At 37.1% G+C, this 576716-nt stretch overlaps 1 protein-coding gene across 6 annotated transcripts; it reads left to right on the top strand.

The window, feature by feature from the left end:
• The first annotated feature begins 150060 nt into the window (after nt 1–150060).
• NYAP2 (neuronal tyrosine-phosphorylated phosphoinositide-3-kinase adaptor 2) lies at nt 150061–407840 on the top strand. 6 transcript variants are annotated; one of them, XM_082689981.1, is made up of 8 exons: nt 150061–150595; nt 150899–151384; nt 159515–159752; nt 258624–258925; nt 302607–303710; nt 337557–337763; nt 361433–361536; nt 402473–404470. In XM_082689981.1, the coding sequence occupies exons 3-8, from the start codon at nt 159532–159534 to the stop codon at nt 402698–402700; spliced, it is 2166 nt and encodes a 721-aa protein (XP_082546107.1). In that variant the 5' UTR covers nt 150061–150595; nt 150899–151384; nt 159515–159531; the 3' UTR covers nt 402701–404470. The 6 variants fall into 6 exon arrangements, with proteins under 6 accessions (XP_082546107.1, XP_082546108.1, XP_082546109.1 ...); XM_082689982.1 differs by lacking the exon at nt 150061–150595 and adding an exon at nt 150719–150801; XM_082689983.1 differs by lacking the exons at nt 150061–150595; nt 402473–404470 and adding an exon at nt 363443–367630 and having other exon boundaries at nt 150750–151384.
• The last annotated feature ends 168876 nt before the right edge of the window (nt 407841–576716 follow it).

The following is a 576716-nucleotide window of genomic DNA, read 5'->3' as shown; positions in this document are numbered from 1 at the left end:
TAGGCCACCTGACTATTCATCATCATTTGAGACTATAGAGAAAATTCTTGCCTTCTTGTAATCAGCAGAACATTTTTATGTATTCCTATTACTGCAGCTGTGCTTGTAGGTCATTTTCAGCAGCTCAGGCTACTAATAACTATCAGTAATTACGGTGCTATTGTCTGTAGAAGATGCAACAGTTTCCAACACTTGTAAATGTGATTTTATACTCTTGTACAGAATGAAACACATTTTGGTTCTGGAGGAGGGCTCATTCTGAGATTCAGTCAAAAATAGGGCTGTATACTAGCTTCTTTGACAGCTCTGTAACTTAGGCGTGTACTCTCCTCTCCCTAGGATGCATGCATTTCCTCTTTTCCCCCTTTTACCACCCATGGTTCTATTTGTATGGTATGTGCCTATTTACCTGTGGCCCAGTAATTCTACATTGTGGAATACATTTCCAAGCAATCATCCCAAATGCGAAAAATATATTTGAACAAAAATGTTCCACCCTAAATAATTTAAAATAGACAAATTTTTGGAAATCAACAAATTATGGGGGGATTTTATATAAAATATACTACCACATGTCATATGAAATGTAGAAAACAAAACCAAGAAAAAAAAAAAACAGTTTACTGTACCATTAGAAAGACTTCACATGTAGTGTGTAAACCTGGTATCCACATACCTGTACCCCGGGGGATAAAAATATATGTTTATAAAAAATAAAAAATTAAAAGAGAAAAGACATTGAAACAACAACAACAACAACAACAACAACAAAAAATATATATATATATATAATATGTTTACAAAAAATAAAAAATTAAAAAAAAAGAAAGGCTTCACATGATTTTCATTTTCCAGGTTGCTTTTTGGCATTTTGTATGATATATAGGAATTGCTCCTTGATTTAAAAAACTGAAAAATATGACAAACTATAAAAAGTGATAAACTATAAAACTAACAAAATGAAAACTTTCTTATGGCCTCGTTTTATTTTAAAATATTTTTAATTTATTTTATTTTTTAATTTTTTTTATTTTTTTAATTTCTTAATTTTTTATTTTTTATAAACATATATTTTTATCCCCAGGGGTACAGGTCTGTGAATCACCAGGTTTACACACTTCACAGCACTCATATTTTATATACAACATGAATTTTGCTATTCAAAAAATGAAATCTGTTTACATTGAAAACATAGGGTGAACTACATCAAACTGTTAAAGATTATGTTTTCTTACTCCTCTTACATTTCTATATTTTCCAATTTTGTACTAAGCTTTGCTTACCTCTATGATTTGCAAAGTGCACAAAATGTACTCTCAAAATACTCAGCTCAAGGTCTACCTTCCTCATGAAGTCTTTCTCTGAAAGCTATTACATGGTTCTTTCCACTCTGGTTCTGTATCACTTAAGCATTGATCTTTACATCATTAGTCATAATGTATTTTGATGATTTGTAATCATAATTGTATGCTGTAAGACTCAATCTGTCATTAAGTCTTAAATCTTTAGCATCTAGTATATCATCTGGTGTAGCAGACATTTCAGTATAAAATAGGAGAATGAATGTATGATTGAATGAATGTTGAATAAAATATAAACAAAAATTCTAGTTGCCCAGCCCTTATATTCTCCAATGATTAACCTCATGTAAAAGTCTTATACAAATATCTTTTCTTTATCTTATTCCTTATTTACTCACAGGGTTAGGGTTAAGGAATAACAATGAAAAATAAAGAATTTATAGCTCAAAAGGTATACCTACCCTGGCTCCTGAAGTTAGTGCTTAACCAAAAGTTATTATATTTAAAATATGTTGAAATATTTTTAAAGTAAATAAATATTGCAAATTTTTTAATTTCTACATGAACACCACTAAATTATCTTGGAAGATATAATTTTTAATGCCTTAGATAAAAGTGACTAACTTCAGGAAAGTAGTATTTTCAGATATTTTTCTGCAGAAAAAAATTAAAAATTAGGCAAGTTTTTGATACTTAGTCAATTATTCTAAAATAGTTCAAATTTATCTTTAAGAAGACTAAATTTGACTTCCTAATTTGAGGAAAACAATCTTTTTCTAGGTATATATAACTCATTTTAAACGTCTATTATAGTCATCATTTTTAATTAAAAATTATTTCTGTGACTATAATTTATAGGATGACTCCTCTTCATTGACTTGTTTCTTTCTTTTTATTTTTAAAGATCTACTTATTTATTTGAGAGAGATGGGGACAGGATTGAGAGAGAAAGAAAGGGAGAGAGAATCTCCAGCAGACTTTCTGCTGAGTGTGGAGCCCTATATGGGGATTGATCTCATGACCCAGAGATCATGACCTGAGCTGAAATAAAGAGTCTGTCACTTAACTGACTAAACCACCCAGGCACCCCTCATTGTCTTGTTTCTGTTTTTACTGCCATTTTCACATTTGAAAACATGCTGCCAGCTTAAACTTGGTAAGTAGTCCTTAATCTAATTGAGGTATCTACTTTTCCTACTTCCTCTTGCTTTTTTAAGAATTACAGGGGAATGGAGTCAAAGCCCATGAATTAAGTAAAACATAGGGTGAACTACATCAAACCTACATGACCTGTGGGCTTCCAGATCTTTCTTACTTTCCCCTTAACTCAGACAAATTAAACCTGAAACTACCCCTTGGTGATGGCAACCACCCTCACAAAGTCTCCCACTGGCCCAGACCATCTAGAGTGTTTGAGCTAAACTTGACTCATATCTAGCAGATGGATCATGGAGTGACCTCTAGAATGACCTACAATAACTTTTACCTCATTATAATACTAACATCTCCACCCAGGGAGGAGCCTCAACCTAATTTACATAACATACAATGTATGCATAGGTATATACATTATTTCTGTGCCTTCCTTAAGGCATATGTATGATCTTCTGCCTGCCTCTACATATGATAAATGTTCATCCTAACCTCAATAAAAGAAATATATTCACCCTTTTCTGGGAATCATGGCTTCGGAAGCCCCTCCACTTTTATTTGCTGCAAATAAAAGTTTCCTTGTGCGACAACAACAAAAACATACAAAACAACAACATAAAAACCCAAAAAACCAAAAACAAAACAAAAACATCATGGATGTTGGATATTGGACAACAGAGAGGCTATAACAAATCATTCTACTCTCTGTGCAGAATCCAGTAAGGTTTAAGTACCTCCTTTCAGCGCAAGTGTATACATCAGTTATAGGGAGCCTTTTTTAGAAGAGGCCATCAGAGATGGAAAATGAAGAAAAATCTGGACTGTCACAGTTCAAAGTCTTGAAAATATTTGAAAAAGTAACTGAGACTCTCCCAGGGCCACTATCTAAGTTGGGTTCTGGCATCTGAAATATCATTTATTCCAGGGTACAGGATTGTGGAGAGAGGTTATTCAAGATTTTTAGTAAAAATAGTTTATATTTCTTAGTTAGCTAACAACAGGAACTAATTACTTAAAAAAAAAGGAAAAAAAAAGCCTAATTATCAGTTCACTGGTATCTTTTAATAACTGTTGACACCAAGAGTCATGCTATTGGGGTCAATTAATAACAGTATTTAAAGTGGAATATAACTAATTGTGTGAATTTTTAGACTGCTTTTAAAAACACTAAAATACCATCATAACACTCAGGAGGATTACAGAAAAGGAGAAATCAGTGTGAAATATGCCTCCAAAAATATTTGACTTCATTTGAAAAACGGATGGTATTTATACAGAGGTAAAGTACCCCCTAACACCAGTTGTTATCCATAAACACACAGATGTTTTCTAAAAATGATAACTTGACTTCTTATAACTCTTCTTCACAGTTTTAAACCGAGTAATGCAATTACGACTATAAACTCTAGATTTATTTGAACATGTAATGACAGAGAATAAATCAGCGTAATTGCAAATACTACTGCAGGCCAGTGAGAAGATCTGAGACCTAAAGTCATCTGATGTTAGCCCGAGACTGGTTACTAAGAATATTAAGACATGTTCTTGTTGTCATAATATTTATTACTTTTCTCCTTCTCTAGAAGATTGATGAAATTTACTGTGACTGTGGGAATATGATTAACCTATATGAAGAGATCATGATCACATAAGAAACTTGATATCATAATATCAAAGTCTTCATAAAAAACACCATATTTAAATCAATTTTGAGATGGAAATATTAAATCCCTTCATCTTTTATAATTGTTAATTTGAAAATGACATTTCTTATAAGACAAAGTTATTTGGACACTTATAATGAAAATATGCCAAAGATATATCCTGCCTTTCTGAATAATTTAAAATGAATGAATATGTAATCTCAAGGCAAATATGATGTTTTGTTTGGCAAAGGGAGAATAAAATTCATTTTTAAGACAAACAGAACTTACAGTTTTTTTTTTTAATCTTAGCATATTGTGTCGATGTTTTTGTGGGGGAACTTCTTTAATGAATAGGAATAAATACTTCACACTTAATGCAGTAGAGTTTTTTCCTCTGTGCTCTTCTAGACTTTGGTGTTCCTTATTATACCATTGTTTTTAAGGAATATAGCATGATGATTTGATTTACATATATTATGAAATGATTACCATAATAGGTTCAGCTAACATCCTCTCATATAGATAGAACAAAGAGTGAAAAAAGAGAAAGAAAAAAGGAAAAAAATATCTCCTTGGAATGAGAACTCTAAGGATTAACTCCTGTAACAATCTTCATGTATGTTTTACATCAGTGATAGTTATAGTCATCATGTTGTACAGTGCATCTCTAGAGCTTATCTTATAACTGGAAGTTTGTACATTTTGATTACTTTTCTCTGACCTCCCTTCTTCCACCTTTCGCTTTTGGTAACCAAAATATCAAATCTCATTTTCTAGTGGTTTTATTTTATTATTATTACTTTTATATTGCACATATAAGTGAGGTCATACAGTATTTGTCTTTCTCTGACTTATTTCACATGGCATAATGCCTTCAAGGTCCACACATATTTTGTAAATGGTAGGATTGCCTTGTTTTATTTTTTGGCTGAATAATATTTCATTGTACATATACCAAAGTTCTTTATTCATTTACCTCTTGATGGACCCTTATGTTGTTTTCATGCATTGGTTATCATAAATAATACTTCAATGAACATAGGTGTGTGGGTATCTTTCCTAGTTAGTGTTTTCATTTCCTTTAGATATATTACCAGATGTGGAATTCCTGGACCATGTGATAGTTCTATTTTTAATTTTTGAGAATCCTCCATATTGTTTTCTATAGTGGCTGTACCATTTTATATTGCCACCAACAGTATATACAAGGGTTTCCTTTTCTCTACATTCATGCCAGCATTTGTTATCTCTTGTCTCTTTGGTGATGTCCATTCTAAAAGGCATGAGATAACGTCTCATTGTGGTTTTAATTTGTATTTCTGTGATGACTAGTGATGTTGAGTATATTTTCATGTGCTTCTTAGCCTTTCATGTATCTTTTTTGGAGAAATGTCTATTCAGGTCCCTTGACTATTTTTTATTTTATTTTATTTTATATATCTATTTTTGTTATTGAGTTGTATGAGTTCTTTATATATTTTGAATATTAGTCCCTTATCAAATATATGGTTTGCAAATATTTTTCCCCATTCTGTTGTCTTTTGCTTTTTTAATCATTTCTTTTTCTGTGTAGAATCTATAGTTTGATGTAGTCCATTGTTTATTTTTTATTTTGTTTGGCTTTACATGTTATAGCTAAAAATTCATTGTCAGAGGACTTTATTTCTGTTTCATTTTAGAAAGTTTCTTCTAGGAACTTCATGGTTTCAAGTTTTACATTTAAACTTTTAATCCATTTCTGGTTGATTTTTGTGAGTGGTGTAAGATATGGGCTCAGTTTAATATTTTTAGATGTAAATATTCAATTATCCCATGAGCATTTATTGAAGAGATTATGCTTTCTCCATTGAGTATTCTTGGCTCCCTTGTTAATTTTTAGTTGACTGTATATGCTTGCATTTATTTCTGGGCTCTTGATCTTGTTCTATTGATCTATTTGTCTGCTTATATGCTAGCACCTTACTGTTTTGATGACTAGAACTTTATAGAATAGCTTGAAATCAGAAACTGTGATGCCTTCTGCTTTGTTCTCCTTTCCCAGGAATTCTCTGGCCATTTGAGGTCCTTTGTGGTTCCACATAGATCTTAGGATTCTTTTCTCTACTTCTGTAGAAAAATGGCTGGCGTCTTGATAGGTATTGCATTGAAAATATAGATGGCTTTTAGTAGTGCTGACATTTTAATGATATTAAATCTTCCAATACATAAACACACGATAGCTTTCCATCTATTTGTGTCTTCAATTTCTTTCATCAGTGTCTCATAGTTTCCATAGTAGAGATCTTTCACTTCCTTAGGTAAATTTATTCCTAAATATTTTATTGTTTTTGATATTATTATAGATGAGATCTGTTTCTCTATTTCTCCCAGAAAATTCATTGTGAGTGTATAGAAACACTTGATTTTGTATGTTAATTTTGTATCCTGCAACTTTACTGGATTGACAGATTAGATCTAATAGCTTTTTGGTTGAGTTTTTAAGATTTTCTAAACATAAAATCATGTCAACTGCATGCCAACAATTTTACTTCTTCCTTTCCAATTCTGATATCTTCTATTTATTTTTCTTCTCTGATTTCTCTAGCTAAGACTTCAAGTACTATTTTGAAAAGGAGTGTTGAAAGTGAGCACCCTTGTCTTGTTTCTGATCTGAGAGGAAGTATTTTCAACTTTTCACCATTAAGTATGATGTTAGTTAAAGGCTTATCATATATGGCCTTTATTATGTTGAGATATATTCCTTTTATGACTAATTTGTTGAGATTTTATCATGAATGGATGTTGAATTTTGTCAGATGCTTTTTCTGTATCTCCTGAGATGATCATCTGATGTCTTATCCTCCAGATTGTTGATGGTTTCTTATGCACCGTGAGTCTAATTTTGAAACTATTAAATTCTTCGGTTTATTTACCATACTCTTCAGCTCGAGAATTTGTTTGCTTTTTTTTTTTTTCTTAAGATTTTTTTATTTTATTTATTTGACAGAGAGACATCACAAGTATGCAGAGAGGCAGGCAGAGAGAGAGAGAGAGGAGGAAGCAGACTCCCTGCTGAGCAGAGAGCCCGATGCGGGACTCGATCCCAGGACCCTGAGATCATGACCCGAGCCGAAGGCAGCGGCTTAACCCACTGAGCCACCCAGGCGCCCCAAGAATTTGTTTGCTTTTTGATGGTTGTTATTTCCCTGTCAAACTTCTCATTTTGTTCATGAATTATTTTCCCAATTTTTTAGTTGTTTTTCTATATTTTCTTGTAGTTCACTAAACTTCCTGAAAAGGATTATTCTAAAATCTTTGTTTAAATGCTTATAGAGCTCCATTTTTTAAGCTCAATTATGGGAGCTTTGTTAATTCTCTTTCATGGTGTCATGTTTATCTGACATTTTGTGATCCTTGATTTTTTACATTGGTATCTGTACATTTGAGTATTTGGGCTCCGTTTCCAGACTTTAAGGGCTTGCTTTGGTAGAAACAATTTTTCATCAGTCAGCTCAGTTTGGGTTTCTGGGTATGTCTACCTGTAATGTCCTTGGGCAAAGTTGGGACTGCTAATATGGTCTGTTTTGAGCAAGGTTACTGTTTGAGCTCTGAGCATGAGAAAAGGGGGTTTGCCACAGTCTGAGAAGAGTTGGCCAGAACTGATGGATTGGTTTCCTACCCAAATAAATATACATTTTATATTTATATATGTAAGGCTGTAGAATGGGCTCTGTAGTTGTCTGGATTCTCTAGTTGGGAGAATGGTTGGGACTAAATGGTCAGGACTAGGTACTATACTCAATAGTAAATGGGTTTATGTTAGCTTCCTTGTCCTAGAAGGCAGCAGGACAGGATCCAAACTCTGAACAGCTTATTATTTGAGGACCTGAATCAGATCAGAGTATTGTATACTGAATTCTCTGGTGAGGTGAGGTCACCAGTTTTGCTTTGCACATGGGGAAATCTACAGGCTGTGCTATCTGTTTGAATAGGACTGTTGAATGGGCTATGTGGTAGGTTAGGTTCCCTACCTTGTCATAGTTAGATCCCTTGGTTTAATAGGCTGAAATCTATATTAAGTGATAAACAGGGCTATAAATTAGATTCCCAGCCCATGTGCATCAGAAGAAGTGGTTCTAAAGCCAGTAAAGCTCTTTGTTATCTTAAGGCAACCTGAACTGCACCCCAAGTTCCCTGATTGAATAGGAGTAGTGGCTTTGCTCTAAAAGCTATCATCTGTACTTTCCCATTTGGGTGTTGCTGGGCTGAATAGTTTCTAGGAATTTTCTCCAGCCTTCTGGTCAGATGGGGATGGAAGACACTCTCTACATCAGATAGCTACTATATCTCAGCTTCCTTGCTTGACAGGAGAGGGAGTTGCTACTCTAGGCTACTCGTAATTTCCCAAACAGGATTTCTGGTTGGAAGGGTCAGGAGTTATCCTCAGCCTTAGCTATTAATTAATCCCCCTGCCTGTGCATAGCACAGAAATATTCCACATCTGGTACTGACTTTGCCCTGCCTGCCTCTTAGCTGGAATGCCCCTGGGCCATATAACTTCTAGGAGTTGTCACCAGCCCTTCTGATCAAATGCGGTCAGAAATGACTCTCCACAGTGAGAATTGTGATTCAGCTTCTTGCTTGGGCGGGAACTCCTTTAGGGTTCTAAGGCTGAAAAAACTCCTTTGAGAACCCCAAACTAGCACATCTGCACTCCACCATGTTCCCTGTTCAGACTGAACACACAGCTTGATTCCGCAGATTAGCAAATTGCTAGTTGAGTTTACTACTTGGTCACAACAGGTACAAACTCAGTCTACCTAGATCTAAATTGTTGCAAATCCCTCCCCCCTTTTCCATCACAGTCAGATTCTCAGCGATTGAGTCCTGTAGATTTGCTTTGGTGAGAGATCAGATCAGAGGACGGAGTCCTGTAAAGAGATCCACAATTCTACGGTTAGTGCTGATGGTCTCCCCTGGGCTCTCTTCTCCCTCTGGAGGAACCAGAGGCCTGGGGAGACCTCTCCTTGTGGTGCTGGTCTGGTCTGTGGGAGGAGACATGTGGTGGCTGTGTAGTCATTTCTCTTACTCTTTTAATGCAATCTATCTTGATCTCTGTAGTACAAGGGTGCTTCAGCTTTGCCACCATGTTCTGTGATTCTCTCAGGGGTGTCTTGTTCTTGAAGAGTTGTTAGTTCTTCTATGAAAGAGAGCAAAGTTAGAAACAACCTATGTCACCATCTTGGTGACATCAGAATCTGTGTGGTTTTATGTAAATGACAATTTCATCTTTTTAATGATCATCAGTCATTAATTGAAAAGTGTATTTTTATTTTTTTTAAGTTTGGGTCAGGCTTTGGAAGTCATTGTTTCAGCTTTGGCTTTGCAGTTTGACCTATATGTATCTAATTGATGTAATATTTTATGAAAAATAAGAAAACCTAGAAATGTACCATCTATCTGAATGTTTTCATTGCATATCTTAGGAAATGAGGCAAATAGCAATAAATGGTGAGAATTTCAAGTTGGTATAATTTTATTTGTCCTTCTCTTAGATACTATTTATCACCTTTACTCAAGTGTTTTTGTTGTTGTTCACTCAGTAAACAGATGCTTGACTATTTTTGATCATAGCTATAAGGGACCACTGAATGAACTGTAGAAACTGAAAAGGTGCCTTATAATTTGAAACAACTTAACAGTCTTAGAAACAAAGAGACAAAAATCAGATTGTGAATGTCCATTAAATGTTAGCTCTGATGCCCAGAATTTTATATACATTATCAATTATCAGCCCAAGTTTTTCTAGAAGAGATCTAAATTGGAATGGAACTGAGATTTAGATACATCTACATTTACTCTGTGGAGAAAAGTAATCCTTTGCTCCAGACTCTTTTATTTGTATTTTTAATTTAAGTGGATGATAATTTTGCTGGAATTAAAATAAATAAAAACACCAAATGTGTGTCTTTAATCAGAGTTCAGTCATGTGCAAATGTGTCTGCTAAGTACAGTGGTTATAGTAGAAATGGTGGTAGGCACATACAGAAAACTATATTAAAATACAGAATGGCAGGTTTTCATATTGAAAGTTTGCTTTAAGTTCATAAAGAACAAGTTCAGGGTAAACCAGGTTCAGCAATAGTTCTCCCGGTTGGAAGGAAATTGTGGTTGTGATCATAGGGATGCTGATGATATCTCAGTCTCTCCCATTACTATATTCATGATGACATGAATATATATGGAAAAATTATAACAGTGATAGGAGCAAATAATTCAACATTAAGACCCCCATATATCATGTTCACAGAGGATGAGGTCCATTCAACTTCTTACTTTTCAGAAGATTTCAAAGCTATGAGGCACCATGAAGATAGCAGTCAAACTCTGGAGTAGCAGAGAACATGGGAAAACAGAGGCAGAAAACAGAGCATGCTGGTCATATGAACTAAATAGTGGATCTGGGGATTGCACAGGACATATTCATCCATGAGTTGAGTAAGGCAAATTTGGAGAATTTCATGGAGCTGTGGAGAAGACCATGAGGTCCTGAAAATCAGTGGTCTAGGAGGTACCAATGGATTGGGATTTAATGAAATTTGCTTTTAGCGCATCATCTTGGATCATGTACCTAAAAATTTATGAGACAGAAGAAAATTCAGACTACATATCTGCATGTGTTTTTTTCTCTTTATTTTGTCCCCAAATGGCAAATTACAAAATTAGAGTTTATTACTCTTTTTAAGTAATAAAAATGAGGAAAGAGAAAGTGAGTTGAAGCAGGGAGTAGGATATAAAAAGATAAAGTACATTATAAAATATAAATATACAAAATAAAGAGTTGGAATTTAAATCCACAATGCCTAACTTCAATGTCTAAGCTATAATATCAATGAAGATTGCAGATATAGTTTGTTTAAAGTTATTTACATATTATAGGATGGGGTGGAGAATATGAAGAAAAATCTGTGCCAATTCTTAAGTTCCACTGCTGTGAAGGTGCAAAGGTTTTTGCTTTTTGATTCTGAATTTAAAACTATTTCTTTATGCAAAAGTCATGTTGAATTATATGATCAATATTTATTTTACACAAAATTTTTATAAAATAACTTCTGGTTTGAACATGTACCTATGAGTTTTTTTTTTATGTGACTTAAACATGGTACTTCATAATTCAACTTGATATGTTATTGAAATGCTGAGACATTAAACCATTTTGATATATGCATGCAATATCTTAATGCATTATTCTCATGCTGATTTAATCAAAATAGGTACAAAACAAATACGTAAAAGAACTCTGGCCAATTTATGATTTATGTTATAAATAGCAGATCTATTAATAATGACAAAAATATTTTCAGACTAAAACATAAAAATTAGGCCATTTAATATAGAGAAAAGTGATATAAAACAGAATAAAAATATTTTTGTAATCTGCCAGTTTTTACAATTATAGTAGAAAAACAGTTTCTAGATTATTATTATAATTCAGAGATTTGTTTTTTGGTTTAAAAATGATCTATATAGATAGATATATTAATTAGATATAGATTATATATATTAATATTATTTATTAATTATAAGATAGTTATTTGTTTTAAAATTAACATTTATTGTATTATTTGTTTCAGGGGTACAGGTCTATGATTCATCAGTCTTACACAATTCACAGCACTCACCATAGCACATACCCTCCCCAATGTCCATTACCCAGCCTCCCTATCTCTCTCACCCCCTTCCAACCCAGCAATCCTCAGTTTGTTTCCTGAGATTAAGAGTCTCCTGTGGTTTGTCTCCCTCTCTGGTTTCATCTTGTTTCATATTTTCCTCTCTTCCCCCATAATCCTCTGCCTTTTTTCTCAAATTCCATTTATTGATAATTGTCTTTCTCTTATTAACTTATTTGGCTTAGCATAATACCCTCTAGTTCCATCCACATCATTGCAAATGGCCAGATTACATTTTTGATGGTTGTATAATATTCCATTGTGTATATCTACCACATCTTCTTTATGCATTCATCTATCCAAGGACATCTGGGCTCTTTGATTTTTTGGCTGTTGTGGACATTGCTACTATAAACATTGGGGTGCATGTGCCCCTTCAGATCACTATGTTTGTATCCTTTGGATAAATACCTAGTAATGTAATTGCTTAGCTGTAAGGTACCTTTATTTTTAACTTTTTGAAGAACCTCCATACTGTTTTCCAGAGTGGCTGCACCAGTTTGCATTGTTACCAACAGGGTAATAGGGTTCCCCTTTCTCCACCTCCTTACCAACATCTGTGTCCCCCGACATGTTAATTTTAGCCTTCTGACTGGTGTGAGATGGTATCTCATTTTGATTTTGATTTGATGCCGAGTGATGTTGAGCATTTTTTCATGTATCTGTTGGCCACTTGTATGTCTTTTTTGGAGAAATGTCTGTTCATGTCTTCTGCTCATTTCTTGACTGGATTTTTTTTGTTTTTTGGGTGTTGAGTTTGATAAATTCTTTTTTTTCTATTTTAAGATTTTATTTATTCTTTTGACAGAGGAAGGGAGAGAGAGCACAAGCAGGGGAAGTGGCAGGCAGAGGGAGATGGAGAAGCAGGCCCTCCATGGAGCAGGGAGCCTGATGTGGGGTTTATTCTAGGACACTTAGATCATGACCTGAGCCAAAGACAGATGCTCAACTGACTGAAATACTCAGGTGCCCCAAGTTTGATAATTTTTTTTATAGATTTTGGATACTAGCCCTTTCTCTGGTAAGACACTTGCAAATATCTTCTTCCATTGCATAGGTTGCCTTTCAGTTTTGTTGACTGTTTCCTTTGCTGTGCAAAGGCTTTTTATCTCGATGAAGTCCTAATAATTCACTTTTGCTTTTATTTTTCTTGCCTTTGGAAGCATGTCTAGCAAGAAGTTGATGTGGCCAAGATCAAAGAGGTAGCTGCCTGTGTTCTCCTCTAGGATTTTGATGGATTTCTTCTCACGTTTAAGTCTTTCATCCATTTTGAGTTGTTTTTTTGTTGTTTGTTTGTTTGTTTGTTTGTTTTTTGGTATCTGTATGGTATAAGGTGGTTCAGTATCATTATTTTGCATGTGCTGTCCAATTTTCCCAACACTATTTGTTGAAGAGATTGTCTTTTTTCCACTGGATATTCTTTCTTGGTTGTCAAAGATTAGTTGACCATAGAGTTGAGAGTCCATTTCTGGGTTCTCTACTCTGTTCCATTGATCTATGTGTTTGTTTTTGTGCCAGTACTTTACTGTCTTGATGACAGCAGCTTTATAATAGAGCTTGAAGTCTGTAATTGTGATGCCACCAGCTTGATTTTCTTTTTCAACATTCTTTTGGTGATTTAGGGTCTTTTCTGGTTCCGTACAAGTTTTAAGATTGTTTATTCCAGCTCTATGAAAAATACTGATGATATTTTGATAAGGATTGCGTTGAATGTGTAGATCATTTTGGGTAGCATAGACATTTTAACAATATGTGTTCTAATCCATGAGCATGGAATATTTTTCCATTTCTTGGTGTCTTCCTCAATATCTTTCATAAGTGTTTTATAGTTTTCAGAGTAGAGATTCTTTATGTCTTTGCTTAGATTTGTTCTGTTTTGTTTCTGGCTTGATTTTTTTTTTGGTTTGTTTTTATTTTCTTCTAGTTTTTTTTTTTTTTTTTTTTTTTTTTTTCCTGTTGTTGGTATTGTCTTTTCCTCTCTTTCTTCTTTTCTTTTCTGGAAATAATGATAAAATGGAGAAATTCATCACAAAAATAGAACAGTAGGAAATACTGACAGGGATTTAATAAATATGGATATAAACGAGCACTTGGTGTTATATACAGGTAATGAATCATTGAACATTATATCAAAAACTAATGGTACACTACGCACTGGCTAATTGAATTTAAATATAAAATATGGATATAAATAAGATGTCTGAACTAGAATATAAAATGATTATGAAGATACTAGCTGGGCTTGAAAAAAGCATAGAAGACACCAGAGAATCCCTTACTGTAGAAAAAAAATAAAAAAGAACTAAAATCTATTCAGGCAAAATTAAAAATGTTTTCACTGAGATGCTATGAAAAATGGAGGCTCTAACAGCAAGGATAAATGAAGCAGAAGGGAGAGTCAGTGATATAGAAAACAGAATGATGGAAAATAAGGAAGCTGAAAAGGAGAGAGAAAAACAACTACTGGATCATAAAGAGATACTTCAAGAAATCAGTAATTCCATAAAGGAAAATAATATCCTAATACTAAGGGACCCAGAAGATAAACAGAGACAGAGACATAGAGAGAAGCAGAAGGTTTATTTGAACAAATTATAGTTGAGAACTTACCTGATTTGGAGAAGAAAGCAGGCATTCAAGGTACAGAGAAACTTCTCAAAAAAAAAAAAAAAAAAGGTCAACAACTTCACATATAAGTCAAGGCAATTGAAGAAGTCACACTCTGAAGAGAATGAGAATCATATTTGGGAAGATAATTTAATTGGTGGAGTCGTTGCTTGCAAATTTGGATCTTCTATCCCCAGATGAAAATCTCAGAAGGAATGAACACAAGTAGCAGTCCTAAAACTTCCAAATGTAATCAAGATGTCTTTAAGTGATAAAAGCAAAAGCAATCACTAAAAATAAGATAAGTAATTGAAATAATATTTGAAAAAGGCAAAATTAAAATAGTCAAGGACAGCAAGAAGAAAGTATTATACATGAGGTAAACGTTCGCTGTGTTCAAGACTCCCAGAAAGAAAAAAAATCTAAAACAACAATGAGTCAGAATTGTGAGTACAATAGAATTGAAAGGTGCTACTGAATATATAACTATATGTAAATGGTGATAATGCAGGTATGAGGTCACAAATTCTGTGCAAACCAATTAAGGGAATTTATGGTATTCATCAGAGGGAACAAATGGCCAAAGATTACTTTTTGAAGTATTTGAAGGGTTAGATTGAACTGTTCTTTCCCTCTGTATCACAATGAAAAGCAAGCAAAAATAGCTCTAAATTATAGGTTAGATTACTCATTCTGGAAATTTTTAAAGTGTAATCAGTGTGGCATGCCATAAAGAGAGGTAGAATAGTCCAGTGGGAGGTAGATAGAGGGCTTTAAGAGCACAGGGTGGTGAGTCAGATATGGATTGACACCTATTCTTTACCGTTTAGTCACTGCTGGTATTGAACAACTTCTGTAAAGATCCAATGACATTGCAGAGCACACTCAACACAGTGAGTGACATGTAGTTAGGACACAAGAAACCATGGCCTTGGTGGTCTGTCAGATCTTGGACTTGGGAGTGAAACTGATTTAAGTCCTCAGCTAATGGCTCTGATATCTATTGCCATGTTAGTGCCAATGAATGTGGCAGGGATGCTAAGGCAGGACCACTCCTGGGAAATGGGAGAGAGTTGGTTCCCTCTGACTTTGGTAACTTTGGCTCAAGGACTCTTCAACAGCCTTGATGAATTTTCCTTAAAAATGCATTGCAGTTTCAAGTGTTTCCACCCTCCACTTTCTCTTTCACTTGGGATCCAAAATGCATTGTAATCTGATGGCTTTCCCAACATCTCCTCATTTCGTTCCCATTTTGTTTCATAGGTGTATTCCCTAAAATTTTCTTGCACATTGCATTCGGTCTTGACCTCTACTCTTCAGAGGCCCTTGACTAACACAGAAGTTACTTGTTACTCTCATTATTATTAATATGCTATTTTAGCTGGCAGTAATTCTTGAAATAGGGGATATATTTCATGGGAATTCTGTAGAGATCTTTAGTGATAGAGAGATGTATTTTAAAGACTGTGAGTGTATTCAATTACCATGTCCTTGAGTGAGGTGCTTCCAAGGACAGGTAGACATGCTCCAAAAAGTGATGAGAGGGAAAGAAAGAGTACAATTTATAAGATACCCTCCCTTCTCTTTTCTTGGTTATGTTCCTTCACCCTTTTAGATTAAGCTTGAGCAATTTTTAATTATTCTGGTACTTTTTACTTTCTTCTCATTTTAGTCCTTTTCAGCTTTAGTGAGTAAGCAAAAAAAAAAAAAAAAAAAAGTTGATCTGCTTCTAAAAGGAGAGAGAGAGAGTACAGGAAAGAAAAAACAAAAAAAACAAAACAAACAAACAAAAAACCCCAAAAAACCCAGATCCATACAAAATCACCAAAATGGAAAGAACTGAGAATTTGCTGGGTAGATATTCTTTTAAGATTCTTTCCAGCTTCGTAATTCTAATTCAGCTTTAACGGTTACATTGGGAATTAAAGAATTGTAGAGGTGGAGAGCGTCACAATGAGACTTATAGTCTAAACCTATACATTTCTGACTTCAAAAGCTGAAATCATTTATAACAAATGATTTTCTATATTTTTCTTAATTTTTTATGAATATTCACCACTTACATGAAGATCTGTTTCATTATTGCATCATTTTGATGATAAAGAACTTATTCTTAAAATCTAATGACAAGTTCCATTATTAGGACCTCTTAAAATACCCACAGATGGAAAGAACAACTTCATTCAATTCTTGAAGATTGTAATCAGGTCACCCTTTCGTATTTTTTATTTCAGTTAAATAGCCAATTTTATTCATTAATTTGTGTATTCATTTAACAAGTAATTTTAGTGCCTTATTATACTAGATTTTTTTTGGTCAATTTCATTACTTTTGTTTGTATTCCTTGGACTCTCTCCAGTAGTTCTAGAATCTTTTAAAAGCCAATGAGCAATATTAGACACACTATTGTAAAAAGGATCTGACTTGCCAAAAGAATTAGATGTTGTCTTTCATTTTTATGTTTTATTACCACCTAAAACATTATATCATCTCCATTTCTCATATCTTCTCCACCAACATCAATTCTCCCTCAAACCACTAGGAAAGAATGTGCTAAAATTTCACCTGTGGTCAGACATTATTTCTAGATATTCTTTTCCATAGTATGTATATTCAGTCATCTGTTTTAGCTATTTATAACTTATCAATCCTATTTTCTGATTTTTAGTACGGGCATCTGGCTAACTTATTTATAATACATTTTTTTAAATTAGTTTTTTATTTCCTTCAGATCAGCTTGATATGAAATGAAGGTAAACAATCAAAGCTCTAGCACTTTTTAGCTGTGTGCCTAGGAAGAAATTATTTAACCCCTATATTTATTAATCTGAAAAATGGGGACACTCATACTTAGATGATAGGTAGAATAAGCAGGAGGAAATGACATATTAATGCATTGCTGATATAATCAGTGTTTAAAATGTTAGTGTCTTCCTTCTAGATGTGGACAATTATTTACTTTCTATACACTAAGTCACAATAAAAAAAGCTTAAAAGAGAATGTAGCTGAGGAAAAAAAAATAGCTCAGAGAGGGAATATAGCCTTAGCTTTTTAATAGAAGGCATTTTTTTTTTTTGGATAACTTAAAAGAGAAGGATCAAATATCAAATTCTTTTCATATTTGCTTTAATTTAGAGCAGGGCCACAGATAAAATATATTTTTTGCCTTATAGACATCTGAGAAAAAATTCCAATATAGTAGGAACATGCATTTAATTTCCTCCAAAGAAAAAGAGATATGCTTTTCACTGGACCAAGGGAGAAGACACTGAAGGGGAAATATTCAGAGACAAACGAGAACTATCAACAAGTATGGGAAGTGTTATCACATAAAAGAAGGACTCACTTCTTCTCGTGGGCTAAACACTATGGTTAATATGAGGACAAATGAAAGAGAACCAAGAGAAAAGAGCTTTCCAATGTGTAAAGCTATTCAGAACTGGAATGGACCACCCCAGGATGGGTTAGTTCCTAATGTTAGAGGCTGTAAAATCACTTTGCATGTAGAGAATTCAAGCATTAAAGGGTGACCTCATTAGAGCTGTATTTTTCAAGCTGATCTATAAGGCAGAACAGGAAACTCTGTGAATAACCTTCTGGGGACCATTAGTCTAAGGGTCCAGGGAGGAATGGTTGGAGAGAGAAGCTCCATTGCAACTACTGAGCTCTTAAAAAGATGGAATAGAGAGGAATGAGTGAAAGGTTGTACATATTCACCTTGCACATTCCTGTGCCACCAGGTGGCAAACAGATATCTAAAGGCACCCATTCTTTCAGGTGTTGCTGATCTGTGGAAGACACTGGGGTAAGAATAAGGAGGAGCATAAAGTGATCATGGCACTTCATCTTTTCAAGCATAAAGACAAATTCAAATAGCCATGATGACAAACCAATAAAGAGAGTATTGAATAGAATAATTGCCACTTTTGAAAGTGCTGTCGTGCTAAGGAGATAGGTGAGGTGCTGAGTACCAAGGAAATAGGAGATGGACTCTGATAGTCAAAACTGGGAATGGGAGTGGAGTAGTCAGTGAAAACTTCTCCAAGGAGCTGATGTTCATTAACACTGGAGTTCTATAAAATAGGTAAATGAAAAGAAAAGAAAGAAAAGAAAAGAAAAAAGAAACGAAAAGGAGTCATAGAGACAGATGATAAGATTGATGGGAAGGAAACGAGCTCTGCAAATGCAGAAAAGAGCATCTGTTAGGGATAAAATACCTTAACATTTTCTTGAAAATAAAAGAAAACAAGTGTGACTGCAAGATTTTCTCTTGGACGAGGCTGGAGTGGTAGTCAGAATCTTTTAGGAAATTTTATTTAAATAGAAATGGAAAGTGATTGAAGAAGTTTAAAAGAAGCAACCAGAAAGATTTATGTTTTAATAAGATTGGATTTTAAATTCTTGACTTTTAATTTGAAAAAAAAAGTCAAAAAATGCAAGGATGGTACAATACATTTCTTTATATGCTTGTCCTAACTTTGTGATTGACCATATTTGTTTCCTTTTGCTCTTTACATAAGTAACTATTATTGTTATTACTACTAGAATCATCTGAATGTCATAAACTGCTTAACATTTTACCACTGGTAGTTCAGTATCTCCAAAGTAAAACACTACATCTTAGATAATGAAATGAAATTACCGAATTCAGTGAATGTAACATTCATGCACTACTATCACAACACACACAGCATATTTTGATCTCTCCAACTGTCTCTCTAATGTTTTTTATAGAAGTTAATTGTAGTTTCAGACTCAGAATACCTTCTGGGGCCAATACTGCATTTAGTTGTCATATATCCTTTGTCTCTCTTGGCCTGAAACAGATCTCTCAGTCTCTGTCCTCATGACATGGATGTTTTAAAAAGTATGGGCAGTTGAGATGCAAACTCAGGGTCCTTCAATTTGGGATCGTCTGATACTTTGGCATGGTTAGATTCAGGTAATGTGTTTTTGGCAGGAATCCCACAGAAGTTATATCCCTTCACAGGAATAATACAGAAATTATAACCTTCTCACTGCAGCACCAAGCACATGTATGATGTCACTTGGTCTTATTAATTAGTGAGGCTAACTTTGACTATTTGGTTAGGGTGATATATGCTAGATTTCTCCACTGAAAAGTTATTTTTCTCTTTCATGGGAGATGTTTTAAGAACCCATAAATAGGGGCGCCTGGGTGGCTCATTGGATAAGCCTCTGCCTTCAGCTCGGGTCATGATCTCAGGGCCCTGGGATGGAGCCCTCATCAGGTTCTCTGCTCAGCAGGGAGCCTGCTTCCTCCTCTCTCTCTCTGCCTGCCTCTCCACCTACTTGTGATCTCTCTCTGTCAAATGAATAATATCTCTTTAAAAACCCCATAAATATCTTGTTTTCTAATAAACTTGTACTCAGTAAAATTTAGCATTAATACCAATTATCTAAATCAATTATTATGATGGTTGTTTTTTATAGTTCTTTCATACCTTTTACATTAGTATCGATTCTTTTTATTTCATACTTTAAAAAAATGTATGTCTTTACTCATTTATTCTCAGCATGAACTCATGGATTCTGGTTTCTATCAGTGGTTTATAATTTGGGCTGTTATTCATTTTGAAACTCAAATTATCCCATGTTTGGTCAGTGAGAGCTCTTTCAGGCTGGCTCATTTGCCTTTCAGCATGTCCCCATCAGTATTTGAACACTTCCTTAATTCTGAGCACAAATGTCTTCAGGTTCACCTTGTTTTCCCTGACCAAACCTGATTCCTTTAGTGGAGAGTGGTGTTTTGAAATCGGCATCTGGATGAAGAAGCTCAACTTTGGAGCTCTGTGAGGACTGAGAACATTGTAAGAGAGCAGGTAATTGACTCGAGACTACTGAATCTGGGTCAAAGTTCACAATGGTTTGGTCCAAAGTGGTAGACATAGAGAAAGAAATATAGGAGGACATATATTTTATGTGTAAGTAAATATGTAGTTATATATGGAAATTGCTTATATGTGAATATTGGGATAATTGGATATTGAGGTACAGAAAAAAGGGGATTTATGATAATCCCAGGCTACTGGAACCCACAGTTTGTGAAGCATGTATACTGCTCACCTTTGATATTCTTTCCAGGCTCACATGCTGAATCTATACTCTGGCAGCTGAGTGTTGTATGCTGCCTTTTTGTTGACTGTGGGGATGTGACCATACTTGCATCTGCATCTGTGGGGTCATGCTCACACGTTGCCATGGCAACTTCCCAGAGTACAGCTGCTTGATATCTTTGGTGGCTTTCATGAATAGAAGGTTCTGGAATCAACTGCCTGAAAGTACTTGGAGGTCATTCGGCTGGTGCCAAATAGTATTGGGAACCTTATTCTAGTCTTTAGAAATAGGGAATTAACAAAGGGAATATTCTCAGGGCTTCTTACATAGTATAATGGTGACAAAAGTTTGAACTTTGATGAAAGAAAATGCCAGTTTGTGAATAACTATGACCTGGTCTTTCTATTCTAAATATATATTTCAAAATGGGAATACATGGATTAGGGAAAGCAGCAAGGAGAAATTTACATGATTTACATTTTTGATGTATGTGATAATAAGCTTGTCTCCTTTCATTTAATAGCAAAGAAATCAGATTTGATTGGCTGTTATTAAGAAAAACTCAAAACTTGAAACATTTGGTTTGTCTTTTATCTCCTTTAGGCTGCAGATATATAAATAATAATTTTTGAAATCTGTAATAAAAAATACTGTAATACTCCAAAAATCTCTTGTTGATGTTTTACATATACATATACACAGATACACTGTGTCTTATTTTGGTTTTTATAAAGTAACAGATTCCATGGTGCGTAAGTTCACAGAGAATATTTTTGAGGGGAGAGATCATTTGATGTATTTGGAGAAGTAAAATAGGATTCACATAAATTGCAGCTTTTTACACTAACTGATCTTTCCTTGAACCCAGGTTTCTTTATTTTGGGGACACTGAGTCTTTGTATTTGTTTTTTGTTTTTGTTTTTCTTTATGGTTGTCTAGTTTGTTGGTTTTATAGCTCGGAGCAGTTTTCTGCCTCATCTTCAATCTCTGCAAAGCCCCAAAGTATCAGATGCAAGTTCTAACCTCTCACTAAGATGTCTTTTCTCTGGATTACTGACCTTTCATAAAGCATGAGGATTTGAGTTTCTGAAATAGTTCTCCAGTGAATGTGCTCAGGGGCAGACAGCTTATTCCTCTATAGTCTATTAAATGCTTTATATATGGTTGGTTGAATGTTTAAGAGGGTAAGTTGTGGTGTGTTAGACCTTGTGGGTTTGACCCTGAGTTCTTTCTTTTACTTAGTAACTCTGCTACTTTTGACAAATCACTAAAGAGTTTTGTTTTCTCAACTATGAACTGAGGATAAAGACAGTCTTTGACTCATCAAATTGTTTGGGGACTTCAAGGAAATAATGTACAAAAAGACTTGGTATAGGGTCTGATTTTTAGCAGAAACTGAGTAAATGGTGGTATTATTTTGATTATTTTTATATTAAAGTATATTTTTCTATTAAAATAATTTATATGTTTATATTAAAATAATTTATATAATACTTTATATAAAAATCATTTATGTAATATTTTATATTAAAATAATTTCAATTTTAAGAATAATTATAGTTTTGTAATTCCTTCTTAGGTGCAAGGTCTATATGAAGTCCTTTGCTGACTTCTTTCTTTTAATATTCATAGGCACTCTATGAGTGCCAATAATAATTCCATTTTAGATATGAGGACACTAGTACTTACAAAAAGTTAAGGAAGTAATCCAAGGCAGTACTGGTTGAGCTGAGATTCAAATCAGCTCTGTCTGATTCTAAATGAGGGTTGGCATTATCATTTAGAAGGCCATGCAACCTCTGTCCAAACTGATGATTGCTGTATCACAAAAAAATATTGTCCTAGCTAATATTCATGGAACACTCTCTATGTTAAATATTACCAATAACTAGTATTCACGGAATGTTTGCAATCTGTTGAGCTAGTATTTACCTGGATTATCTCCTTTAATTCCCTTAATAGATTTATGAATTAGGGATGTTTTACTCTTACTTCACAGATGAGGAGATGAGGGAGCTCAGTGCACTGTTTAGTGTCCCAGAGACAGGTCTACCTCAAGCTCCAGAGCATCTCCTCACCACAATATGAGCAAATGCACTTCTTTTGTTTGAAGCCATGGAGCTTGCTGTAATTTTTTACAGCAGCCCTACAAATCCAACACAGCCCACACATCTTCCATCTTTTCCTATTACCTGGGAGGGACTGAAAGAAGAAAGGATGAGGGCAAGTTATGTATGCATATTCTGAATTCTAATTTTAGGGTAATTGGCTGACAACCTTGAGTTTTGTTATGCTGAAAGAAACCTACAGTTAAGGAATACAAAGCATTATTCTATTAGCTTTGCCTTGAGATGTACTAAACTAAATCACTTCTCAGCTACTGGAGAAAGGACAGTCTAATCATATATAATTGGTGGTGATGTTGGGGGGAGGGTGCTCTGCTTAAAATGGGAAATGCTAGAGAGACTGAAGACAGGGAAGGTATTGCAATTCCAGGCCAGAGATAATGAATCCCTAAGGTATGTATAAAAGAAAGGAAGAGAGGAAGAAAGGAAGAGAGGAAGGAAGGAAGGAAAGAAAGAAGGAAAGAAGGAAAGAAAAGGGAGCATAGTGAACCTAAAAGGTATAAATGATGATGTCTGATTAATTTTAAGCAGAACTGAGGGAAAATGAACCAACAAAACTAAAACAACTCAGTAATTTCTGGTTTTCCAAAAGTTTCAAATTTCTTGTATGTGGCAGTGTTATTTCACCATGGCTGCCCTAACTAATGACCAAAAACTGGATGACTTGAAACAACAAAAATGTATTCTTTCATAGTCTGGAGGACCCAAGTCAGAGATGAAGGTTCAGCAGGGAAATGCTCCCTCGGAGGTCCCGGGGGAGGATCCTTCCTTGCCTCTTCCAGCTTCTGGTGGCTCCAGCATTCCTTAATTTGTGGCTACATGACTGTAACTGCTTCTGTCTTCAGAGGACCTTCTTTTTTCTTAGTCCTTCTATGTCCCTCCTTTGCTTGTAATAAAAGCAGCCAACAAATTTTGCCCCAAACCACTGACACTAAAGTCTTTTGGAGCCACATTTTGTTTTTTTGCTCTCTTTCACAAAACTGTTTCTTAGAAGTTGTCTTATGTTTCTTATTAAATCTTGTTTCCTTACCAACTACTCCACTGAAACTGCTTGTGTCAAGGGCTCACTGATGTCTATCTATCTCACATGGAAGACTCATCTCTGACGTGTGTGTGTGTGTGTGTGTGTGTGTGTGTGTTATGTTAGTCACCATACAATCTCTGACTTATTACTCATCTCTTGGTCTCTGCAACACTCACTTTTAGCTTGCTTGAAACTCTTCATTTTCTGATTATCTCCTAATCTCTCACGCATGCTGTAATTGTTGGAGCTCTTAATGGCATGGTTGTAGTTCTTTTCAACCACATTCTCTCCAGTGATTTCATCCATCCCTTTGGATTTAGCTGCCATGTATATGTTCATGAAAGTCAAATTAATATTTTTTGCCAAAACCTTCAATCTGAGTCCAGACTTTTGCATCCATGACACTCTCTAAGGGTAGGTAAATTTAATACCTGAACTACAACTCTTACCAGTCGTCCTCATAAAAATATCCTCATTTAGTACTAAGAATCTTAGTAAATGACATCACACTCTACCCAGTTTTTCATACCAAGATTTAAATTCAACAAAAGGGTAGCCATACAAACTAAGTAGATTCCCAGAAAGTGAAACAAAACAAAGCAAAACAAGAACAACAAACAAACAAACAAACAAAAAACAAAACAAAAACCTACGATAATCGCTTGAGAAAAAGAAGAGTTAATACAACCAAGGAATCAATGCAGAAGATCTAAGATCTTACTAATAAAAGGAGAACATAAAAGGGGAGAGGAGGAAACTAGCAAAGAAGTGATACAAGAAAAGTGTTCCAAAACTGAAGAGTGCCAAACCATGTAAGTGCATTTCAGACTTCTGCTTGGACCTGGTATAATGTCTGCTCACTTTCCACTGGCCAAAATCATCCCAGACTGGTGGAGTGCAGGAACACAGTTTTCTTGCAGTGAAGTATGGTGACGGTGAGGAAAGAATGAATAGCTGTGGACTAATTATACAACGTGCCACAGAAAGCATAGCCTGGGAAACAGATCCTGAAAACAAAAATGTGATAAAAGTATTTAATAGAAGAGAGAGGCAAGTCAATTTCCAAGATGAGAGTGAAGAGGGTGAAAAACCTACACTAAATCTTGAGACCCCAAAGTGAGGATGGAACTGGAGGAGGAAGGACTCTGAGCAGTTAAGTATACAGGGAAGGAAAAGGAGCTGATTGTTATTCTGATACATTTGATTATGGAAAATTGACCTGGAAGCCCTTCCAATAATATTTTTTAAACAAAAACTCCCTTGAAAGCTATTAATGTCTTCCCATTTTTTAGAATGAAATTAAAAAATCCAATAGGTCTTTGTGTGTTCCAGCTACTACATGCATCCTAGATTCATTTCATACCATGGGCCACTCATTCACTGACCCTCAGCCATCCAGGTGCTCTCTGGGTCGTCAGCCATGCCAAGATCACTCTTGTCTAAAGGCCACTCCGAGTGGACTGCTCTTAGCCCAGTTTTTCAATGTCTGGCTAGGTCTCATCCTTTACATCTCTTAGTTCAAGTTTATTCTTGAATAGTTTTTCCTAAAAATGTTATTCATATAACCCCTCATCCAATGTATCCTGCCACAATTCCCATCATCACCTTTAATTCCCTTTAAATAACTGTCATAATTTTAATAATCTTAATTATTACTTTTCTTATATATTTGAGGTCTTCTTCAACACTGTAATTTTTATGAGGACAATGCCCTTCTTTTTTTTTTAATTTTTTATTTTTTATAAACATATATTTTTATCCCCAGGGGTACAGGTCTGTGAATCACCAGGTTTATACACTTCACAGCACTCACCAAAGCACATACCCTCCCCAATGTCCATAATCCCACCCCCTTCTCCCAAACCCCCTCCCCCCAGCAACCCTCAGTTTGTTTTGTGAGATTAAGAGTCACTTATGGTTTGTCTCCCTCCCAATCCCATCTTGTTTCATTGATTCTTCTCCTACCCACTTAAGCCCCCATGTTGCATCACCACTTCCTCATATCAGGAAGATCATATGATAGTTGTCTTTCTCTGCTTGACTTATTTCACTAAGCATGATGCGCTCTAGTTCCATCCATGTTGTCGCAAATGGCAAGATTTCATTTCTTTTGATGGCTGCATAGTATTCCATTGTGTATATATACCACATCTTCTTGATCCATTCATCTGTTGATGGACATCTAGGTTCTTTCCATAGTTTAATGCCCTTCTTTTTTGTTCTCTGTCCTATTCTCTGTGTTTGGGACAGCCACTGGCATAAAGAAAACCTTCAGGTAAATACGGACTGAAGGAATGAATAAACAAATGAATAAAGTGGGACACCTGGGTGGCTCAGTCCCTTGTCTACCTTTGGCTCAGGTCATGATCTCAAGGTCCGGGGACCGAACCCTACCTTGGGCTCTCTGCTCAGTGGGGATTCTGTTTTTCCCTTTGCCCTTCCCTTCTTTCATGCTCTCTCTCTCTCAAATAAATAACTAAAATCTTTTTTAAAAAATAAATGAATGAAGTCATGAGGAATAAAGAAGAAAACAGTATACTGTTGCGTGGGACCATACAAAGGCAGCAGTAATCCAGGCAACAATGGGGAGGGTTTGCTCTAAGGAAAACAAGTGAAAATTGGAATTTTAAGAATAGGGAGTTTATTAATTGCATTAGGGAGAAGAAGGTGCAGGTAGGGGAGGGCTTATGCCAAGGTTATGAACCTTGAAACAACATGGCCCATTTAATGGACTGTAGGGTGATAGCACCCATTCTGTCGATGTCACGGCAGATAAGGATACATTAAAAGACATCATAGAGATTCCAAGAGAACTCTGAATAAGGCACTTACATGTTGGCCATAATCAGGGTCAATACTTAGGTGTGTATTGTTCATAATGAGGGAAGAATCTTTGCAATATGTGACTTACTTTTAAGATGATCAACAGTTAATCCTCGGTGTTGTAGCAATATTTGACAACAATTTTCTGTCTTTCAGGGCTATATCAAGTATACCATTCTGACTTAGGGATTTCTTTCACTCCTGGAGTTTTCTAATGCTTTCCAAATAATCATGTTTGTAGAATCCAAGGTTTGCAATGTATTTGCAGAATTTCTTGGTAAAGAGTCAATGCTAGATTAGTTTTTTTTTTTTTTTTTAAGTGCTCACCACAAGTGCCTTCCTTAGGACCCATCACCCATTTAGCCCATCCCCCATCCACCTCCCCTCCAGCATCCCTTAGTTTTTGTTTTGTAGTTAAGAATCTCTTAGTTTAGGGCACCTGAGTAGCTCAGTGGGTTAAAGCCTCTGCCTTCTGCTCACGTCGTGGTCCCAGGGTCCTGGGATCAAGCCCTACATCGGGCTCTCTGCTCAGCGGGGAGCCTGCTTCCCCCTCTCTCTCTGCCTGCCTCTCTGCCTACTTGTGATCTCTCTCTGTGTGTCAAAAAAATAAATAATATCTTTTTTTTTTTTAAAAAGAGTCTCTTAGTTTAAGGAAAAATTGGGGGAACTATAAAACAATGGTATCTCAACAATTACTAGCTCAACAATTACTAGCTTTACCATTACAACTGTGCTTCAAAACACATTTAGGGTAATTGGAGACTTTTTTTTTTTCTTTTAAAAGGTTAAATTCCTATTATGCTAGTGAATGTAACCTTTTAGTTTCTTACCCAGTGATCATAACTGGATCCCTAATAATTGAATTTGTGTCTCAGTCTGAGAGCATGAACAAGTCTGGTAATCTCCTAGAACCACCTTTTCCTCATCTATAAACTGAGAGTAATAAGATAATACTTATTCCACACAGCTTAACTATGAGCCAAGTGAGTTACTGTGAGTAGACTTGCATCCTGCATCCTAAATTTCTAATCAAACTGTGCTATATTATTATAAATTTGGAGAGCATCGCCAAATAAAAATGTGCTAAACTGCCTGCCCAGATTATGTACTGCCAGCTCCAATAAAAGATTTCATGTGAAAAATTTATACTGCTCCATCTTTTTGGGTTGAGAGAATTGAACCTATGTACCCAAAATTAATCTATTAAAGTAAGTGTTGAAAAAGCATTATAAAAGAAAAATTGTTCAAGTAAGTGATCATTCGTTAGCTTTCAACATAGCTACTCCAGCCACAGATCATATATTTTGTAAAAGAATGGTATCCTAATTGTTAAAGGAGGATGGGAGGATATAATAGCCATATATGCACAACATACACAAAAGAATAATGTTTTGGCAAGAAATAACATCAAGTGTCATGGAATTGTTCTAGTATTGGATAGATTACCAGGCTACTTTTATGAATTTTCTTGTCATTTTCTTTGCATGGAAAGTGACCACATACTTACTGCCTCTCTATGCTAGGTCTGTTATGTATTTGAATCCTACTGCTCCAAATTGACTATAGGTTTATGGAAGAGGAATATGGTTTATTGGACTCCACAGAGTCTGAAATAGTGCCTTGAAGTGTAAGATGGATTGAGAAAGTTGATCCTGATATTTGGTCGAACAGTTAAAATGTATTTATTGAATTTAGGTTCACTTTGTCTCTTGAGATCCAATGTGTTCAGTAGAGAAGGTACCTTAGATATGAACTCATCTTGCCTTGGCATGCACTTCAGAGGTGAACTAAAGATGCTATCAACCTCCTTTTTCATTTTGGTTTATTACAGGTATTCTTGGAATATCCGTCATTGCTGAGATATGAATCTTGCAGGCATGAAATAATAGAACTTTCTTCATCTTTGCATTACCTAAGGGGAAATGACTTGTAATGAAGAGCATATATTTATTTTCAAAATTAATTTCATAAGAAAACTTTTATTTTGGAAATTCATATTATTTCATTCAACAATATATCTGATAATGTGGAAAATACCCTTTCGCATATTATGTTAGAAAAATAAACTTAAGCAAATGGGAGAGTAGATGATTTGAAAAAACTTGTTTATAAAAACTGCTTCACAAAAAACCCCCAAAGCCCTAGTTCATGTCTCAGGATAATCTTTTAAAATAACTTTGCTTATTTTCAGAGTCAAGGAAAAAAAGTAAATTACTGTTAATTTCAGTTTATTTTATTAAAAATTTCCATTTTTAAAATATTTTATTTATTTATTTGAAAAAGAGAGCACAAGAGCAGGAGAGGCAGAGGGAGGTGGGAGGGGTCGAGAGAGAGGGAGAAGCAGGCTCCCCTGCTAAGCAGGAACCCAATATGGGGCTGGATCCCAGCACCCTGGGATCAGGGCCTGAGCTGAAGGCAGACACTTAACTGACTGAGCCACCCAGGCTCAGGAACCTCCCAAATTTCCATTTTTGAGAGTAAAAAAGCTCATGTTAATTTTATAAAAAGTGGAAAATACATTAAGCACTAAATGCAAAAACATTAAGAAGAAATAGGCTATAACTTGTACTCGGTCCTCACCGACCCATCTGGAGATTACTAATATTAACAACTCAGGACTTAAGATTTTTGCTATTAATGTGTGTGCAAGTAAAACAATTTATAATATTAATTTATGTTTATATTTGATTCTATGACCTGCTCACTTTATATGATAACATCATAACACTTAAACCCTAACATAATGCTTACTTTATGCTGGACACTTTTCTAAACACTTTCCTTATTTATTTAATCACTGTGACAATCCCGAGAATTTGGCAATATTATTATTATTATTTCCATTTCACAGGTGAGCAAACTGAAGAAAAGATGGAATCATACAGCTAAAACTTGGTTCCCTCTTTTGTAAGATGCAGCTAGCTCTAGATGATTGAGAAGTTTTGAGATTCAAGGAAAGGTTTTGGCAGAGTATTTGACAACTATGAAGGGTCTAATATATGACATTATATTGTTATTGTTGTTAATTATTATTATTATCATTGTGATAGTAGTGGTGGTTAGTCATAATTTTATCTCTAGTGTTTTATGCAATTCCTAGATACAATAGTTGTTAGAAAATATCTATCACATGAAGGACTTATAATGCTTTAGTATCAACCTACTAAAAATATGACTAAATGATTACTAGTTGATTATTAAGTCAGTATAGTTGAATTTCACTTCTGGCTTTTTTTCAAGTAAAAACTTTCCTGTTATTTCTTTTTCTTTCTTTCTTTCTTTTCTTTTCTTTTTTTTCATAGATACCCTCTTACCACCTCTAATCCTATTAAGCTGTGGACAATGGATAAAGATGCCTCATGAGCCCTTGTGTTGTTGCCTTTTCTTCTTTTTTGTCTTCGTCTCTCCAATCATATTCTGGTAATAGACAGGAGCTTATCTGAAGCAATCTATTTGGTGTTCTTGAAACATAGCAGGTCACTTGAAAGCGGGTCACTGTTTTTTATATCAGATAATGAATGATTTCTTTACAAATAAAAGTGATGACAAATAAGATAGTCAGTTAAGGTGCACGACAGTTAATATGCCTAAATCTGTGAAAGGGCAGATGGCAACAATCCTCATTAATAAGTGTAGTTATTAAGAGTCTTGGAAATGTGTTTGCATTTGCTTGCCGATTTAATCATGCATAATAGGAAGTATCCATAGCAAAATAGGCAGAATAGAGCCATCAAAGGGTATCATTCAAACAGACTAAATTTGATCACCACTTAGAAAATATGCTGCTAAGCTTATTGCCTATATAAATGCCAATTTTAGCCAATAGGACTCTTCATAATGGAGTATTAGTGGTTGAATGGAATCTTAAAATGGAAACGCTGAATATCAGAAGGAAAGAACATGAATGATGATGATAATGCCTTAGAATAAATATAACAGAAGCATCACATTGTAACCAAGAAGTATGTTTCTTCCAATTTGGTAGTTATTCCTGCTGCTTATTAGATTGATCAGTTGTGTGAGTGCACAGAGAAATAAGACTTCCCATAAATGCCATGATTTTTTGCATGATGTAAAAATCCTCAGTTTTAGGTCAGATATTCCTGCTGAGTGTACTTGAATAAAATGATTTGTTCCCTAATTGTAAGTGAAGTTAGCAGTAACCACATAACACTCTTCAATCACAAAATGATATCTTTTTAATTTTACTGTGTTCCTTAATCATAGCTGTTTTGGCTACTTCTACCACTATTAGTAACTGAAACTTTAATCTAATCCTCTATATAGCCATTTTGTGAATAAAAGCTGATTCAATTTGAATAAGACAAGCAAATTGACATGAATACCAGAAATCATTTTGAAAACATAAACCCAGTTAATTACCCTGTTTTGCAAATGGGTTATTATAGTTTGATGACTTTGCTTTGGAAAGCATATAAGGGATTTAAAAATAAATGGAAATAGGAAAACTATAATCCATAGAGGAAAAGGAATCATTTTAATTAAAGGAAAATGGAGTAAAATGTAAAGTGAGAAAACTTATGTTTTTGATATATTAAATACTTCCAAATAGGTTAAAAAAAAACTCATATTTACTGAGGACCGATGAAATGTTAGCAAATGTATTATATATACATATATTATTTTGTTAATATGTTACATATACAATGCCTTATCTCATATTTAGAAAGCATAATTTTTCTATTATTTATTTGATGAAAAATATTTAATGATGCTTGTCTTACCTTCAAAAATATGAAAGCAAGTAAATCATTGAAAAATATGTTACTAATTCAATCAACTTATTAAGTGCCTGCACTGTGCCAGTTGCCCACCCAGGTACCCAGGAGCACTAGTGAATAATTTAGTTATAACAAATGCGTACACAATTGTGCATAATATTTCAGATGTAAAATGATGATTCAAAAATTTTGTGGTGCTATATGTCTTAGTAGATAGCTGAGAAAGACAAGGAAAATACAAAATAATTCAGATTTTCCAGGCCAAGGGGTTGGTCCCCAGAATTGCTCTACTTTTCAGTTACCAACAGCATTTAATGAGCATTGTAAGAGTTTATTTTTTCTTTCATTGAAAGAACATGCCAGTGATAATGAGATGGTTATTATTTTAATTCAACAGGAAAAGGAAATGGCAGTACAACAATGATAATTAGGTAAAATGAGTCTAGAGTTATTATCTTAAGAAACCATAACCAATGCAATGCTCTGTTTTATTTTCTGAGTCTTCACTATATGACAAATGACAAGGGGACACAAAATGATCCAGTGTATTTTAGACCACCTGTAGCTCAGATATCAAGATACTCAGAGTATCCATTACAAGAAGGCCAAAACTGAAGACCAAGTCCATTTTCATGATGAAGTGAGAAAGGGTAACAAGAGATACTGGCAAGAATGCCTTAAGAATCCAGATCTCCCTCAAATTAAAACCACATTGAAATACCACCTTAAACTGGTTAGAATGGCCACAATTAACAAGATAGGAAACAATGCGTGTTGGAGAGGATGTGGAGAAAGGGGAACCCTCTTACACTGCTGGTGGGCATGCAAGTTGGTACAGCCAGTTTGGAGAACAGTGTGGAGATTCCTTAAGAAATTAAAAATAGATCTTCCCCATGAACCTGCAATTGCACTACTGGGTACTTACCCCAAAGATACAGACGTAGTAAAAAGAAGAGCCATCTGTACCCCAATGTTCATAGCAGTAATGGCCACAGTCGCCAAACTGTGGAAAGAACCAAGATGCCCTTCAATGAATGAATGGATAAGGAAGATGTGATCCATATACACGATGGAGTATTATGCCTCCATCAGAAAGGATGAATACCCCACTTTTGTATCAACATGGACGGGACTGGAGCAGATTATGCTGAGTGAAATAAGTCAAACAGAGAAAATCAATTATCATATGGTTTCACTTATTTGTGGAGCGTAACAAATAACATGGAGGGCATGGGGAGATGGAGACAAGGGAGTTGAGGGAATTGGAGGGGGAGATGAACCGTGAGAGACTATGAACTTTGAAAAATAATCTGAGGGTTTTGAAGCAGTAGGGAGTGGGGGATTGGGGGAGCCTGGTGGTGGGTATTAAGGAGGGCACATATTGCATGGAGCACTGGGTGTGGTGCATAAGCAATGAATTCTGTTACACTGAAAAGAAATTAAAAAAAAAAAAAAAGAACCCAGATCTCCCACCTATGCAATTATCTTTTTGTGAATGTCTACTTACGATATTTGGGATTGTCTGCTTATGCCTACAGGGCCCTGTATATCTATTCACTATTGTATTCCTTACCATGTAGTACAGAGTGAAAACTCTATAAATATCTGTGGAGTTAGTGTAAGATATGGAGCATAGGTTCAAATTAAAAACTGAGAATAGAGGGAAAAACAAATATTTTCTTTTCAGTAAAAATGGTGAAATAATAATAGAGAATACTAGAATTTACCCACCACCTAACATGTATATATTCTTCATTTCTATTTTTTCCATAACATTATTACTATCTAACATATTTATTTACATTTATTTTGCATATACTCCATAGATAAATATAAAATGCAGGATTCTCAAACCCTTAAAGAATGGTCAATAAACCTAGATACATCTTAGACCTTGATATAAAATGAGAAAATACCAAAATCTTCCAAAGAAGAAAAGAGAAAGATCAGATTATCATTAGATCTCTAATGTGCAATAGCGAATACTAAAAAACAATAAAACAATGTCTTCAGTTTCTGAAGGAATATACAATTTCGTCTATACTCAGCCTAATTAACATTCAAACACAAGGGCAAATATAAAGTCTTTTTCTTTTCTTTTTCGTATACTAGCAGTCCATACTCTGCATGAAGTGAAGAACAAGCAAAATGCAAAATATGTGGATAAGTCCAAATGAATTTTGACTTTGTAAATAATAATAATAACGTCTCCTAGGTTTCAAATATAGAGAGTTTGAATAAATGACAACTGAGGCATATGAGGAAGAATTGCTAAAAGAGACACTTAAAATGTTCTACGGCCACCTGGGTGACTCATTTGCTTAAGTATCTGACTCTTGAGTTCAGCTCAGGTCATGATCTCAGGGTTGTGAGATGGAGCCCCTTGTTGGCCTCCGTGCTCAGCAGGGAGTCTGCCCGAGGATTCTTTCTTACTCTCTCCCTTGATCCCTCCCCCACTCATGCACACACACTCTCTCTCTCTCTCTCTCTCTCAAATAAATAAACAAATCTTTAAATAAAAATAATAAAATATTCTAGTACTCTTGAATTGTCTGGGAGAAGATAAAAGTACCAAATAACTACTAGTGTGAAAAAAAAAACAGAATAAAGAAAAGTTTTAAAAATGTTAAAAAAGAAAGGAATGGTGGATAGTTTGGCAGATAATAGGGTCTCAAAACTATCTATTGAATAAAAGGCGGTGAGAGAGGAGGGAGTCTCTCTTCTGAATGAGCCACAATGAGGGGATGAGGTACTCAAGAGAGTGAAGCTTCTGCTTCATTAGTAGGGAGTAGGCAGGCGACAACAAAACCAGCAGGAAACTGGATGAGATCTATCTAAAAAAGATAGCATCAACTCATTGCTAAATAAAAATGAAATGAAGTAAAAAGCACATCAATGGAAGGGTTTGCTGGGAGGCCCTCTACTGAAGGGCAGGATAATTGGGGTCCAACATAACTGGGCTTTCTGAGTCTTGCCCGTCCTGAGGTAGTTTGGCAACTTCTTTGTAGAAGTTGTGGCCATAGAAAAGAATGGTATGAGAGCAGGGCTCACTTAGACTCAATGGTTATGGGGAGCTCTGGACACTGTACTGGAAAGTGTGACAGAGAAACTGTATTCAGCAACTCTTAAATACCAAGTGCAATCAGGTCTTGCTACCTCTTTCTCTCTTTCCCAGACTTAACCAATACCCTCAGCTTGGTTCGTTTATTGTTCATGCATGTTTTATAACATTTACAAAATTTACATGAATGGTGGTGTTCTGTTTATATTCTCTTGAACTTACTTTTTCCATTTTTAAAAAAAATTATGTATGTTTATCCATTAGAACTTCACTGTTTTAACCATTTTGTAGTATGCTCTTGTAGGTTTATAATATATTAATTAAGAAATGTTGAAGGAATTCATCGAGGGGACATAACCATTGGCTGACCTGCATGGTGTACCTGGGTGATTGGAGTCTCCTTCCTTCCTCCCTTGTCCTTGGGATGTACTTTCTGTCAACTATTGTCACAGTGAAAGTCATTTCCAAGGTTATAACCATGACAGTGTAAGATGTTATTGAGGCCATTTGGATGGCCTCAATACAGTTAAGGCCCCTATATAATTTCTAAGATTCTGGCAGGTGGGTGAGGGGACCTACTTGTCATATGGTGCCCAAGACAAGCTTTGTCATTGATAATGCTTATTGACTGCCACTTACCAATTTGGAGAGGGATGCCTCTTTCTTCAGTCTTTCCCTATCCTCAGTGTAAAGGAGCCAGTATCAGATTTCATTTGGGAAACTCCCAAGGTTGGGAGCCAATGAGAAGTTGCTGGAGTCATGTGGTAGGTAGAATCCTAAAATGATCCGCAAGATCCCTGATCGCTCTTTGTGTTCTGCATAATCTCCAAGACTATGAATATTATGGATTATGTCCATGATTAAATTAGTTTAAATGGCACAGTTTGATCTTTAAAAAGGGAAATTATCTGGTGGGATTGGGGGATGAATTTATCAAATGAGCCCTTTAAATCTGGGTCTAGAGGTCAGAAATAGAGGAAGTCAGAGACTTGAAAGCACAAGAAGGTGCAATGTGCCATTGCTGGTTCAAAGAGAAGGGGACCCATGGTCATAAGTACAACAGCCTCTAGGAGCTAAGAGCAGCTCCTAGCTGACAGCAAGAAGGGCGGACCTCATGTCTCAGAAGCACAAAGAACAGAGGTCCTCTAAGAACAGGAATGAGCTTGGAAATAGATTTTTATTTTGCCTATATTGTCTAGATGAAGATTCAACCTAGCCCTTACCTTGATTTCAGTCTTGAGATACCTGAGCAGAGAACCTAGTCACACTGCACTGGACTTCCAATCTATAGAAACTGTGAGATAATACAGTTCCGCTCTTTTCAGCCACTGGGTTTCTGGTAATTTGTTATCTAGTAATAGAAGATGAGTACAAGCAGTAATGGAAAAATGTTAAAATTGGATAAACTAGCAAAGGAACAGATTTTGTTTTCTATACTTTTCTATGTGCTAGAGGTTTTTTTTTTATGATTTTATGGAAGTGGAGGTTTTAACATTGAGGTGAAATGTTGAGAACCCAAGAGGTCTACAGGATTTTGGTGAAGAGAGTGTGTATTATGAAAAGTGACAATAGACCCTCTCCTCAAGCCTGACTTGTTTCATCTCCATCTTATATTAGCATCTTATCTTCCCAGAATTGTTTTATTCAATAATTCCCTCAAGTTAAGGTCAGATTTCAATTTAGATTTTCTTCTGTGGCACTTAATACTGTGTATATTTTATGTGGCAAAAAAAAAAAAAAAAAAAAAAAACCACCACCAACAACAAACAAATCTCTCTTTGGAAAAAGCTAGAATGAGGCAATAGATAATTATACTTAAAATTATACTCACATATTTTTTTTTTAATTTTTTATTTTTTATATACATATATTTTTATCCCCAGGGGTACAGGTCTGTGAATCACCAGGTTTACACACTTCACAGCACTCACCAAATCACATCCCCTCCCCAATGTCCATAATCCAACCCCCCTCTCCCCAACCCCCTCCCCCCAGCAACCCTCAGTTTGTTTTGTGAGATTAAGAGTCACTTATGGTTTGTCTCCCTCCCAATCCCATCTTGTTTCATTTATTCTTCTTCTACCCACTTAAGCCTCCATGTATACTCACATATTAATATGCAGCAAGGGTTCCATTTGGGAAAAAAGCAGGAAGTGGGAGTACCAACGGTGAGACTCTAGGAGAAGAAAGAACTAGAAGGAATAGCAACATTAACAGTAATGACAAAGATTGACTTAGGATGGAATAGGGCAACTGGGAAATAATTAGTCATTTAAAGATAATTTTAGAAGTCTACCAGTTAGGAATCCTGAAAGAATAAACATCCGGTGATAAATAAATAAATAAATTGATTGATTGATTGATTTATAAAAGTTAATGATGCGAAAATGGTCGTAAACAAATTGTGGGGACGATTGCAGAAGAAGCAGGTCAACAAGAAACTATAATTCTTGAATTCACCCTAACTTTAATTTTAAAAGGCAGAACTATTTTTTCCCCTTTTCCTTATATGAGCTATAAACTCAATTAAAGTTAATGGGAGCTATGGAGCAGCATTTCTAAATCATAGCCTCTTAGAGGCTAATTATTTTGAATTGAATTGTTAAGCAGCAACCTTTTCCTGGCTTGGTAATAAGCAAGATAACACCCTGCTCACATAATATTAGATTTTAGAAAACATTTATGAAGTATTTTTCTATAACAGATTCCAATCCCCTCCACTCTGTCTAAACTGAAGAAACATGTGAATTACTCTCTATGCCTGAAAAACGTTTCCATTCTGACAGGATTGGTGACTTAACTTTCTTAAAGTTATAAAATATCTGTTCTGGGAAATTTTGCCTTTAAAGGGTAATTGCCATCTATAAAGTCAGGAGGTTGGAGTGGATGATCTCATAAAAGTATGTCGTCCCTTAATTCTAATCATTTACCCCTAGGGTTTTTGAAAGCTTTACAAAGTAAAGTAGAAAGTCCAGGATAACATTGAAATGGGACCTAAATGGAAAGCATGAGAGTATTTGTGTCTCCAGAACCCAGGCCAGGCTCTTGCCAGAGCCTTTCATAAATACTTGCTGACTTCAGTGGCACCTGTAATTTGCCAGGCACTTGGCTGTCTCCTGGGATACAGTGGACACATTCTGACATAATACTAAACTGATACCCATATATGGGTTCTTAAGGTACCTATTTATGGAATCTTGTTCAAGCGTCAAAGGAAAGGTACATGTAGGTTATCTTTGCTGGTGGCATTTTAGTCCATGGACATAATTAACAAAAGAGGGGGCAGGGACCTTTGCCTCAATAATCAAGGACTCACTCTTGGTCCCAATTTTTCTTAGACTGGGATATGTAGAAAGCTTCTTAGAGGAAAGCCCAGCAGATTTAAAGATAAATCTGAGCTCCCAAGATCTACCTTTGCGTCCTTGGTTACTTATTTATATTTCCTTAGGGAAATATAATTAGATTGAATTGATTTATCACCATCCAAGAGTAAGTATTGAGCATGTTTGGGCCTAAGAACTTAGCCTAGAGACTTAGGAACTGCATGTCTTGCCTTTGGGGTGGGGGGGTCACCCTTTCTGTTAAGATACAAAAATACCCACCTAGTCCCTGCATATTCTAAGAATCATGTGTTCAGTCACCAACACACTTCTGTTCTGACCGGATGGCAACCACATAACACCACCCCCAGCAAATGCTGCTGCTGGAAGGAGATATTGCAGAAGTACCCTAAGTTGCCCATGGTGTTCTCAACGTGTGGGTTCTGCAATGCTTGATGTGGACAGCATATCTAAACCCACCAATAACTGAACAACAACAAAACATAATTTTAAGCTGAAAACAACTGGATCAATTGTTATTGTGAAATGAGGAAGAAATAAATAAGGGAAAAGGTGAGGAAATATTTCTCAAAGAAGCAACAGTAAATTCAATTTTGTGTGGAGACAACACAGGTAATATAAATGTGTAAATCTGGACAGGTGTAAAACAAATGTGAGAAATCCAGCCTGTTTGAACAGAAGAGTGGGTGTTCTAGTGAAAGACATTTAAATTAAAAATTTGAAATGAAACCAGACATTGTGGGACATCTTCTGTTGGTTTCATCACACTGGCTGTCATTATGAACCACCATACCGAATGTCCAGAGAAAGGCTGGAATAAAAAGCTAAAATGCAGCGGGAGTGTACGACATTATTTCTGCAAGTGATTAAAAGGCCAGAGGAGATGCCTGCAACTTCCTTCCTCGCTGTCATTCCCTATTTTTTTTTTTTTTTTACCTTGACCACGTTTCTAAGAAGTTTCACCCACACTTGAACCTCTGTTCACTTGTGGGCTGTCTTGTATATTTAGGATTGTTAAAGCTTTTGTTAAATTTCACCACTGGACACAAAATATGCAGTAAAGAATCATGAGAGGTTGAACTCTATAATAGCAATCATACTCCCTTAATGGAAGGCTCAGTCTTGCTCAACCAACATCACTCTACTTTACACTCAATCCCAAGAAGCATCGGATAGTAATTTCAGCTTGCATTTTAAGTGAAATATTATCATGGCTCCTAGTGAACTGCCGTTTCCATGACTTTTAACTTCTTCAGGCAAGAATATTCAATTAAAGGACAGTTGAGATATTAAAGTGGGTCATAATTGAATGTAAGAGGCACTCCCCCCTGCTGTTCTTTGGTGTAAGGCTCTGTTTCAGGCTACAGAGGTAGAAGATATACCACATCACGTAAATAAGGATCTTGGGTTTCTTAAAAGAGTATTCACAAATGATAGCAGAGCTGTGTTTTACTTTTCTTTTTCCCAAAAATTTTATTATGAGAAATTTCAAATATATAGACAGCAAAATTTAGAGTGAACACAGTGAACACTTGGTAGAGCAAACTTCAAGACTCTACATTCTACAATCCTTGTTTCATCTCCTCTCTATCCATCTGTCTAACCATCCACCAATCTCTCTTTGATGCATTTTATAAATTACAGATAGTCTGCTCTTCCTTAAATATTTCAGTGTGCATGTGTCAATGACAGCTTCATATTACTTTGAGTTTTTAATTTTGATGTAAAATTTAGAGGCCATGAAATGCACAAATCTTGAGTGTACGTTTGCTGAGTTTTGATAAATGCATTCATCTGTGTGATTCATAGAGTGTCATCACCTCCAGGAGCTTCCTCATACCTCTTTCCTGGCAATCTCTGCCCGATGCCAGTCAAAAACTACTGTTCTGATTACTTTTTACCATAGATTAGCTTCAGGCCATCATATGACTGGAACTGTTTGGTCTGTATGCTTTTTCGTTGAGGCTTCCTTCACTCAGCATGAAGGTTTTAATCCTATTGTTGTAGGTATCAGTAGTTTGTTTCTCTTTCTTATTACATGATTATCCCACATTTTATCCCATCTTCCATTGGTGATACCTGGGTTGTTTCAAGTTTTAGAAATGCTGGTTGCAAGTTGTAAGGCAGGTTGTGGAAAGGGTATGATTTCATGTCTTTCCTGCAATGTATGAGAGATCTGGTGGCTTCAAATTCTTGGCAGAGTTTGGTATTGTGGGTGAATTTGAATTTTAGCCATTTATATAAATGTGTAGTATTATTTCATTTTTTTTTTTATGTTCATGAAGACTAATGATATGGAGTATTTTTTTCTTGTGCTTACTTTTGGTTTGTGTATCTTCTTTGGTGATGTGTTGGTTTGAATCTCTGGTCCATTTTAGATTTGGTGTGTGTCTTCTTATTACTAAGTTCTAGGAGCTCTATATTTGTTTTGGACAGCATTTCTTTATCAGATACATGTGTTTGTAGCTGGGTTGTTTCAATGGGCCATAAGTACAACCACTCTTGAGCTTTAGGACTCTTACTTGGATGAGCAAAACCTTTGTCATTAGCCTACTGTCTTACTTCTTTTCAAGTGAGTTTCTTTGTCTTTGGAAGTATGTATACAAAGCTCTTTAGATGTATAATATGCCATACTTGAAAAATGTCATTAGGTATAATATACAGTACTTGAGAAATACCTGTCCTTTCTAGGCTTTTAGATTTTGTTTTCCCTGAACCATTTATTTGAAAAGTTGGGTAGAAAAATGAAACCAGAAGTGAAATAACTTGGTAAATATCAATCAGTCTCTTAATTTTAAAATGTAAAGTGGTGCCTGGGAGCCTTCAGCTCAGGTCATGATGCCAGGCTCCTGAGATTGAGCCCTGCATCTGGCTCCTTGCTTGGTGGGGAGCCTGCTTCTTCCTCTCCCTCTGCCTGCTGCTCCCCCTGCTTGAGTGTTCTATCTCTCTCTGTCAAATAAATAATTAAAATCTAAAAAAATTCACTTTACAATGTAACGTTTATTAGTCCTTTCAAATAGGTTATTTCATTTGATACTCATTGGATAGCCCTTGAAGTGAAGCTATTAGTTCCACTTTGCAGATGCATAGACTTAGTGAGGATAAGGCCCTCACTCAGGATCATCCAATTCGTAAAAGGAAGAGTCAGATTCAGTTCTTCTGACCCTGCCAGCACCACTGCCTGGGACCATAGTTGAGATGCATCCTGGTGATCAGTGTTGGAAATAGGGCTGTAGGGTCAGCATCTTACTATCTTTCTGATAATGAAGACACAAAAGATGAGCCCCATTAGTGAGGTGTTAATCCTGAATCGCCAGGTTCTGATGAATGCATCCACCTTGTGTCTTACTTCTATAAACTGTGAAACAACTTGTCAAATTAATGGCAACTCAACTTGCAAAATAATATAGTGACTAGTACTCTGGTCAAGTTCCCCCTTTAGTTCAAGTATTTTGAAGATTTCTACATGTTGGGAAAAAAGCAGTTTCGGTTAATTCCTCAAAAGTTTATTTTTAGCAAAAGCTTTGCAGATGATATGCAGAAGACATTTGCTAAGATAAAATTACTCTCATGGCATGAATCAGCTTATTGCTCTTCATATCCCTTAAAATAATGGGTTCTTTATATTTGTTGGATTTATTTTAACACATTAAGGCATTTTCAAAAGTGAATGTCAATTTGAAAAATTACTCTCTCCATGTGTTCAGTAATGGAAGGGAAATGCACAAGTGCACCATCAGCAAATATCCAAGGGTTTCTCTTATTAAGCCTTCCCATCGCATCAGAGCAGGTGAAAGGATTAGAGGACTTAATTCCTGCTTCTAATTCCGTTTCCATCAGAGCTTTAAATATTTACTACCGCTTAGGAATCTTACATTTTGGTAATCTTCAATGAATTGGTTATATGTTTTGAATTATCACAAAAGTGCCCTATAGAAAGATCTTATCTTTGGCATCTCTCCCTTCCGTCCAAGCCCAGGCCCCCTGGAAGTAGGTTAGGGAAACTAGATCAAACGTAAGTCTCAATGATTGAAACTGGGCTCCTTCTGGGAGCAGCTGAAATCCTGTTGCAAAGCTCACAATATGACTGGGTAGAAAATTGTTTGTTTAATTTTTTTTTAAGTAAATTGTTTTTCTTGACCATGTTTCTTTGACAAATGTCATGCACATAGTAGGTATTCAGGAAACCTCTACAAATCGAATTGAAATCTATTCTTGTATGGGGACACATGATTTCTTTTTCCTCCTTTTGTCCCCTTGCTCAACCACTCTAAGTATTCAGAATGTTGGGATTGAGTTTGGGACAAAAGTTCTGAACTGGCATCATTAGATAAGATTTAAGGAATCTGTGAACTCGGGTGAAAAACATCATCCCTTTCACAAACACTTCTCCACACACAGTAAAATGAACAGTGTTTCTAAACATTTGCCACTAATAGAAATCACACATTTTTCAAATTATATAAAATTTTTGTGGATATTTTGAAATGTCATTCATGTTGATTAATATTTGAAAAAATTATTGGGTTCACTAGAAGATATTTTTATTGATATTTTTATTTCCTAATAACGCATATCTGTTATAACACATATTTTATGTTCCTTTTATTACTTTAATAATATTTTAACATATTCAGTTTCCTTGGTAAAGCCATCTATCTTGCGTTAAGGATTTGAACCGGGCTGGAACCAGGGCCCTGTGCTGGATAAGCTAGAGTGACTGTTTCCTTGAGAGTGACATGCCAGGGGTGTAGAGTTTCAGAAGGCACTCAGGTTTGTGCGAGTGCAGATTTAGCATGCTGATCTGAGGGTGAGGGTCTTCAGTTCTGCAACCTCAGCACCTCCTTTGTCTCATCTTAGTCGAGACCTGTATTTGAAAATCCTATGCTGTGAGGCATGCCCTTCTTAGTGGTCCTCATCCTTAAGTGAAATGATCCTTCGGTAAATTCTAACATACCCAGGGAAACTTGGTTGGTGCTTGGGAAGACTGAAGGAATATGGGAGTCCAGAGAAGTGTGGCCTTTTCTCACATTCAGCCAGCTTTTGTGGACTTGGGAGCCAGGCTTTGGGGCCAGGAGTTCTGAGGGGTAGCCAAGTGCAAAGTAGAAGGAGGCCACTGGGACACTAAGATCCGCAGGATAGTAGCGGAACACCTGACTGTTGTGCATATGACAATACACCTTGAAAAGAATCTTTCAGAGGGGAGCAAGATAGCCCCAACCCTTTCTGAATATCCACTGGAAGTGACTCTGCCTGTTCTAATCTCCACAGCCTGTGATAATGGCTCTGGGAGATTATCCAGGTGAGTTTACTGGTGATGTTGTGCAGGTGGATTTCTCCCTTATGAACAATGAGAGCCCTTAATGCAGGCAATTTTTTCTGGCTGGCAGCAGAAGAGAAAGTCAGAAAAACTTAAAACATGAGGGGCTTTGATGTGCTACTAGGCTGGCTTGAAGATCAGGGTTGGCAAGGAGTGTGAGTTTTCTCCAGCTAAGAGCGACCTTGATTGGCAGCCTGCAAGGAAATGTGAAATTTAGTTCTACTAAAAGAAGAACCAGATTCTACCAACAACCTGAATGGGCTGGGGAGCAGATTTCTCTTCGGAACTTCCAGAGAAACTTTCAGCTTCTGTTGATCCTTGATTTTAGCCTGTGATATGCTGAGCAGAGAACCCGGTCTCACTGTGTCAGACTTCTGACCTACAGAACCTTGAGGTTGCTGTTTTAAGTTGCTAAATTTGTAGTAATTTGTTATATAGCAATAGAAAACCAACAGGAGCTGACCCCTGAAAAATGGGGAGGGATGGAATACATTTGGTTACACAGTGGTGCAATTAAATAAACTCTTTGCCAGACCAAAACATTGGTCACAGACTACCACAAATCCTGTGTTTCCATCTCTGTTTTCAAACTTTTCTTCACGTAATTCCTACCAAGTATCTTTGAGTTAAGTAGCATGCAAGTAAAAAGAGCTAACTCTAAGGACTTTCCTTTCCAACTAAAAGTGGACCTAATATGATCTTAACAGAAAGTATATATATTCAGTTTAATCAGGACTCCATCTTGATAGTAGAAGCAAACCAATAAAAATTGCTCCAAACAGAATCATCACATTATATATTTGGAACTAATATAACATTATATGTCAATTAAGCCTCAATTTTAAAAAATGCTACAAACAATGAGGGGAAACTATTGGATGATGCCGTTGAAAAAAATGTGACAGCCCCAACCCAGTTAAGTCTCTGGGTCCATTCATCTGCAATTCTTTTTGGTGTGGTTCTCCTTTTTTGTTGTGTCCTTCACCATAACTGCAAAATGGGTTCAAGGAACAAAAATAGTTAATGACTTCCTCATTCCCATCCCTGTGAGGAGAACATTGCCTCATCAAATTAGCTAACAGGTGAATTCTGTTAGAAAGGGAAAAGATGGAAAGCATTTATAGATTATGCAACCAACAAACACCTAACATATTAGTGTATACTCAATGTTTATAGACAGAATACTCTACACTTCTTATGTTGTATTTTTCCCTGGTATTTTGAACACTAAATTTAAGAAAATGAATTTTAAATATTGGTGACTATAAAATCCTTTAATAGGAAAAGACATGTAAGTAGGAAAGCAACAGAGAAAATGAAAGAGAAAAGGATCACATTATTTTAAAATTGTACAATGGAACCACGAGAGACTATGGACTCTGAAAAACAATCTGAGGGTTTTGAAGGGGGAGTGGGAGATTGGGGGAACCAGGTGGTGGGTATTAGAGAGGGCACGGATTGCATGGAGCACTGGGTGTGGTGCAAAAAACAATGAATACTGTTACGCTGAAAAGAAATAAAAAATTAAAAAAAATAAATAAAATTGTACAATGGAAAGTTCTATAAAAATAAAAAAGAAATGGCAGTTAAGAAAACTAGTTGCCATGAAAATAGCAAAGAATTAATATTCTTCAAAATGAAAAGGTTTTTATGCAAACTCAGAAACAACAAACCACCTGGTAGCAGACACTTTTGAGGCTTTGCCCCACTCTGCTTGGCTGACACTGTTGTAATGAAGCCAGGACCTGCTTCTACTCACCTAGGCATTGCACCCCGGACAGGCTGGAAGTGCCAGGGAGTTAAACCCCCAGCCCCCAACAATCCCCAACCACAGACTGATAGGAGTTGTGCAAATATCCCAGCTCCCTCATCCATAGGAAGGATCATTTGCCGTGGCAGCCTACCCTTTATCAGCTCCCTTCACTTGTCTGTCTCACTTTCTTTCCTTCAGACCAGCGTTTCCCAGGATTACCAACAAAACCCACTATTTCCACAAAAATATCACTTTCAGGAAGAGTTCAGATGAGAACCAAAGGGAAGACATACTTCCGTAATAATTTTAAAAAGTCAATAAACAAATCACAAAACCCACCCCTCCCCTCCATGTGCTCCAAAGCTTGTTTTGGATCTACCGTGCTATAACATTGTTTTGTACACCCCTCTAGCTAAGGAGATTTGGGGGGAAAATATATATATATATATATATATATATATATATATATATATATGCATTTACTTTCAAAAATGCTCTGCCATTCAATTCAGTATTACTACTATTCATTCTCTATTGATCTATTCAAAAATAGTATCTAGTAATTAGAAAATACCTTGGTTAATTACATCCTTTGTACTAAGTATGAATTGAGACAGGAGGGGCATCCAATTATAGGCTCTCAGAGTGTTCATTTTGTTACAGGAAATCTCAAGAGTGAAGGAGGTTGGTCAGAGGAAAGAATGGACAGAGGCTCCCTGCATGCTCTTACCCTTCTCCTTCAGTCAGGCCTCTTAGCTCTGATGCTGCCCTGGTCTCCAAGTCCTGGCTCCAAACCTCACCATTGCTGAAGTCTTGGCACCTCCTCCGCTTGGTCTGTTTCTGTGTCTTGACTCTTCCTGAGCTGATATTGAATTTCTGGCACTGACCTACCTATTCTTCCACAAATGTCTCATGTGGACCTCATCCAGTTTTCAATGTCACTCCTTTCACACTTCAATGGTCACCCATTCAATTTTGTGACTCATTATCACCCAGACTATTGCTCCATTTTTAAGAATGCACTACCATAGTCCATGTTTAAGTATCATGTATCATTCCAATATTTTACAATCAGTGCTGTAAATGATACTGGAGTCGGTTAAGGGTTTATGACTACAGATTGTGAGGATTTTATGCATGCATTTTCCAGAAGGTAAGAAGCAGATATTTTTAAAGCGCTGGATATTGGCTTCATATTTCTGCAGAAATTCATTCAAAACCAAGAAAATCACCAATAAATGGTAGGGGTTCTTACTGACTGTATCAGGGCAGACTTCCCCTCATTCTCCATTGACTACTATTCCACTCTTGTGAAGATTCAATGAACTTCAGCATGCAAAATTGTTCTGCAAAGTTTGGATCAGTTTATCAGTAGATGTATTGTTATATTTTATAGTACAGAGTTCAGTGCGGTGATTCTATTTCCTAGAGAGAGGCTGAACAACTTTTCATAGTGCTGGCCGAAGAGTAGAGCCTCCACTTATTTTTATTCAAGTAACCGTAAATGCATTTGATTCCCTTCTTGCTGTCTTGCATGAAATAGGCTAATGTCATTTAGTAAACCTTTTTGGTTCTGCTGATATATTAAAATATACAAATAACCACTGTTTTTCATTTCTAAAAGCGGAGAATCATTAGAAATCACCAGCGATATGTATAGTTAATTGAATAGCTGTGCTAAAACAGTATTGTGAATAAACAACTCAATGGTACATGGTGAAAATGAATTCATTAAATGCAAACTTTAATTATAAGGCATGATAAATCACATACAGAGGTTATCTCCACTGTAAAGTAAATAACTGTCTCACTCAGAGCTGATTTGCTAAAATATTATCTAGAAAACCAATAAATATTCATTATTCATATTAACCACAAAATTCTGTCAGTAGGAGGTTACTTCTTTCAAGGTCACCTGCATTGAAAAGCACAAAGAAGAGGCAGCCGAGACACACTTATTCAGGTCCCCATTGAGCCACAAAGTTTATTGGTTTTTATTTTGTTTTGTTTTGTTTTTACCTCTAACAAATTCTTGACTCTGCTCTGTTCAATTTAGAAAGTGTAATTGTGGATTCGTGATCTCCTTTTGCTTACACATTTATACATATTGTAAAGCATGAAGTGCAAATGGCTCAATGGAAATACCTAGAAAGCATGAAATCTATGTAAACATAAGACATTCATACCTTTTTATTTCTAGTAGTTTAAAAAAATTACTTCTTCTGACAAATAACATTAAATATCTCTCAAAGCATTTTTAATCTATGTATGAAGGCCACTTAAACCATATGGTCTTATCATAGGTATAGTGGAAGATCTAAATGCACATATATGGAGCATTATATACTGAAGCATGAAGTCAAATGCAGTCGTTAGACATATTGAGGGTTTTTTTTTTTTTTACATTTTTTCTCAAGATGCTTACCTCTTTTTAAAATTTTTTAAAAAAGATTTTATTTATTTATTTGACAGACAGAGATCTCAAATAGGCAGAGAGACAGGCAGAGAGAGAGGAAGGGAAGCAGGCTCCCTGCTGAGCAGATAGCCTGATGCGAAGCTCGATCCCAGGACCCTGGGATCATGACCTGAGCCAGAGGCAGAGGCTTTAATCCACGGAGCCACCCAGGTGCTCCCACATTGAGGTTTTTGATCATGTTGGTTTAAGTCGGAATGACACACTTTTGGAATGGAAATTTGGTCCCACAAAATATATCACTAATTCAAAGAGATCATTTAAATATATTTGTACCAGGAATATAAATATACTTACTGTACAGTTTATGTACTATTATATGCAACAGATTTTTTTTTACATATAATGAAAAGTAAACATTTTTAATACCTAGCCATAAATTAAAAAAAAAAACAAAACCTTTATTTTCACAAAGGACTTATTTCCTCTTTTACCTTCATGGAATTAACACCCTTTCAGATGGATATAGAAATTTCTGTTCACCAAGATGTGAGTCGAAGCTTGGAGCCCAGCTGCCTGGCATTTCCTTGACTGGAACTTCAGCAGCAGCTCTGATGATCAACTGAGATTATATTTATAAATCTTGTTTGGTGACATATCTGAAGCTCCCTGTAGATTCTAGAACAACTTGGCACGTGACCATTTGACCAAGCATTTGACCAAGAATCCCAGGGGTATGTATGTGGCGGTCACAAGCGTGTCCATCATTTCAAAACTTAGGATTCAGCAAAATGTCATTTCCCTACATAAGAAAACTAGAAAGGTTTTGAAGTATCTTTAGGAGTTCTTAGAATTAATGTTCTGAAAATGCAGAAAGCATTGTATTTTTATTTGTTCATATCATTTGTTGTATATTTAAAAACTCAAACAGAAAGCTGTATTTATGAGAAACAAAAAGTTTTTGAGTAAAAGACAAACTGGTGATTTTCATGATTAGAATCAATTTTTGCAGAAAAGTGAAACCAACATCTAGTATTTAAGAATACTCGTATTTAAGAAAAGTTAATTCTTAGACTCTGGACTATATGTGTGTGAAGTCCTTTAGTTTTATCTTTCTTCCATTACCATTGAGGACAGGGATTACAAATAGTGCACCTGTCATGTGATATTTAGACATGGAACAACAATTTTAACATTCTTTAAAATGGAGAAATAATTTGGGTGATAATGAGTCACAAAATTGAATGGGCAACCACTGAAATGTGAAAGGAGTGATACTGAGAATCGGATGAGGTCCAAGTTAAATGTAAAGGAAAGAGTAAGTAGGCTAATGCCAGAAATTCAATATCAGCTCAGGGAGAGTCAAGACACAGAAACAGGCCAAGAGAAGGAGGTGCCAAGACGTTAGCAATGGTGAGGTTTGAAGCCAGGACTTGGAGGACAGGGTAGCATCAGAGCTAAGAGGCCTGGCTGAAGGAGAAGGGTAAGAGCATGCAGGGAGCCTCTGTCTATTCTTTCCTCCGACCAACCTCCTTCACTCTTGAGATTTCCTGTAACAAAATGAACACTCTGAGAGCCTGTCATTGGATGTCCCTCCTTTCTTATTTTAATATAGCAGAAATTATGCTATAAAGCAAGTTACACTTTATTTTTTTAAGATTTTGGTTATTTATTTGAGAGAGAGAGACAGAGAGAGAGAAAGAGAGAGAGAGAGCATGCATAGGGCAGAGGGAGAGGGACAAGGAGACTCCCAGCTGAGCAGGGAGTTTGATGCCAGGTTTGATCCCAGCACCCAGAGATGACCTGAGCCAAAGGCAGATGCTTAGACTGAGCCACCCAGGCACACCTAAGTTACACTTTAATTAATTTAATTTAATTCGTGAATAAATTAGTAAAGAAGTGATCAGAGTGGACCCAGTGATGAAAAGGACATAAACATTTTAAAACTGTATATTTTGCCAAATCTTCCCTGGTTTTATCAGGTTTTTTTTTTTCTCATCAGCATGTAATGCTGCAGATTATTTTTTTTTAATTTTTAATTTTTTTATTAACATATAATGTATTATTAGCCCCAGGGGTACAGTTCTGTGAATTGCCAGATTTACACACTTCACAGCACTCACAATAGCACATACCTTCTGCAATGTCCATAACCCTCTTCCTACCCCCCTACCCCTGGCAACCCTCAGTTTGTTTTGTGAGATTAAGAGTCTCTTATGGTTGGGTACCTGGGTGGCTCAGTGAGTTAAGCCTCTGCCTTTGGCTCAGGTCAAGATCTCAGGGTCCTGGGATCGAGCCTCGCATCAGGCTCTCTGCTCAGCGGGAAGCCTGCTTTCCCCTCTCTCTCTCTCTGTCTGCCCCTCTGCCTACTTGTGATCCCTCTCTCTCTGTCAAATAAAAAAATTTTTTTTTAAAAAGTCTCTTATGATTTGTTTCCCTCCTGATCCCACCTTGTTTCATTTATTCTTTTCCTACCCTCCAAACCTCCCACATTGCCTCTCAACTTCCTCATATTAGGAAGATCATATGATAATTGTTTTTCTCTGATTGACTTATTTCGCTAAGCACGATACCCTCTAGTTCCATCCACGTTGTTGCAAATGGCAAGATTTCATTTCTTTTGATGGCTGCATAGTATTCCTCTGTGTGTGTGTGTGTGTGTGTGTGTGTGTGTGTGTGTGTGTACCACTTCTCCTTTATGCATTCATCTCTTGGTGGACATCTAGGTTCTTTCCATAGTTTGGCTATTGTGGACATTGCTGCTATAAACATTTGGGTGCACGTGCCTCTTCCGTCACTACATTTATACCTTTAGGGTTAATACCCAGTAGTGTGGTTGCTGGGTCATAGGGTAGCTATACTTTCAACTTTTTGAGGAACCTCCATGTTGTTTTTCAGAGCGGTTACACCAGCTTGCATTCCCACCAACAGTGTAGGAGGGTTCCCTTTTCTCCGCATCCTCACCAGCATCTGTCATTTCCTGAGCTGTAATTTTAGTCATTCTGACTGGTATGAGGTGGTTCTCATTGTTGTTTTGATTTGTGTTTCCCTGATGCCAAGTGATGTGGAGCACTTTTTCATGTGTCTGTTGGTCATCTGGATGTCATCTTTGCAGAAATGTCTGTTCATGTCCCTCTGCCCATTTCTTGATTGAATTATTTGTTCTTTGGGTGTTGAGTTTGCTAAGTTCTTTATAGATTTTGGACACTAGTCCTTTATCTGATATGTCGTTTGCTAATATCTTCTCCCATTCTGTCAGTTGTCTTTTGGTTTTGTTAACTGTTTCCTTTGCTGTGTAAAAGCTTTTGATCTTGATGAAGGCCCAATAGTTCATTTTTGCCCTTGCTTCCCTTGCCTTTGGTGATATTCCTAGGAAGAAATTGCTGCTGAGGTTGAAGAGGTTGCGGCCTGTGTTCTCCTTAAGGATTTTGATGGATTCCTTTCTCACATTGAGGTCCTTCATCCATTTTGAATCTATTTTCATGTGTGGTGTAAGGAAATGGTCCCATCTCATTTTTCTGCACATAGCTGTCCAATTCTCCCAACACCATTTGTTGAACAGACTGTCTTTTTTCCATTGGACATTCTTTCCTGCTTTGTCAAAGATTAGTTGACCATAGAGTTGAGGGTCTATTTCTGGGCTCTCTATTCTGTTCCACTGATCTATGTGTGTGTTTTTGTGCCAGTACCATACTGTCTTGATGATAACAGCTTTATAATAGAGCTTGAATTCTGGAATTGTGATGCCAACAACTTTGACTTTCTTTTTCAATATTTCTCTGGCTATTTGAGGTCTTCTCTGGTTCCATATAAATTTTAGGATTATTTGTTCCATTTCTTTGAAAAAAATGGATAGGATTTTGGTAGGGATTGCATTAAACATGTAGATTGCTTTAGGTAGATAGACACTTTCACAATATTTGTTCTTCCAATCATGAGCATGGAAAATTTTTCCATTACTTTGTGTCTTCCTCAATTTCTTTCATGAGTACTTTATAGTTTTCTGAATGTAGATTCTTTGCCTCTTTGGTTAGATTTATTCCTAGGTATCATTTGGTTTGGGGTGCAGATGTAAATGGGATGGACTCCTTAATTTCTCTTTCTTTTGTCCTGTTGTTGGTGTAAAGAAATGCAACTGATTTCTGTGCATCAATTTTATACCCTGACACTTCACTGAATCCTATACAAGTTCTAGCAGATTTGGAGTGGAATCTTTTGGGTTTTCTACATATAGTATCATATCATCTGCAAAGAGTGATAGTTTGACTTCTTCTTTGCGGATTTGGATGACTTTAATTTCTTTTTGTTGTCTGATCGCTGAGGCTAGGACTTCTAGTACTATGCAGATTATTTCTTAACAACAATCTGAAAACCAGAAAAAATTAGTTCTTTTTATAATGATCATTTCTTTGATAACTGTGAGGCAAAATTTTTCATGTTGATAGCTTTTCTTTCTTTATGACGTACATTTTCATACTCTTTGTAGGGAGGGAATGTGTGTCTTAACTTGGCTCCCCGGAAGCTCCCATGAGATAGACTATGAAAATGAGTCATTGATCTGTTGGTGATCCCGGAAAACACTGGTAAGAGAGTGGAGAAGTGAGATGGGGAGAGAAGAAAGTCTCTAATGTGTGCATTTTGGGGTAGGTTACTAGCGTAGGTACATGAAGCTTAATCTCATTATGAAACTGAAGCATTCAGAGTTCACCCCTCCACAAAACTTGAGAGCTGGAATGATTACAAGCTCCTATTACACGCTGGCTAATAGATACTGCAGGAACTGAATTTTATTCTCTGGAATTTCCATCCATCACCAGGTGGAAGAGAGAAAATCCTTGATGCAGGTGCTGACCTTTAGAAAATGTTCATATGATATTCGAATCATGTTGGTTGAGAGGATGGGATAAGGCACCAGCAGTATCTATAACAAAACAATTTATTATTTTCCTCATCAATGATTCATCTGGAATTCATATGGCGGAAGTAAGGTTATCTCTTTTTTTATTTTTTTAAGATTTTATTTATTTGCCAGAGATAGAGAGAGGGAGTACACACAAGCAGGCAGAGAGGCAGGCAGAGGCAGCCAGAGAAGCAGGCTCCCTGCCGAGCAAGGAGCCTGATGCAGGACTTGATCCCAGGACCTTGGGATCATGACCTGAGCCAAAGGCAGCGGCTTAACCAACTGAGCCACCCAGGTGTCCTGTAAGGTTATCTCTTGCTCATTACAAAAGACTCGGACAACTAAGCCAAAACATTTTATAATAATATATTAATTTCACATTTTTGAGATAGGTTTTAGCTTTGGCATTTTAAAATCTGTATGTATATGGTAGAAAAAGTTCTCTCTCATCATGACTTTTTCCCCAATTGCTAACTTCTATTAGTGCCTAAAGATCTAGGTAAAATTCAGAATGATTTTGTTAAGTATCATTGAGATTTTGCTTGACATCGTTCACTCCAATATTAGCCTTGCACACTAATTTAGGAGACACTCCAAGTTTTTCAATTTATGTTTTTCATCTCCATAGAAGCATATCTTTTTTTAAGATATCAGTAAATCTTTCTCCTTGGACTTTTCCATGTCACATTCTCATACTTTCCATATGAAAGTTTCATATCATACTCAATTTCATAATGAATGGAATCTTTGGGGTCTTTAAGTAAGAGATATTAATGTCTTTGGAGGTGCTTTGGGAAAAGATGGGGTCAGAGGTAGAATGATGTTTGTCTTAGATATTGGTCGGTGCTTGACACCCACTGTAATCACAAAGACCCTTAAATGGTTTACAGTGAGGCAGAAGAATTAGAACCAGGGAGAGCCAGCTCTATGAGAAAGCCTTCTGAAGAGAAGTGAAGACAGACATCAAAGGAACTGTTTCACTGGATAACTGTGAGGCAAGGGCCCACTGCCAGATACATTTTGGCTGTTAGTGACAGAATGTTAATGAGAGAGAGTGGTGAGGAGGGAGGGTCTGTGACATCCTATGTCTGGTTGGCACTTGGTAGTGGGAACTCCTGTGAGTTAGCACCTAGAATGGCTCCTGCTTTGAGGGACAGAGTTTGTCAGGTGCAAGACAGTGTGTTAATACAAACACACAAAAGGCAATGTGAAACAGTACCTTCAAGTTGCTTTAAGAGAAGGGGAATGCACTTGGGAATAGGGGTTATGAGAAGTCCTGAGGTAGCAAGGGCAAATGGATGAAATTAAGGGTAACTAATAAATGGGAAAGAGTTTTTTCTATACTCTTGCACATGTAATCATTTTTTTTTCCTGGGAGTTAGATAAACCATATTCATTGTGTCATTAAATTAATGCACATTCCAAAACAGATTAAGAACCTCTGGTCTGAGGGCAGCTCTCTAATTAGACATAATAAAATAATGGTCTTGTGTGTTGTCTTTGGAGGAGGCATTTATAGTTTTTTTCCTGAGCCAAGAGAAACTGTCTCCCTTTGTTTTCTCTGCTCAGTTATTCTGCTGTCCTATCCACAGAAAAGAAAAGAAAGAATATTCACAGGCAAGGTAATAGTATCACAATAAAGTAATAAGTAAATCTAATTAATAAAAATTAATAAAACCTGATTAAAATAAATCTTTCCATGAGGAGGACATTCAGTTACATTCAATTTGATTCAATCAACATTTATTGGACACTTTGTAGGTACCAAACACTCTGCTGGGAGTGGTCTGTGAGTTTTTAACCCTCTTTGAAAAAAGAAATGTCTTTTTTCCTTTCATCATTGATCATCACAAGTAACGAAAAACTTAGATTTCTCTGTACAATATCCCTTAGCAATTCCTTAGCAACCTTTAAAGGAACAAGTTTTCAACAGTGGAGTCCAGAGAAACACATTTTAAGAAAAGGCATCTTCCTTTTGCCACTAAACCTTTCATTTTAAATATTTTATAAGTGAAATAAAGTAACATCCCCAATAAAGGTTTAAAGTATTCATTCTCAAGTGCTCCTTCTCATCCTAATATCTAACACAATATTGTGAATATGCCTGTTAAATTGAATCTTTATTAGGTATATCAAATCTAGGAAAAACTAGCAGAAACATTACTCTTCTTCTCTTATGGGGTAGACAGGATAATGATTCCCTTGCCCCAAAGATGTTCATGTCATAATTCCTGGAAAAGTGTGAGTGCCTTATTTTACAAGGCAAGGGGGGATTACGGTTGCAGAAAGGATTAAGATTGCTAGCCAATTGAGTTTGACCTGGAGAGAGTACCCTCGGTTATTTAGGTGAGCCCACTGTAATCACAAAGGCCCTTAAATGTCGTACAGTGAGGCAGAAGAATTAGAACGAGGGAGAGGCAGCTCCATGAGAAAGCCTCAACAGCATATTGTTGGCTTTCAACAGGAGCCAAGGAAGGTAGGCAGCTTCTAGAAAGTGGAAAGGCAGAAGAGATTCTCCCCTAAAACCTCTAGAAGGGAACATAGTCCTCTGACACCTTGGCTTTAGCCCAGTGAAATGTGTTTTGGATTTCTGGCCTCCAGAACAGTAAGATAATAAATTTGTGTTGTTTCAAGCCAGGTTTGTGGTAGTTTGTTAACAACATCAGGAGGAAACTCTTTGCACAAATAATGCCTGTGGGTGGTTCATACTATCATTTTCCATCCTTTTCCTCATAGATGGTATTTACATAATCCCTGTTTGTCCCATCTAATTAATGGATGACATAGGAGCCTGAATAAACTTCCCTTTGCCTGGGAAATGTTAACAATCATGTTCATGAACTGCCTACTACCATAGCCTTGAACTCCATTTATGTGGCATTTTTTTTTAAACCTCTACTTATAGCTATTTAAAAATAAACAAATGAAATCAACTAACAAAAGAAGAACAACCTGGCTTTTCATTACCTCCTGTGTTACAAATATTGTTAATATTTTACACTCTGACGGTGGCCTCCTACCCTACTAAATTGTGAATGCTCATGTTCCCTTCCTTTAATCCAGGGACATCCTGGTAAACTGGCACCCAGTTTGGAGTGTTTGCCAATTTCTGAGGCATAAATACTCCCAGCAAAGACTATTTCAAACTACCAACATAAGGTCATTGAAACGGAGTAGAAAGGAGAGGTGTACAATCAATTCTTGCTGGCTCCTGGGTTCTAGCCTGCCACTGTGCTAATCCCTCCATTTTCTCTCCCTGAATAAGTCTATCTGTTGACTTTCTCTTCTGTCTTCTATTTGAACTTCTTGTGTGGTGGCATAAAATTTACTCTCTTAGAAGCTCTATCAGCAGCATTATACTTACTTCTAGCCAACAATTCTTCAAGTCTGGAATCAATGCAGCCATCTACTCTTTGACTTAAATCAGAATTTCTGAGCGCTCTGTGAGTAAGGACTCAACTGTTTAAATTGGCATCTCTAGAAATGGATAGATTCTCTTTGCTATGGATCCTCAATACTGCTGATGAACAGTCTGGCTTCAACTCTGTTGACTCTTCACTTAAAGGCATGCGGAAACTTCAGATGACCTTAAGCGCACTCTCTTATCCCATCACCATCTCAAACTTTGAAAACCTTGGCATTGGTATTGGCAAGAAAATGGAGGCCTTTGGGGAAATGAATCAATCTAATGTTCTGACCTTCCCCAAATTTCTTCTTCACTCACCTCCATTTTAATTCTTAATCTCCAGTTGCATGAGGTATTTTTCACCTTGTTTGAAGCCAACTTCATCATTTTTACTCATGTACCCAGCACTCTCATCTCTCTGGGAACTTCCTTCATCAGTGGAACTCTGTCTATGGTCATAGCTATTCCTTTAGATTGACTCTCTTTTCTTAGTGCTAAACACTTTCTGGTCACTTCCAATTCTAACACACAAACAGAAAACAAAAGACAAAACCTCTTGTAAGTTTGACACCTTTTTTTTTTTTTTTTTTTTTTTGCTGTTGTTGTATCTTTCTCTCCTGTAGGGTTCTAGAGTCATCTACACATGGCAGGATATTTTCTAGTTCATTTGGCTTTTTTCCATTTTTTCATTTTTCATTCATTTCTTAGGTTATTTTACCCCTCCTTCCCCCACACTCACCCACTTTGATTATTCTCACTAAAAGCATCAATGGTGTCTGAAAGTCAACATTTATAATACTTATATCATCTGTATCTATAAATACTTAGATAGAATAGAATCTTTCATTTCTTCCTCAAAATGTTCAACTTTGGTGATTTCCATGAAGTGTTACTTATCTTCTTTCCTTCTTCTGGGGTTCTTTTCCTCCATCCCTTTATCCATTTTTCAAATGTGGTCATATTAGCAAATACCTCTCTCTTCATTGTAACATTCTTCTGGGCAATATTGTCCACTTACATGGTTTCAATTACCTATTTTTCAATGAGAGTGATACCCAAATACATATCTCCACCTCCATCTTTTTCACTTTTTATATGACTACTATGTGATACTCCCCACTATAAAAGATCAAAGCTGAATTCATCATCTTTCTCCCTAAACCCCTTTGCCTTCTTATATTACCTGTCACACTTGATGGAACCAATATCTACTCAGGTAAGAAGTTTGGAAGTTGCCCTTAAGTCCTTTCTTTCTCTATGTCAATCCCTATGCCATGAAACCCTAAATATTTCCAAAATCTATGCATTTCCCCCCTTTTCCAGACATTAACCATTTTCACTAGAATTACTGCCAAACTTCCTCATTAACCTCTCTGCTTCTTTCCAGGTTCTACCCCCACACTTCTAAGATGTTTTAGTTAAAATACAAATTTGTGATGTCATATCCATGTTAAAAATTCTTAGGGAGTCTGCAGGGCCCGGTTGGTGAAGCATGAGCTTTGATCAGATCAAAAGACTCAAAAACAGTGTGCTAATAACCCTGAACTTCATACAAGCCCCACTCACACCCTACATGTTTTACCTCTGCATATATGCAAACTATCCCCTCTACTGGAGTCCTTTACCCTTTATTTATCTGGTTAACTCCTTTATAGCACCATTCAAACAGAAACTTCTCCAGAAAGCCTGATTGGATACTCCATTTCCTGGGCTTCCTCTGTACAGTAAACATGTCCCTAATATGCCACTCATTCTGCTGTTTCAAAATTCTTTACTTGTCTACCTGCTTGAGAGAATTAAACTCTTCCACAGCAAGAGGATGTAATGTTAATGATGAAGCATGTCTAACACAGAACTTGGCACACGTTTGCTCTCAGTAAATGTGGTTGTACTTGACATCAGACCACTGAAATGTGATAAAGGTCACTAAATTCTCTCTCCAGCACCAGTACAGAATGCTTGATGAATGTTGTAGTTTATAAATATGATGAGTAAAATCATTATTCCTGTGACTTCTAATACATTAAAAAAAAAAAAAAAGGATGGGAGGAAGGAGGCAAAGAGCAGTAATGAGCTTTCTAATTGATTTTCTTTTTAAACTAGAAATTCTAGTGGAGCAAGGATCAAGAACAAGGTGTATGTGATAGAGAAGATGAGAGAAGAATGCTTAGAGCTCATGCTAACACCATTTTGCCCAAGGCTGGTCTCACACCTGAGTCCATGGGTACCAAATTCTCTAAGCAATGACTTGTGGCTATTGATGGGAGGAGTCCTGGATCAAGATCAGAAGCTGTTTCTCCCATCATCCAGGAGAGGGTGCGATAGAGCATAGGAGTTGGTTGGCAAATACACAGGAATTTAGGAGACACAGCTTCCCTTCTCAATCACCTTCTGTCTCTCCAAGCTTTGCTGTTGCTGGGGGGATTTCTACTATCATTTGCACTGTTTGCTCTCTTTGCAACAATATCCATGCAGTCCATGGCAAGTTTGCTGCCGTCAAAACAGGGAAAAGAAAAAAAAAAAGAAAAGAAGAAGGGATTTTCAATGATAAGGATGAATGGATGCACAAGAGTTTCTTTTAAATCCATTCTGCTTAATCTTGACCGGGCAATGGAAATATGCAGATATTCCAAGCTCTCTTTCATCTCCAATGTCTCCACCCCTCCCTGCCCCACCATCAGTTCTGCCATTGCTAGCGCATGAGTCAGCCAGCCTCTTAAATCACTGCATGCTTTCAGTGTCATTTCCAGTCTATAGCACTGCAAACAACTCCATTGTCAAAGGAGACAGATCCGGACATAATATCACTTGTGAATGATTTATTCCGTAAAGTATATAAAAATGCATTTTGAGCTCCTAAGCTTATTACTCCTATAGTAAACAATGGCTTAAAGAGAACTCTCTTAATTGGTTCACAGTTGGGAAGTGTCAGGAGAAGTCATATTACATTTAACATCTTTTGCATTATCAGTTAACTAATAGGGTCAATGGAGGAAGAAGCCACTTTAAATGATTGAAAATGATTTCTCAGGGAAGATATGATGTTGAGGACAGAAACAAAAAATCCAGATGAAACTATTCTCTCTCCATTTCTCTGGTTTCTCCTAGGGGCTTTTTTGTTTTGTTCTGCTTTGTTAGCTGACATTAGGCTGTGTGGCCAAAATGAAGCTGGATGCAGTTCTTTTAAAATATTTCCCTACAAAAAATGAGGAATGAACAAAGACCCTCTGCCACTATTTTACTTTGGTCTAGTTGGCATTTGGGATAAAACTATTCTTCCCAGAGAGACGCATTCATTAAACACCAAGGTCATTCTGTAGTTATCATGCAAATCAACTGCATACATTTCTAAACAGCTCTTGGAAGGGACAGAATTGCCTCCATCCAAGAAAGACCACTTGGAAATCCAAGTGAGAAATGGAAAAATGTCTCATACTGCATGAGGTCATCACGAAAATTTGTTTTATCAGGGTGTGTTACTTAATATCACTAACAAACATGGGGATGAAAGACGTACAGAGAAGCAAGGGCTTGAAATAACACATGTAAAGAAATGAGATGCCACACAGGAGGTATTTATAAATAGCAGTTGATATTATTGGGAAGAACTGTACAAGATGTAATAATGAAAGAAGATGCTCTCCTTGTCCTCAAAAGACAATGTTTTGGAGAAAGTCTATATGCAGACATGCACCCAGATGATAAAATGAGTCAATCCAATAGTCAGGGATAGCAGGGCTGGGAAAGAGCTGAATGCAAATTGCATTTGAGCTATCTGGCTTCTAAACTTAAGTGAGTACTTATGCTACCACTGTAGGTATGGTTCTGATCTCATGGTACCAAGTCTATAGCTTCCACCCAGATATTGAGGTGTGAGCATAAAACAGATAGATAAATCCATCTTGAATTCTAATCTGGGTCATGGCTGATACTTGAGAGTAGTAGCCAGAGGGAATTTCAGCACTGTTTTAAGAAATCGATGTTGAATTTTGGTTTTAATCTCCATTAAGAGGAATAATTTTTACTTCAAATAAAATGGATATTGAGTTTGTTGCACTTCAAATTTTATGAATATTCCCCTTTAGTTTCTGGTTAATCTCAAATATTTCCTGTACTAGTGTTTTTAAGGTTGATTCCCTTAAATACCTTTGAATTATCTAATAGCATTTCACACATTTCTGTTTTTTTGTTTTTCTGCATGTATTTTTTTTATGATAATATCTTCTACCCTATTTCTATCTGTAAGGTATTTTGTTCCTTATTTTTTATTTTTATACAGAAATCCATCTGTTCTGCACTTAACTATATTTGCATTTCATTGATTGTATACCATCAGGAGTGAGAATATTTATCTCAAGCTTTGAAAAACTAGAGTTTCTACTAATATGGTCACATAGGTACAAACTATAAATCCAACATAAAAAGAAATAAGAATGAGAAGAAAAATAAGAACTTCTGAAATTCTCAACTGTGTATAAATACACCTTTTTCTAGATTCAATTGAGTCTCTGATCATTTTTAAAAGTGAGGTTTAGGGCGCCTGGGTGGCTCAGTGGGTTAAGCTGCTGCCTTCGGCTCATGTCATGATCTCAGGGTCCTGGGATCAAGTCCCACATTGGGCTCTCTGTTCAGCGGGGAGCCTGCTTCCTCCTCTCTCTCTCTGCCTGCCTCTCTGCCTAGTTGTGATCTCTCTCTGTCAAATATATAAATAAAATCTTAAAATAAATAAATAAATAAATAAATAAAAGTGAGGTTTACTTTCAATTAGTGAATATTCAGTACCGCAGCATGTTTTGTTAAGTAAATTAAAACCATTCCCTGAGATACATAGTCTGGATTTCCTTCTACTTTTATTACTGGAAGAAAAAGACAGCAAGAAAGATAGCAAATAATACAGCTTTAAATCCTATGTAATATATAACCCCTCTGTCTTATTTCAGCTAAATTAGCATGCTTCAAGTTTTCTAAACAACACAATAAAAATAAAAGGATGGCGATTTCAGAGAAATGGAACTTAATGATGCAGGAGTCAACCAGCTGTTGGCTATAGTTTCTTTCCAGCAAGAAGTACTGATTTGACAGTGGTTGGTTACCCAAGGAGTCTATCTTAGCATCCACAAAATACAGAAGCTGATGATAGTGAAATCTGATCTCCCAGGGCCCATTTCTCTCTGTAAGCAAGGAGAGTAATGTGGCCACTAAAGTCTTGGGCTGTAGAGTCTGACAGAGCTGAGTTCAAATCCCTGTTCCTACTGGGTAATAACCTGAAAGCAAAGTTTTTTTTGTCTTCTTAACCAGAGTGTTTTGGTGTCTAAGCATGGTGCTCTTTCCACTGAACTTAACACACCTATATGAAGATTTTTCCTCATATAGTACTCAAGGCAGAATTTTAAAAAATAACTTTAGTAATTAGCTATGTTATTTGACCTACAGGAATTTTTCCTCTATCCTACCTTCCAGTCCATTGGTAACGGCCAGCCCAGTATCAATAACACATGCCCATGTGCTAGACATGATCTAAGTTTTTTATATGATATGCCAACCCATTCATTACTTACAACAGCTAGAAGAGAGAGATTACATCATATTATTTTGTACGTTTTAGAAATTGCTAAGTATATTTCTAATTTTTCTCAGAAGACATAGAAGTTGAATACTTGATTTTTGAGACTGGATAGCAAATAAAAAATTAATTCTACAGAAATATGCTTATTTGGAAAATATGAATCAATAACAAATGAACAATTATAACATTAAGTTCCCTTATTATAGTGGGGATAAAAGAGGAAAATAAAGATGGTATAAAACTGGCAGGTATCTCTCATAACTTGGCTTACTCAGCTGGTATCTGCTATACCCCATAAATGTTTTAGATAAAATACAATACTAATAATAAACCTATATCATGTTTAATATCATCTTATATCTAATATCCTCTTATATATAATATCATCCTATATCTCATAACTTTCATCTGTTATATATCTCAAGCTATCTTCATATATGTTTATGCATTTGTATCTTTATCTTGCATCCATATCTGAATCTGAATGTATAATTTGTATAGAAAATTATCCTGTGTACCAGGTGATTTTATTCCCTTATTCCCAGGTGGAAGAAAATATCTTATCAGGCAGAGCCAAGGGCATTTGCAGTAAGCAGTCTCCAAGCCTATAGATGGGAGACTCCTAGGACATGGGTAGCCTCCATCACAGTGACCATACTCAGCAATCAAGTGAGGAAAAGTTGTGCTTGTCAGTCTAAAAGATTATATTGATTTTATTCAATTACTTGAGTACTGTACTAGTTTATCTAGTTGTGCTCATAAATGGCTAAAGGCAGCAATGAGAAAAAGAAAAAGTCATAATTACATTGTACCTTCTAATGGCAAATACAGAATTCTTTTAACAGTGTTTTCACACCCACTGTAAGAAGAGAAACACATGTATAATTCCAAAAGGAGTATCTAAATGCAGTTCTGTTCGATTTCAGGAATATTATAGGCATGTACATGAATAGGAGTTCTGTTTTTTTGAAGGGTTTCCTCAACAAAAAGCCGTGGCAGACTAGCAGAGTCTGTGTGGGATCTTTACTCATCAGTACAGGACTGACGGTACCATTTGACCTGCAAGCATTCCTACTTTCTGCCTTTTTGTGTGTCTTCAGAGTCCAAGAGCCCCATTTCTGACAGTCTGGAAGCAGGGGTAATATAAAACCAACAGACTCAACCTCCTGGGTCAATGGTGGTGCAGTGACTAATTGTGCTGACATCTAGGACACAGCTTCTGGGCCAGACATCACAAAGAAGTGAAGACACAGGAAGAGCCAACCACAATCCTCAAGGGCCTCAGACCCTTAAAACTGGGTACCAAAAAATTCAGAAGTTTGACTTGTAGTAATCATAATTCACCACTGAAAAAAACCAACATTCACTTTTCATTTTTCTACCTAAGAAGTTCGAAACTGTGGACTTACCATGCCTATGTTCATATAGGCAGAATTATCCTCTCATGATCCTTTAAAAAATACATTTTTAACCTTTATCAGCAAAGATTTTTTAACACTTAATGCAGAAAATCATTTTTTAATATTATTCCTGTGGTCTGTCTTAACATTCTTTTTAAACATTGGGAGAAAATGATGAGTCTTTGATATTGACGGCTTTTGGTGAACTATTTGTCAGGGGGCAGGGATAGTTAGTGAAAGCATCATTTGCATTGGTCCGCATGTACACAGGGAATAAAATAATCCACTGTCCCTTCCGACAGATCAGGACTCTCACACTTTCTCAAATTCTTGGCTCCCACCAACTCCCACCTCTCCTTCTGTTATATTCCTATTTGGACTTACTAAATTTTTGTAGTTTTATGGCTTTAGAACCCCCATACATTTGCCCCTGGAGATCCCTGTGCCCAAATGTGATCTTCTCATCTATCTCCATTTGGAAAGCCTTATCTCTCTCACCTCCTCTGACAAATCTGAAATCTTCCATTGTTCACCATTATTTCCTTTCCTGGACTGCCTAAAGTCTCTTATTACCCCTCTTTAGTCGGTGCTGCTAAGTAATGTGTCATGTCAGCCTGACTGCCTCTGCCACTAAACTATGATCTCCTTGAGAGATGGGGCCATAGCATTATCTCTTAATACTTCCCAGCAACAAGCATCACAGCTGGCACACAGGTAAATCCTTAGTAGGAAATAAAATGTTTGTAGATGACATAAGGAACCATAAAGATGTGCAAAAAGCGTTACCAGGCTCACTCACATCAGACTACACCAGACCTTAGAGGAATAGGGTCACGTGCTTATTAAATTTTTAATATGTGGCTGACATTGCATTAGGTGTTTCACATATGAAACAAAATAATGCTCTGAAATATTAATCATTGTACTTTACGTTTTATCGTTTCTTGGTACTTGATTCTTCCCCTAGTTGAGTCAGTGGCATCCATTTTGCCGTGAGGAGACTTAGCATTATTACAAAGGGAAAAATCAGGAAGAAACGAAATTTGGTTGTGAAAATGTCCAAAACAGGCTCTTAGGTGACATGATGGGAATAACATGCTGAAAAACAGGGTTTCCCATTTGAAATAAATTGATTTTTTTAAGCAAAGAAAAATGTTTTTGGATACAAGTCCCGAAGGATCAAGGCAGAGTTTACGTCACAATAGATTAGAAAGAGAATATAAGAGGGGCCCAGGCTAGCTCACTGTCAGAAAAACAAGATGGGAATTAGCTGGGCTGGGACAGGAGAAGGTGGGGAGAGCTGGAAGGGGCGTGACATTGGTGGAGATTAATGAGCTAGAAACTGAGGAGACCCGCAGAGGGTTCGGATCACCATTGACACCCCATCACTGCTCCCCTATCAGGGCCACTTGCTGCATCTCAGCCATTGGAACATCCCAGGAGGGTTCAGGAGAACGCTTCCCTTTGCCTATCTTCACTTGTGCTTTCCTTGGGATCCCATTAAGATCTCCCATGAATAGCTTTCTAAATATCTCCTATGGATCCTTCAACAGAAGTGATTCCCCACTGTGACCTGGGCTTTTCCAAACTTTCCACTCCAACTTTTTAGCAAGAGCATGGCTGTTTTTAAATCTTGGCTGCAGTTCTAAAATGGAGGGTAGAGTGAAATCTAGAAAGGCAGTGGTGGTAGGGTGAAAGAAACCCTGGGCATATGTGCTTGGATAAAACTAGACAGTGGTAAAACCCACATTCTTTACATATGAAGAACTTTTTTTTAGCATAACTTTATGATGTATGAAATACCATCTGGTTTTTATGGATAAGTAAACTGAGATACACAATGTTTGAATAATGTGTCTAAGATCACACCACAAAGTATCAGAATAAGACAATAAACATAAGCAGACATGGCTTTATTGTGCTGTATTTTTATTATTATTTTATGCTAAAATGTGTGTATTTATGTGTGTATGTATGTATATATATATAAATGAATGCATGTGTGATGCTAATGGTTCATGTTGCCTGTGGGCGTTGCCAGGTAGGTTCACAGGCCTATGTTTTCTATGTTGAATACTTATACAAAAATAAAGTGAGTTCATAATCATTCTTCATTTCTGCTTCAGTTCGTCCCTCTCTCTTCATCCCTTCCATTTTCTGCTTCTCTTCCATTTTCTGGGGTCACAGTTCACTGACAAGCCAAGGAGAAGAGTGTATTTAGAGCAACACTAATGATTCTGGATACTAACTGGGAATCTGATCTTCTGGGCTCTTTTCCCAGCTCTCCCACCATGTGATTTTAAACTTGATTGAACTCCTGTTTATCCAACTGTAAAATACAGGTAATACATTCCTACCTCATGAGGACTGAGAAAGAATGCTGTTATGTGCAGTGCTTTATGATCCATAGACAAAAGGTATAATCAGTGACAGCTTCATTACATTGAAAGTGTTTCCAAACTCACCTTGTCCTCTTCTTTCTATGGTATCTATACTATCTTAGAGGTGAAGTTTAAAATCACTTCTTCTTTAGATGCTTAGAATTTTCAAGAAGTTTATAATTCTTATATAAAATTTTTTTCTTCAATGCAAAGAAAACATAAATTTTAATGCAATGTCATAGTCTGACCTGGAGAATTGAAATACTGAAGTCTTAAAAATTACCTTTGAGTGTCCACAAGTTCTCTTATAAATTAGTCATACCCATAGAAGACACAAATACTATACCTTAATCCCAACCAAATCGATGATCCTTAAGAAACCCTGAACTGTATCACTTAATGTCTGGAAATCAAAATTACACAACAATCAAGTAAATGTGTCTATTGCTTTTAGTTGTACTTGAGCTATCTTCTTAATTTGAATAATAAAGTAGAAAAAAATGAATCAAGGAAAAAAAAAAGGCACAGAAGCCAAATAGAGTACTTCTCTAAAAGGAAAATGAATGGGTGATGGCTTTGCCAATGTGCTGACTTCTGTCATTCTCATGTTCAATGACAAGCACCATATGAATGATTCCACTCCACTGATTCTGGAGAGTACCGAATGAACAGATTGTCAGGGCACAGTCTGACTAGCGTGCCATTGCAGCTCACCATAGTATCGGCAATGAGTACAAAGTAGTAGAATGTGCTTGTTTATTCCTGCAAATGCACTGGCTTGCCAGGAATTTCACTGTAGCAATTTTATAGCCAGTAAATTTGAACATTAATGAATATGATTGCTTTTCATTATCTTGGTCGAAGAAAGTTGCAGTATGTTTGTATGTTTGAAACTTGATTTGGGGCAGAGATGGGAGAAAAAAATTATAGGAGACTTTTTCATTCATTAGAAAAGCAGAGAATAAATTTGACTACTAAGCCATTCTTTAAACATTCTTCAAACTTGCCCACCAAGTTAACTCACCACCATCACATCAGGCTCAAAACTCTTGGTGACAGAGGCTTGAAGCCTGGCAGTGATCATTAGGTCATTCATTCATCACACATAAATATCGGTGTTGTACAATGTGGATCCTATGCATACAGCACTAGTTAGTTTCATCCCACCTTTCCCACACCTCTACCCTATCATGCAGTTTATTATTATCATAGCCTCTTTTCTTCAGATTCTATTCGTTCTCCTATTCTCTGTTTTCTTGCTCTATATTTCTCTTTTCTTTCTCTATATTTCCCTATATTCTTTCTCCTATTCTCTATTCCTATTCTCCTCTATTCTTTCTATTCTTTCCCTTCCTAAACCACTTTATGCATGCTGCGAGGCTAACTTTCATGAAAATCACCCATTCATAACAGTCAAGAGTTTCCAACTTTCTACCAAATGAAGACCAATATCCTCAGAGCAGAACCGACATCCCCCCTCAATCTAATATCTAGTTTCCAGCTCTATCTTTTTTTTTTTTTAAAGATTTTATTTATTTATTTGACAGAGAGAGATGACAAGCAGGCAGAGAGGCAGGCAGAGAGAGAGGAGGAAGCAGGCTCCCTGCTGAGCAGAGAGCCTGATTTGGGGCTCGATTCCAGGACCCTGGGATCATGACCTGAGCCGAAGACAGTGGCTTAACCCACTGAGCCACCCAGGCGTCCCCAGCTCTATCTTTAGTTGACGTACATTACACTTCCATAGAGCTAACTCCTTCAGATAGGTCTGTACTTTTTAGTGGCCTTCTTCCACCATTCTCTTTTATGTATACTTGGAAAGCTAACTTCTCCACTTCTTGTGTCTAGATCCTGCATGTGTCCTTAAAAACCCAAGCCTTATGGCATTTCCATTTAACAGTGGCTTAATCACTATCTCCTATGTTCCAGGTTCTGTTTCAAGTTCTCACTGTTTCAAGTGAACTGTTTCAAGTTCACTATATTCTCCAACATAGTGCTGTAATTACTTTTCTAGTTTGAAATATTATTACTTCTTTAAAGTCCCATGCCAGACGCTCTGCACTTTTCCCAGCTTGGGATGCGGTCATGGATAGAGGAGCTATATTGTCCTGAATGGGCATTTCCTTGAGAGTCTGTCAGAGTTTTTAATCTCCAAAAAAATCTAAGGAGCATCTAGTACATAGTAAGTGCTTCATAAAGACTTTTGGATTAAAAAAAGGTGAAGAAAGACAGCATGGTCTATGAGACATGGCAAAGCCTAGAGCAAATATCTGAAACTATGAGTTGTAAAACTATTAATTCAGCTGGTTTTCTGTGTTTTATTAGTTGATGTCAATGTACATGTCAGAAGTGTCGCATTTTTTTAACAGTATGTTGTTCATAGAACAAGTTTGTTCAGTTTTCCTAAAGCTAAAGTTAATTTGTCATAGTTATGTATGAATACCTATATCTTAATGTATATACAAAATGTAAACCAAGCTAGTATTTCAGAAAACTTTCTATAAAGATTTGTACTTAAGCAAGTAAGAGTGATAAAGAGTTTCTCATTCATTTTTAAAAATTTTTTATGTAAAAAAAATGAAAATGCACACTGGAAGAAATGTATTTATTCCCAATAAAATAGATAGTAGCTGTTACCATTATAATGTTATATCTGGGATATAATAAGACTCAATATCTTTACTGAAAACTGAAGATTTTCTTTAGCTGTTGTAGAGCTTTGATACTCAAAGCAGTCCTTGGGCATGAAGTTCGGCCTCAGTTGACATCTAAGATTTCTTGTTAGAAATGCACATGCATGGTGTTACCCTTGACACATGGGGTCCAATTGTATTCTAGACAATTCTCTAGGTGATTCTGATATTCTAAAATTTGAACAGCAGGTCCTAGAAAATTAAGATTCAGAAGCCCACAGCATGAGTAAAATTCAACATGTCAGTTAAAGGAGGTGATTTAATGTGTTATAAATCAGGGATTATCAGAGATTTGAGAAGAGAGCCAAGTGCTATTTTACATAAATGGGATTTCAGTTACAATGCCTACATTGCTTATGGCATTGTCTCACAAAGCCACCTGATGTCATTCTGCAGGGGAAAAATAAGGTTGGAATCTTTATGGGGTAGGAATTTCAAAAAAACAATCTTTTATTACTCAACTGATTTTTAAGATTTTTTAAAACTTGTATTTCTCCTTAAAACCCATTTGTTCACCTTACACATATATCAATGAACCAAGCCAATTTAAAAGCATGGCATCATAAACTACCTCAAAACTTGCATAGAGAAGATTAAAAATAACTTGAGCTCTGAGCTATCTTGTTTCCCTAACCCTCAGAATAATCCAGCTATTGTGACATCATTTTTCCCTTGTCTGCTGGCACATATTAATTTTACATTGTAAGTCCAGTCCTCTATTGAAGACATTTGGGGAAAATCTTATTCCTCATATTATTATTAATTAGATTTTTCATAATTTGGAGATTTATTCTATATTCTGATGTATAAAAGTTCTTTATGCAGAAACTTCTTTACATGTGAGAGCTGACACTATTGGATTTGGGACTTGTTAAAATAGGTGATACTGAAAACCCACTTAGTGCCCTCCTGAACATTTTTTTTTTCCCCTAGGTTCACATTGGTGCACTGCTCAAAGATATGAATCACTATAGAAAAGGATTTACTATTACAGATTCAATACTAAATTGCAGCACAAAATAGAGAAGGGCAACATCGAAATGGACACACAAAATAAGATCAAATGGAAAAACAGGAAACCAATGCAATAAAAATAGTTACTAGTATTCACTGATCTACCTTATTTTGTAAACTAAGTATTTGTATTCTAACATATATGTCTCTGAATGGAATGATGCCAGGATTTCATTTCTCTTTCCCTTTCTCCCCGCCCCCTCCTCTTCCTCCAACTTTCCCTACCTGCAACTCTCCCTTCTTCCTTCCTTCCTTCCTTCCTTCCTTCCTTCCTTCCTCCCTTCCTCCTCCTTTTTTTTGGTGAAATTATGTAGACAAATCACTTAGAAAAGAATTTAGGGTGTGATGGAAACAATCTGAACAGAAATAAAAAGAAACATTCATAAGTTGGTCAATGTTCCTTTCCTGTCTAGATACTCTTTTTTTTTTTTTTTCCTGTAGATGGGAAAGATCCACATATTAATACCCTTCAGCCCAAAGAAAACTAAAGTTTTTCTTACAGGAAAGCCATGTAATTACTCTTAGAAAAGGCAATTAATCTATTTTCATTCCTGCCAGTATTTGTTTGGGTTCAGTTTTTGTCTAGACATCGACTTCTAATTTTTTTCTTGGTCAGTTTTGGTTTTTATTGTATTTACTTCTTAATCTCAATTGGCTGTGAATCCATATTAAAATGGTATCAGCTGTGAAACAGAAAGCCTGAGAAGTTAGTGGCTTAGTGTATTGCAACCAGAATGCCCAGAGATTCGGGCAATAAGCATATTTTTCACAATTCTCAGGAAACCAACAAAACCTCCACTAAAGTACACTATATTCCTTTGTATAATAGGCTAGTAATGGTAAAGTAGGTTGCACAATATCCTATTCAGCTACGGAAATTTTTATACTCTTCAGATCATTGAGTATAATGGCAAGAGTGGTTTTGAGTTCTTTGGATGATCAAGTAGTAATCTAAGAAAGGGAATGGATGCTTTAATCACTTGGATTTCTATAGCAAGTTATGACAAGTCCAGTCTCATCTTTGCTCTACAAAGACCATATAATCAGTCTTAATGACACATAAGTGACTTTGCTTTTAGTTTTGTACAACTTTTTACAACCGTGTCTTACAAAGTTTTTTTGTCGGGAGTGATAGAAAATCTCAATAGAATTTATCTTCCTAGAGGAAGGCAAAGGTTTATCTTTAAACATTCACATTGAGCTCAAATCAGTGCTCTTTGAATTCCATCTTTTAATTATCATGTTTACAAAATGTAAACCAAGCTATCATGTGAAAATGTTTATAGTCTTCATGTTAAGGAAGGTGCTTCCTTGTCCCCTTTACTAAAACTGACCAAAAGTTGTTTGTTGGTGACCAACAAAATAACTTTCAAATGAAAGCTTTCTTTTCAGCACAAAAACTGAGAAAGATAATACATGAATCCAAAAATAGCTCACTACTTGTGACTATTAGAGAAGTTGCTGGTTTGTTTGTGTGTTTGTTTTAGAAAAGTTTTTAAAGATCTCTGGAGGATAACAGTATAGGAGAGTAAGATAATACAATATTTTCAATGGAATAATATTGTTAATGATGTTGCATTGCTTTATTGAATATACGTAGACATAGTGTTACCAAAATCAAGTAATTAGAAAGGAATGTTAATGTGAGATTAAGGTAGCACTCTCTAAACCCTTTCAAATTTTGAGCTTCTTATATGGAAGGGCATAATTCAATATACACATTAAATATCCATAAAGAAAGTAGACATAGTATTAAAAAATTAGGCCAGAAGAGAGATCAGTGTTCAAATTCTGGTTTTGCCACTGAGTGCAATGTAACATTTACTGTATCTGGTTTAAAATGTGCACAAATTCTTGACAGTCTCCCCATTGGGAAGTGGAATTTATGTGTTTGTGTCTTCTCTCTGGACTGGCCTTTTGATTTCCCTTTATCCAAAAGACTGCAGTGCACTTGAGGAGCAGTAAGATGGAAAAGCAAATCCCATCTTGACACAAGTGTACAAAAATGCTTAAACCCGAGGATGGAGGAAGAACACTGTTGCCCAGGCTCCACAGAAAATGCAAAGTATAGGAGCCCACAGCTGGAGTAATTTGAAGTTTCCCGGGCACTGATAAGAGAAGTCAACAAAAACAGCAAACAATGCAATTACTGAGTAAATGGAGTCCCCTCCCAGACTAACTGTGTGATAGAAGCAGAGGTATGTTCATTTCTGGATATAAAAACAATTTCCTTCAGGCTGTGTGGATCATCTCCCTGTGACCCACCCTTTACCTCCATAATGGGTAATGATTTGAATAAATACATCCAAAGAGGAGATATGGTTGGCAAGTAGGCACATGGAGAAGTGTGCAACATTAGGTCTAACAAAACCGCATTTGGTCCTACCACATGTCCAGGATAAGGACTAAAACTAAAAACAAAACAAGCACTGGTGAGATTGTAGACAAGTAGGACCCTCAGACACCGCTGCTCAGAATGAAAAATAATAAAGCCACTTCGGAAAATGATTGGAAGGTTTCTTCTAATGTTAAAAATACACTTAACATCTAACCTAAAAATCCTAATTCTATCTTTTAATCGAAGAGAAATGAAAACCCATGTCTATACTAATACCTGAAAGTGATTCATCAATTTTATTTATAACAGCCCCAAATGTCCATCAGTTGTAGAATGGACTAAAAATAGAAATCTACCCACTGACAAAGAGAAATAGACTGCTGCAGGATGAACTGATATGAATAAATTTCAAAAACTTGACGCTAGGTGAAAGAAACCAGATATAAAAGGCTCATGCTATATGACTCCATTTATATGGCATTTTAGAAAAATGAAAACCATAGGGACAGAAATAAAGTGACAGGCTGCCCCCACTGGCACTGGGGAGTAAGAATTAAATATCAAGGGGCATGAGGATATTCTATTTTGATTGTGGTGGTAGTGATTACATGGTTGTACATATTTGCCAAAGTATATGTTACCTGGAAAGGGTAAATTTTACTCTTCATAGATTTTATCATAGTAAGCCTAAATTTAAAAAAAGAAAATCATAAAAGATGGTTTAGAGTCTTTGGAGGATGGTAATGAAGCATGACGCTATAAATCTTATTGTTCAAGATTATTTATTAAGATTTTCTGGGTGCATTATTTACAGCTTTGTCCCTTGGGATTTGTGGTTTCAATTTTTCTACAATTACTAAACTACTGAATTTGATTATAGCACATTACTGTTATGTTTTCTTGACTATTTTCTCCTGCTACAGAACCTAATTAATGTCACTGTATTCCATTTAAGAAGCTGTGTTGACCAGAAATGTTGTCACTTTTCTACTTCCCTGGAGGAAATCAACTCAAGTAAGTGCTTTTCTCCCTAAGCCCAAAGTTCTTTGGCGCACCTCCTATTTTATAGGCATTGATGAAGTCCTGGGTTAGGGTTGAAGGGAACAGTGTGTAGAATCCTTTGATATGTTGAATAACCACTTTGTAATGTAGACAGGTGCCTCCTGTTTTATCTATTGGTATTTTGTGCATATTGTTATTTCCTGAAAGCAGTGTACATCTGAATATACTTATGAGTCATCAAGGTATCCAGCAATTAAGCTGGAAGGACACTTGAGGCCATATGGTCACTGGTTTTTTAAACAGAGCCAACGCTCCTCTTTTCATCATGGACAACTCAAGACAAATAGCTGTAGGGCATTTTCTTTTCCCAAAATTTACCTAAGCCTGTCTCTCTCTGACATCCTAATCAATACTTTTCTCCTTATCAGATAATTTAAACGTGGTCCTAGGGTTTGTGACCTCTCATTTGAGTCTCTGTCTTTGATTCAGCAACACATTCAAGGAAACTTCAGGGCAGAACTCACACTTGTCCCTTGATTCATGTGTCTTTTGAGTCTAGTGGCTTCCAAGACTCGAGTAGAGATTCTCCCTTTCTTCCTCTGCCCAAACCTCAGACTCATGGAGGTACTTTCTTGGATCCTCTTCCATTTCCAAAATATCCTGAAACAGAGGTTCTCAAAGTGTAGTCTGTGGGTGCCTGGTAGTGGAAGAGACTGCTGGGGCTCCCAAGGGATCAAACTTATTTTCACGACTTTAAGGTGTTAACTTGTCTTTTCTACTTTGTTAATATTTATGCTGATGGTGCAAAAGCAATGTTGCCTTTGTGCAAATTAAAACAATGATACCAAACTGTAGTAATAACTGAATTCTTCTCCATCACACACTAGCAACAACAACAACAACAACAACAGCAGTAGCAGCAACAAAACCTGGCAAATTTCATTATTTCATTTGAGAATATCCTTGATAAAGCAGCATAAGGTATTGCTTTAATTAAATCTTGACATTGAATACATACTATTTTAATTTGCTTATCTCTGTGATGAGAGGGAAAGTGCAGCACTTTTGTTATATACTGAAATTTGATGATGTCTTGAGGGAAGGGATTAAAGTCATTGTTCTGTTGTGAGCTGAACTAGCCCCACCTTCCCCCACTCCCAATTTTATTTGAAAAAGCTAATAGCCAAACTGTGGTTAGCAGATTTGGGTATGTAGCAGACATTTTCTCAAAAATGAATGAAGTGAGCCTGTCAATTCACAGCAAATAACTAACAGTACTTATTATCAGAGATAAAACTCAAGCTTTCTTTTTTTTTTTTTAAGATTTCATTTATTCATTTAACAGAGAATTACACAACAAGAGAGGGAACACAAGCAGGAAGAGTGCAAGAGGGAGGAGAAACAGGCTTCCCACCGAGCAGAGTAGGGAGCCCAATGTGGGGCTCGATCTCAGGACTCTAAGATCATGGCCTGAGCCGAAGGCAGATGCTTAACAACTGAGCCACCCAGGGGCCCCAAAAGCTAAGCTTTCTAGCAATAATTAGAATATGGAAAAGATGTATCTGTCATCATGAATTTGACCATTTCTCAATATTTAAATACTTTTGAAATCAGATTCATGGTTAATATTGACAACTATGATATTTTTGATACTGTATATTAAAATATATCAACATTTGGAAGATCCTCATAAGTCAATGATCCAATATTTTCCAGTTAACCTATGCATGTGGTTATAAAATAATATATGGGTAAGACTCATTCAAAGTGCAAAATGGATCAAATGATTTTCAGTGTTTCAATGTCACAGATCATTGATAGGATTTTAGATTCTACATGGTAAAAAAATTAAGAAAATTGGCCAATTTGAGTGTAGTACCAAAGATGAATATCCATAGTTATGCAAAAAGTTACTGAAATATTTATCCTTTTCTCAACTACACACTTAATGCAGAACAGATATGAGACTGCAGCTGTCTCTATTAAGCGAGACATTATAGAGATTGCAGAAATGTACATGAATGTCACTTTTTTCAGTATATTTTTTGTTTTAGAGATATATGTATTTTCCTAAAAGTATATTACCTTTGTCAGCATGGGCAGATATTTATTATTGCTTTAAGTGAATTAACACATAAATATTTTATAATTTCTCAATTTTAACTTCTAATAAAGCAATTATTAATAGTTATAATCCAGATAAACAAAAGGTCTTTGGAGTTTTCCATAATTTTATGAGTGCGAAAGTTCTTAAGACCAACATATTTAAGAACTGGTGCCCAAGAGGATCATAGACTAAAAGACTTCATGCCTGGTTACTTGGGCTCCGTAGATTCACTGAAATTAAGCTATAAGTTACATGGAATTATATAACCAAAACTTGGAATCCATCAGCTAGCTGAGGGAAGTACTGGCCAAGCATCAGAGGCATGGATATTTGCAGTGCTCAAGTCTCACCTGTGCCCATTCCTCTTATCTCCAGAGAGTTTCTACCAGATTGCTCAGATTTTTAATGGAGTACAATTTACACAGCTTATCTTAGGGCTCCTGAGTCAGGCTGAAGCTATTTACAGCAGAATTTCATCTCCTTTATTAGGTAAGACTGAGCAGTAAATGTTTCTTCTATTCAACTGGGGAGCCACTCAGTTTTTACCTTGTATATCATGTTTATTAGCCCTATCAAAATGAGAGAATCCATACCATGATTGTCTCATTCTGTTAAATAATCTATTATGGGGGTTCAATTAGCAGCTGAATATATCTGTACATTATTTGAAATAATGTTGTATCCACTTCCCAAAGCCAGGAAAACTATACAATAAATCATCCAAAGTGACAGAAGGCACAAATGGGAGACTACCTAGAATTTCATGTAAAATGAGAAGAGAATCGTTGGGTTCATTCAAAACTTCTGTCAAGGGTTGAGTTAAGAGAGGAACCCAGCCAGGTACTTTTTTTCCCCACAGCTGCATATCTTAAACCAAATTCCTTAGAAGACAAAACACGAGGCCAAGGCTTGTATGCTGAGACTTCTAAATTGAGAAGAACAGTCCCAGGGAATCAAAAGCAAAGGGAAGGGAAGTGAGGCAGGAAAGATAGAAAAGTAATTATGATGTAGTACTTTAGCCCTCTGGTCACTGCTAGGTATGACGCACAACTGATGACTTGATCTCATAGGACCATCTATAGAGAAGCCAATGGAATACCTTCGTCTCAGACTGGTATGTCCATGGAGAGGACATAAGATTGTGTCTTCTAGATTCTTCATCTCATTGGTCAGTGGTTCATCCTACAGTCTGTTAAATCCCACTGAGCAGGCCTCACAGGTCTCCTGCCTCAACTGGACAAGGGAAGACTCAGCAACAGACTCAGGCATGTCCAGGGCACAGGTGGAAGGAAAAATGTTCTCCAGTGGTACCAGGCTAACCCGCTCTCTATACAGATTGAGGAGAAGTAAATGGTTAAGAGCCATGATGACAGCTATGGCTAAGATCTGATGTATTACATAAGATGTGTCTGACTGGCATGCACAACTGGTAAAATTCCATAAAGCGTGATTATATCTGTACAGTGTTTTGTGTAGCATAGCTCTTTGTAGCATCCCTCCGCCTCTATTTATACTTAAGTTACAGAACACTGGAAAAATCAGGTTTGCCAAAGAAAGGGGCTGCATCTCCATAAAGAAAGACCCCAGCTAACAGATATTAGGCATTTCAGGTGTAATAACAATCCATATTGGATTCTATAAATAATCAGATATTTCTAGAGATATATTGGTTCTCAAATTCTCTCATATTTTCGTTCTTATTTCACTTCAACAAGGACATCATGGTAACCTCCAGTCCATCCTAAATAAGATTCTTATTTTCAGTTGAACATGAAGAAATGATCTTTTACTAAATGAACTTAGTGTATGAAATGCATCATTCAATATGCAGCTTCCAACCATGCTGGCCTGGCATTCCCTTGAAACAGATCACAGAATGATAACTAATCTGCTCTTCCCATCTGGCCTTTGCATCACTAACAGCATCTCCTGCTTTCCAAGTTCTTCACACTGAATGTAGATCTTTCCAGGGAAAACTAAAAAAAAAGAACAAAAAAACAAAAAAAACCCAACAAAAACAAACAAACAAACAAAAACAAAAACAAATGATCAAATATGGTCTGATATGGTAGGATACCTATAAGTAATAGAATAACAGAAGGATAAAATATGTCAACACTTTCTAGCTTAGTGCTTATAAAGTAAAAGGAATTGGATATACTTTTTTGAACTAACATTATAGGGAAAATCATGCCATATTTCACAGAGTTAATTATCCTTGCTTGCCTACTTGATTTTGGTCTATCCATACCTAGAACATTGTATTTAAGATATGTTAAATGAATGATAACAGTAAAAAGGAAAAAAAGTGTCAAAAAGATACACCAAATTAGTAGAGAGCAGAAGCATTGGGTTTTTTAAATGGGAAGAAGGAAGCATATATTTATGTCTGACCTAGTAAAGAGACTTATGACTGGGATGCAATGAATTCAAAATATGATTTTTTTCTCAAATTTTCTGCCTAAATAAACATGTTAAATACTTAATGGTTCTGCCTTACTCAAAGTTTTTAAGAAAGCATTTGGGACAATTTTCTACCACCCTAGCCTGTTGAGGGCTCGGCATCTTACTTCTTCCTATTTCTAAACCACTGTAATTAGAAGAGACTCTTAAAATAATTTTATCTTTACCAAGCTAAGCCCAGGAGCCAGAATTCTCTATTTCCACCAGTGCTTCCTCTAGCAACCCCTCTGCATTTCACAGAATAATAATTGTCTATGAGAAGTAAATAAGCATCATGGGAGCTTTGTGGAGAGTGAAAGAATTTAATGTGTAAAGATGAGTTAATGGCTCAATATCAAAATTATGTTTGACATTTCAGATTCCTATTTTATGCTACATATATTACATTATTTGGTTGTTTATAATAATAATAAATAATTATTTAGATAATAAAGTTCTGGATTTAAATTTTTGTCTTTTATCATAAGTGATATAACCGTTTGGATGTTATGGATACACAGAATAGATACGATGCTGAAATTGTACCTACTTCATGGGTAAAAATGAGATAGATCAGCAAAGCCAAAGCCACCTTTGTCTCTATTTTTATGTCAACTGATGGTTTCAATGATGTTCAAAGGCTGCATTTACAAGTGGCTAAAAATAAGATCCTTGAATTAATCAGCCAAACCAACTGGAACCAAGGCTAAGGGTGTAGGACAGAATGTGCGTTATGGAGTAAATTAGGTTTGCGGAAGGACTCAGAAATTAGTGTAAAGTGGACCCTAGGTCTGGCACTAGAGAATCAGTCCTGTGTGTAGATAGAAAAAGATGGATTCATAGTGAATTGGGAGCCCAGATATTTGGTAAGACTCAGAGGTTAAGTAGATTTGTAACAACGTTCAGGTAATATTACAATGTAAATATGACACTGACGATGCAGAATTTACTAGAAGCTCAGAAAAATTCCAAGTAATTATAAAATATTTTGTTATTATTATTATTATTTATTTTTTAACAGACAGAGACACAGCAAGACATGGTACACAAGCAGGGGGAGCAGGAGAGTGAGAAGCAGGCTTCCTGCCCAACAGGGAGCCCGATGCAGGGCTTGATTCCAGGACCCTGGGATCGTGACCTGAGACAAAGGCAGACGCTTAATGACTGAGCCACCCAGGTGCCCCCAAAGTAATTCTAAAGCATAGTCCCATGTATTATTGTCCAGCCCTCACAAAGAAATTTTATTATAGTTAGAGGAGGTCATTGAGAAGTCATGACTGCTGGCTGACCCACAGGTCAGCTGGACTCCAGCAACTGGAAGCTCCTCACCCACTCCCCTGCCCTTGCAGTATACATTCTGTCCACTGTTTCCATAGTAGGAGCCATTTTCAAGGACAAAGCCTTGAGGTAATAAAACATTGAGACCGTCTGGTTGGTATATGTGACTGAACCCCAGTGTGACCTCTACATAAACTTCTAAGATTCTGAAGATGGGCACAGAGATCTTTTTGTGTTGTAGCCACTCAAGACAAGTCTCGTGTGCAAGTTCCTTTTCTTATTCAACCTGTCACCACCACCTCCACTCTGCAGTAGCCTGACTCTTTCTTTGGTTTCTCCTTGTTCTCAGTGTGTCAGGGCCAGTGTCAGATTTCACCCATGGATATCCTAAGTTTGCAAAACAATTAATAAGTCATCATTTCACTGTAGAGTGTTTTGCTTCAAATTTATTTATTTATTTGTTTGTTTATTTGTTTATTTATTTAAAGATTTTATTTATTTATTTGACAGAGAGAGTGAGAGAGCATGGAAAGCAGCAGAGGGACAGGGAGAAGCAGACTCCCCACTGAACAGGGAGCCCAGTGCGGGACTCGATCCTGACCCTGGGATCATAACCTGAGCTGAAGGCAGAGGCTTAACTGACTGAACCAGCCAAGTGCCCACCTCAAATATATTTATAAAATACACTCCATAATTTTTAAATGAATGGGTACAATGAAAACAATAAGAAATTTCCCCTTATGAATTAAGACTGTTGTGCTCAGCTGACTAAGGTCTCCCAAATATATCCATGTCCTAATCCCTACAACCTGTGGATGTTGACTTATACAGCAAAAGGGACTTGGCAGATGTGATAAAATTAAAGACCTTGAGATGGGGGATTATTCCACATCATCTAGGTGATGAGATCCTAAGTGGGATCACAAGTGTTCTTGTAAGAGAGAGACTTGACTGTAGAGGAGGGGGTAGGAGATGATATGGTGGAAGCAAGAGTTTGGAGTGATGCTAGGCAGGGGTGCAGGCAGCCTCTAGAAGACAGAAAAGATGAGGATTCTCCCCAGAAACCTCTAGAAGGAAACAAGGCTGCTCACACCTTGACTTTAACCCAGTGAAACTGGTTTTGGACTTCTGATTTTCAGAAATGGAAGAGAATAAAATTTTGTTATTATTATTATTATTATTAAATATTATATTTATTTATTTGACAGAGAGAGATCACAAGTAGGCAGAGAGGCAGGCAGAGAGAGAGGAGAAAGCAGGCTCCCCACTGAGCTGGGAGCCAGATGCAGGACTCAATCCCAGGACCCTGAGATCATGACCTGAGCCAAAGGCAGAGGCTTAACACACTGAGCCATCCAGGCGCCCCTAAAGTTTTGTTATTTTAAGCCCCCAAGTGTGTAGTAAGTTGTTACAACAATGATAAGAAAATAATACCAACTGGTAAAATAATATATTTATAAATATGCAAATATATCACCTTTCTAAATCCAGTTAGTGGCACCTTCTTTTAAAATTTAGGGGAAAACAAGGGGTGCCTGGGTGGCTCAGTCAGTGAAGTGTTTGCCTTCGGCTCAGGTCATGATCTCAGTGTCCTGGGATTGAGTCCTGCATCGGGCTCCCAGCTCAGTGGAGAACATGCTTCTCCCTCTCCCTCTGCCTTTCTCTCCCTGCCCCAATCATGCTCTCTCTCTCAAATGAATAAATAAAATCTTAAAAAAGAAATTTAGGGAAAACCAAAATCCTTACATGTATAAAGAAATTTCACTGGGAAAGAATAAACCATATACAAAGGTTCTTGATTTGTTTTGGGTTTCTAAGAACCCCTGCCCTTATTGCTTGTACATATTCTCCTTTTCTCTTCTCTTGACCAAAAAGAGAGGGATGATTTCTTTCTGTAAGATGATATAATTAAGAAAACTCAAAGATAGAATTTCTGTAATAAGATACATTTAAGGAAAGTTGAAATGCTTTGTGGACCAGGTCATAGGTTGAAGAAGTCACTGGGTGCCTCAGTTGGCTAAGCATCTGCCTTCAGCCCATGCCATGATCATGATCTTGGGGTCCTGGGATGGCTCCCTACTCAAAGGGAGCTTATCCCTCTCCCCCTGACCCCCACTTGTGCTCTCTCTCTCTCTCTCAAGTAAATAAATAAAATCTTTTTTTTAAAAAAAAGCAATCAAAAACAGAGGAAAAGTATTTTTAGAAATTTTGACATGTTAAAAGAGCATGTCAAAATTAATTTTGTGCAAGACCAGAGTTAGAGAGAGTTCCAGAACAAGAGGCTGAAAAGTAGGAAAAGTTGTGCAAATAGCACAGGACTCCCAATAGTGGAGGTGCAAATTTTTGCACATGGTTTCTAGCACTGAACATATTTTCTTAGGAGAAGTCATTAAAACTTTCTTGGGGTAGTGGAAAAAAAAATGAGAAAGAAGCTATTTCTTGGAAGTTTGGCAGTGGAGGGAGCCAAGAATATAGACTAACAGGCAAAAGTAAGGGGACACAGGCTGCTCAGGATCAAGGTATGGTCAGAGGAAAGAACTGGCTCTCCACAAAGATGATAAGCTTGTGGCCAGCCCCAGGGAAGGTGCAGGATAGAAGTTGAGTTTTGAAAAGAGATGGTAATGCTTTCTTTGCTCTAAGAAGGAATGGGTTAGAAATCATCTTCGTTATCTAACTGTTGCCTTGTTGCGGAGTCCATTCTGTGCACTTATTTTGCTGCCATTTACCTTTAAATGGTTTCTAAATATCCAAAGTAAATGTTTACAAGGCAAATAAGCACTCTTGCTTTTATTAAACTAATTTCCCCAATTCAAATTCCAGCTCATGCTTAATAGTTAATGACTTGCTGGAAGCATATACTTCATGTTTTATTTCTCAATTGTCTCACACAGTATAGTGATTTACTTTGTTAGAATGGTAAGCAGATTATATGGTAGCTCTGTCACAAAGGGTTTCTAATGAATAGGTGAATTATTAGGTATGGAGACCATCTGTTCCATTCTGTTTTGTTCATTTCTATTCCTTTCACTTCACTCCATTTTTCAATAATGCAACATTTTCCCCCCTTTGGAACCCTTTCTGCAAATGTTTTAGATGGGACTAAGGCTGACTTTTATGAAGCTGTGACTTCAGGTCCATTTCCACACTGTGGTGTTCCCTGGGAGTATAAGAAGTTTTAAGGCAGAAATGTTTCTTGGTGGGATACAGCTCAGTTTAAAAGCTTAGCGACTTGTGCAAAAACATGAATGAAAGTGCTAGGGGGGCGCGTGGGTGGCTCAGTCGGTTAAGCATCTGACCTGAAGTCAGAACAAGCCCTGCAGGGGCCTCTCCCTCTGCCCCTCCCCCTGATCATGCTCTCTCTCTCTTTCTCAAATAAATAAATAAATAATAAATTTTTAAAAAAGAAAATGTTTGATGCACATGAATTTGAAATGGGAGGATGTATGACCTAGAAAAATAAAGTGTTCTAAAAAACATTATGAAGGAGCTGCGATTTGTACTAGGGATGGGCCTTGAAGAAAAGGTAAGACTTAGGAAAAATGGTGAAAAGGAAGAAGCATCTTCTTCCAAAGTTTGGGGGAGGGCAAAACTCTTCCTCTTGACTCAGGAGGTCCTGCTTGCTTATAACGGTCTATGTTCTCCCCTCCACCTCCCCCGGGCCAGGTAATTAAGACACTCAAGTGTTCTCCTGGCCTGTTGCCACCACCTACAGGACCACTGCATATCTGTGCCCTCCATCTGGGATGCTCCCCTGCTCCCCTGCTCTCTGCCTATCTGACTCTTAGCCAAATAGCACTTCTAGAGGGGATTCCTGGGATCTGCAGGGCCAGGTCGAATCCCTCATTAAAGCATCTCCACTCCAACCCCAATCCTCATTAAACTGCTAGCTTCTCCTGCCTGGCACTACTCAATTAGCAATTTTACATTTTCTGTGTGTGTATCCATTGACTGATCCTCTTCCATTAGCTCGCTCGTGAGACTATAGAAGACACAAATTATGTATCTTTCAGGCCTTTACAACAGTTATAGAACCTAGCAAAGGGCATGTAGTGGGTACCAGAAAATAGCATTAATAAATGATCTAATGGATTAAAGGACTGTATGGGAAAGAGAAAGGAAGGAAGTAGAGCAAATTGAACTCTGTGGTAATACTTGAGGTATATGGTAGTTAAAGGGGAGGTCAGGGTATGACACACAGAGGCTGGTTTAAAGCACCTTCTAAAACTTGTGATAGATATTGAACTGGAAAATAAACTATTTTCATGATATATATTTAAATTCGTAAAAGCTGTGCACATTAATTAAGCTGTTTTGATTCCATACAATTTGACTCCGTATTCTAATAACAATTTTAAGGCCAGTAATCTTTTTGAATATTTTTAAGAATAGCTTCAATTAAAAGCCTTTATAGAAAGAAGAATGCAATATTATAAGAGTGAAAGGATTGCTTCCAGATACTTATGTGACATCATTATAATGAAAGGGGAAAATTTGATGCATATTAACCTCAAAAAATCAGAAAAAGGAGACTTATGTGGGCCTTGATTATGAAAGAATGATGGGAGTCATTCTGCCTTGCACTTAACTACTGTAGTGAACTTATCTGGCTGAGTTGTGAGAAAAAGGGCTCTTATCTCATGCAATTTAATCAGGTCTTAGGATGGTTATCAAATATAATATTTCAAGGATCTCTGGAGTGACAAAAAATCAGTGCTGACAAGCACTTCCCTACAGGTCCATGGTGTGAACTGGTAATAAATGGAAGGAGAGGTTACTATAATGATTAAAACTTAAGTCCCAAGTTTTATTGGTGAACAATTTGTTGAGAAATAGGTCACTAGATCATTGTCACAACCCCAGCTTCTTTTTTACTTCAAAGAAAATGTCAAATTAATTTTAAAGCATGGGAATCAATCTGTCTAATATGGCTTTAGATTTCTCATCATAGAACCTAGGATTAGGCATTCCAAACTACATGAACCTTAGTGGCCCAATTGTCTATAGAATGCTTGAAGACCAGCATTAGATGGTGAAAAATACAGACCAGAGTCTGACAATTACACCTGCCATCTTGTAATTTACTCATTATTTTTAGAAAAGCAATTAGATAAAGAATATATGATTATCCATGTAGGGAGAAAAATATGTCCTGGAAAAAGTGTAATAATATTATCTCACTATCCAATCTATGCTAAGCAGAATTGATGATTACATAGGTTTAAGGCCATGCATGTTTCATATATAAAACTAGTTAAAACAGGGGCACCTGGGTGGCTCAGTTGGTTAAGCCTCTGCCTTTGGCCCAGTCATGATCTCTGGGCTCTGGGATCATGCCCTGACTCAGTCTCTCTGCTCAGTGGGGCACTGCTTCTCCCTCTGCCTCTGCCCTCCCCACTCGGCTGGTGCACTCTTTTCTGTCTTTCAAATAAATATTTAAAATCTTTATAAATTTTTTAAAAAATAGCTAAAACAAAATTTAAAAAAGCACATATTTTTGCTCTATGATAGAGAACAGATTTACCAATGTTGCCAGGCATGGCTGGTAGAGGAAGGGCCTCTGTCTTCATTTATAAAGTGGCTACTTCACAGTTCTCTACATAAGGCTGCGCATTTGGTCCACATTCAAATTAATCATAAGACATTAGGAGTGATAGAATTGCTCCAGAATCTAAAAAATTGCTTCAAAATACCATTTCATTGCTGGCCATCATAATATCATTATTTTATAAACAAAAATGATGTTCCACAAGTCCAAAGGTATTTACAAACTTCTACTAGTAAAAGAACTTCATATTTGCTAAAGAAATGTCACCGCTTCTAAAACTTGTGGGTACCCCATCATATTCTCTGGCTAATGTTACCTTTTGCCATGATACAGGCCATATATAGTCCATCCAGCTTCACTTCATTTTTACTTGGCCAGACTATTTCCAAATCATTAGGAAGGCAGTCCTTGTATCAATATTCTAGTTTTAAAAACACTGAACACTAGCGGCTCCTGGGTTGCTCCATCGGTTGAGTGAGTCCCGGGATCGAGCCCCATGTGGGGCTCCCTGCTCAGTGGGGAGTCTCCTTCTCCCTCTCCCTCTGCTCTCCACCCACTGCTTGTGCTTTCTCTCTCTTTTGCTCACTTTTTCTCTCAAATAAATAGATAAAATCTTTTTAAAATTTAAAAAAAAAACACTGAAAACTAATAAAATAAGTATTAACATGAAGTTAATTCTCTAGTCAACAAATGAAAAATGTACATTTCTACACAATCTGATTATGGTATGAGATGATGGTTAGTTAAAATCTAGCCATGGCTAGTGGACAGAATCCTAATCTACTCTTGAATCAGATTTGGTTTTCCTACATTAATGTAAAACTGTATTTGAAAATGATGATGTTTTGTATACAGTTGTGAAATTGTATCTATATGTAAATATGCATGTGTGTGTATATGCTCACATAGTAACCAAACTTAGATATATCATAATTACCCTTAAAAGTATTTTCTCTGTAAATCTCTTTTATTCTCAGTTGGAAGATGGAAGTCTTGGACCCATGCCCAAATCTTCCCATTTATCATTTAAAGTATGCTTCATTATTGCTATTAGGTTTACTTTGGTCTAGCTTAATTATTATAATAGTTAGAATTATCATACTGCAGTGGTTGCTTTAAATACACTGTATCATGTAATCCCTCTGAGAACTTGCCAAGTTCTTACAGCTAGCAAATGGAGGAGAAGGGGTTGGAACTCAGGTCCTTCTCATTCCATAGCCCATTTGTTAATCTTTATTTTGCTTCCATGCTGAGATAGATGATAGCAGTGCTTCTCTAATTTCAATGGGATTATGAATCACTGAGAACTTTGTTAAAATGAAGATTCCAGTCCAGGAAGTCTGGGATGGGGCTGAGAGTCTGCATTTCTTTTCTTTTTTTTAAAGTTTTTTTTTTTTCTTTCTTAATTTCTTTTAAAGATTTCTTTTAAAGATTATATTTGTTTATTTTACAGAGAGAGACATAGCGAGAATATATTTTACATAGAGAGACACAAACAGGGAGAGTGGGAGAGAAAAAAACAGGCTTTCTACTGAGCAAGGAGCACAATGAGAGGTTCCATGTGGGGCTGGGTTTCAATACCGCAGGATGATGACCTGAGCCAAAAGCAGACACTTAATGGCTGAGCCACCCAGGTACCCCTAAAAGTCTGCATTTTTAACTAGCTGCCAGGTGCTGCTGATGCTGCTTGAACATACCTTGAGTAGCAAGATGATGTTTCACACTGAACCTATAGACTGCCTCCATTTTCTTTGCTTGTCTTCCACCTCCAGGATATACAGAGTGATTTTTTTCCATAATATATCATCAAGCAACATCTAGGTAAGTAGCGCCTTCTAGAGAAATGAGAATTAGCCTTTGCTACCATTTCTCAAAGGTCTGTGAACCAGTTTCTTACTGAATCATTGAAAATGATTAGGTTAGACTAAATCATTACCACTACCACTACCACCACCATCAAGATCATCATCATTTAAAGCTTTTTGAGTGCTTATTTTAAGCCCTGGACCAGGCTGAGTGTTTTACATGAATTCTATCATTTAATTCTTAAGATAATTTTATGAAGTAAATTGAGGCATTACCAGATTAAATCAAATTCTATAAATGCTTTATGATTCCCAATGACACTATTAACTTAAAGAATTAAATATGACTGAAATAACTAAGCAGAATTTATACTTATAAGAACAAGATGATATCAGATAAGTTACAGAAGACGTGTCAAATTGTGGTCTTAAATCTTATTTGCTTATTTACTTTGGACAATTGTGTAAATTCTACACTTTTGTGTCCTCAATGGTAGAGACAGAAAAGCAGTATGTACTTTAGAGTATATTTGTGAGAATTAGATGGGACAGTTCATGCCAAGAATCCAGTGTTTGCCTCAGAGATTCAATAGTCATGGTAGTCCTCACAACATTAGTGAGAGAATTAAAATACTATGTTTGTCTCCTTATTTTACTGCATATGAAGAAACAATGACCTCCATGGAATCTCTGTCAACTTATTCCCTCAAAATCTGATATAACATATTAAGGTCTTGACTCTTAGGCTTCCCTCTAGAATTATAGTGCTATACTTGAGAAGTTCCTACTTTGAGGTAAAAAATTATAAAAAAAATGTTTCCTTAATACTTTCACAATTTACAATTGCTATTTTCATCCAAGCATCCAAGTTACAAGCTTAAATTTTTTGAAAGATCAGGTCAATTTCAATTGAATTCTGATAATAGAAATATAGCCATTACTAAGACTGAAGTGAATTAACTGTAGAGCTATCTTTTCAGAAACAAATTATGGTACTTACTTGGATGAACAGATCATTGACTTTGGGTATTAAAGTGACCTATTTGTTTAAATATATTAAAACCTAACTACTAAAATAACCATGCACAGCATTAATAGATAGTTAGAGCATGATTTCTTGATAATTGAAAACACCAAACTTCCAAACTGGTTTCTGATGAAGTTCAATGAAAATATTCCATGGGTGCCTGGGTGGTTCAGTCAGTTAAGTGGCTAACTCTTAATTTCAGCTTAGGTCATGATCTCAGGGTCATAGAATCAGCTCTGTGCTCCCTGGGGAGTCTGCTTGAGGATTCTCTCTCTCCTTTTCCCTCTGCTTCTCCCCTACTCTATCTCTCTCATACCAATAAAAAAATAAATCTTCTAAAAATATTCCAAAGTTGTTATGGCAGGAAATGACCATTTCATCCATTCCTGCTCCCAATCCTCCTCCCACACTTACTGAGCACCCAGGTAAAGCCAGATCCCTAACAAAGGTGAGGAATAGAAAGATGAATAAGATGTTGTGCAAAATCTTCAAGAACTCACTTTTTTGGTCTGGAAAGTAAGTATGTTAGTGGAGAAATTAGAATAGAATTGTATCTATCATAGGAGAGGATATATTGCAATGCCAACACATAGGTCAGCTGTGGGCACTGGTATCCCCATCACCTTAATCAGCATAAAACATAAGGTAGAGACAGTATACTCATTATGTTTATAAAGCTACAAGGTAATTTTCCTTGCCTGTCCCCACTGTCTTTTCCTCTCAAGTGGATTGCTTCCCTGAGCCTGCTGTACAAAAGGCTAGGATCATCCCAGCAGGTATTGTGATACTAGAGAAGGCTAGTTCATTTCCTCTGGAGAACAGCTAAACTTAAAGTGAGATTTAACAGTCGAGTGAGGAATTTTTCAGGCAAAGAATTGGGTGTATGGCATCCCACCAAGGATAAATGACACAGATTTTAAGCTAAGCAACATCATTAAGCATGGCATGTGCCTGGGCAATTTCCTTCTCCTTGTTGCTTTGCCTACAAAACAGAAACAGTAATTCTTACATCTTTGCAATGTTGTGCAGATTAGATGCTTGAAAAACTGATTGTGTTTTATAAGTGCTAATCCTGATATTCTTTCCTGTGCTGGGAGAATGTCATAGGCACATGCATATGGTCCAGAAGAAAAACAGTGTATTAAGGGAATGGTAGGAAGTTCTGTGTTGGTGGAAAACAATGTAGGTGTGGTAGGGGAGAGGAGGAGACACAAGAGAGTTTGGTTGGAATGGCATCCTTACCTTAAACTGGAAGCAAGTCATGCAAAACTTTTAATGTCATGGTAAGGAGTTTGTATCTATCCCATCGGCACAAAGAAACCATGGAGATTTTGATTGTTTAATATTTTTAAAAGCAAAACAATTCGTTAGGTAGATTTAAAGACTTAGAAAATTATCCTGGCAGCAGTGTGCAGAATAAATAGAAATGAGAGGATGAGACCACAGAGCCCAACCTAAATGAAAATTTAGTGAGGAAAGAATTAGAATCAGTTAATAAGGCAATGGAAGGGAAGTGGGAGGAAATGAGAGATCTGGAAATCTTGTCTGGTGGGTAAATTGATAGGGCTGTGATCAGTTGAAGATGGGAGAGGCAGAGAAGTAAGACAAATAGGCATTTGGGAAAGATAGTAGGGGACTGGTTTGTTGGTAATTTTAGAAGTTACCCATTTTTGTTATTGAAATTACTATCCTACTGAGACTATTTTATCCTGGAGTATTTTTCATGACACTCAGAAGAACAATCAGAGCTCTTCTTGGCTTTTCGCTGGCCTGCAGTTCTCATAGGGATAGAATAGAATGAGGAGGAAAGAGGAAAAAGACTGCATGGCTGAGGATTTGAGCATGTCTCATTTCCTATTGCCAGTCTCTTGACCTCTGCTTACTAATTTCCTGGCCCACTTCAGTGGAGGTTGGGAGAGGCTGAGCTTCAATGGTGCAGGGGCACTAGCTATGGCAGCTGCTGACTAGTAATTTTCTGCTTACTGCAGAGATGAAACAGTTGTTTTTTAAGGCATTTGTCAGAGATAGTGAAGATCTGTTGCCCTGCAAAGGGGAAAATTGTGCATATGGTTCTTCACATACTTACATTTTGTCTTGACATTTTGAAAAAGATGGTTGCCAAATGGATTGTAACTGAATGAGTTGCGTGTTAGTTTAAAAACCGGATCTTACATTAACTTAGAGTTCAGGATAATTTACAGCTACATTTTTAACCTGTTTAATTCTGAGAACACCAAGGTGATTTACTCTACTTGGAATCTTCATTAATTGGTTTAGATAGTGAAATTTGCATGTGACTATAATTTTTTTTCCAGACAGAGATATTCAATGCTACTTTTAGTCTGCAGTAATTTTAAATATGTTTCCTGATTCTCAAGTATAAGAACTCAAAAAGGAAACTCTGACAAATGTCTAACTATCTAGCTAGTTAGCTATCTAAAGAATTAACCAAAGAATAGGAATTTGATAAGTTTTTAGATTTTTTGAAATTATGAGAAATACTATACTATTTATATGTACAACTGTAAAAAAAATAAGTGTAAGGAAACCTGAAAAAAAAGAGCAGTTTTTTAAAACAAAAAAAAAGTAAGTATATAAAATGTACACAGAATAAAATGAAGAAAAGAAAACACCAAAATATTAATAGCATTTAATTGTAATTCAATTTAAATGATAGAATTCTGGATGACAGTCTTCCCCTGTTTTCCTCTAATTTTGTTTTCCTAATAATTCTTATTACTTCTGGAATATAAACAAAATGGAAATATATAGAGACCAAATTAACCAACCAAAAGACAAATAAGAACAATTTTCAGTGATTGCATAACCTTAGATGCCATTTATTAACAATCATGAATATGATGAGAAAGAAGAGAGGGGAAGGAAGATGTGAATGAGGGGTGGATATATAATATTTACTCACATTTACTATATGCCAACATTGTATTTATGCTTTCATGATTTACCTCACTTTACAACACTATGTATAAGAATTTTTGTCATTCTTAGTTTAGACAAAGCTATAACTTTATCGTGGTGATGGTGAAGGAGACAATTTGTTGTTATATTTTATAGCTATAAGATAATTTTATCAAGTATTTATAGGCTAGCCTATGCAGACTGAATAAAGCACGATTCTTTTTTTTTGTTTTGTTTTGTTTTAGATTTTATTTATTTATTTGTAATAGAGAGAGAAGCGAGAGTGAGCACAGGCAGACAGAGTGGCAGGCAGAGGCAGAGGGAGAAGCAGCTCCCTGACAAGCAAGGAGCCCGATGTAGGACTCCATCCCAGGATGCTGGGATCATGACCTGAGCCAAAGGCAGCCAGCCGCTTAACCAACTGAGCCACCCAGGCGTCCCAAGCACAATTCTTATCCTAGAAATCTTTTTTCTTTTCTTTTCTCTTTTTTCCTTTCCTTTTTTTTTTTTTTTGAGGAAATAGGAAAAAATTAAAAAAAAAAAAACCCTGCTATTTTCTTTTCATTTTGCTTTTTAATGCATCATTCCATCCTTCCTTTTTTAAATAGATCTTTTTACATTCCATACTTAATTAAGTAAGTCATGGTAATACTGAGTGATTGTATACTGATTCCTGCTTTTCCTACAATATTATGTAGTCCTGAGTCATTATAAATGATCCTTTGTGCCTTAAGGCTAATAAAGAGCCAGCCATGGCTAATGTGTACTGAGAGACCATGTTGTATGTCACTTACCCACTCATTCACTCATCCGTGATAGAGACTCACTTTTATTTCGTATCCCTTGGAACACTTAACCTAGTGGTGTGGTCACCCTATAGTGGACATTTGCCTCTTTTTTAGAAGACCAGCATTGGTTATCCCTCTTTAGGTAGGAACAATATGAGTTTTGGTAAAAATTACCTGCTTCCAATTTCTGGTGATATGTTTTAGATAGGATTCCACCCCAGACTCCAGAAAGGGAAATGAAAGGGCTAATCGTGAGCCTTAAATACCCCTCTCTTTCACAATAGGTTCAGAGGGTGTTTAAGACTACAGGGTCCAAATTAGCCAACTAGAATGACTGCTAGAGCTGAAACACGACCTGTCTAAAGAGACTTATTCTGCTGTTTAACTTGTGCTTGGGATAATGTTAGCCTGGAATTGAAAAGGGTCCCAAATAATAGGATCTAGAATGAAGCCAGCACAACAGAAAACAGAGCCAAGAGATGAAGAGAAACCAAGCCCTGGCGACATCATTAAGCCACCCATTGACTTAGCCTTATCTCAAGAATATTTCAGTTACATGACTCAGGAAGTTTGCTCTTTTCCTCAGTTTAGTTTCTTTTGGGTTTCTATCACTTGCAACAGAAAATAAAGTGACATCCAACTCACAAGCTCACTCTTCCTCTATCTTACTCCTCTAGGATTCAAAATAGAGTTAAGATGATTTGAAGAAATTGGATAGACCATAATATCATAAAATACCCTGCAAATTGGAAGCTTGTGATAATGTTCCAATTCAACTTCCAGGCAGAGAAGGCCAGAGAGTCTGGTTTAATTAGTCTGAGGGAGGGCTTGGGCATTGAGTTGTAACTAAGCTCCCCAGGTGACTTTAATGGGTTGAGAACAACTGCTTTAAAAAGATGGATGTAGAGTAAGAAAAAGCTGCAGATGAGGTGTTCACAGTGATTATTCATATACCCAAAACACCTCTTCAGGAATCCAAGACTTCATAAATCTGCAAAAAATCCTTTCCTAATGATTAACAGCATGGCCACCATGTTCCTTTTAAATGAATGGTAACTGTGTATCTAAGAGGCAGGATTAGTGAGAGGGAGAGCAACAATCCAAAGGTCAAATTTAATACTCAACGGGACAAATTGGCCTGCCCTGGCCTTTCAAAAGAGCATTTAACCAAATAGGCTGGAGAGGTACCCTCCATATTAATAAAGCAATATTTAAAAAGTTGGTCGAAATCCTTGGTCTGTAACTTCTACTTGAACAGTGCTTTCAAGTCAGAGTGCTAAGCAATGAACTTCTCTAAGTTAGGAAACTTTAAACATTGATCTTGGTAACTGCTGGAGAAGAGCTAAGAGGTGGACCTATTAGGAAGCCATAATAGTTAGAAGGAGCTGACTTTTTATATAATTGTCAAAGCAAGCCTCTCTTGTCAGCTGGGTGTTGAATGAAGCTAACATTTGCGAAAAAATCATTTTAATTGGTCTTTGAATTCTTAGAGACTGCAGGAATGACAGCTCACCTGTAATTATCTTGATAATTTTGTCCTTTTAAGACGCTGGCCAGAAGCAACCTAACACCTAATTTTCTGTACTCTATTTCCTCCATAGGGTCTTCTGTACTCTGTTTCCTCCATAGGGTCTCCATCTGTTGTTTATTTGTATTACACTTATAGTATGAGTTAGAGCAAAGTGTAGGTATGAAGTCAGGATTTCTAAATTTGTGTCCTCTGTTAATAACTTAAGACTCATAATGATAACCATATAAAAAAAAATCATTGCATGATAAATGCATTGTGTGTATTTATAAGGGGCTAAGTTTATCCGGTGATTGATTTAAGGAGTTAAAAATTGCTATTGTTTATGGAAACTTTTAAAAAATTTAAATAATATGACACGATTTACTTAACACAGTCTTTCAAAGTCTTCTCATATATAGAACAGACCAGCATGGGCTTTCCTAGAAACTCCACTTTCCTGGTCTAACCAGACACCTCCAGGGCCCTCCTCCTCCTCCTTCTTCTTCTTCTTCTCCTCCTCCTCCTCCTCCTTCTTCTTCTCCTCCTTCTCCTCCTCCTCCTCCTCCTTCTTCTTCTTCCTTTTCTTCTTCTTCTCCTCCTCCTCCTCCTTCTTCTCCTCCTTCTCTTCTTCTTCTTTTTTAAGATTTTTATTTATTTGAGACAAAGAGAGAGAGAGGCAGAGCACAAGCAAGGAGAACAGCAGACAGAGGGAGAAGCAGAGTGCCTGCTGAACAATGAGTCTGATGCGGGACTGGATCCCAGAATCCTGGGACCATGACCTGAGCCAAAGGCAGATGCTTAACTGACTGAGCCATCTAGGCGTTCTATCCAGGGCCCTTCTATGCATACATTTACAGTCCTATACCTCACTGAAAACACCTTCCTACTGTATCAAGTCCAAATGCCTTGCAATTAGCTTCTAAAACATCTTGCCATTTTAGTTACCTGACAATATTCCTTATTCTCCTTCAGACTACTCATATAAATAGCCCAATATGTTTCTTCTAATCTCCTTTTTTCATGTTATTATTTTTACTTGTAATAATACTCCATAACCAAGTCTTTGTATGTAAAATCTATTCATTCTTGAAAGTTGCTATAAGTCCTATCTCCTTAATGGAACCTCCCAGGATTTACTTATATCTTTTGGCTTTTAATCCCCTGCTACTTGTATTTAATGATTATATTCTGCCTATAATATCCACTGTAGTTTCATATGTATTCCTTTTAGACATGAAAACTCTTTGCTTCTTGAGTAGGGATTTTGTTTCATGTCTTTGTGCCCCATAAGGCCCCATGCAATGCCCAAACTTGAGAAGGCCTTGATAATTACTTGAGTAATAAATGTAATCATATCAACAAGGAAGAAAACTCTGAAATTTTTCAAATCCATTGAATATAGTACTAAATATATTGATCATGTTAGGGCTATCTATATTTTTTATTATTCCATAGTTTCTTATATAAAACATTCATATGGTCCAAATGATTTGCCATTTTCAAATAAAATATTTTTTACATATATAAAAAAGTGCTCTCCACAGTCAGTAATGATTAATGAACATTCTGGATACAAACCTTGGTCTGTTGTAAAATATCTTGAAGTTTATATTAATAATACAGTGTCAATTCATTAATTATAAACGCAGAGCCATTTGTTGGTGAAAGGAAACAGGATGTTAAGGGTAAATGAAGAATTCATTGTGAAATAGTATCTTTGACAGGAACTTCTATTTGTCTAATGCTCTATGTAACTTTAATAGTACTCAGCAGTTGGTGGTCTATAGTGGTTCTAGGCAATGAGTGGATTGCCATTCCTTTGTTTGCTTTGTAACTGAAGGATGTTTGCAATACATACATACACACCATAACAAAACACCTTCCCCAAGGATACCATATGGCAGGGGTCCTGCACCTGAAACCCAAACAAAGCCAATAACAACAGATTCAGTGTTTGTCTTTGGCTGAGAATTTGAGCTAACATCAATTATACTTTTGAGCCTACACTGAATTCAGTGTCAGCTTGTCAGTTGGCACTTTAGAAGAATGAATTAAGCTAAGCCTGTGTTTCCTTATCACTGAGTGAACGAGCCAAACTGTTTTGTGCCTGCTTTTCACATTTTATTTGGAGGAACTAGGGGCACTTTTTTTGAAGTTCTTCTAGAACAGGTAAACAAAAATGCATATTGTTTCCTGGGTATATGATTCGGATAGCTCAAAGCATTTTGCCAAGAGATCAGTGCTACATAATGAAGATCAGCTAGGGGGGAAAAAAAAAAAAAAAAAGAAAGAAAGAAAGAAAAAAAAAGGCTATAAAAACTTCAGTTAACCATTTAGAATTACAAATATTTTTGTGGCTGTTTTGTTTTATTTTTGTTTTGTTTTAAATTAGGTCCAAAAGTATTTTAGGAAACAGTTGGATAAGCTATTTTGCCAAATTTAGGATAACCACAGGCTTACAGACATTTTTTTTTTAATGAAATTAAATTTTAGAATATTATGATAAATTGGTTAAATTGGTTCTCAACTAAATATCCACTTCAGCTTTATAAGATGACTTTCAGATACATTTCTAATTGTTAACTAACTCTTTACAAATTTACAAAGTCAGCAACATATATTTTTAAATTAATGACAACAAAATCAGCAGTAATATTGGGTATTTTTATAAATATTGAGGAGGTAAAACTTCATTCAAATACTCATTTATTGACCACCATAATTGTAATCATTTCTAATATTTAATCTCTTCCTCTAGCTAAGTCATGTTTGAAATTCCTATTGTGAAAGAAAATTATTCTTTGGAAAGTTTTGAAATTGTGAACCAATAAATTTCTTGTAAGCATATATAGTTTCTTTCCATTTTTGTCACTATTAGTGATAAAACAGTTTTTAAAATTCATGAACAATTTTTTTTTCCAAAATGTTATATTTGTCACTACATGTGACAGAATTGTTGGCCAACTATTGATTTTGCTGATGATGAAGAAATAAACATTGGTGGTATTGGTCCCCATTTCAACTCAAAGCATTCCTAATGTTTGTATTACTTAGTCATAATCTTCTAAAAAGAAGAGTGTAAAATAATATCCTTGTTTAAGAAGTAAACTTTGAGGTGCTGAATAGGTTGTGTGAGTTCTCACAAAGTCTCATGAAAGATCAAGGGATAAAATAAATGTACAGATACATGAACATAGAAGATATATCATCTCAAAAGTAAATGTCTTATCTTAATTATACGGGAACAATATACATGTTGAATAGTTTCAGATTTATCTAAAATAACTAGCATTGTTATGCATACTATAACTTATCTGAAATCCTGATCATAGACCAAAACAAAACAAAACAAAATTATTGGGTACCAATGATGAGCCATGGTTGGTTCCATCACTTAACCCTGGACTTCCCAGGGACAATAAATTAATATAGTTCATCAAATGTTTTGAAATTTAGCTTCCTTTCTGTGCTTTTCCATAGTCATTTTTTTCAATCACAACTGTGAATCAGAAATACAACTTCTTTCTTAATCTCTATAATTCTACCTCCCATCCCTACTCAATTTCATGTGGTTAGATAAACCAAGAAAATGGAGGTTAACACATTTTTAAATTAGTATGTTGGAAGGAATCTGTATTGTTTTGGAAGAACTGATGGTTAACATCTCTAGCCAAATCTGCAATTAGTGATATCACATTGGTGGCTGGAAATCACCCACAATGAGAGCAATTACATCATGGAAATCTGCAAATGCTACAGATCTGAGCACCCCCACTTTTGATATCTGACTTTTAAGCATTAGTAAGAAAATATTAGTGACTTTGAAGTTATGGAGAAACTCTTCCTACAAGCAACAGATCTACTTTTCTACTGTGCTTCTTTACTCTGTCTGCCAAAGGTACCTCCAGTGGTTTTGGCAGAAATCCTGAGTGAAAGATAACGTAAAGACAACAATCAGGAAATGCCAAATCACAAAAATTATTACTAGGTCTCTTTTAGCAAGTGGTGTGACAAATGGAGAGAGATATAAAAATTTATTTCTGTTAACCCAGGAATCGAGGCGGTGAAGGTTCATGTTAACTTTATGATCAAGATTTTAGCATAATGTGGCAGATCAAACAAGGACTCCCAATCACCTATGTATTTAGCTGTTACCTATGGAGCCACTTTGTGTATATATATATAAAAAGATTAACATAAACCTACAATAGCTAATTGGTACCCACCAGGCATTAATGAAAACCTTAAGATAGACTTCATCATTGTGCGTGCCAAAAACAGGTTTGTGAGGGCAGGAAGCAAAATGAACATGGAGATACGCATCCTTGGTTTGAATGGCTAATGTATAGATCGATTTCATTAAACAGAATCCTATAATTTCCTTAAAAATCTCTGTCTTACCCTAATCTTGCAGAATTAGATGGAAAGACATACTTATTTTTATAATCAATGATATAATGCAAAGTATGTTTTAGTAACCTTAGTCTTTGATTGTCTCCAGCATGTCTGGCTTATACATATTAGGAATATCTTTTTTTTTTTAAGATTTTATTTATTTATTTGACAGAGAGAAATCACAAGCAAGCAGAGAGGCAGGCAGAGAGAGGAGGAAGCAGGCTCCCCGCGGAGCAGGGAGCCTGATGCGGGGCTTGATCCCAGGACCCTGGGATCATGACCTGAGCCGAAGGCAGAGGCTTTAACCCACTGAGCCACCCAGGTGCCCCCATACTAGGAATATCTAAAAACTTACAATAGAGTTGCTTGGGTGGTTTAGTCAGGTAAGCATCTGCCTTCAGCTCAGGTCATGGTCTCAGGGTCCTGAGATCGATCCCTGTGTCAGGCTAACCACTCATAGGGGAATCTGCTTGTCCCTCTCCATTTGACTCCAACCCCACACCACACTCAATTTCTCTCTCTCTTAAGTAAGTAAGTAAATAAATAAATAAATTCTTTAAAGTGAAAACTTAAAATAAAGCCCAACTTCTATATTATTGGTTATTACAAAACTTCCACAGATGAAGATACTGATAATCAAGAGAACAACTATTATATTAATACATCAGTTTACCTCTATGCTGAAGCACACAAAAGTGCATCTTGCAGAATGAGCAATTGGATGTCATTACACATTCATGTACAACAGCTGATTTCAAAGATACAGTATATGATTGGAGACATTACAGGGAAGAGTCATGTAACCTGGTGGCCCTGATACTTTCCTGGGATATTTGTGAGCCCTGACTCTGCTTAAAGCAGTTCGCTAATGCTGGCCACAGTTTAAGGAGAACACATTGCATGCTGGTATGTTATAGTCCACTAACCAGCAATAACTATAAAATTTAAAATAATTTACATTATCATTAGAAACTGAAAACAGGTTTAACTTTTATGTTATTTACACCCTTGTTCTGATTTGTAAGAAATGGAAATCATGTGCTTAAATTTATATATTGTAATAACAGTTTACATGTTAAAATTATTCATATTTTTCTATACCATCTTAATACAGACCAAGTTTTGTTTTGGACTCTGTGACGAACTTTGCAGTAGAAAAAAAATCACAGGAATAAATAGATGTAGCATTTTTCATATGCAAGAGATAGAGGACTACAGAAATTTACTTAACGAAACTACTCAAGCCACCAAATGGATCTTAGTGGACTCAGAATTATCACTGGATCCCAGATTGGTTAAATTTTTCAAACTGGTTAAAATCTTGCCAAGTAAAAACAGGAATTACAGTGATCTCTTTTGAGAATCAGCCTTATTTTAAAATATTGTATAATTATACTTGAAGCTTAAGGATATTAAAAGTAGACATTGAAAGACAAGAGGAACAAAAATCTAAAGAATTTCTCCCATAGGAATAAATGCATCAATATCTAAGAATATACTTAGGAAGATCTCCATTTAAGCATCGTTTGAAGTGACTAAAGCTGGAAATAATCTAAATACTTATCGATAAGGAATAGTTGACAGGATTTTCAACACATCCATTTGGTGAAATAGCATTCAGCTATCAAAAAGAATGAGTTAGACCTAAGCTATTCTTCTGGAAAAATAGCAATTACATGTCATTAAGACAAGCAAGTTGCTTATAAAGATATATTGGATGATTTTATTTATATAAAGTGAATGACAAGAAAAACATACATGAAGCTTATCCATTCCCTCCATAAAATAAGCAAATGGCACATGGATTGCTCCCAGAAAGTTGATTCCTATATAATCTTAGCCATATCATCCTGTTCCTACCTTAAAACATTCACTTGCTAAGGGTCAGTTGTGTTTGTTACTAAACTCCTTTGCACCATGTGTTATTCCTAGTGCAATTTTGACATTTAATAAAATGTTACATAAAGTGCTTATAATTATGTCATAAAAGGGGCACCTGGATGGCTCAGTCAGTTAAGAATCTTCCTTCAGCTCAGGTCATGATCCTGGTGTCCAGGGATCCAGCCCCACCTGGGGAAGCAGTGAGCAATCTGCTTCTCCCTCTTCCTTTGCCCATGCCCCCTCCTTGTGGTGTCTCTCTCTCTTTTTCTTTTGCTCTAAAAAAATATCTTTAATAAGAAAAATTATTTTAAATTTTTAAAAATAAATAAAAAAATAAATGTCATAAAAAAGAGTTGTTGCTTCGTGAAGACAAACTTAAAAATTTTGAAAAAGCTCCATCAATAAAAGCCTTTGATTGGGAGGGAGACAAACCATAAGTGACTCTTAATCTCACAAAACAAACTGAGGGTTGCTGGGGGGAGGGGGTTTGGGAGAAGGGGGTGGGATTATGGACATTGGGGAGGGTATGTGCTTTGGTGAGTGCTGTGAAGTGTGTAAACCTGGTGATTCACAGACCTGTACCCCTGGGGATAAAAATATATGTTTATAAAAAATAAAAAATTAAAAAAAAAATAAAAGCCTTTGAAAATGAGAATTCAGGTGTGGGCAAGAACACCGTGAAAAGAGTAGAGAAGAAAATTATAAAAATATAGAAAAATCACATATTAAATTGCTCAGCAAGTATCTTCAAAAGCTTGATTCACTGTAGAGAAAATCAAACTGGAAGTCTGGGTGTGATTTATGCAAGAGAATTTAAAATCAGCTGACTCCACATACTGAAAAGTATCTATAAGGTATAAAGTGTATAAATGTGTTTAAATGTATATGTATAATGTATTTAAATGTATATAATTAAGAAAATATTCAAGTTATGCATCAATCAGTTTTTGCTCTCCACTCACTAACCATTTACCAGTTCTGAGTAATGAGATAGAAGATCTTTGATCAGGGCGCCTGTGTGGCTCAGTGGGTTAAAGCCTCTGCCTTTCGGCTCAGGTCATGATCTCAGGGTCCTGGGATCCAGCCCTGAGTCAGGATCTCTGCTCAGCGGGTCAGAGACTCAGAGAGTCCGCTTCCTTCTCTCTCTGCCTGCCTTTCTGCCTACTTGTGATTTCTTTCTGTCGAATAAATAAATAAAATTTAAAAAAAAAAACTTTGTTATGTATGTTTGTATGTATTAACTATTCAAGAAGATGTGAGGGGATATATGTCAATCTGTTACTATTGGGTGCCATGAGTGGAAGGCTAAAGAATGATAAAGAAAAGAACAGAAAGGAGACCAAAAAAAAAAAAAAAAAAAAAAAAAGGAATATTATGGCAAAATAGCAATATGGATGGAGTTATACACAGAATAGCATTCTATCTAGAGTTTTGTTACTTACATATAAAAATAGAAATTGCATGTAGACAATTTCATGGGGCACCATGAATAAAGACATTGATTTATTACTGACAGAACAGTGGGTAATTTTTTTTCTGGCTTTTAGTTATTCTCATGCAGTGTTCTGACTCAAGTAAAAGAAGTTAAATTTTCTTTAAAATGAAAGTGGAAATAATAAAATGTACACGTCTGTATGTTTATTTCACTAGAGATTTTGGAGATTATATTTTTATATGATACAAATTTTACTTTAAGGAGCAGTACACCACCATTTTTAAGACATATAACTGGGCAGTAGTGGGGGAGGGAACCTATTTTAAAATTTCTTGAGAAGGGGTACCTGGATGGCTCAGTTGATGTCTGCTTCCAGCTCAGGTCATGATCTTGGGGTCCTGGGATAAGTCTCCCAAGTTGGGCAATCAGCTCAGTGGAGAGTCTGCTTGTCTCTCTCCTTCTGCCCCTACCCCCATTCATGCTCTTTCTCTCAACTAAAATCTTCAAAATAAATAAATAAATATGTAAATTTAAAAAATTTCTTCAGGAAAGAAATTAACTAGTAAGGAATTAAAAATACTACCTATATAAAAAAACACCACCTATATGTATTTCTATTTTCCTGCTTCAGAGCTAATGATATCAATGGACCAAGAAAGGTGAAAATGTCAGTTGCTCAATGAGAACTGGTTGCTGAAATTAGTAAATGAGTTGGTGATATATATGTATTCACTTTTCCTTTAAAACTTCCTTTAAAACTAAAATGAAGAAATGAATAATTTAGTCTCCAATAACCTAGATCTAGAGAGTAGATATTAGGATGGGAAGCCTTCCCTTTGACACTTGTTTACAAAATTAATTTCATGGTGGAGTCCTGAGAGATTTTCCAATACAATTTTGATCAAAAAAAAAAGAATTTTTGATGTTGATTTATTAAAATGGATAAGGAGTTGTTCATACAGAAAAATTGTTGAATCTAATATTTCATACTGAAAAATAACTTGCATATGGTTCTTAATTGTTCCTTTGTGAGATGTTAAAAGCAGTCCTTCCATTTCTTTGCTCCTAAACTCTTTGATTCTTAGAAAACAAACAACAAAATAGAACAACCTTCTTCTCATCCTTTCATTAAAAGTGAATTATTCAGTGTGGAATTCAACATTTTAATAACTTTTTTTATGTAATTACAAACACAGAAAAAGTCATAGCAATCAGATAAGAGCTCACAAGATGTTCCTTACCTAAGTTTGTGAGTGTTTGACACTTGACATCAGTTACTTTACAGTGTGTCTTTAGCCCTCTATCTCTCTCACCTTCCTCATCTATTCTATATCTATATTTCAGAATTATTGGGGAGAAAACTGCAGATACCAAATCACCAGTGAGGGTGTCTGATGAACAAGCCCCTGCTCCTGCATAACCACAGTACCATTATCAAAAACAGAAAATTAAACATTGCTTCTATACTGTCATCTAATCTGTAATCTATGTTCAGATTTTGCCATTAGTCTCCTTAATTTTTCTTTTTTTTTAAATTGAGGTATAATTGATATGTCATATTCTCTTAGTTTCAAGGCTACAACACAATGATGCAATATGTGTATATATTGTGAAATATGTGCATATATTGTGCAATATGTGTATATATTGTGAAGTGATCACAATAATTCTACTGAACATCTGTGAGGTTCAGTAAGTTGTTGTGTTTTGTTATTGTCATTTGGAGATTAACACTCTCACATAATGTGCTTTCCCACAAATTTTCCCCTGGGTTCAAAATCCAGTCCAGTATTCTATGTTGCACTCAGTTGTCAAATTTCCTTTGTTCCTTTAAATCTAGAATGATTCTCAGACTTTCTTTATCTTTTATTGCCTTAATATTTTTGAAGAGAACAGGCTCCCTATTTTGTAGGCTGTACCTCAATTTAAGTTACTCTGATGTTTCTTCATGATTAGATTCAAGCAATGCATGTTCTCCCCTGCAGTACCTCAGGGATGATTCTCAGTGTATCATATCCACAGGCCCTTGATGTCTGTCCATTTCATTACCAGTGATGCTAGTGTTGGTTACTTGCCCAGGTAATCATCTGGTACTGGCCCCGGAAGGAAAAGAAAGAGAAAAAGATACCCGCTTACTGATATTGATGGATTTTTTTTTTTTTTAGATGAGTTCTCTCAGTTGAAAACATGGGCCAATGAGCTAACAGCCACCATCAGATTTTCTCACTTCATTGACCAAGAGGATGGAGGAAGAAAGAACCTAAGAATATGTACAAGAAACCTCTCCTTCCCATAAAAACTGTCCTTTTCATAGGAAGAGTTTAGTTCCTCCCACCAGACTGTGATACCAAGTTTTACCTCAGGAGCACGGTCGTTTTCTTGATTAACAACACTGCTGGTCCTTGATCTTACTCCCATAAAATCCCAAACTCCAGTCTCATAGGTTACAAATCTTTATTCCCTTTGTTCCCTTTTCTCCAGCCTCTGTTCCACTTCTAGAATCTGGCAAACTGACTGGAAGGAAATTCCTTGACTTTTAATTTTGATAGAACCCACTTTCTAGGAATCCCTTTTCCATTCTTTTTTAAAGGAATTTTTTTAAGATTATATTTATTTATTTGACAGAGATCACAAGTAGGCAGAGGCAGGCAGAGAGAGAGGAGGAAGCAGGTTCCCTGCTGATCATGACCTGAGCCGAAGGCAGAGGCCTTAACCCAGTGAGCCACCTAGGCGCCCCCTTTTCGGTTCTTAACCCCCTCTCCTAACCCTGCATTTGCTGTATACCTTATCTTTAAAATGTGGGTCTTGTCCTGTCCTTGGAAGACATTTTTCCCTAAACCTTCTCCACCCCCACCCACTAAACCCCACTAACCTTGGCTCACTCTTTCTTTTCTTTTAGGAATTATCAGCTTATTCCATCAGAGCAGTTCCATATTACTGTGAGTGACTTGTGGAAATCAATGTTATCATCATTAAACCACCATTACCACTATCATTAAAGTACAAAGACCTTAATCCCTATGCCCAAGGACCTCAACTAGCACTCAAAAAAAAAAAAAAAATACTGACAAAACAAAGCCTTACACAATTAATTGATAAATTAGGCTATGTAAACTCCATGTTCTGTAGTAATTCAGAGAGGAATGGAAGTTCGTAGAAATTTTAATCAGCCAGAGGAGATTATATGAAGAAATTGGGGTTTTTAAATTGACCCCCAAGTAAAATATTTGATTTGCAGATATATAGAGGTGTCAGACAAAGGATCGCAAACAGTGTGAGCAAGCAAGTCTTTTTTACCCAGGACTAATATGAATAAACAATGATTAAGGGAGATCAAGTGGGAATTACACCTGCTGCTAATTCAAAGAGGCCCACTCTAAAATTGGGGAGAAGGGAGAAGTCAGCCAGAGACTTAGAATGATTCAGGAAAAGGAGTATTAAGGTGTTGTACTTTGCTGTGTAAATGCAAAGGATTATGTGAATATACAACAACTTAAGGGAAAAAAATCAATCAGTCTTAGTGACTGGATAGATACAGGAAATGAAGGAAAACCATGATTCAAAACGACCCTGGCATGTTGAGCTGAGGAAGCTGAGAACATGGTAATAGCCTCTGACAAAAGACAGCAGTTTGGGTGGAGAGGTTTTTGGGGATCAACATCTGCAGAGGGTTCAGTTGTGGACATGGTGCTTTTAAAGAATCTAAATAAAAGTACCATTTTTAAGCATTTTGAATTTTTTTATTTTTTTAAAAGACTTTTTAAATGTATTCCTTTGACACACAGGGATCCCAAGTAGGCAGAGAGGCAGGCAAAGAGAGAGGGGGAAGCAAGCTCCCTGCTGGGCAGAGAGCCCGATGCGGGGCTCCTTCCCAAGACTCTGGGATTATGACCTGAGCTGAAGGCAGAGGCTTTAACCCACTGAGCAACCCAGGCACCCCAAGCATTTTGAATTCTTGACACTTGAGCGGAAGAACCACATTTGAGATGGGGATTTGTAGTCTCCATAAAGGTGTTAGATGAAGAGATGAGAAGGATGGACTAGAAAAGGAATGAGGAGATTTGATGATTCAGGCAGTTACCAGTAATAAACCACTACATGATCAATTACCAGGAAATAAATGAGGGGTGAAGTTTTAACAATTTTTAGCAATCCTTGCTGACTATTGTTAGTTATACTGTATCATTCTTCCAAGTTGTTAAGAGAGTACATCTTAAGAGTAAGAGTTCTTATCACAAGGAAAATATTTTTTGTAACTGTGTGTGGTGCTAGATGTTAAGTAGACATTGTGGTGTGTGCCATGCAATATATACAAATAGTGAATCAGTATGTTATACATCTGAAATTGATAAAAGTTATATGCAAATTATAGCTTAATTAGACAAACACACACACACAATCCCTCCTGGTTTCAGATAAAGATTAATCCTAAGGGTTAGTCCCAAGTATGAAGGTCTAGTTTGGGAATCCTTTGGATCACTCAATTTTCTGTACTGAGCCCTTAAGGTATAATCTGGATTAATTTTAGAACCTCAAATTGTGGTAGCCAAGTAGCTGTATGTCCTTTGCATCTTTTTGTTTTTTCTCTCCTCTGATCCTTTATTTCTTTCTCTAGAATTATTATATAATTTGAAGTTATTTGGCCTGTTTTTACTTTGTTATGATTTTACATTTACCTCTTTTACAACCTATTATATATTTTTTTGTCTTGTGGGAAAGGATGAAAGCAAGCAAATCATAAAACACATACATTTTCAATGACTTACTTAGGAATAATGTAATACATTTTAAAGTAGCTTTTATGTAGTTATAATGGACTAAAAGAAAAAGGCCCTGTGGAACAGTAGTTCTTTGAAAACAACTCAGTCACTCTCTCCAAGCCTAACACTCCTCTAGTATCATAACCTGTTTGACAACTATTTTGAGGCAAGATGAAGGATAAAGGAACACTGTCAATAGCCCTCCTGCACAGACTAGAGCTAAAGCATAACAAAGAAGCACTCCTCCCAGATAGAGAATGAAGGCAACAACTACATGTTTTGTCTACATTTTGGGTAATTGAATGCAGCTGTTGTATTTTTAAATGTTGTATCTCAATAAAGCATGCACGTTATGTAATATTTGATTCAGACTCTTAAAAGCTTAGCTTTCAAAGCCTTTTTTTTTCTTTTTTTTTTTCTTTTATGTTGGCTGGGGGAAATAATTTAACTGAGTTTTGTAAAATCAAGTCCAGTGCTCAATGATCAATCAAGAGAGGAGTGAGAATGCTGGTCGTGGCTATTATGTGACATAAAGTCCACAGGTGTGGACAGGGAATTATTTTTTATCAGCCTCACCCAGATATAACACACACATAATACAAGTCACCCATTTAAAAGGCACTTTCTTGGGTATATCCATAGAGTTGTATCACTGCAGTCAGTTTTAGAACATTTTGGTCACCTCAAAAATAAATCTTATCCATGTTCCTTAGTCATTATCCCCCCCTTAACCCACATCTACCTTGTCCCATGTGGGAATGCCATACAATAAATAATGAATGTTTCTTCTCTAAAACTCTCCAAGTTTCTTATTAAAGTTAACTACTAAAAGAAGAAAAAGCCCTAAACATGTTTTTAACTTTAATGCACTGGCTCTTATCAAAAGAATAGTATACTATTTCTCTTGTGTATACAGTGATTTTTTTTTTTTTTTAAATTCCAAAAGGCGTTGTTTTCATCGTTCTCCCCCTAGAATTATTCACTGCTCTATGCAGGAGTATTGAACCAGCAGCTGAATTATAAAGTGATGTCATGGGCAATCCCATCAGCACCTTAGTGCCAGCTCAGAGGTACAAGAGTAAAGTTCACTGGAAAATTTCTGGCAGGAACAGATCTCCTTTATGTAGTCACAGATTCATCTTGGAATTGATTACTGTCTCTTACTCTGAGAGCCCCTGATGGTCAGGGCTTCTGTAGGAACTTCAGTACCTTTGTGATATTCTGAAGCTGCCAGAGCAGTGCTCTCCATGCATACTGGGGCTCAATAAAGGTTACCGCCTGAGTGACAGTCTTTCCCTGGATGCCCAGACAGAAAGATTTGCAACGTGTTTGAGTTTGTAGCTGTCACAGTGATCAAAAGATAGAGAAGGACAGTTTTTTTTTTTCTTTGAGGTCAGCTTTCAGCTGCTATAAATTAGTCATGGATCACAATAGGAAAGATAAACAGACTTCTATGTATTGAGAAAGTGGGGAAGGTCCAAGGATTCTATATATTCCTCATGACTGGTATCTTCTTGGTTATGTTTTATCCAACAGATTAAATCAATGGGAAGTGCCAATGTAACAGACAACACTGTCATCCGTTAGTATAGATAAATCTGGGACTAGACTTGTAGTCATAATTAATAGAAGCATTTAGCTAAAACTTGTTTTGTGGCCAACACTGGGAAATTAAATATCCTTTATAGTGTATAATCATTTTGTTCTCTATATTATTTTGAGTAACTATAATTAAACCATTGTTAAGTATCAGAAATACCCAAGGAAAGGGGAACTGATAATATGGTTGGGAGATGGCCTAAGACAGATGAATAATGAAGCTTGGCAGATAAGAAGTAATCATGTCTCTTTCACTTTTTTATTACTGTTTTTGCATGGACAGAAAATTCACCTCTCATACCATATTCTCTGGGAATTACAATGGTAATTGAAATTCTGATTGATAAAGGAGACTTGTGAACGTGGTTTCTTAGATTTCTATGAACGAAATGAAACATCATGCATTTCATTTCTAAAATGGTTTGGTTGCCAAAATACTGTAAAAATTTCTGTGTGGAGAAGTTAATACAAATTACACCTGGAAAATGTAATAAAAAAAGATTTCAGATTTTTTTTAGCTCCTTTCTTTCAGAAATAAGGCTTTCCTATAATTTCTTAATTATAGAGTTTTAATAAAAAATGCCACATCACTCCTTATTTTACAATCATGTTAATAGCAATACCAATTTTAAAAACAATTTAGAGCATTTGCTGAAGAATCTGATGCCATCTTGCAAGGTCTCCTTTCATTTCCTTACATATATTACTCTTAATTTTATTAGCTCTGATATTCTTGAACTAGCCTCCCAACTCCCATCATTGTAACCTTTATTGCACATCAAAGCTGGAAATTTATAAATCATAATTCTAAGGTTTTCTGGAGGGCAGAATCATGCAAGCTCCTCACTTAAGTCTGTCCCATCCAATGGCCCTAACATACATGGAATATTTCCATATTACTTCCAATAGCATTCCAAGGTTTCACACTGATAAGACTAGGTGGTAAAACTGATTAGCTTTGTGAAATGAATACACGAATGCAAGCGTGTCAACATTAAAAAAAAAAAATAGTATCTAGGTCAAACCTAAGGAAACTACAAATAATGAGATTTTTTTTTTTTTTTTTTTTCTCCCCAAATTTACCTAGGACCCAAACTATGGAATTCCACTGCACTTTTATTTTTCTAATTTTCTTAACAGTTATGACATTTGTAATGATCTGTCTAATGCCACCCTTGTCTGAGAGAACATGACAGGATATAAATCCCACAAAGGCAGAAAACACATTGGTCTTATCTATCTGGCCTTCAGAGGTATCTGCCACCTAACATAGGGCCAGGCACACAGACTATGGGCTCAAGGAACATAGGAGTGGGATTGCCTTTCTATCTTGCTGTGACAGGCTTAATGTACAAAGAGGCAGGGTGATGTCTTACTAGAAAGTAAACCTCTATGAGGCAGGGAGATTTAATGCACTGGGTGTGTTTAGTGCCTAAATCTTTGTGAATGCTCAATAAAAATTGACAACAGCAGGTTGTAAGCCTTAGGGGAATGGTGAACAGCTGTCAGTAAAATGGATAATGGTCATATATTTAATCAATTTACATTACAAGTGGTTTAACTGAAGATCCATTCATTCATTGAACAAATGTACCTCTAAAATTTAATATATTGATGGCATTGAGCTCAGCCCATTAGTGGAAAGCCTTGTTAACTTTTTTACTTTCTTCTCAGGAGTAAAGAAACAAAACATGTTCTCACATATTAAGTTAAAAAAAAAGTTTTGAAGTTTTTAAAATACTTTCTTGAGGTCACTGTAATTCTTTTTATCTCATCTGTATTCAGATGTTTGCTAATATATAAAAAAGGGAACTGTTTCTCAGGTTTTAACTTTAATTAACTGCAAAATTGTGTGTCATCATAGTAATTATCATGTTAATTAGATTTACTGGGGTAGGAAAGTATATTGAAATGAGTTAGAAATGCTTTTTTAATAACAAAGCTTAGAATTCTAACAAAGACTGTTAGTGATTTCCAAAATCACTAGAAAACTGGGCAAATATATTAGATAAATACAAATATATAACTAGGCATATGTTAATTAGCAAGGCTTTAAAAAAGTCTTGTTAAGTATAACATAACTAGAAAATTAAAGAAAAGTAGATACTATCCTGAGCATTTAAGCCACTCCTGTTTTTACCATATAATATCTCATTTTGGAGAAAAATGAACTTTATGTAATGACAATAAACTTCTCAGGGGGGGGCGCCTGGGTGGCTCAGTGGGGTAAGGTCTCTGCCTTCAGCTCAGGTCATGATCTCAGGGTCCTGGGATTGAGCCCCACATCAGGCTCTCTGCTCAGCGGGGAGCCTGCTTCTCTCTCCCTCTCTCTCTCTGCCTGCCTCTCTGCCTACTTGTGATCTCTCTCTCTCTCTGTCAAATAAATAAATAAAATCTTAAAAAAAATTAAAAAATAAATAATAAATAAACTTCTCAGGGATGGAGGAGAAATCAATAGCAGAATTCAGATACCCATCGGTATTTTGTGGTATTTCTGCTTGCATGCTTGCTCTCTACAACTGAAGAAGGTAAGTACTGTTGGAATGGCTTGAAAGGCATAAATACCGAAACTGGATTGAAATTTCCTCAGGCATCAGTCCAGTGATCAATACTGACATAAACTGACCATGTTAATCCCCAACTTGAAATTCTAGGCTGTTTCCAACTCTACCCAACTGCCTAGAGAGTAAACTTCAAACCCTTCACAAGATATTCCTGATGCAATCTTTTTTTTTTTTTAATTTAATTTAATTTTAGTTTTTCCTTTAATTTTTTAAAAAATTTTTATTAACATATAATGTATTATTAGCCCCAGAGGTACAGGTCTGTGAATCACCAGGTTTACACACTTCACAGCATTCACCATAGCACACACCTTCCCCAATGTCCATAACCCAACCACCCCCTCCCTACCCACCTCCCTCCTGATCCTATCTTGATTGTTAGTTTTCTCTTCTGCTATTCCCACTTGTCCTCATTTACTCTGATCACACAAACCAATTCCCCAGCCTTAGAGAATGCCTCATTCCAAATATCCTTGCACACATACATGGGTCCCTTTCACTAGTTTCTTCCCATGCTCCATTTCTCAAATTCTTACTGAAAAACTCAATTAAAATATCTTCTTCTCTGAGTTTCTTCCATACCACCCAGTTCACTCTCTCTGGTTTAAAGCAGATTGGACTTCCGTGTCTCTAATACAGTGTGGACTCCCTAAAATCAGGGTTAATGTCATAGAAGTTTTGCAGATACTCCAGTGCCAAGCACAGAGCCCATTAGTTCTTCAGTCCCTACTAGATACGATAATTATTAACTTTTGACCATCTAGTGGTTCCAAGGGGGAAAGAGCTCAGAGAGTGTTCCTGAACTGATATAGAGTCGCATTCCTAATGCTGACCTCAAGGAATTAAAAAAAATAGTTTGCTCACCCCATTGCTTCTGATATTCTGACTAAATTCTTTGATCTTCCACCTGAAATATAATAGTGAGAATGTCCTATCTCATGTTTTCCCAATACTGCTACCTTCTACTCCCAGTTGGACCTTTTACGGCAGAGACCGACACATCTGCTCTCTTACATGGGCAGTTGTTTCAAAAAGAAGACTGACTTTGCTGTCATTATGGTAACACAGGGTTTTTGTTTAACATCATAAGTGTCTGAAAGAAATATGTTAATTAAACTCTGTAATGATGCTAAATTGGATAGTTTTGAATTCACACGTGAAGGTGAAAAGATAAAATCATATGATCTAAAGAGGTTGGAAATATGGCCAGAAAAGAAAACAAACAAACAAACATGGAAATATAAAAACTAATATCAGGGGGCAAAATAAGCAGAAACTCAGTTGTTCTGTGTTGGTAAAAATGGAGTATAAGTTTGTAACTCTCTGAGGTACTATGTAAATATCAAGGCATTAATTTTCAACAAAGTAACAATGTTTTCTATTAATGCAGGATTTTTTATAGCCAGATCTCAGAACATATAATGTATCCTGAGACATCATTGTCTGAGGTCAGTAAATAGAAATGGTATTAACTCTGTTTTATGGACTGGGAAAACTTTTAAAGAACTATACAATTTGTTCAAGGTCACTGGTCGAGCTACCGACTCCTACTCTTAACAGATAATTACTAAGATTGAGTTTAAATATATCCACTAATTGCAATTGCACATTTGCCTGCCTGGTTTACTTCTTCCATTTACCTGGCATTCTATTTAGATACTAGGGATATCTTTGTCTAAGATCTAATTAAAATTTAGCATCACTACAGCTTAATCTACTCTTTCTAACTTGTTGCTGGACATTCCTAAACTGGCAATCCATTTCATGGAGTCATGGAGACAAAGGAATTAAAGGGAAGTCTAGGTTTGAGATACTGGCATTAGAGACTATATCATGTCCTTATTCATAAAAAGTGCTAGTAGTTCCTGGTGAGGGAAGAGCACCCTGTCATTACATACTATTTAAGGTCATTGGACTATTCAGAAATGCTTAAATGCAAAGGGATATGGTTAGAAAGAAATGTGGGTCTGAGATACCTCACATACACACACATCTGCCTTGTATAAAACTGGCCTCTGGGAACAGCATATGGGAAACACATCTAAGCCAACCGACACCATGGTATCGGTTCATGGATACCAATGAACAAGCCAAGCCAAAGAGGAGTAGGAAAGAGTTTGGCCATGAGCATAGCTAAAATGGGAAAGTAGGAAGGCTCTAGATTTTTCCTCAAGAGGAAGGGAGATGTAATGAATCAGAGTCTTTGGAGTAGAGAAACAGCTGAGAATTGAATAAAACAGGTGAAGCTGAGCCATTCAGGAAGCTCAGTCCACAGACCTTTAGGATGTGTCCGAGGGAGAGGTATGATGGAAAGAAGAGAGCACGTTCTTCTTGTGAAATCTTCCAGAGTTTGTATAATTTCCAAAAGAGAAATACCCTATGTGTTAGACAGAAAGGGATTAAATTTAGTCATGCACAACTATTTTCTATTTCCAGAATTTTCTAGAGACCATGAGGGTGCTACCTTCATCTTTTCTGATCTCACAAGTTAGAGCACACTATCATCCTCCCACTATCTCTATTAGACATTTCATAGTACTTTATTTTTCCCATAATGCCTCTCACAACCTATACTGGGATTGTTCACTCATTCCTTTGTTTTTTGCCTTCCTCAATTAAAACAGAATGTAATTCCTACTAAACTAGAGTGCTCAGCCATGTGTTCATTACTGTATTTCCAGTGACTAGCATGGAAATACATACATATATATATATCTCTGTGACAGCTGGGTCCTTCTACCCTTATCCTCTCACCCTAGCCTACTTTGCCTTTTTTCCTTTACACCACCAAAGAGGGAGATGTTAAGGCATAAATGATGGCCGACCTACTCTGACATATTTGGAGCAGGAGAAATCTCTCCACTATTGATTATATTATTTCTTGCTTTTTCCCCAGGAGTGTTTTTGGCTTGTTTTGTTTCTATGAGGTGAGACCCAGAATTTCAAAGTAACTATCTTAAAATATGGGCTGTGAGCATTTATGTCACGTCTTGGTTTTGAAACAATCCATGATATGAGGTTAAAATAAGAGAAGTTAACCATTCATTCACTCATTCATTCAACACATGATCTTCTCTAAGAGCCAGGCACTGTTCTAGACATCGAAGATGTAATGAGCTCATGTTGCAAAAATAAAACAGAATTTCAGGTTAAAAAGAGAACCACTAAATTATGGGAAGCTTCTCTAAAAAGGTGACATGTGAAGTGAGGGGGTCAAGATCTTGTGGTCAAGGCATTCTGAATGGTTGCTTCCACAAAAGTCTGAAGTAGAATCAAGTGCAAAGCATAGGAAGAAGAGGTGTGGTTGGAACACATATTCATGGGGAAGCAGGAGGAGATGCTCAATATTGAGATTGCTTAGATACTCATAACTTGAGAGCTTAGCTAGTGAAAGTCTAGTGAGTTCCAATTTGTCCTATTACTGATACAAAGTAGTTGATCTTATGCCTATCCAACCTATTATGCAGAATATTCAGCCTAATAGAGACACACATGGTTTCACAATGAATTACTTAAAGAGACTACTTTGTTCCAGTACTTTATGCTTTTAATATTACCGGTGTTTTTTCAGAGGCTTTTTTTTTTTTCAATTAAGTCTTTCCCTTTACTTCCTGTTAGTAGTGTGATGATATATTTATAGTAGCTATTTGCAGGAGTACTATTAACAAGTATTACAATGTGGGTTCACAGGAAATAAAAACTTTATTAATAAAATAAGAGATTTTACAAATTCAACAAACCAAACTCCCTTTTTATATATTTTGCCAACTATTATAACAACCCCCTTGAGCATATTAATTCTTTGTATCTCTCTAGGGACTCACACACATATACCTCTGTCTGTGGAGTAAAGATTCACAAGCAATGGTATGCCATTAGAAGGAAAGAATGTCTTTGTGACATAAGGGTACTAATTTCTCTGTGCCTAAGTTACCTTTTTCCAGATAAAGCATAAGCAAGAGCTCATCCTTCCCACTGGAAGCTGTGTTAAAGAAGCCAGTGCTTTTGAGGCTGGGACCCCACTGTGCCCAGAATACAAGGTTCCATTATTTCCTTGCATGTGTTTACAGTTTTATTCATAGTCATGCGAGGCTAATAGCAAGACCATGAAGCTCAGGTAATTCACCTATTCAAGGAAGGTGGGTGTGGTGGGTAGAAAATGAACATTAAATCACACCTACACCCCCAGCAATACCATGCCAGTTTCACAGCTGAGGACACAGGTGCTGAGTGGGGACTTGTCCAGGGTCACTCAGCTAGTCATTGTTGGAGTCAAGATTGCAATCAGCCAGAATATTTTGTTATGTATTCTATATCTTCGGAATATACTCCTTCTGCTAAGTTTGTTGCCATTTTTATCCTAGAATAGGAAGTGCTTGCGAATGATATTATTTAACAATTGAACATTTAAAAATTCTTTAAATACTCTTCCCGGACAAAGAATTCAGGACCTTGACATCCTGAGGGCCAGTTTGAAGAAACATGAATATTACCTTTCCTTATGGGACTTCTGGTCCCCATTCTTTATCCTATTCTTCTCCTTTCCTCCATCCAGCTCTGAAAAAAACCTGATGTTAGTAATTTGTTTATATTTATGTCACTCCACTGTTGTCACAACAGCATTTGTGTTTCAGTCTTGTCTTTAAGGACGAATAAGAGGCTTTGAATCTTTCAATGGATTTCTATACTGCTTTGCTAAGTTTGTGGGCTTCTTTCACTTTTAATATTACGCCATACTGGTAAGGATAATAAAAACCTCTTTGAATTGAATTTAATTAAAAAAAAAAACTTCACAAATGTTATTTCATCATCAAAAATTTATGTGATATTATAATCACTGGCTTTACTTATCAGATCAAAGCACTGGGGGAAGATCATGTATTTAAATAAAAAGAAACAAACAAACCCCAAACCTCAAATTAAGAGGCTTTACATTCAGGATGTATTCTTGGATCATCATTCATTCAGCATTAATTGTTCAGACATGCACTGAACAGCCACCATCTCCAGAGCTCTAGGGATTTATCCTAAGACACGCTGCTTGCACCAGTGGAGCTTGCCATCCAGAGGGAGATGCTGTCATGTAAACATAATTATTATGTGATGTGTTAAGGACAGCATTATAAGTATAATAACAAAATATGGACACCCATTGTTTTTTACATGTAGGCTTCCCAGACATTGCATTTTGTCTGGGAAATTGTCAGGAGAGAGTTATCAGAGATTTTAGTACCTGGATATCTTAAGAAGCCAGAATCAACCACTTCTTCAATTTCCAAGTAGATTATCGTACAGATTTTATCAATATTTGGGTAGAACCAAAAAAATTTTTTTAAATAAAGACTGTTTTCCTTCACTAAGTGTGGGTTTTTCCTTCATCAGAGATGGGAACATTGAAAGGGAAAAGACGTTGAAATTATTATCCAGGCAATACCAAGGACTAAAATTGGCCTTAGTTGAGGAATGAGCCCTGATGGGAGGATTTATATTCCTAGATTTTTATTTTTCCTTTAGTGGGCAGTCAATAATTCAGGGTTCACCATTTTTTTTAAAGCATATACATAACCATTCTAGTCATTGGTACTTCGCTAAGATAACTCAGAACATCTGCTGTTTGATTTTTTGGGGGATTCAAAAATTTGCTTCGGTAATTGCTGCTCTAATAAAATGCTTTATAATAAGAATTTCAGGGTTGAACTTAATATTTTGATTTTATCTCTCCTCAATGAAAGATAGCTGAAATGTACTGATTTTATACACTTCAATGGTCACTGAATTCATATACCCTAGGAATATCAAGACCATTTAATTCATAAGGTTTCACAGACTTCTCTTTAAATTTGAAAAGAAACTTCAAAAACATCACATCCAGACTCTTCATTTTTCAGATCAGAGAACTGAACCCCAAAGAATCAGAATGAATTGCCACAGACATTGGTGAAAAATCCAGAAATACAACTTTGTTGTATTCCAGTCCAATATTCCTTTCTCTATGAATACTACCTCATTTGTAGCTTTTCATGGGTAATTTTGGATTACTTACTTATGTTTTGAATTTCTGGATTCGTTGTCAGCATCCAAAATAATGTGTGAAATAAAAAGCTAACCAAATCTTCCACAATAAAGCAACTGAATTTATTTTGAAATGCCATTCAGTAAAGCCAAGTCTCAAAGGGTTTTCAAGACTACCGCATTCCAAGTTATTTTTAGACAAGAAGAGAATAGAATCCTGGAAACATGGACCTTCTTATTAAACAATTTGATACCAGTCTCCCCAGAAACCAATTTAGGTTGTGAAGTTGATTCTCCAAGGACATATTAAGAGTGCCAGTTTTGTCTTTCCTCGTGACCTTTAGAATTAACCTTCCCTTCTATCACCCCCCAAAAATACCAGATTGGAACTCTGTCTTCTATCTGGACATTTTTGAAGAGAAAATAAATATGAAAACATGAGAGTTTTAGACACTATAGACACAAATCTCGAGGGAAGAAATGTTATGCTACTTTTATTTTCTTAAAATTTAAACATAAAATTTTGTAAGAATTTACTTAAACGATCATTGAAATAGGTATGTTAGATACATCTTTATTTGAAAATCATTATTCTACTTTCTTAAGAACACCTAAAACTAGTATTACAGTGTATGTTAACTAGAATTTAAATAAAAATGTAAAAATAAGTAAAAATAAATAAAAATTTAAAAAAGAATTCCTTTTTCTTATTTTATGTGTTCTGTTACTAAACATGTAATAACACGTGCTTATATTAGGGAATCATTCATAAGCCCAGAAAGGGCTTCCATTAATCATTTGGTATACTTTACATCTGGTATTTATTTCAGTGCATCTATCCATGTATCCGTTTGTTTCTCCCTCTCTCTTAATAAAATTTGTACCACCTTCCTTATATAATTTTCATGTTGTTTTACTCCAACATTTGCCTTTTTTTTTTAATGTCCTTAAATATCATTCAAATATTTGAGTTTAATTTTGGAATAGTGATCTCCTTGAAGGTATCATAATTAAATCAGCCAATTCTTTTTTTTTTTTCTTTTTGATAGATGATTTTTTTTTGGTGGGCAATTTTAATGTAACAAAAATTAGCATCTGTTAAGCACTTACTATGAGAGAAATGTGATACTAAGTTTTATATATATATATAGTTTTATATATATAAATATATATTTATATAAATTATATGTATAATTTATATAGTTTTACATATAATTTTAATATTTATAAATACATACATATAAACTATACATATAATTTTATATAGTTTTATATATATGTATGTGTGTGTATATATATAATTTTATTAACTCGCCAAAACACTTTATGATATAAGTACAAGTCCTAAAGTGCAGAGAAAGTTTAAGGGGATTTTAGGAGATAAATATCTTGCCCATGGTCACACTATTAGTAAATGGAGGAATCTGAGTTTGATCTAAAGTGAGAAGTCCATATTCTTTTTTTTAAAGATTTTATTTATTTATTTGACAGAGATCACAAGTAGGCAGAGAGGCAGGCATAGAGAGAGGGGGAAGCAGGCTCCCCGCTCAGCAGAAAGCCCGATGTGGGGCTCCATCTCAGAACCCTGAGATCATGACCTGAGCCGAAGGCAGAGGCTTAACACACTGAGCCACCCAGGTGCCCCAAAAGTCCATATTCTTAATCATGCTATAATGCTATAACATGGAGATTTCTTTTTCAATACTATCAAGTCGTTTACCTACTTTTTAACTGATGCAATAATCTTGCTTATTCGCTTAGTAAGAATACTACAGATTTCATACTGCTTTTCTCTTTGATTAGCCATAACATCTTTTTTTTTTTTTTTTACTAAATCCAGAGCACGTTGACTAGATTTTTAATTTGTCAATATTTTGATGATTACAGTTAGTACAGTTTAATATCAGTGAAGCCAGATTGTCCCCCTGCTTTTTTTTTTTTTCCCCAACACCTTGGGCTGTTTTCACCCACTTAGATGCATTAGATGTTTATTTTGTTACGTCTCAAATCATGTTCAGCTAGGAACTGCATCAGCCCTAGCAGTTAACTGGAGAAGAGTGAGTATACTCACCTTCACTCAGCCACCGGATACTGAGGGATTCCTACCATGTGCCATGCACTGCTCCCTGAGTCTTCTCTCCAACAGTGAGCAGTACAGATAAAAATCCCAGCAATCCCAGTCAAGTTGGGAGATACTGAAAACAAACCAGTAAGCAGCTAAAATGTCTGGTTTGTCGGGAGGTAATGAGTCTTATTGGCAAGAGCTAGTGGTAGGGTACAACCTCTGAAACATTGTCCACTGTTTCAGATCCTTTTGACTCTTATGAAATCTATTTATTTTTATACTGAAATCTATTTATTTTTATATCAAAACCTTGAAATTCTATTCTTAGATGCTTTTATTACTATTAAAAATAAGATCTTTGTTATATAATGACAGTTAATCCAAAAATATATTCATTCATTTAAATGTACTTTGTTTCTGGCTGTGTTACTACTTGCTCTTATTGAACTGTGATTCCATTTATTCCCCAAGAGTTCAAATTATTCTGTCATCTGGAAATAATACTTTTATTTCTCTTCTCTGGTAAGTATATTTATTTGTACATTTCTTGTCTTCAATTACTGTCTAAATTCTAGAATCTAAAAAAAGAAATCTAAAAAAAGTTGGCAAATGATTGCCTAGGGCCAAATCCAGTCTTTGACTTGTTTTCATAAAATGTTTTATTGGAATATAGTCACACCCACTTGTTTAAAAATTATGTGTCTGTTTAGTACTATATTGGCAGAGTTGAATAGTTGTAATATAGACCACATGCCTGCATAGACTTTGCTTACTCCTTTTCTGGACTATTATCTAGAACTAACTTCAAATAGGCATTAGAGGGGCTCCTGGGTGGCTCAGTTAAGTGGCTGACTCTTGACTTTGGCTCAGATCATGATCTCGGGAACCTGGGATCGAGCCCCGAGTCAGGCTCCATGTTCAGTGTGGATTCTGTATATCCCTCATCATTCCCCCTCTGCCCCTCCACTCTTGGCCTTCCCACCTCTCTCAAATAAAGATATAAAAAAAATACAAATACGCATCAGAATCACCTACAGGGTTTCTTAACACACAAAGTGCTGCCTCCACACACCCTCTCAATTATTTGCATTTCTAAGATGTTCCCAGGAGATGCTGATACCACTGGCTCTTGGAACACATCTTCAGAACCATCGGTCTAAAAGTTCTAAGAGAAAATTAAGTAGTAGTGACTGTGGGTATTCGTATCTGGTATCTGACTTTATTAACATCTCTTGTTAAAGCTTAAGAGAATGTTCATTGTTGGTCAAAGAGATGTTTTAATTGTGGGAAGAAGTACTGTATTCTACTTCTATTTTACTCAGTGTTTTTTCTGTTTGTTTTGATTGGTATTGGAAAATCAAGAATGGGCATTTCATTTTTATCAAGAATTTTAGGGCATTTATCAAACAATTTTAGATTATATTTCTATATTAATGTTTTCAAATCATAAACAACCACTGAATTTGTGGAATAAAACCTATTTATGTAGAGTGTATCATCCTTCATATACATACACATACACTGTAGGGGGGGTGTGTTTATGTGTGTGTGTGGGCATGTGTTGTCTTAGATGACCTTAATGTTTGCCTCAGCTTGATTAATTCAAACAGTATTTTTTTTCCTGACTGTGCATCCCTGACCACCCTGTTTTTACACACTAACATTAGAAAAGTTGCAATTATAAATTTTTCTCTACTGTTTTTCTTGCCAGAGTTGCAACCCAAGAATGTCTTTCTCAAGGGCCCATGAACCATCTCTTTGAAATACAGTCATCAAGCAAGATAATGCTCCAGTCTCCCAAACTCTGGGGGAGAGCAGGAACCTAACTTTGGTAAGTGCTAATTACCAACACAGATGACCCGATCACACTGACCTACAATTGCCTCTGCCCCACATGTCTTCTGGCACCATTTCACTAGGTCATTCCAGCTCTTAAACTCTCCCACCATTTGTTTCAATGGAGTCCTCTCTCTCTCTGCTGTTGCAATAGTCTTGAATAAAGTCTTCCCTGCCTACTTAATTCTGTCCATAGTTTTTTGGCAATATGCACATATGTAAGTTTTAACATGTGTTTTTCACTTTGGTATTTATGCATCAAGCTACATTGGCAAGAATACCCTAATGCCATTTTTATGGTATAGTTCTCAAGTTAAAATATTAGGTCTTTGGGGTGCCTGGGTGGCTCAGTGGGTTAAGGCCTCTGCCTTTGACTCAGGTCATGATCTCAGGGTCCTGGGATCAAGCCCCCATATCGGGCTCTCTGCTCAGGGGGAGCCTGCTTCCCTTACTCTCTCTCTCTGCCTGCCTCTCTGCCTACTTGTGATCTCTGTCAAATAAATAAAATCTTAAAAATATATATATTATTGGGTTTTTGATATCCTCATCATAGGAAGTGGGAAATTTTGAATTTTTTAATTGTATTCTTTTATTTTAAGACTTATTTTATTTGTCAGAGAGAGAGATAGCTCAATCAAGAGGAGTGGCAGGCAGAGGGAGAAGTGGGCTCCCCACTGAGCAAGGAGCCTAATGCTGGACTCAATCCCAGGGTCCCAGGATCATGATCTGAACCAAAGGCAGATGCTTAACTGACTGAGCCATCCAGACATCCCTTCTTATTGCATTCTGATCTGGGTTATATGATACAGAAACAAGTTTCTTTTAAAAGCTTAGGAAATTTCACCTGAAAATACATGTGCTTCCCAACTTTAATGGAGAACAATCCTTTATAAAATTAAAAAATGAATCTAAGGGTATAGATCTCTTTAATTTTTTCCTAGCATTTGGCATAGACATCAATTTTGATAATTTAAAATTTCCCCAGATGTGCATTATTTTATTAGAATAGTAACCATTATTTACTTAGAGGACTTAAAAATGGTTTCTTCCTATTTTAACCCAAATTGTATATGTATGTATTTCTTATCTTTGCAATTTTTTTGGACATGCCACAGGGTTATCTAATTGATTACACTGTGTGTTTATTAGCTTCCTCCTCTTTTGCAAAGAACCAGCATTTATTTTTCCTAATACATTATTTTTTATACCTACTTTATTTCTTCATTTTCCTCTATTTTTTATTTATTTTCACGGATCATCTTTAAGTTGACAATGTTTGAGTACATTTTAAAAAGGATCGGATTTATTTGGCTTTTACTGGGATGTAGCCATAACTCACAGAGATTTACAAGATGTTCTTTTAATCACTTTACACCAAGAATGCTATTTTCATTTTGTAAATCTGTACAATCCAATAGAAATTTGAAACAGGCTTTTTTCTTCAGATGTTACTATTATTTATAGAATGACTACTATAACCTTGTATGCTTAACGGAAACTATATACTTTGCTTTTTCAACATGTAGCCTATATTTTGCACCATTTTGAAGTAATTTTACACGGAGCAATTCATATTTAAACACTTTGCAGGCTAGAATGCATTAATTTCACAAGAGTTGCCTGAATTTTGAAACTTCATAATATTGCACCTCAAGCTACAATAGATGCTGTTAGAAGCCAGAATGGAGAAGTAGGAGTAATTTGCCTGTTTCAGCTAATGTTTCAAAGAGTATATTTGCTAATAAACAATGCCCCAAACTGGGAGAAATATGGCCTCCCCTTATTTCCTCTCCATTTTTTTTTCTCCCCACTTCAGTGTGACAATTACTACAGTTATCTTCATTATTAGTCTTTAACTTTTACTTCTTTAGGCTACCAGGGAAATTAAGGGCAATAAGAAAACAAATGTCTTCTTTAATGAGAGTGAGCCAATTTGCAGGGAACTTTCATTATGAAGTCTATTTTCTGAGTCCCATTTGAAGCTAATAGGCATGTTCTAGCGCTCAAGGAAGAGCAAGCTTAATTTGTGGCACAAGTACTTCTCCTCTTGGGTTCAACTGCATTTATCTCTTACTCTTAGGGGAACAAAAACAGGACTGAAATCCTGTGAAGAAGAACAATAGGTAACTACCACCTCCTTCCCATTTGCTTAAATCATTTTGTTATGTTTGGGAAAATGTGTGCTTCCTATATTACTCTGTTTCATGACGTTCCCAAGTGAGGCTCTTTTTACTGTGAAGTCATTTGAATTGGAAGGAATTCCTTGTTACCAGCTTGCCTTTCACTCAGGAGGAAGGGGGGGGGAGGATGTCCCTTATCCCTAAACTGTGGTTAATCAATAACCCTGTGACAGAACTTAACTGATGGCAAATGTACCATTCCCGAGGGATATTTGATGTAGCACCTCAGAGGTAGATCAAGTTTATATTTTCGAGCTAGTCAAATGTGATTTTGTCTCCATGCCCCACTGACACGAAGGATCCTTGGCATGAGCCTTTCTCCTGGCATTGTAGAAGTTGATATAATACCAGCAACTCTTGAAAGATCACAACTGCCTGCTAATTAAATCAAACACAATGTATATTACAATTCACATTCCAAAAGTATCAGGTCATACAGTATTCCTTATTTTCTGTGGATTGGAGCATAATTACTAAAATTCCGAAACAAAAAAATTCATGAGTAGACCCCAACTTACATAAACTAAAGCAGCCTTTATGAAAACATTAAACAGAGTCATGTGTTATCCTGCTAGCTCTTTCAGGCCTATAAGCATCTAAATTAGATTACTCACTTTTGCATTGCAACATAGCATCCGTACCTCTACATACTTGATATTTTAGCAAAAACTGGCTGGTTTATTTATATAAATGTACATAAAAAATCACATCTTTAGTACTTCTTTAAGTTGAAACTACCATAATTTGGCACATATAGTTGTCAATGGTACAGCTGAAGATAAGGAGACCACAAAAATATTATGGACTGTTAGCTAGGTCCTGGTGCTCACTAAAGGTTCTGAGTGAAGCTAGTTCTCCTTCATTAAAAGTGAATGTTAGAAATATATACCAGGTCCAAATTCAGGTTCTTCTGGCTACTTAATGAGAAGGACATGTAGAGAATACTTTTTTAGGCCCACGGAGATTCACCTAGCACTACCAATAGTAGAGAAGCACTGATTAGGTGCAATCCTTTGAGTGTTGTCAGAAAGAAGAGGGCAAAAGCTGTTGATTGGCACATCCCACTGCTGGAGAGAAAGAAAAAAAAAAAATGAGTGAACAAGGACGCCTGGGTGGCTCAGTTGGTTAAGCAGCTGCCTTCAGCTCAGATCATGATCCCAGCGTCCTGGGATCAAGTCTCACGTCGGGCTCCTTGCTCAGGAGGGAGCCTGCTTCTTCCTCTGCCTCTGCCTACCTCTCTGTCTGCCTGTGCTCACTCTCTCTGACAAATAAATAAATAAAATCTTAAAAAAAAAAAAATGAGTGAACAAACCTGGACCTAAGTCACATGGTTAATAGGTAAGCAATAGCAGATTAGCACTGGGATAAGGTTGATTGTAATAAACTATAATGCCTCTTAGGAGGGTTAAAAGAACATGTCGATAAGTACAGCACTTGCTTTCTCCTATATGAAATAGCCACTTGCAGTTTTGAAGATAATAATGAAGTAAGCAGTGGCATCATAATTTCTACCACAGAGAAAATAAACATGTATAATGAATCAGTTTGTTCGTATTATATCAGGAAGATCATGACATTGAAAAGTGGCCAACGAGGAGATACTTGTTTTAGTCTTCCCAAATTTGCAGGGAACTTCTTTATCAATGTCTGTTTTCCCTCATCAAATAAGGACATCTCAGTTTCCTTTGGGCTATTACTGCTCGACACTCAGTCCACATGGAACAGGCAGGGCTAACCCTAGTCCTGGATCCAGGACTAAATGTGGACAATCAGAACATTACACAGGCAGTCCCCATCACATAGTCTACACTGGAATTGTGTATACTGGCACAAAAACTGGCTCACCTGGACTTCTGCTGGTCCAATCAGGAAAACAGGATCTCTTTCCATGAGGGTCAGGGATAGCCAGCCCCAGTCATCCTACAACTGCTAGATCACCACATAGAGGGAACTTTCCAGGAGCAAGGTGAACATGGGGAGGTGGTGGTGGCTCAGTTGGTTAAGCATCTGCCTTCGACTCAGGTCGTTATCTCAGGATCCTGGGACCCAGTCCTGCACTGGGTTCCTTTTTTGGTGGAGTGTCTGCCTCTCCCCTTGCCTCTCCCCTGATTGTGCTTCCTCTCTCTCTTTCTCTCTCTCTCTCTCAAATAGCTATAGAAGCCAAAATATCTTTCCTTTGCTCGTGCTGCTTTGAGTCGGGATTTTGTCACTTGCAAGCAAAATACTCCTGAGTTATTGGGAAATATTGACAAAAGTTTGAGAGGATTGTGATATACTTAGGAGCACTTCTTCTATCTCCTCCTAGACTTCAGTCATTCACTGGCTTGAGCCATGTTGTCACTCTTTCTCTTTCTCATGCATTTATTATTCCTCCCTCTCTCTCTTTAAAAATTAACCCATTAATTTACCTTTTATAGAAACCAGGTATCACACATTGTGTTTATGTTTTGAGCCCCGAAAACATAAGACATGAGTTTGCCCTCCTGCAGTTCAAAATTTAGTGAAAAAACAGAAATATAAACATGTAATTAGGAAAAAGAGAGGTAAACAAAATACTCTGAGAGCGTGCAAGAAAGCGTGCCCATGCCCAGAAGAGTCAGGCAGGTTTTGTAGAGGTGAATGTGATGGAGAGGAGAGAAGAGGAGTCTCCCTCGTGAAGAAAGATTTTCAGGGTGTGGTAGAGGCAGCGGATAACAGATGCAAAGATCAGAAAGAGACGAGGTCCTGAGAGTGGCGTGGTGAGGGATAGGGTAGTGCAGGTGTGCAGAAGCATAGGGTGTACAATGGGCCTAGAGAAGGAGTTGGACAGCTCTGGCATCTCTCCAAAAGAGCTGTGCTAGGGGTGCCTGGGTGGCTCAATCTGTTAAGAGTCTAACTCTTGGTTTCAGCTCAGGTCATGATCTCAGGATGCTGAGACTGAGCCCTGAGTTGGGCTCCATGGTCAGCAGGAAGTCTGCTTCTCCCTCTCCTTCTGCCCCACTCCTGGCTTGTGCTCTTTCTCTTGCCCCCCCCCCTCAAATAAATAGAAAGAGAAAGAGAGAGAGAGAGATGTACCGATTTCCACCTTTTTTTACTTTAGATCACTTCATTTTTTTTCCCAAGTGAAATTTTTGTCTATGTTGTTGGTCATATGGTTCTACTATTCTTTTCCTTTCAAGGTCTACTTCCTGTGTAAACTGATGATCATTCTCTCATTCTGCACTGTTCTCTCCCCCAGATGAATTCCTTCCTGGGTCCTCATCCATGAACACATGCAGGTTTAGGCAGGCACCCAGGTAGGTATCATCAGTGCAGTACCTGCTGTGATCATGACAACCAGTGAGTCAGCTTCTGTTCCAGATGCCCTCCGACTGGCAGTGAAATAAGCACAGTTAAGAATGGACTTTCTTCATCCAGGCTTGGCGGTGGTATCATGCAAAAAAGAGAGCCTTTGTAAACCTGGAAACTGGACAGGAGCAGAAGAGTTTCACCTGTTGGCTGATGTGAACTCAAAAATGTTCTTCTTGTCAGAGGGGCACCTGGGTCGCTCAGTCAGTTAAGTGGCTGACTTTTGATTTTCGGCTCAGGTCATGATCTCAGGATCCTGGAATCAAGTCCCTCACCAGGCTCCCTGCTAGGTGGGGAGTCTGTTTGAGGATTCGCTTTCTGCCCCTCTCTTCGCTTGCCCTCACTCACCCTTTCTCTCTTAAAAAATAAATAAATAAATAAATAAGGGAAACCTCCTAGCCATATGTCTATTGAGTACTTAAAATGTGGCTAGAGTGATAAAGGGATTAATTTCCATTTTCCATTAATGAATTTAATTTTAATGAATTCTATATAAATGTAAATAGCCCCACCTGGTTATGACTACCATATTGTTAGAATTTAATGATGTTATTAGGAATGAATGAAAATAGATATGCCTCAAATAGCCCTCCTTCCAACTGACGTTGTTTAAATATGTATGTTTAGGCAGATGTGACCACCTGAAACCATTTTAGGAGTATGTGTTAGTTAGGATTCTCCAGAGAAACAGAACCAATAAGATGCAGATGAAAGTATTTGTCATAAAGAATAGCCTCACACAATGACAGAGGCTGAGAAGTCCCAAGATCTACAGTCAGCAAGCTAGAGACTCAGAACTGCGGGTGTGTAGTTCCAGCCCGAGTCCAAAGGCTCAGGAAAGCTGATGGTGTGAATTCTAGTCTAAAGACCAGCTGACTGGAGACCCAGGAAGAGCTGATGTTTCCATGGGAGTCTGAAGGCTGGGAAAGAACTATGTTCTAGTTGAACAGTCAGGCAGAAAGAATTACTCAGTGTTTACGTTCTTTTCGTCTTCAAGTGAGTGCGTGAGGCCCACCCACGTTAGAAAGGGCAATTTGCTTTACTCATTTCATTGATTCGAATGTTAATCTCATCCAGGAACACCCTCTCATATATGTCCTCAGAATAATGTTTAGCCAAACTAAATAATAATGTTCACAACCTGCAGCTCAGTCAAGTGAACACAAAATTATCCACCACAGAATATTTCTAATTTAACCTGACAGAAACAGCTTACTCTGGGAAACTGAGGCAATAGGCAAGGCAACAAGTTAAAATGTATTTCCACTTCCTGATTCTATACATGGAAAGGAGGGTAGAGAGATTACACACAGATCAGATTATGCTTTCTCATCATTCAGGTTTTCTCGTCTTTTCGTTTCTTACTTTATTAACCCTTCACCCAACCACCCCTTATTTTGTTGACCTGGAAAAAATGGCTAAGACCTTATACATTTGTACCACTTAGAAACAAAATATTTTCCCAGAGATTTATTATTTACAATTATGTACTTTCCTGAAAGATTTATTTCATCCACTTTCCCATTTCAGCATGGCGTCAATTAAACATTACCTCTAATATTCCATACAGTCCTGCCTCTGCATGGGAAATGGTAGTTAAAATATATATATATATATGTGTGTGTGTGTGTGTGTGTGTGATTGAGGGTGACAGCAATTTACATTTAGTATCTCAAAACCATTAAGTGTGTGGGGGTAGAGTTTCTTTTTTTTTTTTTTTTTGAGAGTTTCATTATTAATTCATGGCAAACTATCTTAAAATTCCACTTTGTGCATCTCTACCAAAATCAACATCCACATGTAATATAGTTGCTTCTTATAAAACTATCTTGCCCATTCCCAAAGCCCAGCCACGCAGGCCCTCTTCAGGACCAGCCCACTCCTTTTTCTCCCTCTGCCTTTGACATGGTTTATGCAAGAGAGTCTGTGACCACCAGTAGTGGCCAATCAGATGTCTCTGCACTAATTTGCTTGTTTATCTATATATATATAGATAGATAGATATAGATATCTATAGAGATATATAGAGATATAGATATCTATATCTATATATAACCAGGGACTGGTCAACAGATTGTGAGGAGTGCCTCCTGGGAAAAGTTTTCTTGCTTTTTAAAATCACAGGTAGATGCATCATCCTGCCTTTTTCGCTAGGATTGTCATATTTTTATGCTTCTAGAACTTGTTGGAGGAAGTCTTCAAGAGCATCTGAGTGCCATTTAACTTAAAAGCCGGATCCAGGAAATGGGAGGCTCACCGTCCCCTTCCCTGCCCTTGTAACGTACATTCTGTTCACCATTCCCACAATGGGAACCATTCTCACATACATAGCCTTGAGGGAATCAAGTGTTGTTGAGACCATCTGGAAAGTATATGTGCCTGAACCCAGTTAAGGTCTCTGTATATGTATAAACTTTGAAGATTTGGGTGGGCACTTATGGAATTCTACTTGCCCTGCAGCTGCTCAAGACAAGCCTTGTCTGAATGTTCCCTTGCTAATTAAAACTGCTACCTCCTAACCTGGAGCAGCCTCATTCTTCCATCTCCTCTTCTCCTCACTGTGTGGGGCCAGATTGCTAAGCAACACTCCCATAGCCGTTTCACTACGAGCCTGAGATTGGAGCCAACACACAGAAGAGGGCAATGCAAGATGAATCACAGAGCAGGGTTAGGGTCCTGGTGCATGCGTGAAGTCTACCTCATCATGAGTCTTTTTTTTTTTTTTTTTTTTTGGAGAGAGAGAGAGAGCATGCACATGTAAGTAGGGAGAAGGGCAGAGGGAGAGATTCTTTAAGCAAACTCTCTGCTGGATGCAGGGCTGAATCTCTGGACACTGAGATCATGACCTTAGCTGAAAACCAAGTGGGAGTTTTAACTGATGGAACCACACAGGCACCCCAACCCTATCGTTTCTTGTTATGTGATTGTCAGGGTCTGAGAAGCATCTGAAAACTTACCCCTCTTGCAAGTCAACAAGTTGTTCTGCCAGTTCCATGGATGTTGGCAGAAGACATGAGACTCTTGGGTAAAGAACAGAGGATGATTTGTGGCAGCAAGGGTATCAGCATGGACTCTGGTTCTCTGAGTCCCCAAATCCCACAGGATGATGTGAAGAGGGCTGGAAGATACCTGTTCTTGCAGTAGGTTGTGTTATAGGAGAAAAACTCTGAACTTAAGGAACCTGAGTCTTTATCATGGACAGTAAGCATGCCTGTTCTTTGCTCTTGAAGGAGACATTACTTTCATTATGCTATACACTAAACAGGCTTGTTGTTGACTTTGGAGGAAGACAATGTCTATCTTCCAAGGCTTTTCAACATGCAAACATCCTTGAAGAGGCAGACTGAAAGAAAGAGAAGCAGTGCCTCTGCTCATAAAATGTGCAGAAACAGAAAAGATCTAATAAGAATTGTCTTTCAACAAAGAATAATAAGCCCCCCTTATCGTTTAGCCCAATTTGGGTTGGTATTTTCTGTTACAGAAGAGCTACCCAAATCATCCTTACTATTGTATAGAGGAAAGTTACACAGATCAATATCATGGGGTTAGCTATACTTAGAGTACCTATTCCAAATACACCAAGTGTGATATGTGAATGACATCTATGTAGCTTACTCTCAAACAGTGAAGCCAGAAATTTTTGGGTCCTGTGGAGAATGTCAGACTATATCTAACTCACTGATCTTACACTGACTGCTAGCTGATATTCAGCATTTCTCTTCTCAAATCAAACCCTAGGTTAATATGTGATAAGAGAATAAAGAAAGAGGGAAAGAGAGTTGATGTCGATGTGTGATCTTCAGAGTCTGAGGGATGGATATCAAAATGAAGAGATCAGAGGAATACAAGGTAGACTCTGTGTTTCTAATTTAATTGGTAAAGGTGAGTTTTTGTCTCCCAAAGTGTCTATAATCAATAGTGTTTATATCCATAAAGTTGTCCTTTCAAACTGTTTTTTCTTAGTGTTTGACTTCTTATATATCCATAGGAAATTAACCAAAGCTTCAAACAACCTAATTCCTTTGAAAGTTATGTTGTTAAATAAGTTGTTAAGGGATTGTTGTTACGAAATCAATTTCATATGATTATCCTGGGAAAAAATTTTATGAGAATGAAATTTATGAGAACAACAGCTACATTATTCAAAATAGTTTTTTTTTTTTATTGAGGAAAAAAAAAGATCTTGTGGGTTTTGTTACTAAAATTGGATTATTTACTTTTATTGAATAAAAACTGTTACATATAATGAACATGTTAATTTTTAATGATGCTTATACCTAAGTTTAAGGAAAAGAATGTGAACATTTGAATGACAAAGAGCTGGATATATTTGTCTTATGTCATTTATCTTTATAAGGAGAAGAGCTTATGGCTGGATAAAAAAAAAAAATGGAATGGGGAAAATAAAAGTAATACCTAGTTTATTTTCCTTAACTTGATTCAAACTTTGCCAGATATTTCTATGTTAAAATCAAGTGGGGGGACAAAACTTTGAGCTGATTATATCAATTCACTCAACCAAGTTTTGTTTTTCTTTTTTTTTTTTTAAGCAAATGATGCTCTTTAGTTCTCTGCAGTGAAAAAAACAATGAAGTCCCAGTTCTCACAAAACTTATCTTCTGAAGATAAACATCCAACAACTCAAATCCAAAGTGCCATGAGGGTTGCTGGGGGGAGGGGGTTTGGGAGAAGGGGATGGGATTATGGACATTGGGGAGGGTATGTGCTTTGGTGAGTGCTGTGAAGTGTGTAAACCTGGTGATTCACAGACCTGTACCCCTGGGGATAAAAATATATGTTTATAAAAAAAAGAAAGGACCAATACCCAACTTTTGTAGCAACATGGACGGGACTGGAAGAGATTATTATGCTGAGTGAAATAAGTCAAGCAGAGAGAGTCAATTATCATATGGTTTCACTTATTTGTGGAGCATAACAAATAGCATGGAGGACATGGGGAGTTAGAGAGGAGAAGGGAGTTGGGGGAAATTGGAAGGGGAGGTGAACCATGAGAGACTATGGACTCTGAAAAACAATCTGAGGGTTTTGAAGGGGTGGGGGGTGGGAGGTTGGGGTACTAGGTGGTGGGTATTATAAAGGGCACGAATTGCATGGAGCTCTGGGTGTGGTGAAAAATAATGAATACTGTTATGCTGAAAATAAAAAATAAATTAAAAAAAAAAAGTGCCATTCAAGTTTGTTTTTTTGATGCAGTCACTTAAAATAAAAATCACCTTCATGAATTGGTAAATGAAACATCATGGCGATCACTTGAGATATGAGATATTGATATATTTCCTTTCCTCTACTTCTTGGACAACCTGACATGCAAAAAGAAAACCTGAAAACATCAACACTCACTTCTCTAAAATTCTTTAAATCATCTTTAAAACCTGAAAACATCAACACTCACTTCTCTAAAATTCTTTAAATCTTCTTTTCTCTCCCCCAAATTTATACTATCTACCTGACTCCCCAGATTTCACACCAAGTTGCAAAAGAAGAGACTTGATTTTTTGAGTTTTGCCTGGGCAGGGAAGAAATTACTCTTCCCTACAGTAACCAGACTGGCTAAACTTCCTGTCTTTGATGACAGAGAACAACCAGAACTCTGGGTCAATCTGGAAGATCTGCTAGAGGGTTGAGGTTGAGAATCTCTTATGGGCTCTACCTTGGTATTAGGGAAGGCAAAGACAGGTTATGTGAGTGGCATGCTTAGGGAGGAGAGAGTTTCACCATGGGCTTGCATGTAGACCATAGATGTGACTGGGGAATATTTTATGTTTCGTTATCCTCCCAAAGAAGTTGATGACAGAGACCCCTCTCAGAGGCTATGAATTAGATTAAGGGGAAGCGGCCAGGTCTCTGCAGTCTCAGCCACCTACTGTGGAGAAGGCTATTTGGACACCCAAGACCCTTTAATCTGTCAAAATACAGAAGTAGCAAGCATCAGAGATAATTTGAGAGAGCTACAACAGGACAAGAGTAGCTAGACCAGCCAACATCATGAGGACTCTAATAGTAGATGTGGGCAAAGAAGAGCTATGCAGAACCAAACGTGGACCCTCTTGACCCCGAGATAATGACACAAGCAGAAAATCAGTCCCTCCTTTACTTGCTAGAAAAGGGTCCCATGAAAGTTATGTTTCATTACGAGCTGAACCAGAGGAACAGGGAGAGATCTTTGCCAGTTGGGAGAAGTGCCCAGGTGCTAGAGATACAGAAACATCATTCGACCACCCACATTATTCAGTTGCATAGAGCTTGCCAGAGTGGTCTAGAATAAACTGTCATTAAACATACTTGGAGGAGAGGTATGGACTATATTAATTCTGGCTAATAAACCCCACCCAGGTGCAGCAACAACCACCTATGACTCTATGGGTCACCTGGAAAGGGTCTGCATGTCGGCTGGACTTGTTCCAGTTGGTTCTCCCACACGTGAGAAGAGGCAGTAGTTATCTGGGGTCTGTTTTATTCATGTCCTTCTTAAGAGTGTACAAAGACAAGCCAAATTGCATGTTTTTATTTAATTTTCTGCTCTCATCACATCTGTTCACTGTCCAAAGGTCAAATAGGTCCCAAAGCACAAACGGAAAGTCCCTGGGACAGGGAAGTACTGCACCTCAGTGGAAGAGTGGGCACTGAACACTGAACATTTCTTGACAGGTGCAGACCATTCAGAACCCAATCCTCCCATATTTAATGATTAAATGCCATCTTAAACACAATTATATTTATTTATGCTTATACCTGCTTCACATGTCTTGTATCTACTCTTATCCATTTTTACGAATTTACTATGGTATGCCTCCCTCAATAGTCTGGTGGCTCTCTGCTTTCAACTTCTTGGGGAAAATTTTGTTGTACACTGCAGATTCATCAGAATGCAGTTTTATCTTAATTAGGAGGCATGTAGCAGTCAATGGGTGCTAGGGAAAAAGGCTAATGAAACACTGATAGACTGTTAACTATAGTCCTGCTTATGAGTGGTATAAAGTGCTTTTTAAAATTTTAAAATTTTCTTTTTTAATTTTAAAGGTACATTTGTACTCCAAATCTTTGACATGGTTATGATAGCTTTAGAATTGTGCTAATAGACAAATGATTATAGAAGGGACTTAAAAGTCTACTATTTTTTTTTACTGCTCTTCCCAAAGTGGTAAGCAAAGCCTTAAAATGTATGTTCTTCATTTGGTGAAGAATACCCATTCTCGTTTTTATTTTAAGATATCTCGATGTACTTATAATAAGAATTTTAATGATAAAAAATAGATTAGAGCTGCTTGCTAACTGTACTTCCACCACTCAGAATAGGTCAGAGATCTTTCACACATTATTTTAGGAGAGCATTTCAGTAAAGCTTACTGAAAGTATTACTGTTATGCTGAGCTCCCAATCATCCCTACCATTGCTGAATCAGGCCCTGGGCTTTGTCAGAAAACCATGTGCTTCCTTCTCTCCAAGTGTGCTGGCCGCTGAGGTAGGGAATCTTGGATGTTTGATCCATTCATCTGTTGATGGACATCTAGGTTCTTTCCATAATGTTTGAAATGTAGCTTTGCAAAGTTTCCTAGGAGTCTGAAAGCTGAAATCTCTTGGTTTCAGGTCATGAACCAAAGCGCAAACATTTTTGGAAATAGTTGTATTGTGAAATGTTTGTTTTTAAAAAAATAGAAGTGGTTAATGCCATGGACTTAGGCTTTTTGTTTCTGGTTTCCCATGCTGCTTCTCCCCATTTACATAATGGTGTGGTGCTGGACAACCGAACTCGTTGCCTGCACAATTGGGATGGCTCAAAGCTACTCTTCAGAGTTGTTTGAGATTTGAGAAGATGCACATAAAATATTTCACACAAGTCTTGGCACATTATAAATGCTCGATGTATTATAATCATTATTGGTAGAGGGCCACTTCCCCCATTAATCTGGTAATAAATCTCTCCCCAAACTCTGATTCATTAGCATTGCAATTGTAAGATTGGACACGTGAGGATTTTGACAGGCCAGGCTTGTGAAAATGCATCATTAAGCATTTTTATGGTATGTTTGAATTGTAACAGAGCCAATTCTACCCTCGAGTACAGACAACCTTGCTTTCCCCTTGAAGGTGATTTTGGTATGCATATTTATTTTCAACTCCACTCTGTCTACAGGGCTCTGCTAGAATGTGTAATAGAAATCACGTAGGCTCCTGTTTGGTATCTTGAATCAGAGCTGCGCGGGCTGCAAAGTCATTGTTATAACTAAACTTTCTTTTTCATTGTTATTTAAATTCAATTAGCCAACATATAGTACATCATTAATTTCAGATGTAGATTTCAGTTATTCATCGTTGCTGATAATACCCAGTGCTCATCATACCTAAACTCTCTGTTCGCTAATTGCATCCCTGTTTTGTAAGGCATAGACATAGGCCTCTGGATTAAAAACATAGTCCTTATCTACCCATGACTTCTGTCCAACTTTCCAGAAGAGAAAAATAGGAAGCAGAATTAGCATGTGTATATTCTTCTAAAGAAAATTAAATTGATCTGAACTAGTTTAAGAAAGCGTTATCACTAGAGATGAGTGAGAATTTAAAGCTCCAATTACCCAATAGCAATGGCTCTTAGAGAACAGTGTATCCAAGAATAGAAACACTCCATTAACTGAAAACTTTTTCATTTATTTTTTTGTTGTTCTGCAGAAGTTCTCAAAACTTTTAAAATCTTTGTGTGCATTTGTGCCCGTGACCCATTTGTTAAGAAGTTTGTTTTGTTTTTTTGTTTTGTTTTGTTTTTTGTGTTTGTTTTGTTTTTGTTTCTTTGTTTTCTTGTCTCCTGTGTCTATTTCAACCATCCCTCACCCACCACCTCTCATCTTTACTGGGTCAATGTCACTCTTCGGGAAACACTGAGTTCCTGGGTATAGTCCAGAAAATGCTCATAATCTAACTTCTCCTTCTCTCTTCAACCACATATCAAGATATGACTCACTCTTCTTGCTTCGCTAATGTCCTGAGCTGCACTTTCCCCAAGCAGGCTAGCATCTCTCCTGTTTTGCTTCTTTGTATTTACTGCCAGTTATGTCGGGAGATGACATTTTAGGAACCATCAACATGATGACACCATGAAACCTCTTTAGCAGCGAAGTTCTCTCTTGAAGCTTTAGATCCTCTATGAAGTTTGTCTGATCATCTTATATGATCTTGTGGCCTCAGCTACCCCTAAGGTAATTTTGTGACAGCACCTTTCCAAACTTTAATTTTGTGACATAAACTTCTTTGTGCCTGTCAACTTTCTGAGGTTTGGCTCACTCTGGATTTCTAGTCTCAAGCTCAGCAGTGAGCACAGTATCAGTGGCCATTAAACATTCCATGTTTGGTTGAATAAATTAAGAAATGGAATTAACAAAATAATGTAAGCTATAAATGTTTTCTTCTAGTTTTCTCCCCAGGGAGCTGAGATAGCCAGCAGGGCCTGGGGAATGCCTGATTCAAATCCTTATCTTCCCTGCTCTAGCAAAAACTTTAAACAAGCTATAAAACCTAAAAGTCTCTTTTCTTCATCTTTAAAACCTGATTAATTAAAGTCCCTATCCTCACAGAACTATAGTACAGACGACATGGGGAAACACTTGAAAATAGCTGAGTGTTCTTGGTTCTCTGAAGGGTGCCCTGAGGTACCCTGAGTGTTGTTGCAAACTCCAAAGGGGGATTTTTTTTAGTTTTTAAGAGAGAATGGACATCACAAAAACTGTTTGCCTTCTGGTTTCCACATCAGGTTGCATTTCATTACTTTTGATGGTTTCATATCTTTGCAAAGAGGGGTCTGATGGTGGCTGTGAAAAAAAGCAGCTCTCATGCAGAAATCCATGTGGAACCAAAAAGGAGGGTGGAGATTCTGAAACCAGTTTTAAGTGTTGAGAAATTACATGCTGCCCAACAGCTGCATGTGACATGTTAGTAAATAGTTGTGCATCTTTTAGAATGAAGTACAAATGCTATCTTTTGTTTAATATATGTATCAATTTTCCAAATCACTGGTAAGTTGTTACAATGTAAATAGTTATTTAGATGTTCAGACTTAACCATTTAATAAATGGAACTCTTAGGGTTTTTTGGTTTGGGTTTCGGTTTTGGCCTGTAGGTACCATGAAAAAGTTACCAAAAGATTCCACGAGTGAGAAAGTGTGAGGACTTTAGCTTTGCGTAGTGACCGTTTTGACAACTCAGTGACTACTAGCTTTCTTGAAGGGGCAATATATTGAGATATTAATTTTTGTTTCATACGTCCTGTATTTTTTCCTCTTATATCATTCCGTTTCCAAGAATGTATCCTGCACCTGGCGTTTTATTACTCTGGGGAAACTGCATAGCAGAGGGAAAAGCTTTTATGCAGAGGACTTCCTTGCATGGCTTTGAAGGTCCAAGCTTATTATGCCAGCTTTCTCAGAGAGAAGAGACAGATATGCCCTTTGAGGGACAAGGTGTAGGGAGGATTGCCACAATCATAGAACAAAGATGGAAATCTACTGGCCCCTTGAATAGCAGGACCTATCCTTCCCTCCCGCAGTGCTCCAGAGAGGTCAGTATGAGAGTGGATAATCTTTCTGAACCTATTAAAAGTCAACTAGTGTTTCTCGGGTTAAGTGAAACTCAAGGAATAATAATAGCTCAGAAGAATAGAATATTAGCAATTGAACTATCCCTGTTCTCTGTATACTTGCATACACCCATTTATTTTAGAGAGAGATCTCTACAAATCTTTCGCAAATAACAAATACCATGTATTAAGCTCATCTCTCACTCCAAGCACTTGGAAAAGACATGCACTGCCTCACATGATGCTAACAAAACTGTGAGTTAAGGTGCCATTACTAGGCTCATTTTGAAAACAAAGAACCTGAAGCTCGGAGAAGGTATGGAACTTGCCCTATGTCACACAGCTGATTTATGGCAGAAAGCAGATGCAAATTCCAAAACTCACGCTCATGTTGAATACTGGTGGGGAACCTTCTCATTCCAAATGGCAGAAACCCAATTCAAACTAATTTAAATTAGTTTGCTTCCACACTCAAAAAAATCTATCTAAAGTTTGGAGATAGTGTGTCTGTTCCAGCTGGACCCAGTTGTTCAAATGAGGCAGTTGGCAATCTATCTTGTATCTTTTGGCTCTGTATCCTTCTGTGCTCCTTCTGTCTGAGGAACTTATGTCCACAGGAGGCAAGGTGGTCACCGACCACCTCTGGTGGACCCCCAGCAGACTAAGCCCAGGAGAGAGAGAGTCGCTCTTTCCCAAACATTGCAAAAGGAGACCCAGAATTAATCTCATTCTCCTGTCCTTGTCACATGCCTACTGCTGAGCCAATCTCAGGGAAAAGAAATGTGCCAGTTGGCTAGTTCTGGGTCACCTGTTTATTTTAGCATCAGTTTGGATTTAGTCCCATCTGAACTACCTGGATTAGAGTGAGGGCAAGGTAGCTTTTCAAAAGAAGATAGGGCCGTATAAATCATTAAAAAAACAGAAGGGGTTCTGGCAGGCAAAGCATAACATCTACCCAATGAGAAGTATGTACATTTTTGTTTTTTAGCAAGAGAAGAACCTTGAGCTAGTCAGCCCATTCTAGAGGTTAGTTAAGTCCATTTACATTTCTAGAATCATCTGGGGTTGGCACCAGCTGCTGCTGTGGGTTTCCCACTGTTGCTGCCACTTTCTGAAGTGCATGCCTGTTTTTGTTTTTGTTTTTGTTTTTACATCCTTTCACAATGAAAAAAAGGACTAGGCATTTATCAAACAAAACACCCTTAACTGGTATAGGAGTGAGGCTCTGTGCAGGGAAGCAAAAACCATATCCCCATCTTGAATTCCATTCAATTCCCCCAAGAAGAAAATGTCCTGAGGCAACAGGTGGGTGTTTACCTGCTTGTGGTCTAGGTGCCGCCTCAGCTGGGCAGCTTCTGAAGCACTTGTAATAACTCCTCTGCGTGGTAACGAACTCCACTAGGATTCAGTTGCCATGCAACTGCGTGGTATTTCTCCATAATACTGCCTTTCCTATGATTACAGAGTGAGGAGCTTTTATAGTCATAATAATACCTTACACTCGTGCCAGCCCTTTTACATAAGAGGATCCCGATAGGGTGAATAGAGGGGCTCTTTATGTAAGTCCTTTCACCAAGCACTAAAAATACCCTTGCTTCCAATTTAGCTATGTGGCAGCCATCCTCTTCCAGTTAAAATACACAATAGCTATTTTGGCAGGAGGTGATACGGAGGATTACACATCAGATTTAAAATGTGAACGATATTTAGGTGGACATAATAGAAACATCTCTGCAGAAAGTATCTTGGGCGACACGTCAGGGATGTTCCTAGACTGAGCTATTTTGGGGGTCTCTCTGATTTGGGTAGCTGGGAAACCTTTGATCCTTTTTCTATGGAACAAGAGGAGCAATTGAAAAGTGCATGGGGTCAGACTCCACGGAGTGACTCAGCTTCTCCCAGGTCTGAAATAACTCCTTAGAACAGAACAGTCAGTGTGCCTTCACTGGAGGGCCATTTACCGTTTTTTTTTTTTTTTTTTTTTTTTTGGAGAAAATTACTCTACGTCTCTAAGGTCCTACTTTTCATCGAGTGAGTAGTTACTCACCTGGCAGGATCCAGCACATTATTTTTAATCCCCTCATCAGAAGCTTTCAGAAATTTAGGTGTTATCAAGGAAACAATATTGTCCCTGGAAACAAACAGGTATTGAGTTCCCAGAAAAACATACCCATTAACCTTTTAAATGAGACTACTGTAACACACCAGAGGAAACCAAACCAAACTAGCTCCGTCTTAACTTTAGATGGCTCACAGTGTGATGAAAAATAATTTGACAGCAAGACCTTCATTTGCAGTAAGAAATAATTTTTTTTTAAGAATGCCTTCAAAAATTAACTGCCTTTTTTTGGGAGAACACCCACTTTTGGTCCATCTCTGTTTCTACCCCCAGTTACATTGACTGCACAATACGTGTATTATTTTACTGCATCTTCTCTGCCATGATGGTTCAGTGTGAGTTGTCCTCCAGTATTTATACCATTCTTTTTCCTTTAATAGATTCCTTAAAATTTATATGGACACATGGCTTCCTTGGTTAAGACATGTTTTTCCTGTCTTTCTCACAGCTAAGTTTGGGGGTGAATATAAATCCTGACTTGTAGGATATGAGTACAAGTGATTTGAGCATCTTTCTGGTCATGCCCTTAGAGGGAAGAGGTGAGTCCTCTTCTCTACCCCACTCCTGCCCTTCTTTCGTGGAATTTCAAATATGGATCATTACTCTTGGTGTTAAGAACTGGGGACTGAGTCTTGGGAGGTGTTGGCAGCCAATTTCCTCTACTATGTAGGAAAGTCCAGTTGATAGTTGAAAAACTCAAGCCACTACACAGGGGAAAGAAAGAGGGAAATAAAGAGAAAAGGAGAAATAGAGAGAGAGAGAGAGAGAGAGAGACTCTTCTTTAGACATTGGATCCTGTCTCTCTCTCTCTCTAATGCTCAGCCATTCTTAGTCCTCTCATTATTGGTCATTCAGATCCTCAGTGGGGATGGAATACACCATACTATTTTTCCAATAGCTGTCTTCTTCTTCTTTTTTTTTTTTCCATGTTAATTTAACTGGGGTTTCCGTTTCAAGAAAAAAACAATGATTCATAAAGCAAGACAGACTCTCCTGCATTGTTCTCTAAATTTACCTAAAAAGAAAGACATCAATGCGTTTAAGAGATACACATTTTTCGTATATGCAAAATCTCCTAATCAGTTAAGTACTTGTTTAGGCTGTATAAATTATTTACTGTGTACAATGACCAATTACAGTTTTTAGGTCCTGCGTATAAAAAGAATAACTGTAGCTTATAATCAGTGTAAGACAACATTCCTACAGTGCAATGTTTCCATTAAAAAATATAACTAATTTTATTTTATTTTCTAAAGATTTTTTTTAAAAAATTATTCATTCAAGAGAGAGAGTGAGCAGGAGGGAGGGTCAAATGGAGAGGGAGAAAGCAGACTCCTCGCTGAGCAGGGAGGTCTGGGCTCAACCCCAGGACCCTGAGATCATGACCTGAGCCAAAGACTGATACTTAACCGGCTAAGCTACCCAGGTACCCCAACATAAAACTAATTTTAAATATACAACTAATTTAAATGGCTGGGAAACAGACAAGCTCAAGATATTCTAAGTAGTTAAAAAAAATTTTTTTGATGATTTTAGATGACTCTACATGTATTTCTTTAAAAATAAAATAAATGCTAAGGATCATTTAATATTTCACAAAGGACTCAAATTAAAACAGACCATGAGTATTCACTGCCTCAGGTTTTGGTTTTGCTTTACTATAGCACCCCTTTAGTTGTGTATTTTCTCTTACCATAAATAGATAATTTAATTTAATCATTATAGATAATGCTCTGAATATTTTAAATGGGATAAGAGTCTCCATTCAAAATAAACATGCTACTAAAAACCACTGGTAATTACCCCGGACTTTTACTACCTTTTAATGGTGTATCCAGACTCAACAATTTCTCCTACTCTAATTCTATTTAATTAAATAAAATTTAGAAAATCTACTAAAATCTAATTTATGTCAAATCCTTTACCTTGTAATTATTAAAATTTTATGATAACATTCAAACAGGTAGAATTTAAAATTATGGCAGTACATTGACTTTAAGAAATATATATGAGATTTCCTATATATTTCATATTTATAAATCATATATTTCATATATATGAGATTTTGTAAATATATGATATACACATAAATATTTACACATTGTACTTAAGAATTTACTAAAATTAGATCTTTTCAATATACATTTTTATATTCTTCTGACTTTTGTTTTTCTTCTATTGCTTTTAACAAGGTCAAAAAGTTGAAAAAAATCATGATGCTATGTCAATAAGCAGAAATTCAAGGGAACAAAAATGCTACAAAATTTATTTTCCCTCATATCCATTACATATACTTTTCAGTGAGCTGTTCACTACATGATTTCCCAGGTGCATTCACCTGAGAAATACACCTGAGCATAAAATATTATTTCCTAGATGAAGAATTACAAGTCTGGTCACATTTACTCCAGACCGTCCATCTAGGTCTTCTCTCTGAGGAAGAGAGCACTGAACTGGGAGACAAAATATTAGTTTATTTTTATTAGCTATGTTATTAACTAATTTTTGGAGCTGTATTGAAGTATGATTGACAAAAATTGCATACATTTAGATTGTGAATTTTTAATGTACACAATGTAACAGTTTAATATATATATACACACAAAACGAAATAATTACCACACGAAGTTAATTAACACATCCATTACTTCACATATTTTTTGTTGTGGTGAGAATATTTATGATCTATTTTCAGAAAATTTCAAACACACAATACTCTATTGTTAATTATAGTCACCTTGCTGTGCATTAGATACTTAGAACTTACTCATCTTATAACGAAGTTTATATCCTTTGACCAAAGTCTCCCTTTTCCTCCTCCATTCAGTCTCTGGCAACCACTATTATATTATACTCTGCTTCTGTGATGTTGACTTTTTAAAACTCTACATGTACGTGGGTTTATATATATATATATATATATATATATATATATATACACACACACATATACGTATATGTATATATATAACATTGTCTTTATCTATTCATTCATTGACAGACAACTTAGGTGGTTTCCATATTTTTCTTGGTTATTCTGAATAATGCTGCAGTGAACATGGAAGCGAAGATTTATCTTTAAGATCCTTATTTCATTTCCTTTAGATGTATACCCAGAAGTGGGATTGTTGAGTCATATGGTAGATCTATTTTTAATTTATGAGGAAACTTGATATTTTCCATAATGATTGTACCAGAACATTAGATTGTACCACAGATTTATCATTGTTGGGCCTTGCACAAATCATACATTTTTCTGGCTATATGTTCTTAATTTATTAAATAAAGGTTTTGGAGAAAATGAATTTTATCTAACTATTTTATACTATATGGTTTAATTTAATATGGTTTTCTTATAATAACATCCTATAATTTTGATATGGTTGCATTTTGTTTTATAGACAAGATAGTTATAAATCTTATTTTATTATCAAGGAATAAAAACAGTTTATTGAAATGACTCATCTAAACATAAGCATGTAAGTGAAAATTTAATAGAGATCTCTGGATTATACCAGACTCTAATTTAAACTCTAAAATAAATGGACCATGCTGTTATTCCCTTCTGATTTTTACATTCTTTCCCCTCCCTATCTCAAAACTTCTTCATTAGCTGCTCAAGTAGAATTCATTCACAAACATTTTAAATTAATTGTTTACTTAATTAATTGTTTACTTATTAATTGTAAATGTTTGTATACTTAAAACCATTCTTGATACCCATGGGAAATATAATAGTAACAGTGATAAAGAAGGTGGAGGAGGAGAAGGAGGAGGAGGAGTAGAAGAAGGAGTAGGAGGAGGAGAAAAGGAAGAAGGAGAAGAAAGAAGAAGAAGGAGGAGGAGGAGGAGGCGGACAGGAGGAGGAGGACAGGAGGAGGGGGAAAGGCAAGTTAGAACTTGTTCATCGTGCTCTTTCTATATAGTCATTTTTCAATGAGTAGCATTTATTGGGTGCCTGTTGAATATAGTCCCTGGGTTAGGGAGCATTTGGGTATCTAAGTCATCGAAAGTTTTTCATTTCTAAAATTAGCTATCTACATTTTCTTAACTCTGGTGATTTTGTGTGGCTGGTCTGGTTCTCTGTAGTTCTTTCGAGTATTTTTGTTAATATCTTTTCTTTTTTTCCCCAAAGATTTTATTTATTTATTTGACAGAGAGGGATCACAAGTAGGCAGAGAGGCAGGCAGAGAGAGAGGAAGGGAAGCAGGCCCCTGCTGAGCAGAGAGCCCGATGCCGGACTCGATCCCAGGACCCTGAGATCATGACCCGAGCTGAAGGCAGTGGCTTAACCCACTGAGCCACCCAGGCGCCCATTTTTGTTAGTCTCTTAAGCCTTAGATCAAATGTGATGTAAACTTGGTAAGTAATTGGTTTACTTTAATTCTTCACTTTTTCTTTTTTTTTCTAAACCTAGTGTATTTCATTTCCCAAGGCATGGTTTTCTGTAGATTCTTTTGTTACCTGAAATTCTATTCCACATTCATTTCCCCTTGACCCAAGAATGAAGAGAAAACTAAAATGTAAAGAAATTCATAAAAATATGAAGATTTAATAACAACAAATTGATGAACTGAAATGCTCTGTGTTTCATTTCTATCATTTAGTCAGTATTGTCACCTGCTTATTTTCAAAAGCATTGGCCAAAATAATTAGAGGATTATGAGCACAAGTATTCCTTTTGTTGTCGGAGGCCTATTTATGATGAGAAAAAAATATTAAACTAGGTGATAACCCCCAAATTAGAACGCACTTGTATGTGAACACAAATTCCTCAGAGTGGGTATTTGGGAATCTTCAGATAAAGGCAAAATTTAAGTGGAAAAACAAAGAATAGAATTGCAGAAATAATTGTGGTTCACTTGGGAAAATCATTTGGAAAAGGGACTTCTCTCAATGCTCACAGGTGACTCATGGAGACAGAATTGGAGCCACCAGTCCATGGGTGCCCTTTACGACCCTCTTTATGAAGCTTGAAACACTGTCATTCAGAGCAGAGCTTCATACAGTGGTTAGAAATAAGCCTGAGACTAGAGGAGCCCAAGGCCATACACTGAGGTGTCCCCAAATGTGAACAACTACCTGCTACTTAACAAAATGTTTATTTATTAAGAACCATCTGTTTTCCAAGAAACTTTCCAAAAACTTGGGATGTGAGATGAAAAAGAAAATAATTCCCTCTTCTAGAATTTTTTTTACAACAGTAGAGACAAATAATAAATAAATGAGTTAATAAGTTAATATATTATTAAGATAATAACATATAATAAAAACACATGCAAGGAAATAAAATAGGGCAATCAGAGTTACTGTTTTGCATTTTGCAAATGGGAAGTCATTTCATCATCACAACTCTTTTTGACGTGGGTTCTGTTACCATTTTTTTCAATGAGGAAGTTGAACTACCTGGAAGTTAAATATTCTTTGTGATATCTAATGAACTAAGACTAAAGCTGAACTGCAAACTCAAGAGAGCTCCAAAGCCAACCAGGGGGCATCTTAATAACTGAGAGAGGTTATTCTGGAAGGAGGTTAGAGGGGTTACCAACAAAGGCCACGCAGGTATCTGGGAAAGGGCTTTTTAAGTTGAGTGAAGCATGCATGCAAATTGGAGCTAAGAGCAGGTTCTCTCTTCAGTGAAGTTTTCAGGAGTCAGGGAGAGTGCAGTAGGCTCTTGGTTGAGGGTGCAGAAAAAGATGGGGTGGGGAAGGATGAAGGGGATTCCTGAGATCACCAGGGCCTGCTGATATTTCTCAGATCCCTGTGGATATTTCATTGTCTTACTTCACCACTCTACCAACTTTGTTTTACTCCTGGATTGCATTTGAAATATGTGACTTTATTCTTCCTAACTTCCAAGGTAATGAGCTAAAATAAAATTAAAAAAAAATTTTTTTTTAAATATGAATGAAAATAAAGTGCAATAAACCAGAAAGAGAACTGCCTAGTCCTGAACAGCCGAAGAAGCAGCTACCTTTTCTTGGCTACTCTGTTTAACATTCTGCCTTCAATTTCCTGATCTGTTTAATGAAGGGATTACACTGGTTTGTGAACAAGGTTCTATTTCAGTATTTAAATTTGACCTCAGAAAAATGACCAGCCACCCAGAGAGTGAACTACAGCACAATTAAGTCAAAACTTTATCCCCAGCACCTTAAATTTAATTCATAGTTCGTCTAGAGTTAGAAGATCAAATGTTGAAGAATGAGAACATTGAATTTATCATTCTCATGGATTACTATGTTTTGAAGGGATGTAGGTACATTGTGCCTTACTTTAGTGATCAATTTCCCTGTTTTCCTTTATCTGCCTTAAAATTCCCTCAAAGAACTTTATTTGGATTAACTAAATGAGGTGAAGAAATAGGCTTGGAGGAGAATATATTGTAGGCTACAGCTTTCATTTGTTTCTTCCACTGTTCTCGCTAATTACTGATGGGTATTTTCAAATACTTATTAACTCTGTGTGAGCTTAAATAAGACTACAATGTCTCCATTCAGGAAATACTGTAGCATTTTAAGTGGCAGAAGCTGAAAAAAGAGGGCAAGGCTGTCTCAGTGTCAACTAAAGCAGTCACAGATAACCAACTGGCCCCCCAATCCTGAAGGACACAATCTTCTTAACCCTGTTTTAAATATTTTCATTAGACAGGTTGTTTCCACCTGCAATTCCTTCTTGCTTTATAATATAACCCTTCCCTAAATCCTATTGGCCAATACACTACTCATACCTACTTTTGAATTTTTATCTCCTGGTTGCAGATATTGCCCACTTGGTAATGCATTGGCCACATTTCCATTTCACAAATCCTCCTGACCCAGGCTTCTCATTTTAAAAATAAATGGAAACCCACAGATTCCAAAGGCTTCTCTTTCAGGGGGAATTTTGTGAAGATAGAATTTTACATTTTCCTCAAAATTACCATATAAAATTATTATATAAATAGCATATGCTTATTCGAGAAAACTAAGCAACACATATATCTACTTTCTAAAGAGTAAAAAAAAAAAATCATTATCTAGATATGAACACAATAATGCTATTTTTTCTGTACTAGAAATTTCCCTCTGAATATAATAATTGTGTAACCTTAGATAAATCCTTTCAACTCTGCCTCAATATTCTAATTTAAAATGAGGAATATTTTCTTGTTCTTAAGATTGATGTGGTGATTGAATGGTTGAATTAATTTAAGTTGAGCACATAATAAACATCATGTATGTGTTTACTGTTACTGTTGTTATTATATTATGTTTATGTATGAGTATTATTATATGTGTTCATGTATCATGGTATATTATGTTATTTTCTATGCAGTATAACTATTTAATAAGTTTTAGTTCAGAATGTCCTATACCTGAACCACTTCTTTATTTGCTGGGACCCAGAGATGAGGCACATTGAAGGTACTTTCTCATAAGGCTTGTATCTTAGTAAGAAAAAACTGGCAAAATAAAAACAGTAGCAAAAATATATCCAATATATGCATTTATGTACACATGTATGCATAAAAAAGATAATATCAAATGGAGACAAGTATTTGCAGAGAAAGTGGTCTGATTGACGGGATGATGAGTGACTGGTTGGTTTTCTTTTATAGATTGGGGATCAGGAAAAAAAAAAAGGAATTCTGGGGCATTCCAATGTTCAGAACCTAGCAGAGGAGGACCAGCAAAGGAGACAAGGGAGAATTCCCCCAAATAAGAGGGAAAATAGAAGAATATAGTGTCATGGAAGAAAATAATTCTGCAAGTGGGATGTTGAAGAGAATGGCCACTGGATTTGAAAACATGAGTGAACTGGTTTCAGGCGTAGTATTGGTTATCTTTCCAAGCACTGTATACTATATTGTGATTACAACTAAGGGTAGCTAGAATTTGTTGGTGCACACTAAATCTTAGACACAGGTTTTTATTTTACACAGACTTTTGCATGGACTACTTGAATCTTCACAATAAATCTGTGACTTACACTAATATTATTGTCACTTCAGAACAATACACTGAGGTAGAGAAAAGTTACATAACTTGCCCACTGCCATGCAGTTAAGATGTAGGGTAAGCAATATACCAACCTGACAATTCCTGCCCAGAAACAGTGCCATTGCCCTCCTTACAGTACTCATTCACATCAATGAGTATAGATCTAGATCATAATTGTAATACTTGCCTAATAATTTATTTTTCAATTTCCTATTGTTGAATATGCAGGGAATTTTCAAATTTCTGTTATTACTAACTGTAAGTGGCCTCAAACATACAGTTTTGTATGCTTATCATGTCCCTAAAGTAGAATTATTACTTCAAAGACTGTGTGCTCATGAAAAAAAAATTAAAACACTATCAGATTTCCCTTCATTTAGTTGCATACATCTATAGAACTATCGATTTCTCCGCATACTTGCCAGCATGATAAAATTTTTTAAAAATGAACTATTTGTGAATTTATTTACATTTTATTACTACTGGGGTTGAACTTTTGAAAAAAAAATATTTATCTTTTCAAATTCTTATTTTATGAATATCTCACTCCTATCTTTTGTCCTTGTTTAGTACTATGGTGTTTCGTTCTTGCTCATTTATAAGAATTTTTCTTTTTGTTAATAACACAGGACTATATGAATGCTTAGCTCTCATATATGTTGCAAATAATTTCGCACTTTTATGTTTAAGTAACTTTATCATCTTTTCCCATTTAAATATTTTGCGCTTTATGTATTCAATTTTCTTGTGTTTCACTTAGTTGAATGGTTTCAGCTTTTGTTGTTATCTTCTTTAGATGGCCATCTCTACCCCAAATCATATTAAAGTTTCTTTCAGTAGATTTCTTTTTATGCACGAGTATTTCAAAGAAAGGTTTGGAGCCGCATTGTCCAATAAGACAGTACTATCTATATGTAAATTTTAAATTAGAATTAATTAAAATAAATTAAAATGTAAAATTTACTTCCTTATTTTCACTGACCACAATTCAAGTGCTCAACAGCACTCAACAGTGTGTTAAGTGACTATCATTTTCAACAGTGAAGATATTGACCATCCATCACCACTTGAATGGTCATTGGATAGTGTTTCTTGAATGTTACTACAAACACCACTCGCTGAGGCATGTGCTAAAATGCAGTTCCTTACTCAGATGGTCTGAGGGGACACTGAGCTTCCCATACTAAACAAGACCCCAGATGATGCTGATGCTGAAGCTTCTTGGACCACACTTTGAGTAGCAAACCTCTAGATTTATTTTTATGCAAGGAATTGTAAAAGCTATGTGTATTTGTGTATATTTCAGTTCGCTTGTATTACTTATTGATATGCAATAGCATATGTGTATTGTGTATGTGTATTTGTGTATATTTCAGTTCGCTTGTATTACTTATTGATATGCAATAGCATATCTGTCACGTGTTAAATACCCATATAGGTTCTTCCTGGACTGAATTCCTCTATTGATTGACAGTCAACTGTCCTATGCTACTGGAAAATCACTTCAGCTTTGCAACATGCTTTAGTATTTAGTCAAGACAATATCTATCAATAGCTTTTCAAGTTCTACCAAAAGTCCGATTTTATGTAAATCAAAAATATGTTCACCTTGAAGCCAACTTAGTAAGAAGGAACCATTTCCAAAATTGATTCTTTCTATTCCAGAAGAAGGCTTTTTAAAAAAATTTTCTCCTATCTTATTTTATGTCTCTGTTATGGACTGAATGTTTGTCTCCCCCAACATACAATGTTTGTATATTGAAATTCTACCCCCAATGTGATGATAATTGGAGGTGGGGTCTTTGGGAAGTACTTAGATTTTGATGTAGTCAGGAATGTCTTAATCACCATGATGAGAGTAGGATCTTTTAAGAAGAGGTAAAGAGACCAGAGCTTCCTCTCTCGATCCTGTAAGGACTCAGCAAGAAGGCTGAAAACCAAGAGAGGAACTTCACTAGAAACTGAATCCACCAGCACCTTGATTTTGGACTTTCCAGGCTCTGAAACTGTGAAAAATAACTGTCTGTTTTTTAAGCCACCTAGTTCATGGTATTTTGTTATGGTAGTGTGAGCTCCAAGACAGTGTCTCTGGAAAAAAAAAAATTGTATTATTTTCTCTAAACATGATCTCAAATTTTGTGTATTCAGTTGATCTTCCTGTGGCATTCTGATCATTTCTAGTCAGTATAAAACTGATTGTTTTGGATTTTTCGGGTGGAAAATATGAGGTCCTTTTGGAAAGTTTTTTCCCCCTTCAAATGTTTGAGTTTGAAGGAGCATTTTTAATCTTGATTTAGAATTTCATTTTTTAAAATATATGAGTCTTTTTGAGAGCCTGGGTGGCTCAGTGAGTTAAGCCTCTGCCTTTGGCACAGGTCATGATCTCAGGGTCCTGGGATCGAGCTCCACATCAGGTTATCTGCTCAGCACGGAGCCTGCTTTCCCCCCCATCTCTGCCTGTCTCTCCGCCTACTTGTGATCTCTCTCTCTCTCTCTCTATCAAATAAATAAATAAGTAAATAAAATCTTTAAAAAAATATATGAGGCTTTTTGAATTTTCTACTTGGCCAGGCCATGTCACTAACTGAGATCTGGAGTCATGCATTCTTTCAACAAATCCCTGCCACTGGCAGGGTGCAAACTATATGCTGGGGCCCTGGGAATAGACAGAAAAGATCCTACTTTTTCAGGAGTCTTCACACTTGGAGGATGAAATAGGTGTGCTAGGAAGAGAATGAAAAAGCTCTCAAGAATTTATCCTTTAAAAAAAAAAAAAGAATTTATCCTTTACTGGTGGCAGAGTTACTGATGGGGTAGTTCATAATACAGAGAATACATACCAAGGCTTGACAGTGGTAACTCAGGACAGACAACCAGGGTAAAGTATCCCTGATTATAAACTCGAGTAGACATCATCCATTCAAAAAAGGGAGATTTGTTGAAGTGCTAGTATCTTGTTTGCTAGAACACACGATTGTTTTGTAACAATATTTTTATTACTTTTGAGTATAGAGACAAATATAATTTTATTATAAATGTAAACTTTTCTGAAACATTCATGAGGAAATATCTGCTGGACAAAAGAAAAGAGGGATCAATTCTTATGTTTGGGTCGATTCGTATGTTTTCTGTCTTGAAATATTCCATTTATTGCCAGTTTGCTCTCTTGGCAGTAAAAATTTAGCTTTCGTGTATATTATCAGACTATAAACCTCCCCCTCCCCCCAGTTTCTCTGTATTCTGGATCCTGGAGCACTGTATCATTATCCATTGCTTGACAGTCCTTGAGTCATGCACAACTGTCAACATCTACATTGTTGTATAGGCAAAAATCATGAGGAACATATGGTTCCCATTCTACCAAGACTTTGATTTCATGCTGTTACCAGAATGCTTAGAAATCCTGATTGGATGGGAAGATTAGCTTTTTCCCTAGTGGAATAATTTCATTATAACAGAGGCGTCATCTCCCTAAGCTAAAAGTGGAAAGAATAATAGAAATATTACAGATCATGAAAAAAAAAAAAAACTAGAAAGGCTTTATTATAAATTATGACATGACTTCAGAGAGTACATCTTGATATATTTGAATAAACCCCTTAAGTTTAGGTAACTAGATTACTTTGTTTCAATTCTCATTTTCTCCTTTGCATCACTTTTATACAGAAAGCACTCCTCGCCATCTGGCTGATTTATAGGCTAAGAAGAACTTTCAAGGCTTCAGCGCCCCTTGTCTATCTGAGTTCATGGAAGGGACCTACTTAACCCCAAGAACATCAACTCTGTTAGTATAGCACAACAGAAAGCCCAACTTTATCTTGACTTCAGAACTTTGAAAGAGATAAGTCATGAGGTATTTCAATGACTGGTTTCTATGACATCAGAAACACCTGTGTATTTTATAAAGATGTTCAAGAAATAAACCAAACATATAGTTATAATCTGAGCTTTGCTGGTATCTATATTCCTTTATTCTTAATATAAAAAAAATTCAACTTTAATTTTGCACTTTGAACTTTTTCTCTGAATATTAATGAAATTATTAGAGATGAATTCTACATTTGGTTCTAAGTTTATTTGAAAGTAGGGGACTTTTTCTGTTTCATTCAGTGAGACCTAAAGAACTAGTTCTGGGGACCTTCTAGACACTAATCCCCAAAGGTGCCATAAGCTTCTAGACACTAATATATTTGCAGAGAAGACATTGTCTAATCAGTGTATACTGTGGTTTGGAATAAGAAGGGCATGGGGTTGAAAAGATAAGGTTGATACAATGGGATGGCTCCCAAACTCTATTCTGTGAAAAGAAGAGAAAAAAGTAAGGAATAAAAAAAGAAAGAAACATAATAATCATAAATTTTCCTGAAGCTGAAAATATGAAATGTAAAGAACTACATGTTATGCTTTCCCTCTTCTCCTTTTTACTCTAGATTTTGGTTGGGGGGGAGGATAATGGTGTTTTTGTCTTTGTGCGTGTTTTGTTTTTGTTTTGTTTTGTTTTATCTCAATCGTTAACAACCTCACTTTGTTTGAAATTATCCTAATGCATATGAAGGTGACTGAGAACCACTGTGTTTTCAAGGGTGATGAGAGCACAGCAGCCCAGTGACCTTTCATCCTTATCCCAATGAGCCGATGAGTGAGTCCTGAAGCAAGTTAGTATGCTTCTCTGGATATTAATTTTCTCCTATGTAGAAATGGACTTTATAGTAGTGTTTATTCACCTTCTCTATAGCTAAAACATGTAGTTCCCCCAAACCTGATAGAGTTATCAGTCATGATTAAATTATTTCCACGTTCTAAAGTATCTGTCACAGAATATCTTTAGGAGAAATTTTTCCTGGTTTTGGTCACATACTGAAAGATAACTCCTATGAGAACACTTGACCACCAAAAATAACCTCTTGATGACAGTGTGGTGACTGTTACTAGTTTCTAAGTGGTACTTGAAGCACCTTTTCCCCCCACACTCTTTGAGAAAGTGGGGGCAGAATTGTAAAGAGAGGGAAAGAGAGAGATGTGGCCTCTTCTCTTTCCTAATTAAATTCCCCTTCCTTCTTTCTTCTATCTAATCTTCCACAGTGTATGAAACAGATGTTCCGTTCTATCCAAAAAGTAGAAATAAGTGATATATGTGATTTGTTTTAGGAATGCACATTTGGATATATGAAAACTGAAACTCTTATAGCAATGCACAATGTTAATTTTATTTCTCCCCGGATATTCCAAATTAAAAAAAAATTGTAAGACTGTAGTACAGTTTCAGATAGCATTAAGAATCAGGAAGATAAACTTAAGTTTATTATTTTTAGGGTCTGTTGGTGCATGAAAAATTACATTCAGATATCATATTGTTCTAAGAAATTAGTTATGAATTTAGACTCTGGGGACAATCCTTGAGAAAAATCAGTTTGTAAGTGAAAGTAATTAACAAAAAGAGTTACTGGGGAAAAAATGTAGTGAAAAAAATCTACTGGTCACTATTGGATAAAATAATAAAGTCATTCCCCCACCAAAAGCTTGTTTCCTCCCTTATTTGAGTCCCATTTAAGCAGAAACTCCTTTGTATTGTTACAATTGCCATAATACCAACTTACACAATAAAACATCCATATTATACTTCACTATACTTCTTACTCTGAGGAAAAATAGGTCAGATAAAAACTTAGAGCTTATGCGTGTATGTATAGAAACACATATTTTTGCATACATATATACATATATTCATATAAGTTATATTATATAACATGGCATATACACATATATTCAGCAGGCTTTTAAGAATGGAATGAGGAGAGTCCTCAGTAAATGTAGGAAATAGGATGACTTTAAATAATTTCAACAGTGTGTCTATAGGAGTCAGTGAGACACACACCAGAGTTAATCCACATCTTATTGTTATTTAAAAAAAAAAATAGCTCCCTCTCCGCCTGCAATCTTTATTCAACATACGTGTGTGCCGTGCATGTTCTTTCTAAGTGGGTTAGTTTTGTTCTCATGCCATGGGAGCAGGTGGCATGAAGCTGTTTTGATGAGGTTAAAAGGCTCCTCCCCTCTTTCCCCAAGCAGCAGCCCGAAGTACGTCAGCAGTAATTGTGTGCCTGGCTCAGCTATGCAGGGAGGGTGGAGGCAAAATTGATATCAAATAAGGGTATCAAACTGAGATCCCGATGTTCCATTTAAGTTGTTGCTCATTTTCATTAGCCATGCCAGGGGTGAAAAGCTTATCACTGAAACACCCTCTGTAGTAGGAACATTTATTTTGGATGGATTTCTATTTTTCTTCTCCATAAAGATTGAATTTGTGTTGTAGTGGATATCAATGAAGGGGTTTCTTTATCCTTTTTTTGTTTTATTATTTACTAATCAGGCTTCAGTTCAGACAGATAAAAGAGAGAGATTCTGTTGCCTTAGATGTGAGGACTTTAATGAGGATGGGAGGCCCCAGGGAGGCGAAATCCGAAGTAGAACGATGCTGCTTTCGGGTTTCTTGTCATTTCTTCAGTTCCTTCTTCTCCTCCCGTTTCCAATGGGCCTAGTGAGCAGGAACTATCCAAGGTGCTAGAATGCTGGCAGCTTTGCCGTTCAATGCAGACGGATTGCAGAAACAGAGAAGAAAGATTACTGCTTATTTCAGAAGGTAGGTTCTTTGTTTCAGAATCCCTGATTAATCAGCAGCAGCATCAACAGACTAAGGCAGCTGGAGAGGAGAGAGAGAAGCAGGAAGGGAGGGAGTCAGGGGCAGGGAGGGAGGGAGGGAGGGGAAAGAGAGAGAATGAGAGAGAGAGCTGGTTGTCACGGGGGAGGGACGATGCCACAAGCTAGGCTGCTCCAAACCTTCTGTATGTAAGTGGCAATGAGAAAGAGCATCTTTTTGGCTGAAAGGAGACATTTAGAGAGGATGCTTCTGATTTTTTGTTTTCATTTATTTTTGTCTTCACAGAATATAATCAAATGAGGCACCTTAGCCAGCCTGGGTGATTGCTTCGAGTCTTGTAATCATCTGTGTAGCAAAGTGGGTAAAATCATTCAATTTCTTTCCTGCTGGACCTGGAAGGAGAGGGGCTGTGTATTCATCCCCACCCATTAGCTATGCCCTCTTTTCTCTGAATGTCGATTTAAGGAAGCAAGCACCTGTCTTCTGCCACCGTATCTTCCTAGCAAACTTTAAAGGCCATTTTATCTGATAGGAAGAACATCAAGAATGCTCTGATCTCTAGTGATGAAGAATCTGGGAATGGACACTTTTCCCATCCAGATACAATGCACTTTAATTGAAGAAAAACTGAGCTGAACTACAAGTCTGTTTCTTATGGTGCTGGATTACTCCTACAGAACTGCCCTGAGATCAACCGCGAGAGAGGGCTCTGACAGACACAAGTCACCTTCTGATTATTGCACTTAGCTCTCCCTGGAGACTTAAATTTTGGTATGTATCTCATTTTTCAGATTCTCTAAGCATGCTAATTGAATCCAGCACTAAATAGACCAAGCAATCTAGCTATGAAATGGAATGAATTTTATCTGGGGATACTTAATGCTGAAGTTTGCATGTCTTATTAGGTGGAACAGAAATAAAGCCACAGCGAAGGCATCCAAGGCTATAATAAGCCTCAGGCTATTTTGTACCCTCTTACTCACTTAGTTACATTATCACAGAAATGGTTAAACTAAATTTTCATTGGTAAAATAAGCCATGTTAAATTATTAAAGGCATTGAAAATATTTTCCAGGTTGTTAATTGGTATTCACGTTGTGCATGCTAGCTATTTATCTGCTATTCCATACCATAAATATTTTACAACAGTCTCTCAGCACATTTGTGTCAGTCTAATTTTGCATTTTAAACAAACAAACAAACAAACAAAAAACCCAACTATCAGACATACACCAAAGCTTCTTCCTAACTGAGTAGACATAAACCTCTTTGAGAAACATGTATTTTAATATCACTCGATATCAGGAAGGTTTCCTTAGTCTCATCACAACAAATATTTTCTGTAGAACTTTAAGAAGACTTGTTTCACTTGGGACACACACTTATTTTGTTGGGTGTCTCCATTTTAATTTTTCCGAGAACCAGAAATATTTTAAATACAAGAAATTTGTCTTCCCTAGCTGGAAGAACTATTACATGAAATAATGTTTTCCTTCTTATTAGTAAATTCTAAAGTTGTTTTGGTACCATAGGACTATATCTTTTTTTTTAAACATAGCCCCCAAAAAGGGAATCCAGTGTAAGAAGTTACACAGTGTAGTCTTAGTCATTTTAACATGCAAAAATTTATAACCAAGTAGTATGAAAGAATTACTTTAGAGCAAAAGTGAAAATTAACTCCTGTCTTAATTCTTCACATGTTAAATAATGTTCCAAGTTCTTTTCTATATTGTCAATTGGTAAACAGATTAACATGAGAATACATGATCCAGAAATACCAAAATTATTTTACTTCTCTGTGGAAATTGCAACATATGTTTGCCAACTCAGCAAAGAAGGGGACTCTGAAGGACATTGACAGTTTAGGAAATCAGTGAAAACTGACCTGAAAGAAAATACCATAACTTCACAAGGAACTATTGAGAAGCCCAAGGACTTGAGGCATTTGCAAAGTTTAGAAAGAGAAGTACAAAAATCCTAAAGAAAAGAAGGCTGCCTATTGTTACAAAAAAAAAAAAAAAAAAAGTCATAACCTCTCAATTCAATTAGATGGTTTCCATTGCAGCTCCAGTCAGCAATTTATCATACTGACTATATCTACTTTGCAAATACTGCCTTGTAAGCGTCTGGAAACATTTGGCCAAAGGCTCAGAAAAGTACCTCAGCCATTGACATTTTGTATGAGTCCTTAATATTACTGGAAATGTGCTATCTCTTTAGAACACAGACAAATAGCACCATGACAACCTGGGAGTTGGGGGCCAGTGTCCGATTTATAATGCTACTCCATTAACATAATCTATGCCTATTTTACCCATTTTGGGAAGGGAGAGAGTCGAGAAAAACTCAACAAAGTAATCTGCTTTCTGAGAAAAAAGCAATCAGTGTCTTTGTAGTCACTTGAACAAGCTCTCGTGGTTTTAACTCTAACATTTCCCATTTTGGGCAGAACAGCTGCATTTTGATGAAAGTGAGAATAAGAAAATGAGTGTGACCATTTGTGGGGTTGAGCGTAGGATTTTAAGCATAATCAAAGTGAAATGATTATTTATTTTTGACACATTATCAGAAGAAACAATTGTGATGGGGTTTGCACAGGTTACGAATTATAACCAGGCAATCTTGTGTTGATTTGATCCTATGTGAAGTCAGCAAATTTTAGAAATTAATTTGCATACATATTTTACATATGCATATGAAGCCTGATTATTTAAATACTTATATTTTGTCACAATGTGTTTTCAAATTGGTCTGAGTACATGCAGAAAATGAAAGAGATCTTTTTCCTCCTCTTGAACAACAACAGCAAAATAGTTCAAATTTCCTTGGGAAACTTACCTGAATAAGTTGATCCTGCTGGACAAAATAGAATTCTCTAACTTGGGGAAGATGCAATATCTGGAGTAGGAGGGAAAATCAAATTTTAATAGTTCCGATTCTAATAACTTCCTCACAGCGTTGAGACAGGTGTGGTGTGAAAAACCTCAGAAATAACTAAAGAAAGGAGCCTGGAACAGTTTTCCTTGTGCAAATGAAATGAAATACATAAATGTGAAATGAAGGTAAAATGCCTAATCTATCTACCAGAAAATTTATTCCCTTATATGTATTTTTTCAGTCAAAAAAAAAAAACCCACAATTATAATAATAACAAAAGATAAACATTACATTATTCTAGCTATAATATTATCTTATAGGGTTAACTGTTACCTAAAATGTAAGCTTCTTAACTTCAAGAACTGGAGAACAGTTCTATCCCAAACAGCTGCTTTTTCTTCCTCTATCAGTCAGTAGATATGGCCAATATATGGATTAAAGGAGTTTTCACAACTTTAAATCTTAGAAAACCAAAGTTTTAGATGGAAAACAGTTCTATCTCAGGAATTCTGAATAAACAGTTTAAGAAGAGAAAGAACAGGCCCACACAAGGGCCAGTGGGCTAATTCATTCAGATGATACTAACAGAGTAGAACCCCACTTTTGGTAAATGGTGGCCAATGATCCATCAGAAAGCTCTGCCTGGTAAGTAAGTGAACACACCCACTTGAGCCAGTCCTTGTAGAACCAGAGTGACCGATGTCTCAGCACATGAAGTTACACTAAAAAAGGAATTTGTTCGGGGATTTTAAGAAAAGAGAAATACTTTAGCATGTATAATAAGATGGCATGCTTAATTTTTATCTGACCCTTCAACAACAGCCTGTAATTAATTAAATGCCTTCTATACCATGGGAACCCAATCTTAACACCAGTCAGTATAGTGTCACATTAAATATCTTCTGGTAAACTGAGGCTACAAAAAATTGATTCCTTAATTTACAAGGTCAATCTACATAAATACATGTTCTTAAAGTTTTTGCAAACACATAATTCTCAAAAATGTGCTCTATTTTTTTTTTTTCACTTTAATGTTGAAAGTCATGTAGTGTCTCAGCTTCTTGGGTTCCTTGGATGCAAGTAATGGTGACAGAAAGAAAAAAAAGAAGTGGGTTTTTATGTTTCTATGGATTCCATTTGGATACCTTTGTATGTGTAATATATAGTTTTATTTCAGTGGAAACATTGTAAAGAAGTGTAATGCTATTTTCAGCTCTAGGCTCAGCATGGATAAGGTACAGTGATGGTTTTACACAAAAGAAAATAAAGACATGGTTAATTCAATACAAAGTGAAATGCTTGTATTTTAAATATGGACCACAATCTCACCAGTTTAAATTGGTGCATCTTAGCTGAATAGAGTGAAATTTTAGGAAACATCACAATATTATATAAAATAGTCTTTGTGAAGGGTGTGGTCTACAGGGAATAAGTTACAAGAGTGAAAGAATAAAATAAAGATGAACAATTAACTATCCAGTTGTGTTTAAACCAACATCTGTAGCTTTTATTAGAATGGCAATGATTTTAAATACAGTAATCCAAAAATCAAACAAAAGGAGGGTTTTATGAATGCACAATACAGCAGTAGAAGAAAGACATAAAGTGAAGATGTGAAGCTGTCTTATTTGTATGGGGATTCTGATTTCAGGTCATTCTAAGTGCTTTCCCAGGACAGTCCTAACACAGATTTTCAATATTAGCCACAACTTCCAAGAGAAAGAACACACATACAAATCTTACACTCTTTGAGTCCATCTCATACATTCTTATTAAAACCTATCTACCTTGTAAATGAAGACCAAATATGTCAGTTTTCAACTAATGCTCTAGGGGGGGCTAAAATGTCTAAATTGTTAGGAGCAAAAATGGCTGTAGACATATACTAATTCAAATAAAGGGGATAACTAGAAAAATGCAAAACCAAAAGCTCCCTTCAACCTTGGTCACTTTGTTGTCACAAATGTACCATGCAGTCATTTGAGGTCTAATAAGAATCTCTTACTTATCACAGTAGGGCTACATATGCTACCTAAAGGAGAAGGGTTCTTTTGCTTTTTAACTGTGGTCTCCCTAAGATGCCAACATTAGGAATTAGGTGCTTAAGACAAGCCTTTACAAAATACTTGCATACAGGATTGTCATTCAGGGGCCAGAAATGAATTTGATTTAATACCCAGCAGTCAAAATGAAGCCAAGTTTTTAGTGGTATAGAGCATACCTTATTCAATATCTATCTTAGCCATAACTATAAATTTCTGAAAGACAAACAGATTTATGATCATACCTGACTGTGGGTTCTCACTACACAGATATTGTAGCAGGTGTAATAAGACAGACACTTCACATCAAGTTCCCTTTTCTTTAGTGAGGCCTAACCTTCCTTTAGTGAGGAGTGAAAGAATCAATCCCTTCATTCAGAGTTCAGGTGACTGAGAAACATCCTTTGGCTTGGAAGGGTGGAGACAGAGTGCTCGAGCTTCATGTTTCTTCTGTGCCAATTCCCTTATTTCCTAGGTGTAGAAAATGGGACAAAATGGATAAGCCATCTGTTTGCACGCATTTTGGTAGAGGCAAGTCTATGAATACCTTCCATGACTCCATTTGCACATCTGTGACTAAGAACATTGAACTGCACTGAACATTCTATTCACTTATGTTCCAAAGTGGAAAAAAAAAAAAAATGTGTATCAAGGAATCAAGGAGTGATTACTAAACATCATCTTGGTCATGGTTAAGAATTGTAAAAACTATCTAATAGCAATGTTAGGTGCTAATGATTATGCTCACATTTCTTGAATGTGAATTTTCTGACTAAAATTCCAACAGTGTAAGTATCATTCCAACCACCATTGCAGAAACATGGAAACTAAAGCTTTAGAGGATTTCATTAAATTACACAAAGTCAGAGACCTAGGGTTCCTTTCATTGGGATTTTCAGGACATACTGCTCAGTTATGTTATGCTCTTCAGGACTACCTAACTGTCCTCTGCCCTGCCCCCCATTACAAACTACCTTTTGGACAAGAGAGCAGAAAAGTGTGATGCTTAAATAGGGGTAGGGTTCAAGCCCATTGTTTATATTTATTTTTGAAGGCTAGATATAATTGTCATATGATTGTCAAAAAATGTTCTTTGTTCATCCTCAAAAATGGTGACCATAAATCATGATGAACCAATGAAAGCTACGACTGCCATCTGAATCAGTGCCCTTGTCACACTGCATTGTGATTTTTTATTTATCATGCTTACGCACTGCAATGTGATTGTCTAGAAGGACACAGTTTTGCCATATCAATGCCTGGTTCATAATAGCTGCTCAAGAAATATTTGAATAGGGGTGCCTGGATGGCTCAGTCAATTAAGGGTCTGCCTTTGGCTCATGGCATGATCCCAGAGTCCTAGGGTCCAGCACCCCACACTGAGCAAGGAGCCCAGAGGAGAGTCTTCATCTCCCTCTGCCTGCCATTCCCCCTGTACGTGCTCTTTCTCTCTCTCTCAAATAAATAAATAAAATAAAATTTTATTTTATTTTACTTGAATAAGTGAACAATTGTAAAGTCAAATCATGACAAACATGATTATCATATTCATCGGGTTTCATCATCTGTAAGTTTTACTAGGTTTTATGGTTGATTTTTGTTCCTTAAATTTTTACCTCAACTTTAAAAAAAAATATCTTATGGTACAACTTTCCATAGTATAAATATTTTATGATATTATTGTTTAAAACTGTCTTGGAATAAACACAACTTAAACTCTAGCTGATTGGAAAAGACCACTTAGAGAAATAATTAATTTTCGAAAGGACCCAATTAACCTTGTTAATATTTGGAATACATAAGCTGTATAAAGAATGTCTGGTGTCATTTGTATGGGAGGAACGTTTAAGGGAAGAAACACAAATTTGGGGGTAGTACCTGTAATAATGAGATATATTCAGTTTTGCTCAAGGGCAAAGTGGGAATGTTCCTCTTCCACCCTGAGGCATTATCTCTGGAATCCTTGTAAGACTGACTTGGCTCACTTAACTATGGTAGAATTAATTGCTATAAAGTTATACAGATCTTTTTTTTTTTTTTTTTTTTAAATCCAGGTACCCCTAGTGCTGAAGTCTTTGGTAGAAATAAATTCTCAATAATGGTAACGCTTCAGCCTTCTGAGAGTCATGCTCCTTTATTATTTTTTTTCCAGAAAACTGTAGTTGTTTGTCGCAGTAATTTCTTATTTCTATATATGTCCACCACTTGAGCATCTACACTCATGGACTGATATTATAATACAATTCAATTATGCTAGATAATTGGAATTATAAGATCATTTCATTTGCCATCCCATTATGGCTTAAAACTAAACCAAACATAATAAAACCTAACATAACAAAAAGGAAATCATGAGTCAACAAACAACTTCTATCTTCTAGTTTCAACAATTTCTTACAGATTGGATAATAAATCTTTAAATTCAGAGTGGGACTCAAATAACATATGAATTGACTGACAGCTGAAATGCTAATAAACTCTGATAAGAATTAAAGTTTCTATAGCTACCATCCAGGTATGGAACATGATTATACTTGTGAAAAAATCAAAATGAAAATGAATTATAATGGCAAAAATGAAAGTCTAGGACATTTACTTTAGATAGTTTGGCTGATATTTTAAAAATGTCTTTCTGAGCCTTTTAAAGAAAATAAAAGATATAAATGTAATTTATAATTTTAAATGGCCAACATTTTTTCTTTTTGCTTTTGATTTTACAATCTGACACAATTATACAAGTTTTTTATACAACAGTGAAGATGCAATTGAGGACAGTAAGCCTTATCAAGCTAAAAGGGTAAAGTACTTATCTTGTATGCAATTAATTAATTGAACTTCAGTTCTATTTTTGATTGATTAAGACACCATTTCTTTATCCCCTGGTTTCATTGATTTCTATGATTCATTGGATTCTTCTACTTCAGGGCACCCTGATTTTCATTGCCTGATGGTTTTCCATCACCCATCTATCTATGCACATACACACATTTGACATTACCACTGCTGCCAATCTTCTACCTGTACTTTTATTATGATAATGTTAACTAACATTATTATGTGCTTATTGTTATTAAACTCTACACTGATTTTTTTATAGCATCACCTCTCTAAATCATTACATCAGCAGGAGGTAGAAGTTATTATTTCCATCATTTTGTAGGGGAGCATCATATATGTGTTGGTTGGAATTCTTATGCTTTGTTGTATTTTGATATGATTTTGGTTTTTCAGTAATTTGTCCTATGGTTTGGGTTTTTAAACCTTCATGCAGCAGTGATAATTGTAGTTGTCACTGCTTGAATTACCAGACTGGTGAGGATTAATGTGATCTTGGTGACCTATGATATTTGAGTCATTAAGTAAGAAGTCATGATGGAGCACCATTTTGGGAAATACTGTTGGATCACAAAGGGATTATTTCCAAAACATATTATATTAGAAATGTGTATTTCCTTGATTGCTGCTTATGTTTTGCACAAATGGATTAGGTTTGTAGATCTTAATTTAAAATTATAAGGAAAACACACACAATAAGAAAGTTTGTTTCAAATAATTCTATCGTTCTATTTGAAATTGAGCACAGAAGTCTTTATAGCAATTAGAAATAAATGAAGCTTGGATCTGATATATCTTATTGATATAAGAACACATTTCTGAGAAACAAAATCATGACGCTAAATACATAAACTAAGCATTGATGTTGGCACACTGTATTTGTATGCTCATATTACCTTTGAGAGATTTGGCCTTTGATGTGCTAATTTTATTGGTTTGAGGGGAGTATTTACTACTCCACCAACATTCATTTAATATTTACTTCAAATACACTTGTTGGTTTGTAATTTCTAATGAGACATTTTCTCTAAATGGATTCTACCATAATTATTGGAGCTTTGGACTGACAAGATATTAGGATGAATATATAGTGCCTTGATTTTTATCTTCACCTTTGATAAAGGTAAAATGTGTTCTCATCTTACAGGAAGTGTTCCTTTTTACATGATACCCTCCAAGATGATGAGTTCTAATCCTGAGGAAGACCCTTTGGACACATTTCTCCAATATATTGAGGATATGGGGATGAAGGCCTATGATGGCTTGGTTATTCAGAATGCATCAGACATTGCTCGAGAGAATGACCGCTTGAGAAATGAAACCAACCTGGCCTACTTGAAGGAGAAGAATGAAAAACGCCGAAGACAAGAAGAAGCAATAAAACGGTAAATATAAACAAAATATTCTGAATCTTGCATACACAAGGAAATCGGTCAGTTCTGCAAAGCCTATGATATTGTCACCTGGTCAGGAAGTGTATTTACCACAATTAGGCTGGGTGAGACCATGAAATTGGAACCTGAACTATAACAGAAACACAATTCACCCGACTCACAGGACTCTTGCCTTAGTTAGCAAAAGTTATTTACTGGTGTGTTGTGCATATGGAAGTGCATCTGGGACTGGGAAAGAATTCAGTTTTCTTTAATATAAGCTCATACCAAACAACCTCTTGATAAAAGCCCAAGGGAACACATAAACATTTTCAGAGTCGATGTTCAACGAAAGACTCCACCTTAGTTAATGGTCTTTGTTTATAGTTCTTACTTTATAATAGTGCATCTTCTTAGATTATAAAAAGACTCATCGATAATTAGAATCAAATGAGTCTCTGAAGGCAGGGGGAACCCTCAGTGTGCTCTCTATGCAGTTTTATGACTATTACATATCTTTTCTGGTACCAAGTGCCCCAGGTTTGTTGAAATGCAATGACTTTTATACTGCAAAACCTACAGCTACAAGCAAATAAGTGCCAGATTACAGCTTCCAAATTGAGGCTAAATTTCCTGGGGCACTGAAGCCCAAAGAAGGATATACATCTTTTGATTTTCCAAAGAACGTCATAGTGTTTCTGGCATATGTGTTTGTGTGTGTGTGTGTGTGTGTGTGTGTGTGTGTGCGCACACGCACAATAGGGGGACTGGTAGAGGCATATTGTGTTATACAAAGTCTTATTTCTTCAGTAATGTCTATTTACTAAGTGTGATGATTCAAAATTTGGAAAATTAATCCATATTAATTAGCTGGATACTAAATAATATTAGTTAAGCTATTTGGATATTTGGTGGATTTTTCATCTAATCAGACATTAATACTTTGCTTACTCCTGTGAACAAACAATATGATATTAGGGAAAACAAATTATTATTTTAATGAACTATTTATTCTTATAATAAAACTAGAGAAGGATGCACTACTTTAATCATTTAATGACAAATAACTTTATATGAGAGGTTTGAGAGAGAGAAAGAATTGGAAACCCAAAAAGGAATTGTTATAGACAATTATTTTGAAAGAGTGTTAACTTTTTATTTTGGACTATTAAAATGGAAATCTATGCATCACCAAGTATAAAGAGGTTTGTGAAGTTACATATTTGATAAACATTGTCATGACTGCATACATTTAAGCCAATACATTGTTGGCAACTATGTTATTTTTTTATTTCTATCCAATTTTATTTGGTATCGATGATTCCCCTCTAGAATATACTAAATACCCTTTCTTCAGGAAAATTTTTCCCCTTGGGAAGTAATTCAGATGGACTTCTGTGTGTGTGCAAGCATTTTGCTTTTATGAGACTGGGTTTTCTAAAATTCTTAACAAAAATGATAACCCACATTGTCTTCTAAAACTCAATCATTCATTCTTTCCTTTAAACTTAAAAATAGAATTATCTGCAGAAGTTTCATTAGACTTTTCAAAGTACTTAAGTGTGCTTATCACTGTGCTATTAACTTCTGTCTTTCATCAACAACCTTTAGAAGGGTTCTATCTAAAGATATTAAGACAGTGGACTGATCTTCAAATTGAATTCTGACTCCTCCCTGAAATAAGGATTAGACAAAGAGATTTAATCCTGGTCATAAGAAATGACACTGATCCCGGTCAGATAGATAGGACTCCTCACATCTGAGGTCAAGATGATTCAAGGCCAGAGGCAAACAATGAATGTAATAGGCACCATGACTCCTGATATCCAAACTACAGTGTAAGTTTCATGAGCAGAATGATCCCATTTTTCTATACAGTTCTTCCAGCAGGATCTAAAGCAGGTCTATTTTTCAATAAACATTTGCTCTTCAGTGTATTAATTGATTGGAGAAATACATCTTAAAATTTTGCTAAGTGCCAGGCAGTGTTCAAGACCTTGAGGAGACAGCAATGAATAGAACAAAGTTCCTGATATAAGGAAGCTACATTCTAAGAGAAGCGACAACACTAAACATAATTATATATAAATAAATATAAAAGGTGGTAAAACAAACTTGGTAAAGGAGATAAAAACAGAGCCCAGGGAAGGCTCCTTAAATGATGTTTGAGACATTGGAAAAGTGCTGCCAAAAATGTGAGGTATATGGCTATTGGCAGGAAGAGAATTCTAGGCAGAGGGAATAGCAAGTTTGATGTGTTCCAAGCAGAGGACAGGGTGTCACACAGTGACCAAGGCAAGGAGTGGGGGGATGTAAGTCTAGACTGGTAGAAGGCCACCAGATAATGGAAAGCTTTATAAGCTTTTGTGTTTTATTCTGAAGTAGAAAACAAAATTCGCTGAAGATTTTTGAGCAGAGGTGTGACCTGTTTTAACTGAGCATTTTTATTGGGGTTACTCTTGCTTCTGTGTTGAATAGATGTTTGGGGTATGGCTAAGTGTAGGAAGTCCAGAGAGACAGCCTTTGAAGTAATTCAGGTGAGAAATGATGGTGACTTTGACTTGGGTGGTAATAGAAAAGGTGGCATAAAATGATCAAATTATCAGCACCGTCAAAATTTTCTAATTGATGAGATAGAAGAGTTAAGTAAGAGAAAAATAAAAACAAACAAAAAGATGGCTTTCAACTTTGTTTTGCTGTTATTTTATGTGCATGTGTGCATATGTGTTTTGCTTTGTCTTTTGCCTGAAACATGAGAAGAATGATGTTTTCATTTAATGAAATGGCAAAGACAAGATGAGAAGTTTGAGCTAACTGTTGAAGGAATAAAAGCTCAGCTTTGGTATCCCAGTTTTGTGAGCCTTTTTGGGTGTTCAAGTGGAGAATCTGGATCCAGGATTTATGGTAAGATCGAAGCTAGAGGTATAAATATGAGGGTCATCATAGTCTATAGATTTCAAGGCATGAGTCTAGTTGAGTACACTTAGAATCTAAAATTAGGGAGGGTTGGAAGAAGCACCCCTGACCCTTCCCTGGGGCACCTGACTGCTTACATGATAGGAACAGTAGAAGAATCCAGGAAGAACAGCCATGAGAGAGGGGGGAAACCATGAAGGAAGGTGATAACTCAGAGTGAAGTCAGAAAGGTGGTTAAAGAAGATAGACTTTTATGAATGGATCAGCTAAGTTCAAATCTGAGAGTTGATGCCTCTTCCCACATTGGTGTTATTGATAAGAACAGTTTTGGTGAAGGGCTAGGGACAAAACCCAATGAGATTATATTCATGAGAGAGTGGGAAGAAAGGAAGTGAAGCAAAATATAGAGAACTATTTTGAGGGCTTTAAAGCCTAAAGAAATTCAAAAATATGGAGAGTGGTTGCAGTGGAAAGTGGGGTCTTTGGTACTTTGTTTTTCTATATATTTCCTTTAAGAAGAGAGAAAACTAGCTGATTTAAATGGCTGATATGAATGGTTACAATAGAACGGGAGATGCTAATGGCTTAGGAACTGTGATTATGGACTTGAGTAGGCAGGAAGGGTTAGGATGTAAGGCATCTTAGAAAAAAACAGACTATTCAGCCATCATAGGAGAAAAGATGGCCCAAGGTAAGGATGGCTGAATGAGACTGAATGAATGACTAACCATCAGGACAAGGTCCTGAACCTGGTTCATCTTATTCCGAACACTGCTGTGTTACTGCTTCTCTAGCTGTTCATGTGATAGGATTTGAAGATGTGTTATGTGTCCCTCTATCGGTAACTCTACGCACTCTTTCACAGGCCCACGCCTCCACATGTTTTTCTGGAATCCTAATTTAAAGTGTAAATATCTTTGGAAAGACAAAATGCTAGCAAAACCTCCTAAATTGTTAAGACTTCTAAATGTCTTTCTTCCCCAAAAGCATGGCCCATGTACAACATGAGGATATATGGATCTCTGGATATTGTTGGGGGTTGGGGTTTGAGAGACAAATATCAGCAGAGCCAAAAATTCAATGATCAGACAGGAAGAGGGGCCCAAAGATCTCACATGACTCTGTGCCAGGGCTGACTGTGGTTCTCTTAAGTTATCCCCTCTCAGTGTCCATTGTAATATCTAATCAACCTTATTTTGTTCATATGGTGACCAGTATTTTGGGATTCTGACAATTGAAAGCACAGTAATCTTTTACTTTTTTTGTAGTACATTTTTGGAATTACTTCAATTTTCTTAATAGAAAATATGCTTTTAATATTTTTTAAAACCTCCTAGCAAGATTCTGGTCATGCAAGCATTTTGGGGTTTCAGGGTTGGCAGCAAAAGCAGAATACTCACATCTAAATTTAACACATATTTTAATATTTTTAACATGTAATTTATGTCCAGTTGTAAACAAAATTCTATATGACATTAGTTAACATAGCTTAATCAATTAAAATTCTTTAACATGTCTGCTGAATGACTTCTTAAATATATGCTATGATTTAATATATGGGATATAAATGCTGAAAATCTAAAGATGGGGCATGTTTGACCTTGAAAAGGCATTGATGATAATTCTCTGTGAAATATGCCAGTTGCAATTTCAGAAATGTGCAGACTGCCAAGGATTGCTTAAAAAATGGAAATAGGATTTCATATGATTGACCTTCTGGATCACATATGTGCCGAAATGCCTTTTGTGCTGAAGCTGGGAGGCTTAAAACACTGAGCTCTCAGAAAAAGAATATCCTCATCACTTTCTCAGTGTTGTAAGTCACTTAAGCTTTCTGAGTCCAATTCCTTATTTTTAAACTAACTTGAGCCCCCTGTCACTCTTAACTTTCTGGTATCTTTACTTCCGTTTCTCAAATGGGATTTTATTAAAAGGCTTGTGGGGAAAATTCTAAATAAATAAAAACAGTGATCCTGTTAGTGCATTTTTTTTTTTTTAGCAGCCCCAAATAACATTTGATGAGAAAGAATGGGAAAGAAAGACTGAAAGGAGAAAAGTTAATGGAGAATGAAAAAAATATTTCAGTAGCTCATCGTTTCTGCTATTTTAAATCCTAATGGCTTTGTGCAGGCACTGTTAAATGAGATTTACTTTTTATTAAAAAGCCTGTAAGAAAACAAACACTCAAACCCTACAGCTTCCAACAAGTGAGCTCACTTGAGGGGGGTTACAGAAACCTAGTGTGTCATGTGCAGGGGTGAAAAGAGATGTTTAAGAAACAGGGATGATGGGGATGTTGAACCGCTGATGCAGCAGAGGACCAGACATTAAGGGAGGCAACTTACCAAAGAGAACAGAATCTGGCCACAGACATGTTGGAAAGGCAGTGCCTGAGTGTGCCTGTGAACATAAGGCCAGTTTCGGAAGTTCACTATGTATAGGTAAAGACTTATTTAGGATTCACTGAGGAGGAGAAGCGATCAAAAGAGCATCTGGTATACCAAGACCACATTGAGGTTTGAGGTTTCCTTTCAAGTGAATTTTTCTCTCTGGATTCTGGAGCTTGTCCCAACACTGTCTACTTTTACTATTAGCCACAGAATTTTGAAAACAATATAGACAACATCCTTTTAATAAAAAGCAACAAGAAAATGTGTTCCCAGTACGTGTTTCTCTAAGTGTGTTTTCTGTTATTCGACTGGGTTGGATTTCTTTTTTTTTTTTTTCCTCTAATGAAACAAATGTTACATTAGTGAAATTCTCCCAAACATTGCAAGTCTGGAAGACAGCTCTCCACTAGAGCAAAGTGATTCTGTCACAAAGGACTACTTAGGCTGATTAGGAACATCTCTGTTCCCTGTGGATGCCCTCAAGGGACCTATACGAGGTTATATTTCCTCTTTAAAAGTGACAGTAAGAAATGGAATTAGATTACTTAGAGCTCCTTTAAAAAAAAAATCCATGCAATTGCATATTAGTATGTATACATGGAAGCTATTTATATTTGAAGGTTTCAGTATTTCTGTTAGTCAAAGAGAAACAAAGGGCCTTTAAACCATGGAGGAAAAACAAATAAAAATAAAAATAAAGAAAGTATTTATTCTTCTTTTTCTAAAACATTGTTATCTAAAAGCAAATGATTCTAATACCAGGGTTTTGAATTGCTTAATATTTTAAATGATTAATCAAGACATAATTACACAGAGAACTCTTACTATAAGTGAAATGTTAACATTACATAAATCCTCTCTAGGTAGTTATGGCTTCTGAAATCATACTCATGATTTGTGGCAAGACTATATGGAAGTAGAGAACATTTGCTGAAGTGCATTTTTGTGAGTGATCTATCCATTCAGTGCCATATGAATACCTACTTTGGTCATGAATAGATAATCTCATTGGGTTTATTTAAATTGGAGGCATGTAGAAAAATGAAATACCCTCTTTGTATATCAAAACAGAGGTTGAAACACCATTGCTCAGGTGAGTTAAGGAGAGTTAAATGAACCAGGGTTCAGAAACCGAACTATGTCAACTCTTAAAAAGACTAAATGTAAAATATTCTACATCTAGCCTTAAAATATTTAGAAAGACTCTATAGCTAGTGTAGAAATACTCTACAGTTAGCGAAAGCTCCTATGCTTAGAGCCCAGGAAACAAACTCAAAAAGTCCTCAGCCATAATCCTATCTAGAATGAAATTCAAATCTGCAGCATGACAGGGTCTTGCTGGACTGTGTCAGCTGATCTGATCTGATGTGAATTTCTGACCTAATTTTGCTGTAGGACTCAGTGCTCAGGCAGAGAAAACAAGGTTAATGTGTTGATAAGGGGGTGAGATTAAACAGCAGACAGTATCTTAATAACCCTCTCTAATTTCAGCTTCCTCTTGTGCTTGTGATTAATTCCAATCACTTTTGTATTAATCATTTCAAGAAACCTCAAGCTGCTTTGGCTTGTTTTTATGTTAAAATCATGCATCCAGATTTTCTCTCTCTCTCTCTTTTTTTTCAAAGATAAACAAGATATCCAGATAATGGAGTAATTTTGGTTAAACACCAAATGTATGGGGAGGTTTTTATTCATTGAACCATACAACCAGAAGACAGAATTCAATAACTCGCCTTCTCCATCCCTCACTGGTTGCTCTTTATTGAGCCAGAAGTCAAATCTACAAGGCTGATCCTAAAGAAATTGATTTATTGAAAGTGTTCCATGTTTTGTTTTGTTTTTCAGTGCTGGTGGGGAAAGTTAATATTAATGAGCTTATATCTAGGGACAACACTTATGCCCATTAATATTAACTCTCTCCCCTTAGCCTAAGGACATTGGTCCATTCTGGCCCTTGTGCCTGTTCACTGTGTCAATCAACGTGCTATCTGTTCTTCTAGCCTGCCATCTTCAGGAAGGGTCACCACAGTCCTAATATGATTAACACAAATATTAGTAGCATTCATCTATTTACAATTTATACTGCCTCCATATTTGTAATGAAGACGATTTTAAGTTTTTCATTCAGTCACCTGCTGAGACAGATTAGAAGCCACAGAAAGAGGGGCCTTTTATGGCGCATTTAAGATAAGCCTCCTTCTCCTCCTCACCTATCTTCTTGGGAGCTATTTATGCTTGTGGTTGTTTCCGTCTGAATTAGATTCCGGACCTGGCGCTGACTGTAGATTTTAAGAATCTTAGTATGTATTCTGTATCTGAAATAAATAGACAGATGTTGGCAAAAGGAGGGCTTTCAGAACATAACCCCACATGGGCCAGTTGGCATGAGGATTAAGCTTTCCTAATGCTGAGGAAATTGCAGCAAAGAGTAGACCTTCCAAACATCCAAACCTACGGCCACCCGAATGATCGAAAAGATACCGTTTGGAAAATTTCAGGTAATCTTTTTTTTTAGAAGTAATGCTAAATATTTAGAGATGGTTATAGATTAATTAGGCAATAGCTTTCAGCCCAGGGCTGTTTTTTTATACTCTTCTGGCCCTCAGAGGATAGTCTCAATCTTTAACTAAACATGGCCTTTGTGAAATGTTCAAAAACCCAGATAAGGGAAAGAAATTATTACAGAGCAAGGCTATGAGTCAGAGGATTTTTTAGCTACTAAAAATGCATTATGGCTAAGAGAACATGTCTAATGTAGCAAATGAAACTGCTAGAGACTGAGTATGCTAATAAAATAGCTCCAAGGCTCTGTCCAACTCTGACTTAGCCTGAAGAAAACATCTTCATTATGAATTTATAGGTCACCTTGAAATTAATTTTAATCATGATTTGATAGAAGGAAAATCAAGTCCCCCTCCCAAAATGGATTTTCACTTCAAATACATGTCTCTAGTTAAAAGCTGTTCTCAATAACGCTTATATTTAGAAATACATGAGAAATATCCATGTCCGTCCTAGAATATGACTATAACTAGCCAGCCAGGAAGCAGGGGGGGGGGGAAGCAGACTACTTTTTTTTTTTTTAAGACACCACTTTCAATAGGATATACAAGGAAGATGCTTTAAATATAAAGACCAGCATTTAAAATTCATTATTTTAATTAGTAAATTGCATTTTAGTCTTTGATTTGAGGCTAAGTATACCTCTCAGCATAACGTGATGGTTGAATAAGAAATGAGGTTGTTCAGCAATGAAGAGCATTACCAAGGAGACGTCTTAATTTCCTATCAGGGTGACGTGTATGTGTGTTGCTTAGCTATTTTGTTTCCACGGGAATTTTTTTGAAAAGCATTTATTGAACATCTATTTCACGGCATGCATTGTTCTAGATGCTTGGGATAAAGCGGCAAAGTCATAAAAATATTTGCCTTTGTGGGATTTACAATCTTGTGGGGGTAGAATGAGGGAGATAGACAATAAGCTAGTGAAGTATAGAGTAACTTAAAATGTGATATGTCTATGAAGAAAAGTAAATCAGGGCATTGGAGACCAGGGGTCTGGGGAGAAGGCAATTTTACACAGATTGGCCAGGGAAAGGCTCACAGAGCAAGTCACATTTGAGGGAAAAAGCTGTGTTCTAGGATGAGGAAACACCCAGAGAAGATGTCTTGGGTGGGAGCCTTTCTGGCACATTGGAGGAACTGACCGGAGGTGAGTGTGATTGGAACGGGGCAAGTGAGGTCAGAAAGAATGAGGTTGGATCTCGACAGAATATGGATGTCACTGTCAGGACTCTGGTTTTTACTCAAATGAAGTGAGATGAGAAATCATAGCGTTTCGGGAGGAAAAATGCCCTATCTGACTTCTGTAATTAAAAGGAGGGTCATGCTAGAGGCAGAAGCTGGAGCATCAGTTGGGAGGCTATGAAAACAAAACATTTATGAGGAGGGAGATGTTGGTGTGGACCAGATGGACCAGGGAGATGTGGTGTAATTGGACATACATTGTGAAGGCAGAGTGGATGGAATGTGGTGACAGGTTCCATGTGGGGTTGAGAACCAGGTGGAAGCATGGCATTCCCATGAACTAGGGTGGAAGGAGAGCAGATGAAGGGTTTTGGTGAGAAGGATTTGGGATGTCCTGAGTTTGGTATGTCCATTAGGCTTCCAATGATTTGTTGCTTTTGTATGAATTAATGTTTCCTTTTTGATCATAATTTTATAGAAGTTTGAAATACTTTTGTAAGACTCTAAAAGTTATACAGACACAAGCATTTAAGTTTGAGGACAGATTTTTTTTTTTTTTTTTTTTTTTTAGTGTTTATTCAGAGGAGAGCAAGTACCACAGATTAACCACAGTGAATGAACAATTGCCTTGAGGTCTCTCTATTGTGCAGTTAGTGGAGTTAGTGATCTTGATTCTGAGAGCGACATGATCCACTCTCAGACACTTTGCAGTTTAGTGCAGAGTTAACAAGCTCTAGTCCTATCATTTAAGAATCAAAACAAAAAGCATGTAGGTGTAGGCCTGACTAATACTTGGTAATTTGGAAGAGAAAAAAAATGCCCCGAGGATGGGTTGATTCAATTATTAACATTGGTAATATCCACTTACTACCTTATTACAATGACAGAGACATAGATAATTAGTTTGTTAACTGATGCACACTAGGCACTTTTTCTGTTCTTGGGTATGACAACAAACCAGCAGATGGTTATCTCATTGTAAAAAGACAAATTAGAGTAACACTGTGTTTGGGGGTGGGGTACAGGGGAGCATAATTGAGTAGTGGAAAAATCCTGGGACATAGACAAAAGTGGGAGGGGTAACTATCTTTCCCAGCTTCAGTGAGACCCGTAAGAAAGTTCCTTAATTCTCTTCTTTTCTTTCTTTTTTTCTTTATTTTTTTAAAGTTTTTTTATTTGAGAGAAAGAGAGTGAGAGAGAGCATGAGAAGGGAGAAGGTCAGAGGGAGAAACAGACTCCCTGTGGCACTGAGAGCCCAATGTGGGACTCGATCCCTAGACTCCAGAATCAGGACCTGAGCTGAAGGCAGTCGCTTAAACCAACTGAACCACCCAGGTGCCCAAAAAAGTCCCTTAACTCTTAAGGTTAAGTTTATTCATTTGGTAATTAAAAATAACAACATTCATCTTTTTGTATTGATCAGAGGAGTAAAGATACAATACACATGAAGCAGCTAGTGGAGTAGCCAACACATTTTTGCTGCTTAGAACTGATAATTGATATTGTAAGGGCCTATTTAGCCAGAGCAGCCCCACCCCGGTTGAACTGCCATTTTGTTGTAAAACTTAAATTGACTCTGCCCCCTACCCCCAGGGGAACTTAATAAAAACAAGTCCCGGAAACCAGTCCCAGGTAACAAAGTCCAAATACAAGGGTGGGTGGAGGTATTCAATCAGTGGGGGTACACAAGGTCTCCTAGCTACCAAGGAGTATGGGCCCCGCCCTTTGGGATCCTTTTGGCACCAATCCTAACCAAGGTGTGATAGGCTAAATCAAATGTCTACTAGGGTAAATTGTAATTCAATTGGAAACCTAGAGTTTCCTGTGTGTGTTACATTTTCATTGGCTGCCTCTGTGTGGCCAGGCCCAACCACTTGGCCTTTGCTCTATAAAAGTTAGTCTGGAAAGCAGGGAGGGGTCGTCCTCTGTTAGGGGCAGCCCCGACTGGTCTGTCTGACGGTCGGTCTGATTCTTGATGCTTGGCGTGAAATAAAGCTTTGCTTGACCTTCGCTTTGTATCAGTCTCACTCCTTTAATCACAGACCCATTATTGGGGTCCCCATTTTTGGGAGGAACTAACAATATTGTTGTTAGAATTAGTATTATTATTACTATTACTGCTTTTACCCTCATCATTATCACCTTCATCTTTATTACATAATATGCTTATATTAATAGTGACATGACATCATGTCCAAAAAGGTTCTGCCTCCCTTTAGGGTAGAAAGCAACACAGGGAAAGAAACAAGTTAGCTTTGTTGTTAGCTTTGAGAAAGTTGTTAGCTTTGAGCATTTGCAAATGACAAGTGTACTCAGGCGCCCAAATGTGAATTTCCTACTTTATCAATCTGTTTCATCTTCTTGATGTGCACACATTTTTGTTCTTTCTCCTAAAGTTGTTAAAGTTATATGAGGGCTGATAGAATTTTGACATTCAAATAGATTCAAAAGTTTGCAATAACTGGTGATTTTAGTTTTAATTATTAAACCGGCTTCTAAGAGCAGAGAAACTGTCCCTTGAGCATAGCAGGTTTTGAAACATTTGTAAATCAAATTGCTTTGAACTCACTCGGTGTGCTGACAATGGATTTCCCAAGGGAATAGTAAATAAACTGGTATAGCATGTTAGTTTTTTAAAGTAATTGACTAATGAATTTCCAGATATTTTCAGGGAACTACCCTCAAAGTTTTTTCTCTTGGCAAAGGAGCTTCTACATTTTTACTCTTTTCATGGAAATGCACTCTTTCTGCAAAACTGCCATAACTTTTAGTTTAAAGGTAAACGGAAAAAGAAATCATGAATCATGAAGATAAAATGATAACTACTTAATGTCTACAAGAGCTACATTCTAAAATATTTTTTGTTCTTTTTGTTATTGTTCTAAGATGCTTTGATTTCTTCTCTAGAGAACAATCTTACTTTCAACATTGCATTTACATGCTAAACGGTTTCAGCTTCTTATTGGTTTGAGGATTCTGGGGAAGGTTAGCCCAACAATAGTGCTTAACTGCCCTATGCATAGAGAAAGAGCTCTTCTTTTCATGCTAGTTGACGTGGTAATTGTAACTCTGATCTCTCCAGCTCTTTTTGAAGAGAACCAGGATTGATTGAGAGACGTGAGACTTCAAAAATTTTCTTACTGGGATTCTTGACCCCCTAGGATGCTTGTTGTTACATTGTCACATATAATTTTTTAAAATGCCTGTTCTGATGCACAACTGAAATAGTATTTGTTTTGGGGAGAAATGACAAACAGAACTAAAAATGACTTGTCAAACAAGTTATTTTGTAGATCATTTTTAAGGAAATGTTGCTTTTCCAGCAGCTGGTATTTTATTTTATTTTGGGAAGAGATGTCATTTTGTGATTAACAAAAAAATGAACAGTAATGGAGGTTGTTGGTTTTTTTTTTTTTTTTTTTTTTTTTTTTAGTGATGGGGAGATATCTTTATAGTGATCAGAGTACCTACGGAGTCTTCCCTCAGGAGATAGGGGACGGCTTCCTTTTTTATCATTCTTCCATACTTGGTATGAAATTATATAGAAGGCAAAGGTATGAAATTGTGGAGAAGGCAAACTCTAAAGTGTTTTAGAAAAAATTCATTGCAATTAGTGTAATTTATTCTCCTCTGCCTACTAGACTCTGGATAATGAAACAAAGGGTTAAGAGATGAGTAGATTGTGACTTTTCTCTGGATTTTTATTGAGCTTTGTTTGAATCCCAAAACCTCAGCAGCGCCCAACCCTCAGCTTACAGAGATCAATACAAATATCACGTCTTATTTAGGAAGAAATTCCATGCACTTTAAACCTCAGTTAATGCAGACACATTCATTTCTAGAAACCAGTTCTTTGAAATACCAAGTTTTATTCTCAGATTCTTTTTTCCCCATATAATTTTCCTTGTTTCATAATACTTTTCAATTCTAATCTGGTTTGTATATGTGTATATGTGTGTACTCTGTTCGGTTTGCGCACCATTATTTAAAAAGCCTAGGTATTTCAAATAAAAGTAGAGAGGAGAAACAGTTTCAAAACATGGTACATGGTTCAACAGATTAAATGGGATAAAGAGAGATGGGGGAGGAGCAGAAAATGACTGCCCAGTAAAAGCCTTTTTAGCAAATCATGGTGAATCTCATTAATAAAGAATACGTCCACTAAAGCTGTACAATCAATCTGCCATGTGCATTAGTGATGTCTAGTCCAATTCAGGTAGATAAATTGTTCTCTAAGTGTTGGTCGGCTGCCACTCAAATCACAATACCAATAATACATTCCATACTGAATTTCTCCTGACTCATGACGAATATTTTCCACAGGGTTAGACTAGACTAAACAGGTGAAGGAGAAGAATGATGTCTGTCTGAATGAACACCACCATCCACAGGGAAAAAGGACAGACAACTAGAGAGATATCAGCAATAGACAACTACACTGCCAACCCATCTACCAAAAACCAGCAGGGAGCAAGCCATCTAAACCCCATTGCCAAAAGTGTCAGCTAAAAATACTACCAGGAAGGGATAGTCAATACAGAGTTTGCAAAGTCAGATGAGGACATTAGTGTAGCACAGACATATCCGTCATGGGAAAACAGGCACAAGACAAAGAGGATAAAAAGGAAGGGAAAACGGAGTAACTAAATACCTCCATGAATATTTTAATTCCAGCATCTTAGTATGGGTTCCACCCATGAACAATTCTATTTAATGATAGCTACCATGACTAATATCCTTCGCCATGGCTCACTATCAGAAGCCTTCATCATTATCAACAGATACTTTTTTTTTTATTGCATTTCTTTTTTTTTTAAATTAAATTTATTTATTTTCAGCATAACAGTATTCATTATTTTTGCACCACACCCAGTGCTCCATGCAATCTGTGCCCTCTATAATACCCACCACCTGGTACCCCAACCTCCCACCCCCCCACCACTTCATTCCCCTCAGATTGTTTTTCAGAGTCCATACTTTTTAAAGGCACGATATAGTATGTCTTCGTGAGGTTCTTTGGTTTGAGCCGACATTACATAATTATTCTGAAGAAGTCCATTGGCTTCTTATGCAGCCTGAAAATAAAAGCACCTGCTTTTGAATCCATAGTGTAAGGGAAAACATTCTACCCACTTCTTACAAGATTAAAAGTCTCTGAGGACATACCATGCATGGAAGGGAGCATTTTGAAACAAAGTGGAAATCCTAAGCCTGAGCTGTTGTCTGATTTACAGTAAGGTGGAGAAATGAAAGACTATGATGGTATTGGGTTTTAGAGAGGAAGGTCGCTTGTGGATTTATCATTAATTCTGTGACCCTATCTGCCCAGGCCTTTCTGTTTCAATGTGACTTAGAATTCTAAAAGGAAGTCAGCTTCCACAGTCCCCCATGTAAGTTGCCTTCAACAAAGAACCTCTATCCTTAATTTAACACAATTGGCAATCTTGATTTGGAACAGACTGTGGTTTAGTTAACATGAAAACAGACTAACCTCTGTCACCCCAGAGTTGAATGAGAAACTCAGTTCAGGTTTGATGACATATGTGAGCTCTTGGAAGATAAGCTAGGGGGAAAACCGAAATGGCCTCAGTGAACATGTAGAGGACTGGTAAAATCCCTCATATCCTGGCCAGATTTTCTCCTAGACAAATGTATGCATGTTTATTTTTTAATGATGTTCTTTAATAATTATGCATGTTATATGACCTCAGTCACACAGATGAACCCCTATTTTAATGAACAGGCTCAAAATGGTCAACCTGATGCAATAAAAACTATTTCCATGTGCCAACTAGCATAATTTGTTAGTTCCTTTTGAAAGCATGCTTGGGGGGCTGGGGTGTGGAGGGAGAAAGAGAACTTTAAGCAAGCTTCATGTCCAGCTCAGGCCAGAGATAGGGCTTGATCTCACAACCCTGAGATGATGACCTGAGCTGAAACCAAGAGTGAGATGCTAAACAACTGAGCCACTCAGGCACCCCTGTTATTTCCTGAAAAGCATGCAATGTATTCTGCAATGTATTCATACAAGAAATAGTATGTAGAAGATACACCTGCTAACTTCCAGCACCTTGAACAGTCAAATGTATTTAAGATCAGACCTGATAGATCTCAAAATCAACATTTCTTTTTCATTTTTGTTTGCATTCATATCTGAACTTTGGAGAAAAAGAGTTTCCTTCACCCTTTTCAAATTCATTAGGAGTGACTGAAGAAATGAACTAAGGAAATGTTACTTTGTATTAAACAATGAAAGGGAGACAATGAACTAATTAAAGTTTTCATTAAGTTATTTTTTCTCAAGTATAAGTACTTCAGATTAATCAAACATCCCATTTGTATACTTTTCCTAAACGTTTTCAGCCTCAATTTGTATTATTCAAACCCTAATTATAATTCCTGGGCAAAGCAAATAACCACATAAATAACACAACTCAAATTCATGTAAGACTGTAGGAAGAGTCCTCTGTTGTACATGGCTTATATATTAGCATATGAAGATTTTAAATTTTTGAATAATTACCTTTGAGAACAAGAGTTATGCTCGCCTGATATTTTATTAGAAACATAGAATAAATATAAAATGAGGCAAAAAAAAAGGAGGAAATCATAATTTGAGGGAATTCTAAAGCCCTCAGGTTTGACTTTTATAGTTTAGACAGGTAAATATAAATAATTGCATTGACTACCATTGCACTAATGATATTTATACTGCATATATTTATATGTGGCCAGGTCAGGACTTGGTCTTTCTAAAACCAAAGCATTAGGTAGAAATAAATTAGATATAAAGTAAGGACAAAAATGAAAGGGAGAGTAGAGGTCAACAAAATTTTAGCCAAGTCACTGAAATGCCAGACTTTTTTTCCTTCTTCTTCAGTCTCTCAATTTATAAGTAAGTTTGCAAAATGCTTAAGAGTCATTTAAATAATCCTTGCAGTTTTTAATAAAGTAAACCAAAAACAATTGGAAGCTATTTCCATCATACGACAAGTTGCATGTCTCACTGGCACTTAATTGGTATGGTAACATTGCTTTTCTAGAAACCAAATTTTGGCAACGTCAACAATAGTTTTCATGGAGAAAACTTTCATGAAAGGGAGAGAGAAACACACAAGGTGCTTGGCAAGTTCATGTTAATGGAGTGACCATATTCCTCCCACTATGGAGACAATGAAGCAGAACCCTACGCAGTCTTAGGAGGAGGCAGCAGGTGCATTCATACTAATGCACATCTCCCCAGTGGTTTATTTCAAGCTAGTCAGTTTGGCATATCGGAATTTTTTTTTTTTATTTTAGTTGTTTCTTTATCTGTGAATATGGTGCTTGTGAAGGTATGTGCTTCATCTACTGATGTTTTGATGGATTATGCACTGAGCATTTCTCATCAGGAATTTATCCAGCAAGTAAGGGCACTTTGCTTATTAAATTGAGGTCTCATGTTAGAGGCCATTAAGCAAATTATTTAGTGCCTTCTGCTTTGGAAGGCAAGGGCACAAGTACAGTATTTTATAACTGGTTAATTTCATGCTGCAATTAAATTCTTGACACACAGTTGGAATGGCAAACTTAAAGTGAAGGGGAAATTAAAAAGGGTTTCCATCATCAAGTTTCTGTTTGAAACGGATGTTTAAAAAGATTTCTTTCTAATACATTTAAGAATTTGCATCTTTTGTGTTGTGGTAGGATGGAAACTACCTGTTAGGTAGAGAATAATCTAAGCAGAACTAAATTTTGGGTTTAAGTTTTTTTTTTTTTTTGGATTGTATACAACCAATAGGAGTTGTATTATAACCTATTTTACCTTAATGAAGGCAATTTTGGATGATAAAACTGGACTAAATCAATATGCATGTTATATAAATGTCTAATTTTCAATTTGATGACTAGATTAAGAGAAAGTGGAATTATTTGTGTGTGTGTGAGAGAGAGAGAGGGAGAGAATATTGAAATGCAAACTCAAGTTTATATTCATTATAGTGGGAAGCATATAGATAAAGAAAAAAAGAGGTAATTTGTCACAAATAAATTCTTGATAATTGAAGTCAAAAGAAAATTGTAATGTGTTAGTTCCATATTATACCTACCTGCTGGCTTTTTTTTTTTTCTTTTCCTTTTTTTTTTTTTAAACTTATTTAGTATTTTCATTTGAATCCATTGTAAGGTTAGCAGTTAACAGTGTAATCTACAATGTCAGACTTTCTTCCAGGCCATATTTTGTCCCTAACTTCTTCTGGCTGTGTGATCATGGACGAATTATTCAAACTCTCTGGGCTACAGTTCTCTCCAGGATAAAGGGGGAGTGATAATAATAGTACCTATAGCTTAGGATGTTATGAAAGAAATCAATGACATCAGGCACTCACAGTAAGCACTAACTGAGTGTTAACTTTTATTCACTAAAATATACACAACACAAGGCAAGGGCTTTGCTTTGCTTAGTACTACATTCTTAGCCCCTATAACAATAGATGCTCAATAAGTATATTTGAATGATTGATTGAATGAACATTTGATATTATGAGACCTTACTCACGAATTAATAGGAAGTTAATAATATCCTGTCATTTCAGGGGATGCTAATTTAACCCTTATCCTGTGAAAATACTTCCTTTGATATAACCATAAATCTCAAAATTATAAAATTTTTTTTTGGCTTCCATGTTGGCTCACTCTTTATAAAGTAAATGAAGAGAGAACACATTAGTATAGTCATACTAGTATCAGTCAATTTTGCTTTTCTTTGAATGATTTATTACATCCATTCTCAATAAAAAGTTGGTAAGCACTGTCCTTTTAAGGGGATACCTAAGTGAAATAGAGATGTGAACTGAATGTGGGAATAAGCTGGCAACAAACCCCTATTTTACATTTTTCCTTAGATTTTGATTAATATGTAACATCATCTAGCAGGAAAGTGGGTATCCTGGAGTCATATAGCAATGTTGCTGAATTTAGAATGAGAAACAAGACTAGTTTCCTGTAAAACTGGCCTAAATTATTTCATTTAGTTTAGATTTTAGATAGAAAACAGTTGGGCCATAAAATGTGGAATCTTAGGATTAAATAGTTAAAAAATCTGTTAAAAAAAAAATCTTGAAACAGAAAGGTTGTCTCTCATCCCTAAGATTCTCTCCACAAAACTCCAAAAAATATTAAAAATATTAAAGAATATCCAGACTGTCTGCATTTTTAGTGTTGCCCAGATAATCACCATTCAGTAATTAACACCTAGGAAACTGCTAACAAATGGATCATTTTTTATACAATACTAATGGGCTACAAATAATGGCACTCCATCAAACTGTGTAATTTTTGTCAAATCTATTTATGCTCAAAGCATCTTAGTGTCCTCATCCATGAAAGTCACAATCACAATGCCCACCTTGCCAGATGGTAGTGAGGGTTCAATGGAATGTCAGTATTTCTAGAGGGGCCACTATTCTTCAACTATAGAGGATGTGTGTTTCCCCTCAAGTCCTGCCTCAGCTCAGGCATGTGTATTTCACACCATTTATGACTTTGTGCTTTCGGTGGGTCTCTATGATTATTTCAAGACTAAGTTCAAGAGTCATCTCTCTGAAAACTTCTCTTGTCTTCACATACATTAGTTGTTTCCTCTTATTTTCTCTAAAGTCCTCTATAATTCTGTTCTAAGCTTTAATGCATCTTCTATAATGATATCTATACGTAAAATTAAAAGTGAGTCAAAAATGGCCATATGTGGGGCACCTGGGTGGCTAAGTCTGTTAAGTGGCTGCCTTTGGCTGGGGTTATGATCCCGGGGTCCTGGGATTGAGTCTCATGTTGGGCTTCCTGCTCAGAGGGGAGTCTGCTTCTCCTCTCTCTGCCCTTCACTCCTCACCACCCTAACTTGTGTGCTCTTTCCCTCTCACAAATAAGTAAAATTAAAAAAAAAAAAAAAAAACTCTGACACAGAATGGCATTCAAACCAAAAAAAGGGTAAAAACTTGGAATATTTGTAAAGTGATCTATACTTTTGCTGGACTGTCTCAAATAGCCAAAGGGTTGTTTCATCCTGGAAACCAGTGACTCTTCTTCTTACCTATAAACAACTAATAGACCCCATACCATGCAATCCAGTTTCTCCTCTCTCTACTCTCTTCTCTGACTTTAAACTCTTAATTGCATAGATCATCTAACTGTCAGGATTTGGGGGATCCGGCAGGGAAGCAAGAGAGGTTGATTTCTTCTCCTTCAGTCATTGGACAGTACCTGAATCCTGCATAAGAGAGCAGGTCCCTGGGCTGGGGTATAGCATTCTTCTTCCTTGTGAAGTGAAAAAAAGAACAATGTACACAATCATTTATAATTTAAAATCTTCATTTTTCTCCCATCCAGAGTTGCCTGTTCCTTTCTCTTTAGTGTTAGATAGATTCCTTCTCCATATAGGTGTCAAGATGGAGCTTGGAATAATAAATAGGAGTTCTGAAGATAATTTGGGAGCTCTGTTTCTTTTTAAGAACCTCCTCCCTTTGTCTGTACTTCCCCAATCAGATACCCTTTGGTCTACATTTGTAGGTCATGGTTTGTGGACCATAAACACATGGTGGCAACCACTCAACTTTGGTATTGTAGCATGAAAGCAACTTAACAGTATTTAAACTATGAACATTAAAGTGTTCTAATAAAACTTTATTTTTTAAAAAAAAAGTTTAGTTATTTATTTGAGAGAGAGAGAACATGAGTGGAGAGGAAAGTCAGAGGGAGAGAATCTGAAGCAGACTCCCAATGAGTGTGGGGCCTGACCTGGGGCTTGATCTCACAACCCATGTGATCCTGTGTTGTGATCTAAGCTAAGCTAAGCTGAGCTAAAACCAAGAGTTGGATGCTCAACCAACTGAGCCACCCAGGCACCCCAATAAAACTTTATTTATAAAAACAGGAGGAAGGACAGATTTAGCCCATGGGCCATAGCTTTCCAAGTCTTGTTATTCTGTTTACTGGTTTTGTTGATCTGATTGTCACCTTCCAAGTCAATTCTTCCAAAGGGAACTTCACTGGTATTCTGTCCTCCCCAAACATGAGATTTGAAAGCATCAAGAAATGGAAATTAGAATTGTACTCTCTGTGGAATTCTCTAGCTGGATTATTGATCCAGATGCAAACTAAAACTTCAGTAGAACACTGAGAGCATTTTTGAAGTTCTAGAATAGCTAGTTTTCAAGAATGTGCTTAACATAAGCAATAAAGATGTATCTAATTTTAAAGAAATGGTAATAGCTGCTGACATTGGTTTTGTGTTTATTTCATACCAGGTCCTGTCTTTTTTTACATGCTATGTCCAGCTATCCAGATTATATTCCTATGAGTTAGATCCTATCATTTACTCCATTTTATAGATGAAGAGGCTGAATATCAAACACCGGGGAATTTCCCAAGATCACATGGTGAGTGGCAGAATTGGGGTAGAGCTCAGGTATACTTGATTTCGAAGAATAGTTCTGGAAAAGAAGAGAATAAGGAGGGTCGGAAATTATGCATTATCCTGGGAAGGGGATTAGAGATGAGAAATTGTCTTCCTATCAGTTGATTCTACTTGAGCCAATCTGGCAGGTCACCTGGGTGATGTCAGCTGGATTCCAAATCCATCATCCGACTAAGCTTGCCTTTTACATAGTGATACTGTGGAGAGTCAAGAGTACCTCTGAGCACTCAAGAGGGACCCTGGAGTCTCCAAAGCCATTATCTCGTTCTCATGGCAGCTGTTACATAAAATTTATAACAATGTTTTCAGATTTTTCACAAGTTTCAACACACCTGGAATTTCTTGCAGTGTCTGTGACATTTTGAAGAACAACAAAAAGAATCCTTTTCTTTTGAAATGAACGTAATCAAGGAGCTACAGATTCCTCTATAATATAAGCCTCAACATAGGAAAAGAGGAAACAATGATCTATGGTTAATATATGTTTTTGAATTGTATGCTGATAATCCATTGACCATTTCATGATAAACTCTTCACATTTGAGAACAAATAATAAATGAGGCAGCACATTTGCTTACAGAATTTAGTGTAAGTGCTGAATGTTTAACCAAAGGCTCTTAAATCTTCCTCATCCAGTGATTTTCTTATAGAATTAATTTGAATTCTGGTGTATCTATGCTAGAGCAGCATATCAGAAAGAAAGGAAAAAAAAAACCATGGCAACCCCAGCATCACATGGTGCACATGCTAGTCTGAAGGCAGAGAGCTTTACAGGCTCTTGGGCAGACACACACACCAGCCTCTCAGCCATGTGACTTTGCCTACAGTCAGCAGCCTTTGCCAAGAAAATGTGTCAGCATAAACTGATAAACTCCGGGTTATTCTGACTCCTGCAATTCTCTTGCCTTCTTTAGATCTGCTCACTCATCTTCTCTCTTTTTCTTCTTCCCTCCCTCCCTCCTCTTCTCTTCCTTCCTTTTGATTATCTTCAGTGCAGAATGCAATCGTTAAATATTTATTTACCATCTTAGTTTTTTCCAAATAATTCTTTGCATTGAAATCTCTGTGATTGGACAAAAAATATTTGCTGTGTGCAGGACCTTACTAATGTTCCCATCAGTGTCTTAGAAATTGAATAACATACAACCTTTCCAAAGACGGAGAAAAAAAAAACCCAGAAATGTCCATAGCAGAAATGATTGAAATTGGCACAAACTAGTGAAATTCTCTTCTTCAATTGAATGAAGGAATATTATTTGCTTCACCGTTATTAGCATCAAAGTTATTTATTAAGTAAAAAGTGATTTGTTCATTTGATTAAAACCAAAACCAAGACTAAAACAAGGTTAAGTAGAAAAAAACGAAGTAAACAAAACAAAATTTTAGACCATGTGATGGATTTCACTTCTATGTCTTGAAAACCATGATGGAAATATGGGCTTAACCTTTTTCAAAAATTATTTGAAATCCCAGGAGACCACTTTAACCCACTTGGATTAAACACATCATAGTTACACGCTCTCCATATGCTACTGCCAGAGAAGAATCAAACCACCAGCAAACTTTTATACTTTTATACTTTTTTATACTATTTTTTTATACTTTTATACATTTATACAGCTAACTGTATACTCTTGACATCCTTTCAGAGTTTCAGTTTATATAGTGACTTAATTAACAAAATTCTATGTTTTAATTTCTTGCTGAGACGCTGCCTCTCTAGTTTAGCTTCAAGAACCTGAAGACAGCAGATTTTACAAACAGACAACTCCCAAGATCCTCTGTACGGTAGTTAATGAATCTCGTGATTTGTGGTAAAGCTTTTGAACTGCAAAGGAGTCCATTTTCAGTTTCCAATGCCAGTCAATCAGACTCCAATGCTATTTCCTAAGTAATCACGTTTATGAGCAAATGTTTTTAGTTAACAGCCATTGAATAATTGTCTGCCTCTAAGCTCTCTCTCTCTTTCTCTCTCTCTCTTAAAAATGAGCTTGTTTGCTTGTGACCATTTTGGAAATGATCCAGAACAAAATATCATTAGCATGTTCCAGGAACTCATTTGCAAATGCATTTATGCATTAAAAGCAGGGCCATGTTGCATCTCTGAAAACAGAAAGGGGTTGAGGAATTGAATATAGGAAGGGTTGACCAAAAGTTTCCACCAATGAGAAAAATCTCATGTTCATTAAAATTAACAAACAAAAAAAAGAATCTAATGTAAGACAGTCATAAAAGATATTTCCAGCTAAAATACATACTGCAAAGATGCATGCAGGGCCATGTAAAATTTATGATGATAATAGTTTTTAAAGGTCTTGTCTGCAGAGGCTGATCATTGATCTTGTACACACATATTTGTACTGTGCTATGCATATATATTCAAGTTTGGTTAATAAGAAAGATAATATAACATCATCTTGATACCTATGTTAAGGTATCTTTTTATGTTGGGCTGCCTGGGTGGCTCAGTGGGTTATAGCCTCTGCTTTTGGCTCAGGTCATGATCCCAGGGTCCTGGGATTGAGCCTCCACATCAGGTTCTCTGCTTGGTGGGGAGCCTGCTTCCCCCTCTCTCTCTGTCTGCCTCTCTGCCTACTTGTAATTTCTCTTTCTCTCTGTGTGTCAAATAAATAAATAAAATCTTTTAAAAAAAGATATCTCTCTATATCTATATCTGTATCTTTATCTATATCTGTCTCTTCTCTACCAGACCATTTTTTTTTTTTTTTTTAGAGAGAGAGAGAGAGCGAGTGAGCACAGGTAGGCAGAGGGAGAGAGAGAGAGAAGCAGGCTCTCCACTGAGCAGGGAGCCTGATGTGGGGTTCGATCCCAGGATCCTGGGATCATGACCTGAGCCAAAGGCAGTCGCTTAACTGACTGAGCCATCCAGGTGCCCCTCTACCAGACCATCTTCTTGAGAGCTGAGCCACCTCTGATTCAGTCCTGTTTCTTCCAAAACCCTACTTCACCAGTTCATCTTTTTTTTTTTTTTTCATTTTTTTAATTTTAAATTTTTAATTTTTTATAAACATATATTTTTATCCCCAGAATACAGGTCTGTGAATCTCCAGGTTTACACACTTCACAGCACTCACCAAAGCACATACCCTCCCCAATGTCCATAATCCCAAAACCCTTCTCCCAACCCCCCTCCCCCCACAACCCTCAGTTTGTTTTGTGAGATTAAGAGTCACTTATGGTTTGTCTCCCTCCCAATCCCATCTTGTTTCATGATCTCCCTGATATGAGGAAGTGGTGATGCAACATGGGGGCTTAAGTGGGTAGGAGAAGAATAAATGAACCAGTTCATCTTTTTAAACAAAGAATGAAATAGCCTTGATTTAAGTAAGGTAGAAGACTATTTCCCTCCCATATTATGTTTTTGAGAATCCAAGCATAAATAGTCTGGGGCTCATATGACATCTCCACCATGTTTTATTTCTAGACTTCTTCATGTTTTTGTGGTTTGTTCATCTTTCTTCTCCTTGCAAATTCCTTCTTGTGATCTAAGACCCGTATCTACTCCATCTTGCCCTGCCATTTTGCATTTTAACCACCAGAAAGGGAAAAGGGTAGTCAGATTCCTTTACTTAAAGCATGACCCCAAATTGCACACTGCACTCATTACCCATGACCTAATCCCATAATGACACCTACATGCTACAAGGCATGCAAGGAAGTGTAGTTTTTAGCTGAACAAGAAAACACACACTGAGGGAGCATACTGGAGTTTCAACCACAGCCATATTCTGAGGTAAGCATTTTGTACAGAGTGCATAGAACATGTAAGTTACTTAAGGCTTAATGAATATTTGAAATTTTAAAAAGCTTATTGGCCCCAAAATATCAAAAAAAAAAAGGCAAACCCACTACAAAATATAATTTAATGAATATCTGGTAACATATTTATGATCTCTAATTAGACCAAATTCATCAAGTGTTTAATTCAGTATTCATAAAAGGCCATTTATTTTAAAATAATATTTACATTAGATTGCCTTCTTCTGCCAAAACTTTAGAATATACACACTTGTTGAAAAATTATAGTCAATCGTAAATTAAATAAGAAATGTATGGCCAAATATTTTCAAAGAGGAATTTTTTAAATATTCAAAAATTTTATAGCAAACATTATATGAAATGTAGTATGTGTATACATTTTAGTTTGTTCCAGAAAAGCTGATTAGGAAGGTCCCAAAGGAAGTGACTTCATGGTCTTCAAGTCATTTTTCAAATGGTCCTCAATAAATGATTTTTTTAAAATGTTACAGTCCAACTGTATAAGTCATAAAATGTCGGCTGTTTCATTAAACTGCATTTTATGGGATATAGAACTGGCTGCAAATAAAATGAGTGAGAATAATATGTCTCTCTGTAATTATCAAACCATGGTCTAATATAATATTTTAATAAAAGAATAACTATCATCCAACCACCTGTGAGTTTCTCCTGTTCCGTGGAAAGGGAGGGTCTTTGTGAATACTGAAGAGAAGCCCTCTTTGTGCTACCTTCAGAAAAAAGGAGGAGAATGTGGTCAGGTCTTCTGTGATATGAAGGATGCTACAAAAAGGCAGATAAGTATCCTGTCAGGATGCTGTAAGGGATGGCATGGGCAACAGCTTGAGTAGCCTTAGGGACTGCTGTCACTTTACCCTCTGCAACTTTACCCTCTGGACCTTTGTAGGAGGCTTGAAATCTGCTTAGGAATTTCTATCTACCGACAGCCACCAGAGCACCAATCCTTCCACACATAAATTAGGGGAGTAAACCTATTTCTTTCTTGGAATTCTAGCAGAACTTTGAGTATTTGGGAGCAAGAAGGGGCTGTTCATTGAGTTAGCAAGTGTGCTATTGTGTAATTACAAGGAGAGATTTAGGGGAAAATATAATGCTTTAGATTCCCATGATGGGAGAAGCAAGTCCTTTATTTGGAAAATGTTCATGCATTCAACCGATACTGATTGATTGATCACTTTGCACCTGCGTTACTAAGCATTGAAATGTACAACATGAACTTGGAGGTGCTCTATTAAACCAGCTGCTACTTCCTGATGATGAATTTTCTTTGTAAACTTTCTCCTCTGAAAACTGCATATCATGTCATTTCATAATTGAGAAATATATGGATAGTTCCATTGTTAAAGATGGGTACAGCTATATATTATAATTTCACATATTTGTTATGTTTTCTAAACCAAAACGCTACTCTGAGTGTGTGTGTGTGTGTGTGTGTGTGTGTGTGTGTGTGTGTGTGTGTGTGTACTGATACTGGTATGACTAAGCAACTTAAGACCCTTCCAATATGATCATACTTCCCTATCTATGCCAGACATCAAGGTTGAATGATCCTTCTTTGGGCGGAACACTATTGTTCTCCAGAGCCTTTGTACTACTGGCTGACAATGCTTTCTGAGGGAAGCCTGAAAAGTATTGTAGAATACGAAAAGGGTCTGTTATCTCATGATATTGCCATAGCTGCATCCTGACCCACGGTTTGTGACTTCTTTAGTAGCCTTTTATGTGCAAGATATTTCTTGTTTCTCTCTCTCTTTTTAATTTTTTTGTGACTTTTTCCTCTGAATATATAGTCCTGAGAATGGTTATGTGCCCTCAGATCTCCAGTAATCAAGTAAACATTGAAAGTAAATGAAACAGACACATTATAGAGTGAAGGTATTGTTTTATTTCATTCCAAATATATGACAGTAAAGGATTAGGGAAGAAAGGGAAAGTGATTTATGTAAGGAGATAAGAAAACAGAAGTCTACTGAAATTCAATGGTACTGGTATTATAAATACAAATAAGGGTGAATTAAGGTAGAGACAAGATGAGAGTTGAATGATGTGCTATGCATCAGTTCAAGCACCAACCCTAACAGTCAAATTGGAAGTTAAGCAAGCTTAATTTTTTAATTTGATTTGACTGGTCAAATACTCAAATCTCAAATCTCCTTATGCCCATAGCTACAATCTGCCTATTGATTTAGTTTTATGTCAGCAGAATAAATTGTATATCATTCCCAATTATTAAAATGCTTAGAAGTTTCTACACATTGGTATTCCTTTACTAATTAATTTCCCTGTGAAGTATCCACTTCAGTTAGTCAAAGGGATGAATTTATATTATGGTAGTTATCCTTCTTGGCTTTATTTCTTAGTCATTGTTATGCACATGCATACAAACACAAGCATATACACACATTCTTTTAGTTATTAACCGTAGTGTGATTATAGGGCTATATACCATAGTGGTAAAGAATTTGGATGCTGGAAATAGAACTGGGTTTAATTTTTGGCTCTACCATTCATTCCCTTTGAGTGTCAGTTTACTCATTTGTAAAAGGGAGGTACTGATACCATTTCTCTCATGGGATAGTCGTGACAGTTCAGTGAAGCGATGCAGGTGATGTGCCAGGTATTACATACTAATAAATGTAAGATGTCATTATTTATTGATCACCTACTAGGTGCCAGGCAATGTGATTTGCAGTTGTGCTATGCACGTCTCACCGAACTCCCGGTCTTTACCTCCTATACCCTGCATTTAGTCAATTTAACATGTGACGACGAAGTTAATTGTTCAGATTGTTTCTTTCCTGATATTTTCTGTGCTTTCCTTTGGCTCTAAAATTAAGACCAAACAATCATTTGTCCAACATTCAAAATATATTCGTTTCCTCGGCAGCTGTAACAAACTACCATAGACAGAGTGGCTTAAAAAACAGAAATGTAGGGGCGCCTGGGTGGCTCAGTGGGTTAAGCCGCTGCCTTCGGCTCAGGTCATGATCTCAGGGTCCTGGGATCGAGTCCCGCATCGGGCTCTCTGCTCAGCAGGGAGCCTGCTTCCTCCTCTCTATCTCTGCCTGCCTCTCTGCCTACCTGTAATCTCTCTCTGTCAAATAAATAAATAAAATCTTTAAAAAAAAAAAAAAAAATGTTAATTTTAAAAACAGAAATGTAATGCTCCAGTTCTGGAGACTAAAGTTCAAGGTCAAGATATTGCTGTGGATTTTTCCTTCTGAGGCTGTGATGGGGCAATCTGGCCCAGGCCTCTCCCTTGCTTCTGCTGGGTTTACTGACCATCTTTGGACTCATTTGCATAGAAGCATCACTCCAATCTATGTCTTTATCTTCACCTGGTGTTCTCCCTGCATGTGTGCCTATGTCCAGTGCCCCCCCCTTTTTAAAGATCTTATTTATTTGAGAGAGAGAAAGAGAGAGAGAACATAAGCAGGGGGAGGGGCAAAGGGAGAGGGAGAAGCAGACTCCCCACTGAGCAGGAAGCCTGAGGTGGGACTCCATCACAGGATCCTAAGATCATAACCTGAGCTGAAGGCCGGTACTTAACTGACTGAACCACCCAGGTGCTCCTCGTTTTCTCCTTTGGAAAAGGAACCCCACTCATACTGGATTAGGAGGCCATCTGACTCCAATATTCACCCATCTTAACTAATTACATCTGCTAAGACCCTATAACATTTGAATTTGGAGGGAGGACAAAAATGATTTAATGTATAACATAAAATATGCCATAATCTAGCCTAAACCTGACTCTCTAACCTAACTCTAATTGTCTCCCTACAAACTGAGAAAGAAAGAAAGAAAAAAAGGAAGGAAGGAAGGAAGGGAAAGAAGGAAGGAAAGAAAAAAGGAAAATAAAGGAAGGAAGGAAAGGAAAGAAAAAGGAAAGGATAAGAAGGAAAGAAGAAGAAGAAAAAAAGAACAGCAAAAATATGTTTACTGGCCTCGACACATAATATACCTTCTGTATGTCTGCCTTGATAGGCATGGCCGAGTGCCCTTTCCCATACTCTTAGTTCTCAGGTCAAATTCTGCCAGCTTTGTGTGCATTCTTTGCCTTTTCTGCACTACCTCTGCCTTTCCTGCCATCTTCTTCCTGCTTAACAGACTCTTCTTCTTTGAGCTTCTGCCTTATTAGACCCTCCTTCCGTCTGCTGGGGTCTGGTGCTGGACCTTAGGGAGCAGATACCCACAGGGGCAACAGATGGCTTGAGTAACCACCGAAGCTACCCTAATGAATTATCAAAATGGCTCTACAGAGGAAGAGATGAGCTGAGCTATGAAATGGAAAATAGAATTCGGCTAGCTCTGTTGCACCCAAGGAATATAAATTAGAATAATCTTATTATTTGGTGTCTCGCTTTTAAAGCCAAGCATCTGTGACTTCTGAAAAGGTGCTATGCTGTGCTGGAACATGAGTTTTCATGTGTCCTCCCCCGAAGCTACTTGGAACGATTTAATGACAATCACAAAGTTTTTTATGTTTACGGAGGTCAGTATGGGACAAGTGCCAAAATATTTCCTGCCCCTTTGTGTTCTAATCATCTAAAGATAAGGGCATGTATAAAACACCATTATCGCTGTATTTTGGAGTAGGTTTGTGTCAGCGTAAGCTAAAAGGCAGACAGGTTGTGCCTCTCTACTAGTAAAGATCATCACATCTGGCTCTAACGCCTGGTGTTACTAGGTTCTCTGCTCTCAGAACACACTACTAGTAGATCACAACTGTTATAGTTTTCCCCTTCGTCTTGCTAAATAGAACAAAGTTAATGCTATTTGGATAATGCTGTTGGGGCTTCTCTCAGGAAAGAAGGGCACTTCTCCACTATGTTAAATAAACTCAAGTCAACATGTCTGCAAGTCTAAATGAGGTCTTCCTTACTGGACACAGATGCTGGGTTGTATACTTCATACACATCAGCAGATTTAATCAACCTTTCAGAAGAGGCTTAGCAAGGTTAAGAAAGGGGCCCAATGCCACTGAGCTAATAGAAATTCTACCACATCTAGACCTGTCTTTCTCCAAAGCCTGCTTTTAATAATTGCAGTGCCCTAGCTGTCTCTCTACAACTAATTTAAGGATGAAGATTTCAATTCAAACTGCCACAGATGAAATGGTGGTGATTCTTTTTCTTTCTTTCTCTTAACTACTGTGGAACATACATAGAGTTGAAATAAGCAGCTTAGCCCATAACTGTTTCCTTGCTATTATTTGTGCACCTCGTTAGATCTTGAGTATGCTTCTAATCGTAAATCTCACACCAACTCTTAGGGCATGCTTCCTACATCCTTTGCTAGGCCAACTCCAGTACCGAGTACCTGGTAGTTGTGTCCACTCTCTATTGGTTGGTTCTGAACATTCAGCTTTATTAAGGGTAAGTGAATTTAATTGGGTCTAGATTAGTTTCATCTGAAAACCACCACATTAAATAATGTGTTGGCTAAACATGAGTACATAGGCAGTGTTGTTACAATGGTTTTAAGAGCCCGCTACAGAACAAAAGAGTCTGGCTTTATCAAAGGCAGACACATGCTCTCATTCTTCACTGTGCACCACCTCTGTTATGGCACTACAGTGACAGTCTTGTCTACCAAGCTCTGCTATGGGAATTCAAGACCCTATTTAACAAATATTGCAAAGTCATTGACAAATGCCTGATGCTTTTATATGGGCCTTTTCATTGATTTAATTTCTAGAGATAAATATATCAAGATGTTTCAGTAGATAATAATTCACATATCTTTCTCTATCTCCAAATTTAAAAAAATGAAGAATTTAAGGTGTTGGGTATCTTTAAAATCATATCATTATAAGGCCAAGGGTAAAAAAGGAAGACAATCTAAATGATTTGTCCATTCATTTGCTCATTCACTCAACACCTATTTATGTAACACTGACCATTTTATTATTTTGGCACTGAGAGTTCTAATAGAGGATGCACTTGTGTTGGAAGTACATAGCCTTCACACCCAAGCCAGAATTTAAGCATCAGGTAAGCTTCCTAGGGGAAGGAATAAGTGAGTGAAGACCTATATAATGAATAGAAGTTAACCAGGGTAAGACAAGGAAAAAGCTATTTTAGGACAAAAAGAGAAACAAGTTAAGAACTCCCAAGCATAATGGGCTTAAGAAACTCGAAATAGTTCAGTGTGACTGAAAGTAAATGTACTGGGCGGCATATGCTGGAGAAGCAGAGGCAGGTGATATGTGGGTGGGTCTGAGTGAATCCATGTGTTGGAGGGAGGGGGAAGAGAGGGTAAAACCCTGAGATTAGGTTGGAGATCACGGACATGTAATGTCAACGAATTTCCCCATGGGTAATCGGTTTTCTAATAGTGCCCAGGATCTGGAACCAGGTTAAGGAGGAGACAAATCTATATGAGTTGGGTTTTTGCAAGTTGGATTTGAAGGATATACTTGGGACAAGGAAGTTGAAGATGCAGGAAAAGAGTATAATTAAAGAGCTAGATTGTGGAATCTGAGCCAAATAGGGAAGAACATTAAATCAGGAATGGTCTCATAATTAGAGAGAAAGTAGAAAGGCTAAAATTTGGACTTTCTCCAAGGTTAAAGCAAAAAGGAGTAGAACATGACTAAGAGAAAGAATAATAGAGAGAACTGAAATGATGGAAAGTGTGATCACAGAATAGGTGTCTGGATTTATTATTTTGGTGGTGGAGATTTCTGGTGGTTCATTACAAATTGCCAGCTGCAGCCATGGAGGTGGATTCTGAAGTTAAATAGAAATTAAAATTTGCTGGAAATGAGGACACCAAGGAAATGAGAAACAAGGAAGAGTCAGTTTTGGTTGGACATTGAAGAATCAGAATGATGGCAAGACACAAAGTAGATGAGGACACAGTGACCTATGGGCCATGGCAATTAATGTGGAAGAGTGAGGAAGACACAGTAACCCACAGACCATATCAATTAATGTGGAAGAGTGAGTAAAAAGGAGGAAAACATGAGCAATTAATACAAAACTCAAGGAACCAGTGACTTCTTACAAGAAGATTACAGGCTAAATGTCCGGAAACAGCACTGTGCCCACAGAGGGCTATTGGTTCCATCAGGATTCATACTGGTTCCATTGACTAGTTTCCATACTGGTTCTATCTACTGGTTCCATGTGGCCCATCAGGTGGAATGCATGAAGAGGTCCCATTTGACACTAATAGTTGATAAGATATTGAGAAAATGACACTCTTAGCTGATAACTTCAGGCAATGCTACAAAATACAGTTTGGACCACATGATGTAAGTTTAAGTATGTGGACTCATGGACATGAAGATTTTGGATCAAATCTCAGAATAAAGAAACAAAACAAAAATACTCATCCAGCTTCCTCCAAGAAGAGCTATTGTTCTTTTCAGCTAAGAAACAATAAGAAACACTCAGAAAAGACTTCTTAATGCATAGAGAATTTTATCAATGTGGAGCATGGGTTACAGAGTATAGGGTAGAATGACTCCCAATCTGTAAGAATGTTGAGTAGCTAGGACAAGATCAAGTAGAGAGTGGTGAGGGAGGCCAAGATGCATGATGTAAGACACAGGCTTAATAAGAGACAAAAAGTTTGGAAAATAGGAGGGAAAAGATTATGACTGAGGAAAATGTCAGATCTGGGGCAGTGTCTGAGGGTAACAGCTATAAGGCATACTAGGTAGATTTTATCTGACCTCAATTTTCCAAAAGATTTACCTCTCCTAATGGAGAGGGACAAACTTGCCTAGAATTCTAAGAACGCTCAACTTGGGTGAATTGTATTTCTGATAGATAAGAGATTCCTTATGTGTAAAATAATGGGAAATTCCCATTTTCCATTGTTTTATACATCAGTCTATGGGAATTTGGTTAACTGGAGTCCATCATTAAGGAACAATTCCTACTCCTTGTGCACAAACAGATCAAGTGCTGAGTCTGGAAGGCTGGGAGTGTGCCGCAGGGACACACGGCACCCAAGTATGTAGGGAGTAACAAAGGAAGGGTTTGAATTGCAGCTACATTACCAGTACTTGAGTGTCACTTGAAGCCTAAGCTTCAAGCCAAAAAGCTGGATTTGCTTACTGGAGAGAGCTGGATATAGAGGATTCTTGCATTGTGACTGTGGGGGATTTATCAGACACTACCATGCCTCCTCATGAGCATGTGTCTGAGCGATCGGCAGGATTTCTGGGATGATACCTGTCTAGGTTGCTATGTGTTCGCCTGGAATTTTCAGCTTTGAAATACCTACAGATGTAATCTATATGAACGTAGAGATGTACCCGGCTTTTGCAGTAATGTTTAGGTTAAAAATATAAGTGGTTGATGCTTATGACTTTATATACTGTAAGATGCCTTTCCCCATGGCCTGTTTCCTGTCTCTGTTCAAATTGGCATGAGAGTGGGTTATTCCTGACAGGGAGGCAGTTAAAAGAGAAACAATAATTTGTTTGAGTAGGTTTAAGTCAGTGTCATTCTGGAAAGGGTAATATTATGTCACACAGACGCTTAGCATCATACAGAGGGACGAGGTTTACATTCAAAAGGCAATCCTTGTAGAAGGTATTTAATTCTTCCTTAAGACCAGGACTGCACCTCCAGCAGCTGCCACAGGTAAATAATGCCATATCCTAATAATTGATGTAATTGCTTTTTCTCAGACATGGTAATTTAAAAGTACCTATAGCTTTTATAGTATATATTAATTTTAATAGATAAACAATTTAAATATTCCATTTACTGATAAAATACTAAATTCTGATGAAAATACCTCAATTAGTGAAAGTTATAAAAAGCAAGTACATGATGTTCATGTAAAGATTATGTGACATGTGGATGGCACAGGACGGGGGCTAGGATCAGAAAATAAAGCTAAGGTTAAAAATGGAGTAGGGAATGAATAGGGAGCTAGGAGGACTAGCCAGAGCTGATCAGAAATCCAGGCAGAGTATGTCAAAAGTCATCTCAGGCCAAGAGATTGAAAAAGGGAGCCCTTCATAACCTAGGTCAAACAAGATGATTGTTTGATATAGGTAAGAATCCAAAAGACACAAATATTAAGAAGCATCAGAATAAATTTTAGAAAAATTTAGAAATTAGATTATAGAAATTAGAAATAGATGACTATTTAGAAAAATAGTCAGGAACCAGGAAGTAATGGGCATCAAAGGGCAGGATTGGAACAAAGAAACTTAAATGACAGTAAGTCACCTTAAACCAGGACTGCGATTTCAATGGGAAAGCTGAGTAGTTTGGCACACCTATAGGAAGTCCATGAATCAAGGAACAAATTATGAAGACTGGCTAAGGCAAAAAATTAACATGAAGGAACTCAGAACCCAAGAAGGAAAGGAACGAGCTTACACAGTGAGGCAAGTAAGCACCAGGCAGAAGAATATAGGCTAGTGACTGCGTTACAGAGACACATAGTGATAATATGGTTTATACTGACCCAAGGGCAGTGGAAACCTAGGATGTCCAGTGTCATATCTTCTCCATAAAAGAATTTACATAGGTCTAGTCTCTCAAAGAGGTTCACCTGAATGATGCACCAAGAAAACATGGCATTTCCCAAAGTGTGTTCTGTAGGGCACTAGCCTTTTGGAGATGCTCCTTGCTTATAAAGTTTTCTGATTTTATAGTTGGGGATTGTGGTAGATACTCTCCCATTTTTTTTTGTATACATAATGCACAGTGTCATATTAGGCATTCTGACAAAATGTACAGGAAACCAATCTTCTATTTTTATTCTGCATTCCTAGTATGCCCCATACTTAACTGATGGAGCCCATGGTGGCCAATAAGCATCCCAACATTGCCGCTTCTAGAAAGTCTTCAGAGACAGAAGAGCTAGGTCTCAAATCATACGTCTGTCACTGAACCTAGGCAAATCACTAATTTTGGGGGTTTAGTTTCTATACCCCTTATGAAACAGGGGTAATTCCCAATCTGACAGAGTTTAGTAGGCTTAAATGAAAAAACAAATTGGAGTCTCTGCCAAGCATACTTAAATATTAGTTCTTCCCCTTCCTGTCTTTCCTAATGCATTCTCAGACAGCATTTTAAGACCCCAGACACACAGCTCTGGGAGTAGAGATAAGTGCCAAGTAAAGGTCACTCTGATATTCATGCAAATAGATTTCTTTAAACATCACTTCATTCTTGAGCAGAACCAATCCCTGAATGTGGTATAAAATGATGGTTCTGATACATATACGATTCCATGGCAAAAAAAAAAAAAGAGAGAGAGAGATGGAAATATAGCATATTCACATTAAAAATAGAACCACATCACTTGGGTGTCTCAGTCAGTTCAGCAGCTGACTCTTGATTTCAGCTCAGGTCATGATCAGAGGTTAGGGGATTGAGCCCTGTTTTCACACTCAGGAGGGTGTCTGCTTGAGATTCTCTCCTTCTCCCTCTCACTCTGCCAGTCCCCTTTTACTCTATCAAATAAATAAATAAATCTTAAGAAAAAAAAATAGAACTACACCTGTAAGAAATTGCCTGTAAAATAAGAAAAAAGCCCAATAATCACTAAACCAACTATTTTTTTCTTAGAATTATATGCAAATATTATGCACAGAATTTTGAGTTTTCTTTTAAGGAATAGATACATAGTAATTGTCCCACACAGCTTTGATCCCTTTCACTTTGGACTAATTATGTATCTTTAGGATAAAGTATCTTTAGGAGATACAGGCTCAGACTGAAAAACAATACTCACAGACCATCAATTCTAGTGAGTTAACAAATTTTTACAAACATTATTGGCCTTGTGTGAGCTATCAGCTCTCAAGAAGTTTTACACATTCCTTTGTATGATCTTGTGCCAAGCCAAGATGGCAGCTACTGGTTGGGTTCGGATTATCTTAATGGGTAGTTCCATACTGAATGAGTGAAGCATTTAGTAGTAATCATGTGCTCATGTCACAATTTTTTCAAATAAACTCGGAATTATTTCAAAAGGCTGAAACTATATATATTCAAATGACAGCCAGCTACTCAGGAGGAATTACTGTGCAAGTTACTGATAGCCAGAGAGCTTTGTTTCCTCTCTTTATAATGGTACAGACACTTCCTATAGAAATTCAACATGTGTGATCTAATATATTCTCTACCAACACAACCAGAACCAATATGAATTAAATTATGTGCACTGGTAACTATGTCTTCCTTGAGTTCAGTATTTCTTTCTCCTAGCACACATGCCATCTGTGTCCCATGCCATCTGTGGTATTTTAAAGTGATGTGAACATACGTGAATATAAAATTGTGATACAGAGGGAAATGGTTCTAAAAAGTGAAATCTTACCAAAAAGATTTATATAGAAACCTACACACACCTGAGTTATTTGATTTATTGGTTCTATACACACACACACACACACGGGAACACGGGATATGGCAATGTACGATGTAGGAATCAAAATTAAGAGAGTAGTAAATGTTCAAGTAATTTACTTGGAGTAAACTTCTTGAGGGATGTGATTTGTTGTTTTGGTAATAAAGAATCTATAGAATTTATTTTGTGATGAGGAAGGGAAAGTGGATGTTCGAGTTGGCTCCAATCATCATTGGGCAGGTGTTACTGGAACAATATCACCTTCCCATCATTTTATTGCCAACTTACTATGCCATACTGAAACAACAAGGAGTTTTAGAAACACTGAAAATTTTCCATTCTACTTTGGAAATGTTAATAATATACATAATAACATATTAGAAGATGATACTGCTTATGTTATTCATCTGCTTTTTTCATAAATTGCCGAAAGAAATACTGAAAATCTGGTACCTTTTCCTCCTCTCTCCCCTTACCAGCAGGAAACACGTGGAATGAAAAAGTTAGTCCATGTTTTTTGTTATTGACCTGTTAAGTACATGGCACTTTAATTATGTTTATTTACTCTAATTTATAAAAACTGTTGTATTTTGCAAAAGAAATGCTGTACAGGTATATCGCTGACATTTTCTGTTGTAAACATTATGAACATGTTTGGGTTACTCATAACATCTTCAAATGTTTCAACTACTCTAACTAGAAAATGTTGACTTACTTTCTGTACACCGTTTTGCCAAAATACTACCTTCCTTGGATTGCTAAAGGGCATCAAAATTTTGTTCTTTTAATATTTGAAAAAATAATAAAAACTGTATCAATTGAGCATAAAATCACTCTCAGGATGCCTGGGTGGCTCAGTCATTTAAGTGTCCCACTCTTGATCTCAGCGCAGGTCTTAATCTCAGGGTCGTGGGATCTAGCCCTGAGTCAGGCTTTCTGCTGGGCATGGAACCTGTCTTAGATTCTCTCTCCTCCTCCCTCTGCGCCTCCTTCCATCTCTCCCTCTTTAAAAAAAAAAAAAAAAGAAAGAAAAAAGAAAAAAAATCACTCTCATTCCCTGATATTTCTGGTGCTTAATTTGAGTTTGAATTTCTGTGAAGCGAATAAGCAGATCTTAGAAACATAGAATAACAAAGTTTTCAGGGCACCATCTGGAAAAGACAGTGTTTCCCTTACTTCACCACATTCTGACGTTGGATGTACATATATTTATAAACTTTAATCTACTGAGTCATGTGTATATTGGGATTTGCTCTAATTGAGTTCTCATGTGAATGGCCAAAAGATGATTTATATGACCTGTGATAACTTTTGAGATGGTACTTTAAATATATATATACAAGACTTAAAATCTGAGCAATTTAGTACTACACTACAACAAAAATGAAGTAGACTAAAAATGTTATATTACAAAGAAGATATTAAGGATGGGGTGTTTTAATTAAAGGAGTCTATGAAATATGAATGCAAGTCAAAAAAAAATTTCCCTAGTTTTTTTTTTATAAAATATTTTGTTTACTTTTTTATTAGTGATAACATTCAGTCTTATCTTGGGCTAATCACATTTCTTGTTCATTCATTCATTCATTCAATTACACTCTGCTGAATCTGGGAAACAGAAATAAATGATTGTCTCTAATGTGAATAACTAATTACACTGTGTAGGCAGAGATGTGAAAAAAAATTACATCACCAATTAAGTTAAGAGAAAATATGAAGTTACACAGTACAGATGAAGTAAGTCACAACTAAAAAGGGGCCAGAAATGAGAAGACCCAAAACTGTGGTACCTACAAGTGAGAACAATATGTAATGGTTAACCATTCACTGTGAGATCCAATTATGTAATATTGATTTATTAAAAACAGTATATACTGCAAGGCAATTGAAATTTCCATGCTAAGTGGTAAAGCAGTTCATACACAGCAGCCTGATGATTAACAAGGCCACCAGGATTGCTACTACAGCTGTTATATTTGGCCGGTAAAGAGACAATGATTCTGACAGTTTATCACTTACACACAGAAGGCAAAGTCGAGGTCGGTGTGGTGTTTTCTCTCCAGGTCCCTGGTCCAACAGGATGACTCTGAACTGAAGAGGCCATATGAGGGTCAGCGTGAGCAGGGTCTCTTGCATTGAGAAGCCAACACTGCACTGTAGCCAACCAGTTTTGCCGACTTACATGGAACTCTGTATTTCCAGCCTGAGGTGAGGAGTGAGGCAGCCACTCGCTAGCCTGCTTACCTCCACTGGCTGCAACAGAAATAGCAGGGAGATGTGCCAAGGCTCCAGGAAGACTGTGCTCGAGCCTAGTGCATGTAGCCTAGATCTAGGGAGGCATGCAATGCCTCCTGTTACAACTGTTCCTTTCACCTGAGTTTGGACCCCATTGTTCCTTCATTTCCATAACAGATCATTTAACCTCCCTCAGGTTTGACTAAAAACATGTTTGTTTGTCACTGTAATTTCTATTTATAAAACTGTATATTAAAACTATTAATCTTGGGGCACCTGGGTGGCTAAGTCGGTTAAGTGTCCGACTCTTGATTTTGGCTCAGGTCATGATCATAGGGTCAGGAGATCTAGGCCAAGTTGGGCTCTGCTTCTCTCTCTCTTTCCTTCTTCTGCCCGCCCCCCCCCCCCGCTTGTGCTTTGTCTCCCTAAAATCAATCAATCAATCAATCTTTAAAAAACAAAATAAAACCTGTTAGTCTTAAAATATCCTAACATATTTGATACCAGTATCAAATAAAGGCCAAACTCTATTACACAGACCTTGAGAGTGTGATATTAAAACAATATACATTGTCTATGAATAAAATAAATTTGAGTCACAACCCCAATAACTGGGGTAAGATGCTAGCCCTTAAGAGATACTATAAATAAGAAAATATAAGTAAGAATACATTGAGTACATTCTAAACTTGAATCTACAAAAATTCTTTAATATAGAATGGATGAAAGAATCAGACAAAATGATTAGATAAAAGAGGTTGAAAGATCAAATACAATAAATCTATGAAACTCAGAGCACTAAACTGGAAGGAACTTGGAAATGGCCAGGGAATGGTAAAATCGATGTCTTCTACATTCCACTGCATCATTTATGCTTAATTCAATATTAGCCATTTGAACTTGTAGCTCTCTGACCAAGAGATTAGAAAAGAGTCTGAATACACTCAGGGCAGTTCCAAACAGCTGTTCAAACAAATGTAATTTCTATGAATGTTCCTGTTGTTCTTGGGTCTGATCTGTAGTTTAGCAAGAACTCAGGTGGGGATTCCATTTGAAGTGGAATTCAGGAAGACTAAACTTGTGATGGAAAAGCAAATGAACCTGGGAAGCTGTCCAAGTTTGTTGCCACCTGAGATCAGCCTTTTCAGCTTTGCTGGCAAAATACAGACATGGGGCTATGTCTGGTTAGTGACCGATCCAGCTCTGTGGAAGCAGAGTAAAAAAAAAAGCATTTTGGTAGAAAAGCAAAAAAGAGAGAGACAGCAGGCCACGTGGAGGAGTTGGAATCTTTTCAGGCAATTAACACTCCACCTCCTGCTTTTGAGGACACAAGCTGCAATCCAGCAACAGTCATCAATAATCGTTGAAGATCAGGAGACAGTGACATGGCTCTGATGGTGGAGCATGAAGGAAAGCAGAGGAATTGTGGGAACAGAGGGAAATAAATTTACAAGTGAATATATAGAAGCCAAAATATTCAGGGGACAAGGTGGTGGAGAGGATGCTAGGTTACTTAAGTGAATGCCTCTCTTTAAATGAAATCCTTGAATTAATGTGCCCATTCTTTACTTACCAGCTTATTTTCTTTAAAGATTTATTTACTTATTTTAGAGAGTGGGGAGGGGCAGAAGGAAAAGGAGAAGGAGAGAGAGTGACTCTCAAGTGGACTTTACACTGACCTGGGGTTCAATCTCATACTCTGAGATCACGACCTAAGACGCAACCAAGAGTTGGATGTTGAACTGATGGAGCCACCCAGGTGCCTTATTTCCTTACCAGTTTAAAAAAGAAGTATAAGAATGAATTAGCCCTTAAAGAAAACCTCTTTGACTAAAGTTATGAGTCATGAATGCTTCTGAATTATTGATTCCTGGAACTCAGTTAATTTATGTGCTTATGATTCTTGTCGATGCACCTCGATGCAGCCAGTTCTAAATCCCAGTGTGCCAGTTGTCCTCCCCTCTGAGAGAGAACTCACACTTTAAGTTACATCTTCCAAGCTTTGAAATTATCATCACTATTTAGAAACACTGAATGGGGCAAGTCCTCATCTTTGCTGTGCTCCAGAATCAAAATCAGCCAGCAATTTCAGCCAGCAGGAATTCAATGAGCAATTTCTAAGGTTAGGTTGTTAACTTTAAAGTTAGTTTGCAAACTGTGAGCTTGGTTTCCAGTCATTGTCCTTGTGGTTGGTATACGTTGAGATCTGCACCAACTCTGGTGAGTCAAAAGGACACATATGTGTTTATAATAGGTCACTTACGTACAGACTGACTGCTGAATTCATTGGGGACCGTAGAAATGTCTGTGATAGCATCTCATTATGTCTTGTAGTATTCAACATAACACACTAAATATTCTTAAAGATTTAAGAATAGGGGCGCCTGAGTAGCTCTGTGGGTTAAGCCTCTGCCTTCAGCTCAGGTCATGGTCTCAGCATCCTGGGATCGAGACCCACGTCTCTGCTGAGCAGAGAACCTGCTTCCCCACCGCCCCTCCGCCTGCCTCTCTGCCTATTTGTGATCTCTCTCTCTCTCTCTCAAATAAATAAAATCTTAAAAAAAAAAAAAAAAAGAATGAAGAAAGATAAGAGCCAGTGAAACAAATACATATTTGTTGAGCACTAACTATGTGATAGCTACTTTGCTGGCCACAAAATAATGAAATAGAAGAATAGAATGAACTCAGGTATATGTGTAAGGGTTTACATTATAATGGTAGATGTCCACACACTGGCAGTCATGTATCCTTGAATCTAATATTCCTTGAATATATTAGAAAAGTGATAGTACTGACCTCACAATGTTGTTGTGAGGATCAGATGGAACAATATTCTACCTAGTGTAAACGCTAGCATGTTCTGCAAATATGAAGAACTCTTGCAATGCTGTAGAGGTGAGCTGTAGTCCACTAAGAAGAAAGATTTATCTAATTTTTGAGGACATGAGAATTGATTCTTGATAGAGCAAAAACTTTGCAGTAATTACAATATTACCAGATCATTAGATGTATATAATGCAAAAGCAAAATAAAAGTTAGAATAGTTCCTTATAAAATGCATTTGCATTTTAACATGCCCAATACATATTCCCTACACCAAGCACATATTTGTTAGGTACGAATGTTGTAGGATTTTTCTGGAAGAATCAAGAGAAAAATAATACATGGTCTTGGCTTTTACCTTAAGGACATACATTTTATATGGGAGAAAAATGATAGAGATATGAGAAGAATCAAAAAAATTCAATAGTGTTAAGGAGATAACCAGCAACTCTACCTTGATGAGTTTTATAAGTGTAAAGTAGGGAGCAGTCCTGTAGACTGGAGCAGGCAAGGAAGGGCTTCATGCTCAAAATGGGACTGAGTCAAAAACACTCAGCTAGAAAGAATAGATTCAGTGGAGTATTTCCAAAGTTGGTATATGGGAAGAGGGACACTCATGAGACATTTGGTTTTGAAGAGATGGGCCTGGATTTTTGCAGTGATGGCAAACCCAAGTCAAAGTCTCTTAGTGGGATTTTCTAAGTTCAGTGAAATAAAATCCACATCGATCCAACTGGCTTCAATTCAGATATGGTGCCTGAAGAGGCTAGAGAAGGTAGTGGTTAAAGTGGGCCACCTTCTCAGATCCAAACCCTGGCTCTGCGTCTCGACAACTGTGTGTTCTTTGGCACCCCTAGAAAATGTACCTCAGTTTCCTTGACTGTAAAATGAGAATATGATTGTTGCAACAACAAAATGATGTATTTTACACGTGTGTAGTGCTCAGAACAATGCCTGCCGCATTGTAAATGCTTCACCAGTGTTAATCTTGTATTAGAACTCTGTCTATAGATTTCTGTTACCTCTCAGGAACCATGGGGTGTCTAAAACCTTCCAGTTAAAGAGGAGTAGAAAGAGCATGCCTTATTCCAGGTCCTTTAAGGATTGTTACCCTTAAACTATCACAATGGCCAGAAGACGCCTGAACGCTTTGTATGAGAATATCCTTGGAATAGGTGAGAAAGTACCATGTAAAGGAGGGGAGGGGAAGTCCAAAAAAGCAAAATAGGGAGGATGACTAACTATGAGGTAGCAAAAGCAATAGATTGCTTTTCCAAATGCTAAAGGAAATAATGAAATTAATTAGGTAAATTAAAAAGGAAGGTTGGAAACAGGTGATGGAAGGGTATGACTTTTTAGCATTGGAGAGAATGGGGGAGCAAAATGAGGAAACATGAGAGACAGAAAATCTAACCACAACTGCCAGTCACCAGAAAGATAGTCATTGGGATCCATTTGGAACTCTTCTCACCATCTGTTTCTTTCCATGGTGACTAAGAAAAGCCTTTATTTTATTTCAAATGCCCTAGATCTTACAATATTAACAGTTTCCTTCTTTTAATAATTACGTATATAGGAACATAAAATGTACCTGTTTTTATAGAGAGGCTTCACTGCACTTAAATGACGCTGAGGGTTTTTGTGTGTGTGTGTGTGTTTTAATACTATGAAGATTTAGATCTGGCAAAACTCCATCAGTGTCTGTAAGAGTAATTTAAAGACTGGAAATTATTGCTTTGCCTTTTTTTAAATTATAATACAGGGTGAATGCATTTACCAGACTGAACAGATGATGTAGACTTTAAGGAAACCATTACCAAGACTGTAATTTAAAGTAACAGGTGGAACACTTTATAGCTGATAGGAACTGCTGGCTAATTCTAGTTCAAATTGATTACAAAACCTCACACAACCCACATTTCTCATTTTACTCAGCTGCAAATTTCTGTGGCATTTAATAAATGTAACATAAAATAATGTAATTTTTTGCTTTGGTTTCAAATTCTGTTTCATGATACATTATATATGGAAAGTTTATTCATTTGTATATTCACTCAACAAACATTTTGTGAATTCCTTCCAGACCACGTGTTTTTGAGTTGTTTTTCATGAACCCGTTTAATCCTCTCCATCACTGTGCAGTAGGTAGGCCAACCCCCCACTTTCTCAGATATCTATTATCTGTATCTATAGATACACATATACACACCTATGTTGACAAATCATGTTTAGAAATATTGAATGATTTACTCATGTCAAATAACTTGGAAGCAGTAAAATATAAAGTGTCATTCTTAAAAGTTAGAGTAAGAATAATCCTGTGCTTTTTTTTAGCACAACTTAGCAAGAAGGATTGTTCTGGTTGAGGGACAAGGAGGGTTCAAGTCTGGGCCACTCCATTCTAAGTATCAATATCTGAGGGACTCAGATTCAAATTCTGTCCCTGCCACTCATGACTTGCACAATTTAGATGAAGTCCTTTCACTTCTCTGGGCTTCCATTTAAAATTGGGGAAACAGTGACACGCATCTAAGGGATTTGTGAGTAAGCAAACTGAGGTTGTAAGTTGCATCCGCCTTGTGCCAGACTCTTAGAAAGGGCACAATAAATGTTAGCCATTGATATTAATCACCAAAGGAAACTGAAATCCCTTCTGCAGTGCTCATTTCAAAGTCTCATTCTGCCTAAAACAAAACACCTTCACCAGAAGATAATTCACTGGGTCCCAAGGCGGTCTATCTCATCCTTGGACAGCTTTCTTGGGTCGTTGGAAAATTATTTCTTTTCTTTTCTTTTTTTTTTTTTTTAAGATTTTTATTTATTTATTTGACAGAAAGACATGGTGGGAGAGAAAACACAGCAGGTCACGTGGGACGGGGAGAACACCCCCCGCACACCCCACACCCCCACACCCTCCCTCCCCTGGTGAGCAGGAAGCCTGAAGATGCAGGGCTCAATCCCAGGACCCTGGGATCATGACCGAGCCAAAGGCAGCCACTTAACGACTGAGCCACCCCAGCGTCCCTAGGAAATTATTTCTTAAGATGAATGAAATCCTTCTTCCTGTAACTTCTTCACATTGGTCTCTGTTTTACCCCGAGGGCTTTACCATACATTTCTCATCCCTCTTTCATTTGACAGCTTCTCAGATATGTAAGGACAACATCAGAGTTTCCTACTGAATTTGATTTGTTCTCCACAAAGCAGCCAAAGAGTGCCTGGGGTGTTAAGTTGATTAATCTTTTGTTATTGTTTATTTTGATTTGTTTCCTTTCCAAATCAGATTTAAAGGACAAGAAAAGCCATCAATACGCACACATGCACACACACCACAAACACTCAGTTTTAGCTTCAGCTTCAGTGTTCTGCTAAAATCTACTGTAGTCTTGGTTTTATCCTTAGCCTTTGCAAGATGAAGTAAGCAGATACCTGTTTCAATGTAATTCCCAGAATTTTAAAATTCATGTGTAATCAACCTGAGACTTTGTAGGATACTTTCAGTGATAAAACAAGGCCTACCATTCAACTCTTTGGTATACCTAACTCTGAACAGTCACCTTTAGATATAGGTGAGCATTCTAGATGTAACTTAGATTATTAGTGCTCTCTGTCTCTAGAGATTGAAAATTGTATCAATGATGTGAAGTAGAAATGTTTATTTTTTATTGTACAAATAAAACTATGATTATAAAAGCTGTTAATTTTATGCACAAAATATTAATGAAGGCCTTTTAAACAGTTAAGTAAATAGGGAAACATACTGGCAACTAATGTAAATGTTTACATTAAATAAGAGACTCTGCTATAGCAGTGCTATTCATACTTCAATCTGCTTGCAGATCAGCCAGGGATCTTGTAAACATTTAGATTCTGATTCACTTGGGTAGGCCCTAACATTCTGTTACTTCTAGAAAGTTTCCACATGAAGCCTGTCTTGAAGAATACTAAATCCTACTTGTGATAATTACTGCTTATAACAATAAATACAAATGTGTTATAGAAAAACCAAGTGAGATATCATAATTCCAAGAGAAGTATTTTAACATTAGAGCCAATAAAATAACTTTTAATTACTGTTTTAGAATTTTAGGTATGTAATTTCTTTCAGGTCACAGAAGACACTTTCCAGGAAAAGTGCCAATCTGTTAATTTTTTTAAACAAAGAAATGGATGCTTTTGTGTTATAATGTAAAACTTTAAAATTTTTGCCAGTGGACTTTTAGAAATAAATCTCAATAATTTTTTTTCATAAAATTACAGATTTTTTTTCCTAATGCCCAGGAGTTAAATTTCAGCGGTGATGTTGGCTCAAACTTCTGCATGGCAGGCAGAATAATGGCTCCCCAAAGAAGTCCATGTCTTAATCACAGGGATCTGTAAATATGTTATATTATATAGCAAAATGGAATTGAGGTTACAGGTAGAATTAGGGTTGCTAACAGCTGATTGTAAAATAAAGAGATCGTCCTGGATTATCTGGATAAGCACAATGCAATCACAGGGTCCTTTAATGGAGAAGAGGGAGGCAGAAGAGTGAGAGGGATGGGGTCTAGGCAAAACTCCAACTGTCCGTTGATGGCTTTGGAGATAGAGGAAAGGGCCTTATATGAAGTAATATGGACAGGTGGAGAAGTTGGAAAGAGTGAAAAAGCAGGTTCTTCCCTCAAGCTTCTAAAGACTTGCAGATACCTCAATTTTGATGAGCAAGACCTATTTCACAGTTCTGAATCCCAGAAGGAAAGAAAATAAATTTGGGTTGTTTTAGCCATTAAGTTGGTGGGCATTGGTTATAGGAGCCATAGGTTACTGATACACTTGTCTTTGCTGCAGAAGTATTTTAATACTTGGCCATGCAGTGCACATCCAAATCATGAACCTCTGACATATGTCCATATCTGTATTCATATCCTCAGCTATATATTATCTGTGCAAGACATCATTTAATATTAAAAAACCTGAGAAATGATGAATGACATACCCCTTTCAATATATATGGCAAGGAAGTTTTCCTCATAATTGATTATGTGGTTTTATCAGCTATGGGCCAGGTTGGAATTGGCTTTCTCTGAAACTGAGGTATAAATGTCCTTGATTTTACACACAAGTGCTACTATCATATATAAAGTGAGAATAACATGGTGTCTCCTCCTAAAGCCTTTATTACTTTTATATTTTCAAGTGGATAGGTTCTGAAGAAAATGAACATAGGAGTTAAGGGGGAAATCGAGAAAACACTGATAGTTTATAGGGTCTCCTCAGAAACCTCTTTCTCCTCTAGGATCAAACTTTCACACTCCTCCAGTTTTAGGATTACGTGGTGGAAATGTTTGAGAAGCTTGTTGCTTTTGAAGGAGTTCAGAGCATATCTTCCCAAATATGCCATTTTGGTATATTGGTTATTTTGAACCAAAGGTGCTTAAGAAAGTACAGTAGGCACAACCAGGGTGCTCTGACTTTTCCTGAAAGCCAGAGATAGAATTCTGATGTTCAAGGCACCCTTCTGTATTGGGAGGAATGAAGACACTTCTCTTCAAGCATAAGATGTTGGGGCTGTGAGAATTTTATATGAACAGACCTTGTTCATGTATTATATTTTCTTTTACCTTCCCCACAGAGTTAGGCACAGTTCCACAATTGCCTTACTTTGTTCAATCTAATATAAAAACAAGTAGGTGTTGTCATTTCTTTAGGTCATTATTTCCTCAGGGAGGCTCCCAAGTCATGTAAAACTTAAAATAAATTTGGGTGCTTTTCTCTCACTAATCTGTCAGTTTAATTTTCATGCTCTGTTATGGCTCCTAAGAGGGTTGAGGAAAACTTTTTTTCCTATTCTACACTTAGGTGAGAGGCTCAGCATTCGTTAAACTAATTCAAGTTTATCAAGTTCTTAAAATGTCTGTGTTCATAAAGTGATGCATAAATGTATCATTAGAAAATAATGCTCAAGAATCTTGTGGTGGGTCTGCTCCCTTTATCAGGAACCACGTAAGTAGCCCTCAGATTTTCAGAAACACTAGTCAATAAGAGAATGAACATATTTATTTACCAGGAGGGTTGGCCTCCTAGAATCCAAGCATACAGAAACAACCACTTTAATTACTTTGTTGGTGGAGTTTTCAGATGAAAGACATTTACCACACATTACATTTTCATGAGTGTCTACCGCTTAATTAGCAATGGGCTTACCCAGCTCCCTTAAATAAACAAGCCGACCAACAAAAAATAGCTTGAGACCAACCAGACATGGCTCAGTGAATTGAGTCACTCCCGCCCAGACTTGCTTTATGAGATCACATCTCCTGATGAACCATTTGTCACTGAGAGTTTCTCATATTGGCTCCAGTTCATAGCCCACGATCTGATACTCGTTGGAATTTCATCCTGGCATCTTCTACTCAGAGACTGAGAACATAATTTTGGCTTGATTTTCTGTCTCTGCCCCTGCCTGCCATTCTCTCCATCCTTATTGATTCTGTACGTATTTATCAAGACCCTGGTGTGTGCATGGCACGGGTCCAACACTGTTCCAGAGTGAATGCTTATACATTCTTTGCTTTTCCTGTACCAATCACTGTCATGTGCCTCGTGTTGGTCTCTACTCAGCTCTCAAATTAATGTAGAACAGTATTTTACTATATAGATTTAATGTCAATTGTTAACATTCTTTTAAAGAGGATCTTAGGTTTGTTGCTAAAGATATGCTAATGTTTATTAGTAGAGTAGAGAAGAGCCCACCAGTCTTTCGATAACCACTCCTTTATTGATAAAAGAAAAATAAATCACTTTGAATTAATCCCACTTTCATTCTTATGGTGGTTATTTTTGAAAAATCAAATAGAGAAACAAACTCAAACACTGTACTACAGAAACTGCTGAAGCATCTACTATTAGGAAAATAAGAAAAACTGAATGTTATTAAACCTAAACCAAGGAACAGAACAACAGCATAAACCCTGAGTCCAAAGAATAACGGATTTTTGTCAACTTCCACCAAGCTGAATATATTTAGCTAATAATAATTATGATTGAACAGATGACTCAATTAAGCCATATGCCATTTATTAGTCTCAAGAGTGTATTTGTGAATACACAGAGATAAATGGGATTCATTTATTATGTTAACCAAGACCAAAGGTCATGTGGCAGACAGGTAGGAAAAAGGATAGTGCCTAATGAAACATTTGCTTTTCTCTATCAAACATCATGAGAGGAAAACAACAGTCTTAATGCCCAAATGAGTCTACAAGGACATCAGTATCCACATATGATGTTTTCTAGAACAAGTGTTTGATCAGGCAGAAATAATGTGGAATCATTTCTAAGGTGTTCTTCTGGCAAGTAATTCTTTGAGCTTTAGTTCTCCCTCCTTTTTCTTTAGTTACCCAATTAAATGTTACAACTGAGCTAATTTCCGCTGGTGCTTAAGAAAAAAAAATAATATGCAGAGCACAAAGGAGATTCACTTAAGGGATCATTAAAGAAAATGTACATAGTTAAGGCATTCTTTGTAGCTTTGTTAAAGATTTCAAAATATAACTCGGAATCTATAGGTAAGATCTGGTTGCAAGTTTTTTGATCAAATGAATGCCGGTATAGCCTTAGTCTTTTCATTTAGAAAGGAAGAGCATTTTAAATTTTTTCTTCTAATAGAATATAACAAAGGCTTAGATTTATCTGAATGCCAGACAAAGTAATGCTGCTTTGTACTGAGGAAACATGTCACTGAACTTTGATTCACACTAAAGAAGAAATTTCCGCAGGAGCCTCTGCTTCTTTTCTCTATTTTTCACACACCTCTGTCAAAGCTCTGGTAAGAAGGTGCTCAGTTAAATGTTTTGACTCAGTATGTCCCACCTTTAGCAACTGCAAATTTCAACTTACAAATTCTATGTCTACTGGAAATATAAATATTTCTTTCTTACCAATTAGTCAAGAAGTTACAATCACATTCTAAACTAATTCTTGAGAATGTCTCTGCAGAACCCTATAGAGAACATGAAACGTTACCTTTTTTCTTAGATACAAATAACACACTTCACTTTAATACCATTATTCCTGTTTTCATTGGCCATCTCTGCTTCCAGTTTTGTAACCTCATATTTAGTCTCTTTCTAGTTTCTTTGTAGCCTTTTAGAAACTGAAAGATCCATCTTCACTCATATTTTCAAGGAGGAGAACCAGAGAAGAGTGACATTTGTTACTAATTGCTGTAGTGTATCATTCCTCTTAAAAGGAAAGATTCATCTAATATAGCTGAACGATTTAACTTGTTGATAGAAATGATTTTAAATTATGTGTATTTTTTAATATTTCTTTTTTATTTACATTTTACACTGTGCTATTGTTAATTGTATATGTTTCCTTCCTCACCAGAATTTGGGTACAATATAGTGTTGAGTTTAAGATGTGGGTTAAGGTAGAGTTAGAATGTCCTGTTCATCATGTATCCCATGATGACTAATGTAGCACCCATCCCCCATACCAGATGCTCACATAGTACTATTTTTTAGGCACACTGAATATCAGTTGAGCTAAAGTAAGTGCCTCCTTCTACAAGTGGATGAACTGTGTCTGCAGACTCACACAAACTGCAATTTAACTATTTTAAAACACTGAAATTTAAATTGAATAACTAAGCATATATACACGTGAAAGTGAAAAACACATGCCTTAATTAAGTTTGGATCAGAGTAAATTCATGTTGGTACTTTGGTGCCCTGGAAACTCAATCTGAGGAGTGTGGTTGCATTTAAAGAGTGTTAGCAATTGAGGTGGATGAAAAGATTCAAGAAGGCATTGTCCTCCTCATTCTTCCTTAGGTGAGGAAGAATGAATGCTGATCAATCAATTAATTAATCAATCAATTAACAATATGTTTTGTATAGGCATTATTTAGCACTCATTATATTAGCTTTTAAGAGATTCCAAGAGGATTGCCAACCTCCCTTACAGATAATCTATAATTAATAAGGTAGCAATGTCTTATTAATTAAATATTAGCTATGTTTTAGATGACAGTTTCTGCTAATATCATTAGTGGTGGATAATTTTCATTGATGATTTACTTTGACAACATCATGATAAAAAAACAAAAACAAAAACAAAAACAAAAAACTCCTTAGAATCTACCGACCTTAAAAAATCTTTCTGACTTCATTCCATTAAAAGATTTAGTAAGTTATATAGTGAACCCACATTTGGTTAAATATTTGTGGTTCCATGATGGGAGGTGGGTGATAATTCTCTGATCTTGATAGTTCTCTTCACGAGGAGGGAGATTTCTGAGTCTAACATTTCTAGGCTCTCTCTGAGCATAAGAGAGGTGGGGCTACACTCTGATACATCCATTGGGAAGGAATAGTCTGGGCTCATTTCAGCCCTTCCTCTTTTTTTTTTTCTAGTAGAGAAGGTGGGCTTTGCTAGATCTTCACTGTGGAATTTTAAATTGGCATTTGAAAGACCAAGGGTGAGCATGTTGCTCATGAATTCATTGTACGTAGCGATAAGTGACCAAAACCCTTCCCAGTGATTTAAGGAGAAATGAGCTACCTTATCCACAGAGTGGATCCAGTTTCTCTTCAAAGAAAACATGAGTAATCATTTGCACACGGGCATGGTGGGAGCTGTTTGTATACTCTACCAAAGTCATGTCTCCCCATGTAAATACTTCTTAAAGCTGATGATGAATTCTTCTAAATAAATGCCAACTACACCTGATCCATGTGTTCTATGTGAGGAAGTGTCTCACTAGGTAATCTTAGATTCTGGCCCAGAGAAGTCTGCCTCACTCTTTCAGGGACTTGAGAACATGTCAAGGTTTCTTCCCATACACAGTAGCACTGAAATTCTCACCCAGGCTGTTGTGCACAATCCTCCATCTATCTTTTCTTGTTGTCCTTGTAAAGTGGTGTTTGAACACTTAGTTGAAAATTTACACAAGCTTTATAAAAAAAGAATTAACTACAGGATATGCTAGGGATGGATCAGTAGACAGAAAAAAAAAAATCTATTCCTGTAATAAACTTTGGGCACTAGAGGCTGAGTGAATTTGAAAGAGAAATTAATCTCTTTCTGTGCTTGTGGAGATACAGGGCTTGCAACTTCCACTTTTCATTTTCCTCATGGTGTCCTAGAAGCCTCTGTCCTGATTTTTGCTTTATATTTTCTACCATGTTTTTATTCTGAGAGGCAGAATAGGACAGGAAGGGGATCTATTTAAGACACTTGTAAAATTCCATTACTCTACGTGGTTTGGACATGGGAGAAGGTTCATTGACAAAAACAACCAAAGCATCATGCTTTCTGTTGATAGCTAACAGTGAGTAGATCTGCTAATGAAAATTGACAAGGTTCTGAATTATTGATGCTAATAGCCGTTATTACAGACTTAAAAGAAAATTCAAGCTAGTGTCACTGTTAACTTAGGAAAGACAATAATTTATGTACCTTTGTTGTATGATTTATTTGAGTCAAAACATGTATCTTCTGGCACAGATTGCAGTATAATTAAATGTGGGTGTCTCAACATCAACACTAATTAGTTAGAAATGTAAATTTCCAAAACGCTTGATCCTAATTAGAAAGTGATTTCCCCCCTGAAGTCTACATGTGCGTCCTATAAAAATATAATATCTGATTAAATATACTCAAACATATAAATGTATATTGTGTGTATATATGCTGCACATTTGCATAGGTTTAGTTAACGAATATGGAGGTTTAATTAATTAGATTTGTTCTTCTACACATATTTCTCCAGAGATTTCTAAATGAATGTACATGGCAGTGATTGCTACCAAACTTGAATTTAGAAAGTCTGAAGTCATAAAAACTACTACAATTTGGATTTAAAGAATGAAACAAAGGATACTTTTCCCTCCTTTCCCTCTGTGCCCTCTCCGTTGCCCTCATCATCATTTCAGCAAGACCCAACTTCACCTTTTTTTGGTGTGTCTTGATAAGTTATGCCTCTTTTCCTGACCAAATGCATCCACCCAGACTAGAAGACTCCAGTTTCCAATTCTTCCATCCCGATGAATGGCTTTCTAACTTTGATGATATTATATTTGGGTCAGAGGAGAAACATGTCTGCTATTCATCTTCTTGATCTTATTAGATCATATATTTCCAGGCCAGCTCCAAAGAAATGTGATTCTCCCTAAACTACACTGAAATCCCTGGCTTTGTAAATGTGGACGACGAAACAGAATGTAAGATATTAGAAGCAATTTTAGTAATTCTGAGTTCTAGTCAGATCAGAAGATTAGAATAGGCTCTAAATACTAAAGTGACCCATTTCATGTTCCAGTGGCATATGTATGTACATGCCAAGAGCTATTTATTTGTTTATTTAAGATTTTTTTTTTTTTAAGTAATCTCTACACCCAATGTAGGACTTGAACTTACGACCCTGAGATCAAGAGTCACATATTCCACCAACTGAGCCAGCCAGGCACCCCCAAGAACACTCTAAAATGTTGATTCAGATTGTTTATCCATTCAGTTTTAGTGATTCATATTTTTTTTAAGTGGTCCCGATCCACTGATAGTATAGATTAATGACTTTTATAGCAGGAGATTCAAACTCAAATAACCTCCTGGGACCAGATGTATAATCTACATAATGAAAGAGTTCAAGTAAATGAGTAGATAAGAGACTGGGGATCTAGAAATTTGCCTCTCAGTCTTACTTGTGTGTGAGAGAGATCATTCAGCACTCTAAATCCAGATAAACATTGTTAAGGGCAAACTTAAGCCTATACCTCACCAACTTTGGACGTGATTTTGGCTACTGGTGCCGGGCTCTGGGATAAAGACAGGCCCAGTTCCATCTCTGGCATTTGGAATGATTTGCAGCAAATTATTGAATGGCAAACAAATTTACAGAAATAATCTTGTCAAACCGAATAGGTCATCAGTCAATCAATCATCCTTTTTAAAAATGTATTTTTAACTTCGATAGATCTTTGACTAGCATGTTATTTGCAAATAATTTGGCCCATTATTCAGTGTTCTTCTTACACTTAAAAAAGTGTTGTCTGTCTTAATTTGTAATAGTGAACACATCAATGTGGGGAACCTGCCCCCAGTGTACTCTAGAGTCACTGACAAGTGATTAAACCAAAGCTTAATTATGGCATTTGGACAAATTGTTTTCAGTCAAATCACTGGTAGTCATTACTTCCTATATCACCTTGTCCTTTCCTTTGCTCCCACCCAGAAAACCCCTCTTCTGGTCTTTTCCAGGAGACTCAGAAAACATTCAGGTGTTAGAGTGGCAGGCAGATGCAGGGTAAGCACAACAGTTTATGTGGCTGTGGATTATAAGCAGTGTGCATTTCAAGAAGCTTGGAGGACCCTGCTAATGGGGAGGGACCGCCAGAAAGGCCATCCTGGTGACTCTTCAGATTATATAGAAGCTTGAGTCCTCAGAGAAGTTGTCCTAATAGAAGAAAAACCTGTCAATGACCTTCCATGCTAGATCAGATAGGAGGGACTGGGGGTTGAGGAGGGAGGAACCTGGCTTCTCAGAATGCATGGAACCCTGCACAGGGGGACTTCAAGGGGAAACTTGTCCTATCAGCTGTTGGGAGTGCATCAGCAGCAAGGAAACCCTCATTCAGCAACTGCCAGAGGCAAGGGTGTAAAACCCACATTCAGGACAATTCTGACAGCCCTTTGAGCTCTGGAGGAGCCAATGGGAGGCCAGGCTGTTTCAGGACCACATCTCAGCTGGACCACCCCTTCTCTCCATTTTAGCTCTTCCCCCTCCACTTCTCTTCCCCTAGTGTTGGCCTGAAGGGTACTGCCTGGGAAATCCTGTGCTTCATCCTGCAACATTTCAAAATCGGCTTCATGACCTAATCCTCCATCATCATGATGTAGGAAAGATGTTAAGGTTTGAAGCCGACAGCTAAGAAAGAATTCTTGAGATGACTTTGGTGCAAAAAGGTGGTTTTATTAAAGCACAGGGACAAGAATTGTGGGCAGAAAGAGCTGCACCAGGGCCATTATATACTTACAAATTGGGATGGGGTTAGGGATAGGGTAAGTCTCAAGAGAATTTTGGAAAAGGTTTTCTAGGACCTTGAGGGGGCTAGCTATTATTGGGAAAGGTCATTTATTACTGTCTAATAAAACTGGAGTCATAAGACCCTTCAGGTGTATGTAGGTGGGTCCTATGCTTGGGGAATAATTGCCAACATGTATCTTGGTGGGGAGAGATAAAGGAAGTTTCTAAAGGAAACTTTTATGTTTTTATATGTTGAAGTAGACTTACAGAATCCTGGGGGTTGAGCTAATATTGTCTTCTGGCCTTAGCAAAGCACCAACATTGAGGCATTTGAATCCCTAGAAGAATGTCACTCTGCCTGTTTCAAGAATTTGTCGCTGGACTGTGGGTGATAAGGACATTTAATAATTTTTCTTCTGCCTTTGTTCCTACATCAATGACACTGGGGAAGAATAGAGAGGCAGACCTGTAGAGGAGATGCAGAAAAGTTGGTAGATATCAGAAGTTTCAGAAGACATCAGAAGAACACAAAACAAACAAACAAAAAAGACCTTGAGAAGCCAGGGAAATGGCATAGATATGGATGCGTTCTGCTTCTAACCTAATAAGGAGGGACACTGTTTGCACTCAACTGGGGAGCACTCACACCCTGAAGGGGCAGCACCAAATTCATCTCCAGCCTATTTCTGCATCAGGACTGTTGATCCCATTGATGCCAGGTCTTTTGGAATCAGAAAAAGCCAAAATCTTATTAATGTAGTATTTTCTAGATCTTATAAATGTACCGGCTATGAGAGAGCCATCAATTTTAGTCTTCCTTTGTTGTGTTTCTCCAACTCATTGGTTTTTGGGGGATGGTAAGAGCATGACAGTGAGGCACAGATGTGCCCTCTTCTTGCAAAGGGGGAGAGACAATCACTGATTGAGTGTGTACAAGGAGCAGTAGAGTCTGATTTGCCCGTAATGCATACTTATTTTTCTCTTTGCTGCTAGCTTTTTGAAATGCTCTAGCTCATTTTGGGATAGTATTTGTGCAGCAAACTCGGCATGAGATGAGCTATTTAGAGAATTTTAATCCGATTACTGGCAAAAGTTATGTGTATTTCCATCTCACCCTTGGATGGGGTACGGACTTGGGAATCCAATATGCAGAAGGCAATGAAATATACCATTTTAAGTACATAAAAGAGCTGTTTTAAGGGAAATGGTGAATTCACTTAGTTTTCCCCATAAAATTAAGAGCAAAGAGATGAGAACTGGGGATTGGATTTTCTTCAATAGTGGGAGAAAAGGAGTCTCCTTTGCCTGAACTATCTAAAAGTAGGTTTCTACATATGCATGAACCTGGCTCTGGTGAAGATAGGCCCATTTGCATGCTCTGTCCTCCTCTGGGCACCTAGCTATTACCTCTGGGTCAGACTCCTGAATAAATTTATACTGCTGGGGTTTTCCTATGCCAACACCCATGCTAAAACGACTTGCCCTGACCTTGAGGGCTTTGTTGAAAAGCACACCTGACATCTTGGATGGACTACTTCTTCAATCACACTCTCTGCTTACTCTTATTTTTCACACTCAATACCTTCTGCCCGTTGTGGGGGCTCTTATGAAATGCACAGCTCTCCAACCATTCAGAAATCCTTAAGCACGAAAATAACTGCACTCTTAAGAAGCAATCAGCAGGCTTATTAAGGTTCACCTACAATGGAAGGCACCATGTAGTTTGTTAATTTACATTGCAAATATGGGCCTGGTGGTGTTTACCAGCCACTTTAAACAAGAGCTTTGAGAACATGGGGAGGAGCCTGCCCCTCTTTATGCGTTATCACACACCACTGAACCGACCAAAAATAACACATGCACAATGTTTTCTGAATATACCATTTCTTCACAACATTTTTCTTTCAAACATTTGAAAAAGCGTCACGCCCTCTTGACAAACCAAGTTTTCCATTTCATCATCTGTGACTTAGGGAATTTTGTGCCCTCTCTTATAATTTGCTTATTTTCTGTGAGTGTCCTGGTTGCCTGTAAGATTGTGCAGACATCTTTCCCGGTAAAGAAAATGAGCATTTGGACCTACTTTGGGGATAAAGGGACTACTTAAGTACAAACATTAATACAAAGAGGGAAAATGATTTTCATTCTCGATTTCAAGTATTCTTTGTCATATTTAAGACCCCAGGTGTGAGCCTTGCTCTGCTCCCCGTTGTGAAACTGATTAGGAGTTATGAAAAGTTAATAGGCAAGGCTGCAGGAGTTGTTCTTATGATTTTCCACCTTAAAATACTGTTTTTCAGTAAACTGGGTAGGTATCTAAACAGACAAGTATCCCTTTTCTGATAAAACACACAAATTTTTCTGATAAAACACACAAACACCAAAACACACACATTTTCTGATAAAACACACAAAACACACTCTCTCTCTGGAGAGAAAGACATAATACCAAAAAATCAAAACTCCGAGTCTGGAAAGATATGCCCAGTTGACATCTAAAAGATTCTAATCAGCTAGCTATCTGGAGCCTTTTATAATACTGGGAGAGGTTGTATTTGGTCTAAATAAAACCTCAATCACCAATCTATTTGTCTATGTTTTCACCTTAGCTGTTTCTTTTTCTGCCTGAAACAGACTTCAGCTTTTTCCTTAAAGCCTCTGAATAGACTACTGATGTCTTACTGCCTTTCAACCAGATTTCTCTAGAACGATCAATTAGCAAAGCCTTTATCAGATTATCAGCCACGGGGGAATCCCAGACTGAACTCTTGTGCCTCTGAGATACAAAACAGATAAAATAATGTCCTTCAGATTTTAGAAAAACAGTTAATTTAAAGAAAGCAAGTAACACAGTACCATTGCATTAAAAAAACAAACAACAAAAACAAAAACTTAATTATATGGTATAAATTCATTCACTTGTTGAATATAAGCATTCATTCAACAAATACTCACTGAGTTCTTACTCTGTACCAGTTTCTATTCCAGGTTACTGGGATAGAGATGAGCCAAGCCCTCACAGTTAATGCCTACAGTGAATCATTCAGTCTGTTAAAATTTAGAGAAGTATGAGATAAAGAAATGAGAAAAATCTTGTGGAGTTGGGGCATGTGTCAAGCAATGAGAGATGAATATTTTGTTACAGGTTGAATTGTGTCCCTCCAAAAGATATGTTGAAGTCCTAGTCCCCCGATACCTATGAATGTGACCTTTGAAAATAAGGTCTTTGCAGATATAATCAAGTTAAGATGAGGTCATACCAAATTAGGGTGAATCCAATATGAATCCAATATGACTCGTGTCCCTGTCAGAAGAGAAGAAATACAGAAATAAGATCATTTAAACCACAGGTTCAACTCAAGTGGACAAAATGTTGGCATTCAGATGAAGGTTGCAATGAAATGATAAATGAAGAAACTCAGACCGGGACAACAGAAAATCCCTGAGAAAAAGGAAGTAGGATAAAAGGACTTAGGAACTTAACAAGAATACATAAACTCATCATCTCTTAAATAAACCAGTCATTCTAGCAACATCCACCAGCCTAATGACAAAAAGGAGAAGCCATGAGGACATGACAGAGATGAGAAGGACAAGGCAGAAAGCCGTCTTCTAATTATGACAATGCATGATTTCACATGACTTGGGAATGTAACAGTCTGTATATTTGAATTCTAACTTTGATATTGATAATTCCTTTATCAATTAAGCAAGTGGTACTTCAAAACTCTGATTTTAGTAGCCTTAAGTAAAGGGAAAATAGTGTTAATTAACAGCTAATAGGCTATTTTTGAAGATTTCACAATGAAATATATTGCAGTTTGTTAGGTCTGTAATCAAAGGAGTGAGACTTAAACAAAGGGAAAGTCAAGCAAAGCTTTATTTCGCACCAAGCATGGAGAACCAAACTGACCGTTTGGGGCCGCCTCTTACAGAGAGGGTGACCACCCCCAGCCTCACAGACTAACTTTTATAGAGCAAAGGCCATGTGGTTGAGCATGGGCACACACAGGTGGCCAATTGAATTACAATTCACCCCATAGTAGCTATTTGAACTAGTCTATCTCCTTGGACAGAACTGGCGCCCAAAAGTCACCGAAAAGGCGGGGCCCACACTCCTTGGTAGCTAGGGAGACAATACGCATACTCCATTGATGGATGTCTCCACCTGACCAGACTCATCCCTGCATTCGGGCTCTGTTATCTCCACCTGACCTGACCCGCCCTAGTATTTGGGCTCTGTTATCAGGGACTGGTCGACCATATTTTACTGGTTTCCTGGACTTGCTTTTAAGTAAGTTCCCTTGGGCTGGGGTGGAGGGGGGCACAGGGTCACTTTAAGTTTTACTGCATAAACAACAAAATGGCTGTTCAACCAAGGTGGAGCGGCTCTGGCTGAATAGGCCCTTACACAACTGCATTTGTTAGGCACTATATAAATTGTAAGAGATTCCATTGTTTTTCTGACTTAGAACCCACATGCAGGTTTAAAACTTGATGTATTTTCCTTATTTCTGATCCAATTTTTTGTGCCTAAGATAATAGATCTGGTAACATTCTTCTTTGAAAATATTACTATACATAAGCTTTGCCCTTTCTTATTTTCTCCATATCTGCTTACTACATGCAAACACATCACTTTGACCTATTCATTAGAATTTGAAACTCCAAATTTCAGGACAACAGTGCAGTCTTGCAATCTGGCATACATGGTGCAGGCTCTTGAATTTCTGTGAATTTTGCTATTTGTGCCATGCTTGAGGAAAAGTATGCTCAGCATTTCTGGCGGGTAAAAAGCAATTCTAAGAAAAACATCTCATGGGGGAATACCTGCTGAGAAATTCTCCTTTCCCACAAAATATAGAGCATTGTGTTTTCTGACTTATGTGTATTCTAAAATATTAATAGCCAACTCCTTACTAGGACTGCAGTAAAGACAAAAGCAAAAACCTAGCACATATGATAGCATTGGACTGTAAAGACTATAAAAATTTTATGTAAGGCTTTACATATATATTTATATATGTATGTAGATATGTTTACATATAATCTCCCATGGATCTTACATAAAACATGCTTTATTTTCAGATGACAATGTCAAATCTTGTTAACATGCATCCATACCTTGGCCCACAGTATATGTTAGAACAATATTGAGGATCAGCCTTCAATTCAGTGTGGAGGGATTTAAACAAATCTCCATTCACTGATCATGGAAATTAACCAGAATCCAACCACTCTGCAGAAAATGTCTGCCAGAAACCAGGTCTGCATTATTGAACATGCTATAAACTTGGTTGTCCCCCAAAAAAGCAACTGTCAGTTTAAAAATCAGACCTGAAGCTATTTATGCCCTGGTGTGTATGTATCCATGTGTGTAAACGAATGTGTAGGTAGCAGAGCAATTTGGATGAATTTTAATTTTTGGCTGCTTAGAAAACCTGCCTTTGTGACCTTGATCCTTGGATATTGCTGGATGATACATTAAGAAGAATATATCTAAGACTTGTTAAAAGCAATATTATCTCTCAAAGAGTTTTTTCTTTTTTTTTTTCTCATCTGCTGTCAAAAAGAAAATATTGAGGCATCATTGTATTTAAACATATTTTTTAATAATTTAGCTTACTTTCCTTTGGAGTGGGTCTCTAAACTAGTCATGGAATAACACATTCATAGAAATTTCCTGCAAACCTTCCCATTGAACACTTACATGACTACAGTTGATTTTGGTGAACACTTGCAGCCAGTTTCTACAAGGTTCCAGGTTTTAGGTGAAGGCATATTCTATAGGCATTATCTTATTTAATCTCAAATCAGCCTCTGTGAATCAGGCTGCTTTATCTGATACAGGAGAAAAGAAGCTGACCAGGGTATAATTTGCTCACAGAGGAGCACAGCAAATATCAAGGCTGGAGTTGAACCTGGCTCTTCTCGCCTTCAAAGCCAGACTCAAATGTCTCTCCATGACAGTGGAAAGACTCCATGGAACACATTAAAATCCCACATTGGCCATACCAAATGCAACCTGACATCTCTTACAAATGTTGCTAATTTCAATTTATAGAATGTAGCCCAGAGTTTGCTAAATTCAATTTACAGAATATAACCAAGAGGTCAAAAATAAAGACAAATATCATTTCACAATTGTTTATTATATTCCCTGCTGAGTATGGATACCACAGTTAATCTTCCTACCATCCTTTGAGGAGAACGTCATCCTTGTTTTATGGCTGGAGTAGCTAAGGGTTAAGGAGGTGAAATGATTTGCCTAAAGTCATATGTCCAGTAAGAGGGAGAGCCAGGATTTGGAACTTGAGAACCTGACTGCTAAGAATCTTACCGTCTCCCAAGAAGAGGAAAACTGTTCAAAATCAGCCAACTTTGATAGCACACTTATGAGAATCATTCAGGTCTACTTGGTTGTTGAGACCCTCACTAAACTGCTCTTTGCTTTCATTTAGAGATGGGTATCATATCTTTGACAATGGATTTTTAACTGGGAGCAAATAAGTAGATGATTAGAGGAGTGGAGGGTTGGGAGCAGAGCATCTTCAGTGGTGGGCCCTCTGACTCCTGAAGACAGTAACTGGCTGATTGTGAGGGAGGCGCTTGAGTGCCCCTGCAGTAGGAGAGTATTTGGAATAGAGGCAAGAGGTCTTCAGAATTACGTTGTCCCTAAACACATTAGTCTATTTTCAAACATGGTACAAGATTGAAGCTCTTAAATTTGACTAGTAGAAAAGAAGGGGACAAATTATCAACATATGCTCAGTGGGTGCTGTTTAAAAATCCCAGGAAGTTTGTCATTTTTTGAAACATTTATGTCTAAATAGTAATTATTTTTTCTTTTAAATTTTGTCTTATAAAAATGTTTTAGTATAAGTTCTTAAGAAAGAAATCAGATGGCATATCTCTCTCTTTGAGAACATTAGATAAATATGGTATTACTCCTTTGTTTTTCGAAACACCACCCATTTCAGAGAATTGTTACTTTCTGAATGTATATCCAGGTGTGAGGGTCAATACAATGTAAAAATTTTTTCCTCTCAAAGGATTTATAATCTTTGTCAGATATTCCAGTTCTTGGTAAATTAGTATTTGGTGTCTAGAAGAAATCTTTTTTCCCCCTATTTTTTTTCTGAATATTAGATTTGTACATACTTATGGTAGAAATTTTTGAATGTATAGAAAACTATAGCAAAAGCATAAGAAAAAGAAGTTATAAGTGAACTACACATATTCACTATTCGCATTTTGAAATATCTCAGTGCGAAGAATATAAACTTACCCAAACTAACAGTTGTTTTATTAGCCAAGTTCTAGACTGTTGCTAAACTAAACCAAACTGACCATTTGCCGTGCAGTGCACTAATGAAGTTCATCCTACCGCCCAAATGATACCCTCTTCTCTGTTTCTCCCCTGGTGGCACTTAAATTGCTCTTGGTCATGTTAGTCAATGGTAATGTTGATGTTAAAAAATCTATGAAACTAAAGAAAATAACTGCAACTAACTTTCATTTGATTTATACATTAACAGTATAAATTGGAGTAGGGAAAAAATATTCTCCCTGCACCTGGAAGGCAAAAATGATATTTAGGCACTTTTGGGGGTTTGTTTATGTTACTTAGAAAAATCTAGATTGAGAAATCATTATTTAGATATTGAGGTGTGAGGGGTACCATTTGACTGAGAAAATTATGTACCTGAATCATAAAACTGTTTAGACTTCATTCAGCTATTTTGCCATTGAGTACCCAGAGCTAGAGAGTAAGTCAATATTTCATTTATAATTAAAATCTCTTGGTCTGGTTTTTTTGGAATTTTTTTTCACAGTACTGAACAGATTTCCCAAGGAGAAACAGAAAAAGACATTTGTCCCAGTCTCTAATAAGGCTACATGTTTAGAATGTTCTCTGGCATTAACGGTCTTGGAGAACATGACACTTTATGAAACATAAACTCTGCATTTTACAGCGAAGGCAAAAGAAGCCTGAAGAGGTTAGGTGATTTTCTAATAAATATGCAGAACATGTTTTGGAATAATTCAAAATTTTGTGTTAAAGAACCTCAATATAGGTTCAGAGAAAATTTTGAGTAGAGTCTAAATGAACTGATAAAAACCTATAGGATTGGATATTCTAGTTTCAATAGATGGCTGAAAATGTTTTTATGTAAAAAAAAAAAAGTATGCTAGGTTTCCATTCATTGTAGGAACATTTTATTTCTTTTGTCTTTGCCCAGCGATGCACTGCTAAATGTTTAACAAGCTCCTTAGAAAAAGAAAATATGTTCAAATGTTTATTTTATGACAAACTTTAAGTGTATTGACATTATTATCAATTTCTCCATCACTTTCCTAAATCCAGAAAATCAAAACACTAAAACAGCCCTGATTTGTAGTAGTTGAGGATTTCCGTGGTGTAGATACTATCATCACTACTGATTTCAAGCTACCAACCAGTGGTCACACACTGCTCAGTTGAAAAGAGATAGACATATCCTTCTGTAGTATTAGACTATACAGATATAATAAACCCAGAGGCTTCAAGATGTAAATAATAGTAAAAGGAGTAAAATAATTGGGAAGTGATGAGTTTTGAATATGTTACTTTTGTTCTTAATAGGATGTATTTGTGAGTTATATATTTAATGTTCAAAAATGCCTGTGTTTAACAACTGTTTCAGAAACTTTCTAAAGTTTTTACAATTGAGTTTTGCTAGCCTTTGTGAACCAAACTAGTTTTAGCTGTCACTGCCTATGTTTTTGGAGAGAGGGGGTTGGGGGGTAGGGGAAGGACAAAAACAAAATACAAAAAAACAAAACAAAACAAAAAAACAAAAACCAACCACCAAAAACCTATACCATTCATATGTGTCACATACTATATATGTCATATTTAGCATTTGTGAGGTGTCAATATTATATGTGTGTTTTTAGAAGTAAACCACCAAATCAGTGCTTCTCAAATTTTAATGTGCATGTAAATTACTGGGGGATCTTGTTCAAATGCAGATTCTGATTTAGTAGGTCTAAGATCCTGTATTTCTAATGTTACTCTCAGGTGCTGCTGGTCCATAGACCATACTTTGAATAGCAAAGTCCCCGACTAATTTCTTAGAGCCTTACTATAAAAGAGTCAGTATACATCTAAGTATCTACAGAGAGATATAGATATAGATATAGATATAGATATAGATATAGATATAGATATAGATGATACATAATGTGTGTGTGTGTAATATAATGCAGGCTCCTCCATCTGCTCAAAACAGGAGAGTATGTAATTCTGTAGAGAAGACAGGAAGAAAATATAAGAATTAGAGGAATTGGAGATGGCCCTAGTGGAGGAGGTGAACTGCCTCTGAGGATAAGTAGGATACAAAAACTCAGGAAAGAATTAGAAAATCAAATTTAAAGGCTTGAAGTCAAGTATTATCAATCCCAGTATTTAAAAAAAAAAAAAAAAGTTTAAAGAATCTGAAATCGGTTCAAGCCCTATGAGATTTTAGGACATAGGGAGAATACATATACCTTGAATTTCAACCAGGGGCATTTAAAATTAATCCTGTAAGCATTTATAGGAACATAAGCCATTATTAATATTAATTATTATTAATTATTATTAATTATTAATATTATTAATATTAATATATAGCCATTATTAATATATATATATATATCATGCTCTAGGAAGTTTAATCTGGTGCTATCCAAACTGGAGACAAATCAAATCAAGTCGGGTCCAGAGTGGTGGTTTGTCATAAGCCAAGAGTAAAGGATAAATGCTTATGCCAGGGAGTGGGAGAGTCCAGAGAGAAACTGGTCTTGGGTATGAATAACAAGAATTCTGACAGGCTACACCACAGTGATGGAGAGCACAATGGTGCAGTTGATTAACAGTTCTGGGAGAAGAAGCCAGTCTCTTTTCTTTTTTTTTTTTTTTAAGTTGAGAATAAGGTGGAAGACATTAACTATGCTTATTTATTAATCTATTTTTCTCAAAGGTAAAGTGATTCAAAGGCATACCTCACAATAGGATTAGTAACACAAAAATCAGGAAATTCATAAACTCCTAAACTCTTGAGAAATCTTCTGTATGCTGGCTTTTTGTCTTTGACCACAAGACACAGGGCTTAGAAGCAAACACAGCGATGAGCTGCAGCTTCAGCGTGGAGCTGGGGATATTTACTATTAATCATTTCATTATTTATATTGTTTTTATTCTTAACAATCAGACCGTAAGTCTTTCCCAAGAGTAATCTGGGGATGAAAACAGATGGTGATAAACTTTCACGAAAAGCAGTCATCCTGAGCGCAAGGTTCAGGAAGGTGTGGCCAGACTAATCCAGGAAAAGGCAACACGAGAACTTACTGGAAGGTGGACAAGAAATGTATAGTTTAAATGCTTATATAAAAAGCATTCTGAGCATTCTGCAAATAGTGGGAGACGTGGAAGATGACGCTTCATGGACAGTTCCCAAGAAAAGTGTTTGAATTGTGAAGGGAAAGAGTAAAGAACTTCAGCCTGAAGAATTTAAGGTATCATCGGGGAATCTGACCATTGTAAAGAAATTAGAGATCTGGCCTTAGGGTGTTAGGATGATTTAAAATTATGATAGCAACTCTGATTGAATATTGAGGGAGTCTGTGTTCATAGGTGATTCAGCAAACAGACAAAGAAGGGACCCAAAGGAGAAAACATAAGAAATGGTGGAACAATTCATGGGAAGTATGCTGATTGTTGAGTAAGGGTTTGGAGGCAGAGCTTCTCTTTACCCTCTGGCCAGAAAAAGAAATTCAGTTAAATAAATCCACTGTCATCAAATCCATTCCTTTAAATTCAGTCTAATTTGCATGGGAATTTCTAATTCTTGCAAAATCAGGTCAGTTATTCTTAATTTAAAATACAAGTTGTCCTAAATTAATACGCTATCTCAGTGCATTAGAAACACGAATGTGCTCTACTTATTAAGGTGAATCTCAGAGAGAATACTTAATAAAAAAATTCCAGACAATTTGAATGACCTTAAATGACCCATCGGGATAGTTAAAAGGCCCTATTCCATATGCATATCAAAAGTCCTTCAATAAAACAGCATCACATGCCAGAGGTTTAACTTTCCATGGCTTGTGGCAGTCCAGCCAAAACAATAACCTCTAATAGCTTTTTTGGATTTGTGACAATGCATTATTAAAACATTGAGAATTCCAAAGAACCATTACTTTCATTTCCTTTTTTAATCCACCATCAATGACCAAAGGTTATTTGACTTTATAGTTACTTTGTATATCTTATAGTATGATCAGCATTTCCTTAAGGGCAAACTTCAGAAGATTCAGAGGTTAAATTTAGCCAGGTTGTTAGGATATGAAAAGCATCTCAATTTTCTAGGATATGTAAATTGAATTTCATGAAATTTTCCCCAAAGCCATTTCCTTCCCCCAGTCCTGTTTTCTACAAAGTATCTTTCTTAATGCAGAAACATTATTCTTTCTCCATGTTCCTCTCCTCAATTTCCAACCAATCCCCGAAGGTAAACTCTTATTAAGAAATTCTAGTTCTTTACCTGTCTACCGATAATGTTGAACTTCACTAGTCATACAACCTTGATAAAAGTTAAAGCAATCAAAATTTTGCTTATTTTCTAAGGAAATCTATATGGCTCTAAAGATGTAAATTCCTAACTTAGACAACCATTTCTGATAGTCTGAGACATTTTTAAATTTTAGAAAATGATTTTCTGAAAGACATATCCTTTTTAAGACTATTTTTCTTCAACAGACGTTATTGAATATCTACTATGTAATAACAATGAAATAGTTTGTCATAAAAACCATATGTAAATACAATATGTAAATGTGGTAAAAACCATATGTAAATACCCTATGTAAAACCAATGACAGTGGTTTTTGGGAAGAGTGGGTACAAAAAGTTCTAGAAATTAAATAAATGTAACATCTTTTTTCTAAGGCACAATAAACTCACACTAGGAAAAATAGAAAAGTATATGAAAATTCTAATATAAAACAAATTGTACTGTTAAAATTGGAGGCATAATGAGAACATGGAGTGAGAAAGATGGAGGTCAACCAGGTGAGTCTGAAGAATGTTTTTTTTTCTTCTTCTTTTTCCTTTTTCTTTTTCTCCGCCCCCCCCCCCCCAGGAATGTTTCTTAAGTGAAAAAGGTCATTTGAGATAGCCCTTGGAGAAATGTATACTTCCACTAGGATGGGTACATTTCATTCAAGATGGACTTGCAGGGGAGAGAGTGTGGAGCAATATTGAGGAAGAAGAATGCAGGGTTTATAAAAGGAGAAGTGGTTTGCATGATTGATATAGGATATATTGTGAGGATGTGCATGACAAAGTTGCCTGAGGGAGTATCAAAGAGGATCTTGAATGCAAAACTGAAAAAAAATGGCAGGATAGGTCCCCTGAAGATATTTAAGCAGGAGAATTACATTTAGAGGGTTGTGTTTGAGATGACTTAAAACTTGTTCAGTGTAACTAGAATAACAAAAAGACAATTTGTTTTTTGTCTTATATAATTTTTTAAAAATTTATTTATTTGACAGACAGAGATCACAAGTAGGCAGAGAGGCAGGCAGAGAGAGGGGGAAGCAGGCTCCCTGTTGAGCAGAGTGCCCGATGCAGGGCTCGATCCCAGGACTCTGAGCCTAAAGCGGAGGCTTAAACCCACTGAGCCATCGAGGTGCCCCTTGTCTTATATAATTAATTGATTTTTTGAATTAGAAAAAAGTTTTTAAAATGTTACTATAATTTATCTCAATACCATGATCTAGGTAATAAGTTTCAGCTTTAGCTATTTTAAATTTATAGTAAACAGCCCTGACCCTCCTGCTTGTTTATAAATTCTTTGACATAAGGCCCGCTACAGTTCAACAAGAGACCCTCGTGTCTTCCTTAATTGGACATCTCTTTGAAATTTCAGAATGACTCTTAATTCAGGTACCCTGAAATCCAAGGGAGACATAACAGAAAAATTGGATGACTACTGATCTCTGGTTTTTCTTTCTTTAACAACGCCTTTTCTCCTGAAAAATAGGTCAATTAAAAGTCTTGCCTTATAAAATCAATCTCTCAAGAAGCAATCAGATTAGCTGTGTACTTTGCTTTTATCAACCATCAAAACTCTTCATTAAATTGGTAAATTTTGATTATTAATTTTTTTCTCTAATTAGTTATTGTCAGTTCATCCAGTACCAGTTTTGGAATGCTAAAGCTGGTGATATCCTAATAAAGAACTGAAAGGATTAAAAACAAGAACAGACAGATTTGTGGGGCCAGTTATAACTTTTAAATTTTTCATCCTCACCTGACTGGTTTAAATTAATAGTGTTGACTTATGAGCCACCTCACTCCCTTAAGCAATGATAGGAAGGAGTATTTCTCAACATTTTAAAAATCACTAAATATTGCATGTATTGGAAACCAAATATATAAAATAGACAAGGTTTGTGATCTTCTGGTTCAGATTGACCCTTTGGGAGTCAAGGTATGTTAGACATTTATTTATTATTTCTTCAATAAGTATTTTTCATTCTTACTTTTGTCAAACATCATGCTAAATGCTGGAGACAAGAATGAGGCAAACACAGAAGGCGTCGCAGTTTGTGATTTAGTTGGGTGGTGAGACATCAACATGACAACAAATGTACATGCATGCATGTGTACACACACACACACAGATACAGTGGTAACAGTAGTAATCGATAAAAAGCCTGACACATAGAATTATGAGAGAGTGTAATGAGTGTAAAATTGAATAGAGCAGTTGTATACAAAAATCTCTTACCCTTATAAGGGAAGCATGATGCTAATTCCAATTCCATTGTATTCTATTCCTTTAGAATGAAATTCTGGTAGTGACCTACTAAGTCAAGTTCAAAACTCTAGCATCACCACCTGCAATTTGACAGAAAAAGAGTCATTAAGGTTTTCTTTCTCAATGACAAAGCATCTTTCTATCTGCTTCTGCATATAAAAGTTTTGTTGGGCTGCCTATGAAGTCATTAATTGTGTGTATATGATGGCTGGTCTGAAAAGGAAGGGGGCTGAAACAGAGATCCACACCCGTACTGTGCACACTTGCTTTTCTATGCTCCCTTCTGCAGTGGCTCCTCCAGTCTTGGCCTTTGTTGCTGTCATTCTGTATCATACCAACTATGAGACCACTTAGTATCTTTTTTCCTGCTTCACTGTGTCAGCCATAGTTAAAAGGGTCTAAAAAGAAGATGTAGCTTGCAATGATAGATAAAAGAGTTGTTTCAATAGATACATGCAGGGAAGTTTTCCTAATGGATCCAGAAAGCACCCATACACCCTTTCCTCATCCCCTTTTACTCAGATGCCAAAGAAAACAGAACCTTCCAGAATGTTGTTTTGTGTACTACACAGCCACTGTGCCTGCTCTCCTGGTTGCTACTCCTCCCCACTTTCTGGGATAGGCAGTTCTGTAGCACTGAAGGTCCCTCCTCCAGGTCTCTGAGCTGGAATCCCTCAGGTGGCTCCTGTCCCCAGCCTGCTCCACCAGAGCAAATGGCTTAGGTAAACAAATATGAAGGCTTGCTACAAATAGGGAGGACAATAGGATTGAAATGGGAAAGAGAGATGGATGTAAACCTGAACAGAAGAAGTATGAAGGCTGTGGACTCATTTTTTCAGGGATCGTCTGGACTGTTCAGGACGTCTTCAGATAGCTGGTAAATATTTCATCTTCGTCTGGAGGAGAGACTGGCTTATGTTTTCCTAACACTGGGTTGCTATAGTGTACCTGTGTGAATGTTCTGCATTGGTAATTTATATGCAGATGAGTATTGTGAAAATCTGTCATTTATTTTTAATTGTTTAAAAATGAAGTTAATCCACCATTATTCAAAATTTATGCCTGATCTGAGCAGAAACTTAAAAAGAAAAAGTGTGGCTTTTATACTTACTTCCAGAACTGTTTGCAGAACTCATAAACACTGGTCAAAATACCTTCCTTTTGTAATTATTTATAATTTTGACAAGAGCCACTCACAGAAAGGGTATGAATTATATGCAGACACACACACACACACTTGCCATTTTAAATAATAATATAAGGGTAATAGAATACCTAAGGAGAAAATTCTCTCTAAATAAATATTTATTTAACTTAGTGCTCAAACTTTTAATTTTAAGTTTTATATGGAGAATTGAAGTAATTTTATTTATGCTTGAGTCACTAAAATTCTTATGTGGAAATAATTTGATAACATAATTGCTAAATGAGGAAAAGTGTTATAGCCATTTGTCTATTTCAGGCATGGGAAAACAACTATCTTGTATTGTAAATTATTTTAAATGCTCACAAGTAGCAAATTCTTTCTTTCACTTAAAGTAACAGATGAATTGCAAATACATGGGGGGGGTTGTTCGGGTTTAAATTTTTAAATAAATATATTTTTATTTTCATTTTTATTTACTTTTTTTTAGCCAATCTTATAAGATTATTATTTCGTTTAACATATAATGTATTATTTATACCAGGGGTACAGGTCTGTGAATCACCAGTCTTACACAATTCACAGCACTCACCATAGCACATACCCTCCCCAGTGTCCATCACCCAGCCACCCCATCCCTCCTACCCCTCTCCCTTCCAGCAACCCTCGGTTTGTTTCCTGATATTAAGAGTCTCTTATGGTTTGTCTCCCTCTCTGGTTTCATCTTATTGAATGTTATCTTATTTTCCCCAGTGGAATTTTTTTTTCTTTATTTTTTTATTTTTTATTTTTAATAAACATATAATGTATTTTTATCCCTGGGGTACAGGTCTGTGAATCGCCAGGTTTACACACTTCACAACACTCACCATAGCACATACCCTCCCCAACATCCACAACCCCAACCCCCTCTCCCATCCCCCCCCCCCGGCAACCTTCAGTTTGTTTTGTGAGATTAAGAGTCACTTATGGTTTGTCTCCCTCCCAATCCCATCTTGTTTCATTTATTCTTCTCCTACCCACTTAACCCCCCATGTTGCATCTCCACTTCCTCATATCAGGGAGACCATATGACAGTTGTCTTTCTCCGATTGACTTATTTCACTAAGCATGATACCCTCTAGTTCCATCCACGTCATCGCAAATGGCAAGATTTCATTTCTTTTGATGGCTGCATAGTATTCCATCGTGTGTGTGTGTGTGTGTGTGTGTGTGTGTGTATACACACACACCCCATCTTCTTTATCCATTCATCTGTTGATGGACATTTAGGTTCTTTCCATAGTTTGGCTATTGTAGACATTGCTGCTATAAACATTTGGGTGCACGTGCCCCTTTGTATCACTACGTTTGTATCTTTAGGGTAAATACCTAGTAGTGCAATTCCTGGGTCATAGGGTAGTTCTGTTTTCAACTTTTTGAGGAACCTCCATGCTGTTTTCCAGAGCTTGCATTCCCATTGAATGTTATTTTTAAAAACACATCTACCAAGAAGTGCTTTGGGGTTGTGATTTGCAAGGAAAATATCAGAGGCTTGGGATCTCCAACTTAAGAAGCAGTGATGTTTCCTCCACCATCGTCATAAATGATCACTAAGTATTTAGAGAAATCAGCTTTTCAGCAAGGTGCTTTATGGCTGTGCATAGGGGCGGCACGGGGTGCCCACATATTCTGAGAAACTCAGAGTGTGTAAGAAGCAAACAACAATTATATGTATTTGTTCACATTGGTCTTTTTTCTTAGCTCTGTAAATGGGACAGATCCCGGAGATCTATGGAAAGGATGGGGCTCTGGTGTGCAATTTCCCAGGCTTTCAGTCTCCACCGAGCAACAGTACAGAACAAGGAGCAGCACCCTTGGCCAAGGGCTCTGCTACTTGCTTCTGGGACTTCAGGCTAGTTGCTGAATAACAAGAATTCTTACATCCACTTGCATCTAGTGTCAAGATACCATTTATCATTTTACAAAGTCTTGTTTAATAATCCCCATGACACCGTGAAGTGGATAAGGCAAGTATTTTCTCTCCGTTACAGACAAGGGGCTGGGGATCAGAAACTAAATGATTTACGGTAGACTTCAGCTCAGCCAGCTCCTTGGAAAAGGGGCCCTCAGGCCTAGAAGTTGGATGTACAGGTGTGATTCTCGTTACTGTTTTCTCCTCGACCTTATGTTCCCGCTTCATGTTGACAAGCTTAATGTCGAATTTCCTCAGAGTTGCCACTAAGGTTAATCTCTCCTTTGAAATGCTATTTGTGAATCTTAACCGTTTGAACAGGAACTTTGGAATCAAACTTGGGTCAGCCTAGTCCAGTGGTTCTCAATGTGGGGTCCCCAACCAGCTGCTTTAGCATCACCTGGGAGCTGGCTAGAAATGAAAATTCTTGGGGCTCGTGCTAGATCTATCAAACCAGAAATCCTAAGGGTAGGGCCCATTCATTTGGGTTTTAAAAGTCCTCCAGGTGATTTCGAGGCCTTCTCAAGTTTGGGTTTATCGGTTTGGCCTATTCAGACTCAAGCTGACATACTCAGGACAATGAGGTGCTGACCATAACCATTTTAGTGACATCTCTAAGTTGGGTTTGTACCCACTTTGATCAGCAACCTTTCCCAAAAAGCTGTTAGGTCAAAGTGGGCAAAGTGTGCAAAGGCACAGTGGACGTTTGGACTGCGTATCTCTTTGCTGCTGTAGCTGTCCTGGGTCTTGTGGAACATTTAGCAGCATCCCCGACCTTTACTTGTTAGATGCCAGGAGCCATCCCTGCTGGAATGGTGACGGTCAAAAATATCTGAAGACATTGATCAATGTCTCTCGGGGAGCAAAACTGTCCCCACTTTGGTTGGCAACCAGTGCCCAGGGCATTTGTTCTTCCTCCTCCATCTCACGGTGCCTCCCTTTGAGCAAAGTACGCGGTACCCTGACTGGAAAAGCCACCGTCTTCTGAGCCTTCCTTTTGGCTATGATTTCAGGAAAAGTATATAAAGAGGAGACCCAGATTATTGAAAAATTTTGTGGCTGTGCATGAAAAATCAGTCAGGAGTGAGAGTTAGACAGTAAAGCTAAAAAAACATTGACAGCTCTTAGGCTCCTGGCAACAGTCGACTTTGAAAGAATAGCCAAGGATGGGAGCTTTGGTAGTAGATGAGCTGAAAAGAAAACTGCCAGCTATTAGCGTTTCTGTAGGACGTAAATGTTCCAAGCTTTGATGCTACAGAGAATTCTCTGAAGGCCTGTGCAAACAGCACTGTGTGTAAGCCCGAACAGCAAGCACACACAGACATTGAGCCCTGCCTACTGCTGAGCTGGGCTTATAGTATTAGGTAGACATGATCTCTGCTTCCAAATGTCACTGATTTCCTCCTTGAAGACATTTGCTTCTTATAAATAACCTTTGAAATAACCTCTGAATTTATTTCTAGGCACTGCTCATTTATATTCATTATCCTCAGTCAAAGAGATTGCAGTTACATTAAAATACAGACGAAAAAAACCCCATCAGAGCCCACTTTAAGTGAGCTGGCTGGTGACAATGCCCCCCTTCAGTCTCTGCTCTGCTATTTAGTTGTCCCCCTTCCCCTCTTTCCCTTCACCGTTCAATCTCTCTGGGTTCTCCCTTTTGAGAAAACTATATCATATCATCATGACCTCCCACCCCATGCACATGTGAGCTCCAGCTTCTTCTCAGAGATCCCCACATGTACGCATTTTTGGTGGGAAGGACCTTATCAGTGATGGGAATGTTAGCCAGCAGAATGAGAGAAAAACCACTCTGGGGTCAGGGAAAACATGACCAGCACTTCTGGAACCATGGATAGACAAATTCCTCTAGTGTCATTTGGTAACTAAGGCCAGCCTCTCACTTCTGTCTCTTATGGTTTCTAGGGTCTCCGATAGTCTCTGGGTGCTGAGTGGGTTTTGCCTGGCTCAACTTCCCTCTCTCTCTGGGAGGAAGAATCTTAGCATACTCTCTGCTTTATATCAAAAGTCGGTAAACTGTGGCTTGGCCCTGACTACAAATGTGTATTTGGGGCAGACATGATAGCAGGGGACCATGCACAGAAGTACTGGCCTTGAGGCCACTGAGGGCCCTCACAGATTCCCGTCACCTCTGCTGGATCCAAGAGTCTTTTCTTTGCTTTCTTGTAGGTAACTTTCAAACTGACCAAACACAAATGTTTAATTAGCTTGGATAGACCAGTTTCATCCCACTTTATAAGGTGACCTATAGTATTTCTGGTGATAGTGTTGACTCGTAGGCATTTATAGATTTTTCTAGAAGTCACTTCCTCTTAGTTTCCCTCACTCTTCCAAACACTACCCCACCCCACCATAGCCACACTCACAGGAACAATTCTGTAAGCAGTATTTGCAAAAATCTTTGACCATCTTTCTATATAGTGGCACATCAGGTTGTAGCATTGACAGAAACATAGCTGACATTCACAGGATGCTTGGTATAAGAGCAAACGAAAGTCCCATTGGGACTGGAAAAGAAATTTGGTCTCCACATCTGCAAAGCTATCTTTGTTCTTTCGAGATATTTCTTCTGACCCCTATCGATTGTCCATCAGGGGGTTTAAGTCAAAATTTGTGTATTTACTTTCCATAATCCTGCTGTTACTCAAAACAAAGGAATGGCAGAAAAAAAAATCTGAATTGTTCTCCCACAGAGCTGTAAGAACAAACATGTCTAGCCATCTACACTTAATGAAATCATAAGTGCCATGGAAAAGAATGATAATCCTTGGCCTTTAAAAATATAATAAACAGATTTTGTTTATTTCATTAGAGAAAAAATAATTGGACTGCTCATTTTGTAAGCCCGTCATGTCAACTTAATGGAATTTTCATTTCATCTTTCTGGTATGACTGATTTCCAAAATTTTTTGGATAGGTGGACTGCTGCTTTGTTCCTCTTATAAGGGATACTTTTTTGGGGGCTGACTTTTGCTGGTTTCCCCAACAGTCTATAGAACTCATGAATTGTCATGAATTGAATTCCCCCATGATGGTTGCTGTGTGTGAGTTTATTAGTAGTATTGAAACAAGGACTTCCCTTAAGAAGCAACTCAAAACCACACAGTAAATAGGGAAATACACTGCCCAGATAAGGAAATGAATGCTTTGCAGCAGAGCTTTGCTAAGAATCCAGGGGGAAGAGCAGCTCTAACTCCAACTCCAAGACTATTGATGACTAGTGACACCAACTCTCAACTGAAATAAAAAGTTTCACTCACTCAGCTGCACACTTACACCAAAGTCCACATTGCACTTACGTTTTTACAGTTGTTTTCCTCATAGATTAGAGTTTCCTCTTTTTCTTTCAAACAGGAGTTGTCTCATTCACCAGTAACCAGTAATGAATCATAAAATAAGACAATAGATTCCTATTTTCTTTTCTTATTAAAAGTATGATAAATAATGTATTGCCCATTTTAAAGATGAAATGGGGACCGGTGTTGACCATGTTCTCAAATCCCCAGATTTTGTTGAGGTCAAAAAAGCAGGATGGGGTCATGCAGCCGGTATCTGGGTATGTAGATCAGCAGTTTCCTCACCTCCAAATCATGGGGTTTGAACTCACATGATGCAAAGCTTTTCAACCCTGGCTACCCATTGTAAGACCCTGGAGCACTTTTTAAACACCAGTGCCCAGTACCAAATAATAGATCTCTCTGGGGATGAATCCTGACACAACCATTATTTAAAGCTCTCCAGGTGAATCCAATGTGAAGCCAGGTTTGAAAATTGCCAACTCAGGTCCATTTCCCCAAAGGATGCCCATAGCTCTATGAGATCCTCAGCAACACAGTTTGGGAAACTAAACGGTGAAAGCTTCTTGGATGGTCACAGCACACATTTGCATGTTGTTCATCCTGGTGACCTGCAGGTAAGAAACCTGTTGAACTATCTTTAACTTGACTATTGATAATGACATAAGTTTTCTTAGAACTCTTTTAATTGACATAGTGCTCAATAGAGGGGCTTCTATTTGTCCGTGCACTTTAAGAAAACAGAGAAGTAAATTCTCTTGGGACATAGGATAGCTTCTAGCTCTGAGTTTCATTTCCATTCTCTTCTGTTCCTTTCTAAACCATTCAACATGTGATGTTGTCCCAAAGGTATCCCTTTGATGACTTACAACACAAAGATTCTTGTTTGACTCCCTTAACAGCAGCACAGAAAACCTAAAATCAGTATCTTTTGAAGAAAAATGTTCAAAACATCTCCATGGATAGCGCTTTGGAGCATTGATCTTGGATGCTTGTTGCTAAATGAGGGGAGAGATAAGTTTCAAGGAAGCCTGGGGATTTACCTTGTAGATGTAAATACATCTCCTTGACTTTCTTTGTAAATTAAATTTTGTAAGTAGTACCTACTGTTCTCTAGTGAAGTCTGCTGGGTGAAAGAAATGTCAAGTAGACAAAGGAAGGCTTGTTGCTTGGATTTGATAAACCCAAACCAGGATTACCTATCCAGAGACTTAAAGGGGAGTTTATGCAGGGTTTACTCTGTCAGGCCAGTATGGGAACTGATAGGACATAGGTAACCAATTATGTAAATTAAAATCCTGTTATTCCTTTGTCTTCTCTTAAATTTGTATTTGCCAACCTTTGTCCTAAAGTTCACTGTCAGCTAAAATAACCTTGAATACATCTAAATACTTGCCTAATGAGTCACATGATGTGTTACTGTTAAGAGGTGTTGAGTCTCAAATTTGCCTACCTGGAACAACACTCTTTTGACTGCTTTTATTTGTTTGGTCCATTATTTAACCACTACTTTTTGAAAGTATTCATGTTCTAAGTAATGCCCAAGATGCTGGGATCAGAGTGAAGATCAAGATGGACAAGTCTGAGAGTCTTTGAATGTGATCCAGTACATCCAACATCCTTTCTAATGATGCCCAAAGAGTTCTTAACACAGAACTTTAAAGGCCAGAGAAAGAAGTTTTAAATAAAATTGCTACACTACAGAAGGATACTGAAAATAATTTATTGCCTATAGCATAATTATATAAGCAACAGTAACATATTCTATAACATTCAATGAAAAGATCAGATTTCAATCAACTTGCTCTCCAAAGAGCTAGAGAAGTCCTTAGCTAGGCTATGGTCATAGGAAATGTCCCATTGTCAATTATACCCATATCTGCTTCCTTAGGTATCCCGGTCCTACCCTCCTTTACTATGAACACATCTTATTTTGTGTTGAACACCATCACTACACCTGTCCGTATTAAAACATTTTCTTTTTTTTGGTTATGGATTTTAACTCAGAGTTCCTTAAGTGTCTGAGTTTGTAATTTCTTGAAATTCAGACTTAATTATAGAATCAGCACTAAATGTATTTCTATAGTTTTTATTACAATTATTTGTCTTTGGTAGGAACTTAGTAAATTTCTCTGTTGTCCAGTGCATATACTGCAAAGTTGTCTGCTACAGATGGCTTCTCTCCAGTGGTTTGACTGGGATTCTTTATCATGAAGTTAGTGATGCTTCAAGTCATGAGAGATGCTGATGGCTTCAACTTCTGGCAGGAGACAGTTCCAGTCACGTATGGTCTCAGAAATTCTTCTCTTTTCTATGAAATTCATAGATTCTATGTCACTTCCTCTACAGCAACAAAAGATTTTGCAGGCTACAAAAGTTCATGATTTAACCATTTACTCTATTTTTATTATACATTGTAGGCATATTCTCAAGTAGTAAAAATTGGGAGGGCGCCTGGGTGGCTCAGTGGGTTAAGCCACTGCCTTTGGCTCAGGTCATGATCTCAGGGTCCTGGGATCAAGTCCCACATCAGGCTCTCTGCTCAGCAGGGAGCCTGCTTCCCTCTCTCTCTCTCTCTCTGCCTGCCTCTCTGCCTGCTTGTGATCTCTGTCAAATAAATAAATAAAATCTTAAAAAAAAATTGGGAAAGCTTGGGATGCCTGGGTGGCTCAGTTGTTTAGGCGTTTGTCTTCAACTCAGGTCATGATCCGAGGATCCTGGGATTGAGCCTTGCCTTGGGCTCCCCACTCAGATTGGGGGTGTGCTCCTCCCTCATTCAGTTCATGCTTTTTCTCAATCTCTCTCAAATAAATAAATAAAATCTTTAAAAAAATTGGGAAAGCTCTAACTTGTCTGGCTGTGGAAAAGGACATAATGGACAGAAATAGTGGAGAAGGTAGTGGTATGGACTAAAAAGATTTGGGTTGACTCTAGGGCCTGTGTGGAGCAGGTAAATGGCAGTGTATGTCCCAGAGTAGTTAAGCCAGGAGAAGGTGCATGTGCCCATCACGTGTTGGCTGGTTCATGGTGCAAAAGCCTGGTGGGTGATAGGAAGAGTAATGTCCCTATGATGCCCACAGGTTACAGTGACTATTCCTCTGCATATGATTTTGAGAAATACCTATGTCAAGGTCATCAGAGGCAATGCTGTTTTAACCAGGCCATCTTGTCCAGCATATCTATATTCTAAGATTCTGTACTTGGAATTATTTTTTTTTCTTAAAAAAAAAAAAAAATCCCCATGTTCCATGAGTTTTAAAACTATGCATAACGTCTGGGGATAGGCAGGCCTGATTCAAAACCAACTTAGTTTCAATCTGTGAGACCTTGGACAAGTAACTTAGACTCCCTACAAGTCATCTTTCCATCTTCAAAACAGGGACAATAATAGTCCCTCATTCATAGGGCTGTTTGTAAATAATTCATGTATAGGATAGTGCCTTAAACATAGATAGTTATAATTTTATTATTACTATCACTATTATTATAAGTAACTTAATCCATTCACTATGCCAACTCATTAAGTGAAGTATCTGGGATCTTTAATCCTCAGTTCAAATATAAGCCATGCAGCATGATACAAAGATGCAGACTGTCATAGAAGTGGAACATTCTGGAACTGAGTCTACTGGTCAATTTACCATTCAGGTTGTGTTCTTTTATTCATAAAGTAGGTATAAATAATCACACTATACAAGGGCATTGTGATGAAGATATCACTTGAAAAATACAGGTATTTTGTATAAGATTCTGATAATTTAGATGTTTACTTCCACAATGTATCCTGTCAACTTCCTTGGTGTGGTGTGAAGTAGGGACTTCCACCATAAGCATATTTTTATAGGAACTTTTCTGTTTTGTTTTGTTTTGTTTTGAAGCGTGTTTAAAATCCATTCATCAAATATGTATTGGTAAAGAGTGAGGGCACCAGTGCTGGTGTCAGGAAAAATCACAGGCTGGTGCAGGGCCATGAACTAGGAGCTGCAGAGTGATGACTGCTTATGGTCGTGTTTATCTAACATGTACAGTGTGGGTGACAGAAAAATAATGGGAGATTTATACAAAGATGTGGATTTTCATACTTTCTCAAAACAACAGGTAAGGTTGTTTTCCTGAGAGCAGATTCACTCCAGCGTAAGTCCTCGAGATCTCACTTTGGCTTTAGTGCAGGACACTTCCAACGGGTCTATCCCTCTCTTGTTCCCGTACCCCAACCCCAAGTGTCATTTTGTTGTTGTTGTTGTTGTTAAAGATTTTATTTATTTATTTGTTAGAGTGAGAGAAAAAGCACAGGCAGGCAGAGTGGCAGGCAGAGGCAGAGGGAGAAGCAGGCTCCCCACGGAGCAAGGAGTCTGATGTGGGACTTGATCCCAGGACTCTGGGATCATGACCTGAGGTGAAGGCAGCTGATTAATGGACTGAGCCACCCAGGTGTCCCCCCAACTCCTTTTATTAACTCAGAACTTAGTTCACACCATATCGTGTAACTCTTCTGTTCACAATGGTGTAGCGTTTAAATAACTGCCTTTATCGGGAAAAAAGAAACACCTTCATTTGTGGCATTTGCTGGTTCCCCCCATGTAAATATTTCCATTGTGGCTGACCTCAAGCTATCCCTGTAAAGTCACTTTGGAGTTGGAAAGATATGCATATAGGAGGCTCTGCCAAGCCAGTGTCATTGGGTCCAGCATGAACTAGAAAGCTCCCAATGACTTCCCAAGCCACTCAAAGCAAGCTCATAGTATGGCCATAAATCAAGCTCACATTTCCAGTTGCCTCTCTAATCTTACTTCCAATGCTTCTCTTTAGTTTAATTCCTTCTTATTGTTATTTAATTTGTAAAATGGAGGTGTATTTGCAGCAACACATCACATAAAATGTATGATAACATTCAGTACTCTTCAGAAGAAAAAACAGTTTATAAATTCAAGTTGGTGGGAACACAGGCAGTTCCCCTAATGTGAGGGAATGTGACCCATAGGTCATCGACTTTCATTGAGCTGGACATATTACTCATTGACTGTGTCTCCCCACAAAACTGGATGTGAACCAAAGTTTCTGTCACCTGATTTACTGTGAATAGTCTCTAGCTCTGCAGGGAAATGGGAAGTACTAGTTTGCTTGACTTTGAGAGTGACTTGAAAAGGCAAGAATGAATCAGTTGCCATAATGCATTCGGTCACATCAAATCCTGCCCATCGTGTGAATTCAGTCACTAATGCTTTACTCAGAGGTGACCAGTTCTGCTGGATTTCTCTTCTCGTCCCAATTAGCCATTCCTTTCTGCTTCAGAGCCTGCTTCCGTCTTATGAAGGAAGAGATCAGATATCAAGATATAAAATTCCATTCCTTCCAGAAAACTGGGTCCTACAGAGAGTAAAAGAGGTTTGCCAGAAATGATTTGCAAATAGGCATTCCACATGTATTTGTCAAGGTATGAATTTGTTGTTTTGTTTTATTCTGAAATTGGTGGTATTGTCTAAGGGAAGAATATTATTTTCTATTCCTCTTCATTATGCTTTGAGGAGGTTGAGGTGGAGTGGGAAGAAGGGTGGAATAGTTTGATTTCTGTTTGTAGAGCTTGTGTACACAATGCAATTGCATTTTTACCTCCATCCTTAGGGGACAGTCCTCTTTGCCTGGATTTTACAAAGATGTTCAATGTAACACAAAAGAAAACTATGGAACTTATTTACATCTGTATTTCTTATACTATTATTAGTAAAAACTAATAATACCAACCAAAAACAATGCAATAACTTCATCTAAATTCATTAAGGTTGGTCAAAAAAATTCAAAGCACTGTATTGATTATCATGCAGAACTCAAGTGATAGTGTTCATGTAAGCTCTTCATTGTATAATGTTTACATGTGCTTATTTTGATCATCTTTAAGGAAATATTTATAGATCAATTATTCTCTTAAAACAGTCTCCTAAATGTTCAGGACTGCATGAGGGCTTATTAAACATAAAACACAACACTGATTCCCTCACCACTCTAGGAACTTTTACTTTGTTTGTGAACAAAAAATTAAAATTATGAAATGAGTTAGAGAAATGAAATCTATTCTGTTTGTACTTCTGTGGGTTTAAGAAGTAGAAAAGTTTAGAGAAATCAGCTCTCAGAAACAGTGGGGTTTGAAACTTACTGGAGAATGAATTGGTGCTAGCTTTTAAAAGATAGGTAGGACTGGAAGAAATGAGAAGAGTACATTCTGCCAGAAGAATGAATTACTCACTCAGTCCCATCTGGATGATGTCTTCCCTATTTCTCTCTTCCACATCACTGTTTTCTTCATGGTACCACCTTGATCACATGGCTCCAAGTTTGGGAAAGAGAAATACCATGTTCTCTGTTGAATGACTAGGACCTAGCACTCTGTCTTGACCAAATAGGTCTTCAGTAATTATGAGTTTAACTATTTAATTGGATATTCATTAATTAATCAGGTGTCTGTATTTTTGGTGGAGATCATCAGCAGAGAATGGATATTGGCAAGTGTAGAAGTAGAAAATAAGATGGAATATGTGGGGTGTTGACACATTATAAAATGTTTTAAAATTAAATGCTGTTGTGGCCATTTGAGCAAGGGAATGTCCCCTTAAATGGATCTTAGGGAAACTGACCTGGTGAAGCTAAGGCAAAAAGATGGAGGAGAAGCCACACACCAAACCTTGTTGTTGCTTGGGGTCCCCTTTGCACATGTGGATGACAACATCACCTGCTATGACCTTGAACTGACTGACCATGACTCTCATCTGACATGCCTGCGTTCATCATTTTAACACTGCAGTACAAGGACAAAGGTATTGAGGGTATGTGCCAGGGAGTTGTACTAACGATTTGTCCTGGAATATAAGCTGTGTTCAGAAAGACAATATTTACAGCTATTGAGGAGGAACACAGAAAAGATAAGATTGCAAAACCAGTAGATAGGACGTTCCCAAAAAGCGACAAAAGGGGGCTTGAGCTTAACCAAACAGAGGTAGTGAGTCAGAAAGACAGATGCTGATGGTCAATAATGCAGATGTTGAAGCTGAGGTTGTGGGTGAAGGTATTGGGAATCAAAAGACCCAGGTCGGACCATAGGAGCAGTGGCTGAGATAGGAAGAAATAAAATACCTTGGAGGAGAAGTTTTGGAGAAATTGAGTGGCCAGGGAATGTGTGTATATTTAACACTGTATCATATGGATTCTCAATTTAGTCTAAAACTTATAATATTGCATCCTCCATTTTTGTTTAACTAAATGAGTTATAGTGAAATCTCTTTTGGTGATTTCAATATGGATTCAAATCTGATTATTTTCCAAGACAAACTCTTTAAGAAAAAACTGAAACAGGTGCCCAGAAATGATAGTTTTAAAGAGGGTAAGGTGGTGGTAGGGAACTTTACCAAGAAATCTTTAAGTTAATTACACTTCTTAAATTGTAGCAGTCTTCAGTAAATAAGAAACTCCCTTTTCAATAAGGCAGCCATGAAGTCACATTTCCTTGGTCCTCTTGGATGTGCATAAGAAGAGTTTATTTTAACAAGGTAGAGCTTGAATTTAAATGTGCTCTCCAATAAACTGTAAGCCCTGAGGGGTGTGTGTCTTTCACCAGGGTAAGGCAGCATCTCATTGTGCTTTCACATTCGACAAATAACAGATGATAAATATTATAATGAGGCCAACTAAGATACTGCATCCATTGTAATGAGGAAATTGTTTCTTTTTATTTTAAGATGCACTGTGGGCATTGAAACTGTTGCTAATATACTGTGATAATAGCTTCTAATTTGTTATGAATAAAGATGTGTAGGAGAGGATGAGGCTTGATCAAAGACAAATTTTTAACACCGGACCCTGAAGCCCCTAAGGACCGCACCATAAAGCAAATAATACAAGTGCTTGCATTGACACAGAACATTAGATTCAATTATTTCGTCTGAAGGAAACCAATCAGGGAAAGTGAGTCGTTCCCGGAAAGTCACTCCAAGAAAATAGGGAGCCAAGCTTCTGGCCTCTGCTTAGGCCGTCAGCAGCATCTATATTTCACTCTATCACATTATTCCATTTGGGTGCATTAAGTGGTTGTTCAGCCTGTTGGGTATAAACACAGCACATCGGCCACTCCATTTAGAGGGACTAATGCATCCATGAATGAGGATTTGGTTCTTAAGTAGTATCTTTAGCGATTCCCATTTACATGTCACTTGGATTATATGAATGAGGGATGGAAGGTTGGGTTTTAGAACTGCAGGCATTTTTTTTTTTTAAATAGACTTTGAAAATGCCAAGGAGTTCCGTTCTGGGCTTTATCGGTTTGCAAAGGTGGTATGTTTAGTAGAAAGATTTCTGAAATGATTTTTGTTGTTATACAGGAAAATATAACCTGACCTTGTTTTACATTCTCATTTGAATCCCACAAACCTCCTGAGGGACCTTGGGTTAAGGTATCACTATCCCATTTCAAAGGTGAATGCCTGTATTTATAAAGGAATTCCCTAGTGGCCATAGGATGCTGTAGGAACAGAGCTAGAAACAGAATCTCCTGGATAGTGGGGAAAAGCGTGTGTATGCACTGTGTTGTGTATCTCTGTATGTCTGTGTGTGATCTCCAGTGTCTTTTTCTGCAGATGCATAGATTATAAATTTTATAGGTACTTCCTGGGAAAAAGAGGGTTGAGGGTTTGACTCTTCAGTTGTGGATCTTGAGCTCCGTTCTCTTTAGAAGTTGAGAGTCTCTGGACAACATAATGTCCTTGTTCTCTCTGTTTCACTTTATCTCTTCATTTCCTTCTAAACCAAACTTCTATTAAAAAAAAACAACATATTTTTTAGTCTGCCAGATTTATTTTAGTGAAGCAAAATTTCTAGAGAGTTGTAACCCTTTAATATACCTGGGACTAATTTAAAATAGTTCACTACATATTTCTTTTAATTAACATCTTAGTTAAATTTAAATCCCTAGACATTTACACATTACTTTTTATGTTCATAGAGGCATCCCAGATGTTTTAGGAGAAAAAGGAATGCACAAAGTTTGACCCCCATCCTCAGAAATTCCAGAATCTCGTATTTGTGTATAACAGCTGTAATGTAAGACAGAAAGTAACAAATAATACAAAACAAATTCAAGCTAAGAAGTGAGAGTATATTGATGAAAGCTTCAGGAAGATGTAACATTCAATGTTAAACCAGGTGGACTTGATTTTTTTTTTTTTTTTCCCAAATGGCCATGTAGTTTGAAGAGGAAGGGCTCCCAGGAGAGAGAACTATGTGAGTGGGTAATATGACAAAACTGGAAAGGAGGCCGTGTCAGATCATGCAAAGCCTGAATTACCTTACAGAGGAACTGGATTCTATTTTGGGTACACCTAAAGGCTCTAAAGAAGGGAATTAAGGCATTCCTATTGCTTTTCTGGAAATTTTTTTTTTTTTTTAGGTTAATGATTAGTATAAAGGTAAGTTGAGGTAGAGAATCCAATTAAAAATATCACTTAGTAGTCAAGACTGAAAGTTAATATAAGCCTTCTAGATGGGTTGGAAAACAGGAAATCCAGGGAGAAGAGGAAAGATTTGTTGACCATTTGAACTTACGCATATAAAAAGATACTTGGCATCAAATTATTTGGAAGGCTTTGTTCTCTATGATTGATAGACTAATGATACTATTGAAGATTAAGTTTCAATAGAGGAACAGAAATGATGCTGAGTTTAACATTGACCTGGAGTATCAAAGGAATTGCCATTTGAAAATATCCAACATTTTAGAGAGAGAGCAAAGATAGTTCTCAGAGTGCAGGGGACAGTGGAATATTAGATTTAGAAATCATAGGGGTGCCTCGGTGGCTCCCTTGGTTAAGCATCTGCCTTTGGTTCAGGTCGTGATCCCAGAGTCCTGGGCTTGAACCCCACATTGAACTCACTGCTCGGCGGGCCGCCTGCTTCTCCCTCCCCCACCCTCATGCTCTCTCTGTCCCTCTCACTTTTTCTCTCTCAAATAAATAAATAAAATATTTTTTAAAAAGAAATAATATAAATAGGATAGAACATTCAAGACTTTAAAAATGATATTTTTTTTATCAGAGAAAGGAGAAATGTGCCAACAGAAGCTTGGACTATACTGAAACATAAGGGGCAAGAAGTCAGTGAGGATACGAAGCAGGAGCAAGGAAAAAAGATGAAAAATAGGGAAGGATGATTTCAGGGAAGCCAAAGAAAATGGGACATTCCAAAAAGAAGCTGTGGTCAAGAATAGTGAAAACAGTTCTAAGATCAAGGAGAGAGGCTCAGTCAGTTAAGCATTTGCTTTGGGCTCAGGTCATGATCTTGGGGTACATCTGGCTCCCTGCCCAGTAGGGAGTCTGCTTGTCCCTCTCTTTCTGCCTCTCCCCTCACTTGTGATCCCCCCCCCTCAAATAAATAATAAAATCTCTTTTTTAAAGATTTTATTATTTATTTATTTGCCAGGCAGAAAGGGGGAGAGAGAGAGAGAGTATGTGGGAGTGAGCGCACCAGCAGGGTGAGCGGCAGGCAGAGGGAGAAGCAGGCTCCTTGCTGAACAGGGAGCCTGATGAGGGACTTGATCCCAGGACCCTGGGATCATGACCTGAGCTCAAGATAGTTGCTTAATGACTGAGGCACCCAGGTATCCCTAAATAAAATCTTTTATAAAACAAGATCAAGAAGAATCTGGATAGAGAAAAAAAAAATCTTCTCAACTATGCAATTAGAATTTTATATTGAAAATTCTAGTGAGAGATTGAGTCAAGAAACCGAGAAAGCTACATACAGCTAAAGATGTGGAAAACTTCAAAGATGGAAAGGGGAACGGCAAAGGAGCCTCCTGTTGGAGGGCAAAACTTTTCTCCATGAAACAGACCTGGCAGTGTTCTGCTGAGGACCTACGTGGGAATTTACAAAAACCAGGATGTCTTGAATCTTTGAAAGAGTCACTATGGAGGTGTGTACCATTTGTAAGTAGAGTATCATCTTCATTTTTAACAAGGGTAACTTTCAGTTGCATTCAGATAATTTAAGAATGTTATTTAGAAAGACATTAGATGATTCTTGGCCGGATATGAAAGATGCAAGAACACTGTATTTTATTCATTGATAGATCCTTTCCACAATTATTCTGTAAATGCATATCTAGAATTTCTTGATCTTTCAAGAATTCATTTTCCCCTTTCACTCCATAACTCTACTTAAACTGCAAAATTTTTCTGCAAGTAGCATTTCACTGTGCTCAAATACTTTGCATCTAGATGTATTTTCTACAAAGTTTTTGAGATCTCTTTTTGCCCCCAAAATTTATAGGATCATTCCATTATAATATTAAGATGCCATATCAAGAGAAGAGCAAGTTACAAAAGTTTGGGAGGGATGGATACCATACATTTGAGATAGAGCTGACATTAAATCTTTTTCATTAGTCTTCCTTTGCTTGGCAAATCTTGTCATCTCTCCTCCAGAGTTAAATGAATAGGTGGCTATGTACTTGGATGTTTTATAGACTCAGGGAAACTCATCTTTCTGTCTGTGAAATTCATGCCTGAAGTAGCTTTGGATTCTATTAAATCCTTTCTGCCAGTATGGTATTTTCCTAGTTTTGTGCACATTATCAGAACCTTTCAGAAATGATGTCAGTGTCACAGATGATGCTTTTGGTGATAACTCAGTGTCATACATGATGATCTGGGCTGGGAGAGTAACTAGGTATCCAACTACTGACATGTACCTTCTCAGAAGAAAACATATTGAAATGGTACAGAAGAGCATGGCATCTGCTGCTTTCTTTAGTGGTCTGGTTCTTTCCTCAATGGAGAATATTTCTTTACATACAATTACCACTAGGAAAATGTGTTCTTCCAGGCTCCTTTTCCAAAGTGCTTTAAGAATGCAATGGCTTAAATAGTTTTCTGTAAGTAAATTAACATTCTGCATTTTTTTTGACCTTATACAATTATACTTCAAGGAAAATTTGATTTTTCTATTGGTCAATGACTATCTCTAAAATAACTTCCTCTGAACCAACTATCTTTGAGTCTTGGGTAATTTTGGGGGGAGGTGGGAGGAATGAAACCAACATTTTTTGAGACTTCCCAAGCCTCTCCTATGCACCAGGCTCTATACTTGCTCATTTGTTTATAGGATGTTAATTTTGAAGAACTAATATAATTGAGACTGATTAAGCAGAAAGTAAAAAAAAAAAAAAAAAATAGAGAAATCTTAAAAAGAGAAATACGTAAGCACCTATAAAACTCTTTTTAAAATTTAAGGTTGCAAATACACATTATTTACCAAATTATGCAATAGAGTCTTTTACTTGTGTGCATTTTCCTAATTAGACTTCCATAAAACTTTCATGCTTAAAATGTACCCATTAGTTTCACTTTTTAAATGCAGTTACAATTTCTTCAAAGTGGAGCCAAAATTTAAAAACATATGGAAAAACAAACACAGTTCAGAGTCCTTTTAGATTTAACAGATTTGCCTTAATCTCAGCATATCCAGCTATCCATCTAGACCTTTTTTTTTTTTTTTTTTTTTTGGAAATCTCCTTTTATTGAGCATCTTCAAAGCAATCAACATAGTTTTTCAACAGAGTTCTCAGAGAAAGTCTCACTAATTGTTCACATTCACATTCCTTTGGTTTACATAATATTTACTTATATAATTATGACAAAAACACCGTTGATAAAAGCAGGTTTGAGAGCAAACATAACTGATTCTCATAAGTACACAATTACCATTCAGTGTCCAGAACGTAAGTGTGTGGACATGCTGGAGAGTAAGCCTATTGGCTATGAATATTTAGAATAGTATGTCTGTTTATCAAGATATTTTACAAGGTTAAAAAAGAATTAGACATAACCCAGGGATTTGTTAAATTAAAATTAGTTTAGAGGCTTTTACTGTGTTATCTCAGGCAACCAAATTATCTACAAACAATATAACAGGAGGCTATTAGTAACCTCCATTTTGTCCTAACAGTGAAAATAATTATTGAATAATCATAGCTGAGTCTCATAGTGTCCTTTCAGCTTTTTTTTTCTCTCCAGTGATAGTTTGAGAATGCCTAGCTTAAAAAAAAAAAAATTAAAGAAGAGAACGTTTCTGAAAATACTGAGCAATTTTTCATGGGTCATATCTTCCCCTCCCTTCCATTATCCCTATCTGCTTTCTGCTTGCTGCAAATAATTTAGGTTCTATCCTTCAAGGGGCTCACAGACCAATAGAGGAGGTCAAGTTACAGAAGACAAATCCTGAGTGACATAAAGGAGGTGCTGTGATATGGAGAAGCACAGAACCCTGGGACAGCCCACAAGGGAGGCAAAAACAAACAAACAAAACAAAACACTGGCTGACGATGGGAACCTCCCTCAAAGAAACCACATCTGAATTAGGTCTTAAAACATGATTTGACCAAAGGAAGAAGTTCAGAGGGACAGCCGTGTGACTGCTAATTGAGGTCATGATTTAACTTGTCTGTCTCCTCAAGACTCATTGCCACACTTGGCACGTGGTTGATCTTGAACTTGACTTTAGACTTAACAATCCAGAACCAAGTGAAGATGAGAACACATTTTATTAGAATAATCTTAAAATCAAAGGGGGGAAAAGGTTACAGATGAGACTTGGTATGAGATCCAAATCTTGAAAGACCTTGAGTGTTACATGAAAGTTTGTACTTATAATCTGGAGAAATGGAAGAGCTATCAAAAAGTTTTAATTTAGGGAGTGACATGAGCAAATCTGCATTTACAAGGATAATCTGGCAGCACTGTGGAAAAAGATCAGCTAAGAAGCAATTGCATTAATTTAGCCAAGAAATGATGAGCATCTAAACCAAAGCAGGCCAGTGGAGATGGAGAGGAGGGGATTAAGCTGATCCCTGAATTCAAATTATTAACTTTTATAATAAGGACAGGAATTAATAGCGTTTGAGGATCCACAGATTTTTCCTTTTTTCCTTCATCATAAATTAAGAAAATGGCCATTCAAGGAAAGGAGGAAATAGTACAGAATATCATTGAAACACACTATCATCCATCCTAATGTTTAAGAAACCTAGGAGTTACTCTCAAACTTTTCCAATCACCTATTTCTCCCTTGATTTTTTTTAATAAATATTTACTGGGTGACCTCTTTGGGCTAGACATTGTTCTAGCCTTGGGAAGTAGAAAACAAAGAGTTTTGATCAAGTGCTGCCCAAAGACCTGTTTAATTTTCAGTTTTTCTAGATCCTCAGTCAGCACATACATTATCTTCTCCCTGCTTTTCTCCCTTTTCTGATTAAGTTTGACTCACGCTCTGGGTCAGGAGCAAAGCCACTTCCTCCTATGGGACTTCCCAGCCCCTCAGTTGTGGTTAGGGCCTCACGACCTGTTCTTCCACTCCCAGCTCTGCACTTCCTCTCAAAGCACATTTGACCACATGGTGCTGACCTCATGCTGCTTCTGTAGCCTGTACTTCCCTGAGGACCCTGACCGCTCTGCTTTGGTCAGTGCCAAAGAGTAGGGGTCCGAATACTTTTTGAATAAATAGCGAGTAGATGAATTGAATGCCTCAACACAGAATTGTTACTTCCTCTGTCAAAATTATCCCAAAACCAACTATTATACTTTAAACTGGCACTGAGTTAGCCCCTTCTGCTCAGGAGGTTCAAGGCTATTAAATGTTAACATTTTGTATTTCCAGCTTCCATGCCAAGGTTGAAAAAATGAGCCACATATGGTTAGCTAAACTCATTTGTATAAACTTGGCATGTTCTCAAAGCACATTCAAAGCTTATGTCAGTTTTGAAGACACAAATAAAATATATTTTCTAGAACCTCCCCGTCTTTGGTTGAATTTTTGGAAAAGATCTCCCACGATGTGAAGTTCTGTAAACTATGTTCTAAGTTGAAGCTGAATATCATGATTTGATTTGAATTTTCCATATACCCTCTTCTTCTTCAAGCCATGACACTTTAAGGAGTAAAGAAGTCTTATTTATGTACAGGCATAAGAAATATTTTAATTTTAAATTCCAAAGTGCCATAGATAATAACATATGTTAATCTTAAAAGCAGTTGTCATGTCTTAAGTAAAAATAAGTCTCTGAAAGATGTTCCATAGAATGTTCTATGCCTACTTTTTAATAAGCATTATAACTTTGATAAAGGTTAAAAAAATCTCTCTACTCTTGCTCTAACTTCATTTTTATTATTTTTATTTTTAAATTTTATTCATTTATTATTATGTCCTATGCCTTATCGTTATGACTAAGCATCAGATTAATAGACAACAATATCAACCTCAAACTTTTGGCAATGAGTACTTTGTGATAAAAATGTTGTATTTGTTTTTCAAGCATATATCCCTAGCCATGATTACCCTAAATCCTAACTTCCATAAGAATCTTAAATTATCATGAAGTTTTATGAAAAGTAGCCATAAATTCATTCAATAGATTTGCTGAAATCTCTATTATGCCCAACCAATAATTATGGCAGAAAAAATTAATTATTTTTGTTCTTTTTCCTTCTCTTATGAGCAAATTTCTTTTTTTTTTTTTCTTCCTAATCTGCATTTGGAGGTATGTATTCTGACAATTACTGTCAAATCCCACTTAGAGAAATAAGCAAATTGCATTGATGTAGTAAGAGTATGTTTCCCTTTATGGTGCAGTGGAGTGGAAACTCATCATTAAGATGTCTATTTTGTATCTGTGTACAGAAAGATAAAAATTGATACAGAGTTGCCTGGCAAATCAGGAAGGTAGGGAAGGCAAATTAATATTTGTCCAGCTTCTGCTTGTACTGGCCACATTGCTAGGTGACTTTGAAATTTTTATCTTATTTTAATTTCTTATAACAACCTTGTAGAGTAGTTCTATCATTTCAAAGATAAAGGTAATTGAGGCTCAGAAAGCATGTGATTCCTACTTCAAAGGACAGAGTTAGTCACTGGTTGATTATGTATCTTATATTCTTTCTGAAGTATCAAATTAGGGGTAGAGTTGAAAAAGTTTAGCAAGGAGAAATAACATATTTGATGCTTAAGAATATCAACTTTAAGTATAACATCTGAAGCAATGAAAATTTCACACCATCTCTTTGGGACATTTTTTTTTTCCCCCTGTTTTATTGTGTTTTGTTTTGCTTTGTTTTTCTATAATAATTCACCACAGCAGTTAACAAAAAAGTGTGTAAAGATTCCGTTTTTAACACTTGACCTTGAGATCTAAGAAGAATCAATAAATAGCCAGACACAAGAAATGAATGTCTGAAAAAAAAAATCTCAGAGTTAAGATATTAGGAGCACAAATGTAAAAAATAGATATCACTGAGGATAAGAAGGGCTGAGAATAAATATTGAGCCCAAGGCAAGAAAGCCATAGATTATGGCTTTGAATGAGCAAGCGAGACTCAAAGAAGACATTAAGGGTGTTGGTGAATGAACAATTTGAAAGAATATATGAAAAAAATTTTACTGGAACCAAGTTTCCACATCAAAGTGTACTGCATGATTAAAAAATATATATATATATATAATATATACATATATTTTATATATATATTTGTGTGTGTGTATATATATATATTTATATATATATATATATATTGCAAACATATAAGGTAGTTAATTACCCCCAGTTACAGTGTGAAATAGGAAGAATATTTTTAAGAATATTTTCAAGCAAGAAAGAAGTAGGATACATTCATCTCTTTCTTTGCAATGACGTCACTGCATTTTCTAACTTAAGTTAGCCAATAGCATTTATGTAGTAACTGCTTCATTCTACTGGTTCACTATGGACTTTTTCCCAAGCAAAGATCAAAAGATCCTACTATTATTGGCTTCAACACAGTGGAAGTTAGTGGTTCATCTAACTGAAGGGTCCTAGGATTGATGTAGCTGCAGAGATAACCAGATCCAGGTCTTCCACAATGCCACAGACTTGGTGCAACCAATCTTCCTTCATGGTGCTAAGAGGGATGAGGCAGGTCTGGGATTACACACAGTGCCCAGGGTTTCCTCTGGTTGGACAGACTTGAGGCATTTGTTAGTCCCTACAGTAGTCTTGGTGCCATAGGGAATCTATCTACTGTTTGATTGGTTGGGTCTGAGTGAAAAGGACCATCTCCACACAGGAATTTCCACTCCCAGGAGGAGGAAGAAATCTCTGAGAAGTACAGATGACAAAACTCCACCAAGTTCCCTAACTAAGCCATATCTCTGGCTATCTTCACAGTGGGCTTATTTACTTTATTCGTTTTTCCTTCACAAAATAAATGTGTTTGAGCTCTTACAATGTGCTAGTGACTGTAGCAGGGAGCAAGAAGGCAGGATACCTGCCCTCATGAAGCTTGAGGTGAGTACATGTGAACAGCTCCTTGTAATCCTAAAGGTGCAGCGGCACCAGGATGAGTTTCATCTGCCAAAACACATAATGAATGATGCCTCTCAAAATCTGATATTTGGCTGAGGTGTTTTACTGTCAAAATAGAAAAAAAGATGTAATACACTAACCTCTTGGCTTATTTTATGCCCAACGTTTCTTGTATGTAGATTATTTTAGCTGAAAATCATACCTAGAAGAGACCAGTGTTGAAGGAGAAAAGGATGGAGTTTTGGAGCAAGAGACCCTCTGGTGGGGTAGACAGGATGGTGTCTTCATCATCTGGTCTTGTGTATCTGAAGAGAAGGCAAGAGGGAGGCAGGATCAAGCACAAACTTTTTAAGTCATAATTTTAATGAGTCAAGTCTGAATACTAATTTCCTTGTACTCATTCATCATAAAGTGTCTGACATGAAAGATTTAAATAATTAGTGGATGGTTGTAGTCAACTTGCCTACTGGCAAATTTTATTATTTCCTTTAGAGCCATAGCCTTCATCCCTCTTTCAGATTCCCACCCCTCCCCATTTACTTCATGGTTGAATGTCCCCTTTTTCTGATACCCGATAAATATAATTTTTTGAAGAATCAACATCAAAAAATCCAGGTGATTGAGAAGTTTGTGAAGGTAGAAATATGCTAGATTGTGCATCAGTGTTGGAGATGAAGTTTTGAGATCAGGTCCTCAGATTTGTTTCAGAAAAAGTAAAATCCAAGCAACAAACTTCTGGGTGACCCTTCAGTTTGTATTCCAAATTCCTAGACTATATAAATGGTGCTCGCTTGAGCTCTCTTTCTCTCTCTCATCTATCTATATTTATCTATCTGTCTATCTATCTATCATCATCTCTCTATCAATCTCTATCTCCATCTATCTATCTATCTTTCTATCTGGAATCCTTATGGAATGGGATTCTGGTTTTTTTTCCAGTGGTTCTCAAGAAAGTCTCTGTTATGAAATATTGGCATGTTGGCTTCAAAATCACACACAGAAGCAATGCCTCTGTCACTTTGAGAGTTGACATCTCACCTTGCTAGCTTGCCCTTCTCAGGGGTTGTGTTTTTCATCTCTGGAAGGTGACAGTCCTCAGAAGGAGATACAAAACATTAATGTTGACGGATTTTCAAGAAGACAGTGAGACAAGTAACACTCTTTGTTGAATAACAGTGTCATAGCAGTTTTGAAGTTCTCGTTTTATGCCTTTGTCTGTCCTGATCAACAGGTGCTTTAAAAAACTGAAGCAAGTATTGAAGGAAGTCAAGAGAGCATGAGGACTGCATTTGTCTAGTTTATCTTGATACCTTGAGTTGAACGCAGGATTTTGTTTTGACTTTGTGGTCAGTTTCTTGAGGTTATATAACTCCTTATACCATCCTTTAAAAACACAGTATTACCAGGTAAATGAAAATCCCGTAAACAAAATTCAGCAATCCCTGAAGCCAGTACTACTATGTAACAGATAGAGAAATGGTCTCAAGGATCAAAAACTACTGCTATTTAGTTTCTGAATGATGGAACAGGGGATGGAGTTCATAATTCAATGATTCCAGAGCACAGATGTCGGACCTGCGCCTGAGCCGGTAATTTGTTTGGGAGAGAAGTTCACAAACATTTTATCAATTACTTCTGGGAAATAACCTTCTTTGATTTAAGCAATGCTTTTCGTTGTTTGTTTTATATTGGAAAAACTAATCTACACCCAGATCTTGCAACACCGTCTTCATCGTGTGAGGAAAAAGCATACTTGTTTAAATTCAGGATTATGAAACTTATTTTTATTTTTATAACATGAGATGTGTCAGGCTTCATCTATCTTGAGTGTTAGAGTCTTATTGCAAAAAAAATTCTGCTTTCTTCAGCCCACGTAACTTTCACTTCCAGCCAAGTATTCCTGCAGCGGAGTTGGTCCTACCTCCCCAACCACCATTTAAATGCTCAGTCTGAAACAAGAGGGTGCCCTATTTTCCCAGGCATTTTTTTAAAATTTCTGGGGTCGCACATTTGTTTTTAGGCTTTCTCTTCCCTCTTCTTTGGTTTCTCAGTTTCATTGATTGTGTGATTATTTCCACATGAGTCAGTTCATGCCCTCTAGAAAGCAGACAGCAAGCTGAGTGGGGTTAGAAGTGTGAGAGATTTAGGGGCACCTGGGTGGGTATGGTGGTTAAGTGTCCAACTCTTGATTTTGGCTCGGGTCATGATCTCAGAGTCCTGAGATCCAGCCCCGTGTTGGGCTCCACACTGGGTATGGAGCCTACTTAATATTCTTTCTCTCCCTAACCCTGACACTTCCCCTCCTCGTGTGTGTGCACACATGTTCTCTCTCTCTCCAAAAACACAAACACAAAGAATTAGGATATGTTTATTGAGAAGGATGCGTGGAATTATGGGGAGGGGACAAGAATAGGTAAGACAGGCCTCAGGTCACAATGTGGCATGGCATCTGCTAAAGGAGAAGTAGTGGGATAGGAAGAGCCTCCTATCATGGTGAAGCTGTGGGAAATTCTCTGCTAGCCAAAAGCAGCACTCAGACCCAAGACTGCCCAGAAAGGACTCCCACATTGGGCAGAAATCACCTGGTTCCATTCCACATCATGCTCAGCTATTGGGGAGGAAATTTCTAGGGACAGAGTGACCTTGACTAATATATTGCCACAGATTTGAAGACCTTGTAGTTGGTGGCTATCAGCTACTGTCCTTACAGAAGTTTTTCTTGAGGAAGATGTGAGCCACAGGGCTTCATGGCTATCACAACTCACCCCTTTTCCTCAGCAGACACTCTTCTCTTACAGGTTTGGGGGACAGCTGTTTCATGCTCCCTCAGGACTCTTCCTGAGTGAACCTTATAAAGGAAAAGTTAGAATAATAAACTAAAGCCTTCATCACTGTATCATATAGAGGCTGTAACTGATACTCATTACCCACTACCCCGCCCCCCCCAACCATTTGTTTCAAATTCACCTCACTGTCACCATCAGCTAACACCTCTGTTGGTCTCAGTGGCTTACTTGGTGGTGAGACTAATCTCTCCCATGAAAAGTTGGAACCCCTGGTAACCAAATCCTTTTTGGGCCATGGTTGCTGCATGGGACTGTATTTCAAAATCATAATTGGACAAGGGAGTTTCAAAAAGGGTTCCACACATTTTTCTTTCTACGCCATCATGTGGCAGCAGCCCTGCCTCCTTCAGCTGATTGGATCAAAGAGCTGTCCACAATGGAGACTTGTGTTCTGGCTTGCTGGCCACTACAAAGGGAGTTCAAATTACCCAGGAGACAGATATGGCTTTTTGCTCAATGGAACACTTCCTATGTCTTCTAGAAGGAGTGTGCCCTGCTTTAGAGAATAGGATCTCTAAGTTAGAGCCCAGAATACAGGGACAGAAAATACAAATTCCCCATAATCACTACTGGATTATTGGTAGTGGGTGAACTTCATTTCTCGTGGCATATTCTTTCTTAATGGGAGATCTCTGTTGCATACATCACAGCTGTTGTACCAGTATTTGTAGAGGATTTGCATCCTCACACACTCTCATGTAACTTGCAATGCTTTCCTGTTGGGAGGAGAATCTATCCCTACCCCACTGACATCAAGTTTGGCCATAAGACTGGTTTTAGCCAATGGAGTGTGAATGATAAATTATCTGTCATATCTGAACAGGAGCTTTAAGAAACACTCTGTGATTTTAGTGAGTCCTTCTCCCTCTACCATAAGGACATATCTCAGGAGAGGCTTGATCCTAGAATGAAGAAGATCTATACATGAGAGTCACAGCTAATACATAGTCAACCGAATTAATGAGTGCAAGAAATAAATCTTTGTTGTTGTAAAGCACTAAGGATCAGTGATTGTTTATTACTGCAGGATAACTAACAAGATCTGAATAATAAATTGTATCTTTTTCTATCTGTGATATTTTACTGGTAGCCAGCAAGTCTCCTTTGTCCCACGATCTAATATTTGTGTTTACTTGGTTGTTTTTTCTTTTTCTTTCTTTTTTTTTTTTTTTTTACTTGGCTGTTTCTAAATAACAGATGTCTGCTCATTAATGGCTCTAACTATTGTTCTTAATGTTTCTGCGAGGTCTCTGGATTGGCTACGTCAGAAATGTCTGGAGATAGTTTTTAAAAACAGGACTTATTGATTACACCTACAGAGGTTCTGACTCAACAGATGTGATTCAGTAGTTGTCTTTAGTGGGGGTCCTGGAATCTGCATATTTTTAAAACTCCACATGTTCCTACAATAAATTCAGAAATTAGTTGTCTGCTATGTTCCACAATCTTTGGTTTGCTTTAGACTAATCATCTTCACTGGTCTTGAACTTAGATGTACCACAAACCTTTTATTGCGTACCCTTAACCTTGCCTTGAACAGTGGTCTTTGTATCTTACTTATTTTAGTCCCATTCCTTTACCCTGCATTTACAATAAGGTCAAATTAAACTGCAACTCAGACCTACTATTGTTTGAAGTATACATTAAATTTCCCTTTGGAAGAAATGTGTTTGTATCTCTGTGTGTGTGTGTGTGTGTGTGTGTGTGTGTGTGTGTACACACATGCATGGACATATATGGACAAAAGCATTCTGAGTTAGAGATGAAATTGTTTAATGCTGAAAAAATGTAATTTTGAAATGAAGCAGCAGAGCTAATTATCTGGCTGAAAAAAGGCACAGGCTCTATTTAGGTCAAAAGTAACAGAAAAATTGCTGATACAATTATTCCTAGTAACTGTCTCATAAATGCCTATGTGCATTAACACACGCATAAATCCTCTCACGTGGCTATGGTCCTCTGAATGAGATGACTGTCTAAATAAATCCTTAAAGCACTTTTTGTTCTGTGATATGACAACAGAAATAAAGGAAACAATGAGGATGCAAAATGATTGAAGGTAAAGTTAAATGAAATCAAGTATCTATGAGAAAAATAAAGGTTATAATTATCACAAATCAAAGAGAAAACTTTCCATTCCACCACACCCATCCCCGTCCTCCACCACTCCTATTCTGTCTTAAATTCTTAATGGTTTTTCATAAACCATTCCATTTGAGGAAGTTCCATTTGGTTTTTGAGGGATGTTCTTGAAGATAGCACAGAAAATAAAATATGTTCTTGAAGATAGCACAGAAAATAAAATATGTGGAAACAGTGTCCAGGCTTAGGATGCTTACTATAATGATGTGAAAAGCTCCACCCAGGCAACCCTTTGATTTCATTCATGCTTCTCTGGATATCCATTGCTCAGGTTAGTGTGCCCCGCTTCCTGTCATCTTTATTTCATCTCGCAAAGATGGCATATCCAGTGTCTGAATATCCACTCAAAATATTCATTAAAAAAAGAAATAAATATAAACAATGTTTTTGACTGATTGGCAAGTTGTCATCCAAATTTAATGCCAGGATCGGTTTCAGGTTCTTGTTGAATCCTTTCTGGCTCTGTCTACTCTGGTCATATAATTTGCTAAGTCCTCGAGTGAAGAGGGAAAGAAAAAAAAAAAAAAAGCCACACACACACACACACACACACACACACACTAACTCATTTTACATTATTGTTCCTGCTGGAATGTAAAATTTGTGACACTCATTATAATGCTATGAACGATACAATACAGAGAATTACAAAACCTTCGCTTGAATTTCATCATGTTACAAGGGCAGAGTCAGCCAAAATTAAGGTTAAAAAAAAAAAAGTTTAAATAACCTTAAGTCTGGAAAAGTAGATTCAACAGCTTTCCAAAATTTATATATTAAGGGCGATTTTTTTTTTTTTAAATGAGAATAGATCTTAAATCATCTCCTCCTCCCCCTCTTCCTTCTTCTTCTTCTTTTTTATCAACATATAATGTATTATTAGCCCCAGGGGTACAGGTCTGTGAATCACCAGGTTTACACACTTCACAGCACTCACCATAGTACATACCCTCCCCAATGTCCATAACCCCACCACCCTCTCCCTGACACCCTTCCCCTGACAACCCTCAGTTTGTTTTGTGAGATTAAGAGTCTTTTATGCTTTGCCTCCCTCCCAATCCCATCTTGTTTCATTTATTCGTTTCCAACCCACCAAACCTCCACATTGCCTCTCAACTTCCTCATATCAGGGAAAGTATATGATAGTTGTCTTTCTCTGATTGACTTATTTCGCTAAGCATAATATCTTCTAGTTCCAATCAGAATGACTTTTTTATAATTTATTTCTGTATAAGAAAATCAGTGGAATAATTTACAACAATGTTTCTTTTTGTTTACTCTATTGATGGATGAACATAAATGGGGAAATTGGGAAAACTCTAGAAAAAAACCTCTTTTAAAAAAAAAATTCTCCTTGGGGCGCCTGGGTGGCTCTCTGCCTTCGGCTCAGGTCATGGTCTCAGGGTCCTGGGATCAAGCCCCACATCTGGCTCTCTGCTCAGCAGGGAGCCTGCTTCCTCCTCTCTCCCTGCCTGCCTCTCTGCCTACATGTAATCTCTGTCTATCAAATAAATAAAATCTTTAAAAAAAAAAATTCTCCTTGACATTCATGTCCTTTTTCTTCCTAAAAAAGTCGCCATTACTTAATAACATAGAGAAAAGCCCAAGAGTTATTTCTTTTATAACTTGCTGAGCTTCAAACTGAGAGAGATTTCTTATATTTCAAAACTTTTGTCCAGACTTTCGCACCTAAAACTTAAGAAACTTATATTGATAAACTTTGCATATTCTATTTATGAGGTATTTAGATCTATCCCAGGCTCAGTTGATATTTTAACTACACCTCTTTATTTACTATTATGCTACTTAATTCTGAGATAACTGAAGGTTTACTATTATGCTGCTTAATTCTAGTATAACTGAAGGTTTCTGGAGAACTAGCAGAGGTTGGCAATTCCTTCCTTCCTTGCCACATCCTCCCTTCCTGCCCCCTTCCTCCTGTCTCTCTCTCTTCCCTGTCTTTGGTAACAGTAAGCCTTCTGCTGTTTTTATTGTTGTTGTTGTTGTTTTGTTTTTTGTTTTTTTATTTGTTTTGTTTTGTTTTATTTTGTTTTGTCTGCTTTGTTTTCTCGCTGTGTTAACCAGGTGACATTAGGGTTGACTTAATGAGGTGGAGAATAGTGTCAGGTGCTGCCCACTTGACCTCAGTCATGTGTCAAAAGACAGTCTGTGAGTCATTGTCATGGATCTCTTGTTTGCTTTATAAGCACCCCCCCAACAAGATTTCCCTTAGAGAAAAGCAACTGAAGATCCAATATGCTACTGCAGTATTTTCTTTTCCTTTAGAACACTATTTTGAGAGTATCTGGATGCCAGGGTACTAGGACGTCTGGAAATGAGTGTGAGGACTTCTCGATATAATCAGGTTATATCTGCTTTACTGTCACACTTAATGCAAAAGCACAGAACGTTCTTGCGCCAAGGCACATGTTGCTTCCCCAGGCTAGAGTTAGCACGTGAGCTCTGCCCTAGGAGAGAGAGGCTCGTGTGCCTCCCTGTGACCTGGCGGGTGCCGGCTGACTTCACCTTCACGGACTTGGCTCTGCTTTGTTTTACAGCATAGGTGGCGAAGTGGGGCGGGGCCACGAAGGAAGTTACGCGGGCAAACATTTCCGCATGGGATTCATGACGATGCCTGCTCCTCAGGACAGACTTCCCCATCCCTGCTCCAGCGGCTTTTCCGTGAGGTCCCAGTCCCTGCACTCGGTCGGGGGCACAGACGAGGACAGCAGCTGTGGCTCCCGCAGGCAGCCGCCGCCCAAGCCCAAGCGGGACCCCAGCACGAAGCTGAGCACGTCGTCGGAGACGGTCAACAGCACGGCGCCCGGCAAGAGCGGGAAGGCCCCCGAGCGCCCCGAAGGTAACACGCGTGTCGCTCCCCGGGAGAGCGGCCTCACACGTGTGGGGTCCGCATGCTCCTGCCCTCCTCCCGAGTCTCCCAATCCTGCCTCTGTCTCCCCGGAGCCCCAGGCAGGGGTGGTGCAGACGAGGAGGCCTTTTATGAAGATGTCAACAAAGGGCACCCAGAAAGATGTATTTATATTATCAGAAAGGGAAGGCAGTGTGTGTGTTTTCTTACCCCCTTAGACCTGCAGATCATTGGGAAATTGTTTGGAAAAAAAAAAAAAAATCTAAAATTGATATTTTCTTGCTTCGATTAGGATCACTTGTATGCTTCTAGAAGCATGATGTGATTCTTAGGGGAACATGGTCAAGCAGAAGAATATACAGAAGGCAAATTGTAATCATTCTTAGAAATCACGATTTCATACACTGTGGTGGAGTTCCTTCTGGTGAATATGAACACACACACTGTCTATATATTTCAATGCCTACTTCACTCCCGATCTGTAAATTCTACCCATACCTCTGTTTTTCCTCAGCTATGAAATGTGCAAAACCATCTCCTCCTCCTTGCTGGCCTGTGAGTATGAATTAGGTCAGGTTAATCATAGATGTCACTAGCTCTTTAGTCTTCCTGGAATAAGGAAGTTTCAGCTTTCCTGAGTTTGTCTGGAGAGTTCCTTGGAGAGAGGTCAGTCTCAAGTGTGCTTGCATACAAGTTCATTCAGATTTTGTGGATTAGTTGTAGAAAGCACTTTGGGGTTCCCTGTGCTGCGGGGGGGTCATCTTGAGAAAATGGCTCCTCCGCCAGGTCCATTAGTTGTTCTCTCACACTGTCTGTCCCTGACATTCTCCACAGCAGGCTTCCCCAAGTCCCCAGCATACCTCGTATCACAGTGGTTTGCAGCTGGGAGTGGAAGCCAAGGTGGTCCTTTCCTCAACTGGGAAAGTATCTTTGCCATGTGGGTTCCTGAGTCCTTCACAAAGGTTTCCTCGTCTTCTGGTCTAATCTTTCAGCAGAAGCTTAAGCCTAGTCCATGAGATGGGGTGCCCATGAGGCATGTCACATCTCTTCCATCAACCTTATTTCTTCTATCCCGTGTATCTGTGCCCTGGTGCCTATTGAGCTAAAAACAAAAGCTTCAGTGCACACTGAGGAATACAAACACATGCTCAGAGGTGGCGCTCATCCATGCATTCTACATGGACAGTCTCCACTGAGGCTGTTTTCCTACTATGCATACACGTAAAAACATGACTCTGTGCATATGCATGCAAGTACATGTGTGAATGACGTGTATGTGTGTGCCTATTTCCCAAGCTGAAATCATGATGCATACAGTTTTGTGTTTTATTTTTGTTTACTCTTGTGACTATTTTCCATGGCATTCAATTTAAGAAACACCATTTTTAAGAAGGTAACTATACATCACAGCACTTTATTTAATCATTTTCTCCTTGATGAATACTTAGGTTGGTCCAGTTTTGCTCTAATGAATGAAACTGACATGAACGTGTGTGTGTGCATGTCTGTGTCTTTGCTGGTGCAACTCTTTTTATTGTTCCTCTACTGCCTTAAGAGTAGATTGGAAGACCCCTTTCTCTCCTGATTCAAAGTCACCAGCATGTCCTTCAACTGGTAACACATCGATGCTTGTAGAAATAAGTTAGGTGTTTCCTTTACTTCTTAATACACTAAAGGGCCCTAGAGATCTGCTTTTGTAAATTTGAAATGTTGTTCTTGGGTTTCCCCTGATGTTGTTACATGGTGTCTTTCATTTCTCCGTATTTTCTCTGATCTTATTTCCAGAAGTACTCCCTCTCCTACCTTTCTTGCCAAAAACTACACAGCCAGTGATATTAGATTGTTTACAAAAGAAGTTTACTGATTTAGAACACCAGTCTCTAACTTATATGGGCCTCAATGTAATCTAGAAATATTGAAGAATCAAGGGGAAATACAAGGACCTCCCAAAGGGGGAGGGAAAGATGAAACAGAGAAGGAAAGTATCCTCGAAGGAATGTGTTATCAAGCACTGTAGTACAGCTGCAAACTTCTGGAAGCAGGATAACATACCTCCAGAATAGCCTCTCTCGCATGAGGGGGGCCTAGGGTCTTCCAAGTGAATACATGCAGAATACAGGATGGTTGTTCCACAATAGGAACATTTGAGTGGTGATTTAGTTGTCTTAAAAGCAGAGCTGCTTACCATTCATTTGAGATGCCTTAGCTACCTAATTCCTGAGGAAGAGCAGCTCTTAATTCTTTCAGATCCCTTCACCATCTGAAGATCTAGGGTTTCAAATAACTACTTATCAAACAGAAGACAGTAGCTCTATTATCTTTATTTCTTTGAGGACAGGAGAGGAGAGAGTGACTGAATTAGAGCTGCACAAAGACTTAAGTGAGGTGTGGAAAACTACTTGATTGGCATGAGGCTTATTAAACACGAGGTCGAAGCTCAGCATCTCTTCTCAGAAGAAGTTCTAAGTATGGATTGAGATGTCTTCAGCTGTCTACTGAGTCTGGTCTACTGAGAATGGTCAGTAGACCAGATGGGCTACTAGGATCCAGTGCAGAAAAGGTCAATTTCTACAGCGATTCTTGATGTACATTTCAGCTCTTCAGAACACTTAATAAAAAGGCAATAACAGGGGTGCCTAGGTGGCTAAGTCGGTTAAGTGGGTGCCTTTGGCTCAGGTCATGATCCCAGGGTCCTGGGATTAAGCCTCACGACAGGCTCTCTGCTCAGTAGGGAGCCTGCTCCTCTCCCTCTTTCTGCTGCTACCCCTGCTTATGTTCTCTGTCCAAAAAAATAAATAAAATCTTAATTTTAAAAAAGGCAATTGCAAAATTGGATACATTCACCTCTCTTCTACCAAGTTAAGGCTTCAATAACGAGAGAGAATCAGGGCTCGGTTGAGAGATGGGGAAAAAATCTCGAATCCAAATGCATGTATATGTGTACACTCAAAGCCAAAAGCATATAAATATGTAGATTGTTCTTTTATGAATCCTCAGTTCTTTATAACTGGGAGTTAACTGAAGTTCATTACAGAGCATATGTTTTCTTTACAATTTTCCTAGCTATCAAAATTATAACAAAGATGAAAAGTGACTTCTATGAATCTTAGTCCATCTTGTCTTTTTACATTAAATGTCAGCAAAATCAAAATATTGATTCAGTGGTATTAGAATGATTTCCATGGTAACTGGCTTCTATTTAAGTAGGGGATTATGACTTCCCTGTGGTTAAAAGTAAAAAAGAACCGGACTTGTAGCAAAATAGCTTTTCAGAGTAGGAAAAAAAATAGCTCAACGATGAACACACCAAAAAGTACATACCAAGAATGTACAATTTAGTTTTTAAAAATTGTATTTCTATCACACTAGTGATACATATTTATGACTCTATTTCAGGGTCTTCTACAATAGTAACACCTTTAAAAATTATACAGTAGAGAAGATATACTGGCAACAAGTATGTGATAAGTATTTTAATTGCTTTTTTTTTTTTTTTTTTTGCCTCAGTGTGGTACCTACTTAGTTTGAGGAGAGAATAAACTAAATAAAGGGAATTAACTAGAAAGGATGAGAAGTCCTACCAGATAATGTCTCATGTATGACCCAGAGGAAGCAGGAGATGTGCAAACCCGTGTTCTTTACCCCTCACAGTTCAGGTAGATAGCTATCCTGTTCGTGGCACGGTGTGGTGCCGGCAGTAGAACCTATAGGCACTTGACTTTGGACAAGTGACCCAATGAGGCTGTTTTGTTACCTTTAAATGAGTATGAAAAACTGAAAATTGATGGTTCCCTGCCTTCCTCACAGCCTTATGACAACACAGTGGGACAATGCCCATGGTGATGCATGGTAGAAAGAAATTGCTATGCAACTATAAATTAATACTATTTTAAAGGTGGGTGTACTTACTGCCTATTAATAGGCTTGAATACATAAAATTTGAGTTTGGTGCAACACATATGTTAAAAACAAATAGGAGAGGGAAAAAAGCTTCTCTTTGACATACACACACTCTACAAGTCAGGCTTAAAATTTTTTATACAACAGAGTGAATACACAGGGAAGTATTCTCCAGGTGTAATAATCTTTTCATGGTATTATGACATTAGTATAATATTTAGTAAAATGAGGAAAATACAATTCTCTAAACATCAAGAACTTTTATACTTTAGAGTCCTTTAAAAAAACAACAGGAAATATTATTTGTAAATTGAGGTATGACTGACATATAACATAGTAGTTTCACATGTATGACAAAAGGATTCAATATTCGTATATATTGCAAAATGTCCAGCACAAGTCTAGTTAACATCTGTCACCACATATAGTTACAATTTTTTTTCTTGTTTTGAGACCCTTTAAGATCTATTCCTTTAGCAACTTTCAAGTATACAATACAATATTTTTAGCTAAAGTCACAATCATGTACATTGTATCCTAGGACTTGTTTATTTTATAACTGTAAGTTTGTGTCTTTTGACTCCTTTTACCCATAACCCCTATCCCCCAAAACAATATGTGCTTACCTTCCATTTCTTATGAATCTTTTTTTGGGGTCATTATATATATAATATATGTAAAATATATTATATATATATAATTTTTTAAAAAAATTATAAAATTATAAAATTTAAAAATTTTTTAAAAATATATGTAATATATTACATATATTATATATATAATGACCCCCAAAAAAGATTTTTTAAAAAAATTGTATATATATAATATATGTAATTTTTTTTTTTTAAATTTGAGAGAGAGCGCATGATGGTGAGGGAGGGGGAGGCACAGAGGGAAAGGGAGAAAGCAGACCCCTCCCTGAGCAGGGAATGTGACACAGGGCTCTATCCCAGGACTCTGAGAACAGGACCTGAACCAAAGGCAGACGCTTAACCAACTGAACCCCCAGACATGCCTTTTTGGATCATTTTTAGTGCTTCATTTATGACATTATTTCATGATTATCTCTTTACAAGACAACGAGAAAATATTTTTGAATTGAGATAGTTTTCCTGCTTTCTGACTTTCCTTTCTAGAGATGTGTAGTGGAGTCCTATTTGTGAATCAGAAATTGGGGCACCTGAAAAAGTATTTGGAATCATGACTGTCCTTAAAAACTTGAAATGCACAGTTAAGCTAGAACCAATGGCGAAATTCATCATAAGGTCACTATCTTAAAAACAAAACCAACAAAAACCAAATTCCCATTCTAGGTTACCACAAGAAGAAAGTATCACCCTCTAACAATGTTGTTTTCCATGCCTTCATTTATTCAGCCAATACTATGAGCACTACATTTTACATTGGGATCCAGTGGCGAATAGAACATGGGGGCCTTTCCTTCATGTCGCTTACAGCCAGTTTGTTTCCAACTTGCAACTCAGCCTTCCTCAATCCCATCACAGAGAAAGCACTGACTAAAAGAAATCCTTTCTAGACACCAGAAAATCTGGCATGACAGCTATGGGGAATTCTTCCATGTAATTAGTTGTTTATCTCTCGAAGTAGCAGTTTAACACATTTTAATAAAGTGTTTGTTCTTACAAAGAATATTTGCTGTTATTTCATTGTTCAGTGCTGACAACTGAAAGGGTGCCCAAATCTGATTTCCTACTGATAAACCTTCAAAAGTAACCTGAGGGCATTTGAGGAGGAGAAGGTTGAGTGTGCTTATTATGTTGGGGAACTTTCAGGTTTCAGAATTCTGGTTTAGGAACCTAAATCAGCATCAGTCAGCCAGCCATACACCCTTTTTGCATTCTCAGTTACTAGCCCAGATCTCAGATGTTCAAAATTTAAGACTATTCCTTTTACAACTCAGCCATATTAGAGAAATATGAGTGTGAGAAGCAAATATACATGGGTTTTGTATCAGTGCTTACAGCATTTAGCACCGTTTCAGCCTCCCTCTCCTCACGTATAAAATGGGAATAACAATCCTGATTGCGTGTGGTGGGTAGAATGCTGTCCAAGAGGTATCTGAGAGTCCCTCCTTCCTGGTATACTCAGCCCTTGTATACCATTGTTGGCTTGAAGATGGAGGCAGCCATGTGGCAAGGAATACAGGTGGCCTCCAAGAATTGAAAGTACTCTCCAGCTAAAAGCCAGCAAGTAAACAGGGACCTTGGTTCTATAACTGCAAGGAACTGAATTCTGTCAGTGACAAAATGATCTTGGAGGTTGATTTTTCCCCAGAATCTCCAGACAAGGACACTATCTGGCTACCATGGTCGTTTCAGCCTGTGGGACCCTGAGACATGGAACACTGGACCCTGGCTGTGCCCAGACTTCTGATCTGTGGAACTATGAGCTAACACAAGGGTATTGATCCTTAAGCTGCTGTGGTTGTGATAACTTGTTATGTGGCGAAGGAACGGTAATCCATCTTACCGAGTTGCTAGGCAGAAACGTGAGGTGGGGCAAACTGCAGAGAGCTGCCCTTTCTCTCTCAGCACTGGGCTGTTTTCTCTGAAGAGAGTGACCAGACTATACCTCTAAAATAAATGAGATGAAAAAAGCTTGGAAAACACTGACATCTTAGGGTGCTAGAGTATCTTAGATTTTTGTGGATTTGTTTAAATCTTTTCCTGAGAGGGTCCTTTCTTCTCACCAACTGCTTTTGTTCTTTCAAAGTGCTTAGCAGTGGCTTTTCAGGTGGCATTTTGAATGACTCATTTCGATGGCTGCAGCTTTTCTGCTTAAGACCTTTCCCACATAACAAGGGGCACTTGTACCTCACAGACCATGCCCACCATGTGCTCCAAGCCCCATGTAGCACCACACTAATAAAACACAAAGAAAGGCAGAGAATGAGCTCTGGAAATCTTCATAGTTTCCACACTGGATAGCGTCCTGGTGTGTATTCTCCTTTGCTTTCTGGGATGCAATGTGGGAGATGATCATCAGAGTCCCACATTCCTGGATTCCTCTTTCCGGGTTGACAGAATCAGATGCTGCTAGGCTTCCTAGTGGAAAAGCCATCTGTCAAACCAGGCACTGCTCAAATGGAGACAGGGCTGTACATCCACAGCGTGTGTGATCTTTCTCCAAATGTGCCCTGAGGCCCGTGAATGAAACAGTTTGCAAATCAATCATCACACAACACATCTCTCTCTGAGTCCTTGCCCTACTTGTTGATTTGGTCCAACGAACTACCTTGCCTCTAATGGTCTCACCCAGCATCCTTCTATGAAGAGTCTGGATTTGGCCCCAATTGTCCCACTGTCTTAGATTTGTAAAAGGATTTTTGTTCACGTTGTTAGCACAGACTGTGTTTTACCAATAGCCCAAAGTTCCTGAGTGTGGTGATAGGGTATTCATTTGGAGGGTGTTTGCTTCCTGGGCAACAAATTGACATAAACTTCATGGCTGAAAATAATATATCTTTATTATCTTACAGTTTCTGTGAGTCTAGAGTCTTCTCAGGGTCTTCCAAGGCTGCAATACAGGGCCAGCTGTGTTTGGGGTCTCATCTGAGCCTCAGGGTCCTTTCCATGGTCATGTGGCTGTTGACAGAATGGATTTTCCTGAGGTTGTGGAATACATGAATACCATGTTTGTTCAAGGACAGTAAGAGAGAGACTCTCTCACTTTTATTTTTTTTCCCTTCAAGAGAGGCCTGGATCTTCTTTATAATTGCTCATCCAGGGGTACCTGCACCTTTGGCTCAGGTCATGATCCTTCCATTTTGGGATGAGCCCCTCATTGGGCTCCCTGATCAGCGGGAGTCTACTCGCTCCTCCCTTCTGCTCCTGCTCTCTCCCTCTTTCTCTCTCTGTCATATATATAACTAACATTCTTTTAAAAATAAGTAAATAATCTTCCTTTTGATGAAATAATGAGTCAATTGATAAGAAAACTTAATTACAATTGAAAATATCTTTGCCTTTTCCACCTACTACAACTTAATCACAAGAGTGAAAAACCATCATGTTCACAATCCTGAATGCACTTGAGGAGAGAGAATTGTACAGGACATAAGTCAATGAGTGCAGAGCTCTTGGGACCTAGAATTCTCCTTCCCAGAATGATACAAAGGAGAATATGTAGCTTTTTTAGAAGCCATCCAACTATCTGGTTGAATACTTCAAAAGTCAATTTGTAGAAAGTTAATTAGAAATATTAGAAGCAAACTATAGTTCACTAGAATAATATAAATATCATTAAATGATCTAAATAATTGGTAAATAAATAGAGTATGATATAACTCCCCTCTTCATTTCTTTCTCTCTTTTCCCATATAATGGAAGCCACCCCAATCCAAAATGTCTGGATTGTTTTACTGAGTTGAAGGTAGAAAAATTTCACTTGTTTTGAGTTTAGCCTTACCATGTAAGACATGAAAAATGTCCCATAACCCCCATGCTAAAGGACTTCAAGCACATAAAAATCTAAGACACCAAAATAGTGCAAACATTAAAAATTGTGGTGTATATAAATGTCAGTCTATTTGATCTTTGCTGTTGATTTTCCTGGTTGGTGAATTGTCTTGTTGACTCCCTGAGATAGCTTGACCCATCACAGTCTCTGTCCCCTACCACACCATATGGATGTGGAGTAGACAGTACACAGTATCCTTGATATGGCTCTGGTGCTCCCCATAATTTTCACCTGTGGATTTCTCCAGAACCCCAGGACTGTAGGGATTAGTGGGGGTAATTTATGTTGTGTATCTATCTGTCTTCTGCCTGCCTACCGAGTAGCATTTTGATGACAAATAAATATTAGACTACATGTTCCCGAGTAATGCAACTTTTTAATTAAAACAACTGCATTGATTTCCAATAATGGGTACATGGACATCCAAAAGCATGTGTCCTCAAAGGAAGTGAAGAAAACTAAATATAACTCACTATCACTTTTCTCATGTCTTTGTTTTTGTCTGGTCTCAAGCTTGGATAGGTATCTATCTCTTCTTTATCATCATGAAGGAGCAATGTAGTAAGTTATTCAATTACTAATGCTTCACCAAAACATGAAGGAGTAATGTAGTAAGTTATTAATTAACTAATTACTAAGATTTTGTTTAAAAAAATGGGAGAAAGGCGTTGATGGCCTGTCTTCCTTAAATAATCTCTACCTCTTTTATTTCCTCCCTTGTCTGCAAAGCACTCATTTTTCTATTTCTTTAGCCTTCAGTATTGTCTCTAAGTCCTGAAGATAACTGAGAGCACCATCAGTTCAGTCTCCTTGCACTTATGTAAGCGTCTTCCCTGTGCATTAGCTCAGCTCCATTCCAATCTTTCCAACCCTAGGTAGTATCTTTCTGAGAGTATTTCTGATAAAAACATTTCCTTCCATTTGATTACATAAAACATTTGATACTTTGCCAAATGATATATATATATATAGAGAGAGAGAGAGAAAGTGGTATGATCTCCTTTATATCTATATTCTTCATCTCATAGATAAAACAATATAGGAAGGAATCTTTAGTCCAGTAGTGGGCAGACTTCTTCCAAAGCGTCCTGGAAATGGGATTAACTCATTTCAGACCAAGCTAGATTTGACTACTAATCTAACCTGTTTCTGACCTTGACCCATTGGCCTCCTCAAACCACCATCTTACATGTCTCCTTGTTCATCTGGCTTCTAAAAGGCTTTCTGCATGTGCTTGCTCTACTGAGCCAACTCTCATTTGTTTGAGATGCATAGCTTACTATCTGGCCTCATAGTCCCTGTGACGCTGAATCCAGTCTTGGTTCTCATCTCAGTGGCTTTCTTCTGGGCTTTTCCTTTGTTACTTCTCTTCAGCATTTTAGATTATTGGTAACTCCCCTATCGGTAAACCTCCCCCAACCCCGCCGTTCCTTTGTTGTCCATGTACCACTCGCCACTGGGTTTCTTCCTGACCACTGCTCTCTAAATCTCCTTTAATGATATCTTTTGTTCTGCCTGATTCTTAAATGATGATGCTCTAGATTCTTCCCCTGGCTCTTATCTTCTACTCTGATAGTTGTTGAATAAATAAGTGATGAATCCACATACTCTCCAAATACCTGATTGAATCTCTGGACCCACTTCTATCTGTAGATATCACAGAGTCTTCAAACTCATCATGTCCACACTGAACCAGCCACTTCGTAGGTTTCCTGTCTTGATACTGAGTTTAGATCTTGATACTGAGTTTAGAATGTAAGAGGTTTATCAGATTGCTCTCCTTACCTTACCCCTGACATCTAATCCATCATCAAATGTTGCCAGTTCTGTTCCTCAGATCTCCCATGTCTGCCCCTCTCCATCACTTATGCTTTTACTCTCCCATCTCAGACCATCATCATTTCTCACTTTGACAACTGGTCAGGCACCCGACTTCTCTCTTTTCCTGCTCTCTTCTCAAATCCATCCACCTTACTCCTTCCAGAGAGGATTTCCTCACCTGCACATCCAGTCATATCTTTATCCAGCTCGTGTTTTCATTGGTTCTTCTGTTATCCATTTCACCATTTACCTGAAAAAGCATAACACATGAGCATGATCATCATCATCTCGCTCCTGACAACCCATAGAGTCACATCTCCCACCATGCATGCTCCTTGTAGTGACCCTGAAGCACGTAACCTTCTCTGGACAAGCCAAGCTTGTTCTTGCTTCTGAGCACTTCTCTGCCTGTGGAGTTCCTTCTATCTGGAATGTCTTCTCCAAATTAGTCTCCAGAGCAAGTTTCTACTCATCCTTTAAGATCTCAGGACAACCGCTACCCATGCCATCCACCCACCACTCAGTTCCAGCTTGGTTTACAATGTGGTCACCATTCCAAATGATTTAAACAATGAGATTGTTTTAGGTCTGTAAAGTCTTAAACTTTCTCCATTGTTTTATACTTCTGAATCTTGGTTAGTACACAAATTATGTGCGGTGACAAATTATACTGTTGACAGGTCATCATGTGTTATTGGCACGGTGTAACTTTTAAGTTTTCCTCACCTTATAAGCCAAAGAAGGCTCAGCTTGTGCCATTCAGATAAGGTCTAAAAAACGTTTCTCATCTGAGATGCTCTTAATAGAGACTCGAGCTTTCTTCCCCTTCAGTGACTTTTAGAAGTTAGTTTTAACCTTCCCTCTTCATATGCATTTTTGGATTTCCCTTCACTATTTCTGTCATAGTCTTAAAGACCAGGGATATCCTCCAGATTAGTTCTGTTTTTCCATTATAAAGGCATCCAGCTTCTGAGCAGTTTCTCACTCTATCTTCAAGAAGAGTGTGTGAAGCCATTTTTTAAGGCAGAGTGACTGCAAGTGTGCATAAATCTTGCCTTTAATTGACCTCAACGAAGCATCCATTTACTGCAGAAAGAGTGTTTTGATTTTATGGCCCTCTGTACTGAGACTTCCTATAATATGTATTGCTTTCTGTGATTTCTCTTGATAAGTGGGAGGGCAGTGATTTAAGACAAGCTTTTTACATTTCTTTTTTGCTATTAATATGTATTAAATTAAGCTGATTATATGGAGCAGAACATGGGAACACATCACCCTTTGGAACCTCTGCTTTCTGACAACTTCATCTAATGAGAACAGCTGAAAACTAGGAAGAGTGAAAAAAAAAAAGAGCTTGGGGGAAATAAACTCCTTCTAGCACTGAGAATTGTGAATTTTACTGAATGTCAATTGTAGGGATTTTTTTGCTTCTTTGTTTTGTTTTTAATTTAGTATACATTTGTTTTCAGGTCTTGTTTCCAGACCACTGTAGCAATGAATTATCATGGGGAATTATCATGGGGAAAAGAACAGCAAGGACTATTTTACCTGACACTAGAGAAGAGAAACAAAATTTAGGGAATTTATACAGTTAGTGTCAAGTCAAAGAGTATTACCCGGTCAAAATGCCTTGATTACTCTCAGTCTGTATTACTTACAGTGTGAATGGTGATGCCCTCGAGGATGTCATTAGTCAACAAATATTTATTGAGTATCTGCTATGTGCCAGGCACTATGCTAGTAATGGAGAAAGAGGAAAGTTGTGTTATGTCCCCTAAAACACATTACAACTCAGGGAAGACCACTGGCAGAATCAGTGTATTGCTTGGTGAAGTACAGAGTCTGGCGTGAGTGTAGATCAAGGGCAGCTACCTCAAACTTGAAGAGGCAGAGATGGCTTTTCAGAGGAAGTGTCTTAAAGTGCTGGAAATGAGAATGGCAATATATTATTTTATTTTACTTTTAAGTAAAAACTATGCCAAACCTGGGGCTTGAACTCATGACCTGAGATCAAGAGTCATATGCTTTACTGACTGACACAGTCAGGTGCCCTAAAATGCAATATATTTTAGAAATAGTCTGTATAAAAATGCTTACAATGAAAAAGTATATTGCTATCAAATGAGAATGCTCTTATATCTCTGGAAAATGTGTCTAACCAAGCTGAGTTTTATTCTTGTAGTTCTAAGTAACCAAAGATTTACTCTCCATATATAATCTTTATTTGGGGAGTTCAGATGTTTATCTTATGGAGTCCTCCACCTTTATGAGATACGAAGGACTGGTTATCTTTACAAGAAAGCTAAGAGTACACAGAGATGAAATTCAAACTAGAGATACTCACTTCCATATAGTAAATCGAATCTGTATTCTTATGTTAAATAGCAATGAGAAATTAAGATTAGATGTCCATTTTTACATATCTCAATTTTATTTATTTTTCTTAACTGTGTCTGGGTAATTTAGCTATCATTAATGATATATAAGTTTTGAAGAAAATAAAGGGAAATATATGTGTCTATCTATGTGTGATTAGATCAAGGCCATATAGTTCTATTCTTTAGCTGGTATGCTCTCTTAAACTCTTAATCAGAATTTAGGTTTCAGAGTCTATGAAAATCTTTGCTTTAGCAACATGTACAAACCAACTTGACAGTGAATACAAGCAGATTAAATATAAAATTAATTGCTGCATTAAAAAATTACCAAATAAGGAGTTATTGATTTGGTTAAAATGGTTAAATGAATTTGAGGTATTGAGACTATATTGTTCAACATTGAACAATATTGTTCAATATTGAACAAACATTTGAGAATGGTGCCTAACTTTGAGGTATTTCTATTCTATATATTCTGGCAAGAGTAAGCATTGATAAACAGTAGACATAATAAATTCACAAACTGACTAGTATGCCCAGAGATTATAAGTGCTATGAAGAAAGAAAAATCCAGAGCAAGGCAAAGGGATCCCAAAAGTGGGCACATTTAAGTAGAGAGAGCAGAAGAGACTTCATGCTGATGTTTAAGATTGAGTCAGTCTTAGCCCAGTCAAGAGAAACCACGAAGTAATTTGAAGAAGCAAACATTCACTGTAAAGAATCACTAACTAACAGGATTCGGTTATAGGAGATCAACTAGTAAGAACAGCAGAGAATACAGAAATAGAAATGTGAGAAATAGCCCCTACTCCCAGGGCTGAGATAGTGCCCTCTGGCTGGTGCTGAGTTCCAGTCTTCGTTGGGAGGCACAGTTATGGATTACTGGATGGTGGAAACGTTCCTGTGGAATAGTGCCCTTGCTGGAAGTTCACCTTCTGGAACTTGCTGGAGAACTTCTCTCTGGTGTGAGGGGGAAAACCTTTCATAGAAGTTTCACATCAGAGTTACTCCACCACAAGAGCCCCTGGAGTTGGGGGATTTTTTTATAGGCAGCTCTTGGCTTTTGGGTGTTTCCAGAGCCAAAGCTAGAGAAGCTGCATACTCCGCAAGACCTGGACATGAGGAAGCCAGTTGCACTGCAGGAGTTTCACTAGTGAGCTGTTGGAACCAGGAAGCAAAACTCCTTTTTTGCTGCAATGTTTTTCCAGCATCTTCTACTGACAAAGCTTAACATTGTGCCAGCTGGCCCAGGAGAAGATATTTAAAGAGACTAGATCTCCTGTCAGAAGCAGGAAAAAAGGATGAGTTTAGAAGTGAGAGACTATCAATTGATAACTTGCAGAAACAGGAAGGAGGTGGGAATGTGCCTTATGTGGATAAGGAGAATGTTCCAAGTAGAGAAAACAGTTGCTGCAAAGGCAGGAAGTCCATAGGTAGGAGGTCAGTGTGAGGGGAACATTGTGGGTGAAAAAGACAAAACCAAAGGGTACCTGGCTGGCTCAGTCAGTAGAGCATGCAACTCTTGATCTCAGGGTCATGCCCCTTGATCAAGCCCCATGTCGGGCCTAGACTTTCAAATTAAAAAAAAAAAAAAAAAAAACAAGAATGAGGTCAGAGAGGAAAAAGAAGGTGAGACCCTGTAGAACCTTCTGCCTGGGCCCTCACAGAGTTTTGCACCCAAGGTGACCTTTCAGGGAATAGAACAAAAGAGTCACATGATGTTTGAAAAGGATCATTTTAGGGACCGCAGGGAGGATAGACTCATAGGGCTCAGATATAGAAGTGGAGAGACCCATCGGACTATTGTTTTAATCCAAGTGAGATGATGGGGGTTCAGAGCAAGGTAGATGTGGAACTGATGAGAAATAGTCAGGAAAATGTTACCTATTTTATAAGAGCAGTTGCTCGTAGTCCCCCTCCCTTGCTTCCTTACCAGGGAGATAGCTATAGGCATAGACATTGGTGCAGGTATAGGATAGGTATAGCTGTTGGTGTTGGTATAGATGTAGATGCACAGATGTAGATATATAGATATATTGAAGATATACAAGTCCTATCTGTGAAAACTTTTCTGTGAGACAAGGATCCTAGTACTCTATATAGATTAAAACTCATTAAATGCATGCTGTTGATTACATTTACATTTTTTTTTCTTGCAATCTGGAAGGTTGTGAGCCAAGAATGAGTGTCTGTAAAAGATCTATAGGTGTTTAAATTATAAACATAGCAGCCACAGTTATTTTATCATTAAATAAATGCAAAAGGCTGTATTTAACTTTCGTGTTTCCAAAACACAACTCTAGTTTAGAATGTTAACTGAGAAAAAGGCCACTTTCTACAAAGACCGAGGCCTTCTCCAGCTTGGCCCTGTAGACCTGCCCAGCTTTGCTTTTCCTGCTCTGCCCACATCCTGGAGCTCAGAGTTCTCTTTTGCTCTCCAAATGCAACTTTCCCTGCCCCCCACCTTACCTCATAGCTTTACCTGGGTTGAAATGCTGGCCTACTTCCCTCTGGCTGTAAGAAAATTAACCACATATTCACATTCTTCTTCCTTTTTTTTTTTTTTTGTAAATTTTATTTTAATTCCAGTTGGTTAAGTAACATACAATGTAATGTTACTTCCAGGTGAACAATAGAGTAATTTAGCACTTCCATATATTCTTCACATTCTTTCCCCAGACATTTTCTTTGGGTGGACTTGCCCAGCTAATCTGAGGACTGTATTTTTCAGGAACTAAGTGCTCCCATCCGTTCTGTGTTGCCATGCTTGGCATTGCTGCCATTAACGTTGCTTTATTGTGCATAAAACTGTCCTCTTCTTTAAGCTGTTATTCTTAAAGGTCTTACTCTTTTCATATCCCTACAAAATTTCCTGAAATTTGATCTATATTTATTAAAGTTGACCCTTATTTATTTGGAAATAAAGTTGCAGAAATTAATATTAAATCTCCTAAGTAGAAATACATTATCTAATAATAGTTGAGTGATCCTTATGAATTATTTTTCACCATTATATATGAATTTATGTCTGTTACCATGAATTTCTTACTCCACTGGACTGGGGAGAAAGTCTTTGCAATATTCAATATTATCTGTGGCATTTCCTCCCCGAGGTATAATAAAATCCATACCTTATTAATATTTTTGGTACTTTTCCTATGAAGCACAATTATTTTCTTTTAACCTTTGCACTTCCACAGACTATCACACTGAAAAATTAAATTGCTCATGATTCTTATCTTTTAGCACTTCCTGAGTAAAATACAATATACTTTTATTTATTCAAGTTCTTGTCAAATATATGCATTTAAATGAAAAATGTCTGTGTATTAAGCAATGTACCTCACTGTTCAATTACATAATGTTCATGTGTCTCTGAGAGTAGGAGGTTTACCAGAGATGTCAAGTTTCCTGCAACTCTAAAATTATGCTGGATCAGAGCAAAACAAGAATGCAGAGAGAAATAAATGAAATGGGATTTATAACCATGTTCTTTTGAAACATTGAGGAGAGAATAACTTGAAGATAATTTTGAGGAAGGGACTAATCCAACTCCAAATCAACAGTAAGAATCTACAGCTTGACAGAAGTTCTACATTAGGAAAACATTTATTTCAAATCTGAGAACTCTTTATCCTAAGGGATACAGAACTTGGGATCTAAATTGTATGGTTCCTTTCAAGTAATAAGCCAAACAAGAAACTCAACCGTTCCTGTAATGAGAGCAAAAGTTCTCAAAACCTGGGGCTTTGTTGCATCTGCCAACAGCTTGGATCAGGTTCCTGGGATTGAGCCCTGTATTGGGCTCTCTGCTCAGCTGGGAGCCTACTTCTTCCTCTCCCTTTGTTGCTTCCCCTGCTTGTGCTCACTCACTCTCTCTCAAATAAATAAATAAAAATCTTAAAAAAAAAAAAAAGTTCTCAGGACTTGGTTACTTGAAATGTTTTTTTTTTTTTTTTCCATTTCTCAGAATGGTACTTGAATCCTCTTTGCTTGTAGATATATTTTCTCTGTTCTCCATTATTGCATTTTTTTTTCAGTTGTATTATACTTATCCATTCATGTCTGTTGTCAGCTCTAAGTGGTGAACATCCTGTAGGACAAGAATCATGTTAATCTAGTGCATGTTTGGAGCTAGTGAGTGTTCAATTAAATGTTTGTTGAATGAATAATTTGTAGAATTAAACATTACTCCTATGATTCTAGATTGATCAAGTGAATATATGATGGAGTTATTGCTGAGACAGGGAAGATTAGGGAAGAACTTGGTTTCAGATGAATGTGCTTGAAATGCTTGTCAGATATTTAAGTGGAGGTAAACAGTGAACTGTTGGATATCATTCTCTGGAGAATTGGGGTAGAGATACAGATTTCATTGTCATCAGAACAGATATCATTTAGCCACTGAATTAGATAGAATCATGTTGCAAGAGAGCAGAAGAAAATCAGAAGGTCTAGAAACAACCCATGTGCAACTCAGATTCAGTCAGAGAAGAGAAGAGAAGAAAGAAAGCAGACACTGTAGCCAGTCAACTAGGAGGAAACCAAGAGCCAAGAGAAAAGAAAGTACAATGATAGAGTGATAAATGGTGACAAGTCTTTGAGAGCTTACATAGGTAGTGGGCAGAAGGGAGAGTGTTAGATCTCACAATGCAAAGGTGATCAAGACAAAAAAAAATCAGTTGAGGAATGGCGGAAGCAGAAAATAAATCTGAGGGGCATTAAAGAGGACATGGACTATGAGGAAGTAGAGGGAGGGCAGATGTAATTTTTGAAAGGTTGGCTATGATAAGAAGCAGAGGAATGGGGTGGTAGCTAGAAGAAGATGAGAGAACAGAATGAGATATGTACATACCTATTTGTGTAAACTATGGAAAGAATTAGAACAACGTAGAAAGGTGATGAGAATGATTCAGTAGAGAGGGAGAGAGATGAACAAAGGAAGAGGAAAGTTCCCATCAAATGACGAAGGCCTTTGATGGGAAGAAGGTTTCTTCCTCTGTCCTCAAAGAAAAGCAAATAAGGAAATGGGTAGGAATTCTGTTTTGTGCTTTGACTTGGTCTTGAAAATAAGAAAAAAAAATCTCTCTAATGGTACTCCTGTGTTCTATGGCTATGTAACAAAAGATTCATAACTTTGTGGACTAATAATGATTAATTATTTCTCATTATTCTGAGGTTTGACCAACTGCAGTAAGTAACTCTGCTCTCTATAATGTGACTGAGGTCATTTAAGCTATTGTTTTCAGTTGGAAGCTTGGTGGGAAGGTGGTCTTTCAACCTCCAGGGTCTTTCTGCATGTGGGTTCTCACAGTTTGGTAGTCTCTATTTACAGCATGGCAGCTGACTTCCATGAGCAAGCATTTCCAAAAGAACACATCTGATATTCAAGTATTTATCAACCATTTGCTTGCATCATACTTGCTAATATCCCTGTTGGCTAAGCAAGTCACATGGTCAAAGCCAGAGTCCATGTGGGAGAGGCTGTTCAAGGTCATACACACCAGGAGTTAAAGTTCACTGGGGGCCACTAAGATAACTATCACAGTTGCTTCTGTTTTCTTAAACAGTGCAGTATTATGTCTTAAATGTTGGTTGGGAAGAGATGCAAAAAGTAAGACTATCATTGTGGGAATTGGCAATACATAATAATATTTTAGGTAATGCTGAGTGGCTGCATGAACTGTATTTATGAAGATAATAGAAAATAACATCAATCTTCTATTATTGTGGTTTTCTGTGATATTCTTCAGCAGCTCTCCAAAGCACAAAGGAAGCAGATAGATTGGCAAAGTCATTACAAATGTTTGACTCTGGGAGAAAGTATGTAGACAGCAGAAGAATGTCACTGCATGTAATATCTATCCTTTTATCTTTTATACACTTTCTTGTTCTTTTTCTTTAGGAGTTATTGATCCATTGTTATCAATTTAGATATTTACTATATTCAAGTCAATATGTTCAGCCCTCAAAAGTTCCAAAAGAAAGCTATCAGATACTATCCTTGGCATCAACAAATTTATCTTAATGGTTAAAAAGTTTATGGAATAGTTGAAGTCCTTATTTCTATTACATTTCTATTTATAGAATATAATACATATTCTATTTCTTCCTTCTCTACTTTTCATTCATTACCCATACAGCTTTGCTCCTTTTGCCTTTTTTTTTTTTTTAAGATTTTATGTATTTATTTGAGAGGCAGAGAGTGAGAGCATGGGTGAGAGGGAGAGAGAATAGGAAGGGGGCTCCACACTGAGCACAGAACCCAGTGTGGGGCTTGATGCACAATGGGAGATCATGACCTAAGCTTGAAACCAAGAGTCAGAACCTTAACCAACTAAACCACGCAGGCAACCCTCCATTTGCCCTTTCCAATGAAAGAAGGATTGTCCAAAATTCCCTCACATATTTAAACTCTTTGACTTGGCTCTTATATTAGTCAGTGTCCAGTTGCAACTATAGAAATTATACTTGCTATTTAAACACAGAATATTACATGTAAGAAACATACATATTTCTTGTTTGAAACTTCCATATCCAACAGATATGGAAGCACTTAAAGAAAAAGAGGATAAGGATATAATCCAGAAGTAGAAATCGCAGGAAACAGCTATTATCTTTTGGAAGCCAAGAATAGAGTTTATTAAACCCCAGAAGCTGGAGGAAGGGCCGTAAGCACCAGTCATCTAAAGTCCTTAGGAGGGACGCCTGGGTGGCTCAGTTGGTTAAGCAGCTGCCTTCGGCTCAGGTCATGATCCCAGCGTCCTGGGATCGAGTCCCACATCGGGCTCCTTGCTCGGCAGGGAGCCTGCTTCTCCCTCTGCCTCTGCCTGCCATTCTGTCTGCCTGTGCTTGCTTTCTCCCCTTCTCTCTCTCTGATAAATAAATAAAATCTTTAAAAAAAATAAAATAAACAATTAAAAATGCTTAAAAATAAATAAATAAATTAATTAAAAATAAAGTCCTTAGGAGAAGAAGCTGCTTTGATGAAGCTAGTTCTAGAATTGCTGGAAGAACCTGGAAACTAGAGCCAAATGCCACTCCAGTAGTGAAAAATAAGAGGCAAAACAGAAACGAACAAGCCCTTTCTCCTTCCTTCAGTTGTTCAGGCTTCCTGTGGTACCTCCTTTTGGAAGACTTTATCAGAGAGCATGTGCTAAAGCATAAACAAGTTTTGCAGGCATCTAACCCCATCACCAAATTGACCAGGGAAGAGTATGATTGGAGCTGAGTGATGATATTTTAATGACCAGCACAATTCTTACCCCCAAATTTGTCATCATCTCTTCAGTACTATGACTGGGCGGGGAAAAGGTAAGCACAGCCCAGGGTGGGATGGTGACTTGTTCTGTCTTGATCCTTTGCCTTGGAAAAACTTTATTACATTGACTTCAAAGAATGCTTGGACAAAGGCTCTTTACTCTTCATTTCTGTGAACACAAACCTTATTTTAAAGGCTCTAATATCAAAAGTTTCTTTTGATATACAAGTTTTATGTGTATGCCTTCCATTTTCAGCTTAATAATGAAGTGAAAATTGATCAGATTTTTATCAGGGATAAAAAAAAATAGAAAGCATCTCCTAAAAACAAAATAACAAATTTTAGGCATTAATGAACCTGTAACAATCCAACTCCTTAGTCTGAATTGTTAATCCTTTTTTGTACCAGAATTTTCATTTTTCAGAGGCAATCAAAACAATGAGTTAAACAATACATGCTCTAAAGTTTTACGAGTTTTTCTTTCTTGGGTCCTCTTCTGGCCCTAATATAACCTATGTGTATTATAGAAGAATTCCCAATCCAAAAACATCTATAAAAGTGTCATTCAGAAAACATGTATCTTGATAACTGCTAATGCACAGATCATGGGAATTTTGAGCAGCATTTGTGAAGTAATCACAGCTTTCTCAATGCAGTATTATAGCAGCTTACAGAAACTGCAAGTATGTTACAGTTTTCCTTCATATTTTTTTATCTTTATTTATTTTCTATACAAACTATGTTAATGCTTTTGGAATGCGTTTTAGAGGATAATTTGTAGGCTGAAATAAGTATGTTAAAGCTTCATTCCAGAAGGATTTATGTTTTGACCAGCCATTTGGAAGGAGGTGGGAGCCGTCAAAATAAATATAGGACAAGTGGGAGGGGAAAACAGGCATTTTCTTTCTTATGTTCTAAAAATACTTTTCCTGCACCTGAGTTGGGTTTTTACTTTACTTCTGCTTTCTTCTCTTTTCCAAATTATATATAGAACATATATTTTATTTCCTTTTTCTTCCTTTATCCAAATGATATGCAGGGTCGGATCTGGATTACTGTTTTCCCTTTCCTGGGCCTGGTCTTTTTAGTGTTGCCATCACAACCAAAGCTTCCATGCTATTAAAATCTTTTAATCATAGTCTTAGGTTAACAACATCCTTGTCTCTAGGGGTTGTTAGAACCTCCAGACTTAAGGTCTGTCCATCTGGTTATCAATAGTAAATAAGATCATCTACAAGTCTGGTGGGCCTGCCAACGGATGCCACCCTAGGCTTTCTATGGTATAGAAGTATGTCTGATTCTATCCACAGACGACCATTGCCATACGAATCAGTCCAAGCGCAAGTAGTCCCCTCCTCTTTCTCTGCCCAGTAATCATGTCAAAATCATGTAGTGCTGATGTGAGGATAATGGGAACTCCAGAATTTCTAAAATCATGTGGGAGTTGGTGAGGAATACAGATGGTACGGATTGGTTGAGAATGCTTCTTCTTCCCTCCATTTCCACTCATCCTAGCCAAGAATCAGCTAAATATAGTTAACATGTATCCTCTCATCCCCCCAAATCCTGACACCACACCCTGATAGCCCTTATCCTGCTCTTTGTTTCTATCAGCAATTACTACTTTCCAACATATTATATGACTTATTCATTATGATTCTTGTCTTATTCCTTCTAGTTTATAAACTACCTGAGAACTGGGGATCTTTCCACTCATTCCTTCCTCATCAGCTTAAAGATTTGTCAAGTTTATTCATAGGAATTAAAAATGTTACCACATTGGAAAGTTAGCTTTTGAAAAAAAAAACACTGAACATTCTTTTTAAAGGAACATTCCCTTAAGCAAAAAAATAAATCTTTTTTGATCCTGAAATAATCCTGTTTATATAGTTTAATAATTTTGTAATACATACAATTTTGTTACATGTCAAACTTATTACATAGGCTAATGTGAGGAGCTTCAAACTAAATTTTGTGTTTAAAGAAATAGAAATTTTCTTCTTGTTCCTGTGATAGTCTAAGTGTGGGTGTTTATCATTTAGAGTTGCCTCCCTTACGTGATTTATCAGGTACCCATACTTCTTCAGTGTTACGGCTTTCTTATTTGTGTGTCTTCTCAGTCATCAGCATGCAGCTGACTGAAAGAGAAAGAGATGGATTCTTAATCATCTTGGCTTTGAAGAGACACACATCACTTCTATTGATTATATTCTGTTGATCAGAACTGTCACATGGCTTCATCTGGGTTCCATATCGTAGGCAGTCTTTAGTTGGACAGTACTTTCTAGAGACAGTTCTGTACTATGCTAGGGGAAGGATAAATGTTGATGAATTATTAACTATCTTTGCTACATTGCATGACCAAGCTCTCCTGTAGCATGCATTCTTCTTGACAAATAAGTTTTAGTGAGGTTTTATTGTCATAATAATGAGTAATAATTAGAATATAATGGTTGACATCATTATCACTGGCAGTGTTCAGTTGTAGACTATAACTCACATTCAAATCTGTTCTAAACATCTCCCATGCTGGCACCTGAGATAAGCAGCATCAGCAGAACTTGGAACATGCTTTTCCCATAAGCGTAATTGAAAGAGGCCAAGTGAAATCACACATGTCTAAATCTTCACCTTAGACATAGAATACATGAAATCTTCATTGACCAACTCAAGTTACATGGTCAAGCTCAACAAAATGTGGAAGACTGCCCCCCCATGGTGTGTATGGGGTGGTGGGAGTGTAAATATCTGATGACAAATTAAATTCTTCACCGGCTTATGTTGAACAGATTCAGAGATAGAACTGCAGTTTATTTCTTTTCTCTCTCTCTTTTTTTCTAGATTTTTAATTATTTATTTGACAGAGAGAGAGAGAAAAGAAACAGGGGGAGCAGCAGGCAGAGGAAGAAGGAGACTCCTTCCTAAGCAGGGAGCCCAACATGGAACTTGATCCCAGTACCATATGATCATGACCTGAGTGCAAGGCAGATGCTTAATGACAGAGCCACCCAGGAGTCCCAGACCTGGAATTTAATATGACACCTGAAATGATTTCACCTGAGGATAGAGGCACCACTGAAGTGAGGATTGCTCAATATTGAGAGGTCACAGTGAAAGAGAACTTACTTTGAAATGCCAGAGTCAACTCTCTTTACCCTATCCCCACTTCCTAGGTGAAGCTGTTGGATCCCAACACACAACAATCCCAACTTTTCTTCTGTCAAACTCTGCCTTTGTGCTCCAGTCTTTGCAGACTAGTTAGCTATGTTCTTCATACACCAAAGTTATGCTCCTCTCTGGGTGTTAGAGTTATCATCTGCATGGAGGAGGTCATCTATAATCTTTGCTTCTCTCTGTCTCTCTAATAGCCACCCACTGCAGATTTATGGAAGATCACCCCTTCTTTGAAGATTTCTTTATTTTCTGGGCATTGACTATCTTCCTTCTCTCATCCACCCAACTATCCACCCATCATTTCAACAACTACTTAATGGTTGCCCAGTATCAAGCTTTCTTTTACAAAATGGTTATATACCCTGAATAAGATAGACAAAATCTCCAGTTTCATAGAGCTTTTATTTTAGTGGACAACATATATACATGAACCAAAACATAATTCTGACCACAGCTATTGTGAATAAATGGAAACAGGGAAATATGATTATTGGGGGAAGGACTGATGATCAATATTAAATAGGTAGTCAAGGGTGGCCTTCTTAATATTTGAGCTGAAAACAAAACATCCCATGTAACTTTGATTAATTGTCTTACTGGTTGGGATGCCTGGATGGCTCAGTTGGTTAAGCATCTGCCTTTTGGCTTAGATCATGATCTCAGGGTCCTGGGATCGAGCCCCACATTGGGCTTCCTGCTCAGTGGGGAGTCTGCTTCTCCCTCTTCCTCTGCCACTTCCCCTGTTTGTGCTCTCTAGTTTTCTCTCTCTGTCAAATAAATAGAATCTTAAGGGGGGGGAAGAGTGTTACTGGTCTAAATTGGTCTAAAGTCAACATGTCAGTGGGGTTGATTTTCTGCTGCTTATTTCTTTCTGTAGTCTATAAGAGAAAATCCCTTTCCTTGACTTTTCCAACTTCTGTAGGTCACATAGAGCCCCTGGTTTTTGACCCCCTCCAATGCCAGCTATAGCTGGTCCAGTCCTTATGCCACATCTCCTTAACACTGCCTCCATCATCACACCTCTTCCTCTGACCACAGCCTGGGGATGAATATTCACAGAGTTGGATTACACTCATCTGGATAATTCACCCTAATCTCATCATCTGCAATTTCTCTTTTGTCATGTAAGGTCATGTATTCATAGGTTCCAGGTTTTAGGCATCTTTGGGTCTGCTATGAGTCTTCCTACCAGAGCTTATCTTTAAATTTATTACTGTGACTTCCATAAATTTGGGAAGCCTTACCAAATAGAGCCATTTCTTAATGAGACTACCCTGATTCCAGGGAGCAGATAAGGAAAACAAAAATGTTATCTCAACACTGTGATACCACCAACTTCTGGCCAAGAATTCAGTATATCTGGGGGCTGAGTACTCTTTATGACACATTACTGGAAAGCTCCAGCTTGTGTGGTTTTTGCAGCTGAAATTTGAGTCTCTTCTTGAGGATATCCTAGGAGGACCTGGAGAAGTTGTTTTTATTATATTGTGAGGTAAAGGCCGGCTTTTATCTACCCCCTTCATCGTTTATGTTTTAGCATCATTCCCTTTTGTCCTTTTGATGGATTCCAAATTGTTCCTGGGAGGAAACTGTGGTGATCATTCTAATTTCAGCTGCTCTTGCTCTGGGGACTGATTTGGACCTTGTCTTTGATATTGTGCTTCTCTAATCATAATCCTGACTTTCTGAAATATGAGTGTCAGTAGAGAAATGCTTGCCAACTTTGTCGCTCATTTATCACTGAGAGGATGCTTTTAAGGAAGGTCTTAAATGAAGGCATTGTACAAATGCCAAAGAAAAAAAAAAAAGAAAAGAAAAAAAAACTTGCTGTCTAAGGATTGATGAAAGCTTCCCATTGTCTGACCTCAATTAGAAAAAAAAAGGAGAAATATTTCTAAGGATTGCTTTCACACCCTTAAAGTGTCTTACCAGGTGTTGGAGTTAACGCTTTCCTATGCTGCAGCTCTTAGCCATTAGTGATCTAGTACCCTCATTCCTTTACTTCTTTTTAGGGACTCCCCATGGAATTTTGGAGGGTGCTTCCCTCAGTGCCAATGGTTGGATTTAAACCTGCATTTCCTGGAAGTGAGGAGGAGTCATTGTGTGCAAAGTTAATGGAAGGAAGTTAAAAATCTCCAAAAATATACATAAACATAAGATTAAAATGTTTGGATTAGAATGAAGTTGGATTTCTCAAACATTTTTTTTTCATTATTACAGTTATGAGGAGCCTCCTAGGATATATTTTTTTCTTAATCACCCTCCCAGGAAATATAATACCGGTGACATACTGTGTATCTGTTGATGCATTGGATGTGTATCTTTCACGTAAAAGAGGTCAATATTTTGCCCTTGACCCAAGAATCAATTTCCATGCCATTTTGGAAAAGATCACCCCATTGTGAATGCATGATATAAATTGAATGAGCAGACTTCATCTTCTCCCCAACTTTATAATATTAAAATTACATATTTTAACAGTGAAACGGGATGATGACAAGAAAATTATAAAATATACATACACACAAAAATGTTAAAGAACAGGGGTGCCTGGGTATCTCAGTCATTAAGCATCTCTTTTCAGCTCAGGTCATGATCCCAGGGCCCTGGGTTCGAGCCCCTCATCAGGTTCCCTGCTCTGTGGGAAACCTGCTTCTCCCACTCCCCCTGCTTGTGTTCTCTCTTTCTCTGTGTCTTTCTTTGTCAAAATAAATAAAATCTTTTAAAAAAAAGATAAAGAACAGCTATTCTCTTATAAGTCATAGAAAATAACTATATAAATTACCATATACAAATATATCTTTGTAAATCCTAACCGTCTATGTCAATAGGTATATGATCACAACACTGCTTCTCCATTTACAGAGTACTTCATCATATAGTTATAATGTCTCATAATTCAGGTACATAGCAGTTGTCTCAGATATTTACATTTTTTTAACTTATTTTGAGAGAAGCAACACTGTGATATAGAGCCTTATACATACCTTTTCATACATGACTAAGTATTTCCTTCGGATCCATACCTACAAGTGCAATCTTCCAGAAGGGAATGTACTTTTCAAGGTTCTTGATAGATGATATTCAATTGTTTACCAAAATAGCATGATTTCTTTCAAAAAGCCATAATTTGGGTGGGATCTGGGTAACTGAGTGATTTCTTTCCTACCAATAAAATATTGCATTTGTAACCAGATGATCAGGCATATTTACAGAGGCTGTAATTGTTCATTTGGAACAGAAATGCTGAGGAGTAAGCAAGAACTGGGAGATAGGTGATGAGTTCAGAATTTTACATGGTCTCTTGGCTCAGCAAAGCTGTATGGGTTTCTGTGGACAAAGGGACAGGAATAATGCTTACCATCCAAGTGATTTTCAGTTTGATTCATTCTAGTCTATTTTCTTACTTTTTATTATTTAAAACTCGTCCACGCATTCCATTCCAGCTTTTGTGAACTGATTTGCTGTAGAGATCTGAGATTGCAAAGACATGGACAACAAAGGAAACACCTCCCAAATACTGCTTCTTGCATCTTCTCATGAATTGTGCAATGTAGCAACTATTTATTGAGCAACTCCTGGATGCAGGCACTGCTGCCAGCCCCAGGGGATACAGCAGTGCCTAGAAGCAAGGTCCTGCCGTCATGGAGTGTAGGGAAGCAGACAACAAGCAAGGAGATGTAAATATGTATTATGGTAGTGGTTTGTGATGGCTGCTATGAGGGTGAAGGAGAGTGAGTGGTAGAGAGGAGGAGAGCCAGGGGAATGACTATTTTAGAAAACATGGTAAGGCAAAACCCATTGGAGCAGAATTGAAATGAAGTGATAGAGTAAGCCATCCAGATCCTGGGGGCAAAATATGCATTCCAGGCAGAGGGTAGAGCAAGGACTCAGGTCCTGAGATTGGAATATGCTCAGCAGTTAGGCATGGGAAGGAGGCCAGTGTGGCTGGAGAAGACTCAACAAGGAGGAGAAGGATAGGAGAAGAAGTTGGAATGACAGTTAATGCGTGGCATGACAAGGCACTGTAAGGACTCTGCAACCTCTTCCTTCAGCTTTGAATCATTGTCATCAGCCATTCAGTGTATATATCTTAAAGCTCCTGCTATGTCCCAGAGCTCTGGCTAGATACTGAGACAGAAGGAGGTGAAGACAGGCAGGACTGTCATGGAACCACTGCTCCCGGGAGGACACCAGCAAACACGAATTCCATCAGGGTTTATCTGTGATAGCACTGTCATGGCTGAAGCCATTCGCTTGAACACAGTGACTATTCATCTGGATAGCTGCAATATTAAAATCAACTTATTTTTAATAAAAAGATATTTTTCTCTTAGTAGCTTGCATATATCCTTCCATTGCTGCACGTATTAAGTTATTTTGAAATTAAGTATTCAATCATCTGCTCGCCCCAATGGATTGGGTCCCAAAATTAGGGGCCACATCTTTCACCTGTTTCCTTCAACTTAGCTCTGTCTAGAGCCAGCTTTCACCAAGTTCATGGCAGTGAACAAATGATTCAAGAGAAATAATTTAGTGAAGGTCCAGTTTCCTGTGTTTTGAAAAGTTCTGGATCTGACGGGACTTTAGGTGAAAGATTAGAATGTTAAAAAAAGCTCACTAGAAATCCAGGAGACAGGGCAGGGCAGGAAGGAGTGGGAGCAGCAATTTGGATTCCTGGTGCTTTTCCTACGTGTTTTGTCAGTTGTGAGTCTCACCCACTGGTAAATAGTTAGAAATTATATGTGTTTTGTTTCCCCTGAAATGGTAAATGCACTGGGGGAAAGAACAGTTTCTGTTATTGCCTTGTGTGGGTGTATGACAAATGATACATGAGGGAAACAATTCTTCTCATCAGAATCTGTACACAGAAATGCATAGGCAAATTCAAGAAATCCAGGACGTGTGGCTTCCTGCTCATTCTAAGGGCATTGACCACATGTGTCCAATAGCTCTGTATCTCTATGAGTCAGGAATTTCTGTTATTGTTCCAGACAGCTTCCCAGCATAGCCCATTGGAAAGCTCTTATTCTCTGGTCTAAGTGCTGTGGACTGGAGGGTGATTGTCAGAGGTTTTCAGGACATGGGTTTGATTGCAAAGGATCCTTATCTCCAAGGTAACACCAACATTCCTATTGGTTGAGAACAGTTTGTCTCCCCTGTTTGGATCTTTGTGCTATTTGAAAAGCACTGTAGGGACAAATTTACTTGAGAACGTTCAGAGTCTAAGGAATGAAAGAGTCAGCACGGCTCCCAGTTACCTTCTGTGCTTGTCCTGTACAGTTTATACCTGCTGAGCACTCCAGACAGACTCTGTTCCTGTTAAGATTAACTTCCTGTCCCACGCTCTCCCTACTTATCCATTTTGAGCACCACACTCTTTAGTCGTTGTCTTGTCTCTCCCCAAACTACCAGCTTGTCTTGGATAAACATGGGTTGCATCTTTTCTCCTCTTTTAATGGTGATGAGTTTTTGCTGCTTCTCACACTATGATGAATTCTTTGTACATGGATCACGGGTAAGATGTCTAATGCCAAGACCATGTCTACCTGCTTATCTACGTCATTGCAAAGTATTTCTGAATAAAATTGGTAAAGGCTGTTTGGAATGAATGAATATTATGAAAGCTTACGTATTTTTATTTGTATCTTTGCAAAAATTCTAATTTTATTCTAAAACAAGCACTGGTTTTGGAGTTGAGGCTTCAGAGGTGAGAAAGACAAACACAAATTTCCCACCCAAGGAGGAAGAAGGAGATTAAGCAATCCATAATGCAAATAAACATACACTTAGAAATGGGGGCACAAAAACAGAAGAGCTTTCCAGAGGAGATTATTGGTAGATTGAATTTCCAGAGAAGTGACTCCTGAGGGAAAATTAAAACAAGATCTAAAGGTTGAGTAGGAGAGGACAAAGGGAATGAAGAATTCTAGGAAGGACATTCTGGGTGTAGAGAGCACATGACAGGAGAACCTTTCTTGGCAGAATCACTTATTTGGTCTGAATCTGGAAGAGGAGTCGCTGGCTGCCGGGAGTTATCACAAGGATGATGAGCACTGTAAGGCGAGACAGAGTAAAATATGCAAGCCATGTTAAGACCTGATTTATCCTAATAATTATGAGGAGGCATTGTCAGGTCTTGAGTAGGAATGGGGGAGTGGGTTCATAGCATGGTCAGAGCTAACTGAGTATAATAATTACAACTCATAAAAGATCTGATCAAGCATACTAACCATTTTCATTGATAGAGATGTGAATATATACATAGATATGTTACACACACACATGCAGGTGCATATGAATACACAGAAACTCCAATTTGAGTGTGAAAATATACTTTGGGATTAGGTTTAGAGTCTTTCCCCAAATTCCTATTATTATTATTCAAAACATCTATGAATTGAAGTTTATCTTTTTTTTTTTTAATATTTTATTTATTTATTTATTTGTCAGAGAGAGAGAGACAGTGCACAAGCAGGCAGAGGCAGAGAGATAAGCAGGCTCCCCACCGAGGAGCCCAATGTGGGACTCGATTCCAGGACCCTGGGATTATGACCTGAGCTGAAGGCAGTGGCTTAACCAACTGAGCCACCTAGGTGTCCCGAAGTTTATCTTTTCAATGAAGAGTCCAAGCTGATGTTGAGTTAAATGTTTAAGTTATGACTTGGATGTAGAGTAAGAATCACAGGGAATAACCTGAGAATAATACAGATTGAGTAAACTTTAATGTCCCTTTCTTTCCGTACATTTTAGGTTCAGAATTCATGCAATCCTGATGACTTTAATTATAAAGAAAAGAAAACTAATTTAAATCTAAAAATGAAACCAGATAATAACCTCTGCAGTTGCTGAAACTATTTGAATAGTGGAAGGCTAGATTCACAAATAGCCCCATGACTTCCTTCAAGGTAAGGAAGACAGCCTGTGGTCTCCTCCAGGCTGTTTTTTTTTTTTTTTTTAAAGATTTTATTTATTTATTTGACAGACAGAGATCACAAATAGGCAGAGAGGCAGGCAGAGAGAGAGAGAGAGGGAAGCAGGCTTCCTGCGGAGCAGAGAGCCCGATGCGGGGCTCGATCCCAGGACCCTGAGATCATGACCCGAGCCGAAGGCAGCAGGCCAAACCACTGAGCCACCCAGGCACCCCCAGGCTGTTGTTTTGTGACATTCACTGTTGATGCCCACTGTTGGCTTGCCTATTCCAAGGTCCATCTCTGAAATGCCTGTGGATGGAACAGAATCACCAAATAATATGGGAAAGAAAAGGACAAAGCTGATCTGAGTCCCTGGGTTCCAAAATGAAGGCTTCTGTTCTCTCACGGTGTTGCACCGCTACAATCTGAGATGTTTGGGCAGTCCCTAAGAACTCAGAACCAGAAAAAAACAGTGTTTATTTCTTGTCATCACTGAGGTTCTGGCTTGAGTCAAACCACCCAGGGTGGAGGGGATCATTTTCTTCACCTGTATTTAGAGAAAGTAAATGGAAATTATATTAAAAAACCTACTACAGAAGACTTACAGGATCATAGGGCTAAGTAAAAATTGTGCACACACACAAAAGGAAATCCTTTCCCTTTCCAACCCTACTCTAAGAATGAAGAGTAGACTACACAGGATAATGGGATATCTATAATATCCCAAAACAAATCACATAAATACAACAAAGTCAACATGTTTATTACATGCATCTGGCATAAAACTTCAGGATGTCCTTGAGATGAGCCGCCTCAAATTTTGGAAATATTCTCTCTCGCTCGCTCGCTCTCTTTTTTAGAACCTAGTCACACTTTTCCTAAATTGAGAAGCTTGGAGAACAACCCCCCCAAATGTCATTTTGCAAAACCTAAGGGGTATACCTACAGTTCAGAAAAACACAGTGTTTGGTTAAGAGGTGTTAATCTCTTGAATTATCTGTACTGCCATACATATGCTGTGATTTACACCCTCCATTTTCCCTTTTATTTTTATTTTAATTGCATTATTAAATTAAAACTTACTCAAGGTAAATTAACTTTTTTTTTTTTTCAGCTTAGGCTGATATGCAACTAAGAATGCCAACAGTGAAATGGTAATAGTCCAAAAAATTCCAAAGCCCACATAATTTTAAAGGAAAGATTATATCTTTCAAAGTAGATTTGCTTCTATTATGTGGATATACATAGGATATAAACCTAATGTAGAAGGAAACTGAAATATCGATCTCATACTTCAGTGAACATAAAATCTATATTTATTTAGGCAATGATTCATTTTACAATTTCCCAGAACTGGTTGGCTCTCTGGTATTGACACCATTAATTTTTATGGCTCAGCGCTAAATAAGTGTGAAGTATGTGTGAAATCATATGCTCTCATTACATATCTTCTAAGGTAGTGAGGGAAATTTTTAATGAATACTGATAATAATTGATAGTAATATTGCTTATACTCTTTAAGCCCTTCCTGTGGCAGTCTGCTAACGACTTCTGGCATAGCATCTTTTTAAACCCTCACAACATCCTGTTAATAAGCATCATTATATCCATTTAAGAGTTGAGCTCATTGAGGTTTAAAGAGGTTATAGTTAACTTGTCCAAGATTGTGCAATAACTAAGTTAGAATTAGAATTCAGGCTCATCTGACTCATTGGTAATGTTTTTGTTTGTTTGTTTTGTTTTAAAAAGGTTAAAAACACACTTACCTATATATTTATAAAGCAAATGTGCACCATCATCTCCAAAGGCAAATTATCTTTTGACAATGTGGCAACTAGAGTCAGATCACCTGCATTCAAAGTCAGTTTCTTTCACTTGGGCAAGTAATTCAATTTGTCTATGAATAAGTTTCAATGTCCATAAAATGGGATTTATAGTAGTATTACCTCGTAGAGAGGTCATGGAGATTGAATAAATTCATCTTTGTAGAAGCACATTGACTGATACAAGTAATACATATGCTACATGGTAGTTATTATTATTACACTTACTACTACTACTACTACTATATAAATTTTTCATTAGAGGTGTTACCACACATCAATGCACCTTCTGTGAAGTTGAATGAAATGTTTTATGGCTCTATAATTCCAGGTTGCTTTCTCTGTGATCTCAGATACTTAAAAAGATCACAAACATTTCTATCTTTGTATCTCAGCCAGAACAGATTTACAAAAGATCATCCCCAGTAGACTGTAGACATGGAACTGCAGGGATTTATCTTCTATAGACCTGATTTGTCCCAGGACAAGGGAAATGTTTCATTCGTTAATCGGATTTTTCTCCCAACTTACTTTCCCTGAACATAATATCCTCCTGGGCCGAATCCAAATTAATTGAGCTGCTATTGTGTGCTCAACACCGTGCATTTCCCATGGCTACTTTTTTGTTGTCACACTTGTTTCCCCATCAAAATTCAGGAAATTAACTTATTTGGTAACTTCCTTTCTCTGCGGGTAGAGATGTTGCAAGAGCTAGCTGATAGCCATGAACTTATAAAGCTGATGACTTCAAAATATTTAGGGGAAGTTTTCAATCATCATGCATTAGTAGCTTATTATCCGTTGTACAATTATTTATAGTAATTATTGATCAAATTACTATTGGAAGTAAGTCCCTCTGTTAAGTTGGGGCTTTTAAAAGATGAGTTGTTTCTGCCTTTGGAAAGCTCATAATCTTAAGAAGAGAGAAGCCAAAATCCAGGTACAAGGTAGGAAATGAAGAAGGTGACAAGGAAAAAATAGTTGAAGCACAAATGGAAAAAAGAATAGGAAAGAGAAAGTAGTGGTGCTTGAATTAGGGCTTAAAGGATGGGAAGGTTTATGTTTAGGTAAGGTAGTAGAAGAGCAGGGGAAAATGTCAGAGCAACATCTGAATACATACACATCTGAAAACTGTAGGCAACTATGGATGTTTTGGTTGGCTTGAGCAAAGAGTATGTGAAGAACACCAAAGGAAAAAAGATGGGAATTACGTTTGGTTCTTAGGGGAGGTCTGGTATGCTGTTATTTAAGTGAAACCATACTTGTGGTCTTAGTAGGAATAATTCTTTACTACCACAGAGAGATCCTAGTATGTGCCAGAGGAAAACTTATAAAGGAGTTTTGGGGTACTTTTGCTTCTTATTTCCCACATTTGTGACATTGTTTCAAATGGAATTGCTGAATTAAGTTTTGTATCAACAAAAAAATTTTTTTTCAGGAAATAATTGTTATAATCCTAACCAAAAGTCATGGTCTAGAATAGTGCTTACAAAGTCATTAGACTTTTCATGTTTATTTTAAAAATTTTTTAAAAGATCTTATTTATCTATTTGAGAGAGGGAGAGAGAGAGAGAGAGAAAGAGCATGAGCGCCATGAGCAGGGTAGGGTTGGGGGGAAAAGTAGGGGCAGAGGCTCTTAAGCAGATTCCACAGTGAGCACAAGGCCCAAAGCAGGGTTCAGTCTCAAGACCCATGAGATCATGACCTGAGCCAAAAACCAAGAGTCGGACACTTAACCACTGAGCCAGCCAGGAGGCCCACTTTACATGTTTTCACTTTGCAAGATCTAATTTGTGGATTCTGTCTGCCCTTTGTTCTTATGCATACCCCTCTGACCTTTCCTTAGTATAAGGCAACAGAAAAAGGACTGTTTTCATCCCTCAGCTAATTTTTATGTTCTTATTTTTTGGCAGGTGAAACAAATTAATCTGTCTCAATTTCTGTACATGGGTAATGAATATTTTTCCTTTGATCCTTCTCTTCTCTAAATTTTTAGTCTTTTGCCCCTGTTAACTATTCTTCACATGCCTCATCCTCTTCCTCCCTCTTAATTCAAATAATCCCTAAGGAAATGACAAAGCTTAAAGTTGTTTATGGCTCTTTAGAACCACTGGAAAATACCCAAAATTCTGGATATTGACTCTAAGAATGTCAAAAAAGGTCTGTTGTTCACTGAACAGTGATGAGATATCTACCAAGAACCTCTGATGTTCTACTCACTTTACACAGACAATTTAGCAAAGATCAAGACAGATGGGGAACCGCTGTTCTCCTGGAGATTATACTCAAGTGGAAAAGAGGAAAATATATACACAATCACCTAGAAACTTACATAAACCAATTGAGAAATAAACAAGAGAAATATCCAATATGGTTGTGTTGATTGAGTGGTTATGGAAGACTTCTCTGAAGAAGGGACTTTATGCTGAGATCTGAATGCCATGAAGAAGCCAGACAAGTATAGTTTAGGGGTGTCCAAAAAAGACCAGAGCCGAATCCTAGTTAAAGTGGCAAAAACAAATTTTATTTAGGATTATTACAGGAAGGGAAAAGAGACCTCAATCTCAGAAGTTTCACTTCCATCCAACACACTCTGGGCAAGTGGGAGTTTATAGCTAAAGAGCAGGGTGGGCGTGGGTGGGTGGAAAATCACAAGAGGAAACATCAGGGGTAAGGGGGGGTTACTGGCTGAACTGACCTAATAAGATTCTTGCTGAAGACAGGCTGGGGTGATCAGACATCACCTGAGGGAAGGCAGAGAATGATGAACCCAATCAGATCTCTAGAGTCATTAGATATCGAGGGTGGAAGGTTAACATTAAACCAACTTTAACAGGGTTATATAAACTCGAATTTTACAAAGAAGTGCACAGATAGACTGAGAGAATGGTTCAGGAGGGTGACTACTATTTGGTCATGTGAAAATTTTTGTCACTTATGAAACCTAGTCATTAAGTATGCTGTCCAACTGGGATAATCCCTGCAGAATAGTCCCTCTCCCAGATGGATACGTTGCTTCCAGTTCTTTTCTTTATTTTGTCTAGACTTGAGTAAAGTATGAAGTGTCAGGTGGAATCTTAGAGGCTGTGGTAGTCTACCAAGCGAGTGCCTATAGCCATGCACCATATCTGTTCTTTACAAGTGGAAGTGTATCCCGTGCCTGGAGCAGGAGAACAATGATTGAGGAAAAAAGGTACTGCCACAGGTGTGGAAATATCAAGCTAGGCAATTGGGTTGAACATTGTGAATGGAGAGTTGTGGCTCCTTGGAAATGCTGACTACCTGTCTGGACAGATTCCCATGAAATGGTGTTGCTGAGGTGAGCTTGCCCAGGTGAAGAACTGGCCTTCAAACTATAAGCTCAGAAACTCCATCATCATATTCCTAGAATAATCAAGATGTCATAATAACCAAACTCAAGGGATACATGGGTGTGCCTCAGTTGTTTGAGCTGCAGTATAAAATACCACAGACTAAGTAGCTTATAAACAATACAAATGTATTTTTCACAGCTTTGGAGGCTGGAAGTTCAAGATCAGGGGACCAGCATGGTCACAGTCTGGTTGGGTTCCAGGTGTTCATATATAGTGGATATGACTAGGGAGTTCTGTGGGATCTCTTTCATAAGAAAATCAATTCCACTTACAAAGGCTCCACACCTATGAACTAATTACCCCCCAAGACCCCATCTTCTAACTCTGTAACACTGGGTGTTAAGATTCCAACACTTGGATTTGGGGTGGGTAGGAGATGCAAATGTTCAGACCATAGCAGTGTATGAAACCAGAGTGTCATCTTGCTTGTTTTTAATGAGAAACATATACATAATATTTTGGAACACAAAATGACATTAAGAAGTTTCTTGATGAATCTGAAGTTAGAAAAAGAAGAACTCATGAGAATCATATATAGGGGCTTCAGGCTCTACGAGCCTGCCAGGTCCATACCCACAACAGAGATGTAATGGAGGAACCGATACCTATAGCACTGTTGTGGGATGCCACCATGTTTAACTCTATGAGTCTCCTGGTCTGATATTCTCTGTGGCTGGCAAGATCCCCTCTGGTTGCCCTTTCTTTGATATATTAATGCCTTCACTCTGACTTCGATCCAGTCTTTTTAACCAGAAAATGTGTAATCTCTTTTTATATAGCTTCTTTGAATCTTCCTGCAGTGATTTTATAATACTCAGAATACAATCTTACTTCCTGAATTTTTCTATTCTGAAAAGATGGTTTCTGCTTCCTCAGGGTGCATACTGTACCCTAGTTCTATGAAAATAACAATAGCATTTCCTATGAGATATCTACACAAACAGGAAATTAATCTTGGTATTTCTTTCAGTTATCTATTGCTGTGCAATAAACCAACCCAGAATGTTGTGATTTAGAACAGCAACAGGGTATTACTTCTTCTTACTCCGTGAGTTGACTTGGCTTGTATGAGTGACTCTTCTGCCCTGTATGACATTGGTTGGGGTCTTTCATTGGGCTGCATTCAGCTGGCATTTGGGATGGGTTGAAGTGTTGGAAGGTCCATGATGTTTCACTCACATGTCTGAACTAACTTCTCTGCATGGCCTCCTTATATCACAAGGTTGAATTTCTTCATAGCGTGCTGGTCTAAGAGTTCTTCTATGACAGTTAGCTTTTAAGATAGAAGAAGTGAAAGCTCTCAGTTCTCTCAAGTCCAAGATTCAGATTATGACTTCTGTCACAGTCTTATTGTCAAAATAAATCACAAGGCTGGCCCTCTGCCCTGATTTGAGGAGAGGTAGAGAGACACTTAACTACTGATAGGTAGAAAGCACACAAGGTGGGAAGGGACTGAAGCCTGCTGTCTTTGAAAACTGTCTATCACAATTTGCCTTTCAGCTGTAATATTCCCAGTAGGCAAATGTTCCCCAAATGTTTTCTTGTGTTATAACATCAGCCTGAAATCTCAGACATTCAAATCATGTCCGTGTGTCATGAGGCTCTTAGAGTGCATTTCCTCGTATGCAAAGGTCTTCAAGCTAAAAGTGCAATTTATCTGGGCTACAAAATCTGACATAGACTGGCCACCATCTGCTGGCAGAGCTCTGGATTGAACTTCACCTCCAGGACCATTTCTAACCCTGAAAACTTCTTGTTGATCAAAGAAGGCTTCATGGCAGGTCCTGTGTGGAACGGTTTCCTTTCACCTTTGCCTGAGAGTAGAACACTTCCTTCCATAGCGTCTTTCCTTCTCATGCAGCCCTCTACTGTACAAGGCTAAACAAGTCAGCTGACACATCCACATCCTTTCAGAACTCTGCTTAGTCAGGTCCACAAATTCATTAGGTACATTTTATATTGTCTACATTACCACAGGAAATGGTCTTGTCAACTTGCCACCAATCTATAACATAGCTCTCCTTTTTTATGGCCTCCAACAGCAATTATCTCACTGACTTTTCAGGCTCCCCATGGTCTCCTCACTGTCCTTCAGGCTTTTGCCACCACCTCACGGCCAATGCACAAGCTTTAGATTTTTGGTAAGGCAGCACCGTACCTCTGGTACCAGTTTCAGGTATGTACACATGCATGGCAAAATGTCCCTGAGTCGTAGTTGCTCATAATCCTGTGGGTCAAGAATTCAGTAGGGTACAGTGGGGATGGCTGATCCAAAGTGTCTGCTGTCTTACCCGAGGTGGTTCAAGTAACTAAAGGGGTCACCAGAACAGCTTGACTGGAGTCACATGGCCAGGGTTTTATTTTATTACTTATTGATTTTCTTGGTTCTTTTCCCTTTGGATGGCTTGGGTTTCCTCCCTGTATAGGCATCTCAGAGTAGAATTCTTTCATGGTGCCCAGCTTCCTTTGGGAGAAAGTGAAAGCTGCCATATTCAAGAAGAGAAGACATGCTCTATTTTTCAAAGGCTGGAAAAGTCTGCACATACTGGAAGAGAAAGAATTGATGGAGCCCTTCCTGAAGATAAACAACCAGAGATTGCCAGCTTTAGGACTGTTCCAACATCCCTCATCATAACCTATAAAATATATGTCAGTCTTAGGAAATCTCTGTATACTTACAAGTAAATATTCCTTCAAGAAATAACCTCTATTCTTATCACATGAAATGTACTCATATTTTCTGATCTGTTTTAATTCATTTCTTTCAAAATATTGGTTACAAATTCCAATTTTATTTTATAATTAGTTGTTGAGATGAGTAATTAAAAAAAAAACAAAAATTAAAATCCCTTATTATCTACAATGAACGTGGATATAAACAATAATGTAGTCAAAGTAATTTGCCCAAAGTTATGCAGCTTACCCGAAGCAAAGAAATGATTGGAATCATGTCTTCTAGCTTAAGCCAAGACTCAAAGTCCGATTCAACTTTAAAAGCTTGCTGCTGAGCCAGTTCCATATCTTATATCCTTTGTTTCCATCCAAACTTTGATCTGAGTTGTCTGTCTTCCAGAACAATAACACAGGTCCTACAACTCCAAATCTGATCCTTTTTACACATAATCATACTTTTTTGGTCCTACTATTAAACAGACCAAAGGCATTTGCAACCCGATCCCTTAAGAGACACCTTAATTTAAAAAATAAAATAAAATCAACAGGAAGCAATTTTGTGGCTGGAATTGCAAAGCTTGTGACTGTGAAAATAAAAATATCCCTCAAACTCTTGGAATTGTGAGTTGTGAAAGAGAGTTGTTGTAAGCACAGTTCTGCCAAAAGTGGGAAATGTGTCTCTCACCTTTTAGAATCAGCCAGTTTTAGGATCACACAGTATGGACATTACTTCTCTTCACTGGACTCTTGTTTCCCAGTTGAATTACCTGTTTAACAGATCTCTATAACTACAGAGCTTCAGAGTTATAGTGCCAACATTATAGCATGGGCTGATAAGGCCTTATATTTATATATATATTATTATTTATATATATATTATTTATATTGCATTTCTGAGGAGACATTTTAAAATGACACTCTGTGACATATACAAAATAATAAATTGCAGAACTTTTCTCCCCCTATTGTTTTATTTTGTCTTAAAAGGTATAAAAGATTGAATTGAAATAATGAAATTTCATTTTTTTAAGTAGTTGATGAGGAATTTATGTTTCTTCCTCAGTAAAGTACAGTGTTTGGGCTGGATAATTTCTCTCGTATTTTAAAAGATTTACTTATTATAGAGAGAGAGAGAGGGAGTGTGCACATTGTGGGGGAGGGCAAGGAGAGAGGAGACAGAGAAAAATCTTAAGAATCTTATGCAGGCTCCACACTCAGGTCCAAGCCTCACTTGGGGCTCGATTTCAAGACCCTGAGGTCAAAACTTGAGTCAAAACCAAGAGGTGGATGCTTAACCAACTGAGCCACCTAGGCACCCCTAGGCTGGATAATTTCTAAGAGCCCTTCAGATTCTGAGATACTATGGCCAGAGAGACAAGGAAATATTGACCTGTGCTGTGTCACATCTTTCCACTTCTTGGGTCAAGAATATCCACAAATACTAAAAAAATACAAAGCATGGTTTTACGCTATACTTTTTTTAATAAGGAAAAATTATTTCAGAAGGATAGGTTGACAAAGGACATGGTGAATTTCCAAAATTAACTGTGAAAGACAGATCATCTGGGCATGACTGAAAGCCATGCATAACCTTTGTGCTCAGATATTTCATTTCAAAAATGTCACTTTCTGCTTATTCAATGCTACTGTCATTATACTATTTTAAGCATTAAAATTTGTGTTCTGGAGCTGAACAGGAATTATTGCTTCTATCTTTGAGCTTATTAGAAATAACTTAAAATTCATTCAGGAGCAATAAAAAATCACCTTTTTTATTATAGTTGAATTTGGTTTAATATTGAAATTTGCAAGCAATTTTCTTTGTCTTTTATTAGCAGTATTTCAGACTCTCTATATATAGATCAAGACTTTTTAAGTATTCTCTAAAGAAGTGACTGTTTAAACATGACTTTTTTCTTTAATTTTTAATTCCCTAGAGTGAGGTAAGAGTAGAATAAATTATGTGACAATGTTGTTTAAAATTTCATTCACTGCCTTATATGGATAAGCTTTTAAAAAAGCATACATGACAGTTGAAAGAAATTTTTATTGCTCGATGAATTATTTACCCAATTGCAAGGGGGATATGGAGTGGGAAGCAGATATTTTCTGGAAAAAAAAGTCTCCTTATATGAAGGAATGAATCTGTTTTTTCATCCCAATCATCTATAATTTACTTAGCTCTTTAGTATCTAAATAATCCTCAATGCTCTCGTTTCAAATTTGGATCAATACAAAGGAAGAGGACCAGGAAACAAAATGTGCTTTTATTATACGAATCTGCCTGCACTGGGTTCCTTTCATCACATAGGGAAAGGGAGAGTGGGTAAGCTTGCCCAGAGGATGAAGCAGGCCTTGGGCAAGGCTGGCTGGGGAACTGCTTCAGCCTGGGGGGAGCAGCAGAACAAAGTGGAAGAGGGAGCCAGCATGCCAAAGCAAACAAGGACAACAACAACAACAACAAAAAGCATCCAGAAAATGGGTCAGAATAAAAAAACACAAATCAGAGATTAGAGAGTCAGACCAAGAACAACCAGAATTAGAGGCTATTGGGTGGACAGGTGTCTCTGGGTGGGTACCTGGGAGGAGCATTTCTATATTTAGATGTCCTTGCTCTTTGTGACATGGTTCCAGGGGATACGGGCAGGGGCAGGTGAAACTTAAATTGAAAAGACTGGGAAAGAGCTGTAGTAATTTTTAAAATAACAAAGCTATTTCAAGTATTTGAATGCCAGAGGATGAAATTAAAGTAGGTGCTTATCATTCAGCTGTATAGTGTCTTTATGCAGGGCTCAATAAATACACTGTTATCTAAGTCAGTTTGGGCTACCATAACAAAATATCAAAGATCAGGTGGCTCAAACAACAGACATTTATTTCTTCTCAGTCCTTGAGGCCAGAAGTCCAAGATCAAAGTGTTAGCATTGTTGGTTTCTGCATAGTTGGTTTCTGGTGAGAACTCTCTTCTTGGTATGTAGATGTCTGCCTTCTCACTGGATCAGCACATGATGGTCCTAATCCCACCCACCATGAGGACCCAACCCTCATGACCTCATCCAAACCTAATTATCTCCCAAAGGCTCCATCTCCAAATACCATCACATTGTTGGTTAGTGCTTTAACATATCAATGTGGGAGAAATGCAGTTCAGTCCAGGGCGATGGTGAATTTTTATTATGTAAGTGTTGCCATGCAAGTCACATATTATATTTTCTTCCCCTTGTCAGACACTATCTGTGCTTGGTTTGGCATTGAAGTTGTCTTGACAGTACAAATGGATTATCTATATTCCTTCCTTATAAATATTTGCTCTACTTAATTCTGTGTTATGGTCTAGAATAGAACTTTTTTTTTCAAACATTTCATAGGTGTGAAGTACCTTTATTTTTATTATTTTTGTTCCTTTTGGCAAAGACAATGAGTGTCATTTGTTCACATTTTGAGTGCAACCCGAGCACTGGTCTTGTCCATGCCAAAAAGCACCTTCTAATGTATGTGGGAAGAGGGACACTGGTATCATGTCACAACCAGCTCTACCACTGACCCCTCACTCTCCTGGGTAATGGTATCCATTCAGCGTAGTGCCCATACCTAAGCATGGGCTCAGATGCATGAATTCTGCCTGTCTTGTTATTTCTTTCCATACAACTACCCAAGTCTAGGTGGGGACATTGGACTTCAGTGAAGGGTCAAAGAAAATAGAAGTGCACCATAATTTAGAAAGGATAAAAATGCTAATCTTATTCTAGGTATGACCACTCCCATATAATGAAGTCATCATCTCATGGACACACTAATTCCTAGCATTAGGTTTACCCTTCATTCACAGAGCACCTCATTATTCAGACTTCTCTCTTCTAAGGATCTCCCCTAATTCCACACCATTCAATCTCTAGAAACCAGTAATCAGTGGCAAACATTTTCCCAGCATGTGAGTTACTTAGCCTAGAATGAGACCCTAAGGTGGAAGATGGCAAGAAACAAGCTTTAGAAGAATAGTCTTTTGTTCTTCTAGGTCCCAACTCAATGTACCCTGGGGGTACTAGGTCAACTTCATTCAGTGATGTGTAATTTTACTTTATACATCAGGCTCAGATTTTTGCATATAATCTGATGAGTTATTTAATTCATGAAAATTAACATACACAGTAGACTTTAAAACCAGTAAAATTTAAGACCAGTAAGATACAGAGAGGAGTTATTGATCACTTTGCATCTCTCCTAAAGAATTGTCTAGGTAATTTTTGTCCTGTTATGTCTCTAGGCTTTTCATTTTTGGAACTCAAAGACTCCACTGCTATAACCCTCTGGAAAGCAACATCTAGTTTTTTCTTGATATGAATTAAAGGAAAAGTCTAGATACATTAAGAAACTTCCTTTGAAAAAAATATTTGTAGTTGAGTAAAAACATCAACATGGGCACAATAGGACAGAATATTTGAAAGCAGGAATGACCTAGAAAAGTGAGTGACATAGCCCCTTCTCTAGAATATTTGATGAGTCTCCTTTCTGTGAAGTCATGATTGATGCATAGAGCAGCAGACTAACTAATCTCTAAGCACTTGCTTTTCCTTTCCTAAGTTTTAGAAAAGCTCATGGGTCATAGTATGCTATTTAAACAAAACAAAAATGACTTCAGGTGTTTTCTGATTTGTGTCTTGAGATCCCACCTTCCCTTCAGGCTGCAAATTATAGAGAAGCCCGTTATTTTCTCTATAGTTTTATACCAATAAGCTATACTGTCACCTTATATCATATGCTACCATTTACCACAAGTAACTGTGTTCTGCCACACTGCATAATAATGATAATCGTTGTAATCATATATCAACACAATGAGATAATGAGATAATAACAAGATGTCAGTACCTTCCCTGCATGCTAAATAATTGATTTCAGTTACAGACATGTTGCCAGCCTTTTCTACCCTACTGTACGATGTCAGAGTTTATGTTTCATTACTAGGGGTGTTTCCTTCCAGCAAGCTGTTGAGTGCACTGGTACATAGATCTGTTGTGAGTTTCCAAAAGATATTCTTGAAGCTTATACAACATTCTCTGGATTATTTATTTATTTATTTATTTATTTATTTATTTATTTATTTTTGTAAGACGCTTGAGGGTGTTCTGTCGTGTCAGTGCCACATACCTAATAAATTCATTCCAAGATAGCATTTGGGATATCATAAGAGATCTCATGAACAAAACCAGACAAATACACCATAATCAACAATACCTGGAGATTTAGAGATTAACTTGTCTAGCCTCATAAGATTTTCACATCAATTTCCCCTGAAGTATCAGACCCATCGGTATAGAAGCTATTTATCTGAACCAAGACAGAGATTAAGCCTAGCAGGCTGGGACATTTTTATCCTAAATGAAAGCAAGATGTGATCATGTGCAATAGCCACATCATTAAAAGGGTTCAAATCCCATGGTATTTTTGTAACCATTTGTGCTAAGAGAAACTTGATTCTCCTCTCCCTTTTGCTCACATAATTCTTGGAGGTTAATCTTTAGGAATTTTATGGTTGTTTTTATGGAACATGTTTCATCTTAAGGCTTCTATTTAGAAATTCTAAGGCAGAGGGACCAATAGCCCCAGTTAATGCATTTTTCAGTGTCAGATTAGTAATATTAGCTTGAAGATAAATACTACCATTGTTCTGTCACCAGGTTTTCCTACATATGGAAAGTGTTTGACTTGTTTGATTTTTAATCTTAGCCTCAAACTAAAAGCAAAGCAGATTACCACCGCCCACAAGCCTCCACCAAAAGTCCATAGCAGTAAACCCAAGTGCAAGTCCTGTTTGAAGGCTTTCCTATTGTACTCATCTATTTCACTTTTCTGTTCTTCTCTTTTCTTTTTGTAGTGTCAGCCAAACCCAGACCCCACAGTGATGAATATTCAAAGAAGATCCCTCCTCCCAAACCCAAACGGAACCCGAATACTCAGCTGAGTACATCTTTCGATGAAACGTACATCAAGAAGCACGCGCCTCGGAGGACGTCGCTCCCGCGGGACCCCTCTCTGTCCCAGGTCAGCAGCCCCGCGGGGGACCCCGAGGAGGAGGAGCCCGTGTACATCGAGATGGTGGGCAACATTCTCAGAGACTTCAGAAAGGAGGATGATGACCAGAGCGAGGCCGTCTACGAAGAGATGAAATACCCCATCTTTGATGACTTGGGCCAAGATTCGAAATGTGACCTTGACCATCACAGTTGCTCTTCGCAGTGTGCTACTCCCACGGTGCCTGACTCGGATTTCGCCAAGTCCTCAGTGCCATGTACTCCAAAGGGTTTGCTTTGTGACATCCCCCCGCCCTTCCCCAACCTGCTTTCTCACCGACCCCCGCTGCTGGTGTTCCCTCCCGCTCCCGTGCAGTGCTCCCCTAATTCCGACGAGTCTCCGCTTACCCCGCTGGAGGTCACCAAACTGCCGGTGTTGGAAAACGTGTCTTACATGAAGCAGCAGGCCGGGGCATCTCCGTCCTCCCTGCCCTCTCACACCTCTGGCCACCCTAAGCTGGACAAAGATCAGGCTGCAGCCCTGGGTCCGGGCCCTGCCACTGCTGCCGCGTCCACGCTGTCCTCGTCCCCGCCCCCGCCATCCACCCTGTACCGCACCCAGTCCCCCCATGGCTATCCGAAGAGCCACTCGGCCTCCCCATCGCCGGTCAGCATGGGGAGGTCCCTGACCCCACTCAGCCTCAAGCGACCCCCGCCCTACGACGCTGTGCATTCGGGCAGCCTCTCCAGGAGCTCTCCATCAGTGCCTCATTCGACCGGCAGGCCGGTGTCGCAGGATGGGGCCAAGATGGTCAATGCCTCGGTGAACACCTACGGCCCAGCTCCAGGCGCCTCCCGGTCCAGGACTCCTACAAGTCCCTTGGAGGAACTAACCAGCCTCTTTACCTCTGGACGAAGCCTGCTGAGGAAGTCGTCCAGCGGCCGCCGTTCTAAAGACCCTGCAGAGAGTAAGTGTACAGAGTCAATGGGAGCCAGGTTTCCGACTTAAAAATAAAGTGAAGCCAGGGGTGTGCAGATGAAGCGTGGAGTGCAGGGCCTTCAGTTCTTTGAGTTGAAATATCAAAGTGGGTTCTTTCGCTTTGCCATGCTGAAGGATAGATTCTGAAAGAACTCAAAGTGACAATTGGCCTAGTGTAACACATGCTATTGAGAGGAAGAATGACTCTTTAAACACTAAAGTGTAGAATCTGAATTGTTACAGGGGATCTAGAAAGTCTATCAGAGTAAACACATCACTATGGAATTTTTAGGTAAATAACTTGATTTTTGAAGCCAAGTGTCTATTTAAACATAATGATAAATGTTAATATTCATCTTTATTTTATATTAAAAATCCGCTTGACGAAATCTCTATTACAAAGCTTTTGCTGGAAAAACAGAAATTTGGATAGAATTTAGTATTTTTTTTTTAACATGGTGAATGATTCTCCCTGCATTCTTTGTGGGGTTATTATGTTCTTACATTTACCCTAAACTAGAAAAGCCTCCTTGCTTCTCTTTTAACACCTTTGGTAATTAGTATCTTATTCCCATGGTATTCTTCCTAGGTCCACTCATATATAAATTACAGAAAAATCAGTAAGTGATAAATGGGCGGTACAGGTTATATTTACATTGAACTTCAAAGAGCAGGAAATGTCTCTATCTGAAGGACTAAACCATCTTGTGAATCCCAAATCATTCCATACACATACAGTCAAGTCAAACAGATCCTTGTTTTCTCAGTGTCCATTGTATTAAAAAGCATTGCTTTCCCTTACTTAAAAATGCCTTAGGCACTTAAACTGGTAATTAACCCTTTTTCATTTCAGATTATCCCAATGCAAAATTTTACTTATCCACTTACCCAATCACACTGAGTTCCTTCCTTAAAGGGGGAAAAAAAAATCAATATTTCTGATGATGAAGATGGTGCTGGCACTTTTTTTTCTTAAGATTTATTTATATATTTGATAGAGAGAGAAAAAGTGGGGGGAGGGAAAGAGGGATAGAATCATTCAAGCAGACTCCCCACAGACCGTGGAGCCCAGGAGGGGTTCAGTTTCTGGACCCTGATCATGACCTGAGCCAAAACCAAGTCAGATGCTCAACCAATGGAGCCAACCAGGCACCCAGTGGTGATGGTGCTTCTTAGATAATTAGTATTCATTCATGTTAGAAGCCACATATCCTGCTTTTTTGCTTGTTTTTCCACAGAGATTTATGGAAGTATTACTGCTTAAAAATTCCCCACTGAAACATTTCCTTTACCTGACTGAAAGGCAAAAAGTTCTAATCTATTAGACATGTCTAAAGTTAAGTACCTGTGTATGTGCATACATTAAACTATTTTTTGACTTGAAATAAAACTTAGGAACAATATGCTTCTAAAATAGTGGTTCTCAGCCAGGGCATTTTGGCCCCTAGGGAATTCTGGCAATGTCTGGACACATTGTTAGTTATCACAACTGGAGGTACTATTGACATCAACTGTGTACAAGCCGGAAGTACTCCTTAAAAACCGACTAAAAGGGATGCTTGGGTGGTTCATTCTGTTAAGTGTCTACCTTTGGCTCAGGTCATGGTCCCGGATCATGGGATTGAGCCCCTCGTAGGGGTCCTTGCTCAGCAAGGAGCCTACTTCTCCCTCTGCCTGCTGCTTTCCCTGCCTGTGCTCTCTCAATCTCCCTGACCAAAACAAAACAAAACACCCAAAAACCAAAAACAAAAAACAAAAAATACCCACAAACAAACAAACAAACAAATAAGATGATCTGGTCCACAATGTCCATACTGGCAAGTACAGTAAACCCTGACTATTATTAAAGACTCAGGTTTCTTCTAGACGATTGATTTGGTTTAAGCGCAGATCATTTAAGGTGTTTGGAGCAAATTGGAGAAACAAATATGAAAGGATAAGATTTTCTTTCAAAATATGTAATGGTTAGTGTGAAAGTAATGGGTGTTCGATGCAAGATTTGGCGAAATTATTGGATTTTCTCCCTACCTACCAGTTTCTTTGGAGGATCCTTAACAGCTCCAGCTGGCAGCTATACCAATTAGCTAGAAAAAGTATATGTAAAAGAAATGATTAACTAATGAAGTTATTTCAAGAAAAATCCATCTGTTAGAATTTGTCTATGTGTTACATGTCACAGACTTCTTCATTCGAGTCCAAAATGAGCTTTGGGTGCTTCTAAAACAAAGCTTATACATGGAAAAGTGATCCAGGCTCTTTATAGCTTTTAGAGATCTGAGGATTAAATTCCTTCCTGTGTGCTCTTAACTATGTATCAACTCTTCAGAGAAAGGGCATGTCTTGAGTTACATTAAGTTCAATATTTTACTTCATATAAAGGGAGAGGAAGAAAAATGCAGATAGTGCAAAGAATAATTTAGTGTTATTTACTTTTGACTCCAGAAGAAAATGCTAAAAAGAATCATAGTGGTGGGATGCCTGGGTGGCTCATTCAGTTAAGCATCTGCATTCAGCTCAGATTATGATCTCAGGATCCTGGGATCAAGCCCTGCATCAGGCTCCCTGTCCAGTGGGGAATCTGCCTCTCTCTTTCCTTTTGCCCCACCCTGCTCATGCTCTCCCTTGCTCTCTCTGTCAAATCATTAAGTAAAATCTTAAAAAAAAAATCATAAAGGCTCTTAGATTCTTTCTGTAATTCAGAAAGTAGATCCAACAATGTTAGTAATTGGAAGTTATCTTATAATCACTGGTACAGTACACTCAGTGATGCAACTCTCCCCTCTATTCTTGCCAGATAAGATTTACAGACACTGCTAATATCATAGGGACAGAATAAGTGCGATGAAGTAATATAACATTCATGACTCCTAAATCTCAAATATCTTTTTTTCTGTCCTTTTCTTTTTTCTTTTCCTTTCTTTTCTTTTCCTTTCCCTTCCTTCCCTGCCCTTCCCTTCCCCTTTTTTTCTTTTCTTTTCTTTCTTCTTCTTCTTCCTCGTCGTCCTCCTCCTCCTCCTCCTCCTCCTCCTCCTCCTCCTCCTCCTCCTCTTCTTCTTCTTCTTCTTCTTCTTCTTCTTCTTCTTCTTCTTCTTCTTCTTCTTCTTCTTTTTCTTCTACATTTCAGAAATAAAATTAAGGCTGGTATTTCTATTCTCCATACACCCTGGTTTTACTGGAAGTGCCAATTTTGATAATTTTCTAATATTCAACTCAAAGCCAATGTAATATTTCTGGTTTAATTTTAAAATCAATGTCAAATTATATATATGCCTTTGGGGTACCTGGGGGCTCATTGGGTTAAGCCTCTGCCTTCAGCTCAGGTCATGATCTGAGGGTCCTGGGATCAAACCCTGCACTGGGCTCTCTGCTCAGCAGGGAGCCTGCTTCACCTCTCTCTCTCTGTCTGCCTCTCTGTCTATTTGTGATCTCTCTCTATCAAATAAATAAATAAAATCTTTAAAAATAAATAAATAAATATATGCCTTCAACTCTTACTTTAATAATCTAAAAAGATACATTTAACTTAATTTCATATCTTAAAATTTTACAACAGTTTACAGAGATAGAGCAATAGGTAAGAAATATAATAAGACAATTGTGGTAGACTATGAACCAGTGTCATTTCACTGCATCATTTTCTAAACATGGCCTTCAGATTAAGTGTTCTAAGAAGTACTTTTATCCCTGGTTGATGGAACATTGTTATGTTGCTTAGCTATAGATAAGGACACGTAATAGTCTCTCTCACAATAGTAAATTTTATTTGAATTGGTTATTATTTATATTTCTTAATTTTGTGCAGAGAGATAGTGTACAAGGCATGTAAGAAGTGATCCACTTGTATTTTATTGCTGTAAACTTTTGTCTAAATGAGAAATAGTGAAGTACAAATATGTTTATGGTGAATTTAGAGTATTCACCATAATAGTATTTAAAATATTTTTCTCCTCAAATAAGAAATATTTTTAAAAGAAAGGTTTTGCCTGTATTTAATATAAATGCATGAATATGTGCTCCTATAAAAAAAATACAAGAATATAATTAAATACTATGATATACTCAAGGGAGAGTATAGGATAGAAAAGAAATATGTGGAGAAATGTTAGCAGAAATTTTAAGGAAAAAATAAAAACATGAAACAGTAAAGGGACTAATTCAAAGACTAAGGCAACAAGGGATATACAAATGAAATTCACACACAGGGTGGGATCAGCAGCACATAAGCCCTCATGGACACCAGCACATGAAGCACCTGCAGAGGTCCACATAGAGCTCGCAGAAGGACATAGAGACACAGGGGTGTAAAGAAGGAACAAAGAAAAACAAAGGTGTAGGCTCCCTCATCTGGTGGTGTTATTAAAAGAATGGTGAGTCAGAATTGTTAAAGAGCATCATTACACACATTAATATTCCACAGTAATAGAGATGCCATTTCCTACTGTTACATCTCATCTTTCAGCCTCTTAAAAATACTACCATTTAAGATGTTTAGATGTTGTGTTGTATTTTTACAATTATAAAAGTAAATAGGTCCTATTGTTTTCATGAAATAAACTTAGGAAACAAGATGTAACCTTTGCCTTTCCATTCATATTCTTAAAACACACCCACTCGCACAGAAACAACAACCCAAAGGAAACATGCAAACAAACCCAAACAAACAAACAAACAAAACCACAAAAATCAAACAAAAAACCAAAATCAACCAAAAAAAACTATCTCCATGCCACTTCCATCACATACCCACAACCCCCCCAACACACACCCTTTCCCCTTTTGTAAGTCATTTGAGATACAGTGATGCTAAAATATTGGGTATTGATGGTGAAGCAACTGATCCAACCTATTCTTACTAGTTTATTTTATTTTATTTTATTTTATTTTATTTTATTTTATTTTATTTTATTTATTTGACAGACAGAGATCATAAGTAGGAAGAGAGGCAGGCAGAGAGAGAGAGAGGAGAAAGCAGGCTCCCTGCAGAGCAGAAAGCCCAATGTGGGGCTCGATCCCAGGACCCTGGGGTCATGACCTGAGCTGAAGGTCAGAGGCTTTAACCCACTGAGCTACCCAGGTGCCCCTATTCTTACTAGTTTAATTTAAAAAGGAATTTTCAGTTTTTAAAAAAGAATGATTTTGGAAGGAAATCTTATGTTTTTTAAAGATTTTTTAATTTGACAGACAGAGGTCACAAGTAGGCCTAGAGGCCCGTGGAGAGAGAGGAGAAAGCAGGCTCCCCGCTGAGCAGAGAGCCCAATGCGGGGCTCAGTCCCACGACCCTGGGACCATGACCTGAGCCGAAGGCAGAGGCTTTAACCCACTGAGCCGCCCATTCACCCCTGGAAGGAAATCTTTTAATGTGTATTTCTGTATTTATATATAACCCCACTTTTAGGACAAAAGGAAGGTTTTACTAACATAATGTAGCCATCTTTATGATTCAGGATCAATGTGATCATCGTTGTGTGCCTACTACGTGTTAGTGCACCTGAAGTGTTCATGGCACCTTGGTGGCACAGTCTGTTAAGCGTTCGGCTCAAGTGTTCATCTCAGGGTCGTGAGATTGAGCCCCATGTTGGGCTTTGCACTCAATGTGGAATCTGCTTAAGATTCTCTCCCCTTCTCCCTCTGCCCCTTCCACTCATGCACATACTCTCTCTTTCTTTCTCTCTCAAATGAATAAATCTTAAAAAAAAAAAAAAAAAAAAAAAAAAACGTGTCTAGCATGGTGACTAGAATAGGATACCCCTCAAACAGTGGTGACTGTCATTGATTGTCCCTGGCCATTTATAATAGCAGTGACACAGTGTTGATAGCTAAATTATTATGATACTGGGATGTTGTCAGGGGCTCTTTGAGTTTGCAGCTCTGAGTAGCCCTCTACTGTTATATCATTTAAATTTATTTGTATTCTTGTGTCTGTTTCTTGTGGTTTTCCTGCCTCCTACCTTTCTTTCAGGTAGTTTGATTGATGCAGATAGGTTCTCTTCCCCTCCCCCACTTCTCCTATTCTCCTTCAACTCTTGCCCCCAGTATCTTATCACACCATTAATTAGTTGTGGGCCAAGAAACAGATACACAACCTTGTCTGAGCAGGCTCTCATTTGGTATACACATGTGACCTTCAGTATAAATATGTGACCTCTGTGACCCTTAACTTCAAAGACCACTTTATTTAACCCACTTACTAAGTCTTGAATGAAGTTCTTGGATTCATGTCTGAGATGGTAAGAATATCAACTTCCCAAGAATTAAGTTATCCTAGGAAACCTGAAATGAATGTTATTTTATTTTTGGATAATCTACACATTTTGTTTGACTTATTTAAAATACTTTTTTCTGTAAAATCTAGCAAGCAGCTTAATTCAGGACTTCATGGCTCTTCCTTTTCACTCCTCTGAAAGCAGGGGCTGAAGAGAGTGGCTAGGACTCTGGCAAATGTTGAGAAGCCAAAGAGGAGGGAAGACAGGAAAATCCACGAGTCTGGGTCTTTCACTTGCCATGGGAATGGGTGAGCCTTCATCCTGGGATGTCAGCCAGAACTTCTGGATGCACAGTAACTTGGAAATACCTAAACAGCATTGGGAGTTGGATCTGGAACTTGTAGAATTCTAGGTATTTGGCACTTGAGTTACACTCCTATGACCTGAAGAGTATCTCAGAGGATTCCAAAGGGCCTGAAAAAACCAAAGCTTACAAGTTTTGTTAAGCATCTTAAATAAAGATGTGACCCTTGTCAGGTCCCTTTCCTGCTGTTTGTTGGTTGTACCCATCCCTCCACTATGAGTCCCATACCATGGCTTCAGGCTAGTTTCCACATTAGAAAGGCTCCTTCTAGCCGTTTAGAGGGAAAATTGAACTCGGACCTGGGTTATAATGATGCAATTGAACCAATACCTTGATGGCATGCTCAGGCTTCTGAGAATGTCCTTGAGTGGTTCAAAGTATGTAGGCAAAGACACAGAAAGCTTAGACTTCTGGTCCAAGAACCTATATCATGTTCACCTGGGTGTTGTCAAAAACAGATTCCTGGACCTTATCATAGACCTGTTCAATGAGAAATTCTGGAGGTTGAGGCTGCGATGTGGGCTTTTTAATGCAATCCCCAGTAAAATTTCCTGCTATCTCAAGGTAATTCAAGGATATATGACTAAATATTGGGAACACCCTTTACTTGTATAAAAAAGAAAGGTCTAACACATTGCTTTTATCTAACAAAGTCAGAAATGTAATTTATGTAAGAGAAAGGAGAGAAGGGAGAGCTTAAAATGAGTGAGTGTTGCTTTTCTTTCCTTGAGTAAGCTATTGGTTAGTTGGCATCTGGCAAAGAAGACAATCAAGGTCATCTGGATGGATCAATAAGGAAGTCCATTTTGCTCTGTTTGGATTCTCCCAGAGACCTTGGGAGTTTAACAGTGGTGTATCTGTGAAGAATGTCCATTCTGGTTTCTAGTTAGAACCTCCATCTTAGTCATGCTGGGCCTTTGTCATTCTCGCAGGAGAACCCGCAAAGAACCTGCAAGTCGGGCCTGTGGCAGTCCCCACTCCAGAAGTTTATTTCTAGGCTATCTAAGCAGGAGTAGTAGCCAGTCCAGAGTGGGGCCCCTAGATGGAGTCATGACCCAGGGCAAGGGTGTGCCTCACTTGGTCACATGGCCTAATCAATATGACAGAATGGGTGTCTTCGTTGGGGGACACCAGAAGGGCAAGGACAGCAGACATTGTGAGAGCAATGAGGAGGTCTGGCTGTCATGACTGAGCCAAGGATTCCCGGCATTAGAGCTGATGGTGCTGATAGGGGAATTAAGTAATGAAGTTCTTGGAACATGCTTCTGCCTCCAAAAAGTGTGTCTCAGGAACAATTTCAGGAGCAGATTTCAAGAACATTGCCCAGAATGGGATGCATCAAAATAGCTAGGGGTGAGGACCTAGGGAAAGTGTGCAGCAGCCAACATTTTCCTTAAGAATGCTTCCATCAGGGGCACCTGGGTAGCTCAGTGGGTTAAGCCTCTGCCTTCAGCTTAGGTCATGAGATCAAGGTCCTCGGATCAAGCCCCTCATCAGGGGGGACCCTGATCCCCTCAGTGGGGACCCTGCTTCCCACTCTCTCTCTGCCTGCCTCTCTGCATGCTTGTGATCTCTCACTCTCTGTCAAAAAAATAAAGAAAGAAAATTTTAAAAAGAAAAATGCTTCCATCATAATGGTAGCATGTACTTCGATATGTTTACTTTATGCCAGACACTTTTCTAGTCATTTTACATATGTGTATTCCATCTTCATTGCAATGCTTTGAGGTAGGTGATATTAGCATTGCCATTTTAAAGATGGGAGACACTGAGGCACAACTTGCCCAGGTCACATACAGAGTAAATTTAGGATTTGAATCCCGTTTATTTGCCTCTAGAGTTTCTGGCTGTTAATGATACTTTATCTACACTTGACCAGTCTCCCCGATTTCTTACCTCTCCCTGTTGCCATTAAAATATACCAGTTGTCATCAAAACTCTAAAAACTTGTAGTGTTATCACTCCCAACAATATCTGCTTAGTAAGAGAAAGCTGACTATGTACCTAATGGAATGGAGTACCTAACAGTGGTCATTAATTTAGGAAGAGGGTGGAAAACTTTTTCAGTACCCTCCAAAATTCACTTTGGAAGAGCCTAGTCTCTGTGATGGACTGTTCTGTACTGTAGGCTTCTGAGCTGTCCCTGAAGGATATGATCTGTCCAGGGGGCTTTGAATCACCTAAATGACCTGGGTGAGATGATGTGAGTGCTCACTTCAGTGCCTCCAAGTTTAACTTAGAAAGTACATGCATATTTATTTGGTCCATGAGATTTTCAATACTGAGCTACCAACTAACTGATTCTACCTCCATGGATGTAGGGCTTTTTTCTTCAGCTGCTTGCTTCTTGTCTGTAACTATGCAGTAGCTTGATGGCCTGTAGCTACTGCAAGAGAAAACACATATCCGTTGGATCAAAAACCCTAGTCAATGCTCAAAAGCAGTGAGGGACCCAGCATCATTAATCTGGAAACCGATCTAGTAAAACAAACACTCCAGAAGAGCCCTATGCAAAATGTTGCTTAACATCACCTCTTTTCTCTTTAAATTTGTGTTAATGTGTAGTTGACAGAATCAGACACTTATCTTCAAAATTAAAATGAAAAAATGCAGTTCTTCAAGAATATGCTGACCTACTTAATTATTACTATTTTTTTAAAGCTAAAGAAATTTCATTTCAAGATGATGAGGTTAAAAGAGTATAAGTAAAATCCGTTGATTTTGAAAATGCGTGTGACTCCTTGGTTAATTGGGACCATGACATTGTCTGTTTCCCTCATTCAGTTTCTTTTTGGATTGCAACACAGAATCACTGAAGAAGACATAATTTCATAAATAATTGCTCACCTTTCTGAGGGTAGACTGCAACCGCCTCTGATTGATGCAGGCAGACGTGTTTATCCCCTGTGTTTATATTCTCCAGCTGCTGAATCTTTAAGTGCAATTTCTTGTCAGCAATTTAATCAGCAATGTTCTGCATTAAGAAGAGCCCTCCCTGCTTTAGATTTATAAAATGCAGAAACATTTCAATTCAGAAATAAAGCTACCCCAGTCAATTTTTTAAAAACCCAAGATTCCCTTATCTTGTATTTAATGTACTAGGACTGTTTTTTTTTCTCTCCTATTGAATTACCTCAAACAGAAAATCCAATTTCTGATTTGTATTTAATATCCTATGTTTTCAACACTTTAACATCTAGAAGTAATTGAATGTTAGGTATAAGTAAAGGCATTCCTACCGGCCACATCTCACTCTCTGATGTTTGTCCTGCTTCCTAACTGAATATGATCTAGAGGGTTAGGGCAGGAGCTAGATGTCACAAAACATTGTTTCCATCTTAGTTCAGCCATTAAAAAGCTTCAAGACTTTGGATAAGTCCGTTCATCTCTTAATGTGTTACTTTTCTCACATTTCAAATGAAAATAATAGGTGCTAAAACTGGGAGTCTCTTCTGGCTCTGGTGTTTGATGCATCTCTGGATTACTGAATGATGTGTATAGCCTTCAAAAAATGACCCTCTTCCTGCCTCTGAGACTGTCTGATGTTGTTCTCTCTTGCTGGAAGAGCTTCCTCACTAAGTCCATAAAACAAAGCCTAGTCCTTGAATCTCTGCTTAGCATCCATCTACTTTTCATAGAGTTTTTCTTGTGCTATTGTCTTGAAATTCTGTCTCTCAAACTCCAGGAGCACTTTATACTTCTGTAACAGTGTGTGTTATTCTGACTTACTGTGAGGTATTATTCTTATTCCCATTAAGATGTATGGCTGGGGAGGACAAGGTCCATACTTTCTCATCATTTTTTTTTTTTTAAGGTAGCCCTCATCCCAATGCAATCTTTCTCAAAGTTGATATAGCATAAATATTTATTGAACTTGTTGAATTAATAGGCATAATGACTTGAGAGGGCTACTGTTCCCAAGGAAATAAAAACCAAATGAGAAATGTTTGACCATTAAGTGAAAAAAAAAAAAAATTCAAATCCTTTGACTTAGAAAATTCCACACTGAAATCAATATAGTCAATCAGCCGAAAATAACCTATGCTGAATGCTGAATTCATTGCTTCTGCTCTTAAGTGTCCTGTTTAAAAGAATGTCTATTCCATTCCAGGCAGATTTATTAGGAGAAAGATATAAAGAATTTAGCCATAAAGCATTTAAATGTGGATCATTCTTGTCAAAGCCTCATCAGTTTCTGGATAGATGAATAGTGTGAAATTGATCACTTCTCAACATTTGAAGAGAAAAATGCATTTTTTAAGAAAATAATGGAGATCAACATTTTAAAGAAGGAATTTCAGTCTGCTTAACATTATGCATTATTGAACTTAGGTGGTAGAGAGAATGAAAGCATATTCAACCAGGTCATTTAACCTCGTTGGCAGAAAGGCAGTGCATAAGTCCAGGGACCTATTGTCATGTGACTGGCAGCCTTGTTCATGTATGCTTATAGGCAAAAATGGGTTCGAGTTATAAAATATTTGAAAAGCTTTTATAATTTCTGAAAAACTCAGTTTTTTGGAATTCAGTGAATAGATGGCAATCCCGAATTTAATGAACTGTCTTTATGCTGCATGGTATTTCTCGGTTGAAGCAAACTCATTATTGTTGTTAGTCGATGGGAACTAGGTTAGTTAAATGTTCCACTTCTAGTGGAATAACCAATCAACTGGAGAATCTGGGCTATTGCTATTCCCAAATAAAAGAAATAAAAATACTAAATAGAATCTGAGAGGGGGAAGAGAGCATTAGTAGCATGGATTTTGAAGCAGCGTTATCCTGTCTAGCCAGGTCTACCCAGAACAACGGAACCTAAAGGAAAAAATTCAAATCTTGAAGTCTGTAACATTCCTCTGACAATTGCAAACTTTCCCCTACATTTTATTCTGGTCAAGGGACAGATTTACTTTCAATAAAAGAGCATTTTAAAAAATATTTACATGTATTTCCTTGTTGTAGATGGAACCAATGTAACTAAGTTGGGAAAGAAAAAAGAGTAGAAAAACAAAAGGTGGAAAGATTCAGCACATAAAGATCAGAGGCATCTATGTATCCTCCATCCCTAGATATGGGTGGGTAATTCTAATGTGGTTCTAGCAAGATTCAAGCAAGAAATCCAGATTCCCAGAAACTAGAAGACTGAGAAAAAGTTTTGGTATTAGTAGCCCCCAACAGAATGAAGACAGCTGAAATGAGGCATTGTTCTCTCAAAGATCCCACATTCCAAATATCAAAGTTGACTCTAGATCCACAGACTAGCTTCTTTCTTTGATCGATTACTTATTAATCACTTACTAATGATTAATAGCAAGAGAGATGTGTCAAAATGATGAAAGCTTTTTGTCAATGTTGGCCCAAGAGAAATCTCAAACCTAAGAAATTAGATTGCCTGAGAGTGGTCCGTATTTGGTTGATTGATAACGTTTACTCAAGGGCTGAAGAATTTACTTTGGCTTCTAAACCAAGCTATGTTTATGAATTCTCAGTATGAAGTAAAACAAAATTGTTCATTGATGTTTAAGAGAAAAACAGCTTGACTTTCTATCCAGCCATGGTTCTCTATTTCTCTTTCATGGTCAAACCATTCAAGTGAATGTTCTGCCCTTGCTGCCTCCGTTTCTTGTCCCACAACTGCATTTCCCAAAACCCAGTTCCCGCTTCTGCTCACTCAAGTCACGCAGGGCTAATTCCCAACGGGTCTCTGGCTCTGGCCTCTTTCCTCTTCTGGTTCTCTTAAACCTCACAGAACATCTGACCCTGTTGTTTGTTCCATCTGAAGACATTTCTCTTGATTCTCCTGCAATATGATATCCTCATTAGCAATCCTTTTTGGACTCTGTTTCTTCTGCTTTTTTGGCAAGGTTGGGGGAGGTCTACCCCCCATTAACTAAAAAAGCTCTTCTGACACAGTGTCTGATTAGCTTTTGAATGTTTATCATCCTAACTAAACTGTCAGGGCACAATACTGAGTCTGTTTTATTGCAACAACAGCACATTTGCTGGCACAGAGTACATGTTCGGTATGCGTTCCTTGAATCATCAAATGACTTCCACTAAAGTGAATGAATGTATATCTGATCTCCAGAGTTAAATGGTAAATTTTTGAGAGCGAAGACTGTATATTTTAAGTGCCCATGGTTTCTGTGACTATGTTTTGCATAGTCAGTTATTTTATGGATTATTTTTCCAAAGCTAACATTTTTTAAATAGCAAAGCCCAGTTGAATTACCATAAAGTATTGCCAATAATCTGAATTTTGCACAGGATGAGGAGATCAAGACTAGTGAAGATATTTCAGAACCAGCTGCTCCAAAAAATATTAATGGAGAACTCAGGTTTAGATAAATTTTTATATGAAATAGTAAGAAGAGAAATCAGTCCTGTTACTGATTGGGGAAACTATACAGTACTCAATAAGGAAAATATAAGCAAATACTCATAGTGTATATATACTCATAGTGCATTATTTTGTATAATAATTAAAGTAGGATCCATTAAAAATAGCATAGCATAGGTATTTACTGAATGATTCTAGAAACAGTATTAAGATCTTACATAGTAAATAGAAAAACTATCAGCTAGACTGTAGATGGTATTAGTATGGCCCATTTACTATTTAATTCCAGCATTTAAGGAGAATAAAACATATATCCTCATTTCTAAATTTTTGTTTATTTTTAAAAAAATCCTTTGTTCGAACAGCATAAAAAACAATCTCATTATAATGGAAAGTATTTTTGGGGAGTTCCTTGAGATACACAGGTAACACGTATGGGCAAAGACACAGGAGTCAAATGTCCTGCGGTTGAAAGATGGATTTATCACTTAACATCTGTGCTTTCAGAGCATGTCAAACTCTCCATTTATTGGTTTTTTCATATTTACCTCAGAGGATTGTGAAAAATTAAAGAAAATTGGGTTCAAGAAAAGACCTTGTAAAATGTAAATTGCTGTGCAACGATAACTTTTAGCTCTCTGTGGAAAAAATAAATATTTTATTAAAAAACGAAGTAAGGTCAAAAATGAATTAAATTTTCAGAGGTTCTATATTGTTCGTATAACTCTCTTCAGTTAGGCTTGGGTAAAGGATCTGACATCTTAAGTGGCTCATCCAATGCCTGATGTGAGGAGCATAAAGCATTAGGGAAAATGTAAGCCATTCTCTGTTCCCACAGGGGGCAGGCTGCTTTCAGGTTGCTGGATGATATCTCAGTCTTGAATTTGGAAGGACATCACACCTGATGCAGTACAGTTAACCCTATTCTAGAAAGAACAGCTCTGAGAACAAGGAAGCTGTCTTCATTGTACAGAGCTTCAGGTAAGGGATGCCTGAGTGGCTCTGTTAGTTAAGTGTCTGTCTTTGGCTCAGGTCATGATCCCAGAGTCCTGGGGTAGAGTCCCCAGGCACTGGGCTCTGTGCTCAGTGGAGAGTTTGCTTCTCTCTCTTCCTCTGCCTCTCCCCCTGCTCATATGCTTTCTCAAATAAATAAAATCTTTAAAATAAAACAAAACAGAATACAAAGGGTCAGGAGACATGAAACATGTTGGTGAAAGATGTCTCAACAGCAAAAGAAAAAAGTCACTAGAACTGAGGAGGTTGGCATGTTTTTCAAATGTAATAAATATTTTTTCCCTGCTTAAAATTATTTTTTAAATAAAAACTCTGCTTCTCAAAAGGCATAGGTATAAACCAATGAATTAGTTGGAAACCAAGAAGACCCTAAGCGCTTAATATAAAAAATACTTAGTATGTAGAGGGAGGACAGTCAAAGTTGCTGGGTCTAAGCAGATTCAATAGAATTGCCTTTTCTTTTAAAGTGGTCACTTAATAAGCAAACAAACAAACAAACAAAAAACCTTAAAGGTTAGCATTTGAAAATTTCAATGCCATAAGACAACAACAAACACTTAAATTTTGTACAGAATTTTGCATATAGCCACATACACAGAAAGAATGCTAACCTCCTCAGTATAGGTTAACTAGCATAAGTGGGCAATGCGTGGTGTGACCAGCCATAGTATTTCTCATAAATGAGAGGCTATGACACAGAAATAGCTATTGAAATGCGTCATTGTCAATTTTCTCATATTTTATTAACTTCCATGGCTTTCCCAGTTAAAGTCTTTATCGAGATGCTAATTAAGCAGAGGTTTGCTTTGCACATCAATTTTTAATATTCACTCCTCATAGTAAAATGAAACCTGCAGCATGCAGCTTCTCCAGTTAAAAACAGTCCTGACCTACTTCCATGTGAAATCAATGGAAGACTTACAGAAACTTACAAGTAGCTGACATTTAAGGAGCCCAGCGCCCAATCCATGTTGGTCTAAAAGGTGTATTTCCCTGGGCTTCAGCATCCTCTCTTTATTAATTTTAAAAGTTCTTCTAGGAATAGTCAAGACTATGGAAGCTAGATAATGAAGCCAGACCTGAGTTTTGTGCCCCTCGGGGATTGGGAGCTGCTGTGTCAGCTACATCTGTGGTGTCTTCCAATTAACAGCGACCCCTAGGTCTGGGACTGGGGAAGGGAAAGCAACCCTTAAAGGGCACCCACTTGCCTTCAAATATAATCCACAAACAAGCAGTATCGCCTCTACCAGAGTAAGGTCTTCAGACACGTATGTTCCAAGGTTTTTGAAGTAAGACATATCACACGTAGCAAAATTTTTGGAGACTTGTATGTTACATATCTGAATTGAAGGCAGTGAAATAGGAATACAAATCATACCCAGCTAGACAGAGGAACAGTAACCATCAGGGCAAGCACCCTGGGCTTCCTACTGGTGAGGGCCTCCTACTGAAGACCAGCCAAGCTCCTTTCAAGAGTTAATGTGCAAACCACATACAAGGACAGAAAGGGAGAGTCGACCTCATGGTAAGTTCCAGAATCCTAAGCAAAAACTGATGGAAGAAGTAGTGTTCAGTGTACATGCCTTTTATTCCCTTAATGCTTACGTATTTGGGGGAATTTTTGATGCAGTAACTCATAAACATTTTAACCACATATAGGCATTCATTCAGTCTTTCTTTCATTTGATGCATGTTTATAAAACACCTAGTGTGCGCCAGGCACTATTCCAGGTTCTAGATTTTTTATTTTGAATTGTCAGGCAATAAAACCTGAGAATCCAAATGAAGATGAGAGGTACATTTATTAATGAGGAAGGTGCCTTGTGAGGGAAGATTTGGCAGCCAAAAACATTGTTATAAAGATATATAGCTAAAAGAGAGAGAGAGGCGAGAGAGGGATTTAAAACTGAGTATTTTATTTATTTTTTAAGATTTTGTTTATTTATTTGACAGAGATCACAAGTAGGCAGAGAGGCAGGCAGAGAGAAATGGGGAAGCAGGCTTCTTGCTGAGCAGAGAGCCCAATGCGGGGCTCAATCCCAGGACCCTGAGATCATGACCTGAGCCGAAGGCAGAATCTTTAACCCACTGAGCCACCGAGGCACCCCTAAAATTCAGTATTTTATTTTATTATTTCTTTATTTTTAGAGAGAAACAGATCACGTACCATGAGTTGGGGTGGAGAGAGGCAGAGGGAGAGAGAGAGAGAATCTTAAGCAGGTTCCCTGCTTAGCGGAGCCTGACACAGGGCTCAATCTCAAGACCCCGAGATCACGACCTGAGCCAAAATCTAGAGTCAGACGCTCAAACAACTGAGCCATCTAGGTGCCCCTAGAATGGAGCATTTTTAAAAAGCATTGTGTCTCTCTGTCCCCTGCATCTACGCTGTGCCATTCTGGCCCTCCTGGCCCATGTTGCCACATCTCCTTAGACTCCGAAGCTCACAAAGGCCTGGACATCCTTGATCCACTCCAGTGGACTGGACGGGGTCCGGTGACCCTCAGCAGACAAGTGGTTTTTGTTTGAGACGTAAACATTAACCCCGCACTACTCTCTCCTTATTCTTCTCCTATTCCTTTGGTTTTTCCGTTTCCCTTCCTCTTTTTTAATCTATAAGCCGAACCCCATACCATGGATATTGGAACTCTCTTAGGCCTTATTCATCATGCAGATGGATTTTGCCCCAAAGAAGTCTGCTCCCAGATAACTTATGAGACAAGGCCTCATGCTAATCAAGCACATTTGTAACATCAGAAATAAAGAGTAATATCTAATGCAGGTCCTGTCTTATTTGCTTTGAATTCATGAAAAGGCAGAAAAGAAATGGCTCTATTCCTGAGGCACTCTGTAAGGAAACAGCTCATTCATGCCTCGTGTGTATGCTTGTGTGAGAGACAAAACATGAAGAGAAGCTGATGCGGAGGTGAAACAAGGGGCCGGTGGCATGCGTCTAACCTGAAAGTAACCTGAAAAAGAGAGAAGGAGAGAGAGAGGGGGGAAGAGGAGAGGAGGGAAAGGGGAAAGGGGGAGAAACGGAAAGAAGGAGCAAGGAAGGAAGGGAGGGATGGAGGAAAGGAGGGAGGAAGAAAAGAAAGAGAAGTGGAATGATATCACCATATGACATTTCCAGAGAACTCTTGTATCCTACCTTCCTTTGCTCCAACGAGAACAAGTGGAGAATAAGATCCTTAACTTGCAGGGTTCCTGGGTGGCTCAGTTGGTTGAGCGTCTGCCTTCGGGTTCAGGACATGATCTCAGGCCCTGGGATGGAGCCATGCAGGGGGCTCCCTGCTCAGTGGGGAACCTGCTCCTCCTTCTCCCTCTGCCCCTACCCCCTCTCATGCTCTCTCTCTCTCTCTCCTCTCAAATAAATAAAAATTTAAAAAGAGAAAAGATCCTTAACTTGCTACTCTCTGTCCCTTGACCATGAGTCACACAGTGGGCACTCTATAAATATTTGCTGAGCTTTGGAAATAGTCTTATTTAACTTCCTCATGTTAGAGACAAACTAAGATCCAAAGAGGTTCAAATACTAGAGCAAAAAATAGGCTGTTAGGTAAAAGCATATTCTGCAGTCAAATGCTCTACCCCTGAGCTATACCCCCAGGTAAAAGCATATTCTGAAAAGAGTCCCAGCTCTCCTGAATACTCTCGAGGTGCTAAGAAATCAACATTTAAATAGATATCTATGAGTTTTGCCTATAGCTTTACTTGATCTTCTTGATTAAGTTCATTTAAAATACCATTTTGGATTAACCTAGTTAATCAGAGACTTTTTATAAACAAGTGCTGGATTTCCGCCCCCTCTTCAAATTTATATGCATAATTTTTCCTAAGAAAACTAAGAGAAATTCCAGATTGGCCAACAATGATTCCCAGGCACCATTTCTTTATTCTAGCCATATTTATCTAGAGAATTGGTGAATTAAAATCAGCGAGAAATGCTATGCTTTATACATTCAATTCTGTAGTCATCAGTTATATTTCCCTTTAAAGGGTTAACATTTCTGCCTTGTTTTGCTTATGAAACCTTAATAGCTATGACTTTTTAACCACTCAAACCTGGCCATTAATAACTGTGATTGCAACAATCTAAGTTTTGCATTTGCTTTCATAGAATTTAATTATTCTTTCTACCCTTTGTGATGAAGGGATTATTCTTCTTAACTTTTAGTGTTTGCTTCAGCAACAGTTATGAACGTATGTTCAGAATTACATCTTTCAGGAAGAATGGAAATGATATTTTTCTTCCCATGCATTAATATTTTTAGTGCCTGAATGCCTCTGTTTCTTTTAAAGAAGACTGAAGCATTTCTCCATCTGCCTGTTAAAATGATTTGAGTCTTAATTAATGTTGATTGCACCTGTGCATGTATTCAACTACCCACACACCTCCCATCTACTAGTAGCAAAGCTTGTCTTTTCTTTGAAAATTAAAAGAGAGAACTATGATTTAAAAAAAAAAAATGGGCATAGAAAACAGACAACACTGAGAAGTATGATGTTCTGTGGCTGTCTTAGATCAGTGACTTTGTATCTCCTAATGATTGTTTGGCAGATGATGTAAAGCAGTTATGTTCCTTAAAATGCTGTTTCCTTATCAATTATAAGGCAGCCTAGCTGAAGAAGCAAAGCAAAAGAATCAAAATTCAACAACAAATTCTCACCCACCCACTCACTGATTGTGTATGTTCTAAGTTTTGGCAGCTCAATTTCTCCTTATATGTGAAGATGGGGAACAATCATAATGCAAATAAATAAATCATAGTGATTGGTTTAAAATTTGATGTGGTCAAGCATTTTTCTTCTCCACCTATGAAAAATTTTTCAAGGAATTTTAATAAATATAAAATAGATCAGCTGCAATTTTTTTTTCTTTCTCTTGGGTAAGGAAAGATAATTAAAAAGCTTTCAGCTAAAATATGGAAAATCAGGGAAATAGAGAACCCAGCCAATCTACAAAAAGAGTAATGAAAAATATATTAAGTGTTGCTAAAAATGTTCCATTAAGTGTAGAACAGTGGTTCTGACCCTGACTTTGCTATAGAAAGTCTTGGGAAGCTTTTAAAAAATTATCAATGTCAATTTTTTTTTTTTTTTAACCCATGTCAAGGCCCCAGCTTCAGCAATGTAATCTAATTATGACCCAGGCATGGATTTTTTTCTTTTTTTTTTTAAAGATTTTATTTATTTGACAGAGAGAAATCACAAGTAGACGGAGAGGCAGGCAGAGAGAGAGAGAGGGAAGCAGGCTCCCTGCTGAGCAGAGAGCCAGGCATGGATATTTTTTGAAGGCTCTCCATAAGTTTCTAATATGCGGTTAGGCCTGGGAATCTTTAATATACAGTGTATTCTGGTATTTATCAGTAGAATCCTAAACTTGAAGATCCTTGAGTCCAGATGCCTCATTTAAAGATAAGCAAATGAAGGTTCAGAAGGGGAAAACCATTTGCCCAAAGTCTCCCAGTTAATTAGGGGTTAAGTCTGAATTGACACCCAGGGTCTCATAACCCCAAATCACCTCTGATTACTCTGTTTACTCTGTGTTGGGGTTGGGACTTCCCAGGTCGTGGCATTCATAGGTATGTACCCTCTGTACTTGACTTCTGAATTTCTAAAGAGAATCCATGCACTGTGTTGTTAACACCAATTTTATATCTTCCAACAACATCTAAGCCATTTCCATAAAACTGTGGCAATAACCCATGCAACAGGAACATCAATTTTGATCCCAAATGCCTAATAGTAATTTCCTGTGCACATTAACTCAGTCTTGAGGATACATAAAAGTGTCCTACATTACCAAAGTCTTCCCAATCTATAAATGTCTAATAGCAAAATATTGTTTTGATCTTTCCAGTGATTCTCTTTCTCTGCTGTTGTTCAAAAGGTTATCCTGACTTTGCTGCTTAAGAAAATAGATTCACAGACCTGTACCCCTGGGGATAAAAATATATGTTTATAAAAAATAAAAAAAATTAAAGGCAAAAAAAAAAAAAAGAAAATAGATGAAGACAGAAATGTTGTAGAGGCATCAGTAGAATTCCACAATTTTTTTCTTGTCAAAGAAAAAGTTAATTTGTATTCCTTTCATTTGATAGATAATTGGTCTGCTTTCTCCCAGTGGTCTTAGTTAAGAAGGGATCTGCTCATAAAGCTAAATCCTCTTGAGTATCTTATAAAAAGGGCAATTCAAGTTATAGCCATGTATTTTTTTTATATTCTTTTCATAGTATTGTTACTTCTCCTTGCGTTTGGCATCATTTCTTCTGCATTTTGGCTGTGTAATTGCTCATTCTATGAACAACACCTAAGGATAACTTATAGGTAAAACTATCCCTCTTTTGTCCTATGGTAAGGTTTCATTAATTAGTCTGAAAACCTCCTTACACAGGCCAAAGTTGTAATCTTAAGAACATTGGACTTCAGGAGGTGGTACTTTGATCAAATACGATTTCTGTACAGTATTTAAGTCCACATAAGCCCTACTTCACTTTAAACTGAGGAAATAAGTATATGTTTTCAATTTTGGGCACCTTCTTTTAAATTTATCCCCCATAAAATTTCAGATCCAGAAAAACACCTTAAGGATGCTCTGGTCCAAAGCCCTTATTTGATACATGTGTACACAGAAGCACAGAAAGAAAATGTGCCCAATGTCACCTAGATGATGACAGGGTCAAGTTTCCCCAAAAACTATATACAGAGATCATTGTTCTATGACAGTCTCTATTCGGCATGGCTGTGACTGGAGCAATAGGAAGGAGGAAAATGTAAAAATCACATATGTTTGAGTCCCTGTGGCCTCCTTTCTTCCAGAAGATTCTTTTTTAGATTGTTAGCTTTATGTTAATTTTCTTCCTTGTGCCCTACTTAAGAATGACTCTACTGTCAGGTCTTCTCTAACTGTTGGCATATGATTTGGAATTTATCAAAAGACATAGATATCTTAAAACATCCTAAGTCAAAATGTGTGCCTGATTCAGGCTATAAAGATTTTGTAACCCTAAAACTCTCTTTACCAAGTTTTTAGAATTCTATTTGTCCCTCTAAGAGATTTTTATCAGTAGTTTCTCTATCATACTTGTGATGGTACTAGATGTAGAAGGAGCAAGATAAGCTTTAGAATGTCAGATCTTAAATGGGAAGGAAGAACTAAAAGCTCACCATTGGCATTATCAGGGATTGCTAGGAGCTGTGGGCATAAATATTTCATGTGGTAAATTATAAGGAGACATTTGCATTTTTATGCACTATTTTAAAGTAAAAAAGAATTGTTGAACAATAAGGACATTTTCCATAATTATGTTCCGTTTTTAATATGCAGAGAATTGACTCTGAGTTCAGAGTAGTTATTTAATGAGTTCTCCATATAACCTTGTCTGGTATTTTTCTCTGAATTTTGGCATCAGATTAAGACCAATGAGGTGGTTAAAAATGATTTTCTTGTCATTAAACATATGATGGATTTTTGAAGTTCAAAAAGTGGTCTTCATCTAGTAAATAGTCACAAGTTTCTCTACATTAAATGCAAATACTAAACATTGTTTATATAAGGAAACACTACAAAACATTTTCTATTACTGCATCTTTGTATCTATATCTGTACACCCCACTGAAAAGGACATTGAAGAAGTTGATGGCATCATAATGTTAAGATGGTGATACCTGAATTTCTGTGGGTTTCATGTGCCCAGAGATAAGATGGTATTGATAATGAGCCTCTGACCTGGGATAACTCCTCCCACATCTACCTCTTGGTCCTTCTTACATACTTCCTCTGGGAGAATATTCCTTTAACGCTAAGGACACCACATACTTTGCTCCTCAAAAATACAAACTCTAGATTGTCACTCAAAATCCTCCTTAATTTGTTTCTTCTTTTCTATGTTAATTTAGGTCTCCTTCTTTCCTAATACAAAGGCTTTCTTCCAGACAGACTGAATTTCTTATGGAGCCTGAACCATGGTTTCTCTGTACCATTCTTTGTAAAGTATTGAGTTTGCTTTTGCTTTTTTGTCAAGCTGGAAGTTTGTTGTTAGGCAGGATCAGCTTTTGGGAGGACAGACCCAAGGAAAGACCCATGTGGGTTCAACAATTATGAGCAGCCATTCTGGAGAACGGTATGGCAGTTCCTCAAAAATTTAAAAATAGAACTATTCTATGATCCAACGGTTACACTTCTAGGTATTTATCCAAAGGATACAAAAATACACATTAGAAGGAGTACATGTACCCCAATATTTATAGCAGGCTATATATGGCTCTTGTCAACAATAGCTAAACTACAGAAAGGCTCCAAATGCCTACCAACTGATGATTGGATGAAGAAGATACAGCACACACACACACACACACACACACACACACACACACACACACACAATGGAGTACTACTGAACCATCAAAAAGAATGAAATCTTGCCATTTACAATGATGTGACTAGAGCTAGATTGTGTTATGTTAAAATGAAATAAGTCGATCAGAGAAAGGCAAATACCATATAATTTCACTCATATGTGGAATTTAAGAAACAAAATGAATGAACATTCAGGAGGGGGTAAACAGAAAGAGAGGGAAACAAATCATGAGAGACTCTTCACTGTGGAGAACAAACTGTGGGTTGTTGGATGGAGGTGGGTGGGGGGTGAATTAGATGGGTGGTGAGGGTTAAGGAGGGCACTTGTGATGAGCACTGGGTGTTATAGTAAATGACGAACCATTGAAACCAGTATTGAACTGTCTGTCAACTCACTAGAATTTAATAGAAGTATATCATATTATATTAATATTATAACTAGAATTTAAATTATTAAAAAAAGCACCTGGGTTACTCAGTCAGTTGAGCATCCAACTCATGATGTCGGCACAGGTCAGATCAAACCCTGTGACGGAGGGGGGGGGGGTCCCTGCTCAGTGGGGAGTCTGCTTGAGACTATTTCTCTCCCTTTGCCCCTCTCCCTGCTCATGTGCATGTGCCCTCTCAAAATAAATACATAAATCCCTACAAAGGTAATAAAAAAATAAAATGCAGAAAAAAACACAAAACCCCAACTAGTTTCCCCTGGCTGCAAAATTCATCTAACCCACCCTCTCTTTCCTCATGCCATTCTTTGAATCACTACTTAATCAAGGTTTCCTTACCTGTCTACCAGGAAAAACCATCTACTATCCTTTCATTGTCTACCATCTCTTCTTATTGCTGCTATCAGAGCTCTAATACTGTATTAGTTCATGTAAGTTATGTTTTTTCTCCTCTTAGAGAAGGAACCCCATGCTGCTAGAAGTCATGGTGTTTTATTTCACTGCTTAGTCTCTCACTGTCAGGGTGCCTGACCAAAAAAAAAAAAAAAGTCTATACATATGGAGCAAGACATATGCATTTTACTATTGATTGAACATAATAAGAAAATTTTTTTCACTTGCCTTTTTTAATCAAAGCAATCCAAAAAAAGTATGTCAGAGTAAACTGCTAAAAGCAGTCTTTAAAAATGCATGTTCTTTATTTTCTGACTTGTTCCTGTTACTGATAAACATCACTTAATAGCTGTGCTTTGGATTACAGTGTGCTGTGGGAATTTAATCCTTTCTGAAAACTGCTATGGACCTCTGTATAACTTGCCTGTTGACGTGTCTTAGAAGCTGAGTTGTGCATAATCATTGCCATGTAGACTGACAACTTATTTCTCCCAAATCTCATTGTATTAATTTTCCTGTTTATACAATCTCCAACTTTTTAAAATTCTTTCTTTTAAGATTTTATATATTTATTTTAGAGAGCGAGCAGGATGAGGGGTAGAGGGAGAGGGAGAGAGAGTGTCTTAAGCAGACTCTGCACTGAACACAAAGCCGAACTCAGGGCTCCATCTCATGATCCAGAGATCGTGACCTGAAATCAGAGTGGGATGCTTAACTGACTTAGCCATCTATGCACCTGAAATCTTCAAATTTAAAAAAAAAAAAAAAAGATGGTTTTAAAAGTTTTTCTGATTACCTTTCAAAATGAGGTAAATAATCCTCCTTAAAAGAACCCCAAGGGAAGAGAAGGAAACTAAACAAAAGAGACACTGGTGTGGCTATTTGTTCAGAAAGCCCCAAGTTCAAATTCTGGTTCCTCCCAATACCCACCCTTGACTGACCTTGATGAACTTATTCGCAGCAGGAGCCTAAGTTTCCTGAACAGTGAACGTTATCACTAGACAAGCCTGGGAAGGCTATGCAAAGATTAGGAATATTATTTATAAAGAGTGTAGTGCAACTTCTGATGCAAAGGAGCCACAGAGTCCGTGGAAATTTTCATCACAGTGCTCCTGCTGCTGGGCATTGTTTAGAGCTGACCTTCTGCTTTTCCACGAGTAACTAGGAAACAGGGAATAACATTGAGGATATTACCTATATATTTTTTAAAACCAGGACTCCTATTTATTTCAAGTCTCCCCTTCAGGTAGCAGGAAAAAAAGTTGGATGTTACAATTGCCAATGATGCTGAACAATTCATTAATGTTGTTTAAGAGCTCACTTTCTTAATTTATTTTTGAGTTTGTTGTGATTTGACTGGCAGGAGAATTAAATTGAATTACAAAAAAAGTCACCTTGACAAATGTAAAACATTCTGAAATATAAAGTAGAGGTATAATTTGGAACAGAAATAGTAATACTATTGAATCTTCATGAAGGATTTTGCTTTTCGTACTAGCTTTGGGTTTATAGACATATACAATTTTAGACTCAGGAGGATACTTAGAAATAACTTATTTTAATCTACAGTTTTATTTGAGGAAACTAAGTCTCAAGAAAGATGTTTTATTGAACTTACTGAGCGTGGACTCAAGATCATCTTAACCCCTCTCCAGAATGGTTCTGCAAAATATTTTAATTTATTGTAAATATTTCCTCAATACATCTAATTTATATCAAAATTATTTTTATTTTAAAGAAATAGTCACTACTTTATTTGTGAATATTTTTTAAAGATCTAATTTTAAAAATTGCTTCTTAGAGATTTTGTTCTTTGCTACTATTTTGAATGAAAAACAATTTGGAAAAAATGGGGGTGGTATTATCTTCATTCACATGAGTATAAATAAAATATATAAGCTGTTTGAACAATTATTTTAGAGATTCTTCCACTTGTACATTCAGCATACATTTATTGAAGCCATAGTATTTAAAATACTTATTAAATATTCACTAAAAATGTATTTATCAATTTTATAAAGTATTTTTATTAGAACTAGAGTTAAGAAAGAAGCGTTCCCTGCCAAATTCTTACACTGGTATTTGGCAGTTTGACTAATCTCTCTGCCCCTCATTTTTTCTGTCAGTATGCCAACAAAAATATTGTCCTCAGTAGGAAGTCAATGAATTTATATTTAAACTATATTTTATAGGAAGGAAAATGAAAACTATTATCAGTTAAAATCTACATTAGTTCAATTGTTATAACAAATAACTACAAAACCTCAGTGGCTTTATACAATACAACCTATCTCTTGTTCATGTCATAAGACACAACAAATGTCCCAGGCCTGGGATAATCCATTAGTGGGTCCAGTGGAAATTGGGAAGTTCTCCCCATAGTTATTAGGATGTTTCCCTGTGGTCCATCCTCATTTTGATGGCCAGACCTCAGTTATGTGGCTCCCCTCACTGCAAGGAATGCTGGAAAGTATAGTTTAAGTGCATGCCCAGAGAAAGCAAACATATTTGGTCAGCATCTGCCTGGACTCTGCCCACAGATCCTCTTGGCTTCTGCATTACGAGAACAAACAAAACTATACATTGCATTCTCTGAGTAAAGTGCCTCTCATTACCCTGCAGTACTAGAATTTCTTAAAGAAAGTGTCAATATTTGAGCTATGCTTGATGACTTCAGTGAAGGTGCTTTAAGTAGAGTTAATTTGGCAGTATCTCTACAATCCTCATCCACCTTGATAAAAAAAAAAGTGAATAATTAAATCATCTAGATGTTTATTTGAGAGTTTTTAAAGACCAAAGATGATGTTTGAAATTCTGTTTATCACCATACCCTATGATAAGTGTTATTCCCTGCAACCATAATAAAATGAACTGTTGAATATAAGTCAGTATGTGAGTTCTGAAGTCTTATTGTGAGAGATACATGCTGGGCAGTGGCCAGGAAACCTGTGGGTTTATCAGGTCTTTGTTAATTGCCATCTGTGTGACCTTGAGCAAGATGCACAAAGGTTCTGAGCTCTTTTTCACCTGTAAAATCATTTAGGATTATTTGGGTATTCTATTCTACTCTAGTGTACCTCATCTATTTTATTATTTTGTTAAGTAATACACCTTATCTATCTTATTAAAATGGAGGTTTTACTCTATGTAACTTCTTCACAAAAACATGGACTTTCTTTCCAATTTTATTTAAAACCATGTATTCTCCAGTTGCCTGAGCTATGGTTCTTTTTCTATTTATATTTGAAGAGGTGACATCCCTTAGATGTTGGAATTGACAGAACTGACCCAAATGACAGAGTTCACATGAGAGAAGAGCAATAATAAAAAATAAAAAAATTGGTCCTGCTCCCTCATGCCCTTGTGTTATGGAAACATGGGAGCCTGTGCCCTCTTTTCCCTAGAGACTTGGGAGATGGAATAACAGAAGTGTAAGGAAAGGACCCTGGTGCTCATTTGGACTCATAGGAAAACCACATCAGGCTGTTTGGCTCTGACCAGCTCCAGAGACCATAGTTTTAAAAGACTCCATGATGTGCAATTAGCATCCAGGCCAGTGTCCCCGGAAGGGTGAGAGCTCTAGATTTGTACTGGAAAGAAGATGTGAGCAGCAGCAGACAGACTGCCTCATTCTGGATTCTGAAGGGTGTCTGCTTAAAACAGAAATAGACTAGTTCTGAGTTACTCCAGAAACAGGACTACCAACAACCAACTAATGGTGGTGCTTGGAGGGAGGCCGACTCGGGCTATGTATGAGAGCTTTCTAGCAATTAAACATGTTCAAAAGAGAGCCAAACTTTCCCCATGAGGTGAGATGTCCCCTCCCCAGAGCTCTCCTCCCAAAGGCATGGGACCAGCTCAGTAATGACATACACACACCTTGCTTTTCATGAGCTGTTACAACTGTGATTTCTAAGGTCTCTCAGTTTTAAATTTGATGATTGAATCTAATACCCATCTGATAATGCAATTTAGTTCAGTGCCTCCTTCAGCACTTCAAATGTGCTGTCTTTTCTGCCTAATTAATCTCCCTTGATCACCTTTCATTATTTCCATTGTTCAGCAGTTGGAATAGAATGGAGGCACTTTGATCCTGCTGATTACGCTGATATGAGGGGACAATTCTGAAGCATTCTTTTTGTCCACAGGAAGCTCAAACGCTCATCGTGTACATGGGCTTTGGTCCCTTTGTCACCAGGCACTGAGTCCATATTCTTAACCAAGGAATCCCTGTGTGAGAGGGTGAAATTTTGGGAATAACTACAGTCAGGAACCACAGAGATAAAAGCCTCTTGTGTAAATCATCTGAACCATATGGAAGTTCATTAAAAATAATTAAATGACACGGCAAGTTAATTCTTATATATTGCAAAAAAAGGAAGAAGGGAAGGGAGGAAGGGAGGGAGGAAGGGGAGAGAAAGGAAAGGAAGGGACAGGAAGACGGAAAGATCCTGTGTTCCTCCAGGAGCGACTGGTCGTATTTGCAAAAAAATACTCGTTTTCCCAGGCAAATAACTTGTTTTTTTGATTGGTCACCAAGTCAATTAGAAACATATGTGGGTTCACAAAAACAATTTTAGCTCACTCATATTTGTCATTGAGGGTTACTGGTTCATGGCATGGTCCATGTACTGGGTAAGGGTGGAGAGGTGGGAGGAAGAGGTTGTACGTCACAGCTTAGGATGGGGTTAGATTCAGTAATGAAGGCTAATTAGCTGACTGACCTGGGTGAAGCATGCCTTCATTCATTCATCTTGTCTATTCTCACTGAGAACTTTGTTAGATACTGAGGACCAACATGAAAGATACAGTCTCTAGTCTTAAGAAGCTGTTACACTTTGGTGGGCGTACTAGACATATAAATCAACAATTACATGACCTTCCTAGCCAGAAAGGAAGCAAGTCTGGAAAGAGGATAATGCTGTCAGTTTTATGTGTGTGGTCCACCAGATGGCCATATGCACAGGTCCATCAGTATAATAGTGTTTTTTTCTTTGTCTCTATAGCTTCACAGGGATTTTCCAGTTTTGGAGACATACAAGAATCCTCTCTATCACTTCTCTTTTTTTCAAAGATTTTATTTATTTGTTTGAGAGAGAGAGAGGGAGAGAGCAGGAGAGGAGCAGAAGGAGAGAGATAAGCAAACTCAATGCTGAACATGGAACCCAAAGTGGTCTCAACCCTATGACCCTGAGATCATGATCTGAGCAAAAATCAAGAGTCAGACACTTAAATAACTGGGTCACTGGACTAAGCCACTGAGCCACGTCCCTCCTCTATACACTTCTGTTGAAAGAGTAAATGTTGATGAGGAAGAATGAGTCAAAGAAACTGAGAAAAGTCAGCATCTGGTGGGGGACAGATCTGGTGGTAAAAGCCAAACCCTTCTAGGTGGCTCAGGGCCCCCATGAAGGCATGCAGAACAATAGGAGGAATACGGTAGAAGCCAAGGAGACAAAGTATAAATCCAGATACAGCATAAAGAAGGGGATTTTTGAGAAGGAACTTCACAATTAGCTGCACGAAGTGTGATAGAATAGGAAACCTGAAGAAAAATATTTTGGTCATGAAAAGGTTGCTCCTAGTCTGTTATCCTTACTTGTCCTTCTTTAACTTGAACACCGTAAGAAATTTAAGACCATAATATGCAAAGCACACAGTTTGAAAGATGAATGGAATGGAATCTACATACGTTTCTCCCAGCAACATTTCAGTTCAAGATCAGATTTCAGTGGGAGCGTCAGACTTAAATTTTTTTTAATTTTGAAAAAGGTTATTTATTTATTTGTTTGTTTTTTGAGAGACAGCTCGCAGGAGCATGAGTGGGGGGAAGGACAGAGCATCAGGTTTTAGATCAATAGATGGCATTCAGTCACTGGAGAACAAAGGACCACCACCTTCCACGTAGCTGGCCTTGTGCTACATGATCAGGCTAAGAAATTTAGATCTGAAAGAATTAAGATCCCACCTAGAAATTTACCGCAGTGCCTAAGATTGACCTTGTTCAGGAAAGTTTATAGTACCAACATCAATTTTGTTCTTCAGGCTTTAAGAAAACTTTGAAATATATGGAATGGGATAAATTCCTCCTGATCCTCTGAGCAGATTTCTTTGAGGTTTCGATCTGTCTTCTTGTATATATTTCTTAGCCTGATTGTCTGCTCTCCATTTGTTTATTTGCAACAGCTATTTTGAAGATTTTCGTAGGATTTTACTTAGAAAATGCATTTTATAGGAAGCTTCTCATGAATCTATGTAGGAAACTAGATTTATTCCCAAATAAAATTCTCAATAGTACATTTACGATTTTCTTCCAGATTTTTCAACTTTGTCCTCAGTCTGGGAGGTAGATATTAAGGTATATCCACACACAAGTCCAAGTAGCACGATTTCTTCCATCCTTTTGTTCAAGTTTCTCTAAATAAATCTGCCAAAATTCACTGAAGTCTAACCTCTGGAGCCTGAAAACAAAGAAGGAAAAAAGACTCCTTTTTGTTTCCAAAGCTGAATTGGGCTTTTATTTAGTTGAGGTTGGAGACCTCAGTGACACTTCCCCAGTCTGTGTATGCGAGTAATTTGAATAAGAACAAAGAAACTGATGCTGGTGGAGGTGCTCTGACACACATCCTCAACCTTTCATATTTAAAATGCTACCCAAAGCCGCAGGAAGGAGATTGGATCCAATGTTATGTATAAGCATTTTTTAGTTTGGTTAGTTTCAGTCCCAGTGGGAGAGGACTGGTGGTGTGCACGTCTGTGTTTGTCTGTGTGAGAGAGAGAGAGTAAATGCTTAATATTGGTAGTGGAAAAAAATACAGAAGTTGATAATAAAAGCAAGCATCTCAATGTTTTGTTCGAAATCTGGAAGAGAAGGTAAAGTGAAACAGATGGGTCATTAGGCTTTGAGGCTGTGACATTTGGAAGCCACAGTTACATTTTCCTTGAAACTGTGAATAAACAGCTTGGAAATAGTCTATGATGTTCTTTTCTGATACTGGTTTTATTCCATTTGACTCAGGGCGCTGAAAAGCAAGTGTTAGTTAAATTGTCTTGTTGTAATTATTATGCAGGAATGTATCACTTTTTAAATATTTTTACTTCCTATATTCCATCTTAGTGTAACTGGGATTCAGGCTTATATGAGGCCCACTTAAAGGCCAGGAGTCTTTCTGAGGTTATTATAAGACCACCCTCTTGGTTTAAGTTTTCTCTCATAAAATAATATTCATGACATGTTTACACAACGGTATAGCTTCCTGGAGCTGGAAGGAACCATAGCAATGTGTGCAGAAATGAAGAGCAAACAAATGCGAACAGGCAAAGGCTATTTATGCAGAGCTTGCTATAATAAGGCAGTGAGCCACCATCACTTAGAACTGCAGAGATTTGAAGGCAGGGAGAAAAGTAAGAAATTCTTGGTGGGAAACGGGCTAGACTTCAGATGGGACCCAAACGGAGGCTGTTGGCATGGGAAGCTACAAGCAGGGCCAACCCAGGGGTCATCGTATGTGACTGGATGCGAATGCAGATTTGATTCTCTCTGGGGGTCCCATATTGGAAGCAGGAGCAAAAATTAGGGAAGCTATCAGTGATTACGTAAATCCTGGCTGTTTTGGGCCAACTGTCACACGGATTATTGTTTGGCTGTCTGGATTGTTTGTTAGAGATAGTAAGTAGTTTGACTTCCTAGAAGTCTGACTCAAGGAAAGTAGACTGGATTTCTGGACTCATTACCCATATAGATAATGGGTTGGAGTTCTATTTTTATATGTGGCCTGGCAATTTTCCATTTGCATTTTCAATTTCTCAGCGATTATCTAGTCCAGATGTCGAAAGATTAAATAAATTCATAAAGAACAAATGGCTAGAGTTTATTTAAATTAATAGTATCTTTTACATGTGTAGCACTACCTAGTTTTAAAAATATATTAAATTGGGGCACCTGGGTGGTTCAGTCATTAAGCATCTGCCTTTGGCTCAGGTCATGATCCCAGGGTCCTGGGATCAAGCCCTGTGTCAGGTTCCCTGCTCAGTGAGGGGTCTGCTTCTCCCTCTCCCTCTCTCCCTGCTTGCATTCCCTCTCTTGTTGTTTCTCTCTCTCTGTCAACAAATAAATAAAATCTTAAAAAAAATTTTTTTTTAAATGTAGAATATCATTAGATCCTTCCAGTTAAATTGGAGAGCTTAGATGGGGCTGGTTTTATCTCTATTTTGTAATTAAGAAAAATGAAGCTTTGAGAGGAGAACCCAGTGCTCAGTGATGTGGGTTACTGGCCCATGACCATGCCAGAGTTGCAAACCTGGGCCACTCAGATTACCTCACCTAGGGTTTCTGACTATATTACAAACCATGTCTGCCTCTGCACCATAGATTCAGGTAATGGGGAACCAAAGTGGGACATTTGTGTTCTCACGCTGCTACAAGTCATTGAGTGTTTGAACTAAAACATAAAGAAAGCAAAATACACATTCTTTGAACCATTTCTGTGATTTTTTTTTTCCACTGCAGTCTTTCCCAAAGAATTCTCATTTGAATGAAACTTTCAACCTGGTGTATTTTAAAACTTGTGATTGTTAGATAATCAGATTTTTGAAAATACTATTAGCTTTGTGTCACTTTAATACATTTACAACACTCGCTTCATTCTCTTGTTTCATTAGGAACATTGTACTTCCCACACACATTGGAAAGATGACTGAGGTGTTGAGAAAACTACTAAATAAATAAATTAATTAAATACCTATTGAGCAGTATGCAAGGTGCTAAAGACACCATGAAACAAAACAAATCTTAGCCCTTGCTTCCAAGAACCCAGGACCTTTTGGGAAGAGCAGATACATGGAATGCAGAGATGAAATCCTAGCATGGGGTGGGGATATGGGTGGAGGATACTTAAACTGAGTGATCATGACTGAGAAGCCTTCCAGGAGGAACAAAGACAAGATACAAAGATCTTCAAAGCAGATGAGTTAGAAGACAGTAGCACAAAAACAGCCTTGTTTGAGTTAGAAGTGGAGTGGGGAGGAAGAAGGTCCAGCAGGTTTGGTAGTGTTCCTTGAGCACAGTGTTCATGTGGAAAATGATGCAGTTGGAGAGGAAAGGAAGAATGACAGTGGGAATCTTGTGGGTCATAATAAGGAGATTAGACGTAATTCTGTGGGTAAAAGGAGGCTTCTGGAAGGATTTTAGTCAAGGCTACATTATAAACAGGTTTGCATTTTTTGTTTGTTTTTGTTTTTAAACACTTCTCTATGTGCATTAGAGAGTGGCTATCACATCCATTCCCTGAGATAACACTGTTTAGAACACAGCAAGCGGTGATCACTCATAAACCATCTTTACTACATGTGTTTTTAAGCACTTCTGTATATGTGTAACAAAATGGTTATTGCAATCATTCGCTGAAAAATACACTTGGTTAGATTTGCATTTTAAACAGATCATTTTGACAGTATATGGAGCTCATACTTCAGAGAAACAGGATAGAGAATAGGAGACAAGCTTCAATAATTCAAGGGCAATGATTAGAATTAGAGCCACACTAATTGAGGTAGATGTGATACAAAGTACAACAGAAGGGAAAGCGAGATATTCACAAATAAAATCTGTAGATTCTGCTGACTGATAGAGTTGGGAAGTAACAGTTAAAGAAAAGGAAAGACAAGCATCTAGCTTGGGTGATAGGCTAGACAGGAGAGGAGGAACTGCTGGTTTAGGGAGAAGTGGTATCAGTCCAAGATCTGAAATGTTTAAATTTGTGTTATCCATGGGACATCCAGATGGACTCACCTAGCAGGCCATTGGATAAATGAGTTAAAGCTAAGGATCATGATTCAGGATTGTGATAAACTATTTAGAAATCACTAACAATCCGGGAAGATAAAAATCACAGGAAGAGTGTATATAGAATGAGAAAAATGGTGGCTAAGATCCCATCTTGGGGATGGCACGTAAAGGATGCATGGAGGAAGGAACATAGGAATAGCAAGGAAGTACTGTTGGATGTAGAACACAACCCTGGAAGATGGGCCATTATTGAAGCCAAGAGAATTGAAGTTATAAATGAGAGTAATCAAAGAGTTGTCAAATGTCTTAAAAAATGTTTTTTAAATTTGCCAATTAGAAGGCAGTAGGTGAGCTTAGCAAAAGCAGTTTTAGCAGAGTGGTGGGCTGAATTCATGAATTCAGAGTGCGTGGCAGGATGAATGGAAGATGAGACAGTAAAGACAGTGAGTCTAACATGCTCTTTAAGAAGTTTCCTTGGAGTTGAGCACCAGAGTTACTAGAAGACTGAAGACTCATTGAGGTTCTCTTCTTCCAATGAGATAGCTATTTCCCAATGATATTAACTTGCACACCTGTTATATTTAAATGTTGTAATCTCCAACACACTCCCAATTGACAGAAACATATATATATATGCAAATTTTTATTTATTTGACAGGGGAAGAGACAGCAAGAGAGGGAACACAGGCAGAGGGAATGGTAGAAGCATGCTTCCTTTCCACTGAACAGGGATCCCATTGCAGGGCTTGATCTCAAGACCTTGGGACCGTGACCTGAGCCAAAGGCAGATGCTCAACAACTGAGCACCCGGGTGCCCCCCCCCCCACCAAATATATTGAAAACATTTGAGAAAAACGCTCTTTAATGTTTTAAAGGAATCTTGGAAGGATTCAACTTTGGTTTAACAGAATGTAATTCTGGTTAATACACAGAATCGACAGAGGAACTGAAAGTCCGAAGCCACAGCACGGAGCCATTACCAAAGTTGGACAGCAAAGAGAGAGCTCATCACGGGGCATCTTCCAGAGAGCCTGTCAAAGCTCAGGAATGGGATGGAACACCAGGACCACCTGTGGTTACCAGTAGACTGGGAAGATGTTCTGTGAGCCCCACTTTGTTAGCAGGAAACCACAGCTCAGGTAAGAGAGATAATGGTCTTTCATTGCCATTATCACTTAGAGGACCATAACCACAGATATGGCTGTCCTTACTCACAGAGACAGCATATAAGCAGCCCTTCACACCAAGGGATGAGACAATGTGTTATACCACTCCAGGGAGCATTATCCACATGGACGGTAGAGAAGTGAACAGTGCTTCTTGGAGTTATACGGTGAAGCAGCAATAACAGCTCAGAACATCTTGTACTAAATTTCGTCTAAAGCATCTAGAGGCCTCACTGAAAGCACTTTTAATTTATAAAGTTTAAGTGATTTAGAATTTATGCTTCCTGTGCTTCAGAGATGATTTTAGGCACCTGGGACAAAATGAACAGGAAATGGAAGTGAGGATATATAGGTAACAAAAACTGAAGGCAGGAGAGAGAGTAGATATCATGAAGCATGTAGACAGATGATCTGAATGCTGTAGTGGGACCGTGGGCACGCTGCTGAGTTTCCAGCTCTACTTTAGAAGAGTTAGAACGTTTTAATCAAATACACCTTTAGATTTTACCAGTTGAAATTAAAATCTGCAATGCAGTTTTGCATTGCTAATAGATAAATATCTATATAAGCCTCAGATGTTTAAAAGCAGCGTATGTTTGCTTTGAAGTGATTAGTCTACATAATGGCATCACAGAGAGCTGTCAATTGAAGGAAAAACAAAAAACAAAAAACAAATAATCAAGTGACCTCCTATAGTTTTCAGGTTTCTATCCCTTAAGAATGTTAGGGTTCTGAAGGAAAAACCAATCCTTTAATGTTCTTTTCAACTCTGATACTCATCTTGGAAAGCAATTTACATGCATTTAGCCTGTGGACTCTCTGGCAGTTATGCACAAGTTAAAATTGGAACAGGATGAATGATCTCGTATTTGGGAAGGGATGTTTCTAGAATAGGACCTGGGCAGAGACAGAGCAGTATCTTTCCCAGACTTAAAATGTAACTTATTTCGTGATAGAGCCATAAAAATCTTGGAGAAGAGACAAGTGAATTTAGCAGAAAGTAAAAATTTATTTGTGTTAGTAAAGTATAAATAGCTATAGGTATATGAGAAGATATGTGCATTTCCTCAAAAAGGAAAAGAAACATAGGAACAGATTATATTTTGTAGAAAAAAGCATTTCTCCCTAAGAAGGTTGACCTCATGATTCAGTTAGGACTAGAATTAACCTTGGCTTATTAGTAGTATTTTTAAAATTATTTAAATTTGTACCAGTTTGATTAAAAATATGAATAATATGTACTCCTATTAGGACTAGAGATATAAAACCAAAAAGCATTACCTGAATTTCTATTAGATAATCGCCTCTGTTCTAGTGTCTGAGATCACAGTGTTGAATAAGACATCCTTGCAGGGGTGCCTGGGTGGCTCAGTGGGTTAGGCCACTGCCTTCGGCTCTGGTCATGATCTCAGGGCCCTGGGATCGAGTCCCGCATCGGGCTCTCTGCTCAGCAGGGAGCCTGCTTCCTCCTTCTCTCTGCCTGCCTCTCTGCCTACTTGTGATCTCTCTCTGTCAAATAAATAAATAAAACCTTTAAAAAAAAAAAAAAGACATCCTTGCATTCAGGTGTTCGAAGTCAAATGAAACACAAATATAAAAAAAGGGGAGATCACTTAATGTTTCCTGGGAGTATATGATTGTGGCAAGAACAATCAAGGGGTTTGGGTGGGTAAAGTAGTAACTGCTTGAGGATATAACATTTGAGCTAAAGCTTGAAACCTCGGGAGCGTCTCCCCAGGAGGATGATGGAGAAGAGGTCTGCCTTCTGGAGGGCCACCTAAAATTCTATGAAATGGAGCATAATTGTTTGTTTGGAGTAGAAGGTGGGGGAACACTGACTGAAGAAATTGCAGAGTAGCTTGGTACCAGAAAGCAAGAATGCTGAAATGCTTTCAGCAACAAAATGTCAATTAGCAGTGGCTTAAGTAATAACAGTTTCTGTTAACTCCCCTAGCACTTGATCTGGAGGGAGGAAGCTCTAGGTATTTCCCAACTGTTGAATGATGTCCTTGAGGACAAAGGGAATTTCTGGGTTTTTGCTTTTTGTTTTTGTTTTGAAGATTTTATTTATTTATTTGACAGACAGAGATCACACGTAGGCGGAGAGGCAGGCAGAGAGAGAGAGAGGGGGAAGCAGGCTCTCCGCTGAGCAGAGAGCCCGATGCGGGACTCGATCCCAGGACCTTGGGATCATGACCCAAGCCGAAGGCAGAGTCTCTAACCCACCGAGCCACCCAGGTGCCCCTGTTTGTTTGTTTTGTTTGTTTTTTAATTTTGCCCTTCTTCTACCTTTGATGATTTTTTTTTTCTTATGATCATGAGCTGACATTTCTGAGCAGCATCACTCCTCGGCCAAGAGTTTCTTCCATCTCACCAGTCTAAACGAGGAGACATGTCCTTCAGACCCATCACTCAGGGAAGAGGAATGGGATTTCCATGAGTTTTTAGAGGACTTCTTTCTCTTATATCAAAGGGCTTCTGCTTCTACTGGGAAATGAAAGCAACAGTCTGTATTCTCAGGGAGAAAGGGAAGATGGCTTTACATGAGCAATGGACAGTATCTGCCACATCATGGTTAGGTTTCAAACATTATGAGATGAATGTTTTATAGCCACTTAAAAATTTTTAAGATAGGTATAATACAGTTCAGTTTTTATCAAGAACAATTCTCTATCGCTCCAAGGTTCAAGAAGGGGTCTCTGGGAGGCCATTAACTAAAACAAAAGTCGTCGAGATGAACTGTGTACCATGGGTTGGGTGGGAAAGTCAGGACTCAATTTTTGACTATGTTAGGTTGGCAGTGCTCTTGGACATCTAATTAAGAATCTAGTAGACACTTGGAATTAGAAGAGTGTAGGTAAAGAGATTTAGCAGTATTACTGACTGAGGCTAGAGACCTTTGGGGGTGGTTAGAACCCTAAGACTGGCTGACTCTTAAGTAGAAGAGCAGGAAACTGAGATGAGAAGAAAACGGAGATTAGATCCTGGGGAGCCCAAACATTTTAAGGTGTGGGCAAAAGAAGAAGAACATGTGAAATAAACAAAAATTAAACAATTAGATGGTCCCCAATTCAACTTTTACTAAACATGTGTAAAGGTGCATACAAATGGGCAAATTGTAATGTTTTTTGACACTGATGTGACTCTTCCAAGAAATTTAGAGTGTAAACAGAATTAATAACATACTTTCACTTTCTTCCACTGCAAACTCCCGCAGCATCTCTTTCGCTTTATGACATCTAAAATCTGCTTTCCTGGGTCTTTCAGCTGTGTTTGTAGGGCAGTAAATTGTCTACTGACCAGAAGAAACAACATAAATATTTTCATTCCCTCACACTCCATCTTAGATGATGAAAGATGTAGAAAAAGGTGGAAAAACAAGAGATTTCTGGTACATTTTTTATAAAGACATTTTTGTGTCTCTATTATGTTAAAAGAAACTTGAAATACAGGGGAAATGTGGAATCCCATATATAACAAAGTCAGGGTTTCTTATGTGCCAGAGAAACTATAAGATGAACACTTAAGGGGCATCTGGGTGGCTTAGTCCATTAAGTGTCTGACTCTTGATTTCGGCTCAGATCATGATCTTGGGGTTGTGGGATTGAACCCCACATTGGGCTCTGTGCTGGGCATGGAGCCTGCTTAAGATTCTCTCTCCTTCTTCCGCTGCCCCTTCCTCCCTCCCCAGTTCATGCTCTTTCTCTCTCTCTTACACACACACACACACACACACACACACACACTCAAAAGAGCATTATAATTAAACTTTTAGAAGTCAATCATTCCCAAATATGTCACTGCAATTTTACCTACTGAATCTACTGTTGTACCTCTTTTGAGGGAAAGAAGAAAAGGAAAAAGAAGTTTGTTATGTTAGTAGCTTTAATGTTTCTAAAAAGAAAGCACCTAAAATATGCCAATTCTATACTAGAAAATGTCATAACTTCACTAGCAAAAAATATATAAAATGAGAAAGTCTGAAGTTTACTCACCTTTGGTCTTTTTACCAAAAGATGCCCTAGCTAAAGGATACTCATTAGTGAGATGGTCTTTGTCCAGAATAGGCAAGTAACTAGCAAAGGGCGCATTTTGGACTTGCTGCTTTGGAATGGAAGTCAGTATTTACTCTTTTCCTTTTCTTCACACTTCCTGTTCATTATTGTCCCCTACCAGAAACACTAGAACTGCAACCAATAATCCTCCTTCCTAAATAACAGAGGTACTCAGGTCCACACCTAACACTACAGAGGAAAGAAGGTTTCACCTGTTATACCTATCCATACCCCGTATCTATCAATACCCTGGTCTGCCAACCTTCTGCTTCTGGTTTCTCCCTCTCTCTGTTACACAAGCACACACACACACACACACACAGAAACACACACACTCACAAACTGCTACCAGTCACAGGCTATTGCTTTACCAAAAGTAGTTTAGCCACTTGGAATGGCTGCTCTTAACAGCTCTTTTGAGGAATGAAGGAATTGCTGAAGTAAAGCGAAGGAATGTGTCAGGAGATCTCAGTTCTAATTAACATTGCCACTGGTTGCGGTGGTACTCTATTAAAGTCACTGTTGTTTAGTAAATCTCAGACTCCTCAGAGGGTGATTCCTGAAGGCGGTAGAGGTCTGGGACCCAAATGCTCATGAAAATAAGGGGGAAAAGTGGAAGTTATACAAGTAAATAGAGTATTCACAAAAATTCAGATTTTATTCACTGACTCAATCAACAAATAGTTTCTAAGCGGCTTATATCCAACTCTGTAATGGTTTCTGGGGATAAATACACACACAGGGTATACAAAACACGGTCTCTGCCACTCAAAGATCTTACTATGCTTCTTTATAACACAAAACTATTGAACATAAATAATATATTGAACATATATTAATTAGTATAACTAAATGCATTTTCATTGTGATCTACTGTTTACTATAGATTACTATTCAGAGAAGAGAAAATCAGTGCAGGGTTGAAAAAAGATGGAAAACTTAGTGGAGACCTAGAGTCTTAAAACTAAGATTATGTCAGATCTTTTTAAAAAATAATTTTTAAAAAGATTTTATTTCCTTATTTCTCCAAGGGAGTGCAAGCAGGAGGATAGGGGTGGGGGAGTCATGCAGGCTCCTAGCTGAACAGGGAGCCTGATGTGGGACTGAATCCCAGGACCCTGGGATCATGACCTGAGCCGAAAGCAGAGGCTTAACCAACTGAGCCACCCAGGCACCCACAAAATAATATTAATTATTATTAACTGAGCAGAAAGGTGTAGAGAGCTTTCCACACGGGGTGAAGATGAGCAAAGATGAGGCAAACTTCTGTTGGGTTGGCCTTTCCAGTCTAGACTGAAGAAGCATTTTTGGAAGTAAATTCAGAAGGGCCTTGTCTCAACTTTATGTGGAAAGATCTTAAAAAGATAACCATGTGTGTTTCTGCCCTCTTGAGGAGGTCCGACATGGGATGCGAACTGAGGGGTGAGGCAAGCTGCTGTCACATCAGCAAGTGAGTTAGGAGAGGGGACTCCTTCAAAACAGACATCCTTTGCTTGCACATTGCATATGTGGGAATGCTCCTGACTTCCACAAAGGAAAGCATTTTCCCCATTTTTCTGGAAACTTGAAGCCCTTTTGGTGTAAGTTATTTAGGAGCTTAGACATGGAAAAAACATTTCTCCATTGCAGAAAACATGCACTGCATACCAATGAACGTCTGACCGAATGATGGAAATGCAGGTGACCTGGAAAGCACAGGAGCCTCTCCAGGGCCCAGAAGCTACTCAGTGCCAGCTAATGGTCACCGTGAGAGCTGTTTATCCCAAATCTCAAGATTTAATTGCTCTTATGTGAGATCTCCCAATTTTTAAATACAGTTCCATTTTCAGTTTAAAAAAAAAAAAAAAAGATTCTCATCGTTTAATTCCTCTGACTGGGTAAGACCTAAAGTCTACCAATTTGTCTTTTCTGGCTTATAAAGTCAAGCAGTGACATCCCATTGGGTGGAGGCATAGAAATGACCCTGAAACAGAGAGGCTGGGTTATAGTAGAAACAGCAGGTGTCAATAGACATCCTGCCTTCCTGGCTTTTATTTTTCAGAAGCTGCAGCTCCTTGAGAAGGATGTGCTGTTGGTATGAATGGGGATTAAAGAGTGGTAAATAGCTTTTTATTTTAAAGATTCTATTTGTTTGAGAGGAAGAGGGCATGCACACCAGCAGAGCATGCACACGAACCAGGGAGGCAAAAAGGGGTAGAGCGAGTGGCCGAGGGAGAAGGAGAAGCAGAATCTCCTCTGAGCCAGGAGCCCACAGGGCTTGATCCCAGGACTCTGGGGTCATGACTCAAGTCAAAGGTGGACACTTAGCCAACTGAGCCACTCAGGCGCCCCGAAAGTAGTAAACAGTTTTTGATTATCAAAAAGGGAGGTGTTGGTGTTTTTTGTTTTTTTGTTTTTTGTTTTTTGTTTTTGTTTTTTGCTTGTTTGTTTGTTTGGTTTGTTTTCTTTGTTTGTTTTTAAACTTCAGAAGAGAAACAGAAGTGTGACATTCTGTGAATAGTAAGGACTATCATCTTATCCTTTCATAACATCCTGGTAAAGTGGCCTGGCTTCTGACTGGGAGGTCGGGTGGATGGGCAAGTGTTGACAGGCAGTTTCCAGTGAAGGTGGACTTAATGCTTTATGGTTTCAAATTCCCGAATATAGAAAATTTTATACTTCATGGGGCTTTTAATGCCTGGAGAAGAGACTTCCTCCTGATGACCAGTGTGGTCTGAAGACTAAAAGATCCATCCTATCTAAATCTGCTCTGTAGAACACTTCTGGGCCTTTTCATGACCTGCAGAGAAATATTTTCCACCGCCATTCCTGAGTTAGCCCTTCATGTCCAAGAAGAGTACTGTGCACACAAGTTCAGGGAAGCAAGACCACCTATAGATTTGATTCCATTTAAAGAAAACAAAGGAATGTGCCATTTTTCACAAGCCATGTTTGTAGAGTGAATTTTATATGACTAGTAAAAGCATGCATGATGTATAACTGTGATTTGGGCATCCAGTAGATCTAGATTTAAATTTGAAATCTGTTTTTTTTTTTAACTGTTGATAATATTAGGTATGTCCCATCATGTCACCGAGCTCCATCATAAAAAAGGTAGATGATAATTATATCTAACTCATAGATGCTATTGAGAATTAAAGGTGAGAATTAAATGAGATAATGTATTAACACACTTGGCATGGTGTCTGGAGCACAACAGATATTAAGTAAATACTAGCTATCATTATGATTCCAGACACCTTTCAAAGTGTCTTTGTGAGAGAGCAGAGAGAATCACTGATTCCAGGTGCTACAGGGAAGGTTCTTATTAAGTAGTGGCATTTGAGCTAGGACATGAACTGAGTTGAATTTAGACAGGGAACAGAGCAAGAGAAGTGTAGGCAAAATGGGGATCATGGGTGGTTTTGCTGGGGATGGTGAGAGTTCGGGTTCCAACCTGACCACGTAGCACACCCATCCCCCAGACTAGGATTCCTAAAACCATCAGTCACAATTCTACTTCACCTTCCGATCACCTCTTTGAAGACTGGGAAGATCACAAAGGTGTTTGGGTGTTAACCAAAGGCTTAACATTGGATGCCTGCCAAGGAGATGTAGCTGAATGGGGGCCATTTAATATAAGCAACAGAAAACTGGGATCCAGCAAAGGGAACGATGATTGAATTCAAATGTGTAGTCTTTGAATACTGTATTTTTACAAGTTGATTTTTAAGAAAGATGTTTTCCTCTTGAAAATTCTGAAGCATATTTACTGTACTGTACTTGATAATGCTGGAATCAATGACTCATTTTGCTGATAAACCTCCCAGCAGCTATATCTTAAAAACATTCAGGACTCAGTGCTTCATATCCAGGAAGGGTCCCAAACACACAAAATGAGCAGCATCAGATTAGGTGGCAGGACTGGGAAATGTGGAACAGTATTTATGATAATAATTCCTGCCAGAACACTAAATCTATGCAGTTCTTCCCTCTCTCCCTCTCTCTTTCTCTATTTTTTTTTTTTTTTTAATGAACTAGGCTTCACAGCCATTGTGGGGTTTACACTCCCTGATACCAAGAGTCCTGTGCTCTATGGACTGAGCTAATCATGCCCCATCCCCCTGCCCTGTTATTTTTAGTGCAAGTAAACCACGCTTTGCAACAATGTTAGTAAATTAATATTTTGGTGGGAATGATTTGAGGAAATTATGTAATACTGCTGTATCCCAGTTTTTCTATCTTTATAAAAAAGATACAGAAAATCTCACTGTGTAGGTCATTATGAGGATTAAATTTAAAAATGCATAGAAAAGCCTGGCATAAAGCTGGCTTATAATAGCTAGTGGGCCCACAGTTGATTCCATTACCATTCGATTTTATTGTAAAGGTTTAAGATTTTTTTTCTAGAACCAAGACTGAATGTTTCCTTTGGAAAGTGCAGCTCAGTGCAAATGTGATACAGGGTTTTCTCTAGATACACATAATGTAACTGGCTCCAGGATCACTATTACTGAAACAGCCCATGCTTCATTTATTTGTGCACTTTCCAACAAAGATTTTAGGCCAGTGCCACGGCTGTTTTGGGGTTCCCCTGAGTCTATATTCATAAAATTTGGAGAAAGGATCAGGTGCAGGCTTTAAGACTAGGTTACTGCATTATACAGAGTTATCAAAAAAATCTTAATCTCTCTTACAGCGTTTCTGTTCTGCTTGGTAGCAATGAATGGGATTTAAAATCATGTTGCCAAGGATGTGGGAAACATAAGAAAATACTGATAGCTCCAAATGTACACATATCCTTCCATAAATATCTGACTTGACATTCATTCATCTTTTCATTCATTCATTCCCTTTGCATTTATTTTCTAACATAGTTATTCAGCTCTCCGCTGTGTCATTGCAGGGGCAAGGTGCAGAGGGGTAGAGTGTGCAAGGCAACGGTGGTAGACTAGACCCACACTCCCAGTGCATAGTTTAACAGGGAAGACAGAAAATAAAATAAAAGATTCTAATAAATGTTATGAGGGGGAAATACTAGGCACCGTGACATGATTTATTCTCTGGTGATTCAGACAGGCTTCCTGGAGAAAGTGATATTGAATTTGATGCTGGCATGACAAGTAAGTGCTAGAAAGTAAGAAGGGTAGTGTGTTCCCTAGAGCTCACTCACTGAAGTGTGGCTGAAAAAGATTTGCTTTTAGAACTTGATTAGTATTAAACATTTTGATATGGCTGTGTAATTCCCAAACTCTATCTTTTTTTCTTTTTTCCATTTCTTTATATGGTCTGGCACTTTGGGGATGCATTATGGTCCCAGTACCCTCCTTTCCTTGCAACCACACCCTCTGCAATGTGCTTTCAGAGCTCCTTATCAAGAAGTAAGATCTACTCCTTGAATCTGGGTTAGCTTTGGGTCTTGTCCTGACCAGTTGAATGAGATGAAAAGAACTGTTTGCCGGTTCTGAGCCTCACCCTCAAGAATGCTTCTACTTGTTCTCTTCCAATCCTACCACCACCACATAAACAAACTAGAGCTAGCCTGTGGCAGGAGGAGATACGCAGAGGAAAGCCAAGAGTCTTCAGCCTTCAGCCTGCCAACCCCCAAACACATGAGAAAGCATAACATGACAAAGCGGAAACACCTCCTTGAACCACAGCTGACCACAGATGACAAGTGAGCCCAGCCAAGACCAGAAGACTCCCTCATCCCATTCATGGGCTCATGAACAAAACTAAATGAGTGTTGTTTTCGGTCACTGAGTTTGGGTGTAGCCTAAAATAATTAACTGAAATGGATATCACGGTTTGTTTCAGATTTGCTGATTTTTCCCTCAGACGGAGATGCTTTATTGTGATGATTATATCAGTAGAGAATGTTCCCTGAAACACAGAAAGTCAGAGTAAAAAGTGATCTTCACTTTCTGCTTCACCATCCCATGTTTTAAAGCATCATTTTTGACTGCTGTGGTTATGCTGTTGAGCTTTGTGTTGCTAGGAACCATGAGTTCTCTCTCATTTTTACTATGCAGCAAGAACAAACAACCAATCTGTAGAGTTCAGGCCCCCGCCGTAATCTGGGCTTTGCTGTAGGATGTTGACTAACTTCCTGCTTGGCTCCCAGCAGCCCTGAGCAGCTGTGGGCTTTAGCGTCTACGACCCTCCAGCCTGTCATTCTGTACCGTGGGCTTAGGCACCAGAAGACAGCTCTCCACATCTGCTCTACTTCTCAGTTATAATTGGGTGCATTGGTTATTTCCTCCGGGAACACCGGCCAGATCCCGTTGCTAGGTTCTGCACAGTATTTTCACACTCTAGAGTTTAACGCTCTTTCTTAATTCTAGTAGTAAACACATAGCAGAATTCTCATTTGGAGAGCCTTCAGAGAGCAATGTAAGTCATATCCCCAACAGCCCACTTTTATTTCTCTGTGGAAAACTGTGATTTCTGCCTGCTAGAATTTGTGATCACCAGAGAAATTGTTTTGTTTGTATCTCTGCTGATACTGGTGATACGGTTTTTAGAAACCAACCAGAAAAGGGGAACGTGGGGTGAGTTAACCTTTTTAAATAGCCAGAATGTGTCTTTATAAACAGGGTATAACATGCAAAAGAATTATTTTATTTATTTATTTATTTATTTATTTATTTATTTTTATGATTTTATTTATTTATTTGACAGAGATCACAAGTAGGCAGAGAGGCAGGCAGAGAGAGAGAGGAGGAAGCAGGCTCCCTGCTGAGCAGAGAGCCCGATGTAGGACTCGATCCCCGGACCCTGAGATCATGACCTGAGCCGAAGGCAGCGGCTTAACCCCTGAGCCACCCAGGCACCCCAAAAGAATAATTTTAAATGGTACAAGGTAATTACTCTCATACTGCAAGGCAGAAAGCTAGACCACAGAAGCAGAACTTGCAAAAAAAAAAAAAAAAAATTGATCAAAATGAATTTTGTTGTCCTTAAGTGAACTCTCCTCTCTAGCCTAGGAAAGTGGTCGCAGTCCGAGAGGCTAGACACTAGGTTTAGGGAGACTTGGGGAATAGACTGTGTGTGTGTGTGTGTGTGTGTGTGTGTGTGTATGTGTGTGTGAGTGAAAGAGAGAGAGAAAGAGAATGAGAATGAGAGAGAGATAAGTCTCCACTTTTGATAGAAAACTTCCCAGTGGGTAATCAAGAGAGGGAAACTGATGGGACTACCTGGAAATCTCACTACTGGATTTTAGTCATTGAGGAGACACAATAAAATAAAAGTGCAAAAGATTAGCTGAATGGCTGCTGCTCACAGAGCAGAATGTTGTCTGGCTGGTAACTCTCTGGCCACTGATGGTGTGTTAAAGATGTGCATAAAGATGTGTTTCCTGGGGACCAGATTAAGCCACAGAGCCACCTACGGGTGGTTTTGGTCATGGGACTGCTCAGAGTGGCAGGGACTCTGAAGGACATGGCTCAAGGTGCCTGACAGGAAGCACAGAGGGCAGACAGCAAGGAGATCAGTAGGTGAGAGACAACCAGTCAAGGGGGCCTTCTGGGTGCACTTGAAAACGCCCCAAGAAGAAGGATATTCACCACCTTTCCATTCCTATTACCAGAGAGTGAGAAACATTAGCTCATGCTGGTGTCCGTGAAAACCTTTCCTACTCCCTCACCTCAACCCCTTACTCCTAGCTCAGCCCCTGTGAAGGCAGACGTGGGGAAGACCGAGTTAAGGGCAAGTTAGGGGTAGCCATCTGGAGATGAGGTAGAGAGAAATGTGGTCTCCTCTGTGCCAGGAACAGGGCTAAATGGGCCAAGAGAGAAGCGTTCTCTTGAAACAAAGTTCAAAATTGTAATTAATGTAAAAAACAAGGCATTTGAATTATTATTCTAATAAGACTTTTTTTTTTTTTGACTTGAAGAAACTGAAAAAAGTTGAATTATCAAAACAAAAAGGAAATTTCTGGAAGTTGGCCTAGCGTTTAACCAAAAGACAAAAAAGGACTGCCTGCTACCCCACAGCAGGTTAGAACTGGTTTGTGGGGTGAATAGAATAACATTGCTTTCTGATTGCATCTGAGGTCTTCTGTGTTCCAGTTAAGTATACAAGTTTAAAGAAAATAGAACTTGATGTAATTGCAAAGGGTGCTCTGAGATTATTGCAAATTGTATATAAGCTGAATTATGGAATTTGTTTATCCCTTTTACGGATCATTTGTGACCCATTTTAAAGAATGCCTTATAGGGGGGCGTCTGGGTGGCTCAGTTGGTTGAGTGTCTGATTCTTGATTTCAGCTCAGGTCATGACTTCAGGGTCATGGGACTAACCCCTGAAATGGGAACCATGCTCACTAGGGAGTCTGCTGGAGATTCTCTCTCTCTCTCTCTCCCCCTCCCTCTGCCCCTCCTCAACTCATGTGTACACGTGCACACTCTCTCAAATAAATAAATCTTTAAAAAATAAAATAAATAAAATATTACCTTATATTTATATGCTATGTGTTAGCTTTTAAAATATTTTCATAAGTGCTATCTCATTTGATCTTCACAAGAACCTATGTATCTGTGACCTGTTGTTATGACCTGATTATCTAGGTGACCAAACCGCTCAAGAAACTCAAGAGAGGGGTTCCTGGGTGGCTCAGCGGGTTAAAGCCTCTGCCTTCGGCTCAGGTCGTGATCCCAGAGTTCTGGGATGGAGCCCCACATCCGACTCTCTGCTCAGTGGGGAGCCTGCTTCCTGCTCTCTCTCTCTCTCTCTCTGTTTCTGCCTGCCTCTCCGCCTACTTGTGATTTCTGTCAAATAAATAAATAAATAAAATCTTTAAAAAAAGAAAGAAAGAAAGAAAGAAACTCAAGAGAAATCAGGTGAATTGCCCAGATCCATTGGTATGTAGCAGATTCAAGCCAAGAAGTAGATTTCAGGCTTCTGACCCTTAGGACTGCTCTCTTCCCATGATTTAATTAGACTGGGTTTCCCTCTTTCCATCTCCGTGCTTGTGAATTCATTAATGTGTTCATCCATTCATTTATTCAGCTAATTGTTTTCGATATGAAGTTATCAAGCATTGAACACATATGTGGCATTGGGGGAGATTGCCGTTAACAAGAAAAGTTAAAAACGTAATCACAATCTGTAAGCAAAGCCAATGAGAGGTAGAGCGCACTTCCTCTTGCGTGTGTTACACAGCCCCTGGGTGACACGGGAGCAGCGGTGTCAGGTGGATGAGGTATGAGAGCGCGGTGTGGTGCGAGGAAGCCGAGGGCCTGATGGGTCTTGGCCCGTCTGGACACATCGCTGATTCTGGTCTTACCTAAGAATGACACGAAGCCATTTATGGATTTTAAACATGGAGGTTGTGTGATCAGATTTACCAAGTCAGCTAACGTATCCTCATCCTAAACCAAAGGAAACAGAATTATGAAGATAAGTCCGCTGCCCCAAATAACCTGCCTCATAAATCCGAAGAGGAAATGGTTTCTCTGCTCCGAAGTCCATGAAATTCCTCTGTTCCTATAACTGAGAGGTACTTATAACTGATTGTTTTGAGCTACCTAAAAATTCATTCTCAAACACCTGAGCCAGCATGTCACCCTTCCCCCACCCAGAAAAAAACAAAAAGCAAAAAACAAAAAACGCAGCAATTTATTATGTATGTTTGTTTTTCTTTAGTTCCCTTATTTACTCATTCAGCAAACTTCTCCCAGTGAGAACATCAGTTTAACAGCGCGGTATGTGGTGATGACAGATGACCTCTGTCTCCGAAGACCTTCTATCTGCCTTTGATGGGGTCGATTTCAAACAGCACAAGGGCATTCTTGCCCCGACCCAGTACGATGGGATGCTGGACTTGGTTCTGCAGCAGTTTGCTGAGTTCTCTCTAAACCATTTATATTCTTTTTCTAATTTTTTTTTTCTACCAGTATGGTTGGTTTAAGTTATGGGAGCAGTATGGAGTCAAGGAATTTGATGATACTAATTGGTGCACATCTGTGTGTGTGTGTGTGTGTGTGTGTGTGTGTGTGCATGCGCACGTGTGCATGTAACCACTTACAGCTTTCAAGCTTGGGTCTTATGTGATCCAATTTGCAGAGTCAGCTAACTTATTATCATATGCTATGTATAACTCTCTGTGTGAGTATAAACTGGATTTCTGCTAAATATATGCATAGACCATGATGTTGTACACTATCCAGATACCCTGAAGACTGGTGAGAAAAAATACAACTTGAGAGTAATTTCGTTCTTATTAGAGAAAATTCTGAATTTCTGTGTACTTCCTGATTCTCTTGGGGAAAACTAGTGAACCAGGTATGAACAACTCAGATAGCACAGAAGGTACCATCACCTACTTGCCTCTCAATAGACTAATCCTGTTTGAGAACCACAGTGACAATGCACTGGCTGTACGGTTGACTCTAGTGACAGCTCCTTGTACCTTTCCCTGTGGGGAGCATGGATCCACTCTGTGGCCTTTCTCAGAGGAGTCGGTCCCCTGCCCCCCAACCCCGGCCACATTGCTTCCCAGTTGTCAGCAGTTGACTTTCTTTGGAAAAGCCCTGTGGGTATGCTGCACCAACAGCATCCACAAAGAATGCCCTGTTTCTGTGAAAAGCCTTAGTAGACATTACAAAGAAGAAGGTTCTTTCTGACTTAGGCTGGGCATTGACAGAGACTAGTTCTGGAAGCTTTGTCAGTTTACCAGAATACATACCAAATCAAAGCACTCCCACCTGCTGTCCAAAACAGGCACTACATTTTTCCCCTCCTTAGTTTTGTTAATAGTAAATTCCATTGAAGTCTGGTCAATGAATTTTGGTCTTTTTGCTGGAAACTTGGAAAAAGTGAAAAAATGGGAGACTATGCTTTTTTTATTAATGAGAAGTGTATAAATAATTCACCTTTACCCTAGCTTTTTTTTTTTTTTTAAGATTTTATTTATTTGAGAGAAAGCAGGATGGCAGGGGGAGGAGAGGCAGAGGCAGAGGGAGAAGCCAAATTTCTACAGAGCAGGGAGCATAATGCAAGACTGAGATTACTGGTTATGTTGCTCTCCAAAGGAAATTCAAACTGCTATTCCAGAAAAATAAGAGTGAATGGATTCTGGACAGGTGAAAATAGCAGATGACCGTTACCTCTCCTAAACTGAATTTCGAAATATTTTTTGTCCTGTTTTACCATTTACTGCCAAAACTTTTACCAATAATTTTAGAGAATTTTAGCAAATGACAGACTTGTTATATGCTTAATCCTAACAACACTGTTACAAAAATAAAGTACAGAAAGTAGATCAGAAAGGAGTAAGGGACGTCTGGATAGCTCAGTGGCTTAAATGACTGACTTGATTTCTCAGGGTCCTGGCATCAAGCCCCACAACAAGACTCCATGCTCAGCAGGAGATCTGCTTCTCTGTCCCCCCCCCCCTTCCTGCTCTCTACCCACTCTTGCTCCCTGCCTCTCTAAAATAATAAATAAATATTAAAAAAAAAAGAAAGAAAGGAGGAATAAAAACAGTGACCTTAGTAAACTAAGCTCATGATCGATCAAGAGTATTTTTGAGAGCATTTCAATTATTATTCCAACAGATTTCATTTATGAATGTCAAAGAATCAATGGGTGAGTCTTGGAGCTTGCTTCTTATTGTAAGTAATTTAAAAGTGTCCTGAGAATTTGGATGACTTCCCTTGGGTCTCAGAGGCAGGTAATAGCGTTCCTTGGACGTAGCCAAAGAGAACTTCTTAGGGCAGCATTTCAAAATTGGTTGTTCCCAAATCCCTTGAAGTTTTCAAAGGTTTTCCCATGTTTCTGTGCTTCAGCATGGTATTTTCCTCTGTTTCATTTTTTTTTACTACTCGAATGGCATATTAATTGCATAAAAAGTTACCTTTTTATGGGAACTCTTTGGGTACTGGCAGACTTATATAAATAACTGTTCTCAAACTCTTCAGTCTCAGGACCCCTTGTGTTCTTAGAATTTATTGAGAATTCCAAAGAGATCTCCTGGAGTGGAGGTTAAATTTAACATATGGGTTAAGTATAACAATCCTTATCATATTAGAAATTAAAATTTAAAATTTAAAAATGATTCTTTAAAAATAATAAATCCATTATATCTTAGCATAAATAACATTCTTTCATGAAAAATAGCCATATTTCTTAAACTATAACAAATGGTGAAGAGATTAAAATAATTTTACATGTTTGTAATTTTCTTTAATGTCTGACTTAATAGAGCATAGATTCTTATTTATATCTGCTTTGGATTCAATCTGTTGTGATATGTTGCCTTCGTTAAAACATATGAAGGAAATCTGGCTTTGTATAGATATGTAACTGAAAAAAGGAGGAATTTATTAATAGCTCTTTCATATAGTTGTGTATATCCTTTAATATTCTACCCAAACTCAAAGGATAACAGTTTCATAAGGGTTAATTACATATCAATAAACTCATCATGTTCTGTTGCATTAAAATCCATTGGTCTATCTTGCAGTTTAAATGGGTCTTTTATCCATGCATGATTTATAACATCATGCTTTTAGGAAGTATCAGTTCACAAAGTCATGCAAATCTTCCATATGTTGACACATTTCATTACAAAAATCAATACAGCACATTAATTAATATTACCACTGATCTCCTAAGAGAAGACTTTAAGTATTAGGATGCTGTCAAGCTCACAGTGGTGCATACAAGCTTTTTAAAATTTTAGTTCCTGCTTGAAAGCTCAGATTTATCATTGTCCACAAATTCTGTCAGTTGTCTTCTTTAAAGCAATCGACTTACTTCATTCATTTTTGAGAAAATATCTGCCAAATATTCAAGTTTGTGTGGCAGTGAAAATACCTGATTACTGGAAATTGGTGCTGTTGCTTTGATGTGCTAAGGTAACAGCAGATTTATCCAGCATTGTTTTTAGACTTTCAGTGAATTTGTCAACACACTGAGAAAAGCAACACACATCTTATTTAGTACTTTTTTTTTTTTTTTTTTTTTTTTTAGTACTTTTTTGAAAATGGTTTTGACCTCATGTCACCGCCTCCTCCCAGGATCTTGGAGATTTCCAGCTGTTTTGCTATAGAGTGAACAAACATGGCCATTACTGGAGATCACATTCTTTATGTTTATAACGGACAGTGGTTCAAGACAGAAGCATAGGTCCATGGCTACTGAAGTAGAACCTGCTCTAAGGAGCAAATGATATTGGACCAAATTTTGTCTCAAGATGCTTGCTCTTAAATAAAGCACAAAAACCAATGGTATAAACAGAAGACGTCATTAGTATTGATTTTCATTTGTTACAAATAAAGAATTTTTACATTAATAAGGTGGGTGACATATAAAATTGGATCTTTATTTTCTTCCCTTTTGTTATTTAAAAGTGAAAGATAACATTTTAGAAACAGATTAAATTATTTTTGTTATGTTTTCATTCCTTATATCAGTGATGAGAGGATTTTATTCTATTTTTGCTTTTTTGTTTATTCTTTTTTTGATATCATAACACAAAGTGAAATTTCTATCTCCCTGGTAATATACATTTGATCTTGATACAAATCATGTTATGTCTTTTTGAATTTATATCTTGGTAGATGGATTTTCTTTATGTAATGATTTTAAGAGGCATATGTTCCTTATTAAGTATATTGCTTTATACACATATATTGTAATTGTATTTTAATGTGAAATGAAGTATTTTTGAAGACAGAAGCACCTTTTTGTATTCAGCTAAAGTGATGAAGATCTTAAGGGTGTTTCAGAAATTATATATTAAAATAAAAGAGGCTGTCAAAAAAACCCCCAAAATGGTTAATGCTACAGTGTGCTATGCTTCCCTGTAAGAAACATACCATGCATTGAAGGGTCTAGGGCATTCCTGTGCAATAGACAGTATGATTTATATTCTCTCTAGATAAGAAGGTGGAAGGTGGTAAAAAAATCTCACTTCTTCAGATACTTAGAAGGAATACAACAGGCACATCTTACTCTACCTGCATGTACTCCTTTCTCCTCTATGCAATGGGTCTTGTCATTCTATGGATCATAAACTCTACTCATCGTGTCTCTACCTCACTTTTCTTTGGATTTTAGATTTTCACCAGAATTTCAATATTTCCAAGAAGAATCAGTTTTATCAACAGTTTTACTCATTGGCCCTGCAGATAACACCAGGACGTTGGTCCATGATTATTGGATACTTATTCAAAGCTACACAAGACTCAATGAGAGGAAAACTGGAGAGAAAATATCTACTATCTTAGAGTAGATTTTTGCGGCCTGTCAATTTTTTTTCCCTCCGGGCACAAAACCATCACAGCAATGATTGGACTTTTTCTCAATGATCAGATTTTTTCCATGATTGGATGTTTTCTCTTTTCAGTTTCATACCAACAATGCCGAAGCCTATGAGTTTCTCAAGGACCTACACAAATATTGGATATTAAAAATAAATAGTAGCACCAAAATTCCTAAATAAACCACCAGATTTAATAGTAATGAATATTTAATTAAATCACTACAAAATGTGACATTAGGCCCACTTAATTAATTGTTAAATGTATTACTAAAACAATTCTATTATATTAGAAAACAATTTATAGATTAGATGGTGTAATACTGCAAGGATTCCTGAGTGTGCTTGATGACTGTCCAGAAATCATAACCATTCGTGAATCAATTGGATTATTCACAGTCCAATAATTTCTGAACAAAACTGTAAAAAAGCATTTGAATTATATATAGAGCAAATTACATTTAATGTGGGATTTGACGGCACCTTACATGTTTGCTATGATGTACAATAGAAACTTTAAGACAAAGTGGGAGCCATGGAGCTTTTAACATAGCCCTGGGACAACTGTCTTTTATTACTGAGACACCAGTTTATCTCAAATAATATATGTTATTTCCAAGAAAATGCCTTCCCTAGAAATGAAAGTAGAGTTTGTAATAAGCACACTTTGGTGTATTTTTAAAAAGCCTTGACTCTTATGTAGCCTTAAGTTATTGATTAGAAACTTTCAGCAATATGACTGACTTGGGGAAATTATGATATGTCTCTGCTACTACAGAAAGATACAGTGTATTAGAAAATAAATAAGACAGAGGAAAGATATGTCTCTGCGTTTGACGGATTTTATTTCTTTGATGCTAGATGAAAGTGTTTTCTTTGGTTGAAATGCACTAATCTCCTGGTTCTGTGTAGATGCAGAGGTGGAGGAGTCATTTGTCTGCTTTCTAAAAGCAAAGAGAACTCTGATACTCCTAATAGCGGGGCCGTCTGGGAGACGATCCTGTAACAATATCAAGGACATGATTTTGAAGAGAAATCCAATTCACCCTAAAGGGAAGATGAGAAATGATTGAGAAATGACTTTCTTTAAAACAAAACAAAACAAAACAAAACAAAACAGTGATAAGTTGTGCCCACTAAGAATAACAAGAAAGAAATATTAAGTCACACAGTCCACTGGGGACTTATTTAATAAAAACTTTAAGATGATCATGAGTTATTACTCTGGAAACATCCCAGGATAGTACTGATGAAGTTCTAGAAAATAGGTGAGGTTCAGTGGGGTGGAGGCTGAAGCCGCAACCAAGAAAGAACTCTTGAGAGGTGCAAAATGGTGGTTTATTCAAGCACAGGGACAGGACCTGTGGGCAGAAAAAGCTCGCACCCTGGTGTTGTGAGGAGTGGCAGGTTATGTACTATGGAGTTGGGGGAGGTGAGGAAAAAGGGAGGTTTCAATAGAATTTTCATATGCTAGAAAAGACCTACAAGATACCTGATACCAAAGGCCTTGCCATTATCAAGGTCGCTTTTCCCTTCTTAGCAAGGTATTAACGTTAGATTATTGGAAGATTCCTAAAGAATGTCACGTATGTCCCACCCAGGAGTGGGGGTGGGGTGTCAGCTTTTATTTTGTCCTTGGCCAGCCTTCTGTTTCCTCATCAATATCTTATGCCAAAAAGTTCAACAAAGTTTTTCTTTTCTTTCTTATTCTCTTTTTCTCTTTCTCTTTCTCTCTTTCCACCCTCTTTCCCTTCCTGCCTCCCCTTTCTTTTTTTGTTCTTCCTTTCCCCCTCTGATTCTCTTTCTTAATCCACTACCTTTTTCTTATTCCTTCTTACTCTCTCTACACTTGATCGTCAGGGAAATTTCATATCCCATATCAAGTGTTACTTCTAGGATGATGATCGAGTTTACAAAGCAAGAAGTTTTCCTTGAATGTGATAACAGGTGCCTTTTAGTGCATCATCAATATCTTAATGGAATAGAGTTTTTCTTGGGGGAAAAAAGTTCTACCTTAGATCTCTTTTTAGGCACACGTCCATTGTTTTTGAAAAAAAGCCTTGACAATTTTGTTTTATATTAGCAAAATTCAGGAAGAAAACTTATTGTTTTTAGTGTCATGGTTCCTAAGCGTTCCTGTTTAAGGCTCAAAGCACAGTGTATTTCCAAGGGTAAGTGAGCTGGACGATTTCACGTCTATGTCACAGCCCGAAAGAACCTCAGTGAGGCTTGGCTATAATCAGAATCTTTTCTAGGATTTTTTGGGACTTCTTTAGACAATTCTTTTAGTCAAAGGAACTTTGGCGGCATCAACATCATAAAGATTCATTTCACCAACTTGGTTACATAAATACCATAATAAACGTGAACTGTGTTTAAGAACCATGAAAAACTGATAGAAGATGCAGAATGAATGAGATAAAGATAAACCCAACCCTCAGAATTTTAAAAATTAAATTTAAAAATTGTTTAAAAAAACACACCATTTAGCGGCAGTGTTACACAGTGTGTGTGTATGTTTCTGTTTGCCTGTGTAAGCACGTGTGCATAATGAACTTAATGGTCGTAGTGTTAGTCTGCTGCTGTAGGTAGAATCATAACCCATAGGAGCCACGTTGGGATTGAACAGTTGACTCCAATGTAACCTCAACGTTAGAGTTAGCCCACAGGGTAGTTGGCTAGTAGAGCAATCTTCTGTGTGTAATGGAGATTTAATGGCTCATACTGGAATACCCAAGAGGGCTTGATGAGCTGGGACATGCTCTGGATTGCTGTCCAACGGAGTAAGGAAAGACCTTTCCAGGTCATAATGAAATGGGGAGTTTGCATGGATTTTGGTACATCTCAGTCTGTTCATTAGAGATATCAGTGTCTATGTTCGAAAGAGGCTGGCTAAGTCAAAATCTGACTGGAAACCTAACAGGAGAAATTAATCCCTAGGTATACTGGATAATGTAAAAGGCCTTCACTCATCAGATAATCTCCTTAACATAAACTTGAAAAGGACCTTAAGTAAAGAAATATTATTTGCCATCCTTTCTTAGGGAAAGATACTGAATTTTCTGACTCCAAGTGACTAAACGTGTTACCACAGTAAGGGGATACATATAGAAACATTGGCCTTATTATAAAAACATGTCAACCAGGATTCTGATGGATGCTTCACGTGTTGCTTTATATAACAAAAGGTGATATGCTAAGGTATGCAAAATTTATGCTTCCTGAGAAATGAACTTAATTTCTAAATTACAGGGATAGTTTATGTCATTGTATAATACTGTTATATTTAAACACCTTTCAAGAGTGGGTGAGTGGGGATGCCTGGCTGGCTCAATCAGTGGAGCTTGTGACTCTTGATGTCAGGGTCACGAGTTCAAGTCCCACATGGGTGTGGAGCCTATTAAATAGATAAATAAAGTAGGTGAGTAGATACTAGAATCATCTACATAAAACCAAGGAAAGGAGAGTTTTCAAACTTCGTGCCTCCTCTAAAATGGACCTAGAAGGTCACAAGCCTTTGAATGAGAATCACTGCCTTTGCAAGTCGGAGGGCTAGGATTTGAACCCAGGCATTACAGCATATTCCACATTATCTTCATTGCCTTCACTTATTTTAGGACTTGCCTTGACCTTTTCTAGGTTAAATTGAGTGTTTTCAGCTAAAGAAAAGTACGTATTAATTGAACACGTATTCTGTGGTCCCCACCAACATAAGTGCTCAAAGCTGCAGCGAGCACGACAAACACGGTGTAAGTGGTCAGGTGGTCTCGGAAGAGGGATGCGTGACGATAGGAAGGACGCGCTGAAGTTGGTCTTTGGAAATGGGTAAGACTTAGTCTGATGAAAGTCCATACAAGGGCACACCGTGAGGTGACGGACAGAGGCAGGACTGAATGCAGAAGCTGAGAGAGGAGATAGTCGCATGTGTTTTGAACAGCAAAACAGTGCAAAGAGAGTGGATCTGATCAGATGAAGCTACATCACAGGAAGCCTTTGAAAATTAGTCGGGTGTGTTTGAAGTGTTTATCATATGAAATATGGGGTAAAGGGAAAATTTTGAACAAGGTAGAGGGCTTTAAAGTAATCTAGGAAGCTCATTCCATTGTGTTCAAGTTAGTCTTTTTTAAGATTTTTTTTAATTTTTTTTTTATCTGAGAGAGCGCGAGAGAGAACACAAGTTGGGGGAGGGGCAGAGGGACAAGCAACTGCCCCACTGAGCTCATAACCTACACAGGACCCTGAGATCATATCCTGAGCTGAACTCAGATGCTTAACCAACTGAGCTACCCAGAGTTTTGAGCAGAGAGATTATGGGGGTTAGCCGGGAAGTTACACACACACACACACACACACACACACACATAAACACAGGCAATCTTTATAGCTAATGCTATAACTCTATAGCGTAACCTTAGAATTAGAAATAATTTAAATGTAGTCCAGTTAGAAGATGGAACATACCCAACACTGAAAAAGTAACAGTTAATATTAAACAAAAGCATGGTGTCAATTTTCATTGTATGACTTTTTTCTTCTCTTATCAAATATCTTCAAATATATATGAAAATTAACATCCTCTCTGTACCTTGTTGGATGAAGGGAACTCTTTCCATCCCCGAATTCTAATCTCCAAAGTATCCTGTCCATGCCCTGGACAGCCCATTTGGGCTCCTGAAATGGAAGAAGAGGTAGGGGAAATGCCTTTATAATTTGGAAAAAAAAACAACAGCAACAAAAAAAAACAACCAAACACTGTTATTATGAAAAATGGCAAGAGTCTTAGAAAGTGGTTATAAAATTGAAAGTGAATAGTGAATCAGAGAAATGCTCCACTGAAAACATGATAAAAATATTCAGGACAAGCACAGTGATACTGATTTCAAAATTAGAAAAAAAAAAAATAGGAGGGAGGAAGAGAGAGAGTACGGAGGGAAAGAAGTTTTGGAGAAGGTGACAAAGACATTTCAGGACCTAGGGGACCTACAGACCAAATCTAAAAAGAAAGTACCTAGAGTGACTCTGTCACCTGCTTTTTCCCTGAATGGGGCCCTGGCTCTCGTAATTACTCTGTAGAAACTAACCCTAAGTGAGGTAAAATGTCCGAAGGAACAAAGAGCTGGACTTCTGTGATTTATTCTTTATTTCTAGAAGCTGACTGCAAATAAAGCTTCTTTTAGACTGCGTGGTGATGACGTCATTCCATCCCCCGCCAAAGACTAGCAAGCGTCAGAAGCATTTGAGGATTTGAAAGACCATGCTGCAAAGCAGAACGGGGATCGGAGCACTGTTTGTCATGGCCGATGCCCTTCAGCTAATGCTCTGCCTTCTCCCCCTGTTCACAGAACCGAAAGTCAGCTGCAAATTGGGCCGTTCTGCCTCCACGTCAGGTGTGCCCCCGCCATCGGTCACTCCTCTCAGGCAAGCTGGTGACCCGCAACAGAGCCAGGTACCATCATCGTTAGCCAATCGTGATTGACTTCCTGTGATGCAACATGCCAAACGCTTCACCTCTGTCTGTCGTGTGTTGCTGTAGACAACTTTTGCATTTGCTTTTATTTTTCTATGTGTGTATGGGTGGAGGGGCTAGTCATGACAGTCTGTGTTCTCATCCAAAAAGGACAGTCTTTCTTCTCTGTGACCGGTGAAACTTTCTTTGCTGTTTGTTACCAAATCGTTTTTTCTGTCTCTGGTTCCCATCATTCTGTAATATGAATGTAGTAAACTTGTACTGTATGTATTGGCTTCGCGGTTATTTTTTTAACGATTCTTTCTCTCTTCCATGTTTTGTGTACTTTTATACTGTCTCTGAAAATTTATCAACCTTTGATAAATTTACCTACTTTGTTTTGTGTAGATTTCTTTTTAAATGTTTTGTCTACAACACTTGCACAGATGTTGTCAATGAATTTGTACATACCTTTTACCTCTTATCCTATTATACTGTAATATTTGTGGCCATTCTGCTTTTATTTTTATTTAGCTTGGAGCATGATTGTAAGACACTGTGAATCTCGATGTCCTTATAAATATTCATATACCAACTCATCCGGATTGAACACGGCAGCTAGTCTTCTTCCTTAGGCCATAAAGACAAATTGACCAACCAGATAACCTAGATATTTACCAAAAGCTGTAGACTAATAAGGCGATCTATAAATAAATGACTTTCCTCTCTTATCTCAACACCAGAAATGTTCTCAGAAAGAGAATGTAAGTGTTCATGCATGGTAAATAAGTTTTCTATTATCACTTGGAGAAAAGAGTAAAGAAATAAAGGCATAAACTAAAATATCATTTAATCCTTTACAGGAACAGTATGTTGCTCTGATGTTCATTTGGGTACATGGTTGTCTATGGGGATTCAGTATGGGGAAAATCATGAAACATAAATGTCTATCTGTAACTCACCCAATAACAATTCAGTACATCTTCTTAATTTGTGAAGCTTAATTGTTGTTACTGTTAAGTATTATGGGTGTTAAATAGGATAATGTCATCCTGGAGTGATTTCTCTCTGCTTCCCGGCTTTAATCTTTGTATTCATAAAACTCTTCTGAAATAGTAAATTATGAACCTAGCGATGGTACCTCCATGGGAACTGTCCATTACTGATTAGCAAATTACATATTCATCAATTATTTAAAATGTCAAGCTATTTTAAAAACATAACTAAGCAGAATAATTGCATTTTTTTTTCTAATGAGGGACATGGTGCTTTTTAGTATTTTGGTCTGGCTTAAATATGCACAGGATTTGATTTATGAATATATGCGACATCTATAAACATGGAGAGATGAGAGGTCTCTCTCAAGGACATCTCAAGTGTCATTTAGAATTCCTTGTGTCTTAATTTAAAATGTTAAATGCTTTCATAACTTGACGTATCCAGCTCAAACACTTTTTGGGCAAAAAAATAAGTAGAAACGATAAGATAATGGATTAATAAATAACACAATTAACCTCACTAAGATAAACTGCCACTTCAGTTGATTTAAAGCCATTTCAAAAATGTTACATTTGCCAAATTTAAAGTTTAAAAAGCTGGATACAGAAAGGAAAGAAATTTAGCTGACTGTCAGAAAATTGCATTCACGTAATCGATTTTCTAAGGACATGTATCTTGCTATTACATTACTCTCAGTATCACAGAGTGGTTTTATATTCTTTCTTTTGTTTTCCATTATTTTTTTTCTAGTTATCTTTATAGTTGTTTCATCTTAAGCCCCTTTAACTCTCAATGAAAGGAGGTTCTTGGGGTAAACTTCTGGAATAAAAACAAGACATAATGTTTGTGTCTTTGCATTATCAACTGTTTGCTCACCTGATGAGATACTCTTTATTCTTCCAAATAGAGCAACATGAGAAAGCCCTTTACGTTGCTTGAACTCTGTTAGTTTCCCTACAAGCTGCAGAAACCATGGCATGTACCCATAAAGTAGATGGACCGTCACAGCTCTGAACTAGAAGGCGAGCCTCTGAGACTCTCCTCTGTGGCTTGTGACCTGGTGTAGTGTTTGCCTATCCCTATAATCTGGAACTAAGGAGGTCAGCACGGCTCAGAAGAACCCTGCCTTGCACCCTGTGACCCAGCTTTGAACTAAAGTCCGTGGCTACTTACTGAAGATCCACCTCTCACCTAATTCCTGGGCTCTTGACTGAGATATGTCTTTAAGTAACAGCCAGGATGACACTGCCCTTTGTTTGGTAATCCATGTCGACTGGCTGACTGTAAGAGTGAATATTCACAAACCGACTTGGATATGGAATGCTTAGCATTATCAGACAATTACCCGCATCACCTCTTAAGCAGTTCTTCTGATACCAGAATTCCCAACAATTATTTAAACACATTCATGCCTGATAGGCGATGAATCTGCTTCTTCCTGGGAAATCATGGAAAAGCCACATGATTTCTTTCAAACAAATGGAAGCAATCGTTAATCCCTAAAATAATTCCAACAGTGCTTATCAGCTGAGGAACTTGGCTTTAGGATGTCTGTGCCATTTTAGCCATGTTAAGCGACATTACCATTCGTAGAGGAGGAATTGTGTTTTCTTTCAGATTGTTTATTCGTATCTTATCGGTTTCCCATTTCCTCAGTGCAAGTTTTTGACATACCCTTACATGCTGTGGTAGGAGCTTTCTAAGAAGTATTATAAGAGGGGCATATGGAAGTGCTTGACATTGGTCCAGCAAAGAAGTACAGAGGTGCCCACAAGAGTCCCCCTCCCACAGCCTAGGCCAATAATGATGGCCACCCCCCCAAACCCTGAAGAATCTAGAGACAGCTGTGACTCACTGAGCCACAGAGGAACCTAATAATAAGAATAGGAATTCTTATTATTATTAACAGTGACTGTCCACCATGAGCATTTGTGTATTAAAAGAGGTCAAGATAATGTTTGCTTGGTTTTGCAATCTTTGGGCCTCAGATAACCACAGTAGACCCAGGATTTGTAGAAATGTGTAATCTTATCTGACTGGATGTTCAAAATATGTAAGAGAAAATATAATGCTCAGGAAAGAAGTTGTAAAGCATTTATAGTATAATATTATTTGAAACTCAGAGAGATGAAAACAATTTTTTTTTCTTTCTTCATTCACTCCAGAAGAAGTAGACTAGACATGGGACAAGATATTTCCTTGGAATTTTAATGCAATGTGGCCACATATCTGGGCCTTTTTCTTAAAACAAATCTTCTGAAACTAAACTGAATTTCTGTTCCTGCTAGGAAAAATGCCATTTTCTTTCCTTAGTTATAAAAGTAAAATGGCATAAAAGTCATATTGAACTTGGAGCGCATGTAACTTTCTCTTTTTTTCTTCTGTAGTAAAGTAGAAAGCCATGTGTTCAGAATAAAGGGTGTGACCACTTTTATAGATGGTAGAAAATGATGTTCATGTCGTTCCTCTGTATCTGGCCTGGAGCAAGCCTGTCTCTTGGAATGTGACCTCCATTCCATCAGTGATGATGCCATCTGTACTCTTTCTGGAGCAGGTGGTAAGACAGAAGCTGATGCTCATGGTCTTGGGAAAGCCATATTTTCTCTTAGGAATGGAGCAGCTAGAGTGTGTTTCCACAGAAGTGCCAACTTTCCTTGGAAAAATGTTCCCAAAGAGTGTTTGTATTTGTTTTTCAGAGAAGGAAAGAGATAAGCCCTATATCTCCCACTATAGTACACACTCACGTCACCACTTCCATTTCTAAACACGTAGGCTCCTTCTGACACACAAGCTCTCTCATACTTACACATACATATACATACTTGCTCACACTCCCTCACTCATGAATGTACACACTTTGCATTTGTTAAATGACAGTGGAATCAGGGAATCACAGAGCAGTGATCACATCACATCATATCACAAGTTGCATCACAATAACAGTGACCTAAGCCTTGAAATGAAACTTCACCTTCTCCTTGAGGGTAGTTTATCCTTTGAAACTGGATTATCTCTGATTATTCTTAATCTCGGGGAAGGGTTAGGAAAAGGCCATCTGTAATTTCCTTTGGACACACATTGCGAAGGCTGACAGACCCAAATCTCTTTAGAAATCTCACGGTCACCTCCAAAGCCATTATCTCCTATTTTGTGGACCCCTGACACCATGACAGATACCTCTTCATTACCTAGGGCAGGCCTTATCCCAGCTGTTGGTCAGGCGAGCATGCCCAAGTCCTTTCAACTTACCCCTTCAGGATGATTTCTCAAATGTTTATTCCTTTCGGTGCCAGTGCTCTGGCCTCTTTCCATACTCCTAACATCCCCCTGTAGTTTGATGACCTTGTTGGAACATAATGAAAGCCAGCCCTTGACTGGCTGCAGAGTAGAGCATGTTCTCTTTTCCCATGGATGCCATAGATGTGTCTGCACACAAGCATCTGGCCTGCTTCTGTAGGTAATGGAAGAAATGTTGGGGTGTCCAAAGCTTGACACATGTCCAGCATGTGTTCTGGCCATGCCTGAATGTCAAAAATTGTTTTTTAGGTATCTTGACAAAAGGAAGGTAAAGCATCCAGAGACAGGGATTAAGGATCAGTATATGTGATTTTGTGACAAGGGCTGTGCCCGATTCTGAGGCATACCAATAATAGCCAACATATTGTGTGAGACTCAGTGATCTTTTGCTGACAAAATTTCTCTCTTGATAAATGTCTCTTTCTATATATCCTTGAAAAACGTGTTTTTCTCACAATCTAATTTTGTCCTTGTCTTTAGTTTCCTACCTCCAATGCAGTGGGATGTGTTGATTTGCCCCCACAGCCTCAGTAGTGCTTTGTCTTAAAGCTTTAAGAAGACCACTGCTCTTTCTCAGGATCTGGGCTTTGTAAGTTTTTTGAGTTCTGGGCTTTCATTTAGTTTTCTACATAGTCAGAACATTTGCACATAAAACTTCTAGGAGCATAGAAAGCATAAGGAAAATGAAAGACAATGTGAGAGTGAGTATATTGACATAAATGCTCAAACAAGGGCATAGAAAGGAATTCTGTTTTCACATTCTCCACGCCTACCTACATCTCTGAATAATGTAACCTTAAATGGTATGTTCTTATTTAACCTCACCTTCCATGCATAGGATCAAGTAGAAAAAGTAAAATAAACCTTAAGAATCTAGAAGTTTCAACAGGGTTTTCTCTTCAAAATTCCCATGCTACCGTTAGCATGGATAGAACTCATTATTTTGCCAAGACTGTTCATACTTTATTCTAGCCTTAAGTCTTGTAGACCTAGAACCTATGTACTAAGAGGGTTAATATGATCAGTTGTATATACATTTTCAAGTGGTTTCTGTCTAGGAGCTGAAGTTTTGTGGTGGATGGGAGAGAACGGTGTTAGGAAGGGAGGGAACTGGAGAGGTGGTGGGAGGGCAAGTGCCATCCCAGCTTCACATGATGAAGGGATCCTCCTCTACCGCGCCTTGCTCAGGTGTTAAACAATCTTTTGTTGTTAAGACCCTGAGATTATTCCAGTTCTTCCTATGAGACCTGACCTGAGAGCGTATTCTGTGTTATATTTGTACTTGACATAGCTGACTGGATTATATGCTCATGATTACAGTGCAGGAAGGAAATGGAGGAAAAGCAGAGACAGAACACACAGCCAAGCACCCAACATTGAACTCACTTCATTAGCACATAGCTGCCCACCACAGAGCTTCCTTCAGGCCATACAATATATTTAAAATGACTCCTATTGTTTGCTTCATTCTGCATACAACTTAATTTGACATATATTTCCAAATAAGTAAAACCCAACAGGGGTACTTGGAAACCCCTGCTATGTTTACAATACAACATCATTACGCTGGAGGAGGGTTTATCTGTACTAACTTCAAATTGTAAAATAAGGTGTTATGTTAACAAAGATTATGTTACAAAGAAATTATAATTGTTAGAATAATGATGTTTACTGAAGAGCCTGGATCTAGCCTTGTGACATGTGGAATAAATTAATATTATAAGTAAGAATGTCAGTGTTTATATTGATCTATTGCCATGTATTACGGCAAAAGTACGTTAAAATAATGCGAGTGCCCAAACACGAAAACAGAAATACATTCTCTTATGTGTGCTGTCAACAATCCTGTCTGATTGCTTTATATGAATGTTAGCCTTTACTACCCATTGACACTCTCTGTGATTAATTTCATATTTAAAGAAAAAGCAAAATTTTGTGATTGCTTTTAAATAACAGACAAATCCAGTCATATGTGTAATGACACACTGGCATTACTCTCAGATTGCTTTTTACAATACACCGCAGGATAGCTAAGAAATTTGACATATTATTTAGGCATCCCATGTTAACTTTTGTATATTTCAAGGAGTAGAATATCTGGGAGTCACCTTTTAAAGACCAGTAGTTTCATGACCCATCTTTCAATAATACCATTATTGAGTAGAATTAACCTAAACAAATTTATCCCTGTGCTCTTATGCCAACTCCTGCCTCCTCCCCCCCCAGAATAACTTGTCATTTTTTCCCTTAGGGCAGGAGGCAGGGTATAACAAACAAGAGGTTGTTCTCTAAGAAGTCATGAACCACTTGACACAGGGGGGTGGGGATGGGGGCACAGGGGCTGTGAGTTTCCATCCTCTGACTCAGCTGTAGTCCCTGATCCATGCATGCGTCCTCCTCAGTGTCAGAGTCTATAACCTAACCCATCAGGCCTGCAGGTAAAAAAGCAGCTTACGGATATACTCCAGCATTCTTTAACCCATGGAGAAGATAAAAAAATTGTTTGGATTCCTTAGATGAGGTCTCCATCATAAAAACCATGTGCCATTTATTGTCATCTCTGCTGCGAACTATGCCAGGAGCTTTTCTTTCTACAGTTCTAGCCTGTGGGGTACTGTTACCATCCCGCATTCCAACCGTGGGTACTCCGTGGGTACTCGAGTGCCTTGTCCAAGGTCAGTACCTGGTAAATGTCAGTCTGTGATCTTAGGTACTCAGCTACTTAAAAGATGATGGACTTCTTTTAGAGTCCTGAATCCACCAGTTAGTAACTGATGAACTTGAATATATTGTTCAACTCTTCAGTATCTGTTTTCTTATCTGTAAAATGGGTGCAGTGTTATCTGCCCTGGATGGTGATTGTCATCATGAGGATTGAAGAGAACATATGTAGGGAAAGCTCTGGATGGACAGACCCAAAGTGCTAGAAAAATACTCATTCTTCTCTTTTCCCTTATAGCTTTTCCTTCTTCCAAAATTCACTCCCCTACTTGCTAGGAAATGCTAAGTAGGAGAGTTGTCTTAATCAGTGGTGTTCTGAAGGTGGTGGGCATGGAGGGAATGGTCCATCCACCCTGTATCACTGACCTTGTTTAGAACCACTGGTGCATCGTGATAATAAAAAGCACAGACTTTTAGCCACTCTCATTACAGATTTTAAATTCTCTAGACAGTGGATCTCCTCATTACCAGCATCTGAGATGGACTGGTTTCTCCCACCCCCTCCTCAGTACACTTGATACAATTATATTCATTATTCCTTTTCCAAATAGGAAATTAGGTACTCGGTTATTTACCATACGATTGGAGTCTCTATCTGGCATTTCTTCTTAACACCTGAGCCACCCAGGTGCCCTGTACTGGCATTTCTTCTTAACTTATAGGTCTCATGTGTGGCTTGGAAGCCAAACGAGTAGAAACCAACTAAGGTTACCATTTCAGAAAGGCCACCTGCCCCCTAATACTATTTACTCTCCTGTTTGAGTGAAAGTATGAATGAACAGAAAGAAAATGTTTAGGCTACAGGGGAAGCCCTTACCAGCTGGGGTCAAGACAAAAGATGGAGATGCAGGATAAATTTGCTACCAACATCAACACTTAAAGCTTCCACAGACCATAGTTGTTTTTTATTTTGTTTTGTTTTGTTTTTTGCTTGTTTGTTTTTTAAAGATTTTATTTATTAATGAGAGACAGACAGGGAGAGAGGCAGAGGCAGAGGGAGAAGCAAACTCCTCCCTGAGCAGGGAGCCCGATGTGGGGCTGGATCCAAGGACCCTGGAAACATGACCTGAGCTGAAAGCAGACACTTAACCAACTGAACAAGCCAGTCACCCAGACTGCAGTTTTAAGTGCCTTGTTCTCCTAGATGCACATGCATTTATCCAAAAGTGTGGATATTTTATTATATTATTTTGTTTTATTATAATATTTTATCCCATCATATTGATCTGACAGTTCTGTATTTTAATTCCTTTTTTTCCTTTTAATAAAAAAGCATTCAGGATATCACATTATAAATTGTTATGTACACTCAAGGCCTGAATTTTAACCACATTCTGTCTTGCAGAGTGAATGTGCATCTAGTCTCACCCTGATACATGGGTGTCAGGGGGTACCTCTTTGTATTTCTTAATCAAAGTTAGAGACAATGGAATCTTTATATTTTTTTCAGACCTTTGTAGCCTCATTTGTTCCTCTTCAGATGCCAAAGGCATTCTAGTTTCGAAGACTAGCAATAATATGGACATATTCAGGAAAGTAAAGCTAAAGATTTTAAATCCATGAGTTTATTCCTTGTGTTTTCAAGTTGATCTTTCAAGTTTCCAATCCCATGTCAATTTTATTAAATAATTAGATAATAGAGACCCCGGAAGCAGGGGGCAGTCAAAAATATTTAACTGCTAGACTTATTCCAAATGTCCACTTGACCCTTGAAAGTGATAACTTTGGCTCAGTCTAAAGAACAATTTCCAGTGTATCACGGTGGAGCTTGTTGGAGTTGAATACAGATAGATAGCCACTGAAGGACCATTAAAGCTTTCCAGGTTGCTAATTTCGTTTGAGATCTAAATGCCACGGTTGTGTTCTGCTGCCAGTTGTTAGCAGAGGTCCACAGAAACGTTTCCCATCACAGGCTGTAACTATTGAAATGATTATCAGGCTGCAGAAGAAGCTGGACCAAGCCAGCTGGGGAAAAGTAGCATAACATTAGGTGGACCCCTAGCGCCACCTACCATCCAAAGTGTACATTACAGCCAGACCTTGGATTTTAAAAATAATTGAACCAAACACTGAGTTATGACAGATAAAATATGTTGTTTGCCAAAATAACCGTAATACTTATAGAAACCAGGAATAAACATCTTTTATGATACTTGTTTTGGATAATTTTCATGACTTAGTCTTGCAATTTTAGGTTGTCTAACTTTTAAATATATCTTCCTGTACTTCTAGGGGTGGGAGGGAATAATGAACCACAGACAGGGATTTCTGAATGTTATGCACTATTTATGATGAGATACAACTATTTTCCTCAGGACTTATGACGTCTTCTGTGCATTGTAATTTCCTAAATCCAGTCTGAGCCTCAAGGAAAGGAGGTCATTTTTTCCTGTATTGTATTCTGAAAAGAAAACTGGCAAAGGGAGCTTGTCTGGCTGAATGGCAGGATTCCTCTTGACTGCTTTTGTTCATCATGGACATATTTGAAACATATTGCATAAGATTCTTTACAGAAAAGAGAAGTCTCCTTAACCAGTGGGTAAAATTACCTCCAACTCAACTTACATGTGGATCAGGAAGAAATGTGTAGGCTATATTAATGTTGGCTCAGAGTTACACTACATTTGACTCAAAAGAACAAATACCCACATTAAGAGTGCCTTATTCAAGAAGACCTAGAAATCTTTACTTTGTACTCTTAGCTCACCTGCCGGACAAACTGTTATTCTTTGTTCCATGCTGCAAATAAACATTATCTTTCTGGTTGAAAGCATCGTCCTCAAATAAAATAGACTTCCAATATGGCATTTGTTGAGGGCTTACTATGTGCCTGACATGGTGTTCAAGATCATTTATTATCTAATTTTATTCCCATAGCCTATAGGTGCAGTAGATAACGTTATCCCCACTTCACTGATGGGAAAACTGAGGCTAGAGAGTGTTTTACCTATTGGAGATCTTATACCTAGTAGTGGCTATATGGACATGAGGTGTAAGCCCAGTGTTCTATCTACTCAGTGTTTGTTTTCTTTTCTACCAGAAATAGCTGCCCTTCTGAACTTGCTCTCTTCATAGAACTCACTTTCTTTCATTTCTGTTAATGCCATTCATTGATTTATTTAACCATTCTTTGATTTTTTTCAGGTCTTGCCTTTGAATGCCTCTAGATTAAAAGCTAATTTAGCAGAGAGTCAAATACAATTTAGACTTCAGCTGAGCAAAGTACCACCTAAGAAGAGTAGGATCTCCAAGAGAGAGGCGGGGCTGGGAAGGCAGCTCCTGGAAGGAAGCTAGAAGTCATTCGTTGATTGTGTCCTTCTCCTATGGACGGTGTGGGTGGTGTGCTGTGTGGGCACGAGTGTGTGTGTGTGCATGAGGAGTACATCTTACTCTTTTCACACGCTGAGAAGAAAACGTATCCCCTCACACACGCACCCCTAAACGCGGTTTCTAGAGCACCCAAGGAGATTTAACCAACAGCACACGAAAGACGAACCATGTATTCACCGAGATTCATCCAACTTCTCGGCTTGCGTGGGGAACCTGGGAACAGACGGGGTGGGGCGGGGCGAGACCAACCATGCCGTCACTTCAAAGCCCTTGTTTTCTAAAGTAAATGCTGCATTAGAGCTCCTTATAGTCCCTCGTCGTCAGCTGTTTTGACAGGGATGGAGTCTGGAAGGCGGCAAGTCAGGACTTCGTTCCTGGGAAATGAGGCAGTTAGTTGAAGGACCAGAAAGCCTCAGGAGCCCTCATACCCACCCCGTCAGCTTTGCATAGGAAAGGCTGGAGACTTTTCAGGAGAAGCCCCGTGAGCCAGTCACTGATCATTCAGGATACAGCTAGGCAGGAATGGGGTCTGTGTTGTCCCTAGTTGGATAGTCACCTAAATAATGAAACAGGGAAACTTTGGAGAAGTCTTACGTGGGAAGCACTTCACATCCCATGCTTGCTCTCCCCGGGCCTTATGGAATTGCCAGGTATTTTGATTTCTATACCCATATGAAATGAGATAATGAATATGAAATCACATTTGAAGCTAGAACGTTTAAATGCAAATGCTTATTTTCAGTCATGGATTATTTAATTATTTAACATGTAGGCTTTTTTTTTTTTTTTTTTTTTTTAACATTTAGCATTGTTTGAGCAAAGATGTACAGGGTGCTTAAGGGTGCGTGGTGCATTAGGGGGAAACAAGAGAAGCTGCAGGACAAGATAGCAGGAGCCACTCCAAGAGCTTCATGTGGTGGCCTCTCTTAGACCCAAAGGTGGCTTGCAGAAGGATCATGCAGTCTTACGACAGGTTCATGCTTTTCCCACCTTCGGTTCACACCCCCCACCTGTCACCATATCCAACCTCCACACCCACAAGAGAGTGCTGTGTTTGTTGACTCCTCAATGCAGAACTCTGTAAAGTATGCCCATTGCTTACAGGATGGAATAGTAACTGCTTTGCATGGATTTCAAGGCCTGTATCATGGGGTCCTGGTCTTTCTGTTCAGCTTCATTACCCAGCAGCCAGTCTGGTACATCTCAGGCTCATCCACTACCTTCCATGGTTTTCTCACAAATGCCCCAGGGATGCCTCCAGGATTTGCCTAACACTGAACTTCTTCTTGGAACACCCTCCCTAATCCTGGGCTCCTGGAAACCATGACTTATCAATAGGTCAAGTCTGGAATCAATTGTGTTCTTGCATTTCATGAGGCTGCCACCACCCTCCCAAGCATATCTTCCTTCTTCTTTTTCTCCCCTGTACTTTATACTTAGTGTGCCTTATTTTTGTATAAAGGAGACCGTGGTCTGAAGCATGTAATCTTCTGTTCTGTTACCTAGAAAAGTTGTCTGGGGAAAGGTCAGATAAGATAAATTCCTTTACTATCAGAGTGTTTAATTTGCAGATGTGCATTGGGAATTGCAAAGAGGAGACTATGACATGTCATGCTTATATATGTAATAAATACATGTATTAGAATGTATTAGACCCCCTCTTTTTTTTTCTTTTTTCCAAAGAGTATCTCTTTTGATTCCAAAGATATAGATTATAATTGTTTACATTAGATCATAGGCTCTTTCAGGGCTGGGATGTATATGTTCAAGTTAGAAATTGCTAGTTGTCTGAGTACATATTGAATGAATAAATTAATTAATGCTCAAGGCAGAAACAGATAAGCATCCGATTGTAAAGCTGTTGTAATCATTTGCAGAAGCATTTGGGCTCTTGACAGGTGGCTCTGCTCATAGTCATCAGACATGCCCACCTCCATTAATTTACTATTTTTACCTGTTGGTGGAGGATGAGAGACAAATGTTAGAGAAGAGAATTAAAATTTGGGTGTCATTGAGAAAGATAACGCAATGCTTGCAATACACAGGAAAAGGGAAATACCTACTCAATTCATTCCTAAAAATTGATTTTTTAATAAAAAGAAAAGCAGCTTTATTGACCCAAAGAGGAAGCGTATGTTATGGGGACCACTTTAGAAAGATAAACATTAATGATACAAGTATATATTTTGGACATACCATATAGTGGGACTGGGGGAAATTAAGACCTTTATGGTCTCTAATAGAAGTGATTAGGAAGCCCTCTCCCAACAAAGAGTTCAATATGAAATTTTAGCTCTTAAAATAACACAAAACTTGTTTTACCTTTATACTTCTGACACCTGCTACAATGTATGTTCATCAGTTGTGTTCTGCTATGTGGGATATTTCCCCCCACACCACCAAGCAATTCTCCAATGCCGGCAGGGGCTTCTACAACTTAACTCAACTTGGACATTTTAACTTTAACTTGTCTGCAGGTGGCACCGGATCCCACTGGTGGAGGGCTCCATTCTCCAAGATTGCCCCCACCTCAGGAGCCATAATGGAAACTCCATTTTATCACTCAGCTATAAATCAGAGGTTCCTATGAACCCCTGCTTGGGTTCAGGGACTTGATTGGAGTGGCCCACAGAACTCAGAGAAACCTTTTACCTACTACATCACTGGTTCCTTATAAAAGAATATGCATCGGGATGGCTAGATGGTGGAGATACCTAGGGCAAGGTCTGGGGAAGGAGCACATTGCTTCCAATGCTTTCAGAGAACCCCCTTCTCTATGAATCTTCACATGGTCACCCAGCTGTGGAAGAAAGCTTTCCTAACTTCCTCCTTTTGGGTTTTCATGGAAGCTTCATTAAGTAGGTCCAATTGATTAAGTCATTGGCTATTGATGATTGAACTCATTCTCCAGGGCCTCTCTCCTCCCCAAAGGTGGGTGGAACTAAAAGTTCCCACCCTCTAATCACGTGGTTGGCTCCACCAGCAACCAGCCTCCATCCTCCTGGTTTTCCAAAAGTCATCTTATTAACATAACGAAAGACACCTTTCCAATTCTGCGGGCAGGTAATTCATTCCAAGGGTTCTAAGAGCAGTGTGCCCGGAATGGAGATGAAGACCAACTATAAATTCCTTATTATAAATCACACTATTACAGTCTATATATATTCTACTTTATTTAAATTTTCTTTTTACAAAATTTTGCATTTTGTTGAGGTTATTGAGGCTGAACTTTCTGCTGTGCATTCTCTCTTTTTTCTGTTGTTTTGCCTCAGATTTGCTGGACAGGTGCCCTAAACACATGAGAGCTTTTCTCCTGGGTGATTGAGCACTTGGTACATGCCCACAGACTTTCTAAAGCTACACCTGGAGCCAAATTTAAATACAAAGGCAAAGAATTTAAAAAGCTTTTTAAAAAAACTTTGTGATAACTGTCAGTGACAAAGAGCTATTTGCTACTTTAATATGTTGACTTAAAAGAAAGTCTACCTTCCTGCTATACTGTTTGTCTTCTCAGAGTGAGTCAAGAGAGGGAGACTCTTAACACAACTGTTAACTGTGTAACAAGTTGTGTGTAAACACTTGCTAAAGCTGCCAGGAGGGGCAGCGTTTTGACTTTCCTTATTTCCTTTAAAATTCCGGAGGGATTTTATAGGTCCCCCCAAGGAGTGGTACAGTTTCATATTCATCATGGAGATGGAGAGAAATGACCCACAAGGTTGAGGCCAAGGAAGGGAGGGTCTGGAATAGAGAAGGTCGTGCTTTTTCCTCCTTCCTCTTCCTGTCCATCATCTTTCTTTCCTTTCCCTCTTAGCTGCTCCCAGGGGCAGATTAGTAACTGGACGCTAGGGGAAAAGATTCACTGGAGAATATTGCTGGCTGCAAATTTCCTGATAGTGACTTGATAACCTTACTTGCCACAGCTCTGCAAACAGTCATTTGGGGTCCAGGCAAAAAGATTGTGGGTATAATTAATTTGGGGCTATTTTTACCATCCTTTCCTCCTTCTAAAGCCTCCATACTCTAAAATCACCTATCTGCCACAAAATTTTCCAGCCTGTACCTCACAACCACTGTTTAGCTTTTACCATATCTTGTACACCAACTAAATGCTAATAACTGGCCTATGTAACTGTCATTACTAGTAACTACCAAGTTTAACTGTCATTGACCCTTTGCTGTAATTAGCATTAGCACTTCAGAGTTTGCAAGTTGCTTTCATACATTCACACAGCAAATGCTCATTGCCTATCTGATAAGCACCAGACGTTCTGATGGATGCTTAGCGGCTGATAAAACTTTTTTGTGTTCAAAGGAACTTGAGCCTAGTAAATGATACACACACACACACACACACACACACACACACACACACTTTTAATCATGGCACTTTATGTCTAAATATTTAAACATGTATCTCCTAAGATTAAGGGCATATGGGCATATTTCTAAACAATCACACTCAGTGAAGCAGTCAAGTAAACTATAATGATTTAATCCTATGGTCTCATAGAAAGCCTATTTTCAAGTCTCTACAAGTGCCCCAATACTACGCCCTTCCCCAATCCAGGATCCAATCTAAAATCATAAATTACATTTAGTTCTCAGGCTTTTTACCAGTCTTTTTTCATTATGAATATTTATCAGCCTCAGTGATTTTTCAAGATGCTGAAATTTTTTGCCTAGAAGTTGTTGGGGGTGTTGGGTTTTTGTTTATTTTGTTTTGTTTTTCCAAATGACCCTTAGTTTTGATCTGATTGTTCCTTTGGGACTAGATTCAAGCTAAACATTTTGAGCCAGAAGACTGCTTGCAAAGACCTTCTCAGAGAAGCACATGGCACACAATGTCAGTTTGTTTCAGGACTGGGAGCACAGTGTTGATCTATACTAAATACTTTAGGTACCAGGAGGGAGGGACCAAGCAGGCTGTCTTGTAGTCTGTCCACCACAGGATCAAGTCCACTCATTAAATATATTATGCATCTTATGTCATATATTTTTTTAAAAAATCCGTTTTTGTATGATCAATTCCTAAATAGACTTGACTTTACATTTTCTTTTGTGACCATCACAACCATCCTGAAAATTGTCATCATTACTCTATATCTGATGAGAAAACTGAAAAACAAAAGGTGAGGTTAAGTCTCAAGTTCACATCTAGCAATGGCAAATCTGGAATTTGAGCCCTGTCCACTTACCTCTTTCCTGTGTAAATCAGTGGCAAATGCCCACCACAGATGTACTGTACCGCTCATCACCACTAGAGGGGGGAAGAGGACCTTCAGCGTTAATATACAGCTCTTGGACTAGAAATCTTTTGATAGTACTGAGTTCCACGCTGGGCAATGCTTAAAGATGAATGAATTAAAAAAAAAAAAAAAAAAAAAAAAGACATTGTGTCCACACTGGTACTCCACGTTTTCTGTTTGCTAATTTTAGACTAAAATAGATGGAATATATCTTAACTACAAACGTTGTAGAATAAGATTAAAGACAAGTATAAATACCAACACACTATGAAATGAATATATGGCCTATATTTGATTTACACTCAGGTTTTGGGCAAGAACAGTGGGTTGTTCTTCTACAATATGTATAATCTACCTGTAAGCATAATAAATAGTACATGCACTACACTTACAGAATAGGTGTCAATTACTACTTTCCATGAATCTGTATTTTTCCTTTTTAGAGAAAAGATAAAAAGCCATTATGGAATGTGAATTTGGCATTTATTATATTGTTTTAAAATTAAAGGACCCCAGTTAAATGTCTGCATCTTACCGTCTTTACCTACCACAAACAAAATATTCTTTAAAATCTTACTGCTGTGGAAAAATACAAGACAAAGCTAGTCTCCACACTGACTGGATTATTAAAACAGACCTTATCTAGAGATATAAGGAGAAACCTACATTCCTTATTCCCAAAGTAACAACAATAACAAAATAGTAATCAGTGGGAAAAACTAAAAAGAAAGAAAATAGAAAAAAGCTAGCATAGTCCCCATGTCAATCCTATAAAAACAGGTATCCAGAATGTACCGGGCAGGCTTTGAAAAATCATGGGGAAGTGCTGGGTTCAATAACGTTTTTAAAACTCATTAATATTTAAATCAATATTCAAATGAGGGAAATGTAAAGTAGCCTTCAGTTCAGGTATAATTATGCTAGATATTAAAGAGAAAAAAAGAAAAAGATTGAAAGAAAGCAACATGAAAAAATGTGGTTCTGTCACATCATCAGATGATGTGCTAAGTTTGAAATGGTTAACTTAGTAGGTACTGTTATTCCAAAATCTCTCCTTTAAAACCAGTTTGAGCACTTCCTCTGAAGAGCCAGGTTGGTGAAAGTATGCAGAGTCTGGGCACAGGGATTCCCCATGTATAAGGGAAAACTGAAACCCTTTTGAGATGAGGAGCTTTGCTTGGCATTTTCTGGTCCCTTAACACACACCCTCTGCCCTGAACAGTGGACCTGGTATTTGCAGGTCCTACCTTGGAAGGATGTGTAGATAAACCACAATGAGTTCCTATTGCTATGATTCCCTCTCCATGGCCTTAACGTACGATATACACAGCCGCCAAAGAATAAAGGCTAGAAACCATCTGTTTCTCATCTCAACCCAAGAGGCAGGTTTAACTAGAGGAAATGGGCGGATGCTGCTGTATAAAGTATTTTTATGAGGCCTGAGAGTAAAATCCTGGAATGTTTTACCGGGAGAGGTCATGAAATCTTCCCTTTGGAGACCTTTAAAACCATAGCAGGTTCCCAAATCAGCCAGACGATACTAGTGTGGCTCTGCCTGATGGCAGAGGAAAAGATTTGTAGATGGGTCTTCAGGCCTTTATAAATATAATTTTATAGGAAAAAGAATTGTAAAGACCCTTATAAAATAATGGTCTTATTTTTCATTTGTATACCCCTCTATTGCCACAAAGGGGTGCTATTAACTCAGTTTATCTCTTCCTCAGAAAATGATTTCAGTATTTTCTCTAAAATTCGCACTGTAGGCTTTGACAATCATTTTGCGAGCATCAAATAATTCCCATTATTTATATGTTTTGGAATGACAGAGATCTGGATTAAAGTCAATTTTCCTAAAATTTATTTGGACTGCTTGTAACATTTTCTTTAGAAAAATAAACACCGTCCTTGGATTATTGCTAAGAATAAATGGCAGACTACATTTTTTTCCAGGCAGTGATAGGAGACACAGACACTTGTGAATCAAATTGCCATCCACGCTCTGGTCATGCAACCTTTTTGGTAATAGAATTGGTGCACTGCTTTCCTGATTTTCCTCATCTTGCTATTTGAGATCAGGAAGCTCTCTATGTTTGCAGTTAGTCAGTTCAGACACAGAGGTAGTCAGAAAGCTCAGTTTTCTTTGAGAAATGAACCTTGGCAAACAAGAACAGTTGGGGACACCAAGCAGCATTATTTTCCATCCATTCTTCCTTGGCAGGGAGGCTGAAATGCCAAAGACATCTTCAGCCAATTCTGTACTTCCTAAGGATAGTCCTCTGTTTCCTCTTAATCTTGGGCGTTAATGACAAAGCAGGTGCTCTGTTGCTGAACTGAACTGAGACTCAGATTCACTGTGTGGTGAGCAAAGGACCCATTTAAGGCTGAGGAAGTCAGGTGAAGCCACAAAGCTTGGGTTCTTAATTTTCCTGAATTGGGTCCTATCTTTGTGCTCTGAATGCCACTGGGTAAAGAGATGCAAAGACAAATGAAAACCTTCCGTTTCTCCTAGCAAGACTTTGATAAGGACACCGATGCCTTTGAGAGACTGTAACTTGCAGAGAATTTGAGGCTTTGAATATATATTAGGTTGTATGGATTTGGAGGTTTAAAAAGCATCCTGATGTGACCGGTTAAGAAGGGTTATATTTTCTGGTGTCTGCAAATGAAATGGGTTGGGAACTTAACATAAAAGCAGTCCGAGAGATTGTTAATTAATCCTTTATCTAGAATCTCTGGTGGGCAGTGGGGAAGGTTAGTATGCTTGGAATACTTGACAGGAAGTATTGGTGTTCACATCTGCCCCTTGGGGTTATTACTGGTGAGTGCACAAAGGGCAGCAGTGAGTTATGGTGTGATAAGAATTCTTGGAGAAACTATAAATGTGCAAAGTGAATCAGCTCAGAGTGTGGGATGGAAACCTACCCTCAGTCCAGAATCTTTGTCCTATGACTATAAATGCTGACTTGTCATTGCTTTCCTGATTTTCCTCATCTTGCTATTTGAGATCAGGAAGCTCTCTATGTTTGCAGTTAGTCAGTTGAGAAGGGGAGCATGTTACATCTCATATCCTGAGTCTGATCTCTTTGCAGATTCTCCTGGGAGTGATATGTGGAGAGAGAACCCGAGATTCTCTTTGGTCCCATTGGGGGTGTCCTGAAGATTTGTTGATGTTTCTCAAGGGCACAGGGGTCATCAGGATTCAGAGAACTGGAAAGGGTTATAAGCTGGAAGTTATATTTGTAATAAAATGCTGATTTTAGAAGAGACCTTGTTTAACAAAGTGAGGGGCACAACTCCATTCTTCCGGGCTAACAAGAGAAATGACGTGGAACTATTTTCTATCACGAGACGAATGATTATCCATGACTACTTTCTCCTATCACTTGGCAAGATGTGTTTTTTTCACAACACACATAGGTTACATTAACGATTTTCATTAGTCGTTGTTTACTAAGGGTGAAAGAGTTTCCATTGCTCTTCACAAAACTTGGAAAAAATTAATGGCTTCCATATTCAAAGGTCAAGTTCTTTTAGACCTTTTTCTAAAATTTCATGGGAAGAAGGCAACCTTTTATTTAATTTGTAGAATTTTGTTAAATGAGTGCAAATGCAAATAAAGAACATTTGTTTCTTTCCAGAATACTATATATTTTTGAATTGCATGATAGGTATGAAATATAAGCAAGGGAGACCCAGAGGAGTCCCTCCCAGAATATACTTATTTATGAAATGCATTGCTCATGAACATGGTATGATTGGATATAAATGTGCAGATGTGCAGACTCTCTAGGTTTAATCCTAGCTCAATTATCCCCTTGCTGAATTCCATGGACAAATTATTTAACCTCTCTGACTCAGATGCCTTATCTGAAAAATGGTAGTAATTAAGATGAACTGTAATTATAGTTCTAAAGAGTATAGGATAATGGCAATTTATGATAAAATAGATTTGACAACATCATTGGTTTTGTTATCATTGCTCGATCCTCAAAGGACAATGAATAAATTATTTTATTTCTGTCCCAGCTAAGAGAAAGATATTAAATATATTGTATGAGAAACTTGGCAAGTTGTATTCAGGGAAAAATGTAGGCTGCAAGTATGGACACCATTGCAATTGTTTTTGGAGGCATGTTCTCATTTTAGAGGAATGTCTTAAAAAAGCAAGTACTTATTTTAGAAAAAAAAAAGTAGAAAAGAAAATATTAGCAATACTGTATAAACTGAAATCATGACCATAGAAATAAAATCTAACGAGTGAGGAGCTGTGCATTAAATGTTGTATATATGATATAGTGAGTGCCTGGGTATTTTTATTTTTTTAATTTTCTTTACAATGTCCATTAAGGCATATGATAATTATATCAAATTAAGTAATTCCATTGACTGTCTAATGTAATTTAAAACAATATTTATATATTGCAAACACATTGATAATACATTTTTGCTTTCAGACTGGGGTTTCTAATGGTTTTAATTTTTTTTTTTTTAGAGTTTATTTATTTATTTGACAGAGAAAGAGAGACAGCCAGAAAGGGAATATAAGCAGGGGGAGTAGCAGAGGGAGAGGGAGAAGCAGTTTTCCCACTGAGCAGGGAGACTGATGTGGGGCTTGATTCCAGGACCCTGGGGTCATGACCTGAGCTGAAGGCAGATGCTTAAAGGGTGAGCCACTCAGGCTCCCCTAATTTTTTTTTTTTCTAATCAATTTTATTATTGAACTTTTCTTCTAATTCTCAAGAATGCTTTGGTGTGGAATTACTCAGCCTTGGCTCAAAACTTTCTGTCCTTCACCACCCAACTCTGCAATCTCCATTTCCACACCTGTAACACGGAGAGATACTCAACACTATTTTAGTGACTATAAATGGAGACATGAGATGAGGTGCTCTACAGAGCAGCTAGCATTGTATTTGATGTATTGCAATGTCCAGTTTACTTCTTAGCTTTTCCCTGGTCTTATAAGTCATGAGTGAGCCTTTGGCTTCAACAGTATAGCCGCTCATGAGCTCCAGTGCTCCAGTCCAAAGGTTATTGGAGGCCTCTAAGATTTGTTATGAAGTTTGACAAAATAAGTGTCTCCCCCATTAACCAAAGATTTCTTTGTCAGAGATTAAAAGGTTGCTCAGAGGGCTATCTGGGTGACTCAGGGGGTTAAGCCTCTGCCTTCAGCTCAGGTCATGATCTCAGGGTCCTGGGATGGAGCCACATATTGGGTTCTCTGCTCAGCAGGGAGCCTGCTCCCCACCCCCCCCACCCTCCCCACCCCGCTCTCTCTGCCTGCCTCTCTGCCTGCTTGTAATCTCTGTCAAATAAATAAATAAAATCTTGAAAAAAAAAAAGTTTGCTCAGATTTAAAAGTATGGGGAAAAAAGGCCCTGCCTTAGAAGATAGTACTAATAGAGTATAAGTGTGTGGGTTGATTCTGGGGTTTTCTTACACTGTCAAGGGGTTGCTAGTCATTCATAGACCTGGTCTTACCACCAATGTCAAATGCGGCACTGCTCCCTGAATTATTCTGCTGACAGTAGTTTATATTTTTCTAGAGCTGTGGGACTCAATTTTCTCAATTTTTTTTTTAAAATTCAAGGAAATTTTATGAACATAAATCTTTAAATGACAGAGCTTTAGATGTACTTATATAATTTTATTATAAGAATAGGCTATATTTCATTGACCGAACATAACCAGATTATCATAAACACTAGCATTCTTACTTTTAAAAATAAAAAGCTGAGGCAGTTTATAACTTCCCCCAAATTCCTTCCAGTGCATTTTATTCCCTGAAAACTGAAAATGGACTGTTGGCTCTTAAAAGGTTAGGGTTTATTTTGTAATTCTGATCCTACACATTCATTAAAAGAAAAGTATGTAAAAAGGTCACATCATCTTTATATTGCATGTCATTTCCATAATTAGATACGTCTCCCTCCACAGAAATTAAAAAAAAATAAGATATAAATTATTGGAGAATATAATTCTGAGTCTTTGGACCCTAGATCTGGCTACAGCTATATGAAAGAATTAGATAAAATACAAGTTGTCCAATACAAATACACTTCTATACACTTTGTGTGCTTTTTACATTTGTGATTGTGGATTAGGGGAGTAGCTGAGCTCCAAAGCAGAGATAGCCCAAAATGTTAGTATTTTTACCTAAAAAAAAAAAAAAGTTTCTCCATCAAACAAATCCATATGGATGTTCCTGGCTGATGGCTCTTCTTAATTTTTGGACAAGGCTGGGCTTTCCCCTCAAATGCGGCTGTGTCATTTCTAAGAACATCTATAACTTTTGCTGAATCTGCTGCCTCAGGAAGAGGGAAGGGAGAAGTTGAGATCATGTTTGAAAGTTCTGTATCTGTCTGGAGAGAGAGACACACACACAGAATTCAGTCCCAAGGTCCTTTGTAACTACAGGAGTAGAGATAGGTCTCCAATAATTATTATAGATATAAGATATAAGTGCATCAATCAGGATAATAGCCATGGTGCAAATGCAGGTTGATCCCTGAAGAGTCTAAAGTCTTAGGAATTACTAAGGGGTAGAAGCTGTGGGGCACTCATGATTCCGGAGATAGATTTGGCTATTCTGTTGCCTGGTAGTGTATCTTTGGACAGCTGTATAATGCTTCAGGTACTTAATATGTGAAATAATAAGGGAAAGAAAGTAAACATTTATTGGTCACATTCTATTTTCCAAGAATGGTGAAATATATGTGACATAAAATCTTTATAATTGCACTATAGTCACAGAACTACTCTAAGAACAGAACCACGTGGTATAAGCCTTAAAAGTGGGGGGATGGAGTTAGTTCACCTGAATTCAGACTCTACTTCCATGCACTTATTCGCTCAGTGACTTTAAACCTGTTTCTTACCCACAGAGCCTCAGTTATTCATCTATAAAATGGGCATCTGTCAGCTACCTTACAATAGGGCTGATCCAATGAGTAAATCAGAGCATATATAAAGCATTTGGTGCATTAGCTGTGCTTAATGTTTATTAGTGGTTGTTAATATCATTTTTAACAACTCACCTGCTATTAGCACTGGAGAGAAACATTCTCTATTTCTCATTGTTCTTTGAACACTTACTGAAGTAGGCATACCATCCATTCATGGCAGGTGTAGCCTCTGAGTCTGAGCACTCCCTTTTCTGAACCAACTTAGAAAACCATTCAAACAATTTATGTTGACATCAATTTTTAAAAGTTCATCAAATTTTGGTCTTGAGTAAGGCATTCCAAGAAAAATAAAATTACTAAAAGATAGAGGCTCTTTAATATTAGCTATTGTGGTCCTGCCTACACCTGTGAGAAATTCTAAGGTGTTTCATGAGTAACATATGGTTATTCTGCTAGAAGGTAACCGATGCGTTTAGAATTATCTTTATGTCAGCTTGTGTGGAGAACCATAGGTAGAGCAGTTGAAATAGGAAAGAAGAAATGAAAGTAGTAGTAGGGTTTTTAGGCCACCTCAATTCCATTTTAATTTCTTACAAAGCATGCATATCCTTCCACTTCCCCCTTGTCTTTCTGATTTTATTTTATTCATATTTTATTTCCGAGTGGTTTATGCATCTGACCTGGGGGGTAGGAAAAAAGCTTGTCATTTTAGCTGTTATGAAATATGGATTTCTGAAGCTGTGTTTGCTGCTTCTTCAGGTTCTTCGATCAGAATGTTGAAAAGGATTCCTCTGATTTTCAAAAGTAATAGGCACGTCCTGTCTTCAGATGTCTAACCATCTTGGTTGAGAGAAATCATCTTTGATTTGACTTGGGAATGATGTGGGAGCCCAGAGTTCTTAGGAATGAATTGTAAGCCATGAGATCATGAAAACAGATGTGACCATAAGGTCCACATGTTTCAATAGCATCCTCACTTCTGTAGACACAATGCTCTGGCAATAGGAACCCCTCGATGCTTCTAGGCAGATAAATGGCGTGACAAAAGCAATTGCCTAGGGACAACGACTTGCAGTAGTGGTCATCACCCCTTTTTGTGCTCCTCCTGTGCCGTTCCCAGCATTTGTCCTCTGTTGATTCTGTTTCCTTTGAAGCATCCAGCGGAAGGGCATCGTGATGAGAGATGCTATGGTTACTTGTCAGCCAGGGAAGAGAATACGGCAGAGGGCCAGGGACAGTCCTGGAATAATTTCCAGCAAGGAAGTCACTGCTTAGCTCTGATTCCAATTTTGAACACAAGCTGTCCTTACGTGTAGAAGAGAATGATACTATGGTCCATCCCACGCAAGATTCTCTGAAAAGTCGGTGCTGGGTGGGGGATGGCAGAGTCATTTTCAGGTAATACCTCCAGTCACTCTCAGGGAGAAAGACTATATGTTTCTCACAACGCTGGGCATTTTGTAAATATTGACTTAGAAAAGACGTTTTAAAACTAGCCAGCAATTCTCAATGGTGAAAACTGTAATTATCATTTAATAAACAATTCCTTCCAGTTTTCAAAACTTTAGCTGACTGCATCAGATTGTCCTCATGAGAAGTGCATTACTACCAAAGAAGAGTCTTTCATTCTGGAAATTAGATTTCAAGACATTCAATCTGAGACTTGAATGGAAACCCTTGTTTGTTTCACTGCTCAGCGCATCTTACACAGGGCAGTCTGCTCTTAGACAACAGTCAGCTGAGCCCTTTGTTGCCTTGTGGCTGCGCTGAAGGATGTCTTCTTGGGCAGTGAGTATAAACCTCAGGAAGCAGGAGAAAAGCAGGAAGCCAGATGGAAGAAATAAACACAGCAGGAAAAGGGCCTATCTCTTGAGTTCCTGGCTTGGTAGATCCAGGCTATGAGTAAACTCTTTGCACTTAAGCTGATGTGGGGTTTCTCTGTACAAGATGTTGGGTTTTTCCTGCCTTTCCATACGGATCCCATGAAAATTTGAATGAATTTGGCTAAACGGAAATGGCCAGCCTCTTCTGTGGAAACGCAATAAGGGTGATTTTGTTGACTTGAGGAGCTAGAGTTAGCCATGAGTTAGCATAAAAGGCCTCAAGCTTTAAGTCAGTGTGGCTTGGACCTGGAATCACAAAACAAAAGATTTATTTAAATGGTGCAGTTAGGAAGACACAGCCTGCAGCTGCCCAGGAGGTGTTGAAACTAAGTGCTTGCTCCCTTTGATAGAACCAGCAGTACAGAGAGTATTTTTCTACAATTAAAATTTTCATTACCAGTAAAATGAAAAATGGCGACTGGCTCTTGGCTTCAGTGTTGAATAATGGAGGGGACCAGGAGGAACTGAAAGAGACAAGCCTACAGAAAGACAGCAGAGAAAACTCACCTTCACCCATTTTGCCATGTTTCTCTGAAAAAAACAGTGCTCTTACTCTCCCCACTCTCCCCTACTCGGTGTTTCTCTCTCTCTCTCTCTTTTAACATGAAATCTATTGTTTCCTTTTTCTGTAGGGTTCAAAAAATGTAAAATATTATGCAATTTATATAAAATACAGCTGTGAGCCTGATGCTGCCCTGCCTTTCAGTGTGGGCCCTCTGGTTCTTTCTAACCTGAGGAGGAGACTGGCCCACGGCTAGCAAACAGCAAAGCTAGGTTCAGAATTATTTGTGACCACAAGCGTGTTTTTCCTTTCTAAGAAAGTTAATCTCATCTTGAGCAATGCGTTCTGGTGGAGAGAAATATACATTTTGTGTTCATACCCAGCTCCATTCAAAGTTGTAAGAATTAAAAATGGTTGTTAGCTATTCCCATGATTATTATTAAGGTCTTTCCTTGAGGATTAGCATATTTGGCTTGCCTATGAACCTGCCTCCCTTTTGCTAGATAAAACAAATATTTACTGAGATGTGATTCCCCCAATTTATCTGTGGTCAAGTTCGTACGCACTATTAAAAGCCAATATTTTGTAATGAAATTAAATTAATGCTAATGTAAGCGATTAAGAGAATATACTTAGAGAAAAACATCAATACACTTCTTGTAATTGAATTTTATCTTGTAATACTGTTTTCTCCTTAAGGGAATGTTTCTTTAAGGCATTCTACTTATAAACTTCTTGCTCATTTAAAAACATAAATTAATTCTGAAACCTGCTTGGAGGGTTTTTTTTTTCCTTTATTACAAACAATTAGCTTAATCAATTAACAGTTGAAATTTTATCTCTAGTCATTATTAGGTTTAATTGCTGAGAAATATGTTGTGTCTTTTTAATTGGAGAAAATATATCACAATTTTTCTATGGCCTTTTTTCTTTCCAAGAGCAAAGAGTTTTGTAAGTATAAAATAGTAAAAAGCCAAATCAAGAATAATATATATTTTTAGCTAATATTTTACATATTTTATATTATTTTAAATATACAATATTTACATATTATGATTGACATTAATTGTATATTATCTAACATTATAACCCTGTTACTAATTATTATTATATTATATTGTATTGCATTATATGTTTTTTAAGAATATACATGGTCCTCCCTATGGACATAGATGTAATATTTGTTATATGTAACCTAAATCAACTTTTCTCTGAAAAACCTCATCTTGGATTTTGATATATGAATGTCATATATCACATCATGTATCATTTATGTTTAGATTAGGTGTTCTTCAGTACTTTCTACACATTTTAAAACAGCAACACTTTAATTTCAGACATTTGAGAATTAAACAACAAATCAATTCTTTCTCATATAATATTATCATTATTTTTCAGTCATTGAGTTTTTCTGTATCCTTGCACAGGAGAATCCAGTATTACATATATAGATATGCTGTGTATACATGTGTAAAGATGCAGACACCATGTCACTCACATCTAGATGGATGGTGTGTTTTTTGGATAGATAAGTTTCCACTGTATGTTTGACAAGTCTTTCACCAGAACACATGTGCTAAATTACATACAATTGCAAATTTGCATTTTGTATTTCTTCATGAGAGATACGAAGGTAACACCCAATTTTGACAAGTCACTTGTATTTAGTTGTGACCCATTTACAGTGTTTAAAACCTTCACTTTTCTTGATAGTGAATTTTTATTCTCTAAACTTCTGCTACAGCAAGGGATTTGTGAAATGTTGGTTTCATGCAATTAGCATCTTCTTTCTTGGTAGTATGAAAAACATCCCTGGCCTTTTTCCTTTATGCAGACTTTTACTTGAGCTTTTTCTCCTACAACTCCTGCAACACATTGAATCAGCTAACATTTGTCCAGCTCAGTCAGGAGACACCATATCTCACCATGTTTGTGAATATACTTGGAGAAGCATAAGTATGTGTGAAGGATGACTACATTGCTTGCCGCCATGGAAGTGAGGAAAATGATGTTTATTGAAATGAATTTCAGTTGTGGTTGATGAGGTAACAAGAAAAATATCTTCAGACAGAAGGACTTCAGTGGGGTAGTATCCAGAGCACAGAATATATGCTTGGTACACAATTATATGAAAGTACTACCAGTGAGTGAGTGAGTTCTACCGTTTGGAAGTGAGATGAGATAGAGCTATTTTTCTTCGGCAAGAGAGAAATCGTCATTCTTCTTGTTATTGAAATTGCTTATTCAGCACTGGGACACATCTCCTGTCAGGATGCCCCATCCATTAAACATATTAGTAATTGTGTTTTTAAGATAGGAAGTCAAAGCGAGGTAAAGTGAAGAGCAGAGAAAAAATACCTTTGCAGTCAAGCCCCGAGATGTTCAAGACAATCAAGTGAAAATATTACAAACCTTTCTGAGTGTATTCTTGTGAGTTAGAGGCAAGGAACCTGCCCTATAAATAGAGGGTCTGACCCAGGGAGGGAGATTGTAGTGTTCTGCTCTATTGTTAATTTCCTTTCACACCCAGTGTGGAATCTGTCTCCATCAGCTGCTAAGTAGTCTTTAACCTCTTCTGAACTTGATTTTCTCATCCAGAAAATGGTGATCACAGGGTTATTGTATGGCCAGAGTGAAATGAAGCAGGTGAGTGTTCACATGACAGGAACTGGTTATTGTGCTCATGATTTTAGTAACGATGATGGGAAGGTGCTGGTGATGACAGTAATGGCAGATGTAACAAATAATGAAGTCACAGTTTCAACTCTCCACTAAAATTTTGATAGTTTATAAATCCTCTAATCTTTTCATCTTTCAGCAACAAGCTTTACCACCTTTATGTAACCCAGTGCACTTTCCAATGTCATTAACTATATGAAGTGAAAGTACCGTAATAACTGTGTGTGTGTGTCTGTGCATGTGCATGTGCATGGTGTCCAGTTTGGGCCACATTAATCATAATTAGCTGTAAGAGAATATAGTGTAATGATAAAGGCATAAACTTTAACATTTGGTGTATTTAAGTTTTGAATTCCAATTCCAGTTCTGCCTTCTATTGGGAATATGATGTCGTAGATACTAGTTAACCTCTCCAAGCCTCAATTTATCATTTAAAAAATAGCAATAGAACATGCTTATAGAATTATTTAGCTTTAACGGAATTAATATATGCTAAGTGCTCACAGAGTGCCTGGAATATGATTTATACACAATCAGTCACAGTTGTTACTTATCACATTACTGGTGTTGTGATTGTTCCTTAAACTGTGACAGTCCTTCACTGCAAAGTCACTCGATCAAAGGTGAATATAACTTCCTCACTTATTTTAGAATCTTTTAAAAATCATTCAAGAATGTTTTGGTATGCCTTGAGATCAATCAATAATCTCAATATGAGATTTTATTAGCTGTAGACCATCATTTTCTCTTCAGTGATATTACTGACACTTAAATTTCTTCAGGAAAACCTTTAGAATTATATTTTTTGGACAACATGATAACCAGGAGATCTCTGGAAATTTTTGATAATTTAATCATAGATGTGAGATATATACATATATACACATATATATACAAATACATATATACACTAAGTATGGTATATACTTTTATATACACATGCTTACATATGCTCATGAATATATATGAAATGTGTAAGTATATATTATGTGTGTATGTGTATTTGCTTATGATAGACTTCTAAACAGTCTTCAAAACAGATTTTTATTTTCTTTTAATGAAATATATAATGATTCTTTTAAACATAATTGTTAAATATTTTCCTAAGTGAAACACTAAGGACGACTGTTACAATAAATTGCAAACTGGAAGACAACATTTGTCCAAAATATGCATCATTTGAAGCTGGAAAATGAAACAGCATTTTTTTTTATGCAAACGATGGAAGAGAGGTGTATCTGAGTACATATATAGATTAATGCTTCAAGAAGATAATGGTTACGCCAGGGCAATTTCAAGATGGGAAGCAAAATTTTTCACTTAGACATCATTTTCGTTAAAGGAGAACTGATACACATGATTCAAATGATTCCACACCAGCTAACCCCTCATAAAATGAGATTATAGTACAGAATTACTTCTAGAATTTGAAATGTGACTCAACCATGATGATTAACAAACAGTGCTTGAAAGCTGTTGAAATATGTGAAATAAATAAAAGTAGATTCTTACCTCGTGGAGAATTAAGAAGTAAAATCTGTCCTTTCAGTGTTTTACCTTCTGTCTCATTTTTCATATTAAATATATTTTCCCTTCCTAAGCAACATATTTTCAGTGATGAGGAAAAGTACAAACAAATAAAGTTAAAGATGATTTAAACAGTTTGCAAGCCATAAACATTGAAAAATATAAATATGTTTATCAATTATTAAAAAGGCAGGGACTTTAAAGAATAGAAAATGGAGGCATTTAAAAAAAATTGATTTGACTATGTGAAAATTAGGAACATCTGTCTGGAATAACATAAATGTCTATAAAGTGACAAACATTGGAAATTATTGTGATAAATAAAATATAAATACCCCCAATTTATTGGGTATTTAAAAGTATAAATTAGTAGGTAAAACTACCACCTCATTAGGGGGAAAAAAAAGAATAAACTCATACTAAATCAACTGTTCTGTTATTAAACATTTTAAAAACATTCAAGCCCATTCAACTCACTATTAATACAAGTAAATATAGAAATCAGAGGGTTCTTCTAGACATATCATTTATAGGTTTTTTTAAAGATTTTATTTATTTATTAGACAGAGATCACAAATAGGCAGAGAGGCAGGCAGATCAAGAAAGGACAAAGCAGGCCCCCCACTGAGCAGATAGCCCAATGTGGGGCTCGATCCCAGGACCCTGGGATCATGACCTGAGCTGAAGACAGAGGCTTTAACCCACTGTGCCTCCCAGGTGCCCCTCATTTATAGGATTTTTGTTTGTTTGCTTGCTTGTGTCTGCTGGTAACACAACCAGTGCTAACACGATATGAATCCCTCACTGCTTAGGGGAACAGACAATGGTTTAACTTTTCTGGAAGATAAATAAGGTTTCATCAAAAGTCTACATCAAAAGCCTTAAAATGCTCGATTCTTGACTTGTGTTACTGTGTGAGTGGATTTCTGAAGGAAAAAGACATAAAGTATTGAGATATTACAGCATTTAAAAAATGAAACCCAACCAAATGTGAGCAATTATACAATGGCAAAGTAGAAGATATTCATAATGAATAATCTGTTTTTATTATCATGTCTTAGAAAAAGTGTTTAAGACTATAACTATAACAATAAAGAAAATGCAAGGATATAAAATTTTATATGGCATAATCGTAAGTTAAAAAATAATTTGTTTATATAGGTACATACACAATGATTACATATATACATAAGTTGTAATTATGTATATATGATTTATATATAAAGAAATACACTGCACTTTTTGTGTGGTGGTTTCACAGTTGATTTTTTGCCTATTATATTATTATAATTCATATTTTGTAAAATAGACAAATTATTTTTATAATCAGAAAAAAGTGAAAACATCTGCTCAGACTCGTCACTCTGAAATTGGATTTCAAAGAAACTTCAACTATTAAGACATTGTGGGATTTCGTTGAGGATACTGACTTGGGGTTCTAGGGTCAGAAACAATAATATAAAAAGGATTTCTGTTTTCAAGGATTTCAGAATCTATACAAAACTCATAATCAATACAATATTCATGGCATGGTGTGAGAGACATGCTGAGTTAAGGAAGAAAGGAAGGAAGGAAGAAAGGAAAAGAATGCTATGCCAGCAATAAGCAAGCATGGCTGCCAGAATTCAGAGAGAACTTCAGAATAGATTCTTGCAGCATTTAGCTGGACTTTAAAAGCATAAGTGGAATTTCCCCTGAAAGACAAGACTTCAAGGAGGAGGAGCATTCCAGAATAGGAAAATAGCTTGACTTAAAGAATGGAAGCAAGTAATGTGCCTATGGTGGGTGATTGTGATAAACTGATATGACAGGAGTATGAAGTAAACAGTGGGGTAAAATAATTAGCCAGAAAAGACCATGTTGAAGTTCACTGTGATGGATCTGGAGCATAAACTCTTTTCTGCAAGAAATGGGGAGCCATTGAATACCATGGTTTTATGGGGGCTTCACAACAAGCACTTGGGCAGACTGTGGCTGGTGGATTACAAGTGGAACATTAGAGGCCATCTCAGCAGTCCAGGAACCGAACCAAGAACATGACACTGCAAATATAAAGGTAGATGACAGATTTGAGAAACATTAGTGAAGGAGAATTAAATGCTTTTTTGGACCATTTGAATGCAGTTGCCTGAGACCCACTTTACCCAGAACCTAGAGTCAGAATCTCAGGGGATGGTGACTAAGAATGTGCATTTTAATAAGCTCCCAAGGGATGTTAAGTGCATGTTGAGTTTTAGGGATCGTGGGTGTATCACTTAACTTGAACCAAAGGCTCAAGGATTCTGAGACCCCGCAATTCAAAGGATATAAATCCTTGAGACCCCAAAGATTCAAAGACTTCAGAGTCTGAGAGAGATGCTCTCACCTTTAGAATATCCAGGGTGTGGCTCACATGGAATCCAGGGCTGAATATGAGTTCCGATGCTTCCTAAGGTTCAAAAATTTTAGGAAGTATTTTTTTGACCTTGTACATTCAGGATATTGCTGAATTCAACTGAACCAATGTGGAATAAAATCATTCATTAAGTCAAAAATTTCCAAAGCTCCTTTCCTGAAAGCACTCAGAGAACATCACCCTTCTAGTCATCTGCTTGTTCATTCATCCATCATATGAGCACTTATTACATACGTCCATCGTACTGATGTTAAAGAGCATGAGGATTAACAACAGAGCTCCTGTCTTCAAAGAACTCACAGTCTACTGGGGGTAGAGGAGCTTGTAGATACATAAGTTTTAAAGATTTATTTATTTATTTGAGAGAGAGAGAGAGAGATAAAGTGGGGGAGGAGGGGCAGCGAGAGGGAGAGAAACAGACTCCCTGCTGAGCATGGAGCCCAACGCAGGCTAGATGCCATGAGCCTGAGATCATGACCTAAACTGAAATAAAAAGTTGGAGATTTAACTGACTGAGCCACCCTGGTGCGCCAGGAGCTTCTATTTTTGTGTCCACACTGTAATAGATGCTAAGTTATTACCTGAATTCCTCCCAACAAACTTGAGGTCTTATTATTTTCATTTCCCATATACAAAATTAAGGTCTCAGGAAGGTACAGTGACTTGTCCCACATCTCACAACAAATAAGTGATAAAACCATGTCTTGTTATCCATTTCATCTGTCTTAAACTGTCTCTTACGAAAATAGGAGATCAAACACACACACAAATAGAACTGTTATTATTTGAAAAAGAGGCAGAGTATATAAGAAGAGATTGGGATCAGTTACACTTGTCACTGTGCAGCACAGTAGTTAAAATCAACTTCTGTCCTTGGATATGACCTGTGATTTGGTCTTGATTAAAGGACATCACTATAAAACTGAAGAGTTGGTTGTTGTCCTCATTTTGCAGGCAGAGAAAATGAGCAATCCACAGTAACTCAAAGCTTTGAGCTTATCTTTAAAGCCAAGCAACTATAGGACTTATTAACTTACAATTTTCAAATCTTTTTGATTACTGAATTTTACATAATTGCTCGTGCAGGCAAAACACTAATATGTAAAAACAAATAGCTTCTATGGCTTGAAATACCAACATGTGATGTTTTTCATATGCCTAGTAGCTGATCAGAGATTATAAATGAAGAGGGATTTTTAAATCTAGGAAAAGAAGGTGGGGTTAATATATTCGCATAATATTGCATTCAAAAGCAGCTCTGAAATCAAGATGTCACTCTCATTTATCAATATGTTCATATTTTAAAGTGGAATTAAGGCATGCAAAATAAAGTCTACAGTTCCAGTACATGCCTCAGGTGTTAACTTGTCTAATAATTCTTTCATAAAGCATAGGTTCTGAGTCAACATTTTTGATGAATGAGAGAGGAGTACAAGAGAATCATTTAAAAATCACCCAATCACTAAATCAGAATTAAAGATAAGGAAAAAAATATATAGGCAAAAAACTATGAAAAAAGCTCAAGGTATACCAAAGATGCTACTGTTTCAAATAATATGATTTAAATATAATGTGAAAAATATTTAATTCCCATAATATCTCAGGCAAGAAAACAAAATAGCTAACTTGGGCAATACCGCCAAAGTGAAATTGAAAGCCTTGGGATCAAATCCAGGCCCATGAAATTGCAAAGTGTCCACTGTTTTAGTATTGCATACTTATATTATATTTTGTATTGCATATTTAGATTCTCCATTTTTTTGATATGGCACACATATTACATCTTTTTTTAGGAACTGCACACTTTTTTTCTTTGGTATTGTGCACTTTTTTTACCTATTTTTGGGTACTACATACTTTGTTTTTTGCTTGTTTTTTGGTATTGCATGCTTGTATTTTCTGTTCAAATGGCTTCACTTTGGCTTTCATAAAAGAAAGGAAAAAAATCAATTATTGAAGAATCATCTTCCTGACCTTGAATTTACACTTTTCACAGGTGAATGAATGGTGCTTATGAGTAATTATAAGGCCATATAGATTGACTGTACTATGATGTTAGGTCACCTCTGTATGCTTTCAAAATGTCAACTATTTTATAATAGATACATAGAACAAAACTTTTTAATTCAAAGAAAAAGACAGGGTTACCTAAGTGGCTCAGTCTGTTCAGGGTCCAGCTCTTGATTTTGACTCAGGTCCTGATCTTAGGGTCTTGGGATCAATCTCCACCTCAGATTTCATGCTCAGTGGGGAGTCTGCTTGTCCCTCTCCCTCTACTCCTCCCTTCAATCATGCTCATTCTCAATCTCTCTCTCAAATAAAAAAGTAAATAAATAATCTTAAAAAAATAAAAAGAAAAAGACATTTATCTGGCAAATGAAAATAATAAGACCTTAAGTTTTTTGGGAGGAATGCAGGTAATAACTTGGCATCTATTACAAAGTGGACACAATATTTTTCTGTGTAAGAATCAAATAACATGGATTCTATCACTAGTTATTTGATAAATAATAAAGCAACTTTATTAGGGAATTTTCTAACAAGTGAAGGTAATTAGAATCCTTTCATCTCTATGTTATGTCACTTTCAGAAGGTTTATTGAGAACCTATGTTGTGTCTATATTATGTAAAGCCAAATACTTCTTCCCAAAATATATTTGGAGAAGACAAAAACAAATATAATTCACTAGAATTATTTTTTTAGGGTTCTCAAAACAACTTTTATATTGAAGTCGAATCCCTACAATAACACATCATAGACAAGCAAATGACTCTTCAAGGCTATTAAAACAAGGGGCTGACCTTACATTAAATCTCTTACACCAGAATTTACACCAGATAATCCACTTTATTTAATTCCAACATTCTTTTTATTCCTTCTAATGATGAAATTGTAAAATGTGTAGTTGACATAATCAAATAATTCCTCTAAACTAATTGTCAGAGCTGATTTCAAATCTAATGGTCCAAACTTGATATGAAAAATATGTGAGTATGTATGAATCAAAGCTCTTGGCTTGTCTTTAGCCCTTTTTATAGCAAAAATATTAATATTATCCTTTTTGGTCTTCTATTAGACAGTCCTAAAATATACATAATTCAAGGGTTAATTGGCCATTTACATAGCAGACTAGCAAACTTTTTCTATATGGGGGCAGACAGTAAATATTTTAGGCTTTATGGGATGTGTGATTTCTGTCCCAGCTATGAAATTCTACAACATGAAAGCAGTCATAGACAATAGGTCCATAAATAGCCATGTCTGTGTGATACTTAAACCTTGTATACACTGACATTTGAATTTCATACAGTTTTCATGTATCACAAAATAGTCTTTTGTTTTTTTTTTCCAGCTACTTAAAAATGTAAAACAAAAATTGTTGCTTGTGGGCTATACAAAAACAGGCAGTAGGTTGTATTTGGGAAGTGGGTTGTTATTTTGCCAACTCCTGTCCTTATGTATGTTTTGTTACTATAGTATCAATCTCTTTGCCCATTACATGGGAGAAGAAAAACAGTTTCAATGTTAGTTTCACTAACACCTCTGGATGACCTCGTGACACCTGAGGTTGGGGACTCTACAGATAAATGCAGAGAACTCACTATCTCTCATAATTCCTGAAGAATTAGCTTTCCTTTCTCGAATCTCACCAGCCAGCTTTCATGCTTACTCTTCATTGTTTCCCCACTCATCCTATGAAGGCTCTCCTGGAGAAATATTTTACAGGGTAAAGAGAAAATTCAAGGAAATTTGGTGACTCTGGAAATGATTTCTCATAATGTGGGTTATAGGGTGGAGAAATTCACAGAGAGAGAGCAGCATGGAATTGATTTTGCCCCCACCACAGGACCATCTGAAAATTAGTATTGGGGTCCAGTCTATTGTTTAAGAAATCAAATTTTATTCACAAGAGCTAAATTTAATTCTGAGGCCAACAAGGCACTTGCTCAGCATTGCTTCATCCCCTAAGTCTTTGGTAAATTATTATTATTTTTTTACATGCTAACTCATGATGCTCAAAAATCAAATGGATAGAGATATGACTGCTTGTATCAATTTTATTCTGGTATTTTTTTTTAGTGTTGAAATGCTAGTGTTGAAGTGCTTATTTTAAGATATTTTTATCTCTTTATGGTTTACTTATTTTGGCAATTAAATATTTTAAAAAATTATATGGAGATATATTACTGAACAGTATTATCATTCTTTTGTTCTTTGGATAAAATATACTCAGTATCAGGAAGTCCTTAGTTTATTTCCTAGAGAAAGTAATGATTGAAGTACCGTAAACTCTCCTTGACATTTATGTTATTCTTCATGTATTAAAGAATTAGTAATTAAGATTATTAGCAGTGTCTCGGGCTTCACAGTTTCCCAGTCCATTTGCGAAATTTATTTAGTTCACTGCCTTCTATAACCATGCGAAGTAAGACATAGGTAGCAATACCCATCACGTATACAGAGTATATATAATACACATAAAATATATATGAAGTTATATGCATATATATATATATATACTATGTGTATATGAATTATGTACCAATATATATACAACGTATAGAGGAAGTGCATATGAGTTCAAAGACATCCATGACTTTTCAATGTCATGTAATAATGAAGATCCCATCCAAGTCCTTGAACTCTTTCTATTGTACCATGTTACTTCCATCTAAAGAGTGAAAAGTTACAATTAGCATTTGGAAAGACTGTGGTCTTTTTCGGTGATTTTTTAAAATATATTTTTTGAACTTCAGAATAGTTTTAACTTTACAGAAAGGTTGCAAAGAATGCACAACCTGTCTACCTTGTATACCCCACACCAAGTTTCCCCTTTTGTTTGTATCTTACATTGTTGTGGTGCGTTTGTCACAACCAGTGAGTCAATATTGAGACAGTATTTTTAAAGCCCATTCGTTATTTAGATTTTCTTAGTTTTTAATCCATCAGTCAGTTTCAGGATCCCTTCCGGATACCACATTAGTCCATTTCAGTTATCATGTCTCATTTACTTCACTAGATGGTGATAGTTTCTCAGCCTTTCCTTATTTTGGATGATCTCAGCAGTTTTGAGGATTTCTGGACCGGTGTTTTGTAGAATATTCCTCAATTTGGGTTTGTCTGGTGTTTTTCTCATGGTTAGTTTGAGATTATGGGCTTGAGGGAGGAGGAACACAGAGGCAGTGTACCTTTCTCATCATATATTATTCAGGATCCTTAGAATCGACATCACTTATCACCGTTGATCACTTGGTGTGGTGTCTGCAGTGTTTGCCTGTCTATCCACTGTTAAGTTACTCTCCTCCCCCGACTCCCTTTTCATACTGTATGTACTCTCTGGAAAGAAGTCACTATGTGTAGCCTGCACGTAAAGAATGGGATTTTATGTTTTTCCTCCTTGAGGAAGAGCTTCACTTGATTTTATCAACATCAACTTTTAGCTAAGAATATTACCTCTGCTGAATCATGTTAATATGAAAATCTTGTCCAACAGATGTAACTGTATTCATATCAGTTGAGCAATTGTCTTACAATTATCTCCCAATGCATGCTTATAATAAATCAAATTCCAGAATTCTTTTAACTCCAGGGTGAGGTGAAATGGAATTTTATAGCTAAATTTCAAAAAGCTTTGAAGAATTTGGTGATAAAACAAAACAAAACAAAAACACTGCAAAGTCATGAAATATTTTATGGATAGTGTTCTTAACACGCTTCATATAATTGCTTAATATCCTATTTGTTATGTGAAAACTAATAAATTGAAGCACATCCTACTGTTAGAGTGAAATGTGATTTTTAGACTTGGTTTAGGGAGAGAGATTCTGCCATGTAAATGGCCATAGTGGGTAATGTTGGAGATTAATTCTGGGAATTAAAAAGAGCATGCGCCCTCCAGAAAGAAATATTGAAAACCACAGGCTATATAAAAGTAAACACGGGAAGTAGGTTTGTCTTCCCCAAAATGAATCACATTCAAAATACATTTATCTCATCTTAATATAGTAATAACTTTCTTGGGTATCTCAAATGAGAAAAGAATGTTCCATAACAGTTTAATGTGAGATGATTCTATAGCACTCTTCAACAGATTTATTAAAATATTGAAATTTTTAAAATCTTGAATTGGCTATTTTCTAATAACCTGTATTTAAATTATCTTGGAATGTCTAGCTGCCATTCATGTATTGACCAATGTTTTCTCACAGAATTTGTATTGACCACCAAAAGAAAATAGTTTAATATTATAGCATTTTTGTAAAAAGGGGTTGATTTTCTTCTATTAATATTTTAAACCATTATATCAATCAAGTGGACATTTAACTACTTTAAAATAAAAATGTAAAGAATATGGAAATCATACTTTATAACTTTTTATTCTTAAACTTTTATTTTTTAGATTTTCTTAAAGAATGGATTATTCTTAAATTGATACACTTATATAGTGCAAACTTCTAATTGAAAGGAAATACACATTTACAATAATGAGTTATATACATCTGAACTGTAATGACTACTATGAAATATATTGGAGATATTGTTGTTAGAGCAATCTAGGAGAAGTATTATTTTACAGTGACATGTATTGATTCTCACTCTTAAATATTAAAGAAAATTAAGTAACAAATGATTTTAGCTTTGTGTGGAAAAGCAAATACAATGCAAATATCAAAGTGATGCTGTAAATATCTGAAAGAAGCTTAGAGGTTTTACAGTTTTGTTGGAATGTGTAAACTCCAGCGAGATTTTACTAAGAAGAAAATGATCTGGTGAGCTTTCTAAGAGTTAACAAGAGCTGTTCAATGATGGTGGCTTCTATTCATTCATAAAACTTTTATCGAGAGCTTAATGACTCTGTTCTGCATGTTGGGGCTGCTGATGGATAAAATTTGGGGCCTTCCCTCTGGGAATTCTATGTCACAAATCCATTTTAAGAGTTTATAGTTATTTAATAAATTTTGCTTGTATTTCCACCAAAATAGACTTACTGTATTTTTATTGCATGGATTATCAAGTTATAAAATACTAGAAATCCTTTGAAAAACTTCTGAGCCACTTTGGCAATGTTTTGTTGGGACAAAAGCCTATCAGTTGGAAGAATTTAACAAATATCTAAATACCATTTAAAAAGAAAACACCCATGGCCATAAAACAAAGCTTGTTTTGTGTTGTTTTGTTTTGTTTTGTTTTTCAAGGAACTTCACATCAAGTTAGACACATACAAGATATTAATCTAAGAGTGCCATCTTCTGGATTCCCCAAGTCCAAGCCACTGATTTGGGTTTATTTGATACACACTATTTATTCTCTCAAAAAGCCATAAATATATTTGCATTTCTTGAGTAGCATCTGGAAATGGTAGTAACTATGGCAATAATTATTATTATTATTTCTAGATAATGATCAGGAGATGTAGTAGAAAGAATATTCACTTTGGAATTGAACAGATCTGGGTTTGATAGAGGTCTCTATTATAAGCTGTGACCTTGATCTAGTTTCTGCTTTCACACTTGTACTGTATAGATAAATCTAAGCTTTCAAGGTGGCTAGGAGGACTTAATATAACATATACAGAGTTTTTTGTACATGTGTGACAGAAAGCAGGTATGGAAATCTTCTAGGTATTTGTCAGTATTATAATAATAATGGTTGGGCAGTGGTTCAGTGTTTTGAAAAATGACTTTATTAACCAATTTAATCCTTATACCAACTTCTAAAGTTGAGATATTACCAATTCAGTTATTCACATAAAGAAACCACAAAGTGCAATGACTGGGAGAAATCTGACACATCCAGGCTTTGAATTCTTTTCTTCTAGCTCTAGATCCTGCCCACTCCATAATGGATTAGGAATCATGAGAATTTCAGTCTTGCCTTGATCATGCCAGAAACTTACCTGCCTGGCTTTAGGCAACATGTGTAATTTCTTGAAGTTTTAGCTTCTTCATCTGTATATTGAGGGTGTTGGACTTATTTATCTTCTCAATCCTTTCTAATTCTACATATACATATACACGGAAAGTCAGTATGGAGTAGTTGTTAAAAGTATAACATTAGAGATGAATTCTTGGGATCCAATCCCAACTTTGCCCTTTGCTGGCTCTGTAAGCTTAAACGAGCTGCTAAATCTCTCTAAATCTCATTTTACTCATCATTATGGGTTAATAAATAGCTCTTATTTCAGAACGTCATTATTGTGAGGAATGAATGAATTAAACTATGCAAATGTATTAGAATGGGATCTGGTATAGAGTAAATGTAACATAAGTATTTGCTCTGATTTTTTAAATTTTTAAAAAAGATTTTATTTATTTGCCAGAAAGAGAGACAGCAAGAGAGGGACTACAAGCAGATGGAGTGGGAGAGGGAGAAGCAGGCTTCCTGCCGAGCAGGGACCCTGATGTGGGGCTGGATCCCAGGACCCTGGGATCACGACCAAAGCTGGAGGCAGACGTTTAATGACTGAGCCACCCAGGCGCCCCTTTGCTCTGATTTTTATACTAAAATTGTATCATCTTATTCAGTGACTCCGAGCTATTTTAATTCTTAAAGTCAAAGAGTAGATTTGCTTAGACAATTAAGGAGAAGCTTCCTCAGACTGGGTTTGTGGCCCAATCATATTGCTGTCTTTGTGTGACAAACTGAACTCGGTTGCTCTAGTCTAAAGAATGGTTATTAGGGGACATGACCACATATACCTGGGACCAGCATTGATCTGCCCAGAGATATATGTATGAGTGTCAATGTATTATCAGTTCTGAATCATCTTCTGGTACATAATTGACCTGAAGAATCTGTTTCTCTAACATGCTAGAACTTATTGGGCTCTGGGTTCGTATGATGGCCAAGGAGTCTAACTTGGACATTTGCTAAAGCATCAAAAAATATAGAAAAATTTCTTTGCAAAAAATTATTTAAACATTTAAATTCCAAACATTAGATGTATTTTGGTAGAAGAATTATGAAATGTCTAAGTTCCATATGTTTTCTGTAAACAAATGAAAGTTTTATTTCAAGAACAAAAACGGTCTTTAAATTTTTCAAACATACCACATTCATCTTAGCTATCACTGAAAAGCAGTTCCGATAAGTAAACTTAGACACATTGGGACCTATGAGACAATGGAGTTGGCATAAAAGCAGTAGATAGATACTAGGCAAATTGCTTTAAAAAAAAGAAAGGGTTATGTCCATATTGTGAGCTCCTAAAACATATTGAAAAAATATTTTTGCCCAAATAATTGTTTGATTATGTCACAAAGTTTACTTAAGTATTAAATTTATTTATAGTTCCCACACTTTAATTTTGCTTTGTAAGAATTACAAATACATAGAAACAGCTGACATTTCTTGAAATGACTACTAGCACAGTGCAAAAGAAAAAAAAAAGAGAGAGAGATTGCTTTCATACCGTTTTTTGCTTCTGTATTCACTCTTTCTTTTTTGCTAGGTGGCATGCATGCAGTGGTTTCATGGAGACCATACAATGCTTGAGATGATTGAGAAAAAGCGTTGCTTGTGCAAGGAAATAAAAGCTAGACAGAAAACGGAAAAGGGGCTTTGCAAACAGGATAGCATGCCTATCCTGCCCAGCTGGAAGAAGAACGCTGGGGCAAAGAAGTACAGCCCCCCACCCTATTCTAAGCAGCAAACGGTGTTCTGGGATACTGCCATATGACTGCGTACAGGATGGCGGGAGCTCCACATCATTTTACATGAAGAGGGAGGTCGACTCAGCCATGCGATAAGTAGCTGTTACGTATCTTCTCTGTTGGAATGGAATGCCAGTGCTTCTCTGGAAAACCCATGGGAAGCTGTGCCTACTCAAGGCAAATTCTCGATAAAATGTATATTAATTGTATCCTTGCAATTAAGACACTTATTTATCCCGGATTATTTTGAATCCAAAAGATATTAAGATGTAAATATTTTACTAGTTTATGGGTGACTCCTGAAATAATACACATTATACGTATATAAATTACAGAAATATCAAGAGTTTTACTATATGATATAATTTCGGTATTAACTGGTTTGTTATCTCTTTTATATGTAATCCCTTGATGCCTTTATTATTAATTTTTGCATTTAAGATGTTATTTTTTTTTTCTGTCCACATTTGGCTTCTGTATGAGAACTCACAGCTATAAATCATGTTCAATCACATAATATATGATCTGGTGCTAGTAATGTAGAAGTCAAGTATCATATTCGTTAAGAACATCTGTTGTTTTCTAAGGTTTTAAGGATTTGATGGGAAATGGATGCAAATGTGATGCATAATTTGGATGTCCACGTTACATCAACACAAATATTTTTGCTACATTGGCTTTATAAGAATTTCTCTTCAATATTGTCTTGTTTATACCAAGCAATGGTTAGTCAGGCTCCAGAGAGAGTTGTTAGGATATATTTGGATATCTCAGAAGAAAAAAATTCCTTCAGAAATGACTTTCAGGACACCTGTCTTTGCATCATGGATCTAATTGGAGGAGACCAGGGTTCACTGTGACAATGGAAGTAACAAGGAATCGAAAGCTTAAATAGCACGACTGCTTTCAAGAAAGTGGGACCAGTGGCTTTATTGCCACTGCCATCACTATTTTTAAGTAACTTTTCACATGTATGTTTGTTTCCCCTAGAAAATGAGAAATAAACATTCTGACAGATACGTTTACATATTTTAGTACACTAAGCAAAATTTAGGTCCATTAATGAATTAACATTTCTTAAGTTTTTCAAACTAGTTATCACCACATTTTTGGGTCGTAATCTTCTGTGCATGACCATCACATCCATTCTTACTGATTCTGACACCATGACCAAAGAATTATGACCACTTGTTTATTTTATTTTTGTTTCAAGGAAGAAACAGGAAATGCAGGGGATAGGGGATGGATGGGTGGCTTCAATTTTACGTGGTGGTAAAGTTTAAGTTAAACAAATTCCTATATATCTTTTAAGAATACCTTGCTAGTTGCATATAAATATTGCCACAGATGGATAAAAAGGAAACTATCTCATATATTTTGTATATTTAAATTACTATTTATGCTTCCTAAAATTGACAGTATGTGATTCTTCTTTAATAATCAATTTAGTATTATATTTCTGAGAGAAAAGGTATGTGTTCGAAGTTATTGTCATAGTGGTTTTTCTTGTAAGGGTTTTGACAGCAATAGTATAGTGCTGCTCAATAAAACCAAATATAAAGGAGTGAGGGGATTTTTGTAATCTATATTGCTAAAAACCTAGGGATACTTTATCAGTAATAGTTCCTTTCCAGCCTTTGAAATGTTATAAAATAATTTTTTAATCTTTTATAATCAATGTATATTTTGATGTCCAATCAGAATTCTGAAAGATTAAGGAAAAAGGGTAAGTGGGAGCATGTGTATCTGTTGTTTTTGCGTGAATGAGGACTCAGCAGGAGAACTGTATACATAAAACACTTACTGAGATTTTAGGCTTTGCTTGTATAACTAAGGTGGTTTAAAAAAAAAAGAAGAAGCAGAAGAAGAAGCAGGATGACAAATACAGGAAATCATGTAGAGATCTTAAGTCGCTAAATAAATCCTACTGTCATGTTTCACCAGTTAGAGATTATGTTTCAAACCCAACAATCAATGGAGTACCAATCTAAGAGTTTTGAAAATGTTTTAAGATAAAAACGGAATGGAAATAAAATGTGCTTAGGACCCAGGATGTTAGCCTGATTTAACTTCTTATGACCACATACACTCGACCCAGTAGATTGGGTGTAAGACATCAATTCTAGCCTCTTTATGATGATCTGGGCATGTATATGTATGTTCAGGCTCAGTATGTTAATGATTGGATAATTCCTTTGAAATTTATATGTAGGTAACATATCCAAGTGTGTTTTTCAGACGCCAATCTTTTCCCGTATCTCTCTGAATGAGGCAGAAGATATTTTTTAATGCTGGCCACTTGTCAAGAAGGAAACAGAGGTACGGAAATGATTTGTGTTGGATTCAGTCATTCCCATTTGTTCTGCCAAACCCATGTTGCTGCCAGGTTTCATGCACTCTTTTTTTTCAAGCAAGTTATTTTCTGAGAAGGCAGCTTGTTTGAAACTCTGACCTTAGGCAACCGTTTCTGTTTAATTTCTTCAAATTTTCCTTCCAATGGGAAGTCGCTGAAAGATCTGGGAAAGCATCCTCAGTGATGTTGGACTCAAGAACGTTTATTGGGTGCCTAACCCACTGTCCGTTTCGGCTTCGCCAACGTGGCGAGAACCATCCTATAATTCATTTTCTTTTTGTGCCGTGTTTCTTTATATGGAGAGGAGGTCATTAGGATAGGAAGAAAAATCAGCTTATTCTCTGGTGGCAGTCAATCAGGACACGTCAGATGATAAAGCATTCTGTTGACAGCCAGAGCACTCTGGAAAGATAAAGCTCATAGTTTTTAGAGCAGTACCAAAGAACAAATGGTATTGTGGTGTGGTTATCAGGTGGGAAGAGCCCATACGTATGAGAAATGGTCTTTTCCCCACAGCTTTTATAGAAACAGAATTTTATCGGCTGTCAACAAGACACTTTTCTATGGGGAAAACTTCTTAGCACATAAGAGACAAATTTCTTTGGAATTAATGGGTGGGAGATCCTGCATTTCTGTTCAGTGCCGGAAGCCAGCATCTTCTGAGCTGTTATGGTAGGTCTTCATTTGAACACTGATGTCCCTTTCCCCGTATTCATCCCGTGGGAGCAAGTTTGGAGTGAGTGATCGATTTGTGTAAGTGAAGGTTAGTGACACCCACACAAAATATTTGGGAAAGTGAAGCAAAACAAAACCTTAAGAGGTCCACACTTGTTGTTTTAAAGAATATACACATTCCACTATCCAGAAATTGTCTGGATACCATGTGATACAACTTCCCTAAGTGATACTGGGACTTCAGAAATGGGGGTTCCAATTCGTTTTCTCGAATGCTTCTAGAGACTAGAGAAACATTTTTCTTACTACACTCTAGCTTAGGCCTTGTTCTTACATATAATTTGATTTGACTCTTTGAGCAAGTTTAAGAATCAAGTCAATAAAACTAGAAAACCCTTTCAGATTAGTGTTTTAACTAACTAAATGAGACATCAAAACAATGCACATTAACAATGCAATTTTAATCACTTATATGTTAAGGTGAGTCACTTCCCCAAAATAGAAAAGGGCTTGTAAGCTAATTATGCTACCTATGAAATTAAAAAAAAAAAATTTCTGTGATTTAAGCAGTAGGTAATCTGAGATGAGAGAGAGTTTACCCTTGCAAAGGAATAGAAGTACAATAGAATAACAAATCCCACTTCATTGTGCCCCAAATTTAAATAGAACTGAAGAAAAAGTGGTACCTATAATATTTGAGATGAACTCACTACATCTTCCTTCAATGGGAAAATAGCTAATTATAGAATGTGGACAATTTATTATTAACAGTTCATTGTTGAGAAACTTATCTAATAGTTGTTTTTAAAAATTCTGTGAAGCATTGGAATTAAATATTCTAAAAGATATGGTCCCTGCCTTCAAGGAGCTTAATTATGCAATCATTAAAATTTCAAAACAAAGCCAATTATTTCTAAGAAGTTATACAATATCACGTGTTTGACATCTCTTATGTGTTTTTATATATGGTATTCTCTCTTTTTTTCCAGATGAAGTGTACAGTCAAAATAAAATACTAAAACATATTAAAGTTAATGTCTAAGTATAAAATATGTTCATGTATAAGACTCTCTATGTACACGTAGGATATGTACTGCTGTCTATGTAACTCAGTAAAAGGATAACACTTTTGCCATGTTGGACTTGAACATTGTGGCTTGTTGTTTGGATTGATTTAAAACCCTTTGATATTTGGGTTAATTACATTGTAGCAAAATGTGTGTAACCTGAAAAAAATAATGTCTGATTACAATTCCCTTTAAATACTATAGTTTTGAATTTAAGGGGAAACACCTTTACAGAAAGTGTTGGATTTGTCTCAATCAAATATAGATGAAGATCTTTTTGAGGTGTTCAGTTGTTCCCAAATATGACTGGGTTGCCCACCCTAAATGCATCTACATTTACACGTGTGTACATCCACATACAGTATACATACTGTATATAGTATATATGAAAATGTTTAGTATGCACTTTTGTTTGGAACTCCTTGAGTTAACATTTATAGTGTAGCAATTGGTGTAAAGTGCACTGTGATTATAAAAAAAACAAAGCACAGTAAAGTCACAGGTCTTGTTATCTTGCACTAAAAATGTGTTTACGTATTTAGCAATTGTATGTTTACTTTCTTGCTCTTTTCAAGAAATTAAAACAAATAGCTATTGAAGAAATGATATAAAATCATATGTTTTTTAGTGGATAATGGCACTACATTTTTAAAAGACAGGGTTTTTAAAAGAAACCATTTAACATCCATTCCAACATAACATGTTTACCGTATCTAAGAATCTGAATGTCATATTACATTTTTCACAACTCATTAAAAATGTCAGGTATGTGCCTGGAAAATTGTGCAAATAGCATTAGCTAACAGATTTCTCTATTCACGTGTTGTTAGCCATTTCTATATACCTAATAATATAAACACTGATGTTTTAATTTCTCTTAATTTTTGTACTTGATTTTTTTAGGTAACATGTAATTATAAATGTACTTTGATACTACTGAAGTAACCAGATGTTGTTTGAAAACAATTTGTTTTCTTTAGTGAATTGGCAATATTTTACAATCTGCTTATTTATTTGTGCTTATTTATTTGTGCTCCCGTGTAATTATAATAAAAGCAATAGTTTAAATTAGCCAACTTTTGCATCGCTGTATTTATTCATTGAGAAACAAGATAAGTAAGAACTTTTCAAAGAAAAGTACACTTATGTTTCCACTTCAGAAGCCATTTCTGACATGACGTGTTTTGTAACAGATCATCACGGGTGAACAGTGAGGACCTGGATGCTTCAGTTTCATTACGTGACCCTCAGGTGTCTTCAGTCATAACTTGGTTTCTGCCTCAAACAGCTGAGCCACTAAATAAGAGGGAATGTGACACTTTTCTTTCTTCAATAGACACCTAATTCCAATTAAATGACTCAGCAGGAATCTCAAGCCTTCTGGAGGCATTAAAGGAAAGCAAAAAAAAATCCAGCCATCTTAGATCTGTGTATGCAGACGACATGCTTATTGGGTGGGTATTTGCCATGCTTATTTATTCAGTCACACCTCTGGAATTGATCTGGTTTAAATAGGGAGCAAGTCGGTGTGGTTAACATTACTGGGGTACTCATAACTAAAACATTGTTGGGCATTTAAAATATATAAAACGAATTTCTGGATCTCAGCAAGCTCACACACACACACACACACACATGCATGTGTAATAGTATAGTCTCTGGTCATAGTTTCTAATGGCTACTTCATCTACCGTGTCCAATTTCAGTGTAATTTATTATAATTTTATAATTCCTCAAGTTCTTTTTGTGGGCATTTCTTGAAAGAAATTCAATTTATTCCCCCAGTTTAGCCCCTTCCTCCAGCCACTCTGTATTCCGTGGGCACTCTACTTCTGGACTGAACAAGAAATAATTAATCATATTTCACATCGTCAGTGTTTCATACTTTCATCCATTTCAGCTCACGATAAGAAGGACCCCCCCCCAATCAATAACATCTCTTCTATTCTCCTAATGCCCAGTAAGACTCGCTTTTTTCCAGCTTTGTGACCTCAGAGTCTAATTATGTTAACCCTAAGATGCAAATGACTGATAAAACAATGTCCATCTTCCTATGGCCATTTGCGATTGAGAGGATTCTTATTAACATGTACAAGAATGTGACAAACTAGGAGACTGAGAGAAGAGAAGTTTGTGGAAAAATTTGTATAATATCACCACCTAAAATCATGTCTTTAGAGTTGTGCTTCCCAAACTTTGCTGCAGAGAAGAGCCCTGCTGACAATTTCTAAAAACTCCTGTCCACAAAGCTTCCTGGGGTTAGTCACAAGCCTTGTGAGATTTTGCAAGTGCTCAAGTGACTCCAAGTGGCCAAAATTGAGAATCAGAACAGTACTTCTCAAACTTTAATGGACATGTCTATCACCTGCAAATCTTGCTAACAACATACAAATTCTGATTCATCAGAGTCTGAGATTTGGAATCTCTAGAATATCCCAGGAAATGCTGATGCTGCCTGTCCGTAGACCATCTACTGAGCAAAAAATATCTCCTAGGTGACTCCCTTTTCTGTCTATTTTCAGGGAGCCTTTGGTACCATTCTCTTGAGCACCAATACTCAGATTATACTTCACAGACGGACAACAGAGAATTATCTTGAAACTGGTTAGAAATGAAAAACCTTAAACTCCATCCTAGATGAATCTTTGGAGATGAGACACATGAATCTTTTGGGCTGGGGCTCATAGATCTGGTTCAGCAAGCCATGCGGGTGATTCTTACACTCAGAAAAGTTGGAGAAGCGATGTCCCGGATCGTTGCCTGGTGTGGTTTTCAACCATGGCAGCACATTATTTTCCCCTCAGGATATTTTATTTAATACTGATGCCTGAGCCCCACTCCTAGAGATTTTGATTTTAACAGCCTGGGTTTCAGGACTGGACAGCTTTTCCTTTTCTTCCTTCACAACCTCCTCCTCCTCTTCCTTTTTATCCTTTCTGCTTTCTTCCTCACCACCTCTCAGATGATTAGAATCTGAAGTTGGTAGCAAGAAAGCTATATTAGAGACACACATTGGAAATTGTGTCATGTTCACCAGAAACAATATTTTATCCTCAGGACCAAATGCAGAAATGATTGTTTCATATCTTTACCTATTTATGGATGGATACCTTATGACAAACTGGGCTACTGTGGGAAAAAGTTTCAGCTTTGGTTAAATCAATTCTTTGTGATGAGGGTGTCCATCTATCATCTGAAGTGGTCAGTAATCTATGAGGACAGGGTTGTATTATTTTTATTATTTATTCATTTATTAACTTTTTTTTTTGAGAGAGAGAGAGTACATGGGGAATGGAGAAAGGGACGGAGAAGGGGACAGAGAGAGAGAGAGAGAGAGAGGATCATGACCTGAGCCAAAATCAAGAGTTGGACCCTTAGTGACTGAGACACACAGCTGCCTCAAGATTATGCTAGAGAAGCTCAGGGCTATTACTGTGTGTCTTTATAACTACAGTGCTGACTCTGTACAGTGTTGCTTTGCCCTGGTAGCCCATAATTAAATGAAAAATTATTCTAGACATTGCTTAGAAATCAGTATCTGGGTGCTACTCAGAATCTTCATTGTTGCTAATAGTCCGAGGCATCTATCAGATATCCCTCAGGTTGGAACTGATGTCTGCCACTCAAACACCCATTCCCATCCCCAGAACATACAAACACACTATACTGTGTTTGAATCTTCATTAAAATGTCATTTGTTTATAGTATTTATTTATTTTTTTTGAGTTTGTTTTTTAATACTATATGGTAAGTTTCAGAAAGGGGAGCTAGGTTTGCTTGTTGCAAATCTTTTATTGCCCAAGGTGCTTGGTCCATTGCTCTGCACATGAAAATATTAAATAGTATTGGCTGAGTTTATTTAGATAGTTATTCAGCATTCATTGAGGTCCTCTTGTATACCTACTACTCTGTAGACAGTAGCAGGGCAAAGACTATGCCCTCTATCTATCCCTTTTCCTTCCTCTCTTCCAGCACCATAAAGTAAGAATTAATGAGATCTTGTGACATTTTGTAATTCATAGCCCAAGATTACTGTAAATATGTATATTATTTATATAGTTATAGTTTGTATCTATCCATCTACATGTTTATTTACACTCCCTTTTGTTGCAAAAGAAATTAAAACTTTTTATTAATACATAAAATATAGCAAGACAGCATGTGTTAGCAATGTGTGAGAACTATAAGAAGAAAAAAAAGATTAGGACATGAAATTAAAGTAGTCATGAATGATTTTAGGTCACAAAATGCATACAGTGATGCCCTATGTCATTACTAACTTTAACTTTATGATTTATCATAATAGGAGTATCACCAATAACTATACTAATAATGACTGATCTATGTTTTACTCCATGCTAGATACTGAACTGTTTTACTTAATTCTTAACTCTATGTTTACCTTCATTCTCTACTAAAGTAATTGAAATTTATGAAAGTTGTGTAAACTTATACAGATAGTAGTTACAGGTCTTGGAAACTCAAGCCAGGTTTCTGTGATTCCAAAACAAATGTAACACAGTCTCCTATTTAAATTACTCTTTTGATATTTAAATTACATTTTGATATTTACCATATACAGAGGTTCGAAGACATTCTGACACTGAGCAAACACTATGCTGGATCATGTACCATGAAAGGAATTAATCCATTTAATTTAGATTCACATTTTTAACACCAAAGAGGCAGTATGTTCCCTACAACAGAACAAACGACATAGTTACAGCCCAGTGGAGGAGATTTTAGGTTTTCAGAAATCTTTGTCTTTATTGATCATTTCTTATCAATCTTTTAACTCGTTGCAACAAAGGCCAAATGAATTCACTAAGGTCAAACAGTGAATTGGCTTTTAAATTGATTTTTTTTTTTTCTGGTACATTTTCCTTAGGATAACCATTATTGCCACGCTATATTGAATTAAGTTTCTTGATAGGTTGCAAAGTACCTTCTCAGCTACGTTTAAAAAAAAAAAAAAAAAAAAAGACATATTGGCTTACCAAGGTACTTTGTTTTAGGTAGTACAGCTATCCAAATTTTGTTATTCTTTCTTTAAGGTAGACACTGGCTGATACCATATTTATAATGGAGAGAGAGAAGAGATGGTGGAGACTGAGAGCACAGGAGTGAGAGAGAGGAGAATGTGAGAGAAGTAGGGAGAGAGAGATGATAGAAAAGTACCTGTTCTTAAGTTAAAATGTACCCTCCCACAGCACACTGACATCTCGAGACTTGATTCCCCAGCAATATTTCAGCAAAGGGTCCTTGAAAGGTGTTACTCATGACACTGGGATAGGGAGAAAAAGCATTTTATTATTTTATTTTATTTTATAAAATATTGTATTTTATTTTTAATAGTTAAGAACTTTTTATGTATTTAAAACATGAATTTAGCATATTAAAATACTTGATTTGATTCACTGAATAAATATTTCCTGAGTGCTTACATGTCAGCCATTATTACACGTGATGGGGATTTGGTTGTGAACAAATGAAACAATGACAATCCTACTCCTTTTAGAGTTGACACAACTGATATGATTAGTCATGTTGAGGTTGAAGTTGGTAACATGGAGTTAAGCCACCTCACTCAGACCTTGAAGATTATAAGGTGTGGTACTCTCGTGATACTCAGATGTTGCAAAATTCAGAAGTCTTTGAATGGATGAAGAGAGCTTGTTGAGACTGAAAGTTGTACATTGTTCTGCTAGAAGAAGGTTTTATGCCCGCACTCCTCATTCCCTTGGGATTTGATACCTGTCTGTCAGAGATCACACATATGGACATACTGATTCCTTAGTAAATATACACTTCTCGTGTTACGCTGGAAAGATTCTGAGGAATACCATACAAACCACTGAAACCACCTCAGAGTTGATGAGACCTCTCTGATAATATTAAAATAGTCTATTTATCTGAGGATCCTCTAGATTTTATCTGAAACTAAATGTTTGTCCTATTCTAGAAAATTCTTGACTTCTCATAGCTTATAATACCAATTACATTGTCCAAGTTCCAACATCTGTCCAAGTTCTGGAAACTTGGTTCCAGAAACACATTGACCCAGTGTCATACTATGAGCCCCAGCCTTCTCCTAGACTCCAGTGTTATATACCAAAGATCTCAAATTCAAATGTTTATATGCATTGAGTGAGAGAGACAAGTACCTACCTTCAAATATTGAAACAGGCAATAAATAAGGTAGAGCTTGAACAAATGGAGGTTGAAGGGGATGATAGGCCACAATGTCAACTTGGACAAAGGTAAGGAGTTTGCTGGTAAAGACACAAGAACAGGGATATTATAAAGCTCAAAAATAAGCTTAAGACTATTTAGTTTGGGGAAAAGTGCAATTCCTCTCAAAGGCTCCTGGGTGGAAACTTTGAAAAAAGTTGACCTCATTTTTACTTAAATGTGTGGCCTTCTTTCAAATTAATATCAGGATTCTGCAGAAGAGCCCAGTGGGGAGCTTGATCAGAGCAATTTAGAAAGGCAAGTAAGACAGCAACTCAAGGCATAAAAATGAATAAGGTCAGTACAGAGAAGCAAGTAAAGCAAAAATTATTGGCCTCAATATTTCCTGATGACTCCTCAGATCTTTCTCTTTCTGGTTTATAAATGTATTATTCACTAAGTCTGAGGTGGTGATTGGAGATGGAAGCGAATGAGTAGTCAGCTATGCAAAGACCTAGAGGAGGGTTTCAGATGTTTGAGGGATTGTAAAGGCTCTGAGATGGAATGGGCTTTCATGTGTTGAGGAATGCCACTGGCCACAGATACACTAAAGATGAAGTCAAGGAGAAGAGAGTCAGGGGCCACGGTATGGAGGTACAGTGACATTTATATGCCAGACCGTATGAAACATATTACCTGCACTATCTAAAAACCAAAGGCATGGGTAGAATTTAAGAATATATAGATCTAGTACAAAGGATGCCCCTACCACTTCCCTAAACTGATCAACCTACCTCTCAATGAATGTGTGCAGAAAATCAAGAATCCTCGAACATTTAATGAAAACTAATAACATAAATAAAAGGCAATCCAATAGAATCTTTTAGGATCTTGATCAATTATAGTTAGATTGATCATCAGATGTGGTTTAATGTGAAACTACTGAAGCTTAAATTTTATGCTACACATGTGTAAAAGTTACTCTAGGATGTTCACATACCCTAGTATGTTCACATGGTCATATGATTTTGTAAAATTTGTAAAATGTGGATCATTTTGACTAGTCAGTTCAGAGTAATGCCTTTTCTATTTTAATATCGCTTCCATCCTGCTTTGCCTTAATTTGGAGTCAGTGGAGTGGCTCTGGATCCAGCTAAGAAGATGTTAGGTTAGATGGACATTTACTTTAGGCTTGGTACATTTTCATATGAATTATGGGATTCATAATTTTATATTTTTCCTTAAAGATCACACTTCCCCAATTTGTATGAGCACCAGTCCTCACAGAATTTCATAGATAATAAGATAAGAGCCACTTTATCAACCATTTCAGAAAATTATGATTCAGATTTCCAGAAAACCCTGAGGTTCATAGCCTGTTCCGAGCATTTTATATTTATTGCAAAGTGGCCCATATATCCTGGGTATATTTATACCCATTAGAACATGGTTGTTTTAATATTCATGAGAATCAAATTGGTAAACCTAAACTTTTTGGAAACTTAAGCACTTATTTACACAAGGAAATGACTAGAGAGGAAAAAATAAAACAAGACAAAATCAGAGAGGGAGACAAACCATAAAAGACTCTTCATCATAGGAAATAAACAGGGTTACTGGAGGAGAGGCAGGTAAGGGATGGGATAGCTGGGTGATGGACATTAAGGAGGGTACATGACATAATGAGCCCTGAGTATAAGACTGATGTGATCAATCACTCACCGCTACCTCTGAAACCAATTATATACTCTATGTTAATTAATTGAATTTAAATTTAAAAAAAACTTTAAAAAAAGAAATGACTAGATAATAGACAGTTAAATATAACTGAAAATATTTATAGCCTATGAGCTCCAAATCTACCCCTTATTGCCTGTTTTATGGAAATGGATTTAGGCCCTGTTATTGTTTTTCTCAGCAACTTGCATCATGTTAAGATTTGTCAACAGGGGGCGGTAGAGAGATACTATAGGGAAAAAAAAAAAGATTTCTCTTCAGGTTCTTTTTCCTCATCTACTTCCTGCCTTATTGTGTTGCTGTCATCAAGATGCGTGTAAGGCCATCCAAATGTTGCTTTCCTCCATCCAGTTTGAATGGTGTTCCAGAGGGATGTTTCTGGCTTAACCAGAGACAATGGACCAGCTCTTGCCCAAAGCAACTCAGCAAAATTCTTTGACATCCAGTGAGCCACAACCATACTGTCTCTAACAAGGTCTGGATATCTTGAAGAAGGGACTCCCATCTTCCATATTTGTTCCTTCCTTGGGTAATCCCCCCAGCTCCAGGGTAATTTTCAGAATTCTATTTACTGCTACATAGAGTTTTCTCTTACAGTTACTAATTCTTTACAACAAACTTTCCCTGTTCAATTGATTGTGTGGTTTCCATCTCCTGATTGGATTTTGACTGATACAACACTTCAGAACAGCTTTTTATTCTACTTTACTATTATTACTAGGTTTTTCATTTTTGCAGACTCTTTTCTGAACTATCACCTAGTTCAATAAAATGAATATATGCTTCATAAACCATGTAACAACCTTTCAATACCAACAGCAAGAGAGCAAAACTGGTGATTGACTTTTTGAGTCAAGACCATCTTTGTCAATTTTGGTCCTATCTACTTGTTATAGGTAGCTTAATAAACGCTGTGCATATTTTATTTGGATGCACTTAATCTCTTGCTATTTAAAGAAAATACTCAATTGAAATTTAGCTTGTCCTTTGATTTCATTCCTCCCAGTTTTATTACTTTTTGTTAATATTATCTGAAATGAAACTTAACATATTTGGTATTTGAAAAAAAAAACTCAGACACAGATAGAAGGATTGTTCTTGAGATAGAGAAATGTCTTTCAAATGTTGAATCCACAGCAAGCATTCTGACTTGCTCTAAGACATATAATGGGTTTAGGAATTAAAGGCCTTCCTATGGGACAGTGAAATGATGAGTGAAATGATAAAGGGATTACATATGTAATCTATCGTTCTACAGGAAAATAAAGTAGGCATCTTTTATTATACTTTCTATGCATATTGGAAGATAAAAATGAATAAATAAAAAATTCTGGTAGGGCTTGTATTCTTTATGATGACACTAAGAATCACAAGATTATTGTTCATTCTTGTGAAATGAATAAAGATAAATATTTTACTATTCTTATTCTTAAATACAGAACATGAAAATCTCCTGTTGTGATACTGCATAGATTTGAAGACACATCATGATTTTCTAAAATATCAATATAATGACACTAATGGGATGCATGGAACTTACCCTCACTTTTTTTTTCTTTTTTAAGATTTTATTTATTTATTTGGCAGAGAGAGAGAGAGCACAAGCAGGGGATCAGTAGGCAGGGGCAGAAGCAGGCTCCCCACAGAGCAGAGAGCCCAATACGGACTCTGGGATCATGACCTGAGCTGAAGGCAGGTGCTTAATGGACTGAGCTACCCAAGCACCCCTTACCCTCATTTTCATGAGTCCCGTCTGTGTGAGAGACACTTGACAGCATCTTGATCTCTCTCTCATTTGCCTCTCCCCTTCCCTGGGGAAGGAGGAAGAACATATCATTTTTAGTTTGGGGCAAAAACCTGCTCTACTTCTTTCCATGTCAAGATATGCATTCTGATCTGCCACCATTCAGAACCTCAAGAACCTGGCAGGAATTTGGCTCTCCTATCTTGTCATCTCGTACCTCATGACTATAAAACCAGCCATATGGTTAAAGGTAAATTATGGTTTAATACATATTTGAATCAGTAAATATTTTCTTCTCTGCTTCAGAAACATTATCCCCTCTAGAGAAAAAATGGTTGTGAGCATACTTGCGCACATTCACAACCAAGCAGCAGGAAAAGAAATATATATATGGACCCACAGGTTCTCTTGGGCAAAAACCTGGAAAAGGTTGTCATTTGGGCCCATGTGTCCACATGACCTAAATGGAGTGGAGCAGAGCAGCCATCTACACACAAGGCAGGTCTCCTTCCATTTGTTCTACTCTCTTCTTCTCCCGTCATCTCCCCCAGCTCTTAGCTGTTAATAGCTTGACACCTATTTGAACTCTCTGCTTGAGATACCTTGGTGGTTTTCCTTCATGACAATGTGCATTCTTACAATGAATAAACAATGTGACCCCCAAGTCATCTCAGAGGACTTGTTTTTATGAAGGTAACAATTGACCATCCTCAAAATCCATATCCATCCATCAGCAACTGAATGCCAGTAATGTCCACATATCAGTTCTTTCCAAATGTTCACAGGTTCAGCCCCTCTAGATACAAATGCTGAAACCTCAAGAATTTGGGGTACAAGATGTTTGTTAGGGATCCACAAAAAAAAGCACATTATTCAACAAACTGTGTGGGCAAAATTGCTCCTTTATTTGAACAAAAAAATTCATTGCAGTCAGTACTTCACACCATTCACTGAAATAAATTTTAGTTGGAGTTAAGAGTTAAACATAAAACAACCTGTAAAACTATAATAGCATTTTACAAATAATTTAACTTATAACAAAATATAATATACTTTATAATGTCTTGCTGACTGGGGAAAAAGTTATTAAGCCCACCAAATTCTAGATTCCATATCTGTCAAGAAGACAGAGATTTTACTATATGAAAATGAAAGCTCTGTGCCATAAAAGACACAAGAAATAAAATTTAAAGGCAAAAGATAGACTAGGAGAAAATATTGGCAACTTATCCAGCATATTCAGCATAAGGATATCTAACATATAAGAGTTCCTAAAAGTCTAGATGGCAAAACAAAATAATCGACATAAGGACAAAAGATATGGATAGGGGATTCCAAATAGAAGGCAAGAGCTCCCACACATTAAAAAATCATAGGAGGGGCACCTGGTGCCTCAGAGGGTTACAGCCTCTGCCTTCGGCTCCGGTCATGATGCCACGGTGCTGGGATTGAGCCCCACATAGTGATCTCTGCTCTGTGGGAAGCCTGCTTCCTCCTCTTTCTCTGCCTGCCTCTCTGCCTACTTGTGATCACTGTCTGTCAAATAAATAAAAAAAATCTTAAAAAAAAAAAAGGAAAAACCAATAATCAGAAACTACAAATTAAATTACATTGGTCCATATTTCTTAATTATCAGATCTTACTGATATTAAATGCTTGATAGGTTAATATTGATCAACCAATATTGGCTATAGTGTAAATCAATATGTATCATCATGACTAATTCTGACAGTTCTAAAAAGAGTTAGAGCTTTTAAAAGGTAACAATATCTGAGTGACTCCATGTACATTGACTCTATATAAAATATACCTTGGGTATGATATAAATGTAAGATTATCTATTGTCACTATGAGCAATTGGAAGTCATACCTATTCTGTTATTAAGAAAACAATTGAATTTAAAAAAATCATTCATAGATACTATTTGTATGAATCAGAAATGCCATAGTATGCTGGAATATCCCTCCAAAATCTCATTGGTTTAAAACAACAGGTTATTTCTTGCTCATACGTGGCCCTCTCAGGTGCACTGGGGACTCTGTCCTGGATCTTCTCATCCAGGACACAGCGAATGGAGTGGTCACCAATCTGGGGCATTACACCAGATGCTCCAGCAGAGGAGAGGGTGTGTGGGCTTGCAGAGGGCTCTTAAACCCCCCACCTGAAAATAGTACATTTATATTTTATTCACTTACATATTATTCACAGGGCCACACCTCAACCCACGGGTGCTACAAATTATACTTATGCCTTGGAGGAGTGCTAGAAACTAAGAAACTTCTGTACCATGGAATAAAATCTGTTACAATTATATTGAGGCAGATAAGCATGTTCATATTTTAGTTGAAAAGTCATCCAGTTCCACAGGATCTTTAAATTCCATTGCCATTTTGAAAACATATATATTTGCATATGTACATATGTATTCATGTAAATGAATAGACAGTTTTGAAATCTTAAACCATTAACAAGAGGAAGTGGTACATCCTTGGTCAAGAACAGAGAGGAGGTACTTTTATTTTTACTTTATCTACTGCAACATACTTTTCAAAATGCAGTCATAGGAGTGCTCCAATACATTATTTGATTTAAACACAAATGAAAAGAAGGCAACACAGATTCTTGAAACTTTTCCACTTCTCCAGGAGGGGAAAAAAAAAAATTTGTCAAGAAGTACCTGGGACAATAAGCCATTACTATTTACATATTGTATGACCCAAATAATATTTGTGTGGGATTGTTATATGTATCTTGAAGGTCTCAAGAAATATCTGTGTGGATTTATTATCTACATCTTGTATGTTCCAAGCAGTATTTTTGTGGATTGGTAAAGATACCACAGTTCTGTCAGCTGTTCGAAGTTGAAGGAGGCATTAACTTTTGGTTTTATCCGACCAAAATGTATTTTATTAGAGAACTTCAGTCCTTAGTCTCTTACCTATGGCTCAGCGCTTCTTTTTTCTTTTATTTATTTATTTTTTTTTAATTTTTTTTTTAATTTGACAGGCAGATCACAAGCAGGAAGAAAGGCAGGCAGAGAGAGAGAGACTGAGGAGGGAGCAGGCTCCCTGCTGAGCAGAGAGCCCAATGTGGGGCTCAATTCCAGGACCCTGAGACCATGACCTGAGCTGAAGGCAAAGGTTTTAAGCCACTGAGCCACCCAGGTGCCCCTGGCTCAGTGCTTCTTAAAACAAAAGTGTTATTTAGGGGGAAAAGTTCTGGCCCATTTTCCTCAATGGCCATCACTTTCTACACACACACATATATACACACACAAACACGCATACACAAAGCTATTAACTGCAGTCTCTCTCAATTGTAAGGCAGGCATTAGTAGCTTCCTGCAGTTAGACACAGGTAACAGCCTCTGCTCACCTTACCACTATGTGATCTGTGAGAGATAAAACAAGTGTAGAATTGCACCACACTCTTAGCAAGTGAACTGCAACCTAGTCAAGCACTCAGCCAGACCAGGTCACTGAAGGTCAGCTCTCTGAAGAGCACTTTACACAAAAGTTCTACTCGAGGGAGTTAAGACAATATTCAAGGACAGGTGTCAGCTACTCCCAGTCAGCTAAGGTGACAATTCTGTGAAGATGGCAGGGCCACACGTGGAGGTGGTCTTTAGCTGAGCGTGCACCCTGAAAAGTGTGGATTCTGAAACTGAGTTCATTCAAGGGTGGGGTTGCTGGGTAATGTTCATGGCTTGCACATGACTCCCTTCCCCAGTGAAAAACATTTCTAGAAACCACTCTGTTGCATTAACAGCCTCAGATGCTGAGCAGAGATAAAGAAGGTAGACACAGACAACCCGGGAATATGGGTCCTGGTTAGAGTCTATGTGATCACCTTCTCGTGGACTGCACAAGCTTTATTCAAGTAAATCTAATGGGAATCATCACTGGGATGTGTTCAAACAAGGACAAAGATAGCATTATCTATGCCAAAGTGTTTGCAAGTAAATTATAGACACCATCGCTTTTGGCATGTCAAGACTACAGTGGTGTGATGACCAAAGCAAACAACAAAGAGGGTATCTTCCCTGAACCTGACTTCTAAAGAGCACCACGACCAAGGAATTGGCTTACCTTTTATTAACACCATGTGCTTGGCGTGGGCGGATGGAGGCGAATAAACAGGAGTCATAAATGTCTTCTTTCCTGAAAATATCTCTTGTTGGTCTAAATTCTATGTCATCCTTGTGGTTATTTTTGGCTACCAGTAATATATATAAACATCAAATGAACTATTGTTATTAATACTTTTAATAAATGTTGTATTATACATGGAAATTAATTTGGAGGGTCCCCAGTTATAAAACTCACAACAGACAGAGACACACTTACAGATACTTCTTTTGAGAATAGATACATAATGGTTCAGAATCCCTGGAGCTTATTTAGGGCTTGCTTGTATCTCCAATTCCTATGGTACTACCTAGTCTTGTGTTTCAGTAGTTGATTGAAAATAAATAATTTTTGCCCAGTGATTGTAAAAATACCTAAGAGACGTTTTGTTTCTGTAGTTGGTCATTTTAATCTATATGGCAAAGAGAGGTGTATGTGTGTGTGTGTGTGTGTGTGTGTGTGTGTGTGTGTGTGTGTTTAAATATTTATTTATTTATTTTAGGGAGAGAAAGAGTATGAGTGGGAGTGACAGAGAGAGAGAGAGAGAGAGAATCTTCAAGCTGACTCTGTGCAGAGCCTGATGCAGGGCTTGATCTTAGGACCCTGAGATCACAACATGAGCCAAAACCAAGAGTCAGTTGCTTAAACAACTTGACCACCCAGGTGCCACTGCAAACAGAGTTTGTACTGTGTTTGAAATGTAAAACCATGAAACAGTGTGTGAATTGTAAGGTGTACTATTTTTGTATGGCACAGCAAGTTTAATTTGCATATAAAATGTTTCCCTGAATGAAAATACTTTGTTACATTTATATGATAGAATGTATATGAATTTTACATACAAAAGAATAAAGATAAAATTTTGTTCTTCTTTCTTAATTATTAATTTCTTTTTCCTAAAGAGAAATAAAATGTTACAACAGTGGTATGGTTTAAGTAATTGCCTAAATTGTCCTTTTTTGCTTACATTCTCAAAAAGAGTACATTTCATTAATATTACATTAGTGTAATGAAGTTAGTGTACATGTCACTAAATGTACATGAGTGCATATTTCACTGATATTAACTAATAAAGTTAATGGACAATTATTTCTATAGTTTATATAGAACTATTCCCTAAAGATCAAAGTTCCACTGCTTAGTTGGATATAAAAACTGATTAAGTAGTTGTGCTTATTTAAATATAGTTGACACACAACGTTACGATGGTTTCAGGTGTACAACACAGTGATTCTACAACTCTATAATAAATGCTGTGCTCACCACAAGTGTAGTTGCCGTCTGTCACTAAAAAGTAACACCACTGACTATATTCCCAATGCTGTACTCTTCCTCCCTGGGACTTATTCATTACATAACTGGAAGCCTGTGCCTCCCACTCCCCTTCATACATGTTTCCCATCCCCTTACACCCTCCTCCCCAAACTTTTTAATTTTTATACTGAAAAACTACTTTATTTTGTTTTACTTCACTTTTACTAATATAATTATGTAGCAAAGTTCAATAAAAACTTTTCGTTGTCTGTACTTCTTTTCTGTCTATTATTTTATTAGTTTTATTTCTTAATGAGTATTGAGAACAATGTTTTTCCTTTAGAGGAAGAGGTATTAAAAAGTGACCCACTCGGGCACCTGGATGGTTCAGTGGTTAAAGCCTTTGCCTTCAGCTCAGGTCATGATCCCAGGGTCCTGGGATCGAGCCCCACATCAGGCTCTCTGCTGGGCAGGGAGCCTGCTTCTCCCCTCTCTCTCTCTCTGCCTGCCTCTCTGCCTACTTGTGGTCTCTGTCAAATAAGTAAAATCTTAAAAAAAAAAAAAAAGTCACCCACTCCAGATAAAAAGTACATTAAGTACTGACTGTAACACACACATCCAGACACACGGCTCTCACATGCACCAACTCACTTACCATTCTGGATGTTTCTCTGCCCTTTAAACTTACTGCCAACAGAGGAGCTCCATAACACTGCTCCTGGGACTTTTCCCAAGACTTTCTCTTGAACATCCTCCCCTTATCTCAGGGACCAGCCTATGGACAAAAGGAGACAGAAGACAAGTAAGCCTGTGGTTTCCTCGTGTGTGACAGATACGGAAAACTTTATCTTTTCTTTAGTTCAGGCTTTCTATTTTCACCAAGAGAACGTACAGAACACTATAAGGACATACTCTTTAACATGGAGCTCTTGGGTGTAGTCTCATCTGCCTCCAAGTCAGAGTTCCTTGGCATCGCAAGTATAACAAATGCAGAAAGGCAGTAAAATTTGGGGCCAAATTAATCTCTATAAATCTTTGTCATATTTTCTCTTTGGTGGCTCAAGCTAGACTTTTGGTCAGGTGCTGTGCTGGAACAGGACCCAGAGAACTATCCTACCTTACCCTCCCCGATGAGACATGAAAGTTACTTCTGCCGTCATAGATACATATATTGTCCACATAAGCCACACAACTTGAAGGGTTTTTCTTTTTCTTTTTCTTTTTTTAATTAAAATTTTTTTTTCATAAATAAAGAAGCACACTCCTCAGAGTGGTAGACTAATCTGCCCAGAACCACTCATCTAGTTAGCGACAGATCAAGAATCTGACTTTAAGTCTGGTTTTAAAAACCCATTCACTCTCCACCATTTAGCTGTTACCCATAGTGCATATTAATTTAGCAAATGCCACATGGCACTGAACATTATTTTATAATCATTAGAGTATAAATTTTCACAGGGCCAGTACTTGGGAATGTGGACTGTATTAGTCAGGTACTCCAGAAGAACAGAACAGTAGGGATTTAATATAGGGGTTTAGCTCATTTAATCATGGAGGCTGACAGGTCCCAAGATCTGCAAGAAGAAAGGAAGGATCATTCTTCTTTTTTTTTTTTTTTTAAAGATTTTTATTCACTTATTTGTCAGAGAGAGAGAGAGAGAGCACAGCAGGCAGACAGAGAAGTAGGCTCCCCACTGAGCAGGGAGCCCAATGTCAGCAGGCTAGCAGGAAGAACTGATGTTTAATTCTAAAGGCAGGGAAAAAGCTGATGCGCCTGTCTGAAAGCCATGAGGCAAGAGGTATTCTCTCTTACTTGTGCAGAGCAGGTGGTGAGGGGTGGTCTTGTTTTTGATTTTAGTTTCATTCAGGCCTTCAGCTGATTGATGAGGCCCACCACCTTAAAGAGGGCAGTTTCTTTTACTTAGTCCACTGATTCCAATGTTAGTCTTACCAGAAAACACCCTCACAGAAATACCCAGAGCAAGGTCTGATCAAATTTCTAGGAACCCTGTGGTCCAGTCAAGTTGGTAGATAAAATTAACCATAAAAAACTCAGTACAACAAACTTGCTTCTGGAACTGCCAGTTTTTCTAGATATTAACTTTCTAGAAAGTAGACTGTGGAAGAGCATAATAAACCATCACTATTTTTTTTTTTTTAAAGATTTTATTCATTGAGAGAGAGAGAGAGTGAGAGTACCAGCAGCAGAGGGAGAGAGAGGCAGCCTCCCAGCTGAGCAGGGAGCCTGACACAGGGGGCCTGGATTTTAGGACCACAGAATCACAACCTGAGTGGAAAGTATATATTTAACTGACAGAGCCACTGAGGTGCCCCATAAACCATCATTCTTATCTTTTCAAAAATATATTATACATATACTTTTCAAGAATATTTTTTTTATATTACAACAAATCTGTTTGCAATACATTTCATTTATCTTATTCTCTGTGCAGTGATTAACCTGATTTTTAAATAAAATGTGAAAATCTTTAAGAACCTTTTTTTGGAATTCCTTTGGGTGGCATTAAGCATTAAGTATGTTAATTGAATCCTTAAATTTTCATTTAAGTCAGGTTATTTTTACCCACAGGCTATCTAGTTATCGAATGCATATTTATCAAAACAGATTTGCCTTCTTACTTTTTAAACTTCATTCTCATTTTTGGGGGAATAAATGATCTCTATTGATTTTTCTTTGTAAGCTTCTATTTTACAAGTCATGCTAAGAAACTTTGCTCATTGTCTAGTTAATTCTTTATCCTATACTACAGAAGAAATGGGGAAACCTCTAAAAATATAATTCTAAGTATATTGGATGTGGTATATTGTGTGCAGAAAACACTTTTGTTCAATGATCATTGCTCATGAAAACTGTCAGAATTTTTTATGGATGCACTTAGTTAAAAATCATCAAGGTAATAATTTTATGGCACTTAATATTTTCAAATGGAATTACATTTATTAAACCTGATTAGTAGTCAATGGACCCATGAAGCTTGAAGCAAAGTGATATCAGACTCATCAATCAAAGCATTAAAAGGTTAGAGGGTTTTGCAAGATTATGTAGCCAGCACCCTTCCTGTATTTAGATCTTAATGATTCCAGATTATAAGAATCCATTCTATTTTAAAATCCCTCAGAATTCCCTAAGGATTTATTATGAAGCAGGCTATTGTATGGTAGTGTGTAGCAATAATAAAATATGTTCTTGATATTTTTAAGCATAAAACTGAGATACTTCAAAGTTTCATCTTTCTCTTCAAAAATTTATGTAATACCTGCTAATAAGTATTTTCTTATTTCAAGAAGAATCTTTAAATTTTAAGGAGGACTATTAGAACATCAATTTGAATACAACCACAGTTCCTACTTAACCCATTTAAAGGGTTTTCCACTGACAGAAGAAAACAAATGAGAGAAAACAAACAAAAAAGCCTGATACTGGCAGGCCCTGGAGGGTTAATCTGAAAGGCCTTTAGGAGCCACTGGACTAGGGAGTGAGCAGGTCACAGGAATTTAGCTGCCCAGATGGCCAAAACTGGTCCTAGGTAATCTGCTAGAAGATTTTTTCCTTTAGCAGATCCCTTAGGGGCTGAGAAGAAGGTCAAGGCAGGAACACAGTGGGTCTCCAGGTGCCCAGAGAACATTTGAGGGAGACCTGAATTTATTAATAAGCATCTTCACCTAAGGTTGAAATTCAAAATAATTTTGTTTGTTTGTTTGTTTGTTTGTTTGTCTCCTGGGATGGAACCAGAAGGATGTATCAGTTCGAGTCAGGTTCAATTCTGAGATTTTTTTTTTGGAAGTATATAAATTTCATGTCTGGTAAGTCTCACTTACTGGTGAAGCCTAGTCCATATAACTACTTTCCAGCTTATGTTTGAACTGTGATTCAGACATTCCTGGAGTGTGGTATATAGATCATCTGGGACTAACTGGAAGAATCAGCTGTTCTAAAGGATGTTTTGCACCGTGGGTGGGGTTAAAAAAGAGCAATGCAAAGGGAAACAAAAGAAGCTATTTATTGAAGTACTGGCCCAAATGAGAGACTGGGGAGAAGCTTTGAGAATGGGGTTTCTTAGCTGTGCAGATGATTAGAATGCTTTGGGCTGGGGGAAAAGTGTAAGAGTTCATTTATTTAAAAAAAAAAAGAAAAAAAAAGGACACATAGTAAATCTCTAATACTGGTCTCTAATAAAGAGACTTGTGCCCTCCACGCTCTCCTGAAACCCAATTCCTGAGTGGCAATGGGGAGGAGGTGTTAAGATAGATTTTTCCATAGAGTGTGGTAAACTCAGAAGCTGGAGAGATTTTTATAGTATTTCTATCTAAATCCCCGGAATCTGGCAAGGCCTACGGAGTCCCTCATGTGTGACCCAGAAATAGAAGAGTCTGATGGAGTTGTGAGGATATTTCAAGACAGACTTCAATAATACTGCCAAGTTTTCCTGACCACCGAAGGGAGCAGGGCTGAGTGTTGTGGATACTCAAGATGGAGACCAGCTGAGGAGCGGCTGAAACAGGACCAGATGGGGCCATGTCCTCTCAGTGGAAGTCCACATGGGCAGATGTAGAGAGACGACCAGCACACTTCCTCCATCCTACCCTTTTAGAATTCTGAAGTTTCCAGATTGTTCATGCTCTCTTGAAAAAGGAGTGAGTAGGGAAGCACAAACTGCCCAGGAGAGTCTTGAAGTAATTGATATTTCTCTGACGGAGAAGTTTGGGAAATCATAGGTTGCTATCAAAACGCATAATTTGAAGAGACAGGATGCAGGAGAATGAATGGAGGGAGGAATGGAAATAAAGGAGAAAGAGAAAGGAATAAAAGAAGGAAGGAAGGAAGAGAAAAGAATAGAAAAGGGAAGGAAAACAAAATAAATGGGCAATTGGAAATGATTTAAAAAAAAAAAAAAAAAGAATGCACCAAAAAGTCAGAGCCGACATAGAAGTGAATGAAAATATGGTAGATTTGATATCATAAAATAAAACCAGCTTGACCCTGATACTTGGAACATCTCTTTCAGCTTTCATAAAGTTTCCAACACTAAACCTGAGATGAAAATGCTGTTCTAATAAAATCACCAACACTGTCCTAATGGGGCAGCTATTTATGTGCTCTAGAGCTTGGCAAGTCATTATATCAGGAAAAAAAAAAAGCATGGCCAGCTTGGTTTTGGGTGCAGAACAGGGTGTAAAATTAACGAAATTAATTACTTAAAAAGGAAAACTTTCACTGGTCGGGTGGGAGATGAGAGGGTAAATGCAGGCAAGGAAATGTAAGGTAGGTAGAAGGGTAGTGACAACTGCCTTTAAAGAAGCAGAGAAGGAGTAATGGTCACCATAAAAATTCTATAGAAAAAGAACTAGAAATGCATGTACAATACTAATATTATAAAAGATCGGTATACAAAATAAGAGCAACAATGCAACTATCAAGGGATCCTCAGGTCATGATCTGGGGATCCTGGGATCCAGCCCCAAGTGGGGCTTCCGGCTCAGGCAGGGAGTCTGCTTCTTCCTCTGTCTGCACCACCCAGCCCCAAGTGGGGCTTCCGGCTCAGGCAGGGAGTCTGCTTCTTCCTCTGTCTGCACCACCCAACCCCCGCCACCCGCAACTTGTGCACTTTCACACACACTCTCTCTCTCAAATAAATAAATAAAATCTTTAAAAAAAATACTACAACTATCAAACACCAGGGCTAGGATAAAAAATGGGGGCCAAAGTCATTAAGCTAACTCATTAGTCATAGTAAGGAGAAAATAGATAGTTTTTATTAAAGAACACCAATAAGCATATTATCTAAAATTGTGGAGGGAAACCCATAAGTTATAAAAACATCCAAAACTGAAAGAGAACTGTAGAGCATGGGATTAGAAAAGAAAGAATTCCAGAACTGTGTAATTCTTCTGTACAATTTGATGTTACTTACACTAGGGGTCCCTGGGTAGCTCAGTGGGTTAAGTGTCTGCCTACAGCTCAGGTCATGATCCCAGGATCTAGAGATCCAGCCCCAAGTCATGTCTGTGCTCAGAGGGGAGCCTGCTTCTCCCTCTGCTTCTGCCTGCTGCTCCCCCTGCTTTAGCTCTCTCTCTCTCTTATTTATTTTTATTTATTTATTTTTAAAGATTTTATTTATTTATTTGACAGAGAGATATCACAAGTAGGCAGAGAGGCAGGCAGAGAAAGAGGGGGAAGCAGGCTTCCCTGCTGAGCAGAGGCAGCCTGATGTGGAGCTCGATCCCAGGACCCTGGGATCATGATCTGAGCTGAAGACAGAGGCTTTAACCCACTGAGCCACCCAGATGCTCCGTCTCTCTCTCTTTTAATCAGTCTCTCTCTGACAAAAAAATAAAATAAAATAAAATAAAATAAGTTAAGTCAAAAAAAAAAAAAGAATTGTTACACTAAAGATTCTGCGACAGTAACAACATCATTTAGTGTGGTGGTTTGAATAGCTGGATTTTAAGTTTATCAATATTTCAATATTTAGCAGCTCAAGGCTTGAGAAATTTTCTTTAGCCTTTCCTATCTTAGTTTCTTCATCTGTAAAATGGGAGAGAATTATAGCATTTTTGCAAGGATTAATCTGTGAATTTAATCTCTAAGAACTCTTCTGTGTATTCAGACATGTGGGAAGTACTTTTATGAATATTGGGTTTTAATTCTTAGCATCTCTGACCCTTAGCAGATTTATATTTGCCTACAAACTGTTGACTCTTAAATCTACATAAATAGCTTATATTTAGGCTTTTGATCTGGATGTTGATGGGGGCACAAAATCTCTACTGAATGGTTTACATCCTCTTCATCCTCCAGCCTCAGGGTTCCTGGTAGAAATTCTGTCATCTCTTATAGGGCTCACAGGGCAGACTTCTTGGCTTTTCCCCTCTCTCCAGGCTTCTAGTCCCCAACCCACCTTCCACCATCGCTCAGCAAGATATTTTTAACCCAACCAAATCGTTTTCCTCCTTAAAAGTCTTCAGTGTTTCTCAAATGCCTTGGGAGAAAGTTTCCACTTCTAGACAAAGCGACAAATCTATTCCGTTTCCCTGTTAAAGATCTTGTGAGCAAGCCATGCTAGATTCTTATATTTACCAAAATAATCTATTGAGATAATTATTCCTTTCTGTAGGAAATGAGATTCATCCAGTATAGATGGTAGGATTTTAATGCATATTTACCAAATGAATACATGAATAAAAGAATAAATGAATAAATGAGATTATAAAACCATAATAACCCTGTTGTTTGATTCCAGAAATAGATGATATTTATTCTACTTCTAAGGAGCTCAAAAAAAATAATACATTATACAATCTTTTTCTGTGCCCTATAAATCCAATATAAGAAAATACAACCCAATCCTTTCCCACATGTTTAGGGTTCTGATAAGAACAGAATCTTATTGACAGTTGATTTGAAATACATATTTGTTGAATGAGTTAATAATACATGAATGGCTAAATGGATGAATGAATTAATATGTGTTCATTCCAAACTCCAGCACTCCTATTTAACGCAGTTAATTGAATTTAACTGCTGGCTATATTTGAGTTTCCTCATTTTAGAATTAAAAAGTTCAATCCCTAGTATAGTTAAATGTCTAGGTATTCTCAAAATAGGTGATATGTAAATGCAAAATTAGGGCCCAAACTGGGATATTCAATGTTTTATCTATGCTAATTCACTGTATAAAAACTTCTTTTCTGTTAAAAGCCTCCCCTCCCCCAACATTAGTCTTTTTTTCAGCCCTTATATGTTCTCGCTATGATAATGATAGAGAGGATCCCAGCTCACCAGGAGTTGAGAAGCACCTTAGTCCCATTACCTGTGAACATGGAAGGATGGCAAATAGGAATGGCCATCCTCCAACAGCGACAGGAGACCAAGGAGTGGGAACTCAGTGGGAAGACCCAACTGTGTATACCAGGCAGATAGATAAAGGTCTCAGTAAGAATAACTTATAAAGGGCAGTAGTTACTGCAGCTTGCAAATATTTCTATTTATTTATTTATTTATTTATTTATTTATTTTTGATTGAGTTGAATTCAATTTTATTTTTTAAAGATTTTATTTATTTGACACAGAGAGATCTCAAGTAGGCAGAGGGAAAGGTGGAGGTAGAGGCAGTGGTAGACGCAGGCTCCCCACTGAGCAGAGAGCTCTGTGCAGGGCTCAGTCCTAGGACCCAGGGATCATGACCTGAGCTAGAGGCAAATGCCTAACTGACTGAGCCAACAAGCACCCCACAAATATTTTTAATATCGAAGCCAACGAATCAGGAGAATTGGACCAGAGCTTGATGGATATGAACCAGCTCTCAGCTTCTAGGTTTCTCTTATTCCCTCTCCACCTCTCAATGAGAAAACCATGTTGGTGGTAATTCACCAAAGGGCAGAACTTTCTGTTTGAGGCTCCTGGTGTTGGGAGTTGGCATGATGAAAACAGCTTTTTCTTCAGGTAACCAAATGAATTCATCTCATTTCAATTACAGGATTTATGTTTCCCATTTAGTTATAAGAAGAAGCTATAAAATTCTAATTGTCCAGAGGCAGAAAACTGTGACAAACTTGATTCTTATCAGTTATGTCATTTTTATTTTTGGATGTTGACAGCAGAGGCTCAAAGTATAATTTCCAAGTCAAATAAACAACAATGCTGAAAAGTCAGTGGTGAAATTCATCAGTGATAACCAATAGAAACAAAGTCTGGTGAGTCAGATCATGATGGCAAGAAAGAACTCAAAATTTATTTCTCGTTCCCAGATGGAGATAAAAGGTCTATGCCTGAGCATGACCGTGGGTTTATGGGGACTTTAGGGCCCTCCTACAAGTTGGTTTAGAAACCTGACCAACTATGTCACTGATTCTCCAAGATAAAACACCCTAAGATTTCTATAGGTCTCTCTGGGGTTCTTTTGTTTGGGGATGATTCTGAATTTAACCTTGCCAACCAAGTCATGGCTATACATGGCATTCTTTGCAGTAATCATGTTTATTTTCATTTATGGTTCTCTATTTATGTCCCTCTCTAGGAAACTTTCAGTTTTATAAGGAAAGGGCCAATCTGTCTTGTCTATTGTAATCCCCTGACTCATCACAGGGCTTTTGTCATGGTTGGCGCTTAATTAATGGGTGTTGAATAAAAGGGCCATGATATAAATTTGAAATCTAAATGTCATCATTTGTTGAAATCTAACAAATCATCAGAAGGCGGCAGAACAAATGCTAATAGTTGGCTTTTTCACAAAGAAAATATTTTGGATAAATTCAAGCAAAAACTATGTTTTTTCAAAAATTGAATACAATTCTTTGTGAAGTATTGTGTTCCCTTTCATCTAGTAAAAACTCTGCACTTGGCTTGTGGTAAGAGTCAAGGAGCAATGCTCAGTGTCTACAAAATCTTTTATGACAAGACCTCCCACTGTCACTTGGGCTTCTCTCCTCAATAAAGGTTTCTGGTGGTTCCTCAGTCCATTTTCTTTCCTTTCTGATGCAAGGCATTTCTTTAGACCAGGCACTTCCTCTCTCTGTGAAGCTTATCTCCTCTTTGTAGATAATCTCAGTGCCATTCTCTAAAATTTAGAGTTAAGACTCCTACTACTCCTAGTTTCAATCCATTCTCTTTAGTAACTATCTCATGGCATTTTGATTATGTATGTCTACATTTTCCTGGTTCCCAAGGCCACTGAAGCCAGAGGCTTTTTTTTTTTTTTTTTTCTTTTTAAGAGAAAGAGTGAGAAAGAGCATATGGAAGGTGTGGTGGGGGGGAGAGGCAGAAGGAGTAGAAGAAAGAAAATCTTAAGCAGGCTCCATGTCCCCCCACAGAACCCGATGCAAGACTTGGTCTCACAGCCCTGAGATTACGACCTGAGCCAAAATCAAGTCAGACGCTTAACAAACTGAGACACCCAGGGGTCCCAAAGTCAGAAGTTATTTGTTAGACACACAGGATCCCTAGAACCCAGAATGGACCTTATCAAGGAATCAGTAAATGTTGGTATGATGAATGGATAAATTAATTCCTGCCTAAACTTTAAAAATTACCTTACCACTTACAATGGTCAATTTTATAGTTAAACTTACTTGGATCCCAGAATGCCCAGATATTCTGTCAAACATTATTCTGGGTATTTCTGTGAGGATTAACATTTAAATTGGATAGACTGAGTAAAGCAGATTATCCTCCCTAGTGTGGATGGGCTCATTCAATAAATTGAAGACCTGAATGGAACAAAATGGCTGACTATCCCTCAAGTAAGAGAGAATTCCTCCTGTCTGCCTTTGAGCTGGGACATCAGTTTTTTCTGTCTTCAGACATGAATTGAAACCTTGACTCTTCTGGGTCTTTAGCTTACTAACTATATCTTGGAATTTGTCAGCCTCCATAATCATGTGAGCTGACTCCTTTAAAGAAATCTCTTTTTATATATTTATATACCCCATTGGTTTTGTTTCTTTGGAGAACACTGATTAATATATCACTTGTTAGTCAAAATGAAATAACCTGGAACATTTTTCTCTTTGACCTCTAAGTCTTTTGATATTTTCTTTTGTGTTACAGGATATAGTCATCTGAGCGATTGAGGTTTTAAGATAAACATCTTTGATTTCCTATTTTCTTTTTTCTTCTATACCTGTAGCATTTCCTAGCTTTTCCTTACTTCTAATAACAAGTTTGAAGTATTTCTTTAATTAAAAACAGACAAATACAGAGAAAGAATAGTATCTTCTACTTCTGAACCTTGCACACATTTTTCAACAAGAACCAATATTTAATAATTGTTTTTTATATCAGTATATAACCTATTGCCCTGTCAATTACTTTTCATTGATTCAAATTTATTGTTTTGTATGAGCTCTGGAGACTTGCAAGGTTAACCCTGTATCTTCAGTGCTCGATCATTATTAAAGGAGCTTGTAAAACTGTAAATATTTTATTTTACCTTGAATACAGCTGTATTTGTATAAAAAGTACTTTCCATTGATAGGGGAATAAGTGTCATATATAGAATTAAAATATTAAGGATATTAAGGTCTATATTCTAGGGCGACTAAAGTATAGTAAAGCTTCAGTTCTTTAGAAGACAGTGTTTGGGGGCACCTGGGTGGCTCAGTCTAAGCCCCTGCTTTCGGCTCAGGTCATGATCCCATGGTCCTGAAATTGAGCCCCGCATCATGCTCCCTGCTCAGTGGAGAGCTTGCTTCTCCTTCTCCCCCTGCCTGCTGCTCTGCTAACTTGTGCTCTCTGTCGAATAAATAAATAAAATCTTAAAAAAAAAAAAAAAGATCACAGTTTTTGGCAGCATAGAAGGGATGTCCTAATAATTATAGATGGCATTAATGTTTATGGTGATGACTGAAAATAAAAATAAAATACAAAGACAGTCTTTAAAAACAAAATCCCAATTAAAGCTGCTATTTACTCTTAATGTGCTATAGGTTAGCAGATTAGCCAGCCAGAAACGTAAAGAACATTACTGCTATGGGTATTCTGTTTAAACCTTAACACTGGCAGGAAGAGAGATCTTTCAAAATTAGTAAGATCATGCCATTCTATGGCTTAAAACTTACCAATGGCATCTTGCCTTTGGCATAAAATCCCATTTCCTTTTTTAATCTCTAAGTCCCTACGTGTCCTGGCCCATCTGCTCTTGATCACTAAGATTGGGTCCTGTTTCTGTTGATTTCTTCTTCTCTGAGTTTCTACTTGCTGTTTCTTCTTCTTCAACTGCTTTTCAGCAAATGTTGTTTTGCTTTCATCTTTCAGATCAGATCTGAGCTCAGAAGCTTCTTGGCCTTCTCTGGGAATCTCATTTGATAACTGTTTTTTCCGCTGTGCTCCAGATAACACTTTATGTATCAGGGTGTTTGTTTACTTCAGTGCACCCAGAAATGGTTTTCATTTCTTTCTCCGACTCTCCATGTTAGAATTTAGACTTCGTGGGAGCAAGGACCCTGTGTGTCTTGCTCAATGCTGCATTCTCAGTTCCCAGGAAAGTGCCCATGCAGGGTAAGAGGGAGGCTTGCATGGACAAGTGGGTCGTAAATCCTAATGCCATCAAGGCCTTTCAGATAAACTATCAAAGCTGGCATTTGAGAATCAATGCTGAGTGGGTGATCAACAACTTTGTTTTCCTTTTACTCAGCTATCACTGCTGAATATCACTCAGGGAATTCTCCCTTGGAGCTCCCTTCTGATGTTTTAAATTAAGTATCTGTTTCTTAATTTATAAATATGCAAATTATGTGAGAGTGGATTATATAGATACTTTGCTCAGGTCATGGATTCATAATCTCATCCTTCAACCTACAATAAATCAGTTGATTATTTGTTATAAGATTGGATTAAGTAACTTTCACATTATAGGTGATATTTACTAAAGATGTATGAAAACATAATTTAATATATTTGATACATTTTTTTAAAGAGTTTTATTTATTTATTTGAGAGAGAGAGAGAACACAAACAGGGTGAGGGGCAGAAGGAGAGGGAGAAGCAGGCTCCCTGCTGGGAGCCTGACTTGGGGCTCAATCTCAGGACTCTGGGATCATGACCTGATCATGACCACGAGCCAAAGGCAGATGCTAAATTTATTGAGCCACCCAGGTGCCCCTGATATATTTGATATTTTAATGGCTATTTTAATAACTGTGCATGGGCCCATGATATAAATTAGAACAATTTTTAGTTTCAGGACTCTGTTTTAAGAAAGTTCAAAAAAGACTGAGATAAAAATCACTATTACTAAAGACTACAATTTTAATTTTTTACATAAATAATAACTTGGTTGTCCTGTGATTAATAGTTGTCAGAGCAAAGATATTGCCTTTAGATGTTTGGAAATAAATGCTTCCTTGAAGTCACCCAGATGCACATTTTGTAAGGTCATTTACACTTGACTGCTAGTAAATCAGAAAATTTAAGTCATACCCAAGAAACCAGATGAAGCAGGTGTGGCAAAAATCCAGTTTTGGGTGTGCTTCTGGCAGGTGTCCAACAGTGTATGAACATTCCTGGCCTCAGAGAGAGAATTAGTATCATGTGAAGAGCTCTTGAAGTTGCTGTAATTAGTCTCATCATCAATAGATTTGTCCTGAGGGGACTTCAGCAGTGTATGAAAAACTTCCCTGCTATGACACCATAAAAATCAACAGTGTATAAGGAAAAGAAACTTTGTTAATTTATACCAAGAAAAACAAAACAAAACAACCCAAAGTGCATATAGCCCATATTTCTTTCTTCACTAAATATTCATTGGGTATCCTCTGGGTAATAGAGGAGACACCTAGACGAGGAATAGGATATAGCTATTTGAGCAACTCACAACTTAGTGGATGGGATACATTTATCTTTTGGCAATTATAATATATTACAATATGTGTACTTATTGAGATATGATGATTATAGAACACAAACTCAACTTGAGACAAATGTGAAATAAGTATGTGTGTCAGCCGGGTCTTGAAAGATGAGTATGGTTTAGCAGTACGGCACAGAGTGGGGAAAATAAAGGACATTTCATGCAAAGGGATACACTTCAATCTTTCGTGTCTAATACAGTGAGAAGAGGATACCACCTGGAGCCCCATAGCCATGAAGATGGAGCCAACAGTGACAAGTCCAGCAGTTACCCTTTGTGGTGGGGTTGTGGCTTCAGTCTGGGCTAGGTACTGCCTCACACACAGAGAGTGCCCCATGTAGCAGACCCAGCCTAGTTAGCTCAGTGGTTCTCAACATGGGGGGATTCCCCACCCACTCTCCCAACCACGAGGCATTTGGCAATGTCTAAAGACATTTGGGTTGTCGTAATGGGGAAGAGGTGCATTGGCATCAAATAAGTAGAGACTAAAGATGCTGCTAAACATCCTGTAAGAAGTAGGAGAGTCTCCACAACAGAGAATTACCTAGTTTCAGTGTCAATAGTCCTAGGGTTAAAAGCCCCGGATTAGACCTACTCATTTTCAATTACAGCAGGATACAATGTAAATTTCTGGCCTTCAGCTTAGAACTATAGAAATGTTGCTTTCCATGCCCTAAAAGATACTGTGTCCTGTGGTTTGGGAAGCTCCTCTTTTGTAATGTCTCTCACTTAGCCCAGCTCTCTCCTCTAAACTTTGCCTTCCACCTCAAACACTGATGAGCCTGACTGATGTATAACTAGGACTCTGACATGAAAAAGAGGCTATATTTCAGAAAAGGACTCAAGGACTATTAATATTAATGAACAATCGTTAAATAATCTGGAAGTTCCATCTCAGGTTGATTGTAAAAACTTGGTCTTTTTACCTACTTAATGAGTTCTTGATCCAAGTTTTTCTTGCCTTGTTTTCCCCACATGGACTTTAAAGAAGATTTATACCCCCAGAGGAATGGATCCCTGGAAGGCAGAATTCACAGATCACATAGTAGCAGTGGTCGCAAGCTAACCAGTAAAAGCCTTTTTTGTAAGCACTGCTTTTCCTTCTAGATGTACACAGAATTGTGTCACTCTGATTCTCTGTCAGTACTTGTTAGTTCTTCAGAGATTGTAAAGATTAGAGTTGATATTCAAGAAGGTGAAGTCTGAGTTATGATTTTAAATTTAAGATGTTGAGAAAATTAGATCATCCTGAGAGATCCATAAAAGAGCAAATATATCAGACGTTTGCATCTGCTTGAAATATACATAATCTAATACCTGCCCCTTGACATGGGATGTTACAAAATAGCAGAAATTCTGCCAAGTAATTCATAAGACAAGGAAGAAGGAGAGGACAAATCATTTAAAATATAGGCAGAAACTTTAGTCCGATAAACTGATGGGATTGCTGCCCAAACAAAAACAAAATGGAAAACAAAACAAAAAACCCTCACAGTTGGGCCACCCTCATAGATTTCTCCAGCAAACACAGCCAAATATTCCTGTACTTAGTGATTTGATTCTGTGGTCGTGAATTATCAGCACCTGTCACTTCTTTGCTTCAGAGAAGAATCATTTGAGAGAAAATGTTATTTCAAGGCTAATCATGGAAAGAGAAAGAAAGTGGTATTCATTTCTCTGGCAGTATTTACCTTGTATACTGGAAATAAGAAAAGGATAAATTCAAGCTATTCGGGAACCTGAGTTAGGATTTCTAGACCAGAGGGCAAGCTTTGCTATCCATAACAGTTGCCCAAAATACATGTTAAAAGTGCATATTCTCCACATCCCCCCGCCCATGAATTTTGACTCAACAGGCATTTCTTTCATTGCTCTAAGGGTATTTCTGGGCAAGCACTGTGGTCTCAGCTGTACAAAAAAATCTGTCAAAGATGTTCAGCACAAGGTAGGTGGGCAGTAGGAAAATAGTGGGATAAGGATACAGGCTCAATAAGTGTTTGTTGAATGAATTATTTCTAGCTCTTTTCCTAGAAACAGAAATTTCTCACTGCTTTTGCTATGAGTAGACTCCCAACGATCTTACTTAGATATATAATATTTTAGCGAAACTCAACTCTTTCCTATTTATTCTGTGCTCTAGGTTAGATGAATTTTAGTCTCTGGTTTAGCGAAACTCAACTCTTTCCTATTTATTCTGTGCTCTAGGTTAGATGAATTTTAGTCTCTGGTGTCAGAAAACTCAAGTGATGTTAACTCTTTCCTTTCCTAATGATGGGCATTAACCTTGGGCACTTCTTTTGACATCCCTTGACCTTAGTTTTCAAATTTCTAACTTGAGAAATTGAATAACTACTTCTCAAAATGTCATGTAATACTGAAAAGTACAAAAGGAAATAATATATGTGTCACAGTATAAAGTGTGCCATGAATGTTATTTATTTTACGATTCCTAGAAATCAGTTATAAACTGGAATTCAGAACTGTGTCACAGAGGCAGTGGCAGTGAGATACTTTTAATCAATCCTCTGCTCTAGGAAAATATGTCTTTCTCCGTGGCTGGGAGATTTAAAGTAAATACAAGTTAAATATCATTGACAAGTTCAATTGGCACTTTCCCTACATCTTTTTTTTTTATATATAAAAGATTTTATTTATTTATTTGAGAGAGAGAGCCAGTGAGAGAGAGCATGAGCGAGGAGAAGGTCAGAGGGAGAAGCAGACTCCCCATGGAGCTGGGAGCCCGATGTGGGACTCGATCCTGGGACTCCAGGATCATAACCTGAGCCGAAGGCAGTCGTCCTACCAACTGAGCCACCCAGGCGTCCCTCCCTACATCTTTTTACGTTGTTGTTTGAAGAACCAACATCATTGGGGCATTAGCTACCTTCATGTTAGCTTAATTCTGAAGACCATGGTCATGCAGCTCCCACAGAGGTCAATTGATCTCAGAAGAGTGGATGATCTGTGGATGGAGAAGACAAGTTAAGATAACCAGCCCACTGCTGAGCCTCCCACATTGGAAAAGCACCTTTTGCTATACATACACGCAAACTCACACACACAAGTAGACACATGCGCCATTCCCTTAATCTTCATCCTGTAAAAGATGAGTCAGATGTGTTCTTCTTACCTCCCCTTCAGCTGCGCTATATGAGATGTAGGTGTCGGTGAAGGGTAATTCTTTCAGGGTTGGCGAGCAATTAAATGTCAGAGTGGAGAAGGAAGTGAGTGTCTAAATGTAATTCCAAAGCTTTTTTTTTTCTTTTTTTTTTTTTCCTACTTCTTCTTCTTCTTCTTCTTCTTCTTCTTTTTTTTTTTCCTGATTAAAAAAGAAAAGGCATAAACATCTCTGGAAATGAATCATCCTGTGAATTGCATGAGAAAAGCAGGCACTTTCCTGTTTAAACTAAGCATGTTAAAATAAAATAAAGGGGGGGAAAAAAGCATGGAGGTAAAAGACAACACAGTAGGAATTAATCATACTGGCACAAGTCAGCCAGACATAACAAAGCCCAGACAAGTATCAGGCAGGTGCTGCCTAACTTGAAGGGCACAATGACCCACCAGGATCCAGCTTACTCCTACCTGGGATGATGTTAGATATTAGTCAGTTCCCTGCACTCCATGCATCAGAAGCTCTATATGAATTAGCTGAGGAAGAGAAAGGAAGTTTCCTGTCACCACGGGAAGAAAGTTGGGTTTGAGGCGAACTATCAGATCATCCATTCTGGTCTCTGCTTCTCCTGGAACATGGGCTTCTTTCTAATGGATGAACCTCCTAAGATGATGAGGAGTACAGTACATTTATGCTTCTAAATCTGTATCTTCCAACTTCAGCATCCAGAGGAAACAAAAATGATAAAATAGGTTAGATTTGAGAGACAGACATGAGGTAAAGTCACAGAGACTTGGCACATGTGTGTGCAGGCACGCGCGAGTGTGTGTGTCTAGGGGTAATCTGTGGTGGACATAATGACGTGACACACAGCCCAGGCTTCTTCATGAATCAAAGCCTCATGATCCAAATTTTGGAAGTGGTACTGGCATGCTCTACTGCAGCTACTTTTGGAGATTCCCTCATTGGAGAGACCCACTTCTCCCAAGATCATAATCTCTTCTCAGAGTAGTTGGCATCAGCGTCTGATTACAGACTGACCACAAAAGCCTGTCCTTCCCACTCCAATTTGGGGAAGTTTTGAAGGCCTCTTTGCCCACTTCTGCCCCCTTCCATCCTCAGGCTTTGCGTCCAAGATCATGCCCTAATGAAGCCCAGGCGTGCTCGACTCCATCTCAGAACTGGCTTCTCAGGGAAGCCACTCAGTGACAGTTGAGAAGAAAGAAAGAGAACAGAACTCTGTAAATCCCCACCCTTTAAAACGCAGAAAGAGAAGCAGCATCTGGTTAAGAAAGGAAAAAGAGACTGAGGAGAAGGAGTTTAGTCCAGAGAGAGTAGTATTACAAGGTTCAATGACTTTCCCCTGATAGGTTCCATTTATTTATTCAGGTGAGTACATTGACTTAGAGTGGGAAGAGAGGATCCGGCAGCATGTTTGAGGTTTATAGTAAATTTTTAATAGCAGGAAGAGGGACTAGTCATTGCAACAAAACGCAAGACTGACAAGTGGTGTTGAGGATCCAGATTAGATAGAAACCATGACAGATCAGCTTAGAACTGGACAGCAATGCTTTTGCCTCGCTTAGTGAAGACAATGGCTGAAGGACTGATATATACTTGGGGATGTATATGGAGAGTTAGAATAATTGCATAAAAACTAGAAGCCAACACAGTTGAAGTAGGAATTAGAAATAAAAATACACACATACACACACACACACACACACACACACACACACACACAATTATTGCTTCTTCTTTATCAATTATATTTGTATTTTCATATTTTATTTCCAAGGAATGGTTACAAGGTAACATTCCACTTTTTATTGATGACTTTAAGTGGGTATTCATTTGCAATAATGTTTTATACTGTTATTAATATGATTATGTATTAATGAAGCTATCATTCCATTTGTCTTTTCTGGGTCCCATGTGTACAGTGATGAACAACAACAAAACGCAATATGGATATGCGATTACATAAACAAAATATAAGTTAGGGGTTAAGTCTTCTTGAGCTTTTGGCCAGCTAGAAATTTCACAATACATACATATGAGAAAGATGCTTTAAATTGATTTTTTGTTGGCATGACTTCATCCTTGGAGTGAGGGCATGGGGATACAGGATGAGAATTTGGAGAATGACTAGAGTCCCATCTTATAGGAAAGACTGGTGGTGGTGGGGAGGGTCTTACCTTAAGCAACTGTGCTTTGATCTGCTTAGCAAGAAGAGCCATACTGAAATGGGAGGGTAGTCATCTGAATGAAGGAGGGCCACTGATTCCCAAAGAGACAAGTAGGTAGTGAGAACAAAGACAGTGGAGGCCCACCAGGTTCAGAGAGGGTGTGCAGTCTCCTCCTCTGTGCCTCATGGTACTCAACACCAACCACAATCTTCTTTTTGATTTCCTATTTGTTTACAAGTCTGTCTCTACTCTTAGTGAGAAGCCCCTGAAGGGCAAGTTCTGTGTGTCATTTGTCTTTGCATCTCAAGAAACTTTCAGAGAGCTAGCTTTTGATGTGGTGTGCAAGAAATGTAGGCTGAATGAAGGAACTCAGTAGATCAATCTGACAATGATTTTGTAGGTATTGAACTCAAGTGTCCCAAAGCGCAATCATACTATAATGAGATTTCTTACATTGATGTTACCAGGATCTTTAGTAATTCATGCCATGAAAACTTCATGTCTTGCAATTCAGGGCAAGGAATGGGCTGTATTCTCTCTGCCCAGGATGATGCTTCACATTTCACCCAATATAAAGTTATTATACAGCGACTCTTTATTCTGGATGCTGGGAAAGCTCCTAGCAGTTCACTAGGGAGAGTGGGGGTACCTACTCCTGTGTTTAGATTCTCAAACTGTTTTCAATTAGGAAATGACTTCTATGTTTCTCCCACTCAGGTGCCTTTGATTAGCAAAAGGCAGAAATATGCAGTCATGCAAAAATGTGCTCCCTGGGTCAGACCCTACAAAAGCTAATCAACTGCCCAGCTGGTTTACATTTCTATACATTCCTTGACACACAGAGATGTATCTTGAACCTGGCTGGCCTATCCTTGTGCACTGTTGCCAAACTCCACGAGGCTAACTAAAGAATGCTCAGAGTTGTTTTTCTTTCTTATGCCGGGGTCCCTGGCCTATAGGGTAGAGCCATGTAACGAAGCAGCTGTGTGACCTTACAGAGTCCTGACCCTGCTGTCCCTGGAGTTCCTTTAATATTGTAGGTGTGGATATTTTTCACTACTGACAAGGGATTTTGGATCTTTAGAACGGAAGGCTGAATAATTTATAATAATGACACATGTGTGCATGCATGCATGTGTGTGTGTGTGTGTCTTACAGCATCCAATGTTGAGCCTTTCACTATCTATTTTATTCGGACTTCGAATTCATATGAGGACCACCAAGAGGAGCAGGGAATGGTGGAGGAGATTTTCATGCCCTCTTTTCTCCGGTCTTTCCCCATTTGCAGCCAGATGGACTTACCAGGTCTGATCAGCTAACTCTGTGGCTACAAGGCAAGGGCTTTCTGTGATGTTTGCATAAAGGCAGAATTTTTTTTTTTTTTTTTTTTTTTTTATGTTCTGCTGGTTCATGCTTCCTTTTGCAAGGAGTCCCTGCCTCAGTCTAATGCTAACTCTTACACCTGTCCTTCTCTGTCCCTGCAGTCCCCTTTCTCTGGTACCCATTGTTTTTTGTCTCATCTGATCTCATCCACTGGTCCTAACACTGACTTTCCTCTTATTGTATAACTCTTCTTCTTGACATCCTTCTCAGGTACAACTTTACATGGAACTACATGATTGTTCAATACAAGTGTAGACGCTCACAGAAAAGAACACTCTGCAGTGTTCCCCAGAGTCCGGCCCTGCACCTGCGCACAGCTCACTTATCAGCTATGTTGAGATCAGATAATGCCCAGGGACTCTCCTTCATACCCACCCCCTGCCAACACATAAGCTTTTCCTGCATCTTTGGCTGCTACCCTTTCTTTCTCCTAACCCACAGATTCTCTCTTAAAGGAGGATTTTTTTTAACATTTTTAAGGAAATCAGCTATGATGACAAGATATTATTTAAGATCAATTCATTAGGGAATATCTTAGTTGAGCAAAAGAGTTTACAAATTCACAATCTGCCCCCCAAATGAATGTCTGCTTTCCTAAACCCACAAACCACATAGTCTCTTCTACAGGCTTCCAGAACTTAGTATCTCATTCATAATATGTGCTCAATACAATGTACCATCCATATCAATACCCATATATATATTTCTCTTCAGTTTTATTTAACCCCCACACTTGTAATTTTTCTCTGTTTTACACCAATACACCCTAATAATTAACGTATGTTTATAAGTCCCATTTCAATTGTTTTATGTTTCCCAGACAATGTGATCTCAATTACATCATTCACAGTCAACTATAAAATAAACATCTTCCGTCACCTGGTCCAGTAGATGCAAAACTGCAGGGACATATAAACAAATATTTTGATTTTGTTTACATGTGTGCCACCAGCTGCTTCAGAAAATCTACTTGGGAAAAAAAAAAACAAACCCAAATTATAGAAGAACCCCAGATCGTAAACACCTGGATTTAAATCTTCAGCAAAAAGCCAGGAAGTAAACACCACAATATTAAACTCATTCATCTGGGGAAAACCTCTTCCTAAGTGCATTTGAGATATTGTTTAATTTTACATAAGAGAAACTGAGTCGGCGGCAGGCAAAGAGAGTAGAGCAGACGGAAAGGAGAGGTTCACTGCAGTGGGGATTCACTGCAGTTGTGTCTCAGAATGGGCTTTGGTGGATTGTTGGAAAGTTCAGGGCACCCAAATACACGGAGCTTCTCCTTTGCTTACACCCGTCTGAGCTTATAAAGAGGATAATTTGACCACACATTCATTTTTCATCAGCAGGAAGCCCATTTGCTAAGTAAGTGCCAGCAGCTTAATTCAGTTAAACACTTACTGAGAGCCAGTGACGTGCTGAGCGCTGTGCCGAGTGTCAGGAATACAGAGATTCATAAATGGAGTTCTTTCCTTTAGGGATCTACAATTTAGTGAGGCTGAAATATGCGTGAATAATTGTGTAATATTCGTGATACATGCTGGAATAGGGGTTAGTGCTGGACTGGTGCTGGCTCTGAGGAGGAAATAATGAACTCTTGCAAATCAGGGAAGCCTTTGTGTGACAAATGATGGTTTCCTTGAGTCTTGGAGCCTGTGTAGGAGCTTCTCCAATGTTTAGGTAATGGAAGGTAAATTGGTAATGTGAAGTAAAACTTACAAATGTGCCGAAGTAAAACTTACAAATGTGCCGTTCCAGGCAGAGAAACATCACCGCTAAAACAATGGGAGCTCTCCAGGACTGCCCCAATGCCTGCAGGGCATGTGGGACCAGGGGCTATTTGCTCCTGTCCCCCCAACCCCCCCAACGCCCCCACTGATGGATGTGGACTCAAGGGTACACACACTGCCCCCGGGGGATTGCCTGTACTCATCTGCATGCTCTATTATTTTGTGGCCGATCCTTGCCAAGTCACTAGGTCAAAGATAAAATTATTAATTAACATGATGAGGAATTTCCAGATGGCAGCAAGAGAACATGAAACCAAGAGTGGGCTGTCTCTCAGCCTTCTGCGGGTGAGGGGGGGCCTGTGCTACCTGGCAGATTTCATGCCATGAAGTCAACTCTGCCTCAGCACAATTCTTAGCCCAGAGTACCATAATGTATGGTCAACAAACATTGTTTCCCTTCTCTTTCCCCCCAGTTTTAGTATTAACTGGATTTAGAACTCAAACATGTTGGGGAAGGCTGTAGGGGAAAGCCAGCAATGGTGGGATGAAGCTGGGGCCAGAGGCAGGGCCCAGAGCCTGCAAACCTTTATACAGCAGGTGGATTTGCTGTGATTCCTCTGGTTGTTCATATACTGTTGAATGATTTCAGGCAGGGGTGTAAGAGGTCAGATTTATTGACTAAGACATTCAATCTGGTATTCAGGTAGTAGATAGATTTGATGTGGGAGAAACAGGAGGTAGGGAAAGCAGGTCTGAGCACTGCAGGTGGGGGAAATATTTTATTTACCTCCCCTGCCTGTAAAGATTAAGGTGTCAGCTGATGCCTAGCAAATATTCTAGTTCTAAAGGTGCATGCATGCCCTATATCCCCCACTAGAGAGAAAATTCCTTAGGTTTTGTGGTACCTTTTATATATAGATGCTTAATATTTATTTCCTATTAAACTGAGGTTTGTTTAGCTATTTGAGGAATCACATCAAAATCTTGACTCACATAGAAGTCTTCATCTGAATTTAATTTTTTATTTTTTATAAACATATATTTTTATCCCCAGGGATACAGGTCTGTGAATCACCAGGTTTACACACTTCACAGCACTCACCAAAGCACATACCCTCCCCAATGTCCATAATCCCACCCCTTCTCCCAAACCCCCTCCCCCCAGCAACCCTCAGTTTGTTTTGTGAGATTAAGAGTCACTTATGGTTTGTCTCCCTCCCAATCCCATCTTGTTTCATTTATTCTTCTCCTACCCACTTAAGCTCCCATGTTGCATCACCACTTCCTCATATTAGGGAGATCATATGATAGTTGTCTTTCTCTGCTTGACTTATTTCGCTAAGCATGATACGCTCTAGTTCCATCCATGTTGTCGCAAATCTTCATCTGAATTTAAACAAAAATAGGTATTATCGTAGGCAAATGGATTTTTATCCATTTTATCTTATACGGGGGTTACAAGTGTTCATCAGTGATCTCGAATGGAGTTAAATAGCTGAATGTGATCTTCACAGAGCAAAACATAAACATACCACTGTACCATCTTAAAGTCATTATAAATCAATCAACTGATGTTCACTGATAAGGGCAATTGCATTATAGTTTTCTTTGTAGAGAAGAGGTGAAACTTGTACCGTAAATACTTTAGGTAGTTGCCCTTGATTATGTAAAATTAGGATATTACAATCCAAGGGGTCTGGGGCTTCTGATATAAACACAGTGGAGTGGATTTCAACCCCTCCTTTAGTTTCATCTGGAGATTTTTTTTTAAGATTTTATTTATTTATTTGACACATGGAGATGACAAGTAGGCAGAGAGGCAGGCAGAGAGAGAGGAGGAAGCAGGCTCCTTGCTGAGCAGAGAGCTCAATGCTGGCTCAATCTCAGGATCCTGGGATCATGACTTGAGCCCAAGGCAGAGACTTTAACCCACTGAGCCACCCAGGCCCCTCCCTAGTCTGGGAGATTTTTTTTTTTTTTTTTTTTAATTCCCCTTGCCTGCATCCCACAACTGAATTACAATCTCTGGGAGTAAGACTTGGGTATCTGATTTTTCCCAAGCTTTGTGGAGTTACAATCTACATGCACTAAAATTCACTCATTCAAAGTGATTTCTATCCCTATAGTTGTTTGTGTCTTTTCCAGAAGGTCATATAAATATCATCAGAGTATTTAGTTTTGATATCTGGTTTCTTCACATAGCATGGTATTATGAGATTCATTAGATTGGTAAATGTGATAGTAGTTCATTCTTTTTTACTGTGTAGAGAATACTGAGCCATGTTCTAGAGTATGGTCATACCACAATTTATTTCTCCATTCATTAGTTGATGGGGACAGCTGAACTTTTTAAAAGCTTTCCAGTTGATCATAAAGCACGACAAAAATTGAGAATCACGGGGACGCCTGGGTGGCTCAGTTGGTTAAGCGGCTGCCTTGGGCTCAGGTCATGATCCCAGCATCCTGGGATCGAGTCCCACATTGGGCTCCTTGCTTGGTGGGGAGCCTGCTTCTCCCTCTGCCTCTGCCTGCCACTCTGTCTGCCTGTGCTTGATCTCACTTCTCTCTCTATGACAAATAAATAAATTTAAAAAAAAATTGAGAATCACTATCACAGAGAACTTAATGCATATATATATATATATATATATATATATATATATATATATATTTTTTTTTTTTTTTTACCAAACACTCTCCACATCCCTCAGTTAACATACTTGTACTTATTGTTTAACATGATGTATGTGGAAGAAGTTAGAATGACTACAGCTGTTCTGGAGGCCATACTGTCTGATACACATGGAAACTTTGGGTCATGTCTGCTGAACAATTATTTTCTACTTTAGACTACTAAAAATATATGTACTTTTCAAAGGCGTAGTGAATTAGTACCACACACATCCAACTATCCCTGTTATCAATGAGGTCTGATATGCTGGTGGAAGATTTCAGAGAAACAAATTATTCACATTCCAACTCTTCTTCTTTTACCCATAAATGGAAAATTCTTGCTTAAAGAAAGACAAGTTTTAGGATGCATGATTTTGAAGCTAACATGGACATATTTCTGGATACTTGGAAAACATTTTGAGAATCTTCCAGTATCCAAGTCTATAAATTATGATTAAAAACAATTTATAAGTGCATAGCCATTTTCTCAAAAAATGCTTCATTGTGACAGTTACTCAGTGCCTCTCCAGCCCTTTAAAGGCAACATTTAGAAGCCTCAGAATATCCTGGAAACCTCAACATCACAACGACAAAGTTTCTTTGCCAGTGCATCTTACAAAACAAAAACAAAAACAAAAACAAAAATCAAAGATGGGTTTCTGGGGTAGTTTCTAAATTGCTGCGATATAATTGATTATGGTGCTGTTTGGATACATAATTCAACTGATTCATAGAGAGATGGCTGTGCCCCCTCGCCCCACTGCAGTCTCCACAGAAACTTTCACAAGACATCAGCTGCCTGAGAAAAAAGGACTGAATCTGGCTTAGAGAAATTAAAACACCATTTGAGGGAGTGTCTCTGAGTTAAATAAACCTTGAACTTTACACTTCAAAAGAACTGAAGTGCACAAGGTCCTGTGCTGTGAAGGCAACACCAAACACAACCTGAAGTTGAGTCATTTTTATGGATGTTCTTGTATGTTATGACCTCTTTCCACCCAAACAATGCTACCTACCATTGAGATCTGAGCTTTTGGGGGCTGACACTCCCCATGAATGTTGTAATTTTTGGGCCTCGGGAAGTAAAATTGTTGCCTAGAATTTCTGGACTCTCTCTGGTCTGCCTATTTCTATCATCACCACAATCATCATCATCATCATCATCATCATCATCACCACCACCACCACCATCATCATCATCATCACTACCACCACCAGTACCATCATCATCATCATCACCACCACCACCACCACCAGTACCGTCATCATCATCATCATCACCACCACCATCACCATCATCATGATCATCATCATCACCTCTTTCAGGATTGTTATGAATCAACTTGCTTTTTTAAAGATAATGGGTGGTTCTCATCAGATTTCAACCTTAGAAAAGGTTAGGGACACTTATTCCTCATCCTTCTGCAGGTTATTCCATTCAGTTCATTGCAAAAAAAAAAAAAAAAAAAAAAATTCTTTTGGCAAGCAAAGGAAAATGCAGCATTGATTTCCCAGGGGATTTTATTCTGTTCTCTTACATACATGCACACACAGATACATTATGGAAGGAATTCCTAGTTTCTGAGAGTGTGCCAAACCCTGCAAGGATAGCAATGAGGCAATCCTAAAGTAAATGGTACTTGGGTCCTCTGACAAACAGACAGGAGGAAAAGCCTAAAAAAGAATCACCACAGGAGTTAAACAAGAGTCTTAATGAAATTAAATAAAATTGGGAGAGAGTAGGTATTTTCTCATTTGCTTCTGAAGAGCTTAGCATTATTTCAAGGTAATAATAGCAAATTAAGTAGTTTGAGGCTTATGTGCTGAGTGGAATCGTGTCTTTCCGCAAATTCATGTCCTTCCTAGACTTGAGAATGTGATCTTACTTGGAAATAGGGTCATTGCCAACATAAATAGTTAAGATAAGGTCACACTGGAGTAGGGCAGGCCTGCAGTCCAACACGACTCGTGTCCTCATTAAGAGGAGAAGGGACACAGAGACACAGACACAGAATGAAAACAGTCATGTGATTATTGAAACAGAGATGACAGTGACAGGACCACAGGCCAAGAACTGTCAGGTGTTCCCAGAAGCTGGAAGAGGCAGAGGCAGGGAAGGATTTTCCCCTGGAGGCTTAGGAGGGAGCATGGTTCTGCCAACACCCTGATTTGGGACTTTTTTTTTTTTTTTAAGATTTTATTTATTTGACAGAGAGAGACACAGCCAGAAAGAGAGAACACAAGGAGAGGGAGTGGGGGAGGGAGAAGCAGGCTTCCTGCCAAGCAAGGAGCCCAAGGCAGGGCTCCATCCCTGCACACTGGGATCATGATCTGAGCAAAAGGCAGAGGCTTAATGACTGAGCCACCCAGGCGCCCCTGGTCTTGGACTTCTAACCTCCAGAGGTGCCAGAGAATAAGTTTCTGCTGTTCTAAGCCACCCATTTTCTGGTACTTTGTCACAGGAGTCCTAGGAAACTAGTACAACTTGCCTCTGGAATTTTGTCCAAAGTGAGAGTTTGAGGCTCACCATTGTATTGATGGATTGTCTAGGAGGAGTCAGAAAAAAAGAGGAGACAAAAACAAAGGGAGCAGTACCTCACTTCTGCTCACTTATCACGTTATGACCACGCCAAATGTTGTGATCTCTGAGCTAACAGTAGCAGGATCACCTGAGGTTCCCAAAATGCAGATTTCCTGCCAGACCCAAGTCTGTCCATTTTAAGTATTTCTGGTAAGACCCAAGAGATCTGCATTGCATTTCACTACGTTCCTCGCGCCTTTCTTATGAATGCTAGAATTTTGGAACCATTTCCATACAGAACATGTCCATTATCATCTTTGAGAGAGAATCAAACAAAACCTAACCAACTTGCTGAGGTCGACAAAGGCTCAGTCTTGGTCTCACGTCTGTATATGGGGCCAAGTGAAAGTCAAACATAGAATCAGGGAGACAGCCAGGACCATGAAGTCTTAACAGGACACAGAATTTCCTAGCAACATCTATCCAGGTGGCCCTTAATTTTCTTCCTGTTCCCCCAGTTCCTACAGCAAGTAATGGGACAAGTAATGGTCCTCTTACTATGCCCAAACCATGGATACTGGAAGTTGAAAATGATAGAGGAGAAATATGGAAAGTGCGAAATGTGTAACTTGCTGCCTATATGGTATTATTTATTTATTTTTTGAAAGATTTTATTTATTTATTTTAGAGAGAGAGATAGAGACAGAGATAGGACAAGCAGTCGGATGGAGCAGAGAGGGAGAAACTGACTCCCAAATCATGGATGATTTTCCTCTAAATATTCATAATGCTGAGATATGACAATTTTTAAAATATCATCAATGTTATCTGTTTTTCTTTATATCTTATAACTAGTATTGTTGGTATAAGGACATTACTGATTTTTATATGTTGCTCTTCTTGACCATATGTAACCTTGTTCTTACTAGTTTTAATTGTTTGGTTTGTTTTTGTTTTTTGAAGGCTATTTTGTACTTTTTTTTTTTTAAGATTTTATTTATTTATTTAAGAGAGTGCTCTGGGGGGAGGGGGAATAGAGGGAAAGTGAGAAGCAGACTCCCCACTGAATAGGGAACCCGACCTGGGGCTCAGTCCCAGAACTCTGAGATCATGACCTGACCTGAAAAGGCAGACACTTAAGCAAATGAACCCCCTCTCCCACCAGGCACCCCATTTTGGCCTTTTTTAAGGCAATCATATCATCAGCATGTAAAAATCATTTTTCTTCTCCTTTCTTTGTATTGCCTATTGAATGACTTGGGGATCTCTAGGCAAGAGTTACCATGTTAGGACTATGGTAGGCATATAGTGTTCCTGACATTAGTAGGTATATATCTGATGTATAAATTAAGAACAGTGATGATGATTTCTTCTAGTAAATAACTGTTATACATATCTTCAGAGCTAGGCCAATAGTAGAAAAATATTGAGAGAGCTTCTAAAAGCTTAATAGAAAAAAAGGAAAAGCCAACACTGCTTGAGAGACAAAGATATAACTCACAGCTCTTCTTCATATAGAAATATTGGTTATGGGGAGCCAGCCAATATTGGTTTTGGGGAGACTGAACCCCACTTCAGGCTCTGCTCAGCGGGGAGCCAGCTTCTCCCTCTGCCTGCCATTTCCCCTGCTTGTGCTTTCATTCTCTCTGTCTCCCTCCCTGTCAGATAAATAAAATCTTTAAAAATAAAGAAATACAAAAATAAAAAGAAGCATTGGTTATAACATATCCTAGTCAATGACCTGACACATCACTTCTGGTGGTGGAACTGGACATACAGATATCTTTTTTTTTTGCATCACCCCGTTTGATAAACAACAAAAATGATTTATCTAATAATTGTAAAATTAAATGCATAATACTTATGAGAGCAGAAGAAACACAGTGAATGTTTTCTTTTTCTGAATTTCCTATAATAATCATATGAGTAAAAATAGTTAAAATATGAAATAAACTTTACTGAATAAAAAGAAAAAAATAAATTAATACTCATGTTGAAAATATTTCCCTTTATTTCTAGTATGCTGAGTTTTGTCCTTATCATAGATGGGTATTTACAGTACATTTTCTGCATCTAGTGAGATAATCACATGGTTTTTGTACCACAGCCCATAAAGTTGCTCAAATTCCTGACATTGAACATTCTTGTATTCCTGGGATAGGTTTCACTTAATTATAATTTTTATTAATACAACCTGGAAATTAGTGTGATGGGACTTCATATAGGGTGTTTTCATATATATTTACAGGTGTAGTTATTTTATTATTTTTCTTATATCTTCCTAACAAAGTGTTACTATCAAAGCACATTATCATATACACATTACCATATACCATAGAGTGGTGTCTCTCTTGTATTTCTTCTGATATGATTTGTAGAGGACATGAATTATCTACTCCTTAGAGTTTTGATGTAAGGTTGCCTATAAAATCCTCTAAACCTATTTTCTTTTGGTGTCATGGTGAGGGAGGCTGGGAGATAGGCTAATTTTTTTAATAGGCAACTTATTTACTTTAATGGTTATGGGTTCATGAGAGAATTCTATTTCTTATTTTTAACAGCGTAAGGCACAATTTTCATACCATAAAATCCCACGTAAAATTCAATGACTTTTATTAAATCTGCAGAGTTGTATGATCATCACCACAACCCAACTTTGAAACATGTTCGTTACACCAAAAGCCCCTTAGTGCCCACATGCGGCCATCTACCATTCCCACCACCCAACCCTCCCACCCCCATCCCCAATCCCCCACCTTGAGCAACCACTAATATACTTTCAGTCTGACAGTGACTTGCATTTTTGGGGCATTTCATATAAATGGTAACATGCAAAATATGTTCGTTAGCATTTGCCCTTTCTTCCACTTAACATAAGATGTTTGAGTTTCCTCAATGTGGTAGCAGGTATTAGCAGTTGATTCATTTTTTTAATCTTAGTATTTATTATCCATTTTTTCTTATTTGTTTGGAAATCTCTATTTTCTCCAATATTTCTATCACAGTTTAAAATATGTTGATAAATTTGTTGACTGAATTATAAAATTATTTTCTTATAGTCTTCAATTAATCTGACTTAAATCTTCCCTTTGTCATTTGATTCCTATTTTTGGTTTTGAGTATGCTTTTATCTCTGGTCATTCTCTTTATTATTTTTTAAAATATGACAAAAGGTTTATATTTTTAAACGTTTCAAATAATCAGTTCTTCTTTTTATTAATGATCTCTCTACCATTTATTTCATTTTTATTCCTTATTTCTTTGCAATATTTTGCTTTCAGTGGGTTTTATTATCTGTAGATCTTTTCTTAATTTCTTTCATGAAATAATTAATTTATCCCATTTATTTTCAGTCTTTTCTTTTAAGGTTTTTAAGTTTATCATATTTTTCTACTTTAAGCTGTACTTAAGTGTATCTCACAAGTTCTAATATGAACTAATATACCTTCATTGTCATTTATATATACATACTAAATATTTAAAAAATACATATTCACCAAAACTTCGTAGTTTCTTTTTTCTCCTGATGCCATAACTGATAAAATTGCTGTGCTAAATTTTATATTTATCAATCTCCTGTGCTTACTTATAATTTTAATACTCATATATTATTTTTCCAAAATCCACAACTATATGCCATTCAATAACATTGATGAACACAATTGATCCATTTCTTTCTTTGAAGAACACTTAGTTTTATTTTTGTTTCATTTTGATTTTAAGGTTTATTTATTTATTTTTGAGAGAGAGAGAGTGCAAGCAGGGGGAGGAGCAGAAAGAGAGGGAGAAAGAGACACCTCTCTGAGTAGGAAGTCCAATGCAGGGCTTGATCCCAGGACCCTGGGATCATGACATGAGCTGAAATCAAGAGTTAGTTACCCACTCAACTGACTGAGCCAGCCAGGCACTTCAGGAACACTCAGATTGTTTAAAAACTATTTTTATTGTAAGGAATGCCTCTGCACCCATGTTAGTGTATGTCTCCTTGAATGTGCTATGAGAGATTTTTCTAGAAGATAAAAAAAGTTTTCTTTATTAAGGGCATGGGCATCTTCAGCTTCACCAGAGATTTCCAACTTTTATTTCTGATCAGCATTTCAGCCCAAAAGAGGAAAGTATGATAACATGGAAAGGAGAAAGCTTCATAATTTCTTGTCTGAAAGTGAGTCACAAGACTACAAATAACGGGGCACCTGGGTGGCTCAGTGGGTTAAAGCCTCTGCCTTCGGCTCAGGTCATGATCCCAGGGTCCTGGGATATAGCCCCACATTGGACTCCCTGCTTAGCGGGGAGCGTGCTTCCCCCTACTCTCTGCCTGCCTACTTGTGATCTCTGTCTGTCAAATAAATAAATAAAATCTTAAAAAAAAAAAAAAAGACTACAAGTAGCTACAAGGGCAGCTGCAAAATGTTTCTCCAACTTGAGATCATGTGCAACAACAAAACTTAGAGGTATGCAATCTCTATTGCCAAAATAATGCAGAGTAGGGGAGAATACATTGTAGGGAACAGTAATATCCCCTGACAAAGTACCAAAAAATCCATGTGTCTCTTCTTCCCATAGTAGCATTCACTTACTCATAAAGGGAGCTAAGTGTCTCCATGCCCCAGAGGCAGAACCTATTGGATCTCCCTCTTCTCATACCCAATGTATAGTAGAATTAAAAATAGGCTGACTGTAGAGTGTTCGATACCTCTCATTTCCTGGGAGTAAATATTTTCTAGTTCTCACTAAGAAAGAAGTATTTATAATTATAGATACCTGGGTATCTCTATGCAAAGATTTATGGCTCGTACCATAAGAAGAGCAATAAATTCTTTGTGTGCGTTAGTATATTGTGTCAAGTGTTATTCTGACACCCATGCCTCTTCATCTTAATGATTCTGGGCATTTATCCAAAACTCTTTTGCCCTCTCTTGCTTTGGAAGGTTAAAAGACAGGCCCATTGATAATATATTGTGTTTTTGTACTCCTCCGTAAAAATGCTCCATGAAATTATGGTCTTGAGTTATACGTATCATCATCTTGATATTTCTACTTATGGTATTATAGAAGATGACAATAGTTTAATAAAACAATATGACTTTCTTTGAAGCTATTGTAGTTCAATAGACCAGACAGATTTAGCCATATCTTATAAGAACAGGAAAGTTATATAAGTAAAGGCATTTTGCTAAGTGCTAGTGCTTTTAATTGGGTGTAACCATTGCCTTGGGCAGATAATTTGGAAAAATCAATGTATTGATATGTTGTGTGTTAGGTAATTAGCCGTCTAATTCATCTTTAAAATCCATGAAAGTATTACTACTGTAAAAAGGAGTAAAAATGTCAAATATTTTATTAGTATTTTGGAAAGTAGAAACAATAGCAATGAAATACTGTTGAGAGGAATGGAATCTTCACAGATTTCTGGAGGGAGCATAGAATGATATGCTTTTTTATAGAGTGTATTGACAGTATCAATGAAAACATCCGTGATAAATGTTCAATATAGAATCTTACTATTGAGAATTAACCCTGCAAATACATTTTGATCTATGTACAAAGAGGTGTGTAAAATCAATATGTATTAATAGAGAAAAGTTTAAAAAATTTTAAATTCTATGTGGTCTACACATAGAGGGTAATGCTATGTAGTACGAAAAAATAAGGTAGACCTTTGGATTAGTTCTCTGCATAACAAATTACCACAAACTGAGTAGTTGACAATAATGGATATTTAATATATCAGTTGTTCTGGGTTGGGAGTTAGGTACTGCTTAGTTAGGTCTCCTACTCAGGGTGTCATAAGGCTAATGTAAAGCTTTTTTCTGGGCTGTGTTATCCTATAGGAGCTCCTCTGAGGAAGAATCTGCAGTCCCAGTCGCGCAAGCTGTCCACACATTCATTCCTTGTGGTTGTAGGATTGAGGGACCAGGTTTATGCTGGTTGTTGGCTGAAGGTCACCCTCTGTTCCCAGAGGCCATAATTCCTCGAAGCTGCCAGCAGTTTCTTTCCACATGGTTGCTTACTTCATCAAGCCAGTAAGGAGATTCTCTAAAAAACATCTGCTAAGAAGACAAAATCTTATGCCTTACTAGGGTAAAATAATCACAGGAGTGACATTCCAGAACCTTTGTCATAGTCTATTGATTACTCATGGGTCTGGCTCATACTTGGACTGAGGGGATTATACACAGATGCAAGTATCAGGAAGTAGTTATCAGGGAGGGACGCGGACAGGTCTGTCCACCACATGTCTATGTGCTGATCGGGAATGATTTTTAAAATGTGTTACTAAGTAGAAAAAAAGTATTTATATTGTACTCCTATATATGTGTGCACACACATGCATGTACTTGTTTTTGCCTCTGAAGAAAAACAATGGAGGGATGAAAGCCTTATTTGGAATGTAAAGAGCATTAACAAGTCACTTTCTGTCATTTTTTATATGTTGCTGCTTACATACGGCATACAAATAAATAAACTGTGTTAATAAAAGAGTTAATTTTTTAAGTTTATGGTATTTTATGGCTATGTTTGAAACCAAGAGCAAAAGAACAACAACAACAACAACAAAAAAGCCCATTTTGCAAATAGTTCAAGAATCTAAGCTCTGACTTTTTCCATCTCTTTGAGCAATGTACAAAATTGCTTACATATTCTGAGCCTCGGTTTTTTTTTAACTTACATTATGGTAAAGTTGGAACAAATATTCTCTTAAATCTTTTTTAAATGCTGGATAGGTGTCACCTAAATACTACAATTATTAAAGTGTAACATACTTTTTTAATGATTTATTTATTTTTGCAAAAGAGAGAGAGAGAGAAAGAGAGAGCATGCGCATAAGCACTGGGTTGGGAGAGGGCAGAGGGACAAGTAAGACTCCCTGCTGAGGAAGGATTTCCCCATTCAAGACCTGACCCCAGGACTCTGGAGTCATGACCCGGGCCAAAGGCAGATGCTTAATGGAGGGAGCCACCCAGGTGCTGAAAATGTAACACATTTTTAATAAAGAAAAATCTTCTGAACCTGAGTTGGAGTTAGACCAGGAGGGTGGAGGAAACCCATCACACACAAAAGCCTTGATGGATTTGAGGAAGGAAAGGGGGAGAGGGGTATTATAAAATGAGAACAAAATAATACCAAGTCAAGGGGAGCAGAGCCTCAGAATCAAAGTAAACCTTATGCTGAAGTGGCTTAGAATTCATTGAGAGGAGACGTGTCATCTACACAACGTTAATGTGCAACTAGAGTATTTTATTTCTACTTTTAAACTTTTTACTTTCATAGGCTTACAGATTCTCATGCACATGTAAGCAATAATACAGAGAGCCTATACAACCTTGATTCAGTTTCTACCAGTGATACTATTTTGCAAAACTAGAGTACAATATCCAAACCAGGATATTTGACATCTATGCAGTCAAGATACAGAACATCACCATTATCACAAAGATTCCTAAAGTTGTCCCACTGGAATGATACTCCCTTCCTTCCTGCCATACCTGCTCTGAAACTGCTGGAACCACTCTTGCGTTCTCCAGTTTTAGAGCTTTGTCATTCCAAGAATGGTATAGAAATGGAATCATACTGGATGTAACCTTTTGGGCTTTTATCAATAACACCATTCTGGGCATGGTTGTTTATGTTGTAACATTTATCCATTGTTTGTTCCTTTGTATTTCTGAGTTAGTATCCCATGGTATTGGTCTACCAAATTGTGTCCTTCACCCATTGAAGGACATCTGAGGTTTGGAGTATTATTAATGGAGCAGTTATAAACATTTATGTATAGATTTTTAAGTGACCATAAACCCACATTTCTTTGGGAAACTGCCTATGAGAGCAATTGTTGGGTCTTTTGGTGATTGTATATTTAGTTTTTAAGAAAATGCCCATTTTTTTTCCTATACTGACTGAACCACTTTACATTCTTACTCTCAATATATAAACAATATAGATTCTTCATATTCTCACCATCATTTGGTTTTAGCACTACATATTTTTTTTAGTGATTCTGATTGATTGTTCAGCTTTCATTTGTATTTTCCTAATGATTAATGATGATGGATAACTTCACATGAGCTTACTTGTCATCTGTCTATGTTCCTTGGTGAAATATCTCCTCAGGTCCTTTGCTCATTTCCAATAGGATTGGACTAAAAGAAAATCCAGGGGACTTGCCACCATGTTCTTTCTTTGGTTCAAAGGTCTTTAGAAAAAGTCTGCCCTCTCTTCTTTTAGATTCTTCTTATGCTTACTTTATATGTAATGTCCAGGGTTTATAACTATACTTCATTGAAAAGTATATCTAAACCATTTTTTTCTGGAAGCAGAAGCCAAAGCTATCTTTTTAAAATATTAATTTATGTCCACCTTATTTCACCAAGGATTTGAAACAGATTGCAGAATGCTGAGATCCAGACTGACATTTTTTTTTTTAAGAGTTTATTTATTTATTTGACAGACAGAGATCACAAGTAGGCAGAGAGGCAGACAGAGAGAGAGGAGGAAGCAGGCTCCCTGCTGAGCAGAGAGCCCGATTCGGGGCTCGATCGCAGGACCCTGGGGTCAGGACCTGAGCCGAAGGCAGAGGCTTAACCCACTGAGCCACCCAGGCGCCCCCAGACTGACATTTTTGACAGCATAGATTTCAGTGGATTATCTTTTGTGCAATTTTCAAAAAAGAAAACTCAAACTCAAGTTTCACTACATCTATGACCTCTTTTCTTGTATTCCCATGCTTTAGGAATGTTCTAATAGGGGCCACCACTTGGGGAATTTAGTATTTGTTATTATGTACATAATTGAAAATATAGAGAAAATAGAAATATGTATAGGAATTTTTTTTTCCTTTTGTTAGGATTTAGTCACCAGGAACTGAGCTTTCCTCAAAGTGCAAACCTAAAATGTAGGTGTTCAGAGATGAAAATGTCCCATGTATTGAACACTTCAGTCCTCAGCAAGACTGAGAGGTTCACTGGTAGAAAATATTTTTTTAATTTAATTTAATTTTTATTTTTTACTTGTAGTAAATTTGATAAGGTCCTGCTATAAAAGCCTCCTCAGTTTTCCTTAATGTGCTAAACAAATGTTATTTTCTATATGCTATAATGTGTAAATGTTTGGAAATCCCTGCCCTTCTGTGGTGCCCTGGAAAGCTTATGCAAATGTTCTCCAGTAGTAGATATTACAAAATAATTTTCTAAAGTGACTGTGTAAATTTATTTCTCTTACCAGCAATCTCTGAGGGGTGGGGTTCTTCCACACCCTCATGAACACTTGCTATCAATATTTTAATCACAGTTATTTTGATGCTCATATGTCAGTCTCCCATTATAGCCTAAATTTTCATTTCTCACATTTCAAATCAGTTTGAAACCTTTTCAGACATTTCTAGTCAATGTGGCTATCCTCTTTGGCTAAGTGCTCATTTATCTTGAAACAATATTTTTTGTTGGTATGTCTATCTTGTCTTAATTGGCTTTAAGTGTTCTTTATATATATCAAATACAAGCATCTCCCTGCTCTTTCTCTTTTGCCTTGTTTTTTGATATGGGTTCTCAGATAATTCATTTTTAGCCTTTCTTGTTTTCAAAAGTACATGTAAGGCTATAAACTTTTTAAACCATTAGCTACACCTAACAATTTTTTTTTAAAGATTTTATTTATTTGACAGACAGAGATCACATGTAGGCAGAGAAAGGAGGAAACAGGCTCCCCATTGCGCAGAAAGCCGGATGCAGGGCTCGACCCCAGGACCCTGGGATCATGACGTAAGCCGAAGACAGAAGCTTTAACCCACTGAGACACCCAGGTGACCTAAACCTAACAGTTTTGATAGGTCGTGTTTAAATTACCATTTAGGAAAAAAAAAGTTGCCATTTAGGTAAAAATATTTTTGATTTCTATCTTAATTTATTTTTCCGCCATGGATTAATTATAAATGTGTTACTTAATTTCCAAACATTTGATTATTTGTTAGCTCTTTGGTTGTTTTATTTATATGCTAAAGTTTATTGGAATCAGAGACTGTACCCTGCATGATTTCAGTCCTTTCGGTTTTGTCGAGCTTGCTTTATGGTTCAGTATATGGTCTTTAGATCTGCTTGATCCTCTTTCTAGAAAGATTGTTATATTCATTTCTTTATTCAGTTATTTAACAATTTCTCCAGAGACTAACGATGTAACAGTAAACATAAAGCAAATATCATTTTAAAGTTCCCCAGACTAAAACATGAAGATAAGCAGGATGGGGCCCTGTGTATGTGTGTGTGTGTATCTAACAAACAATTTGATGTATTTGTGATGTTTTTGTATCTGTGTCTTATATGAATATATATTCACATTAATTTGAGTCAATTTCCTTAACAGTTCTGAATATATTGCTGCTGTTTTTTTAAAATTGATATTCCCAATTCTCTATCTTTAGCATGATAAAAGAGACATTAATTTTAATTAATTTATTTTTTTGGTGTCTGTCATAAGAGACAGACAAGATCATTTTGTTCTTCACTATACAAAGGGTTAGGCATATCAAGTGTTATTTATTATCGCCATCTTACCAATGACAAAAGGAGATACAGAGACTTCTCTGAGGGATGTAAATCCTGCCCACTGATGTTATAAGGTCAGTGTCAAGATTAAATGGAACAACATGGTGAGAATGTTTTTGAAATTACAGGCTTTATGGATGTGAATGTTGTGTGGAATACTTAGAAATTCTGGCTTCTTAAAAAAAAAAAATTCTGGTACTATTAAAAACCATTAATTCTCATTACCAACATCACTCCTTTTCGAGTTAACTCTAGTTTGTAGAGACACCACTCTTTACTGACAACCCTTTTTCCAAACATGTAATCAGTGAGGATTTTTGAGAATGTTTAAGCCTAACTAAAAAAATAGTTATTTCCATGATTTATTTCCCTAAAGGCTTTGAAGAGTTAATGTTTGGGTTTTCAGCCTAAATTTGCCGTGAAGTTTCCTTCATTCTTTGTAGAGGAAGAAGCCAAGGATTCCAAATAATCCTCTGTGGAAGTATATTTAAGACAAACAAACAAACAACAACAACAACAAAAAAGCCCTAGAACTTAGATTTAAGGGCCTTTTTGGGTGGAGACTCTGTGGTGGTTGTAGCTTTAATCTTGACTTAAACTTCCTCTTCTTTTTAAAAATAAACTCTAAGCATTGTTTCTTGGATATAATTGTAAGTGATCTTTCCAGAAAAAGAACAGTTCTGTTTTGAAAGAATCGAGTAAGTACTACTGAAACCAATGTGATGGAAGGTTGGTCAGACTCTAAATGACTAAAACCGGAAATTCCACAAGACCATAACATTCTTTAATTGTAGCCAAGTGGTATGCACCACGGGAAGAATCCTTTCTAGTTCGAAACCATTTGGACTAAGATATTTCATAGAATTTAGGTTTTCTTTGAAATGAGTTTAGTAAAACTCTTATTTTAAGAATTGGCATGCAAGTTAGTGCCATTGTAAACAGAGGACTTGTGCTGTTTTTCTCCAAAAATGATGTATTCATTTGAGCATAACTGGAAAATTCGGAATGAGCCCATATTAATTTCATGGCATTCAGGTCCTCTAAACAGGCAAATGTGAAATGAAATGCTTGGTCCCTCATCTCTAACATGGTGGACATGTCCTGGAATTTAAAGAACCTTTGTTTACAAGGAGAAAATAATGGCCTCAGTGCCCTGTAATTGATTTTCAGGGCCCAATACTGAAACAAGTAGTACAGTATCCCATTACAACAGCCAGTTTCATGAATCAATCTAAATAAAATGTGTTTGCTTTGCAGACTTGAATCAATAGAAACAAATTTTCAGAGCTCTTACGTGGTGGGGGGAGAAATGTGCCAGCGATTATACGAGTTTGTGAAGGGTTTTTGTTGTTCTGAAATATCCAATTAAAAATGTTCCCAGATCTTGAATTTTTAAAGTAAAATCCTGAAACTACATTCCTTTACCAAATAACATTATATGCTGGATGCTTTTGGTCATAAAAATATATATATAATTTATCCAAAGTGTTTTCCATTATTGTAATTCAAAGTTGTCTTACTTTTGTAAAATGTAGTGCTTTAAATTAAAACATGCAAAGGCAAAAATAAAATAAGACATGCAAAGACATTAAAGTATTTAGGTTTAGTTAAATACAAAGTTTTTGACAACTTTGTTGATTAGGAAGAATCTTTCTTCTAGTTATCCTTGCATATGTCTACAGACCATAAAGTATATACAAGAGTTCTTAACATCAATACCAGGATATTTATGTATGCCTACCTACTTGTTTATCTTTCTTCTACAAATATTTTTTGACAGGCTATCCCAGGCCAGACAATTTGCTGAAAGCTCATGATATAAAGGTGAGTGAAGTAAGACATCAGTTCGAGTCCATGCAGAAGTGTGCATGGGTCTTAGTTCAGGCTGCTTATAAATAACAGAATGTATTTCCTACGGTTCTCAGGGAAACCAAGATCAAGGCACTGGCAGATTCAGTGTCTGGTGAGGCCCTGCTTCCTGGTCCATAGACAGCTTCTCACTGTGTCCTTACACAAAAGTAGGGGTGAAGAAATGCTCTGATCTTATTTCATTAAAGAAAGAGTCCTTATGACCTAATCATCTCCTAAAGGCCCCACCTCCAAATACCATCATATTGGGAATTAGGTCCCCACATATGAATTGTAGAGAGGATACATACCCTCAGTCTATAGCAACATGTAAGCAAAAAAGTTATATAAGTTATGTTATACAGAGTTTTAATCAAAGTACTGCTGATCACTAATGGATAGAATAATTTTAGAGGTAAGAATCATAAATGACTTCATAGAGGAGGCATAATTTAAGCAGGGGTTGAATAAATACTAAACAAAATGAAGAGAATTCCTGTAAATATTAAGAGTTAATTCAGAACAATAATCTAAGTAATATTTTGATGGGCATTCAAATCAACTCTGAGATTCTTTCATATGATATTTACCCCTCTTCCTCTTCACTCCAAGATTATTTTGGGCTTGACAACCCTTGTTTAAGAGTTACTGCAGAAAGGGATACAAGAGTATTATGACTTTGAGGGGCATGGGAGACAGAAGAATTTAGAACCACTGGTTAGTACAAAACTACCTTTGATATCTGAATGAACTGCTTAAACTTTAAGAGTCAGCTCGTTCAGCCAGAAGATTCTATATGCAATGACTAATGAATGGCAAGTGTGTCTGCCCCAGAACAGTCACACAAAATTTCTCTAAGAGGCTTCTGGGTGGCTCAGTTGGTTAGGCATGTGGCTCTTGGTTTTGGCTCAGGTCATGATCTCAGGGTCTTGAGATCAAGCCCTGTGTTGGGCTCTCTGCTCAGTGAGGAATCTGCCTGAGATTCTCTCCTTCTGCTCCTCCCCCCTTTCACGCTCTCTCTCAAATAAATAAATAAATAAATCTTAAAAAAAAAAAAATAACAGATTGAGGTAAAAATAAGCCTGATAACAGCAGTCTTAGTGCTACCACTAAAAGTATCTGGACCTCCATGTCTTTGTCTTTAAATCTAGTTATTAACCATTAAACTAAATGGTTTTTAAATCACTCAGTTATTCATGGTTTAATCCAGATAATATATATATTTCTCTGATACCTTCTGTGTGTTCAACACTGCTGTATGGGGACCATAAACAAAAACATTTTCTTGGAGAATCTTGCTTCAAAGACTATGTTCAGTTATGAGATGAAGGGTACTAGGATGTGGGTGCTCTACATTGGGCTACAATTCTCAGAAAGGCTATTCTTCTCAGTAAGGCTATTTTTCTTTTCTGAGTAAGCCTTGAGAATTAAATTTTCTCTATGCTGAAAGCTGTGTCTAGGCAGATTTACAATAATTGCCCTTTGGTGCTTTGGGGGAACTCTTACTCTCAGAGAGCCTTAATGGATACAAGAGGGTTTATTACTCAATTCTTGAGGGCACAGCGGTCAATTCCTTGAATTAATTTTTAGTATAGTGCAGACAGTTAAAAAGCAAAATTCCCTTCTGGGACTTAGACTGGGTAACTTTTGGACAGATAGTAAACCTCCAGGGAATCCAGGAGAATATATTATCACAGAAGCCCATGGAATTCTGAAGATAAGGTAGATTGTACATTAGGATTTTTCAGGAGCTGAGTAGACATTTTCTTGATTCAGTGAATAAATATTTAGTTTCTTCCTTCCAGAGTTAACTGCCTCCAATGACATTTTGGATGATCATGGAATGCCATGAAATGAAAGTAAGTACATTGCTAAAAATCAAAATAATAAAAGGTACATTATAGAAGTCTTCATTCAATAACAGCACTTGTAAGAAATAGTCTTTATGTTTTAGTTATGGTTTTTTTATTCTTTAGCCACAAGATCTCAAGAAGCATCAACTTAGTCAGTCACAACTAGTATTACAAGAGGGTTAAACAAAACATATTGAGAATAGAAGATGAAAAGTGGTTTTTGCTTAAAGGAAAGTTTATTTCATGGTTAGGTCCCACAAAGATCTTTTCTGCTTGTACTTTCATTAAAAAATGAGCTTCATTTTCAACAGAGGCTTTTGTTCAATCACAGAGCATGAGGTTCTTTGATGGTATTTGTTTGACTTTGCTTCTCCCACATCCAATGCCATTTGTTTTTTTTTCTCCTGCCCCTTGAAATCTTTGCAAAATTCTGCCATTCGCTCCAGTTTCTTGATCATGAGCCCTTACCGTTCTCATCTTATTTTTGTTCCGTAATTTCTGCACCCCTTTGGTCTTTGTTTCTATGGCTTCAACTCTCAGTTTTAGGCTGACACTGAATCCTGAGGCTAACAATTCAACTCTATTAGAGAATCTTCTCCTCTCGTTTTTTCCCTACCCTTAGAGCTCCCTATCACTCGGAAGAGGTCCTCTCAAATCTGTGTCTGTGGTGAAGCTCTCGCTCACCCCCTCAAGACCAACTAGTGACTTCTTCCTCTGTGCTGTGTTGGTCCTTTCCACAAAGCTTCACCAGTGTATCACAATTCAGGGTGCATCTTTCTTTCTCCTGCCCCAGATTATGAGGACAATGTTCTTCTGTCATTGAGGGTGTCATGCATAGTAAATAAATAGAGGATTATAATGTAAAGATTGGATTAAGAGACCCAGTTTTGACAAAATGGTAGTATTGTCAAAGGCAAGCCTCTAATTTTACAAAAAAAAAAAACAAAACAAAAACAAAAAAAAAACACATGAAAATGCTAGAAAAAGACAGGAAAAATGGCTTTGGTGACTCCAAATGTACATGAATGGAGAAAATAGTATAATTTCATGAGTTGGTAGATACTTATCCAGGATTGAAATGTTAGTGTCTCTTGCTTCTGGGAACTGAAAGTTCAACCTGTATGAAAGGAAAAGAGATACAATCTTGAACTTGAGGAAGGTGAAGAACCAGAATTGGGAAGCTCTTCTTGAAATAGAATTTCAGAAAGGCGGCTCCTACTGAGCAGCTAAGTCTGTACCATGAGTTGCCATGGAGATTAAATTTACATTAAGGGCTTTAGGAATTGTCGAGTATGTTTTGGATTGCTGAAATCTGTGGATGTTCCTCAGAAACAAACACAATACCATTTGTTAGAGATAATTGCACAATCCTGATTGTGTAGGACTGCCATGGATAGATCAGTTACTCCTAAAATAATTTCACTAACACAATTATCCACCATGAACAAAAGCTAGCAGACAAAACATGTAGAAGGACTACAAAGTGTAAAGATAATAAAATCATCTGGAATATCTATAAAATAAAGTGCTTACAGTTATTAAAGATGTAAATAAATAATAGAAAACATTAAAGTTTTAGAACAAAATGGGGCACCTGGCTGGCTCAGTTGGAAGAGCATGTGGGTCTTGATCTCAGTGTTGTGAGTTCAAGCCCTTAATTGAGTGTAGAGATTACTTAAAAATGAAATCTTTTTTTTTTTTTTCTAAAGAAAGAAAAAGAACCAAATAGACATTAAGAAACTGGAGAAATAAATAATTAAATCAAACTTTCAGAGGACAGGGGTGCCTGGGTGGCTCAGTCTATTAAGTGTTTGCCTTTGACTCAGGTCATGATCCCAGAGTCCTGGGATAGTCCCACATCAGACCTGCTCAGTGGAGAGTCTACTTTTCTCCCTAACCCTCCCCTCTGCTGTCCCTCTGCTGCCCCTCTGTTGTGGTCTATCTCTTTCTCTCTGTCAAATAAATAAATAAATAAAATCTTCAAGAAAGTTTCAGAGGAAAAGTTTGACAAGTCAAGACTTGGCTGCTGTGAGTTATTTGGGACCTTGAAATAGGATGGACATCAGAGAAAAATAAAGACAAAAAGACTTGAACCTAGCATCCATAGGAAGAGAGAACATGATGGGAAAGCTAGATTTAGAAATATATGGAACAAGAATGTTTAGAATCAATGAAAACCTTGTTTACTTAGAATACAGAAGCATAGTAAGTCTTGAATATAGTAAAATAAGGCCATGGCATAGTGTCACAGCAAAACCCTAAATCCAAAGGAAAATCATCCTTAAAATTACCAAAGAAAGAGACTGACTTTGATGTAAAAAACTGACAACTAGACAAACAATAATTTTTGTCTTCTTAGGTGGAATCAGAAAGCAATTTAATTATAAAATTAAAAAAGCAAAAGGGTAGGAAAAGGCAAAGTACACCATGCATATTTAACCTAAAGCAAATTGTTACAGCAGATATTGCTATCAGAAAGAGCATCCTTCAGGACACCTGGGTGACTCAGTCAGTTAAGCGTCTGCCTTCAGCTCAGGTCATGGTCTCGAGGTCTTGGGATCTTGCCCCATTTTGGCTCCCTACTCTGTGGATAATCTGTTTGTCTCTTTTCCTCTGTACTTTCACCCAAATCGTGCTCTCTCTCTCAATCTCAAAAACAAAACAAAAAAAAACACTTTAAAAAAAATAGAGCATCCTACAAGGCCAAAAACCCTGAGAGGACAAAGAGAGTCAATGAATTAAATAAAAGGAAAAATATACTAGGAAATTTACAATCCTAAACTCTATTCTTCCCGTGATAGAGAGCAAAGTATACAAATATATAAAACAATAATTAACTGGAAGATGAAATTGGCAAATTCATAATTGTATTAGAAAATATTAGAGGATTTAAATATATTTATTTTAGAAACTGACAGACCTATTAGACAAGGAGTTAAGGAAGATGAAGGCTTGAACAAAAATCTTAATAAGCTAGACTTAGTACACATACACACATACACACACACAGACACACAATAAGCTCATTAGAAAGTTAGGGAGAGGGGCACCTGGGTTGCTCAGTGGGTTAAGTCTTTGCCTTTGGCTCAGGTCATATCTCAGGGTCCTGGGATCGAGCCCCGCATCAGGCTCTCTGCTCAGCAGGGAGTCTGCTTCCTCCTCTCTCTCTGCCTGCCTCTCTATGTACTTGTGATCTCTATCAAATAATAAATAAAATCTTTAAAAAAAAGAAAGTTAGGAAGAATTAGGTAATACATATTATTTTCAAAGAAACATGGCACATTTCTAAAAATTAATTGTATTATCCTACACTAAATAAGTACTAAATAAGATGTACTAAATAAGAAGTACTAAATAAGATGACCACAACCTCTGTAAAAAAATGTAACAACATTAGACACCATTAAGAGAATAACCTAAAAAGACATTTAAAAATTAAAAGAAAAACTTTTTAAGCAATCTAAAACAATTAACGTGAATCAGAAATCATAATAAGTGTAAAGTAATAAGAGTTTAGTGACACTGAACTACCTTTTCAAAAGGTAAGACATAGCAAAGACCAGTGCATACAGGGAAATAATACCGATTAAATCTGTATGACTGAAAAAAGACTGAAAATTATCTTTAAGAAGTTAGAAAAAGAACACAGGCTAAACCCAAAAAAAGTGGGAAAAAAGAATGAATAAAAAAAAATACTTCAAGAGATTATGGACATTGGGGAGGGTATGTGCTTTGATGAGTGCTGTGAAGTGTGTAAACCTGGTGATTCACAGACCTGTACCCCTGGGGATAAAAATATATGTTTATAAAAAATAAAAATTTAAAAAAAATACTTCAACAATGGAATATTAAACAAAAAATTCTCCCAAAATATTAGAGACTAATCAAATAGGTAGTCCTTTGCCCATATTGGTTCAGTACCATAGAGAAGGCACGGAAATAAATGGGAATAATGACATATAGATACAGAACACTATAGACTTGTACAATAAATTTGAAACCTTAGATGACATGGAGAAATATGAGTGAAAATATTTTACTGTAAGTAACTAAAAAAGTATATAAAAAAAACTTAAAAAAACATTCTTTTAGTCTACATAAATAAAAATACTACAGACTGGGTGCTTTTTAAGAATTTATTTATTTATTTGAGAGAGTGCATGAGCAGGGGCAGAGGGAGAGGAAGACAGAGGGAGACAAACAGACTCCCCACTGAGTGTGAAGCCTGATGCAGGACTCCGTCTCATGATCCTGAGATAGAGACCTCCGTCTCATGATCCTGAGATAGTGACCTGAGCTAAGATCCTGAGTCAGAGGCTCAACAGGGGTGCCCCAGACTGGGTGATTTTTAAACAACAGAAATTTATTTCTGACAGTGCTGGAAGCTGGGAAATCCAAGATCATAGCATCACCAGATATAACGTCTGATGAGGGTCCCTTTTCTGGTTCATAGACAGCTGTCTTCTCACTAAGTCCTCCTCACATGGGTCTCTTTTATGAGGGCACTAATCTCATTCCTGAGGACTCCACCCTCACCTAATCACCAACCAGATGTTCCACCTCTAAATACCATCATCTTGGAGAGTAAGCTTTGACCCATGAATTTTGTGCGAACACAAACTTTCAGTGTATAGCACTGATCAACTCTGTTTCCATTGGAAGCAAAATATGATTCCCACCCCATGCAGGCATGTAAATTCAAGACAGTTGAATTAATGGTTTAAGTATGAAAATCAGAATTTTTAAGTAATAGAAGAAAATAGAGATAATTTTTTTTATGATAACAATTGTTGAAATAATAGACTGAGGGGCTCTAAATCCTTGGAAGTCAACACAGGCAGACCGAAACCACTGAAACACACTCCATCAGAGAAAAGGAAACCTAAGAACCTAAGAACCTAAGAACCACTAATCACAGCCACCAATTAGTTTTTCCCAAATAAGGCAACTGTTTAAGCTTTAGCCAATCAAATGATTTCCTGTTTTGCTTTCCTGTCTTCTCTACAGGAAAAAAAAAAAAAAAAAAAAAAAAAAACTCTCTAGAATTCCTGTTGGTGGATCATTTCTAACCACCTTTGGTTTGGCACTGCCCAAACCATTGATTGATGTATAGTCAAAGAAACTCTTGAAAATTGTAATGTGCCTCACTTTACCTTTCAACACAATGTATAAAAAAGACTTACTAATTAAGACTCCGAATGTATAAATAATACAGAAAAAAAGTCATGATTTATATGTGTTCTGACAGTATTTATGAAATATTTTTATTAACCTAGAGGACAGTGTTGAGAACTAACTAGGGAAGGGGTAGCTTAAAAATTTTTGGCAAGCTTCAGCTTCTGGTGATCATGGGTCCCAGGGTTGCTCTTGGTAGAGGAGATTCCCAAATAGCACTGTTTCTCAGGGACTAGGAGCTTGAGTCACAGTCTTAATTTGGGGTGGAGTTTACTCCATGCTCTGTAGACATTTGGAAATGGGGGTGGGCAAGCATTTTCTGCAGTCCTTAGATTTGGGGTGAGTGCAGCCCCCAGCATTTAGTAAACAGGCACCAGGAGTGCTAAGTGCAAGGCACGGGGCAGTGCAGAACAAAAATGAAATGTCTGGTACAGCTAAATAACAACTCCAGCTTCAAAACAAATCCTTCCTTTGAATGAGCTTGCCATCCCTGAGCATCTTCTTAAATAGAAATGTGGAACCAATACTCATAGCAGAGTGCCTGGGTATTCAGTCTGAAATCCAGAGCTGGGAGAAAGCAAACCAGGACAGGGGATTGGGAGCTCTGGCAGCAGCACATGGGTGGAGAGTTCTATGACCTAGCAGACTGAGAAAAGGTCATGAGGATTGCAGGGCTGCTCAGCAGTTAAATCTGCTAGTACTGGATTTCAATAAGAATATCTTTTCGGGGGCACCTGGATGGCTCAGTGGGATAAAGCCTCTGCCTTCGGCTCAGGTCGTGATCCCAAGGTCCTGGGATCCAGCCCCGCATCAGGCTTTCTGCTCAGTGGGCAGCCTGCTTCCTCCTTTCTCTGTCTCTGCCTGCCTCTCTGCCTCCTTGTTTGTCAAATAAATAAATAAAATCTTAAAAAAAAAAAAAAAAGAAGAATATCTTTTCAGGGGTGCTTGGGTGGCTCAGTAGGTTAAGCATCTACCTTTAGCTCAGCTCAGGTAACAATCTCAGGGTCCTGGGATCAAGGCCTTGGTGGACTCCCTGCTCAGTGAGGTGCTTGCTCCTCCCCCTGCTCCTCTTCTCACTCTCCCTCTCTCTCTCCAATAACTAAATAAAAAATCTTAAAAGAAAAAAAGAAGAATATCATTTCAAGAAGGCCGTTAGTATCAATGTAGAATTAGAAATGTCAACGTTGCAGCAACAGACAAGCAGAGGGGTGGGCTTGAATTTGTGTGCCAGACCTCATGTTAGAGACTTGTCTCATCACCACCGCAGGAAGCAGACGTGAGAATGAGGCCAAGAGAGGCCAACACCAGGGTTCAGTGGAGGCTTTCTTTACTTTCCAAGATTGTTTCGAAATAGGTGTGATGATGCTCATTTATCCATTGAAGAAGCTAACAGGCAGGGAGCTTCAATAACATTGGTGAGCTCTTGAATCTCAACCTGGAGTTTTCTGGAGTTTTCTTTTTATATTCCAATATTCCAAAAACTGGTCTTTATTCTATATTCCCTTTTACTTCAGTCTGTGCTATGTGTATGTGTGTGTGTGAGAGAGAGAGAGACAGAAACAGACAGAAAAGAAAAAAAAGGAAACATTTGCATCTTGGCATCTTTTGGGTTTGGAATTTTTTATAACTTTTTTTTTTTTGGTTGGAAGAGTTACTAGAATATTATTCTGCTTTCCTACACATTAAGTTTTAACTGAAGTGAAAATGAGTAAAAGCTATCCATACATTACAATGTCAGAAAAACAAGTTGCCTTTTCTTCAGCTGATTGCCTTACGAACCACGGTAAGGGTTGTAAACTCACGGCCAAACACTCTTTCCAATCCAATTGCAAAAATATATGAATGAATCAGGGACACTGCACTAGGTCGAATCCTTTGGTCCCTAAACCCAAAGTTCAGATGACCCGCTCTTGTCAGTTTCATTTTACTATAGAGTGAAGACCTACAGTTCTTTGTGCATCCAACGCTCATCTTTGTTCCTCCGCATTTTTGTTTTTTGTAATTTGAAAAGTCTGCAACTGTGGTTCAGGGTGATTTCTCTGCTAACACTGTTTTCTTTGGATCCCAACAGAGTGACCCAGAAGACATTTGGATCCTTCCCTGAATACGAAGTTAGTAAACGGCATCCCTGTTAACACAAGAGCCTCTTCAACAACAGACCAGATAATCTGGCTGTTTTCTGTGAGCTAATCCTTGCCTGTAATGAGACAATACTTTTAGAGTAACATGGATTTCTCCAGGTTTGCGGCAGAGCTGAAAATCATGTTCCCATATAAATTTATATTTTGACTGGCTGGCTTCATGGTGAAGTCAGGTTAAAAAACAATGGAAAACTGTGGGTGGTTTCTCTCTAATGCATTCTTAGAATGGTCAACTGTTCAATTCTTCCCATGACAGTGACATGTTTCTTTTCATGTGGTGATTTCTTCCTAGTATAAATCCAGAGTTTGATTTGAAAGTCTTTGCACATTGTTTTTCTTTTGGTTAAAATCTTTTTTTGTTCTGAATATGTGTATTTAGGAGAACGAGAGTAAACTGAGTAAGTAGAGACTTTTTTTTTTTTAATTGTAAATTTTCTAAATGATTTCAAGGTTACTCTTTCTTGTTCATTGTATGTGATGAAAATATTCCTGGCAGTTGCTAATCCTTTGGTCTCCTACTATTGGATACCTTAAGAGCTAGTCCTGATATTCAAAGGTCCTATTTATCTACTTCCCAAACAGTTGGCATCTGATGAACTTCATGACACTGTATATAACAAACTAAAACGTCCTAAGCTTTGGATTTTTTTAATCATTATTTAATTTCCTTTTGCTTCATGTTTTGTTTATGAAACACTTGTAAGAATTAGCATGCATTATTGTTTTCTACTTCATGATCCTGTAAGATATTTCTTTCTGCAGGCTTTGCTACACAAATTAGATTGTCAAAAATAGAAGTAATTATAAAAATGGGTTAAAGTGTTTAGGTTTAGAATTAAAACTCTCCACCTTTAAGTTAACTGACATTGGATATTTGCAATACATTTTGTCTTTTTCTGTGTCTGCTACTAAATTATTGTTAAACAGGTGCCCAGAAGGCTCACCTGCTGTGGTGGAAACTGTTCAGTGCCTTCTGACGTCTAAGCCTATTTTACTTCCTCTGTATCAGTCCTGACATTGGTTGAACTGTCACTGTCTGAAATGCAAATCCATATACCTCAGCATTCCATACATGCTAGATGTGGCATGTGAGCAATTTACAGCCATGAGATAGAGCTGTCATAATTTTGGTGGGGCATTTTTCAAACGGAGGAACAATCCCCTTCTTTGTTCCTTTTTCTGCCCTTTGGTTTGGAATACAAATGTGATAGCTGGAGCTCTGACAAGCATTTTGGACCATGAAGCAAACACAAGCTGGTTGTCCATTGTGTTGGAACTTATCCAGGCTTTACTGACATCAGATAACTCACCTCCAAACTTCTTTTAAAAGAGAGGATCATAAAGTTCCTCTTAATTAAGACAGTTATTTCATTTTTTTAAGATTTTATTTATTTATTTGACAAGCAGAGATCACAAGTAGGCAGAGAGGCAGGCAGAGAAAGCAGGCTCCCTCCTGAGCAGAGAACCCAATGTGGGGGCTTCATCCCAGGATCCCAATATCACGACCTGAGCTGAAGGCAGAGGCCCCAACCCACTGAGCCACCCAACCACCCCTCATTTCATGTTTTAAAGTTGTATGAACACAAGCCTAATCCCAACTGAAAAAAAAAAAAAACACCTCTCTGTAATAAGTAATGTTAGTTATAATGACGTTATAATAATAACTAACATTTATTTGGTGTTTACTATGCCAGACAATGGGCTAAACAGTTTATATTAGTTAATTTTATCTTCACAACAACCTTAGAAGATAGATAATATTATTATTTCCTTTTTAATAGATGAGAAACTGAAGGTCAGAAGATTAGAGTAGAAGACATAGAGTCCAAGCTCGAAGTAGATGATCTGATTCTCAGGTATTGTTTCCTACCACTGGGACATGTGCGACCCCCCTCCTCAAAAAGTCAGCGCTGGTCACTTGGTAGTCAGCCGTTCAGACTTCCCACGCACATCGTGTCATCTCATGGCCTCCTGCCATCCTCATGGTACCTGTGACACTTAGATATATATGCAGACCGAAGAAATAAACATTTATTGGTAAACTACTATGTATGGTACTGTGATAGATACATGCTGTATATTCTCATTTAATTTTAACCATTGTTCTGTGGGGAAACACAATGAAGCATAAGAGTTAAGAGTATAATTTTTGGAGACATAGTGACTAACCACAGGACTCCTACTTAGTAGGTATGTGACATTTTTCAAATTAGATAATTTCTGTGCCTCAGGTCCTCTCCTGCGTAAAGGGGGAGGATAATAGTGCATCAGAAGATTTTTCGGAATTAAAATAATTCCTGAAAAATGCTTAGAAAAGAGCTTGACGCCTAGTAATCACTCATGCAATTGTGCTATTAATAACCCTCTTACATTGTGCTATTAATACCCCTCTTATATTACAGGGACCTGGGACCCAGAGAAGATGATGAACCAACTGTATGCATACTTCTCTTGGAAACAGACTCCGAGACAGAGGTTGGTTGGTTGGAGAAAGTATATTGGAAAGTTCTTTCAGAACTAACACCTGGGGGTGGGGGAGGGTGAGGATCACAGGTATGGGGGGGATGTTAATCTGTGATGCAAACACAGTTATACCATTGCATTATCCTCTGCCGATGTCACAGGAAACTCTGGACAGGGCTGGACCTTTAAAGCTGTCTCCATCTAAGATGGATCTAGGCTTTGTACCTGCTCTTGGACTGGTCTGCATGGGATAGACTCCAGTCACCAGGCATCACACAGTGCAAGGCAGCACCCTTTGCTGGAGAGTGATTTCCAGGAAGCCCTCATCAGACAGCCTCCAGGAGCCCACATTAGTCATGTGTCAGTCCTGGGGGTTGCATCTGGGCAGCACAAAAAAACCCCAAAGTCGTAAGTGATAGAGCTGTGTACAAAACCACATCCATACAGCCTGCCCACTGCCTCTTTGGGCTGTGTTACAATCTCTCTCCTACAACTTATGGAAGAACAACATATGTTAAGAAGGAACCACAGAACAACATTGGAGGGAACCCATATGAAACAGACCCTCTCCACCCCCGCCGAATGTAACTAACTAGCAGAAAAAATTGGTAGAACTTAGGTCATCATTGACATTATTTAACTTTTTTCTCCTCGTTTCTGGATGGACTTTCAATCTTAGACTGCATTCCCTAGAGATGCCCAAGGAATAAAGGAAGAACTGTAAGCTACCAAAATGAATGGAGAAATTAATTAATTAATTGTGTAACTCCTAGCAGATGTTTCACATTTTATTCTTTCCCAAGCCAGCTCTTCATTACCTGGTTGAGTCTAAGGCAAAACCACTAGTGTTTGCATATAGTATTGTCTAAGATTTCACCAAATCAGCTGTGGAGGTGGTATCTGGCGACAAGAAGCCTGCTACATGGGTCACCACACTGTCTTCTGTCATCCCTACCGCACTGCTGTGCCTGACGATGTACTTCTGCACAGGCTCTAGGGGATCAACCTTTTATGAGCATTTCACAGCGTAAGAGTTGTGTCTGGGATGCCTGGGTTTCTCAGTCATTTAAGCATCTGCTTTCAGCTTAAGTCATGATTCCAGGGTCTTGGGATCAGAGTCCCACATAGCCCTTCCTTTTGGTCTTTCCAGGAGTCTCACTTAGATCACCATCTAGGACCATCTTGTAATGCACTTGCCTGAACTGTGTTTGACTTATGCTGGACCACCTATATCCCCTCTTTAGGAGTGGCTAGACAATTCTAGATGACTATATGGATTTCTAGTAGCCTTCTGCTGAAGCAAGATCAGGGGATTAAAAAGGAACCGTACCTTTAGCTAGAACTACTTCCAGCTTCCGTTTGTCCCTTTTTGCTCTACTTTATGCCTGTCCCAGCATGCCCCAGATCAGAGCTTCCCTCTCTTATGGTAGGAGCTAGATGGACAACTCAAGAAGGCGACATTTCACTGACATTTGGGTCATTTTTACTTAATCTGGTCTTAATCCATCATGATGGTGGAAAGTGGTAAGTCACTCAGATACTGGTAGGGGAGCCAATGATAGACATTTTACTAGCACGGTTACATGTAAGGACAGCGAAGGACCCTGGAGATATAAAGAGGAATGAGACAATGCCCAGCCTCCATAGCCTTTGATCTAGCTGGAAAGACAGTACATTATATAGAGTGATCTGTGCTGATAAAATAAAGCACTGCTATGAGGCTGAGTACTGGGGTCAATAATATCTGCAGTCAGAGAAAGGGTGCACGTTACCTCTGCTTTAATTTGGGAAGGCAGCATGGTAGAAGAAAGCCCTGAATTTGGCTTTGAAAGTATAGGAAACCAGCAGTGAGCTCTATGCTACGAGGCTATTTTTGAGTGACCATTTCCAGGGGCTAGTTTTGGGCTTTGGAGAGATTGGGAAAATAGAACCAAGTTCTTGTTTCCGGAACTTACAGTGTAATTATAGAACTAGAACTAACACGTGTAATATTAGCAGATGATAAATATAAGGTAAATGCGTGGCACAGATTACAGGTACTGCGGATGTGGAGAGATAGGGAAATAGAAGGGGGCTAGAGAGGTCCTGAAAGTATCATTGAGACAGTGGGAATGAAGCAATGTCTTAAAATATGGGTGGTATTTGAGTAGGAGAGGGGTATCTGGAGGGGTGAGTAATAGGCAAAGAAAGAAAAGCTCACACCCCAGCAGCCTACCTGCCTTGGCTGGTCTGGAGGTTGTAACTTCATTATTAATAGCACCGAATTTTGCTCTCCAATATGTCTCCATTTGGATGATAAATTAGGTGGTCACTGACTTTTGAGGGACTTCTCTATAACTCCTTTCAATGAACGTTTCATTAATGCATCTACTGGAAAGCTCTATTAATACACCTCTATTTGAAGATGCTTATCTTTTCTGGGTTTCTGTTGTAGGGATTTTAAAAGTTGGCTCATTTTGTGGCATTTCTAATATAACATTTTGAGTGAAAATCAAATAGCACATGCTATTTGTCTCTGGCCCACAAGACTCCATTACATGCATTATATATAACCGGTTTCCTTTGGAGGGTGATAGAGCAGCGAAAGCTGGTTTCTGTGGTTCTGATTTCACTCTCTTTCTCTCTATGGATTCGTTATATTACATGATAGCAGAAAGCTCCATTTCCATTAAGTGGAGTTCTACACTCCAAAAATAGGCTTGAAGAAAAAAGGTGTTCGTTCGGAAAAAAGTGAAAGCGTCAGAAGATGTTCCTTTCTTAAAAAATAGGTTTCTTTCTTTCTCTCTTCCTTCCTTCCTTTTTTATTAGTTTCAGAGGTAGAATTTAGTGTTTCATCAAGTGCATGTAACACCCAGTGTTCATTACATCAAGTGCCCTCCTTAATGCCCATCACCCAATTATCCCTTCTCCCCACCTGCCTCCCCTCCAGCCGCCCTCAAAAATACATTCCTTTGTTGCACAGCAAACCTGTTAATCTTTCCTCACAGCTGTATATCTGTGTATCTGCTAAACCGTGATAGGGATTAATAAATATTAATGGTCCAGAAGGGTAGGTATTTCATACCCCTTTGGGGAGTTAAATCTTTTTAGAAATATGTGGTTTTTACAGTTATAGGAAATCTACAACTTTAATCTCTGTTTTTGTTTCAAGGGCACAATAAGTAAGTAATGATACTTAAGAAAATAAGCAATTGAAAAGTTATGTGGAATGTGATGTATTATATTCCAAGCCTCATGACTTACAGGAAACTAAAATAACAGTTATGTCTTCTGGAAGGAAAAAATATTTTTTCCAGATCTTTGAAAATCTTTGAATTTCTTTGAAATCTTTGAATTTCTCATCTTATTTTTTTTTATGCATGTCTATTCCCCACTCCCAAATTCCAAAAATAGCTATTTGCTATACAGTAAGATTACCACCCAGTTTGAACCTCATATCAATATAGAAAAAAAAAATTAGAGCTAGCTAGACAAGACATTTTTTAATATTATTCTGTCTGATCCTTTCTGTCCCTCTCTCCTTTCTCATCTGGTAAACTTGGCTGTGGATCTCAGGAGTGCTGGCTACTTCATGAGCTATCTGGCACTCACATCATCATTTCCACTCCCAGCTGGGAATCCTGAGAAACCAGGCTTCCTTTGACCCTCTGGGTTCTAAACTCAGCCAGAACTTTAAAGTAAAAAATAAAGAGAAAAGCTTGGATGACCTGAGGTGGGAAATATTGTTTGATTTCTAATTTGGTGGTAGATCATTCATTCCTTAAGCCAGATGAACTGCAGAAATATTGAGAACTGCCACTGTATTTGGCCCTTCTGAAACTTCCACTTCTGTGTGTCTGAGAAAGGAAAGCAGGAAGAGTCTTTCAAATGCATGATCTGGAACTGTGCTGTCCAATACAGCCACCACTACCCACATGTGTCTATCTAAATATAAACCAATAGCATGAAATAAAACCAGCCACATTTCAAGTGTTCAATAGCCACACATTGGTAGTGACTACCACACTGGGGAAAAAGGATATGAACTAAAACATTTTTATTACTGCAGAGTGTTCTTAGGAGAACACTGACCTTTACAATCACCAATTAAAATGTGTAGCAAAGTTTACATTATGTTCAGAGTGACTATAACATCTTCATTTAGCAAAGAGGATACCATGAAGGAGTGTGGCTAATAGGGTGGTAATTTGGGAAAAGGAAACTTTTTGGCTTGAAAAAGAAAAGTAGAACCATATGGCAAGGAGAGAAAGTTTTGTTACTACTACCACCTTGGTTAATACTAAGAAGACTTTAACTTACTTCTTGCTATGAATTTTACAAACATTTTTCCCCAAGATTAATGAAAAATCATACATTTTCAATTCAATTCCAGAAAAATTTAAAATTATAAAATGCTAGATCTGTATGACTTAGGAAACCTTTCATTTATATAAACATTATTACATTTAAATAAAATGTAATAGTTAAAGATAATAATCTCTATTAATACACCAAAAAGCACAAAACTTCCAAAAAAGTCAAAAGTACATAGGTGTGATTCCTATCTCCCTTCCTGATTTTATGTGTAGCTCTAGCAATTTATCTTTCTTCAGTTCATTTTCACTACACCAAAATTTCTAATAACATTCATTAGAGGAATTTTGTGAGAATAAGTATTAAGGCAAAGATGACTGGCATTTGTCCCAATATTCACATTCATATGGAACTAATGTGAATGTAAATTTATATGGTGCTAATTTAGGTAATAATATGAACATAGTGCATGTAAAAGAACAAAGTTTTCTTTTTTTAAAAGATTTTATTTATTTATTTGAGAAAGAGAGAGAGAGCACAAGCAGAGGGAGCAGCAGGCAGAGGGAGAGGAAGAAGCAGGCTTCCTGCTGAGCAGGGAGCCCAAGGATGGGCTTGATCCCAGGACCTGGGGATCATGACCTGAGCCACAGGACCTGGGGATCATGACCTGAGCCAAAGGCAGATGTTTAACCCATTGAGCTACCCAGGCATCCCCTGTGCAAAGTTTTCTTAAGTGAAGCAAACCTAAATTCAAAATCAAATAAGTCAGTTGCAGTGAAATCAGAATGTTTCATTCATGTTCTGTAATACCTTATACATTATATTAAGTAACTAATTAATTAATATTAATTTAGAGAGAGAGTATGAACAGATGGGGTGAAAACAGAGAGAGAGAGAGAATCATTAGCAGCTTCCACACCCAGCACAGAGCCAGACACAGGCCTCAATCTCATGACCTGAAGATCATAACCTGAGCCAAAATCAAGAGTCAGATACTTAGCCGACAGAGCCATCCAGTCACCCCAACCCTATTCCTTAAATATCATGATTGATATCATGTGGATATAAGATGACTAAACAGTCTTTTCAAAAACCTGTCAAATTAAAAAAAAATAAGTTATGAATTCTATTGAATATGATGAATATAAGCACTTATATTGTTTTTTTAATTTAATAATTCATTTAAAACAAATATATTAGGTTATGGTCTTGGTCTTGGTGCTATATTAGGTTTCAGAGGTAGAACTGTGAATGAGAAAGGCCAGGTCCCTGCCCATCTAGACCTTGTGTCTTGTACCCTTGAGATGAAAACAGGCAATAAACATGTAATGATAATAAGTGGTATGAAGACAAGAAAATAATATAATAGAAAATACGTGGAATAGATATAGACAGCAGTGCACAGAGTATTCAGAGAAATCTTTCTGCTGATTGGCGAGATTTCAGATGGAGAAATCTAGTATGAGACCCTTTTAGAAAGAATTTTACTTGTGCTGGCTCTAAAGTATGTCTGTTCCCAGCTTTATCCAAATGTCATTATATCTGGAAGATGAAAAGAAAACAATTAAAAAATAGTTCACAACCAAAGACAAAATCCTAATGGCATTTTTTTATTTATTCAGTGACTATTTGTCAAATGCTTATAATGTTTCCTGCTGTGGGCTAGTGACTGGAAACATAATTCTAACCAAAACAGCCTTCAGTGTTACCTCAGACCAGCCTTTGGGGATTACTGACCCTCCAGAATGGAGAGCATGGTTCAGTACCATTTTTGGGGAGAAAAAAAGTCAGATGTTAAAAACAAACACAAAAATAACAAAAGTGAGAGAGGAGAGTCTTAAAATTACATGACACTCAAGACCTTCCCTTTTGGTTAGAAATTTCTGTTTCATCACCTGCCCCAACCATCTCTATGATTTATAGCTTCAGGATGAAAAACAAAAAGTCTTCTCTTTAATTAGATGTTTGCAAAAATTGTGAATGGTCAGTGAGAAAGGAGATAGGGCCAGAGACTGATGTTTTAGTTTATCATTCCTCCACCTGCTCTTTAAAGGCTACAGTTTGTTTCCCACTAATTGTCTCTGGCGTAGAGTTGGCAAGATTATCTGCAAGAGACTTTCTCTATTGTGGTCTAGGTCAGCTTCACCCCATGGGAGAAAAGCAGGATCTGGTTCATTGAATCAAAGACCTAAAAAAGTTACTGAGGAAGTTTTCCTATAATCTTGAAGTTTATTTTGTAAACAAGTCCTCTTTAATCATAACTTCCAAGCTATTCTGTCTCACTTCAAAGTATTTCTATGCTAGCCCCAAGTCACATTTTTGGTGCACAGACAAGGAATGTGCCTGTCAAAAGCAGCCATCATTACCACTCACCACCCTGGTTACTCTTTTTAAAAAGCCAAAGACACTCCAGCAAGTTCTCTGAACAATGCCTAAAAACATCTTCTAAGAATGAATCTCATCAGTCCATTTACTTTGATATCTATCTTTTTTAAAATATTTTTTAAAAGATTTTATTTATTTATTTGAGAGAGAGAGTGAATGAGAGAGTGATTGAGTGAGCAAGCTCAAGTGGGGAAAGGAGCTGAGGGAGAGGGAGAAGCAGACTCCCCAGTGAGCATGAAGCCCGATGCAGGGCTGGATCCAGGGACTCTGGAATCATGATAGGAGCCAAAGGCAGAAGCTTAACTCACTGAGCCACACAGGTGCCCCTGATATCTATCTATCCTTAAAAAGCAGCTAGGGACAGGGTCCTACACTTGAAAGAGAGATGCAAATGAAGAAGAGGTGATCTTTTTTCTCAAAGACTCTTCAATTTCTCAAAGTAGTGTGAGAGCCAAGAGATCAGAGTCTAAGAATGAAAACTCTTAGTAGATACTGATGGCAAAATGAAGTGGTTCCATTCTTGGGGGCATACAACACCATATGATTCCACATCTACTATACTGAGCCCATAGAGGAAGTCTTCTAAAATCACAGATTATGTGAAATAAAAGGTCCATAATGATAGTAGCAACCAGTTCTGATATATGGTATTTTTTGTGCCAGATACGTTTCTAAGCTCTTCATGTATGCTAACACATTTAATCCTCCTTCCCACTTTCTTGAAGGGAAAACTGAGGCAAAGAGAGTTTAAGTAATTTATGCAAGATTACATAGTGAGTGGGTAGTGGAGTAGGGCTTCAATCCTGCTTACTTGGGCTTTGGAGATCATGCTCTTAGCATCTCAGCAAAGATCATCTCTTAGCATCTTAGCATCTCATCATCTTAGCACTTCTCATAGGGAAGTGTTGAAAAAGGGCGCTCTCTGTGTACTAGACACTATTTGTATAAATATTAATTCATTTATTATATCATGCCATTTATTCTGTCAATGATGAACTGAATACTTAATCTTTCTGTGGAGATTTCTATAATGTACACACTTTGATTAAAGGAAAGAAATAAAAGATATGGCGAAGATACATTCTCAAGTGAAAACATACAATGATTGCTCATAATTTTCTATATGGATGTGAATGTCAAATAGGAATTACTAGAGTAAGCTCCAAATCAGCAAAAAGCAATGACTGCTTTCCCCAACATGACTATCTCCTGAGTATTTGGCAAGGTTCCTGTAAGCTACATACACATTTCCTAAAGAAAGAAACAATGCCAATTTGGAATGTTCTAAGAATGAAAGGCCCTGGTGAATGTAGTTCACATGTACATTGAGCTGGAATAGAAGACCTGTTATAGACTGATAGAATGATGTGCCCTTCCTACCCACCACCCCAGTTGCATATGTTGAAGCCCTAACTCCCAATGTGGTGGTAGTAGGATATGACCATTGAAAAGCAATTCGGTTTGATGAGGTAAGGGGAATGGTCTCTATGTCATTAGTACCTTTATAAAAAGAGAAAGAGAAGACAGAAGTTTTGCTCTCTTCTGTGTGAGATTACTTACAAGGTGGCTGTATCTTGGCCCCAAGCCAAGAAGCCAAGAAGAGGACCCTCATTGGGAACCTAATTGATCCGTATTTAGATCTTAGACTTCCAAGCCCCCAAAACTGTGAAAAACAAATGTCTGTTGTTTAAGTCACTCAGTTTATGGTGTTCTGTTACGGCAGCCCAAGCAGACTTAGATGCAACTCATGGACCCGAGAAAGTCACTGTTCTGCAAGGACAGAAATGCATTGGCATCATCACAAGGTGAAATCAGAGAACAAAACCAAGTGTATTAGTTTCTTGTGGTTGCCCTAACAGATGACCACAAACTGGGTGGCTGAGAACAAGAGAAATTTGTTCTCACAGTTCTGGAGGCCAGAAGTCCACATTCCCAGTGTTGCGGGCTGCACTCCCTCTGGAGTCTCTAGGGGAGAATCTATCCTTTGCCTCTTCCAGTTTTTGGTGGTTTTTGGCACTCCTTGACTTGCAGCTGAATCACTCTGATCTCTGTCTGTGGTCACAGTGCCTCCTTCCTCTGTCTATGTCTTCTCCTTTGTGTCTGACTCAAACCTCTCCCTTTCTTTTAAGGACACTGGTAATTTGTTTTAAGACTACCCAGGTAATCCAGAATGCTATCCTCATCTTAAGATCCCTAACTTGATTAGACCTCCAAAAACATTTTTCCAAATAAGATCACATTCACGGGTTCCTAGAATTAGGATGTGGGCACTTCTTTTTTTTGGGGGGGGGGGGTCGTGGGGGGAGGCACCATCCAACCTACTACACCAAGTAAAAACAAGATCAGCCAAAGGGGGTGGTCTCTGGGGAAATTCTTCTGGTGAAGCTCTTGGCGTTACAAACCTCCCATTCACCTTAACCACAAATTCAGAAAAAGTGTTAACTGTGAAGGACTGTTTGTTAGATTATGAATGCATGCACATAGCATTCAAATGGTATACCCAGTTTGCCTGTAGCAGTAAGTCCTTAAATTGCAACATTATCTGAATTACAGTTAGACCAACTTTCCGCAGTTAGTCTTACAATAAATCCATGCAAAGTGTTGGTGAATGAAGAAAAATTAAATATGGCTGCTGTCCCTGATTAACATGTTAAATGGGAATGTGGTGTTAGATTAACTCAGGGTCAATGCACTGAAGGTTTGACATTTCACATTTGATACTCTTTTTTTTTTTTAAATAAAAGATTTTATTTATTTATTTGACAGAGAGAGATCACAAGTAGGCAGAGAGGCAGGCAGAGAAAGAGGAAGGGAAGCAGGCTCCCTGCCAAGCAGAGAGCCCGATGTAGGGCTCGATCCCAGGACCCTGAGATCATGACCTGAGCCAAAGGCAGTGGCTTAATCCACTGAGCCACCCAGGCGCCCCCCACATTGGGTACTCTTATCTGTTAAAGTATTTCTTGTTCTTCAGCTTATGAGTTCCTTGTCTTTGTTAGTTCTGTATCATCATCAGAATCTACCACAGACCTGGAAATATTCATTTAAAGGCAAGCTTGTTGTATGAATGAAAGAATGGTTGCCACAACAGTGTCCTTTGCAGGAATCCGTAGCGGCTAATCCATCAACTCAGAACACAACTGAGAGCCTGGGCGGCACAGTCGGTTGAACGTCCTATTCTTGATTTCAGCTCAGGTTATGATATCGGGGTCATGGGATTGAGGCCCGCAGCAGGCTCTGTGCTCAGGGTGAAGTCTGCTTGCCCCTCTCCCTCTGCTTCTCCCCACTCCCTCTCTCTCTTTCTCGTTCTCAAAGAAATAGAGAACTTAAAAAAAGGAACACAACTCAGAATAAAGTATTTCATTTAAAAACAGCCTCCTAACATCTAAGTCTGATGCTATATTTGTCTGATTGCCCATGACTTGGCACGCTCCCCAAATTCTATTAATTTCTAGTTTTGTTTTGTTTTTTTAATTTTCAGGTTAAATGGGAAATTATTTTTTCAACCTCACTGAGTTACAATTGTCAAATAAAGTTTTGGTATTTAAAGTATACATTGTGATATTGGAATTAAGCATATATAGTGGAAGACTTTCCCTCAACTAGTTAGTTTAAAAAATCCGTCATCGTGTGTGTGTGTGTGTGTGTGTAGAGAGAGAGATTGACATTTAAGTCTTGCTTCTTAGCAAATATCAATTATACAATACAGTATTACCAACTACAATCACCATATTATACATTAGAGCCTCAGGCCTTACTTACCTTACAGCTTAAATTTGTCCCATTTTAACAACTCCCTGCATTCCCCCCTGCTCCCGCCCCAACCCCTGCCCAGACTGTGGTAACCACTTTTCTGCTTTCTGTTTTATGAATTTGACTTTTTTTTTTTTTTTAAGACTTCACATGTAAGTGATACCATGCAGGATGTGTCTTTTTCTAACTTATTTCACTTAGTGTAATACCTTTGGTGTCCATCCATGTCACCAACAGCAGGATTCCTTTCTTTCTCAAAGCTGAGTAATAGTCCTTATAGACCACATTTCACATATACCTCATACGTATTGAATACATCATATATACCCATAATCTATCACATCTTCTTTATCCATTAATTTGTTGATGGACATTTGAATTGTTTTCATATCTTGGTTATAATAAATAATGCTGCAGTGAACATGAGAGTGCAGATATCTCTTTGATATCCTGTTTTCATTTCCTTTGGTTTGCCTGGAAGTTATATTGCTGGTAATAGCTATGGTAATTCTATCTTTAATTTTTTGAGGAATCACCTACTATTTTCCATAATGCCTGTACCAATTCACATTTCTGCCAGCAGTGCACAAAAGTTCCCTTTTCCTCACATCCTCAATATTACTTGCTATTTGTTGTCTTGTTGCTAACAACCATTCCTGAAGGTCTGATTGTATCTCATTGTGGTTTTGATTGCATTATCCTGGTGATTAGCGATGTTGAGCATTTTTGCATGTACTTGACAGCCATTTGTATGTCTTCTAGTTATTCTAGGAGTATTCTAGAATTCTCATATCCTACTTATCCCATGTCTGCATGTAATTCTAATAATTCTGATTTAAGTTTAAGAAAGCAACTTAGAAATGGACACATGAAGAATAATACAAAATAATAGATATAAGCTTTATAGAAAATGATTAGAATGAGAATATATACTCTGCATAATGTTTGCTAAAGATTTGGTTTCTTCACAACTGCCACATTTGTGTAACAAGTTTTATCTACTTATCTGTGTGTCTGGTTACTTAATAAAGTCCTATTAAGGTTTGGCAGATGGACCCTGAAAAGTGCATTCCTGCTGACCACTGGTAACACAAATATATTGTTTTTCATCTGAAAAGAATGTGAGGACCCAGTGTCATAGATATCCACCAGTAATGCAGCTCACAATTATCAAACACACTGTACTTTATGAAATCATTTCACATTTGATTCTCACAGGAATCATGTCTTAAGTGAATCAGGTGTGATCGCCTCCATTATACAGATAAGGAAGCTGAGTGGCAGGGAAGGTAAGTGATTTGCCCGAGGTCACACAGCTGGAGAATGGTTGAGATGGATTCTAACTCGGGGGTGTGATGCAACACCCACCCTTCTAGTACTCACTCTTCTTAGACTCACTGTCTTTCGATCCTCCACTTCATCCCTGGTGTGTACCCAGCATTTTCCTTCCTCCATTACTGCAGGCACTGAGATGGCTTTGCTCCCCCTCCGACCCGAAACACAGTCTTGTTCTCTGGTCATCTCCTGTCCCCACCCATTTTCGTGTTCCTCTCTCTTGCAGCTCCCCTTCATTTCTTTTTACTTTGGACAATTCACATTCCCTCTTCTCAGAAGCATCCTCCTTTCTTTCTGATCAAGGCAGCTTGTAGGTTGACACAGCAGCATGCTCCTATATATTGTGGGGAAATGACACTGAGGTGACAAAGGACGGACAGGGAATTGGAGTCCCTGAAGAGCTGATGAACCATGGTTCCAGAAACAATGTTATTTGTATTATCTCAGTTTGGGGACAGATATATTTGGGGAGTTGTAAGCACATAGAATTTAAAGTCATAAAGCTCAGATTCCAGATCGAGCTCTCTCAACTGCTGTCTCTGTTTTTGTAGACAAGCCCCCTTGACTTTGAGAGCCTCAAACTCTCATTTATAGAATGATAATACTATCAACACATGCTGTTTTTGAGATGGTGTAAGTGAAAAATATAAGATTATTATAAGATTGCAAAGGCATGTTAGCCATTTCTCCGTATATTCCAAGCACCACCTTGGGTGAATAAATCCCGTCTCTGATCATAGTTTTGTCTTGTAGCAGAGTCTGCTTTGACAGGCTGACAAGCCATCTGTTCATGATGGTGACCTGTATTACCTCCAGGTAATGCAGACTTCCATTAGCCATGGTACAAAAATCTAAACCAGATTAACATACCAAGAGGTGGTACTGGCCTCTGTATCATTCTGTGCCTGTTCTTTCTACCTTTAATTGCTTAGTTCCTGCATAGCCACAGCTGCTTTTGAAGAGAAGATTTCACTCAGGCTTTGATATGGTTTACTTCTGGGCTTCCAGAAGAGACATCCGCTCCCTTTGCTTTTTTTTTTTTTTATTGGTTTTATTTAAATTCAAGTTAGTTAACATACAGTGTATTATTGATCTTGGTGTAGAATTAAGTGATTCATGTGTTACATAGAACACCCAGCGCTCATTACCTCATGTGCCCTCCTTAATACCTATCACCCGGTTACCCCCTTCCCCAACCCACCTCCCTTCCAGCAACCCTCAGTTTGTTCCATATAGTTAATCATCTCTTATGGTTTGCTTCCCACCCTGTTTTTATCTTATTTTATTTTTTTCCCTTCCTTTCCTCTATGTTCATCAGTTTTATTTCTTAAATTCCACATATGCATGAAATCGCCGTTTGCTTTTCTAAGACAGTTGACTGACTTGTGTCCTAACAATCATCCCCTAGTTTATGCTGTTTCTAAATTTCTGCTGTTTATTTTATATATTGGTTCACATCTACTGTACCTGTATTTTTTTTTAAGTCTACCTACTTTATGAAATAGATTTTGAGATAACCTATATATACTTTCAGGGAAACAGAAGCAAAACAATTTCTAATGGGAACCACATCTGAGTATGATGCTATTATAGGCCCAGCTTATTAATCTTCAGGACATAAAACAAAACCTGCCTTATTAATTGCCCTGCCAAGAGGAAGAGGCAGTATGAAATATACTGTATTATGTTGCCATCAGTTTGACTAAATATTTTAATGAATGACTTTATTGTGTTGCATACCTTGAGGCTTTTTAAATTTAAGGCCAGATTAAAAAAATAAAAAGAGGGCACCTGGGTGGCTCAGTGGGTTAAGCCTCTGCCTTCATCTCAGGTCGTGATCTCAGGGTCCTGGGATCGAGGCCCACATGGGGCTTTCTGCTCAGCAGGGAGCCTGGTTCCCCCTCTCTATCTCTGTCTGCCTACTTGTGACCTCTCTCTCTGTCAAATAAATAAATGAAATCTTTTTAAATAAATAAATAAATAAATAAATAAATAGAAAGAAAAGTAATCTTGTGAATGTGCCCATGCCCATGGGTGGTGGTAGTTAACCATCACACAGGTCACCCTTACTGGGAAAGACGGGATCACTGCTGCCTTGAGCACAGCCAGCCTGTGTCTCAGGGCTAATCTCCAATTCCAGGACCATCCCACTGCTCCTTCTTTCGGAGAAGTTTGTTATATACAGTCACATCAAAGATCCTCTTGCTTTTGAGTATCTTTGAGAGTTTTCAGAAAATTAACTTTCTCTCTCATACAGACTCTTCTTCCTTCCCTCCTCTCTTCTTTCTTTCCTTCTCTCCATCCCTCCTTCCCTCCTTCTCTCCTTATTTCCTTCTTTCCGGAAGAATAAGTAAGTGACACACACTATACTCACTATCTAGTGTTTCTACTCTATTTAGGATAACCAGACCTTATATTCTTAATTTTCTGAAAGGACAGAAATAAATTCATACACAAGGAAGCAGCTTTACTTATATGACAACAGAAGAATTTTTTTTGGGGGGGTTGGAGAGTGCACGATAAAAACAACATGGTAAACACTTGGTGAATTCAGTCAATACCAATATTACAGGGGAGTTTGAAAAATTACAGATTCAGGAGCAAATTTGAGCTGAAGACATTTTTTATTTGAGCTTTATGGAGTTTTATAAATTTGAATGAGAACTTTGAAATTTAGAGATTAAATGTTCAGATCAAATATTTCAGCTTCTTATGAAAATTTTAGAGAAAGCAGTACTCAGCCTACATTCTGGCATGGCTAAAATTATTTCTCCTTTCTAAATTTGACTATAGTCTGTGATACTCATGACACATAGGCATAAGATCTTAGTCATGGTCACTTTGTTTATCAATGATCCAGGCAATGATGTATGTTTTCATTGCTGGTGATCTTCTGTAAGGCACTGAGAACATGGGATCATAGGTAACACAATGCCTAAAGAAAGGAGACTCTGTTCTCATTATAAATGAGTCTTGTATTTAGCTATAAGAAAGCATAAGACGGAAATTTCCTTTCCCAGTACTTAATACAATTAACCAGCTTACCATCATCATTAACTGAGCAGGGTTGTTGGATTGTTGAAAACCAAAACTGCTCTCATAATCAGTGGTCTTCTCTCATTTTCTTTCGTAGAGCTTAGAGCATAATTTATAACTTAAACTGTGGTCTTCATTTTCTGGTGGTTTATTCCTTACATCTAGTGGAAGTGTTCCTTTGTAAGCTCACTAACTCTAATATTAGTAAATGCTCATTGTGAAACCTCAAAGAGTATCTAGAGCCTTAACTTGAAATTACCAAGTACTTTATTACCAGGATATATACACTGGCTGCCAAATCAAAGCCCAGAAAACCACAGTGTCTTTAGATGACTGGATGGGTGAGCTTCTAGCCATGTAGGCATATTTTATATTCTTTATATAAGTGCATTCTCAGTCATTTTATATCAGTCTTTTTGTTGTTGTTGTTCTCTTTTGATCCTCAGTGGTTTTAAAATACCTCATCCACAGTTTCCTCTAGTTAATTTTCCTGCAATATTTCCTTAATCGTCCCAGTCTACCATGATGCTTAGAGAACACTTAATAATGCCTAATTCCATCAATCTTGAATTTCCTAATGATTTCTACATTCTTCTGTTTTTATTAGTCATTTATTTTATTTAATACTCAGATCTTAAGTGTCTTGTGGAATGAGGTTTGTAACTATTACTCAAAGTAGAATTGCATGCTGTTTTTCCTTGTCTTGCTAGCCTTCTGTTTAAATCCACTCAAAATCATTTGTTAAACTTACCAAGATTTAGTTGAGATACACTAAGCTATATATACTGAAAGTGTTGAATTTGTTAAGTTTAATATATAGGTTAAAAATAAATGATCACCATAATTCAGATGAGACAGTAGTAGAGGATGAATTCGCTGAGAACACATGTGATATTGTAATATTCATAGCACAAAAAGTATAATACAAAGATTAAAATCATATATAAAAATATTAGAAGATGCAGAAGAATATATAATATGCATGGCCCTGAGAGCTTTCAGTGGCTTAAAGCTTAAGACAGTCCCCACATCTGCCTTTATATACTTATATATCCATACATAAAGACAGACACACATAAACACATACGCATGTATGTATTAAAATGATTATGATGGAATATAAATGTTATTAAGAAAAAGCTTTCAAAGACATTACAAAGCAATGTTGCCTAGAGCAGCATTAAAGGGATATATTTATATTGATTATGATATGTAGGTAATATACTCAGTTAAGTTTGACCGGGAAATTTATATGCTTATCAAACCTTACTTTTCTAACTCTTTTACCACAGACACACAGATTCTCATCAAAGCCACAAAGAACCATAAGTACTCTGCTTAGATGGAACATAAAAGTGCATAGAAAATAAACAGAGATACTTTTGATATAAAAGACAGGGAAAATACTGGGGATTTCTTGGGTTTGAAAAGGAAAAAGATACCAGTTAACGCAGAAAGGAAAGTCTGCTGGGAAAAAAAGCAGAGATTTATCAAATTAACGTTTATAATTCATCCATTATGATCTAAAAAGAGCACTTTCTGCCACTTGTAATTTCTCATATTTATTTTACTCATCTCTTCTTATGACAGAAACGAAATATCCTTATAAGAGAGCTGAATTCCAAAACATACTCACTTAAATAAGATGAGTAGTTTCTTCAGATATATCCTTCAGAATGATGGGACTATCTCTTCCCACTGTTAAAGAAAAAAATTATTTTCAGAATTATTTTTGCAGAAAAAAAATATTTTCACTAAAAAATAATAAAGAAAGTGTTATTTGAATCTTTCACAATATATTTTTTTTGCTCCTGGAGCTATTTTAGTACCTCCTTATCTGTTTGCCAAAAAATATAAAATGATTTTTTGTTTTGTTTTGTTTTTACTGGCAGTTGAAAAAGAGCTTTAAATGCCCCAATGTGAACAGTTTACAATGATTCATTTTAAGTAGCTATTCTGAGGCACATACTTTCTTATTAGCATAATACAGGCTAGCACTTTGAGACAAAAGACACTACATATATTCTACAATATGCAAATATTCATCTTTGTTATGATTTCTTTCTCTTTTTCTCTCTCTTTAAAAAGGGATGGAGGAAGCCAAACCAGACAGATGCACATATGTATGGTCTGAAACTTTGGGCTTGGCCATAAATCTCTATGGCCCATAGTAATATAACTTATGGAAGTTTAGTAGAAATAAATTCTGTGTTTAGGTGAAGGGGTCTCATAGTGGTATCTATTATGTTAGTAATTAAAGGTGTGAGTCTTTTTTAGCAATTGGATGTGTTTCAAAAAAATAATACATTTTTAAGATATAAATTCTTTTCATATGTATATCTAAGATCCATTTTAAAAAAAAGAACAGCTTGCTTGCTTGCTTTCTTTCTTTCTTTCTTTCTTTCTTTCTTTCTTTCTTTCATTCTTAGTCAATTAGTTTTATTTGGATATAATTGACACACACTGTTACATTAATTTCAGGTACACAACATAGTGATTGAACAATTCTATAGTTCTGCTATTCTCACTTCAGATGTAGCAACCATTTGTCACCATACAACACTATTACAATAATTTGACTAGGTTTCCAGTGCTGTACCTTTAATCCCCATGACTCATTCATCCATAAAGAAATAAACCTTAACAAAAAAAAAAAAAATACACAGAAACTTATTGTTTTATGAAGCAATTTACAATTTTTCCCCTAAAATCACTAAACTTTGAATAAGTGAAATTGGGGGCACCTGGGTGGCTCAGTGGGTTAAGCCTCTGCCTTCAGCTCGGGTCATGATCTCAGGGTCCTGGGATCGAGCCCCACAGCAGGGAGCCTGCTTCCACTTCTCTCTCTGCCTGCTTCTTTGCCTACTTGTGATCTTTCTGTCAATTAAATAAATTAATAAATAAATAAATAAATAAATAAATAAGTGAAATTGTAAATGAAATAGGCATAAGCTTTGTATGGATTGTAGACATCCCTTGGGTTTGTAAACATAGAATTTTGTGTTTAAATATTGAATTTTTTATCTAGACAGCCTATTAAGAGTTTGCCCCTTTGTTCATCAGAATATCTTGAAAACCACCCCATTTTCTCCTTCTGTCCTTGAAATTAGCACCTTTCCTTAAATAGAGGTTACTAGATGTTAAAACATCCAGTTAAAGACAAAGTAACATGCAATTATGTCTTTCTTCTGAAGGATTCATAAATGGAAGTACTGTGAGAAGAAACATAACTACGCATCAACATCAGATTGAATAGAAAACACACTTGATTTTTCTATTGAGTAGCCGCTCATCAGGGCTTTCTCTTTCTTACAAGGGGACAGAAACCCTTTAGTACTATTAAAATATCTAGTAGATGTAATCACTTCCTTTAAAGTTCCATTTTTGGATTGGGAGGGAGACAAACCATAAGTGACTCTTAATCTCACAAAGCAAACTGAGGGTTGCTGGGGGGAGGGGGTTTGGGAGAAGGGGGTGGGATTATGGACATTGGGGAGGGTATGTGCTTTGGTGAGTGCTGTGAAGTGTGTAAACTGGTGATTCACAGACCTGTACCCCTGGGGATAAAAATATATGTTTATAAAAAAATTAAAAATTAAAAAAAAATAAATAAAGTTCCATTTTTGATTTTTTTAAATAAACTTTTAATTTTAGATTCGTTTTAGATTTATAGGAAAATCATGAAGACTGAGATAGTTCCCATATAGTTGATTTCTGGCTTTCTCTGTCAACATCTTATATTATCACAGTACATTCATCACAACTAAGGAACCATTATTAATATATTATTATTAATTAGAATGCAGTTTATTCAAATCTCCTTAGTTCTCATTTAATGTCTTTTTCTGTTCCAGGATGCTATGTAGGATACCACATTACTTATAATACTCATGGCTCCGTAGGCCCTTTTTAACTGTGAGCATTTTTAAGATTTTTCTTGTTTTAATTACCAAAATCAAGGTCATGTATATTTTTCACATAATTTTTTAGATGTTTTATATTTTGCATTTTACATTCAGACCTATGATGGATTTTGAATTAATTTTTATGTAAGGACTCTGTTTAGGTTTGCCTCTCCCCTTTCTTCTCTTTTTTTTCCCCTATGGATGTCCAAAAGTTTCACCACAATTTCTTGAAAAGAGCATACTTTCTCAATTAAATTGCTTTTGCATTTTGTCAGGATCAGTTAACTATGTAAGTGTAAGTCTATTTCTAGGCTTTCTATTCTGTTTCATTGATCTTTGTTTCTATTTTATCACCAGTTATTCTTCTTGATGTAGCTTAATAGTTGAGAGAGAAAGAGAGAGAGGAGGTTGGCATGTCCCAAGATCTACAGGGTAAGTAGGAAGTTTGGAACCAATGGTCTAGTTCCAATTTGAGTCTGAAGACTTGTGAATCAAAAGAACCAAAGATGTAGTTCTCGTTTGAAATCTGGTAGGATTAAGACCCAGGAAGACCCAATGTTTTAGTTCAGATCAGAAGGCAGGAAAAAGCCATTGTCCCAATTCAAAAACTATCTGGCAAGGAGAATACACTGAGGGGACGGTCAGCATTTTTCTTCTATTCAGGCCTTTAACTCTTTGGATAAAGCCCACTCACATCATAGAAAGTAATCTGTTTAACTTAGTCTACTAATTTAAATTTTAACCTAATTAAAAAACACAAAGAAACAAGCAAAATAGTGTTTGATCAAATATCTGGATTTTGCATGTCTCAGATTAGTTAAAACGAGAAATTAGCCATCACACATTTATTTCCTTTTCTTGTCTTACTGCACTGTCAGGAATTCCCAGTACAATGATGAATGCATGTGAGAAAGGGCATCTTTGCCTTTTTCCCTCTCATAGGGAGAAAGTGGACAGTCATATTATTAAGTATGATATCAGCTATAGGAGTTTTGTAGATGTTCTTTATTATCTGAGAAAGTTCTCTATTCCTAGTTTACAAAGATGGTTTCTTTTTATTGTTTTTTGTCATGAATGGATATTATATTTTGTTGAATTCTTTCTCTGCATCTACTAATATAATCATATGATTTTTATTTTTTAACATGTTGATGTAATGGATTACATTGATAGGTTGTTGATTATTGAATCTGTTTTGCATACCTGTGCACCACTTATTTGGTGTATAATTCTTTTTGCTCTACTTGCTAATATTCTGTTGAGGATTTTGCATCTTCATTCATAAGAGATATTGGTCTGTAGTTTTTTGTTTTTGTTTATGTTTTTTGTAATTTCTTTGGTTTTGATATTATAGGTTTTGTCAGTTTTTAGCCCACGTGTTTTGACTCTTTTTGTTAAATACATACACATTTAGGATTGTATGTCTTATTGGAGAATTGAGAACCTTATTATTATGTTATGTATCTCTTTATCCCTGATAATTTTTCTTATTTAGACGTTTCCTTTGTTTAAAGTTAATATAGCAATTCCAGTTTTGTTTAATTAGTTTTATCATGCTATAGCTGTATTCTTTTACAAATAACACATCTGTATCTTTATAATTAGAGTGGGTTTCTCATAGGTAACACAATTGTATCTTGTTAATTAATTTTCAGAGAATTTTTTTAAATTTTAAAACAATTTAACAATATTTAAACTAATAGATTTTTCACCTACTAAGATAATGCTTAATGGAATGTAGTTGCAGCCAAAAACCAGGTAAGATTTACTTTGGTTATTAGAATATGTTTAGAAGAGTTGAAAGACTCCTTTGATCTTTTGTAATTAAAATATATATTGTCCAATGTTTAATTCCTCACATGATATTCAATTTTTTATAATTAGTGTTTAATATACTTGCATGGATATTTAGGCATAAAATCAGAATTATAATTGCTTCTGACTGGCATCAAATTAGAAGAATTTATTGAAATGCTTCTTCTGAGGCTATATTAGAAATGTAACTGGAAATATAGAGCATAATTTCATTAACTCTTTTCTACTGGAAATGATCAAATGTCTTTATAGCTGATCAGATGTTGGTGAAATTTAATAGATACTAGCAATAGGTGTGCAATCGAGTAGGCAAAGCTTCAAATTCTAACTAATCCAAATACCAGATACAGGACTTCGGATATGTTATGTAAACTTTCTGAATTGTAAATATCAACTCATATAAGATTCAAAAACATAAACTATGGACTCTGAGGGACATAATTTCTTGACCATACTTTACCATTTATTAGCTATGTAAAGTAGATTCAGTAACTTAATTTCATTGAATCTATTTTCTCAACTATTAAATGGAGTAGTATAATTTAGTTACAGTGATGTTTTTTGAAAATTAAACAAACTTTATACTACATGTATTAATAAAATTCAAATTAGAAGTCTAAAAGGTGTTAACAACTACATTGTGCTTAACACAGTATAATTCCTAAATAAGTCATAAAATATTCTTAATTCTGGAATTAAAAATCAAGTTTGGTATGTTTTTGAATTTTCTCGGTCTTTTTTTTAAAGATTTTATTTATTTATTTGACAGACAGAAATCACAAGTAGGCAGAGAGGTAGGCAGAGAGAGAGGGGGAGGCAGGCTCCCCACCGAGCAGAGAGCCCAATGTGGGGGTTGATCCCAGGACCCTGGCATCATGACCTGAGCCAAAAGCAGAGGTTTTAACCCATTGAGCCACCCAGGTGCCCCTTTCTCAGTCTTCTGTAGTTTTCTGTGCCTTTCTTTACATTTAAGATTTCATCCACTAACATTTCATTGGAAATCCTGTTCTTTGACTTGCTATGAACTGGAAAATGAAATATTGGTGTTCATTGATAGATAAATGAGTATATATATATATATATAGAGAGAGAGAGAGAGAGAAAGAGAGAGAGAGAGAGAGAGAATATTACTCAGTCGTAAACAATGAAATCTTCCAATTTGTGACATCAGTGGATTTGGAAATAAGTCGAACAGCAAGACAAATGCCATAAGATTTCACCTATATGTAGGATCTAAAATAGAACAAATGAACAGCAACCAAACAGAGAGAGACTCGTAAATGCCGAGAGAAAACTGGTGGCTGCCAGAGGGAAGGCAAGTGGAGGGACGGGTGAAATAGGTGAAGGGGATTAAGAGGCAGAAATTTCAAGTTATAAAATAAATGTCATGGAGATGAACAGGACAGCATAGGGAATAGTCAATAATACTGTAATAACTAGGTGTGGTGACTGATGGTGACTACATTTATTGAGGTGATATCTTGTATTGTACATAATTGCTGAATCATTATGATTTAGACTTGAAACTAATACAATATTGTGTGTCAAGTATACCTTAATAAAATCTAAGTATATTATAAATTAGTAAAGAAGACAAAAGACCTTCTGAATGGGGAACTGAAAAACTCCTATTAAGCTGAGTACATGTACAGTCACATGGGAATTGTGTGACTCTTGCAATGTATGATCGGCTATGTAGAGACTTGTAAAAACATTTTGCTTCTTGACCATGTTCTATATAAAACTATTTGTCAAAGATTTAACTTTCCTGTCGCTGGGCTATTCTAGTAAATGGTGAGATGGAACTAAGCATCTGCAGTGATGGAAAATGGCATGAAGATGTGACTTTCAAGCCTGCCCTGCTAACTTTCCTGTCTCTGTGTCTATGTCAAATTATGATTTTGTTTGCTTTCATTTATTATACTCTCCATCTTGGGATCTCAGGAGTCTGTATTTTATTTTATTTAATATTTTATTTATTCATTTGTCAGAGAGAGAGAGAGGGAGCACAAGCAATGGGGTGGGTGGCAGGCAGAGGGAGAAGCAGGCTCTCTGCTGAGCAAAGAGTCCAATGTCAGACTTGATTCCAGGACTCTGGGATCATGACCTGAGCCAAAGGCAGATGCTCAAACAATTGAGCCACCCAGGTGTCCCAGGAATCTGTATTTCAGAGAGTTATATAGTACTTCCACTTCTGCTCGTGAAGGAATAACTGCTATGGGAATTATCCTTCTACCATAAGCAAATATAAACTAAATGAAATACAAGAAATGATAGTTTTCAGACATTACAAAAAGGATAGTACAGAATTGTGATAATTAAGAGAAGGAAAATTGGTAAGAATAGCCTGTAATTGTTTCAGTGTATAACCTGAAGATAGTTTCCAGGCCACACTGTAGGTTGGGCTAACCAAATACGGCCCGTTGGTCTTAATGTGCTGAGAAGACAGACAGCTGAGTTTTCAAGGGAAAACGTGGCTAGTTTTTGAGGCAGAATATGTAAGAAGAGCTACTCACAGGAAAAGAAAGAGTTCTGGCTCCTTGTCTGAGAAGTAATCTGTGCACAGATGGGAAGAAAATTGCAACTGTCTAGGGTAAGATCCATCAAAGAGAAGCAACCCTAAAACTCTCCCACAGCTCACACAGGCCTGGGATATCTGCTGCTTCTTTCAGACATAGTGGAAACTACTCATAATACACAGGACATTAGGCAGAGTACTCAGAAGCATCTTGCCCTGGTAGTGTTAGTGCCAAAATAAAGTTTTCTCTAATAAGAACTAGACTCAGAAGGATCAAACTGATTCATAGTTATTAAATGAAACACCAGAACAAAATCCAACATCCTTCAAAATAATAAGAAGTAAAAAAAAACCTCTGCAATCAACCGTGTAATTAAAAGACAATCAAGAAGAAAGAAAATATGGTCCATAGCTAGGGGAAATTGAATAAGAAGAAACAGAAACCGAAAAAACTGAGTTAGTAGATAAGAAGTTTTAAAAAGTTATTATGAATGCTGCAAGTATACTTAAGGGTATAAAGAAAAATTAATTTGATGAAGAGAAAGTGGATTACATTTTCAAAAGATCCATATGGAGCACCTAAAGATGAATGACATGATATCTGAAGTTAAAAATACACTGAATATTACTAATTGAAGATGGGTCATTGCAGAATAAAAAAAAAAATTAGTGAGTCTAAAAAAATGGAGGAATCAAAACTTTCCAAATGAAGCACAAAAAGAAAAAAGGACTTAAACAACACAGAGAAACAACAATAGCAACAAAAAGAATAGAGCCTCAAAATTCTATAAGGAATATCAAATGGTTAAAACACATGTAATATGAATTCCCAAAAAAGGGGTTAAGAAGGATTTGTCAGAAAAATAAATTTGAAAATATAATGGCTGAAAGTTTTCTAAATTTATGAAAATTTAAAACATCTGTAATAATAGTAGGCTTGATAAACACCAAGCAGAATAAATACAAAATCACAAGATCTATAATAATTAAATTGTTGAAAACCAGTGACAAAAAGAAAATCTTAAAAGCTGTCAGAGAAATAAAACACATTGTATTAAGAATAACAAAGATAAGAAGTATGGCTGATATTTCATCAGAAACTATGAGGCTGGGGAATATTAAGTGATTTATAAAGGGCATAAAAAAATCTATTCACCAGAATCTATACCTAGAAAAAGACATGTTCCAAAAATAATAGAAAAAATTATCTCGGAACACAAATAACTGAGATAATTCCTTGCCAGCAGATCTGTTACTAAGGAAATATTTAAGGTTCCCTAGGTTGTTTAGATCTACAAAGAGAGTAAAGAATGGCAATAACAGTAAATATGTGGATAAATACAATAGAATTTATTTCTAATTTTTTTAATTGAAAATGTTTTTGAGAAAAATATGAAGTAAGATAGCCAATTTGGGGCAGTGAGTGCACCACTGTTGTATTTTTCCTTGTACTTATTGTAGTCTTGTTTTTTTAATTATTATTAGTTTTCCATTTCAATATAGTTGACATACCATACTACATTAGTTTTAGGTGTGCTACATAGTGATTCAACATCTTTGCACATTATGTTATACTCACCACAAGTGTAGCTACCATCTCTCACCATACCACACTATTATAACTCTCTGTACTATGTCTTTTATCCCATGACTTATTCATTCCATAACTGGAAGCCTGTAGCTCCCATTTCTCCTCACTTATTTTGCCCATCCCTCTGATTTCCCTCTACTCTGGCAAACACCAGTTTGTTCTCTATAATGATAGGTCTGAATCTCCTTTTTGTTTTGTTTATTCATTTGTTTTGGATATTTTTTTTAATTCCTCAAATGAGTGAAATAATATGTTTGTTTTTCTTAATTTGGTTTATTTCATTTAGCATAATACCCTCTGGATCCATCCATGTTTGCTTTTCATTATTTCATCTCTCAAAAGATAATTATTTAAAGGAAATATAATAAAAATGTGTTATGGATTTATAACATTTTGAAGAGGAAGGAGGAACTGGAAGTATACTATTGTAAGGTGTTATACATTAAATGACATTCTATTGTTTAAATATAGGCTTGTAAATTAAACATGTATATAGTAAGCCTAAAGCAACTACAAAATAATAAAACAAACAAGTACTGATGATAATGCTAAAGCAGAGATAAAATCACAGATAATTAATTCATATAAAAGGCAGAGTTAGAGGAAAAAATAACAAGCAATGAATGGAACAAATAGAAAACATAGATATAATATTGGCAATTACAATAAATGTAAATAGTTTAAATACTCCAGTGAAAAAACAGAGGTTGTTCACATAAAATAGCAGGGTACAATTTCATGCTAAGTGAGAGAAGTCAGACACAAAATATTATAAAACCCATGATTTAATTTATAGGAAGTTATAAAAAGGCAAAGTTTTAGTGACAGAAAACAGTAATATTTGCCAGGGGCTGAGATTGAGGGGAGAAAATTGATTTCCAGTGGGTTTGGGGGAACTTTTGAGTTAATGTAAATCTTGATTGTGGGAGTGATTACAAAACTATTTGCACTTGTTAAAATTTACAAACTGAGCACTTAAAATAGGCAAATTTTAGTATATAAAATTTATAATTAAATAAAAATGAATTTTAAAAAGTTTATGGGCATTCATATTTGGAAATCAGGAATGGTTTTCAGGAAACTTAATTTCTGTTAGATTTTTTGGTTTTCAGATTTTTATATTTAGTCATAGGTTTTGCAGAGGAAGAAGGAATTATCAATTATCTACCCTGTGCATACATTCAATAAATTATTCTTAACAAATTGGGCACTCAAAAAAAGGCAAATTTGAGGCGTGGTTATTCAGTATTAGTGCAAGTGTATTTTTAAACCTAAAATGCTCTAACATTTGGCCTTTATGACTCTATTTTATTTTTTCAAAATTATGTTCCCTCCTGTGTAGCTGTCATAGTAAAACCAATGACAATTCCATTCCAGATGTTGGTCACAGTGAGATTCAAAACCATTGCTTACTTGAACAGTCTATTTGGAAGAGGACCATCTATATTACACAAGGCAAAAAACATATTTCTTTCCACAACTGTTTGGCTATTGCTTGCGAAATTTCGCAAAGATTTGTCATAATCATCAGATTCTATTCTGATGCTGGTAAGTTAGCATACATCTGTGGTTGGTTATGAACGCTGTACATGCATAAAGGATATTTGAGCAAGCAATGAGAGAGTATTTTAAGAACTTGAATCGAGGATTATAAATGTGTGTAGATGATAAAATTCAGATCCTTTCAGTAAATGAACTTTACATATAGGTGGAGCTATTTAATATCATTTTAGCCATTTGTTGTTTATCATGAAATTAGTAATGATGAGATATTTTAATTTAATCCAGAGAGTAATCAGAAACAGAGAATGCAAGCAAATGCAGCAAGTGACTAGGTTCTCTTTGGTAATTTAATGTCCTGGAATTCACTTAAACTAAAATAAATTGTTAGAAGTGTCCTCTTGGGTGTCCATTAGAGCTTTATGGCAGATTTAAGGACTTGGAATAGCCTTACTCTGGGCCCAGGAGGCTTGAGTATCTCTTTGATCAATTATTGTACTTTCATTAAAAATTTTAACTTCACTGTGGGGGCATCTTGATCACTCAGCATCTTGCTACAGCTGTCAGATCATCTAAGTCTTTTACTTTTAAAGGTTATCACTCCTCTCTGCTAATGTGTCTGATGTTTAAGGAGTCCAAAACTGAGCTGATACAAATCTTCCCTGCTGAACTAGGTATTGACTTTGCCTAGCAGTGAAAGATGTTTTATCATAAAACATCCTAGTGAAATTCATGGGCAATCCTCTTTAACAAGTTGACTAAAAGAGCAACATAAATAGTAGCCTTGATGGCTTGGCCATGTTGAAAACCTTTCCAAAATAGGGGTGTTCTTGATACATGTTTTAATTGTATATCACGACTTTGTAGTCTTTCTTTGCATTTCTATTTTGAAGTGAATGGTCTGCTTGGAAAATGGCTAATAACTGCCACCAAAAAAAAAATAATAATAATAAATAATAATAATAATAATTAACTATAGATGGCAAATAGCTGTTCTTTGAGTATTTCCTAGACCAGTTATTAAAAAGGCACATCATACAATGAAGTGAATGGTTACTCCTTCTCTGCATTAAAGGGATGTTATGAATTAATTAGAAATCTTTAAAGTATTTTGATCTCCTAAAACCTGATATATATATATATATATCATATGTATGTAGTATTACTATACTCTTGCTATTACATACATATGTATGATATATATATATAAACATATATATATAACACTTATTAATAATAGTACCTTTAGTGATTTTTAAGTGAAAGTCCTTATTGCTGCTAGGTGTATTCACCTTTATTTCTTATTTCCAGCTCTTTTTAAAAATTTTTAGTAACACTTCTATATAGGCTTTAATATTCAATTCTTGAAACAACTTTAGATTCCTGTCAATATTTATTCATTTGTTCAGAAGCCACATTAGTGAATTATACTCTCATATATAAAGAAGATCAGGATAATATATTTGTCTTTCAAGTTAGCAACATACAAACATCATAGTCTTGGAGAAAAATTCATGTATCAATCAATGTACAGTTAGCTGGCATAGGTTTAGATTAGTTAGTCACAGACGTCAAATTTTATGTATACTTGTATTCCATTGTTTTTAATAGCATCAAATACACTCAACAAAAAGTTATAATCATAAAAATGTTACATAGTTGAGGATAATGGTAATGGCAAGAGATTAAATATTCATAAATATTCTTAGGGTAAAAATCAAAAGAAGGGAAAGATAAGTTTTCAACCCAAACTAACTACCATTACTAATTACTAAGAAGACTGAATAATGCTTGAAGAATCATTCAGTTTGATATACAAATATCATCATGCTTTAAATAAAAACTTAGTATTGACATTCATAACAATTTTTTCTTCTGTATACCTTGAGCTTGATATATGTTATTGTATGATCATTTAATTTAAACACTTTGTGAAGCTTTTAACCAACATTGCACAAAATTAATAAAAGACTAAATGTTTATGGAGAGCATTTGATCTTTCCTAAGTTAATATTATTTCAAGTTAGACCAAAATCTCCAGGGGTGCCTGGGTGGCTCTGTAGGTTAAGACTCTGCTTCAGCTCAAATCATGATCGCAGGGTCCTGGGATCGAGCCCCGAATCATGCTCTCTGCCCGGCGGGGAGCCTGCTTCCCTCTCTCTCTCTCTGCCTGCCTCTCTGCCTACTTGTGATCTCTGTCAATAAATAAATAAAATCTTTTTTAAAAAAATTAGACCAAAATCTCATCCAAAAACGTTTTAGTTCCTAGGTGTATTCTACAATAAAAAGGTGAGGTTAATATGAAGACACAGCAGATGAGCTGGCTTTGTATCTTGTTTCTCTGAGAAAGAAAGTTTATTTATATATTATTTAAAATGGGAAGAGAGAAAAAGAAGATAAGCTTACCCACTCAAAGACAGTGTCATCATAATTAAAATTTGGTAGCAGAGGTAAAGTGTGTGTTTGTATGTGTTTGTGTTTTTAAGTTACTAATTTCAAATGTTTGTATCTATATACATTTATATAAAAGGACTTGATATTTCTTGGTATTTCTTTGATATTCTCCAAAATTCTCTCTAATTTCATTTTTCACCATATTTGTCTTTTGTTCTTCTCTGTGTGCTCTCTCCTGTGTTCATATCAAGAAGTAAAAGGACAGGGGTGCCTGGGTGGCTCAATGGGTTAAAGCCTCTGCCTTCAGCTCAGGTCATGATCCTGGGGTCCTGGGATGGAGCCCCATATCTGGCTCTCTGCTCAGCAGGGAGCCTGCTTCCTCCTCTCTCTCTGCCTGCTTCTCTGCCTACTTGTGATCTCTGTCTGTCAAATAAATAAATAAAATCTTAAAAAAAAAAAAAGAAACGAAATAAAAGGACAGTGTTTAGTTATGTATTAGTTTCTTAGGGTGGCCATAATAATATGACCCAAGAAAATTTTTCTCTCATAGCTATAGAAATCCCAAGTCCTAGTATTGGCAGGGTTGTTTTCTTTTGAAGGTTGCATTTATTCTTTGCATCTCGCCTAGCTTGTAGTGATTCCTAGCAATCCTTGGTTTGGTTGGCATGTAGAAACATAGCTCAAATCTCAGCCTCTATCTTCACATAACATTCTTCCCTGTATCTGTGTCTCTTATCTTCTTACAAGGACATCAATCATACAGGATTCAAAACTCACCCTAATCCAGTATGACCTCCTCTTAACTTGATTACATTAAAGACCTTATTTTCAGAGAATATCATATGTAAGGGTACTGGGGGTTAGGACTTCAATATATCTTTTTGCGGGACCCAATTGAACCCACAATAGTTGTTTACAGGACATGTATATATCCATACACATATAGTTTCTGCATCTTCCTTTCTTCATACAATAACACCTCTTGGAAATATTTCAAAAGCAACTGTTATCTCTAATACATTTTTAAATGTCTGGATAACAGTCCAAAGTATGAGATCTGGATAATTTATTCACCTATTCACAACTGCTAGGCATTTACTTCCCCTGCCCCCGGTTCTTGTCATTGCAAACTAAGCTTTCATTAAGTACCTTACTATCTATGGTTTAATCAGTTGGTCCTTCTGTATATTATAGATACCCATGTGGGATCAAAATGAAGCTATTTTAAGACTTCCTAGTATTATCAAATTGGCTCCCAAAAAGCTATAACAATTTTTCCCCACAGTAAGCGAGCATACCCCCCTTTTTTACACTTCTATTACAATCTATAATGAATCTTAAAGTTGTTTTTTTTTTAGTATGATGGATGTAAAATAATATCTTATTGCTTTAATTTACATTTCCTTGCTAGTTTGCTTGACCATATGTTTACCTTTTGAAGACATTTGGATTAGTTTTCTATTGTGGTATATGTCTTTTCCCAAGCAACTCACATGAAATTTTTGGGTAGTAAACATATTTAACTTTTAGGAACATCTTCAGCACAAGGATTTTTCTCAAAATCTGTCATTTGCTAATTGATTTGCCATGCAGAATTTCATAATTTTATATAGTCAGATATAAGCTATCTTTTCTTTTATATGTTCTGGGTTGCCAGTTTTGGTAAACATACTTTCCCCAGGAGCAGCCGATCCCTCAATTTCCTAAAGCAATTGTGGGCAGTACTACTAGCTTTAATATCCTTATAGTGCTTCTTTCTCTTGCTAATAAAACCCTTGCATTGTCATGCTGATGACCTCCCAGACAAGAGTGCACTTGACAAACTTCCTTATAGTCTGGTATGTTCATGTTAGTCAACTCTGCTACATAGGATATGAGAACAAAGTCATGTCTTGAAAAAGAGGTGCATGACCTCCTCTTACCTTTCCCCCTCTACATTGGCTGGAATGCTTGTGAGTTACTTTGGAGCATGAGGATGCGGATAATACCCAAGGGCTGCAAAGCAACTAGATGGAAGGGGGTTGTTTCTCGATGTCATGGTGCCTCCCATGTGTGGTCCAGATTCCTGTAGGAGATAAATAAACTATTTTGTTTAAGCTATTGTTATTTGGGGTCTCAATTATGGTAGCTACAACAACACCCTATACAAAATAACAACCTAAGAATCTCCAGGTGTTCTGCATTTGGAAAAAGTGTCAACTGTCTGGCAAATGGTATTTGAAGACAATAGCCTTACTTGGGATTCCATTCACACCAAAAGATTTGATTTACCTGCATAATTGTCTGTTTAAAAAAATAAAATATTTGCTTCATTATTTTCCAGCATATTATTTAATGATTATTTAATATCTTTGTATTTATTCAGATACCTAGTAATTATTTTTCTTAAGCAATGCTAACAGAAGGCTAAGGAAGTTCAAATAATAATTTTGCAGATATGAATTAAAGGCTCAAAATTGAGTTTGACATCTTCAATGGTGGGTGTGAGATTTCCTGAGGCAGCAAGGACAACTGTGTATTTAACACTTGTTTGCTTTGTTAAATAACATCATGTACTGCACTTAGCAAGATCAGCAGCTCTCACCCAGGCTCTCTCAGTAAACATATTTTTACACACTCCAAAAAACATTGTTTTGTCTAAATTTCTTTTCTTAAGTAGTAATTTTTATCAATGCCATTCTTATCAATATCTTCATTGTATAATCTGTATACGAAGATTGTATAATCTCCTTTTACATCCCTCATCTTTTACAGAAATTCTGGAAACTATTCCTCCTTACTTACTCAGAAGATGTAGATTGGCTTATTCATGACCACTTCTAAGACAACACTGGGTAAACCTCTATTCCTTTCTCTGAAGCTCCTTATCTCATGATCAGGTTGGAAGGGCCATTGGTTGCCTCATCTCCAATGACCTACATGAGTCAAAGCAGAGACCCTGGTTTCCAACAGCAGTCAGGGAAATCATGCTCTAAGATGCTCTTTATCTGTTCGCAGCTGGGTTTGTGCACCAGATTGGTACTGCCTTTTGTTCTTTTTTTTTTTTTTTGTGGTGAATTTTTCCCGCTTTGTCATTTTGTCCAGATAAGAGTATATGAAGGAGCAAGTAAAATACTGAAAGGGTGGTAAAGACCGCAGGAAAATACGCTTTAACCAAATCAGGAGAGACCCTAAATAATGGGGGGAAGAAAGGGGATAAAAAGAGGTTCAGAAAAAAAACAATTAAAAAAAGAAAACAAAAATTTTAAAAAGGAAAACATATATATATATATATATATATATATATATATATTAAACTATTTAAAAAAACTTTAAAAAAGAAAAGGTAAAAGTTAAAAAAATTTAGCAAAAGAAGAAAAGAAATTGAAAAAAAAATTAAATTAACTGCAAGACTAATGAATCATGGGGAGAAATCCATGAGTAAAGTCCTTTGCTTTCTCCTCCTCTGGAATTCCGCTGCTCTCCTTGGTATTGAACCTGCATTCCATGGTAGGTGAACTTGGTCCTGGCTGGATTTCTTGTTGATCTTCTGGGGGAGGGGCCTGTTGTAGTGATTCTCAAGTGTCTTTGCTAAAGATAAAAAGGCTAGAGACCTAATCGATACAGACATTGATAATATGTCAGCTATAGAGTTCAGAATGACGATTCTCAAGGTTCTAGCCAGGCTTGAAAAAGGCATGGAAGATATTAGAGAAACCCTCTCAGAAGATATAAAAGCCCTTTCTGGAGAAGTAAAAGAACTAAAATCTAACTAAGTTGAAATAAAAAAAAGCTATTAATGAGGTGCAATAAAAAATGGAGACTCTTACAGCTAGGATAAATGAGGCAGAAGAAAAAATTAGTAATATAGAAGATCAAATGACAGAGAATAAAGAAGCTGAGCAAAAGAGGGACAAACAGCTACTGGACCCAATCGAGAAATAAGTGACCACTATAAGATGAAACAACATTAGAATAATTGGGATTCCAGAAGAAGAAGTAAGAGGGGAGCAGAAGGTATATTGGAGAGAATTATTGGAGAGAATTTCCCTAATATGGCAAAGGGAACATGCATCAAAATCCAGGAGGCGCAGAGAAGGCCCCTCAAAATCAATAAGAATAGGCCCATACCCCGTCACCTAACAGTAAAATTTACAAGTCTTAGTGACAAAGAGAAAATCCTGAAAGCAGCCCGGGAAAAGAAGTCTGGAACATGCAATGGTAAAAATATTAGATTGGCAACAGACTTACCCACAGAGAACTGGCAGGCCAGAAAGAATTGGCATGATATATTCAGAGCACTAAATGAGAAAAACGTGCAGCCAAGAATATGATATCCAGCTAGGATATCACTGAAAATAGAAGGAGAGATAAAAAGCTTTCAGGACAAACAAAAACTGAAAGAATTTGCAAACACCAAACCAGCTCTACAGGAAATATTGAAAGGGGTCCTCTAAGCAAAATAGAGCCTTAAAGTAGTAGATCAGAAAAGAATAGAGACAATATACAGTAACAGTCACCTTACAGGCAATACAATGTCACTAAATTCGTATCTCTCAAAAGTTACCCTGAAGGTTAATGGGCTAAATGCCCCAATCAAAAGACACAGGATATCAGAATGGATAAAAAAACAAAACCTATCTATATGTTGCCTACAAGAAACTCATTTTAAACCTGAAGACACCTCCAGATTTAAAGTGAGGGGGTGGAAAAGAATTCACCATGCTAATGGACATCAGAAGAAAGCAGGAGTGGCAATCCTTATATCAGATCAATTAGATTTTAAGCCAAAGACTATAATAAGAGATGAGGAAGGACACTATATTATACTCAAAGGGTCTGCCCAACAAGAAGATCTAACAATTTTAAATATCTATGCCCCCAACATGGGAGCAACCAACTATATAAACCAATTAATAACAAAACCAAAGAAACACATCAATAATAATACAGTAATAGTAGGGAACTTTAACACTCCCCTCACTGAAATGGACAGATCATCCTAGTAAAAGATCAACAAGGAAATAAAGGCCTTAAATGATACACTGGACCAGATGGACATCACAGATATATTCAGAACATTTCATCTCAAAGCAACAGAATACACATCCTTCTCTGGTGCACATGGAACATTCTTCAGAATAGATCACATCCTCGGTCCTAAATCAGTTCTCAACTAGTATCAAAAGACTGGGATCATTCCTGCATATTTTCAGACCACAGTGCTCTGAAGCTAGAACTCAATCACAAGAGGAAATTTGGAAAGAACCCAAATTCATGGAGACTAAACAGCATCCTTCTAAAGAATGAATGGGTCAATCAGGAAATTAAAGAAGAATTTAAAAAATTCATGGAAACAAATGATAATGAAAACACAACAGTTCAAAATCTGTGGGACACAACAAAGGCAGTCCTGAGAGGAAAATATATAGCAGTACAAGCCTTTCTCAAGAAACAAGAAAGGTCTCAAGTACACAACCTAACCCTACACCTAAAGGAGCTGGAGAAAGAACAAGAAAGAAACCCTAAACCCAGCAGGAGAAGAGAAATCATGAAGATCAGAGCAGAAATCAGTGAAATAGAAACCAAAAAAACAATAGACCAAATCAACGAAACTAGGAGCTGGTTCTTTGAAAGAATTAATAAGATTGATAAACCCCTGGCCAGACTTATCAAAAAGAAAAGAGAAAGGACCAAATAAATAAAATCTGAATGAAAGAGGAGAGATCACAACCAACACCCAAGAAATACAGACAATTATAAGAACATACTGTGAGCAACTCTACGCCAACAAATTTCACAATCTGGAAGAAATAGATGCATTCCTAGAGACATATAAACTACCACAACTGAACCAGGAAGAAATAGAAAGCCTGAACAGACCCATAACCAGTAAGGAGATTGAAACAGTCATCAAAAATCTCCAAACAAACAAAAGCTCAGGGCCAGATGGCTTCCCAGGGGAATTCTACTAAACATTTAAAGAAGAACTAATTCCTATTCTCCTGAAACTGTTCCAAAAAAATAGAAATGGAAGGAAAACTTCCAAACTCATTTTAGAGGCCAGCATCACCTTGATCCCAAAACCAGACAAGGATCCTATCAAAAAAGAGAACTACAGACCAATATCCTTGATGAACACAGATGCAAAAATTCTCACCAAAATACTAGCCAATAGGATTCAACAGTACATTAAAAGGATTCACCACGACCAAGTGGGATTTATTCCAGGGCTGCAAGGTTGGTTCAACATCCGCAAATCAATCAATGTGATACAACACATTAATAAAAGAAAAAACAAGAACCATATTATACTCTCAATAGATGCTGAAAAAGCATTTAACAAAGTATAGCATCCCTTCCTGATCAAAACTCTTCAAAGTGTAGGGATAGAGGGCCCATACCTCAATATTATCAAAGCCATCTGTGAAAAACCCACAGCAAATATCATTCTCAATGGAGAAAAACAGAAGGCTTTTCCGCTAAGGTCAGGAACACGGCAGGGTTGTACATTATCACCACTGCTATTCAACATAGTACTAGAAGTCCTAACCTCAGCAATCAGACAACAACAAAAAAAATTAAAGGCAACCAAATTGGCAAAGAAGAAGTCAAACTATCACTCTTCATAGATGATATGATACTATATATGGAAAACCCAAAAGACTCCACTCCTAAACTGCTAGAACTTGTATAGGAATTCAGTAAAGTGTCAAGATATAAAATCAATGCACAGAAGTCAGTTGCATTTCTCTACACCAACAAGACAGAAGAAAGAGAAATCAAGGAGTCAATCCCACTTACAATTGCACCCAAAACTATAAGATACCTAGGAATAAACCTAACCAAAGAGGCTAAGAATCTATACTCAGAAAACTATAAAGTACTCATGAAAGAAATTGAGGAAAACACAAAGAAATGGAAAAATGTTCCATGCTCCTGGATTGGAAGAATAAATATTGTGAAAATGTCTATGCTACCTAAAGCAATCTACCCATTTAATGCAATTCCTATCAAAGTACCATCCATCTTTTTCAAAGAAATGGAACAAATAATCCTAAAATTTATATGGAACCAGAAAAGACCTCTAATATCCAAAGAAATATTGAAAAAGAAAGCCAACGTTGCTGGCATCACAATTCCGGACTTCAAGCTCTATTACAAAGCTGTCATCATCAAGACAGCATGGTACTGGCACAAAAACAGACACATAGATCAATGGAACAGAATAGAGAGCCCAGAAAGAGACCCTCAACTCTATGGTCAACTAATCTTCGACAAGCAGGAAAGAATGTCCAATGGAAAAAAGACAGCCTCTTCAATAAATGGTGCTGATAAAATTGGACAGCCACATGCAGAAAAATGAAATTGGATCATTTCCTTACACCACACATGAAAATAGACTCAAAATGGATGAAGGACCTCAATGTGAGAAAAGAATCCATCAAAATCCTTGAGGAGAACACAGGCAGCAACCTCTTCAACCTCAGCCATAGCAACATCTTCCTAGGAACATCACCAAAGGCAAGGGAAGTAAGGACAAAAATGAACTATTGGGATTTCATCAAGATCAAAAGCTTTTGCACAGCAAAGGAAACAGTTAACAAAACCAAAAGACAGCTGACAGAATTGGAGAAGATATTTGCAAACAACATATCAGATAAAGGGCTAGTGTCCAAAATCTATAAAGAACTTAGCAAACTCAACACCCAAAGAACAAATAATCCAATCAAGAAATGGGCAGAAGACATGAGCAGACATTTCTGCAAAGAAGACATCCAGATGGCCAATGGACACATGAAAAAGCGCTCCACATCACTCGGCATCAGGGAAATACAAATCAAAACCACAATGAGATATCACCTCACACCAGTCAGAATGGCTAAAATTAACAAGTCAGGAAATGACAGATGCTGGCGAGTATGTGGAGAAAGGGGAACCCTCCTACACTGTTGGTGGGAATGCAAGCTGGTGCAACACTCTGGAAAACAGCATGGAGATTCCTCAAAATGTTGAAAATAGAACTACCCTATGACCCAGCAATAGCACTACTGGGTATTTACCCTAAAGATACAAATGTAGTGATCCGAAGGGGCATATGCACCAGAATGTTTATAGCAGCAATGTCTACAATAGCTAAACTATGGAAAGAACCTAGATGTACATCAACAGATGAATGGATAAAGAAGAAGTGGTATATATACACAATGGAATACTATGCAGCCATCAAAAGAAATGAAATCTTGCCATTTGCGACAACGTGGATGAAACTAGAGAGTATCATGCTTAGTGAAATAAGTCAATCGGAGAAAGACAACTATCATATGATCTCCCTGATATGAAGAAGTAGAGATGCAACATGGGGGGTTAATGGGGTAGGAGAAGAATAAATGAAACAAGATGGGATGGGGAGGGAGACAAATCATAAGTGACTCTTAATCTCACAAAACAAACTGAGAGCTGCTGGGGGGAGGGGGTGTGGAAGAGGGTGGTGGGGTTGTGGACATTGGGGAGGGTATGTGCTAAAGTGAGTGCTGTGAAGTGTGTAAACCTGGCAATTCACAGACCTGTACCCCTGGGGATAAAAATACATTATATGTTTATAAGAAATTTTTTAAAAAGTCATCCAAACCCACTCAATATATCACAATTCATATATTTTTCAGTTGATGAATTCTAGGTTGCTAGTGAGAAAGTTATGCTTCCTGACTCCCCATGTATCTACCATTGATTGATTGAAATGATGATAGAGAAGATGATAAACTAGAACTTCCTTTGATACGTCATGATACCCTGAAAAATGCGTCTTATATTTCTTTTCATCTCATGAAACATGATTTTTACCTTTTCATGTATCATGATTCAGTAGAGATAGAGTATAGAAGTAAAGTGGAAATAAAATGAGACCAAGTGAAGGGAGGATGAGAAACACAGAGGAGAAAAAGGAAGTCAGAATATGAGAATAATAAATTGAATACTTTTTTTAAAGCATGCTTTTAAGCAGGATCTGGAAATCAGAACCCACTTTTAACACCAAGAGTAGAAATCAGTAAACTGAATTAAAACTGGTTAAACTGGTTAACACCTAAAAAGTAGAAGTAGACAGAATGGAGGTAGCATCAGGGGCACCTGGGTGGCTCAGTGGGTTAAAGCCTCTGCCTTCCGCTCAGGTCATGATCTCAGGGTCCTGGGATCAAGGCCCACATTGAGCGCTCTGCTCAGCGGGGAGCCAGCTTCCTCCTCTCTCTCTGCCTATTTCCCTGTCTACTTATGATTTCTCTGTCAAAAAAATCTTTAAAAAAAATTTTTTTTTTTGGTGATGTTGCAAAGAACAGTGACAGGCTAACACAATGAACATGACTCTGTACCAGGTGTCTTTGCAGGAAATCAGGAGTCCCCATGGTCATATGTCAAAATCAGACTTCAGGCAGGAGCAGTCACGGTCATGAGAGTCCGTATTTGTGTTTGCATCTGTATCCTTATTTGTATCTATATCTATCTATATCCATATCTGTATCCATATCCGTGTCTGTATCCAAATCCCTATCTATAGCTGTGTCCCTATCTGTATCTGTATCTATCTATATGCATATCCATGTATGTATCCATAGCTATATCTGTATCTGTATCTATATCTGTATCTATCTATATCTGTGTCCATATCTGTATCTGTATCTGTATCTAAACTTTTTCTCAATGTTATAGTTAAATGAATTGATGTATTATTCTTTTGAGTAGAATTAAATTATTAGAACTCACTCTGTAATTCTTTAGGAAGGAAATCCATTTTTTTCTTTTTAAAGTTAATTTACTTAATTAATATATATTGTGTTATGTACTTTACCAGATAACCAGGAGTGTGAAGCTGTGAGCATACAGAGTAGTTGTACACTCTTTGAAATTTTCAGTGGGGTAGGGAATGTCACCTTAAAGTTAATTTTTTACATGCAATAAGTGCTAAGGAAGAGAAATGAGATCAAGAGTGGAAGCTCGATTTGTTCTGGGTAAGAAACTAGGGGCAGGTCAGGGATCTTGTGGTTCAACATAAAAGAGATGTATGACAGACATATAAGTGAAAGGACATTCAAGAGAACTTTAGAGGGGCAGAGAGAACAACTAGTTTATGGATCTGAAGGGGATAGATTGTGGTATCTCCACAGAACAGAAAAATCTCATTATTGTTGAAATGGACAAGGGTAAGGCTGGTAAAGATGAATCTTTAAGAGAAAAGTGAGGATCAGATCTTCATCAGGAAAATTGAAGATTTGAAATTTTATTTTAGATAGGTTACACACAGGGACCCCACTTACTTTTAAGAAAGGTTCCCTCAGGAGACAGAGTGCAAAATGGATAGGAGAGAGTCAGAATGAAGGCAGTGGCCTAGCCTGGAGGACACAGCACTGTGCACTGATCTGTGATGGTGAGAATGGGGAGAAGTAAAATAATTCTAAAGGTATTTAAGAGATAGATTTCATGCCGGAGTAAGAAAAATGGAGGACATGGGGACAAATCCTAGATTTCTGGCTGAGCTCCACAGTGAAAGAGGCTATCATTTCCTAATATAAGAAATAATGGATGGCCATAATTTCTGCAATGAAGAAAGTCTCACCCTGCGTATCTAGCCTACCAAACTCCAAGACTCTATCAAAGTCCTATCTCTCTTACAAGACTGTGTTGGTCTCCTAGGACTGCCATAACAGAATACCACAGACTGTGAGGCTTAAATAATATAAAATTATTTTCTCACAGTTCTGGAGGCTGGAAATCCAAAATCAGGGTGTTGTCTAGTTTGGTTTCTCCTGAGGCCTCTCTCCTTGAGTTGTAGATGGCTCCCTTCTTGTTGTGTCCTCATATGACCTCTTCTCTGTGTACATGCATTCCTAGTATCTCTCTTTTCTTAATGAGGGAACAAATCCTATTGGATTAAGGTCCTTAATCTCATCTCTCATTTAATTGCATTTACCTCCTTAAAGGACTTATATCCAAATATATTCACAATGGAGGGTTAGAGCTTCAGCATATGAATTTGGGAATGGGGACACAATTTAATCTGTAGATTCTCCCATGATGCACTAGATTCTTTCCTCAATAGACTTTAATAATGTAATGTATTAAATGTATTTAATACATGTAAAGCCAAAACCAGTCTTACATATGTTGAAAATAAATATCTAAATATTTTATGAGAAATTTCTTCCATACGTTATTAGAGACATTGTGTTATAAGATTTTCTATGTCTCTTTTGTATAGAAAAAGGCTAAGCCCATAACTATTCAAAAACAAAAACAAAAACAAACTTAATGATTGGAACGACTGTGTGTATTTTAGAGATTTACACGTTTCACTATCAGGTTGTGAGCATCAAAAAGGTAAAACACATTACTCATGTAAGGTATTATTGATCTAGGTATTTGTTCATTAATGAGAAACAGTATTCAGATTTTTAAAGTGAGGTAACAAATTTACACGTCAGTACTATAGTCATCCTGTCTCTAGATTAGCTGGGGTTTTTTTTCCCATTTATTTATTTAGTTGACACAGAGAGACAGTGAGAGAAGGAACACAATCAGGGGGAATGGGAGAGGTGGAAACAGACTCCCCACTGAGCAGGGAGCCCCATGTAGAACTCCATCGCAGGACCTTGGGATCATAATCTGAGCTGAAGGCAGACACTTAACGACTGAGCCGCCCAAGCATCCCTAGCCATTATTTTCATTGTTAACAAATCAAAGCTTTAATTGACAGAAGATTCCCATACCTGTGCATTCCAAACTAATCAAAATTAATACAGCTAAACAGGAATGATAATTAACAGATCAATTGTCATTCTTATTAAGTAGAGGCTGAATTCCTTTTAATGATAGATTTAATAATGTTCTACAATATTGAAACATGCTGATTCCTTCAGATCTGTTCTCGTAACCACATCAATGATTATTCACATTATTAGATTAATACACAGTTTTTCTAAGCTACTGGTAAAAATGTAATTTGGGGTTTTGTTGAGATGTTCAAATTTGTTATCCTCATTAAATTTCATATTTCTGTAAAATACCTTAATAACATAGTAGAATGGAATAACGAAAATTCTCAGGAAAGTATGTCTTAAATGTCTCTTTAACTCCTACAGGTCAAAATGTGATTCTCCTACTATCTGAATGTAAAGTTTACTAACATTCTGTGAGAAATAACAGTTCATTTATTGGTTTATCCATTCATTCAGTCAACAAATCTTCATTAAATATTTACCAATAAATCACTATATGTAAGACACAGTCCATTAAAATAAAAAAAAAAGACAATGCTCAGGCACATAAGAAATTAAAAAAATAAAAAAAACATTGAAAATGGAACATATGATTGCCACAGTCTATTCCGCTATACATGCACTAACTTTCAGGAAAATTTGTTTGTTTTAATAAATATGTAACAGAAAGAAACATGAGTCAGTTAACTTTTAAATACAAATAAGCAAGCTAATGCAATTATAATGGAATTTTAGAAAATTAATTTTTATGTACCTTTAAACTGAATATGAAAATGTTGATGAAAGAAATGAGTTTGTAAATAATAGATGTGAGTGGGTGTTAGAAATGTAAAATTATGTCCATTGGTTAGTTTCTACAAACTTATATTTCTTAATATCTGATGTTTATTGGATACTGTATTACTTCAGCCTATTGATCATATTATAAGATATCCCAAAATAATAAAAACATTTTGTCTCTTTTGAGCATTTTATTGTTCTCATTTTTGCTAAATGTGTTGTCTTAGAAACCTTAAGTAGTCTCATGCCACCTAAAACATTGATTCGATCAGCCAATATTCTAGGACAGTAATTTTGAAACTACCTAAGGAAAGATTAGTTTGTTTTGTTATTAAAATTCTAAATTTATTGCCAAGTAAAACCATAAAAAATATAATAAAAATGTGAATTACTAAAAAAGCAGTTTAAAAGGATATGCAAATTACAAGCTATTTGGGATTGTTTGTGGTTCTATAAATCTAAGAAAAGATGCTCCACCTCACTGATCATCAGGGAAATGCAAATCAAAACCACAATGAAATATCACTTCTCACCTGTTGGAATGACTGTCATCAAAACAACAAAGAGATAATAAGTGTTGGCAAGGATGTGAAGAAAAAGAAACCTCTGAACACCATTGGTGAATAGATTGGTACCGGCATTATGGAAAATTCATGAACTTTCCTCAAAAAAACTAAAAATAAAACTACCATGTGATCTAGGAATCTCACTTGTAGGTATATATCCAAACAAAATGGAAACAGGATCTCAAAGAGCTATCTGTACTCGCATGTTCATTGCCACAGTATTCACAATACCCAAGATATAGAAGCAAGCTAAGTGTCAGTCAACAGATGAATAAAGAAAAAGTGCTCTATGTATGCAATGGAATATTACTTGCCTTAAAAAAATTAATCCTGATTTTTGAGACCACATGGGTGAACTCAGAGAGCATTATGCTAAGTAAAATAAGTCAGACACCGAGAGGCAAATATCACCTGATCTCAGTTAATTGTGGAATCTGAAAGAAAAACTCAAACTCAGGGTAACAGAGAGTATAATGGTGGTTACTAGAGGTGGGGGAGGTGGTGAATAAGTACACAAACTTTCAGTTTTATTCAGTTTTGTATTAAAGTATACAAACTTTCAGTTATAAGAAGGATAATTTCTGGAAGTCTGAGATACATCAGGATGAATATAATTAGTTGCAATGTATGGTAACTTTAAATTTGTTAAGAGAGTCGACCTCAAGTACTGTCACCACACAAACACACACACATAGCCATATGTTTTTATTTGCCTATCATACTTTAATAAAGCTGAAAAAAAGAAATATGGCTCATTATTTATTCTTTCCATGGGTATTTATTTACTTCCTACACTGTAATATCATTGTTCATGGGTTATAACCAAGTGTTTTATTTCTCAAACTGTAACCAGTGGAATATTTTTCCCTACAATCTTTTGTAGACTGATACTTTTGTAAAATACACTGAATATGTGCTTAGTTATTTCAACATTATGAATTTTATTTTTAAAAGATTTTATTTAACCCCCCTCCCCGAGCAGGGAGCCTAATGCAGCCTAATGCAGCCTAATGCAGCCTAATGCCCACAGGCAGATGCTTAACTGACTGAGCCACCCAGATGTCTAACGTTAGCAATTTACTATTAAGTTTTGTAAACACTGATACTCAATTTCTATACTTTTGTTACAGATCAGTAATTAAAAGTTTATAGTGAGTCAAAGACTTCTGTCCACACTGGAAGCAACTGCTCTGCTGAGAGAGACATACACCAGTAATAAAAATGTTCTGAATATCATTTCAGCAGAGAATCCATCAAATAAACAAATATTTAAAGCAAAATATAACACCAATACCATGAACCTCTTAAATATATTGAGGAGATGGGTTTATATTGTACTGACAGAAACTAATTGTGAAAGGATGGAAAATCTCTGCAGGTCAAAGTCCAGAGTTGGTGGCAATGGTTTCCATCCAAGGATGGAGACTGTATGAAGTGGAGAAAGGATTGGAGAGTTAATTTTGATAATAGTTCTTTTCATTTTAATCTTTTATACCTTTTAGTTTTTAAAAAATTCTGTATATCTATCATTTATTTAAATTAGTTTATTTTAAAGTAGAATTTAATAATGTAATAGAGGTATATAGGTCTAGAGGGCTTTTAGAAAAAGTATAGATACTCTGAATTCTTTTTAAAATAGGAATAATTTTAATGATAATATTACTTTTAATGCATTAATAACTCTTCTGCTTCTGTGTGTACATCTAACATGCTATGTCTACAGAGTATACATATTCACATGTACACACAATATATATATGATATATGATAATTTTTCTTAGGGTTGTTGTGCCATTAATTTTGTTTATTCATTTTAAAAGAAAGTGGTTTTCATTAGATGTAATTTTTTTTCTTTAATACCATAGGGGAAAATACATCCAACAAATAAAGGATTAAAAGACTCAAGTTTGGCAAGATATGAGCGTGGCTGTTTCTCCTGTTTCAGTCTGATAGCTTAGTCATGTCTGAACCACATGTGAAGGTCTGCTTGTACATGTATGGAAATGTACAGCTTTCTACAGTTGTACATTGAACATATACAATGTACATTGAAATGTACAACTTTGTATAGTTATACATTGAACATGGAAATGTACATGGAAATTGTACATGGAAATGACAAACTTTCAAAGGGAAATCCTAATGCTTATTAATCAACTTTTCCTGTTATGAATATTTTCAGATATTTAAGAATATTTGTCCTGAATGCTACAGTGTGAGAGGCCAAGTAATACGAATAGTAAAGAAATCCTAAAAAGACAGTCCATGTTATATGTTGGGTCTTGTTACCAGGAAGATTCACAAAGATAAGCCTGGTCAAGTCATATATTGATGCCATTTCTGGACACTTTGAAAATAGATAAAAGTTATGAGAGTTTTGAGACAAATTAAGGCACTGGTCATGGCTGCAGTCACTGATTCATTCAACAAATAACCCTAGTACTGGACTTCTGTCTGCACGATGTGATGATACAAGGTGCTGCACATGAAGAGTAGAATGATAGATAATCAAGATTAAATTTCTACCTGTAAGTATTGATAGTTCAGGAATAGAAAGATAATGAGGTTAATAGATATTAATAACATGAGGTTTAATGTATGAATTTTAGCAGATGTATCAAGAAATCTAAGAAAAATAGAGAGTATGGAAATGTCACCCGAGTTTAGGGCTTCAGGGTGAGTTTTGCTAAGTTCATCCAAACGGCAAGGTCAGACTGTCAAGGAAGTATGCCTGGTTACACCTTCTTCAGAAACATTGGGAATATACTGTGCTAAGTTCTTTCCACAAAGAGTCCCCAGGTTTTTAATTTGAACGGGTTGCTTCAATGAGGATTCCATCAGGAATCATTTGAACACCATTACAAGGTTATCAGGTACCAAGCAGTCTGGTCCGGTTACAAACTCCTTTTGGTGAGGTCAGTTCAAGGAAGTCCTGAAAGGTGAACTCTCTTGTGTTTCCTTGAGCCCATATGTCTGCAGTCAGCAACTTCAACTGACTGTCAACTTTTCAGAATCAGGAGAAAAAGCTCTTAATAATAAAATCTTCTGAAACGATTACCACATTATGTTATTTCATTTCACAATGTATCTGTATATCAAATCATTATGTAGCATATGTAAAACTAATAGACTTTGTGTCAAAAGAAGATGTTTTATATAAAAAATAATAAAATCTTTTGTTCCTAATTGTTGATAATATTACAAAAGCTTGAGAAGATGAGGTTGGAATAAGACATTCTTAACTGTGGCCCCTACCATGAAATTTACAAACTGCGTGACTTGAGTAACTTACTTTACTCAACTACACTATTGATTATTCACTCATAAAATGAACATTAGATAGCATATGATAGGCAAATTTCTAGCACAGAGTAAGCATCAAACAATGTTTACCCACTATCATGATAATAGCATCATTGTTACTTAACTGTCACACAAGACTCTTCCATATTTAAGGCCAGATGTAGAGTTCCTTTTGCCTATAAAAATCCCCAATGATTTTCCATTTCCTCAGGTCCACTCCCTTCTTACACCCTGTTTAAATCCAATTTTATAATTCCTACAAAGCATAGTTCTGGCCCTCATTAAAGGGTTATTTAGGCAAATGCAATTTCATGATTTTTAGTCTAATGAGAGAGTTAGTAAGTGGTTAAAAAAAGAGGCTAAGATTAACCCATATCAGTTATTTCTAGCACCATAATTTGAATGTGGTAGAAATACAATCAATATGACTGGAAGAGTGAATAGGCTGCCTACATTAACATTATGGTACATGAGTTTGGGCAATTTATTCCACTTCCCCAAATCTTAGTTTTATCATGTGGAAAAGAGATGTTAAGCATAGTATTTCAAAGAGTAGTACCTTTTGATTTGAGACCAGTTTTCTTCAGCTTTCTGTAACATCCTGTAGTACCAGTGGTGATAGCACCACCATTATCCACACTGTCCATTGTACAGCAAAGATATACCATGACTAGCTACTTCTGGAACAGAGATTTGATTGGAACATATTCTCACTGAATATTTTAAACTTTATCTGATTTGAATAATATTTATTGATTTTGATATTCACTGGCTCTGCAGTCAGATAACCTCAATTCAAATCTTGACTCTAATAAATCACTATTTCATAATTCTGAGAGTTTTAGTCAAAAGATAGATGATTCCAGAATGGCATCTGATGATGGATTTTTCTCGGGAGTTTCTGAAAAGAATTACCGGCTTTAATGTCAATGTCCACTAAAATTTGCTATTTCTCTTTCCCAGAGACTGGAGATTAAGTATGTTAAAAGGAAAAGAGAAATAATGATAGACAAACAGCATTGTTAATCTAACACTGAGCCAGGAATCTGAACACTTCGATTTAAAAAGCCAAGTCTTATCAGACTAAGTGTGTGTGGGGGCGGGGGGTGCATGTCTGAGCAGTTTCCAATCACCACCATCACCTTGGAGTAATACATACTTCAAGGCATTTCATAAACCTAAAATAGATTTGTTATTCCAAATGTTTTCATGAGCATATTGATGAAAATGATATTGACATTTAACTTTTCTTTAAGATATTCTGGAAAACCAACTTATCTCTTGTGAATACATACCACACCACCCCCATCTCCTGCCATAGCAACAATCCTAGAAAAGTACTGTCAGACACTAAATAGAAGGCAGAAGTGAGGTTCTAGGCACCTCAATCAAGCCACTTATCTGTGGCTTTTATTTTATACTGGATTTCATGCTTTTGGAAGCTGTAGGGATGATAGGACCATCTTACAGAGATTGGAGCTTTCCTCTCTCTACTTGATCAATCACTTATTTATTTAATAATTAATGTAATTAGTTATGATTTATTGAATGGTTAGTATGGCCAAGGCTCCACACTGTCCATACTATCTCTGTGATAGCTAAGAGACAAACAAATTCTCCTCCTTCTTCCTCTTCTCCTCCTCCTCCTCCTTCTTGTTCTTGTTCTTCTTGTTCTTGTTCTTGTTTTTCTTCCTCTTCCTCTTCCTCTTCCTCTTCCTCTTCCTCTCCTCCTCCTCCTCCTCCTCCTCCTCCTCCTTCTTCTTCTTCTTCTTCTCCTTCTTCTCCTTCTTTTTCTTCCTCTTCTTTGTTCCCACAGTAAAATAAAACTTTTTTGAGCAGAGTTTCCAGTCTAGACTGGTAAATTTCACATAAGATGAGTTCTATGCATAGAAAGGGTTGGAGAATATTTATATGAGGAATACATGAATAGATGCTCTTAGTACCATAAAATACAAAATTTGGGGAAGAATATAGAATAAAAAGTGAACCCTCTTAACTACACTTTCAATGTTCTATCTAAGAATCACATACCCACCTGAGATTTTTTTGTGAATTGAGATTTTTTTTATGATCAAGATTTTTGGGATATACATAGTTTTAAGGAATTATAGGTTTGTTTTAAACATAAATAAGTTTGTGTTTTAATTCCAAAATTTGTTTTATTCATATCTATATTTTGGAGATTTTTCTCATGTTGGTATATTTAGCTGTACTGTTGACTCTCAAACAATGGTGGTGGTTAGCAGCCCCAGCCCCCATACAGTGGAAACCTGTGTACAGCTTTTATAATTTTTTTTATTTTTCAGTATAGTTGACACGAAATCTTACATTACTTTCAGGTGTACAAAGTAGTGATTTGACAAGCTTGTACATTATGCTATGTTCACCACAACTGCAGCTACCATCTCTCCTCTTACACTGCTATCACAATATCATTGATTGTTTTCTTCATGCTCAGCCTTTTATTCTCTTGTCTTACTGATTCCACTATCCGAAGCCTGTATCTCCTTCTCCTCTTCACCTATATTGCCCAAACCCAACCCCCTTCTCCTCTGATGACCATCAGTTTGTTTTCTATATTTATAGTTCTGATCCTGCTTTTCCTTTATTTACTCATTTTTTACATTCCACTTATGAGTGGAACCATATGGTATTTGTCTTTCTCAGTTTGACTGATTTCACTTAACATAAAACCCTCTCAGTCCATCCATGTTGTCTCAAATGGAATGATGTCATCCTTTTTTTTATAGCTGTGTAATGTTCCTGTGTGTGTGTGTGTGTGTGTGTGTGTGTGTGTGTGTGTGTGACATTTTCTTTATTCATTCATGCATTTATGGACACTCAACATGCTTCCATGTCTTGGTTATTGTAACTAATATTGCAATAAACATAAGGGTGCATATATCTTTTCATGTTAGTTTTTTCATTTACCTTGGGTAAATACCCAATGGTGGAATTATACAAATAGTTCAATTTTCAATTTTTTAAGGAAACGCCTTACTGTTTTTCACAGTGAATGTCTATTTTCATTCCCACCAACAGTTCCTCTTTCTCCACATCCATGACAATACTTGTTGTTTCTTGTCTTCTCAATTTTAGCCATTCCAACAGGCATGAGCTGATATCTCTTTGTGGTTTTGATTTTCATTTCCTTGATGATGAGTGATGTTGAGAATCATTTCATGTGTTTGTTGACCATCTGTACGTCTTTTTTGGGAAAATGTCTATTCAGTTCCTCTGTCCAATTATTTAAAAGATTTTATTTATTTATTTATTTATTTGAGACAGATAAAGAGAGAACACAAGTAGGCAAAGCAGCAGGCAGAGGTAGAGGTAGAAACAGACTTCCCATTGAGCAGGGAGCCTGATATGGGACTCAGTCCCAGAACTCTGGGATTATGACCTGAGCTGAATGCTGACTCTTAGTGGACTGAGCCACTCAAGCAACACCCTGTCGATTTTTAAATCATATTTTTGGTGTTGTGTTATATAAGCTCTTTATATATTTTGGATACTAACCCTTTATCAGATATGTCATTTGCATATATCTTTTCACATTCAGTAGGTTGTCTTTTAGTTTCGATGACTGTTTCTTTTGCTCCGCAGAAGCTTTTTATTTTGATGTAGTCCCAGTAGTTTGTATGCTTTTGTTTCTTTGCCTTAGAAGACCTATCTAGAAAAAGGTTGTTATGGCTAATGTCAGAGAAATTATGGCCTGTGCTCTCTTCTAGGGCTTTTATGATTCTAGATCTTACACTTAGGTCTTTAATCCACATGAATTTATTTTTGTGTATGGAGTAAGAAAGTGATCCTGTTTCATTATTTTGCATGTAGCTGTCCTGTCTTCCCATGAACATTTTTTGAACAGACTATCATTACCTGTTGAATATTCTTACCTCTTTTGTCATAAAATAATTTGACTATACAATCATGGTTTATTTCTGGTGTCTCTATTCTATGTGCTTAACTCTAAACTCCCTTAAAAGTTAACTACCCATAGCTTGCCATTGATCATAAACCAACTCAATAAGATAAGTAGCTGATTATCACATATTTTGTATGTCATATGTATTATAAATTGTATTCTTACAATAAAGAAATAAATAAAATATTAAGAAAATCATAAAAAAATTCTTTATTTATTTATTCATCCTTTTTGTTTTTCAGATTGCTCATATGAGTTAAATCCTATGGTATTTGTCTTTCTCTGTCTGATTTTAATATAATGCCCAAAAAAGAAGTAAATTTCATTCACAGTACTGCACTCTATGTATCAAAAAAATCAAACTCTGCATAAGTGGACCCATTCAATTGTTCTGGAGTTGTTCTGGAATCAACTGTACTTTTATATATATATATATTTTTTTCTTCTCTTAATTAAAACATGGAAGACTAGTGTAAGGAGGTGTGCTTTAAAGCTAATCCTTAACATTAACCTATAAGATGGATGTCCTACTCACCAATTTATGAAAGAGGAAATAAAGCTAGAGAGATGAAGAACAATTTCTTCATTTCTGAAAGTAGTAAATCCTAGGTCTGTATATAAACTCAACTCTTTTTGTGTCTTACTTTATTTAGTTTGTTAGCTTCTAGAATTTTATTCAGTATCTCATTTGTAAATTTGGAGATAAATATAATTTGTGTGTGTGTAAGCTGAGGTGGGCTTACCCAAAAGAAATAAAATTGCTTAAAAAATAATGCTCAAATTTGGAGTGTATATCTTTTAAACAGCCTTATTTTGACAATGTGTTTATTTTATGTATTTTTTCTTAAAAAATTCTGAATTTATTATTGAACAATACAGAACTGGGACAGATGTTGTTGTGAAGAGGATGGATGGGTACAAATGAAACAAAAGGAGACAAAATTAGAGTCCTTACCTTTTGAGTTTCCCTCAGAAATAGGTGCTAAAGAAAATAATCACATCTAGGTCATGGACTTGGGAAGAGATTCCAAAAGGCACTAGTAAGAAGGTGTGGAAGGTGAAACCAGGAAAATAAAGAACCCAATATCCAGTATATCAGTGGTTTCTGGGTAACTGCAGCTCAAACCTTCAGTTGACCCTTTGGGTAGTAATGTAGAAACAGCTTCACAAGTGTGGAACTAGCATGGAACAAAGATGGAGATAGTCTAAAACATTTTGCTACAAAATCCTCTATGTCTACAGTTGAAGTTGTTCCCAGGGGCATTAATTCCTCTCTCTAGTCCTTCAGTTCTAGGTTATGCTGTGTTTGGCTGAATGGCCCTTCAAGGCAGAAAGCAAAAGAGAGACTGCCTTAAAAGAAAGCTATAAAGTGTAGGGAACTATCCGCCACCACTGTGCTGAAATCAAGTAGACAGAAGGAATATAGTTTAGGACATCACAAATGTCAGCTTCAGTCTTAGCACTTAGTGAACAATGAACATTCAGGCTTTGGTTAGAATTATAAACCAGATGGAAAAATCTCTGTGGGTTTGTCCCTTCTTTTCATTGATGAACTCTCTTCTGTTTTCTCTCCCATCCACTATCCTACACTAACTTCAAACAAGCCCTACTTGTATCTTGCCATCATTAAACGTATTATGTGCATCAACAAAAATGTTAAATCGCTATTAACTAATAAGCTATATTTCACAGGCACAATTAAATTTTAATCACATGTCTTCAAAGAAGAGAAAGATTCATTGGACTGAGGAAATATATTACAGCAGCTGGATGGTGAGAACATTATTTTGAGGCTGTTTCTTATTCTACCTAATTGTAATGGGGACCCTGACAATGAGAAAGAACAATAAATATGTTCAGGGAAAATATGTTCACCAATTTATTCATTTGTGTTTTTATTTATTCAATACTTATTTATAAAGGGCCCTGTATGAATGAGGCATGATTTAGAATAATACAGAAATTACAAAATACAGCTTAGAACAAGGTAGAAAAAGTCACAGGGCCTTTGAGAAGAGATATGATGAACATGTAACAAATCAATTAATGGGACAATTGTTTATTCTAGTAATGATTACAAAGAAACCAATAAAATGATGAATTAAAGAGTTAATGGATAGGACAGGATGGGTAGAAGGGTTTTAGATATGGTTGAGAGAAAAGACCTCTTTGACAATATGATATAGACGCCAAGTTCCCTGGAATGGAAAAATAGCCTGCTATGTTCTAAAACTCCAGGAAAACCAGTCACATCACAGTCTAATTTAGGGCTGTCCCTGGAGTTGTGCTGTACGCAGTGCATAACCATATGTGATAGAATTGATGCAAAAGAAGATTTGGAAAGGAGCATTCTAGGCCAAACACATAGCAAACATAAATGTTCTAAATTGGACATTCACGGGCGCCTGGGTGGCTCAGTGGGTTAAGCCGCTGCCTTCGGCTCAGGTCATGATCTCAGAGTCCTGGGATCGAGTCCCGCATCGGGCTCTCTGCTCAGCGGAGAGCCTGCTTCCCTCTCTCTCTCTGCCTGCCTCTCCATCTACTTGTGATTTCTCTCTGTCAAATAAATAAATAAAATCTTTAAAAAAAAAAAAAAAAAATGGGCGCCTGGGTGGCTCAGTGGGTTAAGCCGCTGCCTTCGGCTCAGGTCATGATCCCAGCGTCCTGGGATCGAGTCCCACATCGGGCTCTCTGCTCAGCGGGGAGCCTGCTTCCTCCTCTCTCTCTGCCTGCCTCTCTGTCTACTTGTGATTTCTGTCTGTCAAATAAATAAAATCTTTAAAAAAAAAAAAAAAAAAAAAAAAAAAAAAAAAAATAAATTGGACATTCACTTAATTCAATTCTGAAGACTAATTGCCCATTTCTTTAACCACTGTCTCCCCATTTTTTTCATTTTCATGTAAGAAAAAAAATGGGGAGATGGTGGTTAAAAGAAACAGACAAGAGCCAATCATGCAGAAACTTATAGACAATGAGAAAGAGGTATGATGACGTTCAGAAAAGAGGAAAAGAAAAGGAAGTGAAGAGGAAGGAAGAGAAGGAAATACAAAAGTGGGAGAAAATCAAACAAGTAAAACCAATACACAGATCTAAAAACTGGTAATCCCACTAAGGGACAAAATTGAGGAGCCTAGTGATTTAGAAGAAATTATGAAGACACAGAAAACAAACACAGTAGAACTTGTTAGCATGTTAGATAAGAGAACACTGTGAAATCATCAGAAGTGTAATAACTGTACTTTCAGATGTGTAAAGAAGTATAATTTGGAAGGGAAAACTGACGAAGAGATAGGAAATGCTTAATCTACCTCAATGAGATTTTAAAACCATGCTCATTCCATCATCCTTATGGAGATAAGCATGGACAGACAGTTTTACAAGATCTGCTAAAAAAAAAAACAAAAACAACAATCTGAGGGTTTTGAGGGGGTGGGGGGTGGGAGGTTGGGGGAACCAGGTAGTGAGTATTAGAGAGGGCACGGATTGCATGGAGCACTGGGTGTGGTGCAAAAACAATGAATACTGTTACACTGAAAAGAAATTTAAAAAAAAAATCCAAATCTCCTGTGTTATATTTTAGTTATACTTCAGTAATCTCAGGAGACAGATTTTCCCAGCATGTTCTTATGTTGACTTCATTTCAAATGTGTCGAAAAGAAAAAACTGAAGCAGTTATACTTGACAGGCATAAACAGGTTTTGCTCTGCTACCCACATACTCTGTACGATTGTCATTCTTTTTGTCTTTCCACTTGGCATTCATAGTATACAGTACCAATTATTTAGTTGTAGAAAAATTCCTGAGTTGTTTTGAAATGAGTTATAATCAGTTATAAAATTTGACATGCATGTAATGTGATGTCCAAAGACATTAGAGCTCTTGGATAGGTTTTCTATTTGTAGTGGTGATAGGGACAAGATGAGAATTTAATTTGCAACTTCTTACCCATCTGAGAGGTGCAAACTTTATTCTTCTTTCTTAAGTTTCTCTGTGGAGAGATATGACAAAGTTTAGTCTGTTACCTCACAGTGTGCCTTATCTTTGACTCAGTGAACAGAACACCAGATGTAGGCAGTGTCCAGTACAGTGTGCATAAAAACTCAACAGTCGAAAGCAGATCCATCCCAGAGTCGCTGGGCTTGACAGGGGCCAGGCTGCTTAAAGAGCATTTAATGTCTCCGATCAAGTGTCTAGTATGTAAAGAATTAGGAGAGGGCTGCTTGACCCCATGGATGCCATTTGTATGGACAGAGTGGCTAATGGGTCCCTGTGCCTTCTAGATACGTGGTGCTCTCACATGGTCACTGTTAAGAGATCAGACTCTTCTTTCTGAAGGAGCACTGCATGTCTGCTTAAAAGTGGAAAATGTGTGAGTGTTAAATTCTGTTGTTGCTTAGCCATACCAGAAAGTAAAGCCCCAAAGTCTAGAGAGCGCCAGGTCCACATTAGCGTATATTTCTTTCTCATTCATTCTATTCAACCGTTTACTCAGCGCATGTTTATTAGGCACACATTTTGTATCTGGTGGTGTGAGAAGGTTGCAGGCAAAGTGGACTTCCCTAAGATCCCCTTTGAAGAGTGTGGTGCTCCATCAAATCAGCCTGTTTCAGAGGCTGCCCTGGTGATATTTCAGATCTTTAATAGTATCATATCCTAGGGATCTCATGAGAGGGTTGAGTGGGATTTCTCATCTCTCCTAATATTAGGAAATAAAATGTACAAAAACTCATGAGACAAATCATCTACGAAGCCTGAACACCTGCAGTTAGAGGGTGTGAATCTCTAGTTTGTGAACAAGAGAACTTTGGATACCAGATAAGTGGAAAAGCTTAGGCTTTGTTGTCAAGGTGCTTTGGTTCGCTGGGCAACTTTGATGTATTAACTGTTGGATATGAATTCCCTAGCTGGAAATGAATGGTATTAGGAATGTTCTCTGTGATGATGCCTAGAGAAATAATGGGTGATTTGGTCACTTGTTTTTAAGTGTAAAACACGTAGTATCTTTACCTAGAAATGAGCTGTGTAGAGACTGAACTCTATAGGAGATGCTGCTTATCTAGCGTACCAGACTCTGAAACTCATCTGATACTCAGGGTGAAATATTCTTGCACTATTACTGATATATCCATTAGCTATAGGTATGCCTACATACTTCTCAGTTTTAGTAACTGTACACATATTGGCAATAGGATGAATTATAAACTTGGGACTTCATATAAAATGTGCTTATTGAAAAAAAAAATATATATATATACACATGAGTGTGTGTAAAGGCACATACAAGCACATTTACACACACACACACATGCACACACAAACACACACACTGGGACTTAGGTGTTCACTCACCCCACTGCAATGGGGGATGGGTCAGTGGCTCTGTCCCAGGTATTTTGACTTCAGCTTTTAGATTCCTTCATATCCCTACTTTTTCCCACATTATGTAAGATTTAACCCTTATAATAAGTTAATGATTCTTATGATACCCAGGATGGCTGGGCTTGGTGACTGAATTCTGACTAATAAATATGTGAGGTGGATGGAGGAATGATTACTTTTATTTTTAAATGGATGCCCCTGACTGCTGTTTGGAGGATATGAAAGAAAGAATTGATAGGCCTTGATAAAATGTTAAAATGCTTTATAAATATCCATTTTCAGATTTCAGAATCTCTTAAAAAATGTAAAGCTCTGACAATATTGGCTAATAATGAACTGAGTGGTTGATTCCCTGTAATTGGAACAGGTGGCCTCTGGTTTTTCACTGTTTCCATTGGTCCTTATTATATTATACATTTATCATTCTATTCCTTGACAGTATAGGTCTGGTTCCTGTATGTCAGCCTTTTATGCAGTGTTTAATAAACAATACCCTTTTTTTCCCATGATGCTGTTATTATTGTTAAGAAGTTTCCTGGAAGAATGGAAAGAATATTGGGCTTTGAGCCAGAATCTCCGAGCACAATTAATGTGTCACTAATTACTCCAGTTACACTGGACCTTTCAGAATCTTCTAATCTGTAACAATGAGGATAAAAACATCTGCTCCATCTCCCCACAGAGCTGCTGTGAGGATCTAATGGGGCAATAACTCTTCTTCTCTGGCTTTAATACTGTGCAGAGCCTGCCTTTCACTTTATTCTGCCTTCTATTTTAATTTCTTGTGTAGTTTGTATGTTGTTTTTCACCACGAGGTCACTAAGTCCTTGAGGACTAGTCACATGTCTGATTCATCTTTGCATCTCCCATGGTTGAGCACAGAGCTTTAAATACTGTGGCACTAGGTAAAATGTTAAGCAATGTATATGAGGGATTTTATAAACTGTGAATGGATCCCAATATATAAAAGTCTAGCACATTACCAAATTAATTTCCTGATTCTCGACTGATTCTGGCCTATAATAGGATCACCAGCAGTATGGGTGAGTCCACCGTCAACCTGAATGTACAGGCAGGTCTGGACTGTAGTAATTAATTGATCTTGGCAAATTTCAAGAGCTCTAACTCAAAGTGACTTGAGCTCTGTGGTACTGAGAAGCTCACAGGTAGGAAATGGTCTAGGTGTGGCTTGATGAGGCTACTATTTGCTCTGTTCTAACTCATATGGCTTGGCTATGCCCTGTATTGCTTCTTTCACTTTTTTATGCTGGATTCCCCAGTCATGAAATGACATGCTGTACCAGTTTTAGGTCTCATATCTGCTGAAAACACTGTATAGAAGTGAAAACATTTATGCCCCAAATTCCCAGCAAGTGTCCTGGCATCCTTGTTCACTGGACAAATAGAGTTTGGTTAAGGAATGGGTTACCTGGAAATACAGCAAGATGGCCTACATAATCCTGGATGATACTTACCAGGTGTGCTATTGCCTTTCTGAGTGTATCATTTCTTTGTTGAATAGAAACAAGTGTATTTTTGTTTGTTTGCTCTCACTCAGTGCAGTGGGTCCTTTTAGGCTCCAAGATAATTAAAAATGTCTCCCTCTTGTTGATTGCCTCACTGGTTAGGGTTCCCCTAATGAAGGTTCTTTCCTAAAGTTTGTGTGAAATTAAATGCTGTTATATACATTGAAGAAATGGTAGATTAGCTGCTAAGGATTCAGCTACAACATCTGTCGCGGATTGAATGTCCCCCTTCCCCACTTCTGCCCAGTCCATGTGCTGAAGTCCTAATCTCCAGAGTGTTGGTGTTTGGAGGTGAGAATTTTGGCAGGTGATTAGGGTTAGGTGAAGTAATGAGGGTGGACCCTATGACGGTTTAAGGACTCACAGAAGAAGGAACACCAGAGTGCATTCTTTCTCTCCCTCTCTCCCTCTCATGCAAATGATGAATCACTGAATTCTATCTCTGAAACTAATAATACAGTATATGTTAATTAAACTGAATTAAAATAAAGATTTTTTGAAAAGGTATTCTTTAGCCTGATATTGGCCTTTTAAATTTTCTAGTGTATGCTTTTGTTTTAAACACAAACATTAAAGGTAGATTTTAGGACAAGTGTTGGTAGCTCCTTTTCTCCCTTCTTTAAGAATTATCCCACACCAACAAAGACAATCAGGAACTGACACTTGTCACTTAGGACCAGCTGGACTTGCTCGTCAACGAATCATCCTGGACCAAGTTCAGGACCAGCCTGAGGCAGAGGCAAGTGAAGCAGCTGCCTGGGGGAGAATCAGTACAAATTTGAACAGGTGCCTGGAGGCCTGAATACTTCAAATATTTAAGATGAGAGGCTTGCCCACAAAATTTTAAACCACATTTATCTTTTGGTTTTGACTTCAAATCCATTTTTGTAAAAGCACTTCAGTTTCCTTCTGCAGATTCACTCTTCATTTGAAAAAGGTTTCATTTATTTTTCTTTTTTTTTTTTTAACATGATAAGTCAATATATTGTCAAACATCCAGCTTAGTGAGCTGGTTTGCACATCCAGTTATATCCAAATATATGAATAAATAGAAATGCAAATCTCCAAACTAAGAAAAAAAGTCTGCCTCCTATAAAATCTTTCATTAAAGTATAAGGTACACACATTTTTACCTTTAATATTTCATTGCAATTCAGTTCTGAATTTGAGTTGTATGAACCCACTATATTTATGAGCTACAGCTGTGCTTAGCAAGCCTTTGTCTCCTGAATGCAATTTGAGGTGAAGTTTAGGTACTTGAAATACCTGGTAATCACATATGGAAATTTCATTCACTTTCATCTCTCTAGAGTGAAGTGAGCATCTAAATCAGGTGGCTCTGGGAGTTCGTTCTCATGTTTATCTGGATAGGATCACTACTGTTGGAAGGATGTTATTTAAAATAACTTAGTTTATGACGTTGGCTTCTGTTTGCTATTAGTATCATTGTTATTTTGTTTTAAAGATTTATTTATTTATTTGAGAGAGAAAGAATGAGGCATGCATTGGGGGAGGGGAACAGGGAGAGAATCTCCAGCGGACTTCCAGCTGAGTGTAGAGCCTGATGAGATCCTGAAACCCAGAGTTGGAGGCTTAATCAACTACGCCACCCAGGTGCCCCTATCATTGTTATTTTTTAGTTTATTTTTGTTTTATTGGTTGGTGATTCTCATTTCATAACATCATGTAATTCAAAGGAAAAAGACAGTGATTTGGTACCTCAACAACTTAAAAACTTGTCAAATGCCTTTGAACCTTTATTTTATTTTCTTTTGGCAAAATTGTGATTTCACTTGATGTCTTACTTTTGGACCACTTATATTGCTATTATTCCTAGGAAATGCATCATTAATAGCATACCTATTAAAGAAGAAGATGGCAGAGGACATGAACAGACATTTCTGCAAAGAAGACATCCAAATGGCCAACAGACACATGAAAAAGTGCTCCATATCACTCGGCATCAGGGAAATACAAATCAAAACCACAATGAGATATCACCTCACACCAGTCAGAATGGCTAAAATCAACAAGTCAGGAAATGACAGATGCTGGCGAGGATGCGGAGAAAGGGGAACCCTCCTCCACTGTTGGTGGGAATGCAAGCTGGTGCAGCCACTCTGGAAAACAGCATGGAGGTTCCTCAAAATGTTGAAAATAGAACTGCCCTATGACCCAGCAATTGCACTATTGGATATTTACCCTAAAGATACAAACGTAGTGATCCAAAGGGGCACGTGCACCCGAATGTTTATAGCAGCAATGTCCACAATAGCCAAACTATGGAAAGAACCTAGATGTCCATCAACAGATGAATGGATCAAGAAGATGTGGTATATATACACAATGGAATACTATGCAGCCATCAAAAGAAATGAAATCTTGCCATTTGCGACAACATGGATGGAACTAGAGCGTATCATGCTTAGCGAAATAAGTCAAGCAGAGAAAGACAACTATCATATGATATCCCTGATATGAGGAAGTGGTGATGCAACATGGGGGCTTAAGTGGGTAGGAGAAGAATAAATGAAACAAGATGGGATTGGGAGGGAGACAAACCATAAGTGACTCTCAATCTCATAAAACAAACTGAGGGTTGCTGGGGGGAGGGGGTTTGGGAGAAGGGGGTGGGATTATGGACATTGGGGAGGGTATGTGCTTTGGTGAGTGCTGTGAAGTGTGTAAACCTGGTGATTCACAGACCTGTATCCCTGGGGATAAAAATATATGTTTATAAAAAATAAAAAATTAATAATAATAAAAAAGAAGAAGACGCATTTACTGATGGAAATGTTACAGATAGTAAGAAAACCATTCCCTCGTCCTTTTATGACATTATACTTACTGAATTTCTCCCACATGTTAAACTTTCGTGGATGCTGAGTTTACAATTTAAAATAAGTCAGACATATTTGCTCACACTGATCCAGCTACCAATCTAATAAAAGTAGTACAAAATAAGTAAGAAATATAAAGATATGTTTTAGAATATAATGTGGTGTATGAAAATGGTATTAAATAGCAACTTTAGGGGCGCCTAGGTGGCTCAGTGGGTTAAAGCCTCGGCTTTCGGCTCAGGTCATCCCAGGGTCCTGGGATCGAGCCCCACATCAGGCTCTCTGCTCCGCAGGGAGCCTGCTTCCTCCTCTCTCTCTCTCTGCCTGCCTCTCTGCCTACTTGTGATCTGTCTGTCAAATAAATAAATAAAATCTTTAAAAAAAATTAGCAACTTTAATAATGTTAATTGGACTACCCTTCCCAAATATATATGAGACTGAGTGTGGCACTGCCTGGAAAAGGAAAACTTGTTGGGTCTGTCTGTGCTGAAAAGATATTCCTAAGAAATAGGACCATCAGAAATTATTATATGACTACTCATAGCAGTCACTGAATATGGATATGATTCCAGTTTTTCAACTGAAGAAATTGAAGCTTAGAGACGTTAAGTGCCCAAGATGGTCTGGCACTAGGTGGTTAGGCCAATCTCCAAGATTTGGAGAGACAGCTTCATTATACATGGTGGGGGAAGAACACACACTTATTTGATAGCACTTAGATCTAGCCTCTGTCACTTGCTGGCTTTGTGATTTTGGCATGTTACTTCTTTTTTTTTTTTTAATATTTTATTAATATGAGAGAGAGAGCATGAGCAGAAGAAGGGGCAGAGCATGAGCAGGGAGCCTGACTCAGGGCTCAATCCCAGGACCCTGCATTTATGACCTGAGCTGCAGGCAGGTGCTTAACCTACCGAGACACCTACACAGCCCTGGAATGTTGTTCAACCTCTGTGACTCAGTTTCTTTTTCTACAAAATGGGTATAGGAAGTTCCTCCCTCATTTGAATTACTATAAAGATAAGACTGGACAATATTTACAAAGAGCTTAGAATGTGGTTGGAATACAACTAGATCCACATTAAGTGTTTGCCAAACAAAATTAATTTAAAATATGAGTATCAGGACTGTCTGACTCCAGAACCTGCTGTTTTTATACTGCCTTGTGCTGCCTCTAGGGGTACTGCTATGTGTGCTATGTTTATCCCTCTTTTCTTCTCTTTCCCACTAGCTGCAGCCCTATGAGGTTAAAAGATGAAAGCCAGAGGTAGGGTGGAAGTAAGAAAACATGAATTCTCCATTCTGGCATTATGGTCACTATACTTACTTGTTAAAAAAATAAAATTAAATTTAAAAAGGACTAATTGGGGTTTGTTTACAGAGCAGTTCAGACAAACTTACTGTTGCTCCAGGACCTTCCTGGAAAGGGGAAAAAAAAAAAAAAAAGAACAAAAGCTCTCCTTTGATATAATGCATGACATTTCATTTGGAGAAAAGATTTCTTCATCATCCTCCAATGATGTTTTTAGACAGAACAGTTGAGTTCTTATAAACAATCCTAAGCCTCCTTCCCAGAGGGTGCATTAATCAAGGTAACATGACTGGGTAGAAGTTGAATCATTTAGCAAATTTCAGACAAGAATTGAATAAACCCATGGTTATTTATTTTATTTTACAATATCTATTAAATTTAAAATAAAAATATTTATCTTCTTTTAATCAGTACAAAATGTCTAACCTTTGGGGCAAAGCAAATGTTGTGACGGCTTTGGATATACCTAGAATTATGTTACATCATAGGGCACAATTATATATTCAATTTATGAAAATTCTGATGGAAAATTGTCTCATTTTATCAACTAGACAAGGGAACTTCCAATAAATATCAGTTTGATCTGCTTAGTTATTTATAACCTTTAATAAAATAAATAAATCAGTTTAACCAGTATATCCTTGAAGTCCAGAAATGTTGTTTTCTAAATTAAAAAAAAAAAAGTTTGCTTATCAACACTCCAGAGAACAAATAAATCTTATGATTAATTCTTCATAAATAGTCTGATTCATAACATTCCCTGGGCACAAAGTAAATCGAGCTGTAAAAATGTCTGGTTTTCAATAAACAGGTTGGTGTTTTATCATATGATGCTAAATATTTAAGAATTGGAAAAATAACAGACTGCATATATTTTATTTTAGTCCTTTTAAGGATGTAACACATCATTAAGATAAGAGTCATCCCTCTAAATCCAATCATTTGAATTTTATAGCAAATTGTTTTCTAAAATCTGTTTATGTGCTGACTTCAATAAAACCATTAACAAGTTAAATGAAAAATTTTAAAAGATATAGGAGCATGTGCTTTTCAGAGAACAACTCAAGTGTCTGGTGTCACCTTTATAAATAAATTAAATCAATTTTAAATTTCATCATCTCTGTTATTTGTCATCTTCTGGAAAAGCTTAACTTCTCTAGCCCTTACACTACGCAACTCCTTGGCTGGGAATACCAGATCCTACAATTACAAGTCTTTGAATGATAATTTAAACTTCTCTTGCAATGGAGAATAACTATATATATTGCATGGTGTTGTTAGAACTAAATAAAATTCTATATGGAAAGCTCTTGAAAAAGTATTTGGCAAATATTAAATACTCAAAGAAAGGGCATTACTATTAAAATTAAAGTTAAAAAAAAAGTATATTAAAGCACCTGTCTAGGCACGAAGAGAGCCCTTGAGAAATGTTTCTTTCTTCCTTTCCTTTTTTAAATATTTATTTACTTATTGGTAAAGTAAAGTAAGTTTTTATTGGTAAACTCTATTCCAAGAGGGCATTATGCTTAAAAAAAAATTCAATACATAAATGTAAGACCCTTAGGAAATGAAGTTGATTAATTGATGCATACATTCAGCAAAAATACTAGTGAATCTCTCTGTGACAAAGACTACGCTCATGTTCAGAATATACAAAAAGGGATATTGCATGCACTATACCTCATAGTCTAAGAACCTCACCTCTTAAAGGGAAAGAGTGTGCAAAATGATATTACAACTTGGCCATTCATGGATGAAGTGTTATAATGGGAGTATTAGATAAGTTTGGTAGAACTCAGAACTCAGTGAGTTCTAAAACCAATGACAAATGTTTCTTAAGCACATTACCAATATCATTTAATTAATATCTGTGTATTGACTGCTTACTTACATCCACTTATTTAAGGACTGAGGGGAGGGAGTTGGTTCCTTGTAGTCCTAACAATCTAATTGTTGAAAGAAAGGCTCATAAACAGTAAGAGTATATAATATTGAGAGTGCAGTAATAACACCGATCAGTAATATAAGTAATGTTAAATAGCAGTGGCATGCAATTTCAAAGGAGGAGATGTCAGTTAGGGTGGGTATTTTCTGGAAAGGACTTTTGGTGGATAAAAAGAGCTTTAACTGTTTTTTGACCCCTAGGCAGGATTTAAATACAGGCTCTATGTGGGAGGTTTTCTAGGTGTAACGTTTTTAGGTTTGTGAGGGTACAGATATGAGAAAGTGCAAATGGAGAGTACTTGGATGGCAGGTGCTGTTTTTTGGCTACACAAAGGGAAGTTTTATAGGAGATTCAAGAGACAGCATATGGATTTTGAGGTTTCTTGATTATAACATAAGACAAATATCTCCTGTAAGTGTAGGAGAGAGTTAGAGTACCCTGCTACATATTGGGTAATCAATGAATAATTCAAAATAAAGGAACATGCACTTGCTTGTGTTCCTGCTTCCACAAATTGCATTTTGGAAACAGGAGGTAAATAAATTAGAGACCCAGTTAGGAATTTAGCTAATAATGCAATAAGAAAGAACTAAAAGTATACTTAATGTATATGGAGTTGAAAAAGTCAGACTCAATAGCTTTATTCTAATAACCAATAAATGCAAAATAGCAAAATTACAGAGGACAGGTTTCAAAGTATCAGCACAATAAATAGAGGTAACCATTGGTCGTTTGTCTCAGATCTTAGACAAGTACTGTGCAAGCAGGAACACCACATAAGACCCAGGACCACAGGGTCTTAGGTTCCGACTATCTACATATAGTTTACTAATAGCATTATTACAATATATCCCTCAGGCTCTGATTTTACCCCAATTCTCACTATTATAATATTCGACTACTTTTGTTTTCTTCCATCTCCCTTGGTCTTTATCCTGTGGAAATCTCTTTTTAAAATCTTCATCATTTTGTAGTCTTTATTTTCAGGAACTCCATTGTATAGATTTTCCACGTTGTTACAATATTCATAATTACAATTATAATAGTTACTTCATATTTTTTGTCTTAATGACCTATAATTTACTATCTTTCTATTGTTGGGTCCTTAGGTTGTTTCTTTTTTTCTTTTAGCTGGTAGAGTTAATGCTGTAATTAATAATTGTATGCATACAGTTGTCTTCCTTTTTTGAATTATTTCTTTAGGATAAATTCTCAGGAGAGATATTACTGGGTCAAAGGTATAAAGGTTTTTATAGCTTTTCAGACAGGTTGCCAAATTGCTTTCCAAAAGGATTTTACTGCATCAATTTATAATACCCCAGGTGCCTCTCCTGATAATAACGCATGTATTTCCACTCACTTACTATCTCATGCTATCCATTACAGGATTGTCTATGAGTATCCAAGCTGTGGATCATGTGGATTATTCTCATTTCATCTCTTTTCTTCCAGACATAATCATGTCTTCTTTTGTTGCTTTAATACCATGAAGAAACCTCTGTGCCCACCTATGGCACCCTGCAGAATCACTAACATCTAGGATTTTCCTTACAGCAAACAGAGGATAATTGAGACTTTTGCCTCATTGAGAGGTAGTTTTGAAAAGACTTTGCAGAGGGAAGAATAATGGATTAAAGCAGAATCAGTGACATTGAGTATTTGTTGAACTAACTAGGCTTTCTTGGCCTCCCAAGGATGCTAGAATCCAATCTCAATATTTTATCTTTTCAATAAATTATTTACAAATCTGTGATTACTTACGATTTTGTCCAGACCCTTCAGTTCAGGAAAGCATTATCATTGCAGCATTTCCCCTTCAAATGCATTAAAGCACAAGGATTCTAAGCGTGCATGACAGGCCTAAGACCTGGGCTCAGATTCTGATGTCACAACGTACAAACTGTAAGGCTATAGAGAGTAATATGAATTCTCTGACCCTCGAATTCTTCATTCATTAGACGAGGGTGGTATTAACTCCTACTTTTTCTTGCTACAAAGACTAAATGCGATAACTAATGTAGAGTGTTCCATGGAATTCTCAGAACATGATACACCCCCAACAAATATTAACTCCTGGAAGACAGCAGCACAGATTAAAGATGTTTTCTCCATTAAAGTAGTGGAGATATACCAAGCCCAGGGTTACAACAATCTAACATACTGTTTCAAATATCCTGAGAGTATTTCCAAAATATTTTTGAGCCATGGGTATATGAGAACATTTGTTGGAAGTTATCAATCTTCCTTTCCTAGAAAAATACTAACTTTGTATCCAAATTCTCTAAACTGACTCCAGGAACCTGGGGTTAAAGTTTTTATTTATATGTATCCAATTACAAATAAGGAGAAACTAAGCCTTTGAGAATTTATATAGTCTATTCAATATTGTATTATCTAAAATCACATTTTTGTAGTCTATTCAATATTGCATTATCTAAAATCACAAAGCAGATCAAAATAACTATGCCTGTTATTGTTTTTACAAGTTTATATTTAGAAATGTCCAGTGAGAACTGGATATTCCCCCAAGGGGAAGTAGGTTCTCTGCTGAGCAGAGAGGCCAATGTAGGGCTTGATCCCAGAGTCCTGGATCACTACCTGAGCTAAAGGCAGAGGCGTAACCCACTAGCCACCCAGATAACCCTAGGAGAAACTTTCTTAATCAAGACTAGAAATTCAAGGGATTAAAAAAACCAGACAGACCTATATTAATATAATAAATATAATATAATAAATCCTTCTGTATAAAAACCATTTTTATTTACTCTTTTTTTCCTTTCATTCTTTTTAAAATATTTTCCAAGTGGGATGTTATCACATTACATACTAAGTACTTGATAAATATGTGTTTATTAATGAGTAAGTAAATGGAAAAAGGAGCCAAATAAATTCTAGAGATAAACATTTGTTTTGGGGGAAAAAAAGCATTTTTGATTCACAATACTTAACTTATAATATCCAAAAGCTCCTAATTTTTTACTAAAAATAAACAGTACAATAGAAACATGTGTAAATGCTGAAGAGCAAAGAAGCAAACAAGCATGTCATAGGCAGTGAAAAAAAAATGCTAAAGCTCAATAAAATTCAAGGAAATGTAAATCCTAATGAAACGAAGTCTTTATATCCATCACAGTAATTGAAACAAAAGAGAGAGAGAGAAGATCTTTGAGGGTGAAAACTTGGAACTGTTAGAGCTTTTCCAAGAATATTCTTGAAATAGCTATAGAATTAAAATACATATTTTTTTGTAAAAAGAAATTTTATCTTGAAACTTTTCTTGACAGATTAAAAAGTATAAGAACCTTGGAACATATGAATCCAAAATAATAAAGTAACTATGGAAAGCAAAACAAAACAAAATGAAACAAAACAAAAAGTAAATGCCCTTCAATAAGAAAATAATTTGATCAATTGTGGGTTATGAGACACATACACATATCCTGGACTATTTTACAGCTATTGAAGATAATGAATTAGAGCCACATGCCCACTGTGGTGTACTAAATAGTTGCGGTAGATATGGCAGAAACAATTTATCTGGATGAAAGCAGTAGGTTGTTCATTGTAATCAATACACTCAACTGGAAGTCCCTCTGCCTTATAGCACTGCTATATCCTGATAATTCTAATAATGTTACTAATATACTCACCCCCACCAGCCAAGATCCCTTTCTCCACTCCCTGCTCTTGCTCTCCCACAGTGTAACTTGAGGAGAGTTCCAAGAAGTACTATGTTGAGTGGCAAAAGAAAAATACAAAATATGTATATCATGTGTTCTATTTTCTTTAAAATAAAGGTCAAGAATCTTCTATCTATATGCATATTTATGTGAATATACATCACATACATAATGCATCTGTATAAACATTCCAACATGATTAAAATGATGATCTGAGCATGAGAAGAAAGATGGAAGACCACCTACTAGACTGTGAAGATGGGCTCTGAGGGACTGGGCGAGGGTAGTGGAGAAGAAAGAAAAGGGAACAGGATAAGAAAAATATTTTTTAAACTATTGCATTAAAAGTGAATGTATGATTTGACCAAATCTGTACATTCACACACATATGAGGATGGAAATGTGAAATAATTTTTAATAGTTTCAGAAGAAAGCAAAAAATAAATTTTTGTATTTTTTAAGCTGAAACTAGGGGATCCAGATTTTGGAACTCTATATCCTATGAAGATATAAGGATCTGAAATCTTGTGTGAAAATCTGTGCTGATATTCCAGGCTAGGAAGGGAGTTAATGAACTCACACCCATACCTAAAATCCAAGGTTCACTTCATCAGGGGATCCCACTATTTGTTTACCTTGCATGTTGAGAGAACCAACCCCTTTCATGCAGCATGAATGCATACCCAGGATATTCACCCACCATGCCAATGCAAATTAGTATTTAGAACGAAGACAAACTTTTCAACATCATTTTTTTCAGAATGAACATAATCAAACGGTTAACAGAGAGTTCCTAGCACATTGACTTCCTCATTTCCTGGCTTGTTTGCTTATTTGTTTGGTATTCCAGAAAACTGTGACACAAATGACTTAAATTTTTCCTGTAAGCTTTCTAAACCCAAGAGATAAGCCTCTACGAGTTCTAAGAAAGCAGAGCTGGGGTGAGGTTGGGAGTGATAGTTTGTACCTGACACAAGCAAACATTTTAATTATATCTAATCAGAAACAGATTTTGTTTTGAATTCCAACGTCAAATCCAACAGTCTGCATTGAGGAATCTGCACAGAGGCACAAAAGATTTCTCCATTAGTCATTCAGGCTGCTTTGTTCGTGTCACGGTGACCTTGCACAGAACACAGTATCCTTAGAGACTTTAAAATCATGTTCTAGGTGAACCTCATAAAGTACATTAAGGCTATAATTTTACCCCATGTAAAAGACTGTGAATTTACCGAAAGATTTAAAAAAAAAAAAAGATTCTTATTTTGTTTGGTTATCTGGATTAGGGGGCATACGAGGATTTGGGGGTTTTACTGTTTGCATCAAAGTCACCGGATTCATAGCATCAACAACTTATTGCAAACACACAGGAAGAGTTCAGTATTTTTGAAATAATTCTTTTAATTATAGGTAGAAGAAAGACAACATGGAGACTTAAACAGGATGTTGGCAAGTACAACCTTTCATTTCCATGACTACCTTAGTGAATAGGTAGTGTTGAATTCTTTCTAACAAAGAAAAACAAATACCTTTTTTTTTTTTTTAAAGTGGCTTCATTTTCCATCTCTGCAATAGGCTTATGGCCACACATTGCTTCAATTAAATACTTAAGTCCATGTCATGAGACTATTTCCAAGGTTCCTGAGATTATCAAGCTGCCAAACTCATATGACTACAGCAAGATTGGATCGTTTTTTTTTAACTTTTTTTTTTTTTTTTTTTTTTTTTTTTTTTACTTACTTGAGAGAGAGTGCCAGGGGAGAAACAGAGAAAGAGGGATAAGCAGACTCCATGCTTAGCATGGAACCCCATGCAAGGCTTGATCCCACTACCCTGAGATCATGACCAGAGCTGAAATCAAGAGTTGGAAATTCAAGCAATTGAACCACCAAGGTTCATGGTTGTATTCCAATTTCTACATCTTAAATAGAATTACATCAAGGTCTATCTTATTTTTGGAAAAAATAAACCTATATTGCACAGACATGGAAGTTTGATTAAGAATTTGGATCTGTCCACTTGGCACACAGTACCTGTCACTTTGGAGTCTAATTTCTTATATATGTAGGAAAATGGATCATTCAACCCAAGCCAACATTCTGATCAGGCACCCTTCTCTCCAACACTCTTAAATAAGATGGCAAGAAATAAAGCAATTAAATATTTCCTCGGATTATAAGCAAATAGCCTGAAATTTGCAATGACTACTTGACAAAGAATTTTGGCTTGTAATTCTTCTTACCAAGCTGTTCAAGAAAATATTAAAGTCTCTGACTTGGTATCAACTTAGTTTATTTTTTCTCATCTTTTTTTTTTTTTTTTTTTTTTTTTTTAATTCAGTACTCGTGGCCTGAGTTTAAGGAACAAAAGGTCAACATGACTTATTTTTAACTTTCACATCTATTTCCCTTAATAGTTACATTATTAATCTGTATCTGAGTTTTTTAAGGATTTATTACCTATTTTAGAGAGAGAGAGCATGTATGTGTGAGCAAGCTTGGGATGGGGCAGAGGGGGAGGAGAAAGAGAATCTCAAGTAGACTCCCTATTGAGTGTGGAACTCTGCTTGATCCCTGGACTCTGAGATCATGACCTGAGCCAAAACCAGGAGTCAGTCACTCAACCAACAGAGCCACCTAGATGCCCCTGAGTTTTTTTACATTAGATATGGGTATAGGTAAAATAAGATAGGCCTAAAAGAGCTTTTGGAAACACTAGTTTTTAGAGATGAAATATAACACTGGGATATATTTGAGGAAAAAAGAGTATTTCTGTTCAGTTTGATACCACAACTTTTTGACTTATAAAAGATAATTGAAAACTTCAGCACTGACCCTAAATGCAAAATTAAAAAAAAAAAATTAGTCAGATACAAATTTATTTAAATGAATAATACTAACAATCTTTTGGAAAATAATTGAATATAGTTTTTCCCTTCCTACTCAGCTAAATACAGTTTACCTACTCCTAACAATGAACTTCTACTGCAGGTCTTAGTTTATGGTGGGAACTCTATTGAGCTCTGTATATGCTTTATTTCATTTAAGCCCCTCATTTGTATTATAAGAAAGGTGAGTGCTATAATAATTAAATCGTATAATTTCAGTTTCTTTATTAAAAGACCATTTTTCCCCCTCACTTGTAAAATCCAATTAATCATAGTTTGGAGAATGAGAAAGTATCTTTCCCACAGTCATTCACAGACTCAGGCTGAAGGATGCAATACCACATATAAAATAAGTGACTTCTGATAATCACCATGGTCAATACAACCCACCAATCAAATGGAGGAAAAGATGTCTGGAAGATCACATGGGATGATTTTATTGGAAAGGCTTGAGAGTGGGACACATAACAGAACTCAGTTATCTGGTCACATGTTACCATGAAGAGGCTGGGACTGCCTAAGAAGGCAAGGCTTTATTGAGTTTCAGCTCTAGCATATGATGGATTATAAGGCATATGTATTTAATTTTCTTTATTTGTGAATAGCTCAATTTATTAACTGAATAAAGCATTTACATTCTGTGTTTATATGCTGAATTTAAAGAAAACTATGCTTCTTGATATAACACCTGGTTTACATATAATAGATGTTCAATTAACAGATTGATTAAAATTTTCCAAGTAAACTTAAATTTTATTTGGCGGTGATTTAAATCCCTGTAGGTTTTCAGTAGCCAGATATGTAAAAAATTAAGTGTGTGATAAGACTAGTCAAAACCATCTTGATTGAATAATGTCTTTATTTGGCAAGTTTAAGCTGACTGACAATCAGAAATCAATAAAATGGCAAATTCATGTAGTTAAAAGAAGTGCAGTGTGTGTCCAGAGCCCCACATACTGCCTTCCTGCCATTGTATACAGGCTCAAAGGACCACCAGTAAAGGTGCCGAAGAGCCAACAAGCTGTGAATAAACCAGTTCACCATACTCTCTTTCCTGGGCATCTTAATTATTACCTAAGCAACTCAGGGTTAAAGAAAAAAAATGGATAAAATGGATTCTTCTAAAAATTGGACCCCTTAAGAGATTGTCCATTAATCTGTACTACCTAGATCTTGGGCAAGAGCCAAGCTATAGTCCTTTCTGAGGCCAAATTGCTTTTTAGCTATTCTTTTGACTCTGTGGACCATATTTTCAACAAGTTTCTCTTTTAAATAATTTCACTAGTATTTCTGTTTTGTTCAATTTAAAACAGTAGCAATAAATATCATACGTATCACCAGGGTATTTTTTTAATAGTACCTTTAGCCTCAATGACAATTGGAGAGTAAGCTGTTCAGAATTTTAAGTCAAACTTCTCATCCTGGGACTAAAGTGTGAGAGAGCTAAAATTGTCCTTTTCCCAAAAAACAATCACACGTGTCTTTTTCCATGTCTAGCACAGCCATGGTTTGTGGGCCCAAGAAACATCTGAAGTGTGTAGCAGCTCCAAAGCACTAGATGATGATAAAATAACCAGTGTGTTTGCTCCTTATCCATCTGCTAGTCCCCTTAAGTTGAAAGAATGTCTCCCCTTCATCATTCTTCCAGAGAACAGACTTGAGCATACCCTGACAGATGAAGTAAAGAAGATCTATGTGCAACAGTTTACTAAGATTGATGGCAAGTTCTGAACTGATATAACCCACCATGATGGTTTTATGGATGCCATCAGATTGATGAGACTGTAGAAAATTTCCACTGAACTATGATGCCAAGTGTTACCTTGTTGTGCATCATATTACATTTGAGAAGGCTAAATACAAGTTGTGAAAGGTACAAAGGAGTCCCTCGTCTGGTGACTGATTCCCTATTCAGATTAATTTTGAGACTGGCAAAATGACCAGTTTCATCAAGTTTGACATTGGGAACCTGTGTATGATGACTGGTGGTGCTAACCTGGGAAGAACTTGTATGATCTCCAACAGAGAGACATTCTATTCTCTGAATGTGTTTCATGTGAAAGACACCAATGCTCTCTAAAATTTTCATTATTAGTGAATGAAATCAACAAATCATAGATTTCCTTTCCCCAAGGAAAATATATCCACCTCACCATTATTGAAGAGAGAGATAAGAGTGAGTGAAATGATTGGAAAGGTCTTTGTATTTAATTAAAGATAATACAGCATGATTTTTTTAAAGTATATCCAATAAGTATAAAATCTGGCTGTTGTTCAAAGTGATTGTTTTATCAGCCCCAATGACCCAGTAGCCAATGAGAAGAAACATGTAGAGCCAATGACTTACTGGCCATCATATGCTCTCTGTGTCATCTATCTAATGAACTGAACTTTTTCTGGTGGCAAAATTCATTCTAAATTTCATTGAGCTTCTAGAGCCTGAAACTTCACAAGACAATCCTATTCAATCTTGTTCAGAATATAAATATTCTGACCTAAGGAAAGCAGGAAAGACACATTTTTATGAGGTCTTGGGGACAGACTCTAAAGAGATTTTTGTTAATATAAAACCTCTGGGCCTTGTATTCTAATTTTATAATCAATATAGATTTTTGTATTCATCCCTACAAAATGGTCATGTTTGTTGTTTATTGTTCTTACAACTTTTACATGACTTTGGACAATGTTTCTGCCCTAGAACATGTATATTGCCTGCCATATGGCACCGAGAAGTCCTAGCATATTACCATGTTCTCTTGAGGGCACTGATGACATGTTTGTGAAGCAATCCCTAATGTTGTCACCCATGATATAACCTTTAACGTTTCACTTTTTTGTTTGTTTGTTTGTTTGTTTGTTTTTTAATTTTTTATTTTTTATAAACATATATTTTTATCCCCAGGGGCACAGGTCTGTGAATCGCCAGGTTTACACACTTCACGGCACTCACCAAAGCACATACCCTCCCCAATGTAATGTTTCACTTTTTGGAATAGATTATTACCATTAATTCTTTGCCATCATCAGTTGTGCCACTAACACATTTAAGCCATATTTCAACACATCTGCATACTTCATTCTGATACATAGACTGGATCTCACCTAGAGATCACCAGACATCATCTACGTGTTGAAATCAAATCAAGTACATGAGTTTGCTCACTTAATAAAAAATTAAAGAGTGCCTTTTAAGGGAGGCTGTAATTAAAAGTGGAACCTCTTCAGGACTTGACATAAGTTCAAGAATGAGATTGGTGCTAATCCATAATTTAACAACACTACAGGTTCTATCCCACGTTGCCATGTCATCTCCACAAAGATAGCCAGTGACAATATGTGCTACTTTTGCTTTGCACGTGCCGTCATCCCTATCATTCTGATCTATGATCATTATCAGCTTCTCTATTGAGAAAAGATGTAGGGTTGGGACTCCTGCACCTAGATATCAAGATCTAGTTATGATATGAAGATATGTCAAAGAGACTAATAAAGGACAAAGCTCTTTTTCCCTGAGGATGTGGGAAAGCACCAAAAAATGATGGGATGGAGAAAGAATTTGATTTCTTTATATGTAACCTGCTGTTGCTACTTCCCTCTTCTCTTCCACCTCATCTTTCTCCTACTCCTCCTCCCTTTTCCTGTCCTTTTTTTTTTCTTTTTCTTTCTCCTCCATTTTTTTTCTAAGTAATTACAAAAAGCTATTTCTAGAGCCTACCTTCCATGTGGCCCAGCTAGGCAAAATAAAAACAAAACAAAACAAAACAGCTAACTTGGTTAGAGGCAGAGTGGACTCTGTTACAACTTAACCTAACCCAGGATACTAAATAGCAACAGTTACTGGAAAAAGTGGTGTTGGCATCTGCTAATCTTTCTTTTGTTACATAGAGGTGATGTTTTCAATTTTGTATTTCCATCCCAAACTCACATATGTGTACTTATACCTGGTGTGCTCAAACTGAGTTTGCACTAGGCTTGTCCCACAATCACTGCCTGCTCTCCAAGTTTTCTTCCCTTTCCTTTGTCAATGATAACATCATTTCTACCATTTTTACTTAACACCCTCCCAGCTGCCTAGACTCTTCTGTTCCCACATCCTCCTGCTACATTGAAACAGTTCTGAATCTTCTACTTCTCTCCCCTCAATCTCTATCCTGTTGTGTTCTTTATCCATTCCCCATGTATCCCCTTCCTTCCCTAATACTCCATTACTTCCAGCAATTACCATTTCTAGACAAGAGTATTGAAATAAATTGCAAAGTGGTTTTCTTGGTCTTAGACTTCATACTTCTCCTAATGGTTTTCCATTCTGTTCTCAGAACAGAACTTCTGAGGTAAATATGATCATGATGATTTTTACCAAAATCATCATAATTCCTCATCTCTTACAAATAAAGTTCTTGCTTTTTATGCCCATCTCTGAAACCTCATTTGGAGATTCCTTTTCAATGTCCTGACCTTGAGTCATACTCAGCCACTTTTAATTCTACCAATATGGACATATTGAGGTTAAAATGCCCATAAGAAGTGTAACCTGGAACTATAGTTCAGAGCTTGTATTTGCACAACTATGCATCATGCAAATTAGGAACTCGATACTGTAACCACTTATCATCTTTCACACTTTTTTTGCCTGGGTACTGGCTGTTACTTAGGTGTGCCCTTAGAATATTCTTCTTTGGCCACAGGGCAGATATCTACTTACCCTTCAGCATGCATCAGGTGCCACATCTGAGCTCATGAAGGATATGATTTTTTTTTTCCTTTCTCCATAACTTACACCTCTTTCTATTATAGAATATCCTCCCACATGCTTGCACTGTTATACTTTATACATCAATCACCTATAAAACATAGTGAGACAATGAAATCTTATCTTTTTTTTTTTTGGATTTATTTTACATATTTGAGAGAGAGAGAAAGCATGAGCAGGGGAGTAGGGGCAGAAGAAAAGGGAGAAGCAGACTCCCCACTGAGTAGGGCTCGGTCCCAGGAAGTTGAGATCATGACCTGAGCCAAAGGCAGACACTTAACTGACTGAGCCACCCAGGAGTCCTCTGATGTCTAACTTATTCATTCATCTGTATTTACTGAACAAATACCAGTTTCTACAAAATAAAATATGCTCCAGGGGCATCTGGGTGGTTCATTCAGTTAAATATCTGACTTTGGCTCAGGTCATGATCCCAGGGTCCTGGGCTCGAGTCCTGTATCAGGCCCCCTGCTCAGTGGGAAGTTTGCTTCTCCTTCTCTCTCTAACCATTCCTTCTACTCATGCTCTCTCTCTTTCTCAAATAAATAAAATCTTAAAAATTAAAATTAAATATGCTCTCTCTCTCTCTATATATATATATATATATAATGAATGAATGAATGAATTAAAGTAGATATTATATATATGGAGTATGTTGCTTTCTGAATGAATGAATCTGTAGAAACTAAAACTATTTATGCACCACAATATTTTTGTGAATAAACTATCTACTAAATATCTTAAATATAGATGATCTTGACATTTGACAAGAGATAAACAATTCTAATAATTCTGGTGTTTCTAAGTCTCTGGAAAATCAAATTTCTGTAGTTTCATCACAAAAGACGAGGTATATTTGTGGGTGGCAGGTTTTTCCTTGGGTTATACCATCCATCCAAGCCTTTCTACAGTCTAGTAAATAAAACCATAGTAATACTCTTTAATGTTAAATTTTAATTGTCTTAATTTTCTTTAGTTTTAATCTATATTGCACTTTTCTCAAAAATTTTCAAGGCGTTTCCAGGTTAGTGTAAAATCCAAAATTCTTACCAGCTATACAACATTTTGGCCACTTGTTACTTTGATTCCAATTCCTTCCAATCTTTTACTGTTCATAGCTCAGCCATATAAGCTCCTTGGGCTTCACTGAACATGCCAATCTTACTCTAATCTCAGGGTCTTGATGTCATCTCTGCTTAGAACAATGTCTCCAGATAGCCTCCTAACTAATGCCTTTACTTAAGTTCATGTCCTGGAACCCCATCAGAGGCTTCCTTTGATCACTATGGATAAAGCTGTGCTCCCCATTCCTCATCATTAACGGTCACTTGCCCTGTTGTCACTACTTGACACAACACCTGCAGATTAAATGTCTTATTTTATGTAACCCCCCCTCTCCCCAACTAGAATGGAAGGCCCATGGGAATGGAAACTGCTTTACTCACTGGTGAATTTCCATCACTTGAAATAGTACAGGTAGATGAGGTAATTAATAATATTTGTTGAATTAATGAATAAATACTTATGTAAAATTTAAGTCATGAAAATACAACAACTTAAACTTTCATGTTAAAATTATAATATAAAAAAGCTGCAAAAGTAGTACAGAGATATCCCACATATTCTTACCCATTCTCTCCCTATCAAATATTGCTTCTTAAATAATTGTAATACAAGATCAAAAGCAGAGTATTGACATTTATATAATATGTATGCATAGTTCTATATCATTTTATCAAATGTATATATTCACTGCAATCATCCCAATCAACATATGGGATTATTGCATCACCACAAAGACTTTCTTTATGTTACCCTTAATAGTTCACACCTCCCTCCACCTCTCTTTATTTCTAACCCCCAGAAAACAGTAATCTGCTTTGCATCTGCATAACTTTTATAATACAGAGAATATTATAGAAATTAAATCATAGATCATGTGACCCTTTGAGACTGGCCTTTTTCACTGAGCTTAATGTCCATGAGAGTCATCCAAGCTGTTGTGTGTATCAATATTTCATTTCTTTTTTATTGCTGAGTAATAGTCCATGGATACAGATGTACCAAAGTTTAACCATTTGCCTACTGGGGAATGTTTTGGATGTTTCTGGTTTTAGCTATTAATAAAGAAAGGTCATTTTTGAAACTGAGAGTACAGAGTTTTGTGTGAGCGTAAGTTTTTGGGTTTTGAATAAAAGTCTAGAAGTCCAATGACTGAGTTTATTTTATTTTATTTTCATTCTTACTGGCAGTGAATGAATATAGATTCAGTTTTCCTGTATTGTCCTCAGTATTTGTCTGGTAAAAATTGTGCATTGTCACCAGAATCTATATGTTTTAATAGTTGTGTGATAATATCTCTTTTTCCTAATGATTAGTGATGTTGAACATATTTTCATATAATTATTTGTCATTTTGTTAATTATCTATTTTCTAATTGGGGGGTTTTGTTTTCTTTCTAATTGTTGGATTTGGGGAGTTACTTACATATTTTAGATATGAGTCCTTTCCCATCTACGTGGTTGACAAATATTTTCTTCCCAGTTTGTCTGTTAATTCACATAACAGGATTTTTTCACAGTTATGATAAGCTATTAATTGATTTTTTTCTTTAACAGATTTAGCTTTTGGTGACAGGTCTAAGAACATTTCATCATGCCTTAAGGCCTGAAAACTTCCTATTTAAGTTCTTAAAGTTTTATAATTTTATATTTTACATTTAACTTTATAATACATTTTAAGTTAATTTTATATAAGATATGAATTTAGGCATTGTATAAGGTGTGAGGTCCACTTTTTTGTTTGCTTATTTATAGAAGCTCAGTTTTTCCAGCACTGCTTGTTGGAAAGGCTATCCATCTTTTCTGATGAATTGTCTTTGTTCCACCATGAAAAATTTATTGGGTATTTTTGTATGACTCTGTTTCTGGATTCTCTCTTCTGTTCTATTCTTCTATGTGTCCATCCCTTCAAAAATGGCATAGTTTGAAAATTATAGCTATACAATAAGTCTTGAATTCAATTAGAATAATTCCTCCCACTTTATTCTTCTTTTTCAGAATTATTTTAGTTGTTCTAGTTATTTTGCCTTTCCATACAATTTTTTTTTAATTTTTTATTTATTTTCAATGTAACAGTAGTCATTGTTTTTGCACCACACCCAGTGCTCCATGCAACCCGTGCCCTCCCTAATACCCACCACCTGGTTCCCCCAACCTCACACCCACCCCCCGCCCCTTCAAAATCCTCAGGTTGTTTTTCAGAGTCCATAGTCTCTCATGGTTCACCTCCCCTTCCAATTTACCCCAACTCCCTTTTCCTCTTCATCTCCCCTTGTCGTCCATGTTATTGCCTTTCCATACAATTTTAAAATAATCTCATTTATATTTACAAAAACCCTTATAGAGATTTGATAGGTGCTGCATCAAATATGCTTATCACTTTGGAGAGAATTGGCTATATTCAGCCTTCCAAGCTGTGGAAATCAAATGTCCCTCATTTATTCGAATTTTATATTGATTTTTTCCATCAGTATGTTTTTGTCTTGCTGCATAAGAATCCTGTACATGTTTTATTAGATTTACACCTGGGCATTTCAGTTTTTTAAACTATTGTAAATGGTAGTATTTTTTAAATTTGGGTTTCTATATATTTGTTGCTGTGATATAGAAATGTAACTGATTTTTTTGTTGTTGTTTATAGTTTCTTGTGAACTTTCTGAACTCATTGAGTCCTGGAATTCTTTATAGATTCTTTTGGATGTTCTACATAAACTATCAAATCATCTATATAGACAGAGAGAATTAATAATTAATCAATTAATTTCTTCACTGCATGCTTTGCATGTTCTGTTGCTGTTGTTTTAGCCTTTTAATTTGTTGGCCAGAACTGGTACAATAGTGAATAGAAGTGGTGAGAGCAGATATACTTGTCTTGTTCCTGATTTTATGGGGAATACATTCAGTAATTGGAAATTAAGTGTGGTATGACCTGTGGCTATTTTTTGAGAAGTATTTATCAAGTTGAGGAAATATTTTAGTCAATATCATACCGGAAGCCAAGTGCTAAAAATCTATACTGATTTGAAAGTAAAACAAACAGATTTAAAGGGAAGAAATAAAATTGCTTTTATTCACCAAGGGAAACAAATGTGTATGTAGAAAACTCCAGTGAATTCATGTAAGTACTCTTTGAATTAATCAGTGAGTATAACAAAGTTGCAGGATAAAGGACATTATACAAAACTCCATTGTTTTCCTGTACACAGTTATTGAACAAATGAAATTTGAAATAAAAAACATTTAGAATAATGCCAAAATTGAAATACTTAGGTATAAATATATCAAAATTTATATATGCTACATTTGCATATAACTACAAAACTGATAAAGCTATCATAGATGATGTCTATAAATGGAGAAATATTCCATATTCATAGATTGGAGGAGTTAGTATTGATAAAATTCTTTCACTTTGATCTATAGAATAGGTGAAATCTCAAAAAAATTCCTATAAGATATTTTTTATATATAAACAAGCTGAATCTGAAATTTATATGGAAAGGCAAAGAACCCAGATTAGCAAGCACAATGCTGGAAAAGAAGACAGTTGAAGGACTTACAGTAACCAATGTCAAGACATACTATAACACTACAGTAATCGAGATAGAGTGGTACTGTTGAAATAATACACACTTAAATTAATGGAATCTAATAAACAGCCCCAAACAAATATATTCAAATGATTTTTACACAGGTAGCAAAGGCAATTTAGGGGAGAAAAGATAGTCATTTTCAAATGGTGCTGGAACTACCAGAGATCCACATGCAAAAAAAAAAAAAGAACAAGAAGAAAAAGAAAAAAAACTTAGACACAGCTTTGGCACACTTTACAAAAAATAACTGAAAATGGATTACAGATATAAATGTAAAATATGTAAAATTACATATTTTAGAAAAAACTTAAAATCTAGATGACTTTGGATGTGGTAGTGAGTTGTTAGATAGAATAAAAAATCACTATTCGTTAAATGAGGAATTGCTGATTTGGACTTTATTGGATTTAAAAATTCATATCCTTCTAAGACACTGTTATGAGAATAAGAAGATAAGTCACAGCCTAGGAGAAAGTATTAGCAAAATATACACTTAAAACAGTAATTGAAATATATAACAACCTCTTAAACCCAACAGGAAGAAAACATGCATTCCAGTTCATAAATGGGCAAAATATCTAAACAGACACTTCACCAAAGATGATATGCACATGCCAAGCATTTGAAAACAATGCTCAATATCATTTGTCATTAGGGAAATACACATTGAAAGAACAATGAGATACCATAATATGCTTATTGGAATGGCTTAAATCTCACATTTGGTAATAATAGTTGCTGGCAAAGATCTAGAACAAAGAGAATTTTCATTCCTGGTGGAACTCTTATTTCTGGTAAAATGCAAAATAGGACAACCACTTTGGCAGTTTCTTACATGATGAAACATGGTTATAAACCAGAAATTGTGCTCTTATGTTTCTACCTAATTGGTCTGAAAATGTATGCTCATACCAATATCTTATAGACAACTGTTTACAGTAGTTTTATTCAACATCATTTTCAGAATACAAAACAAAACAAAATTGAAATGGTTTTCAGTGACTAAATGGGTAAACAACCTGGGATAGAATACATTTTATTGATGTATTAGAATACATTTTAGTAATAAAAAGAAATAAGCTGCCAAGCCATTCAAAAACACAGATGAAACCTGAAAGCATATTGCTAAAGAAATCAGAAAGAAAAGCCTTATAATACATACTTTATATAATATAGTATGTACAGTATGTAATACCTTGTGTTTACTGTATGATTTCATTTATGTAACATTCTCAGAGAAATAAAACCATAGAAACAAATATATCGGTGGTTTCCAGGGCTTTGGGGAGGAAGGAGAGCTGAAGAGATGAGACATAAGAAACTTTCTAAGTTATCGACGCTATTTTGTATGGTAACATACCACAGGGCACACGACCCTAGGCATTTGTCAGAACTTATAGAACTTCAGCAAAAATAATGAACTTTAGTATATGCATATTTAAAACGCCACTTAGCCAGAGATTCCAGAATGAAAGTCACGTGACAAAAATATGGACTTATATTACAAAAGCATCAAATAACTTCCCTGAAGAGTTAGGAGGAAAGATACTAAGTGATTTTGGAGATGAATGGAGACTGAAACAAAGACTGAAGAAAACATATATATGGCACTGAACTTAATTTCGTAAAGGTGTTTCCCATGGGGTTATCAGTTAACATTTTTGAAAACGTGTGTGTGTGTGTGTGTGTGTGTGTGTGTGTGTGTGTGTATTACTGAAAATGAACAATTAACTTAATGGAAGTCGAATGGTGGGAATCAATTTTCTCATGCTAGAGTAGAAGTTACATATGATGCAGGGGAGGAAGCTAGAATGAGCCATGTGTTAATGAGTTAGAGTTGGAGATATCAGCATTAATATGTTTAGTTTAGGGGCGCCTTGGTGGTTCAGTGGGTTAAAGTCTCTGCCTTTGGCTCAGGTCATGATCTCAAGGTCTTGGGATCGAGCCTCACATCGGGCTCTCTGCTCAGCAGGGAGCCAGCTTCCTCCTCTCTCTCTGCCTCCCTCTCTGCCTACTTGTGATCTCTGTCAAATAAATGAGTGAAATCTTTAAAAAAATGTTTAAAAAATATAAATAAAGATACATACATATAGAAATATTTATAGATTTGAAAATTACATGAAGTAGTATGAACACATATATTCCCTTGCTCTTCCGGCTAAAAGGGCCTAATAGCAATTATAACTCAGGAGCAATGAACATACCTGGTGACCGCATCTTTGTTTCTCATGCCATTCTCAACAAAACAAACTGGGAATTTGGAGAAATAGCTGCTTCTAGGGCTAAGTCAGAGAATCTACAGGATGAGCCTGTTCATACTGCAGTGCCCAAAAAATGAGGTGCTTAAAAAATAATTGAATGGCAATATGTCAAAGGAACGTAGGAGCTGAAGGAAAGAGCTTCCAGTGGCCAAAATTGGAACAATTTTAGCAACAAAATAAATAATTTAGTGTTGGATTATAGCCATATAAAAATAAATAGCAGTGAGTTTAGACCAATTATTTAATTATTTGGAAAAGTAAATAAAAGGGAGAAAATAAATCTCCTATGCAGAAGAATTCTGAATAATTTATGTGGATACTCTGCCCTCAAGGAGACCCCCTCACTTACTCCCTATAGCTTAAGAGTAGGCTTCACATAGTGACTATTTTTCTAAAGAGTACAGTATAGAAAGGAATAAAAGAGTAACTTTACTACAGAGAGATCTGACAAACTATACATCATTCAGGAGATCAAGATTAACTCAACAAGGGTAAGTCAAGTCAATATTACATACCCTTGATATGTCATCATGAGAATGACACTTTATCTTTGTGGTCTTATTCCTCCAAATACTGTAGCCTAATCATGAGAACAACACAGACTAATCCTAATGAGGGACATTCTACAAAATATCCAATCAGTATTTCTCAAAACTGTCGAGGCCATCAAAAATAAGGAAAATCCTAGAATTGTATGAGGACTGATGGTAGCTACACCTGTGGGGAGCATAGCATGACATACAGAGAAGGTGAATCACTATTTGTGTCTCTGAAATTAATGTAACATTGTATGTCAACTATACCTAAAGTTAAAAATATTAAAAATAAAATAAGTCAAATTTAAAAAACAAGGAAAGCATAAGGAGGCATGATTATGATGAGCAAACATGATGAACATTATGTAACAGAAGAGGATATAAAGTAAAATACTAGGGAAATAGGAATAAAGAATAGACTTTAGTGAGTAAAAATGCATCAATATTGGTTCATAATTTATGACCAACATCTAATGCTAATGTAATGTGTTAATAATAGGAAAAACTGGATGTAATTTTGTGAGAACTTTATATTCTCTTTGCAAGTTTTATGGAAATCTGAAACAATGACTCAAAATTGTATTTTAAAAATTATCTTCCAAAAACCTTAAATAAATAAGGCTTTTAAAAAAGTACTTATGTGTCTTGTAGGCAACACAATAATTAAGAATTGAACTTTTTATCTTTGAATTGTATATTCATATTTTTTCAATCAATATGTAACTTAGAGCTCCCTGTCCATTCAGCCAACTCATTTGCTTATGCAAACCGTGTTCACCTTCAAATTGTATTTATAACTAATGGAAAAGTAAATTGAAATGCCTGAGCCAAAAATTTCTAGTAGGAATATAAAGAGAAATAGAAAAAATCTATAAATTTTAGGATACCAAACTATAACCAGTTTCTTTAGATGGTAATCAACTTCCAAGGTAGTAATATTTCCCAAGTGTTGAAATTTGAAGATAAAATCTACAACAGTAAATTTTACAGATTAATGTTAAATATATATTAGGAAAAAAAAAAAGCTTTTTAAAATATTGGTGTTTTCAACCAGGTTAGATAAGTAAGTACAATGAAAGCTATCTTCAACTCTGTTCTCAGTATATACGCTGTGAGATCACCATATTTGTGAAATGATTGTTAATCAGAACAACCCTGATGTGATATTTTAGAAGACTGTTTCATGCTATCAGTAATTGAAGATGGATTCACTGCAACAAAGTGCATTGTGCACCATAGTTAGATCCAATTTCTAAGCTTTAACGATGTGTTCATAGATCAGAAGCTGTATGATAAGTCTCTAAAGATGATGGCACTGTAGTCAGTCTGATGGTTTTAGTCTTCTTAATGTAGTGAAGGCCGAGGTCAAGAAAACATTGCTCTCAGTTTGAAACCAGTAAAATTAAATAGCAAATGGTTAGGATTCACCATTTGCAGGAAGAATTCTCCTTAAACAGCGACGTGTATATCTGTTGTTAAGGAGAGGGGGGACAACCAAATCCAATCTTTATGATGACAGCCTGTGATATATAGTAAAATGAAACTAAAGGAAGGTACAACCTAATCCATTCACCCATCACAGTCCAGTTTGGAGTTAGGAGGTATGAATTTTTTTTGGACCATGTAGCATTGATGGTATTTGACAATTTTGATGGAAAAAGGGGAAATTTGGGGTAGTTCAACCTAACGTAGTCAAACTTCAAGAGTGGTGGGGGACCAAAGAATAAGAACGCTATAGCTAATTTTCTTAGGAAAACCGATACTCTGGGTTTTGCTGACTATAGCAGTGATTTCTATAGCAATGTTCCTAAATAGGAGAAGACTGTGCATTAGAATACCACACTACTTCTTGGAACTGTTCTAGAAAATTCCATCTTCTTTGTAATTTGGTGCTCAGTGGTAATATTTGGATCTATAATTTGGCCTCCTCAGGAGACTTGCCCTTTAAAAATGGCTTGAGAAGTTACCACCTCTGTTTTTTAAACCAGATGTGACTGTTATGTTGAAATGTTAACTTGGGATCCTGGATTATTTACAAGTTCCTTGAGAATTTGTTTACATGGGTCAGTACTTCTGAAACTAATCAATTATATGCATATTGAGCTGCCTTGTTTTCAAGAAACTGTGTTGGGCATGACGAATAAAAAATGTGGACTCATAAAACCCAAAAGGCTCATGATACAGAGATATAAATATGTAAGCAAATAAGTTTAATACAAATTCAAGAATTATGGGAGTCTAGAAGAGAAGGTGATTAATTCTGAATGTTGGACCTGGAGACAATTTCCCAGAAAAAATGAGAGTTGAGCTAGACTTTATGCTCATAGAGATTTTTCATGTAGAGAATGGTTAATGGAATTGGTAAATTAGAAAATGGACATAGCAGTAGCACATACAAGATAGTAGATGATGTGTTTGGAGGAGGGCATGCCTTTGGTGTCAGGATCTATTAAGACCTATGATCAGAGGATAGAAAGGTAACTTTTAGGTAGAAGAAGCAGGGTCTTTAACAGCTTGCCTACTATTTCTATAGATCTACTGATCTACCACCTTTTTTCCTCCAAACAAAACCCATGAGTAACATTCTCTCATCAGTGTTATTTGCCTTTCGTTATTGACACTGATCTTCATTGTGGGAAAGAGAAGTTACTGGGATGGGGGTGGGGGACTATAACCCATAATTGGTGAAGTGTGTTGTACAATGGTTCAATGAACAAAGTCCCCTAGGAGCATTCCTGGAGCCCAGGAAAGTCAGATTTATTCATTGTACTGCAACAGTAGGGAGCATGTTCAGAGCAAACTTGGGGGTCACCATGAAGGGGGTTAAGGATAGACTTTTTATGGCATTTGGACTTATGTCTTGTGAATTTAGGGAGAAGTTAGGGTAGCCATAGTCAGTTCTGAACAGGATGCTGTAAGTACCAGGGGGTAGTTTGTGACTCAGGATTCCTAGGTGGGAAGATGGAACCTGGGTTAGAGTTGTAATGAAAGAGAAGCAGTGATCACTGCCACTGGTCAGAGGAGGGGAACGTATGGTCATGTTATAGTACTGGCATGGTCTGTGTAGTTGGAGCATTGTTTGTGCTCTCAGGAGAATGTTGCAGTCAGATCTTCGGGAGGCCTTATCCTTATTCTTGCTGATTATCTGCAGGGCTGGCTTTCACTTTCAGTTCATTGTGTCCCCAGCTTCTCACCATCTTCATACTTGATTGAATATCTGCTTAGGGCACATCAAAATTTTCTTGTTTGTTGTCGTTGAGCAAGAACATGATATGTCTAGATATTAAAAACACTTGTGGTTACTTTGCAAGGGATGTGTTGGAAAGGCAATGCTCTGAAGACATGGAAACTAGTTAGAAGGCTCTTCCAAAAACGTAGGTAAAAATTATGGGAGTCTTAGACAATGAAATTAGAAAAACTAGAGTCATGAGACACACAGTGCAATCCATGACTCACAGCCAATTGATGTGGGCCATGCAGGGTAGGTTTGAAAGCATTCTGCAGGAAGTGTATTAAGTACACATATATAACTAGTTCCTAATTTCAAAATACTCATGATATTACATGCTTTTGTATATGCATTGTGGTTATTATATAGTGATTGAAGATGAGTAAATATAATCTTTGCTTTTGTGCAATTCACTATCAAGACTGGTGTATGGATACCTACAATAGACAATGAAAATAAATGATGTCAAGAAGGATTATGCAAACCCACAAACAGTGGGGAATTAGGAATTACTCTAAGGAAGTAATCTGTCATTTGGGACCTGAAGTATAAAGAGGAGAGGATAGAAGATGAAACAATATTGTGAAGTAGTAGGTGGCAGTTGGTTAAGCAGTGGATTCTCAGTTTTGGCTTTAGTCATGATCTCAGGGTTCTGGGATCCAGCTGCACATTGAGCACTCCACTCAGCAGGGAATCTGCTTTTCTCCCTCTCCATCTGCCCCTTCCCCTGCTCACTCTCTCTCTCCCCCTTCTCATTAAATAAACAAATAAATAAATCTATCTTTTAAAAAATACTGTGAAGGTGTAAGTGAGTAGCTAATGCCACCAAGATTCACATAGGAGTATATAAATATGAGGAACTAATGGTAGGTAACTAGGAATGTTAGTGTAGCGGGAACAGGTCTAGCCAGGTCTTGGGAAAAATGGGTTAGGATGTGAGTCCATGCTAAGGAAATGTAAGGGTAAATTCTAAGCAACTGAGAGCCATAAGCAAGAGCAATACAATGAGCGAAAGTGTCTCATTAATTTATGTTTTTATATTATCAGTAATTAAATATAAATTGGCCATGGGAAAAACCCATAATAGTCAATTAATTTATAGTTTAACTTATGCAGAGCCACACCTCTAGTCTTCTGGGTATACTAAGCGCTGTTTTGTTTTTGTTTATAAAGACCTCCACTGGAACAGATTATAATCATTTAAAATCTGGTTCCAGTGTTAACAACCTTCCTTGCCAGGATCCTTTTTTTTTTTTTTTTTTTTCCCTCTTTCCTTCCTAGAAAGGTAGTGCTTTCTTCTCAGGCTTGCTGGTTCCTGCATTGTGTTAATCGTGGCACCCCGATCATTGTTCTCCAAATCCACAATCATCACCACAATCTTAGCCTCACTGGAGGCCGACAGTTTCATTTTCTTTAAACAAACCAGGAAACTACACTCTGGGAATCCATTCCCTGCCACCAAAATATGTGCGCCCTCCGTTTTGGTTTTTCTGAAAAGCTCCTTGTCAGATTCTTCGAGACTAGACAGATGATAAATAAGTTCCCTACGTCCTGATATGCTACATGTAGAGCTGAGGAATATTTCCCCTTTGGTATTTTAGAATCCCAACGAGAAAGGCTCACAAGGAACAAAGACCAGGTAGGACTCATTGCCTGAGAATGGTGACAGATAAAGAAGGGCATGTTAATGATCAAATCCAGATGCGGTGCTCAGCTGGAAGAAATGCCACTGGCACCCGACATTCACTTGGAAAGGTCATCATGTTCAGAGTATTCCAGCAAACACAGATCAAGCGGACTTCGTGGTTTCACTCTGTGGTCAAGACCCTGTAGAGGCTGTGTGTAGTCAGTTTCAGTGACTTGTTTTGTGACATTTAACATCTCTGTTCTTTCTTTCTCCTTTCCTCCCCACAGCCCTCCCTCCACACCCGCCTTAAGCCCCTCCACTACCCTGATTCCTGAAACTACACTCTGTCTTTCAGAGGTAATCTGGTTAAGAAATCCTCCACGCCCATTCCCCGAGTCTCTTTCATCCAGGAGCTTCCTTTACTTCAGACTGCTGATGTAAAAAAGAATCCTTTCTAGCTTTTGTTTAGTTTTTTACGTAATCAACTTTATTATTGTCTTATTAATTGTTCTAGAGTCACCTGACTTTTCTACCAAATATCATCTTAATCTCACAATGTCTTTAGTTTATACCTTACATTACAGACATTGTATGAATGCATGTATATTTATGTCTATATATGGCATAAATATGTACTAATGTAAATATATAGTTATATGTATAAAGTTAGCGTTCCTTATTCAGTGATTCCTCCTTCAAACATTTTAGCATCATGGATTTCAAAGTGAAACAGATCTGAATTTGCAACTGGGGTTTACATCTGTACGCTGCTCGTACAGATGACTCTCAGGTTATGAATCTCTAACATTGTGATAATCTAATAACTATTCTAATTTGTGAAAAATACCTAATATAATGTTTTGCATGTAGAAGTCCTCAGCAAACATTTGTCCCCTTCCTGTCATCTTAAACACACACACACACACACACCCCAGAAGGAGAGAGAAGTAGGAGGTAGGGGAGGGAGGGAGGAGAAAAGAATGATCTTACAAGTTAAATATGTTTTTGGAACAAAACTGCAAAAGCAGAAATAAATCACCATATCCTCAAGAAACAGGTGTAGAAGAAATTTAGACAAGCATTGATGGCACTACTAAAAAGAAAATTACCTAGATTAACTTGTACTGTTGTTGCCCTCCACCAAGACAGTTCATCAGGAATTACATACACAGTCTCAACACACATCTCCTCCATCACCCCTTTCAGGTCCTGGGACTCTTTCTCTGCTCCCTTGCTCTAGCCACACTTTTGGTCTTCCTCACAGCCCTTCAAACTTTCCAGGTAGATTCTTTCTTCAGGAATTTGCATTGTTTTCTTCTTTCTAACCGAATTCCCTTCCCCATGGAGCAGACCAATATAACTCCTCACCTGTTTCAGGTCTGTGCTCAAATGTTCTCTTTCTAGTTAGGCTCTTGAACACATGGAAGTTACGAGGCACCTTCCAACCATTATCACTCTTGGAAACCCTCATCATGGGAAATAGTTTCCCATAATTCTTATTGCAATCTGACTCTACTTATCTATATGCCTACTCCATCCTCTCAACTCAAACTAGAATGTCATCTCCATGGGTTCAGTAGATGAATTGAAAAATACTAATGGAATAAATGAATGAATGATTTTTCACGTATATGATAATACTAAATGGTTTAAGAGTAAAATCTTGAGAAGTTATAGGCTTGGAAGATACTTACCAATTTAACTCAGGAAATCACCCAACTGCCCATTATTTCCCACAGTGGGAGATAGATCCTGGAGATTATTCCCTCTACCAAAATGGATAGACTCAGTATGAAGCCTGATATAATCATCCTTCACTTTCCTTCTTATGGTGACCATCTCATCCCAGGTTGGCAGGGACTTTCTTGGTTTTAGCACCAAAAGCACTTCATCTAATCTGGCATCAACAGACTTTATTAGTTCTACACAAACTGGGATGGTTGGTTATCAGACATCCAACTCAGCACCAAACGTATAAATACTGCCCAGTAAATGCCCCTTGAATCTATACCCCTTTGTCCATCTCTTTGTTTCTGTACTAGTTATACCTATGTTCTACTATGTCTCACTTGCCTCCTAACTGTTCTAAGTAGAGTCACCTTGAATGTCCTCTGCTTGTCCACTGCCCAGCACAAAACTATTTCCAGTCATACTACTTCTCCTGCTTATAATTCTTCAATGTCTCCTAATGCTCCCAGTAAGATGGTGGAATATAATATGCCTTGCATGATCCAGTCCCTAACTTCTTTGCCAGTCTCATTCTACACAGATCTTTCAACTCCACTAAACAGGGGTTTTCTCGGGCCCTAATCTTTGTTATGCTCCCTTCTACCATAGATTTTTAGTACATGCAGTGCCCTTCATGTAGACTGTTCTTCTCCCTCTGCTTAGCCTCATCCCTCCTTCTCATATTCCAAACCCCCTAACTCAGGGAAACATGGCAGACTTGCATGAGTTGGTCAGGTCATTCGCATATGAAACGATGTTCTTTTTTCTTTTCTGATAGCCATTGTCACAGACACTGTTTATTTATTTGCATGTGATCATTTGACTAATATCTGTCTTTCCTACTGGTCTGTATGCACCACTGTTGAATCTGTATACTTCTTTCATGTCCTCCCTTGACACATAGTAGGATCTCAAAATATGAGGCACCTGCCTGGCCCAGTTGGTGAAGTATGTGATCTCAGAGTCATGAGTTTGAGCCTCATGTTGGACATAGAGATTCCTTAAAAAAAAAAAAAAAAAAAAGAAAGAAAATATTCTTGAATAAATAAATGAATTAAGAAATCCAGAATACCAAGGCAATTTGGATAAAATACAAAGCCCCATAATCATGTAATACAAAATATCTCTGAACATAAGAAAGTAGTCCCAGGTATTTAGCAGAAGGTATACTGGCAAAAGTAACATATCTCAAACATATCTCAACAATAAAATTGATACAGACTTTACAATAATGAATAATAAATGAGAATGGTCTACAATTAATAAAACTGTGTAAGGGAAAATCTGCTGCTCAGAATTTACAAACTAAGATAAATAGTACCTAGACAGTGGAAAAAAAAAAAAAAAGATACAGAGAAAGAAATAGAGTGATAGAGAGACTTTGACTTTGTAGATAATAAATTACAAACCATTTTCTTAGCCACATCTTATTAAAAAATTCACAAATTCATATGTGAGATGAGAGTAATTTAAAATTATGATATACACTCTTGTTTAATTCCCTTTCCTTGAGTGTGGACCTGTAACTTGCTTTTAACCAACATAACATGGCAAAAGTGAAGAGATTTTGCAGATTTAATTAAGACCCCTAGTTAGTTAACTTTTAGTCTACCAAAAGGAAATTTACCTTAGGTATCCCTAGTCAGGCAATTCTTTAAAAAAGAATTTTGAGGTTGGATATAGAAGTAGTCAGAGATTCTCCTATTAGAAACAAAACTACCACATGAACTACCTATGAGAGGTCATGCGGCGGGCAACTGCAGATGACCCCTACCGGCTGAGAGTCTCAGTTGTATAACCACAAAAAATTAAGTAATCTAAATAAGGACTCATTGAACTCCATGAAATGGCCCTTATTTCATGTATCAAAAATGGTCAAATCCCAGAAATTTCACATTGTATTTTAAATACAATACACACGTATTTTAAATATATACACAATGTATTTTAAATAATATGGTTGGTCATCTATATTAGTTATTTGTTGTTGCATAATTAATTACAACCAATCAGTGGCTTAGGCACCCATTTACAATCTCAGGATTTCTGTAGGTCAGAAATCAAGGAACAACCTAGCTGGGTTCTCGGCTCAGAGTCTCACAGGCTGACATCCATATATTAAGGGGCCTCAGTTCCTGAACTGGAGCTCAGGGCTCTCCTCCAACTCCCCTGAATTTATATATGATTACTACCCCAGAGATTTCTAACATATTATTTTCTTCATTATAAATTACTTTGAGGAGCCAGTTTAGACAGATGCATGAGTTAGGAGGACTTTATCTGATTATAATAGATGATATATTATTTAGCCTACATAGGGAAAGTAAATAGCATCCATTAATGAAGACATACTCCAGTAGAAATGAATTATTTGTTATTTACTGACATTAGGTATTCAATAAAGATATTGAAACAATGAACTGAGTCATTTCATAAAGTATTTGAATTTCTCTTGGTAAAAGAACTAGCTAAATATATTTGGTATTATCTGGAAGACATTCTGATGCATAAATCTCAACAATTTAACTCTCTCTACATAAAAATTCATGTTTACCATAGTTTATAGATAGCTAAAAAACGAAATTTGAGGCTACCTGCCTAATACCATGCTTCTTCTTCAATGATCCTTTATATGGAGGCTATGTGTTTTTATATAAACTTATATGCCATGAACACAACTAACCTGGAATATATGAGGATAAGGGAATCCATTAAAAAAGGGTGTCTTAGCCCCTTCTTAAACATCTGGCAGAAAAAAAACCCACATGATTATAGTGTTCCAAGTTAATTTACTTTTGGAAATATTATTTGACACTATATATGAAATACATAAAAAGAAACTGATTGCTTAGTAAGGGTAGCTATACCTGAACTAAAGAAGTAATTTAGTTTTGATTTCTTTTTAGGTGAGTATTCAGAAAGATATTCAAATGTAAAACAAATTTAATTGTTAAAAAAAAAGCATGATAAAATACTATAGAAATCTAGGGATCATTTTATGTGGAAGCAAGACATTTTCTTTTGTTCCAAGGAGACATGTAAAAATAAGAATTATCATATTCATTCATTTTGTTTCATTTCCTTTTCCTTCCTCCCTCCTTCCCTCTCTTCCTTCTTTCCAATTAGTTATTGAGCCTCTACTCTGTGCTAGTGTGCTGGGGGAATAGTGATCAAAACAGACACAATCCCTGCCCTTTCATAGTATGTGTTTGATATAAGAAAGACAATTGAAAACAGTAAATATATAATATAACGCTGGAAATAAGTAATAGGAACTTAAACAGTTAGGGGGTTTGGGATGGTGAGGGTTGCTATTTTAGACACTGAAAGCATTACCTGTTGGAACATTTGGGCGATGAAGGGAAGGGAACTTTGTTTCTGTTTTCTTTTGTTTTCTAATATACTGAGCTAGGATAGGTGAGGTCCCTCTCTGGGCTACACCACGGATGTTGTATTCTCTCTTCTCAGCTCTTCAGGTTTTCTTTGTACCTTCTCTTGTGGGTAAGGAACCTTGAAGCTCCTGAGATCCAAAAGCAGTACAGTACCTTTGGCCAACATAGCTCTACCAGTCTCACCAGGACTGCATGTGCTGAAGAGAGCAAAACATTAGAAAGTTTCTTCATGGAGGGAGGGCAAAGGGGAGAATGCAGTAATGTTGCTAAAGGTGCACCTTGAGACAGTCAAGGAGTGCCTGGTGACAGGGAGAGGAGGGGAGGCCATTTGGAGGGGTCATTGGAGGACTCAGGGGAAGAAATCTGAAAGGACCGCAAAGACTAATTTTTCCTACCTTGCACTAGAGCCTACTAGTGATGATAGTCTTTTCAATATCTGAAAGTTATCACAGGTCACTGGATTCACTACACACAAAGCCTTAAGATGGTGCATCCGTGCATTCACGTGAATGTATATCATTTTCCAGGTGTCACACTCACCATATTTTGAAAACCTGATTAGCATGGAAAGAATATTAGGTTTTAAGATTTTTATTTATTAATTTGAGAGAGAGAGAGAGAATGATCAAAAGAGGAGGAGATGGAGAAGCAGGCTCCCCACTGAGCAGGTAGCCTGACATGGGGCTTGATCCCAGGACTCTGGGATCATAACCTGAGCCAAAGGCAGATGCCCAACTGACTGAGCCACCCAGCTGCCCCAAGAACACTAGGTTTTAATTACAGGAAATGTGGTTTGATTTCTTGTCCCATAATTTATACACTTTGTGATCTAGGACAGGTCACATAAACCTCTCGTTTTGATTTTATATTACCAGACAATAAATGGTCATGGCTATGTGCTTTTTGTGAGTAATAGCAAACACATTTGGGGATTGAACATTTTCTCTGTCTAATTTCTCTCATGGTCCTTTTTTTTTTTTTCCTACCTTTCTGATCCTGTTGTGTCTTATTTACTTTATCTTTGTGTTTTTGGGGGGCCACTTTGGACTAGCCATATTTTTAATAAACGGTAATTGAGGGTTTTGCTTTATGATTGAATTTGTTCTAAACTTTTAAGCCAAATAGTTACAATATTTTAAAATCACTGATAAGCATAATCATCTGTTTTTCTCATTCAATTTTTCTTTTGTTTTCTTGTAACTTACTTATCATCCTTTCCTCTCTTTCTGTTTCTGCATCACTCAATTTCTTTTTTTTTAAAAAGATTTTATTTATTCATTTGACAGACAGAGATCACAAGTAAGCAGAGAGGCAGGCAGAGAGAGAGGAAGGGAAGCAGGCTCCCTCCTGAGCAGAGAGCCTACTGCAGGGCTTGATCCCAAGACCCTGGGATCATGACCTGAGCCAAAGGCAGAGGCTTAACCCACTAAACCACCCAGGCGCCCCATGCATCACTCAATTTCTAACTTTTGCTTTATTACCATGCTGGCTCAAATATAATCTATCTTTTTATCCTTATGTAGTGTGAATAGTATGATTTTTATATGAAATACATTATTTCTAATTTGCATTTTTAAGGAAGTTTTACTTCATATTTAAAAAAAGAAAAAAGGATATCTTTAGATGTTGTTTTATTCCCAGAAAGACAAAGTGTAGTATTGAAAATTTTGAACTTAAATATTTAAAGATGAATGAGATACATTTTACATTTGTTTGTTTTTATGAAGTCATGTGTGGCAATCTTTGATAAATATGAAAATGAGTACGATAATATAAATTCCCATTTTACCACCTTCTTTTAGAGCTTCTTAGACACTGTCTCCTTTATAATGCACACATATTTTTCTCGCACATTATTTATTATAATTTTTCATTGTCCTGGGAATTATTAAATGCGGTGTCTGTCTTTTTACCCTTAAAATCTGCCTTATTTTTCATGCCCTTCCTCACAAATATGTTTTATTCTTCATATACTTCTCAGACCTGTATTGTTAATTTATATGACTTTTTGGTAACCGTAAATAGACAACACAAGACAAGCATTAACAAGATGACGAATTAGGTATAGTTTAGTGTGGATATGTTCCTTGCCTCTTAACAGCTTAAAGGCATGAAAACAATTTTCTGAGGCTAAAAAAAATGGGTCCATTTACAATTGGAGTTGTGTTCATCATTGGTGTCGCAGTTGGAAATGAAGTGTGACAGGCGGCTGTTAACTCTGGCAACTTGTCATGTACCAGCTGTTTTGTCACAATTCAAAGGGCCCACAGGCAAATTCTAAGATGAAACAATTAAATGATAAAGAAATAGAATCACATAAAAATAACACCAAAAACCAAAAGACCTTCAAGTTTCAGCAATCAATAAACAAGGTGAGTCCCCATGGGGAAGTGTCCATCAAGGGAGAAATGGAGATTTATTTACCTTTAATATCTTCAAGGAACAAAATCAAATGCTGTGATTCTTCATGGCAGCCTCTAGATTTTATTTTGACAAAATCCTTAGGCTAAAAAATCAATTGTTCTCTTAAAATTCTAATCAGACTGCTATAGTCCAACAAGATTATTGCAAGGATATTCCTTAAAATAAAATTTCCCCAAAGAAAAACATAAATTATAGCCATAATATGTAATCTCTATTCTTTAAGGATTTTATTGTTAGCATATGAAAACCCTGGGCAGAACTTTAAGACATCACACTTTCAATGGAATTCATGTTCTAACACGTGTCCTATCACTTCAGAGAATATGGTGATTTTTTTTTTTCTAGTTCCTCCCTTTAACTTAAGCGTTGAAACTGATGGAATCACCATCATTCAGTGGGATGTTCACCGCTAGTTAACTCTTACTTAATTCACCGGTTTTGAGTAAAAGATATGCTTAGCAGCTATAGGTAAGAGGTTCAACGAGCAGAGGTTACCTGTCATGCATGGAATAAATGTCTTACCTGCAATGGTCTTCCAGGGGCTCTGGGACCACTCTAGGCCCTGTAATACCTTAGTCCTCGTTGGGTCACCACCACTTCATCAGCAGCACTGTCAGCATAATACAGCCCTTTTTTGACTGTTGGAGTGGTGTCCTTAGAGCAGAGTAAGCCAGACTGGGTTCCTTTCTTTGGCAATCCTAAATGCAGACCAGGGTGAGTGTGGACACATAGAGAAGGAAGAAGCATCAGACCAAGACATGGAGACAGGACACTGGTGAATGCTTAAGTTCTGGAGTAAGATAAATCTGGGTCTGAATCCTGACTCCTCCACTACCGGCTGTGTGGCCATAGACACATCATTGAAGCTGTAGCTGTGTTTGTCCTTAAACTGAGGAGAGCATAACTTCTTTTAATGTAATTGAGGTTTAACTTGCATGACCTTTAGAAGATTGTTAACAGAATCTGTAATGCCTTACTAAACATTTGTATTGTTTGGTCTGTTTCTGCTTTTGTTCTATTTATCATCATCATCATTATCATTTTTAATTTTATGACTTCAAAATACACAAAATCTGCTTCAATTTTTATTTCCTCCAGGAAATATTTTTTCATCTCTTCCCTTTTTCATGTGAGACCTATTCTACTCTAAAGCCCTTCCATATGTACCTATGTTTGCCTTATCTGAGACAGCACCAACTCACAGAGTATAAAGATTTGATTTCATCGGTTTATGTGTCCCTATCATATTAGCAGGGTACTTTATATGTATTAAGAGCTCAGTATTGTTTGTGGATTTGAATTGGTACCAGATTTGTGTATAATCTGTTATGGAACTTTAGTGGTTCCTCATGTAGTTGCAAAACCACTACTTGAAATTTGAAGTCTTTCATTACCACTTTATAACATTGTTTATGGACCTATCAATGTGTCATTATGACTTAGATTTTGTTTTGGAATCAAGATGACCAAGCTTCCCCTTATGGAATCTCAGAATGCCTAAATCTAATTTTTCCCCTAGAAAACTGAAAACATTCCTCTGTGAATTACAGATTGTGTTATTATGAAGTTGAAAATAAGTTCTTGATAAAATATGCTTGGAGAGACATCACAGGATAATTTTTTAGGCATTCTATGAGCAATCATAAATGCTTTTATTTGGCCAATCTCTGATAACACAGTAATATATTTGATAGTTAGAATGGTGAAGGCTCTAAGAGCTTTGTTTCTCTGTTCATGATCCTGTTTTCAAGGATTTGGAGGGTCTTGACATGACTTCACAGAGAAGAAAACAACTCAGAAGGTTGAGCTTGACCTGTGGGACGTATCTGGAACAATTCTGATTTCTAATTTGGAGTGAAAAATTGGTAAGTGATTCTTTATTTTTACCACATGTTATCAAGTTTTCCAGAATTAAGACAAACAGTTGAAAAAAAAAACTGAACTTTATGGAAAGTAAAAGATTCCAGTAGATCACTCCCAAGGTACCTAAAGCAAAATGACAATGTTAAGAATATCAGAAAAAGTTTTGAGCATTTGCTGCTTGAAACCACAAAGTAAGAAACTAAAGAATAACCCAAAGACAGCTGAAACAGTCTTGATGGGGGACAAAAACCACATGGACCCTACTAGGGGAAGAGGCAAGCTTTGAAGGGCCTGGATCCTGGGACCTTTTAGAATAATGCTTCAAAGATGGGAGCTACATCTGCAGATTTATTTTGTGAATCCTAAAGGGGTATCTGTAGATTGTCTATGCCAAAGAATAAAATTGCAGTGCCATGAAATGAGACCAGTTCTGATTAGTGATGTATATTCATTACTAAGACAAATGATGAATATACAATCTCAATTAGATACAGATTTATTGCTCTTCTGCTAAGGACTCAAATATGGCACCCAGTGTGGTAGATTATGAATCATAGAATGTGAATCTGGATACCATCTAATCAACTCTCCTTTTCTTTCCTTCCTTCCTTCCTTCCTTCCTTCCTTCCTTCCTTCCTTCCTTTCCTTCTTTCTTTCTTTTTAAGAGGAGGAAGCATTGATTCAGATGGAGTAAGGTGCTTAAAATATTTATTACTATATTTCCAAGTATTGAAAGCCCAGAACAAATTAGTTGTAAGACAGTTAAAATGATCTCAATAACTGAGGGCCATCTTCATGAATAGCTTTGTTCAGGAGCTCAAACACTGTCACAAGGAATTTGACCATCTAACAAATCTCAGATCATTTGCCTCCTCCCCAAGTGGGCTTTACTCCAAGCTTGAAGTATGAACAGTATATGTGATATGGCAGGTTCTGCTTCACTCCTTTTAGGTTTGAGTCTAGCAGGAAATAAACTTACCTTCCACATGACCCCCCACCTCTGACCTCCACAGAAGCATGGTGCTTTGCTTTAATTAGGCCGTCTAGAGATTCCTTACTTGTAACCTAATCACTGTGGGCAGGAAGATATAAAGCAATAATTGGCTTAGATCTGACATGGAGTGGTGTTTAATGCAAACTGGTGTAACTACTCTGGAAAACAGTATGGAGGTTCCTCGAAAAGTTAAAAATAGAACTACCTACCACCCAGCAATTACACTACTAGGTGTTTATCTAAAAGATACAAACATAGTGATTCAAAGGAGCATATGCTCTCAAAGTTTATAGCAACACTATCCACAATAGCCAAAATATGGAAAGAGCCTGGATATCCACTGACAGAATGGATAAAGAAGGCATGTATATGCAATGGAACGTTACTCAGCTATCAAAAAGAATGAATTCTTGCCATTTGCTATGATGTGGATGGAACTAGATGGTATTAAGCTAAGTGAAATAAGTCAGTCAGAGAAAGACAAATATCATATGATTTCACTCCTATGTGGAATTTAAGAAACAAAGCAGATGAACATAGGGGAAGGAAAAGAAAAATAAAATAAGATGAAAACAGAGAGGAAGGCAAACCATAAAAGACTCTTTGCTCTAGAGAATAAACAGGGCTGCTGGAGGGTACGAGGTAGAAGGACCAGGTAACTGGGTGATGGGCATTAAAGAGGGCATGTAATATAATGAGCACTGGGTGTTATATGCAACTGATGAATCACTAAATTCCACCTCTGAAACTAGTAATACATTATATAGTAACTAAACTAAATTTAAATAAAAAACTTAAAAAAAAATGGAGGTGGATGTCAGATGCCATGGACTGAGAGTAGAGGAGGAGGGTGCCCCAATAAAAAAGAAAATATTTCCAGGAGAAAGCAGATACAAGCTGAGGGAGTAAGCAACTGTTAAATCAAGACTTAATCCAAATAAATTGTCAGGATTGTCACTAAAATATTGCATCTCTTAGAGTCTTTATATGAAAAACATACATAATCATGGTAGGCTATATTTATTACTCACCTGCATTTGGTGCCCCTCCTAGGGGAAGGACTGTACTCGGAAGAAACCTGGTCTTGTGAGCAGAGACAATGTGCAACACTTCTGAGTGGGAGCTTCAAGAGCCAGGACATGTTTCAACAAATTTGCTCTTCCTTCTGCCATCACAATTAGCTAGAAGTCTTCTCCATGGGGTACCTGGGTGGCTCAGTCAGTTAAGTGTCTGCCTTCAGCTCAGGTCATGATCCCAGGGTTCTGGGATCCAGCCCCATGTCTGGCTCTCTGCTCAGCAGGGAGCCTGCTTCCCCCTTTCGCTCCCCACCCTCCTGATCATTCTTTCTTTCTTTCTCTCTCTCTCTCTCTGTGCATATTTCTCTCAAATGAATAAATAAAATCTTAAAGAAAAAGTCCTCTTCTCCATTAGTCTCATTCCCAGAATTGAAGATGAATTGGAGCAGAGCCACAGGCAAGCACAAAGTACACACAACATGAGAAAGAATACATCTTTCTTGCTGTAACACACTAAAACTGAAGATTGCTTGTCATCATCATATAACTTAGCCTGACTGAAACAATATCCTAAAACAATCACCAATTTCATTTCTCCTTCAGTTTTTGTAAACCAAGAATCTTCTCTACTGCTTTTAAAAAATTTCATCACTTCCAGCAAAGCTAGGGAAATCATTTTAATTTGCTGTCATGTTATTTTGGTTAGTAAAATTAACCAGTTTAAATTTTCTTTGTATCTAATCTGAAATATCCCACATACTAGCTGTAAGACCTTGGACAAACTTCTTTATCCATTAGACATTTTATTCTTTAACTCTGAAATATTGTGTTTGATCACTAGATGGTATCAAAGTTACCTCCACCAATGAGTTTCTATGGTGCCATGAGTTCATACTTCTTATTCCTTTACAGGATGGACTATAATTTGTAGTTATTATGCATCCTTTTGTTGTTGAGGTCAGGGACTATTTCTGCCCTTCTTACCACTGCACACCCCATGCCTAGCAGAGTGCCTCATACATAGAATGAATAATGTAGTTCTTGTTTTCTTATAAATGTTATATGGGTCTTTTGGCTTAAATAAAACATTATTTAGATTAATAGCTTTGAACAGGCATTATTTTATATTTGTCTATGCTAAATGTCATTAATGTGTCATGTCCAGATAATGCATAGCATGTCTTATATAAATATGTATCTTTATAAAATCAGAAATATACATCTCCTTTGGTGTTGACAGTGAAAAACAAAACAAAACAACAACAACAACAAAATACAACTGTACAAATCATTGCAAGTCAAAGAAAACAGTTAACCTCATAGATCTAGCTTGCTGTAAATTAATGTATGTGAATGTTCATGAGTTAATATTCAATGGTAGGCACACAGACTGCTAGGGTTTTATTTATTTATTTATTTATTTGTTTTGAACTCACCCATTTTTTTAAAATTCAACATTGATAAGAAGCAAAATACTAATAATGGTTGCATTCTTAAGCAATTCCCCCTTTTGCCTCTAGATGTCCCACCTGGAATTCTCATGGTAGATCTTCTGATGCACTATCCCACGTAGGCTTTGCGGAAATATCACTTGGGAACTGAAACAGTAAACCATGTGAATTTAACTGCAGTTGGGTCAAAACATTCCATCAGTACTTTTTTTTTTTTAATTTTCTAAAAAAATCCAAATAACAGATGATGGGAGAATAGGCAGATTTATGAGAAAAATGACTTTGTATTAGTCATTCTGATGAGCCACATCCCAAGGAAGCCTTGCCTTTTTGGCTATGATGAACAGTTTCCAGGTGTAACCCTTGATGTTGGGAAAGTGAGATTTAAGACGATGGTCATTAGCTTATCTTAGCAGCTTTCCCCCCCCCCCCCGCTACTTCAAAAGTAATTCATACCACCTACATCCCAGTAGTAAGGCATGGAATACAACATATTAATATATGCCTTTAGGATATGGCTTATAAAAATAATGGTGATGTTAGCTTAGGAGCACTGATTCTACAAGTTCAACCAGAAGCAAGAGTAATAGTTTAATTTGAGAAGGTAAGAAACACTTTTGCAATAGGCCAATAAAGTTTATTTTTTTTATTTTTTTAATAAAGTTTATTTATTAGAATTTTGAACATAGGTAATCAGAAATATATCTCCTGCAAATATTCCTATTAGTAAAAATGCTTTCTCAGTACCATATGTTATACAGATTAATATATATTATGTTTTCAAATCCTATGAAAATATTTAGTATATAAGGGAAATGTGAAAAGACAGATGACTTAAAATGGTTTAGAAATAATATTGCATTTCAGATGATATTCAAACTACTTCAAAGTAGTTTAGCAAAGTAGCAATAGAACATCAACACATGGGTATATTTATATATGCTCAGCCTCTACGAGAAAAGCTAGATTTCTCTAATGTGAGAGAAGGGTATAGTCTTCCTGTTCCTGAAATAGGCTGGCAAAAGCAGACAATCAATATTTGTTTATTGAAAAAAAAGTTATTAATGAATGGTGAGCACAATCTGATTATTTTCTTGACTACCTGCCAAAGAAATGTTTTCTTTCTTTGTGTATTTTCATCGTACTTGGCTTAAATTTCTAGTCTTAAATTTGTTGTTTGTTTTATTTGGGGCCTTACGGATCTAAATAAGAGTTTAGAATGACTTTTGCCAATCATTTTGATTTGGGTTTAAATCAGACACCAATAAAGCTAGCATAATGTATGGTTCTCAAATTATTTGGCATAACTACTCATTTTGGCAGAACCAAAAATAATAATAATCCCAGCATGTCCCATGTTCCATATGCTTCTGTTCCATTTTGATAAATTAACATTTTTCCCAGTTGATTCTGCTCTGTTTGGATCATTTAAGTTATAGCTACAATACGTCACTTCCATATTTAAAAGTATTTTCAAAATCATTACAAACTACATGATTATCTATAAATTTTTGCTGGGCTCTCCCCAGGCTAGTCCCATCACCCTTTTCAGCCTTTTATTCCTCTAATAATTATAAAACAGTCTAAGATCTTTTCCTGTCTTTACCTATTGCGGTGAATTGTTATTTAACTCAAATACTGCCTACTTCAAGATTCCTATTCTGGTTTACTCAGGTAGACATGATCAAATCCATTCCCACTTGAATTGAAGAGCAATTGTTTGCTTACTTGTCTCAAGTTGTTAGCTCATCACCTCAAGAATTCCTGATGAAATCTGAAATCTGCTCCTGGACAGTGAGTGTAGGGAGAAATGGAAGAAACAAGCAGACCCTTCCAGGGTGGTAGGTGGTAGTTTCAATAGGCAGGCAATTGACACCTGAGGCTTGACTTGGGCAGCTGTAAGACAGGGAAATCTCTGCATCTGCCCATCAGAATCTCAAAAGTTTATACAGAGGCCTTAACAGGGTTTAGTCAGTCATGTGTACTGTCCAGATGGCCCAAATAGCACTTTTCTCTCTCAAGGCTACATCCTTGAAATGGTTCCTCATGTGGGAATAGATGGTGGGATGTTCATTTCAAAGACAGGGATGGTCGTGAGGAGCCTTCCATGACTAGAGTCTACCTCTCAAGTCAACTGGCACTCACGTCCTCCTGATGATCTCCTCCAACATAAGCCTTTGTCTAGATTTTAAGGTCATTGACATCAATAACTAACTTACTCCTCAGAAAATTGCTTGATCTTCAACAAAAACTGGTTGAAAAAATTGAATTATATTTGTCAATTTACCAAGTAAAGAAACTGATGCAGTCAACATTGTTGTTGGGAGGAAGAATGGGACAGTTCTGATAAGTTACTAGAAGGAAGTAAAACACCAGTAAGAAGAAAGAGAGGGACTAAGACAAGTTAGTAAAAAATACAGAGATTAGGGAATATAAATAAAAAGGAGGAACAAGAAAAGGTCAAATAGAATGAGCAGCAATAAAGATAAGCCTTTCTTTAACTCCTGAATAATATTATTTCTGGGATCTTCTGTCTTAGCTCCATCTTTTCTTCAAACCCCACCTTAGTGGACAGCTGTTCACCTGGATTTGACCAGCCTTTAAAGTTGAGAACCCAGCTAGGGACCAGCCAACAATCAGTCAGTGCTCTGCAGGTCCTTAGAAGTGAGGATGTCAAGCCAACTCCTGCTCCCTTGTCCCTTTCCCTGCAGAAGATGGTAAGCTAGTAGCTGACCCAACTGGAACCTACTTTTCAGGGTGTACTGAGTTTTTGGTCTGTGGGGCAGCTGGAATTTTCTGGGAGATCCATATTGAAATCCAGGAGCATACCTTTACTTTAAAACTGGTAAGTATTTAAATTTCAAAACAGTTGTGAATGATTCACTCAGATTTACCTTGGTCTCAGTTTTCAAATTCCAATGATGTCTATTAGGCTAGAATTCTCATAGAACTCTTCCAGGTATAAGCCTCTATATTCTATTCTGGAAATTAAAGTAGGGGTATGAAATCTAATCTCTTAATCATAACAACTCAACTAAATTTTTTTCTGTTACTAATGTAATAATAATTATAGATACATATTTATATCTCGGATATAATTTAATTTTATAAGAAACACTAAAGAACTCGAAGTAGTTGTCAGACTTTAAACTTGTAGCTTATTTTCAGTAATATCAGAAAATGAAATAAGCTCTGATTTCTTCATAAATTCAACTCATAAAAATTTATTGAAAATCTACCATGAGCCAACCCCCACTAGGTACTTAGAATGTAGTGATGAAGGAAACACTCTGCCCACCACCTCAAGCAGTTGCTTGGATTGACTTTAAGGCTAGCAGGTCTAATCCAATCATGTATTTTGGAAGTAATTGGACACCAATGCTTCTACAACACTAATCCACAGTCATTTAACTTTTTTCTTTCATCAAAGCAATAAAATCTGCTTTTTAAAACCATTATAAGGATGCTTACAATAGGAAATACATTTTCATTAGAACATTAAATGGTTCACTTATAAATGCAGCTAAGGTTTAAGAAATATAGGAGCTTGTTGAGAATACAGAAAAAGTAAATTGGAGCTGATACAACATTTATGATTTATTTTTAGAACTCTGTAAGAAGCCTTCTTGGACTTAATTCTAATAGGCCCTACATGTGTCATGTTAGGGTTTTGACAGAAACAGATGCTTCTTTCAAATGATATAATTGAAGACTTTTCAAGAAATATATTCTTTTCTTCACGAGTGGTGTGGACAAAGAGAGGATGGACCATCACACAAGGGATAAATAGCTCTGGGGAGCTGTTACAACCCCTTCTCCTGAGTAGAGAGATAGGTTCCTTGAACATGGAGAATGTGTATGGATAGGACTGCCTGGGAACACTAGGGCCTTTGGCAGAGTGATGCGGCCAATCTGTGGCTACTTGGGAAGGGAAACAGCCAAAAAGAGATACCCTAGCCACATTCTCCTCCTTTGACTCAGTCTACTACCAGCGCTTCCCATTGACCCAACCCACAGAAAGCCAGAGAGCAAGGTGGTTCACTGATGTTTGCCATAGAGTTTCAGCTTCTGCACCCTAGAGCGATGTGGAGAAAGCTGGTATAGGGATCTGGACAAGAATATGGAGGACATCCTGGGCAATATGGTCATTAGAAGTTATTAAAATGATGTCTTGGTGCTCTTTTTAGTTTAACATTGAAAAATGACTTCCATAACACAAGTTTATGAATTTCTATTTTATTTTGAAGGCAATCTTCAAAATTCCAATTGTTATTGTAATCACTCATTTTATCTACTGTGAAAATATCTGAACCCATCTTTCCAGATGTTATTTATATATCACAGGGAAGATAGTGTTTTCTCAAATATTAGTGAAAAATGTCACCTTTGTAATTATTTAATAATTATGGAGGTGTTTCTCGGTCTTGGCATTGCAGCATGACATACAGTAAGCACTTTAAAACTGAGTAGAAAGCATGAAAAGAGAAAAAGTGTATATTCGCATACAAGGGTCATCACAAGTTTTCCAGGGTGGTTCATTTTAAATCATAGAAATAAACAGGTGGTTTGCTTTCTATAATATTAAATGTATTACACAATAATAATAAAGTAATACCAAAAAACACCAAAGCAAATCATAGTACATGGGATATTATTAGCCTCAGTAGTACTAACATCTCATGGATATTAGCAGAAAACATGGCCTTAATTTCTTTTCAAAACAGATCTTTATGATTATGTTTATTTTACTTATTTTGCTCTGCTTTGTACCTTCCCTATCCCCAAATTAAAATGAAGAAAAACTCTGTGTTCTGTAAATCTTGAAAGTAATACACTTGGTGATGATACTAATAACTGCTCATTTTTAATGAATAAATTGCTTTGTTTTGCTTTGCTCCTGTTAACATTTCTTAATCAACACACACCCTTTATGCATGACCTGGTTTGGATCAAACTGCAGGCTCTATCGAGGGCAATGTATTTGGCAAAGTAATTCCTTGCAGTTCCACATAACATATATTAAATATGTATCAAATATTTTGATATGACTTGGCCAGTTCAGCACCACTAGCAAACCCTTTATAAGAAGGGCCACAATGTCACGTTGGCATGAAAATAGAATCTGGGCTGAGACATGGAGAGAAAAATACAGTTCTCTTAAGGTCAAGGGCAACAGCTGAGCAGTGCTGGGCTACCTGCTTCAAAGGATACAGTGACTTGTGTTTATAGATTAAATGTTGGTTTCTAAGTGGGGGAGGGTGGTCATAGGAGCAAATATCCCTGACACCCAAACAAAATAATCCCAAATAAAATGGATGATGTAGCCCATAGTAAAAAGGGAGTTAACTATTCATGGGAAAAAATGCATGACCTCACCCTTTCAGAATACACTGTGATTCATCAGCATTTGCCAGCTTTCTTGCCTGCTTGCTGTGACTTTCACATCTCCGCCCCCTTCCCTTTTGCTCCCAAGGTTAGATAACTTCTTTGTAGCTGCTAGGAGTTTGAGAAGGAAGGTTAAATTTTCGGAAAGCCCTTGGTTTATGGAAATAGATTTCCTGTCAATAATTTAGAGACACC

The sequence above is a fragment of the Mustela nivalis genome (assembly GCF_964662115.1).
Source record: "Mustela nivalis genome assembly, chromosome: 11".
Taxonomy (NCBI): Eukaryota; Metazoa; Chordata; class Mammalia; order Carnivora; family Mustelidae; genus Mustela; species Mustela nivalis.
Note: the sequence above shows the minus strand (reverse complement) of the source record. Positions and strands in the feature narration are given on the sequence as shown.

Excerpts from the sequence above, each read along its gene's own strand:
- NYAP2 (XM_082689981.1), top strand. The coding sequence starts at position 159,532 with ATGATACCCTCCAAGATGATGAGTTCTAATCCTGAGGAAGACCCTTTG. Across the intron at positions 337,764-361,432 it reads AGCAGGAAACCACAGCTCAG|AACCGAAAGTCAGCTGCAAA; the intron begins GTAAGAGAGATA and ends CCCTGTTCACAG. Across the intron at positions 361,537-402,472 it reads GTGACCCGCAACAGAGCCAG|GTGGCATGCATGCAGTGGTT; the intron begins GTACCATCATCG and ends CTTTTTTGCTAG.